General features: G+C 39.4%; 4 protein-coding genes and 2 non-coding genes across 8 annotated transcripts; 4 read left to right on the top strand and 2 right to left on the bottom strand.

Moving 5' to 3' along the window:
• Window positions 1-2613: 2613 nt before the first annotated feature.
• Window positions 2614-38904, top strand: RNF125 (ring finger protein 125). The gene is made up of 6 exons (XM_059894452.1): window positions 2614-3002; window positions 21576-21729; window positions 25665-25759; window positions 28146-28236; window positions 35514-35621; window positions 38146-38904. The coding sequence occupies exons 1-6, from the start codon at window positions 2839-2841 to the stop codon at window positions 38230-38232; spliced, it is 699 nt and encodes a 232-aa protein (XP_059750435.1). The 5' UTR covers window positions 2614-2838; the 3' UTR covers window positions 38233-38904.
• An 11256-nt stretch (window positions 38905-50160) lies between these two features.
• Window positions 50161-50267, bottom strand: LOC132348296 (U6 spliceosomal RNA). Its single transcript, XR_009497423.1, has one exon. It is a non-coding gene; the product is annotated as a U6 spliceosomal RNA (small nuclear RNA).
• A 10948-nt stretch (window positions 50268-61215) lies between these two features.
• RNF138 (ring finger protein 138) lies at window positions 61216-101404 on the top strand. The gene is made up of 8 exons (XM_059893906.1): window positions 61216-61296; window positions 61585-61769; window positions 81079-81244; window positions 83015-83130; window positions 94966-95022; window positions 95860-95971; window positions 97351-97458; window positions 99081-101404. The coding sequence occupies exons 2-8, from the start codon at window positions 61660-61662 to the stop codon at window positions 99147-99149; spliced, it is 738 nt and encodes a 245-aa protein (XP_059749889.1). The 5' UTR covers window positions 61216-61296; window positions 61585-61659; the 3' UTR covers window positions 99150-101404.
• A 55003-nt stretch (window positions 101405-156407) lies between these two features.
• Window positions 156408-189567, top strand: MEP1B (meprin A subunit beta). Its single transcript, XM_059894462.1, has 15 exons — window positions 156408-156465; window positions 165497-165515; window positions 166376-166420; window positions 166506-166549; window positions 169496-169574; window positions 175283-175400; window positions 176226-176404; window positions 178181-178399; window positions 179105-179257; window positions 180594-180809; window positions 182768-183211; window positions 184716-184895; window positions 185659-185785; window positions 186414-186618; window positions 189500-189567. Exons 1-15 carry the CDS (start codon window positions 156418-156420, stop codon window positions 189512-189514), a joined length of 2091 nt encoding a protein of 696 aa, XP_059750445.1. The 5' UTR covers window positions 156408-156417; the 3' UTR covers window positions 189515-189567.
• A 35049-nt stretch (window positions 189568-224616) lies between these two features.
• Window positions 224617-436028, bottom strand: GAREM1 (GRB2 associated regulator of MAPK1 subtype 1). Of its 3 annotated transcripts, none has more exons than XM_059893922.1 (6): window positions 435469-436028; window positions 368909-369049; window positions 282192-282322; window positions 250861-252033; window positions 231232-231398; window positions 224617-229846 (listed from the first exon to the last, which is right to left on the bottom strand). In XM_059893922.1, exons 1-6 carry the CDS (start codon window positions 435587-435589, stop codon window positions 228952-228954), a joined length of 2628 nt encoding a protein of 875 aa, XP_059749905.1. In that variant the 5' UTR covers window positions 435590-436028; the 3' UTR covers window positions 224617-228951. The 3 variants fall into 3 exon arrangements, with proteins under 3 accessions (XP_059749905.1, XP_059749904.1, XP_059749906.1); XM_059893921.1 differs by having other exon boundaries at window positions 224617-229849; XM_059893923.1 differs by lacking the exon at window positions 368909-369049 and having other exon boundaries at window positions 224617-229849.
• Window positions 389896-389968, top strand: TRNAG-CCC (transfer RNA glycine (anticodon CCC)). The gene has a single exon. It is a non-coding gene; the product is annotated as a tRNA-Gly (tRNA).
• Window positions 436029-576716: the final 140688 nt, after the last annotated feature.

Raw genomic sequence — 576716 nt, forward strand, 5'->3', positions numbered from 1 at the left:
TACATATTAGATAACAAATATCCTCATTGATTAAGGCGCGTTCAGTTGAATTTCTATTCCCTGCTGCTGAAGGTATTCTACTGATTATAGTTATGGAAGGAGTAAGGCCATGGAGAGCTTCATAGATCATGCTAAGGATTTGAAATGTAATCCTAAGGGTTATGGAGAGCCATTTAAGTCTTTTGAGCATGGAGTGACACAAGATAGGATATCTTTTCAAAAGGTCACTTTAGTTGCGATGTGAATAATAGATTGGACAGTGGCAGTTGTGGATGCAGGTGGAGAAGATAGGAACTATTGCAACAGGTCACACAAGAGAACACAGTGGTTTAAAGTAAGTGGTGGCTGGCCATGGGAATAGAGAAAAATGAAACAATTCAAGAACTGTTGAGAGATATATTGGAGGCAGAACTGTGATTGGGGTTGATTCAATGTGAGTGAAGAAGAGGGAGAAATCAAAGATGGCTCCCAGGTGTCTGGACTGAGCTACTAGGTAGATTATGATGCCATTTACTAAGAGAGGAATAAACAACTGGAGGTAGAACAGGTGGGAAGTCACAATAATGAGTTCATTGTTGGCGGTGTTGAGTTGAAGGTGCCTGAAGCAACCAGGTGATTATATCAAGCAAGCAGTTGGGCATTTGAGTGCCTAGAGGAAAGATAAAGAGTTTGGAATCTAGATGGTAACAGAATCTATGTGATTTTTGAGATTCTTAGGTAGGGAATGAGTGATCAGAAAGGAAAAGGTCCCAAGACAGAATCCTACGATCCCTAGCACTTAGCTTTTCCATGGAGCAGGGGAGTCCAGTGAAGGAGACTGAGAAAGAACAGCCAGAAAGAAAGAAGGAAAGCCAAAGCGTGTTTCTACAAGGAGGGAGCAGTCAACACTGACAAATGCAGTTGAGAGGTGAGCAAGAAAAGGACTAAAAGGAGTCTATTAGATTTATCCGCATAAAAGCCACCCACCAGTAACACTGATGACGAAGCAGTTTTTGGACAGATAAAGTGGTCAGTTCAGAACCCAGGTTAGATGGCATAAGGATGGAGTAATTAAGAAATGAAGACCTAAAAAGTAGAGAATCAGGTCAAGAAATTTGGCCTTAAAGAAGACATAGTGTAGGAGCTGAGGGAAATGTGGGATCAAGGGAAGGTTTTTGTTTATCTTTTACAGGTAGCAATAGCTATCTTTCCTTCACTCCTATATCCAATTCATGAGCAAGCCCATTTAGGTCTTTGTCTAAAATATATCACAAACCTGTCCATCTCTCACCTAATACCCAGATGACTCCCTGGTTCGGGCCATTATTATCCTCACTTGGATTCATTCAGTAGCCTCCTAACTGGTTTCTCTGCTTCCATTCTTATTTTGTTCCTGTCTTTTCCAAACCACACAGCAGTGGAAGTAAATCAAACATGGCACCTGGAATCAAACCCAAACTCTTGGTCTTGCCCTGTAAGACTGGGTATGATCAGGACCGTCTCCTACCTTATCTCATCGCATTTACACCCCTGGTCCCTCATGCTCCAGCTCCTCACCCTTGATTCTGGTTTTTGTTGTTGTTGTTGTTCTTGCCTCGCTCACTGTTCCCAGAGCTTCTTCCTAAATCTCTGAATGGCTGACTCCTTTTCATTATTCATGACTCTGCTCAAATGTCACCGCATCCAAGAAGTCCTCTCTGACCTTCTTACCCTCCCCGCCCCTATCCTCACTCCCTGTTTTATCTTCTTTTTGGCTCTTATCAGCTGAAATAAACTTGTTCATTTATTTATTTATTGATGATTACTTATAGCTTCTCATTAAAAGTAAAGTCTGGGGAAAACTGGGTGAAGTTTATAGGATTATTATGTATTATCGTTTGTGTGTATTGCATATGCATATTATGTATTACCATGGATATTTTTAAATAAAAAGAGCATGAATTTATATCTCAAAAAAAAAAAAAAAGTTTTTTAAGTAAGTTCTGCGAGAACTGGGATTTTGTTTGCTTGTTGGGGACTGTGTCCCCATCACCAGAAAGGAGTCTGGCATGCAGTGGGCTTTAAAGCCTTATTAAACGCGTGAATTAATAAATGCTATATTTGGTCATAAATATTCAAAAGAGGATGGAGAGGGGAATACAAACAACAGCAGGAGATTCTGAGGCGACGAATCTGGACGGGGTGGGTGTCGGGAGGGTCCTAGGATTTAGCACTAGAATCCCTGTCCTAGCGTTAGGATTCGAATCCCGGTCCCAGAACTCTTTCCACTACTGCATGCTACCTCTCCATTTATGCAGTGTTGATTACATGACGGAAGTGGTGATTAGCACTTTCTTAGGAGACGCTCGTAGATCATCTTTGTGGCCTATTATGATTACAACAGTGCAGGACCCATAGGACCAACACCTTACAAGTGGGTGTTCTCTGATTGCCTTCAAACAGGACCACGCCCGCACTTTCATTCACTTGCTACAGTGGTTCGGAAGGAGGAGGCGGGCGATTGCTTGGAAGGCTCACTGCCCGCCCGGGTCCTCTGCTCTGCAGTTGAGGTGTCAGGTTTCAAGCCTCCCAGGGCCACTGGACGTCGCGGCGTGCACGGTGCGGCGGCCGCCTCCGCCTCCAAGCCTAGACTTAGGCAGCGAGCGAAGGCTCACTTCAGACGCGCGGCCGCGCACTCGGCCTGCCGCAGACCGAGGCTGGGCCCCGCGGCGGAGGCTGCTTCGGGGCTGCGCTGGCTGCGCGCTCTGGGAGGCGGCGATCGCGGCTGGGCCGGGACTTCCTTCCTCCACCGCGGGACAACAAAACAAGCCGGCAGCAGGCACCGGGCTCTTGGCAACGGTTTGGGCCGGAGGCGCAGCGATGGGCTCCGTGCTGAGCAGCGATAGCGGAAAATCCGCGCCCGCCTCGGCCACCCCGCGGGCCCTGGAGCGCAGGGGGGACCCCGAGCTGCCCGTCACGTCCTTCGACTGCTCCGTCTGCCTCGAGGTGTTGCACCACCCCGTCCGGACCCGCTGTGGCCACGTGTAAGTGCCAGGGGAGCTGGGTTTGCCCGCCCACCCCCTGGGGAGGGCGATGTTAGCGGAGCCGTTGGGGATCTGGGGGTTCAGAAGCCGGCGCTTGAAGGAAACTGCTGCAGGGAGAGACCTGGACCCGTCGAGTGCGGACCACGGGGAAAGTGCCCAGTCGGAAGGTGACACAGGATTTCAGGAGGAGAAAACAGCAACAAGCGGGCCCTGCAGCCCCCGTAGAGCCGCCTCCTCCCGCAGCCAAAGTGCGGAGTCCCTGGGACGGGAATTCCGGGCGCGAGAGCCGCGGGGAGCAAGGGCTTGCCGGCTGAGGAGGGTGCGCTTGGCTGGAGAAGCAGCACCCGCCTGGGCCCAAGGCAGGGGCTCCCGCCGAGCGCAGTTCCCGCTCCACTCGGTTAATCGGGCGGTGCTTCCTTCTCCGCCCGGAACCCGGGTCGGTTTTGTTTTGCTGGCTCTGTGCACGTGTTCTAGAACGCCCGCGAGGCTGGTCTCTTAAGCAAAGAAGGATCTGTGCAAACTGTCTTTCCATCCCCACCTCCCTTTCCCAACACAGACACCCAAACCCCTCAAAGGTCAATCAAACGGGAACGTCCAAGTGACTTTCTGTAGTCGTTAGAGTTGAACAAGCCGCCAGGGCGGGGTCTGCGGCTTGAACGTTACCCCCCAAGCCCGTGAATGCAGCAGTTTAAAACACAGCCAACCGAGTGAAGGAGGTCGCAGACTACCTGCCTTAACGCACCGCCTCCCCACCGCGGTAGGAAGTAGAGATAAAAATAACTGTCTTAGAAACCACGTACACACCAACTAAAACTCGCTGTTAGCGCACAGCCGTGGTAGTTTCTAGGAAGAGTTTTAAAACAAAATCCCTTTATAAAATTGGCACGTCCTTAACGTGTGCCTGAGTAATTAGTAATAGGGGTTGGATCTATGAGTTTGTGTTCTATTTGCTTAAAAGCTTTCTTCCCGTGGATGCGTGGGTGTGTGACTGTGTGTGGGTGAGATGGGTGGGGGAGGGGATTTCATAGAGCATGAGTGGAAACCCACTTAATGCCTTCTCTGGACCGCCGACTAACTAGTTTGATGAAGCCCCGAGGCAGTAAGTGCTTTCTGGCTTACCAGGAAAAAAGAAGTATCATAAATCATGAATGCAAGTGCACAAACCGTCTTTAAAAGGACTTAGGTGGTCCTTGACACCTATAGCCTAGTATCTGAGAAGCAGTTTTCAACACCGAAAAGCCCAGCAGAGAGCCAGGGAGAAAAATCTGCAGCCCACACAATGTTTAAAGAAAGAGTGTCCCTGGGCCTTCTTTTGTGGCCATATTTTCAGGGCCTGTTGTTTCAGCTCTGTACTTTAAACTCAAGGCTAATTTACCTCCTGTCTGATTACTGACGTTTCCCAGCTGTCCAGATGTAGCTCATTGACATAATTCCCCAAGGCCAAGATGGAAGTCAAGATGTTATTGCGTTATATGAAATACCTTGATTAGTTCAGAGCAGTAATAACCTCAGGATACCTACCTTTAAATTTAGTCTGTATTAGCATTAAAACTTTTAGGTTGCACCGAAGACACACAGTGGGCCTCAAGTCTTGGAAGATTTTCTTTTGTAGAACTGAACTGGGCAGTTTTGCTATTGGAGATTGTTATCTTATTGTTTTCCCTGGTTTGGATTTTGAATGCTATAACTTAGTGTGTGCAGTGTTTTGCTTCTGCTAAAGAGTAATATAAATTTGCAAAATGTTGAATCCTTTGTTTAATCTTTTTCTTTGTTAGAGTGAATAGGAAACCAGCAACTGGAAAAATAGTCATGAAGTAGCACAATAAGGGCTGGACAAATTGCCTTCCCTCACTTTACTGTTCTTTGTTTTGACAAATCTATGTCCATTGTTCTGGCCAGGGGCAGAATTTCCATATTCCTACTTTTGGCTAATTTACTTGGGCCTCTTCCACTTTGTAAATGTTAACTAGAGTCCCTTCTGCTCTGGGGATGGTGAGCCTTCCTAACACTGTTTGTACTTCCTAAATGAATTACTCTCTTCCATTGAATTTAATTTGGAAAATGAGGAAGTGCAAATGAAACCTCTACATTATCCCATACTTAAGCTAATTTCCAAACTTGCTGAACTGGGTTGTTTATGCTAATTTCTGTTTATAAACTAGTTTCAAGTCAAGCAAGTATAATATGGCAACAATACCTTGAATGAATATGTATATATGTATTGTGATGCAGTAAAACAGTGAGAGCTTCATAGCCACTAACCAGCTGTGTAATCACCACTTTGGTTAATCTTTTTGAATCTCAGCTTCTTCATTTGTAAAATAAGGTGAGTAATGGAATTTTTGAGTATTTAAAGTGTAAAAGTAGCCCATAATTTAGGCTCAAAACGTTTCTTTTTTTGTTGTTGTTTAACTTTTATTGGAGTATAGTTGATTTACAATGTTGTGTTAGTTTCAGGTGTCAAAACATAGTTTCTATTTCCATCAAAGTCATTCCGTAAAGCAAGCAAAAACCCATGAACAGGTTTTATTTCTTTTTTAAAAATAATTAGTTAATTGATTTACTTTTGGCTGTGCTGGGTCTTCGTTGCTGTGCGCGGGCTTTCCCTAGTTGCGGCGAGCGGGGGCTACAATTTGTTGTGGTGCGCGGGCTTCTCATTCTGTTCTGGTCATTGCGGAGCACAAGCTCTAGGCGCTCGGAGTTAGGCAGTTGTGGCTCTCGGGCTCTAGAGCGCAGGCTCAGTAGTTGTGGCGCACGGGCTTAGTTGCTCCGCGGCATGTGGGATCTTCCTGGACCAGGGCTCGAACCCGTGTCCCTTGCGGTGGCAGATGGATTCTTAACCACTGTGCCACCAGGGAAGCCTCCAGGTTTTATTTCTTATCTCTGTGTTTCTTTTGGAATAAAACTGGGCCACAAAAGATAAGTCTGTGACATTTCCAAGATGTCCCAGATAGCCTTACTTTTAGCTTAGTTCTTTTTTCATTTGGTGGACTTTAATTTAAGAAGTTCTGTTTTAATGTCTGTCATTTCAAACTGACGTTATTCATATCTCCGTATCAGTTGTAAAAGTAGGTTTGGGGGAAAAGACTTCCTACCTCTGCCTTTTTTCTATTATCAGTGAGCTGGGGAAAGAGGGAGTAGATGAGTTGAAACTGCATAAGGGAAAGGAAAACGGAATGTGATTTACATTTAAAAGAAATATTCAAGAAATTTGGTATGGTAGATACCGAGGGAGACAAAGGTCGAAGACAGAGATATAGGGGGACAGAGTTTAGCTCAGGAGGAAGTTAATGAACTCACAATTAGGCCTGCTGAATGTACAGTAGTCTGATAGGGAGACATCTAAATGGAAATGTCCCAAAGGCACTGGGAAAGTGGGTTTAGGGACAGAGCTCAAGGCTGGAGCTAAGGGAGTTACCAAAAAGGGTCAAGAGGTTGAGAATGGGCCTAAGAGAGCTAAATACAAACCAGAGCAGACAATACAGTACAAAGAGCCACATCGTCATAGACCTGAGTTGGGTTGAGTTGCTCCAAGTCACAGAATTTGCCTAATTTTTTTAAATGAAACTGTTGAGGATAGTTCTGAAGTGCTTTCTGGTAAATGGATTAAAACGTTCCATTTGTGGTCAAGTATGATCATCAAATTCATGGTTCTCTAAGTAGAGTCTGAAGGTTTCCTGATGTGTTTTAAACTGACCCAGAAATAGACATCAGTGCTTTCATTCTTTTTTTTTTTAATTTTAGTTTATTTTATTTTATATTAAAATTTTTATTGAGGTAAAATTGACATATAACTTTATATTAGTTTCAGGTGTATGGCGTAATGATTAAATTTTTGTAAATATTGCAAAATGATCTCCACCAGAAGTCTAGTTAACATCTGTCAGAATACATGGTTATAAAATTTTTTCTTGTGATGATAACTTAAGATCTACTCTCTTTTTTTCCTAATTAATTAATTTATTTATTTATTTTTGGCTGCATTGGGTCTTTGTTGCTGCACACGGGCCTTCTGTAGTTGGGGTGAGCGGGGGCTACTCCTTGTTGCAGTGCACAGGCTTCTCATTGCAGTGGCTTCTCTTGTTGCAGAGCACGGGCTCTAGGCACACGAGCTTCAGTAGTTGTGGCACACGGGCTCAGTAGTTGTGCTGCATGGGCTTAGTTGCTCTGCGGCATGTGGGATCTTCCCAGACCAGGGATAGAACCGGTGTCCCTTGCATTGACAGGTGGATTCTTAACCACTGCGCCACCAGCGAAGTCCCAAGATCTACTCTCTTAGCATCTTTCAAATAAGCAATACAGTATTATTAACTATAGTCACCATGCTGTATATTACATCCCATGACTTACTTATTTTATAACTCAAAGTTTGTACCTTTTGACTCCCTTTACCCTTTTCACTTCCAAAGCTCACAGTGCTTTCATTCTTACAGGAGATACGCAATCCCAAAGACTTCTTTTTAACCTAAGATTAAAGCTACTTATCCTATTATTTATTATAGATATTTATACATATTTTCTATCAGTGAGGATTCTCCAGAGAAACAACCAATAGGTTATATATAAATATATGGAGAGAGAGAGAAAGAGAGATTGATTTTAAGGAATTGATTTACATTATTGAGGATAATCGCTCTACTTCAAGTCAACTGATTATAGATGTTAACCACATCTACAACATACCTTCACAGCAACATTTGCTTAAGTGTTGAATTAAACTGAGTACTATAGGCTGGCTAAGTTGATACATAAGACTAACCATCACATCTTTTCAACAGGCTTTTAAGGGTTATTAAAATCTGGTGATCAAAACCAAAAATTAGAACATTATCAGGCTTTACTAGAAGACACTTCAGAATTCTCTTAAGATGTCTGACTATCGGGCAGCCGTGCACACACCTACATGTTGCTCAAGCAGACAGTAGGAATCCACAGTTTTCTTAAAATTAAAGTCATTGTTTATTTAGCTTCATCATTATCATTTTAGTTTGCTGTGGGTTGTTTGGTTAGACCTACTGTTGCATGGGGTGCATTCGTTTTTTGATTCAGCCAACATGGCCTGCTCTGTGCTGAGCACACAGACACAAAGGCTTATCCTTTTGGAGTTTGCATTCTTATGAGGAAGATGGACAATAAACAAGATACAGGTGTTAAGTATGTAGTTTGTTATATAGTGCTAAGGATTAAAAAAATAAGACAAAGAAGTGAGATAGGAAGTATGTGGGAGTTGCAATATTAGGATATTTAGAGCAGTGCATCTTAAATTATCTGTTGTAAAGAACCTCTGAAGTGTTTTGTTTTAATTTCCAGCCCATCATAGACCAATAATTTTATAAAATAAAAAATGTATTGTGGAAAAATGAAATTTAAAAATACCAAAGATAGGGAGTTCCCTGGCAGTCCAGTGGTTAGGGCTTGGTGCTTTCAGTGCTGTGGCCCGGGTTCCATCCCTGGTTGGGGAACTAAGATCCCACAAGCCATGAAGTACGGCCAATAAAAAAAAAAAAAGATATATAAAATACAAGCCGTCATTTGAAAAATTGTTATTAGATTCAACAGCATAATATTACTCTGTCAGATTCCTATACAATTTTCTAAATATTACTTCTCTCAATTTCTATTCTTAATTAAACATGGACTCTTAATAAACAGGGCCTTATTTTGTACAGTGTTGGTCCAGAGGAAAGCAGGAGGTGAGGAAGCTAGTTTGACTGGTGTGGGGACATTTATAAGAAGTTTGCCTTTTCCTCTGAGTGAGGATTTTGAGCAGATTCATGGTTTGAGCTGATTTAAAAGCATCTCTCGGGCTGCTGAGAATAGTCTGTAGAGGGAGGAGCAAGCTGAAGAGATTGAGTTCAGAGGCCGCCGTAGTAATCCAGGTGGGAGAGGACGGGGCCAGCATGGGGACCGTGGGGGTGATGAGAATAGTAGGGCTATAGAGATGTCTTTGAAGGTGCTGGTAACACGATGGATTTGATGCGGAGTGTGGAAGAAAGTGAAGAATCAAGGATGGCTGCAAAGTGCTTGGCCTGAGCGAAGGCTGGAGCCGCTCTAACTGAGATGGGAGAGACTAAGAGGAGGGGATGAAGATCACGGTTAAGTCAAGAGTTCAGTTACTGACAAGCCAAGTTTGAGACAACCGAGTGGAGCTGTTGAGTGGACAATTGGATATGTGAGCTTGGTGTTCAGAGGAGGAGCTGGGCTGTAGATAGTAAACTTGGGAATCATAAACATATACTCGATATAAATCCATGGGACTGGATGAGCTCATCAAGGAGTTAAGTATAGTTAGAAAAGAATAGAGGTCCAAGGACTGAGCAGCGGTGCCCACCGATATTTAGAAGCTGGGACATGGGAACTTCCCCAGTGGCGCAGTGGTTGACTCCGCACTCCCAATGCAGGGGGCCCGGGTTCGATCCTTGGTCAGGGAACTAGATCCCACATGCAGGCCGCAGCTAAGAGTTCGCAGGCCGCAACTCTTAAGGAGCCCGCCTGCCACAACTAAGACGGTGCAACCAAATAAATAAATAAATAAATAAATTATTTTAAAAAGAAGAAGAAGAAGAAGCTAGGACATGGAAGCCAGAAAAGCAGCAGCCAAAGGAGAGGAAGGAAACCCCCAGGTGTCCTGGAGGCTGAGTGAGTGCAAGAAGTATTTTCCAGGGAAGAGGGACCCGCTGAATCCAGTGCTGCTTTAAAGGTCGAGTACATGATAGAGATGGGGGAGTAGAGAAAGCCCTTTCGTGAAGTTTAGAGGCAAAGGGGAGAGAGAAATTGGGCAATAGCTGGAAAAAGAAGTGGGATCAAGAGAATTTTCTTTTAAAAGAAGAATGGAATATTTTGTATGCTGATGGAAATGAACCAATAGTGAGGGAAATTTTGATGCACAGGAGAGAAGAGAATTGCAGAGCTAGGATTTACAGTGGGGGGCTTGGCCTTAGGCAGGAGAATGGACAGTTCATCCATTTAAGAGGATGTAGAATATTAAATGGGCACAGATGCTAGTAGTTGAATTGAAGTAGTGGGAGTTCGTGGAAGGTTCCCATCTGATTGCAACTTATGTTGACATAATATTTGACCTGTGATTTGATTTTTTTTTGAAGTATAGTTGCTGTACAATATTATATGTTACAGGTGTACAATATAGTAATTCATAATTTTTAAAGGTTATACTCCATTTAGTTATAAAATATTGGCTATATTCCCCGTTTTGTACAATATATCCTTGTAGCTTATTTTATACCTAATAGTTTGTACCTCTTAATCCCCTACCTCTAAAGTGCCCCTCCCCCTTCCCTCTCCCCACTGATAACCACTAGTTTGTTCTCTGTGAGTCTGCTTTTTTTTTGTTATATTCTCTAGTTTGTTGTATTTTTTAGATTCCACATGTGATATCATACAGTATCTGTCTTTTTCTGTCTGACTTATTTCACTTAGCATAATGCTCTCCAAGTCCATCCATGTTGCTGCAAATGGCAAAATTTCATTCCTTTTCTGTGGCTCAGTAGTAGTCCATTCGTTTTCTTCATCCATTCATCTGTTGATGGACACTTAGGTTGCTTCCATATCTTAGCTATTGTAAATAATGCTGTTATGAATGTTGGGGTGCATGTATCTTTTCAAGTTAGTGTTTTCGTTTTTTTCAGATATATACCCAGGAGTGGAATTGCTGGGTCATAGGGTAGATCTATTTTTAGTTTTTTGAGAAAGTTTCATACCGTTTTCTTACAGTGGCTGCACCAATCTACATTCTCACCAACAGTGTACGAGGGTTCCCTTTTCTCCACATCCTCTCCAACATTTGTTATTTGTGTTCTTTTTGATGATAGCCATTCTGACAGGTGTGAGGTGATATTGTGGTTTTGATTTGCATTTCCCTGATGATTAGCAATCTTGAGCATCCTTTCATGTGCCTGTTGACCTGTGATTTGATTTTAAGATGAAATCATCCAGGCCCCTGATGCTAAAACAAATGTATATAGAATGCTTCCTCCTTCTAATGTACTTGGGTAAGCATCACTTAAAATAGGATGATTGGAGTCTTTTGTACCATCAAGACCCAAAACTCTTGAGAGCCGTTGCTCTAATAAAGGAATGCTACTTTCCGCATTGCCACTCCTTTTAAAGGTCTGGCGCTTAGTAGGTGTTAAGTATTTTGAATTAATGAATGACTCTGAGACAAAATTTGGGGGACTTCCCTGGTGGTCCAGTGGTTAAGAATCCACCTTCCAATGCACGGGACGCAGTTTGATCCCTGGTCGGGGAACTAAGATCCCACGTGCGTGCTGCAACTACTGAGCCTGCGCACTGCAACTACAGAGGCCACGTGCTCTGGAGCCCGGGTGCCACTACTGGAGGGAAGCCCAAGTGCTGCAACCAAGAGCCTGTGCACTGCAATGAATGATTCGTGCCGCAACTAAGACCCGATGCAGCCAAAAATAAATTAATTAATTAATTTAAAAATAATAATAATAAGACAAAATTTGGGGCTTCCCTGGTGGCGCAGTGGTTAAGAATCCGCCTGCCAATGCAGGGGACATGGACGGGTTCGAGCCCTGGTCTGGGAAGATCCCACATGCCGTGCAGCAACTAAGCCCGTGCACCACAACTACTGAGCCCGCATACCACAACTACTGAAGCCCGCGTGCCTAGAGCCCGTGCTCCGCAACAAGAGAAGCCACTGCAATGAGAAACCCGCGCACCAAAACAAAGAGCAGCCCCTGCTCGCCACAGCTAGAGGAAGCCCACGTGCAGCAACGAAGACTCAACGCAGCCAAAAATAAATAAAAAATAAATTTATTTTTTTAAAAAAAGACAAAATTTGGATACTTTGGTGAGCACAACTTTGGACAACCATTTCATAGTGCCAGCCAGCTGGTGCTATGGAGTTTGAGTCATAGAGAGGAGTCCCATGATAGTTTTTGAACTCCCTTTCTTTTATAGGGTTACTCATCTGTGCCTGTATTACCGAGAATTTTAGAAAGATGTAATAAGCTGGCCTGAAATTTGCCTCATCTGGTGGTTGAACTGCTCTGTGTTACTTAGCAACATTAGTGTTGTCGTAGGCACATTAAATATTAGTGATCTATTAAATTACATATTCTCCAACAAACAGAACCTAAATAATGTAGCAGACTGAGTTTTTACACCGGGATTCTCTTTAGCACCTGACTACTGGTCCTAGGACCAGCAGCATTGCAGAATCTCAGCCCCCAACTCAAATCTGCTGAATCGCAATCTGCATTTTCACAAGATGCCCATGTGATTTATATGCATTTTAAGATTTGAGAAGTACAGCCTCAGATAACCCTATTTAATTGACATAAGATACTGCAAGTTGAATCAACACGTAAAGGAGTGTAGAGATATGCAGAGTCAATTTTTGGAGGTTGAATGAGTCCCAGGATGGACTTTGAGCGTAACCTAATTGAATACATAAACACCTCCAAGGAAATCTTGAGGGACAGTGGCTGAAGGCCTGTGCTCTAAGAATAGCTGCGCTTGGGACTGTCCAGGCTGATCGATCCATCATTGGATCACTGAAGAGGGAGACTGGTTGTGTGTGTGTGTGTGTGTGTGTGTGTGTGTGTGTATTGTCCTATATTGGAGTATTTTAGCCCGAGACTCTCATCCTCCCTTTGAATAACAATTGCAACTCCCCTTATTCTATTTATATGTTCCAGCTCCCCAAGGGAGCCCAAGATTTTCATTCAGCTTCATATTGGCCTACCCATCGTGAGGCAGCCCAGTGTCGAGAACATAACGAAAATGTTAGACCAACCACATGTTGCCAAGGGCTTCTTCCAGAACCACATTTAGGGACCACCTCTGGCTACTTATTTTGCCTGTCTAGCCCTAGGCCCCATGGAGTCCCTAATACAGCCCTTTCCTCTTTAATTCTCCTATACTTAGGGTGCAGTTTTCCCCCTTAAGATTGCGTGCATAACTTTACCCAGTGTCCTCAGCAACCCTTTCCCCATTTTCCTCCAATACCTTGCCACCCTTTCCTTATATGAGTTTTATTGCTAATCACTTAATTAGAGAAACAGAAAGGGGTTAATAAAATAAACAATGGGGGTGGGATAATTAAGTTCCCAGCTGGCTTTAAAGTCCTTAGAGTCATTATCTGGTTCCTGATTGATGTCATCAGGAGCTGCAGACTCAGCAGGGGGGAGGCAAGGGGTGTGAGTGAGCGAAGAGGATGGGTGTCTACAGGAAGGGGCACCGAGCCATGTGGCCACGTGGGAAATGAGTCCAGAGTTGCAGGAGACTTAGCTTTTCAAGAGAAGCCAGAAATTTGAACTTGTGTGTGAAATCTGATTTTAAAGCTATGACAACTTGTGCTTCCACTGCCAGGGGCACGGGTTCTATCCCTGGTCAGTGAACTAAGATCCCACATGCCACAAGGCACGGCCAAAAAAAAAAAAAAAAAGGCAATGACAACTCATTCAGAATGTTTGAAAACATTAAATCGGTCTTTAAAAAAAATGCAGTTGACTTCTATCTTTCCCCTACATTTTCCTAATTCTGATCATGTCTGTTGTGATTCGTCATTCTCAGTCGCCTTATGGAGGGAGAGAGGGGGATAGACAAATAGGAATTTCTTATCTCTGGGGTTTGTGTTCATTTTTACCCCTTGGGTTCTTCCAGAAGGACACAACACTTATTTATTAATGGGAACATTGGGCCCTGCCCAGAAAATTCCCCTTTGGCCCATTGCTCATAACTGATTTAGTTATTTCAATCTACTGACCATTTACTGAGTAGCTACTCTGTACCTGGGGCTGTGTGGGAGGGACTCCTACAGGATTCTGAATGGTTCTGTGCTGTGTGTATTTCTGTGATTCTCATGCAGTGTTGTTGTTACTGACCTGTTGTCACTGGGGCATTTTTTGTTTAGTTGGGTTGCGTTTTTCAGCTTTCTTGAGGTGATACAGTACATAATTGTATACAATCCTATAACCACCACGACAAACAAGATCTAGAACAGTTAGTTGCATTACCCTAAGAAGTTCCCTCGAATCCTTTACAATCAATCCACTCCCCAAACTCCTGGGCCCCAGGCAACCCCATCAGCTTTCTGTCACTGAGCTTTGGAGTCATACAGTAAATAGTCTTGTATTTGACTTCTTTCACTTAGCATAATGGGGCATATATTTGTTGTCATTTGGTATATTGTAAGCCCTTTTGCCTCTGCTTCCCAAATCAATACTAAATCTGTCTGTCCACTTACACTGTCTACTGCTACTTTGCTGGGCTAAGCCACCATCCTCTTTTGAACCAACCCTTACAATGGAATTAACACGGGCTCTGAGCCGTGACTCTCGTACCTCTGTAATCCATTCTTCACACAGGAACCAGTGATCTATGTAATGTAAATCAAGTCGTATCACTCTCCCACTTAAAACCCTCCAGTGCCTTCCCATCACGCTTAGCTCTGGCTTTATGGTTGGTCTCCTACCTACCTTACTGTCCCACATATTGCCAATTACCCTCCCCTGGGCCCCCTGCATTTCAACCACGCTGGCTTTCTGTACCTCAGCAAAATGGTCCCTGTTTTCAGCTGGGAAAACCATTCCCAGATCTTCCCAAGACTGATGCCTTCAAATGTCATCTCAGGGACCACCTATCTCACTGCTCCCTCTGCCCCACCCACTCAATTTTTGTTGTCAACTGTTTTATTCTTCTCAGAGCATTTATCGTTTGCCAGTCTTTTTGTTTACCTGCTCATTTCCTCTCTCCTCCTTCTAGAACTCTTGAGAGCAGGGACCTCGGGCACTGCCATGGTTTCATCTCTGGCATGTCAAACATTGGCAATCATAAGCTATTAGTGAAAATTTCATTAGTGAATGCATGCTTGTATGGTTGGGTCTGGGGAGACTTGTGCATGTTTTATAAATCTTCATTATAACCATGCAATAACTGTTCTTGCTAAAAGCCACATGAATTCATTTTTTTAAAGTTTTGTTTTCTCTCCCTTCAGCCTTTTATTATCTTTCAAATTGTTCTGTGCTCTTTAAACTTATTTAAATAATCATAAATGCAAAGTAATCTTTTCCTCACACTGAATTTGGATGCTCTCAAAAATATCTTTTTTAAAAATGTTTTTCTCTTCAAATCACATTCTGTTAAATATTTCAGGTCTCTCATCCTCCAAGCATTTCCCTTCCCTGTTTTCCAACTAAATTTTTCTGAAAAGTAAAAAAAATTTAAGTCATAGTAAGGTGGTTAATTTTCCCTAACATTTTATTATGAAAAATGTCAAACATACAGCTAAGTTGAAAGAATTGTACAGTGAACAACCATATATCCATACCTATTTCTACAATTGTTAATTTTGCCGTATTTGCTTTTACCTCTCACTTTATCACATACCTATCCATCCATCAATCCATCTTATTTTTTTGATGCATTTTAGAGTAGGTTACAAACATCAGCATACTCTACCCCTTCTCATATCAGCATGCATAATATTAACCAGAGTTCACAATTTGTTTATGGGATTTTTTAAAGGTAAATTACACATAGAGTGAAATGCATACATCCTAGGTATAACATTTGCAGAGCTTTGACCAATGTTTAGCCCAAACTCCTATCAAGATATAGAATGGTCTCATTACCCCTCGTATGGTTCCCTTATGCCCCTTCCCAGCCATCCCCATCCATGTACCCCCATAGGCAATCACTGTTGTGTTATTTTTTTCCCTATCATAGATCAGTTTTGCCTATTCAAAAATTTCAAATAAGTGGAATTACACAAGATGTACTTTCTTGTGTCTGGCTTCTTTTTTTAAAATTTATTTTATTGAAGTATAGTTGATTTACAATGTTGTGTTAGTTTCTGGTGTACAGCAAAGTGATTCAGTTACATATATTTATATTTATATATATTCTTTTTCATATTCTTTTCCATTATGGTTTATTACAGGATATTGAATACAGTTCCCTGTGCTGTACAGTAGGACCTTGTTGCTTATCCATTCTATACATAATAGTTTGCATCTGCTAATCCCAAACTCCCAGTCCTTCCCTCCCCCACATCCCATCCCCCTTGGCAACCACAAGTCTGTTCTCTATGTCTGTGAGTCTGTTTCTGTTTCGTAGATAAGTTCATGTGTCTGGCTTCTTAGTATGTCTCTGAGAGTCATCCATGTTGTGGCTTGTATCAGTAATTTGTTCTTTTTTATTGCTGTGTAGTATTCCATTGTAGGAATGTGCCATGGGTTGTTTATTCATTTTCTTGTTGATAAATATCTGGGTTATTTCCAGGTTGGGTCTACTGTGAAAACATTCCTTCTGAATACAAATGGATATATTTTTTTAACTTCTCGAGTAAAACATGGGCTTGGTACTGCAGGGTCAAGGGGTACCTGTAAGTTTTGTTTTATCAGACACTACCAGACCATTTATCCCAAGTGGTTGTAGGTAATTAACTTTTTAAAAGAATTGTTTATTGTGTAGGTAATAAGGTTATATGGTGCACACTTAAAATTCGGCAGTGAAAATACCCTTCTTCTACCATATACCCCTTTCTTTCCAGTTCCCATTTCTCCAACAGGTAGATAAATGTTCTTATTTTCTTTACCCTAGATGTTTTTACACATCTACAAACCTGTAAGAAGCTCACACTCTATATACACTTCTACACTTTGCTTTCTAAGAGGTTTTAGTTTAGAGTTATCGTGTCTCTGTGCCCTGTTATATAATATATACTACCTAAAGCTGAATAGCCCTGTGAGGATTCTGATTAGACAATTCAAAAAATGATCACTTGTATACTTTTCACGCCAAGGTGCTAGGGTAAGGATGGAAGATGCTTCAGCTCTCATGACTTGAATTTGATAACTGTACCTTTAAGGAGAGAATGTTCCCCTCAGATCTTTTGAACTAAGCAGTTCTGCAGTCTTGCTTCTGCACCCCAGAAAGTGAGACTTGAGGTGCAGCAGCATCCAGTACCTTTCCATGGTAACACTGCTAAAAGTTGTGGTTTTTATATACTCATAATCAGTAAGTTCAATCTGTTCCAAAACACCTTAATCTTGATGTGTTTTCTCCAGTTCATAATCACTTCTATTAAAAGTACAGTTAATTGACTAATCTACCGGATTGGCAACTAATATTCTCACATAATGCAACGACATCTATATAATGCTCATGTGAGAGTTTCATGCCACAGATAACACCACTGTACAGACTTAGTGGGGGTGGTTATAGGGAGGGACCTGATTTTTAAAATGCCTCAATAAATTGATATAGCCACTATGGGGAACAGTATGGATGTTCCTTAAAAAACTAGAAATAGAACTACCATATGACCCAGCAATCCCACTACTGGGCATATACCCAGAGAAAACCATAATTCAAAAAGATACATGTACCCCAGTGTTCATTGCAGCACTATTTACAATAGCCAGGACACGGAAGCAACTGAAATGTCCATCAACAGAGGAATAGATAAAGAAGATGTGGTACATATATACAATGGATTATTACTCAGCCATAAAAAAGAACAAAATTGTGCCATTTGCAGAGACTTGGATGGACCTAGAGACTGTCATACAGAGTGAAGTAAGTCAGAAAGAGAAAAACAAATATCGTATATTAAACCATATATGTGGAATCTAGAAAAATGGTATAGATGAACTTATTTGCAAAGCAGAAATAGAGACACAGACGTAGAGAACAAACGTATGGATACCAAGGGTGTAAGGGTGGGGTGGGATGGATTGGGAGATTGGGACTGACATATATTCACTACTACATATAAAATAGATAACTAATGAGAACAGACTGTATAGCACAGGGAACTCTACTCAGTGCTCTGTGGTGACCTAAATGGGAAGGAGTCCAAGGAAGAGGGGATATGTGTATACGTGTGACTGATACACTTTGCTGTACAGCAGAAACTAACACAACAGTGTAAAGCAACTATATGCCAATAAAAAAAATTATTTTAATGCCTCAAGTGTGCTACTTTTCATGAATATCTACTAGGAATTTCCATTGTTGTGGTTATCAATCATAGTTACAAAAACATATATGAAAAAAAAAGTATGAAGTATTTATAAAATAATAGCAGAAATGTACCCTAGGTAAAGCCCACTGGCTTATACAGCTACATCAGTGATCTCAAACCTTTGCTGCCTCTGCTTGTCACTGGGAGGAATTAAAGTGTCTTTAAGAAGACTACAGGGGGCTTCCCTGGTGGCGCAGCGGTTGAGAGTCTACCTGCCAATGCAGGGGACACGGGTTCGAGCCCTGGTCCGGGAGGATCCCACATGCCACGGAGCAACTAAGCCCGTGTGCCACAACTACTGAGCCCGCAAGTCACAACTACTGAAGCCTGCGCTCCTAGAGCCCGTGCTCCACAGTAAGAGAAGCCACCGCAATGAGAAGCCTGCGCACCGCAACAAAGAGTAGCCCCCCGCTCGCCGCAACTAGAGAAAGCCCGCACACAGCAACAAAGACCCAACGCAGCCATAAATAAATAAATAAATAAATGTATTTAAAAAAAAAAAAGACTAAAAACTTTGAGCCTCTCCCAAAACAGTTTGAGGATAAAAATACTACTGTCTTCTGGTTCTGTGACTTCGGCAAGTTGTTACACCTCTCTGGACTTCAGTTTGCTATCAGTCAGGGTAAGGAGAAAGCAGCATTTAGGATTCCTGTGAGAGCGAAATGAGGTAAAATGAGCTGATGTGTATCAGTGCCCACCACGGGGCTTGGCACCAGTATATTTTGTTTGTTTGTTTTGCATGTCCCCTGCATTGGCAGGCAGATTCTTAACCACTGTGCCACCAGGGAAGTCCCTTGGCACCAATATTCATCTTCTGTTTGTATTAGCATAAAACTCAAACAAACTGTGAGAAAGGGGGGAAGACTTTTAGTTGACAAGAAACACAGTGTTATCTGCTTGCTCCTAAATTATGTAAACAAAGAATTCCTGTCAGAACCACAGGTGTTGTATTAGAAGTGTTAATTATGAGTTGAGCATTTGGACCATTTGTAATAAATACCCTTCAAAGCTTACACTTTGAGAACCAATTCTTAGGGACTAAAAGAAATGCAAGGACAAATGTGCCTTAGAACTTACAATTAATCACCTGAGACAGAAGTAAAATACAGCAGAGGACTTAGGTCTTTTGATTCTGAAAGTATTGCTCTTTCCAACTGGGGTAGCTGCGGTTGTGGAAAGATAGGTCACTGAATTCTGAGTCAGGAAACCCCAGCTTAAGGTCAACAAAGTTCAGGCACTTTCTGTAGCTGTGACCTTGCTGAAGTAACTTAACCTCTACATACCTCAGTTTCCTCATCTATAAAGGAAATAATGATCTTTCTTAGGGGTTTAAGGTTAAATGAATTAAGGTATGTGGAAGTGTTTTAAAATTTTGTAAATAAAAAAAAGCAGTGTATCAAATTTGAAATTATATCAAAATATAAAGTTACCAAATGACATTAATAACAAAAACACCCAGGAAGAAAAGGGTAGGAACCCAGGCAGATCTGGGGTTCTAAATAAAGAGCAGGATAGTCCTATCAAGTTGTTGCTGAATCAGTCTTTATGTCACTCTGTTTAGTATTCATCTCCCAGAGAGAGGGTTTACTTAGTGTGGCCGACATTAGGCGCTCTGCCTTCAGCAGAGGATTATGGGCACCTGGATTGAGGTCCCACCAAATTGTATCTCATGTAAGAGGTGTAGTTCCTGCAGAGCAAAATCAGGATGCTATGGCAAGAAAAAGGGGAAATGGGTGCTAGGCAGGCATCAACATCAAGAAAGCATTCTTGATGCATTCCTGAGGCATCTGCCTCAAGAACAATGAAGACGTAAGCATCCTCTGTGTGCATATAAGAATTTTATAACAGAGGCAGAAGAGAGTACTTTTAAGAATCAGTAATGGCTGGGCTTCCCTGGTGGCGCAGTGGTTGAGAATCTGCCTGCCAATGCAGGGGACATGGGTTCGAGCCCTGGTCCGGGAAGAATCCCACATGCCGCGGAGCAACTAAGCCCGTGTGCCACAACTACTGAGCCTGCGCTTTAGAGCCCGCGTGCCACAACTACTGAAGCCCGCGTGCTTAGAGTCCGTGCTCTGCAACAAGAGAAGCCACCCAATGAGAAGCCCGCGCACCGCAAAGAAGAGTAGCCCCTGCTCGCCGCAACTAGAGAAAAATCCGAGCGCAGCAATGAAGACCCAACGCAGCTGAAAACGAAAATAAATAAATTAAAAAAAAAAAAAAGAATCAGTAATGGCTAATATACTAGGAATTTTGTTTGTGAAACTTCATTCAGCTCTATGTATACCTATGATATATGAACTTTTCAGTATGTATAGTTTACTTAAACAGCTTAACTTTTGCCGTGTATAAATATTCGCAAATATACATTACATGCTGAGTTAAGAGCTGTCAGCTCATGCTAATGTGTATAACCTATTGAAATGCTCACTTTTACTTCTGTGCACGTGTAGCCTTCAGCAGCTCCCATAGATAGGTCAAGATTTTCTGTGAATTCCGTTGACTGTTAAGATTTTATCATGATCATCTTTAAGTAAACAGAGAATATATTTCTTGACGTGGAGGACATTCCTAAAGTGGTAGTTTTGATTAGATAATTTCCTGCATCTGAGGATGAGTTTAAAATTATTTTATGAAGATTTTAATGTGTTTCGTATTTTTACCTCCTCAACTTGCTGCTATTTTCTTATCTAACACACAGAATCTCACAGAGCAAAGACCTATTCCCCCCAGCCCCACAGATTTTAAGATAAAATAGGATTAAAGAAAAGAAAGAACACATTAGATATCCTTTGAGTTATAGGGGGTTTTTTGAAGTATAGTTGATATACAATGTTGTGTTAGTTTCAGGTATCCAGGAAAGTGATTCATTTATACACACACTTAGATATAGATATAGATATATTCTTTTTCAAATTCTTTTCCATTATAGGTTATTAAGATATTGAATATAGTTCCCTGTGTTATACAGTTGGTCCTTGTTGCTTATGTATTTTATATATAGTAGTATGTATCTGCTAATCCCAAACTCCTAATTTGTCCCTCCCTCCCCCTTTCCCCTTTGGTAATCATAAGTTTATTTTCTATGTCTGTGAGTCTGTTTCTGTTTTGTAAATAATTTATTTGTATCATTTTTTTAGATTCTACATATAAGTGATACCATGTGATATTTGTCTTTCTCTGACTTACTTCACTTAGTATGATCATCTCTAGGTCCATCCATGTTGCTGAAATGGCATTATTTCATTCTTTTTTATGGCTGGCAATATTTGAGTTATAGTTTTCATTCTGTTTGTAGGAAGGCTGTTTCACCACTTTGTCTGTCACCTTCTGTTTAAATGCGTGGAGCACACGAGGTGAGAACGTGTGGCCCCAGGGAGGTCTTGCAGGGAAGGTAAGAGACTCCCCAGCAGCTGTAGGATGCAGATGGGCTTTCGTTTGGCAGAACAGCTCTTAGTGTACAAGGTGTCATTAAAATACAGTTTCCATAAATGAACACCTAGTGGTGGCTCCTTTATACTGTTAAGGAAAGTGATGTATTCTTGGTTTGTGTCCTGTAGATTCTGCCGTTCTTGCATTGCTACCAGTCTCAAGAACAATAAGTGGACCTGTCCTTACTGCCGGGCATATCTTCCTTCTGAAGGAGTTCCAGCAACTGATGTAGCCAAGAAAATGAAATCCGAGTTCCAGAATTGCACCGAGTGTGACACCCTGGTATGTGAGCCTGCCTTTGCTCATAGTTACCGGCTTAGAACTCTGAGAAAATTGTTTTGCAGCCAGTCATTTCACCTATGCCTTTGACCTCATCCTACCCCGACTTTCCAAAGTTTATTGTCTCAGCCTCTCCTCTTCCTTTCCTCTGGTTTCCTATATATGGGCTGCTGGACAGCAGTCACTGATGCCCACCATCACCTAATTTTTCAAACAAATGCTTTCATTGACCACCTCCATTTCCTCTCTTCCCATTACTCCCATGACCCCCTATTATGTGGCCTCCATTCCTGCTATGCTGTTGCAGCCCACCCAATGAATAGCTTTATTTTCAATTCCAGTGGCATAATTCCACCTCTACTGTTCTGGGCTTTGCAGTATTTATCTCTGTTGACCACTTCCTCCTTGTTGCAGTTTTCCTCTGTTGTTACTATGCTAGCCTGGTTAGATCATGTGAGGTCTTAGAAGCTGTGACAAAGATTCTAGATTTTATCTTAAATGCAGTAGTGAGTCATAGAAAAAGTATAAGCTTTTGATCAGGTTTATATTTTTAAGATATCACTCTAGCATGTGAGTGGAAAATGGTTTGGAGGGGGCAAAAGCAGGATTGGTGAAGCCAATTTAGTGGATTTTAGGGTAGGTGTTAAGGAAGCTGGGTTAGGGTAATAGCATTAGGTATGGAATAAGAAGTTGTTTCAAGGTGTATTCTGGAGAGGGATTGAAGGAAATTGATAATTAACTGGATGTGGAGGTGAGTGACAGTGAGGTATCAAAATGTTCCCCAAGTTTCTGAGATGAGTAGGTGAAGGTGCTAATGTGGCGAGCAAATTTAGAGAAGAATCCACAAAGTTAAGTCTTAGATACATTAAATTTGAACTGCTAACGGAAGGATATTTAGGTATTACCTGTCTAGAGATCAAAAGAGAGATCGTGTACTGAAGATCTGAATTTCTCTGGAGAACCTTTCTTGATTGTTCATCTAAAATATAGCCTGTTACACTTTCTCTTAGCAGTCTGTGCTTTCTCTTCGTAGCACTTATCACCATTTGTAATTATGCTTTTGTGATTTTTTTAAATTTAATGTCCATTATCCATTATCCCCACAAGATTCCATGAGGGTAAGGACCATGACTGTTTTATTGACAGCTGTATACCCAGCACTTTGAAGAGTGACTGGCACATAATAAATGCTCAATGCATTTTTGAATATTTTTGTAAGACTCAAAAATCTATTCGTGGCTGCCTGATTACGGAATCCATGCATGGTCTTTGGAGTCAGACATGCTGGGATTAAACACTAATTCTCTCCCTTACTCTTTGTGATTTGGGGCAAGTTATTAATCTGTTTTTGTTTGACTCTTTTAAATTGAGGGACAAGGTAATGCTCGTGTCACAGGGTGGTTGTAAAGGTAAACAACAAAACGTAAGTGGCTTTTAGCACTGTGGAACATAGTAAGTGCTCAAAATCAATAGCTTTTCACATTCTTAATATCATTACTGATTATTTTTACTTTGATATTTTGCCATCATTTAAAATTCAACATGCACAAAATCAAACTCCACGTATTATTTTGTCTTCCAGTTCTTTATCCCATCTTTGGTACCTGTCAGAAGCAAGAGCATTCTCTCAGTTATCCTGGGTGGAGATCCCCTTCCTTTTCTCACCCCGCTGCATTTCTGATTATTCACAAGTATTTTGATCTTTCCTTTGAGGTATTTCTTGTATCTGTTCCTCTTGTCAGGAATACCGCCATTCCTTCTACAGACATTTTCAACTCTTCTTACTGTTCAGAGTCCTCCCTACCTCCCTTCCACGAGCCTGGCTTTAGTATTCCAGTCCCCAGTATCAAACGGTTTCCTGTCTGCTTGTCTTCACATCTTTTGTTTGTTTATTTTTCCTCCATTAGATGATAAGCACCTTTAGCGCAAGCTCAGTGGCTTGTGCTCCTTCTGCCACCTCTGACCATGGCTTTCACAGTTTTGTGTCTGGGGTAGACGCTCTATGAATTTATCAATTCATCTGTCAGGGCATAGTCCCCAGATTGCTAATTTATGTGAGGAACGTGTCTCTTTGTTGATCAAGGAATATAAAGATGAAGAAAGAAACTTTTAACAAGTCATAAGGAGATGAGAGAGCACTGATGTGCAAAGTTGGATGTTAAAAGTTGTAAAACAGTCTGTCGTTTGTTTTTTTTTTTTTTAATTAATTATTTGTTTTTGGCTGCGTTGGGTCTTCGTTGCTGTGCGTGGGCTTTCTCTAGTTGCGGCGAGTGGGGGCTACTCTTCATTGCGGTGCGTGAGCTTCTCATTGCGGTGGCTTCTCTTATTGTGGGACAAGGGCTCTAGGCACGCGGGCTTCAGTAGTTGTGCACATGGGCTCTAGGGTGCAGGCTCAGCAGTTGTGGCGCATGGGCTTAGCTGCTCCGTGTTACACGGGATCTTCCCAGACCCGTGTCCCCTGCCTTGGCAGGCGGATTCTTAACCACTGCACCACCAGGGAAGTCCCAAACATTTTGTTTTAAGACAGATGTCTAGATCGGTCCTAGCTTTTACATCTTTTTAGATGGATAGTTATAAAGCAAGGATTTGTTCTTACTTTTCCATTTGCTTTTTTTTTTTATAATTTATTTATTTTATTTATTTATTTTTGGCTGCATTGGGTCTTCATTGCTGTGTGCGGGCTTTCTCTAGTTGCGGCGAGCGGGGGCTACACTTTGTTGCGGTGCGCGGGCTCAATAGTTGTGGCTCACGGGCTCTAGAGTGCAGGCTCAGTAGTTGTGGCACATGGGCTTAGTTGCTCCACAGCATGTGGGATCTTCCCGGACCAGGGATCGAACCCGTGTCCCCTGAATTGGCAGGTGGATTCTTAACCACTGTGCCACCAGGGAAGCCCCCCATTTGCTTTTATTTTTATCTTTTGTGACAGTTATAACTGTTTTCTTGACATGGTAGATTTCATGTCTGAGGTTTAACTTCCGTAGCTTGGGCAAAATGAAGCAGGGTGGGTCGGCCACCTTACAGCTGTACAGAGCTTCCTTTAGCACAAGATCTTATCAGAGTTTCTAATGACACATTTAGTAGAGTATGTGTTATTTAGCAACAGATCCCTCATGGTTAGGAAATCTGAATGTATATCTGGAAGGACAAGGGCTCTTTATTCTGCCTTGATAAAAATGGACTGCAGTAGCTGTCCTTTATGTTTGCTCTTAATGGGGCCATTAAGTATACTGTATATTGTGAATTCATGTAATACTACTGGATGTATTATAAAGCCATGGTATTTATATCTTTCCCTGAAGCACAGGGTTTCTTTTTACTTACTCTGGACATCTCTAAAATCCATCTATTTATTCTTTTTACCTCTCTTTGTTTTTCTTTCTTTCTATCTCTCTTTTTACTTTTTTTCTTTCCTTCCTTTTGCTCTTTTTCCCCTCCCCTTTTTCTTCCTTACTTCCTTCTTTCCATCACCGATTTAGGTAATAGTATCCAAAAAAAGTAAACTTGCTTTAATATACATCTTTCCACTTTAAAAAACATATACTTTCTAGAAGAACCAAATTCAAGAACTCAGCTTTTGGGTCTTCTAGTTGTAAGGAAATTTTAAAATAGTGTTTTTTTTTGGGACATCCCTGCCAGTCCAGTGTTTAAGACTCCGCGCTCCCAATGCAGGGGGTGCGGGTTCAATCCCTGGTCGGGGAACAAAGATCCCACATGCCTCGTGATGTGGCCAAAAAAAAAACTACTTAAAATAGTGTTATTCTTGATAATGCCTTAAATTGGTTGTACTATTATCATGATTGCATACTTTTAATCAACTGACCCCACACTATGACCTTATTTGAAATAAGGAAAGCAATAAAGCTGGGTCACAAAAGACTTCATTGACTGAAATGAGCCCCTTTTCAACAGTGAGCTTATTTTAATCTGCTTTTATATAGGTTTGCCTCAGTGAAATGAGGGCACACATAAGAACATGTCAGAAGTACATAGATAAGTATGGACCACTACAAGAACTTGGAGAGACAGCAACAAGGTTTGTTTCAGTACAATTTAGTTTAATGCTAAATTTGATACGCTTATAAAGAACTTAATGAGCCAGAAAGGTTAACGTTTTTGTGCTGAAAATATGTATGTAGTTATGTTTTGGCTTCTAACCATAATACCTATTATTGGTAATCATTTGTTAATGGGAATAATTACAAAAGAATTTTGCTCTCTCTGCTTTAAAAACTTTGTATGGGGAGAACCAACTGAACACTGGAGAGATTGTGGAAACTTCCTCAGACAAGTTTATGTGGAAGAAGATACAAAAATAGAAAGCAGAACTGTTCAATTTCTGCTAGGCTTTATTTTGTGACTAATAGAGTCCTGAAGTAGATGATGGTTTAGAGGTTGTTGTCTTTACTTTTCCATCACCTCCTCTCAGTTCCCCAGCTCATTCTCTCTCATTTTGCTGGTTTCTCTTTAGAAGGGACGAAGTGACATCTCAGTATGTATTCTAAAAAGAAAGAACAGGCGTGGGGCAGGCATTCTGAATCCTATACCTGTTTGCTGGGTAATCTTATATGGGGCTGGAGGAAGGATGGAGGTGGCTAGTAGGTGTAATGGAGGATATTGATCATTAATTATTTTTTCTTAAAAAAAAAAAAGAAACAAAGAAATCTGTGTTATTACTCTCCTGATGGGCAGAGGAATTAAAAAGTTTGGCATCTGCCTCCGCTAAAGAAATAAAGAAATGATCTGTGTTCTCCTGCATAGGGATGATGGTTTTGAAACCATTAAATCTTCTTATGAACGCAGCTATCCAAAGAGGTATTCAGTATAATTTCTTCTTTTCTCCTGAAGATAAATGTTAGTTTTGCTTATTTTAAGAAAACGCATGTATAGCCCAGGGATAGATACCCAATATTTTGTAATAACCTATAAGGGAAAAGAATCTGAAAAAGAATATATATGTATGAGATATATATATAAAACTGAATCACTGTGCTGTGCACCTGAAACTAATACAACTTTGTAAATCAACTGTACTTAAATAAAAATGTTTAAAAAAAGAAAATATACTACTCTAAATATAACTTAAATTTCCTAACCCAAAAGTCTAAACGATCACCCCATTCCTCTCGTTTTACTAGAGATTACTTTGCAAATGTACCTTTTATTATAGGATTATACCATTCTGTTGAATTGTAAGTGAGTATTTTAGCTCTAGGCAGAGTATGAATTCTGTGTGGTTTGATTGTAAGGTTGATAGGCTTTATGAAAATTTTAAAATATACTAAACCTAATTTAAATACTAATTTCTCCTGCTAGTTAGAATGAAATAATAAAGAACTAAAATAACAGAAAATGAGAAGGGTTGTTGATTAATCAGTATTACAGGATAGATTAATATTTGCATTTAAGATAGAAATCTTTGCTTTATGGAAGAACTTATTACTACATAATTCAAATTTTAAAAATTCTTATGCAGGGAGCTTGTCCAGAATACAAGTCTTGGGGAACAGGAAGTTCTATCTACAATGGAAAGTGAGCAAAAAATTCCAAGCCTCCATATTGTCCCTAAGAATTTAAGGCAGCACTGTGCAATGGAAATATAATGCAGAGCACATATGTAATTTTAAATTCTCTAATAGCCATACTCAAAAAAGTAAAAAGAAACAAGTGAAATTAATTTGTAATATATTTTATTTAACTGAATATAGCCAAAGTCTTATCCTTTGAACATGTAATCAAGATATAAATTATTGAGATATTTTACTTTTTTATGTATATATAAAGCCTTCAAAATTGAGTGTGTGTTTTATACTTCCAGCATATCTCAGTTTGGACTAGCCCAGTAGACACATACCGAATGACTAGTCCGTTGGACAGCACAGATGTGAGGGACAGATACGCCTAGGTGTGCATAAGGATGTAACAAGGTAGTTGCAGGCTGTTTTCCATTCTTCACTGGATGCTAATACTGTGAGTTGACACCTGTAGTTATATATGCCAGTGTTGTTAGATATGCTAGTTGGAGAACAAAGTAACACCCCATTCAGATGTTACCTGATTTAGGAAAGGGAGGAAGTAAAAGGGACAGAAGAAGTAACCTAGGCACAGCTGGGTGGTTTGTTCCTCTGTTTCTCAGTTAATGGGGTGCTCAGGTTGTATTTCTCTTCCAAAGAAAATAAAGTGCTTCAAGCGCACTATAACTGATTCTCTATCCTGCCCCTGTGAGGTTACGCATTTACATTTCTCATGAGAAGAAATTTAGGCACCAAGATTATTATCAGGATTGGAAAAAGAACATCAACTCAGAAAGAATGAGGACTAGAAACTAGATCCACTTACATTCTGTTTTTTACCTCTAGTTAAGTGACTACTGTCTAATTATCAACAATTTCAGTAATGTTTGTATTCTATGTAATTTCCAGGTGTGTATGTCCATTTTGTCAGAAGGAATTGGATGAAGACAGCTTGCTGGATCATTGCATTACTCATCACAGATCAGAAAGGAGACCTGTGGTGAGGATTTGTGTTACTATACATTTCTGCAGTGTCTAAATTTGTTACACATTAGAAAACGTGGAGTCTTAACCACTGGACCGCCAGGGAGTTCCCCTTATAATTTTCATTTTTGTATAGTTGAGAGGTAAGGCAGGGTGATGATGGATACATCATCATTTACTTAGCCATTTTACTATTTTAGAACATTTGGATTGGTGACAATTTTTAGGCTTTGAATTCACATTCTTGTACATTTAAACTTTTCCCTCTACAGCACTTTTTTCCTAAGAGGAGATTCCTTAGATTGATATTTCTGAGACCAAGAGTGCAAGTTTTTATTAACTCTTGAAATGTGTTCTAAAAAGTTTGAGTCAATTTATATTTGTGTCAGCAATTTATGAGTAAACCACTTTCACCTTAACCTGGCCAAGATTGGGTACGTTTATTTATTTTTAAAAAAAAATTTTTTTTTGATTTAGGAGAGTATCTTGAATTACCCAATAAGAGAGTTTTTTACATAGTAATATCCTGTAGCATATTTCTAACTCAGAGAAAAAGGACAAAATATGATCAACAAAATCAGAGTAGAGACTATTCTTATACGGAATGAAATTATAAAATGATGGTATGAACACAAATGTATGGACTTTTGAATGTTGTACTTATAAGGGATAAATTATGCGTACACTTATTTTTAAATTATCCAGGCTTAACAGATGTGAAATGATACCTTGAAGAGTTTTTTGAATTTTATTTTAGTTTTATGTTGTATATGTGTACACGTGTATATATGTGTATGTGTGTTTTTTATATATATGAGTTTGGAGTTTTTTTAGTTTGTTTGTTTTTCCATAAAATCCTTTTGGAAAGTTGAAATGTAAGTATATTAGATAGGTGATTGATAGAGAGATAGCTAGATAGCCCTTACGACAATCCTATGAGATAGATATGATTCTTATCCCCATTTTACGGATGATAAACTGGGGCTCAGAGAGGTTAAGTCTTACGAGGTAAGTCTCATAGCTGGTAAATAAGCAGAGCTACAGTTTGAACCCAGTAGTCTAGCTCCAGGGCATAAACACTGTGCTCCACTAGCAAGTTCAAGACAAAAGTCCTCCCACAGCACAGTCAAAGGAATTTGTTATTCATCCTAATGGCCCAGAGGTTTGGTTCTTGGAATGGCTAGCTAAGAGCTTGATATGTGTTGCGGCAGCAGAGGAGGGTGTCATGGGCTTTTCCTGCTCAAGTTGCTCTGTGGGAGGAACTGGGCTAAGGAGGTGTTTTATGATAGGTCCCTGGAGAACCGTCCTAGAGGAAGCTTGAAGAAAGCATTAGGATGGCATAATAGTGACTACCATTTACTGAGTTCTGGGTGCCTCTTTGCCTTCTCCTAGCAACCCTATGAAGGAGGTATCATCGACACAGTCTGAGCCCTGACCAGTAGTGCCGGGGTGCTGCTCTGGCTGGAGGAACACTAGGCACTCTGGACCATGGGCCGCATTACAGCACCCCTCCAGGGCAGGCCCCATATTTGTCCATCCATTGGTACTGTGTACCTGCTCTGCAGAAATCCAGTCCACGTGCCGCTCAGTTTGGCCATCAGATTGAAGGCGGCCCATGGAAGCTGGGTCTTCTATGATTCAGAGGTCATAGAGGTCATTGAAGAAAGCCGACATGAGGACAGAGATAAACCAGCAATCGTGGGATTTAGTAGTTAAAATGCCTAGGCTTTGCTGGAGCAAAGTGAGAGTAGCATTGACATATATATGCTACCGAATGTAAAATAGTTGGCTGGTGGGAAGCAGCAGCATAGCACAGGGAGATCGGCTTGGTGCTTTGCCATGACCTAGAGGGGTGGGATAGGGAGGGTGGAGAGAGGCTCAAGAGGGAGGGGATATGGGGACACGTGTATGCATATGGCTGATTCACTTTGTTGTGCAACAGAAACTCACACGGTATTGTGAAGCGATTATACTCCAATAAAGTTCTATTAAAAATAATAATAATTTGTATATCTGGAGTTATATACAACATATTATTAAAATTAATCCCACCTGTTTCCTTTTAGTTTTTGTAATGTGGCTAGTCAAAAAATAAAATTATGTGTGTAGCTTCTGTTACATTTCTATTGAACAGCAATGCCCTGGGGCGGGGGGAGGAAAGCCTAGGCTTTGGAGGAGATAAGCTTTGGTGCAAATCGCAGAAAATCCCATTAACCTCTTTGCCTCTGTTTCATCATTTGTAAAATGGAGATGATGATAATGATGATGCCTTTTTCACAGGGTAAATGAGTCAGGTGATGATGCCGGGTTACTACCATTTTTGCAGCTATATCAAATCAAGGCTGGAGCAGATTTCTCAGAGGAAGCCATGTACTCTCACAGTTGGGGAACCCAAGCTGGGAGAGGTGGAGGAGGTGAAGTAAATTTTACCACAAGACCAGGATGCTATCAAGGCCTTCAGGCAGGAACAGATTGCTCAGAAAAGCCATGGTTCTGTAATACACCAGGGCTGTGTAAAAGTGGTCTCTGGAACAGAAAACCTTCAGGTTTCCTGTGTTAGTGTTTCGTGCTTAAGTGTAGAAGCTTAAGACACATGCACTCTGAAGCATCTAGTGCCACTAGAAGTCCGGAAAAACCCTGTGGTTAGGAAAAGGCTGGATGCAGATACTGTGGCAGGGCTGGGGTCACGTGCTTAGGGATCCTCTGGGGACACGTAGGTGAAAACACCCGGTGGAATCCTTGGATAAGGAGGGCTGAGTCCAAGCTGCTTCTGGATTGGTGTGGAAGTTAACAAGGAATTATTGTTCTAAAGGACTGAATTGCTGGGTTTGCCTTCAGATAAGATCAGTGACATCATCTGACTTACCAGATATAAGAAGTTTCAGGGCAGTTAGAGATTTGGGCTAACGATTCTGCCTTCCAGATAGAATTAGATAATTCAGAGATGAAACCACAAGCAACTAATCTTTTCTTTCTGAGTTGCTCAAGCAAACAGGGGTAGTAGGTTATGAACATCAAGGAATTTTGACTCTTCTCATGTGCAATCTTCAGAACAGCTCTTTTTTGTCACACAGTAATTATATTCTGCCATGTTTTCTTTTTCTTTTTTTGAAAAATTATATCTATGGAATATTGGACTCAAAAAAGGCAAATGACACACATAGCATGCTTCAGATTGAATTATGAGACCACTCTTGAGAGAAAGTTAATATTTTATCTTATAAAGGGAAGACGTTTCAGCAAGAACCACACTTTCTGGCTCTTCTCTCTTTCCAGTGTTTTCTTTCACTGGTTGGTTCTTTTTTGTGTGTGCTTCCTGCCCCTCCCGCCCCTCCCCACTCTGCCCGGCATGTGGGATCTTAGTTCCCCAACCAGGGATTGAACCTGCGCCCCCTGCGGTGGAAGCGTGGAGTCTTAACCACTGGACCGCTGAGGAAGTCCCCACTGGTTGGTTCTTATCCTTTAGAACTCAACTTAAAATTCACTTCTCTGACACCCAAATTAATTTCCGCTCTTGCTTTTCTCCCCTCTTTTTTCTCATTTATCACAATTCGTTAATTGTGTATTTGTGTCTGTCTCTCCCTCCAAATTATTAGGTTCATGAAGCCATAGAACTTAATTTCTTTGTTCAGCACTGCATGCCCAGCTCTTGGCAGAGAACCTAGCACATAGTAGGATGTAGTGATATGAAAAATAGGGTATTTAAAAAATCATATTTCCATTCACACAGGTTCAAAGGTAGTCTTATTTTCTGCCTTGATCCTGAGGTTCATTCCTTATGGGAAGGGACAGGACTTCAGTTGGTTTGGAATTAAAAGCTGTAGTGACAAGAGCCTGAGCCCTCAACCCCACAGCAGTTTATTTCCGTGGGGATTCAGAATATCTGTGGCTGGACTGGGCAGTGGGAGCGTATGTGCATAAACGTGTTAGAAGGAGAAAATCTTCCTTAGATATGCTTCCAAACTCCTATTAAATTAGATGTGCCATTTGGTACCTTAAGTTTGGTTGCATATTTGTCTATAATTATTTTCAGTGCATGTCTCTTTTGGCATTGGATTCCGTTATCTTTAATTTCTTCCCCAAATGGTATTTACCATTATATAGAAAGTGCCCTGTAATTGGCTGAGTTGCTGTGGGAGTTCATTGAAACCACAGATAGAGCTAGGTGTCCCTTGTAATAGATGCTCCAAAGGATTGAGGTTAGTGGTAGCTTCTAATATGGTGGCTGTTATTTACCCATTGCGTTCACTGTCATATAAGGTCCATGCCTAGGTGAGGCCAACATCCTTTTTTTTTCAATTGAAGTACAGATGATGTACAATGTTATGTAAGTTACAGGTGTAGGTATACAGTATAGTGATTCACAAGTTTTAAAGGTTATACTCCATTTATAATTATTATAAAATATTGGCCATAATCCCAATATATGGGATATATGTTGTATAATATATCCTTGTAGCTTATTTTATATATAATAGTTTGTACCCCTTAATCCCCTACCTCTTAATCCTCTACCCCTATGTTACCCCTCCCCTTCCCCTACTGGTAACCACTAGTTTGTTCTCTATATCTGTGAGTCTGCTTCTTTTTTGTTATATTCACTAGTTTGTTGTAATTTTTTTAGATTCCACATATAAGTGATATCATACAGAATGTGTCTTTCTCTGACTGACTTATTTCCCTTAGCATAATACCCTCCAAGTCCATCCATGTTGCTGCAAATGGCAAGATTTCCTTTTTTACGGCTGAATAGTATTCCACTGTGTGTGTGTGTGTGTGTGTGTGTGTGTGTGTGTGTGTGTATATATATATATACCATATCTTCTTTATCCCTTCATCTGTTGATGGACACTTAGGTTGTTTCTATTATTAAAATATTTCTTGGTCTTAGCTCTGTTCTCACTATGTAGGGGTCTCAGGGTAGATTGAGTGCTATTTTGGGATAGCCATGTTGTCAATTAACCAAGATAGCTAGAACATAAGGAAATCATTAATTATTATAAAGCAATAATAATTTAAATGATATAATTTTATTTAGAATAAGACATTAAGATTAATCGAGTAGAGCAAAATTTTAAAATTGACCTTATTTATAGAAGTTGAGCACATTGAAACTGGGACCCACCCCCACATAAAATAATAAGAAAGAGAAGAATTATGTAAAGATCTCATTTAAATTTAGAGAAAAACATCATCCAAGCTGATAAATTAGACACTGTTATAATATGGAAAGGACATTGGATTGTCTAGTAGAGGCCTAGATTCCAGCTCTGATACTTGAAGTGGTGTAAATTTAAGCTAATTTTTTTCCTCTCTGAAATTGGGTTCATCAACAAAATAAAGATGATAATTCACTGGGTTTCTGTGAGAATCAAATGAGAATACCACCTCATTTATTGCCTAACATATACTTGGCACTCAGTAATGATTCTGCATCTCATTTTTAAAAATGAATACACGAAGAAATACAATTTAAAAAAAACCTATGTTAAGACGTAATAAAGTGGTATATATTAAAAGAAAGAGTCACTTATATTAGCCATTTGAGAATTACAAATTAAAACCATGATGAGATACCACTACATGCCTATGAAAACAACTAAAATAGAAAAATGTTGACAGTAACTAATGGTGATGAGAATGAGGAAAAACTAGATAATTCACTCATTGCTTGTGGGAATGTAAAATGGTCCAGCCATTTACAAACAAAGTAGTTTGGCAGTTTTTTACAAAGTTAACTGTAACACTAACCCAGCAATCACACTCCTAGAAATTAATCCTAGAAAAATGAAAATATGTTTATGCAAAACATCTATGCACAAATGTTCATTGCAGCTCTATTTGTAGCAGCCCAAAACAACAAATGTCCTTCAAAGGTAAATGGATAAACTGTGGTACATCCATACCATGGAATACTACGCAGCAGTAAAAAGGAAGGAACTATATTGATGCACACAACAATTTGGATGAATCCCAAGGCCATTATGCTTAGTGAAAAAAACCCAGTCTTAAAAGTTCTGGAGAAGAGATCGGTGGTTGCCAGGGTTTGGGAGAGAAGAGGAAGTTAAGGAGCAGCACAAGGGAGTTCTTTGTAGTGAGAGAACAGTTCTGTATCCTGATTGTGTTGGTAGTTACATGCATTTCTATATGTGTGATAAAATTTCATAGAACTATACGTACACACCCCCAAAAAATGAGTTCATGCAAAAAATGGTGAAATCTAAGTCAGATGTTGTCTAGTTAATTGCCAATTTCCTGGTTTTGGTAATGTACCACAGTTATGTAAGAAGTTACCATTTGGGGAAGCTGGGTGATTGTGACATGATACCTCTCTGCATTATTTTTGCAATTTCTTGTGAGCTTATAAATATTTCAAAATGAAAAAGTTTTATTAGAGAGCCATTAATGGCTATTAAATTAGGAAAATATGTATAAATACTAATACCTGATGCTGGTATTAGTGTTTGATGCTGGTGTATTATAATCTGTATTGCTGGTGGCAGTATAAAACTATAGAGTAATATATATTATGAACTGTGAATTTCATAACTTTGACCTTCTAATCTCCATTTATGGTCATGTATCCTAAGAAAATAATCCCCCTGAAAGTAAACAATATAGATACTGTAATTTGTAATAATAGAATATCCACATACCAAGAAAACATCAGTATTCCAAGAGGTAGGTAACTAATTAAATTATGGCACACCTACTGACTGTAATATTGTTTAAATGATAAAGTGATAGGGACTTCCCTGGTGGCACAGTGGTTAAGAATCCGACTGGTAATGCAGGGTACACGTGTTCGAGCCCTGGTCCGGGAAGATCCCACATGCCACGTAGCAACTAAGCCTGTGCGCCACAACTACTGAGCCTGCGCTCTAGAGCCTGTGAGCCACAACTGCTGAAGCCCATGTGCCTAGAGCCCGTGCTCTGCAACAAGAGAAGCCACCATAATGAGAAGCCCACGCATCGCAACAAAGAGTAGCCCCTGCTCGCCACAACTAGAGAAAGCCCCGCGCTCAGCAATAAAGACCCAATGCAGCCAAAAATAAATAAATTAATTTTTTTAAAAAGTGATAAACATATACTTTTATATACAAGAAGTGCATATGAAGAAATAAGTGCAATTTTATTTCTTTATGTTGCTTTAATATTTATACAATTCTAAAACAATACCAAGGTATGGCCAATCTAAAATTCATTTTGTTGAATGGTTATTTAATTTTTTAATTCTGACAATAATGATTATTTAAAATTCGTTCTTGAACTCTTGATCTTGTTTATTTCCAGTTCTGTCCACTTTGCCGTTTAGTACCTAATGAGAATCCAAGCAGCTTCAATGGCAGCTTAATAAGACATTTGCAAGTCAGTCACACTTTGTTTTATGATGATTTCATAGTAAGTATATTTTCTTTTACATTATGTTTTTATGCTGTGTTTAGCTTACCTTTCTTAATCCAAGTGAGTAAGATTGTAGAGGAAAAAATGTATGTATAGCTAAAATGTTAAGTAATAGCATTAAGTAGGAAATCATAAAAACATGCTGTTTTATAAACTGACTGTTAATAGTAAAGTAGTTACCTGCCTTAGACAAAATCATTTTCTTTGTGATGTAAATAATTAGCCATTGTATAAAGACTTAGGTTTCACTTTCACATTATTTTAATTTCTACTCTAGTGCCTCCCAATATATGTTAATAGTTATAATTTTTATGAAGTAAAAAACTTATATAGCTGAGAGGAAATCATATCAGTAAGGAAATGGCTCAGAGAATTTGCGTTCATTTTATAATACACTGAATGGCTAGTAACAGACATGACATTATCAGTGTAGCGAGACACATGGGCTCTATTTTTAATTTAAATTCTATAAAACACAACTCTCGTGTTTATTGAACTTTTTTAAACTTTAAAAAAATTTATTATGAAAAAATTTTAAACATACACAGAAGTAGACAGGATAATATAATGAACCCCTGTATACCCATCAGCTACTCATCAATAACTACCAACTCATGGCCAATCTCATTATATTAAGGATTTTTTTAAGATGAAAGAAAAATCTGGTATAGTATGAATAGTTCTAATACTTATGACCGTAGTTTCTGTTATCAGAAATGGTAATAACAAGCAAAAGGTTAACATAGCCTTTTTTCTATGCGTTGTCATGTGAGAGTGGTGCTTTGTCCCCAGAGTCCCTTTCAGCAAAGGGTATAGCCTATCACGGGTGGGAAAATCGGTCATAGCCATGCTCTGAAACAGTACATTTTAGTGTTACGTTTATCTAAATACATGAAATGTTAAGGGTTAAATTTGAATTTGCATATAATTTTCACATGATTTTGACTATTTTTATGCAATCTCAAGATGGAATTTAATAATTGTTGAAGGTTGTCATTGGAAATTTTTCTCCATGCATTCTGATCTGCCCACTATGATTATCCAGATTCAACACAGGGAACCTGGGTTCTGACCTGGGTTTCAGTAACAGCCCTGTCACAGCTGTGTGACCTTAGGCAAGGTATTTAACATTGGAGCCTCTGTTTGTTCATTTGTTAAGTGAGGAGAGCAAAGTACAAACTGCTTCCAGAAGCTCTTGTGGGAATTAAATGAAATAACGCATGTAGAGTGATTTGCACAGTTAGGGCACGGATGTTAGGCAAACTGGAGATGGGGAGAGGGTAAAAGGGAATATCAGGACCACTTGAAGAATCAAACAAACCACACTACAGAGGCTTCGTATTCTTTCCTCCGTCTCTCAAATAATGTCTTTTCTGGCCACCAAGGCACACAAGCCCTCAACAGAGCCATGTGTTCTCATTTTTCATAACACGTAGGGGTTCCTCTTTATCTTAGCTCCATAAGACGTTCTAAAAGCCAAGTTGATTCCACGCCTGTCTTGGCTGTTCATGTTCAGTCCATTCTTCTCAAGATCATTCAAAGTATGACCCAGGGCTGGTCAGGAAGAAGCCACTTTGATGAGAATACTTTCCACCCACTCAAAACCATATTCTTGGATGTGGAAGTGAGGTTGAAACAGTGTTCTTTGTTTTGATTTTTTGTTTCCTAAACTACCAAGTACTATGCTAGGCATTTTATGCAAATTATCTCATTTTATTCCTTGCAGCAACTTCTGTGAAGTGAGTGCTATATCATTATCCTTACTTAGCTATGAAATATCTGATGCTCAAAGGTTAATAAATTGCCTCAGAACAACCTGGCATTGAGTCCAAATCTTGTGCTCTGCTGTGCTTTATAGCTTTTCTTTGGATTTTATTTATTTGCTCTTATGTTTTAGAGTGGACTTCCAGTAAAGATTTTATTTCATTTTTTTAGTTTATTGGCGAAGAGGAGATGGACTGCAGAGGATGGGGCTCTTAATACTTTTTGCTTTATTTATAGAATGTGCTGACCTAAAGTTTTGAATTCCATTTTGACCATAGGGAAGCAAGGAGAAAGAGCGTTTTGTTTTCAACCTTTTTTTTTTTCAAAACTAGATATTCAGTAGTACAGCTGGGATTGGTGAGTCCTATGGGAATGTCTTAACTTTACGTGTCTTAACTATTACATGTCTTATCTATGGGAATGTCTTAACTGTTACATGTTTATGTGGAGCATAGCACTCTGACAGGATTTGTACTGTTGGCTAAAAACTACTAGTTAGATCAGATAAAAACTTTAAATTCCAGATCAAAACTATTTTACTATGACTGTAGCTAGTTGATTGATAGGCAGTAAAAATGAAATAGAAAATGCACAAGCCCCAAAGCAAAAGTCCTGGGTTCTATGAGTTTTTGTGGAAACTTGGACTAAATTCAGGGCTTCACTTTGCAAGATGAGGCATTGTCTTAACTCTCATCCTCCAATTTCTGAAAACTGTCATCTCTGACTGTATGTTTCTAATTATTTTTCTTTATTGTAGGATTTTAATATAATTGAGGAAGCTCTTATTCAAAGGGTTTTAGACCGGTCACTTCTGGAATATGTGAATCACTCGAACACCACATAATGGTATTAAAAGAAAAGGGAAGGAGACCGTACAATTGCACCATTTTTTTCAAGATGCTGCTTGAAGAATTGGAGGGAAACTGTCAATGTTTGATGGGCAAAAAAGTGTACAACCCAGTTATATGTTTGTCCATGTTTATTGTTATACTGCATTTTAAAACTGCTTTCATTTTGGTGGTTTAGGTCTGTTTTACATTCTTGAGTTTCTCAGACACTTAACAGCAAAAAAAGTCTCCATCAGCCATTAATATATGGAAGAGAACATAAGGCTGAGTATGTGGGTGAAGGATCTTTATTTGCAAATCAGATGACATTGTGTGTAATGCTACATATTGATAACTTCCCTCATGGTTGGTCAAAATAACTAATCTTTGTTCTATGGAGAGTGAAACAAAGCGTGGTCATTCAAGGAAATGTGAAATCTCTTCTCGAGTTCACGTTCTAACCGCTAATAGAATAACAGGAATAACCTTGTATGGAGTAGGAAAGGAAAGTTTTGGCAGTTGACAATGTCCATTTAATCAAATTGTATAACATAATACTGTAATAAAATAAATTTCATGTTAGGAATGTATACTTAATGCTTTGACTTTTTATAACTATGCACACATAAGATTTTAATATTATATTTTTCAAATATTTGTAGCTTATTATTTAGAAATATTTCTATAATACAGGCAACTTCTTAAGAACCATCAGCTGATATTTACAGTAGAAGTATTCACATCCATAATTTTTAGTGGAAAATCCTAAGGGCTTTGATTTTTTTTTAATTTTATCTTTTAGGAATATTATAAAATAAACAGAAATACTGAAAACCAAACAGAAAATGTATAGCTTATTACATTCTCATAAGGAAACATTCTTTTAGAACTCTGCCAGTCACATCTTCTATGTGTCCTGTCACAGTTAACAAACCTCTTCCTCAACCCCACAGAAGTAAACACTACATTGATTTTAATAGTCCTCACTGCCTTGCATTTCTTTCGTAGTTTATCCCCCAAGTGTGTGTCTCTACACACTAGCTTTTAATCTTACCCATTTAAAATTGCTTTATTAAATATATCTCTTAATGTCTGTTTTTAATTTCTGGGTTTCTCCTTCTTTCTTTTCTTTAAAATTTACCTATTGAAGAACCTGGTTTTATAAATTTCCCACTGTCTATATTTTGTTAATTGCATACTCATGGCACAATTCAGCATGTTCTTCTATCCTCTGGATATTGACACATGGATCCAGAGATCTGAGCAGAATCAGGTTCGACCTTCTGGCCAGACCATAGATCATGGTGTATTCTTTCAACAGAGGGCACAGAATGTCTGCTTCTCTCTTTTGTGATGTCAGCTGAAATTGATACTCAATGCCTAGATCCATTGATTTGTTGTGGGTTGGAGAATATTCTATCATTTCTTTTTCATTTATTAGTTGGAACATTTTTATAAAGAGGTGTTTCCCCATATCTACTATTTGGTTAACCAGTGGTCAAGTTCATATAGGAAAGGGAAAATAAACTTGAATTTTCCCCTTTATTTACCAATTTTTAAGATAATAAACTTGTTTTCTATCATCCTCTGTAGATCACTTTTTTTAAGTGTTGTGAACTCATGGATTCAAACGTATTTGATGGGCTTTAATCCATTTTACATATTGCCTTATTAAAGCTCAAATTGTCCTATCTTTGGTCATTGGGAGCCTTATCAAGTTGACTCTGAGTGCTTTTGACACTACTCTAGCAGTCTTTAATGGCTTCCTTGTAGTCTCATATGACAGGCTATTCCAGGCTCAACTTGTATGTTTCCTGCCCCAGACCTGGTATCCGCCATTTCTCTTAATGAGCCTGGTTACTTTCAGTGAGGTATAGTGCTTCAAAACTGTAATTGTGACTGTTAAGTTCATTGCGGCTATATTGGTTTTTGTTTCTAGGAGAGAGCTAGGAAATATCCTTTTTTTTAAGATAAAACACTTCATTCATGAGTTTATTTTGATACTTGCAAATCAAATTAAGTACTACAGGGTTTTTGCCTAATCTTTTCTATTACATTTGTGTCTTTTGCTTTTCTCTACTGAGAATCCTGGTCTTCAAGGACACAGGAATATCCCACAATTATTCATTTCCTTCATCTACTTTATGCATGCAACAGTCTCAGAATAATAATACTAATAAACCATCACCAGTATGATAGCTGGTACAATTAAAAATGTTTTTCATTTGTTCTCCCTAATCTCCTATTTTTTAAAGTTGTACTGTATCAACATTTTCAAGGAATTCCCTGGCGGTCCAGTGGTTAGGACTCTGTGTTCTCACTGCCCAGGGCCCGGGTCTGACCCCTGAACGGGGGGGAACTAAGATCCTGCACAAGCCGCATGGCGCGGCCAGAACAAAAAAAAACTTTTTTTGAGAACCTATTGGTGTAACATACAATACTCCCTTCTATCCCCCATTTAGCTAAGTTCTTCAAGTACCTGTATATTTAGTGCTTGCTACCACTCCTTATCTGATGGCTCTATTTTTCATATTTGGCTCTCTAATGACAAATCCAGGACATAGAATAATATTTCCATCTTGAAGGCAAGCAGAGAAGCTACGAAGACGCTTGATTTCAACTCCTGAGCATAAAATGTTACTTGGTTGTGGTTAGCTTCTTAATTGTAATCGTCTATAAGCTTCTTTGTTCCTTACACATAAATGTAGTCATAGCCATGTTCCCCAAAATTTTCTATAGTAAATTATCCATTACTTCTTAAAAGCCTTGCTTACCATTCTGCCATCCACCGCAAGGTAATTAGAAAAACGTAAAGCTGGGTGAAATCTAGAGGGCCATATTTCCTCCCTTTTAGATACTGGTTTCAAGCTTGCTTTTCACAGCTGCTAACAAGTAAGAACAGATTTTTTAGTTTCACCACCTCTCTTCCTACAGTTTGGATGGCTCAACCAATAAAGCAAAACCTATTGGACAACAAGGGCAAAAGGAGAGGAACTTTTAAGAGGTAATCATTAGATTGAAAATATAGTCCTGGAAAAATAAAAGAATATATTTCTGAGTATTAGTACTCACTATCCAGAAAATAAATTTTTGTTAATTCCGAGCAATACAAAAGGCATCTTTAAATCTGTAAAACTTGAAAAAAACTTCAAAACTTAAAAACTGTATTTTGAGTAAAGCTTTAAGTCACCTGCCACTGTTAAACCTCAGTGCAGCAATTCTACATCCTGTCCCTGGATATCTCTTATGATAATTTTGCCCCCTACGGGACAAACCAGGTGCTGGCCACCTGAATTATTTTGCCTTTTGAATTATTTTGAGTTCTAAAATAGTGAAGTGCAACTATTATTCATTGTTTCACTGTGCCTTTAACCTTTTATTAAAAGGAATTTATAATTCATTGTCTTAAAAAACGAAAACCAATATTTGAAGCTGTTGACTAAGCAAAAAATTTCACTCCTTTTTTTTAATAGCACCTCAAGATGCCAATTTTTCAAGGCCTTACGAGGGAAAAACTGATTCACATGTTATTCTTTAAAAACTAAATTCTAATCCTACAAAAACCTATGGAGATTTTCCTTTTACATATTTTTTTCACCCAAGTTTCTAAAACGTATATTGAGAAATAGGATTGGGAATCTACGCTGAAGATAGTTCCAGGTCAGATCTTCTAAAAGATACTGGCTCTAATGATGTTACTTTATTACTTTTACTGGGTGCTAAGTGTCCTTTGTTTTCAAGTGAGCTTACAACAGTTACTGAATACGTTTAACATATAATTAGTACCTTCAAGTAACATTGAAGTTATTCTAAAAAGTCACTAAGAGATTCATCCTTTTATTATTCAACTGCAAAAAATAAATCTGTATAATGATCAGAAATTAAAATGTACAATTCCTTTTCTTCTGTAAATATGTATTATTGTGAGAAATAAAGAATGGCAGGACCATTGCTTTCATTAAAATATCTACTGTGTCTGTTCTTAAACATGGATCTTGATAATTTTTTACATCTAATACCCTTTTATGCTTTTAAACCTCATATGTGTTTTAAATTGTCATCATTCAGCAATATCTATCATGAAAATATACTTTCATTTAGGCCAGTAGTTCTCAATAGGGAGCAATTTTGCCTCCCAGGGGACATTTGACAATGTCAAGACATTTGGGGTTGCCACAACTGTGATGTGCTATTGCCCAGGATGTGGATCAAAGCCAGGGATGCCACTCAACATTCTACAATGCACAGGACAGCCCCTCACAGCAAAGGATTGCCCTTCCTGTCAATCGTGATGAGGTTTAGAAACCCTGGTTTGAGTCAAGGTAAAGCTGAGCATCATGGAGTCATTATTGGCTCTGCTTCCGAGGGACTCCATTGAAATTTAAAAGGCAAGATGAAGATGAATTTTGTATCTCTTACTCCCTGCTAAATACATACTAAGTTTGGGGTGGCTATAGCTGTCATATGTACCCCAGTTCAGAATGTACTAAAGCATAGGAAAGTTTTTTTTGGATTTTTTCACAAGAAGAGGAACAGGCCAGAGCACAGGTCTTAATGGCATGACCTCTGATGACTGTTTGCTGAGTGACATCCTAAAAGATACCGGGAACCCAGAATGGTTTGGGAAGGCTTACTTTTATCACTTAGGTTAGAGTTATTGAAGTAAATAAGGTAAAATGGGACTTCCCCGGTGGCACAGTGGATAAGACTCCGTGCTCCCAATGCAGGGGACCCAGGTTTGATCCCTGGTCAGGGAACTAGGTCCCACACGCATGCCACAACTAAGAGTTCGCATGCCACAACTAAGGACCCCGAGTGCTGCAACTAAGGAGCCGGTGAGCCACAACTAAGACCTCACGCAAACAAATAAAAATAAATAAGGTAAATATATAACAGAGGGACACCTGTGTCTGAGATCCTTGAGGCTAAGAAATATTTAAGCTTTTATCTTATGTCTAGAAAAGTCATCTGGTACTTTAATCCTGCGGGCTTCAGAGAAGACCATACACGGGTCTTGATTAGGGCTAACCATTGCCCCAAAGCAGCCATTTAAAAGGCCCATGGAACTTCCCTGGTGGTCCAGTGGTAAAGAATCTGCCTTCCAATGCAGGGGACATCAGTTCCATCCCTCGTCAGGAAACCAAGATCCCCCATGCCGTGGGGCAACTAAGCCCGTGCACCAAAACTCCTGAGCTCGTGAGCCTCAACGAGAGAGCCCACGGGCTGCAACTATAGAGCCCACTCGCTCTGTAGCCCAGCGCTGCAACTAGAGAGAGAAAACCCGCATGCCACAACTAGAGAGAAGCCCACGCGAGGCAACAAAGAGCCCGCACGCCGCAATGAAAGATCCTGCATGCCTCAGCGAAGATCCAATGTGCTGCTGCAACTAACACACAGCACAGCCAAAAAATAAAATAAATAAATAAATAAAATGTTTAAATAAATAAATAAAAATAAAAGGCCCAATGGGGACTTCCCTGGTTGTCCAGTGGTTAAGACTCCACGCTTCCATTGCAGGAGGCACAGGTTCGATCCCTGGTCGGGGAACTAAGATCCTGCATGCCACGTGGTACGGCCAAAAAAAAAAAAGGGCCCAGTGAAGGTGAAACACAGAGACTGGTCAAGATAGATTAGGTCATGCTTCGATTACAAACAACCCCCAAATCTCAGTACTCACCCAAGGTCTACTGTGGATCTTGGCTCTTCTCCAGGCAGCTGTTCTCCAGCCTCAGAATTCCGCCTTACTTTGATCTCATAGCATTTGTATATGACCATGTGCCTCTCCAGCCACCCCTCACCACAACGGACTGGAGAATTGGTTACAGAGGTCATTTCCACTCTCATTTCATTTGCTAAGGAAAGTCATGGCCGCACATAATTTCAAGGCATTGGAGAAGTGCAATTTCAGGTAGAAGAGAACTGGATATTGGGATATAATATTAATGCCAACCATGGAGGTACAAGCTGAGAAGAGCTGACAGAGAAGCAGAGGTCCATAGGGGAAAGGTCTTAAAAACATCTTTGAAAAGGAGGGGTGAAAGTCAAAATGAGACTGGGTTTTTAAAAACAGGAAATAATATTCTTTTTTGCCATGGTAATCTTTTCATTAATTTTATTCACAATTTGGGATCAGTTTACCAAATGAAAAACCTGTCCGTTTCTCAAACATAAGACAATAATTTCTTTTTTTGAATCATTTTTCTTACTTATTAAAAGAAACACCAAGTGCATTCTCAGTCTTTACCACTGTATTTTCTCAGTATACTTCTTGTGTATCTTCATCAGAACCACTTGGGTTACTTGGTATAACTGCATTTTTCTCAGCCCTCCCCAGATGTACAGAATTAGAATGTCTGAAATTCTGATGGATTCATCAGCAAGTCATCAAAATACATTCAGCTCTATCAATTTCTCACTGTCTCCACGATTACAATTTTAATCTAAACTATCATCATCTCTTTCCTGGATCCCTGTAGTAAACATCTAATTGGCCTCCCTCCACTTATGACAGTATGGACCATTATCCATAGAGCAGTCAGAGAGATCTTCAAAAGCACAAATCTGACCATGCCCCCACCTGCTTCCCACTGCTTAAAATGCACCAAGGGCTTCTCATTGTTACTTGAATAAAATTTAAATACCTTTCCATTCCCTTCCAAAGTTCCTCATGATCTGGCCTCTGCCTGTTTTTCCAATTTCATCTCTACTCTCTCCCTTAATCCCTACATTTCAGCCACACAGGTCTTTAGGTTAAGCACACCAAGATTAGTGGTTCCTGCACCTTGGCACTTTCTATTCCTTCTGTTTGAAAAGCCCTTTCCCAGAGTTTGACATGGCTGCTTTCTGATCTTTAACTCCCAGATCAAATGTCATCTTCTCATAAAGGATTTTTCTCATAATTCTAGCCAAAGTCATTTCCCCCTTTTGTCTATTATCCTATTATAGTTTCTTCTTAACTGCTATTAGAATTTGAAATTAGCTTACATGTTTATTTTCATTTTAATTGAGTGTCTCCCCTCTCTAGAATATAAATTCTTTGAGTGCAGGTATACACCACTAATCTACCCAACATCTTAATGTGCATCTTAAGACAAAATCCAAAACAGTGGCACATGGTAAGTACTTAGTAAATATTTCTGCTAATCTATCATTATAGTTATTGATGATATAAAAACATGTAAAAACATAATGTTTTTATCACATGAAGTTCACAAGAGTGATAAAAAATATTAAAACCCTAGTAATCTAGCTCAAAGTCTTCATGAAACCAAGCAGAAGTATAAATTAATTCGTTAGTAAGAATACCTCAATAGATAAGTGTCTTAGTCAGTTTAGCAGACTATAAAAAAATACCATAGGCTGATAAAAGATTGAAATAATGCCATTTGCAGCAACATGGATGGACCTAGAGATTATCATGCTAAGTGAAGTCAGACAGAGAAAGACAAATACCATATGATATCACTTATATGTGGAATCTAAAATATGGTACAAATGAACTTATTTACAAAACAGAAACAGATTCACAGACACAGAAAACAAACTTAAAGTTGCCATAGGGGAAAGGGGGTGGGGGAGGGATAAATTTGGAGTTCGGGATTAGCAGATACAAACTATTATATATAAAATAGAAAAACAACAAGGTCCTACTGTATAGCACAGGGAAATACATTCAATATCCTATAATAAGCCATAATGGAAAAGAATATATATAACTGAATCAGTTTGCTATACACCAGAAACTAACAACATTGTAAATCAACTATACTTCAATTAAAAAAAAAAATACCGTATGGGAATTCCCTGGTGGTCCAGTGGCTAGGATTCCAAGCTTTCACTGCTGAGGGTTTGGGTTCAATCCCTGCTCGGGGAACTAAGATCCCACAAGCCGCAGGATGTGGCCAAAAAAGAAAAGAAAAAAATAAAATACCATAGGCTGGGTGGCTTAAACAATAGACATTTATTTCTCACAGTTCTGGAGGCAGGGAAGTCCAAGATCTAGGTGTCAGCAGATTTGGTTATTGGTGAGGGCCCTCCTTCTGGCTTGTTGATGGCCACCTTCTTGCTGAACCCTCACATGGCAGAGACAGTGAGCTCTGGTCTCTTCATCTTCTTATAAGAGTACTAATCTGCTCAGGACCCCATCTAAACCTAATTACCCTCAAAGATCCACCTCCAAATACCATCACATAAGGAGTTAGGGCTTCAACATGAATTTTGGGGGACACAAACATTCAGCCCATAACAATAAGTATGCAATAATATAAATATAAATAAGAATAGAGAGAAATAGCTAGTAAAACACATACAAAACATGCAAATACAGTAATTAAAGATATTAATTTGAACTCTATAGTGACATATTAATTATTTTTCTATCTTAACACAATGTCTGGCATAGTGTAAGCTCTCAGTAAATATTTTTTGAATCAGTCTATTAGCAAATTTCTCAACTGATGGTCCCCCATGCAAAGAAGATGTGGAGGAAATGGCACACTGGGGTGGTGTTAGTGGTAGAATTTACACATTACAAAGCAATTTGGTAGTGGCGTCTTACCTCTCCTTATAATAAATTTCATAATTTCTCTGAGAAGACTTCTTTGAGCCATCCAAGCAGAGTCAATCACACCATCCTTTATATCACTAGACCACATTATCTCTGGACCACACCTCCATTGCTATAGATACCATATTATATTTCTTTGTTTATATGACTGATACTCATGAGATTGGGCATTCCTTAAGGGCGAGGGTTACATTCACAGGGCCTTACTAGAAACTCAATACATGTGTCTTAGTTTGCTAGGGCTGTCATAACATAACACCATACACCAGGTGGCTTAGACAGAAATTTATTTTCTCACAGCTCTGGAGGCTGGAAAGTCTGCCATCAAGGACCTTCAGGGTTCAGTTTCTGGTGAGGGTTCTCTTCCTGGCTTACAGACAATCACATTCTCACTGTGTCCTCACATGGCAGAGTGAGCAAGAGATCAAGCATTCTAGTGTCTCTTCTTATAAAGGCACTAATCCCGTCATGAGAGCACCACCCTCATGACCTCATCTAACCCTCATTACCTCCCAAATGTCCTGTCTACAAATACCATTACATTGGGGATTAGGGTTTCAACATATGCATCTGAGGGGGACAGAAAATCAGGCCATAACAATATGTTTGTTGAATGGAAAAATGAGTGGTTGACAAATGGTTCAGAATACTCATGTTAGCTCCTCAGTATATCCTTTCCTCACTAATAAAGTCTATATGGGGAGCAAAATTATAGTAAAAAGAGCAACTTTATGTCTGAATTTGCTCATTACTATTTCCCCAGAACTTAGCACAGTGCATCTATGGGCACTCAATAAATATCTGATGAATAAATTAGTGAATAAATTGTAGTTTGAGAAGCATAGGCAAGATGTTCTTAATGAATAAAGTCTTCAAGCCAGATACAGCTCTTCTTTTTAGAGATACACTTGTCAAGTGAGCCAAACTACTAGGCAGCTTCTCTCCTAGACAGAGTTTTAAAGCAGTGAGCAGTCCAGTAACATAGCTCCTACAGGACAAGCAGTATTATTTCACCTTCATTCAGTGATATTAGAGGTATTGCACTAATTCTGAAGGACAACTGTACATTGTATTTTACAGTTGCTGAGTTTAACTTGCTCCAGATTATACAGTGTAGTAATTTGCTGCAGAGTTACTGTAGACAACTAAATAAAACCCAGGTAATCAGATAAAATGAAGGAAATGTTTAGTTCTTATATCTACTATATTTTGATATGCCTCTAAATGTATTTCACCTTGTCCCCTTGACACATCCTTAATACATGCAAGACGGTCAAAGTCTTATATATAAAATCATACTATGCTTTGACAGTATTTCAAGAGTGTGTTCTCCAGAAATTTCAGTCTCGAGGTTTTTGATTTTAAAACTACCTTAGGGGGATTCCCTAGTGGTTCAGTGGTTAAGACTCTGCACTTCCATTGAAGGGGGCACAGGTTCAATCCCTGGTTGGGGAACTAAGAAACTGCAAGCCAAGTGGCACGGCCAAAAATTTGTAATGAAATTTTTTTTCCTAAAGTAGTCAAACTCTTAGAAACAGAAAATAGAATGGTTGTTGCCAGGGGGCAGAAGGAGGGCGAAAAGAGGAGTTATTCCATGGATATAGAGTTTCAGTTTTGCAAGATGAAAAAGTTCTAGAGACCTGTTGCATAACAAGGTACATATAGTTAACACTACTGAACCATACAGTTAAAAATGGTTAAAATGGAAAATTTTTTTAAATTTATTTATTTTTAAAATTATTTTATTTATTTATTTTTGGCTGCATAGGGTCTTCATTGCTGCATGCAGGCTTTCTCTAGTTGCGGCAAGTGGGGGCTACTCTTCGTTGCATTGCACAGTCTTCTCATTGCGGTGGCTTCTCTTGTTGCGGAGCAGGGGCTCTAGGTGCATGGGTTTCAGTAGTTGTAGCACACGGGCTCAGTAGCTGTGGCGCACGGGCTTAGTTGCTCCATGGCATGTGGGATCTTCCCGGAGGAGGTCTCAAACCCGTGTCCCCTGCATTGGCAGGCGGATTCTTAAACACTGCGCCACCAGGGAAGCCCAAAATGGAAAATTTTATGCTTTTTTTTTTTTAACCACAATAAACAAACAAACAAAATTGGTATGTGGGTAAACCAAATACCAATTTATATACTGAATATATAGTTTCATGCCACTCAGTTTGGGAAATTACAATTGTTGGTGAAATTTAGGAAAGACGTATCATGTCACTGGTGAAGCCCTTGAGGTTTCAAAAATAAAGTATTTAAATATAGAGACTGAACAATGCTTCTCCCTGTTGCTTTTTTTTCCCCAACCCCAGGTCTCTCTCCAGACTTCTGATGAAACTTAGAGCACACAGCTTTGTTTGCTTGTTTCTTCCCCCATTTGCAGTTGCACATTCTCTTAGATATTTACTGATTTGTGTTGCCAGTCTGAGTTAGCATCACTTCTTTATAGGATTTTTGATGGAACTCTTAGCACGAGAAGGCAGTTCTTGTTTTTGTTATGGGTACTGTTGAAACCGAGCAGGATCCTGTGGGACCCTCCCAGGTACAATAGCCTTCTCCCCATTTCTTGTTTTTAGGAAAAAGACTTCAGCCTCTTAGACCTTCTTTGAGTTCCAAAGGGCAGATTCAAACTGTTACTAATCAGGGAAATGAGGGAATGCAGAAACAAAGGAAAGGCAGTCAAGAAACAATAGTGCAGCAATGGGGCAGGGTTCTGGTTCCTCCTAGGGGGAGATATGCATAGCAATCTGGTATATATCTCTGAGTTCTTCTACAGAAACTAAGGCCCCCACTCAGTGTGGAGGATGGTAACTTCAGGCTGGGCACAAGCATGTGGACACCAGAATGATTGGAGCCAGAAGGCTGATAATTGGGATTCCTAGAATGCCACCCTGTTGCCTTACCACCAACCAATCAGAAGAAAGTCACACACCCTGCAGCCCTCCCCCCAAATTTTGCCAATAAAAAGTCTTCCCCAAAAACCATAAGGGAGTTTGGCCTTTTTGAGCCTGAGCTGTCCGCCTCCTTGCTTGGCTCTGCAATAAACCTTCCTCTGCTCCAAACTCTGATGTTTTTGCTTGTTTGGTCTCACTGTGTACCAGGCACAGGAATTTGGGTTCGACAACACTGTTGTTGTTTTTCACACTAAATGTCCTGAGCTTAAATAATTTCGCATTTGGGGACCACCAGAAGGGAAGGGTTTGCCTGAAGCAAACTAGAGGACAGACTTCCAGCAAGTTCCAACAGCATGGCACCACAGTGACTTCTCTGCCATCCTGTGAGCCACAGCTGGGCCCTCTCCAGCATGGTCTGGACAAAGGTCTGGAGGTGGAGGTAGAGTCCTTCTTTGGGTGTTCTATCTCAACCCTGTATTATTATTATTTTTCTTTTAAATATGGAATGCATCATGAATTCGGGTGTCATCCTTGCACAGGGGCCATGCTAATCTTCTCTGTATTGTTCTGATTTTAGTACATGTGCTGCTGAAGCAAGCACTCAACTCTATATTCTTTAGAGTTCTCTTTTTTTACTTTAATTTTTGTTGGAGTATAGTTGATTTAGCATGTGGTGTTAGTTTCAGGTGTACAGTAAAGTGAATCAGTTATACATATACATATGTCCACTCTTTTTCAGCTTCTTTTCCCATATAGACCATTACAGAGTACTGAGTAGAGTTCCCTGTGCTATACAGTAGGTCCTTATTAGTTTTCTATTTTACCTATAGTAGTGTGTATATGTCAATCCCGATCTCCCAATTTATCCCCTCCCTCTTTACTTCTCACGTTAATTCCCTAGTAGAGTTAAAAATTCTTAAAAAAAAAAAAATTCTTCATGTTAAACTTTCTCTGTTCAAATAATTGTCAGTTCAAATCTCTTTCCTGATTGGACCCAGACTGAAAATCAGATACTGTTAAATTTTCCTGAGTACCTTCAATGAAGTACAACAAGAAATTTGCATGCTCTCATTGAGATTTTCCTGGATGCAGGTAGAGAAAAAGAAGAACTGGAAAGTGAGAATGCTGAGGTCCAAATCAAGAAAGTAATCATCTGCTGGACCGAAGTGAAGAGCTCAAGTTCCCTGATTCACTTCCCTTTCTGTGCGTAAGATTACAGCGTTGACTGAGAAAAGGTGAGATCCTGGCCACTGGGGAGGAATGAATGGAGGATTTGGGGTACCCTGCCTCGCTGAGCTGTACCACAGTGCCACACACTGGCTCCCCTCCTGACAAACAGGATGGCAATGTCATGGCAAAGTATATTGGACTGGAATTCAGTCTGTGGGGTAGAGTGATATTCTAGAAGATAGAGAGCAAGAGTTCTCTGCCAGCCCAGCCAGTTTCTTCATCTACACTGTCCTGAGACAATGTTTGTCAAACAGAGCGCCCTGGATATGTGTTATCCCCAGAGTTGCTGCTAACAAATAGAAAATCTGAGGGTCTCCCAGCCTTGTCTCTTCAATTTAGCAGCCCCATGACCTGACACATTTTTTGGTGTTTGCTGTGAGGAAGTTCCCCTAAAATGAAACTGATAAACAGATGACTACAGTTTTATCAGAAATGTAGCACCAGCAGAAACCCAACCTGTGACAGGCCTGTGATTCATTAAAATCAACGGGGCAGAATTTACCAAAATTCATCAAACTAGATGATCAAAGTAGGTGCATTTTATCATACATAAATAATACTTCAATAAAGTTGATTTTTAAAAATAAATAAAGAGTAAAAATAAAATCAATAGGGCAGAATGTCCTAATTCCTTAGAGTCTCAAGAAGAGTCTCATTTTGGTACCCCAATACCTTTAACAAAAGATGAATTGCAAATGAGATAGACCCCTTCCTTCTCCTTAGACAGGCTAGTCTATGCTAACGTCCTTTTAGGTGTTCCCCTGGCAACAGTAATGATCCCAGCAGGTAATATCAGAGAGCCAGATTCATTGACAACGGGATTCTCACCACTCTCAAGTCAACCATGAGACTCAGTGGTTCTCTGCTTTGCTTCATTAACTCTGTCCAACAGCAGACAGTACATACTCTATGGTTCCTTCTCCTTTCTCCATGTTCTAAATGGAAATTCTTATTGTAGTTGTATTTGTTTTGCATTGGGGCACATGAGAGGTGGTTGATAGGGATTACATTTATGATTTAGCCTAAGACTGCAGGATGGGACTTCCCTGGTGATCCAGTGGGTAAGACTCCAAACTCCCAATGCAGGGGACCCAGGTTCGATCCCTGGTTGGGGAACTAGATCCCACGTGCGTGCCTCAACTAAGAGTTCACATGCCGGAACTAAGACCTGGCACAACCTAAATAAATAAATAAATAAATATTTTTAAAAAATCATTACCATATGCAGAGAGTGAGAAAGCAAATGTGGCAAAATATTAATTAAAAAAAAAAACACAGCAGGATGATGAGATATTAAAACTGGACCAGGGGAATTCCATGGCCATCCAGTGGTTGGGACTCCTCGCTTTCACTGCCAAGGGCACGAGTTCAATCCCTGGTGGAGGAACTAAAATCCCACAAGCCGTGGGGCGCGGCCAAAACAAACAAACAAAAGCAAACAAACAAAACTGGACTAGATTAAGACTCAACTAAAGGAAGAAGTAAGAGATATTGCACTGGAAAAATAGTAGTCTTGTGACATTGCCTCTAGAAGCACAGCTGGAGGGGGCTTTGGATTGTCTCCTTTTGAGGAAGTACAAATGCATATGTATTGAGGGGGAAATGGCTGGAATAATTAACTTTAAGAACAGAAAGAAGAGTGTTTATGTTCTGGACTGTTCTTCTATTTCCCTAAAAATTAGGCTTTGTTTGCTTTTAAAAACTGGTGTCAAGATTTTGCCTCCACTGTTATACTGGAACTAATCTTGTAATAGTTGCCTTTCTCCTGGCTGTGAGCCCAGGACCGAACAATGCCCAGAAGATGTCAATAAATGTTTGAAGTAAATGAAAGAAAAAAAGGAAAAAGAAAAAGGGAGGAGGAGGAAGGGAGAAGGTGGGTAGGACAAAGGACGAGAAGAGGGATCTTTTTCTTCTATAACTTTCTCTCAAACATCATCAAAGAAAATTTGGAATGTGAGTTGATTTGTTGAAATCTCTTGCCATTTCTGGTCTAATCTATAGCTCTGCCTCTGAGGACAGCATAGTTTATCCAGCGAAACAACTTTAGCCGCATTCAGAATATCTTTTTCTTTGCTGGTTTGCTCTCTGCAGATTGGCTTTCTCTGCTTGGGGAAGGAAGGAGGTAGCTGCCCCACAGCTCCTGTTAACATATCTTCCAAGTTAACGTAAGCAGATAAATGAGGGGGTCCCCGGAGAAAGAGAACCAGGAACGGCTTTCTTGACATAAGAGAAGCCATTTTGGTCTCAGACATTTTGTGATCTGAGCCTGGCCACAATGCTTGCCCTTGAACAGGTCTCAGTATTAATGATGATAAGGGAACAAAGGAATTCAGGAAGAGAGAAAAGCGCAGTGATAAAGCAGAGTCTTAGTTCCTCCTCAAGGGATATACATAATAATATATCTTTCAGTGCTGCAGGAACTAAGCACCCAGCCTGCCCCCGCCCCGCCCTGACCAGGTGCAGGATGGAAGAAATGCGATGTTGACCCTCCTGACTTCAGTCAACTAAATCGTGGACTCTGTCAACCTTTGCCCCAATTCTATGCTGAATTCTCCTCTGCTCAAGCCCCTTCACGAATATGCATGTACCCTTAGCTTAAAACTTGTCCAATTTTGCTGTTCAGGTAGACAGTGCTTTAGGAGAGATCCCTGGTGTTCTCCTTACTTGTTGCAAGTAATAAGGCCTTCCTTCTCCCAACCTTTGGCTTGGTTGTGTCTATTGGCTAGATACCCACCAAGAGGCGAACCCAGTTTTCGGGCAACATTAATGCACTTAATGGAGACTGACTAGAATATAGGAATCTCAATTCCATATTCTTGAAACTGTGACAGTCTCAAGTTGGGACGATACACACCTCTATGCTAATCGATTTGTAACGTGGAGGTTTTACTTCACAGGATACATAGGCCCAATGGGGTTACTAATAGGAGTATTATTTAAAACGACAGCTGTATAGTAGTATATAAAAATGCTGCTGATACGGAATTAAATGTAAGGTAAATAGCATGAAAATGCATATTTATAATGACATTTATGAAGGAGTTGAAATTTAACTGTCCCAAACCGGGGTAGACTAAAAAGGTGAATTCCTTTATTTTCTATGTTTAATTAGATCTCACTTTTGAGTATCCATTTGTGCTAATTTGCAGAGATGTGAGGAGTGAATTTAAACTTGCAATGGGAAGTAACTCAGTTCCTTCTCTTCTGGGAAGCAGAACCACTTTTGCAGGGTTTTTTTCTCCTTTACCTTCCCCTTGTCCTTCTAAAGTGTTGATTCAGTTAGGAAAATGGGTCAGGGTTCAATCAGGAAAGAAAGCTCTCAATAAGTAGTTCAAAAGAAAATGTTTAATACGGAAAATTAATTACAAAGATGTCAAAATTGCTGAAAGACCAAGTGTGATAGCAAGGCAAACACAGAAGCCACTGAGAAAAGGCAGGGACTGTCCAACAGGAACTGGGACCATAGAGGGAAGGGTGGTCTCCCAGAAGCTGGAACTGAAACAGGAGGGAAGGAGGCAGGGCACAACCTTTAAAAGAATGATCTAGCCATAGGACATGACAAAAACTGGTTAGAACTAACTAGATCCAAGATGGCAGAAGATTTGACTTCCATTGGACTTTGAGCCTCATTATACGCTCATTGTAATACATTAGCATAAGCTAAGTGACACACCCACCAGCACCATGACAGTTCTGAGGCCAACCATCAAAGATCAAAAAGTGGGAGGTGGCCCAATTCCTGGAAATCTCCACCCCTTCCCCAAAACAGTTGGAATAATCCTCCCCCTCATTAGCCTATGAAATTATCCAGCCCATAAAAACTAACCAAGCCATATTTCTGTGCCTCTCACCTTCTGAGATGGCCTACACTCTGTCTGTGGAGCGTGTTTCTCTCTAAATAAATCTACTTCTTACCTATCACTTTGTCTCTCACTGAATTCTTTCTGTGATGAGACATCAAGAACCTGAGCTTTGGACTCCCTAGTGGTCCAGTGGTTAAGACTGCTCACTCCCAATGCAGGGGGTCCAGATTCATCCCTGGTCGGGGAACTAGATCCCGCATGCATGCCGCAACTAAGAAGCCTGCATGCCGCAACTAAGAAGCCTGCATGCCACAACTAAGAAGTCCCCATGCTGCAACAAAGACCCCGCATGCTGCAACTAAGACGCAGAGCAGCCTAAATAAATAAATAAATAAATAAATAAATAAATAATAAATTAATGAATTTAAAACTAAAAAGAACCTGAACTTCATTAAGTCCTGAGACCAGGTGTGTGATCTCAATTAAAAGATGGTGGGTTCAAGTCCCAATCCGAGGTCCACAGTTTCAGAAACATGGAAGAAATGAGGCCACTGTCAGAAGCAAAGAGAGGGTAAAATTCTGTCACCCAATTGCAATGTGTGTGTGTGTAGGGGGATGTTTCCCATATGCTGAACAATTCTCAGATATCAGCTGAGAGTCCTACAATTCAACTCAATTCTGATACCTACCTGAATATAGTGCCAGATCCCACAGGTTAAGGGCTCAGTCCTACAAGACTGCCCATCCCCCTGCCCACTTCAGACACCAAATCAAAAGTCCAGGTTGTCACCTGTGCTTCTGACCCATTAGCTATAAATCAGAGGTTCCCACTACTCATTACTTGGGTTTGATTAATTTGCTAGAGTGGCTTACAGAACTCAGGAAAGCAGTTTACTCACTAGATTACTGGTTTATTATAAAAGGATATATACAACTCAGGAACAACCAGATGAAGCGATGTGTAGGGCAAAGGATGGGGGAAAGGATGCGGAGCTTCCATGCTCTCTAACCAGGCCACTTTCCTCAGTTTCCATGTGTTCACCAAGTCAGAAGCTCTCTAAACCCTGTCCTTTGGGGTTGTTACGTAGGCTTCATTACAGAGGCATCATTGAGTAAATCATTAACCATTGGTGAGGGAACTCAAACTCCAGCCCCTCCCTCCCTGGAGGTCTGGGTGTGGTACTAAAAGTTCCAACCCTTTAAGCACTTGGTTGGTTCCTCTGGAGACCAGCCTCCAACCTCTGGGGCTTTCCCAAAGTCACCTTAGTAACATAAAAAAAGATACCTTTACTGTTCTTATCAATTAGGAAATTCAAAAGGTTTTTAGGAGAGCTCGGTGCCCAAAACAGGGACAAAGACCAAATATATATTTCTTATTATAAATCACAATATCACAGAGGGAGAAATACCTTGACTTCTTCCTTCCTTCTTCCTTCCAGTTTCTCTTCAATGCCTCCCACTGGCTGAATATAGCAAGAAGTCAGTTGGTAAGGGAAAATGGGATACAGTTTGCAAGGGTTAACTCCAGCAATACAGAGCAGAATAGAGGAATGGTGCGGCAGGGCGGGAGGAACAGATCTGGTAGTCATTAAGCAAATACCTAGCTCAGATACTCTGAGCTACAAATAACAAAAGAGCCAACTGAGAATGGCTTAAACTATTAGAAAGGTTTAACAGGAGGTAGGGTAGGGAATTCCCCTGCAGTCCAGTGGTTAGGACTTCACTGTAGGGCGGTTTCAGGGTTGCTGAGATTAATGCTCAATTACATCAAGGACCTCCATTCTTCAATCTTTCAGCTCTGACATCTTCAGTCCTTTGGCTTATCCTCTGGCTTGTTCTTTTCATGGTTTCATGATGGTTGCAGAGTTTCAGGCAGCGTAGATAGACAGAAATACATCCAGAAGTAGCATGGAATTGTTTATTCCTATTTGTTTTTTGATCAGCAAAGAAAAGCACTTGCTGAAGCCCCTCAGAAGAATTCCTGTCACACCTCCTTGATCATAATTGAGTCACAGGCCCAGGCCTAAATGTGTAAGAAGAAATAACCCATCCAGATTGGCTCATCTCAATCATGGGTTTCCCCCTTGAGCTGAGAATAAGGGTTACCTCCTAAAAGATAGAGCTGGGAGAAAAATAGAAGCTACCTAAACAAAAATCATGATTTGTTAGAGTGGGGGATGGAAGTAGGATTTATGAATGCTTGTTGGGAATTCCCTGGTGGTCCAGTGGTTGGGACTCCGTGCTTTCACTGTTGAGGGTGTGGGTTCAATCCCTGGTCGGGGAACTAAGATCCTGCAAGCTGTGCAGTGCGGCCAAAAAAAAAGAATGCTTGTTGATAGGAACATGGTGCCTATTGCGGTTTCCCTTTCACATTTTTATTCACTTGAACTCCTTCTTACTTAGCCTGAGGCATCCATCTGTCTGTGTGTGTGTGCGCGTGCTGGGGTGAAGAGGGGAAAGGAAGAAATTAGTATTAATTTAACAGGAATGTAAAGAACTTTGCTTTTTTTTTTTTTTTGGAAAAAAAGAACATTTCCGGGCTTCCCTGGTGGCGCAGGGGTTGAGAATCTGCCTGCTAATGCAGGGGACACGGGTTCGAGCCCTGGTCTGGGAGGATCCCACGTGCCGCGGAGCAACTGGGCCCGTGAGCCACAACTACTGAGCCTGCGCGTCTGGAGCCTGTGCTCCGCAACAAGAGAGGCCGCGATGGTGAGAGGCCCGCGCACCGCGATGAAGAATGGCCCCCACTTGCCGCAACTGGAGAAAGCCCTCACACAGAAACAAAGACCCAACACAGCCATAAATAAAAAAATAAATAAATAAATAAAAAACCTTTCCCCAATACTTAAATAAAAAAAAATTAAAAAAAAAAAAAAAAGAATCTGCCTGCCAGTGCAGGGGACACGGGTTTGAGCCTTGGTCCAGGAAGATCCCACATGCCGCGGAGCAACTAAGCCTGTGCGCCACAGCTACTGAGCCCACAAGCCACAACTACTGAGCCTGCACTCTAGAGCCTGCGAGCCACAACTACTGAAGTCCGTGTGCCACAACTACTGAATCCTGCGCGTCTAGAGCCCGTGCTCCACAAGAGAAGCCACTGCAGTGAGAAGCCCATGCACCGCAACAAAGAGTAGCCCCCGCTCGCCGCAACTAGAGGAAGCCCGCGTGCAGCAATGAAGACCCAACACAGCCAAAAATAAATAAATAAAATTTAAAAAAAAGAAAAAGAAAATATTTAACAGCTGGAACCAAATGGGCACTGGCCATTCAGAACAGACTATTGACCAATCAGGGGCCAGGCTGAAAAGGACTAGTAGAGCTGCACGTCTGCCAAGCAGCTGAAGGTCAGCACCGCACATGGTACTAATTTAAAAAGATACATAAGGGTAGACAGTGAAAGATGAGCCTCTCTTCTATTCCATCTCCCAGCTTCCCCGTTCACTTCTTCAAAGGCAGTCACTTTTACCAGCAAAACTTTGAAGGTTTTGTAACAAGACAAAGCCAGGCTTTGTCAAGAAAGTAATTAATTTTCTAAATTCACTTATCTCCCCCTTTAGTATGTTAATTACCTGGCTTAGTAGACCTGACTGAAGAGTTTTACATGTGGGAGCACCCAATCAGCCCAATCAGCCATAAACAGCAAGGGGAAAGGTCCATTCTTTCCAGTCCAAGGGATTGTGAAATAAAATTCATATTTTATGGCGAGACAAAAATGTAAACATAAAAAATTCTTCTCTGCCCTTTGGCTTCCTCTCTTCCACCACTGTGCATCATCTATGTGCATTATGCATCGACCAAACCTCCCCCACCAGCAGGAATACCTGTTGAACCATAAAGAGTAACGTTCTCCTTAGCATCAACAAGACCACTCCTTAAAAGATAACGTTCCTCCTTGAGCTTGTAAGGGGGTCACGTGACCCACCCTGATGACGACACTTAGATCTGGATTATGTAAACTGTCAGTAATATGTCATTTAATGTACTGTTCTCTGTCTCAAAAAACTTATAAAACTGTGCCTTGACTTCTAATAGGCAGAACAGTTCTCAGAGCTTTCTGAGATACTCTTCCCAGGTCATAATCGTCAAATTTGGCTCGAATAAAATTTTCCATTTCTTTCTTAGATCGACTGATTTTCATCAACAGGATTATGGTTGGAACAGAGAGTTGAAGAAAGGTATGTTAGGTTGAGAGGAGAGATGAGCGCTGGGGACAAGGCCTTGACCCAGGCAAGACAGGTCAGAGTAGCCCTCATCAGCAGGTACCAGCAGTAGAATGCCCAGGACTCATTGCATTTTAGAGAGCAGCCAAAATTATTCTCTCCGCAGAAAAGTCCAGCGAGAATTCAAAGGAGACCTGCAGGACCAAGATTCCCCAGTAGTGTCTCAAATTCATGTCAGCTGCCCTTTGTCCTTCCTCTTATTCCAGATGCCATTTTGAGGGGAGCCGACTGAGAGAGATGGACTATTAACAGATGGAGTGTTTTAACCTAAACTTAAAGGAAATGTTTAAATTATTTCAACAGACTAAGTTTATAAAGCTGGTCTAACATTTAGGGTTTTCCCCCTATGCCCCAAAACTGAGGACGTTTTATTTACACAGCTGAACGTATTTGGAGTAAATCTGTGATGCTGCCATAAAAATATCAAGTAGTTTTTTGTATGAAATGCTGCCAAGACAGAAGATTGTGTCTTTTGGCATTTATGGTTTATTTTTCTAAGCTTAACTCTCAGTGGGTAACTACATTTTCCTTATACCCACATTTTTGATGTATTTCCACATATGGCCAACTATATGCTTACATGTATGTCAATTGCTTATTTGAGTCTCAGAGTATATGAGAAGTAATACAAACATGTTTGGATTAGGGCATCAGTAAGGCTGCCGTGACAGAGAAAGAATGAAGCAAGTAAAATTATAAGTCACAAAATTAATGTTCTGGTTAAGGATTCTTAATGAGTAAAGGGAAACATTCTAGTAAGCAGAAAATACCACTTCCTAAAGTGGTCAAAATAAGTAAAATGTGATTGGGAATATATTATTGAAAATGTGAAATTTGGGATCCAAGAACCATTTTATAAGAGAATTTGAAAAGTACCTGGACTACTGCTATTAAGTACCCCACCCCCATCAAGCACTCTTCTTCCTCCCAAGAAATCTGAAGCTAAAATTAGCCTTCTTGCTCCGCTTTGTTATGGAGGAAAGGGAGAAAAAAAATACAAAATGTAGGTTGGTGGTGGAGGGAATTCGCTGTTCATTGGACCAATAATTCAGTGAGTATTACTCTAGGAATTGCATTTAAAGATGAACATTAAGACCCATTTCCTCCATGAGGTTTTCTCTAAGTCCATACAAATCCAATCGTTCTTCTTCCTATCCTCATTATAGTCAGTTAATGAAAATTTTAATACTTTGGCAAATACCAGTTTTTGTCCTTTCATTTTGATAGATATCCAAGAGTGTAAATGAATTGAGAGCAAAGCTCATGACACCTGCATAACATCTAACACAGTGCCAAGGACACCATAGACAGTAAATGACAGAATTTAATTAACTAGGCCTTTCAATGGCTTCTATTTATGATTCATTTTGTTCATAGTGGAAAGCTTTAACAAAGCATGGTAATGAAACCTTTTTCTTTTCTGAAGCAAACTGAGGATGCTTTATGATGTTCTAGATTTCTTTAGCTCCATTCATGTGGTTGTGACCTCACCTTATAGATCTATCAATTGTGTGGCTATATCTCGGAATTAAGGGCCCATTTAAAAAAAAAAAAAAAGAAAAGAAACATTTGGGACTTCCCTGGCAGTCCAGTGGTTAAGACTCCGCACTTCCACTGCAGGGGGCACAGGTTCAATCCCTGGTCCGGAACTAAGATTCCCACATGCACCATGGCCAAAAACAAAACAAAACAAAACAAACAAAAAAACATTTAAATTATTGAATAACAGTGAAATGCGTAGGTTCACGCTTCCACCTCATTTTTCTTCAAAGCTATCAACAAAACAAAGGTGTTGGTGGAAAACCGCATCTGCGACTGTAACTCGTCACTCACACTGTGTTAAGGTCTAAAGGTGAAACCCTCTCAAGGGGGCTTATCTTTAATTTTTCCTCTCCGAAGGATTAAAATCCCATAACGGATTATTAAGTAACACACCCTGACATGAACCAAACATTCTGACAAGGGCAACAGTAAGGACCAAATATTTAATATCAGGTAATGCTATTTTTTGAGCAAAAATTCCTTAAAACCCCAATATATTTGATAGGAGTTGCTCGAAAGGGGACCCCTGCTGTAGGGAAGCTGGGGGGTACAGTGAGCACCCAGCTGTTGACGTCACAAGCTGCTGCATACGCCACACACCGTTTGCTATGGAGACCAACGCTAGCCCGGGAAGCTGGCTCACCTAAGTGAGTGTCTACGCAAGCGGAGTGTAAGGGCGGGGCGGGGAGCAGCGGAAAAGTGTAGGTTGCGGCCGAAAGACGGCTGCGCGGGTGGGGGGCTCGGGGAGGGGGTGGGGGAAAGGAGCCGAAAGGCCCCGGAAAAGGACGCTGGAGGCGCAGAAGACGGCTGAGTCGCAGCTGCCTCGCGCAGCCAGGTAAGGGAGTGGCCTCGGGCGGGGTCGCCCTTCGCGGGCGCTCGTGGAAACGTCAGTGAGGCCAATCGCCGGGCTTTCGGCCGCCGCCTCCCGCCCAGCGCCGCCTCTCCCTCCTGCCCCGGCAAGAGCAGCAGCCCGGGGATCTACCCTCGCCCGGCGCGTGCGGCCGTAGCTTCTCGGCCTTCTGTCCCGCCCCGCCCCGTCCCGCCGGGCACGGCCGGGCCCCGCCCCCTTCCTGGCGCGAGCCGCTTCCTGACGCGATTCCCCGCCCCCTCCTGGTTCACGCAGGGAGTCGGGCCCCGGGCCGACGCCGCCACCTGGGCCGCTGCTGCCGCCATAACCTCGATTCCCCCATCTCCCGCCATGGCCGAGGAGCTCTCCGCGGCCACGTCCTACACCGAAGATGATTTCTACTGCCCCGTCTGTCAGGAGGTGCTCAAAACGCCCGTACGGACCGCGGCTTGTCAGCACGTGTGAGTAGACGCCCCCTCCCCCGCGCGGAGCCGGGTGGTCGTTTAGGCCCCGCACCCCGCCCCGGACCCTGAGCTGCGGCCTGGCGGGAGCCGAGCCCGCCACGGCCTCCCCGGGCGCCGCTCGGCGCCGAGGGCCCGTTCGCGGCCGGTCGGAGGCCAGGCCGCCCTCTCCCCGAACTCCCGGCCCGCTCCCTGCGCCTGGCCCCTCAGCCGGAGCTCTCCGGCCCCGGAGCTGCCTCGTTGCCGCGCCCCCGGGGCAGTGCCCAGGCCCGTCCCCGTGGCATTCTCGGGCCCCGAGGCCCCTGTCTTCTCCTGCAGGCCCGGGAGGAATTGCAGGGAACGTGGAGCCTTTTTGTTTCCTAGCAACCTGAGTGAAGGCTGGGGTGTCGAGCGTCAGAACCGGCCGGAGGTGCCCGCACGGCCCGCTCGCCCGGCTCCGCGACCCCGCCCGGCTCCGCGACCCCGCCCCGCTTTCAAGTCTCCCTTTTCCTTTCAGGACCTTGGCCCATCCTTTCCAGATCGAGGAGCTCTCATCTAACTTAACCTTTCAGACCCGCTTCACAGACCACCCTTGAAAGTGTTTCGATGCGTTCAAAATTCAGTGCAGGTTGGAATGACCTAGAATGGGTTTGCTTCCCTCATATGTTAGAACTGACAGGATTTCCGGGTATTGAAGTGATAGTTTCTCTTTGTTTTACTCTTCTGCTTATTACTTGATTACTGCAAGGGTGGAGATGAGAAAGATAGACCGCTGTTGTGAGGAGTGAACTGAAATTAAGGCAGTAATCCTAGGGGTAATGGAGAACACAGAGGGATTCGGTGAGGTGGCCTGGTGCTGTTAGGAAGAACTTCGATAATTAATACAGACTCGTAGGGTGGCCGTAAGGGCTAGAAGGAGCCCTTCTTGTAAAGGTGTGTAGCATTTCTGACACACCTGGCTGCTAATCAGAGTCGCTGGGGAGCTTTTTAAGTAAACATACCAATTCCCAGGCTCCATTACAGACTTACAAAGAATTTCTGGCAGGTGAGACTTGGAAATCTCTATTTGAAAAAGTACACCCAGGGTTGAAAGTTCTGTGTGCTTACAAATAGCTGAAAAGAGTCGAACAAGTTTCTAAATCAATTTCTCCTTCGACCTTTTTTTTTTTTGGGGGGGGGGGGCGGTTCTATAATTTTGTAAAGAATGGGTTGTTGAATTTGGGGTTCTTAATCACAGACTTCCTTACAGTTGTTTCTTGAGACCCACTCTTCTCACTCCGATCCCCAGTCTTACCTGAACTGTTGTCTACCTTATTCCTAGTGGTTGTGTGAGCCCAAGAGTATGTGACTTTTCACCATAGAAGGTACGCCAGTTATATTTTTGCCGCTCATGGGAGATGAATGACAATCTGTTATTCCTTTATCATTTGGTGCAGCAAATGCAGATTGTTAGAAATATATCTTGAGATGTTTAGGGCACAATGTATACTTTCTAGTCTTTAATCTGTTAGTGTTTATTATAACTTGATGCCTTTTCTGTGCTTGGGCTGGCAGTGGGTGGAAGAAAGGGAGGGAAGGAGGGCGCAGTGAGGAAGTAGGTCTTTTCTGGACAGAATAATTTCAATTACCTGTTGGGTGATTGACCTCATACTCATTGTAATCTCTAGTTCCCCTCAAAATTCCATGCAGTTTGCTCTAGTTCATTTCCCTTGTGAGACATTTTATTAAATCAAACTGTAGTTTTGGCTTGACCTCAAGGCTATGGAAAAGAGAGTGAAGATGATTGTTGAGGGCTTTTCTTAAATCACCTCCCTGGGCTGGGATGTGGAAAGAAAATATGGAGTAGGTTTTGTGAAGAGAACTGGACACTTACTACTCACCCTTCTCCATCCCCTCCTTTACCAGCATTGTTCCCTGTCAAACGCACACACAATTGTTCTAAGGTTCTGGCTAAACAGTAAATTAAGGTAGAGGGAGAAAAAGTTTTCTTTGGAAAGGGTGGTAATGGTGGAACAGGGTATTTATTGGGAGGAGTTTGGTGGGGAAATAGAATTCTGTTTTAAATAATCTAGTTTAGAATGTCATTTGCTTTTCCCTTTTCACAGAGGACAAACCTGTGCCTTTAAACAAATTTATATTTAGCTACAAAATTAATTTTTTGTTCATGAGTGGTGAGAGATGAGGTGATAAGAGCTTTCAGCCCCTGTGCCATTTCAACTGCAGTGAAGGATTTACCCATTCTAGTAAAAGGAGCAAGTTCATTATCACTAGAATAACTTTACCAAAATATAAATTCCCATTTAATCCTCATTCATTCCTTCAAACAGCAAATGTTAGATGCCTTCTGTGTGTCAGGTACGGGGAATACAAAGTGCTCTTTCACTGGGACTTCCCTGGCGGTCCAGTGGTTAGGACTCCGTGCCCCTACTGCAGGGGGCACTGGTTCGATCCCTGGTTGGGGAACTAAGGTCGCACATGTCGTGAGGCCAAAACAAAACAAAGTGCTCTTTCTCTGGAGAATGTTAATAGTCTAATGGGAGAAGACCTATACATGAATGTGATTGGTGTGGAAGGAATTGAGGAGGAAAATTTATGTGAGCCTTGAGAGCAGGTATCTAAATTAGCCTGTGAGTATAGGAGAGATTTCCTGGATGAAGTTATACTTTAGGTCAGAATTGGTATTCAGGGATTGTTGGGGAATACCCTGATTAGGTTTACAGCAAATGCAGAGGTGAGGAGGGGTTACAGAGGATGACTGTATCCGGATTACAAAGTTTAGCCAAAAGATGAGTGTGGTAGAGATGGAGCTTAGCGACGTTGGCAGGAATTTACTGTGTAAGCCAGTTTGAACTTCTTCCTGAAAGCCATGGAGACCTACTGAATAATTTTGGCAGGAGAGCAGCATGGTCACATTTAAATTTTAGAATGCTTGCTAATTACTAGCCTTGTCTAGCTTGGTACTGGTGAGACTAGTGAAGAGGTCATTCATTGCTCTGTCAGAGAGAAATGATTAGAACCTGAACCAAGGTAATGATAGAGGGAATGGAGAGAAGAGATTCCTGACATTTTAAGGAGATTGTGTAAGATTTGATGATTGTATGTCCAATAGTTAAGTGTATATATGTAGGTCTGGAATACCTGGAACTAAAGCTGTGAGTATGGATGTAGCCCCTGGAGGAGGTGTATAAATTGAAAGATAACAGAGATCTAGATAGAACAAAGTGCTGGAGAATATATATTTAAATGTGGAGTGGAGAAAAGAACAGCCTGAGAAGGAATGGACAAGAATAGGAAGAGGGGCTTCCCTGGTGGCGCAGTGGTTGGGAGTCTGCCTGCCAATGCAGGGGACATGGGTTCAAGCCCTGGTCTGGGAGGATCCCACATGCCGCGGAACGACTGGGCCCGTGAGCCACAACTACTGAGCCTGCGCATCTGGAGCCTGTGCTCCGCAACAAGAGAGGCCGCAGCAGTGAGAGGCCCGCGCACCACGATGAAGAGTGGCCCCCGCTCGTCACAACTAGAGAAAGCCCTCGCACAGAAACGAAGACCCAACGCAGCCAAAAAATAAATAAATTAAAAAGAATAGGAAGGAAACCAGGATAGAGTGTGATAGGAAACCGAGAAGAATTTTAAGGAAAGGTAGTCAGCAGTGTCAGATGCCTTAGAGTTGTCAGGTGTTTTGAAAAACATGTAAAGATGAATTAAGAATATTAAAGTTGAGGGCTTCCCTGGTGGCGCAGTGGTTGAGAATCTGCCTGCCAATGCACGGGACACGGGTTCGAGCCCTGGTCTGGGAGGATCCCACATACCGCGGAGCAACTGGGCCCGTGAGCCACAACTCCTGAGCCTGTGCGTCTGGAGCCTGTGCTCCGCAACAGAAGAGGCCGCAACAGGAGAGGCCGCGATAGTGAGAGGCCCGCGCACCGCGATGAAGAGTGACCCCCGCTTGCCGCAACTAGAGAAAGCCCTCGCACAGAAACGAAGACCCAACACAGCCAGAAGAAGTAAATTAATTTAAAAAAAAAAAAAAAAGGATATTAAAAGTTGAGCAGGTATATTTCAGAAGGTACAGACTGGCATAGTGGTAAGGTATTTATCTCTTGTTTTTTTTTCCCTTTGTAATCTTCAAAGACTCTTTGAACCAAATCTCCCTTTTCTATTTTGAATGGTTCAAGAAATAACTCTGTACAATTAGAAGTAAGCTCTATCACAATGAAAATTACATATAATGACAAGTTGATGCCTTGCCAGATTCTTAAAAACGGAAATCTAATCTGTTTGCTTCGGGGCCTGTATGTAAGGGAGTATCTTTTATTTTTATTTTATTTTTTGGCCACGTGTGGGATCTTAGTTCCCCAACCAGGGATGGAACCCGTGCTCCCTGCATTGGGAGCGCAGGGTCTTAACCACTGGACCACCAGGGAAGTCCCAGGAAGCATCTTTTAAAATGAGCTAAAATAAATCGGCTTCCACTTCTCATAAAGCAGATTTGTATGATTCTTTATTGACCTGCTTTGGATTATCCAGTCCCTGAATTTTCACTTAATATTTCTTACAGTTTGAACAACTTTATTGGTATCCTGTTTGGGCAGTCGTGCTCTAAATACATATTTTCAAAATATCTTTTTTCCTATGTACTTGTTATAAATCTGAAAGTGAGGCTTATATGGTTTCTTGCTGATACAATAATTGCTGCTCTAGGCCATCTTTTTTTTTTTTTTTTTAAATAAATTTATTTATTTTTGGCTGTGTTGGGTCTTCGTTGCTGCACGTGGTCTTTCTCTAGTTGTGGCGAGCGGGGGCTACTCTTCGTTGAGGTGCTCGGGCTTCTCATTGCGGTGGCTTTTCTTGTTGCGGAGCACAGACTCTAGGCTTGCAGGCTTCAGTAGTCGTGGCACACAGGCTCAGTAGTTGTGGCACACAGGCTCAGTAGTTGTGGCTCGTGGGCTCTAGAGTGCAGGCTCAGTAGTTGTGGCGCATGGGCTTAGTTGCTCCGAGGCATGTGAGATCTTCCCGGACCAGGGCTCGAACCCATGTCCCCTACATTGGCAGGCGAATTCTTAACCTCTGCGCCACCAGGGAAATCCCTCTTTGTACTTCTTATCACAGTTCATAATTATAATATTTTTGGGATCAGATGATTTGACTGATGCCATTCTCACCAGTTAGACTGGAAGCTCTTTTTAACAATTTTTAAAAATATTTATCCAATTATTTTTGGCTGCATCGGGTCTTAGCTGCGGCACATGGGATCTTTCGTTGCAGTGCGCGGGCTCTTCATTGCGGCACGTGGGCTTCTCTCTAGTTGTGGCGCGGGCTTAGTAGTTGTGGCGCACAGGCTTAGTTGCCCTGCGGCATGTGGGATCTTAGTTCCCCGATCAGGGATCGAACCCACGTCCCCTGCGTTGAAGGCAGACTCCTGACCACTGGACCACCAGGGAAGCCCCTAGACTGTAAGCTCTTAAAAGGCAGCAACCCAGGTCTACTTGTACTTCCCTGAGCCTACTGTATGTATTTGGTATTGAATAAGTGTATGAATGGGTTTGTGTTGGGAGACCACAGCTTACTAGCAGTATCACTTGGTCAAGACATTTAACTCCTTTCAGCCTGTTTTCTTCTCCATAAAACGGGTGGAAACAATCTGTTTCACAGGGTTGTTGCAAGGGGGCCAAATGAGATAATGTTTGTGAATGATAATAATCTTGTATGTGTGTTTTATAGTTTTCAAAACCCATAAAAATATAAAATTATGTTTAGTTTAATAACTACAACATCTAACACAAAAAGCTAGAGTATTATTGTAAACAGAAAGGAGGCTGTTTCAAGTTTTTTGGTCCAGATATTTAATATTGAAGGTATTATTGTGAATGGAGAATATTGTAATTCACAGCTTTAAAGGTACAAAAGGAAATAATATGATTGTCTCTCACAATCACTGTTACCTTATCTATTCTTCCAGAGAATAGCATACTGTGTGCATTCTTTTGTACCTTGCTATTTTCATGTTACTCTGTATTGGAGGTCATTCTATATCAGTACATAAAGGGCCTTCTTATTCTTTTTTTTTTTTTTTTTTTTTTTTGGTGGGGGGAGGTTGTAGAGTTTTCATTCATTCAGTAAGCCAACACTGAGTGTCCATGATGTGCCAACAGTACTAATGTAGATTCTGGGGTTCAACAAACCAGACAAAAATTCCTGACCCCATGGAACATATTTAGTGTTCTAGTGTTCCATTGTTTATTTTTTTAAATTATTAAATTTATTTATTTATTTATCTAATGTCTTATCTATGGACACTTAGGTTGTTTCCAATCTTTTGCTGTTACAAATAATGGCACATTGATTAAACTTGTATGAATACCATTTCACATGTGAGAGTTTTTCCTGTAAGATAAATTTTCACAAGTGGAATTGCTGGGTCAGAGGGTAAATACAAGGGAATTTGTCAGCTGTGTCACACAGGATGATTATAGCTCTGTTGAAGTGTTTTGTACGTGGAAGGTGCTTATGGTTTTGATTTGAGGACTGTGGATTATATCTTGGGTTAAGTAAATTTCTGGATTAGATTAAGGTAAATTAGCATTCATTGCTTTAACAAATATTAATGAATGCGTACTAGGCGCCCAGCTCTGTGTTATACCTACAGTGGTATATGGTTAGATATGATCCCTGCCTTCAGAACTGGCATTGGTGAGACGCATTTTAATTCAAATAAACACTCAGATAAATGTGCAGTTACAAACTCATAGGTTTAAAGAGAGAGTATAAGAAGGGGACCAGATCTAGGTGGGTTGGTGGGTGGATGGGTACGTACTCAAAGACCTTTCTTGAGGAAGTGAAATTGTTGCTGAGATTTGTGATGTGTAGGTGTTAACTTGTGGAGGGCTGTGTTTGTGTATAGAGTATTTTGGGGTGAGGGAACATTGTGGGCAAAGACCCTGAGGTAGAAGGAACATGCAGGGCCTTGTTTTCAATGAAGTAGCATCTTGCCTTCAGTCTCATATAGGTTTATTTATTTTGAAAGTCTTAGTTTCCTTGTTTGTAAAATAAAGGAACTTTTGAAACATTTATTTATTCTTAAGAATTCAAGATTATGTAAAGTTTCTGGAACCCTGCCTAAGTGCTCAATAAATAGTTACTGCTGTTTGTATAGATGTCATGTTGCTTTCCACAAAATTGGGCTAATTTACACAATGCCATTAAGACTATTAAAGTATATCTGTATTCCATCATCTTTGCCAGCATTTTTTTTTTAATTTCTCAAGCTTTTTATTTTCTAGTCTTTCTCATTCCCTTAATATAGTTACGTCTCCTCTAACAGCATAGATGCTATCTTTTAAAACAGGAGAAAACAGAGGCAAAGAGCCAACTCATTTAACCAACCTTACCCTTAGCTGAGTTAAAAAATGCACAAACCAAACACAAGTTCAAGGAAGCCAGTCTCTTCCCCAAGACAGCTCAGAATACGACAAATAAACCCCAAGAAAAGGGCCACGTGGGAAAGCCTTCCCATCATCACAGGGACAGGACAGAAAGTGCACCTGACACAATTTCAGGAAAGTTGAGAAATCTCTGGATGTTGCCTGAAAAGGAAAGCAGCTAACAAGATGGTTTTGGAGAGGAGGTGGAAAACAGTGCAGTGGGACACAGAAAGGACCTTGGGTTTGTAGCCTAGAAACCCCTTTCCAGGGACCTCTGCTGGTCTCCTTTGCACCCCAGATGGGCAGCCTCCTGGGAGTGTCCACCCATCTGGTCACAGCCCACATCCACCAGTTACTGCAGCATTTGTTGGTTTACTTCTGCGGCGGCTGAAGGGCCCAATTCATTAGCAAAGGGCAGCAAGGAGTATCTGATTTCTCTCAGGGCTTTCTGGTAAGGCCCGAACTTCGGGGGCTGTCCTCGTCTGCTGCTGGTGCTGCTGCTGCTGCTGCTGCTTGGCCCCCGAGGGCCTTGGCGTCCAGGGCGGTGGCACTGCTCGGCCCCACGGGCGGCCCGGGGCGGGGGTCTTGGGCGGCTGCTTCAGCCCCTCGCGGATCTCCTGCAGCTGATCCTGCAGCCGCCGCGGGCTGTTTCCAGAGTAGATCGTGGCGCGAAAAGTCTTTGGCTGCATGGTTAGTCCAGTTTCCTTTGACCATAAATACAGTCTTCTTGAAGTGTTTTATTAGCTAAAAAGAAAAAAAAAACTGTCAATAGTATCAGTTAGTTGTAAACACACTTTCACAACAATTTCGTTTTTTTTTTAGAAAGAGCTTTTTTTAAAAAATAAATTTATTTTATTTTATTTATTTATTTTGGCTTTGTTGGGTCTTTGTTGCTGCGCACGGGCTTTCTCTAATTGCGGCGAGCGGGGGCTCCTCTTGCGGTGGCAACAATTTCGTTTTGAAAATGTTCTTTCCTTCCATTTTTGTAGTTCCTGAAGAGAACCGAACATTTTACAGAGACTTCATTTTGAAGATCATCTCTACCTCGCGCCTTCTACGCCGTCCGCGGCCGCTTGGCCCTCGGCTCCGGGGCCTCGCGGGGAGGCCGGGGCGGCCGGCGGGCGGGGACCTGGGGCGCCGGGCGGACGGGCGGGCGGCCCCACCTTCCGGTGCTCGCGCCGTGGCCCAGCGCGCAGCCCGAGCAGGATATTCGCTACGTTGAGCATTTTTTTAAGCAGTATTCTGTTAGTTTAATACAGTTCATAATGGTGTCTAGAAGTCACTTTAAAATGTTTCTTTAGTTGCTAGCAACATATGGCTATGTGCATTTTTCCATATTAAATTTTTATATACTAATTTATAATTTTACTGTTCAGAGTGTGTAGGTACATTTGTGATCATTTCTATGACTATGATTTAATAATAATCTATTGTAATTTATTACTTATTTTACATTATTTTCCTGTCAGTTGCTTTGTTTTTGGTATATTATTACATTTTCTTATACATTCAGATTTAAGATACTTGATTCTCTTTAAAGTTATAATGCTATTCCTTTTTTTCTGTTTCTTGAATCTTTTAAAAAAATTGTCCATTTTTGGACTTACCTGGAATCTACTAAGATATATCATGTGTGCTTTTGAATCTTTATTAATTTGCCTATCTTATTTAGTTGACCTCAGTATTTCTTAGAGGGCATTCCTTTTCCATTCTTTTAAAAATCTTTTTAGTATATTTGAATTCTTAAAATAATTTGATTCTTTGGAATTCTTCACTTTCATTAATTACTTTTACTATTTTTAGCACAGTATAATATGACTTGTTAAATGTTTTTGGATATAGTATATATACTCAAACTTGCCACAAGTACCTGCATGCACACAATGCTGTTAAGTCCCATCAGGGTAGGGATTTTCATCACTTTTGTTCCCTGATATGTCCCGAGTTATGTAGTAAGTATTTAATACGTATTTATTAAGTGAATATGCATGAATATCCATATGAATATATGGATAAGTTAAACTATGAATATGCATGAATATCCATATGACTATATGGATAAGTTAAACTATTTATTTTGAGACCATTGTAGATTCACATGTAGTTGTAAAATAATACAGAAATTGTGTACCCTGGCCCAATTTCCTCTGATGGTAATGTTTTGTAAATAAAACCAGGATATCTTCCTTCTTAATAGAGTAAAGATAAAGAACATTTCCATCACCACAAAGATCCTTCACAGAGCTCATTTATAGGCACACCCGCTTTCCTCTTGATCCCACCCTGTGCCTCCTTAACCCTTGGCAAGCACTAATGTTCACATGTTCTGTATTTCTTTTTTAATTTTAATTTAGTTTTATTTATTTTTTATTTTTGGCTGCGTTGGGTCTTCGTTGTGGCACGCAGGATCTTCGTTGCGGCACGCAGGATCTCTCATTGCGGCATGTGGGTTTTCTCTCTTGTGGGGCGTGGGCTCTGTAGTTTGCGACACGAAGGCTCTCTAGTTGAGGTGCGTGGGCTCAGTAGTTGTGTCGCACGGGCTTAGTTGCCCCACAGCAAGTGGGATCTTAGTTCCCCGACCAGGGATCAAACCTGTGTCCCCTGCATTGAAAGGCGGTTGGATTTGTTACCACTGGACTGCCGAAGAAGTCCCATGTTCTCTATTTCCATAATTTTGACATTTCAAGAATCTTAAATATTGCACAATTGTGTAAATAACAGTAAAAAACCCGCTGAAATGTACACTTTAAACGGGTGAATGGGGTATGGTATGTGACTTATATCTCAGTAGAGCTGTTAGCAAAAAAAGAATGTTAAGTAATGTTATATAAATGGAATCAAATGGAATTTCTTTTTTCACTCAGCATAATTCTCTGGAGATTCAGGTTGTTGTGTGTTATCATTAGTTCCTTTTATTGGTGAATATGCATCCATACGTGGTATGGATGTACCACATTTTGGTTAAACATTCATTCACTGAAGGAAATCTGGAATAGCCAGTTTTTGACTATTACAGATAGAGCTGCTATAAATATTCATGTACAGGTTTTTGTGTGAACGTAAGTCTTCATTCCTCTAGGATAAATGCCCAAGAATGCAATTATTGGGTCATATGGTGGTTGCATGTTTTGTCTTTTAAGAAAATGCCAAGCTATTTTCCACAGTATCTATACCATTTTGTATTCCCACCAGCAGTGTATGAGTGATCCAGTTTCTTTGCATCCTCGCCAGTGTTTCATGTTGTCACTGTTTTATTTTTTTTTATTTTTTTTTATAAATTTATTTATTTATTTTTGGCTGCTTTGGGTTTTCATTGCTGTGCGTGGGCTTTCCCTAGTTGCGGCGAGTGGGAGCTACTTTTCGTTGGGGTGCATGGGGTTCTCATTGCTGTGGCTTCTCTTGTTGTGGAGCATGGGCTCTAGGCACATGGGCTTCAGTAATTGTGACATGTGGGCTCAGTAGTTGTGGCTCACGGGCTCTAGAGCACAGGCTCAGTAGTTGTGGCACACGGGCTTAGTTGCTCCACAGCGTGTGGGATCTTCCCAGACCAGGACTCCAACCCATGTCTCCTGCATTGGCAGGCAGATTCTTTTTTTTTTTGGCAGGCAGATTCTTAACTACTGCGTCACCAGGGAAGTCCCTGTCATTGTTTTAAATTTTAAGCCATTTCAATATGTGTAGTGATACCTCCTGATTTTAATTTGTATTTTACTAATGGCTAATGATGTTGAACATCTTTTCATGTGCATGTTTACTACCTGTATATCTTAGGTTAAAATCATGTCTCTTCAGTGTCTTTTGCCTATGTTTTAATTGGGTCATTTGTTTTCTAACTTTTGAGCTTTGAGACTTCTTTATGTATTCCAGATACTACTCCTTTGTTAGATATATGATTTACAAATATTTTTTTCCAGTCTTTGGATTGTCTTTTTATCTACTTAACAGTCTTTTACCCAGCATACATTTTAAATTTTTATGAAGTCCACTTTGTCAGTTTTTCCTTTTATGGAATGTGTTTTTAACATTAAGTCTAAGAACTCTGTGTAGCTCTGTATTGTGAATATTTTCTATTTTTTTCTCAAAGTTTTATAGTTTAATGTTTCACATTTAACTCTGCATATTGGTTTCCTAGGGCCACTGTAACATTACCACAAACTTGGTGGCTTAAAACAACATAAATTAATTTTTTCACAGTTATAGAGGCTAGAAGTTTGAAATCAGTTTCAGTGGGCCAAAATCAAGGTGTTGGCAGGGCCTCGAGGAGCTGGGGGCACATCACTCCAGTCTTTGCCTCCATCTCAATATGGCTTCTCCTGTGTGTTTGTGTCAGATCTCCCTTTGCCTCTCTTATAAAGACACTTGTGACATTTAGGACCCACCTGGATAATCCCAGCTAATTTCCTCATCCCCAAATCTTTAACAATAATCAGATCTGTTACAGTATAAGATGATATTAACTTGTTCTGGGAATTAGGAAGTGAATGTATCTTTGGATGGCCATTACCCAGTTTACTATAGTCTATGATCTGTTTTGAGTTAATTTTTATATAAAGGGGCAGACTTCAATGGGGTTCATCTTTTTTGCCTATGGATTTCCAGTTGCTTCAGCATCATTTATTAAAAAGTCTATCCTTCCTCCATTAAATTGCTTTTGCACCTTTGTAAATCATTTTTGCTTTCTAAGATATATTTTTGCCAGTCTTCAAGAAGTAGTTTTAGTATCTATTTAAAGGATAGCTGTGCTTAGTTGCTAAGATTTGACTTAGGATTTTTTTTTTCTTTTTTTGACCGCGCCACATGGTTTGCGGGATCTCTCAGTTCCCTGACCAGGGGTTTAATGCAGGCCACAGTAGTCAAAGCCTGGAATCCTAACCACTAGGCCACCAGGGAACTCCCTCAAATTTCCTTATACCTGTTATCACTCCTTGCATCGTCCTCTGCCCCATAATTCCCCGGTATGTATATCGCTATTGATTTCTTTGGTATCCTTTCAGACATTTTATGTATACATACGCAGATATGATACTGCTTACAGTATTTGCTTACAGTATTGCTTACAGTATTGCTTAGGGAATATAAAACATAAATAAAGCTAAAATATTCTTTAACAGTTATTGTAATGAGTAGTGTGTATTTTTTTCAGGCTAAGTTAAAACTTTTAAACGTGAATGCATCTGTAACCTATATAGAGTATTCTTTTGGATGTGTACATTTGAGTGTTGTGCCCAACCCTGTTTTTCCCATGAGCTCTGTGGTTTTTATTGGATGATTTTGCATAGTGCAGTGACTTCTAGGAATGTGTGTGACACTTTACAGCAGAACTGAGTCTTTCAGAGAGCTTTTCTGAGTCCTTATATTTCTCTGTCAGCTAAAAGAAAGCTGGTATAGAAATATTAATATCAGACCATTTAATTCAGATAGCATTACAAGAAAGAAAGTCATTTCATGTGGATAAAAGGAATAATCATGAACTTTTTTGCAGCTACCAGCATAACTTTAGATGAAAACTGACAGAATTGTTGGGAGGAATTGACCCACAGTTTTTGTCCTTTCAGAAGGAACTAATTTTCACTGAAAATCACATAATGAAGAACACCTTCAAAATAGGAAGAGAATTTGGATGTTGAAAGCATATGATCATTTCAATAGATGCTAAAAGCATTTAATAGAGTTGAGCATTTCATTATAAAACGAAATTAGGAATAGGATGGAACTTACTTTTATTCTAATTAAGGGTAGCGTCCCTAAAATCTATAGTAAATGTACTGAATAGTAGACCCTATGTGCTTTTCTAGTCAAGAACTAGACAAGGATATTTGTATCCCCCCTACCATTTAACATTGTATTTCAGGCTTTAGGCAATTCAATGAGAAAAGAAGAAATAAGATATACAAAGATGGAAAAAGAAGAGATAAAATTGTCATAATTTGTAGGTGATAAAACTACATCTAAAACCTAAGAGAAACAACTAAATGATTAGAACTAATAAGAATGTACAGAGAGGTTTCTGGACATAAGAACAACAGACAAAAATCAGTAACTTTTTTTTATACCAACAGTAATCATATAAAAAATTAATAGAAAAAATCCTATTTATAATGCAACAAAAACTATAAATAGTTTATAAATAATTAGACTATTTATTATAGTCTAGTAAAAATGTCAAGACTTCTGTAGGGAAAGTTGAAAAACTACTGAAAAGCATAAGAAATCTGAATAGGTGGAGAGACATGACATGTTTATGGGTAGCACCATTCAATAAAATTAAGATGCCAGTTCTCCCTCAGATGATTCTAAAAAAGCTAATGCAATTCCAATAAAGTCTCAACATTATTGTTTTGGTAGAACTTGAAAAACTGATGAAAAAGTCGTAATGATGTGTTAATGACCGTGAATAACTGAGAAAATTTGGAAAAAGTAGAACATAGAGATAGAACCAACCCTGCTAGTTACCATGACATAGTATTATGAAGTTATAGTAATTAAAATGGTATGGTATTAATTCAGCAGTAGATAAATGATCAGTAGGACATATACTAGAGAGCCCAGAAATAGTTCCATACATGTATTAGAACTTTGATAGATATGACATGGCAAATCAATGGGGAGAAGATGGCTTATCCAGTAGAATGGTATTTGGATAATGGCTTTGCATATGAAATCTCTATTGTTCACTATACATAAAGGTATTTTTTAGGTGAATTAAAAACTTAAATGTGATGAGCAAAACTTAAACTTCTTAGAAGGCAATGTAGGGAAATATCCCTGATCTTGAGAAGGGAAAGGCTTAAGACTATGTGCACAAACCGTAATTTTAGGAAAAGGTGATGAATTTAGACTATATTAAAAATTAAAAATTTTCCATATCAAAAGACCACAAACAAGGTTAGAGACAAGTGATAACAGACTCAACAGTGATAACATTCTGTTGTTATACAAGATTATATCAGAACGGATTGGTTTATACGTGTTTTTTTCCCCTGCACGTTGATGTTTTGAGCCATTAGCAAATGGTTACATTAGCTGAAGAGAAGTACACTAAAACTCAGTTGAATATAACAAGCCACAGAATTGTACACTACTGTATGAAATGCACAACCTACATTTTTTCCTTGGTTCGGTTTGGCCGTGAGAGCTCTCTGGAATTTATCAGCTTTAATCACTCCTTTCTAACCCCTCACCTCTTTTTTTTAAGCTTTAGAGTAAAGTGTTTATTAAGAACTTAAATGTCTTTTAAAATGTGTTAGTATTTTTATTAGGATTGTTTGGGTTTTTGTTAGTCCTCTGGTCACAGTGTTCTACGGGTAGTTAGTCTACCCCAACCATTTTTTCCCCACAAGCCCTGTAAGTTTTAGTGTGCGGTTTTGCAGAATGTGTCGTTTCTCAGTATTTTATTTATTGCATTATCAGAAATGCCTAGGGTTCAAAAAGCAAATAGTTTAGTATCCAGAAGATGAAATTCTAGGTTATAAGTCACTTTCCCTCAGAACTTTGAACACATCATTCTGTTGTTTTGTCATCTGTTTGTTATTGCTGATGAGTTTGATGCTAATCTGATTCTCTTTCCTTAGTACGCGATCTGTTTTTTATTCCCTCTCTGGAAGCTATTAGAAGTTGAAAAAAATAATTATTTAAGATTTTCTAGTGATCCGGATGAAGATCTTTCAGAAATTCATTGTACTGGTCATTTGGTTGTCTCTTATTTTGCAGATGTATTTTTTTAGCTCTGGAAATTTTCTAGCAATTTTTTTTTTTTTTGGTTTGTTTTTAAGCCCAGTTAGAAGATTAATTTAGCTATTTTTATAACAGTTTAAACATATTTACCCTTGTTTTTACTCCTAATTGAAAAAATTTAAGTGTAGTATTCATAACAGAAAAGTGCCCCATCATAAAAGTCAGCTCAGTGAATTTTTTTCAAACTGAGCACACCTGTGTGTTCAACACCCATATCAAGCAACAGAACTCCAGAACTCCATTACCAGCATTTCAGAAACTCCTCACTTCTCCGAGGAGTGTATCCCACTTCTTCCAGGACACCACTATTTTGACTTTTAACAGTATAGTTTTACCTACTCTTTGATCTTTATAAAAATAGAATCATGCAGCTTGTAGTCTTTTGCATTTGGCTTCCAAAGCTCAACATTATACATCCAAATTCATTCTTATTACGGTATACTATAGTTTTAATTTTGTGGATATGCTGTAATTGTTTATGCATTTTTCTGTTGATGGACATTTGTATGGTTTTCAGCTTTTGGCTATTACAAATAGTGTGGCAATGAACTTTATGGGAAATTTCTTATGATGAGGTATGCAAGTCAGTTGGGTATACTTTGGAGTGGGATTACTGGGCTATATTAGCTACTGCCAAATGGTTGTATTAATTTTCAAAATGGTTGTATCAGTTTACACTTTTATAGCATTGAATGCAAGTTTAGGTTGGTTTCACATCCTCCTCAACACTTGGTATTTTCCACCTTTTTCATTTTGGTCATTCTGATAGGTATGTAGTGTTATCATATACTATTTTAGGTATTGAATAAGTGGGCTTTGAAATTTTGGTTTATCCACTCCCCCTAAATACAGCTTATGTTTGTACACCCAGGTTTCAAAAAATCTTTTAACATTTTCTGTTTATATTTTACTTGTAATTGTTAAATTAGCCAGCATTTTGACTAATTTACCTGCTAATAGTTACTAACCTGCTTCATTTCGTTCACTCAAGCTCCATCAATTTTATGCATGGTTATCTCTGTATAATGAATTTTGTTGGTGTGAACTTTGTTGACAGTTTCAATTTTTATTTAAAGAGGAAGGTTTAGCTTAATGGTTTGGTGATAGTTTTACCTTTATCTCTTTAATTACTGTTTTCTCTTTGGTAGTTTATTAGACCTGGCTTCTATAACATTACTTACTCTTGGTTCTTCTGTTTCTTTGAACCTTCCTTTAATGTTTATATCTCTCTAGATTGTTTCTTTAGTGTTCTTTTTTTTTTAAATTTTTTAAAAATTTATTTTATTTATTTTTGGCTGTGTTGGGTCTTCATTGCTGCGCGTGGGCTTTCCTTGAGTTGTGGTGAGCGGGGGCTACTCTTCGTTGCGGTGCGCAGGCTTCTCATTGCAGTGGCTTCTCTTGTGGAGCACGGGCTCTAGGCGTGCGGACTTCAGTATTTGTGGCACGTGGGCTTAGTAGTTGTGGCTCGAGGGCTCTAGAGCACAGGCTCAGTAGTTGTGGCACGTGGGCTTAGTTGCTCCGCGGCCTGTGGGATCTTCCCGGACCAGGGCACAAACCCGTGTCCCCTGCACTGGCAGGCGGATTCTTAACCACTGTGCCACCAGGGAAGCCCTTTAGTGTTCTTTCTTACCTTATCTGCTCTCCATATTCTTCCGCCCAATTTTCAGATCCATTTTTCCACTTGTTTACTGGATAACACGCATTGAGCTGTTTGTAGGTACTTTATTTTTTTAATACATTTATTGATTGATTGATTGATGGCTGTGTTGGGTCTTCGTTGCTGCGCTTGGGCTTTCCCTAGTTGTGGCGAGTGGGGGCCACTCCTTGTTGCGGTGCGCGGGCTTCTCATTGTGGCCCCTTGCGGAGCACAGGCTCTAGGCGCACAGGCTTCAGTAGTTGTGGCACATGGGCCTAGCTGCTCCTCGGCATGTGGGATCCTCCCGGACCAGGGCTCGAACCTGTGTCCCCTGCATTGGCAGGCGGATTCTTTTTTTTTTTTTTTTTAAAGAAATTCACGTTCTTTTTAAAATTTATTTATTTATTTATTTATTTTATGACTGTGTTCAGTCTTCGTTTCTGTGTGAGGGCTTTCTCTAGTTGCGGCAAGTGGGGACCACTCTTCATCGCGGTGCGCAGGCCTCTCACCATCGCGGCTTCTCTTGTTGCGGAGCATAGGCTCCAGACGCGCAGGCTCAGTAATTGTGGCTCACGGGCCCAGTTGCTCCGTGGCATGTGGGATCTTCCCAGACCAGGGCTCGAACCCGTGTCCCCTGCATTGGCAGGCAGATTCTCAACCACTGCGCCACCAGGGAAGCCCGGCAGGCGGATTCTTAACCACTCTGCCACCAGGGAAGCCCTGTAGGTACTTTAAACTTGGGTTTTTCTGTCAAACCAACTCTTCCAATATTTCTCAATTTGGTTAATACAGTCACCTTTTACTCAGTCTTCTAAATTAGAAATGCTTTTCTTTGTCATTCTCTCACAAGTAATTGTCAAAAAATTATATTCTATTTTTTAACCTAGGATGTCCCCTTCATACACAATCATAGACATTGAGAACTATGTCTCTAAAATAGAGATCCTCTGTCCCTCCTTCCTACTCCTGCCTTAATGTAGACCGTATCATGATCTAGACTATTGTTCCAGTTAGTCTTGTGGGGTTTTTTGTCTGACTCTCCCTTTCATTTTATTTTCCTTTTCACAGTCCCTCTGAGGAAAGAATGCAAACACTGAGTGAAACAAAGAAGTTAAATTAAAAATGTATTACTCAAAATTTAGAAAACATATAAACAGAATTTCAGTTTTTAATTTAAACAATTAAACTTAAAAATGATGGTTTTTGTAACTTTGTGGTATTTATACTTGTGAAGTTATTAAAGCTCAAAATGACATTCAGAGTTTTGGGACACCCTCGCTAAGGATTTTGTTAAGTATTGACAAATTGTTATTCAGAAATGTAGAGCACTCATTTCTTTATGTCTCCTTTAACACTGGATATTATTATTATTTTTTAAAACTAGTTTTTTGACAACTGAAAAAAAGTTTCTGTCTTGTTTACTTTGCATTTCTTTGACTCCTGGTTATGATGAATATTTTCCATGTTTTAAAGTATTGGTGAGCACTTCTAATGCTACCTTAGTGATATTAGCTACTATTTATCAAACACTTTCCTGACTCAAAAATAACTGTAATGAACATTTTATTACATTACCTATCTTAATCCTCTGAACAACCCTATCAAGTGTAGATGCTTATTGTATGTGTGAGGAAACTGATTTTAAAGAAGAGTGACTTGTTCAGTGCTACGTGGTTAGTAAATTCAGTGTGATCTGTTATCACACTATTACCTCACAACTTTTTTGTTAGTATAGATGTGGAAGATTAGTATATTTGTATTTATAGGGGGTTGAATTAAATGTATAATTATTCTAGAGCCGAGGTACAGATGGCTGTGATTTTTAATCTGGTTTTTCTAAAAGCAAGATGATCAAGTTTCATATTTGTTTGGGTTCGGGGAGAAGATTTTGGTGAGTTTGGTTGCAATAAGAATGTCGATGATAGATATTTAGAGCTGGAAGGATTCTTAAGTATTTCTCAAATTATGTTCCATTGCACACTGTTGTGGGAATTTTCATATATCCCGATCACAGAAGTTTGGGCAACACTTGGTTTCCTTAGCAGAGAAACCTTAATAACTTTGAATAATTCTTGAATTTCTGAAATCAGTTTCTGTAGGAGGCCTATTCATATCTTGTAAAACAACATCTTGAAGTACATCAGTTTGAGACAAAGCTGATGTGTGGTCCATTCTCTCATTTTGTAAGGGGAGGAAATGGAGATCCATTGTGGTTAAGTGTGTTGCCTGAAAATCACACAGCTGCTAAATAAACAACACAGGATAGGATCCAGTCATTCCTTTTGTACATGCTTCCCTTGATAATGTTATATAATATTTATTTTTCCTGTATTATGTTAAAAGTAGTTTCTTTTGTATTCCCATTTAGTCCAGACATTAATCTTACACTGAGAAATTCATGTACAGTTTTTTTAAATTCTAGATTTATGTACATACAAATAGCCTAGCATGATTATATACCCATAACTGCTGTGTTTAATCATTGAAATATAAAGAGTACTTTTTTCTGTAGTTAATGTGTCACAAATGTTTGGTTTAGTTTCTGTAGAAAATGTTTCCTGACTGCAATGAGAGAAAGCGGAATACATTGTCCCCTGTGTCGTGGAAATGTGACTAGAAGAGAGAGAGCATGTCCTGAACGGGCCTTAGACCTTGAAAATATCATGAGGAGGTTTTCTGGTAGCTGCAGATGCTGTGCAAAACAGGTAGAGTAAATGTGACATAGTTCTTTGGAAGTCAAGTTTCTACTCTGAAATTTCTGTTTGACTTGTCTTGGTGGGTACTGTTTTGAAGAGAAATTATTTAGGTTGGGAATTGGGTAGAAAAGGCCAGAAAAGCTGTGGCTATAGATCTTACTAGATTATAAACTTACTGAGAACAGAGACCGAAAGATAGATACAGTCTCTGAATTTGCCATAATTTTTAGCGTGGCATTTTTTTCAAAATAATCACTCATCAATTACCTGCTAAATGAACTGAATGAACAAACTGGCATTTAACTCATTGAAGCCCCATTCTGGTACAGACTCAGCCCTTGAATAGTTTTTCTGGTGGTAGTATCATTATTGCAACTTTGCAGGTAGAAATGGGCCAAATGGATTTATGTAGTCAAGGGGGAGCTCTCTAGCTGCCCGCCGTACTTGTATGTTTATGTATTTATCTTAAGAAATCACAAAATACTTGGCAGAAGACTTTGCTTTTTAAGGAACAGGTGGGAAAAATCAGGTATTGGCAAATAACTGGCATTAATTCTCCAATCTGGATTTTATTCTACCGTTTGGAGAGGGAATGAAATGGTGAGAGGTGGTTAGGCTTTGAGTATATTCGTTTATTATGGATTTATCACAGCCACTTTTTCAAACAGCTAATAAAGTCAGTGAGCAAAAAAACCTGTTGCTGTTTCATGCATTCACACAAGACATATCTGCTTTTCCATCTCTTTGAGGGAGGTGTTAACTGACAGGGCAATGAAGTGAAGCTGGAAAATACACTTGAGAGATTTCTGGCTCTGCTCCCCAGAGAGAAACTGAAAAATGTTCCAAGTGTTAACTTGGGAACTTAGTTTTTTAAAGCACTTTCTAACTCTGCCAAGTTGCAGTAGTTAAAGAAATAAAAAGATGCCCAGTGCTATGAGGCAACCTCTTAATACTTTTAAAATTATTTTTTGTCTATTAGTGGTATTTTTTTTTCAGGTGTAAAATTATTTGTTAATTTTTATGGTGAGTTTACGGACAGTTGGACTCATCTCCATTGTCCCTGCATCTAATGGACAGAAACTTACTGCTTATTTTCAGCTCCTACTTAAGAATTAAATCATTTACTTAAAAAAAAAAGGCCTCTAGTTTAAATGGAATATTTAGTTATCTATTTCTGCCTCGTTTTTTTCCTTCTTGTTGGCAATATCTCAAGTCTTATGAGTTCATTTTTATATTAAAAGTCACATTACATTAAAAATTTTTTTTAATTTATTTTTTATTATGGTAAAATATAACGTAAAACGTACCTTTTTTTTTTAGTTTTATTTTTTTTATAAGTGAAAGATTGTGGTAAACTTTTTTTATACAATAAATGTCCATTTGGTAAGAAAACATATGTATATGATATATATATCATATATATAATATATGTACACACACACAATCTGTACGAGGCATCAAATGAACAATTAGAGTGCAGTATTATGAATGGTAAGGTAGAAAACGTACCATTTTTAAGTGTATAATACAGTGGTATTAAGTACATTCATAACATTGTATAACAATCACCACTATCTATTTCCAGAATTTTTTCATCATCCCAAACAGAAACCCTGTACCTGTTAAATTGTAACTTGCTGTTCCCACCCCACACCGGCCCGACCCCTCTAGTGACCTGTATTCTACTTTATCTCTGAATTCTGTTCTACCTCATGTAAATGGAATCATGTTATATTTGTTCTTTTGAAAGTCACATTACATTTAATCAATAATTTACAGATTAAATTCTATCGCATGAGACATCATTACAAATCTTGTAAGAAGTACCAAGATGAATATGGTGTTTCTTCTGTCATTCCAAACTTTCAGATCTCTCAAGATTCAGTAGGGAACAGGTAAGCAATATTTATTCTTATAGTTTTTATTTTTATAGTTAAAATGGAAATTTTTCAGAGACTATATAAAGTGTTTTCTGTTTTGTTTGTGTTTGTTTTTGTGTGTGTGTGGGTGTTTGTGTTTTTAAAGTAAATTGCCTTTGTCCTCATAAGTTTGTTTGACGCATGTAAAATGACATCTGGGAGATTGACTTTATGCTAGACTTAAGCTTATGTGAAAATCATTCTAAGAAACTTCACATGTCTGAATAAAAAGTAGATCTGTGAATTGAACGTATTTTCTTTTGCAACTGAAATTACTTGAAAGCTAGAGAAAATCCCTTTCAGTAATGTATTTGCAAACTAGGATCCTTTTACTCTCTAAGAATAGAATTGTTTGAAATTTTTATTTTGATAAAATGTCATGTAAAAGTGAGATTTGGTACGATTAAATTTGTAGTTCTATTTTAGTCTCAGTTCTTTTAAAGCTAGGTTTTGGCTTGATTTGTATCTTATTGGCTCAGGTTTATGTACATTAAACATTTTTATGAAATGTATTTTATGCATAAGAATGGCCAGAATGCACATGTGTGGCTTAAAAAATAGTGACAAAACAAATACCCAGTTGCCCACTAAGTCGGGTCAAAAATTATAACATTTTTCAGGACCTTATTTTTTTTTAATAAATTTATTTTATTTATTTAATTATTTTTGGCTGTGTTGGGTCTTCGTTGCTGCATGCAGGCTTTCTCTAGTTGCGGCGAGCAGGGGCTACTCTTCGTTGCAGTGCGCAGGGTTCTCTCCCAGTGGTGGCTTCTCTCGTTGTGGAGCATGGGCTCTAGGGGCGTGGGCTTCAGTAGTTGTGGCACGCGGGCTCAGTAGTTGTGGTTCACAGGCTCTAGAGCACAGGCTCAGTAGTTGTGGCACACAGGCTTAGTTGCTCTGCAGCCTGTGGGATCTTCCCAGACCAGGGATCAAACCCATGTCCCCTGCATTGTCAGGCGGATTCTCAACCACTGTACCACCAGGGAAGCCCCTTTCAGGACCTTAGATCTCCTTGTGAGCCCATGCCCATTTGAACCCCATACTCCCAGAGGTAACCACTATCCTCTTTTTTGGGTTGTTCATTCTTTTGCTTTTCTTTATAGTATTACCACCCACGCATGTATCTCTAAACAATGAAGTGCTTAATTTTTAAAAACTCGGTAGCAAACACACACAATTGTGTAAAGAAAGGCAGTATTGACATTATAGAAAGACTCCCAGGAGGCGATATGTTAAGCAGAGTCTTTAAGATTTTATTTTAGTAACATTTCATTTCACAGGTTGCTAATTTGCAGTAATTTAACCACTCTTAGAAGCACTCATACTGTAGTAAGGCTTCTTCTCAACTCCTTAGTTGAAACTGTTGTGGTAAAGGTCTTCAGTGATTTTCTGATTGCCTGCTTTTTTAGGTTCTCGTTTTACTTGACTCAGTGTCATTGCATGAAATTGGTCACTCTTATTTTGTGATTTTTTAAAAATCCCCTTAGGTTCATCCCTTTCGGTTTTTTATTTCTGTACTTCTGCTGTTTTGAAATTACTCAACAATTTGTTATTAACCCAGTAGATTATTTTTAAGTGCAGGGATGGTGTTTATCTTGTTCAACAATGTCTCTAGTTCTTAGCAAAGTTCCTAGTATATATGATTTGGGCAGTCACTGCTTGTTAAATGACTCAGTTTTCTTCTCATGAGACATGCCTTATTCCCTCTTACCCCCCATATCTAATTGGTCATAGGTACTATTGATTTCTAATAGCAGTATTCCTCATCTGTTCTTTTCTTCTGCCCCTGTTGTCACTTCCCTAGCTCAAGTCCCCATCATCTCTCACTTGAACTGTTGCAGTATTCTTTTAGTTGGTGATCCTCCTTTAATCTGTCCTGTATACGATTGCCAAAGTGATATTTCAGAAGTGCAACTCTGACCTCTTTCTCCTTGTCCTTGTACCTTCTCTTCTGTACCTTGTCAGTGACTTTCTGTGGCCCCATAGCTGTGTTTCTCCTCCTGGGTTCCACAGGCCAGTAAGGGCTCTGTGAACTGCTTAAACTTCCAATTTTTTGTGTGTACTATGTGTGCATTTTTCTGGAGAGAGAATGTCAAGATTCTCAAGGGGTTCCATGATCTAATTCAACAACTAGCTTAATAAGACAAAATCCCTTATTCTAAAGCTCTTTCTGATCTGGCACTTACCTTTCCATTTAGCCTTTGTCTTTCTTGGCTACCCATATTGCATAATATGCCTTAGCCATGTTGAATTATTCCCACTGTATCCTTGCCATCCTTGAGAAGCAATATAACTTAGTCATTAAACATGAAGGCTTGGAGCCAGACTGCCTGGGTACCAGGCTCTGTCATTTACTATTTGTATGACTTTGGCAAGAAACTGTACCTCAGTTTTCTCATCTATTTAAAAAGGTAGTGGTGATACTATTAAACACCTCATTGGTGGGAGTCAATAAGTAGGTTAATACAAGTAAAACATATTGAATAGTACCTTACTTGGTGAATGTTCGGGGGTTTTTTGTTTCTTTTTTTTGGTTTTTATTTTTTCGGCTGTGCAGCGCAGCTTGCGGAATGGAATCTTAGTTGCCTGACCAGGGACTGAGCCCGTACCCTCGGCAGTGAAAGCATGGAGTCCTAACCGCTGGACCACCAGGGAATTTCCTAAATGTTTTTAATTATCATCATCATCACCATCACTCCCTCACCTCCATACTTTCCCCACCATTCTAACCCACACTTTGCCAGCCAGTGGACTTTTTCTTCTCTTTGAAGACTTAGACCAAGTGTTAGATACTCTGAAGTATTTCCTATTTACTTGTCTGTTTTTTTTTATCTAGTAGAATGGGCTTCCTAGTCTTATTCATGTTTATATCCTATGCAAAATTCTAGTTGCAATGGAAAAATTCAGTTTGTATGTGAATTTCTAGTAAGGAAATTGTTGAAGGAAGGAAAAGATTTTTTAAAAAATGGTAGGAAATATAAGAAGCCAGAGTGTATAGTCAGGGTCCTGGGAGGAAACAGATAATTATACTCAAATCAGATAATTTGAGGAGAATTTAGTGAAGGACTATTTTTTTATTTTTTTATTTTTTTGTGTGAAGTGACTATTTTTAAGGAGTAGAATATTGGGTGCACTATGTAAGCAGGGTATAGGAAGTCACAAGGAATAGTCATGTACTCTGGGTCTACTGAAAGCAGGGGAGGGGAGAAAGTAGACAGAATTGGAGAAAGAAGGCTATGTGGAGAGGGCAGTTGGAGAGGGATGCAACCAGTCAAGGCAGTTTTGCTGGGAAGGAGTCTGAGAAATAGGTATCCTAACCTTCCTCTTGTTTCTTCCTCCAAATCTCCTGCTGGGCTGAACCCATTTGGGAAGCAGAGAAGGGAACGTGCTAATGCAGGTTAGTTTCTCAGTACAAAGAGCATGGTGAAAAATAGAGGAGAGAAGATCTAGAGGGGCAAAAAATATACCCAGCACATAGGATTTCAGTTAGTAGCCGAATATATTGTAATACTCTGTACACTGTGCTTCACAGCTTCCAAGTAGTACAAAGAAGAAAACATCCACTATGTTATTAATAGTATCTTTGATATTGTAGACATTCACAGAAAGATAGACAAGATGAAAAGGCAGAGGGCTATGTACCAGATGAAGGAACAAGATAAAACCCCAGAAAAACAACTAAATGAAGTGGAGATAGGCAACCTTCCAGAAAAAGAATTCAGAATAATGATAGTAAAGATGATCCAGGACCTCGGAAAAAGAATGGAGGCAAATATCGAGAAGATGCAAGAAATGTTTAACAAAGATCTAGAAGAATTAAAGAACAAGCAGAGATGAACAGTACAATAACTGAAATGAAAAATACACTAGAAGGAATCAACAGCAGAATAACTGAGGCAGAAGAACAGATAAGTGACCTGGAAGACAGAATGGTGGAATTCACTTCTGCAGAACAGAATAAAGAAAAAAGAATGAAAAGAAATGAAGACAGCCTAAGAGACCTCTGGGACAACATTCACATTATAGGGGTCCCAGAAGGAGAAGAGAGAGAGAAAGGACCCGAGAAAATATTTGAAGAGATTATAGTCGAAAACTTCCCTAACATGGGAAAGGAAATAGCCACCCAAGTCCAGGAAGCGCAGAGAGTCCCATACAGGATAAACCCAAGGAGAAACACGCCGAGACACATAGTAATCAAATTGCCAAAAATTAAAGACAAAGAAAAATTATTGAAAGCAGCAAGGGAAAAACGACAAATAACATGAGGGAACTCCCATAAGGTTAACAGCTGATTTCTCAGCAGGAATTCTACAAGCCAGAAGGGAGTGGCATGATATACTTAAAGTGATGAAAGGGAAGAACCTACAACCAAGATTACCTGGCAAGGATCTCATTCAGATTCGATGGAGAAATCAAAAGCTTTACAGACAAGCAAAAGCTAAGAGAATTCAGCACCACCAAACCAGCTCTACAACAAATGCTAAAGGAACTTCTCTAAGTGGGAAACACAGGAGAAGAAAAGGACTTACAAAAACAAACCCAAAACAATTAAGAAAATGGTCATAGGAACATACATATCGATAATTACCTTAAACGTGAATGGATTAAATGCTCCAACCAAAAGACACAGGCTTGCTGAATGGACACAAGAACAAGACGCATATATATATATATGCTGTCTACAAGAGACCCACTTCAGACCTAGGGACACATACAGACTGAGAGTGAGGGGATGGAAAAAGATATTCCATGCAAATGGAAATCAAAAGAAAGCTGGAGTAGCAATACTCATATCAGATAAAATAGACTTTAAAATAAAGAATGTTACAAGAGACAAGGAAGGACACTACATAATGATCAAGGGATCAATCCAAGAAGAAGGTATAACAATTTTAAATATATATGCACCCAATATAGGAGCACCTCAATACATAAGGCAACTGCTAACAGCTCTAAAAGAGGAAATCGACAGTAAGACAATAATAGTGGGGGACTTTAACACCTCACTTACACCAATGGACAGATCTTCCAAACAGAAAATTAATAAGGAAACATAAGCTTTAAAGGACACAATAGACCAGATAGATTTAATTGATATTGATAGGACATTCCGTCCAAAAACAGCAAGATTACGCTTTCTTCTCAAGTGTGCACGGAACATTCTCCAGGATAGATCACATCTTGGGTCACAAATCAAGCCTCAGTAAATTTAAGAAAATTGAAATCATATGAAGCATCTTTTCCGACAACAGTGCTATGAGATTAGAAATCAGTTACAGGGAAAAAAACGTAAAAAACACAAACATTTGGAGGTTAAACAATACGTTACTAAATAACCAAGAGATCCCTGAAGAAATCAAAGAGGAAATCAAAAAATACTTAGAAATAACGATCCAAAACCTATGGGATGCAGCAAAAGCAGTTCTAAGAGGGAAGTTTATAGCTATACAAGTCTACCTCAAGAAACAAGAAAAATCTCAAGTAAACAATCTAACCTTACACCTAAAGGAACTAGAGAAAGAAGAACAAACAGAACCCAAAGTTAGCAGAAGGAAAGAAATCATAAAGATCAGAGCAGAAATAAATGAAATAAAAACAAAGAAAACAATAGCAAATATCAATAAAACTAAAAGCTGGTTCTTTGAGAAGATGAACAAAAGTGATAAACCATTAGCCAGACTCATCAAGAAAAAGAGGTAGAGGACTCAAATCAATAAAATTAGAAATGAAAAAGGAGAAGTTACAACAGACACCACAGAAATACAAAGCATCCTGAGAGACTACAACAAGCAACTCTATGCCAATAAAATGGACAACCTGGAAGAACTGGATAAATTCTTAGAAAGGTATAACCTTCCAAGACTGAACCAGGAAGAAATAGAAAATATGAACAGACCAATCACAAGTAATGAAATTGAAACTGTGATTAAAAATCTTCCAACAAACAAAAGTCCAGGACCAGATGGTTTCACAGCTGAATTCTATCAAACATTTAAAGAAGAGCTGACACCCATCCTTCTCAAACTCTTCTAAAAAATTGCAGAGGAAGGAACACTCCCAAACTCATTCTATGAGGCCACCATCACCCTGATACCAAAACCAGACAAAGGTACTACAAAAAAAGAAAATTACAGACCAACATCACTGATATCACAGAAATTGAGACAGAGATGTAGAGAACAAAAGTATGGACACCAAGGGGGGAAAGCCGGGGGTGATGGTGGTGGTGGTGTGATGAATTGGGAGATTGGGATTGACATGTATACACTGATGTGTATAAAATGGATGACTAATAAGAACCTGCTGTATAAAAAATAAATAAAAAAATAAAGGTTTTATTAAAAAAAGAGTCTATGATATTGTAAACCAAATAGTTCTTAATGAGAAAGACAGCTTTTCCTGATAATAAAAGAGATTATACTGAAGTGCTTTGCCCATAGGTCCTCAAAAGAAGAAACTAACATAGTTAAAAAAAAATTTCAAAATAAACCCTTAGATCATTTAATCAATTCAGCATACATTTATTGTACCTTCTGAACTACTGGGCACACTACATGTTATTGAATATGCAGGGATGGGTAAAACAGACATAATCCCCCTTTCCATCTGTGTAAGCAGTATAACTTCCAGTCAAGTCATCCAAAATAAACCAACACTAGTTTCAGTCAGATAAGTCAGGGTAAAACTATTTACCATAAACTAATAAATGTTGGTGAATGTTTAACAAAATTATTGCATTCGTATGGGGTAGTTTCTTATAATAATTATGTAGCAGTGCTAGTTATTTTACTAACGCCATTTCTAGTTCATAACATAAAATTCTGATTTTAACATGTAGGACTGTATCTTTCTGTTTTCTTTAGCTACTAGAAAGGAGAGAGGGAGGATGCATGTAATCATTAGATACCAACACACATTTCTGTTTTATTTTCCTTGGAAATTATTTGGTCTGCTTGCAGGCTTTTCCAACTCATCTTAACTCTTTGTAAACATTAATAACTGGATGTCAGTAAACCTGTAACAGTTTAGTCCAAATACAACTCTTCACAAAGACTGAAAGAATGAAATTTGCAAACAATCTTATGTTTCTAACAGATTTCTCTCCGAGGTGTTGAACATTTTCAGTGGCTAAGTAACTATTAAGGAATCTGGTACAAGTATTAGATAAAATGTCCTTTTCCTTATTTATAGGCATTCATGATATATTCTGGATAATAATTCTTTATTACATGCAATACAAATATATTTACATTTTTTCCAAAGAATTAAAAATTATTTTTTTGCTGTTTTCTGAAACGTGTAAACATAGAACTTGAGATTTTTCTTTGCATTTTAAAGACTGGAAATGAGGTACTCTAGTATTTTGAAAACTGCCTTAGGTAATATCATAATTTAATTTAGCATAAAATGGCATAGTCATGCATAAGTTTTTTGAGCTTTTTCTCACCCCTTTTTTTATTGTGGTAAGAATATTTAACATGATGTCTACTCTCTTAACAGATTTTTAAGTGTACAGTATAGTATTGTTATATACAGTATAGGCACAGTGTTGTACAGCAGATCTCTAGAACTTACCTTGCATAACTGAAATTTGTACATGTTGATTAGAAACTCATTTCCCCGTCCTGTAGCTCCTGTTAGCCACCATTCTATTCTTGGCTTCTTTGAGTTTGACTATTTTAAATACCTCATATAAGTGGAATCATGCAGTATTTGTCCTGTGACTGGCTTGTTTAACTTAGCATAATGGCCTCAAGGTGTATTTATGTTGTCACAGTTGCAGGGCTTTCTTTTCTTTTAAAATTGAATAATATTCCATTGCATGTATATGCCACATTTTCTTTATCCATTCATATCTTTTTTTCTTTATCCATTCACAAGATTGTTTCTATATCTTGGCTATTGTGAATAGCGCTGCAGTGAACTTGGGAGTGCTGTTTCTTCAAGATTCTGATTTCACTTCTTTTTGATAAATACCCAGAAGTGGGATTGCTGGATCATATGGTAGTTCTACTTTTTATTTTTTTGAGGAACTTCACTATAACTGTTTTCCATAGCAGCTGCACCATTTTGCATTCTCACCAACAGTGTACAAAGGTTCCAGTTTCTCAACATCCTCACCAACACTTGTTGTCTTTTGTTTTTTGATAATAGCTATCATAACAGCTATGAGGTGATATTTCATTGTGGTTTTGATTTGTATTTCCCTGATGATTAGTGGCGTTGAGAATCTTTTCATATACATGTTGGCCATTTGTATGTCATCTTTGGAGAAACGTCTATTCATATTTTTAGCCCATTCTGTAATTGGGTCATTAGTTTCTTTGCTGTTGAGTTGTAGGAGTTCCTTATGTATTTTGGAGATTAACCCTTTGTCAGAAACATGGTTTCCAGATACTTTCTCCCATTACATATGTTGCCTTTCACTCTTTTGTTTCCTTTGCTATGCAGAAGCTTTTCAGTTTAATGCAGTCCCACTTGTCTGTTTTGGCTTTTGTTGCCTGATTGCAAATATTTTTGATCAGTCTTTGGCTAGTCTTATCGTGTCTTTTGACATACATAAGTATATTTATATTTTTATATATATTTATTTTTATGTTTTTTTGCTTTTTGTGTCATGCTTGAGAAATCCTTTCCCACATCATAAAATTATGGAAGATATTTTCTTCTTTAACATTTTAAAGCTGTGCTTTTCACATTTATTTTGGATGTATAATGTGAGGTAGGAAAAATTTTCCCCATGTGATAACCATTTGTCCCAGTACCATTCATTGAGGAGTCCATTCTTTCCCCACTGATTTATAATGCCATTTTGGTCCTACACATCTCTTCTGTTCTGTTGCTTCGTTTATTCCTCTAATACCATGTTATCTTAATTACTGTGGCTTTAACAATACGTCTTAATATCATGTAGGGAAAGTACTCCCTCTTGTTTTACCTAGAAAATTGTTTCTGTTATTCTTGGCCCTTTGCTATTCCATATGAATTTTAGGATCAGACTTTTGAGTTTCCCAAAAATTCCTGTAGAGATTTTGATCGGAAGCATTATAAAGGTTGAATTTATTGAAATCATAGATTAATTTGGAGAGAATTGACATCATATGATACTCATTTTTCCCACCCAGTTTCCCACCTGTTTATCTCTTCCATTAAAAAAAAAATGCAGTAAAAGAAGTCCATTTAGAGCACACATAAATATGTTCTAGTATATCTTTTCCCAGTAAAACCTTATAGTTTTTGTTGCTGTACAAATGGATCTTTTTTCCTGTTTTATAATCTGAGTGGTTATTACTAGTGAGTAGGAATATTAAGGATTTTTATGTTAATCTTTCATTTAGCAACTTTGCTGATTTATTAGTTCTAATAGTTCTAAATAATTTACCTGTAGATTCTTTTGGATTTATTACGTAGAAAATCATTTGGTTTGTCAGTGCAATTTTGTCTCTTATTGCTTCATTTCGTACTTGATTTATTGCATTAACTAGGGCCTCTATCCAGTATTAAATAGAAGGCACCTTTTTTTTCTTGATTTTAGTGGGAATGCATCTAAAATTTTATTGTTATGGATGGTGTTCACTACAGTTTTTTTAACATATTCTTTATCTGTTCTATGATGCTCTCATCCTGAAGTTAAGATTTCTCCATTGAATGGTTCTTACTCATATCAGAATCTTGTATGCAATTAAAAAAAAGTATACATCTGGCTTCATTCCCAGATACGCTGCTATCTAGAGTTTAGGGATTTGTACTTTTGAAAGCATTGTGGGTGATCAGAGGCTTTTTTGTTTTTGTTTCCATCATGGAGGTTGAATTTTAGTGAATGGTTTCTACATCAGATGAAATAAGTGATCATATGTTTTTTAAATTGATAGTATGGTTGTCAGTAATAGATATTCTATTGTTGAACTCATTCATGCATTTCTAGAATAAATGAGTAGGCTCCCATTAATAGCCCAGGGCATGATACAGGATGATCAGGAAGGACTAGAATGATGATAACAATAATAATGGAAAATAGAGAATTGTAAATGTAGGTGGAAGGGAGAAAACATTTAAAAAGGGCATTAACTTTGATATTAAAATGCTTTAAATCAGGAGTTTTGTGATTGCATACCCGACCAGTGAAAATAATTGAGCATGTACTCCCAGTATGTGTGTGTTTATTTTAAAACTATGCATGTGTTTTATAGTACTAATACTTTACGCATAACACATGCAAAATTTAAGTGAGATAAAGATGAAAAAGTTACTTTAAAAATAAGTTTGCTTTATTTAATGGTATAAAATATTTTCATTCTTCAAGTTTTATTACTGTTTTTATTGAAAACAATATGGTTGACTATGATTTCTAAAATTTCTTAAAATCTTGGTTTAATACAGTGACAGTAATTTAAAGATTTGAATCTAAATTCACTTTACTTTGATACTTGGTCTTGATGACTATCATGGCTGAAAAGATACCTACAACACACAATACAGATCCAAATGGAAGAGTATGTCATAGGTTGAGATTCCTATATTTTTCAGTCGCATTTGGTAAATATTAAAAGGGCTTTTGTTGAAATTTTCCATAGTCTCTGATGATGTTGTAGTTGGTCTTACAAACTAATTGGAAGTTTTTATATTTTATTAGGGCATGTTCAAAACCCAATGATTATATTTATTTGGAAGATTTAAAAACAGTTTAGAAAAAGCTGTTACCAACTTTAAATGTATAGATATGAGATTTTTTAAAAAATAGGTGACATACTGTTTTTGGTTAAGTCATAACATCCCTTTAACAAATGCACTCTCCGTAGTTTGAATTTATTTTGAAAAGCAGTTTTTAGTCTCCACACTGTTAAAATACCACCTTTACCTGCAGAGACAGATTAGTAACTGCTAAGAAGGTGCAAAATAGTGGTTTAATAGTCTTCTATTTGGGCAGGGAAGCTTTCTTGCAGAGAATATGTGTGGAGACACAACAGTATTTTCACAGAAGGGAAATGACTGTCTTTGGAGAACATCTGTTAGGTAGATGATATAGTATTGCTTGTCCTTTTGTAAAAGAAAAATGAAAAGTCAGTTTTCTAAGTTTCACAACAGTTTTTTTGTCCACTGCCTATCTCATTTTTATTTTAATGTTTCTGCTCTTGAAAGGCCTTGTTTTTATAAAATTGACTACATTGATGAAATTCTATAATGCACGACTGACAATCCTCATATGGAATGCCCACTTTTCTCTCAGGATTTCTCTGATACTGCGTATGACACATGACTCTGGCATGGGGTCCCAGTGAGGACATCAAGTTATTCTGTATATTAAATGTTGGAAAGCCTAGTTCCTTTTTGGAAAATATAAACATAATGAACATTCAAATATTTTTTCTTAACCTACTCCATTTTGGATGCTACAACCTTAAACTATATCCTAGTTACAAGTCAAGAAGTTCACAAATTCTTGATTCTGCCCCAGCATTCAGAAACTTACTAGTCCAGGTAGCGGTAGAGGAGTCTCTTAATTTGAAAGTCTAAAGGACCTGGGGAAATGTTCATGCTATGGATTTAAGACAATTCTGCAAAATACTATATTCTCTATACTTTTGTAACTATGCCTAAATTAATTTTTAAAGGACCTCATAAGCAGTCTTCTTATCAGAATTTATTTGAAAAGTAATTAATGCCATAGTTATGTCATAGTTCAGAACTATTTGAAGTTCAGGCTTCTCAAACAAATTCAGACTGGTTGTCTTCATTAGCAGTTAATGAATCTGTGTTGTGCTTTATTACTTGAAGTATTAACTTTTCCCCCTCCCCCCCATGCCTCTTAAGTAATAGGAGTGAAACATCCACATCTGATAACACAGAAACTTATCAAGACAATACAAGGTAAGCTTTTGAATTTCTATTATTTTAGTAAATAATACCTATCACTTTGTAATAGTGGATTTTTAAATTAAAAAATTTAAATTCAGTTAAATCATTAGACATAATGCATAAGTTAGCAGTTTAGAAATAAATGATGCAGTTGCTTTTACAGGTCACGTTAAATTAGAAGCGTGTAGCTCTCCTCTTTCACTGTGGTCAGGTTTCTTCCATGCATAATTTAGGCAGAGTTGTCAATATTGAACTGTCCCTTGCTGAAACTGAGATATTAAAACCCAGTGATGCATGATCCTCAAAATATTTTGAAACGTTGATCATTCTGATGGCTGATGCTTTTGTTTTTTCACTTTTCCTATGAATTTTGTATGTTAGAGTCTTAGAACTAGGATAAATTAAAGATACACCATATGGATGTAAGTCTTTTAAAAGTTTTAATTTCCTAGATATGGTGTTTCCATACTGGGACACCATGGGATATTTAGAATTTATGGGGGACATACAGTGACATCTACTGGTTACAGGAATGACTAAATTAAGTTGTTTGAATCTAACTACTTAATAAATGGGACAGCTAGGTTTGTTATTATTTTTGTTTAGGCTTCTTGTAGAGGCAACATGAAAAAATTTCCTAGACACTAAGGGTACTGTAAACTGAGATTGTTTAGGAATATCTATTGTAGATTATTTATTGAAAACATAGTTTTTTAAAAATGAGAGAACCTTTGATTAGTCTATAATTATAACTTTTAAAGAAAGAAATAATTATTGGTCAAAAAATAGCTCATCATTTTTACGTTATGATCTCAAATTCAGTATGCCGCATTTAAAATTGTTTTATAGCTCTTCCGGGCATCCCACCTTTAAGTGTCCCTTGTGTCAAGAGTCAAATTTTACCAGACAGCGTTTACTGGATCACTGTAATAGTAATCACCTATTTCAGATAGTTCCTGTGGTAAGTATGTATGTTTAAGACAGTCTTCTGTTTAAGGTATGCTGTCCCATTTATTTTACTTCATGTGTACAAGGGAAAGTGGTTACTTTAAATTTGGTGGGGCATTATCAGTAAGGTATATTTTGTCAACAAAGGATTGATGACTGTGAAGCGAAATGAGATATTTAAAATCCCAGTAACTAACTTATAAAAAGGCATATGCTTAATTGTGAGCGTAAAGTACGAGAATAGCCTGGAAAAGAGCGGAGTAAGGAAAGGTGAACTGAGGACTCACTACCAAGGAGTAGCATTGTAAATTGTATCCTTGCAGAATGTGGTATATGAGTGCATAGAGCAAGGAAGGAAAAGAATCATACTTTCTTTTTGATGCATACATATCTTTTTGATGCCATTTTGAGGGTGTGTATGAAAGTGGTGAGACCTTTTTTGATGACTGAAGGAGATAGAGCAGAGTGCAGGATTCCAACATAGTGTTAATGGTTCTACAACTCCACATTTGGAACATGAGTTTCAATTTCAACTGTACATCGAACAGGAGAAACTGAGCTGGAAGAGATACTTCCCATTTTGATATGTAAATATTTTCTTCAGAAATTAGAAGGAAAATGTATCAATAGATAAAATAAGGATTGTGGGTACATCTTAGCAATTTTACAAAAAGTTGTGGAAGAGTATGTCCCAGTATGCCCTTAAAGTCTCGTGTAGCGCCAAGGGAGATACCCCACCTACTTTGCTCATTAGGAGAGGGTCTGTTACTGTTAAGTCAACAGATACAGTGCCAAAGACGTCTCTAAGGAAGAATCTCATATTTAAGAGATTTCATTTGTTTTATATTGCATTAGTGAATTTTTGTTTCTGCATTATATTCAATATAGCACAAACTTTGGCTATAGTCCAGTTACTAAAGTTCTGTTTTCTTTCATTTCAGTCTGTAATCCATTCACTTTTTAAGATGTACTTACTTCATTTGAAACCTTAAGGATACAATTTAAAGCTTCCTTTACTTTCATCTTACTTATAAATGAAATTAAGCTAATAATAATAATTATATCACAGTTATTGTGTGGCTCTAATGAGATTACATACTGGTTATTGGTAATTATTATTACAGTTGGTTAAGGCTGGATATGGTATTTCTGTTAAAACAGTAGAATAATGAGATTTAAGTAATAGAATATGTAAGATCTCTCTTTTTATTGTGTTGTGTTAGATTAGTGTAATTTATCTAAGGTAATTTGGTCTATAAATAATCTATTCATGAAATTTGGCTCTTAGAAATGCTTTTCATGTAGATTTTTTTGTAACATGTTTTAATACTTTCAATGATGATGTTTGGTTATTTTCATTATTTTTTATTTGAAATACTGTGTTTCTTATAGACATGTCCTATTTGTGTATCTCTTCCTTGGGGAGATCCTAGCCAGATTACTAGAAATTTCGTTAGTCATCTAAATCAAAGACATCAGTTTGATTATGGAGAATTTGTGGTAAGTGAGTTTTTCAAGATTAAGAAAATACCATTTAAATATTGAAGTTAAGTTAACTTTTTCAATCTAGACTTGAGTTTTGAGGCAAGATGTATCATACTGGACAGTTATAGAGCAAGTTCTGTTGTTTTTATGATAATATAGGTGAACTTTGGTTTGTAGAAGTGGTGAAAGTTGAATTTACTGTCCACCTTCTATATTAGAGAGATAATTAATAGAGGAAGAGCAAACCCCCAGATTAACAAAAGGATGATATATATGTAAACTGTCTAGATTTAAGGAAAATTATACCTGCTAGAAAAGTAAAATTGGTATGACAGGTGGAGGATGTATTTCTCGTGTAGTGTAAGTAGCTTGTTAAGCTCATAATAGATTTCTTATATCTGCACGTGAGACACATTCTTTTTAAAAATGAGGGAGCTTATTTATGTAAAGCCAGGTTGAATGGTAGATTCTGGCCTTAGTTCACTGCTTTAACAGAGTGCATGAGGGAAGTTATATAATATAAAAATGGATCCCCAGAGCAAAGCATGAGGTTAATTTCTACTTCCCAAATGTGTCTTGATAGTTACAAAAAAAAAATCATATGACTTTCGTTTTATTAATTGTGAAATTGCATTTTATTCATCTTCAGTGAATTAAAACCTTGTCTGATTCAAGATTCAGCCTGACAAAGAATGGTTCATACTTGTTTTCCAGTTTATGTAATAAGCACAGACATGTGCAATTCTGAGAATGGCATGAACAGAATTTCCATTTCTTCTGCCCTCCAGTGCTAAAATTATGTCATTCTTGATATATATATTTTTTTATTTTGTGTAATTTGCATTTTTTAGTCATACTGTATAAAAATGTATGTAATAATATTTCAAATATATGTAAAATTCAAGTGTACTCTGATAATTTTAGCAGTTTTATGGAGTAATTATAGGTTATTCTTAAATTCTCAATGTAAGAAAGGTTACTGCATCTGGAGAACTATGTGTTTGGAAAAACAAAAATTTATTTTGTGAACCACTTTTGATCTAATTGTCAGATTGTTTTACCTTGGCACAGAAGAACATGTAATTTGAGTTATTTGAGATTGTCAAATGGAGGCCTATTTTAAAGCAAATCCATGGACCATAATTGAAAGGAAATAGAATTTTTCAAGTTAAGGAGCAGTAGTATAATCAGATTGAGTGAACTGTAGTTTTTACCTTTATGTTATGATTAAGATGATGTTAATTCAACTCTCTTAATGTAATAAGTGCTTATTTTCTTTAAAATGAATATACCTTCCGACATTGGCATTCTTTTCTAGAGATGACAGAAAATTTATGATTGTGGGTTACCCTTAACTATACTACTTTCAATTAATAACTTATCATAAAGCACTGTAACTCTCAAATTTCATTCTCTGCTGATCCTCTGTTGTTTGTCAATTATTCCTAAATAATTATAACTGAATTTTTTAAATTAAAAGTTCAGGTATTTAGTGCTTATATTTTAAAGAAGTATATGGTGTAACCTAAACTGTTTCAAGTATGTGTAATGTGTATCCAGATGTGTAATGTATTGGACTAAGTATTGAGTAATTGAGTATGTTTTTCCTATTGACATGTTAATGTTACTGTTTTTAGAATCTTCAGCTAGACGAGGAAACCCAATATCAAACTGCTGTTGAAGAATCTTTTCAGGTAAACATCTGAAGGCTGTAGACGTCTCTGCATCTTTGTACCTGCAAGTGCCATCTTTAAGGAGAAAACTACATGAACTCGCCGTTTCAGTAACTTGATGTGTATATTAATAAAAGTAATTCAGTCTATTGTTTTAGTTTTTAATTGAAAAATAAAGGTGGGCCATCTAAAAACTTCATTCTCTTGATAAGTTAAAAGATAAAAGTTAGGACATTATCTTTAAAAGCATTAAAAGGATTATATTTCATTAATGTAATGGTGATAAAGGGAATCCCTGTTGTACTTATCTTTTTTATATTACATATTGAGTTTTTCCTTGCTTTTGAAATTTGGTGCAGTTCCTCCCGTTGACATTATTGTACACAGGTAACACAGTACCAAATTGTGAAAGATGTGATTGATATAAACCTAACAAATCTGAGCCAGTTATTTGAGTTGCAGAATGGAGACTTGAAGTGCTAAATGAAACAATCCAAAGGAAACTTTTTAAAATACAGATTCTAGCAGAAGAATTCAACTATTATAAGAAAATTGTATTTATATGACGTTTAGTATTTTTGAAGACTAGTGAGATTTCTTTACTAATCTTGACTCTTTAAAAAGTGAAAGCTCATTTATAGATACTTCCTTTTTGCTGTTAGAAGGAAATATCAAGAGAAAAATTTATTTCTTTGGTGGGCAGTTGATAATTTCAAATCTTGTTTGTTTGGCTGACTAATTTGTAAGCCTAAAGTACAGTAAGCTGAATTACAGCTCTTTGGCCTCAGAATTTTCAATAGCAGAATTGATGATTAGCTAAGACGAAACTTTTATTAGAAACTTTCAGTTGGTGATATTACATTCTATATATATATTTAAATGAGAGGTTTGACTTCATCTCAGTTTAGAAATTCGTTCAAATCTAAAGATGTATATGCATATATACATACACTTTTGTATGTGTATATACACATATATGCATGCAGTTTGTCAGGTTATATACAGAACTTCTATTAAGATTTTAAAAATGCACAAGCAATATGGGATCGAAGTATTTATCTGATTTGATTAAAATTTTGTATGTCACCAAATTTTTAAAGTAACAGTCAAATGCTGTCATCTACTTGGCTACTATTACACCTTAAAAATGAGTTTACACACCTACACAATTACCTGTTTATATGGTGCTCATTTGTTATCTTAAAGGTAATGTGGGACTGTAGTAGTGAGATGGATTCTACCAGCCACTCTGTTTCATTAACATTTTAGTCAAAAACTGGGTTTGTTCTTAGTATTCATTAATGAGAATCATAAAGTAACTTGTACTAGAAGGCCCAAATCACAGAATAAAAGATAAAGAGTGGATTAGCTGACATTCCATACTAATACATTGTTGATGCTTTCTTTAAAATAAATAACTTAAAAGAACATAAAAGAAAATCTCAGAAGTAGTTTGCTGCTAATATATACATATATTGTATAAAAAGGTATATTTTGGTTTTGTTAAAATCCTTGTTGACTTTTCTACAGTGAACATTTTTTTAACTTGATTTAATAAAAATGTTAATTTTGGAAGTGGAGTTTTGTAAAAACCTTTTTCAGTCAAGCAGTAATTTATGGGTAGTAATAACAATCACCAAAAAAGCCATACATCTTAACATATGCCTTGGTTGTGTCATTCGAAAGAGTGATGTTTACTATGTGCTTGAACATTGCTCTGCGGTTACATGAGTGTAATTGTAAGAATAGCTGTTTAACGAACTCTTTTTTAAAAAGACTTTTGACCATAGGTTTTTCCAGTTTAAGCAATAACTTTAGTACTTTCTTTCAAAATTTAGGACTTCCAGTATGTCAAGTTAAACCATTCTGAGATTTGAGAACTTCTTTAAAGGAAAATTGTAGAGATCATCTTGAAATTGTGTTTTGAAGTTTGTGGGTTAGTTATATATCATTTATAGTCTGGTGTGTCTTTCATATAAGTTTTTTTCATAAGGAAAATATTGACTTTATTTGCTTTTATCTGGGAGCTCCTCAGTATGGAAATGTTTGTTTAAAACCTCCCATCCTTTTGTCAGTGGATTAGGAATAGGGATTGGCTTTACAGATACACAGTTTAAATTCATGAGACAGTCCTTGTTTTTAATATGCATATAGCTGAGTCAGGATAAGGGAGGAAACTGTATTGATGCTCTACCTAAATTTCAGAATACCACTTACAGGTGTCAACAAATTACAGTTTATGTTGTTAAACAGTCTTATTTGAGATGTATTGCTTTATTTTTCAATTAAACGTGGTTTTCTCCTACTTGTGTGTCTAATTAAAATTTTGTCGAGAGGCAAACATGATAACATTTAACTCTCATAACACCCTGGAAGACATGTAGGAGATAACCCATTATTTTGCACTTAAAAAAGTGGATAGGAGAAAGATACCAGATGGTGATCCTATATGTTGGGTTTAACTTTACAAACCTATTTTATCTTTATTTCAAATGTTAATCAACTTACAAAGCTATTTTATCGAGTGTTCACACAGCAGGATTTTCACACCATGCTAGCAACCAGACACAAAGCTAGTTAACTGGTTAACAGACATTTTTAAATGGAAAAGTTACCCTCAAATAAGGTATCAGGGTTCTAAGGATATATTGCCAAATACGTCACATACCTGTTGCATGCTTAGCAAGTATTAATTACAATCTTCAGTGAATTATAACTTTATAGGAACCCTTTAGGGCTGCTACTCAAAGAATAAACCCTCTCTGGAGGTTGTGATATTTGTAGAAAAGGTGTGGCCCAGGATACATGTAAATACGTGTACTATAAAACGTAATAGAAATATGAATAAAGTACTCATTCCACGATACCACTTAATATGCAATATAATTTTCTAATTAGGCAGTACAGTTCTGAAAAAAGATGGGGAATGGCAATGAGTTATATCAAGAGACTAAAAGAAGATACAGAGACCTGAAAATGTGTGTTACAGCCTGCATCACCCCAACAGCGATTGTCCAATCCTGAGGCTGAGAAATGGGAGTGACTGCACTGTCGCTCACCCCGAAATGAGGAAGATAAATGTGTGTATTTTATTAGGTACTTGACTGGCAAACTTGCATTACACTATACCATGCAATTTCCTGTGTAATAAGAATTCTTTATAGATTGGTGAAGGATATACCATTGCAGAATATAAGATGAACGGGCAGGGGAGTGAATACGGAGGAGACGTTAATGAATTATAGCCATTCTAAGGAGGTTATGGAGAGGAAGAAAATACACAAGATGTGAGGGAGGAAATGGCATGTCTGTCTAAATGGGCAAAATAATGGTATGTGACACTGAAATTGTGAACAATAGCCTAAATAATCAGAGCACAGATCAAGAAGAGTTGCTAGAATCCCGTAAGTCCCCTTGTTCCTACTTGCCACTACTACCAACTTTTTTTTTTTTCCTGGCCATGCCACGTAGCATGTGGGATCTTAGTTCCCCTACCAGGGATTGAACCCGTGCCCCCTGCATTGGAATCGCAAAGTCTTAACTACTGGACCACCAGGGAAGTCCCACCACCAACTTCTAATACCACAGATTGTTTTGTCTGTTTTTATACTCTTAAAAATGGAAGCACTCAGTAAAAATTATATCTGGCTACTTTTGCTCAGTATTGTTTTGAAATATCTAGGTCAGTTTTTAGTCTATAGCTACCTACAGTAAATTGTCTTTTCTGTCCAGAACAGAAAAGCTAAAAAGTAGCTTCTAAAGCTACTTTTAAATACTTGTGTGGAAGTTAAGTGTATTGCAAGTGGTTCTTTCTCCATGTGTGTTGACACCTAGTGGTTCCATGTCTAGATAAAACCTGAAAACTGACTGGTCTTCCCCTCGTAATAACTGAGGAAAAACAGGTGAAGAGTGTAACCAAATGGTTTTCCACTGAAACCAGGTAAGAACCTGACCTTTCTAATAAACTAGGTATAAGATGTTCTGTTTTCAGGGCATTTTGTAGGAACAAGATTTTAATAAGTATGTAAGGACTATATTTTCTGGCAATATTGTGTAATGCTACCAGTAGAAACTTAAAGGGCTGCTGCAGTAGATACAGAAGAAGGGGTAAATGCATCTTTCCTAGGATACTAAAAGCATTTAAAACAACCAAGCCTAGTTTCTTGGGCTAGATAGCCTAGTTTTGATGATTCTGCAGGTTGATACATGGTTTTAGACAAATTATTTAGCCTCTCATCTATGGATTGTGAAGATTAAGCATTAATACACAAAGTGCTTGGGACAGCCTGTTACCTTTACTATTACTGTGTATTCAGTACAAACTTACCAATTATGTTTACATCTGGCAAGTCTCTTCAGTCTCTATAAAATTTTGTCGGGAAAATCTGTAATAATTTTTTCCCCTCCTTTTAGAATATAGAACCTAAAGGGTTATTAAGTCTTCACTAGCATCAATTTTTGTAGGAACATCTGAGACATTGTCTCCAAGAAGTACAAATACTACAGACAATGAGAAATTCTAAATTAAAAGTACCTTTTAAAATAATCCTTATAAAGAATAATCAGCTGATGATCATCCTTCTGTTTAGAAGAAAACTTACAATATTTGTAATATTAGCAAATCACTTGAATAACTTGTATATGATTACCTAGGTTATTTGGTAGTCTTTAAGACCTTTAAGTTTTAAATCGTTTTTCTGACCTTTTTGAAAAGTTCATGAATGTTTGTTTAGTATTACTCTATACCAACTTTTTATGTTTCCAGATAGAATATTAAACTCATTACATTAATAATATTTTTAGTGGAAAATAAATGTTTCAGCGAGGTTAGTGGCACTGTTTGGCATCTTTACAGATCTCTTTAATATCTGGCTTAATGGATGATAGCTGGGTTCTTATAACCATCTGCATTCAATCTGTTGTGATAGGTTGTTTTGGTTAAAGGATATGAAGGCAATCTAGTTTCACGTAGATAGTGTAGTTGGAAAAGGGAATATTAGTAACCTCAAAAAAAAAAGATATTTGTGGACATTCTTTGATAATACACCAAACTCGGCAAATGGTAATCTGCAATCTGAAACCATGTCAGACTTTTTGTGCACTGTCACAGTAAAATCCCATTTGTCTATCTTCCACTTTGAATGGATCTTTTACCCATGCATTATTTTGTAACATTGTTTAATGGTCAGTTGGAAAATGGTAGCATGAGTTATGTAGATGTTCCAAATGTTGACACATTTAAAAAATATATCAATCATATCTGTTAATATGACCATTGATTGAGAAGATCACAGCTTTTTCAAAATTCTAATTTTTGCTTAAGACCTCAGATTTTATCATTGCAACAAATAGTTGGTTGTTTCCTTGAAGTAAGTCTGAATAAACATGGTTCATCAGTTGTTCTTTCAAGCAAAAATGGCAGTGCGATAAAAAGCAAACAGCCGATTGAGCTCAAAACTTATAGTTGCACAAGTACATTTCCTTGAGACAGTCATTGCACCTTGTAAGTGCTTTGTGCGTTATTTCCGTATCATTATACAGAATATCAAAAAGACTTGTACTTAAGGATTAAATTTTAATACAATTAAAGATTTCACCGATCAACGGGTAAAGCTGTTTTCTCCCCTCTGGCACTTGGGTGCATGATATAAATACTGGTATGTTTGGTGCCACTGCCTTGATTCATGCTAAGACACCAACACTGCAAATAACATGGTAAGGTAAGTAAAAATGTCTTAGTATTTTTATGAAAATATTTTTGACCTCACAGACCCTTGGAGGTGTTCATGTTCAGAAACCATTTCCCCTTCCCCAGGGTTCATATACCACCCTTTTGGTAGAGAATATGTTTTGTTTTAGCACATTCTTTGCATTTTCTTCATGGTGTCGTGTAAAGTACAAAAGTTTTGAATTTTGATGAGGTCCATTTTATCTTTTTTCTTTTTCCTTTCATGGGACTGTGCTTTTGGTGTCTTGTCTAAGAAATCTTTGCCTAACGTCATATTTTCTATATTTTAAGTTTTATCGTTTTTTCTTTTCCATTTAAGTCGATGATCTGTTTAAGGTTAATTTGTGTATGGTATGAAGTATAGCGCTTGCATGTAGATATCCAGCACCTGGCTTGCCTTTCCCCAAAGAATTGCATTGGCACCTTTGATAACAATCTGTTGACCATAGTAAAAGGATTTATTTTAGGACTCTGAATTCTGTTCTATTCATCTATATCTGTCCTTATGCCAATACTACACTGTCTTGATAATTGTAACTTTATGGTGAGTATTGGAATCCATAAGAAAGTCCTTCAACTTTGTTCTTTGTCAAAACTGTTTTGGTTGTTATAGGTCTTTTGCATTTCCATGTAGATTTTAGGATCTACTCATCAGCTTCTGCAAAAAGTATGGTACTTTTTTTATTTATTGAGGTAAGATTGGTATATAACACCATATAAATCTCAGGTGTACAACGTTGTAAACTGATATTTGTATATGCTACAAAAGTAATCACCACCATAAGTCTAATTACCATTCATCACCATACAGTTGATCCCCTTCACCCATTTTGCCTTCCCCCACCAATCCCGTTGTCTTCTGGTAAGCACCAATTTGTTCTCTGTATCGATGAGTTTTTGTTTTGTTTTGCTTGTTTTTTTTTAGATTCCATGTATAAGTGAAAACATGTGGTATTTGTCTTTCACTTAACAAAATACCCTCAAGGTCCGTCCATGTCTTAGATGCCATGTCTTTTATGGCCAGTATTCCATTGCATATATGTAACACATCTTCTTTATCCGTTCACTTACTGATGGACACTTAGGTTGTTTCGATATCTTGGCTATAGTAAATAATGCTGAATATTATTTACTAAAATGAACATAGAAGTGCATATATCTTTTTTTTTTTTTGAATAAGTCATGTCACTTTAAGGAACTAGAACCTCTTAAGGAAAATAAAATATGTATTTAAATAGCTATAACACAAATGAATATGATGGTGAAACAAACTGCTAATATAATTCTGAGAAAGAGAATTTGCAGCTAGGATTGCATATATCTTTTTAATTTGTTTTCATATTCTTCAGATAAATACCCAGAAGTTGAATAGCTGGATCATATGGCAGTGTCTGTCTGTCTTTCTTCCTTCCTTCCTTCCTTTCTTTCTTTCCTTCTCTCTCTCTTTCTTTCCTCTCTCTCTCTCTCTCCCCCCCCCCCTCCCTCATCCCTCTCTCTCTTTCTTTTTGGCTGCATTGGGTCTTCGTTACTGTGTGTGGGCTTTCTCTAGTTGCAGCGACTGGGGGCTACTCTTCATTGCGGTGCATGGGATTCTCATTGCGGTGGCTTCTCTTGTTGCAGAGCATGGGCTCCAGGCACGTGGGCTTCAGTACTTGTGGCACACGGGCTCAGTAGTTGTGGCTCACGGGCTCTAGAAGCACAGGTTCAGTAGTTGTGGTGCACGGGCTTAGTTGCTCCGCGGCATGTGGAATCTTCCCGGACCAGGGCTCGAACCCATGTCCCCTGCATTGGCAGGCGGATTCTTAACCATTGCGCCACCAGGGAAGTCTGGCAGTGCTATTCTTAACCTTTTGAGGAACCTCCATAATGTCTTCCAGATTGGCTGCACCAATTTAACATTCCCACCAACAGTGAACAAGTATTTCCTTTTCTCCACATCCTCTCCAACACTTGTTATTTCTTGTCTTTTTGATCAAAGCCATTCTAACAGTTTTGAGGTGATAATTCATATGTCTTTTTATTTTCATTTCCCTGATAGTGATGTTGAGCATCTTTTAATGTGCCCCTTGGCCGTCTGGATGTCTTCTTTGAAAAAATATATATTCAGATCCTCTGCCTGTTTTTTTTTTTTTTTTTTAAAACATCTTCATTGGAGTATAATTGCTTTACAACGGTGTGTTAGTTTCTGCTTTATAACAAAGTGAATCAGTTATACATATACATATAGCTCCATGTCTCTTCCCTCTTGCATCTCCCTCCCTCCCACCCTCCCTATCCCACCCCTCTAGGTGGTCACAAAGCACCGAGCTGATCTCCCTGTGCTATGCGGCTGCTTCCCACTAGCTATCGGTTTTACATTTGGTAGTGTATATATGTCCATGCCACTCTCTCACATTGTGCCAGCTTACTCTTCCCCCTCCCTGTATCCTCAAGTCCATTCTCTAGTAGATCTCGTCTTTATTCCCGTCTTGCCCCTAGGTTCTTCATGACCATTTTTTTTTTGTTTTTTAGATGCCATATGTATGTGTTAGCATACAGTATTTGTTTTTCTCTTTCTGACTTCCTTCACTCTATGACAGGCACTAGGTCCATCCACCTCACTACAAATAACTCAATTTCATTTCTTTTTATGGCTGAGTAATATTCCATTGTATATATGTGCCACATCTTTATCCATTCATCTGTTGATGGACACTTAGGTTGCTTCCATGTCCTGGCTATTGTAAATAGAGCTGCAATGAACATTTTGGTACATGACTGTTTTTGAATTATGGTTTTCTCAGGGTATATGCCCAGTAGTGGGATTGCTGGGTTCTATGGTAGTTCTATTTTTAGCTTTTTAAGGAACCTCCATACTGTTCTCCATAGTGGCTGTATCAATTTACATTCCCACCAACAGTGCAAGAGGGTTCCCTTTTCTCCACACCTTCTCCAGCATTTATTGTTTGTAGATTTTTTGATGAAGGCCATTCTGACCAGTGTGAGATGATATCTCATTGTAGTTTTGATTTGCATTTCTCTAATGATTAATGATGTTGAGAATTCTTTCGTGTGTTTGTTGGCAATCTGTTTATCTTCTTTGGAGAAGTGTCTATTTAAGTCTTCTGCCCATTTTTGGATTGGGTTGTTTGTTTTTTTGATATTGAGCTGCATGAGCTGCTTGTAAATTTTGGAGATTAATCCTTTGTCAGTTGCTTCATTTGCAAATGTTTTCTCCCATTCTGAGGATTGTCTTTTCGTATTCTTTATGGTTTTGTTTGCTGTGCAAAAGCTTTTAAGTTTCATTAGGTCCCATTTGTTTATTTTTGTTTTTATTTCCATTTCTCTAGGAGGTGGGTCAAAAAGGATTTGCTGTGATTTATGTCATAGAGTGTTCTGCCTATGTTTCCCTCTAAGACTTTTATAGTGTCTGGCCTTACATTTTGCTCTTTAATCCATTTTGAGTTTATTTTTGTGTATGGTGTTAGGAAGTTTTCTAATTTCATTCTTTTACATGTAGCTGTGCAGTTTTCCCAGCACCACTTATTGAAGAGGGTGTCTTTTCTCCATTGTATATTCTTCCCTCCTTTATCAAAGATAACGTGACCATATGTGCGTGTGTTTATCTCTGCACTTTCTTCTTGTTCCATTGATCTATATTTCTGTTTTTGTGCCAGTAGCATGCTGTCTTGATTACTGTAGCTTTGTAGTATAGTCTGAAGTCAGGGAGCCTGATTCCTCCAGCTCCGTTTTTCTTTCTCAGCATTGCTTTGGCTATTCGGGGTCTTTTGTGTTTCCATATAAATTGTGAAATTTTTTGTTCTAGTTCTGTGAAAAATGCCATTGGTAGTTTGATAGGGATTGCATTGCATCTTTAGATTGCTTTGGGTAGTATAGTCATTTTCACAATGTTGATTCTTCCAATCCAAGAACATGGTATATCTCTCCATCTGTTTGTACCATCTTTAATTTCTTTCATCAGTATCTTATAATTTTTTGCATACAGGTCTTTTGTCTCCTTAGGTAGGTTTATTCCTAGATATTTTATTCTTTTTGTTGCAATGGTAAATGGGAGTATTTTCTTAATTTCACTTTCAGATTTTTCATCATTACTGTATAGGAATGCAAGAGATTTCTGTGCATTAATTTTGTATCCCGCTGCTCTACCAGATTCATTCATTAGCTCTAGTAGTTTTCTGGTAGCATCTTTAGGATTCTCTATGTATAGTATCATGTCATCTGCAAACAGTGACAGCTTTAATTCTTCTTTTCTGATTTGGATTCGTTTTATTTCTTTTTCTTCACTGATTGCTGTGGCTAAAACTTCCAAAACTATGTTGAATAATAGTGGTGAGAGTGGACAACCTTGTCTTGTTCCTGATCTTAGTGGAAATGGTTTCAGTTTTTCACCATTGAGGACTATGTTGGCTGTGGGTTTGTCATATATGGTCTTTGTTATGTTGAGGTGAGTTCCCTCTATGCCTACTTTCTGGAGGGTTTTTATCATAAATGGGTGTTGAATTTTGTCAAAAGCTTTCTCTGCATCTATTGAGATGATCATATGGTTTTTCTCCTTCAGTTTATTAATATGATGTATCACATTGATTGATTTGCATATATTGAAGAATCCTTGCATTGCTGGGATAAACCCCACTTGATCATGCTGTATGATCCTTTTAATGTGCTGTTGGATTCTGTTTGCTAGTATTTTGTTGAGGATTTTTGCATCTATGTTCATCAGTGATATTGGCTTGTAGTTTTCTTTCTTTGTGACATCTTTGTCTAGTTTTGGTATCAGGGTGATGGTGGCCTCGTAGAATGAGTTTGGGAGTGTCCCTCCCTCTGCTATATTTTGGAAGAGTTTGAGAAGGATAGGTGTTAGCTCTTCTCTAAATGTTTGCTAGAATTCGCCTGTGAAGCCATCTGGTCCTGGGCTTTTGTTTGTTGGAAGATTTTTAATCACAGTTTCAATTTCAGTGCTTGTGATTGGTCTGTTCATATTTTCTATTTCTTCCTGGTTCAGTCTCAGAAGGTTGTGCATTTCTAAGAATTTGTCCATTTCTTCCGTGTTGTCCATTTTATTGGCATATAGTTGCTTGTAGTAATCTCTCATGATCCTTTGTATTTCTGCAGTGTCAGTTGTTACTCCTCTTTTTTCATTTCTAATTCTATTGATTTGAGTCTTCTCACTTTTTTTCTTGATGAATCTGGCTAATGGCTTATCAATTTTGTTTATCTTCTCAAAGAACCAGCTTTTAGTTTTATTGATCTTTGCTATTGTTTCCTTCATTTCTTTTTCATTTATTTCTGATCTGATCTTAATGATTTCTTTCCTTCTGCTAACTTTGGGATTTTTTGTTCTTCTTTCTCTAATTGCTTTAGGTGTAAGGTTAGGTTGTTTATTTGAGATGTTTCTTGTTTCTTGAGGTAGGATTGTATTGCTATAAACTTGCCTCTTAGAACTGCTTTTGCTGCATCCCATAGGTTTTGGGTTGTCGTGTTTTCATTGTCATTTGTGTGTAGGTATTTTTTGATTTCCTCTTTGATTTCTTCAGTGATCTCTTGGTTACTAAGTAGTGTATTGTTTAGCCTCCATGTGTATGTATTTTTTACAGAATTTTTCCTGTAATTGATATCTAGTCTTGTAGCGTTGTGGTAGGAAAAGATACTTGATACAATTTCAATTTTCTTAAATTTACCAAGGCTTGATTTGTGACCCAAGATATGATCTATCCTGGAGAATGTTCCATGAGCACTTGAGAAGAAAGTGTATTCTGTTGTTTTTGGATGGAATGTTCTATAAATATCAATTAAGTCCATCTTGTTTAATGTATCATTTAAAGCTTGTGTTTCCTTATTTAATTTCATTTTGGATGATCTGTCCATTGGTGAAAGTGGGGTGTTAAAGTCCGCTACTATGATTGTGTTACTGTCGATTTCCCCTATTATGGCTGTTAGTATTTGCCTTATGTATTGAGGTGCTCCTATGTTGAGTGCATAAATATTTACAATTGTTATATCTTCTTCTTGGACTGATCCCTTGATCATTATGTACTGTCCTTCTTTGTCTCTTATAATAGTCTTTGTTTTAAAGTCTATTTTGTCTGATATGAGAATTGCTACTCCAGCTTTCTTTTTTTTTTATTTAATTTATTTTTATTTTTATTTTTGGCTGCGTTGGGTCTTTGTTGCTGTGTGCGGGCTTTCTCTAGTTGTGGCGAGCGGGGGCTACTCTTTATTGCAGTGCGCGGGCTTCTGATTGCGGTGGCTTCTCTTGCTGCAGGGCACGGTCTCTAGGCGCACAGGTGGGCTCCAGAGCGCAGGCTCAGTAGTTGTGGCTCACTGGCTTAGTTGCTCCACGGCATTTGGGATCTTCCTGGACCAGGGCTCGAACCCATGTCCCCTGCATTGCCAGGCGGATTCTTAACCACTGTGCCACCTCCAGCTTTCTTTTGATTTCCATTTGCATGAAATATCTTTTTCCATCCCCTCACTTTCAGTCTGTATGTGTCCCTAGGTCTGAAGTGGGTCTCTTGTAGACAGCATATATACGGGTCTTGTTTTTGTATCCATTCAGCCAGTCTATGTCTTTTGGTTGCAGCATTTAATCCATTTATATTTAAGGTAATTATGGGTATGCATGTTCTTATTACCATTTTCTTAATTGTTTTGGGTTTGTTATTGTAGGTCTTCTCCTTCTCTTGTGTTTCCTGCTTTGAGAAGTTCCTTTAGCATTTGTTATAAAGCTGGTTTGGTGGTGCTGAATTCTCTTAGCTTTTGCTTGTCTGTAAAGGTTTTAATTTCTCCATCAAATCTGAATGAGATCCTTGCTGGGTAGAGTAATCTTGGTTGTAGGTTTTTCCCCTTCATCATTTTAAATATGTCCTGCCACTCCCTTCTGGCTTGCAGAGTTTCTGCTGAAAGATCAGCTGTTAACCTTATGGGGATTCCCTTGTGTGTTATTTGTTGTTTTTCCCTTGCTGCTTTTAATATTTTTTCTTTGCATTTAATTTTTGATAGTTTGATTAATCTGTGTCTTGGTGTGTTTCTTCTTGGATATATCCTGTATGGGACTCTCTGCACTTCCTGGACTTGATTGACATTTCCTTACCCATATTAAGGAAGTTTTCAACTATAATCTCTTAAAATATTTTCTTAGTCCCTTTCTTTTTCTCTTCTTCTTCTGGGACCCCTATAATTCGAATGTTGGTGCATTGAATGTTGTCCCAGAGGTCTCTGAGACTGTCCTCAATTCTTTTCATTCTTTTTTCTTTATTGTGCTCTGCAGTAGTTATTTCCACTATTTTATCTTCTAGGTCACTTATCCGTTCTTCTGCCTCAGTTATTCTGCTATGGATCCCTTCTAGAGAATTTTTTATTTCATTTATTGTGTTTGTTTGCTCACTGTTTGTTTGCTCTGTAGTTCTTCTAGGTCCTTGTTAAACATTTCTTGTATTTTCTCCATTCTATTTCCAAGATTTTGGATCATCTTTACAATCATTAATGTGAATTCTTTTTCAGGTAGACTGCCTATTTCCTCTTCATTTGTTTGGTCTGGTGGGATTTTACCTTGCTCCTTCATCGGCTGTGTGTTTCTCTGTCTTCTCATTTTGCTTAGCTTACTGTGTTTGGTGTCTCCTTTTCGCAGGCTGCAGGTTCGTAGTTCCCGTTGTTTTTGGTGTCTGCCCCCGGTGGCTAATATTTGTTCAGTGGGTTGTGTGGACTTCCTGGTGGAGGGGACTAGTGCCTGTGTTCTAGTGGATGAGGCTGGATCTTGTCTTTCTGATGGGCTCGTCCACGTTTGGTGGTGTATTTTGGGGTGTCTGTGGCCTTATTATGATTTTAGGCAGCCTCTCTGCTAATGGATGGGGCTGTGTTCCTGTCTTGCTAGTTGTTTGGCATAGGGTGTCCAGCACTGTAGCTTGCTGGTCGTTGAGTGGAGCTGGGTCTTGGCATTGAGATGGAGATCTCTGGGAGAGTTTTGCCGTTTGATATTACGTGGAGCTGGGAGGTCTGTTGTGGACCAATGTCCTGAACTTGGCTTTCCCACCTCAGAGGCACAGCCCTGACACCTGGCTGGAGCACCAAGAGTCTGTCATCACACGGCTCAGAATAAAAGGGAGGGGAAAAAAAGAAAGAAAGAAAGAAGAAGATAAAATAAAATAAAGTTATTAAAATAAAAAATAATTATTAAAAAAATTTTTTTAAGTAATAAAAGAAAAAAAGAAAGAAAGAAGAGAACAACCAAACCAAAAAACAAATCCACCAATGATAACAAGCACTAAAAACTATACAAAACAAAACAAAGCAAAAAGGACAGACAGAACCCTAGGACAAATGGTAAAAGCAAAGCTATACATACAAAAATCACACACAGAAGCATACACATACACACAAAAAGAGAAAAAGGGAAAAGATATTTATATATCGTTTCTCCCAAAGTCCACCTCCTCAGTTTGGGATGATTCGTTGTTTGTTTAGGTATTCCACAGATGCAGGAAAAATCAAGTTGATTGTGGAGATTTAATCTGCTGCTCCTGAGGCTGCTGGGAGGGATTTCCCTTTCTCTTCTCTGTTCGCACAGCTCCTGGGGTTCAGCTTTGGATTTGGCCCCGCCTGTGTGTACGCTGCCTGAGGGCGTCTGTTCTTCGCTGAAAGGACGGGGTTAAAGGAGCAGCTGATTCGGGGCCTCTGGCTCACTCAGGCTCGGGGGAAGGAGGGGTACGGAGTGCGGGTCGAGCCTGCGGTGGCAGAAGCCAGCATGACGTTGCAACAGCCTGAGGCGCGCCGTGTGTTCTCCCAGGGAAGTTGTCCCTGGATCTCGGGACTCTGGCAGTGGCGGGCTGCACAGGCTCCCGGGAGGGGCGGTGTGGATAGTGACCTGTGCTCGCACACAGGCTTCTTGGTGGCTGCAGCAACAGCCTTAGCGTTTCATACCCGTCTCTGGGGTCTGTGCTGATAGCCACGGCTCACACCCCTCTCTGGAGCTCCTTTAAGGGCCCTCTTAATCCCCTCTCCTCTCGCACCAGGAAACAAAGTGGCAAGAAAAAGTCTCCTGTCTCTTTGGCAGCTCCAGACTTTTTCCCGGACTCCCTCCTGGCTAGCTGTGGCTCACTAGCCCCCTTCAGGCTGTGTTCATGCAGCCAACCCCAGTCCTCTCCCTGGGATCCGACCTCCGACGCCCGAGCCTCAGCTCCCAGCCCCGACCCGTCCTGGCGGGTGAGCAGACAAGCCTCTCGGGCTGTTGAGAGCTGGTCGGCACCAATCCTCTGTGTGGGAATCTCTCCGCTTTGCCCTCCACACCCCTGTTGCTGCGCTCTCCTCTGTGGCTCCGAAGCTTCCTCCCTCTGCCACCCGCCGTCTCCGCCCACGAAGGGGCTTCCTAGTGTGTGGAAACCTTTCCTCCTTCACAGCTCCCTCCCACTGGTGCAGGTCCTGTCCCTATTCTTTTGTCTCTGTTTTTTCTTTTGCCCTACCCAGGTATGTGGGGAGTTTCTTGCCTTTTGGGAGGTCTGAGGTCTTCTGCCAGCATTCAATAGCTGTTCTGTAGGAGTTGTTCCACGTGTAGATGTATTTCTGATGTATTTGTGGGGAGGAAGGTGATCTCCACGTCTTACTCCTCTACCATCTTGAAGCTCCTCCTCTCCTCTGCCTGTTTTTTAAATGCTTGTTTTGTTGTTGTTGAGTTGTGTAAATTCTTTGTATATTTTGGATATTAACCTCTTACCAGATATATGATTTGTTAATATCTTCTCCCATTCCATAGGTTACCTTTTCATTTTGTTGATAGTTTCCTTTGCTGTGCAGAAGCTTTTTAGTTTGATGTAGTCTTATTTATTTTGCTTGTTTCTTTTGCCTTTGGAGTCAGATCTAAAAAAAACATTGCTAAGACTGATGCCAAGGAGGTTACTGCCTATGTTTCTTTTAGGAATTTTATGATTTCAGGTCTTACATTCAAGTCTTTAATCCACTTTGTGTTAATTTTTGTGTAAGATAATGGTCTAGTTTCATTCTTTTGCATGTGGCTGCCCAGTTTTTCAACACAATTTATTAAAGAGACTGTCCTTTTCCCCATTGTATGTTCTTGGCTCCTTTGTCATAAATCAATTGCCCATATATGTGTGGGTTTATTTCTGGACTCTCTATTCTGTTCCATTGATCAGTGTGTCTGTTTTTATACCAATCCCATACTGTTTTGATTACTATAGCTTTGTAGTATAGTTTGAAATCAGGGATCCCGATACCTCCAGCTCTGTTCTACTTTCTCAAGATTGCTTTGGCTATTCAGGGTCTTTGTGGTTCCATACAAATTTTAGAATTTGTTCTATTTCTGTTAAAAATGTCACTAGAATTTTGATAAGAATTGCATTGAATCTGTAGATTGCCTTAGGTAGTATGGACACTTTAACAATATTCATCCGATCCATGAGCACGGAATATCTTTTCATTTATTTCTGTCTTCTTGAATTTCTTTAATCTTGTCTTACACTTTTTTTGGTGGTGGGCATGCCACACGGCATGGCTTGGCATGGGGGATCTTAGTTCCCTGACCAGGGATTGAACCCACCCTCCTTGCAGTGGAAGCATGGAATCTTAACCACTGGACTGCCAGGGAAGTTCTGTCTTACAGTTTTCAATGTGCAGATCTTTTACTTCCTTGGTTAAATACCTAAGTATTTTATTCTTTTTGATACAATTGTAAATGGGATTGTTTTTTAATTTCTCTCTCTGATAGTTTGTTACAAATATGTAGAAACACCCCATATTTCTACATATTAATTTTGTATCCTGCAACTTTACTGAATTTGTATATTTCTAACAGTTTTTTGGTAGAGTTTTTAGGGTTTTCTGTATATAGTAGCGTGTCATCTGCAAATAGTGACAGTTTTACTTCTTTCTTTACAATTTGATTGCCTTTTCTTTTTCTTGCTTAATTGCTGTTCTAGAACTTCCAATACTATGTTGGGTTTTTTTTGGCCATGCTGCATGGCTTGTGGGATCTTATTCCCCGATCAGGGATTGAACCCACGCCCTCGACAGTGAAAGCGCGAATCCTAACCACAGGACTGCCAGGCCTCCAATACTATGTTGAATACAAGTGGCAAGAGTGGGCATCCTTGTCTTGTTCCTAATCTTTATAATATTATTTTTACCCTTCAAAAATGTGGTACATTCTTAAATGTAGAAACTCCCTTTAAAAACAATCTCATATAATGTATTTAATGAACCCATAATGAATGTAGTATGGTGTAAAAAAAATTTTTGTCATAGCATATAATCCTGAATATAAGAAAACACTAGTTTTCTAAACATTTACATGGTTGGATTATATTAACAAAAATATTCATAGAAAATACTATTGGAGAACTGACACACTTTCCACCTATGGTTGCTTATTGCTTACCTAGGATAAAAGCAAGATATTGTACTGTTTCCTAACATAAATTTATTCCTTAAAAAAAAAATGCTAACAAACATCCTACAAAGATAGCATCCTTAAGCATCAATGTATGCAGTTTCTTTTAAAAACTTTATAGTTAAAGTAGAAGTCTTTCTCTTGGTTATTCATCCATAAGTCTATCAATCTTCTATCTACCTACCTGTTTGTTGTGGGAAACTTCATTTTTGTGTGCTAGCTGGAGGTTTTTAATATTTACTTCAAAAAGGTGCTTTAAAGATTCTGCAGAAAAGAAAGTATTTTATACTACATTAGGCAGGTTGAAGCTCCCAAGAAATCGATTTTTTGTTTTTATGTGTTGCATAATGTTTTGATTTGAAAACGTAATACTTTTTACAACATTTGAACATTGTTGTGTTAATCAATATTCAAATGCTTTTTAAAATAGCTCACTTTAGTACATTCCTTCTTGGTAAATAAAGACTTCCTGAAGATTTACAAGTTAATTCACTTGGTGGGATGAGCATCTGAGTGAACCTGCCCCCTACCAATCTTGTGATATTCATTTGCACCAGTACAGTTTTGAATTTTGCATTTTTTAATCAAATCTATTTTCTTGCCTGGTTCCTCATATTTTTTCTTATTTTTAATATCACTAAATAATTCTATCCCATTTGTGCCTATTTTAAAAAATATGTGTATACATCTTGCATTAATTTGACTGTGATTTATTTTAAATCTATAGTCCATTCAGTTCTGTTTTTGACTAATCATGTACTCATTCATTTACCTTTTTTAGTGTTCACCCCAAAGATTAAGATATTCATCCCCTTCCCCCAAATACTAAATAAATTAATGATAATTTCGTTTAAAGGAAAACTTGATTAACTTTATGTGCTCAATAACTATCTCTTCTATTGTTGTTTCCTCTTCAATGAATGACCTTGCCTTGGCTTATAACCCAGTGAACTTCACAGGGATCTACCATCTCCCTCTAAAGGATTTACCTTTAGACCCTGGGGTGTGCTTTAGAAAATCTTTCTCATGATCCCTTTAAATGGAGGAAGCCAGTCCAATAGTGAATGAAATACCTAGAAGCCTAAACTCTTTTGAGAAAGGTTTAATTTTATATTTCCTATGTCTCCTTGAGAGCAGCTGGGTGCCCAGGAAGGAATTTTGTCAAACTGGGGAGATGTTTGAAGGCAGTATTAGTCATTGGTCCATGTAGTTCATAGTGTTTCTGTTTTACAGAGGCTCAGAGAATTTGGATGAATTGCTCGTGGTCACAATAGCCAGTGAGCAGAGAAGCAGAAGGTAAACATAGTATTTTACTCCTGATCCTATGACAATTCTATTTTACTCAATTGTAGAACTGTGAATTTCCCTTCAAAATCTACCAATTCCCTATGTTCTTTTTTTTTTTTTTTTTTAAACTATTACTCTTTTTTTTTTTTTTTAATAGCTACTTTATTTATTTATTTATTTATTTATTTATTTTTCGCTGTGTTGGGTCTTCGGTTCGTGCGAGGGCTTTCTCTAGTTACGGCAAGTGGGGGCCACTCTTCATCGCGGTGCGGGGACCGCTCCTCATCGCGGTGCGCGGGCCTTTCACTATCGCGGCCCCTCCCGTTGGGGGGCACAGGCTCCAGACGCGCAGGCTCAGTAGTTGTGGCTCACGGGCCCAGCTGCTCCGTGGCATGTGGGATCTTCCCAGACCAGGGCTCGAACCCGTGTCCCCTGCATTAGCAGGCAGATTCTCAACCACTGCGCCACCAGGGAAGCCCCCCTATGTTCTTTTGCTAGTTGCCCCTTTTCTTCATATGCCTTCTCAATTTGAGCTATACAAAATTTCAGGCATGGGTAGTATACTGAGATTCATAACGTTGTCTCTAAGAGGTTAAGGGGAATTCCCTGGCAGTCCAGTGGTTAGGACTCTGCGCTTCCACTGAAGGGAGCATGGGTTCGATCCCTGGGTGGGGAACTAGGATCCCACAAGCCGCCCAATGGAGAAATTTGAAAAACAATGAAAAGTATCTAAGATAGAATGCACCCATAAACCTACCATCTAAGGTAATTATTAAAATTTTGGTGTAAGTCAGAATGTTTTATATGTATAACTTTATGTAATTCTCATCAAGATGGGTATGTTTTATAGTCTGAGTTTTTATTTAACTCTATCAGACATCTTCCAATGTCAAAGATTCTATGATATTTAAAATATTTTAATATAGTCCAGTGTATAAATATACAATTAATCTATTTTGCATGTTTAGATTGCTTTCAATTTCTTAAAATATATGTCTGTGATGATACTGTATTTAATCTTGTCCTTCTTTTCAACCTTGGAATCAATCTGGAAGCCAAGCAACTAAACTTGTTAAAACTGTGTCTAAGTAAATAATAAACAAGCTCTGATTGAAGTGATATGGACTTCTCCTAAAGTAATGTAAATTTAAATTCATGGAAACTTTGACTTGCAGGGTGATAGAGCTTTTAATCTCTGTCATTCAGCCTTGGGTTTGAAACTAAGTCCCATCATATATTAACTGTCACCTTGGGTGAGTCATTAATCTGTATAATACAATCTCAGTTTCCTATCCATGAAGTAGCAATGGCCTACCTCACAGAGTCATTGTGAAGATTAAGACAGTGCTTGATATGTAGTGAGCACTCTGTTTAAGCCATTTTTAATCTACTTTTTTTCCTTTCTCCTGAAAAGTTGAAAAGGCAAGTCTCACTACTTCAGCTTTTGTAAATACATTACCTGTTATTCATTTTTGTGGCATAGTTACAAAAGTATCTAAAAACAAAATAAAATACAGGTTAAAATGTACCCTGTGTACATGGCAAAAACCACGTGTTTCTAAATGGTTAAGGATGTGTGGATCCATAGTGGGAAGAATTGCCTTATAAAGGACAGTAACTGGGACAACTGGTGAAATTTGAATACTGACCATATATTAGGTAATATTATGACATTTTAAAATTTCCTGAATTTGTAGTTATATTGTGGATATGTATGTATAGTTTTATAAGAAACTGCCAAACTGTTTTCTAGATTGGTCTATACCTTTTTACCAGCAATGTGTGAGGGATTCAGTTTCTACACATCCTCACCAGCATTTGGTATTTTGAATATTTTTTTTATTTTAGCCATTCAGATAGGTATATGATGATATCTCATTGTGTTTTTTTTTTGTTTATTTATTTGGTTGCATCTGGTCTTAGTTGTGGCACGTGGGATCTTTTGTTGTGGTGCACAGACGCCTCAGTAGTTGCAGTGTGCGGGCTTCAGAGCACACAGGCTTCAGTAGTTGTGGCACATGGGCTTTCTAGTTGTGGTGCGTGGGGTCTCTAGTTGTGGTGCGCAGGTTTTCTCTCTAGTTGCAGTGCATGGGCTTCTCTAGTTGTGGTGCACAGGCTCAGTAGTTGCAGCGCACGGGCTCCAGAGAGCACGGGCTCTCTAGTTGTGGTGTGCGGGCTTTCTCTCTAGTTGTGGTGCACGAGCTTCTCTCTTGTTGTGGCATGCAGTCTCTCTAGTTGTGGCACACAGGCTCTCTAGTTGTGGTGTGCAGGCTTAGTTGCCCTGCGGCATGTGGGATCTTAGTTCCCTGACCAAGGATCAAACCCATGTCCTCTGCATTAGAAGGTAGATTCTTAACCACTGGACCACCAGGGAAGTCCCTCATTGTGGTTTTTTTTTTGTTTTTTTTTGTTTTTTTTGGCTACGTTGGGTCTTTGTTGCTGCGCACAGGCTTTCTCTAGTTGTGCCGAGCGGGGGCTACTCTTTGTTGCAGTGCACGGGCTTCTCATTGCAGTGGCTTCTGTTGCTGCAGAGCAGGGGCTCTAGGCATGCGGGCTTCAGTAGTTGTGGCATGCGGGATCAGTAATTGTGGCTTGTGAGCTCTAGAAGCGCAGGCTCAGTAGTTGTGGCGCCCGGGCTTAGTTGCTCCGTGGCATGTGGGATCTTCCCGGACCAGGGCTCGAACCCATGTCTCCTGCATTGGCAGGTGGATTCTTAACCACTGTGCCACCAGGGAAGCCCCCTCATTGTGGTTTTAATTCATATTTTCCTAATGGCTAATGATGTTGCATCTTTTAATGTGTTTAATTGCCAGCTGTATATCCTCTTTAGTGAAACATCTATTCATATTTTTTGCCCATTTTCTAATTGGATTATTTGTTTCTCTGCTATTGAGTTTAGAGAATTCTTTATATATTCTAGATCCAAGTCTTTTGTCAGATATATGGTTTGCAGATATTTTCTCCCAGTCTTGGCTTCTCTTTCTTTCTTCTTAAAAAGGTCTAAAGTTTTAAATTTTGATGAAATTCAATTTATTGATTATTTTTCTTTTATGAATTATACTTTTAGTGTTGTGTGTAAGAACTCTTCACTTAGCCCTATGTCCCACAGACTTTTTCCTATGATTTCTTCTAAAAGTTTTATAATTTTATGTTTTACCTTTAAACCTATAATCCATTAATTTTTATGTAAAGTTATGAGGTTTAGGCTGAGGTTCCTTCTATTTATTTATTATTTTGTTTATGGTTGTCCAATTGCTTTAGCACCATTTGTTGAAAAGACTTTCCATCCTGCATCGAATTTGCTTTTGCATCTTTTCTGAAAAAAAATCACTTGAGTGTACTTGTGGGTCTCTTTTGGGGTTCTCTGTTCTGTTCCATTGGTCTGTGTTTATCCCTCCACCAATATGTAAAGTGGATATGTAAGAGTATGTCTTTTTTCTTAAGAGATACATCAGAACTATTTGGTCATGATACCTGCAATTTGTTCTTAAATGGTTAAGGTGAAAGGAAAGACACACAGATAAACAAATGTGACAAAATATTAACACCTAAAGACAATAGAAAAGGGTATATGAGAACTTACTGTAAATAGTCTCGTAAATTTTCTGTAAGTTTGAATTTTATTCAAAATAAACCAAAAACTGTGTGGTCTTTTTTTAAAACAAAGCATTTTTAACAGGGGCAAAAAGTGACTAATTTGTGACTTGCCTTTTGAAATTTAAAACTGTGTCTTCAAGTTGACAAGCTACAGAACTCCAGCAGTTTATGGAGAAGATTAAGCTGAGCAGAGATGATGATTTAGAAGGAAATAGTGGTTAAGTCTGTGATTCTAGTCCTATGGAGCTGAGAGGAGCACTTTCTGAGGTAGTAAGCTTTTCCAGAATGTTTTCAGACTGTGGCATGATTCTTTCCCATTGAAGTTATCTCCATGAAATAGCTCCATCATTCCATACTCTAGTCTGATCAAAAATAAATAACAAAATTATGGCCTCTGCTTTTGAATACGTGAAATAAGACATTCTTGCAATATCAGGAGTTTTAAAAATTTCATTTCAGTTTAAACTTAGTCATTTTCTTTGATCATTCCTCATGGCCTGGTTTTAGGGTCTTCATTGTCTGGTTCTGGTTCAATTTTGTTAATGCTCTAAATTGTTGGTTCCTTGATCACCATACAGTGCTTTAAATTTTCTTCTGATCAGTGCAGGGTAATTTGTTACTATTATGTACATTGTTTTAGAAACCACATTTTTATCAAAATTGCTCAAGTGTACATGAGCACTGATGGCAATCTATGTCAATTATAACCTCTAAAATATTTTTTATAATTTAGGACCTTACATTTACGACTACTGAATTTATCTTTTTTAGTTTTGGCCCCTGTTGCCACTTATATGTTTTGAATTTTGATTTTGGCATTTTACATATTAGCTATCACTCCAAGATTTATTTGCAAATTTGGTAAGCAAGATCTTGACCTTATTGTACAGGACCAAGGCCAACTCAGGAGCAAGCCACTAAAGACTGCTTTAGACAGGCTCCATCTACTAAACAATAATCTTTGAGTACAGTTATTAAACTACTTATAAATATGCCTAAATATCCTAGTCTCTTGCCCTTGCATATTGATCATGAGACTAACAATTCTTAATCTACCGGTCTATTAAATGCGTTAAAATAAGAAATGTTTTTAGTTCAATTTGACTTACTGAATATGCAGTGGGTCCTTTAATTACTATTTTCTAATTACTTACAAGTCAGCTATTCTAGAATTTTGTCAAGTAACATGATTCTCACTGATAATGTCTAGAGTACCCTTTCTCTGTCCTTGGAAAATTAGTTCTATTAGGGATGCTTAAGGGGGGACTATATGTGAGATGTTGTATTGTCTTCACTGGCGAAAGATGTGGTTATTTCAATATAGTTAGAAGTTTTTGTTTCTTCCATTAGTTATTTAGGCCATGGGTTTGGGGACGGCATTCTGGTTCTGAAGAAGTATTTCTTTTTTTTTAAAAATTAATTAATTAATTTTATTTATTTATTTTTGGCTCTGTTGGGTCTTCGTTTCTGTGCGAGGGCTTTCTCTAGTTGTGGCAAGCGGGGGCCACTCTTCATCGTGGTGCGCAGGCCTCTCACTATCGCGGCCTCTGTTGTTGCGGAGCGCAGGCTCCAGACGCGCAGGCTCAGCAGTTGTGGCTCACGGGCCTAGTTGCTCCGCGGCATGTGGGATCTTCCCAGAACAGGGCTCGAACCCGTGTCCCCTGCATTGGCAGGCAGATTCTCAACCACTGTGCCACCAGGGAAGCCTAGAAGAAGTATTTCTTGCACCAAAAATCAGGAACAGGTTGATCTAGATAGAGGTCTATGATATCATGAGTATGAGGTTCTTTAGTGCAAACATGTCTAAATTGAAGTGAAAATTCTGTTTTCAGGCTTGTTTCTTTCTTATTCCTGATAAATAACCCTGATGCTTATTATGTGATGTGGGCCAAAAGGATGGTAAGGAGGCAAGTTGATCTGAGGTTTGTGAAAGTTATAATACAGGAAAGGGCATATTAATTTTATAACAGACTTTGAGTTGGGTTTGAGACATTACATCATTTAATCCAAAGATGGAAATGTACACATGAAGTCAGTGTAGACTATGTCCTTGTTATTCTAAACCTGGGACTTCCTAGTTTACTTGTCTCTTGTCTTGCCTTTGTCATTACTTGAAGATTATTTGTAACATCAAAAAATGTAAAGTGATTACTGTCATAATCATCATCGATTGATATTTATCCCACCTTGAGAACATGACAGGGCTGGGTCCCCCTGGGCTGTGTGTCTTGGGTTATCTGCGAGCCCAGACCCAAAAATCAAAATCCTGAGGTAAAGCTAGAGGTTGGTTAATGTGTGACCAGTTCAAAATCACTGAGACAAGAGGGAAGGGATAAACTCTAATGAACTGGTTGTGGGATAGAGATGCTGGTCAACACAAGCAGACACAATAGGAAGAGAAGGAGTCAAGTATGAGTATTGTGGGATGTGTGTCGGGTTCAGGCAAACCTCAGCAGAAGTAGAACCTTGGAAGACGGGCATCCTTTATGTTCTTTTCATGTTACCTGCAGATTGGACATGAAGCTTTAACATGGAAGGCTGTCAGCAAACAGCTGTCATTGTCACCATTGTCATGGGGTTGTCACTCTCATCCTTATCATTCTGGTATGCAATTTATCTGGACCTAGAGATGTGAATTCATCTGAAGCAGCTATTTACTTTTATTCATGTATATTGTGCTTTAACTATGTTTATGCCACTCTTTCTAGTTAAATATTATTTTCCTCGGTAGAAAAGATGGAAGTCAGGGTTTGTATCTCTAGAACCTTAATACTGAGAAGTCCCTTATTTCCTTGATGGAGGTCTCATAGCTAGTTAGTACTTGTTTAATTTTACTGTGCTGAAATACTTGTTTTTCTAGTCATATATATGGCACTATACTCTCCTGGCTCTCCTTAGATGCCTCTCCTTTGCTGGTTGATCTTCTTTGACCAGGCATTTAAATGTTAGAGTTCTTCAGGGCTCAGTCCTACCCTTTCTCTTTCTCACTGTATTCTTTATCCCTAGTCAAGGATTCTCATCCTTCATTGTACATCGGTGATCATATTCATACAGGTTTCAAGTACTGTCTTCATGTTAACCAATCTCAAATTTTCATTTGCACCTCTCCTCTGAGCACCAGACCTGCATATCCAACTATTTGCTCAGCATCTCTGATTGTCTCCCAGGCATCTCAAACTCATGAGAATTAAGACCACACTTACCTTCTCCTCATTCCTAGTTCTCTGTGTTCCAAAACTCAGAATCATAGTAGCTTCCAGCACTTCTTTAGGCTAAAAAAGCCTGGGAGTCATCCTTAGCTTTTCTCTTTTCCTTACCTCACATATGCAAGTCTTATCAAATCCTGTTTATTTTATTTCATAAATATCTCTTAAAGTTCTTTACATTTCTTCCTATTCACTGTCATCCCACTACCCAAAGATATCACCCCTACTTGTGGAATGCTATCAGTCTTCTGCATCTCCTTTTGTTCCCCTTAGTATATGTCCTCGAATTTCTCATCATTTTCTGGTTAAAACCATTCAATAACTTCCATTGTTCTCACACAAAAAGGGGACAACACAGAAGCTTTTAAGTTGGCCTCCAAACCTACATGGTTTGCTTCTTGCTTAACCTTCCCAGCTGCATCTACACCACTCTCCTTACTAGAGACCAGGGCATTGTAGCGTAGATTCTGTTCCTCCAAAGTTGCCATACACATTCCCACCAGACAGTCTTCACACCTGCTGTCTTTTCAACAGAGGACACCCTTACTCTGATGCCCTCCCCCATCTAGATATGTGTGATCTATTCATCTGAAAGTTCACTTCTCACCTTATTTGCTCAAGGCAGTCCTGGTGGCCCCGTACTGGCTAGGTTTTGCTAAAAGCTCCCAGAACACTCATTTCCTGTCTTCCCTACACAAGTACCTCCAAATACACTACTTACACTGAATCCTTGTCTCAGGGTCTACTTCTTGTGGAAGCCAAACCGAGACATGCACTAAACCTCAGAGTGTGTCTGAGTGAGGTGCCAGAGTAGAGGCGTCGGCATTACATGGGAATCTGTTAGAAAAAAAATTCGTAAGCCCTGCCCCAGGCCTTTGATACAGAAACTCTGGGGATGGAGTCAGCAATCTGTCAGCCTCGAGGTGATTCTCGAGCACCCCACTGGAGTAAATTGTACCTTCTGCCCTCAACAAAACCTATTTCTATTTCTTCCCTCTTTTTAAAAACATATCTCTAAAAAATTAAAAAATAAAATCTTCAGAATTTTTCAAGAGTCCTAGATATCCTGGGCACTAACCTTCTTGAAATGATTCTTGAGAGGTTTAGGCCATCACTGCTATCTATCCTGTGTATACGTCCCACTTACGAGACTGATCCCATTTTTAAAATGTGGTGTCTTTCCAACGTGCGGTTTGATTTCTTTAAATATTTCCCCCTGTCCTTCCTCATTGGGATCAGTTTATGATAACATTGTTAGAATACCCTTTCTAGGAACTTTTTTCTTTTTAAAGTCTCTGGCCTGGGGATCATACTACCTTCCTTTGAACTTGTTGAAATCTGATATTTTTTCTCCACTAATTCATCAGTCTTCCACCAAAGAGAAATTTTCCTTTAAAGAATTTCTTTGCAATCTATTAAGACATTCAATTCAGAATTATTTTCAGTTGTACCTTAATAATTTAATAATCTGCTTTATTTTAAGAGGTATTCATTCTCAACAATGTTATATATTTTCACCATCTTCCAATATTGAATCTCGAACTGAATCTTTCTTTGTATTTTGTGTTTCTATAATGAAATCCAGGCACCTGCCACTCTCGCTTCTTTGGTCAAACTCTTAGTGGAGTTTTGAACACAGGAAGATTAAACTTACCAGCTTTCTTCCACTATAAAAATGGAGGCAGTCATCTTTTTTATAGGAATGCTGGTGCGTAAGTAGAAATATTTGATAACCTTAGAACTTGAGTGTAGTTTTTGAAAACTATAAATTGTGTACTGTTTTGTTCTTTTGATATTTACCAATTTCTGCACACAGTAGATAGAACAACTTCCTTAGCCTGGAAATCGATACAGTTTTCTACTAGTCTCCATTTTATAATCTACAACCTGGTTTAGTCAACTGAAATTCTTTCCACATACTCTGCACTTATTCTCATGTCTCTTGTTAGTACCTCTGCTTTGAATGCCTTTCCCATACCTTATATTGCTGAAATTCTATTTATTCATTTTAAAAGCTATAGCTCAGCAATATGAATTGAATGGTTACGTTAGGTATGTTCTAGCACTTGAGATGTATCAATAAACAAAACAAAGATCTCTGCCTTCATGAAGCTTATATTCTGCTTGATCCCCAAGCAGAATTTATTACTTCAATAGCAATTTGTTTATACCTCTATCAGAACATTACAATTAATTTGTATAAGTCTCTTTCCCAATTAGACCAGTGGTTTTCAACACTGCCTGTTCAACAGAATCACCTGGGAAACTTTGGGAAAACAACTATACCCTGGTCCCATCTCCAGAGATTTTGATTTATTTGGTTTGGGGAGAGGCCCACATGATCCTACTGTGCAGCCAGTGTTAAGAACCACTGCAACAGACCACACTATGAAATTTTTGAGGGTTATGGTTATGCTACTCATTTGGTGTTGCCCTACACCTAACATGTAGTAAGCAGTCAAAAAGTATTGAGTGTGGCAGTAAGAAAAATGGTACTGGCTCTTCCTTTACTGAGCTGCTAAGACATTGATATGTATAGTCTCTATGGGGCCTTTAAGAAATTGGGTTCATTTCAGGTAATTATTAAGACTTATAATCAATAAAAATTAACAGGTAGACAGTATCCAGAGAAACTGTGGAAAGCATTTCATAGAGAAACTTGAGAGAAAACTTGAAGGTTTAAAAAGGAAAGGTAAGGAATGAATTATAGATTAGGAGAAACTCAAGAGGAGAATTATGAAAGAGAAGTAGTTAAAAAAAAACACCCTTATATTTATTAAATACTCTATAACTTTAATGTATTTGGAGACCAGTGTTCTGCTTGATTCTCACAATGATGATGAGTCAGGACAAATATCATTCCCACTCTTCAGATGGTGAATCTGAGTCGAGGTAGATGAGTTTGGGTGACTGGTCCAAGGTTATATAACAGTGTTGCTGATTGCAAGTTCATGTGCCCATGGCACAGTGAGACCAAACAAACCAAAACATTGGAGTTTGGAGCAGAGAAAGGTTTATTGCAGGGCCAAGCAAGGAGAATGGATGGCTCATGCTCAAAAACCCAAACTCCTCTATGGTTTTTGAGGCAGTTTTTAAATTTATTTTTTATTTTTAAAATTTTTTTGGCTGTGTTGGGTCTTCATTGCTGCATGTGGGCTTTCTCTAGTTGTGGTGAGCGCCGGCTTCTCATTGCGGTGGCTCGTCTTTGTTGCGGAGCATGGGCTCTTGGCACGCGGGCTTCACTGGTTGTGGCATGCGGGCTCAGTAGTTGTGGCTCACCGGCTTGGTTGTTCTGCAGCATGTGGGCTCTTCCTGGACCAGGGCTCGAACCCATGTCCCCTGCATTGGCAGGCGGATTCTTAACCACTGCGCCACCAGGGAAGTCCCCAAGGCAGAGTTTTTTTTTTTAAATTTTTAATTAGTTTAGTTTCTTAGTTTCTTTTTTAAATTTAATTTATTTATTTATTTATTTTTTTGGGCTGTGTTGGGTCTTCGTTGCTGTGCGAGGGCTTTCTCTAGTTGCGGCAAGTGGGCGCCACTCTTCATCGCGGTGCGCGGGCCTCTCACTATCGCGGCCTCTCTTGTTGTGGAGCATAGGCTCCAGACGCGCAGGCTCAGCAATTGTGGCTCATGGGCCTAGTTGCTCCGTGGCATGTGGGATCTTCCCAGAACAGGGCTCGAACCCGTGTCCCCTGCATTGGCAGGCAGATTCTCAACCACTGCGCCAGCTGGGAAGGCCCCAGAGTTTTTATAGGCAAAATTTGGGGTGAGGGCTGCAGGTTGTGTGACTCTCTTCTGATTGACTGGTGGTGAGGTAACAGGGTGGTGCTCCAGGGATCTTGCGCTCAGCTTGAAGTCACCATCCTGCACCTGGGTGGGGGCCATACGGAAGAACTTAAGATATTGTTATGTATATCCCTTGAGGAGGAACCAGGATCCTGCTTTAATAGCTGCACTATTGTTTCTTGACTGCCTTTCCTTTGTTTCTGCATTCCCTCACTCCCCTAATTAGTAACTGAATCTGCTCTTTGGAACACAGGGAAGGTCTCAGAGGCTGAAGCCTTTTTTCCTACAAACTAGAAACAGGGGACATGGAAAGGCTTTGTACCCTGGAGGGACCCACAGGGTCCCGCTCGGTTTCAGTTCTCCTATGAATGTTTAAACAAGTCTGTTAAAAGCAAGATCCTGGAGTGCTGCTTGGGCTGATGACACTAGGAATAAAGTCCCAGAATGGCATTGTGTGTGCCCCACCAAACAGTGCTGCTCTTCCCTCTCCCTGCAATGTTTAACCCCACCTCCCCACCCCCCCAGCCTTGGCCCCTTGACCTTCTGGCTCAAGCCTCAGCCCCGTCTCTTCTGTGACGACATACTGACCCCTTCAGGGGGACCTGAATGTTCTTTCCCAGGCCCCCAATGGACGAATGTGTCAGTTTAAACAGATTGCATCACAGCAATTGTACCTCACGTCTCCTCACAAGGTGGTGTCTACTCCAGGCAGTGGCTAATAGGTGCTCAATAAATGCTCGTGAATGGAATTTGTTATTGCTTGTAGGATATTGGGGTTTTAAAATAAAGATCACATGGTAATTTGGGAGAAAACCATAATTATGTCTAGACTGTAAAGTAATGTGCAACCCTGCCATGATTTGAAATTCTTGGGACACTTGTTATCCTGAAAGATGTAAAGGATTGTAATCCATTTTCATGAGTCTATGACAGGAAAACTGGCAGCTCTGGGAAAGGAAGCACATATTTCTATTCTTCATCTGTCACAGAAGGAACACATTGTTCCTAAATGCCAGGTGGAGTTAGTGGTGGTGTTGAAAATGCAGAAGGTGTTAGGGATGGCATCAAATCACAAGAGGCACAATAAGAAGACTGGTTAAAACACATATGTCAGGACTTACCTGGTGGCACAGTGGTTGAGAATCTGCCTGCCAATGCAGGGGACACGGGTTCGAGCCCTGGTCTCGGAAGATCCCACATGCTGCAGAGCAACTAAGCCTGTGTGCCACAACTACTGAGCCTGCGCTCTAGAGCCCACGCACCACAACTACTGAAGCCTTCTGTGCCACAACTACTGAAGCCCGCACGCCTAGAGCCCGTGCTCTGCAACAAGAGAAGCCACTGCAATGAGAAGCCCACGCACCGCAACGAAGAGTAGACCCCACTCGCCACAATTAGAGGAAGCCTGCGCACAGCAACGAAGACCCAACGCAGCCAAAGGTAAATTAATAAATAAATAAATTTATAAAAACAAAAACAAACAAACAAAAAACCATATACGTCTAAACAGCCACTAGGTGGCAGCCTAGAACTATGACATTATGGAGAGAACACTGAAAGACCAGTTGCTTGGAATATGGCCAGAGTGGAGAAGAGAAAGCAGGCATATTGAGTAATTTGAACCAGAAAGGGAGAAAGACCATGATTTGTAGTACTTACTGCACACATCTTTATAATTTTGTTTTTCCTAGAAAAAAGGACAGGCACACATGTATACGCTCACACACAGCAAATTCTCATCCCATACACACTTAACTTGTGTCACTCTCAAGAAGCCCCACAGTGAGTCTGAGGTGTTTCAAGCGTGAGCTGGCTGTTTCCTCAGGGGAGCCTCACTTTCTCTGTACCCTGTATGTAGGGTTTATGGACTATTCAAGCACTCCCTGAGGGTTATTTGATTTTATTTGGTTTTCACCTGACATATTTACTTTTGAACCTAATCCTCTTAATAAATTTTACTCTACTCTGTTTATAAAAGTATACACAAATATAAATTTATATATGTTCTATATAACATATATTTTATATATTATGAAAACATAAAACATATACTGATAAGTCAGGCAACCAGTGCTTTCCAACATGCCTTGAATACAGTAGGTGCTCAATATATGTTTGCTGAACTGAACTGAAGGGAAACAGAGATAAAATGTCCAGGAAAAGGAAGGGGCAGACTTAGCAGTAGAGCTGCTAGATTCAACACAGTGTAGACAGTCATAGTGTAGAGGGTCATGCACTATTCCACACGGTGCAGAGGGTCCTAGAGGGACGCAGTGTAGACGGGCAGAAGGCAACAAGGGGGGAAGAGAATGCCCACTTTGCTTCCTTTTCTTAGAGTAAACCTGCTGCATCTAGGGATCTATGAAACTCAGCGTTCACTCCTTAGTTTTGATCCAAACTGTCATCATGTCCACATGTCATTCTAATGATTTAAACACCTGTTCCTCTAATACAATTGTGATTCTTTAGGAAAAATAAGAATATCGTGAAGGTGATTGATAGAAGGCAGAGTTTATGAGGGCAAACATGCTGTTTGAACTCTCATATCTCCAGTTCCTTACACAGAGTAGGTATTTAATAAAAATTGATTATACTCCAACCTGCCCGAAAAGAAGTCCAAAAACTATTCGCTGAACCATGTGAATGTAGGGGATTACTGAAGTAATAGAAATGTTATTTATAGTAAACCATGTGTACACCACTTCAAATATAGCTTTTATGTATCTAACAAATGGAAATCACATGTAGCAAAATCAGACTCACACTAGGCTACAAACTGTGGATATAGGGCAAAGGGTACTATATCACCCTGACTTCAAGGAACTTATAACTTAGAGGGAAAAGACGATATGTCCATAAAAACATCTCCAATGATGTATGGCAAAATAAATTCCGTACAATCTCAGAGGAGGGAGAGATCACTTTATTGACATCAAGGGAGAGGAGACTAACATTGACTTAGACTTTGGAAGGTGCATCATACCTAGATCATAATAGGAGGGGCAGAGTGCCAGGAACAGACTCAGGAAGATGTGTTTAGGAGAAGGTGAGGAGAGCAGGATGGACAGAGCAGAAGTTCATGGAGGGTGTGGTGGGAGATAAGACAGACTCCGATGGGGCAGAGCGTGAGGAATCCTGGGAGCCAGGCTTTAAGGGTCTGTTCTTGTGTACCCAGGGGCACTCAAGGTCTTTGAGGAGGGTAATGACTTGTGGAGGCTGAACTTTTGAAAGATGACGCAGTGAATATTGGTTTGGTTATAATGAGAGATTTAGATGGTGTTTTGCTTTGTTTTTTAAAAAAATCATCCAAATACTATAAAATACAATCCGTAGCTACTATGCATATATAAATGTTCAAACATTACAGCCAATAGATTTATCACACAATTACAATTGGATGACAAAATACATTTTTGTATTTGTATTGGGGCCAAGATCAACAGAGTCCAAGCTTTAGTTGATTGAAGTCAGGAGAGTCAGTTACTTTAGGTTCCAGTTGATGTGATGGTTGAGGGCCCAAAGGGGGTTTCAGTTCTGCAAAACAGCTCAAGAAATTGCTTCAGGCTAATCTTTACCCCTGAAACAGAACTGGGAGTCTTTACAACTGCTTTATTTTCTTTGCTATTGTTATTTGTCTTGCCTGATAACAGTTTGTTCTTTTGTTCCCTAAGGTCATTACAGAGACCTGTTCAAGGGTAAGCATTGTGGTCGGGCTGAGATCACAAAATGGCGTAGGCCAAAATGGCTTTTCTTATGTCAAGAAATCCATGCCTGCTTCTATTTCTCCAGGGAACCCTCTACCCTATCTGCTTACCAAATGGCTCAGGCGTGAGTGTGAGGGAAAGCAGGAGATCCAGAAAACTGGTATCCTGGTTGATGTGCCCTGGGAGAAGGAGGAACCATTCGCTGTGATGAGCTTGCAGGAGATGGAGTTGCCCTGAGAGGGACAAAGTGAGTTGAGTTCTAGATCTGTTGATTTTGAGAGATGTCCAGAAGAAGCAGGATTTTAAGTGTGAATCAAGGATAGGAGGTCATAGTTTCAATATCACGAGAACAGATTAGGTCACCCAGACCAACCTGTAATAGTATTTAATATTTAACATTTATTACACACCTCCTATGTGTTATGCATTAACTTATTTAATTCTCCCAACAGATCTATTCAACTGATACTTTTATCCCATTTATATAGAAATGAGAGACTAGCAATAATAATAAGAGAATTTCTACAACCTCTTCCCCACCCCCATCTACCCACCTGCTTCAGGTACTCAGTCTACTCACCTCACATTCTTGGTCTGCTGTGGATGAAGTTCACCATTTGTGTGATCTCATCCTCACTCACCTACTAAATGACATCGTTCCAGCAATTGTCCCCTGTCTCTGTCCATCATAAAATTTTCCCTCTCTACTGGCTCATGCTTAAAGGGTTACAAATGCACTATTACTTCTGGTTCAAACAAAACCAAAACCCAAACTCTTTTGACCCCATTCTGCCTCTAGCTCCTGTCCCATTTTTGTTCTTCTTCTTACACCTCAAAAGAGTTGTCTGCACTCATTGTCACTAACTTCTCTATTTCATTCTTACTTGACTTACTCCAGAATGGCTATTATTGCTTCAAGTCTCCCAAAACTGTATGTAACAAGGTGGCCAAAGATAACATTTTACTAAATCCAATGATCAGCCCTCAGTTCTCATCCTGTTTGACCTACCTGCAGCGTCTGACTCAATTGATCAACCCCTCCATCTTTTTGTCGCTTGCTTTGGAGGCTGCCATGCTCTCTTGGTTCTTCTGTGGCCCTCTCTGGTCACTCCCTCTTAGTTTCTTTTCTTATTCCTCCTTGTGTCCCTGAACTTTTAATGGGTAGGGTCTCAGGGTCCAGTCCTTGCAGGCTTTCTCTTTTCTATTTTACACCTTAGTGGTCTCATCCAATCTCATGGTGTTAAATGCTCTTTGCTGTTAACCCCAAATTTCTGCCTTTAACCTATACCTGCCCTCTAAACTTCCTATTCATAGATCTGTCATCTTCAATTTGATGTCTAAAGGAAAACTCAAGCTTAATTTGTCCAAACTGAACTCCTGCTCTCCCCGTCCCCATCCAAGCTTGGTTGTCCTTCAGTTTTTCCACCTTTAGCTAATAGCAACTCTATTGTGCTAGTTGCTCAGGCCCCAAACCTGGACTCATCCTTGATTACTCCGTTTCTCCCATATGCCATATCCAGTCCAAATCCTGTTGATTCTACCTTCAAAAGATGTCTAGGAATCCAACCTCTTGGTACCATCCCCATTGCTACTTTCCTCATCTAAGCTGTCATCAGCTTCCCTGTGGATTTTTGCAGTAACCTTACAATCTGCATTTGCTGACCTTTCAGTCTGTTCCCAAGATAGCAGCCAGAATGATTTCCCTAAGACTTTTTTGATCTTGTTATTCCCCTGCTCAGAATCATCCAGTGGATGCTTATCACACACAGAGTAGAAGCCAAGTTTTTGGCAAAGTCCTACAAGCCCTCTCCCTACCACCACAAACACACACACAGACACCTGGCCATTACCCATTTGACTTCCTTATAGATACTCTCTCTCTCACATACACTCTAGCCACACTGTCATCCCTGTAGTTCTTTTAACATGTCAGGTATGCCTCCAACTCGGGGTCTTTCATTTGCTGTCCCCTCTGCCTGGAAATTTCTCCTCATAAAAATCCCCAAAGTTTTACTGCCTCACTTCCTTCAGATTATTATTCAAATATCACTTCCTTAGTAAGTCCTTGTGAAACTGCACCTGAGATGGGACTGGAACCCACAATCTTCCAACTGAAACCAAACAACTCATCTCAGGACTTAATGAAGCTCAGGTTCTTTATGTCTCGGCACAGAAGGAATTCAGCGAGAGGCAAAGTGATAGGTAAGAAGTAGATTTATTAATATAGGATGCTTGTGAAGGATCCAAGTGGGCAGGCAAGAGGGCTCTGCCCCAAGAATTAAGTGGGCTACATTTTTATAATCAAAGGAAAAGTGGGGAGGGAGAGAAGACCACCTTCCTCCTTTTCCTTTGTAAAGATGTTGCAGGAAAATATGGTGCAAGAGGATGGTTATGTCCCAGGTCTCGGGTGAGTTCCTGGGACGGGCCGCCAATGAGGGTCCTTGGCTTCGCACAGGAAAGAATTCAAGAGCGAGCCATAGTAAAGTGAAAGCAGGTTTATTGAGAGAGACACACATTCCATGGACAGAATGTGGTCCGTCTCAGAAGGTGAGAGTGGCCCTGCATTATGGGGTGGTTAGTTTTTATGGGCTGGGTAATTTCATAGGCTAATAAGTGGGAGGAGTATTCCAACTATTTTGGGGAAGAGGTGTGGATTTCCAGGAATCCCAGGCCCACTTTTTGGCCTCTTATGGTTGACCTCGGAACTGTCATGGCACCTGTGAGTGTGTCGTTTAGCATATGGTAATGTGTTACAATGAGCATATAATGAGGCTCAAGGTCTATTGGAAGTCGAATCTTCTGCCATCTTGGGCCTAATCTGTTCTAACTAGGATTTGTCGTATCCTCAAGGGCTATGTCATTCTTTTAAAGGTTGTGCCCTGCCCCCTTCCCTCCTGTCTCACTTCCCTGAAAATCCTATTGAAAATTGCTACCAATACTCCTTATTCCCTTTCCTAATCATGGTAGATTTGTATTGTCAACTTAGTTGAGCTGGAACTTTGTTTCTCAGGTTGTCTTCCCTACAGAGTTCCCAGGTCATACGGGCCAAAGAAACATTTTGTACGAGATTTGGAAGATGGAAGTGAAGGTACAGCCATATTGTTTTTACACTCAGAGGACTGATAAGGTGTACAAGGTGCTGCTGGTGTAGTCACATATGGTGTCGATTACCTGCTGCCTCTCCTGGCTGGCTCACCTGGCTGGCATGGAGCAGTGGCTGGACCCACAACTCCTATAGCTCTAACCGGATCCTCCTTTAGTTTCTGAGACTCTGAGATCAAGGTTGTGTTTAGCTCCATGATGAAGGGCACCAGCTTCTCCTGTAAGACCTCCCTAGCCCATCCTCCACATCACTGAAGTTGGAGGCTTAGAGATGATGAGAGTTCCAGTCCGTCCTCTTGGTTCCTAGCTCAGCCACGCAGGTTCCATCTTCCTTCTATTACTTCACGTCCATCTCCCCTTCCTGGCTACCTCCCTGCTGACTTAAGGCACCAGCAGCAGATACAGAAGCAATAGCCCCATACAGACTGTTCAACAAGCCCCCGCACTGCACAAAGTCAAAATCTCCATAATAAATCCTTGTGTGTTTGTGTGTGTGTGTGAGAGAGACAGAGAGAGAGAGTGTGTGTGTGAGTGTGTGTGTGTGTGTGTGTGTGTGTGTGTGTGTGTGTTATGCTGGGAAATGTTGAACCACTAAGTTTCTGGAAAAAAAAAAGAAAAAAAAGGCCCTGATTCATAGCATTTGCCAATTTCCCTGGTAGAATATTCCTACCTTGGCAATTTTAAACTACTGATGTGATGTCAGTAAATGGAGAAGTGATGGGGAGATGCTAACAATTAGATCTCTTAGGCCAGTACTAACCAGCTCCTGCACACCACTGGGAGTATCCCCTAGTGGCCTTGCTTCTCTGACTGCACCCTGTTTAATTTTTTAAACTCTAAGCACCTTCTACCATGCTACAGATTTTAGTCATGTCTCCTATCTTGGGATGTAAACCCTACCGACGCAGGGATTTTTGTTTGTTTTGTTCCCTGCTATATCCCTGGCTCTCAGAACAGGTCCTGGCACTTAAAGCTGTTGCATATGTGTTTATTGATTGCCACATTTTTTTTTCTTTTTTTTTTTTGGCCGCACAGCGCGGCATGCGGGATCTTAGTTCCCCAACCAGGGATCAAACCTGCGCCCCCTGCAGTGGAAGCGTGGAGTCTTAACCACTGGACTGCTAGGGAAGTCCCTACGTGTTTATTGAAGGAAGGAAGGAAGGAATGTAGTGTGGGAGGAGGCCTGGGGCAAGATGAGAATAGAACCCTGGATGTGGTGGAGGAAGAACCTGGGTAGGAACTTTGTCAAGGTGTCACCTGGTCTGGTTCAGTTCAGCCAATATTTGTTGAGTACCTCTTGTGTGCCAGGTATTTTGCTAGCTGCTGGGGCACATAAAAAGAATAAGTTGTGGTAGGGCAATAAGGAAAGGTAAAGGGGGTTTCCCTGAGAAGCCTCCTGGTTTCTCCTTTCTCTGGATGTTATATTCCCAAAGCACCTTGGCCATGTTCTGTTGTAGCCATGCGATGTTAGTAATTAGTCTCCAGTTTGCCATCCCTTTTGGCAGTGGAATCTCAGATGACAGGGTTGTGGCTCAAAATCTGAACCCTTGGTGCCCAGCCCAGTGCTTACTTAGCACTTGTAGGTGTATAGTGTCTGTTTGATGAATAATTAAACTACAAGGAGATTTAAAAATATTTTAGACATCTCAGCTATTTGTCTCAGGCTTTCCTAAGAGTCATTTTCTCTTAGTGGTTTCCATGCAAACTTAACAGAAATTGGATTATTATAATAATTTTATCCTTCAGTTCTCCAAAATTTAAGCCAGTTTTGGGGATCAGAAATAAATATTAAGTAGTATTTTAGGTCCCATTTGGGATTAATAGAGAGTTGATTTGCAGCCCAAATTTTTTATTGGGAAATGTCACTGTTTGTATAACTGATAACTGATCAGGCCACTTTTGTTTATTCATTTTCTTAAAAGGTGTTGTTTTACAGGATCTCTAATCCTGAAACTTCATACCCACCACTCACTAAATTCTGTCCTTCTGGTCTCGGAAAGATGTCATCTAACAAGAGATTTTCTCTCCCCGACCACTCATATAAATAGTGCCCTCAGTCACTCTTGACCTCCTTGCTTTGAATTGTATGTCTTCAGAGTGCACATCACTCCCTCATGTGGTGTTCTAAGGTCACAGATCTGAGAGCTGTCTTCTCCCCCTTGAGAACATAAGCTCCGTGAAGGCAGGACTTCATCTGTTCAGTTCACTGCATTATCCCCCACACTGAGAATAACACCGGCATAAAACAGGGCAGGAAAACTGTTGAGTGGATGGTTATGAGCCATTTAGAGCAATCAGTGGGTTTGTTCTTTTAAAAAAATTGATGCATAGGGAATTCTCCGGAAGTCCAGTGCTTAAGACTTGGTGCTTTCACTGCCGTCTGTGGGCCCAGGTTCGATCCCTGGTTGGGGAACTAAGATCCCACAAGCCGCGCGGCAGAGCCCAAAAAAAAAAGGGCTTCCCTGGTGGTTAAGAATCCGCCTGCCAATGCAGGGGACACGGGTTCGAGCCCTGGTCCGGGAAGATCCCACATGCTGCGGAGCAACTAAGCCCGTGCGCCACAACTACTGAGCTTGTGCTCTAGAGCCTGAGAGCCACAACTACTGAGCCGCGTGCCACAACTCCTGAAGCCCGCGTGCCTAGAGCCCGTGCTCCACAACAAGAGAAGCCACCGCAATGAGAAGCTTGTGCACCGCAACGAAGAGTAACCCCTGCTCTCTGCAACTAGAGAAAGCCCACGCGCAGCAACGAAGACCCAATGCAGGCAAAAATAAATAAATAAATTTTAAAAAACCAACATAATTGGCATGGCATGTGATATTTTGTAAGATTAAGGTGTACAATGTGTTGATTTGATACATTTATATATTGTAATGTGATTAGCTAACACCTCTATTATGTTACATATTTCTTTTTTTGTGGTGGTGGGAATAATTATGATCCAGTCTCTTAGCAAGTGTGATATTTCTCTTTTTTTTTCTTTGGCCACACCGCATGGCATGCGGGATCCCCTACCAGGAATCAAACCTGAGCCCTCTGCATTGGGAGGGTGGAGTCTTACCCAGTGGACCACCAGGCAAGTCCCAAGTTTGATGTTTCTAATACAGTTTTGTTGTCTACAATCTCTATATCGTGTATTAGATCTCCAGGACTTATCTACTGCTTGCAAGAAGCACATTTCCTTTTTAGAAAGATTCCAGAAACTGATAAAGGTGGGTCATGAGAGCTGATACTAGGACTGCGTGGTCCACAGCACCTGCCTCCACCTTTTCTATGCAGATGGAGAGATGGCTCCTCCACGGCTCCTCTGCCCCTTCCCTTCCAGCTCTTGCCAGGCCTTCCCCCATTACTCTTCTCTACCTCATCTTTCCTGGCTCTGGCTTTGCTGCCAACATGCCCAAGTCTCTTTCTGTCTCTTTTTATTAGAACCTGTTAGAACCTCCCTTAAGTTACCATCCTACCTTTCTCTGTTTTCTCACCACCCAAACGTGAGGATTCTCAAACCTGAGGATCGTGTTGACAATGTCCATCTCTTGCTCATCTATTCCTCCCTTAGGCTTGTATTCCTAAACATTTCTGGAAACTTCTTTTTATGCAACTACATCGTAAATGGTCTCTCTTAATCTTGAATCTATCGTCTAAGCAGCAGAGTAATCTACCTAAATGAAAACCCAGTCATGACAATTTCCTGCTTGAAAACTTCCTCGCCTTTCCATTGGCTTTAGGATCAAGTTCAAGCTTGCTTAGCATGGCATCCCAGGGCTGATGTGGCTGGTTACTGCCGGCTCTTCCCCACTCAGCTCTCACCATTCTTGATGGGCATTTGGCTTTCCATCTGGAACCTCTGTTTTATCCTTGCTTGCACCATATTCCTTTCTTTGTTGTGATTTCTTTGTTCTGGCTGCCTTCTGTCTAAAATGTCCCAGATTCGGGAATTCCCTGGTGGTCCAGTGGTTGCGATTTGGTGCTTTCATTGCCGAGGGCCAGGGTTCCATCCCGGGTTGGGGAACTAAGATGCCGCAGGCCCCAGCATTGTGGCCAAAAAAAAAAAAAGTCCCTGCTTCTTCCCCACCCCCATCCAGCTAATTCCAGCTGATGCTTTCTTAGACCTTTATTTATTTTTTTTTTTTTTAATTTTTTAAAATTTATTTATTTATTTATTCATTCATTCATTTATTTATTTATTTTTGGCTGCGTCGGGTCTTCATTGCTACACGCGGGCTTTCTCTAGTTGCGGCGAGCGGGGGCTACTCTTCATTGCGGTGCGCAGGCTTCTCACTGCGGTGGCTTCTCTTGTTGCGGAGCACAGGCTCTAGGTGCACGGGCTTCAGCAGTTGTAGCTCGCAGGCTCTAGAGTGCAGGCTCAGTAGTTGTGGCGCACGGGCTTAGCTGGTCCACGGCATGTGGAATCTTCCTGGACCAGGGCTCGAACCCGTGTCCCCTGCATTGGCAGACGGATTCTTAACCACTGAGCCATGAGGGAAGCCCCTAGACCTTTATTTTTTAAAAAACAACCATGTTTCTAGTTGTCTTAACATCATTGATAACCCACCATTTGTCTACTGTTTTTAAGTATCAGCTCTAGCATATAGCAGATACTTATATTTGGGTCTGGTTTGGGGCTTTATATTATTTTATTGATCAATCCGTTCCTGTGTTGTTACTGCTTTTATTTTTTTTTTATATAATTTTTTTTTTTTTTTTTTTTGGCTGCATTGTGTCTTTGTTGCTGGGCGGGGGCTTTCTCTACTTGTGGCGAGCGGGGGCTACTCTTCGTTGCGGTGCACGGGCTTCTCATTGCAGTGGCTTCTCTTGTTGCAGAGCACAGGCTCTAGGCGTGCAGGCTTCAGTAGTTGTGGCACGCGGGCTCAGTAGTTGTGGAACATGGGCTTAGTTGCTCCGTGGCATGTGGGATCTTCCTGGACCAGGGCTCGAACCCGTATCCCTTGCATTGGCAGGCAGATTCTTAACCACTGCGCCACCAGGGAAGCCGTTACCTCTTTTACTGTTATAAATTTCCAGTGACTTTTAATATCTACTAACAGGGAAGACAAGTCTCTCCACCATCTTCCTACATAAACACTTTCACCCGCCCCTTCTCTAAATTCTTTTCAAAATTTTCTTGACTATTTTCAGATGTTTATTTTTCTAGGTGAGCTCTGGAATGATTTTTTTCAAGTTTATCCCTCTTCAAAAGAAAGAATTTGGATTGAAATTGTATAATTATAAAGAATTTTAGAAAGTATTGCTTTGTTACTATAAGGTCAGAAGGAAGAAAGTAGAGGAACCAGCGATTGTTCAACTGTAATTTTCATGGTCCCCGCTCACCATTAATTTATTCTACACTTTGGTTTTTGGTATGGTACAATTGTTGATAAAATGACTTATTGTCAGGAAAAATTGTCCAAGACTAGGAAATTGGCTAAAGAGATTATTGGGCTATCTTTCAGTGGAGTGCTTTGTACTGCCAAGAGAACACTGTCTCCTACTGACTAGGGCAAAATTGAAGTTGCAGAACACTGTTAGTCATGCAAATGATCTTTGGCAACACAAATGCAAATGCTCTAGTCCAGTAGAGGTACAATTGACTTTTGACCTATAGAAAGATAACCCCAATATGACATTTCATTTTCCTATATAATGTTAATCAGTTTTGTAACTATTAGCACATTTATTTCAGCATTCCTGATTGCCTAAATATGACTGTCCTTTAAATTCTTCTTGAAACTGGTTCTTACATCTCATTGATTTTTAAAAATTAATTAAATAAAAGCTTTGACAGATGTAGAGCTAATTAATGAATATGGTAAAGTTACAGGATACAAAATTAATGCACAGAAATCTCTTGCATTCCTATACACTAATGATGAAAAATCTGAAAGAGAAATTATGGAAACACTCCCATTTACCATTGCAACAAAAAGAATAAAATACCTAGGAATAAACCTACCTAGGGAGACAAAAGACCTGTATGCAGAAAACTATAAGACACTGATGAAAGAAATTAAAGATGATACCAACAGATGGAGATATATACCATGTTCTTGGATTGGAAGAATCAACATTGTGAAAATGAGTATACTACCCAAAGCAATCTACAGATTCAATGCAATCCCTATCAAATTACCAATGGCATTTTTTACGGAGCTAGAACAAATCATCTTAAAATTTGTATGGAGACACAAAAGACACCGAATAGCCAAAGCAGTCTTGAGGCAAAAAAATGGAGCTGGAGGAATCAGACTCCCAGACTTCAGACTATACTACAAAGCTACAGTAATCAAGACAATATGGTACTGACACAAAAACAGAAACATAGATCAATGGAACAAGATAGAAAGCCCAGAGATTAACCCACGCACCTATGGTCAACTAATCTATGACAAAGGAGGCAAAGATATACAATGGAGAAAAGACAGTCTCTTCAATAAGTGGTGCTGGGAAAACTGGACAGCTACATGTAAAAGAATGAAATTAGAATACTCCCTAACACCATACACAAAAATAAACTCAAAATGGATTAGAGACCTAAATATAAGACTGGACACTATAAAACTCTTAGAGGAAAACATAGGAAGAACACTCTTTGACATAAATCACAGCAAGATCTTTTTTGACCCACCTCCTAGAGTAATGGAAATAAAAACAAAAATAAACAAGTGGGACCTAATGAAACTTCAAAGCTTTTGCACAGCAAAGGAAACCATAAACAAGACAAAAAGACAACCCTCAGAATGGGAGAAAATATTTGCAAATGAATCAACGGACAAAGGATTAATCTCCAAAATATATAAACAGCTCATTCAGCTCAATATCAAAGAAACAAACACCCCAATCCAAAAATGGGCAGAAGACCTAAATAGACATTTCTCCAAAGAAGACATACAGATGGCCACGAAGCACATGAAAAGATGCTCAACATCACTAATTATTAGAGAAATGCAAATCAAAACTACAATGAGGTATCACCTCCTGTTAGAATGGGCATCATCAGAAAATCTACAAACAACAAATGCTGGAGAGGGTGTGGAGAAAAGGGAACCCTCTTGCACTGTTGGTGGGAATGTAAATTGATACAGCCACTATGGAGAACAATATGGAGGTTCCTTAAAAAACTAAAAATAGAATTACCATATGACCCAGCAATCCCACTACTGGGCATATACCCAGAGAAAACCGTAATTCAAAAAGACACATGCACCCGAATGTTCATTGCAGCACTATTTACAATAGCCAGGTCATGGAAGCAACCTAAATGCCCATCAACAGACGAATGGATAAAGAAGTTGTGGTACATATATACAATGGAATATTACTCAGCCATAAAAAGGAACGAGATTGGGCTTCCCTGGTGGCGCAGTGGTTGAGAGTCTGCCTGCCAATGCAGGGGACACGGGTTCGAGCCCTGGTCTGGGGGGATCCCACATGCCGCGGAGCGGCTGGGCCCCGTGAGCCACAATTACTGAGCTTGCGCGTCTGGAGCCTGTGCTCCGCAACGGGAGAGGCCGCGATAGTGAGAGGCCCGCGCACCGCGATGAGGAGTGGCCCCCGCTTGCCACAACTAGAGAAAGCCCTAGCACAGAAACGAAGACCCAACACAGCCATAAATAAATAAATAAATATTTAAAAATCTGTGTCAATGTTATTAAAAAAAAAAAAAAAAAAGGAACGAGATTGAGTCATTTGTTGAGACGTGGATGGATCTAGAGACTGTCATACAGAGTGAAGTAAGCCAGAAAGAGAAAAACAAATATCGTATATTAATGCATGTATGTGGAACCTAGAAAAATGGTACAGATGAGCCAGTTTGCAGGGCAGAAGTTGAGACACAGATGTAGAGAATGGACATATGGACACCAAGGGGGGAAAACTGCGGTGAGGTGGGGATGGTGGTGTGCTGAATTGGGCGATTGGGATTGACATGTATACACTGATGTGTATAAAATTGATGCCTAATAAGAACCTGCAGTATAAAAAAACAAAACAACTAATACTAAACTTTCCTTGGGTTATTTGTATGGAAATATGTTAATATAAATGTTTCAGACATTACATGAAATTTCTAAAAATCTTATATTTGTATTTGTATGGAAATATGTATGGAAATATGTTAATATAAATGTTTCAGACATTACATGAAATTTCTAAAAATCTTATATTTGTATTTGTATGGAAATATGTATGGAAATATGTAAATATAAATGTTTCAGACATTGCATGAAATTTCTAAAAATCTTATATGTTCTGGTATAATGTTATAAGTAATAATCCTAGTTATTACTTTAAAATGTATATCTCAGAAATAACTAATTTTCTTGTCAACTGCATTATTATGAACTTTCATCAAATCTTTAACCGTGGTCATTTTTAAGTCTTTTGTCATTTACAGACAGTTCTGGGTGTACTCTGATGATTTTGCAAATATGTTCCTATAAAAGGGTTTCATCTTCAAGAAATTCATGGAAAAGACTCTGACAAGTACAGGTTTCTGGTAACTGACTGTACTGCTGAACTGAATGAATAAGCATTTTCAGAACTCTAATGAAAAACTGATGAACTCATAAAAGTGCTAACAAAAGATCAAGATGAAAAAAAATTAATTACATGGGACTGAGTGAACTGATGAGGATGAGTATAATTTTTGTGACTTTCTGTCTGAATTAAAAAAAAAAAAAATCCCACAAGGACTCAGAGGCAAAGAATATACAAATCAATTTTCACTGCAAAGTAAAGGAGCTGTTACAGTGGAGGATTACTGGACTGACTGTCAATATTATGACACAGTATGAGTGTGTTTCATGTTTGGTAATTGCAATCATTGTTGCTTTTGTTGTGGTCATCCATGTACAATGCTTGGTGTCAGTCTATTTATCTCTTGTAAAAATAAAATACAGTGTGTGTGTGTGTGTGAAAAAAAAAAAAAAAAGACACAGGGAGGAGAGTTTCACACAGAGAGAAGGTAATTTGAAGACAGAAGCTAAGATAGGTGTGGAAGCCACCCCAATCCAAGGGACACCAAGCATTGCCACAGACCCCGGAAGCTAGGAGAGAGGCATGGGAGGATTTCTGCCTAGAGCTTTTTGAGAAAGTGTGGCCCTGAGGACACCTTGAGTTTGGACTTCTGACCTCAGAATTGCAACAGAATAAACTTCTGTCATTTAAGCCAAAAAAAAAAAAAAAAAAAAAGAAGGGAAGAAACTTCTAGAGGTGATGATAAGTTTTGGGCATTTAACTCATCAAAATGTATATATTAAATATGTACAGCTTTTTTGTATGTGAATCATAGCTCATAAATATTTTAAATATTAAAAAAAATTAATTAAATAAAAGCTTTGACACATGTACACTTGATATTTGCATGAGAGTCATAATTCTACCTTTTCGAAAACTATACTTTACCAGTATTGTGCCTTATCAGACTATGTAGGAAATGTGATTAAAGCAAAATTCCTTTGCCTACAATCTATACAAGTAATACATGCATATAAAGTAATTCAACTGTACAGAGCCAGCAGGCTTAGAGATCTTTAACCCTGGAAAGATCATGGTCCCCAACACCTTACTTTCAAATAAAAACAGTAGTAATGTTAAAGAAAACTTTCAGACAATTTAGTCATGAGCAGATGTCAAAGTTTTATGACATTCTTTTAGGCAAGGGAAAGGCCTTACGGAGGTTAATTTAAAGATTTAGTCTCAGTAGGGATTTTTTTAATATATAAAAATGTTGACAAATATCTTTTTTATTGAAGTATAATTGACCTACAAGACTATGTTAGTTCCAGGTATACAATATAGTGATTCAATATTTCTATATATGACAAAATGATCACCATAACAAGACAGTTACCATCTGTCACTATACAAAGTTATTACAATATTATTGACTATATTCCCCACACTGTACATTTCATCCCCATGATTCATCTATTATGTAGCTGGAGTTTTATACCTCTTATCTCCCTCACATATTTCACACGTTCCTCTACACTCCTCCCCTCTGACAAACACCTGATTATTCTCAGTATCTTTGAGTCTGTTGCTGTTTTATGTTTGCTCATTTGTTTTGTTTTTTAGATTTCACATATAAGTGAAATCATACAGTATTTGTCTTTATCTGTATGTTCACTCTGTATGTAAGTATGTTCACTTAGCATAATACTCTCTAGGTCCATCCATGTTGCTGCTGAGTAATATTTTTTATGGCTGAGTAATATTCTTTTGGCTGAGTAATATTCCATTTTTTACGGCTGAGTAATATTCCATTGTAAATATAGAAACCACATCTTCTTTATCCATTCCTCTACTGATGGACACTTAGGCTGCTTCCATATCTTGGCTATTGTAGACTGTGCTGCAGTGAACATAGGGGGTGCATATATCTTTTTGAATTAGTGTTTTTGTTTTCTTCAGAAAAATACCCAAGAGTGTAATTGCTGATCATATGGTAGTTCTATTTTTAGTTTTCTGAGGAACCTCTATACTGTTTTCCATAGTGGCTGCACCAATTTACATTTCCACCAATAGTGTACATGGGTTCCTTTTTCTCCCCATCCTTGCCAACACTTGTTATTTCTCGTCTTTTTGACAGTTGCCATTCTGAAAAGTGTGAGGTGATATCTCACTGTGGTTTTGATTTGTGTTTCCCTGATGATTAGTGATGTTGAGCACCTTTTTCATGTGCCTGTTGGCCATCAGTAGGTCTTCTGCCCATTTTTCAATCAGGTTGTTTGTTTTGATGTTAAGTTGTGTAAGTTCTTTGTATATTTTGGATATTAACCTCTTATCAGATATATCATTTGCAAATATATTCTCCCATTCATTAGGCTACCTTTTCACTTCATTGATAATTCCTTTTGCTGTGCAAAGCTTTTTAGTTCAATGTAGTCCTATTTGTTTATTTTTGCTTTTGTTTCCCTTGTCTGAGGAGACATATCCAAAAAAATATTGGTAAGACCAATGTCAAAGAGTGTACTGCCTATGTGTCTTTCTAGAAGTTTTATAGCTTTAAGTCTTACATTTAAGTCTTTAATCCATTTTGAGCTTATTTTTGTATACGGTGTGAGGAAGTAGTCCAGTTTGATTCTTTTGCATGTAGTTGTCCAGTTTTCTCAACACCATTTATTGAAGAGTCTGTCTTTTCCCCATTGTATATTCTTGCTTCCTTTGTCATAGATTGACAATATATGTGTGGGTTCATTTCTGGGCTCTCTATTCTGTTCCATTGATCTATATGTCTGTTTGTGTGCCAGTACCATACTGTTTTGATTACTGTAGCTTTGTAGTATAGTTTGAAATCCGGGATGATAGTACCTTCAGCTTTGTTCTTTCTCAAGTTTGCTTTGGCTATATGGGAACTTTTGTGTTTTCATATAAATTTTAGAATTATTTGTTCTAGTTCTGTGAAAAATGCCATTGGTATTTTGACAGGGATTGCTTTGAATCTGTATATTGCCTTGGGTAGTATGGCCATTTTTACAATATTAATTCTTCCAATTTGTGGTATGGTGCATCTTTGCATTTGTTTGTGTCATCTTCAGTTTCTTTTATCACCGTCTTACAGTTTTCCAAGAACAGATCTTCTACCGCCTTGGTTAGATTTATTCCTAAGTATTTTATTCTTTCTGATGCAATTATAAATGGGATTGTTTTCTTAATTTCTTTTTCTGATAGTTCGTTATTAGTGCATAGAAACACAACAGATTTCAGAATATTAATTTTATATCCTGCAACTTTACTGAATTCACTTATTCTAATGATTTTTTGGTAGCATCTTTAGGATTTTCTATATATAGTATGATGTCATCTGCAAACAGTGACGATTTTACTTCTTTCCAGTTTAGATTTCTTTTATTTATTTTTCTTGTCTGATTTTCATGGCTGTGACTTCTAATACTATGTTGAATAAAAGTGGTGAGAGTGGGCATCCTTGTCTTGTTCTTGATCTAAGAGGAAAAGTGTTTAGCTTTTCACCATTGATTATGATGTTAGCTGTAGGCTTGCCCTATATGGCCTTTATTATATTGAGAAATGTTTCCTTTATACCCACTTTGTTAAGAATATTTTTTTAATCATAAATGGACGTTGAATTTTGTCAAAAGCTTTTTCTGCATCTATTGAGATGGTCATATGATTTTTGTTCTTCAGTTTGTTAATGTGGTGTATCACGTTGATTGTTTTGCAGATTTGACCATGGTGTATGATCCAATGTGTTGTTGCATTTGGTTTTGGTATATTTTATTGAGGATTTTTGCGTCATGTTCATCAGTGATATTGAACTTTAATTTTCCTTTTTTGTGATGTCTTTCATTTTGATATCAGGGTCATTGCTGACCTTGTAGAATAAGTTCAGAAGCTTTCATTCCTCTTCAAGTTTTTGGAATAATTTGAGAAGGTTACATCTTAACTCGTCTGTAAATATTTGGTAGAATTCACCCTTGAAGCCATCTGGTCCTGGACTTTTGTTTCTTGAGAGTTTTTTATTACTAATTTGATTTCATAAATGGCAGTTTGTTTCATATTGTCTATTTCTTCCTGTTTCTGTCTTAGGAGATTGTACATTTCTAGGAATTTATTCATTTCTTCTAGGTTGTCTATTTTATTGGTGTATAATTGCTGGTAGTAATCTCTTATGATCCTTTGCATTTCTGTACTGTCAGGTGTAACCTCTCTTTCATTTCTGATTTCATTTTTTTGGGTCTTCTTTCTTACTTTCTTTCTTTTCTTTTTTTTCTAGTTTCTATTTCATTTGTTTCCATTCTGATCTTTATTATTTCTTTCCTTCGAACTTTAGGTTTTGTTTGTCCTTCTTTTCCTAGTTCCTTTGGGTGTAAGGTTAAATGGTCTATTCGGGATTTTTCTTGTTTCCTGAGGTAGGATTGTATTGCTATAAACTTCCTCTTAGAACTGGTTTTGCTGTATCCCATAGATTTTGGTTCATTGTCTTTTCGTTTTCATTTGTCTCCACATATCTTTAAAAATTTTTTTTTAATTATTATTATCTTTTATTTATTTTTGGCTGCACTGGGTCTTTGCTGCTGCACACGGGCTTTCACTAGTTGCAGAGAGCGGGGTCTACTCTTCATTGCAGTGCATGGGCTTCTCATTGCGGTGGCTTCTCTTGTTGGGGAGCACGGGCTCAGTAGTTGTGGCTTGTGGGCTCTAGGGCACAGGCTCAGTTGTTGTGGTGCATGGGCTTAGTTGCTCTGTGGCATGTGGGATCTTCCCGGACCAGACATTGAACCTGTGTCCCTTGCATTGGCAGGCAGATTCTTAACCACTGTGCCACCAGGGAAGTCCCAGTGTCCAGGTACTTTTTAATTTCCTCTTTGATTTTTCCAGTGACTCATTAGTTGTTTAGTATCATATTGTTTAGCCTCCACATGTTTGTGTATTTTGCAGTTTGTTTCTTGTTGTTAATTTCTAGCCTCACACTGTTGTGGTCAGGAAAGATACTTGATATGATTTCAATCCTCTTAAATTATTGAGACTTGTTTTGTGGCCTAGTATGTGATCTATCCTGGAGAATGTTCCATGTGCAATTGAAAAGAATGTGTATTCTGCTTGGGTGGGATGTTAGCTGGACTTTCGTCTGCCCAGATCTGTGAACCTCTAAGGGAGGGCACCTGGTCTTCTGTGAGTTGGAATTCTACTGTGTCATTTTTCTTGGCTTTTCCTCTCTCCACCAGAAATGCTGTGTCTGGTTTCCTCAGAGACCTCCAGATAAGCCCACCTTTGTCACTGAAGGAATGTTAAGACTGGGACTCAGAAGGTGAAGTGCCAGGGGCAGAGGGGTGAAGCTGAAAGCGAGGGCTGAGAGAGGGTGATGAGAGGATGGAGAAGCTGGTGAGAGGAAGGGGAAAAGGATGCCATGGTTGGGAATCTTCCCAGGGCATAAAGTCTGAACCTCATGGGAGTCAAGAGGACAAGTTACAACTTCAGGCCGGTGCAGTTTTTTTTTTTTTTTTTTTAACATCTTTATTGTAGTATAATTGCTTTACAATGGTGTGTTAGTTTCTGCTTTATAACAAAGTGAATCAGCTATACATATACATATATTCCCATATCTCCTCCCTCTTGCGTCTCCCTCCCACCCTCCCTATCCCACCCCTCTAGGTGGTCACAAAGCACTGAGCTGATCTCCCTGTGCTAGGCGGCTGCTTCCCACTAGCTATCTATTTTACATTTGGTAGCATATGTAAGTCCATGCCACTCTCTCACTTCGTCCCAGCTTACCCTTCCCTCTCCCCATGTGCTCAAGTGCATTCTTGACGTCTGTGTCTTTATTCCTGTCCTGCCCCTAGTTCTTCATAACCTTTTTTTTTTTGGATTCCATATATATGTGTTAGCAAACAGTATTTGTTTTTCTCTTTCTGACTTACTTCACTCTGTATGACAGACTCTAGGTCCAACCACCTCACTACAAATAACTCAATTTCATTCCGTTTTATGGCTGAGTAATATTCCATTGTATATATGCTCCACATCTTCTTTATCCATTCATCTATCGATGGACACGTAGGTTGCTTCCATGTCCTGGCTATTGTAAATAGAACTGCAGTGAACATTGTGGTACATGACACTTTTTGAATTATGGTTTTCTCAGGGTATATGCCCAGTAGTGGGATTGCTGGGTTGTATGGTCCAGTGCAGTTTTCAGACTTTTGAAGCCCTGTGTCTGCTCTCTTAATTGGGACCTCACTTCACGTCTCTTCAAATATACTAAAATGTACTAAAAATATTAACATGCCACATTATGCAAATATAATTTTCCCCCATAAAATAATGGGTGTAATTCTGCTTTTGAAAATATTTGTTTGTAACTTTTAATTTTTTATTGCCTTTTTAGAAAAAAATTTTATTTTATATTGGATTATAGCTGATTTACAACATTGTGTTAATTTCAGGTGTACAGCAAAGTGATTCAGTTATACATATACATATGTCTATTCTTTTTCGAATTCTTTTCCCATTTAGGTTATTACAGAATATGGAGCAGAGTTCCCTGTGCTATACGGTAGGTCCTTGTTGGTTATCTGTTTTAAATATAGTGTAGTGTGTATGTCAATCCCAAACTCCCAGTTTATCCCTCCCCCTCACTTTTCCCCTTTGGTAACCATAAGTTTGTTTTCTAAGTCTGTGAGTCTATTTCTGTTTTATAAATAAGTTCGTTTGTATCACTTTTTAAAGATTCCACATATAAGTGATATCATATGATATTTGTCTTTCTCTGTCTGACTCACTTTACTTAGTATGATAATCTCCAGGTCCATCCATGTTGCTGCAAATGGCATTATTTCATTCTTTTTAATGGCTGAGTAGTATTCCATTGTGTATATGTACCACATCTTCTTTATCCATTCATCTGTTGATGGACATTTAGGTTGCTTCCATGTCTTGGCTACTGTAAACAGTGCTGTAATGAACATTGGGGTGCATGTATCCTTTTGAACCATGTTTTTCTCTGGATATATGCCCAGGAGTGGGATTGCTGGATTATAAAGTAGCTCTATTTTTAGTTTTTTAAGGAACCTCCATACTGTTCTCCATAGTGGCTGTACCAATTTACATTCTTACCAACAGTGTAGGAGGGGTCCCTTTTCTCCACACCCTCTCCCATTTATAGTTTGTAGACTTTTTTTTCTTTAACATCTTTATTGGAGTATAATTGTTTTACAGTGGTGTGTTAGTTTCTGCTTTATAACAAAGTGACTCAGCTATACATATACATATATCCCCATATCTCCTCCCTCTTGCATCTCCCTTCCACCCTCCCTATCCCACCCCTCTAGGTGGTCACAGAGCACCGAGCTGATCTCCCTGTGCTATGCGACTGCTTCCCACTAGCTATCTATTTTACATTTGGTAGACTTTTCGATGATGGCCATTCTGACCAGTGTGAGGTGATATCTCATTGTAGTTTTGATTTGCATTTCTCTAATAATTAGTGATGTTGAGCATCTTTTCATGTGTCTCTTGGCCATCTGTATGTCTCCTTTGGAGCAAAATAAAGTTTTAAATGCACAAATAAAATACATAGAATTACAAAGGAAACCAATTATATTAAAATACAGTTAGCAAAACAAATACGTTTGTGACATAGTAATACATGTGTCTACTAATGTATTAAATGACAAGATCTAGCTGTGGGCCAAATAACTACCATAATTCAAATCAGCAATGAGTATAAAGAATATTTTGAGATATCAACATACTGTGATCTGATATGAAAATATTTGTTATTTTTATTGATGACAAAGTCACAGGTACCACTAGGGTTTGTTGCCTATTTTTGCGATGGAGGGAAAAGATACATTTTAAATAGAGGTGAATGATATTAAGATGTAATTATAATATTTCCTCTATTTAATTCACAGAACCCCTGAATTCTATCCATGGCTATGGATCTCAAGTTAAGCTCAATGGAGGTTGAAGGATGCCCCATGATCATGAATTGTTATGTGGGAGGATTACAGACACCAAATAACTCTCAAACCTGAGAGATTCTGAGGCTGTCTCTGATCTCAAAGCTCCCAGAAGAATTACCCCTAACTCTCCTGATACCACAGCAGTTAGACAGAAAGTAAGTGCCCTGGAGTATTTGAGATGTTCACAGTGATTTCCAATGTCCAGATCAAGGCCAGAGCTATGACTCTGAATTGTGCTCTGCATTCTCTGGGCAAATGACCCCACACAGCTCTCCTGAAGCACCCTTCCTTAGAAGATTTTAATTTCTTCCAAAATGTATTTCATCTTTAGCTCTCAAGTTCACATTTCACACCAAACCACCACTAACCCACTTTCCCATCCGTCCATCCAACCGCCCATCCAAACATTTAACCATACATTTAGTAAGGATACCATGATGTAAAGGTATGACTGTGAACTTATCTCTCTTTCCCTTGTTCATAAACTCATACTGGAAAATATCTACATTAGTGCAAAAGGTAACCTATGATAGAGTCATCCTCAGAAGTTTCTAGGGTAGTTAAAGCTATTCAAGTCACTTCACTATGCAGGACCAGTTTTAGGGCCAGTTTGTGAGATATGCTGGTTATTCTTTTTTTTTTTTTTTTTTAATATTTATTTATTGATTTTGGCTGCACCAGGCCTTAGTTGCACGGCACGTGGGATCTTTAGCTGCGGCATGTGGGATCTAGTTCCCCGACCAGGGATCGAATCCAGGACCCCTGCATTGGGAGCCCTCTGTCTTACCCACTGGACCACCAGGGAAGTCCCTGGTTATTCTTGTCTCATAGTCCTCAGCCCTGAAATGTCTACTGCTGGTAGTAAATTCCTTAAGCTCACATGTAAGATGACACATTACCATGGTAATTCATTATCTCTCTTTTTCCTCTCTCAGATGAAGATGGAACAGTAGCCTGTATGTCCTGTCTGCTTTGTCTGAAAACAATGATGACTTCGTCTGTGAGGTGAGGTGTCATTCTTTTGTGTCCCAGGCCCAGACATAACTCTTCAGAACTCTCATCCGGGGAGCCAGCTCCATGGAAACAGTGACCAGCGGCTTAAATTGTGACACTTGAAGCAAATGTTGTTCTTTCCCTTTTATTCTTACCCAAACCTGCAATGAATCACATCTCACCTCCTGCATGAACATCTTCTCCTTCTGGCCACACAAAGTCGGCAACTCGAGGGTCCAGAACCCATAGGAGCACCTGTCGAAGCAAAGGCCTCAGTCATAGAACAGCTGAACGTTATTTATCTATAGCTGAAGGTTCCCAGGATGTCCGTATGAGTATCAGCTGCTGCTGCTTCCCACCACCATGGTGGGGACCTGAAAATCCGGTACTCATGGCCCTGTCGCTGTGACGCTCCTCCCCAGCTGAGGGCATAGTTTGTACTTCAGAATGGTGGGGCTCCCCCTCTCCTTCTTAGCCCACCTGGCACTTTGGTGACCAGTAAACCCTGGCAAAACCAGGCTTTCTGTAGTCTTCTCCACCCGGATTGCCCCAAGAGCCCATCTCTCCTTTGAAACTGGCTTCCTAAATCCAGCCATAGATTATAAGCAGGTATTTTACTGCTTGACCCTGGCACTTGGTGTATACCTTCTTTGATACCACTCATCAGATTGAATCTTACGTGATTTAAATGCCCCCGTAAACTATTTAAGAGCAGGGTTCATGTCATTTGTTTCTATATCCCCATCACCTAGCACAGTGTCTGGCTGTGGCTCTCTGTAAATATTTTGGAATGAATGCATGAATATGTTAAGTAAAGAATAGTGTAGTTTTCCATATTTTCCTTTGTTCATGAACTCCCTTTTACACACATCTCTGGTTCCTACCCTAGTTTGGTCTATAATCTAGGCACTAACTTTATACATATAATTTTTAAAACATACTAATCATGCCCATTTATTTTATTATTTCTATTTTACACGTAAGAAAGTTGAGACTCAGAGAGTTTCTTTCCCGTGCTCAGGTAGCTAATAAGTAGCTGAAGTTCTTAGCTAAGGGTTTAAACCCCAGTCTTTTTGATTCTCATGCTATCTTTCCCCTCACTATAAGGCAACGGTTCTCAAAGTGTGGTCCACAGGCCCCTGAGTGTCCCTGAGACCCTTTTAGGGCTCCACAGGTCAAACTATTTTCATAAAATACTGACATTTTGGCCCTTTTTTTTTTTTTGGCTGTGTTGACAATGCACCTTGACGCAAAGGCACTGGCACAGTAGCCATTGTATTCTTTACTGCCAGGCACTTGCGGTAAAATCAACAACAGAACAGTCTACCTTTAAAATGTCCTGATGAAGCTATAAAAAGTAATTTTGTTAAATCTAGACCTTTGAGTGCACATCTTTTGAACATTATGTGTGACAAAGTGGAAAGTTCACACAGAGCACTTTTGCTACATTCCAAAATACGATCTTTGCCTTGAGGAAAATTATTGGTGTGATTGCTTGAGATGTGAGCTGAACTAGTTGTTTTTTTCCTGGAACACCATATTTACTTAAAGAACAACTGACAGACAAAACTATGGTTATTAGGTATTTGACAGAAATTTTTTGGCAAATGAATGGAATGAGCCTAAAATGTCCAGGAAACCAACTAGCAGTATTTATTGTCAATGATAAAAATGGAGCTTTCAAGAGAAAGTTAGAATTGTGGAAAACTTGTATCTGCCATCACGAATTTGACAGTTTCCCAAATACTTATAAACATTTCTGATGAGATTGATGGTGATGTTAACAAAGAGACTTATCTAATAATGTACAATTAAATGTGTTAACGTTTGGAAGATCTAGATTTTCTAAAAGATGAATGATGTTACAATGCATAAGTAGAGGATCCATTCAAAATGCAAGATGGACCAATGGATTTTAATATAACAGAGTACGAAAAGTTCATTGATGTGGTTTAAGAAACTACAGCTTGTCAAGTTTGGGTGTAGTATTTGAGAAGATCCGCCACAATTATCCCAAAAAAGCTATTAAAACACTCCTTCCTTTTTCAACTGACATTTCTATTTGAGGCCAAATTTTCTTCATATACTTTAATCATAACGATACGTTGCAAGGAATTGAACACAGAAGTGCATCCGAGAATCCAACTGTCTTCTATTAAGCCAGACATTAAGAGATTTGCAGAAACAGAAAACGATGCCACTCTCTCACTAATTTATTTTTGTCTTTTAATATGTACTTATTTTTCATTAAAGTATATTATTTATGTTAACAGACACTAGGTTTTAAATTGTTATTTTAAAATGAATTGCATTCAGTTAAAATTTTTTCTCAGTTTTAATTTTTTTTTTTTTTCTTTTTGGTCACGCCGCGTGGCTTATGGATTTTAATTCCCTGATCAGGGGTTGAACCAGGGCCCTCAGCAGTGACAGCACAGATTCCTATCCACTGGACCACTGGGGAATTCCCTCAGTTTTAGTTTTTAATAAGGTCAATATTGATAGGTAGCTCAGAACAAGAAAATTTCTTTGGGGGTCCTCAATCATCTTTCAGAATGAAAATGGGTTTCAAGAGAAAAAGTTAGGGGACAGCTGCAGAGGAATGCCCACGTGTCAAGAAGGACCAGGGGCCAGACACACCGGCTGAGTGCTTCAGAGATCCCTTCCATTCACAGTCGACGACAATGAAGTGAATCATACACTCAAGCTTTTCTTCCTCAGTAATTTTTGTGGTTAAAGTGACCCAGGCTTAATGTTATTGCGAGTTAAAAGCTGGAGCCCAGAAAATGGAAGGAAGAAAGAAGACTAGTCTCTCAAATTTCCTTTGCTTCTGCCCAGCAAGATTTCTCCTGCCAGAAGCAGCAAAGGCTTAAGCAGTGCCATTGACACCAGACACTTGAACAATCCAACGTAGCAGAGTCAAGTTCATCCCCCAGTGCACCAGTCCGGTCTTGCGCACTGTGTGGGACCTTGTTTACCTCATGCTCTCTTTCTGTTGTTGCACAGCAGGTAGTGTCATTTACGTATTTTTTGTAAAGTAGTTGTCATTTCAGCACACATCTGGGTGGCTTACCTCTGCAGGACACTGTAAAACAAAATGAAACAAAAAAGCCGACGCAGGGGAAAACAGGCTGGATGACGCACGTTGTGTTGGGCACATGGAACGTGCCACCTGCTAGTTGTTAAACCAGATTAGTGGCACTTTAGTGATTGTATCTCAGGGCCTATAACAGTGTCATCTTAGCTGACCCAAATAGCCAATGATCCATGCTCTCAGCTTACATGTTTTTGAGGAAAAGCACTTATGTGATTGCTTGAGATGTGAACTGATTTAGCTGCTTTTCTCGTTCCATGAAAAAACACCATATTTACTTAAAGAACAACTGACAAACTATGGTTATCGGGTATTTGGCTGAAATTTTCTTGAGAATGAATGGAGTGAGCTTACACTGAATACATTCGTATTGATGAGTGCCTTTTGAACTGTGTTAGTGTCGGGCATACACAACCCCACTCTCGGGAAGTACTCTTATGTCATTTTGCACGTAAGTCTGATTTGGCTCAACCAAACCATGAAGCGTTGATGTGTACACAGGAAACCCGTAACAATAGATCACAACAAAGCCTTACATTTCTTCCCAGTGGGAAATGTTAGTTCTTATTGGACAAAAACACTCAGGACAAAAACATGTGGTTTTGTTGGCCTCTGTGCCCATAAAAAAATGCTATGCGCCTAGTGGCATTGGGGTAGGCTTATAGAAATTAGAGCATTTTTCTAGATACTGATTTTCCATAGTTTATTCCCATTTCTCCCAGCAAATGTTTACCAAGCACCTATTAAGTGCCAAGTACTGGAGATACAAATTTCAATGAGGCTGATTTCAGTTAGTTACTTGGGAGAGGAAGATTTGTAAATAGTAACTATACTTTTGGGTAATGAGTGCCATACATAAGTGCAACCAAAGCATGAAGAAGGAATGATTCATCCCTTCTTCCAGGTGTTTGCAGGCCTGAGCTACAGGAGGAGTAAACTGGACTGGAGTTTGAGGGCATTAAAACTCTTGGGCAAGCTCATGAAGTAGATGAATGGGTATCAGTGGATGCCCGCTCTGGACCTGTTGGAGCTTGGGGTGAGTTCTTTTTTTTTTTTTAATTTTTATTTATTATGTTTATTTTTGGCTGTGTTGGGTCTTCGTTTCTGTGTGAGGGCTTTCTCTAGTTGCGGCAAGCGGGGGCCACTCTTCATTGCGGTGCGCGGGCCTGTCACTATCGCGGCCTCTCTTGTTGCGGAGCAGAGGCTCCAGACGCTCAGGCTCAGTAGTTGTGGCTCACGGGCCCAGTTGCTCCGCGGCATGTGGGATCTTCCCAGACCAGGGCTCGAACCCGTGTCCCCTGCATTGGCAGGCAGATTCTCAACCACTGCGCCACCAGGGAAGCCCCGGGGTGAATTCTTAATGGCACTAGGCCAGCTGAACTAGATTAGGGTTGCAGAAATTTCTGATCCACCTGTTGATCCTTTTGTAGTGATGGCAGGACACTGTTTATCTCATCGTGCTGCGGCGATTTCCCCCACTCTGTTTCTTTGTGGGCTGCCTCTTAGCAGAAGAGCTTCTTCTATGAAACCAGTGCAGAGATTTGAAGAAGGATCATTCTGTGTAGGAATAGAATTGTTCCTCACTCCCTCAGCCAGCTGGCTTCTTGACGTCTCAAAGGTTACTCCCAGTCCTTTGATCAAAGATGTGACTGTATTGTCATTCATGGTCCTTGTGAACTATGATACATAACATCTTTGTCTTCAGCCAGGGGTGTAGCTGACAATCAAGCCACTTGTATTAAGTGGCAACAGTAGTCACCTCTAGCATGACCAGTAGCCATCCCATAAACAGGTGATCATGAAGAGTCTGGCAATAAAAGAAGAGCAGCAAAAAGGTAACCATCACAGGATGGTTCGTTTCCTGTGTCAACCTGGCTAGGCCACAGTGTCCAGATATTTGGTCAAACACAAGCCTAAATGTCCCTGTGAAAGTATTTTTAGATGATATTAACATTTAAATCAGTAGCCTTTGAGTAGCAGATTACTCTCCGTACTGTGGGTGAGCCTCATCTAATCAGTTGAAGGGTTGAAGAGACAAAAGACAGAGGTCCCCAGAAGAAGAGGAGATTCTGCCAGCAGACTGCCTTTGAACACAAGCTGCAGCATCAGCTTTTCTCTGGGTCTCCAACCTGCCGGCCCACTCTGCAGAGTTTGGACTGGCAAGCCCCCACAATGACGTGAGCCAATTCCTTAAAATAAATTTCTTTCTCTATCTATATATACATCCTATCGGTTCTGTTTCCCTGGAGAACGCTGACTAATACAGTAACTTACCACAATTTTGAAAAATGGGGTAAGAGACGGTAATGTGGGGAGGTGCTTAGAAGATCTGTGTGAAGAACATGATTTAGTCTGTTCAGCGCCAGGGGGTGCAGATGTCTTAGGAGCTCTTCTGCCCTTCACTTGGCTGGACCCCTATTGAATTTGTGTCCCCCTAGCTGCCCAGGGACTTCTCTAGTCACCACACCCCCCCATTCTTTTCCTTTTTCCTAGATCCATTTAATTAAATTTAAATTTATGTACCTCCCCAGTATGTTATAAAAGTGCTTATAAGATTTCATAAAAAGTTAGCATTGGGAAATTAATGAAATAACTTACAAAACTTTTTTTTCATCCAGTTTTATTGCGAAATAATTGACATACAGCACTGTGTAAGCTTAAGGTGATTTGCCTACATACATAATGATTTGAGTTACATACACTGTGAAATAATTATCACAGTGTATGGTAAACACCCATCATCTCATGGAGATACAAAATTAAAGAAGCAGAAAAAAATAGTTTTCCTTGTGATGAGAACTCTTAGGGTTTACTCTCCTAACTTTCATATAGAACTCATAGCAACGTTCATTATATTTACCATGTTGTACATTACATCCCTAGTACTTATTTATTTATTATTATTGTTTTTAATAAATTTATTTATTTATTTAATTTTTGGCTGCATTGGGTCGGTCTTCGTTTTTGTGCACGGGCTTTCTCTAGTTGCAGCTAGCAGGCTTCTCATTGCAGTAGCTTCTCTTGTTGCGGAGCATGGGCTCTAGGCGTGCGGGCTTCAGTAGTTGTGGCACACGGGCTCGGTAGTTGTGGCACATGGGTTCGGTAGTTGTGGTTCGCAGGCTCAGTAGTTGTGGTGCATGGACTGAGTTGCTCCGCGGCATGTGGTATCTTCCCGGACCAGGGCTCAAACCTGTGTCCCCTGCATTGGCAGGCAGATTCTTAATCACTGTGCCACCAGGGAAGCCCCCTAATATTATTTATCTTTTTTTTTTTTAAGTGAAAACAAGTTTATTTAGAGAGATACACATTCCATGGACAGAATGTGGACCCTCTCAGAAGGTGAAAGCAGATCTTATTTATCTCATACCTGGAAGTCTGTGCCTTTTGACTGCCTTCATTCAATTCCCCCTCCTCCTACCCTCTGCCTCTGGGTACCACAAATCCGATCTCTTTATCTATGAGTTTGTTTGTTTTTTTTTAAATTGAGCTGTAACAACTTTTTTTTTTTTTTTAAAGAAATTCACGTTCTTTTAATTATTTATTTATTTATTTATGACTGTGTTGGGTCTTCGTTTCTATGCGAGGGCTTTCTCTAGTTGTGGCAAGTGGGGACCACTCTTCATCGCGGTGCGCGGGCCTCTCACCATCGCGGCCTCTCTTGTTGCGGAGCACAGACTCCAGACACGCAGGCTCAGTAATTGTGGCTCACGGACCCAGTTGCTCCGTGGCATGTGGGATCCTCCCAGACCAGGGCTCGAACCCGTGTCCCCTGCATTGGCAGGCAGATTCTCAACCACTGCGCCACCAGGGAAGCCCAGTTTGTTTGTTTTTGAAGTGTACTTGACCTACAGCACTATGTTAGTTCCTGTTGCACAACATAGTGATTCAATATTTCTATACATTTCAAAATGATCACCACTACACGTCTGGTTACCATCTGTCACCAGATAAACATATTACATAGTTATTGACTATATTCCCCGAACTGTACACTTCATACCTATGACTCATTTATTTTGCAGCTGGAAGTCCACACCTCTTAATCTCTCTCACCTATTTATTTCTTCCCCCCACCCCATCTCCTCTGGCAACCACCTGTTTATTCTCTGTATCTATAACTCTGTTCCTGAAAAACTATTTTTTTGACGGGGGGAAGGAGAGTCAGGTGAAGGAAACAGGCACTACAAGAAGAAAGATACAAAGTCTTTTGGATCTTTGTTGCAATCTCTCTGTACTGTTTCCTGTTAAGAAGTTTTTTACACTCATGGTCTGCTACCCTCAGGTCTAGAATGTACTCATATTCCATGGGGATCTTGAGAATCACATTCCTAAGAGAAATATGCTTTCCCGATAGTTTAAGAGGCTTTCAGAGCAATCCATAAGGCCTAGAATCTCAAGCACTGGGTTTCCTGTTCACGAATGCCTGTTCCTTCCATATTACCTGGGAGAAAGGAAGACCAGAGGAGGACCGGCAACCAGAGGCAGACATTTTCCTGGGATCCAACTTCAGATTCCATGATGAGCTTGAAAAAGTTTCCTAGGTGTGGGGTACAAGTGAGGGAAACTGGAGGTGTGTTAGACAAGCCAAGTGTAGCTTCTGCCTTAAAGAGCATCATTGACAACCCCAGAAAAAAGGAAATGTAAAAGGTATCCATTAACTGTAGTCAAAACACATTATAGTTGGATTTCAGCCATGCCTCCATGACTCTCCGTGAGATTCGTAACAAGGCTCTGTCCATATGCTGTAATTAGGGTCCAAAACAGACTCCAACAGTCCTGTAGGAACTCTTGCTTCTTATCTCCCTGCTTCCAATTTGCTAACTTCGAATGTGAGCTGCTTGTCCCGACACACAGAATGCAGTCAGGAGTCTCAGTTTCACATCTCAGCTCACAAAAAGAGATGTATATAATAAATACCTTTATTTTTTTGTAACCATAGCTATTATTTTGGGTCCCTATCCACATAAGTGGGAGATATTTAATTGCAGCCAGTTCGGGATTTCCATCTTTTACCCCTAGGCTTGTGCCTAAACTGAACAGCTGAGGTCCCATCTGCTCCTGATGTCATGTGTCCTCAAAAGCATCCTCTGAAATATCCATCCCTCTCTCTGGTCCCTTGTTGTCATTCTGCGCAGTCCGCTGTGGAGACATTCTTTTTTTTTTTTTTAATAGATCTTTATTGGAGTATAATTGCTTCACAATACTGTGTTAGTTTCTGTTGTACAACAAAGTGAATCAGCCATATGCATACACGTCCCCATATCCCCTCCCTCTTGAGCCTCCCTCCCACCCTCCCTATCCCAACCCTCTAGGTGGTCACAAAGCACCGAGCTGATCTCCCTGTGCTATGCTGCTGCTTCCCACTGGCTAACTATTTTACATTCGGTAGTGTACATATGTCAGTGCTACTCTCACTTCGCCCCAGCTTCCCCCTCCCAACCTGTGTCCTCAAGTCGATTCTCTATGTCTACATCTTTATTCCTGCCCTGCCACTAGGTTCATCAGTACCATTTTTTTTTAGATTCCATATATATGCGTTAGCATACAGTATTTGTTTTTCTCTTTCTGCCTTACTTCACTCTTTATGACAGACTCTAGGTCCATCCACCTCACTACAAATAACTCAATTTCATTTCTTTTTATGGCTGAGTAATATTCCATTGTATATATGCGGCACATCTTCTTGATCCATTCATCTGTCGATGGATGTTTAGGTTGATTCCACATACTGGCTATTGTAGATAGTGCTGCAATGAACACTGGGGTACATGTATCTTTTTGAATTATGCTTTTCTCAGGGTATATGCCCAGTAGTGGGATTGCTGGATCATACGGTAGTTCTATTTTTAGTTTTTTAGGGAACCTCCATACTGTTTTCTATAGTGGTTGTATAAACTTACATTCCCACCAACAGTGCAGGAGGGTTCCCTTTTCACCACACCCTTTCCAGCATTTATTGTTTCTAGAGTTTTTGATAATGGCCATTCTGACCAGTTTGAGGTGATATCTCATTGTAGTTTTGACTTGTATTTCTCTAATAATTAGTGATGTTCAGCATCTTTTCATGTGCCTCTTGGCCATCTGTATATCTTTCTTGGTGAAATGTCTATTTAGGTCTTCCATCCATTTTTTAATTGGATTGTTTGTTTTTTTGATATTGAGCTCCATGAGCTGTTTGTATATTTTGGAGATTAATCCTTTGTCTGTTGTTTCATTTGCAAATATTTTCTCCCATTCTGAGGGTTGTCTTTTCGTCTTGTTTATGGTTTCCTTTGCTGTGCAAAAGCTTTTAAGTTTAATTAAGTCCCATTTGTTTATCTTTGTTTTTATTTCTGTTACTCTAGGAGGTGGGTCAAAAAAGATCTTGCTGTGGTTTATGTCAAAGAGTGTTTTTCCTATGTTTTCCTCTAAGAGCTTTATAGTGTCTGGTCTTACACTTAGGTCTTTAATCCATTTTGAATTTATTTCTGTGTATGGTGATAGGTAGTGTTCTGATTTCGTTCTCTTACATGTAGCTGTCCAGATTTCTCCAGCACCACTTACTGAAGAGGCTGTCTTTTCTCTATTGTATGTTCTTGCCTCCTTTGTCATAAATTAGGTGACCATATGCACGTGGGTTAATCTCTGGGCTTATTCCTATCCATGTGGCCCCTCAGACCTGGTAGCTTTCTTTAATACTTCTGGGCCAGTCTTGGCTTCTTAGGAGTTATTCTCCTCTGCTGAAGACATGCTTTCTTTTGTAGAGTATTGCTGTTTCCTTGGATCTCTTTTTTAGTCTTTTTTAAAAAAATTAATTAATTGCTTAATTATTTTTTGGCTGTGTTGGGTCTTTGTTGCTGCACATGGGCTTTCTCTAGTTGTGGTGAGCGAGGGCTACCCTTCGTTGTGGTACGCAGGCTTCTCATTGCAGTGGCTTCTCTTGTTGAGGAGCATGGGCTCTAGGCATGCAGGCTTCCGTAGTTGTGGCACACGGGCTCAGTAGTTGTGGCACACGGGCTTAGTTGCTCTGTGGCATGTGGGATCTTCCCAGACCAGGGCTCGAACCCATGTCCCCTGCATTGGCAGGCGGGTTCTTAACCACTGCACCACCCGGGAAGCCCCTACATGTCTTTTCATATCCTTTTTATTAGCATGGAATGGAGCAAAGACCAATCTTGAGTGGGGAAGGAAATACTGAGGGGAAAAATTCATATTTCAAAAATATTACCCTGCATCACACTTAAGTTGAGAGTGAAAGTGTGGGAAATGAGAGAGTAGGTTGTCTCTAAAGAGAAATTACCCCAGGAGGAAAAAGTGAGAAAGAATTGAGAGATGGATTGGGGACACTAGTTCTTCAGAAAACCAGTGACCCTTCCTAGTCTTTTACTCTAACAATTCCCACTTGACTTTGCTTGATGGGAATTTTCAGGAGAGACGTATGTTGCTGTTTTGTTATTGCTACTTTATATGTGAATATCAAATATGCCAAGTTTCTAGGACATTAATGGATTTTGTATTGTAATTCAATACATTTTTATTAAATGAATGAACAATAAACAGCCATGGACATACATGGATATATTAAAGCAGCTCAGGGCTACAAGGGCAGAAAGAGCTTCACAAATGTTTCCATTTGAAAGATTGAGTTTAGAAATTAATTGGATTTTTTTCCCCTCAAATGGCACTTAATAATCTTGGGGACCAGTGTTATACATTAGAGAACTTATTAACAGGTCTCAGCCAGGCACTTGGCTATTGAATGTTGACAAAGGAGGAAAAAAAAAAAAAAAAAAAAAAACCCCGCACACAAAAAAACAACCAATGAACTCTGCAGAACAGTGTTAAGGATACTGGACTTTAACTTTTTGATTGGAGGTATTAACTACTGCAGTGGGCTGACCTGCCAGATGGATCATTAAGATCAAAGGCTATACGTTATGATGTTTGCCTTTTAAAAAGTAAATGCTTCTCTGAATTTCATAGTCTGCAACTTTCAGCTGGAAGTGACAGCATGGATTCTTGGTATCTGCCTTCATTTCTTTTCTTTGCTGCCCTCCTCCAGGTTTTTGGCTTGGTAAGAAAACAATGTATAGAAAACAATTAGAAAAATTGGGGGTAGTTGATACCGATTATTAAAGAAAAACCTGTTCGTTCGTTTTTTGTTTTTTAAGGAATTTCAAAGTGTCAATGAAATAAACATTTCTTTTTGGCGAGCAGGGACAGGCAGGGTACTGGAAGTGAGAAGACCCACCAGAAGAAAAGTCAGGGACACTGACATAAAGTTATGTTTTATCTTCAGTTTCATTGTTGTGTAACAAGTTTTCTTTTCATAAGATGGAAAATGTGAAATTTGAAAATCATTCCATTTTTACTGCGGAATGTGACACATATTGCTGTTACAGTAATGTGAGACACGACAGAGTGAATGATGAATGTCACGGGCACAGCAAATACTTACGTTTTGTAGCATGGGATTTCTTTTCTGCTTCTTCATCAGGTTAGACCAGTCTTTCTACAGTGACAGGTAGTTGGTACCACAAACCAACTTGAGGCTTGTTTTATTTATTTATTTTTAATTTGTATTGGAGTGTAGTTGATTTACAATGTTGTGTTAGTTTCAGGTGTACAGCAAAGTGAATCAGTTATACATATATATAGAGTCACTCTTTATTTATTTTTTTTTAAGATTCTTTTCCCATATAGGCCATTACAGAGTATTGAGTAGAGTCCCCTGTGCTGTACAGCAGGTTCTTATTAGTTATCTATCTTATATAGATATGTGTATATGTGTGTATGTCAATCCCAAACTCCCAATTTATCCCTCCCCCCCTTATCGCCTGGTAACCATAATCAAGGTTTTAAATGAAGTTTCAAGTGCCTGGGGGGGAACCTTTAGTTGTGATTTTTAAATAACAATTATTATGTTGAGCTGATATTCTGTGAACAGAACTACAGCAGTGAGAACAGGAGATACTATTGAAGACTTATTAAAACTGTAATTATGAACAAATACTTGATGACTTTTTTCAGGAGGTGGGTTGGCATTACTCTGTGAGTGTGTGCCTGTGTGTGGCCAAGTGTGAGGCAATCAAGGCACTAATTAATATCAAAAAGGATGGTCATCATCCAACCAGTTATTCCCATGCTTGCCAAACACTCCAACTGATTCTAGTATCTAGATTCTAGTATCTACAGGTAAGTATTTAAATAAAATTGTACGTTACATTTGTATGACAAAGTTTACCAAGTTCTTTCACATTACATCATATAACCATCATAATACCCAGGCAAAGCAGACACTGACCATATTATACAGATATTCTGAGTATCAGGAAGGTGAACTGACTTGCTGTTAGTTGGTGGAAGCAGGAATAAAACCCAGACCTACTGTCTACCAGTCCCATGAGCTTTTTAAACTAGACTTCACTAAGAAATCTCAGGTTTACTTAGTTTTTTCCATTGGGTATGTGGTCTGGGTTTCATTTGGTCACCTGTAGCGAATCTATTTTCAGAAGTTTTTTTTTTTTCCAATTGCAAAGTATAGCCATAGATATTTTTTTCTGGAGTATTTGGTATTGACTTTGAAGATGGAGTCTTGAGAGAAATGTGAAAGTAAACCATGGTTAATGGTTAATGAGGTCTTCAATAAAATTTTCTTTTTAAAGCATAGTTAAAAATTATAATAATATTTCAATATTGGGAATAAATTATTAGGTTTTTCAAACATAGCTCCATGAATTCTTTAGAGTCATGTTCACTTTAAATCATGTTTAAAGTGAACACTTAATTGAGGGCAGGACTCTTATGTTCTACCTTCTTTTCAACCTGTGAAGTTGGTTTCTTGTTTCTTTCACCTTCAAATCCATACAACAGGCTGTTTCATTTTTTATATGAAATGAGAAGACCCTTGGGTCAAAAAGTTATCTTAGACTCTGATTTAGCTCTCCTGGGTATATGCCAGAAAGTAATCCATAATATTAAGGAAAAAAGAAAACCCCACAAATGGTTAGATATAAATTGGAATCAATAAGACCATTTATGTCATGGGCATCATAATAATATATCTTTTGTATGTGTTTGTTTCCCAGCCAACCCCAGAAATCTTTGGTGAGTCTATTTTGAGTTTTGCCCTATGTTATAGTAAAAAAAGGTTATGTGAATAACAGAACAACAGAACAGAAGAACTTAGGACACATTTAATGCTAAACACAGTGCATAATTGCATTTGCACTATTGCATAATTGCACTGAACTTTGATCAAGCGCCAGCTTCTTTTGATTTATTGAGGAACGTTTTATTGTTTCTGCTCCAGGGTTCCACCTACTCAGCAAAAAAAAAAAACAAGTGGTGGTATAAGAAAGTCCAGACACAGTGACTGACACATCGGCATCCCATAAAATGCCTACTATTATTATTTTTGTTATTTTGTGTCAAGTCAAATGGACCTGATGTCTGTCCTATTCAGTTGTACACTTAGAGACTTGGCCATATTATCTACCCCTTTGCAACTTAAGAATAATTCAAATATAAATTAGGAATTTTGCTTGAGATTTCCAAGGTACACTATTAGCAAGGAATATAAATATATGGGTAGATTGGACTGGTTTGACCAAATTTAAACATTTGCTTCCTATTTAATCTAGTCATCTAATCTAGTCTTTCAAGTTAAGCTTAATATTATATGGAATGACCAATTTCTTATTCCTGAAGTTATTTGGCATACAAGGGACATGGGTAAAACAAGAGTGTATATGCAAAAGCCCCATAGCCCCAAGCCTGGCTCATGGGAGATCTCAATCAATCGATCAATCAATCAATCAATCAATCAATCAATGTATGTTGAATCAGAGCCTGGTACTCTCTTATCTGAGGCAAAAGAACCTTGCTTACTTCTAATTGGTAATTGATAAAGATTTTCTTCTTTCATAAACACAATGTTCAATGTGTTTTTGTTCTTTTTGTTAAAGATGTAGATGGTGGAATTGACCGGGATATACTTGATATCAATGAAGGTTTGTGGATTTTTACAAAAAATTCTTTATTAAGTGGGAAGTTTGAATCCAATTTGCTAACACAAATTTTTATCTTCCCTCTTAGATTTGGGACTGGATCTTTTTGAGGGAGACATCAGACTTGATGGGGTGAGTTGAAACAATGCAAGGAAAGACCTTCAATTAACCACTGCAAGCTAAAATAGAGTATCTGAGAATGATGGGACAGCATGGGCTTTGTTAAGCCCAGCTATCTCTAAGGGTGTAGAATCATAGTTGACACATTTAGTCAATGAATACTTTATACTCTAAGGGATTCATATAATAGTATCTTCATCATTCATTACTCAGATTTCTGTGTGGTTAAAACCACCGTCACTCACCTTGTATGCTTTGGCCTTATTGATCTGACTGATTTTCATTATGGGAACAATATGATATTTTCATTTTTAAATAGAACCTCACTGATTAAAGCCAGTTGAAGCAAAATTAAACTGAACTTGTAAATTCAATGAATCAGGTTTTTACCATAAGAGAAAGGTTTTGTGACTTCTACTCTGACAGCTGAGAATAGTGTTGCCACATAAAGATCTTCCCAAACTATTCATAAAGAGTACTGGTTCTTACCTAGGCATCATGGCACACAGATGAACACAGGTACCTTACATGTAGTTTATGGGAGCTTAAACATCCCTCAACCCCCACTGTGAACTTCAACTCAAGAAACGGAGCTGCAGTGTCTGAGGTTTAGTCCTTGGTCTGCTCTTCTCTCCTTCTTGATCCTACCCTGTACCAGGGCTTTAAATGTCATCTCTATGCTGATGACTCCCAATGTATAACTCTGGTTCATTCCTTCCCCTGAGCTCCTGACTTGTCTATCCCAATGCTCATCCATCAGTTCCATTGGAATGTCTACAAGATACCTCAAACATAATGTGTCCTCAACTAAACTCTGACTTCCCATACAAGCTGTTCCTCCCCAGTTTTCCCTCTTCGTAAAGTCATCACCACTCCCTCTCCCCACTCCACTGAATAGGTAAAAAACCCAGGAGTCACCTTTGCTTCTTCCATTTCCCTTACCCCACCATCCACTCCATCAGCAGGTTCTATCATTTCTATCTCCAACGTATATATACTCCAAAGAATCCACTTTTCTCCTAATTTATCTACTTCAAATGCTGCCCTCCTAGAATCTTTTCCACCCTGCCCCTGTCCCCTATCCCCCACAGCAAAGTGAACTTTTAAATAAGCAATACCACCATTTCACTTCCTGGCTTGAAACTCAATGGCTTCCTATCGTATTTAGAATAATATCCAGATTTACCCACAGCCTTTAGGACTTTGCATGATTTAACTCCTGCCTACCTCTCCTCCCATCTCCTGTCTTCTTTGATCTCATCTCCTTAGGCCACTGGCCTCAAACATGCAAAATATACCAAGCATATTCCTACCTCAGAGCAGAGTAACTACTGTTTCCTCTGTCTGGAATGATCTTTCCAGAGCCCCTTTCAATACTGGCTCTTTCTTATCACTCTCATTTCACCTTCAATGTCATCCTTTCAAAGAGTCCTGTCCTGACCTCTTTATCTAATGCACTCCCCTAATCCCTTTATTCTTGTCCGCATCTCCCTTTTTCATTTCCTCTGCTACTATTAAATATATCCTGTTTAAGCTTTTTAAAAAATATTTATTTATTTGGTTGTATGGGGTCTTAGTTGCGGCAGGTGGGCTCCTTAGTTGCAGCTCGCCAGCTCCTTAGTTGCGGCACATGGGCTCCTTAGTTGCGGCTCACTGGCTTGTTAGTTGCAGCGTGTGGACTCTTAGTTGTGGCATGCGAACTCTTAGTTGTGGCATGCAGGTGGGATCTAGTTCCCTGACCAGGGATCGAACCTGGTCCCCCTGCATTGGGAGTGTGCAGTCTTATCCATTGCGCCACCAGGGAAGTCCCTAGACTGTTTTCTTACATGCTGTTTGTCTCCTCCACTAGATAAGAGCTCTAGGAAGGTAGAGACATTGGTTGTTTGGTTACCAATGGATCTCTGTACTCTTGAACAGTGTTCATTTTGTTGGCTGGATGAATACATTAATGAAACATTATTAGCTTTCTATTATAAAAATTGGGAGGGAGACGCAAGAGGGAGGAGATATGGGGATATATGTATATGTATAGCTGATTCACTTTGTTATATGTATAGCTGATTCTGCTTTGTTAAAGCAGAAACTAACACACTATTTTAAAGCAATTATACTCCAATAAAGATGTTAAAAAAAAATACTTGATAAAGGATGAATGGACCAGGAAAAAAAAATTTCAAATACTTTAAAATTGTTTGAAAACTTTGGCCTAGCTCATGTGTGATTTTTTTTCTGCTATTATGAGATCAAGATGATTGAGGTTTTGCTATCACTTCCTTCCTGTATATTTTTAACCTCTAGTATAGGAAACTAGTCTATGAATCTACCATATTTATTGTCCAGTTTCCCAACAATCATTATTTACATGATTTTGCATGGTGCCTTCTTCAACTTTATCAACAAAATTAATGATAGAAATTAGTGATTTCCCATCAGCCAATCAGAGAATTGTGCATAAGCTGATCACATACCCTGCAACCACCCTCCCTCACCTGGCCTTTAAAAATGCTTTGCCGAAACCCTTTGGGGAGCTCGAGGTTTTTTTGGGCCTGAGCCACCCATCTCCTTGCATGGCCCTGCAATAAACCTTTCTCTGCTCCAAACTCTGATGTTTCCGTTTGTTTGACCTCACTATGCGTCAGGCCCACGAACTTGCGCTATTACAAGGATATGTAAAAATATGAATAATTGAAGTGAAATGATAAGATTAAAGGAAATATTAATGCTTGTCATTCTCCTTATTAAAAAAACCAGAAATTAGTGATGTCCTCCTAAAACCTTTGTTATAATATGATAAAAGTAGGCGTACACACATGTGTACATGCACGCACACACACTGGCAATTTGTTTAGGCTGGCTGGGAAAGCTTAAAACTTCCTTTATTTCTAGATTAACTATTGATTGTTTCATAAATTTTTGACTGATACATTCAATGAATCCTTTCCCACTTATTTTTGACAGGTACAAGAAAGAAATTCCATCGTTGGAGAAAGATATAGATGGCCTCATACTATTCCATATGTTCTAGACGATAGCTTGGGTTAGTATGCACTTTGGAGTGCCCACAACTAATGTGTGTTCCTGACAGAATATGATGACAGTATTTCCAAGGGAAGACTCACATGGCCTTCAAGGGTTTTTTTCTTTGTTGTTTTGTGTGGTTAAGTACACTTTAAAAAAAATAAGCAAAATGAAAAACGAACAGAACCTAAATGATTTTGTCTGAAATATTTGCTGAGTTTTGACCAATAAAGGGATGAATTCAACCAATATTTATGGAGAGCCTACTCTGTATTGGATGCTTGGGACATAAAGATTAGGGAGCTAGTCTTTATTTTAAAGCAGTGGTTTCATATATGTTCAGACTTTACATATGAGTTTGAAACATGAAACAACCAACCAAACAAAACTTTAGGAGCTGTCATTATTTTACTAATATTTTATTTGGACAAGTGAGGAATTTAAACAACAAAAACCCACTATCATCTTTTATCTTTTTTTTTTTTTTATAAAATAATGTTTTAATACTAAAAAGTCAGAAGAACCTAATCCAAAAGAAAGGACAGCTATTCTATATTAGAAATTTATTGTAATGGAAAAGTCTAAACATGGTCCCCATTTAGTAAAAATGATATCCTTGACCAGCATCAGTTTAGGAACTGCCATTTGGGAAATTTTTCCTTAAATATCGTACATTTCAGTAGAGATTCAGATAAACCAAAAGCTAATTATAATAGAATGCAATAAATGTAATGATTAGTGATATGTTCAAAATGTTATGGGAGCACACTGGAGGACATTTAACTCAACCTAGATATAAAGGCATACGCATTAGGGAGCAGGTGACCCTATGCAGTAGGGCTGCCATGAAGCTTGTGCAAGTTGTACACCACACATAGGTGCCTGGGGAGGGGGCACAAGTGGGACTGAAATTAAGTTTGCATTATATTCATCAAGAGCATTCATTTCTTTTTTTTTAAAAATTAATTTATTTATTTTATTTAGTTTTGGCTATGTCAGGTTTTCATTGCTGCATGCGGGCTTTCTCTAGTTGTGGCGAGCGGGGGCTACTCTTCGTTGTGGTGTGCGGGCTTATTGCTGTGGCTTCTCTTGTTGCAGAGCATGGGCTCTAGGCACACGGGCTTCAGTAGTTGTGGCACATGGGCTCAGTAGTTGTGGCTCGCAGGCTCCAGAGTGCAGGCTCAGTAGTTGTGGCGCATGGGCTTAGTTGCTCCGTGGCATGTGGGATCTTCCTGGACCAGGGCTCGAACCCCTGTCTCCTGCATTGGCAGGCGGATTCTTAATCACTGTGCCACCAGGGAAGCCCCAGAGCATTCATTTCTTTGCATGAAGTACTATTCATCCACCTGCCAAGCTAGCACTTGCAACATCTGCCCAGATGAGGTGCCCCTCCCTTCCTTCCTTTCTTTCTTTCTTTCTTTCTTTCTTTCTTTCTTTCTTTCTTTCTTTCTTTCTTTCTTTCTTTCTTTCAAGTGTATTTGATTTAACACAATAACAATATTGTGTTAGTTTCTGGTGTACAGTGAGGTGGCTCTTTCTAATTCACAGAAGGGAACTATGGGGGCTAGTGCAGCCTCTGACAGTAAGGGAAGCGTGCTCTAGGCAGATGGATCACTATGTGCAAAGGCATGGGGAAAGGAAGAAAACCCCTGGTGGGAAGTAGGTTGAGAGCGGGGAGATAATGAAGTTGAACAGATAGGCAGACTTCAGATTGGAAGGACTTGAGTCTTTCCCATGTTAAAGAACTTGGTGTATATACCAGTGGTAATGTGAAACCACTAAAGGTTTTAATGCAGGAGTGAGATTGTTATCACTCTGGTTGCAGTGCAGAAGATGTATTATCAGTGGGACAGAAAGAGAGTGGGAAGATCAGTTAGACTTGAAGAAATTCAGGGAAAGATTAAAGAGTTTCTGAACCAAGACTCTCTCAGCAAGGATAGAAAAGAGTGGATAATTCTAAGAGAGGCTTAGGAGACAATTAAATTTGGTGATTGGCTCCAAGAGATCAAGAAGAAGGTGAGTCTAGGGAAAGAAGTGCTAGTGTCCAAGATTATGTCTTAGACAACTGGGTGGATGGTAACACCTCTAACAAGAATAGGGAATATGTCTTGGAGAGGGTAGGATAGAGAAATGTGGTGGAAATTGGTTTTTGGCATGCAGAATTTGAAATGCATCAGGCTCACTGTGGTGGAGATATCATATAATGGCTTGGTGTCTGATCTGGTCATTCAAGATAGAGAAATCTAACAGGGAGTTATTAAGGGTATAGGAGATGGTTGAAGCTATGGATATGGATGAGATTCTCACATAGTGCATTGCATATAACAAGTACTTCATAGATAATGGATCTTATTGGATGACCCAGGAAGATTGTATTGAGTAAGAAGATGGCACAGAATGGAATTCAGCCTGGGAGAGCAACTTTTTGGAATTGATATAGATGGGAGATCTGATAGAGATTTTTGAGAAGGGAAGATTGGCCATTAAACAGATGAAAAACCAAGAGTAGGGCAGAAAAAGCCAAAGCAACAGTAATTAATAGGATTAGAAGCTATAAAGAGCTTGTGTAACATCAGGAGAGAATGACGTTCATTGGCTTTTGGAACTGGGGAAAATCTGAAAGGTTTTATTAAAATTAAAAATATTTCAGCTTTATTGAGGTATAATTGACATAAAATTATAAGATATTTAAATTGTAACTGTGGTGATTTGACATATGTATACATTGTGAAAGGATTCCCACATCGAGTTAACACATCCATCACCTCACATATTTCTCCTTTTTTGTGTGTGTGAGAACATTTATGTTCTACTCTCTTAGCAAATTTCAGTTATGCAATACAGTACTATCAACTATAGTCACCATGTTTTTTTTTAATAAATTTATTTATTTATTTATTTATTTTTGGCTGTTTTGGGTCTTTGTTTCTGTGCGGGGGCTTTCTCTAGTTGCGGCGAGCGGGGGCCACTCTTCATCGCGGTGCGCAGGCCTCTCACTATCGCAGCCTCTCTTGTTGCGGAGCACAGGCCCCAGACGCGCAGGCTCAGTAGTTGTGGCTCAAGGGCCCAGTTGCTCCGCAGCATGTGGGATCTTCTCAGACCAGGGCTCGAACCCGTGTCCCCGGCATCGGCAGGCAGATTCTCAACCACTGCGCCACCAGGGAAGCCTAGTCACCATGTTTTACATTAGATTCTCAGATCTTATTTATTTTACAGTTGAAAGTTTGTACCCTTTTACCAACCTCTCCTTATTTAAATATTTATTTTTAATTTTAATCTTTTGATTAAAAATTTAAAAATACTTTTGTTTCAAAATCATATATATGTATGTATATAATACATATACATATGTATATACACATATATACGTATGTATATACATACATATATACACATATATATGTGTATATATGTTTATTTCCTTCCTACCTTCTTACCTTATTTGAGTCTCCAAACAATTCAACGCAGGATAGAAACTATCCTCATTAAGCTTTGATAAAAAGCGAAGGCAAGCAAGCTCCTTTTACGTTCAGTTCAAAAACAGTCATGTGGTGGTCGGTATCATCATGCCTTATCTTAAGGAAGTGTTAGATCTGAAATAGTGACCCAAATGTGATACTTACAATACAGAAAATTTGGAAACAATTTAAATATTTGACAGTAGGAAGTTAGTTATGTATCTTACAGTCATATAATGTGGCCATTAAAATGGTAAAAACAATACTGATGAAGCAAGATTTTAAGATATATTATTTAGTGAAAAAATAGTTTATAAAATATTATGTAGGCTGTGACTTTACTTTTTATAAAAATATGTATATTATGTATGTACATATTCATAAGAAAAAAGTATGATAAATGTGGTTATTTCTGGGTAAGATTTTATAATTTCTTTCTTTTTGTTTATATTTTCTAACTTACTTACAATGAATATGTATTATTTGTGTGATATTGTAAAAGGTTGAATTCTGAGTGCCTCTTATAGATTCATGGATTTTAGGTCCCACATGTATCTTGTTCTTTACTTTCACCTAGACAGAGGCATTTTGAATAATGTCTTTAAATTTTTGTGCAATGGACGTGTAAGAAGGTAGGAAGGAAATAAACATTTGATAAATGCTCACTTTACAGTAGTGCCCCCTTATGCTTGGGGGATATGTTCCAAGACCCCCAGTGGATGCCTGAAGCTGTGGGTAGTACCAAACCCTATATATAGCATGTTTTTTCCTATACTACATACCTATGATAAAGTTTAATTTATAAATTAGGCACAGGAAGAGATAGTAACTAATAAGAAAAGAGAACAATTATAATACACTGTAATAAAAGTTATGTGAATGTGGTCTCTCTCTCTCAAAATATTTTATTGTACTGTACTCACCCTTCTTCTTGTGATGATGTGAGATGATAAAATGCCTGCATCATGAGATGAAATGAGGTGAATGACGTAGGCATTGTGATGTAACGTTAGGCTACTATTGACCTTCTGATGACACGTCAGAAGGAGGATCTTCTGCTTCGGGTGATGCTGGGTCACTGACTCATGATGATGTTGATGATTGGGTGTTGGGAGCAGATGATGGATGTCCAGGGTTGGGGAATCCCTGGTGGGATGGAGAGGCATGGCCCAAGATTTCGTCAAGCTCTCAGAGTGGCGTGCAACTTAAAAATTATGCATTGCTTATTTCTGGAGTTTTCCATTTAATATTTTTGGACCTTGGTTAACTGCAGGTAACTGAAACTGCAGATAAAGGGAGACTATTGTACTTGGAACTTCACCTCTACTTTCTCTGCTATCCTCACAATATCCCTGTGAAGTTGATTTTAATCCCCCACTTAGCTGATCTGATGATAATACCAAAGCTCTAAGGGTAAATTAAATTGGCAAAGATTATGCATCAAAAGTCAGTGGTGAGGATAGGGGAGAACTTAGCTGTGTCTGGTTCCAAAGTCCACACACCATCTTCTCTGCCATACTGTCTCCCACCTCCCGGCAGACACCATCCTTCACTTCACCGTACTTGACCCCAGCTGTGACTGTCTCTCCACATGCACCTGATACAGCTCCTTCCTCCGGGTTGCCCTCTGAGCTTCTTTTCCTGAACGTCTTTGTTGCTTTCACACCTCTGCCTTCTTTGAGCTCCATTCTATCTAACCTGTTAGCATCACTCAACTTGAAAGCAATGGTTGTTATTCGTGTTTTGGACCCGGAACTCACTTGCGAATCTTATGAATGCTCTCCCCAGAAAATGCACTTTGCAGAGACAGATATAAACATAGATATAGACATAATTCTTTGTCTACTATTTCAGCATATTCATGGTCCCTCTCATCTCAAGGTCCTCAGATTAAAAACTCTGCTGTGAGGCTTTAAATACATATTATAGCTTCTTAGATGAAGCATGTGACAGTGATTGTTCATTTTGGTTGCCTGCGAACCGATGTATATGTTCTCTGAGGTAAGGAAATGCCCTTTTTGTTATTTGCACCTCTAATGACTCCAGGGAAATATATATGGGGTGAAAAAAGGCTACCTGAAGAACAACCAGTTAATTGCATGTGATACTTGATTGGTACTGTATACTAAGTTTTTAAAAAATAAAACACTAAATATTCATGGAGGGACTAACTCATGATAAACAATATATTGCATGGCCTGTTTCCATGGTGAACTGTTCAATGGTGGTAATTTTAATAAGTTTACTTTTGTTTGTTTTCTTCCTTCAGAAATGAATGCCAGGGGAGTTATCCTCAATGCATTTGAACGCTATCGCCTAAAAACATGCATTGACTTCAAGCCTTGGTCTGGAGAACCCAACTATATATCAGTGTTCAAGGGCAATGGGTAAGTTGAAGAGTTGGTCTTTTAAGTGTTCTGATGAGAACTGTTGTGGCTGGGGCATTACATCACAGCAGTTGCCCTCGACCCTAACCTTGGGGGGGTCGGGGGTTCCGTTGCTGTTTGCTGGATCTGTTTTCTCTAGCCATAAAAGATTATTTTCATATATGCAACCAGACTGCCAATGTTAAGACAAGGAAGGTGGGATCGCATGCCATCCACCCTATGACTCTGTGAACTTCAGCCTGTTTGTAGTTTCTACACTCCTTATTTCTGCCTTCAAGTAAAACCCATCTGTATGCATGCGCACATGTATATTTAAATTTATTTTAACCTAAGAACTCTTACTACTTCAGTTAAGAAGATGATAGTTATTTGACTCAAGGTCAGCAATTCTGAATGGTTGCTATACCTATAAAACCCTTATTCAAGGACCATCTGAAAAATTTTGAAATTTCCAGAAAAGATCAGGACTAGGCTGCCTGGAGGCTGACTTTTTTTTTTTTTTTTAATGATAAAAGAACATTTTTATTGAATGCCTACATGTGCCAGATATTTTGCTAATCATTTTACATATATTATCTTAATCATTCCTCAATGGAGGCTGACTTTTTAAGCATTTGGTGTCAGCCCAAGTTCTCCAAAGATCATCTGGTCTGGAAGGCTTTTCATACCTCACTGGGGTTTTGAGAGAAATACATGGTGTCCAGACATAAGTGAAGGATCTAGGTGGGTACCTAAGTGGATTAGGCATCTGGGATTTTGCCCTAGGACCTCCACCTGCATCAATATAAAACACTCTCCCCCTTCTCCTGTAAACTCTCCTGTAAGCTGCTGGTCTTCAGTGGGAAATAGTCGCATTGGGAGGCAAGAACTCTCCATCGGAAAGGGCTGTGAGAAAATAGCAACAGTTCAACATGAGTTTCTCCATGCACTGGGATTCTGGCATGAACAGTCTCGGTCTGATCGGGATGACTATGTCAGCATAATTTGGGACAGAATTATTTCAGGTACATTAATCTTGTTTTCTTACATTGTTTTTAAGTTAAATACTGCATTTCTAAACATGTGCCCTCTTCTGCCATTGGTGCTGTCTATTAATAATGGGAAAACTCTGATGTTTTGATCTTACTTGATTTGGCTCTAATTCAATAGGAGTTGAAGTGCCTGAAGGTTTTGGGGGAACAGTATTCCAGAACCCATTTTGAGCTGGATGTGATCTTAGAAACCAGTGTTTCCCAAAGATTATTTTATGTAGTGCCATTGCACAATCTGTTCAGGGGGGTTGTGTGGAAAGGAATCTGTGGTCAAATTAATTTGGGAAATCCTAGGTTAAAAGAAATTAAACTTAGAGTTATTTACACTGCTGTACTGTTCAGTGTCTTTGCTAGACTAACACGAATTGTAAATCTCCAAGAGGAGCATTTCCCAAAATGACTTGATCATGCTTATTTTTTTTTTTTCTTTTTGTGGAGTATTTGGATTTATTGTTCTTTTCTTAAAATTTTTTTTTATTTTTTATTTTTTTTAACATCTTTATTGGAGTATAATTGCTTTACAATGGTGTGTTAGTTCCTGCTGTATAACAAAGTGAATCAGCTATACATATACATATATCCCCATATCTCCTCCCTCCTGTGTTTCCCTCCCTCCCTCCCTATCCCACCCCTCTAGGTGGTCACAAAGCACCGAGCTGATCACCCGGATTTATTGTTCTTTGGAGCCCACGTTGGGAAACACTGCAGTAGTTGAACAGCCTGAACTTTTTGTGACTTTGTGCTCAAAGTCAGAAAGGTTTTAATAACCATGTCCGACTACAACTCACGTTTTCCTCAGTGATACTTAGTTTCCCCATCCATCCTGCCTCCATAGGGTATGGCGGGGGTGTGGGGGGGAGGGGGAGGGGAAGGATGGCATCGCTATCAAGTGAGGCCAGTGAGGGCTGCTCTGCGCTGAGGGCCCCTGACATCACAATTCTAACATCACATTACCTGCCCCTGGCCTCACCCCTACCCAGAGTCTGGGGGAAGGCACTGAAGCCAACTGAAAGATTTCTACAAGAGAAGTGTTGAGCTTTAATCCATGGCCTCACTCTTTAGGATTTCCAATGTCTTATTTCTGTTAGAAACTTCTGCCTCGATTTGATAACACATCTTTATTCTTTGTTGATCAAATCTACCTTGTTGTGTCTGTAAAATCTTTCGATTTCACATTGCAATCAGTGGCCCATTGGTATGATGCTAAGTGGTCAGGAATCTTCTCTAAATGTATTTATTTACATACATCTACACGTATTCCAGAAACTAAGAATAACTAAGATAACTAAGAAATCACTGACGATGTCAATCCTTTCTGATGACCACGTTATCATTCCCAGGTCCTACCCCATCACACCTCCCAAAGTCCTCTTATTTTCATCTCCATCCGCTGAGGATACCCTACCTCTCCTCATTGCCAATGACCCTGAGTGTTTCAACAACACCTTTTAGAATCCTTCTTTCCATTAGCAGTTCTTAGAACCTTAGGCCAAATGCTAAAGTCCTACTTTGAGCTGAAATGAAACCTTAGATAAGTTCAGCATGACAGCTGGTATTACAATTCTAAGTTTGAATAGTCTATTCTAAGATAGGAATATATGAAACACTCTTGAAATACCATAGAGTGTCAGTTGTAGCCAAGGTTGCACTGTTTATTATAGTCTTTATTTCTAAGTTAACAGTCTTTGGAGTAAGATAAACTAAATTTTGTGAACATCAAGTAATTAAAGATTTTTATCTATCATTTAGGCAAAGAGAAAAATTTTAAATCCTATGATGACCGAAAAGCAGACTCCCTGAACGTTCCCTATGATTACAGCTCAGTGATGCACTACAGTAAAACTGCATTCCAGAATGGATCGGAACCAACAATTGTGACAAGGATCCCAGACTTCATGGATGTGATTGGCCAACGAATGGATTTCAGTGACTCTGATCTCTTAAAGTTGAATCAACTGTATAACTGCTGTATGTGACAGGTTCTTTGAAATGACTTCTCTTCCTCTCTGCTCTGTAGGAAAACATTCTGTTCTGTGCCATTTTGCCGAGCACTGCTGGGTTTTCTGAAATTATAGTTAGATAATTGTTTGAAAATAATAGTTGGATAGTTGAAGTTTGATATTCTGAAAGAAAGAAAACAAAACAAAACAAAACAGAATAGCTCCCAGATACCAGACTACAACATGGAAGCAGCATTTTTCTTCTCACAAGTTCTGGGCTTTAGATATAAAAACAAACTGAGTCCTGTAGCAGCATGAGCATGCCCCATTCAAGTTTTTGAAGCTGTTACTAATGCAAATGTGGACCAACTTGATATTCAAAACTCTTTTCAGCCCAAATGAGGTGTACAGTCATAATATAAATGGGATCAAATAATCCGGGTTGAGGTTTATTACTCTGAATAACTAGGGGAGTGTAGACTCAGGTTTCTATAATTAGTTAACCTGATAAACAAGACGTGGGGCAGGCAGCTTATACAGAACTACACAGTTGGTCGATTTTCTTGGTTTTGCAGATATCAAGAGATCTTGAAGCCACCATCACCCAGAATCAGTGACGAGTCCCCTTTAATGTCATCCTAGACTTCCTAGTGCTTCTGGATAATCTCAGTTTTTATTACTTAGATTATCATGTTATATATGAACGTCAATAATTGTTTTTCTGCTTTGGTAGCCTCTTCCTTGAGCTTTATGGAGTCGTGCGATTTTGAACTGGAAAATGTGTGTGGTATGATTCAAAGTTCAGAAGATAGTGCTGACTGGCAACGGGTCTCCCAGGTTCCTGAGGGGCCAGACAGTGATCACTCCAACATGGGCCGGTGCAAAGGTAACAGGAGTGAGATACTTCCAGATTTTACTCTCAGTGGTTCTAGCCTCTTTCTTTGCTGTGAAATACTGGGATTTGAGTTCTTATTTTTATTAGAATTATTAATGATAGCCCACTAGCGCTACTCAGGAATTGGTTCTGTGCCTTATAAGGATATGGTTAATTTCTTTGCTTTTTACTGTCCGAGTTTGCTTTTTTTCCCCATGAGTCAGCACTGGGCTCTGTGAAGCCTCTACCCATAGTATGTGCCCACAGCAAGAGGGGCTGCCCCTCCCTGAAAGGACTCTTTTCTCTGGAGCAGTGGGGTTGTTTTCTTGAAGCCTCAAGAATCCAAGAGAACTTCCAGTGAACAGCACCAGGCTGTGAATTAATCAGTTTCAGAATTTCAGCTGGTTGTGATTACACGTTCCTGTTACAAAAATACTTTAAATGAAGGTAGAAAGTACAATTTATTTAATTTTACTCAGATGAGTATTCTTTTCCATTAAAATTTTGTTTTGAATCAAATAGTCATTTATTTGGCTACAAGCACCACATTTTTATTTATTTGCTCATTTCTGGCAGCAAATATGTAAAACTAGCCTTCAGAACCCAGGGCCATTGCTTGACAGCTCAGATGATCTGGGAAGGGGTTGAGATCCCTAAGAGCATGGAGGTGCTTTTCCTTTTTCTTTTTTGGGGGATTGGTGGGGACAGGACAGATGTTGTTTAAAGGTACAAACTTGTAACGAGTAGTAAAAAGCCCTAGAGATCTAATGCACAGCATAGTGAATATAGGCAACAATATTGTATTATAATCATCAAACCTGCTGAGACTAGACTTAATTATTCCCACCACCAAAAAGAAATGATATTATGTATTGTGAGAGAAGTGCTAATTATTGATACAATGACAATCAGATGCCAATATATAAATGTGTCAAATGAACATGTTGTGTACCTTAAATTTACACAATGGTACATGTCAAACATATTTCAATTAAAAAAATATTTTTTAAATGTAGATTTGAATAGTGGATAGTGGTTCTACATAGATCAGTAGGAGGGAGGAAGGGAAGGGGCGGGTGGAGAGAGAGAGAGAAAGAGGGAGAGAGAGAGAGGCTAAACCAAACAGGTAACACTTTTTCCCATTTTTGAAAACTAACATGTGTAGTAAGAAAGAAGTGACCTAATGTTGCTTTTTTTTCATAGACTGCCTGCTCCAAGAACTGCATTTAAATGCTCAAAACAGTGTCCTGCATACAGTGGGAACTAGGTGGAAATAGAGTGCCCGCGAGACACGCATTCCTGTATTCGGTATCTGTTTTCTCAGTTCTGCATTTGTCCTCTTTAACAGGTTCTGGTTTCTTCATGCATTTCAACAGTAGCTCTGTAAATGAGGGGGCCACAGCAATGCTGGGAAGTAGAATACTATACCCTAAACGAGGATTTCAGTGCTTGCAATTTTTTTTATATAACAGTGGAAGTGAATATGACCAACTGAACATCTATATCAGGGAGTATTCTGCAGCCAATGTGAACAGGACTCTGACCCTTGTGGAAGAAATAAAAGGTACACTATCAACATTCTTATTCTTGGGTTCAGAGTGAGTCAGTCTTAACCCTTTACTTAATGCAAAACCACTTACAACAGGGTAGGGGCTATGGACTTAGTACTTTTTTTTTTTTTGGACTTAGTACTTTTCAATGTAGAACTTGATCCTACTTGCTTTATGCAGTGGTTGGGAAGTTAAATAAGAGTCCTTTCTGTGCTACAGAATATGTGACACTTAAGAAACTGTAGATCAGTCTCTGTCGTTGGGGAAGTCCGTTCTTGGCAACTAATAAAAAATATAATGGAAACTAGCTTAGGCAAAATGTGAAGAGTTACTGGCTCAACATAACTATATTGTAGGATGGAGAAGAGAGGAATTGGCCTCAGGCAGGATGGGACCTGTCCCTTTACATGGTTGGGGACCTTTCCTGTTATCTCAGATGGGCTTTGTCCGTAAAACTGGTGCTTTGGCTGTTACACTTCCCAGCTTACATTTTACCAAATGTGCCATCAGACTAGAGAAGGGACTCTTCCTGTAATTTCTAGCCTAGAAAAATAAATTCCAGCGAAGGATTCTAATTGTTATGACTTGAGTTAAATGCATCTTCTGGAGCAATTCTGAGTGGAGAGAGGGCATCACTGATTAGGCGGCCATGCTTCCTTCTAATCATGTGTCCGGGAGGTGGGTCACGTTGACCACATATTAAAGCAGATGGTTCAGAAGGTCCCCTGAGGAAGGGAGGGGCTGTGCCCTGGCGGCTGCATTACTGTCTGCTCCACACAATGACCTCTTGGTTTGAATGAATTGACTAAAACCTATTATAAAACTGATCCACATTATGTCATATGTCATGCCAATATATATATATATACACACACACATATATACACACATTATACATGTACATTTTATGTATCTAATGCATATATAAAAGATTATAAATAAGATTATTACACACATATTTGATTATACATATATAATCCCTTGCATTAGCAATCTGTGGGTGTTATTATTGACAGATAATAGCACAAAATGTACTTAAGAAACCTGCTTAGGAGTCCAGAATTTAAACTGAAAGTACTGGTAAAAATGAAGTAGAGGCTCTCATGAAAGGTTTTTGTTCAATCTGGGGTCCTTCCACGGAGAATAGCATTTTCTGTAATTTGGATCTTTCTAACTTATTTTCAAGCAACATGTTTCTCATTAAGTGCCAATATATTTAAGTTTGAAGGCATTGAGTTAACTACTGGTTTGACATGAATTCCTGAGCTATTCTCTACCTGGGAGGCTTCTGAAAACTTTTAAATGGACTGCTTCTTACTTGGGTATGTGACATCAGAAAATAAGACAAGATGTCATACAATGTGCTGCTAGCTAGGGGTAGGAGTAATAGTGGCGGGGACGTGTAGTCTGGGAAGAAAGGAAATGGTACCAAATATTAGATATGTAACATCGAGTCAGTTGTAAGATGTGGGCTTTCTAGGGTTTGGTGAATTCATGCTTAATACTGCCAAAGAGTTGACTAAAAATTTTGCATGTGAAAGAAGTATTCCAGTCAAAGTATAAATAGATTAAAGGAGGCTTCAGCTGAGTATCACAGGAATCTGGGGTACAAGTGTAGAGTATTGGGCTTGCTTGTCTGTTTAACTAACTGAATGGGAGGTAACTTGTAAGTTGGGCATGGAATTCTCATGAGTTAGATGTTATCGTTTGCTCACCTATCTCTGGGAAAGGGTGATCTATCTAAGAATCAGCTAGATAAGCATCCAAATATTCCAGAGAGCTGCGCCATCCCCACAGAAATGCCTTGAAGTAACTGGGCCTGGGCTGGAGGGTAAGAAAGCCATACCTCATACCAACAGGAAGCAGTAGGTCTAGAAAGATCCTTTGTCCATGAAGGTTAGAACTCTAATGTCGATTTGCACATGATTCATAGTCCTTTGTCCTCTTTGGAATAATAATGTCTCTTTTGCAGATATACCCATTGGGAGCTGGCAACTTTACCACGTAACACTGAAAGTGAGCAACAAATTTAGAGTGGTATTTGGAGGGGTCAGAGGCGCTGGTGCCTCACGGGGTGGCCTGTCTATTGATGACATCAATCTTTCAGAAACACAGTGCCCTCATCATGTCTGGCATATAAGGAATTTCACACAGCTCATTGGCAGCCCCAGTGGATCTGTCTTCAGTCCTTCATTTTATTCTTCTAAAGGCTATGCCTTTCAGATTTGCTTGAATCTAAGTAGTTTGCCTAATATAGGAATGTATTTCCACTTGATCTCTGGAGCCAATGATGATCAATTAGAGTGGCCATGTCCTTGGCAACAAGTCACGATGACCATCTTGGATCAAAATCCTGACATTCGACAGCGTATGTCCAACCAGCGGAGTATAACTACAGACCCATTTATGACCACCGGTTTGTGACTCATCTTTTTTATTGCTAATACACAATCACTGCTCTAGGAGGGATGGATGATTTGGGAAGGAGAGACTGCATAGCCAGGTAGCTAGGGAATTTTGAGCCCCAAATCTAAGGATCAGAAGATATTTAGGGGAAGGGCTTCAGCTGCTGTGGACAGAGTCTCCCAGGCAGGAGACTGTCAGAAATGTCAGCAAAGATGCCAACAAATTGAGAAGATATTGGCTATATTTTTGGAAACTGATGACAATACCTGAATTCCCAGGGTTGTACGAGGAGTGTTTTAGTTTTAGAGTCCGATGCACCTGGGTTCAATCCAAGGTTTGCTTCTCATTAGCTATGTAACCTTGAGCAGATAATCTCTTGAAATACCAGTGTCCTCAGAAGTAAAACTGGGACAGTAATAAAAACCCCACACGTTTGTTAAAAGTATCTCTACAGATCAAGTAGGGAAGTTTGTGGAAGGGCCTGGTACGGAGAGGCTCTCAGATGTTGAGTTCTCCTAACCCATGCTGTCCTGGTCTTGCCTCTGAATTCTCAAAAACAGTTCAGCTTTTGTAATGGGGGTGGTTTTTGATCAGAACGAAGATGTTGAGTAGGTGCTCCGTAGTGTTGGGAAGGGTATGGGAATGGATTGCAACTTCTTATTAAAGAATTCTGGAGGACTTGCCAATGGTGACACCATCCCCCCTCTTTCTAGTCTGAAAAAGAAGCAGCACCCAGAAAGCAATGATCACATTTCTAATTGTAATAATCCTTCGCCCTCTGGGAACATGATAAAGTGAAAAATGGAATTGTGGCAAGGTGAATATTATTGCCAAATCTGAATTCTGTATATGAAAAGAATGGACCTGAGTGACTTGGGGAAAAAAAAAATATATAATCTGATACGAAAAAAATAGTATTCACAAAGAGGTATGGGGATTTGATGTTCAGAATTTCTTTACCTTTTTCCAAAACATTTCTCCCTGAATCATGTTGAAAATGGCTCAAGTTTGGGTGGGTCGCCACCTTTTCCCAGAAGCAGTGCTTCCCACTGTCTTCTACTCCTGAAGGACTTTAGTCTGTTAGTAACTGAATAATTCAGTTACTGAGATGAATTGTTCAGTGCCAATATTAAAAACTCTCTCAGTAACACATTGATTTAACTCAGCTAAAAGGACTACCTGTAACTCAGAAGGCCATTAAAGAATGATTCTAATGGGCAGCGGAGTTTCTACACTGCTCATTCAGTAGAAGTGTGACACCCCATGTAGGAAACTTTTGATACCTCTCCACTCATATTCCAGAATGTGGTCCTCCCTGCCATGTCATCTCGTTTCTTTAGGACAGTATAAATGAACAAACTCCAGTGACTTGCCAGGGAATACATTACAGGTCAATAGCATCACTGAGTTACTTTGAGCTCTACCCTAATTGTGCTTCACATTGCCTGTGCTTTCCTACACCAAAAGCTATGATGATGCTAAACACAGTCCATTAATATAAATTGCTTTTTCAGGTAATGGAACCTATTTTTGGGACAGGCCTTCCAAAGTGGGAACACAAGTTTTTTTCCCTAATGGAACTCAGTTTCAAAGAGGTAGTGGCTATGGAAACAGTGTCTTTATGACCCATGAGAGGCTGAAAAGCAGAGATTTTATAAAAGGAGATGATGTTTATATCCTCCTGACAGTGGAAGGTATGTCAATAAAAATAGTTTTATCTAAGCTGCTTTTTTTTTTGTGGTCGTTGATTATTTACTGTGTTCTTCTGGATTCCGTTTTTAGATATATTAGAGACGTGGGAGGGAATGGGCATGAGTGAGATTTTTTTTAGTATGAATCATTAACAATATGAAAATAATTTAAATGGAAACAGAGACAGTTCCAGGATAAAGAACTTAATTAACATGGCATGGGGCAATAGTGGAAAGCTTTAGTCCAGAACACTTCTTTAGAAATAAGCTGAAGTATAGCCATTATACCCTAGAATTTAACTCTAGGATTCCAGAAGTAAAAATATCCCAGAAACACATAAAATTAGAGTGGAAATGATCTGGCTTTATTGTCTCTTTCAGATATCTATACATACATATATAGAGATGTGTGCACACACACATATATCTTGTCAGTAATAGCATTAATCTATTGTCTTCTAAAATTTCTCAGCCATGACAGCCAATAATTACATTTTCCAGGAATACTGTTGGTTTCCATGCCAAGGCCCAGGCAAGCACGTGTTCAGTTGTAGCCCCACAGGCTGGATCAGCTTCCCTTTGTGTCTAGATTTCAGCCTGCCTATTTATTTTTTCTCTGCCTATAAACATTACTGAACGGTGCTTCAAGAGTACCTGGATTTCTCACAAACCTGAAGCCTGAACATTTTATTTTGAAATTTAAAGATCAAATGCTTGTTAAACCCCAAACTGATTTCCCTCCATGCTCTCCTCTCACCCTCCTTAGACATATCCCACCTTAATACTACACAAAATGAGCCAATCCCGACCTTGGACATCAATGACCTTTGCACAAGCTTTAAATGTGAGAATGATGGCGTTTGCATTCTCCACAATGGCAAAGCTGAGTGCCGGTAAGGATGCAATCTACCCATTCTTTTGTTACATATTTTTTCATTCCCACAATGTAGGATTCATATGATATTTCATATGAATGAAATCAGTTGATTCTCATCTCAAAACCGTTCGTAAGATATTTATCTTTTGCTCTCCATTTGGGACTTTGGGTTGCCAGCAGAACGACAGAATTATTTTTGCAAAGATAGCACGTTATTCTAATTGCCTGAAACAGTCCTCATGAGTTACATATCTTATTAGGTCCTCACAACGGGCTGGTGTGGTTACTGTGACTGTCCCCGTTTCCTAGATGGAGATACCTAAACTCTAAGAAGAGCTTGGCCACGGTCATAGCTGGGATGTGGAGGAACTGGGACACTGAGAACTAAATTTTCTCCACTACCTATGCTACCTTCCTTGCCCAGCTGGGAGCTGCTGTGTTAAGTCCCAGATTAGGAGTAATTCCATTGTTCCTTTCCGTTGGCCCTGCCTGTGCTAGTCTAACCAACCCTTCTAGCCCAGAATGGGTGACAAATAGTTCCATCTGCCAGTGACCTGAGTGTTGACTCACTCACACCTTCAATGGTGAAGATTTTCAGATTAAAATATCAACTCATAACTCTGAGTCACGTTCCTCACATGTAGGTGTCCGTCAGGGGAAGACTGGTGGTACATGGGAGAAAGGTGTGAAAAGAGAGGCTCAACTCGAGACACCATTGTGATTGCCGCATCTTCCACTGTTGCTGTGTTTGCCCTGATGCTGATCATCACCCTCGTCAGTGTCTACTGTACCAGGAAAAAGTATCATAAAGAGACAGGTTCAAGGACAGCAAATATGACTCTGGAAAATGTAAGTTGACTCTCATATTTGGTTATTCAAAACCTATTGATGGAATTACATAAAGACAAATAAGGACTTCTTATATATCCTAAAAAAAAAAAACTTCTCTACTCCCTATGCTGGGGACAACAGCTTTGAGACTATGAGTTCTTGTTATGTTCACTATAAAGCAACGGGTCTTAAATTGGGATCCATGGATGGTTTTGGGGGGGGGATTTTATTATCCTTCTGGAACTGTATCCAGAATTTTGTATGGTTGTGCAATTTTCTGGGGTGGGAGTCCGTGACCCTCCTGAAAGGCACAACTGATTTTGCCTACACATTTCAACCTTCCTGGTTAAGGGGAGAGGTGACCTGTAAGTGTCATCGTTCTAAAGGTTGAGCTCAGGCTTGTAGGAAGGGGGTGCTAGGCACATTTGGGGCTTTTGCATTAAAGAAGTTTCCAAATGATTCTGGCTTCATGTGTGGTAACGAAGTCTAAGGCAAGATTTTCAAGTAGAAGTTTTAAAGTCTTGCCTCAGAAGGTCTCTAGAATGGCAATACACTCTTGAAATTACCCTGGGGAAGCAGACTCTTTGAGATGGATATTTGCACGCAGGACGTTTACTGTGCGTGCTCTCGGGAACACCAGTGATGGAGTGAGGGAAGGTGGACCAGGCAGAGGGTGAGGTTGGATTGTGCTGCGGTTGCAGCTGAGGCCTCAGCATCCTCTGCAGTGAGCTCTGGAGCTGGGATGGCCCTTAGAGTGCCCTGAATTGAGGCAAGGGGGCCAGGCCATTGTACTCCCCACATCAACAGCCATTGGATTGGGGCTGTCCCCGGGGAGGGAGCAGAAAATTAAGCAAAGCAGCACCCTTTGGGGTAGGGCATGTCCTGCAGGAAAGCTTTCATTTGGAACGGCAGGAGTAACAGAGAACCCCAGCACCCACTACATACCCCAGTCATAGGGAGCACAGTTTCATATGCAGATTCCTATTCTCACGCACAGAAGAGCACTTCTAACGGAATAGAATCTGAACATCATTTAAAAGTGAAACTTAAAAATTCTTCCAGTTCTATTTCATTCAAAACAGAGTCTCTGAAAACTACTAGCAAAACTGAAGACAAAACAGGCCCAATTGACACATCTCTGAAACCGAAAATACTGCAATTACCTTAAGCATGAGGATATTTTCTTCCTTTTTTTTTTTATTATTATTATTCATTTTTGGCTGTGTTGAGTCTTCGTTTCTGTGCAAGGGCTTTCTCCAGTTGCGGTGAGCGGGGGCCACTCTTCATCGCGGTGTGCGGGCCTCTCACTATCAGGGCCTCTCCCATTGCAGAGCACAGGCTCCAGACGCGCAGGCTCAGTAGTTGTGGCTCACGGAAGTAGTTGCTCCGCGGCATGTGGGATCTTCCCAGACCAGGGCTCGAACCCGTGTCCCCTGCATTAGCAGGTAGACTCTCAACCACTGCGCCACCAGGGAAGCCCATGAGGATATTTTCTTAAAAAAATGATTATTCAAGACATGCTGTATTTTAAATTTTCAATTTTTTTAAGTAGACAGACTTATTTGTTTAAAGACACTTGTTTGTTAAAGACAATAAATTTGTGAAGTTATTCAAAAGATGGACAATGATAATGAACAGAGAGCAAATAGTTTTATTCTCATACACTGCGGCCATGCTTCCTCAGCCTCAGCAAGATGTTTAAAGCCAGTCCTAGGCAGTGGATCAATTACTTCACAAGTTTATTAGAAAATGACTTAAAATATATATAGGGTTTTTTTTTTTTTTATAAAAAACCAGGTGTTTCCAGCTTACTTTATGGCTCAAAATAAAAGGGACAGATCAGCCAATGACCCAGTAGGTCAACCTGGTGGAAGCTGTGCCCACCGGCATAGTGCTCTGGGCTAGTAGGGATGTACTTGGGGGCTGGAGTAGGAATGGTGGGGGAGTGGTTAGGGAGGAGAGAACCAGTTAGCTGGTGGATGGGACTGCCAGGATATTCCTCTGGAAACTGGTAGATGTAAGTGCTATTATAAAGGCCAATTTAGGGCTTCCCTGGTGGCGCAGTGGTTGAGAATCTGCCTGCCAATGCAGGGGACACGGGTTCGAGCCCTGGTCTGGGAGGATCCCACATGCCGCGGAGCAACTGGGCCCGTGAGCCACAATTACTGAGCCTGCGCGTCTGGGGCCTGTGCTCCGCAACAAGAGAGGCCGGGATAGTGAGAGGCCCGCGCACCGCGATGAAGAGTGGCCCCCGCTTGCCACAACTAGAGAAAGCCCTAGCACAGAAACGAAGACCCAACATAGCAATCAATCAATCAATCAATCAATCTTAAAAATAAATAAATAAATAAAGGCCAATTTATCGACCTAACATTGGAATTAAAGAAAATGATACAACAAAGAGAAGAGAAAGAAGGAAGTTAATTCAATAAAGGAGAGAACTATTAGAGTATCAGGGACATGGTAGGGCCATTAAGTGGAAACACACTCCCACACACACAACCACCATATTATAAAAACAGAACTGTTTTGCCTCTGGGTCATTTAAACACATGCCCAAGAGCAAGGAGTCAACTTACATTTTCCTTAGTCTAGGCATTTCTACAGTAAATTTACTGATAGCAGAAACTCCAGCTCTAGTTTCAATCTTAAATCGGAATGACCTTTTTCCTGAGACTGAAGTGTGTGCTCACCCTAATGTTTTAGCATCTGAATAAAGTGGGATAGGCCAGAGCATGTTCCTGGAGACAGAGCCTGGGGGCCCCCTTGCCAGTTGGGAGGGATGCCAGGAGACTGCTCATGGCACTTCGTTTAAACATCAGACTGTTTCACTGGATTCATTTCAATGGCAGTTTTTAAATTTAGAAATTAAGTGATCGATTGTTCTTCCCCCTTCTAGCAATATGCACTTTGAAGATTAACTCAGCAATACAGCCAGCAAATGAAATGAAAAATTCTTCACGATGGTTTCACCTACAATATATTACAACCACTTCACCTTCTATAAATGGATCTTCTCTGTACATAGCTGGATATACTACAAATCATTATTTTGGTAAAGGTCTCATTGGTGAAATGTTGCTTGTGTTTTTGTTTTTAAAGGAGGGGAGTAAGAAAATAAAAAATAAAAATAGATAAAGGTGGAGAAGCAATTCAGGCTGTTCTGGAAGCATAATATATCTATAAGACAGAGAGCAAGAACTGGGGGTAACTTTCCAAATGACTGCCTTCTCTTTGGGGGCCAAGTGTGTTGGCCTCACAGGTGATTCCCTAGAAACCCACTGGAAACACCCAATGGGAATGATCTTCCGTGTGGAATCTCAGCATTTCCAGGCTGTCCTGTCCCAGTGTAGGGAGGGGTAAAGGGCAGCTCCTTTCTCCCTGGGGACATGTGCCCCCCCGCCGCTCTAAAACTGGCCACTCTCTTGTTTTCTTTATTATTATTATTATTATTGACCATGTTTGCGGCTTGTGGGATTTTAGTTTCCCGACCAGGGATCAAAACCAGGCCCTCAGCAGTGAGAGCGCAGAGTCCTAACCACTGGACCACCAGGGAATTCCCTCTCTTATTTTCTGACTTAAGCCCCAGAGTATGTGAGTCTGGTTTAGAATCTGTTTGAACATACAACTACAATCAATAAGAACACTTTAAACTCCTAGAACAGTTCTCAAAGTTTTGGGTTTCAGGAGCCTTTATACTTTTAGAAATTATTGAGGGCCCCAAAGAGTTTTTGCATATGAACATTCCATTTATCAGTTCTTACCATACTAGACATTCAAACCAGGAAAATTGAAAACAATGTCTTTATTAATCCTTGAAAAATAACAAGCCCATACGTGTTAACATAAATACTATTTTCTTGAAAAATAACTATATTTTCCAAAACAAAAGAAAATTTAGCAAAAAGAGTGGGTGTTGTTTTACATTTTTTGCAAATCTCTAATATCTGGCTTAATAGAAAACAGCTGAATTCTTACATAAGTGTCTGCATTCAGTCTGTTGCAATATATTATTTTTGTAGAAGAATATAAAGAAAATCTAAACTTACACAGATATATAGTTGGAAAAAGGAGGCATATTTGAATAGCTTTCCAAGTCATTGTGGATATTCTTTTTGAATATCCTTTGTTAAAAGTGGACAAATGGTAATTTATTAAAGGTTAGATACAATTGGAATCTGAAAACATATCAATGAATTTTGGTACTCCATCCAGTAAATCTATTGGTCTATCTCATATTTTGAATGGATCTTTCATCTATGCATGATTTTGTCATATCGTGCATTGATTATTTAGAAAATATTGGTTCACTGACTTATGTAGCTCTTACAACTTTTGGTACATTTCATCACACAGTATCAAAACATAACATTAATGTCACCACTCGTCTCATTAAAAAAGTCTTTAAGTCTTAGAAGTTGATGCTCATGCTGTCAAAAACAAATTTTCCAAAATGCTAATTTTTGCTTGAAAGCTTAAAGTTTATCATTGGTAATAAGTACTATCCTCCTTGTAATGACAGGTACATGACTTCATTGAATTTTTAAAATTCAAGTCTTATTCTGAGATCATTGTAGATTTACATGCAGTTGTTAGAAATAATACAGAGATCCCTGTGTACCCTTCACTTAGTTTCCCCCTATGGTGACAACTTGCAAAACTTTAGTGCCGTGTCACAACCAGGATGTTGATATTGATACAAACTACAGAACAGTTTCATTACCACAAAAATCCATCAAATTGCCTTCATATAACCAAGTCCCTTTCCCTCTCGTTCCCACCTCCTGTTTAAACCATGGCAATCTGGGACTTCCCTGGCGGTCCAGTGGTTAAGACCATGCTTCCACTGCAGGGGGCGCGGGTTGGATCCCTGGTTGGGGAACTAAGATCCCGCATGCCAAGGGAGTGGGGCGGCAGGGGAAAAAAAAAAAGCCCTTGGCAATCATTAATCTGTTCTCTATTTTTATAGTTTTGTCATTTAAAAATGTTATATTAATGAAACCATGCAGTATAGAACTTTCCGGGATTTTTTTTTTTTAACTCAGCATAATTCTCTGTAATTCATCCAGGTTGTCGTGTGTACAATAATTTGTTCCTTTCTGATGGCTGAATAGAATTTCATGCTATGGATGTACCACAGTTTGTTTAATCATCCACTTGTTGCAGGACATTTGGGTTGTTTCCAGATTTTGGTTATTGCAAATAAAGCTGCTCTAAATATTCATGTACTGGTTTTCATATAGATATAACTCTGCATTTTTCTGGGATACATGCCCAGGAGAGCATTGCTGGGTCATATGGTAGTTGCATGTTTAGTTTTTTAAGAAACTGCTGCTGATCTGCATTGTGCCTATACCATTTTACATTCCCACCAGCAGTGGTGATGCAGTTTCTCTGATCCTTACCAACTTGGGTGTTATCACTTTTTTTTTTCCTGATAGACTCTTATTATTTAGAGTAGTTTTAGAGTCACAGCAAAACTGAGCAGAACTTAGAGAGATATCCCCTATACCCCTTGTGCCCACATACACACAAGCTTCTCCCACCATCAATATCCCCACCAGATAAATTTGTTATAATTGATGACTCTACATTGATACGTTATTATCACTGAAAGTCCATAGTTTACATTAGGATTCACTCCTGGTGTTCTACAGTCTATGGGTTTTGACAGGTGAATAATGACATGTATCCACTACCACAGTGTCCTGTAGAATAGTTTCACTGCCCGAAAAAATCCTCTGTGCTCTGCCTATTCATCCCTCTCTCTACCCGCCCCTCCCCACACCACTAATCTTTTTACTGTCTCCATGGTTTTGCCTTTTCCAGAACATCATTTAGTTGGAATCATACAGTAAGTCACCTTTTCAGATTGGCTTCTTTCACTTGTCACTATTTTTTTTTTTTTTTTGGCTGCACTGCATGGCTTGTGAGATCTTAGATTTTAGTTCCCTGACCAGGGATTGAACCCGGGCCTCAGCAGTGAAAGCGCCGAGTCCTAACCAATGGACCGCCAGGCAAGTCCCTTGTCACTATTTTTTTATTTTAGCCATTCTGATTAAGTGTGTAGTGATATCTCATTGTGGTCTTAGTCTGCACTTCCCTAGTGACGCATGATACTGAACATCTTTTCATGTACTTATTTGCCATCTCTATATCATCTTCCGTGGACTATCTCTTTACATTTTTTTAAAATAAATTTATTTATTATTTATTTATTTATTTTTGGCTGTGTTGGGTCTTTGTTTCTGTGCGAGGGCTTTCTCCAGTTGCGGTGAGCGGGGGCCACTCTTCATCGCGGTGCGCGGGCCTCTCACTATCGCGGCCTCTCTTGTTGCGGAGCACAGGCTCCAGACACGCAGGCTCAGTAATTGTGGCTCACGGGCCCAGCCGCTCCGTGGCACGTGGGATCCTCCCAGACCAGGGCTCGAACCCGTGTCCCCTGCATCGGCAGGCAGACTCTCAACCACTGCGCCACCAGGGAAGCCCCCTGCTGTCTCTTTTTTAACACACTCCACTGAGAAGCCAGCCATACCTCAGGAGTGGGAGATGATACATCTGATCTGCCCTTTAAGTACTACCTATACAGAACATACGTTAAATCTTTAAGGAGAAAATTATCAAGCAAAGCCAAACTAAACCAAACCTCTACTTGTGGAACAAACAGAAAAGGAATTGTTCTGGTAAGTATGTGTGATAATGTGATTTCTAGTAAGAAATATATATTTGGTCTTCCTGTTCCTGCCACAGTGCTCCTAAAAACCTTGGAATTTCCTAAGTGATGAGAACTGTAAAGGTGTCTTATGTTAGTGAGGTGACTTTTGGAACTCACCTAAGGATGGGGGCTGGTTGCCAGGGGAACTGACCAAGATTAAAGGGTTGGAACTTTCATCCCACCCCCTGATTTCCAGGGAAAGGTGGGACTGGAGGTGGAATCAATCACCAATGGCCAATGACTTAATCAATTATGCCTATATAATGAAGCTTCCACTGAACCCCAAAAGGCTGTGGTTTGGACAACCGGGTTGGTGAACACATGGCAGGATGGGGAGAGTGGGCTGCTTAGGGAGCGTGGAAGCTCCACCCCCTTCCCCCATACCTTGTCCTACACATCTCTTTCATCTAGCTATTCCTGAGTTATATCCTTTTATAATAAGACAGTAATCTAGTAAGAAAAATGTTTCTCTGAGTTCTGTGAGCTCCTCTTGCAAATTAATCCAACCCAAGGAGGGGGTCATTGGATCAGAAGCGTGGGTGGCGACCTGGATTTGCAACTGACATCTGAGGAAGGACTAAGTCCTTAATTTGTGGCGTCTGATGCTATTTCCGGGTAGATAGTGTCAGAACGGAGTTGAGTTGTAGGACAGCCAGCTGGTAAAGGAGAATTCCTTGGCGGTGTGGGGAACGCCTGCCCCTCCTGCCCGCACGCCCACTCCTGACATCGGGATTGGGAGCAGAATCATCCGTGTGGGAATGTGAGGTAGAAATCTGTGTGACTGAGACTACAGAGGAGTTGCTCAGACTGAAGAGTTTGCTTTACCAAGGAATTTATTATTTGACCTGCCAATCCAAGGACTAAGCCTCAGACTTAAGGCTCTCCTCATCTCTGCTATTAACTGCTCTTGGCCTCCTGAAGACGTAAGGCCTGGATTCCGGTTTCTGCCATTCAGTAGGCCCTTCTGTTCCAGAGCTGATGGCTACAACAGATTGCGAGAATATCTTGAGCTCCCCTCCCCGCTCCCTGTCTAGCCACACGTGGACCCAGCAGAAATAGGTCTTCCAGAGGCTTGGAAAAGTCATACACGGGCAGGCGCAGGGGGAAGAGGGAAAAGGTTAGATATTTTTAATTTTGTAAGTGATTAAATTGTTTGCAGGTTCCCAATCACTACATTAGGACATCTAAACTGTGAGGAGAATATTTTAAAAAGGAATCTTATTTGTACATCTTTCATATAACTACCTCAAGTGTATATAGTTCAGATAATGTGTTGAGTTAGCGATCTGGGTTTTTTTTTTTAATAAATTTATTTGTTTATTTAGTTTTGTCTGCATTGGGTCTTCATTACTGTGCACGGGCTTTCTCTGGTTGTGGCGAGCGGGGGCTACTCTTTGTTGCGGTGTGAGGGCTTCTCATTGCGGTGGCTTCTCCTGTTGCAGAGCACGGGCTCTAGGTGTGCAGGCTTCAGTAGTTGTGGCACGCAGGCTCAGTAGTTGTGGCTCGAGGGATCTAGAGCACAGGCTCAGTAGTTGTGGTGCAAGGGCATAGTTGCTTCGTGGCATGTGGGATCTTCCAGGACCAGGACTCGAACCCGTGTCCACTGAATTGGCAGGCGGATTCTTAACCATTGCGCCACCAGGGAAGTCCCGGTTTTTTTGTTTTTTGTTTTCCTTTTCCAAGTATTTTCAAATATTACATGTTTTTTTGGGTTGACTTGTGTTCTTACTCTAATGGTCACAATAAAAAGATTTAAGTTTTTGTTGTCATTTTCTGATAACTGTATAACCAACAAAAACAAAGTCATCCCCAGGTCCTTAAGGACTGCCTTTCTGAATGAGTAGCTTTAGATCAAAGGCGTCCCCTTTCTGCGGAATGACTCAGTCTTCATAAACCTTAATGAGAGCGATTTGGTATCCTCCAAAGCAGCTAGGATTATGCAACATTTCCTTTCAGATGGAGCCTTGGAAAACTATCACATGTAAGGAGCACGTGGGGTTGTCAAGATGGTGTGATAATGCACTAACTGATAAGGCAACTGCACTGTCATCAATGTACAACAAACCCTTGCTTATCTGTAAACCTTAGCCAGACCCCTCATCCGACTCACAAGGGTGTTCTCTGCTTCCATAGTTCAGCAGTATTTCATGAATTAACTTTCATAGCCTGAAAGCTCCTAAGCTAATATTAAGATAACTATAAAAAAGGTAGTTAATATCAGAAAAGAACTGAATACACTTCTCTCCTTGAAAGCTCTAACAATCCCAAGAAATTTATCTATTTTCTATTCTTAATCCTCTTAATCTGCCTCCAATTTGTGTCTTCTTTTGGCTGCCGCTGCCTCTGGTTATAATTTCTTGGATCATTTATAGTAACAATATAAGAAGGAACAAGGAAGGAAGGGAAAGCTAAAGAATGATGGCCCTGAGTGACAGATGGGAATGTTTTCTCGAGAGAATTCTATCAGAGTCCACTGACTAGTGGCATTCATAAACTATGTGATATGCCAATCGACAAGTAGCCCACAAAAAAGACTCCCCATTAAATAGAACCCATTTAAACAGACCACTTCCTGCAGGTGTCACCCCTGGGCTTTGATCTCTCAGCTAGTAAATCCTCGAGCTGAGATTTTATAAACAGATAGGGTAGGGGGTCCCTGGAGGAAGAGAACCAGGCATGGCTCTCCTGACATAGGAGAAGCCATTTTTGGCCTAAGGCATTTTGTGATCTAAGCCTGGCCACATGCATGCCTGCCCTTGAACAGGTCTCAGTAATTAATGATATTAAGGGAAGTGAGGGAATTCAGGAACAAGGGAAAAGCAGTCAAGAAACAATAGTTCAGCAATAAAACAAGGTCCTGATTCCTCCTCAAGGGATATCATACCAATCGGATACATATCTGAGTTCTGCAGGAACAAAGGTCCCCCCATCCAGGTGGAGGATGGTAATGACCTGCTGAGACCCCAGACTGGTTGGAACTTAAGGGATGATGATCTTAACCTTTTCTGACCCTCTTGACTTCAATCAGCTGAAGCTTGGATGCTGGTAAACTTCGCCCCAATTCTATGCTGAATTCTCTTCTGCTCAAGCCCCTTCATGAATATGCATATACCACCCAAACCCCTTCATGAATATGCATATACCTTTAGCTTGAAATTTCCCCAGTTTTGCTGTTTGGGGAGGCACTGCTCTGGGAAAGATCCCTGGTGTTCTCCCTACTTGCTGCAAGAAATAAATCCTTCCTTCTCCTGCTCTTTGATTTGGTTACGTCTTTTGGCTCGACACCCACCAAGAGGCGAACCCAATTTTTGGGTAACAATTTGACCAGGAACTTCTGACTCAAGAGTCCAGGCATTTAACCACTGCTCCCTGGCAGAGTCTATGAGAAATGAGAAAGAAAGTGTAGCTGTCTTTAAGGAAGCACAACTGCTGTTGAGTCACAGACATCCCAGTGGAATTCCAGAGAAGTAAGAAAGATAAATTCTAGAAACAGCTGAGTTGAACTTTGACTTTTGGTTGTATAATTCAGGACTCCTTGGCTTATAAGTGAAGAAGTGATAAGTTTGCTTAAGCAAATGGGAACTGTATTGGCTTGCAAATTCTGACCTTGGGAAGGCTGGGTTCGAGCTGGCCCAAGGAATGAACGGAATCAGGAACATGTGTGCTACCGAGTCGAGTCTCGTTCTCAGCCGTCTCAGTTCCACCTCTTTGTGTGTGCTGGCTTTGTTCTACCAAACCAGCTCCTCTGTGGTAGGGGACGGGGTGCTGGTGCTGCCAGACTCAGGGCCTAACGGCTCTGCCGCAGCAGACAGGATGTGGTGCTTTCTGCCTCCAGCCCCATTCTGCAGTATCCTGGGGAAGGGTTTTGACTGCCATGGCTTAGCTTATGTGCCAGTTTCTTGCGGCCAGGGGTAAGGTGCCCTGTTCAGCCCAGTCTGGTTCAGTGCACACACTTGTGGCAAAGGAACGGGATGGAACAGATGCTGGGAAATCACTGTGGATTGGATGCCCACTCTATTTTGTGCCCGCTATAGGTAACTGATGTTGGAATGACCAAAAAATTTAACAAAAATTTTTAAAAATTTAAAAAAAGGATAAGATTGTGTTTTATACAGTTATGCCACAGGCCAGGTTTGATTCCTTAACCAGATGACCGTGCAATTAGACTCATTAATTATCCTCTTCTTTATTTGACAAACCACTAATATAACATTATATGTCAATTATACTTAAAAAAAAACCCTTAAAAATATATCAAATTATACACTTAAAAAAAAGAAAAAAGACAAAAAACACAGGTACTGGGGAGGGAGTTGGGGGGTGATATCCTGCTACATATTCTTCTGCAAGACACAATCAACCCTGGTATCAGAACCCCCTTCCCACCATGTCCTGCCTTCCTCCTGCATTATTCTGGCTGCATTATTCTGGAAGACTTCAAGGAAAATGAAAGTAGTTAGTGGCCCCCCAAAGTTGGTGACTATGAGATACATCCCACATAGTTATTCTTTAGAGATCTTTTTCTCATTCATTAAAAGGAATGAAAGACTGCCACTCTATTTAGCATTTGAATTTCTTATACTTAATCATGTTTCTTTCCATTTGGTTTTAAAAATTGCATATGTTAAGATTTGTAGAAATAAAAACATTGCTTAGTCTAGCACTAGAGATAGTCTTATTAGACAAAAAAAAAGCCTTAGTTACCATCTAAAAATTCTGATGATAGTTAAAAAGGACACACTAATTGTAAATAATGGGAATAAAGAAATAAACATTTTAATTTTGTAATTATTAGTCAGTTATTGCAAAATTCAAAAGAATCTAGAAAAAATTGCCAGAGGTAATAAGTTCTCCTAATTGTATATATAACGTAAATATTGAAGATTTATTACTGTATGTGTGTGCCATAATGCTAAAATATACAATGATAATGAAAGATTCTTTTTTTTTTTCTTTGTGCAAATATTGAATTACTGAGAGTTAACTCAGGACACACAACATTTAAGAAAATCATAAAAAGCTTAACATGAAAAATAAAAGAGGACAAGAATAAATGGACAGATACATAATATTCCCAGTTGAGAATTTTAAATAAAGGAGACAATAATCCTAACTAAATATAATACATAGGTTTATGCATCACTGATGCATTATCAAGGGAAGTTATAACAGAATAGAAAATAGAACTTGACAATCTGTCACCAAGAGCACTAAAAGGACTCAATATGAATTTATAAATGTGTACATATTTACATAAAATTGATCATATTTGAAACATTTTAGAAAGTAATGAAAACCAAAACATTATACTACTGAGTTAAAAGAAGAAGAATTGCCCAAAGGATTCTATTCCATTGCTCATATATTATAAAATTAATGTATGACAGAACAGGAGCTATACGGCAACCAGAAGGTAATTCTGCCCTCAGCTTGCCTCTCTGCCTCCTTGTTTCCAGGGCTGAGTATCTTCCATGTACTTGGCTAACTGGACTCAGGGCCTGCCAGGTCTCCCTCTTCTCTACATACACATCTAAGGGTACAGATCGCTATGCTGCTGTACCTTGCATCTGGCATTATCTCAGGCTTTTGGTGCAGGCATTAGTTGAGAGGTCCCAGTTGCATGCTCCAGCCCAGTTTCATCACAGGGATACACTGGGAGTATTAGACACTAGCTCAGTTCTATCAAAGTGATACTTTCTTCTTTGCTATTTCTTATAGCAAATTTTTGGGGAGCCTGAGGGAAGGCTTGGATGGATATGGCTGACAGAGGTGGACTTGAGAATTCCTGCTTCCCTGACTATAATACAATATAAACTCACTATAAATTCTTCCTAAGTCATTACTAAGATTATTGTGGTAACTGGATAGCAGGATAGGGAAAATTAATTTAGATTTATACTTAGTTTATATACTGCAATGAATTTGAAACTGTTTAGAGGCTTAAACATTAAAAAGTATATGAAAGACTGGAGGAAAACAGGATAGCATACGTTTCCCTAGCCTGGGCAGTAAACTTAAGTTATTGTTAACAGTAACCTCAACATAATAAAGACCATATATGACAAGTCCACAGCTAAGGTCATACTCAATGGTGAAAGGTTGGAAGCTTTTTCTTTAATATCAGCAAAAAGACAAGGGTACCCACTCTAGCCACTCCTACTCAACATAGTACTGGAAGTCACAGCCAGAGCAATCAGGCAAGAGAAAGAAATAAAGGGCATTCAAATTGGAAAGGAAGATGTAAAATTGTCTATGTTTGCAGATGATGTGATGCTATTTAAAGAATATCCTAAAGACACCACCAAGGAACTAATAAACAAATTCAGTAAAGTTGCAGGATATAAAATTAACATACAGAAATCAATTGAGTTCTATGCACTAACAGTGAAATATCTGAAAGAGAAACAAAGAAAACAGCCCCGTTTATAATAGATTCACTTTGTTGTACAGCAGAAACTAACACAACATTGTAAAGCAACTATACCCCAATAAAACAAAACAAAACAAACAATAAAACATTTGGGAATAAATTTAACCAAAGAGGTGAAAGATTTGTACACTGAAAAGTATAAGACTGATAAAAGAAACTGAGGAAGACACAAGTAAATGGAAAGATGTCATGTATTCATGGATCAGAAGATTTAATATTGTTAAAACGTCCACATTGCCCAAAGCCGTCTATAGATTCAATGCAATCCCTATCAAAATTCCAATCCCATTTTTTATAAAAATAGAAAATCCTAAAATTCATATGAAACCACAGAAGACCCCAAATATAATAGGGAAGAACCTTTGTATTCTATTACAAGTTAATCCCTAAAGGGATGTTGCCTATAAGCTTAAATTATACCTAATGGCCCATCTCTGGGAAGCCGGCCTCCCCAGGTAATGAGCATTAAGCTCAAATACCTTTGTCAGTTTCACAAGAAACATCCTGACCAGGCCCACCTGTGAATAACTGCTGGGAGATAGAAATCATCACATCCCCTCCGGAAGCTGACCAGAACCAGGAAGTGTTTGGCTTTACTCCCTCCCCTTTAGTATAAAAGAAGCCTGAATGCTCACTCAGGCAAGATGGTTTTTTGGGACACGAGTCTATCATCTTCTCGGTCTGCGGGCTTTCTGAATAAAGTTGCTATTCCTTTGCCCCTACAACTCATCACTCCGTTTATTAGCCTGCCGTGAGGCAAGTAGCACGAGCTTGGACTCAGTAACACATTTGGGCCCAGCCAGCCAGGAGCCTTGTTGCTTGTGGCTGGCCAACCCCAGTTGGGCCCGAGCAGCTGCCGGGACCACTTGTCCTAAGGATCTTCCCTTCAAAATTCCCCAAAGTGGCACCGGCTCCCCCAGGGCTTGGCAGTTGGAGCGAAGAATTGACACTTGGGAACCGAGGGGCTTCATACAGTAGGGTAAGTTGCTCTGGTGTGTACAGCCGGGAGCTTTATTTCCTCTCTGTTTGGGGCCTTTTTTCCGGAATAAACCAATTTCTTTTGTATTTGAGTGGGGTACCCTGTTGGAGAGAGGAAAGAGCTGTTGGACTTTTACCCAATTTGTGAACCGGTTTGTGGTTTCTTTGGACGCTAGCATTTGTGTGTGTCGTTTGTGGTTTTTTGGCTTGAATTCCTGTCTTTAAAAATAGGGAATGTTTCAACTATCCTTAAAGAAAGTGCTCTGAGGCGCATTTTGGGTAAGTGATCTGATTACAGCTCTGAACCCATGGGTGAGAAGAGGATGATATTTTATTGTTACGTTGTGTGGCCACAGTACCTGTGAGGATCTCCACAAGGGGTTTAGGCAGGGTTATCTTGGGGCCCTGTGTACCAGGTACTGCTACCCTTGCTGTGTTAATTACATCGTTTATGGTCTCCTGTGTCACAGGTATATGTAAAACCCCAAGATTGAACTTGAGGGTTTATTTAGAATTTTCTGTTTGTCCTTTAGGTTTTTTTGTTTCATTTTGTTTGGTTCTGTTTCTCCATTTACAGCCAAATCGGTTTTGCGATATTTAAAACTTTTACTAATGGAGGAAAGGAACAGGGAAAGAACAGAAAACCTGTCTGTTCTTGTCCAAGAGTGAGACATTCCCAGGAAGAAGAGAAACGTTCTACTTGGTTCCTAAAATCACCAAAATCTACACACAGAAATAAGTGTCTTTTCCATAAATACTAGTAAAAAGTGTTTAGCCATCTAGACAGCTGACCTTGATCTGTCCCATCTACCAGAAACCCAATTTGAATCCAACCTCTTTTGTAACTGGTGGGTTTTACATTGTTGTACCCAATTCATGGCTGAAATTTTGGAACGGGAACTGTGAGGTCCCTGTGTTTTTTTGTGTGTTTGTACGTGTGTTAATAGTTGTGTGGCATTTCCAAAATTAATTGTCTTAAAGGAAATTAAGTGCTTATATATATACTCATATAAAAAACTGGCCAGAATGAATTTTGGGTTCACATGATCTAGGAAATATTCGGTATTGAATTAATATCTGGTATCAGAGTTAACTTAAGCTTGTTGGCTTGATTAATACAGACATGTCTTTTGAGTCATCAACGTTAAGCATAATACTTTTATTGTACTTAGGTTTACTAGAAATTAAGTAAGACCTTATTATTCTTGTTACAAAATATGTCAGCAAGAAAAATAATATGATAAGCTTTTGAGTAAGTAAAATAGAGGTAAATGAGTTAAGAGTTTTAGGTAAACTCTATAGAAATAATTATGTTTTGGGAATGTCTATGTAAAATAGTCTCAAGATTTTGTATTTTGAAACTAAACTAAATTAAATGAAGAGACTTCATTGACTATCTGGGTCATTTCAAATAGGATAAAATATTAGAACATTATTTGCTGGGCATATCTAAATTTGCCTATCTTTGCCTTCTCCAGAGAGTTTGTCAATCAGGAAATGCTGGTATGACAGTTTACAAGTACTTGCTTCTTGGTTTTCACTAGAGATTAAGGTTTTAAGGTTAAGAATTATAAGGGAAACATTTCAGTATGCAAAGATGTAGGATGTGTGTCTTCAGCAGAGAAAATATGAGGAATGAAAATGCATTTTGTAAAAGGGAAAAAGGTGGTTTTGTCCTAGAGCTGGTTGTTTCTGAATGGAAAAGAAAGTGAGGGACAGAGTAATATGGATACAGAAATTTTGTGGAGGAGGAACACTGAAAGAGTTTTGTGCATAGTCAGGATTGGCTAAGATTGACCTTAAGAAAATGAATTTTAAAGGTAAAGTGGCACAAAACCTGAATTTGGTTCTCTAAGAGGACAAAGTTTTCTTAAAATATTGAACTGCTTTTGGTAATAGATTGCGAGTTTCTTTGTTTAAGTGATCTGTACTTGCCTTTGAGCTCTTTTATTATTGGTGGTTAAAACTTTTTGATATTTCTGACAAACTTCCCAAAGATCAAATTCTAAATGAAGTTCACTTGACCTCTAGCTAACTTTGAGGTTTTCCAAAGGGTCCCTGGAACAACTCAAATTATTTTCTCTCCATCTCAGAGAGAGAAATATTAAACTAATTAGGCCTATTTGATATGTTAAATTATGTGGGCAGCATCATCAAATAAGTGGTGATAAAACTTCTTGTATCATGTGGGTAAATGCTATTAACGTACACATTCTGGAAATCATATGGAACTCCTAAAGTTCTAGTATATCCTGGTAAACGATAGCAGTCATAATTTTATTTTATTAAAAATTTTAAAACAATTTTTAATTTTTATTTTATCTTTTGGCCACACTGTGCAGCATGTGAGATCTTAGTTCCCTGACCAAGGATCGAACCTGTGCCCCCTGCACTGGAAGCACAGAGTCTTAACCACTGGACCACCAGGGAAGTCCCATCAGTCAGTTTTAGTAATTATCTTAAATTGTTGTATGTCACAGCAGTAACCAAGTTTCTTTTCAGTTGCATTGTAATCCCAGTTGGTTGATGCCAAAGCAAAAAGGCAACCTTTTAATGGTTAGAGGTGATCAATTGCTATTTATGGTTTTACAGTGGCTTTTGAATGACTCTTTAGCTATTTTGTGAAGAGCAGGGAAGAATGATGAAATTCTTATGTGCAAGCATTTGTCCTATTACATCAGGGAAAATAAGAAAAGGAAGGGAACGAGAGTGAGGATATGTTGCTTCAAACCTTAACCCCTCCCTTTGAGCTAGCTGTCCCAGCCGCTCTGGCAGTTATGCCAGTCTCAATCAGTGGTGGAAGAATGGTCTCAGAATTGTCTCAATTGGCCAATTAAGTTTAATAGTAAAAGACTGATTAATGATAACAATGCATCGTAAAACCTTCAGAAGGAAAGGAGAATATTTTGTGAACAATTTGTTTTGTGTGTAGCAGTTTTAAGTTATTTTTATTTTTTTAATTATTAAAAAATTTTTAATTGAAATATAGTTGATTTACAATGTTGTGTTTCAGGTGTACAGCAAAGTGATTCAGTTATACATGTATATATCCTTCTTTAGATTCTTTTCCCTAATAGGTTATTACAAAATATTGAGTACCATTCCCTGTGCCATACAGTAGGTCCTTGTTTATCTATTTTATATATAGTAGTGTGTATATGGCAATCCCAAACTCCTAATTTATCCCTCCCCCTGTCCCTTTCCCCTTTGGTAATCATAAGTTTTTTCCTATGTCTGTGGGCCTATTTCTTTTTTGTAAATAAGTTCATTTGTATCATCTTTTTAGATTCCACATATAAGCGATATCATGATATTTGTCTTTGGCTTACTTCACTTAGTGTGATAATCTCTAGTTCCATCCATGTTGCTGTAAATAGCATTATTTCATTCTTTTTTTATGGCTGAGTAATATTCCATTGTATGTATGTACCACATCTTCTTTATCCACTCCTCTGTTGATGGACATTTAGGTTGCTTCCATGCCTTAGCCATTGTAAATAGTGCTGCAGTGAGCATCGGGGTGCATATATATTTTCAAATTATGGTTTTCTCCAGATATATTCCCAGGAGTAGGATTGCTAGATCATAGGGTAGCTCTATTTTTAATTTTTTAGGGAACCTCTATACAGTTTTCCATAATGGCTGCACCAATTTACATTCTTACCAACAGTGTAGGAGGGTTCCCTTTTCTTCACACCCTCTCCATCATTTATTATTTGTAGACTTTTGACGATGGTCATTCTGACTGGTGTGAGGTGATACCTCATTGTAGTTTTGATTTGCATTTGTCTAATGATTAGTGATGTTGAACGTCTTTTCCTGTGCCTTTTGGCTGTCCCAATGTCTTCTAAGTTATTTTTTAAAATCAGTACTTTTTAATTGGTTAAAGCCCTTCTTAAGGAAATTATCCCCTGATTTGGATTAAGGCATTGGGACTACATTCATCCTGGAGACCACAATCAACAGGAAAAACTGAGAAAATGAATACCAACTTAACTTGGGATAAGGCCTTGCCAGTTGCCTTGCTCTGGATCAGTGGCTCCCAGAAGCAGGCTTAAATTAAGCCCCTTTGAAATATTGTGTGGTAGGCCATTCCAGGTGTCTGCCCAGGTGAGAGAATCTGTAAATGCTCTAAAAGAACTAGCAGTTGCCAACTTGTTAAAACTTTGGGCTCTATACCAACCTCTGTTCACGCATTTGCCTCCAACAGGTCTGCCCATCCAACTGAAGTAGATGGTTTTTTCACTGGAGCTGGAGAAGCATCAACCAATTTGTGTAATTTTGTCCAAATAAACAACACAGGAATTTAGTACATGTATTGGGAACTGGAACCAAAACCCCAAGTTGAATTACAAATGAACAAAGTGCTAACTGGGTTCATCACGTTCAAATAGTTGTAGATAAAGGACTCACTAAAGATTCTAAGGAATATTTGTAGCTTCTGGAAGTAGTCAGAGTGGTCTTTGTCCCTTTTCCCACAAGATTATGGAATGGACATTGACAGTGGGGAATTGTAGTAATAGGGAAGAACCTTTGTATTCTATTACAAGTTAATCCCTAAAGGGATGTTGCCTATAAGCTTAAATTATACATAATGGCCCATCTCTGGGAAGCCTGCCTCCCAGGTAATGAACATTAAGCTAAAATACCTTTGTCAGCTTCATAAGAAACATCCTGACCAGGCCCACCTGTGAATAACTGCAGGGAGATAGAAATCATCACATCCCCTCCTGAGGCTGACCAGAACCAGGAAGTATTTGGCTTTACTCCCTCCCCTTTAGTATAAAAGAAGCCTGAATTCTAAGTCAGGCAAGATGGTTCTTTGGGACACGAGTCCACCATCTTCTTGGTCTGCTGGCTTTCAGAATAAAGTTGCTATTCCTTGCCCCAACAACCTGTCTCTCCATTTATTGCCTGTCATGCAGCAAGCAGTACAGGCTTGGACTTGGTAACACAAATAACATTTGAATTTCTTATACTTAATCTTATAAAAAGCAATCCTGAAAAGAACAAAGCTGGAAGCATCACACTACCTGATTTCCAACTATACTACAGAGCTCTAGTAATCAACACAGTATGGTACTTTCATCAAAACAGACACATAGATCAATGGAACAGAATAGAGAGCCCAGAAATAAACCCTCATAGAGGGCCAAGAATACTCAGTGGGGAAAGTATAGTCCCTTCAATAAATGGCATTGGGAAAACTGGATATTCACATGCAAAAGAATGAAACTGGATTCCTATCTTTCACCACTCACAAAAATTAACTCGAAATGGGTCTATTGAAGGCTTAAACATAAGACCTGAAACTGTAAAACTCCTAGTAGAAAACATAGGAAAAATGCTCATTGACATTGGTCTTGGCAATGAATTTTTGGATATGATACCAAAAGCCCAACCAACAAATGCAAAAATAAATGATTGGACAACATCAAACTAAAAAGATTCTGCACAGCAAAATAAATCATTAACAAAATGAAAGGCAACATAGAGAATGGGGGAAAATATATGCAAACTATCTATCTGATAACGGGTTAAGGAACTCATACAACCCAATAGCAAAAAACCAGTCGTATTTAAAAATGGGCAGAGGACCTGAATAGACATTTTTCCAAATAAGACATACAAATTGCCAGTAAGTACATGAAAAGATGCTCAATATCACTGATTGAGAGTGCCCATAGACTCTGGTGGTGGTGCAGCTGTGTCACGGTGGCTAAGCCATGATGCCAGGCTGGGACATGGCTGTCCTGAAGGTGTCCTTTCATGGAAGGTTGCTACTGCTGCTGATGTGCTGGAGCTGTCCTGTGTTCTCTGAAACCATGCTAGAGTGTGTGGCGGTGTTACCAGTGCTGCATAAGAATCTTTTTTATATTTTATATTTTTATTACTTATTTTTGGCTGTGTTGGGTCTTCATTGCTGTGTGTGGGCTTTCTCTAGTTGTGGTGAGTGGGAGCTATTCTTTGTTGCAGTGCGTGGGCTTCTCATTGCGGTGGCTTCTCTTGTGGAGCACGGGCTCTAGGTGCACAGGCTTCAGCAGTTGTGGCACACGGGCTCAGTAGTTGTGGCTTGGGGGCTCTAGAGCGCAGGCTCAGTAGTTGTGGCACATGCGCTTAGTTGCTCCGCGGCATGTGGGGTCTTCCCGGACCAGGGCTCGAACCTGTGTCCCCTGCATTGGCAGGTGGACTCTCAACCACTATGCCACCAGGGAAGCCCAGGATCTTATATAACGATAATTCTTTTGGTTTTTCCTTTGCCTTTCACCATTTCCCTAGGACTTTGTTTTTGTTTTTTTTTAACATCTTTATTGGAGTAAAATTGCTTTACAATGGTGTATTAGTTTCTGCTGTATAACAAAGTGAATCAGCTATACATATACCTATATCCCCATGTCTCCTCCCTCTTTTGTCTCCCTCCCACCCTCCCTATCCCACCCCTCTAGGCGGACACAAGCTATCTATTTTACATTTGGTAGTGTATATATGTCCATGCCACTCTCTAACTTTGTCCCAGCTTACCCTTCCCCCTCCCCATGTCCTCAAGTCCATTCTCTACGTCTGCGTCTTTATTCCTGTTCCCTAGGACTTTGATGTGAATTCATGAGACCTTCTCAGAGGAAAGATATTGGACTTACTAAGGATGTGCAGAACTCAATTCTACCTCACCTATCAGAAACCTGGTACTGCTTTTTTTTAAGCCAATCGTGGGGTCTGATCACTTACCCTTTAGGGTCCTCTCAGAGCAGGTGCCCAGTGACCATTAATGACAGTCTCTTGGTTGGCCAATCCCACTGCCCTCTAGACTTGATTCATAATGTTCAACCCTCCAGGTGAGGACCGCCTAAGTAAAGCTGTGATTCCAACTCACATTTCAGCGCCCAAGGGTGTCCTTATATGATGGTATTGCAGTGTGACTTCTGTTTACAAGTTCACCCAGAAATTATTTTCAATGCTACTGAATGCAACTGTACAATCCATTTCATCCATCCATTCGTTCATTCATTCAACAAATAGTTTCAAATGAAAAAGTTTTGGTTCTTAAAATAGCGAGATTTATCACCTACAGTTCATTGCCAAATGGCAGCGAATGAATAGTTCTTTTGTATTTCAACATACTGGAGGTAGACTGTTAATTGATTAATTTCATTGACCTGTATTTGGGTTTCGAGTCTTATAAAATGCTGATGTATTATAACTCAGTGTACAAAGTGATAAATGCTCTTTGAAATTTATGGAAAACATCCAGTACTCTTACCCATGGAATTCTTATCTGTATCTTTTTACTAGCATCCCCTAGCCGTCCTTCTCTGACAGCAAATGGAAAGAGATGAACTTTAAAAATCTTTCAGAAAGCAAAGAAGTCCATCTGTAGAAATATAGGTTATTGCTATCTTTAAAAAAAAAACTCAAGCTAAAAATTCCATTTTTCTCCTTCTGTTCAAATCCAACTGTCCATCTGCTCTGCATTCCTTGCTTCCCTGTGGCTTACTTTGCACCTTTTCCCGGGTTTATTAACACTTGTCATTCATTCATCTGCTCTCAAATCGGCAGCAGCCGTGGTCTGATTTAACAGCTAAATGACAGACTGTTCCTCTGGCTTTCATGTAGCCTAATTTGAACAATCTGCAGCCCTGTTTATTTTATTTTAATTTTCAGCCTTCTGTGGACGTTATCTCGAAGAGCAGCAGAGGACGTTTGTTTCTGAGCTCAGTGCAACAGATGCTCTGCTTATCTTCCCATAGAGAAGGTGACCAGGAAAACTAGAACCACGACAGTTTGGGGGGCTGGGTGAACCTGCATCGGTAGAGGTGCTTCTGGGACAGGGGGAAGCTTTCTCTGACCTCTTTCCCATTTTGAATACTGAAAACACAAAGTGAAGAGAGGCATGCTCTTTTAAAATATAGAATGTCTGTATAAAACTATTCTATAACACATGGTAAGATACTAGGTTATAGGACTCTTGGGGTTCCTATTCATCTTTACTACATTCCTAGACTTCCTCTCATCTCTCTACCCCTACCCCGCTCCACATGCTTGAAAGTACTCAGTTAATATTCATAGAATTGAATTGAATAGATTAGCATAATCAAAGCCCTGGTAAATAACACATTTCAAAGAATTAGTTTTCAGAAAGAAGCTTTAAAACAGACAATATCTTGTTTGGATCATTATTAATAGCTGGTTAGGCCTAAATAATATTCAGGGTACATTTTTCACTTGTCTATCAAATATAATTGTGTCATTCTCCCTCTTCTCAGAAAGGCAGTCATTCTGTTTGACATATAATGTTAGGCAATGAACAAAACCCATCACCCCAAATTCCAAATCCTTGTGAAATTTGAACTAAAAGACTATAAACTTATAGCAAAAAGACAAAACCTCTATTATCCAGAATTTATTTTCTTACATAGTTTATACTATTTCTTGCTTAAAAATTATATTACAGCACAAACTGTTGGGTGTAGGACAGGCTCAAGGATGTATTATACAACAGAGGGAATATAGCCAATATTTTGTAAACTGTAAAGCTGTGTAAAATTTAAAATTAAAAAAATTGTATTACAATTGGATATTTGTGTAGACTTAGCGCAAATAGTTTTGCAATTGTCACAGGCCTTGGTTCTAACTGTGACCCAGTCTAAAGCATCAGGGCCTGTTGAGAGGGTCTCAGTGAGGGTGTGATGAGCATTCTGTAAAACCTTTCTTTGTGGAACAATACTGGATACTGAGTCAGGGCTGATATGGATGGAGGGAAGGTGGGTGAAATATGAAGATTCGAGAAAGGGAAAATGGGCTGGCCACAAGGCCAATTTGAGAAAATCCTGTGCGTTTACCATTCATCCCTTCATAAATACTACTGAGAACCTTCCTTGTGGCAGGCTCCATTTTAGGCTCTGGGGATACAGCAGGTGACAGAACAAAGTTCCAGCTCTCTTTGACTTTACATGCAATCAATAAAACCATAAGAAGAAATGTTAGGCAAAGGATTACAAATCAGCTTAAGTACAAGATTGTGATTGTGTGGCTACACTATTCTGGGAAGTCTGGTCATGTCTCTTGAAGGTGACAATCAAGTAGAAATCGGAGTAATTTATAGCACCAAACATGGAAAGTACTGAGGTATTCTTCAGGAACATTTTCTAATGAGTTCTTAAAATGACCATTCAAGGGAAGTGTTGAAAGCTGAAATCCTTCTCTTGGAAACTTTTCCACCATTGCCCTCTAACATTCTGCTTATACGTCTATCATAGAGCCTAAAACACTTTGATGTACTGATAATTTCTTTACATGTCTCTCCTCTTGTTTTCTCCTGTAAGCGCCTTAAGGACAATCTTTGCGTCTTCCTTTTTTTTTTTTTTTTTTTTTGTCTGTGGCTGGCAATTCCTGGCATGGAGTAAGTATTTAATAAATGCAAGTTCAGTGAATTTATTTGTCTCATCTCCACAACTAGACAGAAAGGCGGATATTGCGTCACATGTATTTTTGTATCCCCCTGAGTGCCTGGCATCAAGAGGGACAGAGAAAGTGGTGGATAAAGCTTTGCCAATTGCAGGTTCTCGTATAAAAGCACCTTGAAGTCTTTGCTCAAATTCCAAATGGTCTTTGAGACTTTCCTCAAAGGGTAAAATGGAAAGATGGCAGAATAGCCAAGGTTAGAGGGAGATTTAGACAATAGTCAGGTTTTTTAGGGTGTTTATTGGATTTTTGAGTAGATCAAAGTTGGGATTTAGGGCTGGATAAAAGGAGGGGTAGTATGGAAATATGTGGGGAATTTGGGGTCGGGGGTTGATGTATTGGACACAGGATATTTCTGAAAAGGTCATATGACGTTCTCAAGGATAAAAAATGTTTTCAATAAAAGGCAAGCACATTTTTTATACAAGAAAATGATGACACAGTAATTGTGCTAGTTTGGCTTTTTGTTTTCTTGCTAATATTACATCACTGAGTCACACAAGCGTGGTGAGGAGGGGACAGTAAAAATAAGTTATCAATGCACTATTAACTCAGCGTGCTCTTACCTATTAATAAGACATTGATGTCTCCTCTTATGCGTGTCCCATTGCAAAGCATTTTCTCATTACCTCCAAGTGGCATACACAAAATGGCTTTTTTAATATACTCTTGCCTGTGGATGCTTGGTGCTAAAGACTTGTTTAAATGGTCAAAGATATCCTATTTAAGAAACAGGAAACACTTACATTGCACATTATCAACATTAGAACAGAATCTCATTATCCGTTAGCTGGTATTTGTACGATTTATAACTCACTTTAGATTGAGGTTTGCAGGATTTCATGATCTTTGCCACATCATCAGCTGAAAACGTAGGTGCTGCGTCCTTGTTCATCAGTTGATATTATTAGTGGGGATTATGGCCTTGTGTTTTCTAGGCTGCAGAAATCTTTTAAGAGATGCTGCTAATTAACTATTAAATAAATGCTTGGATGAAGTTATCTTCATAACAAATAAGCTACTTGGAAATTGCTTTCAATAAAATGGGATGAGTTAAATTTCTTTCTATTTTTGTTAACCTTTGCCTGTCTGCTCTAAATCCCAGGCAGAACACTATACTGTGTGTGCTTTTTTTTTTTTTTTTAAAGACTTGTGCTCTCTAAAAACTTTTGAAAGAAGGAACTGGTAAAGAGATCTTCTCTGAAATAGCCTGTGGGAGATGCTCCAAGTGACTACTGATGTCCTATCTGCTTTGAGACGATTCTGGCACAATGCATCCGGTTGTTCACACAGAGAGAGAAGGAAATCTAATAGAGGCAAATGTTTCAAAACATAGAAAGAAAATCATATTATAATTTAGCAAGAATTACATATTAAGTTGCAGACTTTTTCAATGAGAAAAGAAAAAGAAAAACTAAAATGCTAGGAAAATGGTGTGCCCTGTATTTTTTTAAGCCATGACATTATTTCACTGGACTGAAAACTAACTGTAGGCTTCAATTGTAAGACTCAGTGTAGACTTCAGTTGTAAATTTAAGAAAAAGATTTAAATAGGTAAATATGGCTATCTCAAGACATATCTTTTCTAAAAATTCACTACTTGAAGAGTTTGTTTTCAAAAGCAGAATGGGAATGGTTAATTTGTTTATATTCACCAGTCCAACAAAAGAAATATTTTTTGAACCTGACTAGGGTGGGACAGGCTGAGGGGCAGGTGGGGCAGTCTTGGGACCAGGACTAAAGTAAGACATGAGAGCTTATAATCTAGAGACGAAACGAGAAGCTTAGACCCCAGATCACCTTCTGGAGGAGAATGGCTCTTACAGTCCTCATATGGGGACTTGCATGCTGGTTCAAACAGTGTTGAGGATAGAGCCAGCCTAAGGCATCACAGAACAAAGACCAGGAAAATGAGAAAAAGGCTGCTATAACATCAGAGAAGAAGAGGATTTGCTGAATTAAAATCCACCAACCAACCGATGCACTCACTCACCCACTCACCCGTCAAACAACCAACAGATAGTACCGAACACCCACTACCAACAAATGGCTATGGTGGTTGCCACGGAGGAGACCCAGTTCCTGACTCAGAAAAGGAATCGAAATATCAACCCTTTCTTCCAGTGAAAAGGTCAATCCCTGATGGTTCATTATCTTCTCATTTCACATGACAAATAATAAAGAATCTCCCTCTTTCTGCTAATATATGAGTTTTGTTGCTTTTTTTGTTTTTCTGTTGGGATTAACTTTCCTGTTTCAAAGAAATGAAAGTGTGGTTCTTGCTTCCTAAAGGCAATTTTATTCCTTCTATACTGCTCCCAAGGCTCTATTTAAGCTTTGCAAAGTCAAAGAAACTTAGATGTGGATTATCCTAGACGGAGCAGTATACTGACTCATCAACCATCCTTTGTGGAAGATAACACTTTGTTTTTCCTGTAACACCTTGTTGCATTCCATTCATGGGGGTTGTGGTGATGGGGGCTGTTGGTATAAATACATTTTAGGCTGGAAGTGGCAGAACAGGGGAAAATAAATTTTAAAAACTATACATATTTGTCTGGAGCTAAGGATAAAGAAATCAGCTTTTAAAAAAATTATTTCTTGGTTGACTTGTGGGTAAGTCTCTTTCTACCATCTTATCTTTCTTGTCAATATTCAGAGGTTTCAAAAGAAATTCCTGATGGAGAGGAACTCCAATCCAGCTCTAATTATACCAGTTTTGTTCCTGTTTTTATGTATTTCCTTCAATGTGGAGGACCAGTTTGATTTGTGGTTGTGGATTTTATGTACTGGGGAAGGGGGGGCCTTCATGGTCACGAGATAGCTGCTACTCTGGAATAAGTTTAAATTCCAGAACCCCAAACAAACTACACAAAAGGATTGCTTCAAGGTAGAAAACAGATCCTGGCCTTCACCAGAGTCTGCAAGAGGTGCCTGAGTCTCGGCTCTGGCTGTCTAGAGAGTTTCTCTAATCTCTGGATGGGCCTTGTCAAATCCATTCACTCATCAAGCTCTATTTCAACCCATCAGCCAACTGGGCATCCACTATAGGCTATGTACTGTACTTCATGTTGAACATAATCAATAAAATATGACTCCCTTCCCCAATGCAAAGACTAGTGCCTTTGTTTTACAGTTTAAAAAAAAGTTTGTTTTAAATTCCCATTCATATCCACTTATGATAAAGTGAGGCTAATTTCTTTTTTCACTACGTTTAATACAAGCTTGACATATCCATCCCCCACCCCCCGAAAGAAAAAAAAGGAGTAGGGGAAGGGTGTTAACAGGAATGAGAGAACAGTTCTATGTTTTAATATTTTCGTGTATGTTGATATATGTCAGCAAGAAGGGCAAATGTATTTCAACTAGCAGGCAACTCCTTCTTCTGAAATAGGAAAAGGCTAAAAATATGAATCATGTCTATCTGTTCTTTATCCTGTTTGCCTGAGACTGGCTATGTAGTTTGCCAGGCTCAGTGCAAAATGAAAATTTGGAGCCCCTTGTGGAAATTAATCTCAAGACGGCAACAGCATAGCATTAACCCAAGTTTGGGGCATTTTTTTTTTTTTTTATTCCCTCTGGTACTTAATAAAGTAGGGAAGACTGGTTACAGCAGGAGTGGAGGTGGAAGGCCCAGACCCTACCCCAACCATGTGACACTAAATAAAAAAATAGCTGGGCATGGGCAAGGCTGAGGGTGGTGCAGCAAACACTGGCAGCCCAGGAGGGACACAATCCCCGTCCCAAGCTATGCCCACCATCAACCCTGGACCAGTGCTGTGATCAGTGAAGGGTGGGGCTCTTGGCTACAGAAGTCCCCGCAGCCACTGAGTGGCCCACTGGACTGTGGAGAAAGGGTGTCTTTGGTATTTGGACCCTTATTTTTTGACAGAAATCTGGACCCCTAGCTGGTCCAGTCAGACCCAGATTAAAAAGAGGCCATTGTATCTCAGACTTCTGGATTGTTCTTTTCTAGATCTAAAAGACCAATGGGTCATTGTTACCTGGTTCACCCAGGACAGAGGACACGAAAGGGTTATTGTCACTTAGTTCTCTGATTGGTTTACTCAGGCTCCTGGACATCAAAGAGTCATTGTTACTTAGGCTCCCAATTGGTCCACTCAGGACCCAACATCAATGAGTCACTATCACTTAGCCTTCTGATTGGTCCATTCAGAGCTTAGGACAATAATGGTTCCTGCTACCAAGACCTCTGATTGGTCAACAGGAACCCATGGTCAGGACCTGAGGGGCAGGTAGGGCCCTAGAAGCCCCTGGGATGGGGAACGGGATTAAGTGCTTAGAGTTGTGTGACTGCATAAGTTGCTTGCCCAGGAAACCGGTCTTGTACTTACTATTATATGGCATGGAGATCCCACATTTCTTATACCCTGCCAACAGCTTAATTTTTAGTGAGCCACATGGCCATGAAGAACTAAACTAGATGATCTCAAGGTAGTAGCCTCCATCAGCTTTCCAAAGCAAGGTCTGGGAAATGTTGGAGAGATATTAAGTTAAATATAGTCAAACAGGTTTTTACTGAGAATTTCTCAGAGCCTTTAATATACTAAAATGCATTATGCATTTTCAGGAGGTACAATATAATATGCAGCATTTCTCAAATTTTTGATGGGTTTGAGGCAACTGAAAATACAGGCAAGAATAAGGATGTGATTCCAAAGAGTTAATGACCTAACTTGTTCTAGAGCTCAGTTCTGTCCTCAACTTCTGACTCATGTATCAAAAATATCTCCAGCAGGATGGCCTGCATTCCTATGGTCAACACTGGGGCAATGAATATATATTGCATAAGTGCCCATGAAGACACTGCTGGTTGTTTATCCAGTGTCTCTTCTTCTTTGCTCGTAATCCTGATTTGCTCAGGGTTGAAAATACTCACCTAAGTGACATTCGCCCCTGGGGTGGTCATGTGACCTAGTTTTGGCCAAGTGGAAGTCTATAGGGATTTAAAAAGGACAGAGTCAGTGGCATGTGTCTTTTGCTCTTTACACTTCCAAGCTTGCTTTCTGCTTGGAAGTCAGGAAAAATGCTTGTGACTACAGGATCCAACTTATAATCATGAGGACGAAAGCCACCGGGGTAGTGCAGCAGGAGACCTGAACGATCCTGGTTCCAGGATGGCCTCCTTGAACAGCTGCACAAGCCCTAAATGCCTCCTTTGGGCTTCTTGTTACCAAGGAAAACGAACCCCTTTTCGACTAAGCGGCTGTAGTTGGGTTTTCATTCTGTGCAGACAAACAGAACCCACCTGGTGGGCGGCCTGAAATGCAGCACACCCAAAGCTGAAGCAGCAACCCCTTCCCACCCTGCTCCTCAGTTTCTTTTCTATCCAGTTGACCAGGTGGACAACCTGGATGTCATCCTCAATCCATCCTCGCCTCTACTCCCAGGAGCCGTGACCCCTGTTCCACTGGTGCTGCTGAAGGTGCTCTGGGTACAGCTTTCCGCTCCACAGCCCTGCCCAGCGGAAACGCAGCCTCTAGCGCCCCTGGGGAGCAAGCTCTGCAGCCTCTGACTTTGAGGAGGTCCCAGGCTCACTGTAGTTTCAGAGGCCAGTGTGGCTGGCGACAGATAGGAGGGTACCCCGGTTAGGGATCGCCCCCTTGGTAGATCTCCGCCCAGCTCTGCTGAGCGATGCTTTGTGACTGAACTCCTGTTTCATCCTTCCAACCAGGATAGGGTCCAGTGGAGATTCTGGATTAGGCACCATCATTTATCATTAAATTCATATTCTATTGTTTCTTCTCATGTCTAGGAGCCCCTGAAACACTAGCATAATATCAATCTTTTACTTTCAGGTCCCATATTGTATTAGGAGGGGGAGTGGCGGAAGTTTGAGAGTCATAGGCACCTGGGGCTTTAGGCGCTTGCTTCCAAGTAGTAGCTGCCACGTTGGATCGATTACCAAGTCCTTTTGTTTTACCTCCTCAACTCTGTTCTAGTCGGTCCATTTCTCTACATCCCCACTGGTGCTACTCCACCTAGGACACCTCAACACTTGCATGAATTATGTGCTTTTCCTCATTGCTTCTAATGGCTCTCCCCACACCCAGGTTTTCTTCCTTTCAACCCATTTCCCCCGCTGCATTCCCAGTGATCCTATCGGCTCCTGTCACTCCCTACTTCCAATGATGGAGTTTCTCCACTGCTTGAAGACCAGCCTCCCTTGCCTTCAATGCAATGGCCTTCATGGAAAGGCCTCTTCGTACCGCTTCAGTTCTCACCGACGTTCTTTACTCGCTACACTGCGGTCCCACTGAACAATTTATGTCAGTGACGCTATGCTCTCTTGCATCTCCAAGACCTTGCCAATACTGCTTTCTCCCCTCTCACGTCTTCACCTTCTCCCTGCTCCCCTTCGTTTCCTAATTCTTACTCATCCTCCAGATTCGTGTTTAGGAGCCACTTCCTGTAGGAGGTCATCTCCGAGCTTCAAGTCACAGTGACCTTCTGCCCTGTGGACTCCCAGAGCACGTGTCCCCGCATCAGAGCACGGCCTCTGAGTCAGAAAGACTTGGATTTGAATCCAGGTTGACCATTTACTTTGCTGTGTGATCTTGGATGAGTTACCCTTTTAGACTCAGTTTCCTTATCTATAAAAACGGGAATAAGGAATTCCCTGGTGGTCCGGTGGTTAGGTCTCTGCGCTTTCACTGCCAAGGGCCCAGGTTCGATCCCTGGTCGGGGAACTAAGGTCCCACAAGCCACATGGTGTGGCCAAAATAAATAAATAAATAAATAAATAGATAGATAAAAACGGGAATAACAGTAGTAGTTACCTCTTACTTCTTCCGTGTAAGTTAAGTGAGATAGTGCATGTGATTTCCTGTGTTTCAATGAAGGGAACACAATAATTACTCAATGAATGATTTTATTATTGTGCTAACTGTCTGTAAACCATCAGCTTGTGTCTTCACTCAGAACAGCTTTAGTACCTGGTCTGTGCAGAAAAGGTAATATATGCTCAAAAAGCACTGGCTAATGGTTAGAAGGAAAGTGTGTTACTCCCACACTGCCTTGTCCCTCATTTTTAAAGGGGTTTAATTCTATTTCAAAACAGAATTGAGTCTGTTTTTTGAACTCAGTGGTCCGTCAAGAGCTTCACATATGTCAACTCATTTAATTTTCGTAACCACTCTAAGAGGTAGTTGTCATTCTTACTTTATAGGTAAGAAAATGACGTCATAGCCACAGCAATAATAAAGAGCCGAACTCTGACTCAAATGAGGGACTGGCTGACTCCAAAGTTGTTCAATATTTGTCACCAGAAAAAGAAACCCTCCCTCAGGTTCTATCCTGAAGAAAAGGATGGACACACGTGCGGGAGGCCAATCATGCCCGTATGGGTGGCGTCTCTAAGCTTCTGCTGGGCGTCTGTGTAGCCTCGGGTGCAGTGATGAAGAGGTCTGTGGCTCATGATTGGGCCCATGTCCTCATGGGCTGAGACTGTGAGTCTTTGAGAGGGTGTTTGTTCAAGGCATAGGTGTTGGGGTCTGTGGATGTGTGTATACCTGGGTGCCTGGTACCCTGCTGGATACCTGCATTGTAAGCAGGCACATCTGCAGCTCAGGTCGATGGAGCAGCTGCACACAGAACCTCTACAGAAGGACTGGAAAAGCCTAAACGCACGTCTCAAGAGGAACCTCTTTGCAGAACTGGCTGTATAATCAGAGAGTCCAGGAGCTCCATGTCGCGCTGAGAAGCAGGAAGTGACCCTGTGGCCATGGCCAGCTGGGTGCGGTGCCAGGCCTGAGAATCAGAGAATAACTGGGTGTTGGTCAACCTTGGAGCACATGAGACACACTTTCCTCTAAACATACTGGGAATATCACTTAGGGACATGCCAGAGGGTGAGGGGCTGGCCGATCAACATTTTATTGACACTAAAAGTAAGTTCAAACCCGTCTTTAGCATTCACACAGCCAGGATTGGAAAGGCAGATTGTTACTGTTTGGGAATGACGGGAGGTACGTCACCCAAATTACTTCAGTTAATGAACCCAGACAACTGCACACCAGCCGTCCTGCCTCCTTCCATCTGCCTGTGACATCAGTCCAGTCCCTCCAGTGTCGTTTGCCTGCTGGATCACTTTGGCTGTTCACAAGGACACATTTATGAAACTCAGGTTAGAGAATGTTTTCAGGCCTCATAATGAGCTAACTGGAGACAGAGCAAAAAGAGGGTTCAGGGAAATGTGAAATTTAGGCTAAGTCTGGGTTAAGATCTAAGAAGTCTCAGGGAAAGAGGTGCTAGAAGAAACCCAGACTGGGGGGGAGACAGGAGGCGGGGTCCCTACTGGGAATACTGAGACCTACAGTGGTTGGTGAGGACTGCAGCTGAGTTAGGGGATGAACGAGTCTGGTAGTGGGATAATCCACAGCCTGTAACTTGAGTATTGGGATTGCTGAGGGCATGCTGGTGTCAAATCCTCAACTCTAGCAACAGCTACTGATTTTCTTATAAACATCCTGCCCCCACATGTCACCCTGACACTGGGTGACAGTCAGGAGGGGACAAAGCCTATGGATGGAAGATGGATACTCTAGAAATGGCCAAATACTGGCAACATGTTAAGGCAAAAAAATAACAAAAATGAACGAGACCTCTCTCAAAGAAGTTGTCCAGGGTTAAATAATAGCATACCTAATAGTTAACTGAAGAAGGAAATGTGTACTTCATTTTTCCAGGCCATATTTCAAAATGTTCTTTTGCAATTAGTATCTGTGAAAGATAAGTTATCTCAACCTTCCAAATAAACTATCAATTATTAACTGATCCATGGACCCCAGTATTTTATGAGTTTCTGTAGTAGTGGTGTCTCTGCAGGTTGCCTTTTCCTTCTGCCGACACAAATAACTCCTACACCTATCATCCAGGATGATTAACATACAGAAATCTTACTTCTTCACAATGTGCCCCAGATCACTGGTGTACACAGCATGTACCATACTTATCTGTTTTTATCCGATCTCAGTGATTAGTGAGACCCGTGAAAAAATGGGATTGTACAAAGAGTGGACCCCAGGTTGCACGAACACGTTCTGCACCTTGTGAAATGGTTGTCTATCCTGCTTTCAGGTTTTGCTTCAATGATAATTTACATGGCTAGATTTTTCCAACTTTAGAGGGGGGCAGATAGGATGCATATGCAGAACCAGCATATTCTACGGTCTTCACAGAGACAAGGAACCAAAAGTGAGGGCCTTTGTGTGTAGGACAGGGTAACCTAGACAGAAACATGGAGCCAGAATAGCCAAGCATTTTACAATGTGAAGAAGTCCCATTTCTCCACAGGATTCACTAATCATTGAAATGTGATAGAAACAGGTAAGCATGGCTGTGGGAAAACTTTAATTGGCAATTACACTGTTTCAAGATGGCAACTTAAACTAAAACTGAAATTACTGGTAGTTTACTGGATTTGTAAAATCAGTCATCTCCTTAAAAGCTGAATTGAAAAAGAGACTTCCTTTCCTTTGTCAATAATTATGCTACACTGAAAGTAGTAAAAAGCACAGAGAATGAAGCATGAACATGTTTATGCCCAAACCGAAGTCTGATATTCTCTTCGTTAGAATTCATCTTTCCTTTGTTCTTCAGGATCAATTAGGTAGGTTCATGGTTTTATTGTTAAGGTGAAGGAGGCTTGAAGGAGATGTACTTTCTCAACCCTCACTTGAAAGTCAACTTTAGTGTAATGATACTTGATAGATTTTGGTTTTGGTTGAGGGTTTTTTGTTGCTCAAAACCGATCAATGGAAAAAAAAAAAATGAAGTACAACTTTCTTTGTGCAAGAGCTTCTGATTTGCACCATTCACTTTCAAAATTCTAGAGACTCAGGGCCAAGAAGGAGCGAGGTTTCTGACAGGTCAGTTTTGCACTTTGAAAATTCCTTTGCCCTCTTCCAGTGGAAATGTGGCTTGAAAAAATTGTACAGTGCCCCACTTTCAAATCCCTTACCTTTTTTGAGCCACTTCTTTCTGTTTATATAACTTCAGGATTTGAATGCCTTTGGCTAACTAAGGAAAGTGGAAAAGTGACTGATGGGAATATAGAGACCCCCAGTACAGCTGGATTTAAAATTTTACTTGGGTAGTTATTAGCTGGTTGGAAAAGCCTGGCACCCTGTGGCCATGTTTAGTACTACAGCTGCTTCTCTCCCAAGGTGCCCCAGTTTGTACTCTTCCTAGGGGCTACCCTGGATACAGTGGGATGAAAGGCGTGTATGCTATGCGTGGATTTTTTGGGGGGGGATTTTAAAAAATTGAAGTATAGTTGATTTACAATGTTTCATGTGTACAGCAAAGTGATTCAGTGATATATATATACGTTATATATATATGTGTGTGTGTGTGTTTCTCAGATTCTTTTCCATTAAAGGTTATTACAAGATATTGAATATAATTCTCTGTGCTATACAGTGGGTCTGTGTTATTTATTTTATATATAGTAGTGTGTATCTGTTAATCCCAAATTCATGATTTATTCTCCTCCTACCCCCTCTCCCCTTTGGTAACCATTGTTTGTTTTCTACATCTGTGAGTCTGTTTGTGTTTTGTAAATAAGTTCATTTGTATCATTTTTTTTGGTTCCACATATAAGTGATATCATATGATGTTTGTCTTTCTCTGTCTGACTGACTTCACTTAGTATGATTATCTAGATCCATCATGCTGCTGCAAATGGCATTATTTCATTCTTTGTTAAGGCTGAGTAATATATACCATTGTATATTTGTACCACATCTTCTTTATCCATTCATCTGTTGATGGACATTTAGTTTTGGATTTTTATTTTTCTTTTATGTTTTTTTCATCTTACACCTGTCTCAGTATCTCCACTGAGTCATAGTTTTTGATCAAAAAGCAGGAGACATGCACAGAGCATCCATTTTACCAGCGGGAGAGGTTCCTTTTCTTTCCAGCTAACACTGACTGGGGAACATCAGCTCCTATTTTTAGGCTTAGAAGAAAGAGAAGTTGTAGGACCAGGGTAGGGCATTCCATGGGCTTAAAAAAAACCCATTAAATGTTATTTTTATTTTTTAAAATTTTAATTATTTTATTTATTTAGTTTTTTAATTAATTATTTTTTGGCTGTGTTGGGTCTTCGTTTCTGTGCGAGGGCTTTCTCTAGTTGCGGCGAGCGGGGGCCACTCTTCATTGCGGTGCGCGGGCCTCTCAGTATCGCGGCCTCTCTTGTTGCGGAGCACAGGCTCCAGACGCGCAGGCTCAGTAGTTGTGGCTCACGGGCCTAGTTGCTCCGCGGCATGTGGGATCTTCCCAGACCAGGGCTCGAACCCGTGTCCCCTGCATTGGCAGGCAGATTCTCAACTACTGCTTCACCAGGGAAGCCCCAATTATTTTATTTTTTAAAAAATTTTGCTCTTTATTATTTTTAAAATATTTATTTATTTATTTGCGCCGGGTTTTAGTTGTGGTAGGCGGGCTCCTTAGTTGAGACATGTGAACTCTTACTTGCAGCATGCATGTGGGATCTAGTTCCCTGACCAGGGATTGAACCCCGGCCCCCTGCATTGGGAGCGCAGAGCCTTAACCACTGCGCCACCAGAGAAGTCCTTAAATGTTATTTTAAAAGTTAAAAGTTGAGGAAATTGGGAGACAAGGTTGTCGTGGAATGAGTACAAAATGGGGAAACAGGAGATTTTATTTCTAGCTCTGGTTCTGTCACAAACTTTGTGTGATCCCAGAGAGGTCATTTAACCTCCATGGGTTTCATTCCAATAAAGTTAAGAGGTTGGACCAGATCATTTCCAGGGTTCCCTCTGGCTCTAAACTTCTGTGATCTGCCCATGGACGCTATTTCTTATGCCCTGCACAATATCTCCTTGCCAGCTGTGCTTCTGAGCATGCAAAGTGTTTCTTATCTTTACCCATCACTGCTTCTGGTCCTGAGATCACTCTTAGCTTAGGTCATTCAACCATGTCTACTAGTCTTCAATTGCCTGTGTCTTTTAGAGCCAATATTTGAGTCAACCTACGGAAACTCACTGATCTTTTCTAGTTCACTTTATATTCATTAAAGAACTGAACTCATTGCCTTCATTAAACTGGTAGAAGAAAAATTTATTCGTTGGCAAATGTTGCAAACTCGATCTGGAATCTCTAAACAGGTTCATATCTTACTCTCTTTTAGTCTTAGATATTTTATGATGAATACAGGTTTCATTTGTCATTCTTTTGACTTTACTTCATTGTTATCATGCAGCTGCAGGGTCTTGATCTTGATGGCACGAAGACTGGCCGCCATCAGGAACGTGATGGCATCATGCCGTCATTCAGTGGAATCTTAACTAGCATTACTTTTGAAGATACGACAGCGAAGACATAAGCCCTGATACCAAAGACTTATAGCTTACAAGGGTAGCCAGAAAGCTGTCAGCACAGAGGCGTGAAACCAAATCAGCTTGGGGGATGACACTTGGTAAATCCTGAAGGATGCATATGAGTACCTAAGCACGGAGGGACTGAGGTGGGAGAGGGGACTGCTTAAGGGAAAATTCATTTCAGTGAAATTTACCCAGCACCTACTCACTGTTTTCAATGATTTGGCTTTTTCTAACCTCAGATAGGTAGGATTTGGAGGATATTTGATTCTATGTATTTCTTTAAAAATTTTTTATTTATTTTAAATTAGTTTTATGAAAGTATAGGTGATTTACAATGTTGTGTTTATTTCTGCTGTACAGCAAAGTGATTCAGCTATACATATATATACATTTTTTCATATTTTCCGTTATGGTTTATCAGGATATTGAATATAGTTCCCTGTACTATACAACAGGACCTTGTTGTTTATCCATTCTCTATATAGTAGTTTGCATCTGCTAATCCCAAACTCCCAACCCACCCCTTCCCCCTACTCTTGGCAACCACAAGTCTGTTCTCTATGTCTGTGAATCTTCTAACCCAATATATTTCTAAACTCAAATTTACTTGGCAATATCCAATTTGGGGGAGTCATATGTCCTAGTGTATATCTGATGTAAGTACTTCTAGAACCTTGTGGTAGGTCCTCGGACGTTTTAGCCCAGTCACATCAACCCTATAGTTTTGTCCAGTGCACATCCCTGAAATCAGGAAAGTGGCCACCTATGGGTATAGTCACAGGTTTTATCCCTGTGAAATAGGGCAGAAGGGTTGAAGGTTTAAGTATAACATGGAATGAATGATTTAGGGATGCTTTGTCTAGCAAAAGAAGGCAGGAAGATTTTTTGGTGGTTGTGAAGCTGGGGAGATCCTAGCCAGGCAAGGACTTAAGATCTCATTGTCCCCCCCTGCCCTTCAACCCTCCCCTGAACTGCTCAGTAAGATAGTCTGAAGCTATTTCATGCTATTTTGAGTACAATAAAAGCTTAACCGGCCTCCACTTGCCAACTTCTCTGTAAAACTTACTGGTAGATGCTGCAGCGTGCTGGATGCTCATGACTTTCTCTAAAACCCTCTACCACATCTACTCACTGTTAAGCTAATTGTAATTATAGAAATTAAGCTATATATAAGCCAAAGAGATATGAATTTCTACTGTCTTTTTTTCTCTGTATGAACATGTATTATTTTTATTAAAATTTTTTTATTTTAATTTTTTTAAAAAAAATTATTTATTTATTTATGGCTGTGTTGGGTCTTCGTTTCTGTGCGAGGGCTTCCTCCAGTTGCGGCAAGTGGGGGCCACTCTTCATCACAGTGCACGGGCCTTTCACTATCGCGGCCTCTCTTGTTGCGGGGCACAGGCTACAGACGCGCAGGCTCAGTAATTGTGGCTCATGGGCCTAGTTGCTCCGCGGCATGTGGGATCTTCCCAGACCAGGGCTCGAACCCATGTCCCCTGCATTGGCAGGCAGATTCTCAACCACTGCGCCACCAGGGAAGCTCTATTTTAATTTTTTTATTGAAGTATAGTTGATTTACAATGTTGCATTAGTTTCAGGTATACAGTAAAGTGATTCAGTTATCTACCTATCTATATTTTTTCAGATTCTTTTCCGTTATAGGTTATTACAAGATATTGAACGTGGGTAACCTGTGCTATACTGTAGGTTCTTGTTTATTTTATATATAGTAGTGTGTATATGTTAATCCCAACCCCCTCATTTATACCCTCCCCCATTATTATTTTTTTAAAGCTCACTAGTCCATCTGTATTTGTCTTTTGTCCTAACTCCTGACCACACAGGTACTAGATTCTCTTTGGTTGCCACCAGGTTACCTGGTTCCCAGCTTCTTCCACTTTCGATAGCCATAGTCTTCAATCTCTTGTTAACATGGAGTGAGCTTGCAGTCTTCAGAAACCCTTCAGACAAGTTCTCTTCTCCTCCATGAGGGTGGGAAAGAGAGGTTCTAGAAAACCACACAGGGGTCCAACTCACTGAGGAACGACTGCAAGAAGAGCAACTTTTAAAATTTCTTTATTTATAGACATTTCCGAACCATTTAAATCAACAACGAATTTTTTTAGACAAAACATACCATGTTTATCTTGAGGTACACATTGGGCCCATAGACAATGCTCTGGAAATAATGCAACTGTTAACTGGTAGTTAACAACCCCAGTTTTCCAAGCAAAGAAACTGTAAAGATGGTTACAAAAGTCTTTGAAAAGAATATACCATTTTCATTTAAGTCAAGGAAAACTCCCAAATTTTTGACTAATTGAATTCAACTTTTAGGCTTAGGTTAAGCAATATTTTAAATGGAGCTTAATATGAAAATGGGAGAAGGGGTTTATAGCTAAGAAATGATGATCTGAGCCCTACTACATGAGATTGTAAACAAAGGAAATTCATCATCTGATAAGCTCATTACAAAACTCATAGCCTAAAAATTAGACAGAGCAGCAAAAATACAGAAGATACTTGTATATACTTTTAACAGAAATCACGTTTACCCTTTGTTTCTAGCTTTCACAATGAGACAAATTTTAAAACACCAAGTTCTGAAGACTAAACGATGTGATTGGACAAGAAGTGGTCATAAGAATTACAGTCCCACAGTATAAAAATCCTACTTTCCATCATTTGCACTCTGGGCATCTGACTTTTCTTGCCCTAGCAGCCTGGTGCCATTGTATTCCTAGAAAAATAGTGGGAATTGGGATTAATGGTCATAGTTTCTGAAAGTCTTGTGTGTCCAACAGCAGATTTCACTTTTCTGGTGGACTGAAGTTGAAATTTTCTTTGAACAGTTCACAGTGGTCTTTGGAGAACTGTGGGTTTTTTTCAGTTTGTTATTCAAAATGTTAACCTCATACTCTTTAGGTATGATGAGTAGTGACTTGTGATACAGTGTGTTTGGAAAATGAAGAGCCCTCTATTCATCCACACCCGCCCCCTGAACTTCTCGAGGAGTTGTGTGCACGATGTGTAAGGTGGTTCTGGAATGTCGGCAGAGGGTATTTACCCACGTCTGAAAACAGTTGGAATGGACAGTCATAATGTTTCCCCCTAAGATTGTTTTATTTCTATGTGAAACAAGAATAAACACTGCAATTTAGTCGAATGGGCAGCTAGCTGCAACTCCATAAATGTGAATGGTCTATGTGGGTTGAAAGGGTCTAAATGTAAATTTCACAGTTCATAAAGTTGAGCAGCTCAACTTAAAAGAGAGAGAACGTGCAGGTGTTTACGAGATTCTGAGAAGGAATTGATCTGTGTTTGAGTGCTCCGTCCCAACAGGAATCAGGCCCACATTTTACATTTTAGCTGCTTGGTTTGGTTTATTGTTGAATTTCTTAAGGGGGTCACGATGGTTTTGGCCATGCATTTAAGGAATCCAAGAAAGAGTCCCGTTTGGACACTCTCCCCCAAGCACAGGGGTCAGTGCACAGATTGCAGGGAACCTGCCAGAAGATGTCCTCAGTCTTGACCTGGTTGGTTAGAAAAGGTTCTGCATGTGGGGATCTCTATACACTGCTTTTCACTGCAAAAGTCGCAGCTCAGAAGGGAAGGGCTGTTTCCTTCCTACCCCTGTTCTACGTTCCTTGTCTTGATTTTCTCTGGCTATGCATGCCTTGTCTAGTAAGGGCGCCATGTGGCTTTGGCGATACCAGAAGATACTTACTACCAATTTAAAAAAAAATTCCAATCAGTAGAAAAGAACACTAGTCAGTGGGAGTCAGAGATACTTGCTGCCTCCAATGCTTTCCAAGTTTTAATGGTCTTGTAGTTTTTCTTTTATACCCCGTTAATAGAGGCTGCCATTTCTTCCTTCAGTGGGTTCTTGAGGGACAGGGCACACTTAACTCTCCATACATCCAACTGCCAGGAGAGTTCATGTCTCTCTTACACATACCCAGTCTCAACAACTGTGGTTTTAAACATAAACCTTATGAGTTCCAAGAGGGCAGGAACTGTCTTTTTATCAGCCTGTCAAGTCATACTAGCCTAGTGCCTGGCACACACATGATGCTCAGTGAATTTTGAATATGTCAATGAAAGGCCATACTCCCTGCCCTCAAGGAGTCTCTATGTTGCCGTCGATATAAACTCAACGTACATATGCCAAGACAAAAAACAAAAAGGACTTTGTGTCGAGGTTTTGCAAAAGAAAAAAACAAACAAAAAGAAAAAATAGATAAAAGGAACCAGTTGTTTATGTGCGGCAACTGTCATAGTAAACTCAAACCCACTCATTCCTCCCTCTTGAATTGAGAACAGCGTCCAGGTGCTAAGGATTCACGAATGGATTCAGCAAGGTTTTGCCAAAGAAAACTTGCAACTTTTCAACATCATCCTTTCTGTTTTTATTTTAAAGGAAAGTTCTGAGAGGTTAACTTTACCTAGGGAGTTGCCCGTCACACAGAAGGATGCTTTCTCAACATGAAAGTCATGGAGGGGCTGCATGTCATCTGAGTGCAGTACTAGAAGCTTCTATATAAACTTGTCAGTTACTTTTGAAGAGGTGCTACAGTTTGATAGATTCTACAGGGTACTCTTTTATGGGGCACTTTTAACCTAGAGGATTTGCATTTTGGGAGACATGTTGGGGGGAAAATGCTTTTTTTTTTTTAAAAAAAGATTTAAGATGGAAAATGAGAAAAGGTATCAATTCACCCCAATTCTAAACAATGAGATGGATTAAAAATATCTTGAATGCCAAGAAATGAAGCCATATATTGAACAGGTCTGCAAAACTAGACTGGTGGGTCTTGTCTTTCCATTTGTGTATTTATCCTGATGAGCAAGAAGAGCGGATAATAACATACAAGCCAATCCTGCAAGTCACACTGACACCTGGGTGGCTGTCTGTCCATCTAGAATGTGGGGACACACTCTGGGGGAGACAGGGCTAGGGACGATATGCTGCTCGGAGAACAAAAACTTTTCTAAGATTTATATTCCTTCAAAAAGTCAAGAATTATGTGGATGCCATTATATTTTGGAGTATTTATTCACGTTTGGCAAAAACTGTCAGACTGGGTCCTGGGATTGTTGGAATGAAAGTATGGTAATCATGTATTTTCTTTGGAAGAGAGGAAAGAAGAGATTTCTGAACTAAACAAGTACTCTTACTGATACTTTAAAAAATGATGCAACAGATGTTGCACATATCAAAGCAGAGGATGGTATGTCTGATTGCTGAGCTCTCCTAAAGCACAAAGCATGTTGAGAACACCTGACACGCTCTGAGCAATGCTCTCCAGACCCTTCATCACCACATACCAGGAGAATAAGACCCTCAAACCCGAGAAGAATGATCACTCGACAGAAATGGTCATTTCCCCAGACACTGATCAGCACGGGAGTATTCTATGTAAAACCCAGCCTGTAATAGGTTTAAAATCAAACTTAATTCTTCAATACAGACTCTCTACTGATTTGTTCCAAGTTTTCTGTGATGCAGCCTGATAAGACTCAGCTTCGAGGGACAGGGCTCTGAGAATCTTTGGAATCATTCTGTCCCATTTCCTAAGAGAGACGACTTAATTAACGGCCCCAAACTTCAATGGATATTTGAAAGTGAACAGATTATTATCTAAAAGATCAGACTCATACTGATGTTGAAAACATACATTTGTATTGTGTAAATATACATATACGTATATATTCTGGTCTTTTTTATCTCTGCTCAGTAAAATTAGCAGCAGTTACAGATAAATTATTGTGGTCATGATTTATTATTTCTAAGGACATCATAGATCCTCTCTACTAGCACATGACTTTTGTAAAATGCCTTTTGATAAAAAGATCCCCACCAAGCACATAACACTGCAGTGTCATTTCATATCACTAACATTTTCAGGCACAAGAGTAAAACAATTAGCATTGAGCAATCTGAACAACAGAGCACAGAATAAATTGTCTAAAGTTGATTCTCCCAAAGGAGGGAATTGTTCAAAAGTGTTTTTTTTTTGTTTTTTGTGTTTTTTTTTTTTTAAAGATTCTTCTGTCTTTCAGCTTTGGCTATTTTGTAAATAAATATCACAACTTCTCGCATAAACCTACTTGGGTAACAATTATTTCTCTGAACATGCCTTTTGTCTTTTAGCAGCTGTTGAGTGTTGAGTGATGTACAAGGCACACCTCTAAGTGTTCTGTACAGCATTTTTATTGATGTACAAAATAGCCTGTTCACCATTCAAAATCATAATCTGCATAGTAAGAGTTTTCTCTTATCCCTATTTACAGAGAAAGATTTTAGTGCAAAAAAATGTGAAACTGTGTCCCAGCCCTCCCCTTCTAGAACACACATTTATCTGTTTTGTTCAATGCTACCTGGGGTTATTTGGCTATATTTTGGGCCTCCAGCCGTTAATGAACTGCAGGATTTTCTTCACCTGCAGTTTGCTCAGTTTGAAATCCTCGGAGAGGATTTCTTCCGTGAGCTGAACAAGCAAGTTTCCGTCAATCTTTTCGGTCACAAAGAATGCTATGACGTCTTCGGACAACCCTATGAACCGCAAGGACTTGGACACTTCCTCTATGGAGAGTCCCGACAGGTCGGCAGGTGGCTGCCACGGGGACCCGTCACCACAGGAGCGGGGGGCCAGCTGGAGGTGGAGGGGTGATGAGAAGGGGTAAGACACGGAGAAGATGTCCTGTGTGCCCTTCTGAACAAAGTACGGGTCCTCGGAGAGGTCCGGCGACCCAGGCTCGGGGTCTTCCTCAGCACCATCAATTTGCAGAGGCAAAGGTAGGGTGTCGAGGGCGGCTTTCTCTTCCACTGGCCTCGGGGCCCTGGGAGGCAAGGCCGGGCACGAGATGCTCTGCTTGGCGGGGCCGGCAGTCAGGGTCTTCCCGCCCGTGCTCTCCAGAGAGTAGCTGGCCGACTTGGGACACCCCGGGGCACTACCGCCGGGCTCCGTGGGCCTGGGCCCGGGTGGGCTGGCCGCCACCTCGTGGCCGTCGAGGTCGAAGGCTGCCGGGCAGTTTCTCTTGGGCGTGCCCGGCGTCTTCTGTCGGGGGTAACTGTAACTCCTGCTCGGATCCAGCAGGAAGTCGCTCCTGGTCTGGGTCTCTGACGCTCCCGAATAATGATTAGGCCACGAGAGCCTGGAGGACAGAGCTTCAGCAGTGGGACTGCCGAACGGGGACTTGGGGTCCATGGAATCTGCTTTCACTCGGGTACACGGGTAGCAGGAAACGGGAGCGCTTTCAGGAGGGCTCGTGTCACTTTTAGTAACGCTGCTTAAAAGCCAAACACAGAGAGAGAGAGAGATGAGTGAAAAAAAAAAAAAAGTAAAATATCCAGCCTATCCTATCCCATCGATGTCACTTCTGAATAGAAAAATGTAGTTAGGCAACAAATATTATATTTCTTATCGTAAAGTACCTGCTTAACCTCACTGGGTTTGTTTTTTTTAAAGAATCTTTAAATTACTACATCGGTAACTATGGATATGAAGATACTGATTTAATATGCTATAGCAGAGATGGCAAATATATAATTTTTTTAACAAGAAAATCATTGTTAGTGGGTGCCTGGATCTTTGTGATGAGAAAAATCTTTAGCCTTATTTGGGCTTATCACCAACAGGTGCTGTGATTGATTAGCGATGTCTGCAGTGGGCAAGGGTGGAGTGAGAGAGCAGTAAATGAGTGTCTCACGCTTGTCATCCTTGGGCTACAGTGACAGGACTACATCACCACCACCGATGACCCTATCTATATCCATCCAAGAGTCTGAGGCTGGAAGAAATGTTTCGAATAAAATGCTTATTCTTGCCTTGGTTTCCGCACAATTGTGTAACATCAGCATAAAGATTTAAATGTCCAGGGAACAAAAAAATACCTGCCAAGGAGAGCTACTTTAACCTGTCACATGTGATCACACTCAGCTCTGGGGCCCTATCTTAAGAGTGACCGTGAAACCAGAGTGTGCTCAGAGGTGGGTGATGGGGGGACAGCAGGTGGGACTGAGGCTACCTCTTGGAGGAGACTTACATCGCGGCTGACCTCACGGTTTCACAGCCTGATCAAGAGAGGCGGGGTGGACCTACATTTGTTTCTTTAGACCTAAGGAACAGTTGAAAGTTACATGGAGATAGATTTCAACTGGATATAATGAAAGATCTCTAAAAAAAGTTATTGGCATGTGCCAACCATGGAATGAGCTGCAGTGCAAAAGAATGAGCTCACGGCGCTGGGAGGACGCAGATGGAAGTGGAAGACTGCCTGACAGCGATGGTCAGGAAGGGACTCCAGCACCGGGTGGGAATTCAGAGCAGACAGCCGACAGGACCCCTGCCATTCCGGGTCCTCCTTGAGGGTGCTGTCTGCGTGTGTTGAAGTCAAAGCGGAGACAAGTCGATGCCAGCCTTAACCACTGAACCCCTCACAGACTCTGCATCTTGCTAGGTCACTGGCTCTTCCATCCTAGCTCAGAACCAACAGGGCCCCATCATGCTCATACAGTTAAAAAAAAAAAAATTTTTTTTTTTCTTTTTTTAAAAGAAAACTTCCTCTCCTACCACCCTGCCCAGGGGATGGCTCCTTGACACGGTTCTCAAGGACTGGGGACCTGGTTGATGAGGGAACCATGTGGAAGTGGGCCCTGGCATAGGACTTACATGTCGTGCAGCCCTGAAGAATAGTAGGACAAGGTGGGGCTGGGAGAGCGAGTCTGCTGCCGCGCCGGCTTGGCTGTGCGAGGAGGGACCGAGGGGCTGGTGGACTGAGGCTTTGCGCTGCGGGGCGGGACAGGCGGGGCGTTCAGGAGCCGGCATTCTTCCCTGACCTGGCGCAGAAGAGAACACGCGGGGTTAGCGACACTCGGACTACGCGCAGGGCCAGCTCCCTCCCGGAGGGCCCAGTGGCTGCTCTTACGTGACACCAGCAGGGGTGGGAGAAGGGGAGAGGAGACCTGAGCGAGCAAGGACTGTGGGAAACAGGAGGCTGCCAGAGATGGAGCGATTTTGAAAGAAACGGTTTGGCAGATGCTGCAAAAATGTAGCAAGTCATGGGAAGGACAGCACGGTAAAGAGCCGGTGATACGTGAGGACACAGGAAACAGGAATAGGATGAAAATAAGGGCATAAGTGATCACGATATTAATAAAGGATTCCATTCTCCTAGCGAGTTGTATTTCTTCACTGTTCAAACTGAATTTGATTTGCTACAAGCCTTAGGCAACAGTGGACCTTGTCTAGTGTAAAGGCTCCTTCTGAAGTTACGGTCGGGGCTTCTCACAGGTAACTGTGCACATGAATCCCCTGGGGATCTTGTTTCATGCACATTCTGACTCAGTAGACCAAGGGTGGGGCCTGAGACTCTGCATCTCTAACAAGCTCCCAGGTGATGCGGACGCTGCTGGACCACGGGCTATACTCTGAGAAACAAGGCGGCAGATGGCGTAATGAGGCAGCTCTCCAAATCCGAAAAATAGTAGTTTATAAGAGCCGCCTCCACCTCTCTCACCCTCCCTTCGTCTTCACACCAGAGAGGTAAGCAGGTGACCTGTGCCATCCCTCGCCTGCCTTCGCCCCAGCTTGTTTTCCATTCACGGCCGGCCTTCAGAATATGGTTCTTTTTAATGAGGCAGATATTTTTATGTACTTCTCTGTGTCAGACAGCAGGGGGCAGTTTATACCTGGTTCAGCTAGTCTACCCTTAACTACATAGGTTAAAAACAGAGACAATTCAGACTTTGTAAAAAAAAAAACACCCTTGCTTGCTTTTAGGCTGTGTTCCCACCCATTTTTTTTCACCTTTGCCTTCGATTCCTCTGTCCCAGGGGCTCTGGGTAATGAAGACAATGAAACGGAGCTCCTGTTAGCTTTGGTTTGGAGTTTGCTTAAGACCAAATGAAATGGGCTCACGTTACACTGCATAGTCTACCACCTACGCTGCACCCTGGCCCTCTAACTGGCTTCTGAGGCCTGATTCACTTTCTGGAGAAAACCAGATGTTAAAAAAGTCATGTGACCCCGGGGTGACCCGGCAAACCTCAATTCTCAGCGAAACAGGAGCCATTTAAAGTCTCATCCGTTGCATTTCTCCCTGGGTCTGGGAATCACAGCTCGTACCCAGAGGACCCACCACCCTGGTTGTTGGGACCCACTGGATACAGTTCTTCTTCTGCAGCAGCCCTTTAGGCTAAAACAAAACATTGAGAGCAGCAGATTCTCTTCTCCAACAGCTGCGGGCGTTCTCTTTCTGAGCTTTTCAAAAGGTGGTGGAGGAGGAGGAAATGAAGTTTGGATAAGGAAGAGGGAGGCTTGCTTGTAAGCTGGCCCAGGGGGACTCTTGCCTCACTTTGGGGTCTTCTTAAGAAGCTGGGAACCAACTAGGACACTGAAAAGTTCTGGCTGGCTCACTCCGCTCCCTGGCTTTTGGGAGCATGTACTGGTTACAAAATAAGTAAGATATTGTGTCATCTTCCTTCTGTCTTGTTAGCGAATTGTGTAGTAGCCAACTGTGTTTTTCTTTCTTAGGGAATGTCTTTAGAATCTGGGATGGATGGGTGCGGCTTTTATAGATGTGCTTGGTTCTGTCTATGCTTAGAATAACAGGAATCATGGAAAACGTAAGAAGATAAGGAGTCCGTCAGTTAACTTTTCCATTTTAGAAATAAACAATCGCTTCTCAACATGGGATTAGAGAGAGGCACGAGGAAAACAGGGTTAAGGCTGAATTTGATTTAGAAATTTCTAAATTTTGGAATTAGTCATTAAATACATTTCATTAGGGACCACTTACCTAGATGTTAATTATGATATGCTGAGATGTCGACTACACTATGCATTGTAATTGAGGATCATCAGCTGACCTAGGTCTCGGAACACAGAAAAGCAGCCGCTTGTAGTTGACTTTGACCTCTGGGAAGTCCTCTCTTCTCTTCTTATAACCCCAGACTCTCAAGGTTCCTGACCTCTGGTTCTGCCCCCTCCTTCCATAACTGGACAGTCCTAAAGAGCTTCCCCATAGGTTTCCCGGTGACAGGAGGGGACGGGGGAGGCAGCAGTAAAAAGCAGCATTTGTAGGTCACAGGGCCTGGCGAGGTGAGCTCGGCTGACTGGAACGTTTCCAGCTACACTCCAAACAGCATTTGAAATATGGAAAGCTTCTGAAATGGCCACGTGACTCCTGAAAGGAGTTAAAGAACAAAGGGGTGTGTGTGTGTGTGAGTGTGTGGGTGTGTGTGATGTTGTCAGTGAGGAGATACTAACATGAGACCAAAGAAAGATTTCTTCCCTTGTGATGAGGGGGCAGTTTGGGTGTAATTGTGTGACTTCAATGGGAAAGAACTAGGCTTATTTGAAACCCATTTTGGAGAAAAGGTAGTTAAAAACAAAACAAAACCCGACTTCAGTGGGACCCCCGTGGGCGACAAGAATTCAGCTGTAACACTGTGGAGGAACAAAACTAGAGAGTGCTACACCGGGCAGGTGCGGGAGCGCGGCCCTCTCGGGGTGAGCACGGCTGACGACCCTGCAGACGCGTCTCCACGCGTTACTTTTAACTTGGTGCTGCAGATGTGGACGCTCAAATGAGGTCATACTGCAGTGCGTTTTATGGGAAAACTATATATGCTTTGGAGGAATGTATACATTTTGGGGTTCAGAAGTGACACACCGACACACTGTGAGGGTTTATTGTGCCATCTTACTTCCTATCTCTTACATCCTTTTAACAGTAATTATTCTTTCTCTTTGCTTCTTGATTTGATTCATCATGGGACATTTATATCCAAGAGAAATGTAGCTGTGGCTTGAAATGAATTTTATCTGACAATAAAAGGCAATTTATAAGACCAGATGGCCAATCACCCTATTTCCAGTTTTCCCTCATATTCAATTTCACATTTAAGTGCTACATTTTCAGCACATTCCTTCTAAAAGTCTCAGCATGTGGCTTTCATCTTGTTACTTCCCATCTCCAGTGGCCCCCCTTGACTACTGGATAAAGTCCAGCTTCTCCTGTCTCCCACTGAGGCCTGCTGAAGACTTTCTAGTGATTTCTTCTCGCTAGAAGAAATTATCCCATTTGATTCCATCTTTCTAGTTATTTCCCTCCCTACTCCTCTACATGAATACATGGGTCCATCCAATGGGGCAGATTCCGTGTCACCTAAACACACCCTGTGCTTTCCTGCCTCTCGCTCTGCTTTAGTTCTTACTGCCCATCCCTCCGGCCCAGCTCTAACTGTTACAGGCGCGGTTTGGGACCATCACAAGTAGCCACCGGTACTTGTCATTGCTTCTGAACTCTGCCAACAGACTGTTTATGTTTACTTACTTCCCCTGTGTATTCAATTAGCCCGGAAGTGGAAATGGTAGGGACTGTCGTCATTGTTCTTACTGCTCTGCGGATGGCACTGTGGATGGCAGGGTTTGGGGATTTGTCACCTCTGGCACAAATATGGCGCACAGAATGCCAGGTGGAGGTTATTGGATGTCACAAAACAAGTACAACAAGGCACTTTTATTTTCAAACTTATACCAAAAGAATGCCTTTTATATTTTAATGTGGAGACTGTTATTGATAAGTCATCTGGGCTGCATGTTAATTTTTTTGTCTTCATATTGGTGTCAATCTAGGGGAAAAAAAGGTGCCAGCAGACCTGGCCCCTATGACCGCCATCAACTCTGCCACCACGACACTGGACATGGTGTCAGAGTGAAAATGACAGTATTTCTGAACCGGGAAAGGTTGTGGCTTCATTGTCAGCACCCCATCCCACCGCCCTGTAACTACTGTACTCAGTGAGGATGTAACAGAACACACTGTGCCTGACACACCAAGCCTGACGGACTAGAGCCCTTCTCTGCCCTTCAGTGCAGCATTTAAGACTGAACTTCAAGGAGCAGTGCAGGGCGATGGTGAGGTACTTGGATTATCAGGAATAAACCTCGAACCCTGGTGCTAAGGGAGGGGATGGCGTTCTGTCTGAGGCAGGTGTTACTACCCATCGCGGATCATGGGTGACTTCTGCCTGCTGGTAGGTAATTTCTGGCGATGAGTAGCTTGAGTGTTTGCAGCCGAACTCCTGGCACCTACTGGTTACGACAGGGTCAATGACCACAAAGTGGATTCAGGGAGAGCGGACTCCCATCCGTACCCAGAGCCTGGCTTCACAAGCAGTTTTCTGGTCTAAAGCCTTTCTTGTAAGTGGTTTTACTTCCAGCACAATCCTCTCATCCTTGCCTCTCCCCAACAAGTCTTTCCCTTTTCTAAAGAAATGCTCAATGATTCAGTCTTATCAGAGATAAGATACCGCTTCCCGGGAGTAAGACGCCTCTCCCCAGTGTTCAAGCAGCAGACTATGAACCCAGAGCTAAACAGAAAGCTAATTTATTGCGAGGTGGAATTGGGGAGTTCTGCTCTTTCCAGAACCATCACTTCTCTTTAGTCTACGAGGCATATTCTCAGGGAGGCATATTTAAGTGACTGACTGCCATCTAACACACAAAATGTACTAGTGGGGTTTGAAGTAAGCTGTGGAAGGTGTCCGTCCTGAGGGCTAATGGCCAGGATCACACGCACCATCTACTGCCCCTAAAAGTCTGAAGAACATTGTGTCACTTTCCCTTTTCCTACAAACGACATTAGTTCCATTTACTATTGACTTGTTCAATTATATGTTAAGTGCCCATCACACGCTCACTGAGCTGGTGTTGAGTAAAGCAGACAAGAATGAGTAGCCCCTGGAATTAGCTGGGAGGGAGGGAGGGAGACCAACACACGACTGAGATAAAAATCGGTCCTATAATAATAGAAGGTGGAATGAAGGTCAGTGGGAGCACCATGAATGATTCAGGAGGGCAGGGGAAGAACAAACTCATAGGAAATTATACTGAGAAAGTCTGGAGGAGGAAGGAATCTTGAGTGTACAAAAGGTACATGGGCAGGAATAAACCACCAGAACGATGCCCTGGACTGGGGGCTTAGAAGGAGAGACAAATCCTGGTGCCACTTAACAGACAGACACTTAGAAGGAAGAACAGAGCTTGGGAGAAACCAAGGGGTTCAGTGTTGAAAAGAGTTCGAGCTCAATGCTCTACGGATAGAATCTGAAGTCCTGGTGGCACTGAGATCCCAGATGAGAAGGGAAGAGGGCTGAACCCCTAAGGCGCCAATAGAGGTGGAGACCAAGGGGGGAGAAACACAAGGGACTGCATCTCACCGCTCACGGCAGAGAACAGTCCCCAGTGGTGTCAACGAAGCAGATGGTGGGGAGGACGGCTCAGGAGAGGGATGGTGTGAAGATGGAACGACGGCAGGAAGTCAGGGCAGGTCGGGAAGATGTGTGACAGTTAGCAGGTCCCTGGGGATCTTAGTGAATGAAGCTTGAGTTGAGTGAGGGGACCAGAAGCAGATTCCAGGGAGTCAAAGCCAGAACAGGAGGTGAGGGTGGAGTTAGTGAGGACAGACCACTCTTTTCAAGAAGGAAGGAAGGGGCTGGGAAGGAAGGGGGAGACAGCTATTAGAAAGGGCTAGTGGATTGAATGAGAAATGGCTTTTTTCTTTTTAACTTGGAAGAAACTTGAAAACGTGCCTGGGTAGGTACATGCACGCATGTAAACTGGAGGTTAAGTGCACACTGACTCCTGGGACGGAGAGGAGAACACATTTCCCCACTGCTCTCTGGCTTCACCATGCCAGCACTGGCCACGTAAAACCAGAAAAATAATCAATGGCAGCTTATTATCTAACAGTGAAAGCAAAGATGGACACACCCAATAAAATAAATGGCTTTGGAAAGCTTCGTGTTACTATGTGAAGGTGGTTGACAAAGTCAAAACCCAACTCCAACCTGTGGTCAGAATCTCGTGCGTCACGGAATGGGACTATTTATTTTCTGAATACTCTCCAGAAAGTGTAACTTGATTTCCTGACTCCGGGAATAGGTATTTAAGCATCCTTTCCCCTCCCCACTCCTCACAGCTATAAGTCTGTTTAGTTGGGAGGAAACTGAGCCTGGGGTGAAGGACCAATAATTTGTGAAAAATGGAAAACAAGGTCTTCTCCCTAAATAGCCACATGTTAAAGATAACGCCATGAGAATTTATTACAAATACAAAGCTCATTATTGCATGGCTGGAAACAGGGTTAAATGATGTTTGGAAGACAAAAATTCACACATTACATACAACTGGAGTATTTTATACACGTATGAACTACTTTCTTCTGTGACATTATCTTTCCCTGACACTTCCTAGGGATTAAAAGAATACAACAAACAAAAGACACACAACGTGCTTATGAAACTGCACAGTGGGGGCTTTTCGGTATGATGATGTTTCTTGGAAAGTCTTAGTTTCTCAGAACTCCCTACTCGTCTTCTATGGAAGAAATGACACTTTCACACCCCTTCACTAACTGGACCAAAGAGACAGCTTAGGAAAACAGAAAACTTACTATGAAATGTTCTTTGCTGAACATTTTTTGGGGAAAAAAAAATCAATTTCATAGCAGCAATTATTCAACTTTTAAATACAAGGCAACGGATCTGGAGACACTTGCCAACGAGGCCTCACATTTCCTTGTCTACAGTCTAACGTCTGCCATCACATACCTGTGGGTGAAAATCTCGGCTCAAAGACCACACTGCTTGCAACTGTGGGCAGTCACTAACGGGCTTCGGCCATCCTTAGGCGGACTAAGGATCATTTTGTTTCTATGTTGACACTAATTCAGAAAACACACACACTATAGGTGAGCTTGATCTAAAACTGGACTCACCTTTACCATGAGTTTTCTTCTCCGAAAAGCTGACTTCGGGATAATGCCAGTGTTGCACAGAAAGGAGTTTTGTAACCATGCGTCCCTGAACTTTGTAACTTTGCCTTCACTGCATGCCCTCTGCCCTGTATTTTACATTTCTTCCTACACTCCCTCTCCCAGATAACAAAATCATTACAGCCTTAAGAAATCTTATTTATAAAGAGGCTTTTATACAAAGAGTTCACAACCCTGTCACATACCCATCAGGGGTATTTTCAGCCAAACAGAAATTAAAGTTTTACAATGACAACATGGCGATAAATGAACATCCATCTGATGAATTACGCCAGGGCAGATGTGATTTACAGTTGAAATCCTGATTCTCAGATGTGTGCGTTTCTTTTTCCCATTGTGTATGCGGATGATAAGGACCTAAGGCAGGCCTGGGTCTGCAATGGCCTCCAACCTCCAGGCCTCAGGCAAGGGAGTCAAGGCGGAGGGCACAGCAGGCCGCTACTGGGAAACAAGAAGGGCACGCAGTTCTGAAAAGAATACTTGTTTAAGTTCCAGGGTGCTTCCCTAGACTCCAAAGAAAGACTATGCCACTGGGGCAGAGAATAAAGACCTTTTCTGAGCAAGGAGTATAATGCATGATAGATATATTTAAATAGTATATAACTTTCCCATTAATGTGATTTTGTGCAAATGGTAAACCCAAGAGTGCAGATTTGAAACAAGGGCTATCCCATAGAATATTACAATGACTTTATTAACATTCTAATCATTGAGACTTTAGGCAGACACAGGAGAAAATTTCTTGGCCTAGAAGGTTTCATTTAAAAATAAATAACCTACACAAAACCAAAGGCAATTAGTTCCAAAATTACCAAAACACAATAATAATTCAGTCCTTATTTCAATTAACAAATGGGAAATGTAGGTATGGCTTGCTTACAGAGTACTCCTCAAAAGCTGTAATTAAAATTAATTAAATGTCAAATGCCTTAAGAGACCGCATTAATTAGCGGAATCCTGAGTGAATCCTTTTGTAGAGCAATTATTTTGAAAAGTAAATAATCACTTCCAGATTAATCTTTTTATTACCTAAATTTGACTATCAATACACCAGGTTTATTTAAGAAGATCTCTCCTTTAGTGCCTTCTCTGATATATTTTTTTTAGCTTTAATTTATATCACTTAAAAAATTTTTTTACTGGAGTGTAGATATACTATACCTATTTTAGATATAGTAGTGTGTGTATGTTAATCCCAAGCTCCGAATTTATCCCTCCCCCCTTGTGTTCTCTAATATTAATAGTCAGTAGGAGAAAGCCCAAAGACAAAATAAAAATTCAGAGTAGAATCAATTCTTTTTTAAAAAATTTATTTGATTGAAGTATAGTTGATTTGCAATGTTGTGTTAATTTCTGCTGGGTAGCAAAGTGATTCAGTTATACATATATGCACACATTCTTTTTCATATTCTTTTCCATTATGGTTATCTCAGGATATTGAATATAGTTCCCTGTGCATAAAGTAGGACCTTATTGTTTATTCTATACATAATAGTTTGCATCTGCTAATCCCAAACTCTCAATCCGTCTCTCCCTCCCCCTCCCTCCCCCTTGGAAACCACAAGTCTGTTCTCTGTCTGTGAGTCTGCTTCTGTTTTGTAGATAAGTTCATTTGTGTCATATTTTAGATTCCACATATAAGTGATATCATATGGTATTTGTCTTTCCCTTTCTGCCTTACTTCACTTAGGATGATCATCTCTAGGTCTATCCATGTTGCTGCAAATGGCATTATTTCATTTTTTTCTTTTGAATAACTGAGTAGTATTCCATTGTATATACGTACCACATCGTTTTTATCCATTCATCTGACAATGGACGTTTAGGTTGTCTCCGTGTCCTGGCTATTGTGAACAGTGCTGCTATGAACATAGGGGGACATGTATCTTTTTGAGTTATAGCTTTGTCTGGATATATGCCCCGGAGTGGGATTGCTGGATCATATGGCAACTCTATTTTTAGTATTTTGAGGAACTTCCATATTGTTTTCAATAGTGGCTGCACCAATTTACATTCCCACCAACAGTGCAGGAGGGCTTCCTTTTCTCCACACCCTTCCAGCATTTGTTTGTAGATTTTTTAATGATGGCCATTCTGACGAGTGTGAGGTGATACCTCATTGTAGTTTTGATTTGCATTTCTCTAATAATTAGCGATCTAGAGCATCTTTTCATGTGCCTGTTGGCCATCTGTATGTCTTCTTTGGAGAAATGTCTACTTAGGTCTTCAGCCCATTTTTCGATTGGGTTGTTCGCTTTTTTGTTGTTGAGTTGTATGAGCCGTTTGTATATTTTGAAAATTAAGCCCTTGTCAGTCACATCATGTGCAAATAGTTTCTCCCAGTCTGTAGGTTGTCTTTTCATTTTACGGTTTCTCTTGTTGTACAGAAGCTTGTAAATTTGATTAGGTCCCACTTGTTTATTCTTGCTTTATTTCTACTGCCTTGGAAGGCTGACCTAAGAAAACATTGGTATGATTTATGTCAGAGAATGTTTTGCCTATGTTCTCTCCTAGGAGTTTTATGGTGTCATGTCTTATATTTAAGTCTTTAAGCTATTTTGAGTTTATTTTCGTGTATGGTGTGAGGGTGTGTTCTAACTTCGTTGATGTACATGCGGCTGTTCAACTTTCCCAACACCACGTGCTGAAGAGGCTTTTTTTCCCATGTTATATTCTTGCCTCCTTTGTCAAAGATTGACTGTAGGGGTGTGGGTTTAATTCTGGGCTCTCTATTCTGTTCCACTGATCCATATGTCTGTTTTTGTGCCAATACCACACTGTTTTGATTACTGTAGCTTTGTAGTATTGTCTGAAGTCTGGGAGGGTTATGCCTGCACCTTTTTTTTCCTCAGGATTTCTTTGGCGATTCTGGGTCTTTTGTGATTCCATATAAATTTTAAGATTATTTGTTCTAGTTCTGTGGAAAATGTCATGGGTAATTTGATAGGGATATCCATTACATGGGTAGATTGCTTTGGGAAGTATGTTCATTTTAACAATATTAATTTTTCCAATCCAAGAGCATGGGAATATCTTTCCATTTCTTTGAATCATCTTCAATTTCCTTTATTAATGTGTTATAGTTCTCAGCATACAGGTCTTTCACCTCCTTGGTTGGGTTTTTTTAAGATTGACTTTTTAAAACAATTAATTAATTAATTAATTTTTTGGCTGCGTTGGGTCTTAGTTGTGGCATATGGGGTCTTTTTGTTGTGGCGCATGGGCTTAGTTGCCCCACAGCATGTCGGATCTTAGTTCTCTGACCGGGGATCGAACTGGCGTCCCTTGCATTGAAGACGGATTCTTCTACTGGACCACCAGGGAAGTCCTGGTCAGGTTTATTCCTATTTTTTTTTTTTTTTTTTGATGTGAATAGAAGGGCTTTTTTTTTTTACATTCCCTTTCTGATATGTCATTGTTAGTGTAAAGAAATGCAACAGATTTCTGTATGTTAATCTTATATCCTGCTAACTTGCTGAATTTGTGTATCAGTCTAGTAGTTTTTGTGTGGAGTCTTTAGGGTTTTCTATATATAGTATCATGCCATCTGCATAGAATGACAATTTTACCTCTTCTCTTCCAATTTGGATAACTTTTATTTCTTTTTCTTGTCTGACTGCTGTGGCTAGGACTTCCAATACTATGTTGAATAGAAGTGGTGAGAGTAGGCATCCTTGTCTTGTTCCAGAATTTAGTGGGAAGGCTTTCAGGTTTTCACTGTTGAGTATTATACTGCCGGTGGGTTTGTGGTAAATAGCTTTTACTATGTTGAGATATGTTCCCTCTATACCCACTTTGGTAAGAGTTTTTATCATGAATGGATGCTTTTTCTGCATCTACTGAGTGATCATGTGGTTTTTGTCTTTTCTTTTGTTGATGTGGTTTATCACATTGATTATTTGCTATGTTGACCCATCCTTGTGACCCTGGGATGAATCCAACTTGGTTGTGGTGTAAGATTTTTTTTATGTGTTTTTGGATTTGGTTTGCAAATATTTTGTTGAGAATTTTTGCATCTATATTCATCAAAGATATTGGCCTGTAATTTTCTTTTTTGTTACTGTCTTGGTCTGACTTTGGTATCAGGGTGATGGTGGCTTCATGGAATGTCTTTGGACATACATTCCTTCCTTCCTCTTCAGTCTTCTGGAAGAGTTTGAGAAGGATCAGTATAAGTTCTTTTTTCTATGTTTGGTAGAATTCACCTGTGAAACCATCTGGTCCTGGACTTTTGTTTGTAGGGAGTTTTTAAAATTACGGACGCTATTTCACTTCTAGTGATCTGTCTGTTCAAATTATTTCTTCTTGATTCAGTTTTGGTGGGCTGTATGTTTCTAGAAACTTGTCCATTTCTTCTAGGTTGTTGAATTTGTTGGCATATAATTGTTCATAGTATTCTCTTATTTTATTTTATTTTGTATTTCTGCGGTATCAGTTATTTCTCCTTTTTCATTTCTTATTTTGTATATTTGGGTCCTCTTTTCTCCTTGGTGAGCCTAGCCAGAGGTTTGTCAATTTTGTTTACCCTTTAAAGAACCAGCTCTTGTTTTTTTTTCTATTGTTTTTTAAATCTCTATTTTACTTATGTCCTCTCTGATCTTTATTACTTCCTTCCTTCTGCTCACTTTAGATTTTGTTTATTTTTCTTTTTCTAATTCTTTTAGGTGGTAGGTTAGGTTGTTTGAGATTTTTCCTGTTCTTTGTGGAAGGCATGTATCACTATGAACTTCTCTCTAAGAACTGCTTTTGCTGCATCCCATAGATTTTGTATGGTTGTGTTTTTATTGTCATTTGTCTCAAAAGTATTTTTTGATTTCCTCTTTCATTTTGTTGTTCACCCACTGGTTTTTTAGTACCATGTTGTTCAGTCTCCATGTAATCATTTTAATCATTTTTTTTCTTATTTCTTTTCCTGTGGTTGATTTCTAGTTTCATGCCATTGTGGTCAGAAAAGAAGCTTGAAATAATTTCTATACTCTTAGATTTGTTGAGGCTTGTTTTGTGCCCTTGTATGTGGTCAATCCTAGAAAATGTTCTGTGTGCACTTGAAAAGAATGTGTATTCTGGTTTTTTTTTGGATGTAATGTCCTGAAAAATATCAATTAAGTCTAACTGTTCTATTGTATCCTTTAGGATCTCTGCCGCCTTACTGATTTCTGTCTAGAAGATGTGTCTATTGATGTGAGTGGGGTGTTAAAGTCTCCTACTATTATTGTATTCCCATCAATTTCTCCCTTTATGTCTATTGGTATTTGTTTTACATATTTGGATGCTCCTATATTGGGTGCATATATTTTGAGGATGTAATATCCTCTTCCTGTCTTGATTCCTTTATCACTATATAGTGTCCTTCTTTATCTTTATGGCCTTTGTTTTAAAGTCTATTTTGTCTGACATGAGTAGTGCGACCCCCACTTTTCTGTCATTTCCATTTGCATGAGGTATCTTTTTCCATCCCCTTTCAATCTACGTGTGTCCTTTGCCTTAAAGTGGGTCTCTTTTTTATGTGTTGCCTACAATAGGCAGCATATTATAGGCTCTTGTTTTTTAATCCAATCTGCCATTCCCCTGTCTTTTGATTGGAGCATTTAGTCTACTGACACTTAAAGTAATTATTGATAGGTATTTATTTATTGCCATTTTAAACCTTGTTTTCCAGTTGATTTTGTATTTCTTCTTTGTCCCTTTCTTTTTCTTTTTGTGGTTTATGATTTCCTGTTATATTACGCTTGTGTTCTCTTCTTTTTGGTTTTTGTAAGTCAATTTTATGTGTTGATTCGTGGTTACCTTGTTTTTCAAGTATTTTAACCCCTTCCTAGCTACTTGCTTTTAGACTGGTAGTCATATAGGCTCAAACACATTCTAAAAAAAAACAAAAAAGTCTACATTTTATTACTCTCCTCGCCCACATTTTATGATTTTGATGTCCTCTTTTACATCTTCATATTTATCCTTTTGCTGTTCATCGTGGTTGTCATCGCTTTCACAAAAATCTTTTTGATTTTTAAAAAAATCTGTCTACTGGCTTATTAAGTGATTTACTTTCCAATTGTGATTTTCTCTTTCCTATACCTTCTTGCTTCTCTTCTATTTAGAGAAGACCTTCCAATATTTCTTTTAGGATAGGTTTAGTATTGCTGTATTCTTTTAGTTTTTGCTTGTCTGAGAAATTCTTTATCTCTCCTTCTATTCTAAATGATAATCTTGCTGGGTAGCATATCCTAGGTTGCAGATTTTTCCCTTTCAGGACTTTGACTATATCTTGCCATTCCCTTCTGTCCTGCCAACGTTTCTATTGAGAAATTAGCTCATAGCCTTATGGGGGTTCCCTTGTAATTAACTCTTTGTTTTTCTGTTGCTGCCTTTAGAATCCTCTCTTTAACTTTTGCCATTTCTATTATAATATGGCTTGATGTAGGTCTGTTTGGGTTCATCTTGCTTGGGACCCTCTGTGCTTCCTGTACCTGGATATCTGTTTCCTTCTTTAGGTTCAGGAAGTTTTCAGCCATAATTTCTTCAAACACATTTTTGAACCCCTTTTCTCTTTCTTCTCCTTCTGGGATCCCTATTATGTGTAGATTGGCATGCTTTATATTATCCCATAGGTTTCTTATTTTGCTTTCTTTTTTTTTTTATTTCCCAATTTGGCTTTCTGTGTTCCGACTGGATGACTTCCATTATTCTATCTTCCAGAACACTTATTCGTTCTTCTGCATTATTCAATCTGCTATTCATTGCCTTTAGCTCAGTCAGTTTTCATCTCAGCAAATGAGTTTTCTAATTTTTTCCTGGCTCCTCTTTTATAGTTTCTAGTTCCTTTTTACAGTAATCTGCATTCCTATGGATAGCCCTTCTTAATTCCTTCAGCATTTTCATTATCTCCTTTTTAACTTGGTGTCTATTAGACTGAAGAGGTCTGTTTGTTCTTTCAAGGGAATTCTCTTCATCTTTTAATTGGGAGTGTTTCCTCTGCTTCTTCATTTTACTTATATTTCTCTTACTCTATGAATTTAGGAGAAACAATTATCTACTGTGGTCTTGGAGGGCTATTTTTATGTGGGAGCATCCTGTGTAGCCTGGGTTGGTTTAATATTTTTGGTGCAAGGGCTGTTTTTAGTATGCATGTCCTGCCGCCTCTTTCCTCAGTGTTTGCTGGCTGTAGAGTAGAATTAATTCTTATAGCTCAGTTCTTAAAAATCACTTCTCTCGGTTTTTAAACAGTACATTTTTATGACTTTTTCTTAATTTGGGTAGTCTTGTGAGGGTCCTCATTCTGTAGGGTGGACACATCCAGGTGTGACACCTGGTAGCACCATGACCTAGCCTTGCCATGCCTAATGGAATTAGCCAAGGCAACTTCTCAGCTTTAATATTTCTAGAGAGGTTTTCCTAGGAATTTCAGTTTCTTGACACATATTTGCAGCCTTAGAACCACATGTGGCTTTTTCATAGGTACTCTATAGTTCTACAAAACCCCCAAATCCCCCATGAAAGGATTACATATTATTGGGGCCCACAGGATGCTGAGCATTTCTGTAGCTCTTTTCTTGGTTTATCATGATTACAATTTTGGCTCCACAGGTAGGTAACTATAACACATAACACCTAGCTTATCAAGCAGACATTTTAAAAGCCAGATGAAAAGAATGTTTTGCTATTTTTCAAGCCTGTTAGGATGCACTTTTGGAATGCAGGGATGACTGTCCCCTGCCTGTGTGCCAGGGCTCTCTGCTGGTCTGTCTGTGGAGGTAGGTGTCCTAGTCCCCATCAGCTTCCATGACTCTCTGGAGAGGCCTTATACCTTAGGCAAGGAAGGACAGGGGAAATAACCTCCAAAAAATTATTTTCTGTCTAACCCTAAAAAAGAATGCATCCCATATTAAGTTACTGTTACTATTTATTGAATGCTTACCAAGTGCCAGGGAAAACTGCCAAGTACTTTGTACAATACAATAATGCAATGAAGACGCTGTTATTAATTCCCACAGGAACTGACTCAGAAAGTTAAATAGTTTGCCCAAGGTGTGAAGCTATGAAGCTACTAAGTGGCAGCGTGAGAATGCAAATCCACGTGTGATTCTTAGACATGATGTTTTGTGCCTCTAATTATCCATCACATAGTGTGGCAGATCACTCCTCTCTGCTCCCGGTGAAATTCCACTGAGGAGGGAAATGAAGACTCTCAGGATGCTTGGTGTCCCCTTCCATTTTCTCATCAGCTGCTCAGTCTGCAGATTCAGACTTCTGTAGAGTGCGGTCTTTTCAGGCACCTACTGAACTAGGTGCAGTGTGGATCTGGATTAAATTCGCCCTTTATGTCTTATTTTTCTCAAACATCAATAAGACAGTGTGCTCCATTACAGGAACTTTATTTATGATGGACTTCAGTCTTATAACAATGAACGTATGCTACCAATCCATCTTACAATTCAGTCCCTAAACCCTGCTTCTCATATTGTCACTGTCAGGGGGCATCCTGTCAATCCCAAAGGTTAACGAATTCTTCATCCATACTGCAGTAAAACTTGCTTTAAACCAGTAGTTTCAACCTAGAGCTCCTTTTATGATTTTTCTTTCATGAATCTCAGGAATCGCTGCCACGTTAACATCCAACCAAGAGTGAATGCACTTTTTTTTTTCTGTTACTAAAGACAGACAGAGGACATTAATTAATCCCTGGGTTCTGGGGTCCTCAGGTTTGATACTACTGCACACATAGCTATAGAAGAGTTGTGATCCAGTAGTTTTGATACTGATTCGTAATTTACTGCATTGACCAGAATAGTCTGAGAGTCAAACATTCTATTTATAGAATTTCATGCAATATCAAGCCTTCCCGTCACTGCTCTCCAAAATGGCATCTTCCAAAGAGGAAAAAAAAAAAAAAAAACAAACCAAAAGAAGACAGCTCTTGAAGACTGTCACTTGTAGAGTGTATCTGGGTAAATATTTTAGACACTATCATCAGCCAACAGCCAGAAAATTAAAATTATGGAATGAGGCCCACAATGTTCCGAAATAGAGGATGTGTTTGGAATATATGAACCAATTAAGGATAACCCACTGAAGAGGAGCTGTCAGGTCATTCTGATTCGAGGGCACTTTGCACAATTTTAAAAAATGAAAATGTCACCACTCAGTGAGCTGGGCAGCTCCCCAGCTTGGGCTCATCTGCAACAATTTCTCTTCTGTGCCTGGAACCAGGGGCTGTTTACTCTTCCCTGGGATGTTCCAGTTAGGGAGGGAATAGCCTCTTATTCTTGGGAAAGGTAAGTGGCAGTGTTTTGTGTTTAAAGAAAAAAACCTTTGTATTTAACGATCTTTACAAAGGTACAGACTAGAGCATAATTCTAAGTACAAGTATAAGCATCAAGTACAAAGTATATTAACAGGGCTAAACTGATCACTCCTCCACTGAGGATTTTCTGTTTGGCCCCATAGCCTAGTTTTCCATTTTAGGATATGGGTAGGACAGTGGTCAAGCATTAACCAGATGATGCCGGAACTGCAGCACACTGCTGGAAACATAGCAAGAATTACTGTTGAAGGAGAAAGACTTTTATCTCATTTACAGAAACAAAGACTGTCAAAATCTGCTGGAGAAAGAGCACAGATATTTGCTGTAACTTAGGACCCTGAAGTAAGGAGTGAGGAATAGAGTAAGAAGAAAAGGCACAGGCTGACATACACTGCAGTGAAGCCACTGCCCCTCTAGATATTAACATGACTGGGCCACGGACTGTCGCAAAGCAGAGTTCATTTGCCAATTATCAGCTCTGCTTCCCTTTCTACGGCCCATCTTTTTCCCAGGACCCACCCCACTGTCACTATCCAAAGAAGTTTTATTTAATTCTGTGGGAGCACTTGAATTTATGCCCCATTAAAGTTCCCTTTTGAAAGCTACAAGCTGAAGCCACATCTAACAATTATGACGTTCTCCGGATCCCACGCACATCCTAAAACTGGAAAATTTGTTTCATGGTCACAGAACCAATAAAAAACATGACTTCATTTGAAATGCCTAATTCTTAAAAAAAGAAAATTAAGTAAATTCAGGTGTTTATAAAAAGTCTTTATGATTAGAGCATTCTATAAACACCGAATATGCTCTGAGAAGGTTCTCTTATGTCATAAGAAATTAAGGCTTAGACTGGAGGCCCAAACCTTTTCTTCTGCTGTGAGATTTGCTTTTAGTTTCACATTTAACTCTAACATTTTTCTTTTAGTACCAAGGTCAAGATAGGGCCTCTTAATATTTATGTTCTTACTCATCTTTCACTAGCCTCAGTGAAAACAATCACTGCCAGTTTCCTACCTCAAGACTTGGTTACGTAAATAACTGGGTGTGACCACCTTGGATGAGTCAATCAATCAATCAGTCAACATACAGGAGTCCCCATTATGTGCCAGGTGGGACCAGAGTTCTATAGGAAAAGCTCATGTGGTCACATTCCTATTGAAGAGAAGGCTCCAAACTTCAAGCCACATCACATACACAGGTAAGTTGAGACATCCCTAAAATTGCCTAAAGTACTTACTAGGAGTGTCCCCTTACCTTTTACCTGTTTTTTGGGGAACACCATCTGACATGAATGAATAAAAGAACCAAGGACTCTGACTCCACCAAGACTTCCGCCAAATATTCCACAACCCCTACTGGATACGGGGATCTCTGGGCTTGTGCCTTAAGATCCCTGGTAGATCTTGTAAGGAGCAGGGGAAAGTAGAGATCTGCAATTTCTGGGGAGTTTTTCTGTCCTGGAATAAACAGCTGGAGGTGGGTCTGCTCTCAGGAAAGCTTTGCAGCAATGAGGGCGCTGCATGCACAGCTATGTGTGACGCCCGGCACAAAGTGCTGCCTGGTGTCCAGAGCTGTCCGTGACCTGGTTCCCGCCTTGAAGACACCACTGCCCTTCACACTCCCTCTTCAGCCCTACTCCACTCGCCCAGCAAAACTCTGCATTTTCCCTCATCTGCCCTTGCCTTTGCTCAAGCCATTCTGTCTGGAACGCCCTTCTTTCCCATCTCTCTGCTCTTTCCACTCATGTATACACTCTCGGCTCATTTGAAATGTCATCATCTCCATGAAGGCTTCTCTTGCCCAACTAGAAGTTCTTTTCTCCTCTGAACTCCCCCCACACATGACCTATGTATACCTCCCACATTTTAACTTGTATAGTAGTCCTCTCTTTTCATCCGTTACCTTCCCTACAAAAGGGGAAGTTACTAGAGTCCAGGGTCATGATTTCAGGGGTCACTGATGGTGATTTTTCTAGCATCTAGCCCATGGCTTTGATACGAGGCTCTACACAGCCCCGTGGTTCCAGAGAGGTGTCCTGAGACCACCTGGTGGGGGCAGAGTGGACAGGGCCAAGGGGAGACCCCCTCCCTCCAGTCTGTCGTTCAGTCAGATGGGTTTTGATTGTAATTCTTCTATTTATTGTAATCTGTATAAATTTTCTTTTTTTTTTCTTTTAAAGGATTCTGCTAGAGATAGAAAAAAAGGAAGCCACTGCCATAGATACTGTCAAATAAATGAACAGAATTACACCCTATGCCTCAAGCACTTTCTCCCTTCAGATATAATGAAATCCAATGATCAAAAATGAGTCGTGAAGGTTCAGAGTGCCTGTCAATCAAAGAACATGGTCAAAACAGAGGGCTCTTTCTCCTGTCCTGTATGACCTTTTTACATTAAAATCGGATAGACGCCTCCTCAGCTCTGAGTTATGTTTGAGGTGGTAAGCAAAACCGGGCTGGCACCTGGCTCTGCTCTGCGTGTGTATGTGTGGTGTGTAAGTGAGCATTCGCATGATGCTTTGATCTCAACGTAACTGCGAGGAGAGAGTTACAAATGATGCTGATGTCTCTTGATCTCTCCTTCCCCCAAATAAATCCACTCCTCCTTCAGTCCGCATCGGTGGTAAGTGGCACTAATATCCACTCTGCTGCTCAGGCTACAAATCTAGGAGTTCCTCCTGATTTCTCTCTTTCCTTCACTACCCACATCCAATTTAATCAGTAAATACTGTTGGTTCCACCTCTGAAACATGATCCGAAGCAGCTCATTTCTCCTTGCCATCCGCTGCTACCAGCTGCTGTGGTTCAGGGTGTCATCGTTTCATACCTGTTACCATATTCATACCTCTTATCTAGTCTCTGCCTTCTGCTGTCCCCTCGCTGTTATCCGTTCTGTAGGCAGCATGTTTAAACCTCTCCTAAGAAAAACTCTCCAAGAATTTCTCATCAAATGTACAGTAAAACTCTAACTAACTAACTCCCAAATGGTAAAAATAATCCAGCAAATATTTCTATTTCACTCCAAATTAAGCAAATTGCTCATTCTGATTATCTTCCATTGGGGAGTTTTCTTTAAGAAAGAAAGAAAATAAATTAGCAGATGACTGAGCAGAGAGACAGAAGGACTAGCACATCACCCAAAACCAGAAAGGACTTACGGCTTCAGATTTGGGAGGCACTGGAGGTGGAGGTAGGGCAATCTCTGAAGACTTCATTGCTGCTCCCAGAGTTCCGGGGACAGGAAGAGGAGAAGGTGCACATTTGGACCGGACAGAACCTCGAAACTGATCACATCTGCTCTTCTCGCTCAGGGAGCGAGTGAGAGGCTGATGGCTGGGCTTGCCTTCTTCCAGCCACAGCTCTTCGTAAGGAAGTTCTGACTTCCCTGTGATGCCCACTGATTCGTCACTAGCTTCTGGGAAAAGGTAGTCGCTCCCACTATCGCCCGAGTCCTGATAGGGCAGGATGTCATGAGGAAAGGGGGCCCACTCTCCCCCGAGGTCCCTGCAGCCGTGGAGGTTCACCTCACTGTTGCCATGGAGATTGTTGCCATACACACAGACTGAGAGCCGGTGGAAGGACTGGGTGAGCTCATCGCGAGCGTAGCTAAGGGAATTGGGCACATGGTTGTGGCCAGTGCACCGGCCCTTCTTGGGGCTCTTACAGTCCTCGTTCCAGTCGGTCTTCACATCGCGGACCGCCCGTGAATACTCATCGATGTCGAACTGTTCTTGGCAGATACCCAGCCAGTGATGGACCAGGGTTTCAGGCCATACTTCCCCCTTCACCAGGTGTTCTGGGAGGCTAAACTTGGGGACAGTCAAGTGCAAAGGGAAGTGCATGGGGAGGATCTTGTTGTTCCGCAGCACACAGCAGACCACCACTGTCTTGGTCTGGATGTTCACGAACTTGTAGCGGTGCCCCTCACGGATGAAGTGGAGGTCATACGGGTTCCTCGGTGGAGGGCTGGGCACGGTCACGTTCACGGGAAGTCTGGTTTTCTCCACGATGTTGCGGATGGTGTGCTCGCCCTCCTGCATCTGAAGTTCCAGGGGGCTTCGGGTGCTGAACCTGCCCTTGCACTGGAATGGGAGGCTGATGCTTTCATTGGTCCGGTGATTCATGCAAATGAGGCACGGCATTTTGCCTTTTCCCAGCTTGCTGATGGAATTGAGCTTCCCAATCTTTTTGAAGATGGTGTTGAGTCGTGACTTCTCCTTGAAAGTCTTTGCATAAAGGATTTCTGCCTGGCCCATTAGAGTGAGTTCATCCCCCGTACAAAGGGTGATGTTGTAAACTTCGGTGTCTTCATTGCATTCACCTGAAGCAACCTACAATAGGATAAATCAAATTTTAGGGTAGTTGTCTTTAGTTTATTCACACAGAGAAGTAGCGAACATGCTATTAAGACACACATGCATACACAAAGGAAAATGCTGTTTTATTTTAATACTAAATTTAGACAATCCATTTCTCCTATAGTATTTATGTGGTTAACAATAACAAGATGATGTTAGTTTAGACTTTTAAAAGCATTTTTTTTTTTTCTGAAGAAGAAGGTACCCTGTATTCATTTGTAACATTTTGGGAAATACAGAAGAAAAACACACACAAAAAATAACACCCATGAACCTGATGCAGAGACAGCCATGGTTAATGGTTTGATAAACATCCTTCTAGTTTCTTTTCCTATGTATTCTACCATATGGATAATTATCTTGGGACATTAATATTATCATTGTATCATTTTCAGTTATAAAAATGCTTTCATGAATATCACTGTAGAAAATTCTTTTTAAACTATTAAAATTCTACTAAATTTTTACCTTTAAAAATTTGCTAATTTTATTAAATTTTCTAAAATTGGGACAAAGGATTTTAAAAAATGTCTTCTTTCTCCCCATTCTTTTATTTATTATGCAAACTATTCATATTCATTGGAAGAAATATTAGAAAATACAGATATAAAAATGAACAATTTCTACACAACTTGACCACTAAAGATAACCTGTTAACAATTTTATATAAACGGAAAGAAAAGACAGAGATAAGACGGTGGAGTAGAAGATGTGAGCTCACTTCTTACAAAAACAGCAAGATCACAACTGATGAACAACCATCGACAAAACCACTGGAATCTACCAAAAAAGATATTGTACATCCAAAGACAAAGAAGAAGCCACAGTGAGATGGTAGGAGGGGAAACAACTGCAATAAAATCAAATCCCGTACCTGCTGGGTGGGCGACCCACAAACTGGAAAATTATACCACAGAAGTTCTCCCACAGGAGTGAAAGTTCTGAGCCCCACGTCAGGCTCCCCAGCCTGGGGGTCTGGCAACAGGAGGAGGAGCCCCCAAAGCATCTGGCTTTGAAGGCCAGCGGGGTTTGATCGCAGGAATTCCACAGGACTGGGGGAAACAGAGACTCCACTCTTGGAGAGTGCACACAAAGTCTCATGTGCACCAGGACCCAGGAAAAAAAGCAGTGACCTCATAAGAGCCTGGGCCAAATCTACCTGCTAGTACTGGAGGGTCTCCTGCAGAGATGGGGGCAGCTTTGGCTCACTGCGACGACAAAGACACTGGTGGCAGTAGTTCTGGGGAGTACTCATTGGTGTGAGCCCTACAGGAGGCGGTCATTTTCTCACCAAGACCTGGACCCACTCAACAGCCTGTAGGCTCTAGTGCTGGGACACCTCAGGCCAAACAACCAACAGGGTGGAAACACAGCCCCATCCATCAAGAGACAGGCTGCTTAAAGTCTTCCTGAGCATACAGCTGCCCACTAAACATGCCCCTTGACACAGCCCTGCCCAACAGACAAACAAGACCCAGCTGCACCCACCAGTGGGGAGGAACCAGTCCCTCCCACCAGGAAGCCTGCACAAGACTCTTAGACAGCCTCATCCACCAGGGGGCAGACAGCAGAAGCAAGAAGAACTACAACCCTGCAGCCTGTGGTAAGGAAACCACAATCATAGAAAGTTAGACAAAATGAGATGGCAGAGGAATATGTCCCAGATGAAGGAACAAGATAAAACCCCAGAGAACAACTAAGTGAAGTGGAGATAGGCAATCTACCCAAAAAAGGATTTAGAGCAATGATAGTAAAGATGATCCAAGATCTCAGACAAAGACCTAGAAGAACTAAAGACCAAACAAACTGAGATGAACAATACAAAAACTGAAATGAAAAATACACTGGAAGGAATCATTAGCAGAATAACTGAGGCAGAAGAATGGATAAGTGAGCTGGAAGACAGAATGGTGGAAATCACTGCTGCAGACCAGAATAAAGAAAAAAAAAAAAAAAAGAAAAGCAATGAGGACAGCCAAAGAGACCTCTGAGACAACATTAAATGCACCAATATTCGCATTATAGAGGTCCCAGAAGGAGAAGAGAGAGAGAAAAAACCTGAGAAAATATTTGAAGAGATAATAGCTGAAAACTTCCCTAACATGGGAAAGGAAACAGTTAGCCAGGTAGAGGAAGTGCAGAGAGTTCCAGGCAGGATAAACCCAAGGAGAAACATGCCGAGACACACAGTAATCAAAGTGACAAAAATTAAAGACAAAGAAAAAATACTAAAAGCAACAAGGGAAAAGCAACAAATAACATAGAAGGGAACTCCCATAAGGTTATCAGCAGATTTTGCAGCAGAAACTCTGCAGGCCAGAAGGGAGAGGCATGATATATTTAAAGTAATGAAAGGGAAGAACCTACAACCAAGAATACTCTACCCAGCAAGGCTCTCATTCAGATTTGACAGAGAAATCAAAAGCTTTACAGACAAGAAAAAGCTAAGAGAATTCAAATTCAGCACCACCAGACCAGCTTTGCAACAAATGCTAAAAGAACTTCTCTAGGCAGAAAAGGCCACAACTACAAATAAGAAAATTATGAATGGAAAAGCTCAATGGTAAAGGCAAACATAAAGTAAAGGTAGGAAATCATCCACACACAAATATGATATCAAAACCAGCAATCATGGGGGACTTCCCTGGTGGCGCAGTGGATAAGACTCCGTGCTCTCAATGCAGGGGGCCAGGTTCGATCCCTGGTCGGGGAACTAGATCCCACATGCGTGCTGCAACTAAGAGTTTGCATGCCACAACTAAGGAGCCTGTGCGCTGCAGCTAAGAAGGCTGCAAGCCGCAACTAAGGGTCCTGTGAGCTGCAACTAAGGAGCCCACATGCTGCAACTAAGACCCGGAGCAACCAAATAAATAAATAAATAAATATTTTAAAAACCCCAGCAATCATGAGAAGAGGAGAGCATAATGCAGGATATTAGAAATGCATTTGAAATTAAAAGACCAGCAACTTAAAACAATCTTGTTTATATATAGACTGCTATATCAAAACCTCATAGTAACAGCAAACCAAAAATCTACAATAGATACACACACAAAAAAGAATAAGGAATCCAAACACAATACTAAAGTTAGTCATCAAATCACAAGAGAACAAAAGAGGAAGGGAAGAAAAAACACCTATAAAAACAAATAAAAAACAATTAACAAAATGGCAATAAGAACATACATATTGATAATTACCTTAAATGTAAATGGATTAAATGCTCCAACCAAAAGACACAGACTGGCTAAATGGATACAAAAACAAGACCCATATATATGGTGTATACAAGAGACTCACTTCAGATCTAGGGACACACACAGACTGAAAGTGATGGGATGCAAAAAGGTATTCCACACAAATGGAAATCAAAAGAAAGCTGGAGTAGCAATACTCATATCAGACAAAACAGACTTTAAAATAAAGACTGTTACAAGAGACAAAGGAGGACACTACATAATGATCAAGGGAATCAATCCAAGAAGAAGATATAACAACTGTAAATATATATGCACCCAACATAGAAGCACCTCAATATATAAGGCAAATACTAACAGCCATAAAAGGAGTAATAGACAGTAATACATAGTGGAGGACTTTAACACACCACTTTCATCAATGGACAGATCATCCAGACAGAAGATCAATAAGGAAACACAGGCCTTAAATGACACATTAGACTAGATGGACTTAATTGATATTTATAGAGCATTCCATCCAAAAGCAGCAGAATACAAATTCTTCTCAAGTGCACATGGAACATTCTCCAGGACTAATCATGTGCTGGGCCACAAAGTGAGCCTCAGTAAATTTAAGAAAATTGAAATCATATTAAGAATCTTTTACGACCACAACGCTATGAGATTAGAAATCAACTACAAGAAAAATACTGTAAAAACACAAACAGATGGAGGCTAAACAATGTGCTACTAAACAACCAATGGATCACTGAAGAAGTTAAAGAGGAAATCAAAAAATACCTGAAGACAAATGAAAACAAAAGCGTGATGATCCAACACCTATGGGACTCAGCAAAAGCAGTTCTGAGAGGGAAGTTTACTGCAATATAATCTTACCTCAGGAAACAAGAAAAATCTCAAATAAACAATCTAACCTTACACCTAAAGCAACTAGAAAAAGAAGAACAAACAAAACCCAAAGTTAGTAGATGGAAAGAAATCATAAAGATCAGAGCAGAAGTAAGGATGAAGAAAAAGCAGAAAAGATCAATGAAACTAAAAGCTGGTTCTTTGAAAAGATAAACAAAACTGATAAACCTTTAGCCACACTCATCAAGAAAAAAGGGGAGAGGACTCAATAAAATTAGATATGACAAAGGAGAAGTCACAACTGACACCACAGAAATACAAAGGATCATGAGAGACTACCAGATATGCCAATAAAATGGACAACCTAGAAGAAATGGACAAATTCTTTGAAAGGTACAATCTCCCAAGACTGAACCAGGAAGAAATAGAAAATATGAACAGACCAATCACAAGTAGTCAAATTGAAACTGTGATTAAAGAACTCCCAACAAACAAAAGTCCAGGGCCAGATGACTTCACAGGTAAATTCTATCAAACATTCAGAGAAGAGTTAACACCTATCTTTCTGAAAGTACTGCAAAAATTGCAGAGGAAGGAACACTCCCAACTCATTCTCTGAGGCCACTATCACCCTGATACCAAAATCAGACAAAGATACCACAAAAAAAGAAAATTACAGACCAATATCACTGATGAACAGTCGCAAAAACACTCAGCAAAATACTAGCAAACCAAATCCAACAATACATTTTTTTTTTTTTGGAAGGCTTTCAGAACTAAAGTTTTTTTTTTTTTAATACATCTTTATTGGAGTATAATTGCTTCACAATGCTATTTTAGTTTCTGTTGTACAACAAAGTGAATCAGCCATGTGCATACATATATCCCCATATGCCCTCCCTCTTGAGCCTCCCTCCCACCCTCCCTATCCCACCCCTCTAGGTCATTGCAAAGCACCAAGCTGATCTCCCTGTGCTATGCTGTTGCTTCCCACTAGCTATCTACTTTACATTTGGTAGTGTATATATGTCGATGCTACTCTCACTTCACCGCAGCTTCCCCCTCCCCCATGTCCTCAAGTCCATTTTCTATGTCTACATCTTTATTCCTGCCCTGCCCCTAGATTCATCAGTACCATTTTTTTTTTTTTTAGATTCCATATATATGTGTTAGCATATGGTATTTGTTTTTCTCTTTCTGACTTCCTTCACTCTCTATGACAGGCACTAGGTCCATCCACCTCACTACAAATAACCCAATTTCGTTTCGTTTTATGGCTGAGTAATATTGCATTGTATATATGTGCCACATCTTCTTTATCCATTCATCTGTCGATGGACATTTAGGTTGCTTCCATGTCCTGGCTATTGTAAATAGAGCTGCAATGAACATTGTGGTACATGTCTCTTTTTGAATTATGGTTTTCTCAGGGTATGTGCTGAGTAGTGGGATTGCTGGGTCATGTGGTAGTTCAATTTTTCAGTTTTTTAAGGAACCACTATACTGTTCTCCATAGTGGTTGTATCAGTTTACATTCCCACCAACAGTGCAGGAGGGTTCCCTTTCACTACACCCTTTCCAGCATTTATTGTTTCATTTTTTGAAAATGGCCATTCTGTCAGGTGTGAGGTGACACCTCATTGTAGTTTTGATTTGCATTTCTCTAAAAATTAGTGATGCTGAGCATCTTTTCATGTGCCTCTTGGCCATCTGTATGTCTTCTTTGGTGAAATGTCTATTTAGGTCTATCACCCATTTTTTAATTGGGTTGTTTCCAACAATACTTTAAACGGATCACACACCATGATCAAGTGGGATTTATCCCAGGGATACAATAATTTTTCAATATCTGCAAATCAATCAGTGTGATACACCACGTCAACAAACTGAAGAATAAAAACCATGTGATCTAAAGACAAAGGAGAAGCCACAATGAGACGGTAGGAGGGGCGCAATCACAATAAAATCAAATACCATAACTGCTGGGTGGGTGACTCACAAACTGGAGAACACTTATACCACAGAAGTCCACCCACTGGAGTGAAGGTTCTGAGCCCCACGTCAGGCTTCCCAACCTGGGGGTCCGGCAACGGGAGGAGGAATTCCTAGAGAATCAGACTTTGAAGGCAAGCAGGATTTGACTGCAGGACTTTGACAGGACTGGGGGAAACAGAGACTCCACTCTTGGAGGGCACACACAAAGCAGTGTGCTCATCGGGACCCAGGGGAAGGAGCAGTGACCCTATGGGAGACTGAAACAGACCTACCTGCTAGTGTTGGAGGGTTTCCTGCAGAGGCGGGGGGCGGCTGTGTGTCACCATGAGGACAAGGACACTGGCAGCAGAAATTCTGGGAAGTACTCCTTGGTGTGAGCCTTCCCAGAGTCTGCCATTAGCCCCAACAAAATGCCCGGGTAGGCTGCAGTGTTGGGTTGCCTCAGGCCAAACAACCAATAGGGAGGGAACCCAGCCCCACCCATCAGCAGACAAGTGGATTAAAGTTTTACTGAGCTCTGCCCACCAAAGCAACAGCCAGCTCTACCCACCACCAGTCCCTCCCATCAGGAAACTTGCACAAGCCTCTTAGATAATAGCCTCATCCACCAGAGGGCAGAGAGCAGAAGCAAGAAGAACTACAATCCTGCAGCCTGTGGAACAAAAACCACATTCACAGGAAGATAGAGAAGATGAAAAGGCAGAGGTCTATGTACCAGATGAAGGCACAAGATAAAACCCCAGAAAAACAACTTAATGAAGTGGAGATAGATAGGCAACCTTCCAGAAAAAGAATTCAGAATAATGATAGTGAAGATGATCCAGGACCTCGGAAAAAGAATGGAGGCAAAGATCGAGAAGATGCAAGAAATGTTTAACAAAGATCTAGAAGAATTAAAGAACAAACAAACAGAGATGAACAACACAATAACTGAAATGAAAAATACACTAGAAGGAACCAATAGCAGAATAACTGAGGCAGAAGAACGGGTAAGTGACTTGGAAGACAGAATGGTGGAATTCACTGCTGCAGAACAGAATAAAGAAAAAAGAATGAAAAGAAATGAAGACAGCCTAAGACGCCTCTGGGACAACATTAAACGCAACAACATTCGCATTATAGGGGTCCCAGAAGGAGAAGAGAGAGAGAAAGGACCCGAGAAAATATCTGAAGAGATTATAGTTGAAAACTTCCCTAAAATGGGAGAGGAAATAGCCACCCAAGTCCAGGAAGCGCAGAGAGTCCCATACAGGATAAACCCAAGGAGAAACATGCCGAGACACACAGTAATCAAACTGGCAAAAATTAAGGACAAAGAAAAATTATTGAAAGCAGCAAGGGAAAAACGACAAATAACATACACGGGCACTCCCACAAGGTTAACAGCTGATTTCTCAGCATAAGCTCTACAAGCCAGAAGGGAGTGGCATGATATACTTAAAGTGATGAAAGGCAAGAAACTACAACCAAGATTACTCTACCCGGCAAGGATCTCATTCAGATTTGATGGAGAAATCAAAAGCTTTACAGACAAGCAAAAGCTAAGAGAATTCAGCACCACCAAATCAGCTCTACAACAAATGCTAAAGGAACTTCTCTAAGTGGGGAACACAAGAGAAGAAAAGGACCTACAAAAACAAACCCAAAACAATTAAGAAAATGGTAATAGGAACATACATATCAATAATTACCTTAAACGTGAATGGATTAAATGCTCCAACCAAAAGACACAGGCTGGCTGAATGCATACAAAAACAAGACCCATACATATGCTGTCTACAAGACACCCACTTCAGACCTAGGGACACATACAGACTGAAAGTGAGGGGATGGAAAAAGATATTCCATGCAAATGGAAATCAAAAGAAAGCTGGAGTAGCAATACTCATATCAGATAAAATAGACTTTAAAATAAAGAAGGTTACAAGAGACAAGGAAGGACACTACATAATGATCAAGGGATCAATCCAAGAAGAAGATATAACAATTATCAATATATATGCAGCCAACATAGGAGCACCTCAATACATAAGGCAACTGCTAACAGCTATGAAAGAGGAAATCGACAGTAACACAATAATAGTGGGGGACCTTAACACCTCACTTACACCAATGGACAGATCATCCAAACAGAAAATTAACAAGGAAACACAAGCTTTAAATCACACAATAGACCAGATAGATTTAATTGATATTTGTAGGACATTCCATCCAAAACCAGCAGATTACACTTTCTTCTCAAGTGTGCATGGAACATTCTCCAGGATAGATCACATCTTGGGTCACAAATCAAGCCTCAGTAAATTTAAGAAAATTGAAATCATATCAAGCATCTTTTCTCACCACAATGCTATGAGACTAGAAATCAATTACAGGGAAAAAAATGTAAAAAACACAAACACGTGGAGGCTAAACAGTACATTACTAAATAACCAAGAGATCACTGAAGAAATCAAAGAGGAAATCAAAAAATACCTAGAGACAAATGACAATGAAAACACGACGATCCAAAACCTATGGGATGCAGTAAAAGCAGTTCTAAGAGGGAAGTTTATAGCTATAGCAGCCTACCTCAAGAAACAAGAAAAATCTCAAATAAACAATCTAACGTTACACCTAAAGAACTAGAGAAAGAAGAACAAACAAAACTCAAAGTTAGCAGAAGGAAAGAAATCATGAAGATCAGAGCAGAAATAAATGAAATAGAAATGAAGAAAACAGTAGCAAAGATCAATAAAACTAAAAGCTGGGTCTTTGAGAAGATAAAGAAAGTTGATAAACCATTAGCCAGACTCATCAGGAAAAAGAGGGAGAGGACTCAAATCAATAAAATTATAAATGAAAGAGGAGAAGTTACAACAGACACCACAGAAATACAAAGCATCCTAAGCGACTACTACAAGCAACTCTATGCCAATAAAATGGACAACCTGGAAGAAATGGACAAATTCTTAGAAAGGTATAACCTTCCAAGTCTGAACCAGGAAGAAATAGAAAATATGAACAGACCAATCCTAAGTAATGAAATTGAAACTGTGATTAAAAATCTTCCAACAAACAAAACTCCAGGTCCAGATGGCTTCACAGGTGAACTCTATCAAACATTTAGAGAAGAGCTAACACCCATCCTTCTCAAACTCTTCCATAAAATTGCAGAGGAAGGAATACTCCCAAACTCATTCTATGAGGCCACCATCACCCTGATACCAAAACCAGACAAAGATACTACAAAAAAACTTACAGACCAATATCACTGATGAATATAGATGCAAAAATCCTCAACAAAATACTAGCAAACAGAATCCAACAACACATGAAAAAGATCATACACCATGATCAAGTGGGATTTATCCCAGGGATGCAAGGATTCTTCAATATACATAAATCAATCAATGTGGTACACCATATTAACAAATTGAAGAATAAAAACCATATGATCATCTCAATAGATGCAGAAAAAGCTTTTGACAAAATTCAACACCAATTTATGATAAAAACTCTCCAGAAAGTGGGCATAGAGGGAACCTACCTCAACATAATAAAGGCCAAATACGACAAACCCACAGCAAACATCATTCTGAATGGTGAAAAACTGAAAGCATTTCCTCTAAGATCAGAAACAAGAGAAGGATGTCCACTCTCGCCACTATTATTCAACATAGTTTTGGAAGTCCTAGCCACGGCAATCAGAGAAGAAAAAGAAATAAAAGGAATACAAATTGGAAAACAAGAAGAAAAACTGTCACTGTTTGCAGATGACATGATACTATACATAGAGAATCCTAAAGATGCCACCAGAAAACTCTAGAGCTAATCAATGAGTTTGGTAAAGTAGCAGGATACAAAATTAATGCACAGAAATCTCTTGCATTCCTACAGACTAATGATGAAAAATCTGAAAGAGAAATTAAGGAAACAGTCCCATTTACCACTGCAAGAAAAAGAATAAAATACCTAGGAATAAACCTACCTAGGGAGACAAAAGACCTGTATGCAGAAAGCAATAAGACACTGTGAAAGAAATTAAAGATGATACCAACAGATGGAGAGATATACCATGTTCTTGGATTGGAAGAATCAACATTGTGAAAATGACTATACTGCCCAAAGCAATCTATTGCAATCCAATAGATTCAGTGGACTCCCCATCAAATCCAATAGATTCAATGCAATCCCCATCAAATTACCAATGGCATTTTTTACAGAACCAGAACAAAAAATCTTAAAATTTGTATGGAGACACAAAAGACCCCAAATAGCCAAAGCAGTCTTGAGGGAAAAAACAGGAGCTGGAGGAATCAGACTCCCTGACTTCAGACTATACTACAAAGCTACAGTAATCAAGACAATATGGTACTGGCACAAAAACAGAAATATAGATCAAAGGAACAGGATAGAAAGCCCAGAGATAAACCCATGCACCTATGGTCAACTAATCTATGACAAAGGAGGCAAGGATATACAATGGAGAAAAGACAGTCTCTTCAATAAGTGGTGCTGGGAAAACTGGACAGCTACATGTAAAAGAATGAAATTAGAACACTCCCTAACACCATACACAAAAATAAACTCAAAATGGATTAGAGACCTAAATTTAAGACCGGACACTATAAAACTCTTAGAGGAAAACATAGGAAGAACACTCTTTGACATAAATCACAGTAAGATCTTTTTTGATCCACCTACTAGAGTAATGGAAATAAAAACAAAAATAAACAAATGGGACCTAATGAAACTTCAAAGCTTTTGCAAAGCAAAGGAAACTACAAACAAGACGAAAAGACAACCCTCAGAATGAGAGAAAATATTTGCAAATGAGTCAACAGACAAAGGATTAATCTCCAAAATATATAAACAGCTCATGCAACTCAATATTAAAAAAACAAACAACCCAATCCAAAAATGGGCAGAAGATGTAAATAGACATTTCTCCAAAGAGGACATACAGATGGCCAAGAAGCACATGAAAAGATGCTCAACATCACTAATTATTAGAGAAATGCACATCAAAACTACAATGAGGTATCACCTCACACCATTTAGAACGGGAATCATCAGAAAATCTACAAACAACAAATGCTGGAGAGGGTGCGGAGAAAAGGGAACCCTCTTGCACTGTTGGTGGGAATGTAAATTGATACAGCCACTATGGAGAACAATATGGAGGTTCCTTAAAAAACTAAAAATAGAATTACCATATGACCCAGCAATCCCACTACTGGGCATATACCCAGAGAGAACCGTAATTCAAAAAGACACATGCACCCCAATGTTCATTGCTGCGCTATTTACAATATCCAGGTCATGGAAGCAACCTAAATGCCCATCGACAGACGAATGGATAAAGAAGATGTGGTGCATATATACAATGGAATATTACTCAGCCATAAAAAGGGACGAAATTGGGTCATTTGTAGAGACGTGGATGAATCTAGAGACTGTCATACAGAGTGAAGTAAGTCAGAAAGAGAAAAACAAATATCGTATATTAATGCATATATGTGGAACCTAGAAAAATGGTACAGATGAACCGGTTTGCAGGGCAGAAATAGAGACACAGATGTAGAGAACAAACGTATAGACACCAAGTGGGGAAAGCAACAGGGGGTGGTGGTGGTGGTGTGATGAATTGGGAGATTGGGATTCACATGTATACACTGATGTGTATAAAATGGATGACTAATAAGAACCTGCTGTATAAAAAATAAATAAATAAGATAAAATTCAAAAAAACCCCCTAAAACCCATGTGATCATCTCAATAGATGCAGAAAAAGCTTTTGACAAAATTCAACACCCATTTATGATAAAAACTGTCCAGAAACTGGGTATAGAGGGAATATCCCTCAACATAATAAAGGCCATATATGATAAACCTAGAGCTAGCATCATACTCAATGAGGAAAAGATCAGGAACAAGACAAGGATGTCCACTCTCGCCACTTTTATTCAACATAGTTTTGGAAGTCCCTAGCTATGGCAATCAGAGAAGGAAAAAAAATAAAAGGAATCCAAATTGGAAAAGAAGAAGGAAAACTGTCACTGTTTGCAGATGACATGATATTATACATAAAAAATCCTAAAGATGCTACCAGAAAACTACTAGAGATCATCAGTGAATTAGGTAAAGTTACAGGATACAAAATTAATACACATAAATCTGTTGCATTTCTATGCACTAACAACAAAAGATCAGAAAAAGAAATTAAAGAAACAATCCCATTTACCATTGTAGCAAAAAGAATAAAATACCTAGGAATAAACCTATCTAAGAAGGCAAAAGACCTGTACTCTGAAACTGTAAGACACTGATGAAAGAAAGTGAAGATGATACAAACAGATGAAAAGATATACCAGGTTCTTGGATTGGAAGAATCAATATTGTTAAAATGGCCATATCACCCAAGGCAATCTACAGATTCAATGCAATACCTATCAATTTACCAGTGGCATTTTTCACAGAACTGAAACAGAAAAATCTTAAAATTTGTATGGAGACACAAAATACCCCAGATAGCCAAAGCAATCTTGAGACAGAAAAATGGAGCTGGAAGAATCAGGCTCCCTGACTTCATTCTATACTACAAAGCTACAGTCATCAAAACAGTACCATACTGGCACAAAAACAGAAATATAGATTAATGGAACAGGGTGGAAAGCCCAGAAATAAACCCATGTACCTATGGTCAATTAATCTATGACAAAAAAAGCAAGGCTATATAATGGAGGAAAGATGGTCTCCTCAATAAATGGTGCTGGGAAAATTGGACAGCTACATGTAAAAAAATGAAATTAGAACATCCTTTAACAACATACACAAAAATAAGCTCAAAATGGATTAAAGGCCTAAATGTAAGACCGGATACTACAAAACTCTTAGAGGAAAACATAGGCAGAACACTCTTTGACATAAATCTCAGCAATATATTTTATGATCCGCCTCCTAGAGTACTGGAAATAAAAACAAAAATAAACAACTGGGGCCTAATTAAACTCAAAAGCTTTTGCACAGCAAAGGAAACTGTAAACAAAATGAGAAAACAACCTACAGAATGGGAGAAAATATTTGCAAACAATGCAAGCGACAAGGGATTAGTCTCCAAATTTTACAAACAGCTCATGTGGCTTGACATAAAAAAAAAAACAACAACAACCGAATCAAAAAATGGGCAGAAGACATAAATAGACATTTCCTCAAAGAAGATATATAGATGGCCAAGAGGCACATGAAAAGATGCTCAATATCGCTAATTATTAGAGAAATGCAAATCAAAACTACAATGAGGAACCACCTCACACCAGTCAGAATGGCCATCGTCAAAAAATCTACAAACAATAAATGCTGGAGAGGGTGTGGAGAAAAGGGAACCCTCCTGCACCACTGGTGGGAATGTAAATTGGTGTAGCCACTATGGAGAACAGTATGGAGGTTCCTTAAGAAACTAAAAATAGAGCTACCATATGATCCACCAATCCCACTCCTGGGCATACATCCAGAGAAAATCATGGTTTGAAAGGATACATGCATCCCAGTGTTCACCGCAGCGTTGTTCACAATAGCCAAGACATGGAAGCAGCTTAAATGTCCATTGACAGATGAACAGATAAAGAAGAGGTGGTACATATATACATTGGAATACTACTCAGCAATTAAAAAGAATGAAATAAAAAAAAGAGAAAAAAAGAAATGAGTGTATCAGTCTATCTCAGAGATATATAAATATACAGTTTTATTGCTCTGCTTCTCACTGTAATTTATCCATTTTCCTGTGCATATACTCCATCAATTGTAATACTAACCTAACATATTCCATTATATATGGATATGCCTTAATTCATTTGACCAGTTCCTTATTGTTAGACAGATGGGATTTCCCAATTTTTAGCAAGTATAAATAGTACTGCAGCAAACTTTTTTACACTTCAATTATTTCCTTAGGATAAAGTCTCAGAAGTAGAATTGCATGGACAAAGCTGTATATACGTGTGAAAGTTCTAATATGTGTTACCCATTGTACTTCATCAATGTTATACACAGACATATTTCTACTCTATGAAGTTATGTTTCCCCATACCCATGCTGAATAAATTTAATGTTTACCAATATTAAAAGTAAAGCATGCATCCTGCATTTATATATGTTTTATGTTGAATATGCTTGAATATTAGTATTGTGAATATTTTTTGGTATTTATTTATCAAGCTATTTAGAGTTTTTCCTCTGTGAATTGTCTAGTTGTGTCCCTCACCCATTTTTCTGTTGTGATGGCTATCTTATTGATTACTATTTATGCAATGTGAATGTCATTTATGCTATACATTTTCCAATTTGTTGCTTGAATTTCAATTTTATGGCTTCTTTAAGTATTAAAGTTTTTTTCTATGCAGCATTTTCAAACATTTCCTTTGTGACTTCATTCTTGGGTGTTATGTGTCTTACTTGTTGAGAAGATATAGATCAAGGTTCTGATCTAGGAGTGGTTTTGCTCCCCCACCCCCGCACCAGGGGACATCTGACAGTGTCTTGAGACATTTTTGATGGCCATGACTGGGAGGGTGCTTACACCTAGTGGGTACAAACAAAGAATGGTGCTAAACATGTTACAAGGCACAGGACAGTCCTACAGCAAAGATTTATCCAGTCCAATTTTCACTGGTGCTCAGGTTGAGAAATGTTGATATCATTAACCAATATTTTCTTCTGGCATTTTGATGGTTTCATTTATTAAATATTTAACTTATTCAAATTTTTTTGGTGGATTATTTAAGGTAGGGATCTAACTTCAGTTTTTTAAATAGTTAACTGAGTGTCCAGTACATTTCCAAATAACCATCCCTTTCATCACTGATTTGAAGTGCCACTTTTATTATATATTAAATTTATAAAATACATAAACTCAAATATATACATATATTAGTATTTATTCAGGGGCCATTTTATCCTTATGACCTTTCTGCCTATTTTCCTATCATAACAATACTGTTTTAATTCCTGTATCTTTATCATACATTTTGAGATCTGATAACAAAAGCCCTCACTTGTGGTTATTCTGACTCAAAGTTTTTAGATGGAAAGAAACAAGAGAAGCAAAGTCAAAAGTCAAATAACAGACTGACAGAAAATATTTCCAGTGACAGAAAATGACAGAAAAAGACCTAACATCCCTAATACATAAGCAGTTTTTTAAAAAGACCCCCAAACCTCCAGAAAAACAGAAAAGCCATAAAAAATCAATCCACTAAAAAGATGCATCTATGAAAAGATGTTCAACTTTTCTTATACTAACAGAAATGTAAACTATAATTACACTGAGATACCATTTCTCACCTAGAACACTGATAAATATTCAAAAGCTTGACACTGCCCTCAGTTGGTAAAGCTATGGGGAAACAGGCACTCTTGTTCATAGCTGGTGGAAATGCAAATAGTACAAGCCCGGTGGCAGGGAATTTGGCAATATCTAACCAAACTATTCATGCATTTATCCCTCCACCCAGCAATGCTACTTTCAGGAATTTACTCTGAAGACATTTCTCCAACCGTATGAAAATACCCATGTACAAGGTTATTCGTTGTAGCATTATTTGTATTTGTAAAATACTGGAATCTATTTCAATGCCCAAACATCGACAATTGATTGAATAAACTATGGTACACACACGAAATGATATGTGAAAACGAATGAGTACTGTTAGTTCAATGAATTGGTATGAAATAAATTCCAGGATATACTAAGTTAAAAAAAAAGCAAAGCACATGAAAATTTATATGGTATATTGCCTTTTTGTTTAAGAAAGAAGGAAAAGTTAGTGTGTGTGTGTGTGTGTGTGTGTGTGTGTGTGTGTATATATGTGTGTGTATATATATATATTTCTGCTTATTTTTTTTTAAGGAACACAAGAAAAATAAACCAGAAAACAATGAAATTGGTCACTTACAGGAGGGAGGGGAGGGAGGAAGGGACATGGGGGAGAGTGACACCTCTGTGAGTAAACCTTGCTATAGAGTTTTGTCTTTTAGGAAGTATGCTAATGGTCTATATATTCAAAAAGTAAAATATAAGTTAACAAGAAATTAAAAAAAAAAAAAGCTGAATGCAAATGGAAACAGATGAACCCAACTGTATTTCAAATGAATAAACTAACAGCCCTGGGGACAGAGAAATAATCCAAGTAACTGTGGAACACTGACTATATACTATCAGTAGGGAAAAGAAAAGACCAACCAAGATTGTGTTCTTTTTAGTAGATTTGTTTTGTATAGGGGAATAGGTACAGTGATTCTCAAACAACTCTATGTGTATTGTAGGACTGAACAAATGAGTAAATGTGTCGATATTTTGGGAGCCAGAGTTTTCACTGTGGCAGGGGAGACAGAAGTATGGAATTGGGAAAAGCAAGCAAGAACTCCACAGGGTTGGATTGGAATTGGAGGTATTAGTACCAACTCATAATTTGAAGAAACCACACACACACATACTGTTTAGCTTTGTTCTTTCCAAGGGACCAGAAGCAAAGATTCCAACTATCACCAAGTATACTTAGTGTCCAACTCACTCCCCATGAAAAGGAACTAGGGCTCCTGGGACAAATGACTGATTCCAGGGCTAGGGCAGGAAAGATACAAGATTAGCCTGGAACATTCTGTTGTGCCAGAAAGTAAAGAAGTGCTCATAAGATGATGGGATCATGTCAAAAAGACACAGGAGCCAGCCTGAACTAGCCCCCACTGGCTAAATCTGGGACAGTTTGAGTACCACAGTAAATGAAGACTGTAATGAATTATAATCTATTGAATAAAACAGGAATGTCTAAGTCCATATTGTTAACAAAAAGATGAATGAATGAAAAAAATGAATGGGGGAAAAGCTGACAAATGTAAAGAAGTGGTGGAATTGAAAAAATCATAATTTTGTATCATCTATTACAGTAAAGATTATACACTAGAGTCATTAATTAATACTGAATTTACAGGAGAAGTTTGATTAAGGTAATAGATAATGTGCAAGGTCTTAAAATGTCATCCCCCAGAAGCTAATTAATTACCAGGGGAGGAAAAGTAATTGTAGAGGGTAGAAACTGGACACATCTTGACCAAGTGATAAAACTTAATATTACCAAAGAGAAGCATGTTTACGACACACACCTCTGGATGTGATTCCCTGAGAAGTTCAGGACCTCAATCACATAACATTCCACCTTAAAAGTACATTCGTTACTAGAATCTAATCATGAGGAAATATCAGAAAAACCCAAACTGAGAAATATTCTATAAAATATCTGGTGTGTATTCTTGAAAAACATCCATGTGATGAAAGACAAAGAAAGGTTCAAGAACTGTTCCAGATTAAAGTGAAATAAAGAGAAATGAAAAGTAAATGCCATACGTGATTCTGGAATGGATTCTGTACTGAAAGAAACAAAAATGCTATAAAGTACGACATTGGGACACTTGGCAAAGTTAGAATACAGACTGTAAATAAAAGTATTGTTATCAACATACTGTGGTTACATAAGAAAATATCCTTATTCTTAGGAAATATACACTGATTATTAAGGGACAAAGGGCATAATGTATGCAATTCACTCTTGAATGGTTCAGAAAAACATAAATAAGTTATACATATGTACGTATATGCACATGCAGGCGTAGAGGATGATAAAACAAATGTGCAAAATGTTAACAGTTGGTGAATCTAAAGTGGTTAGGGAGATCTTATATTATTCTTGCAACAATTATTTAAGATAGAAATTATTTAAAAATAAAAACTTAAAACATGACAATAGGAAATTTTAGATATTTTTGCCTATTTTTCCAGATGAACTTTAGAATCATCCTGTCCATGGTTTGCATTGGTAATTTTACTGGAAGTACACCTACATGGTGTTTTGACAAGAAGTAACATCATTGTATTAGTATTTCCAAATAGGCACTTGAAAACTCTCACCATTTATTCATATCTTTTATTTCCCTTATTAGTATTTAAACTTGCCTTTGTTATCAATCCCTGAACATTACTGTTTACTGTCTTGTTGAATATACTTTGTTGCTATTCTGTGTGTCCAGTAATCTTATTGTAATAGTTTTTCCCAGTTGATTCTCTTGGGATTCCTAGGTAATTATATCTTATGCAGTCGAAAAATTTGTTTTCATTTTTAAAGTTTTCATCCTTTCTCCCCACAATAGAGTGGTGGTGGCGAGAGTGTGGTTTCACATTTTAATGTGAATATCATCTGTGTTTTAATATCAACTATGAGAAATTTGTTGGTTTGAAATGGATATTTTAAAAAATCATATTAGTGATGTCTTTCCAATTCTAGTTTTCTAAAAGTTTCTACAATGAAATTAATTTTTTTTTTTTTACCAAATGCTGTTTCTGTATCCAATAAGATAGTCATGTGTTTATTTTTCATTTTGATGTATGTATTTTATATTGTAATAGTAGATTCCCAAATGGTAAAACAACACTACATGCCCGAAAAAATCTCTACGTGATCATGGTGCACTTAAAAAAATATATTGCATGATTCTCCTTGATAGCATTTGATCTATGATTGAGGTATCTTAGTCACAGGTGAGATTAGTCTACAGTTTTATTATTACGTTATCTTTATCACATTTTAGTACTAGGCTTACATTAAGCCTGAGATGGATTTCTTCTTTTATGTTAACAAAAAAGCATCTTGGGTCAAGTGACTGACATTGTTCATATTGCTTACTGAGTAGGAATCATTATGTCTTTAGAAAACTAGGTAGTAAGAATCCTTGTAAATAATTTCTTACCCATTCTGGGTCATCTCTATATAATTCTAACCTTTGGGAAAAGGAGTTAGCCGATCAACATCAGTGCTATAAAAAACAAACAGTTCTGTTGTCTCTGGAGTGAAGGGAATCCCTCTGAAGGAGGCATTATCAGTACATAAATGGCAGCACAATATTGTTTTAACAGCAGTTCAGGCTCCTAAGGTTTAAAATCCATTTCAGCGGACTCAGATAAGTGTTATTATTATTATTTTTTAACAAGACCTCAACTTAGCTGTGTTTATTCTCAGACTCAGCATTCACCTGGACTTCTATATTGGAGTAAGTTTAGGAATTTAAATCAATTAATTAATAATAAATAAATAAAATTTAACTTTTTATTTGGAATAATTTCAGATTTGTAGAAAAGTTGCAAAGGCAGTACAGAGCGTTCCTGTATACCCTTCACCTAGCTTCTCCTGTTAACATCTTACAAAACCATGGCACATTATCAAAGCTAAGAAATGAACGTTGGTACAATCTATTTAACTACATTATAAGCTTTATTTGGATTTCACTAAATTTTTCCACGAATGTCCTTTTTCTGTTCCTGGACCAAACCAGGATACCACATTGCATCTAGTCCTCTGTCCTGTGAGTTTCTTTATCTTGCCTTGTTTTTTATGACCTTGACAGTTTTGAAGAATATAGAAGAGGGTTTTCTTTTAAGCTAATATATCATTTATACATGACAGTACTTGGCACGTACGAAAGCTGACTGTCTTTTCCTACAGGACCTGTAGCTTCAAGGTTTCAGTTATTTTATTCTCCTGACTTTGGTCACCAAGGGTCCTTATGAAGATTCACTGGCTATTAATTTTAATTTTTGGTTTATCCCTTTTACTTCCAGCTGGCATCTAGTTAAGCTTATAATAACACAGATCAGAGGTCAGCAAACTACTGCCCATAGTCCAATTCTGGCCCACCACCTGACTTTGTAAATAAAGTTTTATTAGGACGCTGCTACGCCCATTTGTTTCTGCACGGTCTGTGGCTGCTTTCACTCTCCACTGGCCATGCTGAGTAGCTGCAACAGGGACTGTAAGGCCTGCAAACTCTAACCTAGTTACCCTTTGTGCGCCTTTACAGAAAAAGGTTGCTGGCCCCTGGTATAGATGAATAAAAAGAACCATGTTCTTTGGCAATTAATTGGTACAATACTATTAAGGGTACAATACTAATAACTAGTAACTAAACTACAAGCTGAGTTTGAATCTTGTTAACTATTAGGTGACCTCAGATGAAGTGTTTTACCTTTTTGAGCCTCAGTTTCCTCATCTGTAAAATGAGAACACCATCAGCTACTTCTCAAGCTTAACCAATGTAGGTAAACAACTTCCCACAGTGGTAAGCCCCCAATAAGGGGAGACCATGATCGTTATCATTACTTTTATTAACAGTAATTCTGAAAAAGTTTTAATTCTTATAATTCTGCTTCACATTACCTTTCACATCTCTGTATTTTCATGTTATTTTCTATTTTCATGCACTACTGTTTTCAAGCCCAAACCGCTACCTTTAAGCATTATCCTTCCTTCTATACTAAAGAATTGCTCAAGTTTTTATTGAATGTGTTATCCCAGAATAAAACTTAATGTCAGAATAGGGACTGAAATATCATTACAGTTATATCTCAAAGGAAGTGAACATATTGAAATGATTCAGAATACACTGTTTTAGGATAAACTGGTCTCCAAAATGCTCAGATGCATTGCTATACTTCCTTTTTATTGGAACTTTATAAAAAAAGTTGGCAGTTCATCCATTTGGACCAGAATGGAGGCAAGGATGTTGAGAAAGGGTTCTCATGAGATTTGAGGAAACACACACATGTTCACTCATACAACAGACTGTTTCCAGTGAACATACAGGGAGCCAACAGTGCTTCTCAAACACGAAGGAATAACAAGAAGAAATGTCTCTTTCTAGCTTCTTTAAATTGGTACTTATTCTATTTTTCCTTATTTACTTTTACAAACATACACCTTCCAGAATGAAGAATTATAGGTCTAGTGAGTACTGCACACCAAATGAGCTGAAAGAGAATGTCCACATAGTTTGTGAGACACGATTCACACAGATTAAACAGATCTAAATTATCTTCAGTAAATGTCACTCTCTGGGCGCACTCAACAGTTTTGTCTACATTTTCGTGTATGTCTGTACTTCTAAAGGAAGTTACTCCTACTCCCATACATAAAAATGCATAACATATGTGCGTACAATCTGTGGTTCCATGCTTCCAACTCTGATGTCACCATTCACGCTGACAGTTAGCTCTGCATGTATTAGGAGACTAACGTACCTACCAATCTTGCGGTCACTGTCAGTGACAGAGGAAGAAGCTCATAAATAAGTGTTCTTCCTTTGACAGTTGAGCCAAACAGTCTCCTCTGGTTTCTACAGATGTGATTTATTTGCATAATTTCTTTCCTTTAAAAATTTTTTAATAGCAAAAGAAACAATGTGTTCTGTCTAAGTGCTTGGCTATGCGTGCCTGGTTAACATTTCCAGTTTCAATATTTCCTGAGAGGAAGTCATTCAAAGTGTGTTATCTAAACAACTCTAATAGGTCTAATCCAGGAAACTATCAGGGTTTTACTGTTCATAATAGCTTTCAGAATTAATACCCCAAGGTCAAGCAACAATTAAAAACACTGACATAAAATTTTACACACACACACATACTCTCTCTCCCCACCTCTTCTGTTTCTCTCTGTCCCTGGCGACTGGCAACCTGTTCCCTAAGAATAGTTGTTTTAAAGATGAAACACGTAACAGAGGTTAAAATCTCAACTCTTGAGAAAAAAAAAAATCAGGATTGATCTGATTGACATTTGGTTAAATAGACAATATTTGATTAATATTAGACCATTTTCCCCCGAACTTCGATTTTTGTAACTCTTTCTTTCGGGAAAATGGCAGAAAATGAGAAAGAAAGGGTATGAAGAGTTAAGATAAATGTCAATCCTGAGTGTTTTATTTTTTTAAACAGGAAATAGGGCAAGGATGACAAGTGCAACGGCCATGATTTAATTTGTGACGGTGCAGCCGAGGGCTTGCCAACTGGTAGTTTTTCGGAGGAGGTCTTGAAACCTCAGATGACGAAAAAAGCACTGGGCTGTCTTCAAACACTGAAATAATTAGCCTCACCACTGTATCCAATTTTATCATTCTGAATGACTCTTGAAAATAAATGACATCTGACTCATGGTAAGGAAAAGATGAAATTTTTAAAAACTGGAAAATACAAATAAAAACTGGTTACTTCTAAATTCATTCACTCTTCATTTTTAAAATTCATTCTTACATCTGACAAAATTCAGGTTGCGCACGAATCGGTAATTTCTGATCTCTCTGAAATGTAGCCAAGAACAAGGTAGTGAACTAAAGGCCTCTGAGCAGCCAAAAAGATGTGACAGTAGGGCTTATGGAAAAGCCTTTAAGGACCTTAAGGGTACTTACTCCCATCTAACTAAAACTCTATCCAGCTTGGTTACCAGTTTCCACCCCACAGCTGAATAGAAGTGGAAATCAACACTGGAAATACGGACTGTTAAAGCAGGTATTCTAACAAACATAAGAGGCAACAAACAAACAATTTAAATGAGACCATAAAGCACATAATTCTCAGGGTTGTAGGGTCTCCCCATATAAAGGTAAAAGTCATACACATCAGGAGATGAGGATGAGTTTAAATTTTGTTCCAGTACTTCTCTTTTGGATGATAGAAAGTACAATACATTGTAAGAAACTGAAAGAAAATTACAGTCATTTTGGACAGGATTTTTGTTATAATTCACAGCTACCCCAAAAGCTGCCTACCTAGAACTACTCAACGCTCTAAAGGCTCCACAGAGGTAGAAAATGCCAGAGCAAATGATCCTTATCCATTTTGAAGAATCAGAGGAATAAAACACCTGTCTGACATCATTATAAACTTAACAGCATGAGGATTCCTTTTCTGAATGGTCAAGACAGAAACCAGGAATGGTATTTTAAACTAGGAATGATGTGACCACCGCGACTCAACTATACTCTTAGTATAACAATAAAACAAAACAACCAAAGAACTCAGTCCCACTATTTTGTATTACTCTACAGGACGAACATAGGATGGCCCATGCACACAGAATAAAGTCTAGTCATACGCTGTTTTTGCCTTTTAAAAGACAAACGTGATCAGAAAGATGGCAGAGAGTAAAATAATATGACAAGAGTTAGAATCAAGAGCAGCCCAAACCCTTCCCATCAATGTATCTCCAAGGCCTTGTCTGTAGTGTGTTCTGTTAAAATGAGTCAAGGAAGTAACATGACATATGTTTAATTTGTTAACTATCTTAGGTATGGAAACAAAGTACAGTCTAACTGGCTGGCAGAGGGGGAAGATCTTTATTTTTTCTTCAGCACTTTTTCAGATGGCAGCTTTAAAAAGGGGAATGAATATATTAAGACAAAAGGCACACAGATTGCCTCAAATCTACGGCTTGGGGGAAAAGCTGGCTGATTCTCAGTAAGTTAGAAGCCTTGGAAAAAATCCAAAGTTCAGCATCAAGTTGCAGGAATCATATTAAACTTTAGAACTCTTGTTATTTATTCAGTGATGCATTTTGGCTACTTCCTTGTGTCTTTACCACTGCCTCAAGCAACAATGCAAGAACCAACCCATCTTGTTTCTCTGTGAATACTGGTTAATCCTTTAAAAAAATTCTGGGTTAATATGTTACAGTAGCATTTTTGAAGGGGTTCATTTTGACATGTGCTATCTAATTAGAAACTGCACCACTGCTGATAGAAAACATCAAGTTAACTTGTAGGATTTTATTTCTGAAATATTGGCAACATACTCTGGAATGATGTAAGATCTAAAAATCGGCACATATAACATTCAGAAAGTTGCCAAATCCTGTGTGTCAGACCATAAGCATTTCAGAAATATGGAAGATGGAAGGATTTGGCTAGGCAATAATTATTGAGTATGTTTATTTAGATTTTTAAAAAAAGAAAATGAGTTTACCATGCAAGCTATCGTGTCAATGTGAAAGGATTTTCTAATCATAATCATGGGCCTTATCTCAAATCCACAGACAGAATATGAGGGAGTAAAAGGATGACTGGATTGAATTAGGGGACCTGGCTTCGCAGCTAAGTTGTTTTGTGGTTTTGTATGTATCAACGAAGTTGGCTGACATCTGTTTCTTAGTTTTCCTATTTATTAAGAGAAGGAGTAGGACGAGGCAATGTGTAAGGGCCTTTCCAGGTCTAACATTTGATGATTATCAAAACTCAGAGTCTATAAATTTCCTAGCCCTGCTGGATTATTTATAACAGCTTGTCACTTTATTCTTGGTCACGTTTCTCAGTATTGAGAAGCTCAGCTATCACTCAAGTTCTCTGAATCTTACACGATTTTTTTCCCCTATTATAAAAAGTTGATCCTGAGATGCTTCGCCCTACACTCCAGCAGCTTTGCCGTGAGACACTGCCACCCCTGCCAAACCCAGGCGCCAAACCCAGTTAGCAGGAGCCGATGCGCAGGTGACAGGACTGTCAGCTGAGCTCTGACCCAGCCACAGGGTAATGGTTCTTACGAGGTCTGTGTGGGCTGAAGTGGTGACTACATTCCACGTTTGGCCCAAATCTCACAGTTCCTGAGTGGGGCACTTTCCCCAGCTGAGACAATGCAAACTTGTTATTCTGCCTCCGGGGAAATCTATGCTGGAACAGCTGAAAGCTTGGACTTCACTAACTGGAACGAAAATAGCAACGTTATAGCATCCAGATTAGCGCATTTGGGCTCCCTAGGACTGGGGAGCGGTCATTTTAATGTAGAAAGCTTGTGCGTGAGGGCACTGAAGGCAGGAAGCCTCCTCCCCACTTTACGAGAGCTGCAAGCTACCCAGTGCCAAATCCAAGGCTGCCCTTTCTTCCCGCTCTCTCCGCAAATGTCACAGGAGAGACAGACTTACATCAAGACTTAATTTTTTAGTCGTTAGTTTGATGGCAGAAAATACACGTGTGGGAACACTTCTCATCATTACTGGGCTGGGTTTGAGAGGCTGGAAGACATGTAAAATAATTCACTAGGTACTGGCATAATAAGTCTCCAAAAAAGTATTTGAGGTGAAAGGGTATTCTGAAACAACACATATGTACTCTGTTCTAATATTCAGTCACAGAGTATAAAGTACTAAATAAAGAGTAAGTGAAATCATCTGTGCTGGGAAATTTTTTTAAAATGTGAAACTTCATTTAGTTGGATTTTATGCTTTGAATCAGGGGTTGGCAAACCTTTTCTTACAGGGCCAGAGAGTAATAATTTCAGGCTTGTGGGCCAGATGGTCTCTTTTGCAACTACCAGACTCTGCCGTTGTATCATGAAAGCAGCCACAGACAACACTAAGTGTAGGGGGATGGCTGTGTTCCAATAAAACTTTATTTGCAAGACAGGTGCCTTGCCCCAAGATTGTAGTTAGCCAGCCCCTATATGAGACACTTGCAAAGCACATGAATGCATTGCTTCATTTAACTTTCATGACAAATCTACGAGGTGGGTAGTATCACTCGCATTTTGTCCATTTTGCAGGTGAAGACACCTGGGGTCATATGACCTGCCCAAGGTCACAGTCAATGCTTGGAGCTGGTGTCTGACCTCAACTCTGAATCCAGAGCCTGAGCTACGATACACAGTCTGACATGCTCTTTAGATAACGGCGACTTGTTTAAAGAAAGAAGTCGGACTGAAAACTGTTGGTGCAGCTATTTTTCTTATTAAAGGGTAGAGGACTGAGCCTTCGGTTGGAATGACCAATTCAGAACTAAGACATCTTCTGACTTTGAAAGTAAACATGAGAGCAGAGATAGCTGATGAAAAAACTAAGAGAGGTAATTGAGAAAATGCCTATTACAGTTGAAAACAAATAGGTAGGAAAGCAGGTAAACAAAAACAAAATTCTTACCATGGAAACCAAAAACTGGATGTTATTAACAGAGGGAAAAAGTGGTGAATGAGGCAGGTGACTGCTGTTCTAAAAACATCGAATGCCATCAGCTTAGGAGGGATTGGAGGAAATGGACAAAATGATCAGCAAGAGGTTACCTGCCCACATATTCTTTCATTTTCTTGACCTTCTCGTCTCCCATTTTCTGTTCCTCCCACCTCAGTTGTTGCCTATTTAGATTTGAAAAGCAGCTACTCCTATCATTTCCTATATTACTGCCTCAAGTTTAATTTCAAGGACTTCACACTCTACCACTCTCCTATTTTGCACATCACTTCCTTAAACAAATTCACATCAGAAGTTCCTTAACCCTGTCAGGATCTCCAATTTTCATTGGGGTTACACGTCTTGTATCCATGGCTCATTGCTACCTGCCACTCCAGGGCACTTCATCTGTGCCTTTGCTTATCTCTGTTACACTCCCAGGTAGAACCCAACTCTGACTATATACCCAACTCTCCAGCTGAAGATGGCTGGAAGAAAAAAAAGGCTAGTGCTGAGTAATCTCACTTGAAATTTACTTTGACAAAACCGTGGGACCACCTTACTATACTTCCCTGGTTAACTGTTTTCTGGGTCTCTGAGCTGATTATTATTTCCTTCCTCTCAAAGCTTCTAAAGGCTCCCATTTTGCTAAACTTAATGGTTAGTTCCCAGTGCTTATCTAACTCAATCACTAAGCATTTGACACAATTGCCCATTCTTTGAAACGCTATTGTCATTTGGCTGCGGGGATACCACGTGCACTGCTGTCTATCTGCTACTCCTGTCTGTCTCCTCTAGACCCCAGTGCTGGAATGCTCCAGGGCTCAGTCCTCAGATCTCCTCTCTTAATCTAGACGCTAGGTTAGGGTTTCTCAAACCTTGGCACTCTGGACGTTTTCGCTGGGTAATGCTTTGCTGGGGGGTTGTCCTGGGCATTGTAGGATGTTTATCAGCATCCCTGTCCTCTATTCACTAGACACCAGTAGCACCCGCCCCTTCCCCAAGCTGTGACAATCAAAATTGTATCCATTGTCAAATGTCCCTGGGCGGGGGGGATCACCCTTGGTTGAGATGTAGGCGAACTCAGCTAGCCCCGTGACTTCAAATGCCACCTAGGAGCTGATAAGCCCCAAATATATATTATACCCCAAGCCAGACCCTGCCCCAAGCTCCGGACTTGTATATCCAAATGTCTTCTCTATTGCTTTATTTGGAGGTAGTGTTTGTATTTGCTTATTTATTCCCTGCCTCCCCAATAGAATGTAATCTCCAATCTTCAGTATTTACCCCCAGTGCCTAGAACAGGGTGGGCCATGTAGTAGGTGCTCAAAATATATTTGCTGCTTAAAGAATTAAACATTTACCATATATTAACTCATTTCACGCAGTTAATCAATGATGGGACAATTGGCAGATCATTTTTAAACACATCAAGTCATCTTCTAAAGACATATTTTCTTTAAATCAAGATAAAAGGAATACATTATTTTGAAATAAATGTGTAAATAGTACTAATACTATCCGTTAAATTTTACATAAAATTTTGCTATAGTCTTGAAAATAACAAAACTAATTCTTTCAATACTTTTGTTTTACTCTGTATTCTTATCATGCTTCATTTCAATTTGCACTTGTAACTATATATGAATATATGTGCATAAATATATATTTCTTTATTTCAAATAATAATTGTGCCTTTTGACTATCATGATGCCAGTTAGCTGCCAATTCTTAACTGTAAGTCATTTCTAGAGTTGTTTAGCCTCTTGGTCTAATTTACATTGTATCTGAAGCAGAGAGAAGAGGATGAATTTTCCAAGGAGGTTTGAATTCTCCTATCTTGTAAAAAATTGCTTCCTGGATAATAGCTATATTTATATAATATTTCATATTACATTATATTTAATAATATTTGTAACAGCTATATTTATAAATAGGTTGTACTGTTTTTCATTTTTTCTCTCCCTCTCCAGGAGAAGTAATAACCAAGCATAGCACTTCCTTGCCCCCAGTTAGGTCTCACATTAAGCTCTGCATATATGTTCACGCACATCATAATCAATTTTTAAAGAAGACCATGGCATCCAACATTTTCTTTTGAAATCCAGGCAGTATCCAGGCATCTTTCCCCCAAATCTCCTTAGTTTTATTTATTTACGTGGATGTTTACTCACTAAGCACACAGACTTTTGTGTATATCTCTATGTAAATTTCTTGAGGTTCCTTTATCGAGTCTTCTTGGAATAGAATTGAAAGACGTCTTAATGATTAGCGCAGGCTGGATGTGATGACATCTTACAACTTCATGAGTGATAGACTAGAGGTATTAAATATTTATGTATGCATAGCACAGAACTCAACCCAAATCCAACCAGCTCTATGGATGTTATAAGCTTCTACTCCATACACTTATCTGTAATATCCACAATTACACTGACATATTTTAAAAAGTGTTCAGATTGAAAGGATTTTCTGTTTGGCCTCATTTCAGTGGGGAGTCCAACTGACTTTTTTTATTTTGCTTTTTAAAAAAATTGTGGCAAAATATACATAACATGAAATTTACCATCTTAACCGTTTTTAAGTATACAGGTCAGTAGCGTTAAGTACATTCACACTGTTGTGCTAAACTTTTAAATGACATCTCTATTATATACATTTGAATCAATATAGCCAATCATGGTATTCTGTGGGGAAAAAAAACCCCTATCAAAATGTATTAGTTTCACTATTATTTTTTCATTCGTTGCTGGTTCAATACAAATTCACAAACAAACAGCTCTTAGAGGCATCTTTTAAAAGTCTTTCATGTAAACAATATGCCACCAAAGACTGAATATTAGATTTTAATACTTGAGGAAATTTAAAAAATCATAAAAAAATTTTATGCTTGATTTCTCATCATTTATCAGCAAACGAAATGTTTCAGAAGAGAGTTTTACAGTATTAACTTTGCTTTCTAAACAAAATTTTTTTCATTTAGTTAATTCTAAATGTAAGTTTTAAGGAGAGATTTAAATCAAATGAAGACACTAATGAAATAGGATTTGATTAACTTCTGGCCAACGAATCTCGGAAAGTTTAAAAATGAACACTTTCTCACACATCTTCAATGTAAACAAATACAAGCTGTCTTGATGACTCACAGCCCGGGCCACTGAAGGAGTTAAAAATTATAAATATTCTGAACATAAGCATAATTTGGTTAGTAAAGAACTTTACTAAATACAAAATCATTTTAATAATAAAACTAAAGGAAGTAGATTATGGCAGCTGTGTTTTAGAACTGGAGGAAAGAATGACTTAGCCAATTCAATGGGCCACTTCTCCACTAAGGAAGCTGTCTTGGGCATCTCCCCACTTCCTGGGAGTGTGGGTGGAGTGACCCACCTGTAAAGACACTTGCGTTCTTGGGCCAAGATACCATGTAGTCTGTTTTTCACATAGAGTGGATTTCCAAGAAACCGGCATCTGCCCCCTAAATCTTGAAATATTCAGAGAACAGTGACTCAGTTGGACTTCCTGCTGAAATGAGGTTAAACAGAAAATCCTTTCAATGTGAACACTTTCTCAAATGAGTCAGTGTAATCGTGGATGTGGCTGAAGAAAGTGCAGTGGGTTTGCAGGCTGAAACGAGGCTGGACCTGGTTGGTGGCATCGCTTCTCTGGTTAGCCCCTCGTCTAACCAGACTCTCATCGAGGAGCTCGTTCACTGTGTAGGAGGGGACAGAACTGTCCCTTTAAGAATGCAAAACCAACACAGCACAGTAAACACTATTCAGCTTTCCTCTGTCAAACAAGGATCAATAAGTACCTATTGGGCAACATTCGATACATCAATTTTCCCTCCTTTGCAGACTGATATAGACAGAATGAATACATGCTGATGTCAGGGCATGCTCTGGAAGTCCCTCTTTCTCTCAATAAGTGTTTGGTATTAGATTTACCATATGCCTTTTGCTTGCTCTTACAAGTAGAGCATCTAGCCTCACAGAAGATGTGGCCAAAAAATGGTTACATCTTAGGGAATAAAGTCCAAATTTTTAAAAAGGAAAATACTTTTGATCTGCCTTCACAGTTATTCTAGCCAAAGATAATGCTAACTAAGTGTAGTAACCTTTGGGGTGGGGGTCAGCTCTGCTACAGCACAGTTCTTATAAGACCAGTTTTGGCCATTGACACCAACTCATTAGGAAGATGGAACCTCCTAAGAGGCACAGACGAGCACTTACTGTGTACACAGCAACCTGAAAGCTAAATTATCTTAGTGAGGATAAATCTTTGGTTCTTTCAGAACTACCTTCACGTTGAATGTTATTTCCTCCATGACGTACACGCGTTCAGGAAATGCTTTAGCCACCTCCTCCACACTGTTGAAATATTGCACTGGCTCCTTTATATCTCGGTCTTGTTCCAGCAGCTTGAATTGCCCTGAAATACGTGATAAACGGAAGAGATATGAGATGTTTACGCTGGACAGCTGTCACCGTGGCGACAGCATCCCCTTTCCTTACTCCCACTCTTCTCTGTCAGAGGCTTTCTGAGCATTATCATTTAAAAAAAGAAAAAGTTACCGTGGCAAAAGGTTTTCTTGAACTAGGATATTTCTTTAAAAATCAGCTTAAAAATGAAAGCAAACATATTTTTTTCTTTTTTTGCTTACTTTCAGAGTTTATTACCAGAGGATCAATAACAAATTTGATGGATGCTTACTTGTAATGTAAACTCGACGTTGAAAACTTAATGTGTTATACAAATGGTTGCTCATGTTGTTTGTAACAGTAAGTCACGCTGTCATTTAGTTGTAATAATGCCCCCCCCCTCATACATTATATTCTAAAACCAAGGCCGAGTGGCCTGGGGGAACTGATTTTTTTTTAATTAGTATTTTTTAAATGTGCAATGGAATAAAATAATACGTGGACCCTTAGCTTTCACAGACATCCTTGGTTTCAACAATACGTGGGCGATGCTGAGGGCTCAGGAGCTGCTATAATTTGTAATTATATAGTTTGGCTGCGGCACACGCGTGGGGCTTGAGACCAAGGGGCCTGGGGCGGGGGCTGGGAGCAGCCCCCTTGCAGCGAGTGAGCCACTCGGCATCTGGAGCAGCACGTAGCTTCCATCTTTCCTTTTTACTACCATGTGTGAAATTCACGAGAGTAGAATATACTACCAAAGTATCCATAATTTGGGGGATTTCTGAAGAACTCTGAACATATTCCTAAAAATGTCAAGGCTCTATTATGCTGCTTGGACGTTTTTGGTATTTGTGATACTGCTGCCACATTTTAGAGGAGCTGCTTTCGGTTTAGAATAAAAGACCATATACAATCAAGTCCATGACGCCATGTTTCTTCATGGTCATTTTCTGAACACTGTTTACAATGTAACACTTGAGAAACTTGAAAAGGAATGAAAAGCTATTATGAGGCAGATCTCTCTGCATGCGTCCACGGGGCATCAGGCAGAAATAGGGAAACTTTCATACTTTCAACACATTTGCCTTAAAGCATCTATTAGGTGCAGGCATCATTCTAGATGCTGGAGATAAATCAATCAAGAGACCAGATAAAAATCTCTGTCCTTTTGAAGCTTATGCTGAAGTGGGAGACAGAGGATAAATACAATCAATCAGTAGAATATATGTCAGAAGGTGAGAAGTGCCATTAAAAACAGGGTGAGGGGGGTTGGAGAGTGCAGGGCGGCTAGAGTAGGCATGGCTGAGACAGTGACTTTGATGTAGCTGGGCAGTGAGTTCTTAGAATTCTAAGCACACGCAACAGTCTACACAGAAACCCTCAGGCGGATGGGTTGGCATGCTGTGGCTGGAGTGGGGTGAGTAGAAGCTAAGAAGGAAGAGAAAGAAAGTCAGAGAAATAACAGGTGGTTTCGATTGTCCACAGCTTTGCAGAACTGTGGTTCTTCATCTGAGTGCGATGGGCAGCCACCTGGGGGGTCTAAGTGGAGAAGAGGTGATTTAACCAATGTTACAGAAGAATCATTCTAGTGTTGAGGACACGCTGTAAAGGTGCTAGGCGTAGAAGCCCAGACACCAGTTAGGAGGGCCCTGCAATCATCCAGGTATGACATGGCCGGGGTTTGGAAGCAGTGAGGAATCTGGCCTGAGCGGCTGAGGAATGGAGCTGCCACTAACTGAGATGGGGAGGTCTGGAGGGGTAAGATGAGGAGGTAAGATCAGGAATTCAGTCTGGACAGGTTAAGTCTTTTAGACATAGAAACAGAGATATCCCGAAAGCTCTTAGATGGATACATAAGCGTGGAGGTCAGGAGAAAGGTCTGGCTGGAAATAATAACTCTGGGCGCCACTGGCACATGGGTGATATTTAAAGCCATGACACTTTAATGATGACAACCATAGTCTCAAGTGTAGACCGAGAAGAGGTCCAAGGTTTGAGTTCTGGGAGACTAAGGACTGGCCAGGAAAATGAGAGAAAAATCCAGAAGTGGTACATTCTAGAAGCCAGGTGATTCGAGTGCCTCAAGGAGAAGAAGGGGGAGTGATGTCAAATGCGGCGTACAGGACTGTGAAACGAGACTGAGAACTGTTGGATTTAGCAGCTTGTATTTCATTGGGGATTTTGATACGAGCAGTGGAATAGCTGGGCCAAAGCTTGATTGAACCTGAGAGCCTGAGAAAGGAGAGCTGGGAATAACAAGAATGGACAGCAGGTGATGTTTCGGGGAGTTCTGCGATGAGGGGAGAAGAGACACTGAGTAGTAGCTAAAGGGAGGAAGTGGGATGGGGCCTGGAGAGTGCTTTTGTTTCCTTAATACGATGGGAGAAGTACCAGCATGTTTGATGCTGATGGGAATGACACACAGATGATAAGCAGGATTACTGGAGCACATCCTTGAGGAGATGGGGGGACATCAGAGTGGAGGCGCTGGCCTTCAACAGGAGTTCATCTGCGGCAGGTTCAGTGGGAGCTGGGGGAAGCTCCCTCTTACTGCTTCAGTATTTCCAGCAAAAGTGGGAAGGAAGGCATCAGTTGAGAATAAAGTTGAGAGGGGAGGTGTTGGAGGTTAAGGAAAGAGGAGAAGATTGTAAAAAGTCCAGTGAGAATGAATACCATAATATGTCTGGTGGGCAGCCCTAAGTTCCCACTTGAGGTTAATGGTCATCATTTGAAAGTGAAACCAAACAGTCTAGTTGTGTGTTTTCCTCTAGCCAATGTCTGACGCACAGGGGCTGGCGTGAAGCAGGTAGAGATTTGGATTCAGCCAATTGCCAAGTGAGTATGAGACGTGAAAGAGGGACAAAGCAGGCAGGATGTATGCAAGGGAGTTCATGGAGCTTGAGCTGGACCCAACATCTTGGGAGGGAGGGAAGAGGATGAAAATAATCATGGGATCAACGGATGGCAGGAGTTGATTTCCGTGCCCTGGAGCAGTGAGCTCGAGAACCAGGCAGAGGAGAGAGGTCAGAGGGTGGTATGTATGCGACTGAGATCACGGAGGGATGCAGCTATTGGTGATGCTGTGGTCGAGGGGGCGACCATGGGAGGTAAGCATTGTGGTGGTGAGAAGCTAAAGGAACTGAGAAGCCAGGGGTATCAAATGAATCATACAGGTAAGCACTGAAATCTCCAAGGGTGAGGAGAGAAGCACTGCTGGGGAGAACGGCAGTGAGCCAGGAGTGAGAACCATGGAGAAATGAGGGAGGAATCCTAGGCTTGGTAGGTGAATGTACCAACGATGGGGGAACAGGGGATGCTGTCTGATGACAAGAGATTTACAGCTGAGTTTTTAGGGAGCAGTGAAGGTCAGGGTAGCAAAGAAGACCATAGAGACACTTATATCCCCTCAACTCTGGGGCAAAAAAAAAATAGAGCTACCACCTGAGAGGCCTTCAGGGAAGCAGTGTTTTCAGGGCATATGCAGATTTGGGTTTTAACAAAATGAAAGTAATTTCAGAGGAGGGTTTAAGGACGTAGGGATTTTGCTAGTGATGAACCTTGATGGAAGCGGTTTCAAGAGTTAAAGGGTAGGTGATGAGGACAAAACAGAGGATGCACCTAGACATAACAGCTCTTGTACCTTTTAGAAGAATGTAGAGGGATGGACAACACATTTGAAAACACAAAATACGTTGGACTGTACCTTTTTCATAAAAAACAATTTTTAAAAAATCAAAAAGATTATGGCAATCTCAATACTACTTATTTAAACAAATTCTGCCAAATTAAACTTTTCATTTGTCATTATTCTACTTAGTCTATGTACAAATTTTTAATAACTATGGTTTATCTACAGTTTTATACTGTTTCTTTCTGTATTTTCCTACATTTCCCCACGTGATGACACTTACAATACTTGCATAGCACTTAATAATGGATTTAACTATTTTTCTATTCTTACATGGTCAGTCTGAGTTTGGCTGGTGCCTAATGTAAGTGGGAACTCTGCCATGTACATGTTTTATGATACTGGCAAATTACTAATCCGTCTGAGCCTTGCTTCCTTGCCTGTGAAGTGGGGACACTTCATAGGGCTGCTGTGGGGATTAAGTGAGCTGATGCAAAGTACTCAGCACAAGTAGCCATTCAGCAGCTCTCGGCTCCCTTCCCTCTTCTCAAGATGCAAAGAGATTGTCTTTTGTCTTCTGGCTCACATTTTGGGGATAAATTTTCTAGCGTGAGGTTATTAAATCAAATAATAATACACAATTCCTTATGTTTACCATGCACGGCCATATTTTTTTCCAAAATACCAAAACTAATTTATATGTTCTATGAATAGGCTACATGCCTCCCAGTTGGGGCACAATCTTGCCAGCACTGAGTATTTTTTCAATTAGACAATTCAATGCATATTAAAAAGCATCTCTTTCCTGTATTAATCGGCATCTCTTTGAAGATCAGTGAAGTTAAACATTTGAATTTTTCTTGTACAAACGACTGTACGAATATATAATAAATATATTTGACATAGTCTACATTTCTTTTCACTTCTAGAGACATCTGAGGGCCTGTTGGATATTTATTCTTGGAAGTCCCATTAGCACCAAATTCAACATGTCTAAAGTCAGGGAAGCACAATGCCTTGCATGCAATAGGTACTTAATAAATGTGTACTAAATATAGTCCTGGAATTGGCAAACAATGAAGCAATGCGTAAGTAATTGCAGGTTTTCAAAGTTATAAATAAAGGTGAACTACAATACTATACACAAGGTTTGTTTCTGAACTACAGATGAATGTTTTCACTCAACAGAGAAAGAAAGCAATGGTGTACTTAAAAATCATTCAAATCTGAATAATGTACAGAATCTCAAGACATATTTTTCAGGGACCAATCCAACCAAAGAATAGATTAGATAAGCAACTGCAACTATCTTCCAGGATGAAACAATCTTTCAGCATCAGGATGTAATACACAAGGGGAAAAAAGTAGTCACCAGTGAGCAAGAGTTCAAATTTATAGGTCCATTTGGTGGGAATACCCAGAATCATCTGACAGAGACATCAGATATTTGCCAACAATTCCAATTACCTGCAACTGTAATTTATATTTTCTAATTTGTTAGCAGAATAACAAAATAAATTGTAGATTTGGAACCTGAGCCAAGTCAAGCTACCATCACTAAACCAAGTACAGTTTATGCAAGTCTACAAATTATCTTTCCACGAGCATGAAATAGTTTAACTTATTTTAAAATTTTGATCAATATTTTAGAAAAATTTTCCTAAGGTGGGGGCAGGGGGATCTGTCTGCATGCCAAGTGGTCTGTAGATGTTCAATCTCTGAGCTAACAGATTACCCGAAAGCTACATGCCTATACTAAATTCCATTCTGTCCCTTCAGAAAGGCATTCACAAGTCAAGGATGTGTCACCAAATCCTAACACTTTCACATCAAATGAGACATTACCCTACAGAATAGCGCTGCCTCATAGAAATACAATGCAAGCCACACATGCAATTATGTGTTTTACGATGGCCACAGTAAAAAAGTAAAAAGAGGTGAGATTTATTGTAATAATATGGTTTTATCTAAACCAATACATCTAAATTCAATATAAGAATCATTAATTAAATTTTTTCCACGTTCAGTCTTTTAAATCCCATGTAGGTTTTACACTTGCGGCACACCTCTGTTCACACTACCCTCATTACAAGCGCTCAACAGCCCGCGTGGCTAGTGGTTGCTATATCCATGTGGGTATAGAACATCTCTGCCTTCTCTTAAAACTGGCTGCAGGTACTGTTCACGTCCTTAAAAACGATCATGTGATGGAATACCTCCTGACAAAATAGGATGTTTCATCTCATGAAATAACAGCTTCAGAACGCTTATATTTTCCTTTCCTTGCTCTGTTTGTCGTGATCGCTGATATTCTGGTTCAAAGAACAGAGCCTGGGTTTCTTGATATAAATCACCTCTATCCCCTTAACACCGTTTTTCTTCTCTTTCAATGTGGGCGCTCGTTCTTCAAGCATTCTTCAGTTATTTTTCTCTTGTGTCTGAGATCTCTTACTGTTGGCAGCCTCAAATATATTCTGGCATATGAACCCAATGAATAATCCTATCTGGTGTGGCTGTGATGTTAATAGTAGAGCTGTATAAATTCTAACCTTCTAGTCTCACCTGTGTTTGTCATCTCAGGAAAGATGGACAGGAGGACCTCAGAAGCACGCGCTTGGGAGCACTGACCAGAATCTATTCTCAGAATGATGAACATACACAGATGAAAGAATAAGAATAAAAACAAAGTAGCAGCTAAATATGACCAAATGTTTTCACATCTGAACATACTGTATGTACATCAGAAAAATTGATTCCTCTCATTCATTCTTTTAACTGTTTATTGACTATCCAATATCATCCGTTAACTTCTGTCTCCTCTTTTCCATATAGTTTCTTTATATTGTCCTGTAAGGTTTTAGTTCATATGTTTCTTTGTGTACATATATTATTATTTTAAACATTTTCTTGTCATATGTTTAATGGTCTAAAACCAAATAAATATTTTATACTTCTTACACCCCACAAATACCTTTAAAATCTAAATATATCAAATGTTTTAATGTAATGTTTTAAATACCAGGTCATGGGATACACGCAACTTCCTATTTCAGGGGTTGGCAAACTTGTTCTGTAAATATTTTAGGTTTCGTGGGCTAAATGGCCTCTGTTAACAACTCTTCAACTCCAGCGAAGTATCTCAAAAGCAGCCACAGACGATATGTAAACGAATTACAACATCTGTGTTCCAATCAAACTTTACAAAAACAAGCAGCAGGTCAGATTTGGCCCTGAGGCCACACAGTTTGCTGACCTCTGTCCTGCAGGGAGACATCAAGAAATGAAAGACATCAGACAGGACATCAGAAATGAAAATGACCAACACTCCTAAGTAGTTATCCTGAGGTCTCTTGTAAGGTAGTTGAAACTACACCCTAAGCTGGCCCATGTTCATCTTAGAATGGCAGTTTTCCCTTTAAATGAGTCTAAAATCAAGATGTGTTAAGCTGCACATGCGGATTGTATTAGAAGAATAATGCAAATGAAAAGCAAACGTGCCCACCTCCTCTCATTGTATTTTATGGCTTCTATTCTCCTATAAAAGAATAGGACCCTCTCAGATGAGTCAAGTTGAAGTTCTCTGGGAAAGATGCTAGGCCTCTGTGTTGCTCTGTTCCCTGCGACTGCTGTAGCCTGGAAGTCGGAACTTGTCAGAGTCAAATCCTGGAGCCAATTTAAAGAGTTAAGAGCCGGGTTCCTGCCAAAATGTGAAATCAATTTACACAACACATCTTCCCACAATCCCCACACGGAGGAACTAATTTTTTTAACAGACCATTTCATGAATAACAGAGTCTTTGTGCCATCAAATGAAAACATTTGGAGATCGCCGAAACATCTGTTCTGAGATGTTACCGTCAAAACCCTGTTCCCGGAGAGGGAGGAAACTGCATTGTCTTTCAACGGTTTTGTTAATTTCATAAACCATCTCCACTGTGAGAGCCGTTCTGTCAGCAGGACCCTGAAATTCCCAGGAACGAATCCAACACCAGGATCGTCGATGACAGGTTAAAGAAATTGAAGGTAATATGTAAAAAGCAAAGATTGGTACTATTATTGCACTGTTTTCACGATGTGCTTCTAAAACTATATTACATAATTAACCTGCTGACAGGGAATAACTGTCATCCAGAAAATATCCATTTTTTGGTGTGTGTCCCTCAAGATAATCACAGTGATTCACCTCGATAGAGATGATACATGAAGCACAGACAGCTAAGAGGCCCGAAGTCCTACGTGAGGCGTCTTAAGTTTCGAGCACCTGTATGATGCTGAACTGACCATAGGACCACACACTCTCCTTTACTTAGAGGGAAAAAAGGTCACTTGTCAGAAATGAAAAGCGGAAACAAATTTTGCTAATTAAGAAGAGAGAGCAACGATGCTGAGATGCGTAGAGATAACAGAGAGAGTCAGAGGTAGTCAAATTCAGTTCTGTCCCGTTTGCGACTGGCTGGGAAGTTACGGTCAACAGGCAGTGAGAAGTTAAGTCCCGTGCTACTGGGAAGGCGGGGCTCCCCACGATTCATGCCTCCCTGGTCCCTATCACGCCTGGTGATGAGCACGGCCTGTGGTAAATCTCCTTTCACAGCTCTGGTTTTACCGTTCGCCTTCCCTTCAGCCCAGTGGCTGACTTTCTGTGTGTAAATAAAACGAAACAAGAGCCGAAACCTCTAGGATCCATCTGTGGGCCCATAACTCAAGTGAACGACGACATTCCACCAGCATTTCCCTCCCTGCTGGGAGCAGGAAAATGTCGCAGAAACCGGCACAAGATTATAAAATAGAAAAGAAAGCAACGAAAATGGCACTGGAACACCAAAGCAACCCAAGAATGGCTAAAATGAACAAAAATGGTTAAGAAAAGCATCCCAGAATGTTGAAAACGCCACAACCAGGACGGTGTGATTCGGCGTGGTGCCCAGTGTTGTATCACACAGGGCATCAAGCAGGCACTTATGAATGAATGAATGAATGAATGAATGAATGCTTACTTTTCTTCTCTTACCTTTTTTGGAGACAGGCCACCAACATGAAAGTTAGATGGTTTCAAGTCGGTTGTGCAAAGGAAATACATTCTAAATGGTTTAAATAACTGGACCTTAAAACCACTGGGCCATTTCCAGATGTGAATAAATGAGGATTCTCAAGTGACAGAAACAACAAACCGACTGCCATTTTTCAAGAAGTAAATAAACACGGGCAGGAATCTACACTTACACTCAAGATTTAACTTTACAAGTGCTCTTGTATTTTTAACTTTATGGATGCATGCAGGCTCGAGTTTCTATAGGATTGAAATGTAAAAGTAGGATTGCCAGGTAAAAGAGATGCATCTTGTTATTTTGAACTGCACCAACCAATATACTGCCTTCTAAAAAGTGTATGTAAATCTTCACACTTCTACCAACAACGTATGAAAACTCATTTACCTAAACCTTTCACCAATACTATTGGTGTTGGTGAACCATCTAGCGTCCCTTTTCTTGAGTAATGTGAAGAGTTTTAAAGATTTACTTAATATATGTAATTGCCAAAAAATTCAAACAGTACCAGAGGGTATAGGGTAAAAAGTCAGTCTCTTTCACAATCTTATCCTCAGATCTCCTTCCAGACGCAGTGCTATCATTCTCCTGTACATCTGGGTCCAGAGATGGTATCTAATACAGTCCATCGGCACACATAATGCCACTCTTTTCCAAACAAATGGTAGGATTCTGTACAGTTCTTTTATCATTCCATAAAAATCTGTCTCATTCTTTTTAAGAGGTACACAATATTCTACCCCATGCAAATATCATAACTAATTTAACCAGTCTCCTATTGATGGACATTTGGATTTATTCCAATCTTTTACCACATTGATGCTGAAGTTGATAACCTCGTACTGAAGGCTTTGGGTCCTTAATGCAAGTACATTGGCGGGAAAATACCTACGTGTGGAACTGCTGGGCCAAAAGGTAAGTCCATTTTTACTTTTGATAGATATTGCCAAACTAACCTTCACAGAGTATATGTGTACTTATACTCCCACTGCTAATGTGTTTCCCCATTTCCTATTATCATTGCCAATCTGACAGGTAAAAAACAGTATTTCATTGAGATTTTAATTGCATTTTTCTTATTATAAAGGTAGATATAATTATTTTTATAATAATTAAGTAATTTATATTTCATATTCTGCTCAGTTTCTTATTACCAATTTTTGAAATTTCTAATGATCTTAAGCATAATTAAAAAAATAAAAACACAAATAGGAATTACATTTCCTATCCTACAGTCTGATTCCCAGTATCACTTTTAGTTAGTTCCTAAATTCTAATTTTTGGGGGGGGGGGGGGAGGGAGGGGAGTGGAAGTGAAATTGGGATAAAGAGAAAGGTAAAGAACAAATCTCAGCACAAAGGCTCCAAACTTATAACCAACAGACAATAGGAATTAAAGCCAAAGAACAGAAAGAAATCATTAACCAAAAAAATAATGAATTCTATCATAAACCATCTGTGGGTATTTCTATTTATTTCTCATCTCCATAAAACATGTGGTCAGACCACTGCTTTCAATTCTGAAACTCCATCCTTGAACTTAACTAGACCTGGATTAAAACCGAATCATTCTGGGACACATGTTCTAACCAGCCAAGCTATTTCACACCTGCAAATGGTTTCCCTACTTGTTGAAAAATGGGAAAATTGCATTTTTCATTGCATTTAGTTGGTCAGTTGCTTCTTCAGAATGATCAGAAATTTTCTGGGACACAATTATCATAAGCATGATGGAACCTAAAAAGGTTTCAGATTTGAACATGCTTGCTAACACGTAATGGTGGGAATCTCGGGGTCATCATCTTTCTTCTTCTATACTCACTTTTCCCCATGTCTTGCCCTTTCTTTCCTTGAAATCTCTTTGCCCTCAGCACTCACTGCTACTACTCTGGTTTCAATCCTTATCACTTCATAATGATATTACTGCTTCAGAGCTTAAGGGTCTCTCCATCTCTGCCTTTCCACCAACACTTTACTCAACTTGGAACACAACCTGAATGGATTTCATTTCACTCAAGGACCTAAGTTTTCAATACACATTTGTAGAATAAATGAAGAAATAGATGAACGTATAATAGCTCTTTAATTTCTACCCACCCAGCCCAGGCTGCTCTGCCTTAGCTTTCACGTCCCTCCATGATCTGGCTCCACTCGGCTTCTGTAAACGTTTCCCCCACCACCTGTGCAACCAAACTCCTTCTCTCCCCTTTGCCTATGCTCCTGTTCTTTTCTCAGTTTGTGCAAAACTCTGGATCCTTCTAGTGCCGCTGTAAGTTCTGTGCACGACTGTCTTCCTTCTCCCACTCTCTCAGCTCTCCTGGGGGACCCCCTCTATCACCTTGGCTTCAAGGACCACCTATAAGCTGACAGCACACCAACATTCCCTCCAGCCAGATCTCTCCTGAATTCCACATTGGTCTACCCAATACCTGGTGCATATCTCCAACACTTCTTCCACAAAGATCTCTCTCAAAATCAACACGTGCAAAACCGAACTCATCTTTCTACTTTCTCAATCAAGCAGCCACCCAAGTCAGAACCCCGGGTGGTCATCCTTGACCCCTCCCTTTCCCTAATCCCTCACGTTCACCTGGTCTCAATTCAACTCCATTCCCTTTCCTGAACAAACTACAACATCTCTCACTTTGGCCAGTTTTACCAGGTGATTGCTTTACCCCTTGACTTGCATTCCAGAAAACTATTCTTTCCACTAGTGCTTAAAATTAAAATTGAATCATATTTCAAATGAGGATAATTTGCAGAGGATTTATTTACAACAGGGTCATTGATGATGGTGTGGGTGGGCTGCAGGGGAAGCAGAGTGAGAAGCTAGGGACAGTATCAGAGAAGAGGTCACCACCATAGGCCTGTGGTGCCAGGGTGAGGGACTAGTTACAGGAAGGAGAACGTTATGTAAATAAGGCTGCCCTGACTGAGAAGGGGAGAAGCAGCTGTTCCCAGGCGATCCTTCAAGGGAGCCATGAAGCTGGAGAATATAAAGACCTTAACCAGCTTCCTCTCTTGACCCGCCCATCTGCTGGGGCTATCTATCCAATGGCTGAACTTAGCTGGAAATCAACGGGCATGAGAGTCTGCTGATTTGGCCCTACTGGTCAGCCTCTGGGGAGGGGCAGGGTGGAGGCAGTGGAGGACAGACTGGGAGCGGGAGTGTATGCCCTTCTACCCTCTGATTAAAAGACTTTGGAGGCCTTCCACCTCCTGTAAAATTTAACTTTATAGAGAATATATAGGGCCTCCAAGATCTGACCCTTACTTTCTTCTCATTATGCTAAAATCCATCTAGATCCATCCACAGTGAATTATACTTCTTCTTATACTGAACTCAAGATCTGGAATGCCTTTTCTCTATTCCCAGGTTTGGCCAAGCTATTCATCCAAAACCAATTCACTCTTCACCTACTCTATAAAAAATCTTCTTAGCTCAGGTTATACCTGGCCGCACTCTTTTTTGTGATCTCATTGTCTATAGATCTTTATCCAAGCATGTAAATTTTATCATTCTCATTTGTTTTCATGTCTTTGTAAACTAAACAGTAAACTCTCTAAAGAAAGCAGGGGGTGTGTCAATCACCTATTTATTCCCGGTGCCCAATACTGTGCAAGACACATAGTAGGTACTTAATAAATAACAGCTGAATGAGGGAATGAATTTAACTATGAGCTCAAGTCCCATGTCATCCATGAAGCTCTCCCTCAAAACCTCAGCCCATGCTGATCTTTGTTCATATTTATCACCGGCGTTTAACTATTCCCTACTTATTTCACCTGTTTTTGTATTGTTCTCTTAGACCACAAGCACCCTGACAGCAGGAATCATGTCTTCTGCTTCTCTGACAGCTCAGTTTGAGTCCCTACTAGAAACTTACTAAATGCTTGCTTTGAAGAACAGGCGTTTAGAGCAGGAGAAATACACATATATATGTGTATGTAAATATATATAATATGTATGTATTTTTTCCAGAGTACCAAAATCAAATATTTACATGACCAGAGAAACTGTAAATTAGTAAAATTAGTAAAAAGGTGGAGATGGCCACCTCAGAGCTCCAGCACCTGCTGATTTCCAGAGGCAGGAAATCTGGATTTTTTTTTATGTAAATGCATCTAATTATTAATAGTTTTTAACGATTCACTCAAATAAAAAAGTCTCCTCTAACCCAGGGACTACCCTGGGTTTCTACGAGACAGGAGGGAGTGGCTGTGGTTTGAACAGGGCTTACCACAATACTGATTGACGTGATGCCATATGTGAGTGGGCAGGTATCAGTCAGGAAATATTTGAGAAATTTAGGTGGGAAGTCTAGGCTCTTGGGGTGCTTCCTTTTCCCTCAAATTGAAAGGATGACTTTAAGTGGGAGGCCTCCATTTACAGCTTTTAGCCTAAGCTTATGAGCAAGCTCATTTAAGACCTACACTGCTGACAGCCTTCTGCCGGGACATAGTCGAGCTCCCTCTACTTCTGGCCTCTACCACAGGTATTCCATCTAAACGTGGTAACGGATGATGGTAGGTCTTGCCTGACTCCGAAGGCCAGAACATGTTAAATGGCAGCACTGACAAAGAATTAGAAGAGAGAATCACATACCAAGTGACCAGCTTCTTAAGAAAGAGACTCGATAGAATGTGGAAAGACAAAATAGAAAAGAAAAAGGAGTCTGAGCCCCTGGACCGGAGCCATGTCAGGATGACTCCACAGAGAGCCTGCTTTGAATCGCAACGTGTTCACACACACATTACCTCACTCAACAATCCACAGTGGTGGGCGGGGATTATTAGAGACTTTACCCACGAGGAAACTGAAGCTGGCAGAGATTAAGGAATGTGTCTTTGGTCACAGCAAGTCAATAGCAAGCCCAGGACTGTCACTCATGCGTTCTCATCCTAAGCCCACTTTTACTATGCTGCTTCCCCAAGCCACTAATACCTCCCTCCTCAGGATGAGGTTGACAGGGAGAGGAGCTGACTGTGCCTTGTAGGTTACTGAAAAAATTCCCCAAAGTCAGTAGGAAGAAGGGTCATTTACTATTTACATATGCAACGAATTCTTCTTTGATAGTGTGGAGGGCTATTCAGATGGTCTTGTTTAATCCCCACAATGACCCTGGCAATTGGTTATATGATAAAACCTATCTTCACTTCAGGGTAATTTAGGGTCACTGGAGCATGGAAGGTATACAGTGTCACCAATAATTCACCCATTCGGTGGGAACAGAACCCAGCTAGTCTTTCTAATCTCTGGCACTGGAACTAGTCGCTGGGATGAAGCAGCTGCTTCTATTAAGGATCAAAAACCCACATTAAAAAAAAAAATCAAGGTTCTAATAAGTAAAAAGCAATTTTATTTGAGGTAGGATCCTTTTGGAGAAATAGAATATGATCTATTTATCTACATAAAAAAGTTACATAAAAAGTTACAAACAGCAAAAGTAAAACTTCAATTTTTATTTGTAGAACTTAAAATCACATAGTACAAAAAAATGAAGGGGAAAACAAAGGTTAAAAGAAAATGGGAAGCAGGGAAAATGAGGCGAAAAGGAGACGTGGAAACAAATTTAAAAAAGAAAATGAGACAGAAATTGATGCAAGAAAAAAACATTACACACAGATAAACACAATTTCAACACAGACAAAGGAGAGGAAGACCACACCAATGTAGATGGACAAAATATGGACGTACATGACACAGACAGACTTTAAAGCTATGTTGTCATTTTACAACTACAGGCAAAAATGAAGGTATTCTGTGTAGAATCAAAGTTGAGGTCTAAGAGTTTTCAATACTATGGTTCATATGATATATGCTTCTCTTCCATGCCTTATGGAAGTATTTAAAAAGGAAAAGGAGAGCCAAACTGCATGTCCAAAGTGTGGGGAGGGTGAGGAAAACACTCAAGGATTTTAACATTCCACCATTATTCCTCTATTGAAACATGACCCCTTTCTTGGATTCTCATTTGCTCCCTTTTCCACAGCCCAACAGTAAACTCCCACACACCAGTGGGACCACAGAGGAGAGACAATAATACAAGCAGCTGCTCAAGCTGTGGTTTTCATTAGGAAAAAAAGTGCCTTGATTATAAGGGATTTAGTTTTGAACCTTCAGGCCAAAACTGAACTGATTAAAACTCCATGTAGAGAAACACGAATGGTTTCTTAAAACTCTGATGTAGAGCATACTCGGCATAATCAAAGGGGGGTGGGGAGAACCATCCAAATTTTAACACCCACCTTGGCTTAGTGCATGGACTTAAAGATGGAAAAGCTAGCAAAGACACTAAATGAAAACATATTGTAGAGGTCCTAAATTGCATTTCTGTAAGGGTGAGGGGTACATTTTCATCAAATTCTTTAGCTACAAAAAGCGAGGCAATCAAGCCATAAAAAAGATGTAGAGGAAACTTGAATGCTTATTACTAAGCAAAAGAAGCCAATTTGAAAAGGCTCCAGACTGTATCATTCCAACTATATGACACTCTGGAAAAGGCAAAACTATGGAGACAGTAAAAAGATCAGTGGTTTTCAGGGATTAGTGGAGAGGGAGAGATGGGTAGGCAGAGAACAGAGGATTTTTAGGGCAGTGAAACTATTGTGTATGATTCTATAATGGTGGCTACATGTCATTATACACTTGTCTGAACACATAGAATGTGCAGCACCAAAAGTGAACTGTTATGTAAACTACGGCCTTTGGGTGATAATGATGTGTCCATGGAGGTTCATCAGTTTTAACAAAGGTACCACTCTGGTTGGGTTTGGTGATACGGGGGAGGCTGTGTCTGTGTAGGGGGAGGGGGTATATGGGAAATCTCTGTACCTTCCCCTTCAATTTTGCTCTGGAACTAAAACTACTCTGAAATACAGAGTACATATGTGTATATATAAATACATACATACATACATACACATATACATGCATATATACATATATACACACACATATACATGCATATATACATATATACACACACATATACATGCATATACACACACACACATATACATGCATATATACATATACACACACATATACATGCATATATACATATACACACACACATATACATGCATATATACATACACACACACATATACATGCATATATACATATATACACACACATATACACGCATATATACATATACACACACATATACATGCATATATACATATATACACACACATATACACGCATATATACATATATACACACACATATACATGCATATATACATATATACACACATACCAGCAAGGCAACTCTTTAAAGACTTGCAGTCGATACAAGAGCAGAGCTTAGGTATGGCACTCCTGGAGCCAGGCATGCTCTGTTCTCATGGCTTAGCACGTACTCATTGGTTATCATTTTGCCTCTACGTCTTCACACGGCAGTTAAGCATATGAACTTCTGGAGTTGAAATCCTGGCTCTCCCTCCCACTGGGCAACTTTGGTTAAGTCATAACCTCCTATGCCTCCGTGTGTCTCCTAGTTCCATGATGCAAGGGCAATAACACTAACATCAGCTATTGAGATGATTACACTTACATAAAGGGCTTCACTTGATGCGAGGCACATGATAAGGGCTCACTGAACATCACAGAGAAGTCAAATGTGACAAAGATGTACCTGTCACGAATGAAAAGGAATGTCATCACGATACTCTCTGAAACGTGGTACTGGTTAGGAGAACAGTGTTAGCTCCTTCTTGTATTAATCTCGGCAAAACTCCAGAAGAGGAGGAGCCATTACGAAGCATTCTAAATTTAAAGAAGTGGCACAATTGGTAGCCAGGTAGCTGGGAGGAAGAGAGGAGAAAGAAATGCGGAAGATGTGGATTCAGGGCTTAGCTGCTCCAGCTCTGCCACCTGGTTCTGGGAGAGAAAGACAAAGAATGGGGAGATGGCCAAGGTTATCTTCTCTATGACAAGCTGCCTACTGTACCCTTTGCTCAATGCAGAGCAATTCCAGTTAGAATGTCTCACACTCAAAACACAATTACTCTAATGTGTGTGACCACAGTGCTGTGGATGAGAGTCCTACGCTTATTAGCAATCAGTCAAAATTGCAGTAAAAAACAGAAACTCTAGTAAAAGGAAAAGGCCCTACATGACAAAGAGCCCCTCATTGCTGTTAAATCTTTTTCTTTGAATTAAGAAATGGAGAAGCAATAGCCATGCTGTGGCTCTGAGACCTAGGGCTCCATTTCTGTTCAAGGGTTTCATGAATGGCATGCTTTCAGACGGTAAATACATACCTATGTCCGGCACCCCAGAACCATCGGAAGGTTTCCCCCTCCACCCCTTCACCAAAGAACTACTCTCTCTTCTTTTGTTTGCTTTGGTCTTTGCTGACAACACGTCCCAGCTCTTGCTCCCTTCTTGCAAAGCTTCATTTTCATCCAAATGCCTCCACTTTTATTCGCTGCAGATCGAGCTTATTGAGCATTCTCTAGTGCCTTTCAGGTCTGTCCCTGTTCCATGTTAAACAGGCTGTGGTGTGAGTGCAGGGCTGCGCTCAGTAAAATATTCCATCCCACGAGGGCAGTTATGTAAACAGGGCTGCTTCTGGCAGGAATGTCTGATGGGATAAACAAGGCTGGAGAGAAGAAGGACTCTTACAGAGAGGAGTGACTTTGTCAGGGCACAGAGATACATTTCAATAAAAATACTCTTGTTTCTAATGTAAGATCAGGCTTTTAATAAACCTAAACCACTGGGGGAAATTTAAAAGGAACAATAAGTGGTGAGTCAGTGACTGTGATTTCTGAAACTGTGCTAAGGGGATTTGACTTTTTCCTTTTCTGGTTGTAGAATTTTATTTCTTTAAAAATAAAAACCAAAAACATTTAACGTGCCAGGGATGTTAGAAGGCGACTGTAAGAATTTGTAACATTTGAGAACCCATATAGATGCTGAATGGAAATGATGGCTAATAATCTGTCAAATTAGGAGTAATCATCAAAAAATTGGTAGATTATATCCACGTTGATACAGAGGCTTAACACTGTCTTCATTAATATTTGGCTCCTAGGAAGAGGGATGAAAGTGTAGTATTTGGCCTTGCAAATATATACAAAAACATATATATGCAAATATATATAGAAAATTCACTATACTAAGGTGATGATAGTTTATAATGAAGAAAACCGGTATCAGTGAAAACAAACAGGAACTGCAGTACTTGAAACTGACACTTACTTCATGAGATTGTTGCAAAGATTAAGTTAGGCCATGTATGTACAAGAATACTCCACAAAGAGCAGTATGCATTTGGTTAAGAGTAAGATGATAAATATTGTTTTCTTATTGCCAGGATTCAATAAGAGAACTGAAAATAAGGGCTGAGTTCATTTTCCCTCCCTATTTTAACTATTAGTCAAACTAATGTAACAGTTCAAAGCATATGATTTATTTACTTAGTACTCTGTTCAAGGCAGCGTGCAGAGTGCTAAGGATATTTCAGACACTCAGAGATTACTGGGAAAAAAATACAAGTCTCTGTGTTTCCTTCTCTTTCATTTACATACATTTGAATTTTTCCAATGCCTATCCAGTTTTTTTTTTTTTTTTAAATTTATTTAATTTCTTTATTTTTGGCTGCGTTGGGTCTTTGTTGCTGCGCGCGGGCTTTCTCTAGTTGTGGTGAGCGGGGGCTACTCTTTGTTGCGGTGCGCGGGCTTCTCATTGCGGTGGCTTCTCTTGTTGCAGAGCACGGGCTCTAGGCACGCGGGCTTCAGTAGTGTGGCACGTGGGCTCAGTAGTTGTGGCTTGCGGGCTCAGTAGTTGTGGCGCACGGGCTTAGTTGCTCCGTGGCATGTGCGATCTTCCCGGACCAGGGCTTGAACCTGTGTCCCCTGCTTTGGCAGGCTGATTCTTAACCACTGTGCCACTAGGGAAGCCTATCCAGTTTTTAAGATGTGAATAATTTAGGGTAGCATGTTTAGCGTGCCCTGTAAATAATTCATAAATCTGAAATGATTAGATGGTTGATAAACCTAATCACTATAGGATACAATGAGACAGGACCTGAGTTCATGCTGGCTGATATTATCAACTCCCTGTTAGTAGAACAGACAATGTCAACAGATAGTTTCTTTCAGTAATTACACTCTATTTCCACCTGGAGTCCAGCTGAAACTTTCCAAGGCCAGAATAAGGGTGTGCTGACATTGTTTTCATGAGTGTTACTCTTACTAGTCAGTGAGAGGAAGCTTATTCTTCTAGCCTTCTGAGTCATTTCAACTTATACAAACACTTTTGTGGAATGAATGAATTTCAAGAGGGTTAGGGAAATGGAAGACATCATTATATTATGTGACAAAGATAACTGGAAAAGATATTCAGACTTCAGTGTGGTAAAACTGGCTCACTGTGCAGAGAAATACTAAAAATGAATCCTTACCTGACATCCCCTACAGGCAAGGAAGGACTTCAGAAGCAGAAACTACAGGGCCAAATAATGATTACATTAAAATTAAGGATTTCTGTTCAGTAAAGGATTTCATGGGAAAAGTTGACAGAGCGGTGATGGAACAGATGATGCTTGCGAAGCCCAAAACTGAAAAGAGATTGATATCTGAACTGCGCAATGTAATGCTGCAAATCACCAGAAAAGACACCACCGCTAACACAATGGCAGGCCAGAAAATGAACAGACAATTTACTAAGGAGGCTATCCTAAAGAGTAGCAAGCAGGGAGGGGAAAAAAAAAAAAAAAAAAAGAGTATCAAGGAGGTGACAAGAAGCTCAATAGTCAAATAAATGCAAATTAAGAGCTATTACTTCACATTCATTAGACAAAAATGGTAAATTCCTGATGTGGGTAAGGAATCCTGTTAGACTGTGATGGGAGTGAGGCTGGGGCAGCCGTTCTGGAGAGCGATCTGGCACCGGGTAGTGAAATTAATTCTACATACTTCTAAGGCCAGCAATTCCACTCCTGGGTTCATGTCCCAAAGAAATGTTCAAACAAGAGCATAAGGAGAATGCATGAGGATGCTTACAGCTGCGTGATTTTTGCTGCCCGCTCTTGGGAGAGCGCATGAACACACAGTAAAGCGAGAACGGATTTTAAAAACACAGTGGATCCTTGTAAAGCACAGGGAACTATATTCAATATCCTGTGATAAACCATAATGGAAAAGAATATGAAAAAGAATGTGTGTATACACGTATAACTGAATCACTTTGCTGTACAGTAGAAATTAACACAACATTGTAAATCAACTATACTTCAATAAAATAAATTTAAAAAATAAATAAATAAAAACATAGTGGATCCTTAAAACACAGGGCTGAACGGAAAAAAAAATATGAGACTTAAAACACAGTATAATTTATATAAATCTAAAGTACTTGCACACAAACCATTGTGCTTTCATAAAAACACATCCAAAGAAAAAAGGCACAAGAAACGCATTTAAATGGTTGCATATGGGAGGGTGGGAAGGTAAAGGACTATCATGATGAAATAGAATAAATAAACTCTTCCCCCAGACTGTTATTTCTAGAGAAAAATCTATCACTAGTATCTTTAACACTTTAATATATCAGGAAGGAAAGAATAAAGGAAAGAAGGGAAGGAAAAAAGACAGAAGAAAAGAAGGGAAAAATTTGAATGTTTTACAGGTCAAGCATTGGGTTTGATCAACACATTAAAAAGATTCTCCCTTGAAACAACAGGTGCCTTCCAGCATTCTCCTCAAAATTCATACAGGCCCCCAGAGAGATATATGCCGACATAACTAGACCCTAGCCTTTGAAGTGAATGGGAAATACCTTCCAACCTAACCACGTACTTTAACTCACAAAAAAATCTGTTCTTCCTTCTTTTATTTCATCATTTCCATCAAACTGATGTCATACTAAGGCCCCACCTCCCCCCACCTGTTCAATTCTATTACCATCCATTGTGTGGGTAGCAAAATCTAATCATCTTAAGAACATTTCTCTCCCACACTTAAACCCATAAAGAATGGTTTGCGGGTTACAGCCCTTCCTGTGTTATGCACTCTATACCAATAAGAGCTTCTCAACTGGTTTCAGAGATTGTGAAGAATTTACTATTGCTCTACGTATAACACGGATTCCTAAGCAGACCAAGATGAAATTACTAGTCATATGGAAATTGGTGAAAATTGATTGGAACAGCTTTCAGGGGTGCAACCAAATGTATATTAAACTGTTAATAACACTGTGTAAAAAGACGGATGTAGGCAAAATAGTAGACTTACAATCTCGTTGTGGAAACGAAATAGTAACCTATGAAATATGAAATAAGAAAATAAGGTAACACACCATTAAATTCTAACGGAGATACACCACTAGTGGTTCTCAAACTGGTGTATATCAAAATCACCTGAGGGCTTGTTACAGCACAGCCCGCTGGGCCCACCGCCGGCTCTGATTCTGACGGTAGGGGCCGGCGGGCCGAGACTCTGCATTCCTAACAGGTTTCCAGGTGAAGCTGCCACTGCCAGAGCCTGTATGGAGTGTGAGAACCCATAACAACTCCTCACGGGAGAGGCATCAACTATAATATTAGGGGAGAGACAGAGCACAATGGCTTTGCTGGGACAGAGGAGAAACTGGGACACGAGGGAGGCCCTGAGGGTGGGCTGGGCTTTGGGTGATTCGAGGATGTGGAGGTGGAAGAGTGAGGAGAAAAAACCGGAGGTGGTGAGAATACCTGAGCGCAGGTGGAGCCATGGGTGGGAATGACAAGCTGCAGGGCTGGCTTGATGGGCTTGGTGACAGGTGGGTGGGCTCCACCTACTGCCATGCTGTGAGCAGAGGACGCCCCGCTGGCGCACGGGGTGTGCGCCTCGCCCAGCGGCCACCCTGCACCGTGACTCCTCACGTGGAAAGCCAGGAGACAGCGCAGCGAAGAGCCCCGACCAATGAGTGCCTGCCACACACTTGTGGCACTTACCATAGTTCCAGTTAAATCAACTATAAAACGAGCTGTAAAAAGTGCATTTCTGGGCTTCCCTGGTGGCGCAGTGGTTGAGAATCCGCCTGCCAGTGCAGGGGACACGGGTTCAAGCCCTGGTCTGGGAAGATCCCACGTGCCGCAGAGCAACTAGGCCCGTGAGCCACAACTACTGAGCCTGCGCGTCTGGAGCCTGTGCTCCGCAACAAGAGAGGCCGCGATAGTGAGAGGCCCGCGCACCGCGATGAAGAGTGGCCCCCGCTTGCCGCAATTAGAGAAAGCCCTCGCACAGAAACGAAGACCCAACACAGCCAAAAAAAAAAAATTAAATAAATAAATAAAAATTAAAAAAAAAAAAAAAAGTGCATTTCTCCCGGTCACAGGGGAGAGCTGGGGCTGAGTGTCCAGCGTGCTTCCCAGCGTACCTCTGCGATACACACAGACAGACTGGTTGAATGAATGAATGAGCGCCAGCAAGGCAGGACGTCAGAGCCAAGCTGCCACCGGTCAGGGCACACTGAACTCCTCCCGGCTCCTTCTCTTGCCCTCTTTTAGACTCAGCGCCAAACCCTACGCCAGCCATGTATTTTTCTCCTCCCCCAGGCAGAGCCAAAGGAGCCCGGCACAGGGGAGGCACCCCAGAACCAAGTCCTGCAACTCCAAAAAGGGGGAGCAAAGAAGGAGGGAAGGCACTTTAGTCTCCAGCCACAAAACCCCCAAGGGAGCTGCCCTCACGGGCGGCCTGGATTGACAACCCATACCCTCTTCCTATTCTAGAGTACACAGTCAGTCCTGGGATGTCTGGAGCGGAGGAGGGGAAAGGGCGATGCCTGTTCCCACCTCTGGGTAGAGAGAGCACGGTCCCTTCCCACTGACCACCTGACAGGAAGCCGTGAGGACTAAGTGGAATCGGCCCAGGAAAGAGTTCAGTGCGGTGCTTGGCACTTAGTGCTTCGTACGTGGAAACGACCTCATACATGTCCCTGGAAGTCTGCTTGAGCCCTTTCCTGGGAACAGTGGCACAAAGGAGAGACAGTATGGGGACCAACATGGTGGTCTATGACATGGATTGAAATGACAATGACAAAAACAGACACTGCAGGGTTTAGGTGGTGAAAATTTTTTTTTTCCTCAGACAAGCTGAAGCTGAGATGAAAAAGTGGAAGTGTATTCAGCAGTCAGTGGAACTTTGGAATGGGAGAGGTCAAGAGGAAAGAGTCACCTACAGGAGGTGACAGTGGAAGCTGGGAGGGTCAGGTTTTCTGTGGAGATGAAGAGAGGGAGACGTGAAGAGAAGGGGGACAGAGAGAGAGAGAGAGAGAGAGAGAGAGAGAGAGAGAGAGAGAGAGAGAGAGAGAACAGGCAGAGTCTTAAGGCCAACACAGCAGGGATGAACCAAAGAAGACAAAGAAGGAATTGAAAAGATGGAGTGAAGCCAGGAGAGTGGACCGCGACGGACAGTGGGAAGTAGAGTTTCAAGGACGGTTCCTGCTGGTGTCTGGTGTTACAGAGTCAATGGAGAAGACCAGGGCTCTGGCCATTACAAGTCATTACGACTTCAAGAGCCAGGTTTTAGGAGGCGGGAGTGCAGGCTCAGAAGACCAAGGCCCCTAAAGGCACAGCTGGGATCCAGTTCTCCAAGTCAGGACTTCAGGAGTTCCCAAGTAACTGACATTACTTCTCGAGCTAGCTAGCTAAACTCCAGCAAAGTGGGAACCTGGCCTACTGTTTTTCATTCAGAAGAGCCCCGAATACTGCAAGTCTGTGTGACTTCCTGTGAAGAGGCGGCTGGCTCATGGCAGCAGATCTCGTCCTTTGCATCATTAGCTGCTCCAAATACTCTTCCTGCGCCGACAATGATGCTTCACCTGGTGTTGATTTCTTTTTTTTTTTTAAATTTTGGAAATTATCTCTAGGTACGCATCATTGGTGTAAATAATGGGGGTGAGGGTGGGGAGCAGCTGTGACTAGTTTGGAGAGAAGATGCCGATCTCTATGCAGGCTGGAGTGTGGTCTGTAGGGAGAAGGGAGAAGTCTATTTCTGTTCCACCCAAGCCTGAGAGCGAGCACCACGCAGGACAGGCCCTGCAGGGCTCGGAAGGACGATTCAGGACAGGATTCATCAGGGATGTTAAGGACCATACTGAACACCCAGCAGTTAAGAACACTGTGAAATTACAGTCAGAAAGAAGCAAGTGTCTGGAGACAGAGAAAGAGCAAAGCCCCACACAAACTGTAACCGAGCCAAAGGCTTCAACTCCCAACCTAATTTAGCCACTTTCCCATCAGAAAAATCCCTAGGAGAAGAGAGAGTGTTATAGAAGGCTTAGTCAATCAGACCCCAAGGGGTGCAAATTTCCGAGGCAGTTCTGATGAGTGATGAGAAAGTCCAGTGGTATATTTCAACTCCCCTTGGAACACCTTTGAGAGAGATGATACCCGGAGATGTCAGAATTGTTATTTTTGTGGAAATAAAATCTGCTGCCAAGTTTTTATTTACCAAAACCTCTCACCTTAAAGGAAAAATACATAGAAAAGTGCACACACTCTAAAACTGTTACATAGCGGGGGGGGGGGGGGGGCGGGAGGGAGGATGGAAAAGAAAAGCAAGGATGGTCTTGATACTTTCCTAGCCCAAGTAACAGAAGAAAAAAGCTCCAACTTTATGTGGCAGCAGACGATTTCCCGAGTGGGGTTCCACTTGGGAAGAGAGAGACAGTAAAAGTTGGAGTTGTTTTGAAGGACACAAGCTGTCCTGACATGATATAACCTATTACTCATATTTTTGCTGTGGGTTTTTTTTTTCTTTTTGTCTCTTTTCAATGTAACTTTGACAAGAACTATGGCTATCCCAATCTTATCTTCTTCCCTTATAATATCCCTCTTGAGCTAAACAGAGAAATATGACCCCCATTAGATGATCACTTCTCTGCCTTTTCTCAGTGAAAATCCCAGAATTCTTTCTCTTTCCCTCCTCTTGGCAGAGATGGGAAAGAGTTTGGGGTAGGAGATGTGTGGGAACAATCAGGAGACTTGGCAGAGATAGCGGAGACACCTGCACCAGATGGGGGTGGTTGGTATCACTCTATCTTCTCCAGCTAATGCCCACTCCGAAGGGGGAGCTTTCAGGATCGCTCCTTCCACCCACTCCTTCCTTCCTCCTCAAATATAACCACCTCCCCCCACTGCTAATTTTCAAATCGGCACAATGATTAATGACCCAGGCAAGCACTTAATTTCCTGTCCAGTAGTACAAGGCTGATTTCCAATAAAAGAACTCACTCAAGACAACTATTTCCTCTCCGCAGCTTCTAATCTTGTATTGAATCGTGGGCATTCTTCCCTCTCAGTGTGAAAGCAGAATCAATTTTTGAACTTCCATTTGGTGAATATTCCAAAGAATCACAGAATGCTAACGCTGGAAGGGACCTTAAAGGCAATGTAATTCGACCTCCTCTTTTCTTGCAGTTCAAGCAGGACTTAAGAGGAAGGTTTTACCTTACATCTTCTCTGTGCACTTGGTCAAGCAGCAAGTGAGGAGGGAATTACTATCATTAAAGCACACAGCTTGGGTCCTCACTGGTCTCATTATGGAGTTAACTTTAATGAAAGTCAATTTTATTTTTATTTTTTAAAATTTATTTTATTTATTTATTTTTGCCTGTGTTGGGTCTTCGTTGCTGCACGCGGGCTTTCTCTACTTGCAGCGAGCGGGGGCTACTCTTCATTGGGGTGCGCGGGCTTCTCATTGGGGTGGCTTCTCTTGTTGCGAAGCATGGGCTCTAGGTGGGTGGGCTTCAGTAGTTGTGGTGCGCGGGCTCAGTACTTGTGGCTCGCAGGCTCAGTAGTTGTGGCTCATGGGCTCTAGAGCGCAGGCTCAGTAGTTGTGGCGCATGGGCCTAGTTGCTCCGCGGCATGTGGGATCTTCCCGGACCAGGGCTTGAACCCAACGTCCCCCACACTGGTGGGTGGATTCTTAACCACTGTGCCACCAGGGAAGCCCGAAACAGTCAATTTTAAATTGGGAACTAATCACCATGGGAGAGTATTTCTGCAATTATGGGCTCAGGCAAAACAAAACAAGTGTCAGTGAAACCCTTCAGATACAGCAACACAATTACCATGTTCAATTACCTCAGGTCTCCTTAAACACCCACTGCAGATGTAATGAGTTGTCCTGATTTGAACTACATGTATCCATCACTTGTCTTTATTTCTCAGAAATGCTGGATAGATAACTCCATTGCTTTCTGTGAAGTGAATTCTGAAAAACAAAGGTCCCTCAACAAGACGCTAATGGCTGCATAATATAGTACCTTCTTTAGATGCATGACCTCCCATAGACAATTTTAGTTACAATTCAGGAAATGCTCCCTGGGTTGATGACGAAATTATCTGAAATTCACAAGGGAGGGTATGCAAATGACAAGGAATGGGTTGGGCTGATGGTAGGTTGAGAGATGGCAGAGTGACCACAGTAGCAACAGAGCAGGTTGGAAGCTGTGAACATCAACACTGGACTAAAAGTAATGGACGTGAAGTGAAACACCCCAGTGCATCTCTAGCTCTACTTACTAGTTGTGTATCCTTCCCCAAGTATTTTATTCTTTTTGAGGCTAGGTTTCCTTATCTGCAAACAAGCAATAATTAAGGCCTGCTGGAACATTGTAAAAATCGTATTAAATACTATGCATGAAAGTACCAATCACACAGCACCTAGCAACTACTGGTGCTCTATAAATACTTCATGAATTTAAGTATCTTAATCCCCTGACAATATACATTTTTTTAAGTTGAAACATCTTGATTGCCATAAACAATGCAACACAGGGATTTATAGCATTTTATTACTATAAAAGTTAGCATATAGCAACCACAGGATCCAACAAGTCAAATTTCCATTGGCTCTGACCTATTCCCCACTCAAATGCTCTGATGAACTAAAAATCAAATATGGGTCATAAATGGCCACAGAACTTAATGACATCAATCTGAACACTGTAATGAGGTGAAGCTTGAAGGCTAGAAAAAGCATGGACTTCAGACCAGAAGAGCTCTACTTGACCAGCAACATAACCTTAGAGAGATTATTTAACTTCCCTGAAACTTACCCTCCTCATCTATAAAGTGAGAACCCTACCAGCGACTCCACAGGTTGTTATGAGGATTAAATAATATTAGCAGATGTAGGTAACACAGCCAGCCAGAATCAGTCCCTCGACTCAAAGTAGGCAACCAAAAATGGTAATTGCTAAAAATATGCAGTCCAGGGGTCTTTAGGTGAATACTATTTCTCTGTTTCCACTTATTTTATAAAACAACTGTTCTACCTACTGCACAGATTTGTCATGAAAATTCAGTGAGATAATCTAGGAAGTTCAAAACTAGGAACTATTAAATGTCATCTCTATATTCAAGGCAAAGATACATTATACTTTCGCACTGTCTCTAGGAAATCAATCCCTGGAAAACATATGTTTTATTTTTAATGGCCTGTTTTTAGCTGCAAAAGATGCCAGAATTGGGACTAACAAAGCCATATGCAATCTTGTTGTGCAGGACCAAATGGAGCTTTGGCTATAAACTTAAACTTCATCCACATAAACCAAGGCAGATGGTGTTCACAATAAAATTTTTTGAAAAGTTACAATATGTATATAAGTACGGGCAATTAATACACATTTTGCACTACAATTCAGTATCTGGTATACAAGCTTGGAAGTGGTGATGCAGGAAAATTCTGTAGCCCTGCACGCTATGGCTCACCTTATCCACTTACGGGTGCCTGAGGCCCACTGCTTCCCACCTACGTTAGTCATAGGAAAGAAGGACACGCTTTGCTTTCATGACCTTTCAGATCCAGGTGATCTAAGGTAGAAAGTTACAGTTTCAAAACTAAAGTCTTCACCACACTTAATCCGATAATGAGTAGGGATATGAACCTTCAAAATGGCCCAAGAGCTAGAGAGCCAGAAGATACTTCCAAGGTTATAGGATGTCTTAGCAGGACGTTATTTTTCTACTGAAAACTCAATTTGTGCCCCATCCTTTCCCAGCCTAAAATTAGCGGGTGGTTTGCTCAATCATCACCCAGAGAACTCAGCTGGCCTACCACTCTCAAGTTGGACAGCACTTCTACTCTAGCTGGCTCCCTTGGAGACAGTATTTTGAATTTCCTTGGTTGAATGCAAAACACATTAGCTAACTAACCAAACAAGCTGGAAGGAGGCGTAACACAAGACCCAAGCCTGGCAGACGTGATGACTGTGGAAACACTCTTAAACGCTACAGGGTGGTAGGGAGTGTGACCCAGAGAGCGAAGGAGGTGATTTCTTTAGCGTTTCAATATTTATTTGTCCATAAATATAGTCACCCATAATGCAGAACTAGAAAGGAATGGACAGCAAACCTAAATTCCTCTGGCTTGAAATAGCCACAGCCCCAGAGGGGTCAAGGCAAGCATACAATCTGGTAAAATTTTTTATTTCTCCTACCCTGAATTCAAGTAGGAGTTCTGTAAATATTCATTTTCATATTCATTCATATTCTCTCTCTTTTCCCCTACCTCCTCCTTGAGAAATAACATGTTATGGAACAAGGGGTTAGGGAAAGAGGGGAAAGGCTCAATATAAAATGAGAAGACCTAGGTTCAACCCAGCCACTTAATGGCCATCAATCTGGCATAAAAGCTAATATAGGAGCCTCCGTTTTCTCATCTGTAAAATGGGAAAAAATCATGAGATGCTGATTTCTGGGGGTGAGTGCATGCACTTTATTTTTGAAAGGCAATGCAAACTACAAGACAAAACAAGGAAACCATGATGCTTAAATACCTCTAAAACAACAGCAAAGCTCCTGAACTTTATGTAAGTAACAAAGACCTCTGGTTCTTTAAGGCTCTTTTGGATATTTTGGGCACCTTACATATAAGCTCTAGATGATCGGACTAGAATCTGAACCTCACGCAGAGGCTGTCTTTTATAGACCTGCAGCACTTCAGAGCTCTCCTGGAGCAGGCTAACAGCACAGGCAAGGGCAGCTTACTGGGTATGATGGTTGATCGTGTGTGTGTCAACTTGGCTCAGGCATGGTTCCCAGATGCTTGGTCAAACACTATTCTAGATATTTCTGTGAAGGCATTTTTGGGGATGGGATTAACAGTTAAATCAACAGACTGAGTGAAGTAGATTGCCCTCCATGATGTAGGTGGGCCTCACGCAATCCCTTGAGAAACTAGACAGAGGTTTTCCAAAGAAGGGGGATTCTGCCAGCCATCTGCCTTTGGAAGCAAAAGGCAGCTCCTCCATGGGCCTCCAGCCTCCAGCTTTTGGACTTGCCAGCCTCCACAACTGCCTGAACCAATTTCTTACAATCAATCAACCAACCAGTCTCTATTTTACACATACACACACACGCGCACACACACACACACACACACACACACACACACACACACACACACCCCTTATTGGTTCCGTTTCTCTGGAGAAGCCTGACTAACATACTGGGCTTCACCCTTCTTAATTTTATTTAACACTAAACCATGAAAATGTATTATGTCCTTTGCTTCCACGCTAGTTGCTGATGTGAATGCTGGTCCTGCAGCCCATGACGAATGGTTAAAGAAGCATACCTGCTATGATGCCTGCGCACCTACTAGGTGAAAACACTGTCCTAGTGCTGCAGGCAGATCTCGGAGGGCAGGATTCACATTTCTGTACGTAAGAGTTTCTCTGCAGGCCTCTAAGAAAAACTTCTGAAATAAAAAAATGCTTGAGGAGCTATCTTTGGGGGCTCCAAGATATCTGGATACAACTAAAACTCCTTGGCAGAAAGGACAATACCCTTAAAAATGCAGCAGCTCCCCTCCCTTCCAGCGTCACTGCTGCCAGGTCCTCATAGAGCCTAGGGGCGCCCCACACCGACCTGGTGGGTTTTCTGAAACACCCCTTTCCTTCTCAGTTTGGCAAGTGCTGTGCTAGGCACGGGGGATAGAATGGTGGGTGATATGGACAGTCTTAACCTCTCAGAGGTTCTCGTCAAGTGATGGGGTGTCAATCACTAAACAAACACTCAAAGAAATACGTAATTACAACTTGGATAAATGCTGTTTAAAAAAAAAAAAGTTCTATGAGGTCAAGGGGATCTGGCCTTGTCTAAAGGGCCAACGAAAGAACTTCCTGATAAATCACTCTGACCTGAGACCTGAAAGATGAGCAGAGGTCAGGCTGCAGGAAATGAGAAGACTGGGGTGACTGGGGTCCAGAAGAGCAAAGGAAAGAAAAGTAGCGTAAGATGAAGTTACTAATAGGCAGGGGCCTGTCATACAGTGCTTTGCAGGCAATAGTAAGAACTGTCCCCAGATATCCTTGGATCTTTTTTCCCCCTTTTCTTTAAAACTTTCTTCTAAATTTATGTGTTGTAAAAGTAAAGCATATTTACTATAGCAACTCAACAATAGAGAGGAAAATTAACTGTTAATTAACAGAGGAAAACATATAGTACTTACTAGGTGCTAGGCACCTGCCAAATGCTTTCATGCTACTATTAACCCTAAAATACATAGAAGCTTAAGTTACCTGCCCAAGGCCACAGAGTTAGCAAGTGCGTGCTGGATGTGGACCCAAGCAGTCTAGTCCTAGAATCCGGCTCTTAGTCACCATGCTAAGGCCACAAATCGGCCCTGCCTCCGACCCTTCTCCATTAAGGACTGATGTAAAGTGTTTTACATATCCTTGTGTAGGTTTCTCTGTGCTCAAATATGTAAAATCAACTAGATAAAAGAAAATAGACATATATCGGAATTTGTTTCCTGCAAAAGGGAAATTTTGATATTTCTCTTAAAAGCAAACAGAAGCCCCTTGAGTTTGTTTAACATGGCAGTAAGGCGACCAGATTTGTACAGCGGACCTTGAACAACACAGGTCTGAAATGCATGGGCCCACTAATACATGGATTTTTTTTCACTAAATACGTACTACAACATCCGCGGTTGGTTGAATCTGCAGAACATCGGATATGAAGGGCTGACTATAAAGTTATACGTGGATTTTCCACTCCGTGGATGGTTGGCACCCCTGACCCCAACTGTATTTTATTTTATTTTATTTTTTGGCCATGCCGTGCAGCATGTGGGATCTCAGTTCCCCGACCAGGGATCGAACCCAAGTGCAGTCTTAACCACTGGACCGCCAGGGAAGTCCACCCCAACTGTATTTTAAAAAGGTTCTCACACTCTGGCTCCCAAATGGAGGATAGGGATAGGGTGGGGCAGGGAGGGGTAGAGGGGAGAAGCAACTTGTTAGGAGCCTACTGCAATCCTTGGGCATATGAGACCACATTTTCTTTATCCATTCATCTGTCAATGGACATTTAGGTTGTTTCCAAATCTTGCCTATTGTGAATATTGCAATGAACACTGGCATGCTAGTAACTCTTCAAAATCCTGATCTCAATTCTTTTGGATAAATACACAAAAGTGAGATTGCTAGATCGTATGGTAGTTCTATTTTTAATTTTTTGAGTAATCCCCATACTGTTTTCCATAGCAGCTGTACCATTTTGCACTCCCATCAATATTGTGCAAGGTTCCAATTTCTCTACATCCTCACCAACACTTGTCTATTATTTTCTTGATAACAGCAATTCTAGCAGGTATGAGGTGATTTCTAATTGTGGTTTTGATTTGTATTTCTCTAAAGATGAGTGACACTATCTGCTCATATACCTGTTGGACATTTGTATTTCTTCTTTGGAGAAATGCCTATTCAAGTATTTAGCCCATTTTAAAATCAGGTTTTTTGTTATGGAGTTGTAGGAGTTCCTTATCCTTTGCATATTTTGGAAATTAACCTCATATCTGATATATGATTTGCAAATATTTTCCTCTATTCCGTAGGTTGCCTTTTCACTCTGCTGATGGTTTCCTTTGCTGTGTTGAAGCTTTTAAATTTGATGTAGTCCCACTTGTCTATTTTTGCCTTTGTTTTTCTTTTAGTGTCATATCAATGAAATCATTGACAAGACCAATGTCCAGAAGCTCTTCCTCTATGTTTTTTTTCTAGGAGATTTATAGTTTCAGGTCTTATGTTTAAGCCTTTAATCCACTTTGAGTTGAATTTTGTGTATAGTGTAATATAAGGGTCCAATTTCATTTATTTGCATGTGGGTATCTAGTTTTCCAGCACCATTTATTGAAGAAACTATCCTTTTCCTATTGTGTATTCTTAGCACTCTTGTCAAAGGTCAGTTGATTGCATATGCATGGGTTTATTTCTAGGCTCTTTATTCTGTTCCATTGGTTTATATGTCTATCTTTATGCCAGTACCATACTGTTTTAATTACTGTAGCCTTGTAATATATTTTGAAATCAGGAATTGTGATGCCTCTAGCTTCGTTCTTCCTTCTCAAGCTTGATTTGGCTTTGTACAGTCCTTTGTGGTTCCATATGAATTTTAGAATTCTTCACAAGAGCACTTTAAAAACAAGCTGGTTAAAAGAAAACAAAGCAAAACCTGTACTTCATATAATCAATCTGATATGTTCCAGATTATTATATATTTTAGTGTAACAGATTACCATTTACCTAACAAGCATTTACTCATCTTCATAGGAAACAGTGGTTGCCATCTTTAGCACTGTCTAGAGCCATCTGAGCAGTTAAATGTATGTCCAAGTGTCAGCAAGCCACCCACTCGCTAGCAGCCTGCCAAGGGCAGCAGTCCAGGATATTCACAGGCACCTCCCACTCCCAGCTCTTCCGCCCAATGCTTGAATACACAGGGCTGGTGTCTGATTCCCTTCCAACCCAAGCACTCGGGTGGGGCCGGGACAGGGTGGGCAGTGTGTGTCACAGTGTGACCCCTCCTGGTCACACTGGCGGTCTCTGTATCAATTCTGTTCTGTTTCTGCTAAGGCTCAGACCTCCAGGGACCTGTGTGCATCCTACTCTGGTCTTCTCACATCTACCCTGGAGGAAGTCTTGGAAATGCCCAGCTTGGTAAGTGGTGTTAATACCACCTCTGCATTATACTCACACAACTCTGCTGCCTCCCCTTTCCCACCTCCAGACCCCAACTGTCAGCCTGTTTCTTTTGATCTCTTTTTGGACCCAGACATCCAGCTGGACTTAGATTGAAAAGGCTACATTTTTGTTGAAACCTGGTCCTGTACTGCTAGCTTCTTCACAGAAATTATCAATGATTATGTCTAATCACACTAAGTGGGGAAAAAAGTAACTACTCACTATGCTGAGTAAACAGCAATTTACTATATCTAGAAATGCCTAATTATTTGAATAATTTTTGAGAGATTAAATTATACTGGTAAAAATTAAGCTTAAGGCTTACTGATACAAAAACCATTTTCAAAATAAGACATTACCAGATGATAAAACACATGCATATACTTATATATAAATTTGTAATAATGAAGTAACAGATCAGAGAGCTAATGAATAGTCTACAATAAAATAGTCTACGGTTTATATGCAAACCAGAAAAGTAAAATGTATGAGCAAGTCAAACACAGGCACAGAGTACAGTCAACTCTTGATTATCCAGGGACAGATTAATTACAAAGTCATGGCATTTGGACAAGGTTAAAATGACTACAAATAAGTGAAATGCCTATGTACTAGAAGACCATTGTTAGGAATCCAGTATTACTACCACAGCATGGGAAGTCCTCTCCGGCAATCACATTTCATCTCATTTAATTGTTGAAATCTAAACCAACACTAAAATTAAGCAAAATTTTCAACTGCTAATTAGAAATATCGTTCAGTGATAAACTAGAACAAAAAATTATGATATGAAAAAAGATAAAGGCCATATTAATTCCATTTTAATCAATACTGAGTTCTTAAAATAGACTACAAAAATAGGAAAGCCTTTAGCACGTCTTCTCACTACAACCTTGATAAGGCAATGCTAATTTGGTGAAATTGGCAATGAGCACAGAATTGGTCTAAATGTTAGATGTCCTTTCCACTACGGTTATACTGTCTACTTTATAGTATACTCTGGGTTGGTTTCATTTTAACTCTGTGTTGGGTTAAAGTCTGGGAGTCCCCACATAAATTGCAGTGTTTACCAAAAGCTGAAAATCATATCAATCTCAACATACTGCATAATTTAAACATAACTGAAGAAGATAAGTCAAGCGAGTATAGAATTTTAAATTAACAACAGATAGAGGCCCCCTTATGGAAAATAAAATCATTGACCTTAACTGGTTTAGATCTACAAAAACAAACTCCCAATACAATTGGACCATCCTTTTATGAGAATTCCTTTAAGTATTCTGCATACGTTTCATCAATATAAAGCAAATCCTCTTAGAAAGTGATAGATATTGTTAGAGGTAACTTAGTACATGAAAATGTATCCAAGCCCTGGTTGATGGTTCTTTTGTTTCAGATCACATATAAAAATAAAATTCCCATACACCCAAAGAGTTTGGGCTTTCCTTTGGGGTCAGGAGAACAAATGGTTTATTGTTCTGTTTAATTTTTTTAGTGCATTAATGTTACGGGAATCAGAAAAATGATTGACTGATTACTCCCTGGTTGTGTTTCAGACGTTGAAAAGAGACGTGGAATCACTGGATTTTGGAGAACTTAACAGAATATGATTCAAGAACTTTCACCGAGGTTCCCCAAACACAAACTTAACATTAGAAAAATGTTGATAAAGCAGAGTTGAACTGCAGGGGACAACAAGCTTTGCAGAAGGCAGCAGGTCTGAAAAGCACTTCCCCCAAAAGGGAAGGAGGTCATCACCCGGGTTAAAGAGAAGGCAAGAGACAGGGTGTCAGCACCATCTCAGTTCAGTTAGTTCAGCTCAATCTGGTCTTGGCTTCGTTCACGCTACATTTCTGTTTGGAGAGAATCTGCAGAAGTCTGCATATAAACCCCCGCTACGAGAGCCAGGTTTGAGGCCTTTAATTTATGTAACTATGCATACATTGTGCCTCCAGACTGCTGGCAGTGTGCATCCAAGAATAAAAAAAAAGCAGCGACCTTAAGACGGTTCAAGATAAAAAGAAATTGTTGAGAGAATAAAAGATTAAAGTTTAGTAGCAAGAACATTAAAAACAACCAACCAACACACATAGTGCGGTTCTGGCCTGTGGAAAGCACTGCTCCGCAACCAAAGAACTAGCCGCCTGTCCTTGTGCAGCAAGACCCTCTCAGGACTCCAGGTAGCTGCTTGTGAACAAAGAAACAAAAGGGAGCTCATGGCGGAAATAAGGAGACAAGAGAAATATGAAATGGAACCAAACTTAGAAAAGCAATCTTTTCAAAGGTGAACGGAGGCAACTGTACTCACTGGATAATAGGGGATGAGTTTGGGTCAATTTGAAGGGACTTCTGGAAGAGAGGGACTCTTTTCTTCTTTAGAAAATGCCATAGGATGCACAAAGCAAACAACTACTTTAACTGAAATCACAGGAAAAGACCAAATCGATGTCAATTAAAAAAATATTTATGTATTTTGTGCAATGAATAAAATTGGAAATGAGTACAATGGAAAAAGGTGTACAACAGGGTTTATGAGAGAGGTTCTGTCCCTAGAGAGGTTAACAGTGATCTTGAAAACAGCACAACCGAACCTGGGGCTAGAAGACACTTATCCTGGTGCTCCTTTCATGCCAGGTAACTATTTCCTTAGTCTGAACCTCGACAATGTTCCATTACATAAACATGCCTGAAAAAATTCACTAACTGTGATCTATCACTGTCATGAATTAACTTCCGGGAAGGTAGGATCTGGAAGTCTGACCCAGTAGGACATTCTAGCTCTGCAAATTCACTCCTGACATTCCAGAGAACATGACAGGGAGTTCTACGACAGGAAGGAAACACTGGTTGAGGCCTCCTTGCTAATTTGAAAACTACTTTTGGAATCTGCAATTATTTCTTAAAATAGAGGTTTAAAAACCTCTGAATTCAAACTAGATTTTAATTTGCCTAGTTTAAACTTGTTTTGAAACTTTTGTAAAAAGCCACGAGGAAATGCTCTAGAAATTATCAAAAGGCTACATTATGCTGCTCGATGAGAAAGAAAGGCAGAGGGCCAGGGTTTTGCCTGTGATTAACAATACTTGTCTTAGATTTGGCTAGTGGATCTGTCTCAAGAAGTTCCATTCTTTTGAATGAATCAAAACTGGGTGATGACAAGAAAACTATCTATACTTCACATTATCATAAACGAAATGAAAAGTAGGCAACATGCAACCTCAGCCTAGAAAGTCAACCAGAGTTCAATTTAAACATGAATATTAAGGAAAATCCTCCTTTCCACTTTGTAAATATGTAATTTACCAACTCAAATAGGATATACAAAGAATCAAATATATTTACAATATAAATAACTATTAGCTGGTACTTTATTTTTTCAGCTAATTAGGTCATTAATGAACATTAACTGCAAGAAGTCCATGTAAACATCATCTATTTGGTGTGTACAAAGAATTCTGTGTGAGGACAAATATATTTCACAGAATTTATCATATTTAGTCCATTTCCTAACACATAAACTGTCCAAAATGTAGTAGATATAAAATAGAACAGATTTTATTTTAAACCCTCGTTATTATAAAACTGAACTTACACACATTTTAAATGTTGGAAGGACTGAAACTTTCATGGTCCTCATAACTTCTCCATAAAGTTTACCAGGACAGGTATATATAAAGTTAAACTACTCCCTTCAAATGCAGCCATTTCTCTAAATAATCTTTAAAAATTGTCAGGTTTTTCTAATGTTTATGGCTTACAGGCCAAAATCACTTATTAAATAACTAGAAATAACCATCTACAGCATAGAGATTTCCAATCTAGCCAAGAACTAAGAAGTACTGTAAGATATCTAAGAATTCTGTACACTGAGTAACGTCTACCTATGTCTTTCCAAATACAGGTAGAGGCCATTGTTATTTGTAAAAATTTGAAAATCAAGAACTATATTAAAATAAATATACTGGATTATAAATATAGATATGAAATAAGCAGTTGATGAATGAGGGAATACTAAATTAATACAATTTCAATTTACTAGACTAGCAAATCTTATTGGTTTCACCACCTGATAAACTTTTGGTCATTCTGTATTTTCTTAACCAACAAATACAAAATGGATCATGGGCTTGTAAACCATCATGGTGTTAAAAATGGATCCTTGATTTTGAAAAGGTAGCATAAAGTATTGAAAACAAGGCATGCTTTTTCAATCCAACCCTAAAACTTCAATGAGCTCTAAAAGGACATTTGCTCGAGTCCAGGGAATGTGGAACACAGCATGAGAAATGTGAACATTCTTGGTAAACTGACATCATCCTGACAACTTTGGCAGGGCTCCAAGTGTCTGAAGCAGAACTGAGTCTTGTTTATGAAGTGGGAGACAGAAAACTTGGGCCTTCTGATTTACACCTTGGCAACCAGTAGAGATAGTTAAAAGAAAGGGAACACTTCTTATGTACAGTAACTGGTAAGTTTCAGTAAAGAAATGGGAAAAGGAGAAAAGAAAGCTATTTGAAAAGTTTAAAACTGACCCCCCCTTCAGAATGAGTCATTCAGAGTGTCTCTCCTCTCTAAATATACATACACACAGAGACTTAAAAAAAGCCTATTTATGAAAGTAATATAACCACTTTACAATTCAGAAAGTAAGAATAAAATAACACATAACAGTTCAAATTCAATAGAACTACCCTGATTAGGATTTTTGGCTAATATTAGTACCTTCTTGCCCCAACTGCTTTAAGTCAGGGTCTTTAAGATAGTAAGTATGGACCCAAAGACATTTAAATTTGGTATAAGGAAGAATAAATAAACATTTCTACTCAAACTTGTGGATGTCAATATTTCTGCCAATACATGAGGTCTAGCTGTTACTGCTTCAAACTAAAGATAAGACCCCTTCTCTCTAAGAAATGTGAAGAGAGTTTTTAAATGCAGTTTTAAAAATAGCTTTACATGTCAAATCAACTCTTATAGTTCGTGAATCACTTCTTAAAGTTCTTATTTGGATGTTTGTCCTTTATTTTAGCAAACTATACATTGAAGAGTTTTCATTTCTACTTTATACAATAAAAAGGTAATGTGAGTTTTAAAAACATCAAAGTTCATACTGGAGAAACAAACCAAGTGATGGCCTTCTAGTTTCAAAATACACATAAAACCCCACTGGTCAAGGTTTTACATTTCTGTTCCACATTAAGTTTTATGGTCTATCAGGAATGTAAAGCATGATGTTTCAATAAAATTGCGATTTATTAGATAAGTTCCTACTTTTTTGATAAATGTACTTTGGTTTTGAATGGTATCCCTATTTTTAACTGGAAAGAGAGCAAACATTAGCAAAAGAGTTTGTGAGAAAGTTGACACAGCATTTTTCTAGAAACCTGTATCTTAATTTCTTAGTCTTTTAGTTAAACTTCTGGTACTTCTGTCCCCTCAAATTTAAATTTTATAGTGCACTGTTGTATTTCCTTACATCATTAAAAAAAAAGAGTTTAAAGTAATCAATGACGCTATTTTAATATAACTAGGAAGTAATTTTCATTCAATTGTGTTAAGCCAGAAAGGAGTACTCAGGCACCATATGAAATGCATTGGCGTGCCTTAGTCATATATTCCTTTTAATCACAATTATATATTCACTTTCTTGGCTCTCCAATGGTTTGAAAAGGTTATCTTTAGATTTATTACTCATTAATCTGACTCAAATTTATCAGTAGAGAAGACTTATGTAAAACTATTGATGTAAGCAGAACAACAATTACAGTTCTAGGCCCTAATTTAACTCTGATATAAATAACACATTAATAAAGGTTCAGACATTTTCCAAGAAAAGCTTTACAGTGGGGATGAAAGGGCCTGCATGACACAAGTTTCACACAATTCAACCAAGTTCACGAACATATGCTTCATTTAGCCATGAGTTTAACCTTGAGAAGTGTGGAGATAATTAGGTTCAAGGATGACCTTAAACATTCAATGTCCTGGGAACCTGGTTAATAAACATTCTAGGTAACATCCTGAAAAATGAAAATGTAAGTGTTTCTAAAGCAATACCTTCTCTTTTTTTTTTTTTTTTTTTTTCAGGCCTCGTACTTGAACAGAAAACATCACTAACCTAAAAAACCCAAATTTTGCTCGGCATGACTCGATGCCACAGTTCAAGTCTGACCAGCTACCCTACATTAAAATTCTCAGTACATTCTTTGAAAAGATGGATTAAAATACCAGTTTCTAGGCCATAAAGAAATGCCTGTGAAAGGGAATCTTTTCTTCAGTGTAGGTACACAGCTGTTGATATGCAGATTTATGGAATTCTGTGTGTCTGAAATACATGTTGGTGCAAACGCATTATGTCTAAAATGCCCAAATTTAAACGGAAAAATACTACAAATTGAAACGATTAAAAAGTGCTTTTAGAGCTAAAAATTCTCAAAGTTTAAAGCAAAACCAGTAACTCTTTTCCTTCTCAACCCCCATCCCAAACAAAGCCCTTTTGAGCAACTGCAGGATACGTTCTTATCAGAAACAGGCAGGCACCAAATTACAAATGTATGGTTATTCCAAAAGTTCATTTACTAGTCAGTTCTGCAAAACTTTAACATCTTCCCAGAGAAACAAGATGAAAATTGGGGATTAAGTTGCCAGATCAGCACACAAAACCTGATTTAAAACATAACAATACTGAGACAGGGCCAAGAGTTCTACAGAACACTGCTCTAGGGTTGGCCTGGGGTGCATCTTCTTGTGCTGCCATGCTGGTCTGAGAGTAGGGAATCCTGTGCTTCTCACCGTGGGCCCAGAACTCTGTCAGTGCCAATCACTATTAGAGGGTTTGGGGGTATATGTTCCGTAAGGCAAGGCTGGGGAGTAGCCTCTAAGAGACCACATTTTCAGGAGATATGGGGCAGAATCAGGCATTTGGGGATGACAAGCTGAATGGGAGCATGGCAGGAGGTGGCGAGGGGTAGGGAGGTGAGATGGAGTAGAAAGTGAAATACTGGTTGGGCAAAAAGTTCGTTCGGGTTTTTTTCCATTACGAAAAACCCGAACGAACGTTTTGGCCAACCCACTAGAAAGACGAGGGGGGGCAGGGTCTAGGGGTAGGCTAGTGAGGACTGATATGAGCGAGAGTTTACCTCCCTCCTTTCTGTGGATCAACTTTCTCTTTCCCCAGGATTAAAAAGACCAGACCTGTGAGCATCTGTGATTATGAGGGAAGGCAACAGTCTCCATGGAAAATGGGTTTAGAAGGATGAGAGTGGAGGATGGAGAATTCCACGTTGATTTGGGATCTGTATAAGAAGAAACTCTAGCTGTGGCCATGGGATAGAGGAGCTCTCAATTACTTCCCTTTGGGAATTGCTGCTTATATGTACGTGGTATAAATTGAGACCACGAAGGGACTCAGAATGTAAATAACAAAGCAAATGAGTTCAATTATTTTTTTTTATTAATAGAAGACCAACTCACACTAAATCTTTCAATTATAAATTTCCATATGCCAACTAGATCATCTGTTGCTTCTGACAGAGCACTGAGTTTTTAGAAGAGTCAGATGTTAATATGGAAATAAAAGCTATACTGATTTTTTATTTAGAATGAGAACCTATATGTACATCTTTTTTCACTGATTTTTATTCCATTTATGTTAAATTAATATTTTTAAATGTCCTGGATATAAAGAAATGTACAAACAAGTTCTAATCAGATGCTAATAAAATCGAAAGCATTTATTTTTTTCAATAAATATCCGTTACGTGTGAGGTATTTTCTCAGTGTAGGGGATACAGCAGTGTAGGGTCAGAGAAGTCCTAAAATGCTACTTTTATTTCTTAGTGACAATTTTACCACATAAAGGAGGTATCCTCTCAATTTCTAGTTGGCCTTTGAGCACCACTATTTATTTACATAATAGCTATTTCATTAGAGTATGGCCAACTTTTTTGACCTTGGCCCAACTATAAGGGCTAAAAGAATTTGTCACACTTAAACTGGCTTAATTTATTGAACTTCTTGCTTTGATTATATAAGGATTTTCCCTACCCATAGGCTAACTTCTGAGTTACATTAGGTAACATTTCAAAAGTACACTGAAAATCAAATGAAGTCTGACAGTAAGAAGACAAAGATGAGTCATGGAAGGGGAAGTAACCATTTCTTTCTGTTTTCTTTTTTTTTTTTTAATTGAAGTACAGCTGATTTACAACGTTGTGTTAGTTTCAGGTGTACAGCAAAGCGATTCAGTTATACATATATATTCTTTCTCAGATTCTTTTCCATTATAGGTTATTACAAGATATGGAATATAGTTCCCTGTGTTGTACAGTAGGTCTTTGTTTTTTTTATCTATTTTATGTATAATAGTGTGTATCTTAATCCCAAACTCCTAATTTATTCCTCCCCCTCCTTTCCCCTTTGGTAACCATAAGTTTGTTTTCTATGTCTGTGAATCTGTTTCTGTTATGTAAATAAGTTCATCTGTATCATTTTTTTAGATCCCACATAAAAGTGATATCATAAAATATTTACCTTTCTCTGTCTGATTTACTTCATTTAGTATGATAATCTCTAGGTCTATCCATGTTGCTGCAAATGGCATTATTTCATTTTTTCTTATGGCTGAGTAATATTCCATTGTGTGTATATATACCACATCTTTATCCATTCATCTGCGGATGGACACTTAGGTTGCTTCTATGTCTTGGCTATTATAAATAGTGCTGCTAGGAACACTGGGGTGCATGTACCTTTTCAAACTAGAGTTTCCATCTTTTCTGGATATATGCACAGGAGTGGAATTGCTGGATCATACAGTAATTCTATTTTTAGTTTTTTAAGGAACCTCCATACTGTTCCCCATAGTGACTGCACCAATTTACATTCCCACTAGCAGTACAGGAGGGTTCCCTTTTCTCCACACTCTCTCCAGCATTTATTATTTGTAGACTTTTTTAAAAATATAAATTTATTTATTTTTGGCTGTGTTGCGTCTTTGTTGTTGCGCATGGGCCTTCTCTAGTTGCGGTGAGCAGGGGCTGCTCTTCGTTGCGGTGCATGGGCTTCTCATTGTGATGGCTTCTCTTGTTGAGGAGCACGAGCTCTAGGCGCGGGGGCTTCAGTAGTTGTGCCATGTGGGCTCAGTCGTTGTGGCTCGCGGGTTCTAGAGCGCAGGCTCAGTAGTTGTGGCACATGGGCTTAGTTGCTCCACGGCATGTGGGATCTTCCTGGACCAAGGCTCGAACCCATGTCCCCTGCATTGGCAGGCAGATTCTTAACCACTGTGCCACCAGGGAAGTCCCATTTGTAGACTTTCTGATGATGGCCATTCTGACTGGTGTGAGGTGATACCTCACTGTAGTTTTGATTTGCATTTCTCTAATAATTAGTGATGTTGAGCATCTTTTCATGTGCCTATTGGCCATCTACATGTCTTCTTTGGAGAAATGTCTATTTAGGTCTTCTGCCCATTTTTGATTGGGTTGTTTGTTTTTCTGATATTGAGTTGTATGAGCTGTTTGTATATTTCAGAATTTAATTCCTTGTCAGTTGTGTTGTTTGCAAATATTTTCTCCCAGTCTGTATGTTATCTTTCATTTTGCTTATGGTTTCCTTTTTTGTGCAAAAGCTTTTAAGTTTGATTAGGTCCCATTTGTTTAGTTTTGCTTCTATTTCTTTTACCTTGGGAGACTGATCTAAGAAAGTACTGCTATGATTTATGTCAGATAATGTTTTGGCTATGTTCTCTTCTAGGAGTTCTATGGTGTCATGTCTTATATTTAAATCTTTAAGCCATTTTGAGTTTACTTCTGTTTATGGTGTGAGGGTGTGTTCTAACTTCACTGATTTATATGCAGCTGCCCAGCTTTCCCAACACCACTTGCTGAAGAGACTGTCTTTTCTCCATTGTACATCCTTGCTTTCTTTGTTGAAGATTAATTGACTGTAGGTGTGTGGGTTTATTTCTGGGCTCTCTATTCTGTTCCATCGATCCGTATGTCTGTTTTTTTGCCAATACGACATTGTTTTGATTACTGTAGCTTTGTAGTATTACCTAAAGTCTGAAAGGGTTACGCCTCCAGCTCTGTTCTTTTTCTTCAGGATTGCTTTGGCAGTTCTGGGTCTTTTGTGGTTCCACATAAATTTTAAGATTATTTGTTCTAGTTCTGTGAAAAACGTCATGGGTAATTTGACAGGGATCGCATTAAATCTGTAGACTGCTTTGGGTAGTATGGCCATTTTAACAATATTAATTCTTCCAATCCAAAAGCATGGGAATATCTTTTTATTTCTTTGAATCATCTATTTCCTTTATCAATGTTTTACAGTTCTCAGCATATAAGTCTTTTATTTCCTTGGTCAGATTTATTCCTAGGTATTTTATTTTTTTTGGATGAGATTTTAAAAGGTATTTTTAACTTTTTATTTCTGATATTTCATTGTTAGTGTAAAGAAATGCAGCAGATTTCTGTATGTTAATCTTGTATCCTGCTACCTTGCTGATTTTGTTTATTAATTCTAATAGTTTTTGTGTGGAGTCTTTTTTTTTTTCCCCCGTAGTTGCATTTTTAATTAATTAATTAATTTATTTATTTATTTTTGGCTGTGTTGGGTCTTCGTTTCTGTGCGAGGGCTTTCTCTAGTTGTGGCGAGCGGGGGCCACTCCTCATCGTGCTGTGCGGGCCTCTCACTGTCGCGGCCTCTCTTGTTGCGGAGCACAGGCTCCAGATGCGCAGGCTCAGTAGTTGTGGCTCACGGGCCCAGTTGCTCCGTGGCATGTGGGATCTTCCCAGACCAGGGCTCGAACCCGCATCCCCTGCATTGGCAGGCAGATTCTCAACCACTGCACCACCAGGGAAGCCCTTGTGTGGAGTCTTTAGAGTTTTCTATATAGAGTATCACGTCATCTGCATATAATGACAAATTTTACCTCTTCCCTTCCAATTTGGATACCTTTTATTTTTTTCTTGTCCAATTGCTGCGGCTAGGACTTCCAATACTATGTTGAATAGAAGCAGCGACATTGGGCATCCTTGTCTTGCTCCAGAATTTAGTGGGAAGGTTTTCAGCTTTTCAACGTTGAGTATTATATTGGCTGTGGGTTTGTCAAAAATATCTTTTGTTTTTCTAATTGAAGTACAGTTGTTTTACAATGTTGTCCAATCTCTGCTGTACAGCAAAGTGACTGAGTTATACACATAGACATTTTTTTAATATTCTTTTCCATTATGGTTTATCAAAGGATATTCAATGTAGTTCCCTGTGCTATTCATTAGGACCTTGTTGTTTGTCCATCCTAAATGGAATAGTTTGTATCTACCAACCCCAAATTCCCAGTCCATCCCTCTCCCTCCCCACCTTCCCCTTGGCAACCACATGTCTGTTCTCTATGTCTATGAGACTGTTCCTATTTTGTAGATAGGTTCATTTGTGCCATATTTCAGATTCCACATATAAGTGATATCATATGATATTTGTCTCTTTCTGACTTACTTCACTTAGTATGATAATCTCTAGTTGCATCCATTTTGCTGCAAATGGCATTATTTCATTCTTTTTTATGGCTGAGTAGTATTCCATTGCATATACATACCACATCTTCTTTATCCATTCATCTGTCAATGGACATTTAGGTTGTTTCCATGTTTTGGCTATTGTGAACAGTGCTGCTATGAACCTAGGGGTGCATGTTTCTTTTTGAATTATAGTTTTGTCTGGGTATATTCCCAGGAATGGGATTGCTAGATCATATGGTAATTCTGTTTTTAGTTTTTTAAGGAATCTCCATATTGTTTTCCATAGTGGCTGTTCCAGTTTAAATTCCCACCAACAGTGTAGGAGGGTTCCCTTTCCTCCACATCCTCTCCAGCATTTGCTATTTGTACACATTTTAATGATGGGCATTCTGACTGATGTGAGGTGGTTCCTCACTGTAGTTTTGATTAGCATTTCTCTAATAATTAGTGATGTTGAGCATCTTCTCATGTGCCTCTTGGCCATCTGTATGTCTTCTTTGGAGAAATGTCTATTTAGGTCTTCTGCCCATTTTTCGATTGGGTTGCTTGTTTTTTGTTGTTGTTGAGTTGTATAAGTTGTTTGTATATTTTGGAGATTAAGCCCTTGTCTGTTGCATCATTTGCAAATATTTTTTCCCATTCCATAGGCTGTCTTTTTGGTTTTTTTTTTTAATGGTTTCCTTTTCTCAACAAAAGCTTGTAAGTTTGACTAGGTCCCATTTGTTTATTTTTGTTTTTATTTCTATTGCCTTGGGAGACTGATCTAAGAAAACACTGGTACGGTTTATGTCAGAGAATGGTTTGCCTATGCTCTCCTCTATGAGTTTTATGGTATCCTGTCTTATGTTTAAGTCTTTAAGCCATTTTGAGTTTATTTTTGTGCATGGTTTCAGGGTGTATTCTAACTTCATTGATTTACATGTAGCTGTCCAACTTTCCCAGCACCACTTGCTGAAGAGACTTTTTCCCATTTTATATTCTTGCCTCCTTTGTTGAAGACTAATTGAGCATAGGTGTGTGGGTTTATTTCTGGACTCTCTATTCTGTTCTATGGATCCGTATGCCTGTTTTTGTACCAATACCACACTGTTTTGATTACTGTAGCTTTGCAGTATTGTCTGAAGTCTCAGAGAGTTATGCCTCCTGCTTTGGTTTTTTTCCTCAGGATTGCTCTAGCAATTCTGTGTCTTTTATGGTTCCATATAAATTTTTGGATTATTTGTTCCAGTTCTGTGAAAAATGTCATAGGCATTTTGATAGGGAGCACATTAAATCTGTAGATTGCTTTGGGTAGTATGGCCATTTTAACAATGTTAATTCTTCCAATCCAAGAGCATGGGATATCTTTCCATTTCTTTGAATCATCTTTTATTTCCTTTATTAATGTTTTATAGTTCTCAGCGTAAGCTTTTCACCTCCTTGGTCAGGTTTATTCCTAGGTATTTTATTTTTGGGGGGTGTAATTTTAAAAGGTATTGTTTTTTTACATTCCCTTTCTGATATTTCATTGTTAGTGTAAAGGAATGCAACCAATTTCTGAATGCTAATCTTATATCCTGCTACTCTGCTGAATTCATTTATTAGATCTAGTAGTTTTTGTGTGGAGTCCTTAGGGTTTTATATATATAGTATCATGTCATCTGCATATAGTGACAATTTTACCTCTTCCCTTCCAATTTGGATACCTTTTATTTCTTTTTCTTGTCTGACTGCTGTGGCTAGGACTTCCAATATTACTTTGAAGAGAAGTGGTGAGATTGGGCATCCTTGTCTTATTCCAGAATTTAGTGGGAAGGTTTTCAGGTTTTCACTGTTGAGTAGTATATTGGCTGTGGGTTTGTCAAAAATGTCTTTTATTATGTTGAGATTTTTATTTGGTGAGAGTTTTTATCATGAATGAATGTTGAATTTTATCAAATGCTTTTTCTGAATCTATTGAGATGATCATGTGGTTTTTGTCTTTTCTTTTATTGATGTGGTGTATCATATTGATTGATTTGCATATGTTGAACCATCCTTATGACCCCGGGATGAATCCAACTGGATCATGGTGTATGATCCTTTTTATGTATTGTTGGATTTGGTTTGCTAATATTTTGTTGAGGATTTTTGCATCTATATTCATCAGTTATTGGCCTGTAATTTCCGTTTTTGGTACTGTCTTGGTCTGGTTTTGGTATCAGGGTAACAGTGGCTTCATAGAATGATTTTGGGAGATTCCTTCTTCTTTAATCTTCTGGAAGAGTTTGAGAAGGATCCACAAAAGTTCTTCTTTGCATGTGTAGTAGAATTCCCCAGTGAAGCCATTTGGTCCTGGACTTTTGTTTGTAGGGAGTTTTGAAAATTACAGATTCTATTTCAGTTCTAGTGACTGGTCTATTCTGTTTCTTCTTGATTCAGTTTTTGTGGGCTGTATGTCTCTAGAAACTTGTCTAGGACATGACTATTTTTTTAAAATAAATTTATCTACTTTATTTATTTATTTTTGGCTGCATTGGGTCTTCATTGCTGTGCACAGGCTTTCTCTAGTTGCGGCAAGTGGGGGCTACTCTGCATTGAGGTGCACGGGCGTCTCAATGTGGTGGTTTCTCTTGTTGCGGAGCACGGGCTCTAGGTGTGCGGGCTTCAGTAGTTGTGGCTCACAGGCTCTAGAGCACAGGCTCAGTAGTTGTGGTACACAGGCTTAGCTGCTCCGCGGCATGTGGGATCTTCCCGGACCAGGGATTGAACTGTGTCCCCTGCACTGGCAGGCAGATTCTTAACCAGTGCATCACCAGGGAAGTCCCTAGGACATGACTATTTAATCACTTTGACTACATTGAAATCACATCATCTTTCGCAAGTGGATTATAAGATGCCTTCTGATTGTGAGTCCGTGCTGTCCTATGAGTGTGTGGAAATACTTGTCAATGGAACCTGGGCCTTTCTGATTTAGAACTGTTACAGAGCTGGGGTAGTTAATATAGGGAAGGGGAAGTAGTAGAACTTGTGAAGAAAGGAGGAGGGGGAAATGGATAGGGGGAATAAGGGAGAACTAAAACTCTCAGAAGTCAAGAAACAAAGTTTTGTCATTAGAAAGATTATGAAGTCTTCTATTAATAAATTGACTAGTTAGAAATGAATCATTACAAATAATACAATGACTCATACAAGATGTCTTAGATGGGTCTATGTTAAGAAACTGATAAATATTAATTAGGGAAGCCAAAGAACCACAGACAACATACATGAGGCATAAATCATCTTGATAATCTAAACCAACAAATTCATTAGCACTATCAAGATACAGTAAAAATAAAGTAATAATTTAGTACAGAGGTTGTGCCTTTTCTGCTCCATGTTTATGTTTTGTGTACCTTACACTGAAATTCCTCTTAGTGGTGAAAATATTATTTAACAATACAAAAAAAAACAACATTAGCAAAGGATTATGTGAAAGAGTTTCACAGATTTTGTGTGCACTTCTAAATGTTAATAGCTTCATCTGAAAGCATGAAAGAAAAACATTAAAATACATATATGTGCCAAATTTGAGACAACTATATTATATAATACATTCTATTTCAGTGCCTAAAAGAGTGCCTGGTACCCAGCACATTAGGTCAACAAATATTTGTTACATTACTAAATGAACGTTAAGGCAAAGGAGAGATAGCTATGGCTAGAAGAGTTTAGTTTTCATCTGGGAGAATCCAAAATTAACTCTAAAAATCACCAGCACTACCTGCACAAAAGAACTTGTTTCTTTTCTATCTACAATGCAAATTTAAAACTTTAATACATTTAGCTAAGAGAGAAACAAGCTATAACTCTCTCTAAACCTCCACAAAAGCAGGATTGACATTCTGATCACCCCAGAACGGGCTAGAAGAGACCACAGAGCAAAGGCCAACTCCCCTGATTCACTGATTAAACTTGGCCCAGAGAGGTTAAATGATTCGCTTGAGGTAAGAGAGCAGAGGAGCAGTTAGAATTCTAGTCCTATGACTTCCCTCCAGTGTTTTACTCTTTACCGTGTTTAAATAAATATTTTGTGAGAAAGCAGATGTCATGGGCAAGATAAGTGAAGAGTGAGTGACATAAGAAGCTAGTGTGTTTGCCTGATGATAAATTTACCATAGAGATCACTGTGTCACTGGACTCTGTTCCAGAAAACTCCACAAACAAATTGTCTTTATAGGGCATTAAAAGAACGAAAATTTGGAGCAGAGACAGAAGAAAAAAAATTTCAAGAGAAAACAGCCCTAAGATCATTATCTATATTGAAGAGCTCATGTCTAATGATGGTATTCTAAGTTTTTTTCAAAACTACCTAGCAGGTATACAATTTTACAAATCTATATCTAATTCCTTTTTAAAAAGACTCTCAAAACAAGAAGCTTATGATGAAGAACAAAATAACACTACCTAGAATTGTATACTTAGATAAGTAAACAAAATTTTCCTATTTTGTATCTTTGGAATAGATACATTTTCGATATGGCTGTTTTATCTGGATTTCTGTTTATGATAATTATTCATATATCAATATTTTACTTTAAGAAATCAAGAACAGAGAGGAAAGTGGAAAATTACTAGCTTTCCACTTGCGTTTCAGAACTTCACAACTCAATGTTTCAGTCACTAACAAGAGTTGGGGGAAGAAATTCAACAAACATACAAACACATTGGAAATTTCTTATTTTATTTTTATCTTCTTAAATAATGACAACTAAAAATTACTGGTTTCATCCTGATATTTATAAATATAGGGGAATGAAGGGCTTTTTTCCTAATACCTTTAACACCCTTAAGTTTGATCTACATTCACAGACAGAACAAAGAAGAGTGTGTTAGCAGGTAAAGAAATATTCCATAAAAGAAATGGAGGCTTTTTAAGCAAACAGAAGTCATCAAAAAATTATAAGCGGACCAAACTGAATATGATTTAGGTCTACACAATTGTTGAAAAAAAAGAACATTCAATAGAGTTCAGGAAAATTCCATACACACTTATTATTAGAGAAGGCTTATTTTAGAAAATGAATATATCTTCAAGTGCTCTTTGTTGCTACGAGCAACATTCTTACAACCACATTCTACTGCCTGAATCAGGTCGTGATTACCTCCAAACAGACCTTGCCATTCTAGAGAAGCACTTTCCTTTCATTCAGGATTTCTAAGGAAACGGCTTTCATCTTAGGCAACCAAACATCTGGCTTCTTGGTTTGTTTTAAGGGGCAAAATGGGAAAAGAATGAATCACCATGAAGCAGGTCAGGTTAGCAATTTTTTCCTATTTCAAGAAAGGTTACGGTCTCCAAAAACTTTTCCTTGAGAAAATGACTAATTCAAAATGCACTGATAACGATACACCAGGGATTTTCGAATATGTCTCATGACCATTCACATTAATCTCCCATGTTTGCTTTCTAAACTCTTACAAGCTGTTTAACTTTATAATACTACAAAGGAAAAACGCCCAGTAGGAAAAAGAGTGAAATTATTCGAATTTTACTGCTGGGCTTTTTGAGTTTTCCAATCACAATTACATAAATGTAATTCTGGGGATTCCTTCCTTTGATTCTTAGAACATGCTCTTCTATTTATCTCTTTCCTATTTAATGGCCAGTTTATTTACTACTCTGCTCCTCTGCCCACTTATACTTGTTTAAATTCCTCAAAAACATAACAACAACGACAAAGATGACAACTACTATTCCCACTACCACCACATATTGAGAACTTATTAGATGTCAGCTATTGTACACGTGCCTTATATATGTCTTTCGATCTCCACTATGGTATATGGTATTACCATGTCAATTTTACAAGTAAGGAACTGAGGTTCACCGAATTAAGCCATATACCCCAGGCCATATGGCTAGCAAAGAGCAAAACCAGGATTTGAACCCAGGTTTATATGACTAAGCCAAAAGTCTCCAGTAAGGTGTGAAAGCTACCTCCTAAGAGAACCATTACTATGACGATATTTTGAAGATCCAAGACTTATGGTTTTGCTATTAAAACCTTTCCCTAATGGCTTCTGTTGTATGTATGATTTTAAAATAAAAACCCTAATGGAGTTTTGGGTCCTGGCCATGTGGTCCCTCCCTGCCTTGGGGGGTTCAGTGCTGTGCTACCTTACTCCTTCCTTTCTGAGCTCTAGGGACACTGATGCTCTGTGAATTTCTTTCACACAAAGAGCATGTATCTTGCCTCAAGGCCTTCGCACACTCTGTTCCCTGTGCCGGCCATACTCTTTTTTTCCTAACGTATCATTCAGGTTTCAGCTCACAAGTCATTTCCTCAAAAAGGCTTTTCCTGAACTGAACCTAAAGTAGCTCTTCCTTTTCAGCTCTGAAGACACGTTGACCTTTTCATTTACAGCCTTTATCTCAATGTGGAGTTGATTAGCGCCTCTCCTCCCTGGACCGAGAGCTCCCCGATGACAGTGTCTGACTTTATCTTGTTTGACCTTGCACCTCCAGTGTCCAGCACAGTGTCAGGCATGTGAACTGAATGGACATCAAGAAGAGCCACTAAAGACCAGGAAAAGGGCCAGCCTCCAATTGTTTCATCAGCTCCACCTGGTACTCTAAGGCATGCCAGAAGCAATGTTACCTGCATGGGAGCTTTCACTCTTTACAAAACTGTTTTATCGAAAGGAAGGAAGGAAGGAAGGAAAGAAGGAAGGGAGGGAGGAAGGAAGGAAGGAAAGAGGAAGGGAGGAAAGGAGGGAAGGAGGGAGGGAGGAAAAAATTTCATCTAAGTCACAAGTCACACCTATTTCCTTAAACAGTAATCTCTAGAACACTACAATTTTAAATAATTTTAATGAATCAATGAGATATAACTATAAATAACTTTTAATAAATACAGCACAAGGCGTATATCCATATTAGCAGTGCATTTCAGACACATCGTTCTGGGGGCTGCACAAAGACCGCTGTGACCGCTACTGCTCTAGGCATTTCTAAGGCTCCTCTTTGGTAACTGCCTCTGAAATGAATTTACTAACTAAACAGGAAAACCATCCTCCTCACTTTATGGCGACAAGCCACCATCTTTCCGTTGGCACTGTCTGTCCCCTCCTTTATACACACACGACATACTCAGCTTAGCCCCCACCACTGAGCACGAGTGACACACACAGGCCAGGAGAGCTGCAGCAGATCTGACAGGTTCCGTCAGCCCGTGGAGGAAGGGACAGAGGAGACCCTTTCAGAGAGCGCATCAGACGTGCGTGCTTGCCAAACGGGCCCTGGAAGTAACCCAGGTGGGATGTGCCAACTGCCACGCGGTGACGGTCCAGGAACTAAGAACTGCCTGCAGAGGGCGCTGCTCGTTACAGGAAGTCAAGTGAGACCTCCCAGTTGGCCAGAAGGTGCCCGATTTTAGCCTTGTGTCCTCCTTGGTTGAGGCGGATCCTTTCACACCTCAGGGGCACCATCAACTTCTTCCTGAGGCCGCGAGCTTAGCTTTCCACTTCTCTGTTGGGCAGCCCCGATACTCTTTCCTAAGAAAACCATTTAACTCAGTACATAGTTCAGAATTAAAAATAACCAGGGCCTGGGGGCAGGGAGAGATGACTAGGCAGAGCACAGAGGATTCTTAGGGCAGTGAAATGACTCCGTATGATATTAAAATGATGGATACACATTATTATAAAGTCGTCAACCCCTTAGAATATACAACACTGCTACAGACAGACTGACTGAATATCTGTGCCCCCATCCACCCAAATTCATATGCTGAAATCTAATCCTGAATGTGATGGTATTAGGAGATGGGGCCTGGGATTAGTGCCCCTATAAAAGAGACCCTGCAGAGCTCCCTCCCCCCTTTCACACATGTGAGGACACAGGCCTGTGCCTTGATCTTGGACTTCCCAGCCTCCAAAACTGTGAGAAATGAATTTGTTGTTTATAAGCCACCGGAACAGACTACAACAAACACCAAGTGTGAACCCTGATGTAAACTAGGGCTTCCGGGTGATGAAGATGGATTGGTGTAGGTTCATCAGTTTTAACAAGTATACCACTCTGCGGGGGGGGATGTTCATAATGGGGGAGGCCATGTATGTGTGGGCAGGAAGTATATGGAAAATCTTGGAACCTTTCCCTCAATTTTGCTGTGAACCTAAACTGCTCTAAAAAAAACAAGGTCTATTAAACAACCACCATCACCACAACTTCTTTCTGTGTCAGATGTCTTCTTTAAAAAGACAAAGAATTAACTGATAGAAGATGCCAGAACAGTTTTCTGGAGGGGGTCATGTCATCCACGACTGCTCGACTCTCTCTAAACTCCCTTCGTCTGCGAGGAATGTCAGTTTACTCCAACCCTTGTGGCCATAGCAATGCCTGGGTGGTGAAAACAGGCCACTAGAAGGTCAGAGTCAAAGGAAGTAGTAGCAACCTCAGCCAGGCCCGGAATTCAAACAATGTATCTATTAGAAGCAGGTCTGGCTACGTAATTCACAGAGCCCAGGGCAAAATGAAAAGGCGGGGCCCCCTTGTCCCTAAATTATTGAGAATTTTGAAACAGTGATGGCAGAGCATTCTGCCAGGCGTGGGGCCTCTGTGATGACAAGGACGCATCCTGCGCAAGCTGGGTATGCCAGACACAAGGGGGAGGACCTGAGAACCTTCCCCAAACCGCCCAGCCGTCCACTCAGTTCACATCCCTCCTGCTGTGACATCCATACGCTGTTTCAAAACTGTACGTGGTAGGCTTTGTTCAAAAAATTGTCTCCTGCTTTTATTTTCAAGGTAAAACATTTCCATAGTTTTAACAGTCAAATGGCACTAAGTGTGTTATAATAAAAAGAGCAACCACAGCTCCAGCCTCACACCTTTCAACCTGATGCCTGCTCCCCAGAGCTGTTCATTTTTACCTCTTTGAGCATTTCTTCTTCTTTTTTTTTTTTAAACATCTTTATTGAAGTATAATTGCCTTACAAATGGTGTGTTAGCTTCTGCTTTATAACAAAGTGAATCAGTTATACACATACAATATGTTCCCATATCTCTTCCCTCTTGCATCTCCCTCCCTCCCACCCTCCCCATCCCACCCCTCTAGGTGGTCACAAAGCACCGAGCTGATCTCCCTGTGCTATGTGGCTGCTTCCCACTAGCTATCTATTTTACATTTGGTAGTGTACATATGTCCATGACACTCTCTTACCCTGTCACATCTCACCCCACCCCCTCCCCATATCCTCAAGTCCATTCTCTAGTAGGTCTGTGTCTTTATTCCCGTCTTGCCACTAGGTTCTTCATGGCCTTTTTTTTTTTTTTTCCCCCTTAGATTCCGTATATATGTGTTAGCATACTGTATTTGTTTTTCTCTTTCTGACTTACTTCACTCTGTATGACAGACTCTAACTCCATCCACCTCATTACAAATACCTCCATTTCATTTCTTTTTATGGCTGAGTAATATTCCATTGTATATATGTGCCACATCTTCTTTATCCATTCATCTGTCGATGGACATTTAGGTTGCTTCCATGTCCTGGCTATTGTAAATAGAGCTGCAATGAACATTTTGGTACATGACTCTTTTTGAATGAGCATTTCTTCTGATATCTGTCTCCGTGTTTCTAAATAGGTATGACTTGTATATATCATCTGTTGATTTCCTGTCACATAGGAGGTTTATGACACCACCTACACTCACTCTACACTCTCTTGTCCCAATCCTCCCAACTAGGTTCCATGACAGTTTAATTTGGGGATTAGAATCAATATTCAGTGATTATATGATACAGGTCACAGTAGAACCAAAAGGATTACATTCTTTCCTATGCAATATTTAATCCCCATCCCCGGGGTAAATAACTGCCTTATGGTTGCTTTGTGTTTTAAGTAACTAATTCTTGTTAATCCAAAGCATAAAAACCCTCTCCACATGATCAAACACATCAGGTACTGGTTCTCTTTTTTAAAAAAAAATGATGCTGATGATCACCTCCATTCACTCCTTTTCTGGAACACCTATTATTCAAACATTGAGCCTCACGCTGTCTACTTTGTTTCTCTTCTTTCCTCTCCTATACTCCTCCTCCTTTACAAAATTTTACTTTCTGGGAGAGTTCCTCATCTTTAGTTATACTATCATTCCACTGAATTTCTTTACTTCTGCAATATTTTTAATTTCTAAAAGAAGAGCTTGCTTATTCTGTTTCTTTTTTAAATAAAAACCTTGGTTTTGTTTAATAAGATATCTTCTATCCTTTGATCTCTTTCAGACAATCACGGAACTTTTCTTCTGATTCCTGGAGGGCATTTGTGCCAAGATTTCTTTTGCCCGGTATGTGGTTTGCTTGGACAGGCTTGTTGCAGACACTCCCCACAGTCGGATGCTCCTTGGTTGCCTCACCTCAGAGGGAGGCACTAAAATTTGGATGGATGGGAAGCTCTGTGCAGGTGAATGGACTTGTCGACTTGTTAATTTCACTGTGGGCTGATCAGCTGGGGAGCACACTATTTCATTAGGGAACCCCCGAATGTTAGTATCTACAGACCCTTTTCTGGCGGATCACCTTTCCGAAAGAGAATCCTTCTACCTGGATGAGTTACACTGGCCAGCAAACACTCCAAAGCCAAGTGAGGGAGCGTTCTGGGGGTTACACCAGGTGTTCTGACTTTCACAGAACTCCTGTTTTTAATACTGGCATCTCATCTTCACTATGGTTCCATTCTACTGAAAATTTGAAGATTATGAGTGAAATTTCCATTATTTATTCTAGAGACTTAATATCTTTCATGCTCTGTCCTCTCCTCTCTTCTTCTGTTTGTTCTTAAGGGTCTACCCCCTATTTGCTTCTTCAGTTTTTTCTTGGTTTTGGGAAAGAGCAAACACTCAACATTTGTGTTGAATCGGCACATTTAATCAGAGTTCTCCCTTTGCTTCAGACCTCAAACAGAAATTCTGTTATTATGGCAGCATTTCCAGTTAGGTGGAAATACATTTCTACTTAATATTCTTTTTAAAATACTGAAATTCTCACAGGTGACAGCCTTCTGATTTTTATCTAATCCTTAGATCCTACCATGCAACTGTAAGAAAACAAAGCACACTCCCATCAGGTCTCAGGTGCATGAGTTTTCTTTCCTCTCTGTCATCACTACCATCACCTTCATCACCCCACAGAGGAACACATTCATATGCAAACGATCCACTTCCGGGATCACCTAGAGATAATCCTGAAATCTGAGACTGGCTCCTTACCTCCTGCACCTGCCCTGCCCATAACCACACACACCTGACCACCTCCTCATAAAACTTTTTGTTGGCAGGAGCCTAAGGACTCTGGCTATTGTTAATGTTAGAACGAGTTAAGCACGATGAGGAAGGCAAATCTTTGATTGGCTGCAAAAATCAATCAAAAATATAATGATATCCCCAAATTAAATCAAAATAGTTTTGGATATTTGTTTCCCTTCAATGAAATAAGAAGGAAGAATCTACCAAAATATTACTTATTAACAACTTCAATAGCATGATTAACTGTAAATTCATTTGGGTGCACAAGTTAACTCTCTAAGTTTTGATTTTAGATAGAAAATTATTTTCAAAGTATTTGGAAATCTGACATCCCATTCTCCCCCTCCCAATCAATAGCAAATGGAATTAAGACATTCTATGAAAGACTTTACATCTGCATTTTATAATTTCCCAATATCCCGTTTAAGACAATTATTTTAGAAAAATATGTAAACCAGTTATACTTCCTAGTAGAGTTTATAGAGTATATTATGATTACCCCATACAAAATCAGCATCAGTTAAGTTATTAAATCGATAGGTAGAAACTGGAATGGAAACTGGAATGGAATGGAAACTGGAATGGAAACCAGTCATTCAAACATCTTTTGAAGACCTATGTGCCAGGTTAATAATTAAAATGTTGAGTACAGTGAATGTTTTTACATCATTGTGTACCTCCATTTAAAGTGGAATTATCTACATGTGTTGCTTAACAATGACTACTGTCGAGCAACTGTACAAAAATAAAAGTTTATAAACCATTTCTGCCACCTTCAATAGCTACTAGCAACTATCACAGCTGCTCTGGCAAGGAGGGTGGGAAGGCAGAAGACAGAGGTACCATAATTGAACATGCAAATCCTCAGTATTTGGACTAAGTAGCTATGGTCTTCAGTATTTCCCATACTAGATGTTCTAGCTCCCAGAATTCCTGTTCCAGGATACAGTTTCCTCATCTTTGCATCACCTTCACTACTCATACTTCCTTTCCATTCTAGTACATTTACCCTCAGGTACCCAAATGATCTCTCTGGAGCATGTCATTTTCTAGGATCAGACCTTTTTGTGTCCTTTGTGAAAACCTTTCAAAGAATTTTAGTGGGTTTATAAGGATCTAACTCGTACTGTATTCCTAAATTAAATGTGCTTTAAGTTATAAATAATATTTGAAATTATAATGTTCCTTTAGTTGCTAAATATATGTAGCTAATCAGTAATGGACAAATGGAACGTGTAATTTTCTCAGTTTTTCATACTTCAGTTGTAAAGGCAAATTACAGAAAAGAGAAAGAAATTATTGAGAAGCATGAAACGCTCAACTATAAGGCAACTGATATAAGTGTATATGGTTTAACCAAATGATAACTAAGCTGGGATCAAATGCCTAACACTGTGCAAGATGTCAAGGAAAAAACTTCATCTATTTATACTACAATCTGCCCTTCCAGTTTGTTTCAAAAGAGGAAAATTCGGGATATTTTAAACATCAAAACAAAAGAATGTATACTACTGAGGAAAGACAGCTGCTTATCAGCAGAGTTTGCATTTTGAAAACAGTAATATACCACTTACAGTTATCCATTTGTGTACCTCTCTGTAAAACTGTACATTTTCATCTATAGTGAATTATTTTATATTGACTAGCTAAGATTGTTCTTCCAAGGCAAAGTCTATGGCAAACACAGAATGTCAAGTATACAATCACTTAAATTATACACCGTTATATCTAAATTCATGTATCAAATTTGCTTAAATTAGAATAAACTGCAGTTGTAGCTTGTAAGTATTCAGCTCTGTCAATAAAGAATATGGGGGATTTGGCTGTGAGTCCCAATTGATGAGCCTGACTTAACCAAAACAGAAATATTCCTGAAAAACTGGATATACCACAATATCCCTTGTGATGACTACAAAAGCATACCTATGTTTCTTAAGGGGAAAAAATATTTTTCTGTTTCAAGGCCAAAAAAATCTTACTTAAGAACACAGTAAACCTTTACAACACCAATTATTTTCAGGAAATCAAAAACAATTGCCTAGCCATTAACTTTATCATGGCTTCATTCCTCTGCAAAGGTAAATTTACTTTTTGGATGTTACCTCGTCGCTGTTTCTTTATAAAATGAATATAGTGTCATAATTGTACACTTAACTATCCTGGTTAGAATTATCAATGATCATCTACATGTTATTTATAGCTGGTAAAACTGAAATAAAATTTCTTAAGAATTTCTCTGATTGAGTAAGATTTTCACCTCTTGGTGGGAGATCCCTTTTGATCTGGGCACTGAAAGCCTAGGTCGCAGGCTTCTTTCCTAACAAATCAAGCTTCACGAAAGGATTTAAAATTTTATGCAAGTGTTAGAAATGGCTTAATGAGCTAACTCAATCCTCCCCCCCCCCACTGTACCCCTAACTCTAGGAGCTCTGGAACATTCTGAACTTTCATAAGAGATAAAGCCTTTGTAGATTTTCAGTCATCAACACATAGAAGGGAGGGTTGTTCTAAAGAGGCTTGGTAACTTCCTGGAACTTTCTGAAATACCACAGGAGAAGCCCTTACCAATCTGACTTTAAGGCACACTCTGGTCGAGGTCAGATTTCTGATACCATAAAAGGAATAATTTCAATATCTCAGGGCCATAAGTGTTCACCCCTGCCCTTCCCTCCCCCCACACAGAGCATGCAACACAGAAACAGCAAATGTGGGAGAAAAGCAAAATCCAAAAGCAAGAACTATATTCATTGATTTTATAAAAGTCTGATGTGCTAGTGTTAACAAAAGCACGTTGTATCTTGTGAATGCCTTAATGTTAGTAAAACACACTTATAAAATTCTCTAATCTAGCTCATAGGACTGATGTACAGAAAATTACTTTATAAACATAAGGCAAACGTTACAGCAGTAGAAAAATGTGGGAAAAGTGCACCAGTACATGAGATAAAGATAATCAGATCAAAGTTGTAAAACATGTGAGCATACCATGTACCAGGCACATGTAAGAGCACAAGAAGTAAGTTGAGGAGGGAACTGATCTCCAGAGTGTTAACTTAATGAAATCACAGAGTAGTGAGTGGCAAAGCAAAAACTAAAACCCAAGACTCTTTAAAACCTGTGCCTCTGGTCACCTCCAGGAACTTCTAAAAGTGGGCAAAGGACATTAAGATGGAATTTTCATTTCTAGACTTCACAAAGAACGCTGGCTCAGAATAGTAATTTAGAATATTGACCAGAACCTTCATATATATACAGAATTATTTTTATTGGGAAACAATAAACACCACTCCAATTGCCTTTAACTTTGATGTTCTATTCTGGCAATGATAGATAGTTTAGTTTATTCAACAGAAAAGAAATATTAGCCATTCACAGCATCATGAAATACCATTATTCCACACCCACAGCTATACTAAAGCAACAGAAACCATCCTGATTTCGAATATTCTCTTTATTACACAAACATAACATAGAGATTTCCTGTAACTCCAATAAAAGAGTCTAAATATCTCACAGGCAGTGGTACAAAAATCTTTTATAAGATCATGGTTTCCATTTTTGGTTCAAAAAATATGGACACAACAGGTACATATCCTTTATCCATTACGATGGGGAAATGGAAGAGGAGGTGGGGTTGATCAGAACTCTTAAGGACAGTGACCACATACTTCCTGACTCGTTCCTACCCCCACTGGCCAGCCTCACCCCACCCATGTCTCATTTAGGATCCCCCCGCTTCAGGCTCCAATCACTTCTTGGTAATCTACCCCCTCTGCTACCAGCAGCTCATCAAAAGGCCTTCCTCTGAGCGCTAATCTTAGAAAGAAAGCAATGCCATTAAAATAATGCAAAAGAAGTGTGCTTTTTTTTTTTTTTTTCCTTCAGTAGGAGCTAAATCTCTGGAGGTAATGCACTGGTTAAGTAAAAGTTAAATGAGGAATTCCACTGTTAGGTAGGGGAGGATTTATGGAGGTGGTGGAATGTGTCCAAAACCTCGTCAAATAATATTCCTTAGGTGTTGCTTAAGGTCCTTAGTAAATGATACATGGTCCTCCAAATTGGACTCCTGTTTACCAGCTCAGTGCCACCTCTCCGTTTTCCCTTTTTCAAATTGTTGGCTCCAGTCATTTCAAACGTATAATTTTATTTCAGTGCAATATTCTGCTCTCTCTCCCTGCCTGTAACACTTCTCTCCTCTCCCCACCCCATGACCCGGCAGGAACACCACCCTGTAGTTCTACCCACTATACCGTAGTTCAGTTCGAAGCGCCTTCTAGATTATGAGGCCCCTCGGGTTTCCCTCTTTAGTGCTACTTTTTAGCTACAGTGCAACACAGTAAGCAAGCTCCTTCCAGGCAGGCTTATGGTTCCCGTGTGCTTCTGGGACCGGTACACTGCTTGGTATAGAAGAGTCCTCGCCCAATGCGTGCTGCACAAATGAATTTATAAATAAAGTTATGGCAAAGGCTGCCCCAGGAGAAATTAAGAAAGAGAAAAGTCTTTAAAGTGTATTACATGTATATATATTTAATAGGAAGGGACCTGTATATGATAGAGAAACATTCTTATTCACTCAGATCCATCCATTCAAACACCTAAAGGGACGTAGACTAGGAAGCTGGGCCAATGCAGCTTTTGAATCATCTTCATCCACTTTTACAAGAAAGTCTAATGACTACATCATAACATGAGATAAAGTTTGATTAAAGCCATTAACGAAAACTAAGTACCAGAGTCAACCGGCAGTTATGCAACAAAGAAGAGTGATTTAAATTATATTTTGCTTCCGGCTAGCTGGGAGGTCTACATACCAAAGCTGGGTTGGCAGCTCTTAGTGGTTGAGAAAGTCCTACAAATATTCTGGAAAAACCAGTGGGTGGAATTTAGGTCCTCAGTAATAATACAGCTTTTATTGCCAACAGGTGAAATGTAGGGTTGAGAAACCAAATATCACTATATTAGGGTCAAGAGCTTCACAGTGAACACCCTGCATTAAAAACAAACAAACAAACGAAAAAAAAAAACTACTCTGAAGGCTAATAGTACTTTTTATTTAAAAAAAAAAAATTTTTTTTTTAAATGGAGAGGAGTTACTGATGCTAAGCTTCATGGACAAGGGCAAGTTGAGAATCTACAAGAACAACATCTTTATCTCCCCTAAGCCCTTCCTTATGCCTTCTAGCAGTGTTACCGTTCTTAATTTACAACCTTGCCATTCAGAGTTTCAAACTGATTCCTGTCAAACAAAACCAACAGCAATAACAACAAAAAAAGCCCACATCAAACAAAAGCAGTAAACACTTCACTTTCTTTTAAAGTATATCTATGTAAATCCCTTCCTCATTGCAAAGCCCAAGAAAATCGCCTCTATTTAAATAAAACTGATCAACTACTGCTTTCAAACCGTATTAAAAAAAATTTAACGAATAGCAACAATGCTTAGGGTTTACATCAGATACTGATTTCTGACTGGTAGAAGAACACTGCTTAGTAGATATGTTTATGCATATAATACCAGCTGATATGGGTAAGAGCAGGCTTTTCCCCACTATAAATTCAGTGGCAATAAACTGGTTGTTTTAGACTAAGATTACATTTTGATCCTAAGACTCAGACTAAGCCTTTTTCTTCTCCTAAGATATTTGATTTTATAACATCTAGGGATAACCCAAATTCCGATGATTTACAGAATGTATGCTTCTCCTTTGAGGCACTTCGTACTCTTCACCTAGTTTCCAGATTACCTCTCTGATAAAACAAACACAAGAAGAACAAGCTCTCAATAAGTTTCTCATTGCCAAAGTCCAAATCTTATTTTATTTTGCTCTGTTTTATTTTCTTTATTGAGCATTTCCAAGCTGGGCACCCTCCTAGGTTTTAGGGATACAAGGATGATGAACAGGGTCTAGTCCCACTCCTGAGCAAGCCAGGGAGACACAGATGAAACAGAATAACCATTCAAAGTGAAGGGCTACGTGGAAGTGAGAAGAGCAACCTCACTCACCGGAGGGATGACTAACTGCCCAGGGAGCCAGGTGAGGTTGTGCATGGGAGGTGACATTAATCTGGGGCTTGAGGAATGAAGGGAAGGGGGATTTAAAGCAGAGCCACAAAGACTATGACACACATGAGGTATTCACTCTTAAAATAATCTCCCACTCCTGACAAATCCATCTATTTTTTTTTTAAGTATTTTTTTTCTAGAGCAGTTTTAGGTTCACGGCAAAACTGAGAAGCAGAGAGATTTCCCAAATACCTCCTGCCCCCACTCAAGGACAGCCTCCCCCGTTGTCAACATCCCCACCAGAGTGGGATATTTATTACAACTGATGAACCTACACCGACACATCATAATCACCCGAAGTCCATAGCTTAGGGTTCACTCTTGGTGGCGCACATTGTAGAGGTTTGGGCAAATGTGTAGCGACATGTATCCACCATGACAGTATCATTCTGAGTAGTTTCACTGACTGTATCACCAGTGCTTGCCCCTCCGCAGGGAGAAAAATGCTTAGTCAATGTCGCTTGCCAATAAGGACCAGTGATCAAAACTGAGCTCTTTATTATTTCAAAACCTGACAGAACTTCTATGAATCTGTGGATCTTCACATCCGTTGGCAATGTGTCACAGTTGGTGACAGTCAAGTAATTTTCATGGAAAATCAGGCAAAAATGCCACACAGTAGAACTGAAAGAGAGGTCTCGATATTTCTTCAGTTGGTAGAAACAGCATTCTCTTTTCTACTCTGCATCACTGTTCCACTGCCTCACTGACAACCTCTAGGTTGCGGGAACTCTATCTTTTATATATTAAGGTCATAAAGTCTCTGCAGACCCTGGTGCTAAGTCCAAGGTGGGTAAAGTATTAAGTTTAGTGAGTGGAAGTGGATCTATAAAGACCCTTCACAACCTGGACCTAGGTATGTTTCTAACTCACTCCCAGCCACTCCGACCCATTCATTCCCATGTTCTTCCTCTCCTCGTCCCCTTTCCCTCCCCCTCCACTCACGCCAAACACATACAACAAAAATGTGGCTTTTCAAAAAGAGACTTTGCATCATTTTGATCAGGAATCTGAGAAATCTAGTTCCCTATCAATAATAACAGTGAAATTAAACAAAAGGCATTACTGCTCAGCACTTTCATTTAAATATTGCTAACCAAGGAAAAATCCACTTTGGGAAGTCAACATGAAATGTAATAATTGTCCTCTTTGAAAGTGGACCATTAGTCTGCACTTGGTCTGAATGGTACACCTACACCATTGTTCCTCGTGAAGGCAGGTCGGAACTGTAACGGCATCCAAATGTTACTTTCATTGTACCGCCTTTCCCACACATAAACTCTAAGGATGACTATATTGTGGCACAACTACATGTTATCAGACATCCTGAGAATGAGTGAGTCAAAGACAAAATGAATTCCAAATGTGGATTCACATTTCAGGGCCCATATGCTTCTTTTTAGACGATGCAGAATAACTTTCACATCAATAACTTTCACATCATTTGAACAATGATCCAAATGACTGGAAGTCTGCTTATGTTAAATACATTTCTTGGCATATTTTAGAGAAGAGATAGTTAGAAATCAGCCTTGTAGAGAGGTTTTTAAAGCTTACTAATCTGTAACCCTTTCCTTCTACTTTCAGCACTAACAAACACTTTGTTGATAATGTTATTTGTTGCACGTTAAATACACACAGACACAGACACAGACACACACACATCTCAAGCCCCCATGGAGTTTTTAAAAATGAGAGAATGATTTCTATGGTTGCTAATAAACAATACTTTTAGTTGAAAACATCAAGAATTTTTTTTTTTTTGGCAGGGGTTGAGTCAGGTATCATTTAAAGTAAAGACTTTGTATTTAATTTCTTCCTGATTAACTAAACCACTTCATGGGACATCTTGTAAATAGAAAATAAATCAACTATAACATCAGTGAATTCTTCCAACATCACTCTGACACAGTTATCATTTTGGTGTCTTTCCCTCTGGATATGGATGTGTGTGTCTTTCATTCCCTTCAACTGTGAAATTTAGGGGATGAATAAGATAACCCTTCCCTTTGAGCTGTAAGTTGCTATAAGCATCATCAGAAAGTACTTAAGACAAGATTTGATATCTATCTATTTATATCTATATCTACGTTCTAGATGAAGAAAATTATGAAAGTTTCCACTGCCTGACAGCTTACACACTACTCTGTGGCAATTTTAAAGTAAATGTAACTAGTTTATATTGACAACGCTTATAAAAGTGTAAGACTAATTTTTACTACAGGCATGACTCCCAACATTTGCAGTCATGTTTTGTGAACTTCTTTAAGCCAATGTTCCTCAATTTATAAGCCACACTCTTTTAAAGATTCCTAAATTTCTGTTTCCCTTGTATTCAAAATTTCAAAATAAATTAAACATACAACAAGGGAAGCTTAAATATTAAGTGTGCCACTTCAAAACACGCAAGCTCAACTATCCTCACCTTCACCACATAGGCTGGCGATCAGTGATAGAAGCCAAGGTAACACTAACACTAAGATTATGCACGAACTATCTGCTGTTGACAATCTTTATATATCCTAATTTGTATCAACAATTCAAACTACATAGGCACATCATTAATCCGAAGATTTATTGTCTTATTACACGCCAGATCTTCTGATAAGCACTAGAGGTACAAAGGAAGATCTGTACTTGCCCTCAAAGAACTCAGGATCTACTGGGGGGGAAAGGCAATTATAAATGTGGTCATGCAATGTCAGAGACAGAGGGTCACCAGAAGACCAGCAGAGGCTTCCTGGACGACGGATGACCATTCTAGGTGGAGAGGAGAGCCTGACTAAAGGAAGAACATGGCAGGTGTGGGAACGATACAAATGCAGAACTGGGCAGGCAGGACCTAAGTGTCAGAGTGTCTTCTTAATTTGTCATAGTGACTTTCTCCTGTTGGCCTGGGGATCCATGAAAAGATTTAAAGCAAAGGTGTAAGGTGTGTAAATTAAAAATCCTATGCATCTTAAATATCAAGGACCTTTCTGGTTGCTGTGTGGGTAGCGAATTTGAGGGGAACAAAACTGGAGGCAGTTCAGAGGCCATTGTAAATGAAAAACGAAGAGGGTTTGAATTAGGGCAGTAGACATGTGTTCTCAAAAAAAGGACACATTTGATATGCAGAGGAGATGGAATCAGTGAACTTTTCATCACAGGATGTGGGGGATGAAGTCGTGGGAAGAGTCCCAGATTTCTGGCTTGGGTGGTGATGGCACCAAACAGGATACAGGAAGAAGAGCAGGTTTAAGGGCGGGTGGTAGCTTTAGAGTGAGCTCCACTGAGCTGAGTGGGCCAAGGATGGCAGTCTGGGTGACACCGAGTGCCAAGGGGTGGGTGACACAGAGAGACAGAGCTCGGAACCGGGAGCAAGTGGTGATGTCCTGGCAGTCCACGATGTCAAGGAGAAAAACAAACAATAGCCTCACATGTGGTAGAAAGGTCCAGCAAGGAAAGGGCTGGAAAACGCCCATGAGATGGAGAAAGCAGGATGCACTAAGGACCTTAGTAAAAGCTATGGCGGCCAAGTTATGAGAACGAAAGTCAGACCACAGCAGGGTATGAGGCAAAGGAGAGGTGAGGAGCAGAGAAGCTTGGTTGAGGAGCTGTCAGATGGAGAAGCAGGGTTCAGGGTGGGGTTTCGGTTGGTTATTTATTTGTTTTTTTACTGAAGTATAATTGATTTACCATGCTGTGCCAATCTCTGCTGTACAGCACAGTGACTCAGTTATACACATAGAGACATTTTTAAAAAAAATAATCTTTTCCATAAGGTTTATCCCAGGAGATTGGATATAGTTCCCTGTGCTATACAGTAGGACCTTGCTGTTTATCCATTCTAAATGTAATAGTTTGCATCTAGGGTTGGTTTGTTTTTTATTTATTAAAAAAAATTTATTTATTTTTGGCTGCGTTGGGTCTTTGTCGCTGCGTGCGGGCTCTCTCTAGTCGCGGCGAGCAGGGGCTACTCTTCGTTGCGGTGCGCGGTCTTCTCATTGCGGTGGCTTCTCTTGCTGCGGAGCATGGGCTCTAGGTGCGCGGGCTTCAGTAGTTGTGGCACGTGGGCTCAGTAGTTGTGGCACAGGGGCTTAGCTGCTCCGCGGCATGTGGGATCTTCCTGGGCCAGGGCTCGAACCCGTGTCCCCTGCATTGGCAGGCGGATTCTTAACCACTGTGCCACCAGGGAAGCCCTTGGGTTGGTTTGTTTTTTAAATCAATTTAAATCACCTGGAGATAGCCAACACTGACATTTTGGTAACCATTTTTTCCACACGTTCCTCTGTGTGTCTGTGTAAACACACACACACACACACACAAACACACACACACACACACACACACACTCAGGGGCATATATACACAGACATACCTCAGAGATATCAGACCACTGCCATAAAGCAAATATCACAACAAAGAGAGTCACACACATTTTTTGGTTTCCCAGTGCATATAAAAGTTATTTTTACACTACACTGCAACCTATTAAGGGTGCATTAGCATTGTCTAAAAAAACAATGTACATACCTTAATTTAAAAAGGATGCTGCTGGAAAAATGGTGTTGACAGACTAGCTCAACGCAAGGTTGCCACAAACCTTCAATTTGTAAAAAATGCACTATCTGCGAAGTGCAATAAAATGACTTATGCCTGTACATAAATACACATACCTAATAACACAACAGACACAAGGAACAACATTTACTGTCTATGAAATTATGATGTACTAATAAGACAAGTTGTATCTTTACACCTAAGCCACTCTTTATCAGAATCACAAGCACACTCATAAAAGAAGCACAGTCCTTCTTCTAAATTAAAACCCAACATCTCCATGTGACACCCACTACTCTTTGACAAAACAAATCTCTTTCTTACTTCTGAGAAATTTAACATAGAACAGTCAGCCTAGGAAACAGACACACCCAATCCATTGATTTTAGAAGGTGGAGAGCAATTACCCACTTGGAAAGTTTCCAGCGGGTTAAACATGCAACCTTATGAGCAAAGCCCCAGAAGCTACACCCCTGAGGTCAGACAACCTCCTAGCAAGAGGGTATTGACAATATATACCCAGAGAGTGGCGCCCAGTGAGTCATCAGAGGGGCAAGTTCCACCCTGTGAAGCTTCCACACCTGTCTTCTGTCTCACCACCACGGAAGGAACAACACACAAAGCTCTCTAGTGTGGTGCTGCAATGTCAACAGAGCTGGGAATACTGGTTAAACTGGCCCAGTCAGCCGAATGGCCACTGGGTTTGGCTTGGGGTTCGCTCTACTAGGAAATGGGGCAAGAGGTTGGAACTGTAACACAGAAAAGGCAGCCCCTAAAGACTTTGAGAGAAGAGAGCAGGACATAGGGTTTTATTGTAGAAAACTGGGTACTGTATAGGTTTTTTTTAGTGGAGGGACCCAGACACCGCAGCTTCCAAGCAGCTTCATTTGGTTACAGCTCTCTCTCACCCTCACCCCTGACTCTCCCTGTTCTGATGCCAATTTCCCTTCTATAGAAGTTATCCTCGAAGTTATCAGAAGGAACATGTTTGATAAAGCTTTTCTGTATGAATCACTCGCCCTAGTCTTGTATATAGTAGAAAGATTTAAAAGCATTAATGCTATCTCTCTAGATACAGTAGATAAATATCTGAATTTTAATTTTTAACTAGAGAATGAAAAACTGAACAGTCAAATAGCCTAGCTGGAGGGGACACACACAATTGCCGTATCCACCTGGAAGATAATCCGAATTCTCGTTTATAATGTCAAAACAGAACTCTTTCTGGCCACGCTTTAATAAAAGGAAATATTATCCACTTAGGTAAAAACTAGCTTCCATTTGCGGGGGGCGGGGGGGGGGAGAGGGGATTTCTTTCTACCACCATGGAACAGACAGTTATAAACGGAATTCTGGGATGCACTAAACAAGACTGTGCAGAACTCAAGTCCAAAGCAACACGTTCTTTTTCAGGGGACGCATTAGAGGGGACGACAATGGGTGCTTCCTGCTGGACACACTGCTTCCTAGTGTCCCTGACTGAGTTCTCCAGGGAGCAACAGAACACACAGGCACCATGGCCCTCACCCACTTTCACTCACAGAAACAAGTGGAAAATGGTATACAACATAAAGAGGACTTAGGATAACAATCTACATGGTATCATTTTCTTGGTTTGGTCAAATTACAAAAGAAAAAAAGAAATCTCTATTTTCTCTTCCTGCACATTTTCCCAAGAAGACTGATAAGAAACAGTGAAAACAAGTGCATTTCTCAGCTCTTCAGGGCATATCCTTACAAGCAAAGCCACCTGAAAATAAGGCATCTGGGAGAAGATGCCAAAACAGAACAGCTGTCACACGATGTGCTCTAGCTGTCCACCAGTCTTTCCATGAGAAGATCACTAGGTCAGTCCTGACTGGTTTTTCAACCTTCAGAGATATATGAACCTGGTAATTTTCCATCATCTGCTTTAAAGTGAACCAGATTTACTATCAGTGGTGTCTGGTCATGGGAAGTTCAATTATTTTCACACGTTAGACTTCACGGCCTTAGAAAACTACAGATAAGAATTTCTGGCAAAATGAACACATTGATATCCACCCCAAATAAACTATGCAAACCTAGAGTTCTTACTGATGAAGAATGTACTTAACAGAATTCCTTTTGCCAATACACTGTTTGGGAGCTTTGATGCTTAAAATCTAGTGTGTGATTTCAGCAGCTTTCATAAACAATGGTGATAAGGTTGGGTTGAGTTCCCTGATGTGAAATGCTTCAGCTGCCACTGAGGAATATGAACCCAGGGTTCACGCTACATACTTCTTATCAAATGTTTCGAGCGTGGTCTTCAAAGGCATAAGGAACATTCAAGTAGATGTTAGAAAGGTGATGCTCGGCTGAAGGTAAGGTGACATCACATGGTCATCAATTCCTTTTCTGGGCAGTTGGTCAGTTTTGTACATTGTGTTCAGTCATTACTTATCACGCCATTTCTTGCTCTGTACAATTAGAATGCTTCCTTTAATTTGCAGGTTGGTTTTCTAGATGCAAGTTTATGTGTTCTTGGTTCCATGACTTAACTCTCCACCTCCCTTGCAAGTAATATCCTCCTTGATGGCATGTGCCCATACAATACTGTTTTACCTCTAGCTTAAACCAAACTGATAATAACAATCAAGTAGGCACCTTATGATAGACCCTTCCTTAGATTCAAGCAAAACACTATAGCTCCAACTGTTCAACCATTTAAGCATCTCTACATACCTGGCACACTTCAAGGTACTGTGAAGAATGCAAAGATAAATAATGCATTTAATAATTAAATAACTGCAATGCCATTTTTAAGAGCTAAAATAAAGTAGCAGATACATGTAAAGGCCATGTATACTCAAGTGCCAGACATGGTTTCAATAAAGTGCTATGAAACTTACAAGAAGAAAAAGTACTTCCAACAGTCGGGTTTAAGGTGAGAGGATTCAGAATGGCTTGAAGGTCAGGTACCATTTATTCTAAGCACAAAAGACACCCACTTGTTCTTAAAGAAGGTACTAAGTATACGAAGAACCAGGAAAATTTTGATCTACTAAAAGTAATGCTTTGCAAGGGGATAGTTCATTATAGTTTACAAAGCTTCTATATTCAATATATTTAATATTCACAAACATTCTTATTTTAAAAACTTGGGAACTGACAAAGAATAAAGGCACTTTTTGAGGTTACAGAGCTGATAATGTAAATTGCAGAGGCCAACACCAGAATCTACAACTTCTGACTCCAAGTCTAAGACCCATTCCACCCCACACAGCTGCCTCAGAGTTTGCATACCTGAAAGAGCAATTCTAAATGCAATTCTAATTCCTAAGCTGTGTGGGTTTTATCACAGGTTCATCTGAGTTTGGGGGACTTTGCATCTTACTCATTCAGATCAATTAAACTGAGTCAAGAATCACTTGAGAAACCCAATCCATTCAAAAGCTGCCAACTGGAGTGATCTCTTCCTTGAATTAGGTCTCATGTAGCTAAAGCAATATCATGCTAGATATCCTGCCCACCCTACAGGCAGTCCAATTGGAAATCATTTGATTAAAGTCAAAGGTTGGAAGTTAGATCCAGTGATTTGGAAATGATTCCAATAGTGAAGAGACTTAAAAAGACAATGGTACATACCTGGCTCTTCAAACCAATTTATACCTACTTTTGTCTGTACAGTGATCAATAGATTTTTGTCAAGACTTCATATGGCCACTCCAGAGCAAGAACTACCATAATCGCCACTGTGCAGTCACACACAGATTGCCAGGAACCTTACTTCCAGGAACCTTACTTGCTAACAGGGGGTTTGCATGTACTTAGTTGAAAAAAAAATCTGGACAATGATCTTAAGAAAACTGTCTCAGGACTTCCCTGGTGACGCAGTGGTTAAGAATCCGCCTGCCAATGCAGGGGACACGGGTTTGAGCCCTGGTCCAGGAAGATCTCACATGCCACAGAGTAACTAAGCCCATGTGCCACAACTACTGAGCACAGCTGTGCTCTACAGCCCGTGAGCTACAACTACTGAAGCCCGCGCGCCTAGAGCCCGTGCTCCGCAACAGAAATCACCGCAGTGAGAGAAGCCCACGCACCGCAATCAAGAGTAGCTTCAGCTCGTGGCAACTAAAGAAAGCCGGCGCACAGTGAGGAAGACCCAACGCAGCCAAAAATAGATAAATAAATAAATAAATTTATTTAAAAAAAAAAAAAAGAAAACTGTCTCATTATGTTCAGACAAATGACTGAATTAAAAGTATGGTCTGAACTCTTCAGGATATCCCAAAATAGATTTCTGGAGGAAATCTGTAAATAAGATCCTCCATGTAAAGGCAGGAGGACCATTTTTAAGTATTAAAACAAATCTATACAGAACATTTAACATGTTTTCACATGCCAACAAAGAAGCACTTGTCTCATGGAATAATAGATATGTTGACATCTCAAGGCTTAACTATCTTCATTTAGATCAAGTGAAGGTCCTTACAAGGGAAACAAGAATGTGTTCTGGATGTTGCTCTGTACTACTGTGTAAAAATTACATTTTCTACTTGGTTATTTCTAGTATATTAGAGAACATTATTGATTTTATAACCTAACTTTGTATCTGACCACTAAATGCTGATATTAATTATAATCTTTGGTTCAGTTGGTTTACTGGGATTTTCTAAGACAATCATGATATTTTTCTCTTCCTTTCCAATGCCTGAAATCTCATTTCCTTTTTTGTCTTACTACATCAACTACACAGTAACAGCAGCATAGAACATTTATACAGTACTTAGGATACGCCAGATGCTCTTCTAAGCATGAGTTCTAAGCTCATTTCAGCCTCAAAACAAGTATATATAGGTATTATTTCCCCCATTTTATAAGTGATGAAATTGAGGCACAGGAAAGTTAGGCAACATACAGAAACGATCACATAGCCCCTAAGAAGCTGAGCCAGATCAATGAACTTCCTCTCTACATTGTCATTTTGGTAGAGTACGAACTCTAGTTGGGGAGAAAAATTCAAGTTGTTAGGCCACTGCTATGGACTGAATGTGTCTCCCCTCCCCAATTTATACGCTGAAATCCTAAGCCTGTGTGATGGTATTAGGAGGTGGGGCGTCTGGGAGGCGCTTAGGTCATGAAGGGGGACCGTCATGAATGAGATTAGTGCTCTCATAAGAGAGACCCCACAGAGCTCTGTAGCCCCTTCCACCACGAGTGGACACAGCAAGAAGTCAGCCGCCTGCAACCCAGAAGCGGGCTTCCCCAGAACCCAACCATGCTGGCATAATGACCTTGGACTTCTCCATTTCCACAACTGTGAGAAGTAAATTTCTGCTGTTCAGAAGCCACCCAGTGTGGTACTCTGTTATAGTGACCCGAATGGACTGAGACAGCCACAGAAGAGAAGAGGTGAAAGTAGGAACCCTCATCGTGTTCCTGACTCTGTACTGTTGTTGGTTTTGGCCATAAGGCAGGAGGCAATGACCTTGAGTCTGCCAGGAACCACAGAGCTGACCCAAGGTGGCTCCTCCCACCTCAATGTCGTTCAAGGTCTAGAGTGCCCAGCTGGTCAAGCATGAAGACAGTGGATGGAGATGACTGGACACCGGCGGCACTAGTGACATCATCTCTCTACACAGCAACATGCTCTACAGTCGCCACATAGAAACGCACCAGAACCAACCATCAAAGAGAATATAGTTTCCTAATGGTTTCTGCAACAGGTAAAATGCATCACCTGATCTTCCTTCCACTACCTCACAAAAAAGACACACTCGCTATGAAACACTGCATATATGTGTGTGTTCAGGAGAGCGGGGCCGAGGTGAAGTGAAGTGACCTATGCCAGGAATTCTGTAGTACAGTTTAAGTGCCTTTATTTTTTACGTTTCCCTACTTGTTTGCCCTGTTAATCCAGACATGGGGGTGTTGCTCCAAAGGACTGCTCTTTCCCCAGCTTGTTTACACCTTGGGAACACAAAGAAGGCCTTTCTGCAGGGAGGAGGAACAAAATGCCCTCGAATTTGTGAGCTTTTCCTGCTAGATGAGCATAAGGATGGGAGCTAGATGGGCAGAAACATATTACCAGCCAGGGCATACTGGCTGACAAGAGGGCGCCAGGTAAAGGAAAGGTGGAAAAACAGAATGAATAATTACAGCCCCAATCGAAATGCTTTCTCATCCTTGAGATAACATCCTTCTCTTCATGATTCACCCGGCCTGCCCCTGAAAGACTCGAGAGTAGCCCTGGGAGCAATGGGCTGTGTTATTTGCTGCTTCCGCCTTACTTACGCTAGTCGCCAAGGGCTGTCCCCACCTGCTACCAAAGGGTTATCTCTAAAACACAAATATAAACTCATGGGAGTGAGCTCATGCTGACGAGGTGCAACCCAAACCCAGAAGGCCCATCAGAACTTTGTGATCTGGCCCCCGTGGCAGGCAGGCAGGCTGCAGGCGGAGTGGGTAGGCTTTGCGCTTGGATGGCTCTGGGTTTCAATCTTGACTTCTCCTACCTAGCGACGGTAGGACCTTGGCTAAGATCCCAAAGCCTTGGTTTCTTCATCTGGAAGGGGACAGTCTCTACCATGAAATGAAATCATGGCTCTGTGGGATACAGGCCTGGCCCCCACTCAGTAGGTGCTCCCGGCTACTCACTGCTGCGGGTCCTACGTGCTACCACTCCCTCCGCTGCCCTCCTCCCTCCGCCCCTCTGTGCCCACTGCCCAGCGCCTCGTGTGTGTTCCGTTATTCAATCAGCGTCTGAACAGATCCGCAGACCTGCAGCAGCACTGCTTCAATGCAGCCTCTCCTTGCTAGATTGGGACTCCCTATTCAGTTACCTGAACTTTGCTAAAATGGGAAAGGAGAAGATAGAACAATACAAGAGAAATGATGCTACACTTCTATTGTGGGGCGGGGGGGGGGGCAGGTCTTGACCCGCACAGACACAACATGTAAAATTCTCAATTTCAACAGTATCTGAAGAACCATACATTATGTAGATAGATACTGCAATCTGAAGTAGGGAAACCAGGTTTTATAATGTCGTTTTAATTCTTTTAAAATCTGTTTATTCTAGGCATTTACAGATACATACACCTTTTTCTTTTTTTAATATATATATAAAGGGAGAAGATAAAGGGAGAAGGAAGGGGCCAGGGTAGTCCTAGAGGATGAACAAAGCTCTGCAACGAAAGGGGATTGCTCCTTTGCTGCCCCCTGAATTTTTCTGCCATGACACACATGGTTGCTGTCAGTCTCAGGCAGTGTGTGCAGAATGTGATGTCTGTTCACAAACTGTTTAACATGTTTTTTTCAGTCTGGGCAACAGCTTGTTATGTTTTAGAAATCAACTCTGATACTTTTTTCTAGACAATGTCTGCCTGGCAGCCTCTGTGCAAAATGAGATTGTTTGATAACACAGCATAAAATATTTTTTGATAACACAGCATAATAATAACATTATTATTGTTATCTGGGATTCTCCATCTCGGCACCACCGACATCTCTGTAGTGCTGGCTGTCCCGGGCATTATAGGATGGTAAGCAGCATCCTTGGTTTCTACTCACCGGGTCACAATAGGCCCCCTCCCCGCGTTGCAACAGCCAGAAACGTCTCTCGATATTGCCAAATGTGCTGGGGAAGGGGAGGTGGGTACAAACTCTCAACTTGGTTGAGCAACTTGCTTGCTCAAACTTGGTTGAAAACCACTGGTCTATGTTAAAGAAAACGAATATTATTTTTCTTAAATAAAGAAAGTAACAGAGTTATTAAGAACTGTGACAGGGCTTCCCTGGTGGCGCAGTGGTTAAGAATCCGCCTGCCAATGCAGGGGACACGGGTTCGAGCCCTGGTCTGGGAAGATCCCACATGCCGTGGAGCAGCTGGGCCCGTGAGCCACAATTACTGAGCCTGCGTGTCTGGAGCCTGTGCTCCGCGACAAGAGAGGCCGCGATAGTGAGAGGCCTGCGCACTGCGATGAAGAGTGGTCCCCACTTGCCACAATTGGAGAAAGCCCTCGCACAGAAACGAAGACCCAAGACAGCCATAAATAAATAAATAAATAAAAATTTAAAAAAAACAAAAAAAAACAAAAAAAAAAACAAAACTGTGACAGATTCCATAACAGATGTTTTGTTCTTAACGAGTCAACCTACAAAACACACATGTTCTTCTTCACAGAGGAATGTCTTTATCATAAGCACTGAAAATATACGACTGGACTATTTCATTCAATTCGTCAAACTTTCCTAGTTTGACACATAGAACAAAGAATTCCTACTGGATGTAGGAAATAAGTAATTGCCAGATATAGGCAAAACTGTTAAATCTTTATGGTATCAATCTTTTAGTCCTTGAGATTTTTGTATATTTTTTTTCCCCTCCTATCACCTGATGCCTTACTCCAAACACATTTTTTCTGTGGAACTCCTATCTCTGATGTACCTGGCAGGCTCAAGAACTAAAAGGATAAGCACATTCTTGCCAATCAAGAAGTCTAAGTACCTGAGATGATGTGAAACTTCTCCTGGAAGGCCCTGAGTGTCCCAACAAGATCACAAAAGCATTTTAAAAGAAATCTGAATCTTTACTTTCCTACTCTACTTCTTTCCTCTACTTCTTTTGAGGAAGAACTTGACATTTATTTTGTTGACAACATTTATTTTAAGGGCAAAGAATGTTTTAGCAAAAAAGAAAATGGCAGAAATAAATGAAAGCCATTAGGAAAAAGAGTCCATGAGCTAAGGCCTATGCCTGGGAGGTTAAAAACAAAAGTCTGTTTCCTTAAAAACTGGACCAAAAAAAAAAAAAAATCTCAGAATTATCTTCCTCTCCTTTTTCCTTGTCCCTGCATCTAGATATCAACTTTTACCTCATCAGCACTTCCCCCAGCCGAGGTCAGGTCTTCATTATCTTTCATCAGGTTATTTCAACAACTTCCTATCCTGTTTCTCTGATTTCTCATTGTCCATTCTGGCTCAGCATGGGAGGTGGTGGCCTCCTGTAATCTTTTTGAGACACAGATTAGGAGGGATGCCCACAAGGCACAGAGATTACTCTTCCCATAATTCATCCTAGAATTTGAATCTCTTTACATTTGTTCCAAGCTGGTTTTCGAAACTTATTTCCTAAATCATCCTTCCCCCTCTAACCCACTACCCATTTAAATTATCTTCACTATTGCCCATAATCCAAACCTTTGCTCAATCTGGCACTTGGTCTAGACTCCCTTTCCTGCCATGGTCACCTGAGGACCCTCACCTCCCACTCCCTGACAGAACTGCTCTCTCCTTATTCAACAGTTTGCACTTCTATCAGAGCGTCATGATCATCTATCTCCCTAACTATCCATGGAGGGGCTTAGAGCTACACTTGCCTGCTTCAAGGGAAAAGGGAACCAGACTGTTCTCCAGGCATTCTCAGGCATCTTTGTAAACCGACTGAAAAAAATGTTCATTCTTTAAAGATGACTCAGGTTCAGTTCGCTCAAAAATATTTAGTGAGCTCTTAAACTATCCAAGCCTGTTCTAGATTCTGTGAGAGACAGGACTGTCCTCAAGGAGCCTTCAGTAGGGAGGAGAATAAAAGCAAGACATAAACACTCTTGAGCACAAAGTATTATAGGGATTCCAAACAGGAAGGACCTTATCTATACACACGTTGTGGAAAATTGAGAAAAGCTTCTTGAGGGGAGGTGGTGTATGAGGTAGGATCTCATAGCTGGGGGGTGACTGATGTGTGAGCCATCCAAGGACTAGAAACAGCACAGAGTGAGGCAGGGTGGGTGGGGCCCATCTGGGGAACAACAAACAGGCCAGTGGGGCTGGCACCCAGAGGGGTGTGTACCGGAGAGCATGCTCTTAGAGTTGAATGGATGTCAGCCCTCAGAAGGGCCCTGATTAGACGACAGTCTGCACCCACCTGGAAGACACCTCTGACACGTCCCGGCTGGTGGTGAAATAACAGCTCTAGTTGAGAAAAAATAACCTGACTGATGGGGGCTGGAAAGGAGGCACTCGGGTCTTCAGAGACCCAGTGAAAGCAGGTTGGAAAGGGGAAGCAGCTTTGGCAGGGACAGTGGGGATGGCATCAATAAGACTTGGCACACAATTACTTTCAGGGGCAAAGAGGAAAGGGCATGAGGTGATGGAGGGCTGAAATTCCCTCCCTGGGTGACTGGCTTCATTACTACAAGTAAGAAAGCTGGGGTGATGAAATGGTGTGAAGGGCTGTATGGAAAGACACAGCTGCCACTGGGTATTAAGCTCATGGGATGCAAATGACACGAGGGGAGACATGGACTATTTCAAACACTGATGCGCCCTCTGCATTTCATTTACCTACAACGATTTTTAACGTCTAGAAGATAAAAGCTTTGTGTTTATTGCTGGTCTCACACTCACTCACTGGCTTGACTCACTCTTAGGGACAAACCCCATGATGTTCTGTAAACCAGTCCTAACAGGTTGGAGGCCTTGGTAATGTATACCTTCCAGAAAAGCACACATGCGAGTGTCTGAATCATCTATCCTCTTGCCCTAAATGTCAGAAAAGTTCGCATGGTACACGTGGTCTGTCGTTTTCCTGTGGACAAGTCCTCCTGACAACTACCCAGCTGGGTAAGCGGTTTAACAGAAGACCAGCACACCACTACCCTGGAGGGTGAGTCATAAAGGTAAGTGATTCCAATTCTAAGAAATGGAGGGAAGTGACTTCAGGAAGACTTACCGGCATTGCGATCAGTTTTGGAACATAGAAGTCTGTTTTCCGCAAAGAAAAAAAAACTCAAAGCAATCCCTAAAAGCTGAAAGGGAACATTTTAAAAGGTCACACCACCTCTCGTAGGTACAAATCCAACATGGAAATCAAATTATGAAGTGAGACGAACCCATCCCCACCCATGTTATAAACACCCCATTAACAGTGTGGTTACAGGCAGCTTGTTCAAACTTTCCACCTGATGTTAATCACATTATCTCATAGGTTAAATTAGACTCAAGCTGGAGTTATCCCTTTCAAGTACCAACTTTCCATTCAGTACTGACAGAGAAGTAGAAAAAAAAATTAGAAAACAACAGCCTTGGAGTTTTGAACCCCAAACACCATCCCTGTTTTCGTACCAGAGTTTTTGTTTTATGTTTTGGATCCTAGAGTTTCTGTTGTAGATGCAGTGTGTGATTTTCAAGGATTCTGAGAGTAAACAGGCCAAAATGTGAAAACAGCAATCGAGGGATTCTCAAATTTTTATGAACGTTGTTTTACCAGCGTTTATAGATCAAGAAAAGCCACACAGGTGCAGTGGTTAAGAATCGGCCTGCCAAGGCAGGGGACACGGGTTCGAGCCCTGGTCCAGGAAGATCCCACATGCCGTGGAGCAACGAAGCCCATGCGCCACAACTACTGAGCCTGCGCTCTAGAGCCCACGTGCCGCAACTACTGAAGCCCGCGCGCCTAGAGCCCGTGATCCACAACAAGAGAAGCCACTGCAATAAGCCTGCGCACCGCAACAAAGAGTAGCCCCCGCTCGCCGCAACTAGAGAAAGCCTGCGTGGAGCAACGAAGACCCAACACAGACATACATACATACATAAAATTTTTTAAATGTTTAAAGAAAAGAAAAGCCACAGTGTGACACCAAATAACTTTCCCTGTATTTACTCATATTCCCCTTTTCCATTTCTCCCATAAAGCTCTTATTTTAAGGAGAAACTAATAAAGAATTTCCTTTCTTTCCAAATCATACACACACACACCTCCTTCCCCCTTTATACTTAAATCACTACCACCAACTGGGTCAGCCCCTGGGAACCGGCCAGGCTGGGAGCAATCAAGTCTCCATAGGTAGCTGCTAAGCTGGGATGGTTGCACCATGTGGTGAAAACAGAATCATTTCTTTCCGAGTTCACCTTTCACTGGGCTATTTCCACACTTGACACTGGAACAGAACAACTTACTAAGACTATAAGTAGGACTCAAGGATTGAGGCAGAAGTGGTTTTGGTAAGAATACGACTGAAGAGTTATACACGACAAGTAACTTTGCTGTTGGTTGCCGTCAGAGTCAATTTTTTTCCTTATTACAAAAATTTTCAAAACATACAGAAAATGAATACTGTACCATCTACCCTTCACCTAGACTGAACAACTTTAACAGCCCGCCCAATATTTGTCTATGTTGATCTGTTTGTTTTTGAAGTATTTTATAAATGATAATCATATTCCCCTCCCCTAAATAATTCAGTTATGTCTCTAAAAAATAAGGATGCTTTCCTTCAAAACTGTAATACTAGTATCATACCTAACAATACTTAACAAAATCAAGATAATTCCCTAGAATCATCTCATCATGAATATCATTCATATTCAAATTTCCTTGGGGGTATTATACTTAAGCATTTAGAAGTGAAACTAGAAATCTATACCAAAGGCTGGCGACAGTCCTCCAGTCATTCTTCCATCAAAGGTAGATGCTTACATAAGTTCTTTACCTTTGTTTTGAGTTTAAACATCTGGGTGAATACCCAAATGTGAAAGATACAATTCACCCGACCTCTGACCACAAACACTACGTTACAGTAGCTACACCAACTACATCATGAAACAAAGAAGTAGAGAGGGAGAGGGTAACAACGCCCCTGGTGGAAATCAATGGCAGAGACAATTTCCCAGACACCAGGCTATTACGTTACTTAATTAGTTTCCCCCCTTTTCTCTTCTGAGTCATCCCCCCGGCTGAGAAAGATGCTTCCGACTCCATTATTCTTAAAAAATGAATATTAGAAGCCTTTCACTCCTATGTCCTCTCCCTTAGCTTTTCTTTACTACACTGACACACACAGTTGATCTGTGTTGCTGTCTCACCTTCCACTCATTTTTAATCCCCTGGTGAAGTCTAATTTTCCTGCCATTTATTCACCGAGTCTGTCCTTTTGAATATCACCAATTTCCTCAGTTGCACTTAAAAGACCTTCTCCCCCCGCCTCCAGACTTGGATAGGAAGGCCCCCAGGTTCCCACAGCATCCTCTCGATCTCCCACAGGCTCTCCTGGAAGCTCTTCTGTCTTTGCTCCTTCCTGTAATTTACTTAGAAATGGGAATGTCACCTGTACGCAGATGACTTATGAATCTGGAAAAGGTCAAGAGAAATATATGTTTCCTTAGTTTTCCCCTAGAGTCAGATTACAAGTGGGGAGCTGTGCGTGAAAGGAAAGAAAAGCAAAAGCTTTATTCAATTCACCAGCAAATTCTAACAGATCTCTCTTCTCTGTGATGGTTAGAATGTCTTCCTTGTGCGAAGTGCCTTCTAGCACTTTCCAGAGAATTGTGGTGAGGGAATCAGGTTCTGGAGCTGCATATCCTGGGTTCAAATCACACCTATTAGCTGTGTAATATTACAAGATCCTTAACATCTTTGAACCTCAGTTTGCACTTGTGCACAAATTCAGATAATAACAGAACCTGCCTCATGAGTTTGTTGTGAAAGCTACATGAAGAAGTACAAGTAAAATGCTGAGTTAACAAGAGAATACTAAGCACTACATAAATCTGAGTTATTGCTATCTGTGACCTAAAGATTCAATTATGAAAAATGGTTATTTCTTAGATAGCTAATATTTATTACTGGCAAAACTGGTTGGGATAATGTTCCTTGGCATACTATATTGGTCCTGAGGACTTTTTAAAAGACCATTTGGTTACTTTCCATTTTATCACATAAGCTTTATCCCATGTAATAGAGAAAGTACACAAGATGTTCTACAAAAGTAGTTACTTTTGTAAACAGATGATTCACGCTAATTAAACTCACAACCCAGGAGAATAAAATTAGCTTGTTTCGACATTTCCTTTTGTTCAGTAATTACAATTCAAGGTTATGTTAGAATACCACATTACTATAATTTTGCCCGAGAGACAGACACTGCACATCCTACATTTTTAAAAACAGGTACTGCTGATATAAATGCAGGTGCTTGCTGAGAAGGGCCTTGCAGATTTCATAAGCAAGTCTAACCAACCTTGGGCTCCACTGTTACCTATTTCTGTACATACTGTAGCTAGGAGGGCAGTACTGAGATCATTTTAGCTTGTTAAAGATTCACCAGATTTGCAGGAGGATGAGAATTTAAAAATAGAAGCCAAACGTGGCTGGAGTTTATCTCAGATGCTTATATTCAAGTAGCAATCTGTTCGCTGATGATGACACCATGCACGCCGTCAAACGATTTAAATTTTCCTAAACCCGGTCGGAATTCCACTACTTCCCCAAGTGATGGATCACGGGTACAGGCACCTCTCATTCTGATTCATTTGATTTCTCAGAGCTGTGTCTCTAGAGAGAGCTTTTTCTGGTTTTCACGACAGAGGTGATAACGAGGAGGTAACATTATTTAGTACTCATCTCGTGACGGGGACAGTGTTGAGTCAGTTACACAAGTTAGATCTCAGAGAATCTTCACGACATTTTCTAAGGTAAAACTTCATTTTATAGGTTGGAAACTTGGAGCTTAAAAGGGCAAATAAAATTCCAGAGGCAATGGCGTATCCAGCTTTTTGTGGAGCCTGAAGTTTATATTAGTTTTAAAGGACAAAATGTCAAATTGTGAATAGCAAATTAGGTTTAAGGCCCTAGAAGGGTTCAGCATAAACCCTGAGACACATGCTTTAGTGTAAGTGATATGCGCGAGCTTGACCGCTCTGAGCTGCAGAGACACAAGGAATTTGATGAACAGAAACGTGAATTGTAAAATGGAAATCGTTCATCTTCATAAACTGTTGGCTATAATTAAGTTGCACTAGGTTCCCTTTTCTAATTTTTAAAAATAGATTTTTTGGTTTGTTTGTTTGTTTAACAAGTCAGGAAGCGTGCAGGGTGAGTTAGCAGTGTCTGATGCAGTGCCAGGCAGGAATTTAGATGGTCTGAGTACACAGAATGCAGAAAAATTCCGAATTCTGTGTTGTACATTCCTTAGGAAATCTTTGCCCTTTCGGTAGCAACAAGAAGTTAGAGTTTAGATAAAACTGATCTATGATACCTTTTGACTGAAAGTTGTCTGAAAGCTGCATTTTTCTAAACACTATGCCAATTCTTCTTGAGTGGTTTCCCTGCTGTTAGCAAAATATGTGATGCTGATGCTGACTGAACACATTCTCTCTCTCGGAATCAATTGTTTGTTAAACCAAGAAAATTCCTTTTATCCCAAATAAAAAACTTATTTTGTCAGAATGAGTGAAGTCTTTATTTTTTTTCTCAAAGCACATCTAGTAATTTCAGAATTCAGAGTAAGGCGATTCTTATTACCACCACATCAGAGTATAATTCTGATAAGGACTTCATAAGTCATATTTCTCTTTTCTGAAAATTTTATGAAATTATTTCTTTTCACATGAGGAATTTCATGAAAATCTCTGATAAAAAATATGGGAAAGGCACTCTGAATTGTGATTTTCTAAAAATGCTGAGTTTCGCAACTTTCCAGAATATATGTGAATAGAGCTGTGTACGACTGCCTGGGCTGTGCACTGCACAACTCCAAGAGGCACCATTTACAGAGACCACAAAGTAAGGAGCGTTGCCTGGAATAGGACAGTGCAGTGGCCCTGATGAAAACGGTACACTAACTGAGAAGAATGGTTGTTACCTATACCAGAAAATAAGGAAAAGGGGGCATGTCATAAAGATAGATGGGTCAGCTTGTACCCAAATGGCAAAATATGAGACAATTTGAGCATCAAAATAAACAAGGACAGGAAGATATTTCGACCCCCTTCCTGAAGGAAGATCCATAATTTCATGCTGATAATAAAAGGTAACTAACTGAACAATGGGAGGGAAGGAACAGCTCTTCCTTACAGTAGAATGACAACACATATAAGAAGGAATGATGGAGTTAAGTTAGAAATGCACTGTTTTGCCACCTTCAAAGTAAAAATTGAATCAGACAGGAAATATCAATAGCTGCTCAACAAAAGAAGGGGGGGAGTTAGAGAAGGAATAAGATACCTACAGAATCTCAAAGAACCTTCTTTCAAATTTCCCAGTAACACAAAGCATGGTAATTATACAGCAGAGAAATCAGACAACACCTTAACCAAGTGATCAACATCAATGTCACCAATAAGGGGCAAAGGGACATCCCGTGTCTCTAGATGTGATTCCCCGAGGAGGACACAACCAGCCCAAAGTGCATAATCTCGATCTAATCATGAACAGCCTGGGGAACCCAAATTGAGGGCTACTCTATATAAAATAACTTGCCTATATTCTTCAAAAATGTCATAGGGACTTCCCTTGTGGTGCAGTGGTTAAGAATCCATCTGCCAATGCAGGGGACACGGGTTCAAGCCCTGGTCCGGAAGATCCCACATGCTGCAGAGCAACTAAGCCCGTGTGCCACAACTACTGAGCATGAGCTCTAGAGCCCGCGAGCCACAACCACTGAGCCCGTGTGCCACAACTACTGAAGCCCGCGCACCTAGAGCCTGTGCTCCACAAGAGAAGCCACCGCAATGAGAAGCCCGCGTGCCACGACGAAGAGTAGCCCCCACTCGCTGCAACTAGAGAAAGCCCGCGCGCAGCAATGAAGACCCAATGCAGCCAAAAAAAAAAAAAAGTCATAAAACACATAAGGAAGGAAGGATAAGGGGAAGGATAAGGAACTTTCCCAGATTAAAGGAGACTAAAGAGACATGATAGGGAAATACAATAAGGGGTCCCAGACTAGATGCTGTCCTAGAGGGAAAAAATATTATTGGGATAAGTGACAAAACTGGAACATGGACCGTAGATTAAAGTATTAAATGTCCTGAATTTGCTAACAGTACTGTGGTTACATAAGAAGATATCCTTGTTCTTAAGAAATACATAATGAAGTCTAAGGGGGATGTGTGCTCTCTGCTCTCCAATGATTCGGGATAAATAAATAATATGGGCGTGTGTGTGTGTGTGTGTGTGTGAGTGTGCAGAGAAAGAGATGGAGAAAAAGAATACAACAAACATGGCAAATGATGGTAAAAATGGGTAAATAGTATAAAGGAATATATCATACGATTGCAGCCTCAAAGTAAAAAGTTTAAAACAACAACAAAAAAACCCAGCAGCCAAAACAACATTGAGGGGATCAGTATTCAGACTGCTTTAATGAGCAGAAAAGTAATTCAACTTGTAATCTGTACTTCAAAATAAACAGTTAAATCTTTAGAAACATTTTACTGCTATCATTACCATAATCACCACCATTAACACTATGGAGCACCTGGAATTAGTAAGCGCTCAGAAAGGTGCTTCACTTGCATTACCTCGTTAAATCTTCACAACTAGCTGAAGAGAAAGGCACTATAGTTATCCCCACTTTACAGATGAGGAAACTAAGATTCAGAGAGGTTTAGTAACTTGCCCAAATACAGACAGTAAGTGGCAGAACCAGGAATCCAACTAGGCTGATTACAAAGCTGGTAGATTTTATTACTATGTTAAACATATTTAATTATTCTTTATTAATTTTCCTCAAAGAATGAGTGATGACTCTTAACCTAAATGAAATTACAACAAATTAGTACAACATACATGAATAACGGTTTCTTCTACGAATTAAAATTAGAACACTAATAAACCAGAGACATAAACGATATTTTTAGTCTCCACAATTTACTTTATACTCTCTTTCTTCCAAAGGCTGGACCTGATAATAAATTCTTTGAAATAAAATATCCCCTAGGATGCTCTCTGACATAATCTTATCAAATGTCTCATAAACCATTGGTTGCTTGCTATGGACTGAATGTTTACATCCTCCCAAAATCAGATGCTGAAGCCTAAATCCCCAATGTAATGGAATTTGGAGGTGCGGCCTTCAGGAAATAATTAGGTCATGAGGGTGGAGTCCTCATGAATGATATTAGTGCCCTTATAAGAACAGACTTGAGAAGGATGATTGTTCTCTCTCTCTCTCTCTCTAACTTGTGAGGACACAGCAAGAAAATGACCATCTGCAAACCAGAAAATTGGGTTCTCACCAGACACCGGATCTACTGGCACCTTGATCTTGGACTTCTCAAGAAATAAATTTCTTTTGTTTATGATCTATCCAGTCTATGGTATCTTGTTATAGCAGCTTGAACTGACTAAGACAGTTCTATTTCAAGTTTTTCTTCCTTTAATATATTTTCTTTCTTTTCATGTAAAGTGGTATAGTCTTAGTGTTCATGTTTCTTTTTAGTCTTGGGACCTCAATTTTACTTTAAAAAAAAAAAGTATCATTTGCAATACACGGCCTGGGGTTTCCCAATTAAGTGTACTATCATTCTCCCTGCAGATAAAGAGTAAGCTGTTGAACATACCATATCTTTTATCCCGGTGGAAGGTGAATGTCTATTTAAAAAAATGTTCAGAACAATAAAACATTTGCAAATATTTGCAGGTGTTTAGAGAAATCTTATCATCTGGCACTGTGAATGCCCATTCCAGAATAAAGGATTCCCAGCCTTGGCTGCATAATTTAACTACATACAAGAGGAGCTATTAAAATCCTAATGCTCAGCCCACACTCAAAACCAATTACCAGAACCTTGGACATGGGAACTGGGCATCAGTCATTTTGAAAGCTCCCCAGGTGATTCCAATGTACAGCCAAGTTTGAGATCCCTAGGTGAAGCATCTGCAGCCATAAAGAACTGTATCTTTTGTGTACAGATCCTAAGGACTCACAAAGGTTTTTAGAATTGGTCTCACTTGTTAAGGAAGTGTACAGTGCAGCTGGCAAGTGAAGATGTGTGTGCTTGTAGGAAAAGGTAACTGAACGAAGCCTGAGGACGTGTGTTAAATGAATGTGATACACGGTAAGTACATCGAAGACCATATGGCGACAGTCAGGGGTACATGCACCCTCCTGACGCAATGACAGGCTCTGATAAAAGCATGGCCAAGGAAGGCAACTCCGGCCGGGGAATGGTGTAAATGGAAAAGTACTCAGGATATCCAGGACACAGTGAGGTGACTAATCTAGCTAGAGTGGAAGGCTCACTCTTCAGAGTAGAAAAGGTAAGTTTGAAGAAATGCACTAGAACCAGCCCCTATGAGGGCTTTGAGCAGTAAGTCAAAGAGACTGGTGGCATACGGAGTCTCCAAAGAGATCTGAGTAACTGATCAAATGACAGCATGCATTTGGGACGAACGACGTCATGGAGCAATGGGTTTGGGGGAAAGACTAAAACTCAATCTACTAAAAGAAGAACACAGCAGATTAGGTAAAATCATACATTTGAATCACAATCTTACACCTTCCTTCTCGGTTTTCCACAAGGGACAGAATTTGGGTTCTGCTAAAACTAGCATGGATCTCACCTGCTGTGGGACCACTGGCAGGAGAGACTGGGCAGGTGGAGGGTCTGTCTCATTCTCTGCCCCTTTGGCCTGGCTCCCAATCTCACAGTCGTTAATACTTTCTGTAGCTATATGTTCCTCCTTTTTCTATGAAGTCTACTCCTACAGCTGGGCAAGAGAATTCCAGGACAGGGTTTCAGGCAAGAGAAATTCTTTCTTATAATTTTTCTGGAATAAGAAGGATTTTGAGAAGTTTAGTGATCTCTAGGTCATATCTAGCAATGAAGACTCCTAGGAATAAAAGGGGGACCAAACCATTCATTCATCCAAAAAATATTTACTGAACACATACCCTTTGCTTGCTGTTCTAGACAGTGGGGATAGAGCAAGGTCTCTTTTCCAAACAGACAACTCTCTGGGCAATGTAGAGGAGTCACTCAAAAACAGGATGGCAGTATAGGGCTATACAATTTATAGCTAATCCATTACAGTGTCCTGCTAGAGACTTTTGAAAAATTAACAACAGTAGAGAAAAAGTCAAGATCCTTCACATAATGAACTATAAGCACCAGAAGAAAGTATAGGAAATATATATACATAACGTTTTTTAAAAACTGCATTTGTAAGCCACCACTATTGAAAGTGGATTCAAGCTACTAGATGTATCATAAACTCCTAGAACAGTGCTGGTACTTAGAAAGCCCTTAATAAAAATTAGTTAGATGACATTGTTACACTGAATGGAGTTCCAACTGAGGCAAGAAGGTAGCTATTATCCTGATTTAACTAAGCAGTGAGGTCACCTCTGCTGCCTGTATTCTAAACGCTTCCTTGCAAAGAGGGACATGTTCAGGTATCTGACCTTTCAATCCAATGCTTTTAAAACCAGACCACAATGCTTGTTTGTGAAATGGTATCTTGTGAAACCATGACATCACAAATCGTGCTCAGATTTATTCAGAGATACTGGTGTTCAGAGGCTGGCTATGCATATGGACTGTCATTCCAGAGATGATCTTTGTGTTTGTACCAATTTCATTTTATAAATATCTAATAAGAATCTGTGCTTAAGAATCAACGCTTAACTACATGCATTACTTAGAAATGTCTATGACAAAATGAATCTGAGCTTTCACTGATAAAATAACCAAAGTGTTTCGTTCATCTTTTTCTAAGTCATTATACCCTCTAGTTTATAGACAATTCCTATTTTCTCACTGTGGAGGAGAAAATTAGCATATTCAAGTACCCTTCATTAGCTGTTTCTTGTCTCTCGAAAGGAGCTTTACCTGCATAATGTACCGGAATCTCTATCTTTGGCCCAATGACATAGTGCCCCTCCTCCAAGCTATGGGCAGTGATGGTGGTCCACTGACGGCACGAATGAATCAGAAGGTAGTCATTTTCCCGCAGCCCTTCTATGCATTCTCCTAGAAAATAAATTTTATATAAGAAACTTAGAATTAGCATCTGTTTACTCCATTCTCTGCGATAAAATTTCATTAGTTAAAACTTCACTAATGGAGAAGTTGATAGTTCATCCCAAGATGAGATAAAGTTCACTTTTGAGTTACCAATAAAAAAAGGCATTTCATACCAAGTTGACAACTGTACACAGGGTTCCATAAAAATGTTTCCCACTTATTTGCAAAGAGATTTTCAAATACCTCATTCTATCTTAATGATTATATTTCAATGATAATAAAACAAACATTTATTAAGTGCCAACAGTACATTGGACACTAATTAAATGCTTTGCATATATTATCTCAATGTAATACAGTAACATTATGAGGTAGGTATTGTTCCTTCTTCACAGGTAAGAAAAATTAAGGTTCAGAATGCTAAGTGTAGTCTAAGCTCACAGATTTAATAAGCAGAAAAGTGCGGATTCAGGACTATGTCAGAAGGATTCCAAAGCTATGTTCTTTTTTGGCCATGCCTTGCAGCTTGCGGGATCCTAGTTCCCAACCAGGGATGGAACCTGGGTCCTCGGCAGTGAAAGTGCAGAGTCCCAACCACTGGACTGCCCGGGAATTCCCCCAAAGGTTATGCTCTTAATCACTACAACATAACTACCAAAAATAAATAATAAATTTATCTCTCTGTTGAAACAGTACTTGAGATTAAATGCCTATATCTCCTTTCAAATTTTATATGTTTTAGTATGGTACTGGTACAAAAATGGACACATAGATCAATGGAACAGAATAGAAAGCCCAGAAATAAACCCATGCACTTATGGTCAATTAATCTACAACAAAGGAGGCAAGAATATACAATACAGAAAAGACAGTCTCTACAACAAGTGTCGCTGGGAAAACTGGACAGCTACATGTAAAAGAATAAAATTAGAACATTCTCTAACACCATATACGAAAACAAACTCAAAATGGATTAGAGACCTAAATGTAAGACCGTATACTCTCAAACGCCTAGATAAAAACATAGGCAGAATACTTTTGACATAAATTGCAGCAATATTTTTTTGGATCCGTTTCCTAGACTAACGGAAATAAAAGCAAAAATAAACAAATGGGACCTAATCAAACTCAAAAGCTTTTACACAGCAAAGGAAGCCTTAAAGAAAACGAAAAGACAACCTACAGAATAGGAAAAAATATTCACAAAAAATGTGACTGACAAGGGATTAATTTCAAAAATATACAAACAGCTCACACAGCTCAACATCAAAAAAACAAACAACCCAATCAAAAAATGGGCGGAAGATCAAAATAGACATTTCTCCAAAGAAGACGTACAGATGGCCAACAGGCACATGAAAAGATGCTCAACATCACTAATTATTAGAGAAATGCAAATCAAAACTACAATGAAGTATCACCTCACACCAATCAGAATGGCCATCATGAAACAGTCTACAAAATAAATGCTGGAGAGGGTGTGGAGAAAAGGGAGCCCTCCTACACCGTTGGTGGGAATGTAAATTGATACAGCCACTATGGAGAACAGTATGGAGCTTACTTTAAAAACTGAAAATAGAGTTACCATATGATCCAGCAATCCCATTCCTGGGCTTGTATCAGGAAATGATGAAAACTCTAATTTGAAAAGATACATGCACACCAATGTTCATTGCAGCACTGTTTACAACAGCCAAGACATAGAAGCAACTTAAATGTCCATTGACAGAGGAATGGATAAAGAAGATGTGGTCCATATATACAATGGAACATTACTGAGCCATAAAAAAGAATGAAATAATGCCATTTGCAGCAACATGGATGGACCTAGAGGTTATCATACTGAGTGAAGTAAGTCAGAGAAAGACAACTATTGTATGATATCACTCACACGTGGAATCTAAAAATATGATACAAATGAACTTATTTCCAAAACAGAAAGAGACTCACAGACATAGAAAACAAGCTTATGGTTACCAAAGGGGAAAGGTGAGGGGGAGGGATAAATTAGGAGTCTGCGATCAACAGATACACACTACTATATATAAAATAGAAAAACAGCACAGGGAACAATATTCAACATCTTGTAATAACCTGTAACGGAAAAGAATCTGAAAAAGAATATATATGTAACTGAATACATGTAACTGTAACTACATATACATGTAATATATACATATATGTAATTGTAACTACACCTGAAACTAATACAACATTGTAAATCAACTATACTTCAATAAAAAAAAGTTATGTTTTGCCAGTTCTCTCTGGCCTCCTACCAAATTTCCCAATCAATTGAAAATAATGAAGCTTTATAGCATACACATGAAATTATTTTTTTCATTTTAATATTTTCTAAAGTAAGTTTTCAGCTTTTGAGCCAATAACAAACTATTTCAAAAGAGAAATCCATTCCCTGAAACTTAAAAATGTTCCCTTTTTTTTTCTTAGATGCTGAAATAATCCATCCCATCAATCCTGGTTTAGTAATTTTAAATGCTAGAAAAACAAACAAACAAAAAAACAAAAAAAACAACTTGAAAAGACTAATTCCTTTATACAGGAAACAATATGCTTTCCTTATTTTTGACATTTATTATATCTCAATAATTAAAAGAATTATTATTGATTTCACTGTGTGTTCTGAAATGGTATTTATAGACTTCTCAAAAATTCTTAAAAGTGTCAGAACTTTTTCAATAAATAAAGTAGAGGAGGCTGTAACGATCAACTTGGTTACCACAGCCATAAATTTTGGGAGGACCAGGTTTCATAAAGACACCACCAGGGGATCACTGGTACTCATGAGCCCTTTGCATCCTCTCTTTGTACGTAAAATCTTTAAAAAGAAAAACAAACAGGTCATTATTTCAGGCTAATAGGAAGCTTTATATCAACATGATTGTTTGACTTAACCATAATAACTTGTAGCAGTTTTTTTTTGGTTATGATTCACCTTTAACTTGGACAAGTGGCAAAGATTGCTAGATATCCAGTAATACCTCACTCACTCCTTGTCCTCAGTAACAGTCCTCTTATATTAGCTGGGCACATGGTTGCCCAGAATACAGAATACTGTTCCCAGGCCCCATAACAAGTAGGTGTAACACAGTAAGTAGGTTATAGCCAATGGGATGTAGTGCAAGTAGTATATGTAACTTCCAAGATATACATATAGATTTAAAATCTTTAATATACCAGAAAGTTAACTGATTGTAGTTTATAATTCAATGCTTTTAGTATATTCACAGAGCTGTGCAATCATCACTAGTGTTGATTTACAGAACATTTCTATCACGCCAAAAGAAACCTCAAACCCATTAACAATTATTCCCTACTCCCCACCCCAGACTTAGGCAACCACTAATCTACTTTCTGTATCTATAAATTTGCCTATTCTGAAAATTTCTTATGAATGGAGGTATAAAATATTTGAGCTTTTCTGTCTGCCTTCTTTCATTTAGCATGTTTTCAAGGTTCATCTATGTTGTAGCATGCATCAGTACTTCATTTTAATGGCCAAATAATATTTGATTATATGGATATACTATGTTTTATTTGTCCAGTCATCAGAGGATGGACAGTTGGACTGTTTACAATCTTGGCAGTTATTGAATACTGCTGACATGAACATCAGTATACAAGTTTTTGTATGGACATATGTTTTCATTTCTCTCAGATATATACCTGGGGTAGAACTGCTGGGTCATATGGTAACTCTATATTTAACTTTCTGAAAACTCCCTGATTTTTTTCCAAATTGGCTACACCATTTTACATTCCCACTAGCAATGAATGAGAGTTCCAGGGACTCCACATACTCCAACACTTGCTATTATCCATCTTTTAAATTATAGGCATTTTAGTGGGTGTGAAGTGTGTCTCACTGTGGTTTTGACTTGTATTTACCTAATGATTAGTGATGTTGAGCATCTTTTCATGTGCTTGTTGGCCATTTGTGCATCTTTTTTGGAGAAATGTTTATTCAACTCCTTTGCCCAATTTTAAATTTGGTTGCTTGTCTTTAATGCCGAGTTGTAAGAGTCTTTTTTTTTTTTTTTTTTTTAACATTCTGGATGTAAGTTCCTCATCAGACATACGATTTGAAAATATTTTCTCACATTACATGAACTATACTTTCACTCTGTTGATAGTCTCCTTTGAACCACAAAATTTTTTAATTTTGATGAAGTCAAATTTATTTTTAATTTTGTGCTTTGCGTGTCATATGTGAAAAATTTCTGCATAACCCATGCATCATGAAGATTTAAAATGTTTTATAAAACATTTTATAGTTTTCAGCTCTTATATTTAGGTTTATGATCCATTTTGAATTAACTTTTGTGCATGCTGTAAGTAGGGGTCCAACTTTGTTCTTTTTCATGTGGCTATCCAGTTGTCCAAGCACCAGTTGATAAGACTACTCTTTCTTCATTGAACTGTCTTGCCTCCCTGTCAAAAACCAATTGACCATAAATGTAAGTATTTATTTCTGGTTTCCCAATACTATTCCATTGCCCTATACATCTATCTTTATGCTAGAACCACACTGTCTTAATTACTGTAGCTCTGTAATAAGTTTTGAAATTGGGAAATGTGAGTCTTCCAACTTTGTTCAAGACTGTTGTGGTTTTTCTGGGTCCCTTGCATTTCCATATGAATTTTAGGATCGGCTTACCAGTTCTTGTCTCAAAAGCTAGGATTGTGATAGGGATTGCGTTCAATCTATAGATCAATTTGGGGAGAACTGTCATCTTAATAGTATTAATGTTTCTGATCCATGAACATGGGATGTCTTCCCATTTATTTAAATCTTTATTTCAATGATGTTTTGTAGTTTTTAGTGTGCAAATCTTACACTGTTTTTGTTAAATTTATTCCTACGTATTTTATTCTTTTGACGGTATTGCAAATAGAATTATTTTAAAATTTCATTTTTGGAGTGTTCATTGCTAGTGTAGAGAAACAACTGATTTTTGCATACTGATATTATATCTTGAAATCTTGCTGAACTTGTTAGTTCTAATAGTTTCTTTTGTAGATTCCTTAGGATTTTCTATATACAAGTTCATGTCATCTGTAAATAGATATAGTTATACTTTTTCCTTTCCAACCTGGATGCCATTTTTTCCCCTCTTTTCTTGCCTAATACCTCTGGCTAGAATCTCCAGTACCACACTGAACTTAAGTGGCAACCAAGATGTATCTTTGGAGGGAATGTGTCTTTCTTTTCCCTCTTTATTCTTCCTGATGGATGCGATATGGAGGTGATTATTAGAATTGGAATGGTAGTGACCATCTCAGACCTTGAAGGGAACTTAGGGCTGAAATTGAGTGCATGACATAGCAACTGAAAAACAACAACAACAAAAAAAAAACAGGCCCCTGTCACCTTGGGAAACACCCCAACCTGAACTCTTGGTCTTTGGGTCTCTGTGACTTGCAGCCAAACTCAAGCCTAAAATGATACAGGAGTATTAGAATAAATTAAGAATTGTGGTGCCTGAATTATACAATCAAAATACGTAAACTAGCTTCAAAACAGAAAATGATTTTTGTTTTTCATCTTTAAGAAACTGATTGTATTAAAGATGCCTATCTAAGGAAGTACTGTCTAAGCCTAGCTCCTGGTTGTAAAATCTGAACAACGGCTGGTATCTAATGATTTTTTACTTCAAAACAATCCCCCAGAGTTTGCAGGAAACAGCATTCATCAATATTATGCTTTTGATAATTTCAAGCTTCCTAACTGGTTTGTGGGTACAGAGACTGTATTACTTTTACTAACTCAAGTTTACTTCATAAAGACCAGCACATTACTCAAAAATTGCTAAAAATATTGTCACACATTTAATAGAACTCTTTATTTGTACCTAATTACAGATAAGAGTTAAATGTTAACTTACATTTGGATAGTTAAATTGACGTATATTATGAGCTTTGGCTCTAAATTATCTATGACTCTAAGTCAGGGGTATGGCTCTAAATGCGGTAATATCAAGTATTCCTAATGCAGAGAGAAAAACAGTAAGTGTTCTTATATTAATGGCAAAAAGAAATCTTAAGAAAAACAGTGAAACAGCTTTCCTAGAATTTCCTCGAATTTACCATCAACAGAAGAATTTAATGTCAAGTACCTCAGTGATACCACATGCTGAGTGCCAGAGAAAGGAAAAGTCACTCCACAGCCTGTGGGTGAAGTGTCCATTTGACCATTACTAAGAATCAAGACCCAGTAACTAACCTTCAACTCCTCCCCTTGTATCTCACTTTGGCCATGAACCTGCAGCACAGAAATTCTAGTGTAACCCATGATTAAGAGGTCCCTGTTTTCTGAAAATGAGTAAGAATGTCAAAGAAAGCAACTGAAGCCCCCAGGATATTTTTATTCTTGTAAAATATTCTGATTAAGTGAAGCCAAATATCTGCTGTCATAGCATGCTGACTAATCTAAAAGTGATGTCTAGTTCTTCTATTGACTAAAAGTATCTAAAGTTTAGAAAGATGAAACAAATGCTAAGAACTATTAAATCTGCACCTGTCCTTACTTTGAGTGCACAGACACGAAACGAGGAACCCTGTCACCTCAACCAGATCATCACCTCTTCGGGCCCAACATCATTTCTATTTCTCCTCTCGTTTGCATTCCACAAGGCCACCGGGTGTAGAACAGGTATATAATAAGCACTTTCTGAATGAACAATCTTGGGTAGAAATGGGTGAGCATTCACATTAAATAAGTCTAAGTATAAATTAAGCACTAAGGTCTTATTCAATATTTAAGCCCCTCGAGGAAAGCAGAGTATTTAGAAAGGCTGTTTTTTCAAGTATCTCCTACTGATCTCTTCCCGCCCTAAACAAACATCCACAAATCTACACTAAGATCCCTTCTTTAGATGAATACTCTGTTCAAAGGCCCAAAAACTGCAACCTTGGGTTCTAAGCAAGTGAAAGAGTTTTTACATTTTACGGTTTACTGTGAAATCCCAACCAGAAGAGAAAGAAATAGAGATGAATTTAGACAAAACACTAAATGGTAAGGGAGTCAAAGAACTTCATGGTGAAATCTAAGCAAAAAGGAATGTATAAAACAAAAGAGAAAGATGTTTAAAAAAGAGAGAGATTAAGGATATATCATTACCTCTTTTCAAATGAACCCTGGGACAAAGGACTCCCTTTTCAACAGATTTACCAGGAATAATAGGTTTCTGCTGTAGGAAACAGAAGTATGCCTACTTAAGTCAAATCTGAAATTTTCTGCTCTGAAATACTATACTGTACCTAATATTTAAAAGATAAGAATTCCATGTCAAGTGATTTTTAGAAAAACAGGTGAGCAATTGCAGTATCAGTATTTCTACAAACACTGACAATATACTAAATCTCTTAGTACAGTGCCTGGCACATACCATGGAATCACATTTCTGGCAGGCGAGGAAGGGGGCTCAGATTCACAAGAGGAAAATTACACTTTGCCAATCCATTAAAAGACAGAATATAGACATTCCTCTCTCCATAAGTCTGATACAGCCCGTGTGTTCTCCAGTGTTGGACAGTGAACATAAGATGATGCATTTGGTTGGTGCAACATGTGTTATTTATCACATGGTGCGAGGCAATGTTATACCATAAAATCACACAGAGACCAAGCATCGAAACATGCAGGCATCATCCCAGCCTCCTCCAGACACCAAGCTCTGAAAAGGGAGGGCAGGCAAAGGCCAAATCACCAGGCACATTCCTAGGATCCCTCCTCCTTGCCCTGCCCCCAGCTCTTTGCTTTCACTAGTTCAAATGAATGTATGATGATTCCACATGTTAGGTGGAAGGCAGTTTGGGATCTCAATAGCCTAAGAGTTGGAGCCAGACTTAGGTTTGAATTGAGATTCTAATATTTATTAACTATATGACTCTGGGCAAATTATTTAACATCTTTGAGCCTCAGAATTCTCACATTTAAAATGATGGTGATAATACTGTAAGAAAGTTGGGATGAGCGGATGAGGATAAACATAAAGGATCAGGATAGTATTGTACAGATAGAAGCCTCATGAAAAATATGACTTTGACTTACTTCCTTCCTCAATTAGTTCCCTTTCTCTTACCAGCTGGACTCAGGTACACAACAGTTTCTTTCTCCAATGAGAAAATGCTCTGATAATTAATGTGCAATGATTTGCACTGTATGCTTCACATCAACTATTAAAATAAAGGGATGATTTTCACCAGGTGTAAATGTCATGTTAAATCCAACAATTTGGGACTTCCCTGGTGGCATACTGGTTAAGAATCTGCCTGCCAATGCAGGGGACACGGGTTCGATCCCTGGTTCAGGAAGATCCCACATGCCGCAGAGCAACTAAGCCCATGCGCCACAACTACTGAGCCTGTGCTCTAGAGCCACAAGCCACAACTACTGAGCCTGCGTGCCACAACTACTGAAGTCCACTTGCCTAGAGCCCGTGCTCCGCAACAAGAGAAGCCACCGCAATGAGAAGCTCACACACCGCAACAGAGAGTAGCCCCCACTTGCTGCAACTAGAGAAAGCCTGCACGAAGCAACAAAGACCCAACGCAGCCAAAAATAAAATAAATTAAAAATAAATAAATACACTTTTTAAAAAAAGAACATAAATTATAAAAAAAAAAAAAATCCAACAATTTTATTTCAAGAGGATAAACTGAGCCATGAGTCAAACTTATAGGATTTTCACTGTCATTTTTAGTTTCAAATGTGGTTTAGAGTCCCTTGAGCTTTATTATGTGACAAATAAAATATAAAGTACTGAAGAATCACACTAAAAAAAATGATTTACTGCTATAAAAGTTACATGAGGGCTTCCCTGGTGGCGCAGTGGTTGAGAATCTGCCTGCCAATGCAGGGGACCCGGGTTCAAGCCCTGGTCTGGGAAGATCCCACATGCCGCGGAGCAACTAGGCCCGTGAGCCACAATTACTGAGCCTGCATGTCTGGAGCCTGTGCTCCGCAACAAGAGAGGCCGCGATAGTGAGAGGCCCGCGCACCGTGATGAAGAGTGGCCCCCGCTTGCCACAACTAGAGAAAGCCCTCGCACAGAAACGAAGATCCAACACAGCCAAAAATAAATAAATAAATAAATAAAAGTTACACGAAAAGATACATTCTTAGTAAAATATTTGAATTATATATGACAGTTTTTAGAATTTTTCTCCCATTAAGTTGATTTCCAAAAATCCTGCATGGCCTTCAAAAGAAAACCAAACAAGATTTTGAAAAAAAGAAACAAAGACTCACACATATGCCATTGTTGAAAATCTAATGATGTTTCCAGTGTCAACACACAAAACCACTGAACTAAAAAAAAATTTTCTGAACACATAAAAGAGGGGTAACGTGAAAAATACAGATGCCAAGTAACACCTGGATTTCTATTTTTCCAGGTGGGTTGCCCTGAAGGCAGAAGCTAGACAACGCTTTACCTCTACGGCTTCAAAATACATGTAATAAAGAAGTTCAGGGACTTCCCTGGCGGTCCAGTGGTTAAGACTCCGTGCTCCCAATGCTGGGTGTACGGGTTTGATCTCTGGTGGGGGAACTAAGATCCCTCATGCCACACAGCGCAGCCAAAATATTTTAAAAATTTAAAAAATAAAATAAGTAAAACTGAAAAAAAAAAGTTCAACATGAAAGAACACCATATTAAAATAGTAGAAATAAACAGTCAGAAACTTAAAAAAAAATCAGATCACCAAATTTTAAAGACAAGTCTATAAAGATATCGTAGGCCTAAAAGAAGTACATAATGTCTCTGATAAGTGGGGTGCAACTTCCTAAAATAGAACTGGAAAACAAAACAAACCAAAAAAAATCCTTTCTTTCTAAAAATCTAAAAAAATAACCACCCCCCCCCCAGCAAAACCAGGAGTTTACAGATATTGATGGAAAGACATCATCAATTAATTTGGTTAGTTACATCACTTAGCCAACTATTGATATATTGCTTACAGATAAATTATTAGTACAATTTTCTGAGGCAAATGTAACGAAAAAAAATCACTTTGACATTTATTCCTCTGTACACAGGGTTATTTCCTAAATGTGTAATCTTAGACATGGAATATTTGGCTGGCTTGAGCAAAGGCAAAATACAGTTCCAAGAGTTCTCAAGCGTATTATGTACGCATATACTTTTTAAAATTAGAAATTTATTTTAACTGATCAAAATTATGTTGGCAATTATACATAAAGGTCACTATTAGTGAAGTTTACATTATGTTAAATTTAAATAACATCTGAAAGGGTTTCGCAAACACTGACAAATAAGGGAAAGCGCAGTCTGGCTCAATTAATGAAGGGGCTCCACCCACCAAGATCCATCAGTGAGTCACTACGTGAATGTGACCAAATCACTCAGAATGTTCTAAGCTTGCCGAGCTAGATAGCAGAGAATTGGAATATAGTTAATAATATATAAATATATTTAATTTTTTTCAGACAAGGGCAAAGCTAATTAAAGAAATTTACCTGAATGATGTGGATATAATAAAAATGAATATGGAAAACTTTCTACCCCATCCCATTCTCTCTTCCACCTCTAAGAAATAAAGAAATCACTTTATAAATTATCCAGGGGACCAGTGTCCAGAATGTTATTCCATTAACTTAATAAAAAGAGAGATTATTTTCTTCCATTTCAAAATTTATTTTTTTTCTAGATACAAGAGAAATACTAGGTAGAGGGTCTAAATAAAACCAAGGAGACTGAAATAGAACAATCACACACATATAAAACTGACGGCCTGCGTTCTTTCCCCCCAAGTCAGACAGTCAAAATGAGATACTTTCTGTTTAGCGTGCTTACAGATTGCACTGGTGGGACTCTCTGGTATCCATGTCTGATCAACTGCTCTTTGTTGCTGTGTTCTAGAAACATCCACCAGCCCGTCCCACACATTTATTTCTATTCTAGGTCCCACTCCCACCTCTGCTATGGGATAGCCACATACTGCTCTTTAGCTTATTTTCTACATGTGAAATGGAGATAACAGACCCACTCCAATGGATAACATGAGAAACATCTTTGACAGCAGGATATAACATCGCCAAGAACTAAGTCAATAAAGGGAAATGGAACAGAAACTACATCCTGAAATCACTTTCAGCACGATGACACGTTAACAACATGAAGAGGGTGAGTCCTTCCCTATCTCCCTGCAAAGCCTGGAACCTAGATGAAGAATCACAGTAAGATAGAACCAGTAAGACTGGGCTCAGGGTTTTAAAAGAGAAAAGGGGAAAAGAAATAGGATTTTCCTTAACTTAATGCAGTCGTGGCTATTAGGGCAACAGATGGAAAATACACTAAGTTGAGAGATGGTAACACTGCAACTCTGAAGACCAGTAACCAGCATTAATAGAGAGAAATGCAGCGAGGGACAGTGTATCAGTTTTCTATTGCTGCATAACAAATTACCACAAACTTAGCAGCTTATACATGGGTCAGAAATCTGGCACGGCATGGCTGAGTTCTCTGCTCAGGCTGAAATCAAGATGCTGGCTGGCTGGGTGCTCATCTGAAGCTCAGGGTGCTCTTCTAAACTCATTCTTTTTGTTGGAAGAATTCAGTTACAGTTGTTTTCTTCTTGCTGGAGGACTACTTACTCTGGACTCTTAAAGGCTGCTCTCAAGTCCTTGCCCTGTGGCCCCCTCCTTATCTTAGGTACAAGAACCTGCCTTATGTTGAATCCCTCTCATGCTTTGAGTATCTCTGACCTCTTCTTCTGTAACCAGCCAGAGAAAACTATCTATTTTGAAGGGCTTGCCTGATTAGGTTGGGCCCACTAAGGATAATCTCTCTATCTCAAAGTCAATTGATTAGGGACCTTAATTACATCTGCAAAATTCCCTTTGCCATATAACATAATCTGGTATAACACCAGGGGATGGCCATCAAGGGGGTCACCTTAGAATTCTGCCTCCCACAGAGAGTGATACAGGAAGAAAGCTGGTCATTCCAGCACACAGCAGATATAATTTAAGTCAAGAGTATTATGGGTAAACTTTGTCTCTTCCAAAGAGGCTTTATGGGTAAAAGTAATCACAATCAATTTATACTTTGAGATATTAGGATACGAAACTGCTGTTACCTTGCCCAAGCTGAGTGGAACAGTCAAATAAGAGTGCAGCTCTGCTTACGTTTAACATCTCAAGTAGGCCAAAAGAACACAGTTCACTTAAGATTCTGGAGACAAACAGAATCTAACGATCAGATAAATTTAATTGAGAAATGAATGCAGCTAAAACTTATTAGTCTGTATTTAAAAATAAAGTTTAAAATAATATCCAACAATTTCACTTGGCTTTTTAAAATTAATTGGATATAATAATCAGAACTTTTAAGTAGTTTCAAAATTATTACTCTATATGTGATGCTTAGGTCCCAAGGTTTCTTTGCTACGTTCCTTTGATTGTATGTTTAGACCCTAGAATAGAGAGGGAAAGAACATTTTTTTCTGGAAAGCAAGTACAGGCCACTGACATGGAGAGAAATGTGCCTACCACTTGACCTCCATTCATCTGTACCTCCTTGAATGCATCCGACTACTGCTGGGCACTGGCTCCAAAGGACTCCTCTGCTTTTTGGATTTCATGATGCTGACCCTGAACTGCCACCCTGGCTGGGATTAAACCACCACCTCACTCATCTGTTCCAAGGACCACCAGGAAACCACACACCTTTTGGGAGGTTTGTAAAGGGTACTTTCCATTTAGATTGTAAAGAATGGAATCCAAAGTTGGATGCAAGAGAGCTACACAGCATTTAACTGCATTGGTTCAATACACAGGAACGTTTTCTGCCTTGGAGCTGTCTTCACTACAGAGAATCCCCAGATTAGTCCCACTTACGCTGGAGTTCCCTCCCCAGTATTTCTACTGCGTGGACCTGCATGGACCTATGTAGAGAAATATTTATAAATATTTCTGGGGAGATACAGCAAGGGCATAAAGTTCTACCCAGAGTCCTTCAGATAAAGGGCGATTATGAATATAGTTTGAGCTATATTCAGCTTTGCCAATTCATTACTTTGCCCTGATATCAGTTGCACTTAGAATTACACACAACTGTCAGGCACAGGCCAATCCTGAGCTCCAGGTCTATATATCCAATTGCCATCTGGATATCACCAGCTGAATGCCCCATGAGAACCTGAAAACTTGATATATCTCAGAATGATGATCTTTCCTCCAAGAGCCCTGGCTCCTCCCATCTCTGTGTGGGGTAGCTCTACCCTCCCAGTCAACCAAGCAGTCACTGCCAATGGTACCTCTTCCCTCATCACCTACATCCAACTCCTCACCAAATCGCATGGGTGCCTATTGATCCAGAGGCAACAGAATGCAGTCATTACGGGTGTGGACTCTAGAAACAGCTTGCTTCAGTTCACATCCCCAAACTGCCACTTGCGGGCTGTGTAACTCTGCAAGTTATTTAATGTCTCTGTACTTCAGTCTTCTCAGCTGGAAAATGTAGATGATGATGATGATAAGAATAATAGTGTCTACTTCACAGGGCTGTTGTAAGGATTACATGATTAGTGAATATAAAGCATTTACACCAGGCACCTGGTACAAGGTGAGCCCTCAATAAATCTCAGCTAATATTATTGTTGTCATTATTCTAGCTCAGTCTCTCTGGGCTCCATCCCTTTCTACACATCCCCTCTGCTCTCACTTAATGCAGGCTCCCAACAGCTCTCAGCAGGAATATTGTGAGGGTGTTTCCGTCTACATTGTGGCATCCCTCTAACCTAGCTTCCATTTTGCTGCAATTAGAGTCTTTCAAATGCAAATCTACTTTCATTATTACTTTGCTTAGAAATCTTCAATGGCTGTTCACTGTTAAGAGAAAAAAGTCCAAAATCCATGGAGAACCGCATGGAACCCTTCCTGACCTGGCTACAGAAATCACACTGGGAACGTCTGAGGCATGAGAGGGCCAAAGAAGGGCCCATCGATGGAGACTAGCACAGCCCTGTGTGCTATCTATCTCGGGTGTCCGTGGGCTTTTCTCACGCTCATCCTGTTGCCTAGAATGCCCTTCCCCCACAGTTGTTCAAGCTAGAAATTTCAGAGTCTAACACTGCCTTCTCTGTCATCTTTGCGAGACATCAGTTCTTCCTTTCTTCGAATGTCTCCTTAATGCCTAGGATAGTCTCAAGTCCATACAAGACTTTCCCATGCTAGGTGCAGCTTACCTTCCCAGCAAGTCATCCTCTGGCATGTGATACAAACAGAACTAGCTGGGGTTCTCTGAAGTAGTTTCCTTAAGGGATCTGCTTCTCCTACATGCTTCCTTCGGCCTAGGATGGTCTACTATCCTTTCTCCATCTGGTAAAACCCCATTCTTGGTGAAGTCCTCACTGGTGCATCCCTTCCATTTTCCATCCCACGGACGGAACTGTTTCCTTCTCTTACTCTCCTGGCACTCTGTACGCATCCTTCCCAGGGTCCTTCTAGCTGTAATGACATTTCACATTTGTGGGCCTGGCTTTCCGTGCTAGGCTGGGAGCTCAAGGTCTTGGCAGCCCAAGTACTTAATACTAAGTCTCAATTTACATTTGGGGAATAAACTCCTGTACAATTGGCGTTCTGCAGTCATTTTTCACTCTTTAAATTCAGAATGAGAGTCTCACCATGTGATAACTATTTCTTACAGAATGGAATCTGGGATTGTGCTACTATATTATCTAAAACTCAAACAAAGCATATCAATCCCTGGCATAGATTGTTAGGAGAAAGTTAATGTAAAAAGGTGGGCTCATCATATGAGGCAACTTTTTTTTTTTTTTTTAATTCTGAATGGAGCAGAATTTTAAATTTAATTATTAAATTAATTTAAAAATTAAATTTTAATATATAAATTTGGAATCACAGAATTTCAGAGCTAGAGGGAAGCTTGGAGAACCTAAACGCCACCTGCCTTCATTTTATATTTGAAGAAATGGACACAAGGTTCCCAGTCAGTTAGTGGCAACTGAAGACTTCCTGTTTCTTAGTCTTAAACCATGCAATCCCATTAAGCCAGATGAAAAGGAAAACTAAACGGCCTGTTCTATAAATGATTTACCCAGATTTCACACGAGCACATATGCAGTTCACCTAAACTGTGTATCTCAGTATAGCTTCAGAGCAAACCCAGCCCGGATGAATATTGTGAAGAACAGAAAAGAAAGACAGCTGGTTCTTAAGTCTGAGTGCAAAGTTTGAATCCTGACCCAATACTAGCTGCGTGATCCCAGTTAAGTCACAATAATCTCAGAAGCAGTTTTCTAATTGAAATGCAAAGAACAGCGCCTCTTTCATAAATTGTCGTGAGGATTAAATGAGGACGTTGATGAGTGCACTCTGTGAATCACAAATGCTACACAATTGTCAGGTATTAATAAAATAAAATGTAAGGTAAGGTATTAGTTTACACTGTTTTTTTTTTTTTTTTTTTAGTGTTAAAGAGTATCCTTTTATTTATTTTTTAAACATCTTTAATGGAGTATAATTGCTTTACAATGTTGTGTCAGTTTCTGCTGTATAACAAAGTGAATCAGCTATATCTATACATATATCCCCATATCCCCTCCCTCTTGCATCTCCCTCCCACCCTCCCTATACACTGTATTTTTTTTAAGCATTGAAAACTAGTCCCTAGTTAATTGTTCTGTTTATCCTTATATCTTTCTCTCTCTTTCTTTTTACTCCAGCACTTGTTCTGCTCATTAGAATTGCACTAGATCCTAAGTAAGGGAAAGAAAAGGAAGGGAGGTATTACTTGAATACACAAAAATTCAGTTTTTCCTTAGGCTCTATTGCAGTGAGAAAATACAAATCTCTCTTTAAAATAAGGTCACGAGTATATCATCAGCCTACAACTGTATAACACAGATTGCTACTTACCCATATATTCAGACAGGCTACAGGCCTCACACAAGCTCAGTATCAGGGAAGCACAGAATCTTCAAGTTGCAAGGGGCACTGGGGGTCATCTAAACCCATTTTTAAAGCATATTTAAGTGAGAGACCTAACTAGAAAAGAAGTCACAAATCACTATACTATTTTATACTTCAACACAGAAGTTAATTATTTCATAGGTTATACCTGACTATAGATTATAGATGTGTATTAATAGATGGAACTACATTTGAATGTCCCACAGCAGTACTTTCATATGCTACAATCTATGATAACATTAAACTTGAGATAGGTAGCTTATGACACTGAAATATACATAGAAATATTATTAAAAATTTTGAGTCCTTTCTCCCTTTACTTATGATTATAAACTAAGATACCAGAACGGGACCAAAGTCAAGGTCAAAAGAAACAGGAAATAATCAGGGATGTATCCCAGGCTACAAATCAGTATTGCATGAATTTGGTTAACATAAAGCAGTTTACCAGGGCCTGATACATTTCAAACCAACACGGAAAAAAATTGGCATTAACTATACAGAGATATAAAGTATATTTGGAACCAGATAAAAGCCTTTTCTCTCAGCATATATATTCAAACGAATGAATAAAATTTTTAAAATAAAGGTTTAAGCATGGCTTTATCCTGCTGTCAACTTACATGTAAATAGAACTTGTAAACATCAGATGTTTTACCCACTTTCCTTCGTGAAACATCCTTATAACATTCTCTTAATTCAGCATGTTGTCAAATAGTACTTATTAAGCACTATTCTCAGCAAATGAAAGAGAACAGCCCCTTGTTCTGTGTTGTAATTTGGCACAGACAACGTCCTCCCAGGCCAGCCTTCTGAAGGGTATATCAGGGCTGTTCTAAAGAAAGATCACAACAGTAAGTCCCAAAAAAGGCACTTAAAATTCTGTACCAGTCCCAATTAAGTGTCTGTGTGATTGAGTAAAATGTCAACCAAATCATCCCCCGGCTCCTCCCTTCCACTATTTTCACCCCAGAGGGCTGGCATACATCAGTTAGTTACCACTCACTTACACAGTCCACGACAAATGTGCTTAGAATTTTCTATACGTTTCGCTTTTAAACTCTATTAACTCAGCAGCTCTCACTTAAAAAAAAAAAAAAAAAAGAAGCTTTTCCATATTTAGTGATAGGAAACACAGTTATTTAACCAATTGGCTAAATTGTCATCATGGTACAAAATCTTATTTGGAGACTTTTCCCATTAACAGCCGTGAAGATCTCCCTAGGAAAAGAGTTTCTATTTCTAAATGTCATTTAATACTGTTTGAGGTAAACAGTGATTCCAAGTATATATGAGAAACATTGTGGAGGGGACACCTGCCTCACGAGTCTACTCATTATTCAGGTCTAAGAGTCTCTTTTAGTGGCTACAAGAATGCATTCTGTGCTCTGTACCACCTTGTAATTTGGAGCAGATAAAGAAGAGAAACAGGCATGAAAAAGTCAAGACATTCAAGATGGTACAAGATTTTGAAGTGCCACCTCTGTGGCCAAGATTTAAATCCATAGGCGTTCAGTGAAGGTGTGTAGCCAACCTCAAAAGAATACAGCCAAACGGTCAAGGACCAAGGCTGTCTAGTCCAGTCAAAGATATGTGGACCAGCTAATCTGACTACAGATTTCATGCCTTGCTCTCTCTGCAAGGAGTATTTCTTTTTATCTAACCCGCGTCTCTCTGGCACCATTCCCCTTTCTTCAGTTCTTAGTGAGAAAGGAAACAACTGCTCAGTATCCTTCTCATGACAACCCTTCACATATGCGAAGACTTATTAAGTGGCCTCTTGAACTTCTCTTCAAACGAAAGATTCACAACTCCTTCACCCTTTCCTCATGGGCCTTATTTTTTTAATAGTCCTTTGGTTCCTGCTATCGCTCTTCTCTGGATCTTGTCCAGTTTTCTTTCTTTAGTTCTAGAGCCCAAAAGAAAATAAAATGTTCTGCTAATGGCCTGGCCAACAGCGGGCAAAGCAGGATTGTTTTACTGTTCTTAAAAATTATATTTTTTTACTTATATTAAAATGTGCATCTCAGGATGTAAGGTAAAATACACACATGACAGCAATTCTTGCTTCAATTTATGTTTCACTTTATTGTATACAGGTTTGTTCTTTCCATTTCTGTTTTCTACTTCGTGTGAGTTTCAGTCTTCAAATGTGTTACTACTTTATTCTACAGAAATTCCTCTTTTTAATTCTACTTAGAGCTTTCACAAAGTAATCAACTCAATCAATTTAACATTCCCTGAATAGCTAATGAGTTTGCCGATTATTTTATCCGTTCACTCCTATGTCTATATTTCCCTCATTGCCCCAACTTCCCACGATAGCTTCCGGGAGCTCCAAGTTTAGGAGAGCCACGTACCACTGCAAAGCAACAAAACAGATATCAATTTAACTAGATAGGAGCTTTGCACTAGTGAAGTTGCATTTTACAAGAAACACACGTCATCTACTAAAAATTAATAGTAACTACCATTTAGTTAGCAGTGATGAATTTCCAGGAACAGTGTTAAGTATTGTTTTTAAAAGTCAATAGCTCTAAAAACTCTTTTCTCCAAATTTATGGATGAGAAAAACAACAGCTCCAAGAGGTGAAATAATTAGCCCAAGATCACTCTGTTAATAAATGACAGAGCTGGAGAGAGAACCGATAGTGCTTGACCTATCTAAGGTAGTTGTGGTCTGTTTGTAACACCAATACCATAAGAGGCATGAACAGCAAAGCTGGCAGAAGCAACATGCTTACCACCCACTACCACACATGCAAACTTCTACTCCAAAGGACTGTATCACTTTATTCTGCCATGTCACAAAAATTAAAGTCAGGCATATGGAGAAAAGTGATACTTTGTGTTGAAATTAAGCATCTAACCTTAGAGAGAAAAACTGGCATTAAACTCACTGAGACAGCTAAAATGACTCACAAATATTTCCTATTTTCCTTCCAACCATAAAAAAAGTGACCTTTCAAAAATGCCACATCATTTACTAATATATTAAAGCTATATTTTCTAAATCTGAAAGTTAAATTTCTTAGGTCTCAAAAAAGTGGTAACATACAACAGTATGGAGAAAAAAAGGGGTCCAGGGCAATTTAAGAAAAATTGCATGAGAGATATGACTATACGTGGAGGAAAAGTACATTATAGAGAGTTCTAAAAATGGTGGTGGATTACGTAAGTGGAAAGGCATTATATTTTTTTAAAAAATATATAATTAGCAATGCAGTGATCTTTGAGATACAGAGCAGCCACCTGGAGGAAAACTGTTAGAACCGTATGACAGCATGTGAAGGGAAATGCTTGAAAAGCTTATTATATTTGCAAGTTTGATAAACTGTGTAACCTTCCTAAAGGCCACACACCATTAGAGGTTTTAATTATAATAGGCCGGCAAGTTTAAACGTGGTATTGTAGTAGATCACTTTGGAGGGTTCCGTCTAGTAACCCTTCATCAATAAATGTCACTCTTTCCCCACAGAGAAGGAACCCCAGATAGAACATTTGGACTACATGCCCGACTGCCCGGACACAGCTGATTGGCTCAAGCGAGGACACATGAACCCAAGATGAGCCAATGAGACCATTTTCCATCTTTTCAGTTCCTTGTTTCATCCTTTGCTGCATTTTGCCCTTGGATTTCATGATACTCCAGTATTCTTTTCTGATTAAGCAGCTTGAATTTGTTTTTATCATTTGAAAAGCCCTAGCAAAAGTTTACATTTTCAAAAGCATTTGTGGAATGAATTTTATGTTTCTCTGGGTACTGCCCCTTTCCCTGAAAAGATAACTCTCTAAAAATGAAGACTGTGGTGATCACTTACTTCCCTTTACTACTGGGGGATAAAAAGGACAAGGTCAATGTTGGAGATCTCGAATCTATTGCCCATATTACGGCTTATTATCTCCATCAAAGAATAAAGGGAAATGCCCCAGTTCAAATTTGTATGCACTCTTAGGGTTTTTGTATCTCAGTAACAAGCTAATTCAAACTATACATCATTCTACACTAGCTATTAGAAATCCACTCCTCTTAAATCTTCCCACTGATATTCTTCCCCGCCACCCCCCCCCCCCACTGATATTCTAAATCATTTTAGTGACGTTAAAACCAATGATCTGCCACTTAGGATTATTTCTCTCGTAAGAATCAAATATATGTAGTTCATAAGACAACGTCAGCACTCTGGATAATGATGTCCACCTCCCAGAATCACTGTCCTCAGCACTCAATCACCAAGCCTGAACCTTTCATAACAAGACAAAGCCCTTCTGCAAAGGAAGCCATGGTCACCTCAGAAGGCGAGGCTGCATGCTATTCTGAATTCGGGTGCTGCCGTGAGTCTCACAACACAGTACTGTCAAATTCTAAAAGCGATTTCAAGCTGAGAGAAGCCAGAGAGCACTTCAGTTCGCCGGCTGGGTTTCCGGCCTGGGTTCTTGACATTTTAATCTGTGTGGATAAAGAACACTTTACTTCTTTAATGAAAAGCACTGATCCAACTAGAGGTGAACTTTAATTCTAAACAGAGAGCCTTGCTAGCTCACCCCTTCCTGGTGCAGGGGAGGAATGACATTCTTTAATCTTTATTGCTATTGACCTAGAGTATACAAGAAAAAAAGCAAAAAAAACAGCTAAATACTTGGCCACTTTCTGTACTACAAAGATTGGTGAAGACATTCAAAAAACGACCAGAAATCATGGTTTGTCATAGACAATCCACTAACAAGAAATCCAGTAACATGTTACTATATCCAGTCCTGATACAGTAACAATCTGGTTTCCAACAGCATGTCACAGCATTGTAACTTCATTTGAATTCTGAAACACAACGGATGTCACTGGAAGTTTTAAGAAGACTTGTCTGGGACGTCCCTGGTGGTCCAGTGGTTAAGACTCTGCACTCCCAATGCAGGGGGCCCAGGTTTGATCCCTGGTCAGGGAACTAGATCCCGCATGCCGCAACTAAAGATCCTGCATGTGCAACTAAGACCTGGGACAGCCAAATAAATAAATAAATAAATATGTTTTTTTAAAAAAAGAAGCCTTATCCTTTTCTGTTAGCAAACGCATTACAGGATAACTGTCATGGCATAACCACCAATCAAGTCCTAGAACACTGTAAATCAGTCTGTACTGTAGCAGTGCCATGAGAATGGACAATAGCACTGCTGAGTGAAATCAAAGTGAGAGGAGGCTGGTGACTGGAAGAAACAACTGACACTGAAGCACAACTCTGCATGCGTTCAGACCCAGAAAACAGACCAAAGGCAGTCACGTTAGGGTGCGCTGGTGTCTCAGAGTATCTTAAAAATGTGAAACCCAACCTTTAAAACATTCTTACCAAATGAATCTGACTATATTACAAATGAATGGCACACATAAATACACTGAAGGGGATGGAAGGAGCTGACCCTACTAGCTTTGAAAACCATGTTTTTAACTTGCTACTGTCATGTTAAAGAATAAAAGACCTGTACACAAATACTGTACACTATTGCTAAATTTGTCTATGGGCAGAGAGGAGCTCGGCAGGTCCCTAAAACTCTCAGGAGAGGAACCCTCTCTGACCAGAGAAGTGGTGGTCCCAAGAGGATGGGCAAATCACTGTTGCTTTTTTATTTCCCTGGCCTCTTGCAGCAACCCCCTGGACACAAATGCAATTGCAGGTAGTGCAGGGTAGAGGAAAAACTAGAGCTTGGACTTCTTGGCTAGAGGACTGGGAAGCGGGCCCCAAGGAGCCAGAAAATGCCAGCAGGATCACAAAGAGAAGGAAGCTCAGCAGAGAAATTTTGCAAAGTTGTACAGCACTCCTGGGCTCACCTCCGAGCTGCGCATGGTTCTGACTTTCAACAGCCTACCAAACGCCTAGAGCACTAACTGCAGCATACACCAATGCCCAGACCCAGCCTGGCTACAGGGTGGGGCACGAGGAAGTCAGATCCAATTAGCACTGCAAAGGTTGTGAAAACTGAACTGTCAGTGGAACCACAGCCTGAAAAGGCAGGTGGAAACTTGTAACCTGAACCTAACCTGTTGAATGTCTGCTAACGCAAAGCAGAACCCAAATCAATTTTCTGCTTAAAATTTAAACAAGACCTCAAGACCCTGAATTCCATAAAAGGACATTCAACATGTCCCGCTTAAAAACCAAAATTATGTGGCATACAAATGACCAGGAAAACATTAACTTGGAAGGGAAAAGACAGACACCGATCCAAATACTGAAATTATGAGACAAAGACTTTAAAGCACCTGTTAAAACTATGGTTTAAGAAGTAACAATGAGGGGCTTCCCTGGTGGCGCAGTGGTTGAGAATCTGCCTGCCAATGCAGGGGACACGGGTTCGGGCCCTGGTCTGGGAAGATCCCACATGCCACGGAGCGGCTGGGCCCGTGAGCCACAATTACTGAGCCTGCGCGTCTGGAGCCTGTGCTCCGCAACAAGAGAGGCCGCGATGGTGAGAGGCCTGTGCACCGCGATGAGGAGTGGTCCCCACTTGCCGCAACTAGAGAAAGCCCTGGCACAGAAACGAAGACTCAACACAGTCATAAATAAATAAATAAATAAAAGAACGTGAATTTCTTTAAAAAAAAAAAAAAAAGAAGTAACAATGAACACTCATGAAATAGATAAAAAGTCTCTCCCTAAAACCAGAAAATATAAAGGAGCAAATGGAAACATTAGAACTGAAAAATATAGTAACTAAAATATTAACTGATGGATTCTATAATAGAATGCAGATAATAGAGGAAAATGTCAGTAAATCTGTAGATAAATCAATAGAAATTATCCAACAGAAAGAAAAAAACCAAAAAGCAAAAAACAAAAAAAACCTGAACAGGTCCTCAGGATCCCATGAGAATATACCAAAAAGTCTAATATTCATGTCATCAGAGTCCCAGAAGGAGAAGAGAAAGAACATGTGCTGAAAAAAATGTTTGAAAAAATAATGACTGAAAGCTTTGAAACCTGGTAGATATAAACTTACAGATTCAGAAGTCTCAGCATACACCACACTGAATAAGCTCAAAGAATTCCAGGCCCTGACACATACTATCAAACTGCTGAACACTGAAGACAAAGATAAAAATCCTGAAAGCAGAAGATTATAGGGACCCACGGCCTAGGAAAACAATGAAATGACTGCTGACTTTTTGTCAGAAATCATGGAGGCCAGAAAGAAGTAGAACATTTTCCAAGTCCTGAAAGAAAAGAATTGTCATCCAGTGAAAATACCCTTAACAAATGAATGTGAAATAAAGGCACTCTCAGATGAAGAAAAACTAAGAGAAAATTTGTTTGCCAGATTTCCTCTTAGAAAAAAAAAAAATGCTAAAGACAGTTCTTCAAACAGAGAAATGGTACCAGAAAGAAACATCACGAATAAAGAAAAGCAACAGAAATGGTAAATATCTGGGAAAAGAGAATATGCTATTCTTCTCCTCTTAATTTCTATAAAATTTGTATGGTGGTTAAAAGCAAAAATTAAAACAATGTCTTTTGGGATTTTCAATGTACGTGGGATGCTAATAAAGCAGCAATTAGAAGGATACTTATAACATGAAATGCTTGTACTATAAAAGTAGAAAGGTCTGAAATCAACAATCTAAGCTCCAACCTTAAGAAACTAGAAAAAGCAGAGAGAGATAAACCCAAAGCAATCAGAAGGAACAGAGCAGAAATCAAAGAAATGTGAAGAAGAAGAAGGAAATGAAAGCAGAAATCAATGAAATTAAAAACAGAAAAATAGAGAAAAAAATCAATCAAAGCTAAAGCTTAACTCTTTGAAAAAAATCAGTAAAATCGATAAATCTCTAGCCAGGCTGACAAAGAACAAAAGAGACAGAAAAATTATCAATGTCAGAAAAAATTATCAACATCTGACTATCAATAAGACCCAGCAGGCATGGAAAGGAAAACAAAGTAAGCACATAAGAACAACTCTACACACATAAATTCAACAATTTAGATGAAATGGAATAATTTCTTGAAAACCCAAACTATCAAAACTCACTGAAGGAAAAAATATATAACCTGATCAGTCTTCTATTAAGGAATGAAATTTGTACTTAGAAAACCTTCTCAAAAAAGAAATCCCAAAGCCCAGATCATTGGCAAATTCTACCAAACATTTAAAGAAAAAATAACACCAATTCTACACTGCTTCTAGAAAATAAAAGAAAAGGGAATACTTCCAAACTCACCCCTGGGGTCAGAATCACCATGATAGCAGAACCAGACAAAGACAGCACAAGAAAAGAAAATGACACCAATATCCCTCATAAGCCTCAACAAAATATTAACATTAATAGTAACATACCACTTTCAACTGGAGTTTACCCTGAGAATTCATGGCGAGATTAATGTTTCAAGCCAATTAATTCACCAAATTAACAGGCTAAAAACACAACCCACACATGATCATTTCAATTGATATAGAAAAAGCATTTCACAAAATACAACACCCACTTATGATAAAAACTTTCAGCAAGTAGGAAGAGAACAGAAACTTTCTAATCTGATAAGGACATTACAAAAAAAAAAAAAATCCAAAGCTAACATCACACATCATGGTGAAAGAATGAAAGTTTTCCCCCTAAGATCGAGAACAAGGTAAGGATATCCACTCGTCTGTTTCCAATATAATACCATTTACAATATTTGTTAAAAAAAAAAAAAAGAAGAAAGAAAGAAATACTTACGTATAAATCTAACCAAACATGTACAGGTATGTTTCTATACAGGGAAAACTATAAAACCTTTGAAAGAAATCAAAAGAAGATGTAAATAAATGGAGAGACGTAGCATGTTCATGGATTTGAAGACTCATTATAGTTAGGAATATCAATTCTCCCCGAAATGATTTATAGATTTAACACAATTACAATCAAAATCCTGGCAGGAGTTTTACTGGTAAATATAGACAAGCTGATTCTAATACTCATAGGGAAAGGCAAAGGAACTAGAACAGTCAATACAATTTGAGTAAGAGAAAGAAAATTAGAGGACGCACACTGGCTGATTTTAAGACTCACTATAATCAAGACTGTGTGGTATGGGCAAATGGATAGACACAAAGATCAATGGAACAGAATAGAGAATCCAAAAATTTATCCACACGGATACCATCAGTTGATTTTTGATACTGAAAGCCAGCTTCTCACTGCTGGAAAAAGAAGTTACAAATAAGCAAAAGAGAAAAGTTAAAATGAACCTTGTGCTAGATATGAATCAGAGATTATACAGTATGAACCCCCTCAGTTCATACACAGGTAGATGGATATGAAAATACATAGAGATACGTGTGTGTAGACATTTGTTAGTTTACATACATATATTTCCTAACTTTGTCTGCAGAGAGGCCTAGAAGCAGTGACACTCCAGTAGCAATAAACATACCTTTATTAAAAGGAATCAGGGCTCCTTGGAGAAGTGAGGGCTGAGGTAGGGAAAATAGAAAATAAGCCTGGAACATCTTGTGGGGTCAGAAAGTAAGAAAGTGCTTTTAAAAAAAAAGATGAAGGCACACAGAAGAACACAGAAACCGCTATGAGAACTCCTTAGAGCCAAAGCTGGAACAATTTTATCAACGATAAAATAAATATCCATGAGTCCATGCTGATATAAATGAATGATAATAAAAAAATAAATATGAGAAGATAAATCTTCCTTACAGAAGAATTCCAATTCATAAATGTAGATGGGATGAATGAACAAGAAAATCACCATTAGAATACCACTGTAACATTGCTGCAGGCAAGATCCACCGATGAATGCTAAAATGAGTGGGCAAAAGTTAAGCAGAAACATATATATATATATTTATATATATATATATATATATATATATATATATATATATATATATATATGCATGGTCTCAAAGTGTCTCCCCCAAATATTAGTTAATTACAAAGGGATCAACAGTAACTTTACACTGGAGAACCTGGCAGAGACCACCTCATCCAAGTGATTAACGTTAGACCTGTAAAAAGCTATGTGGCCATCACGTGTTCAGAAGAGAACATCACCTCTGCAGTATCCTTGGCGGTAACAAATTACCTCAATCTAATCAAGAGAAGACATCAGACAAACTCAAATTGAGTCACAATAAATGACCAACACTTTTTAAAAGTGTCAAGATCATGAGAGACAAGGAGAGACATCAAGGAACTGTGACAAATCAGAGAAGCCTAAGGAGGTGGAAAACTGAATGTAATGTGGGATCCTGGATTAAATCTTGGATAAAAAAGGACAACAGCCAAAAAACTGGTGAAATCCAAATACAGTCTGTTGTTTTAATTAATAGTATTGAACCAATATTAACTTTGATAACTGTTACTACAGTTATTAGGGGAAGATGGGTTAAGGGTATACGGGAACTCACTGTACTATTTTTGTAACTCCTGTAAGTCTAAAATTATTTCAAAATACCAAGTTAAAAAACAAAGCAAAAGTTTTCTAACATTATTAAATTGGTTGTCTGAAAACTAGGTCGTTTTTGTCTGTAGAAACATTATACATGGTGGATAGGTTTGCAGAATATCCCACAAAGTCTATTTAACCAATAATGAGATTCTTTTCATAACAGGAGAAATCAATGTAGTTATAATGGCAGTAATTAAACAAAAATAATGACATAAAATAAAAATCTGGTTGTCTAAAAATGTTACATGAGGAAAAGCAGTCTATTTCAAAAGGAGAAAGATGCTGCTATAGATGTAAAATTTCACGAAATTACTTTAGAGATATTATGCCTAATTTCACAATGGAACCTGGAAAAGGGTGAAGGACAGGGGGAGGAGTACTCGAGTTTGAATTCCTAGAGTGTGCCAGGCATGGTTTTAGGTGCTTTCATGCATGATCTTCGTTAATCTTTCTTATTACCTTGTGAGGGAGGTATTGCTAGCCCTGTTTTACAAGTGAAAACATGTCAGTGAGGTCTCACAGCTAGTTAAGGCAGTAGAACTGAGTTTCAATCTCAGGTCTGATTAATTTCAATGTCTCTTTCTCTGTATTTACTGCCTCTAACAAAAACTGAGTCATTCTCCTTAGATAAAGGGCGAGAAGAACAGTGAAAGGCACCAAAGGGAATGAGTATGATAAGAGAATAAAGAAGGCAGAACTAATTAAGTCATCAAATGATAAAGGAAAATACTGGTGGAAGAGGTTTTAGATCAGTGGTCTCCACACGAGAACCTCAGGGCTGGAGGGATGGGAAGGGATGTAAGAGCTGCAGCACAGAACCAGCCCCTATCGGAGCTGTTCTCTGGAGTGCCTCTGAAGGTCAAGGAAGTTACAAAGAACAACACAGAACATAGAGCCACTGCAGCTTCACACTCTTGCAATCACTGTAGCGCTGCTCTACTGCTCATTTAGATGAATGTGTGTAAAACTTTTCAATGATTTAAATGTAGAGATTCACAAGTAAGAAAAATAACTATTACAATAAGAAGAGGACATGTGTTTATCTAGATCTTTCTAACCTAAAAGAAACACTACAAACTAACAGCTGGAACATAAACTCTTGAGTAAAAACTAGGCCTTTTTTTGTAGCCAATTATCAATGTCCCTTCTTATCCAACCTGATGAAGCCACTTAAGTCAGATGTCATTTCTGTAACTTCAAGCAGCTTCATTATTAGGACTGTTTACATGCATCACCCTGTTCATTCCAAGAGTTTCTCTTGAATTTTATTTCTAAATTAAAGCAAAGCAGGATAATAGTTTAAGAAAAACACATTATTCTGATTAGATATTTTCTGATTTAAAACTGAAAAAAACCTCAAGTGCGAGAGGTTTATTTATTCTGAATATGTAACTGTGAGGTACTGAGAGGGAAGAGATTTTGAAGACAGAGAAACAGATTCAAATCCTAGCTCCCTCACCTACTGTGTAAAAGTTACCACGGAATTAACCGAGAAATGCCAGGTCTAGCTCCCAACCCTGCCTCTGCACACAGGGAGCCCTTAATATATGGGTTAAGAGAAAGTAACATGTGGCTGTTCATGTCACACACAGATTTTAAACCATTATAATGATACAGAATCATTAAAATGGCAATAGTGACAGCTAGGCAACAAACAAATTCAACCAACCAAAGTAACGTGCTATGGTTGAAACAGCACCAGACAGAGCTGGGAGACGTGAACTTTAGTTATATTTCGACCATTACTCAGCCAGCAACCTGGAGACAAGTCACCTCCAGCCCCTGCCTCCTCCTGCAGCCTCTTCCATCACAGGAAGGGGTCGGGGTAGGACTGTCTTGGGGCTTCCTTCTAGCTCCCGGGTTCTGCTACCCGGTACCGGGGACGTGAGAAAGGGCTGAATGAGAAAATGTGTAAAGGGATTAAAAACTGCCTGCCATTAGTTCTATATCGAAAGGACGGAGGTGAAAGCAACTCCAGCCTGCAAGCATTCGACTGTGATCCCGAGCTCTCTGGTGTCTAAAATGCCACAACCAGAGATGCTGGTAGAAACTCACTTTCTAGAGTATTCAGAGGTAAAGAAGAAAGTGAGCACCGGGGATGATGAATGTCAAGGATGACGATTACACGTTGAAACAGGGTACCAAGCTGAATGGCCCCGAGTCAAGGCCACTCTACCTCCAGATACAGACAGGTGGAAACTAGGGGGCTTTCAAACACCAGAAAATGGGATGAAGAATGATGCTTTAGTCGCTGTATCTACTTCCTTCTTAAAAATCCGATACAGATAATTCAAACAGATGCTTTAAAGAATGTTTCAGGTCTAACTTACTTGGAAATTTCTGCGCTCTTCCTGTGCTCTTCACATCATTAAATCAGGCAAACCAAGCTTACCTTTATGCAATGTTTATGACCCTCATATTTCATCTAACAACAACTGGACTGGTCTCTTTACAATGGTAAACTAATAGCCAATAGCTCAGAATAGCCAAAACCCAACACTCTTAAAAAGCCTAGAATAAAACAATTTATTGAACTACTGTTCCCACCAAAAATATGAGGAACTAAACATGTACAGTGCTCCCCTTCCCCGTTTCTATATTCTTTTTTTTTTTTTTTTTTGGATCCTTTATAAATTTACCGTACCTTTATTGGGTTTTTTTGAATTTTTGAATTTTATTTTATTTATTTTTTATACAGCAGGTTCTTATTAGTCATCCATTTTATCCACATCAGTGTACACATGTCAACCCCAATCTCCCAATTCATCACACCACCACCAGCACACCTCCGCCGCTCTATCCCCTTGGTGTCCATACGTTCGTTCTCTACATCTGTGCCTCTAATTCTGCCCTGCAAATCTATCTTTTTGACTTGGAAAGGAATGAACTTCAGCTGCCATTTCTACTCTCAGCAAAAAATAAGGAAGGGAGAAGGCCTACAACACACAACTACATAAGAGACAAAAATAAACACGCTTTATCTGGCAGAGAAAGTCTGTTTGCTCTGGTCTAAGCCTCAGCTCACATGCAAGCTAGCAGCCTTGGGATGGCCACCAGCCCTGCGAATTTATGGCTCCAATCTGTGAACTTCCTTCCACAAGGTCCTACTAAGCCCTCACACTTTCCTCACCTTGGCCGGGTGCCTCGCTCCCATGATGACAGCTAGCACTCCTCCACACGGCCCCTCAGCCCTAGAGGCAGCTGAACCCCTTATCAAACTGACCCTTCCCCTCAGGGAGCTGTGAATCTCACAAACTGTGCTGAGAAAGGGGGGATCAGAAACAGAAGACAGACCCCCATTCTTTCCTGCCCCTGGAACAAATGAGTGTCAAGAACAAAAGCTTGTCAAATCCTCATCCTGTTAAATGACACTGAAACACGAAAACCAGGAACTGACTTTGGCTGATTTATAAGTTTACAATGGAACTTAACTTTTACTTTTTATCTTTGGGCAATTACCTAACTGCTGAATCTCAGTTTTCTTATCTGTAAGATGAAAACTGTAACAATACTACCTTCCAAGGTTGCTTTGAAGATATGTATGTCTGCCAAAAAAGATTTTAAAGGAATTATCATTGAAATAAGCGTTAAATCTTCTCAAGGTGAATAATTTGGGGGCCTGATGTCCCCCACACAAGAGCTTCCAGGTTGGAGGATGGAAAGAGAAGCAGCACCTCGTCTCTGACTTCTGCCCCGGCCCCAAGGAGTAAGAGTGGCTCATTGCAGTAAGGACTCTTGGTGGGGAGTATATATTGTTGGAAAAGGTCCCCATCTGATCCCTAGCCCCATCCACACCCCTGCTTTAGACAAAGGTGGGATATTGTGACCGAGTTTTACTGACTTTATTGAGCTGGCACTACTATTTGAAAGACTAAGGGGTGAAGCTACAACATTGCAGAGGGTTCTTACAATAGCTCTCTGGAGTAAATACCAGCCTCCCTATTTGAGAAAGAACAAAACTGAGGTGTGAAGACTTGACAGGCACTGGAAGGCAGGCTGCAGAATTCCAAGGCCCATTTTCTTCACCCTGTGCTGGTAAGTTTGGTTATTTAACGTGAGGAGTTGTAAAGAAGCGAAGTTGAGTTCTTGCCCCAAAAGAACATGGAGGAAGAAGGCAGAATTCTGTGAGAATAAGAGCCTTGGTTCTGCCCCAGGCTGACATCAGATAAGCCTGGAATTGGCCCGCCCATCAAGAACCCAAAACGGAAATTTGTAAAGGAGAAACTCCGAGATTGCTTAGGTAAATTTACTTCTGATAAGGTGATGCTTCAGATGGCTTCTCCGGTCCTAAAAAACCTCTCCAACTGAAGAGGGCTCAACAGATTTACAACCTGTGGGCTGGGCCTTATTCTGGGTCATTTCTGGACCAAAAAGATATTGAAGAAGCAGTTAAAATGCTTTGGTTGCAAAGCCACAGAATGACCAAGCCATCTTTAATAATGATAATTTTTTTAAAAACTTTAAAAGGTGGGGTTATTTTTGGTAAGACGATTCCTGGTCAGTGGTTGAGATAGTTGAGCAAGGGCCATGCTGGGTGGAGCATCTTAGCACCCATTCTCTCTCTCTCTCTCTCTCTCTCTCTCTCTCTCTCTCTCTCTCACACACACACACACACACACACACACACACACACACGCACATGCACATACGACCTTTATTTACACTCAGGGAAAATACTATAAACAACGAAGTAAACAACGAAGGTGCGAGCCCAGCCCCCAGCCCTACCCAGGGGATTCCAGCGCTAGGTTCCTGCAGGAGGGCCGGAGGCGCCTGGCCAGCATGGGCCCCCTCCCGCAGCTTCTGCACATCTGCTCCCTTCCCCTCTCTCGCTGGCTGGCCTCTGCTTACACCTTGCTCCATACTTCCTGATGATACCAGTCATTTATTTGTTTATTCACTAATTTATTTAACATAAATAGCACTTACCGGTAGAGAAGACAATGTTTTAAAGGCACTATAGAAATTAATTCATTAAAGCAAAAGGATCTGAGGTGGAAACTATCTTTTTTTTGATGAAGAAAATGGGGCACAGAGAAGTAACTTGCTTAAGCTCACACAGCTTCCACATGACTACAACTGGCTTCTGGCACTTCTCCACATCATGATGTTTTAGCTTCAGATCCCAGGACTGTTTCTATTTGCTATTAAACTGTCCAGAGTGAATTAACCAACCAGCCACGTGTAATACTGAAAATAGCACACTGCCTGTATTCTTGTTATCATTACTCATAATTAGCACAAGCACATTCCAGAGATAAAAAGATGAGCCCCAGTAACGGTGATGAAGTTAAGAAGTCTGGGCTTTTGATTCTGTTTCTTCCTCTAATATCACAGTACTATATTTTGATTCTATGACGCATCTCCAAACTTGGGCTGCATCTTAACAATCACTGCTGGCTAGGTGGTGGTTCTGCTGCATCCTCATTTCCTGTGCATACCCATTAGAACTTGTAGTTTGGAAGAAGATCCTGGAGACAACGGTAGAGCATTCCTAAGAAATGCTGTCTCAGCAATGCTCTTGATTGCACAGAGGACCATATTGTGTAGGAAAAGCATGGACATCTACAGCTGAGTGGCAAGATAAAGCAGAAGAGTTCAACTTGGATTGTAAAGAAGACTGAGAAATACCTAAATTTGTTTCACATATATTTTCTTGTTTCTATGGCCCAAGAATGGAAAATCTATGTCTAAGTAAGTCTCAAAGAGCTTATTTCACAAGTATAAAATAAAACTGTAGGTGATAAAAAGCACTGGTACAGTTTATTTGGCATCTGTTTTCTTTCTTAACTATATATAAAGTAATAGTGCCTTTTACAATTGATAATTTTGTAAGATTCAATGAAATACAGAACTAGTAATCATAACTAGCAGTAGCTGTATCAAAGACTTAAGAGACATTAGGACCCCAGTTCCTACAGTATCTTTGAAAGAGACAAGGATCCTCTGAGGAAGCCTAGAGGTGCAGAAGCAAGATCTCAGATAGTATGCATTTAAATATACAGAAAGCAGTATTTACTGTAACTAAGACTATTTTAAAATTTTTTTCCCGAAATTCGCAAAAGAGTTTGGGCTCTGGTAGCCCAACTCCATGGACAGCCATGATTCACCATTCTCCTCTGTAAAATGGGGATAACAGTGTTTAACTCCACACTGCTGCTGTGAGGATTAAATAATCCAGCTAAAGAAAAGCACACCACTTGGTACAGAGTAAACACTCAATAAATGTTAGGCTGCTACTAATAGTCACCAGTCAAGAAAACACAGCTTCGAAAAAAAATGGAAGAAGCAGATGAGGAAAGCTGCTACCTTGACCCGGACTTCTGTGGTCGTGTTCTCTATTTAGTGACTGCTCACCCAGACACAAGCAACTGTTTCAATAGACAGAGGCCTTCCTTTATATCCAGAGATGAAAGCAGCCCCCACTGCAGCTTTATTTCTCCGTTTCTGTAATCAGACCCAAATCTGAAAGGGTTCCTTCTTTGGACACAAGCCAACCCACATGGCAAATCTCTCCATACACAGCCCACCCTCCCAACCCCGTACAGAAAGAAAAGTGCTCTGAGAGTCATCTGGAGAGACAATGTACCAATATTTTTGCTTGCATTCCAAAATATAGCAAACTTCCTGTCCCTGCTGCCGCCTACCGAGTTCCTTGGAAAGGTCACTGTCACAGCGCTGGGGGCAGTTCACAAACTAGCCCCAGAAGGCAATCCCGTGAGGCTGAACCCCGCTTCTATCCATTTTCATGGCACGTGCAAACTGTAATTTCTTTTTGCAGAAGAAACCCCTCTGAAGTGGCTAGAAGCAGCCTTGCCAACTACTAAACTAAATTACTGAACTGCTACATGAAAACCATTATTGATCTATCTTTTAAAAATAAAAATCAGTATTGAAAATCTGTTGTTCTATTTAATACTGCTAAGTAAACTATTTTATGGCTTTATATAATGCCCGTTACCCTTTATATCACAACAACAGTATTTAACAGGTAATACTCAATTTTTATATTCATCACCATAAAGTATGAAGCTAAGCTATTTAGAACAAAATGATTTTCTTAACAACCTGAAAAGCTAAGTATACCAAAATAATAACTAAAGTATAGAAACCAATTTATGTGAATTCAGTACAAAAATTCCATTGCAGCTTTTCATTCAACGTGTGATATTTGAAGGTAGCTGAAGCTCTTTGAAATAAAAAGGACATTTTAAGAGACACTGACACTCTTAAATTTAAAACATGCTATTGACAAAACGAGCGGTATCACTGCCTGCTGAACTAGGCATATTAAAGCACTAAAAAACATTCTGTTTTAATGAAAAATAAAAGTAATAAATGACGTTATAAGAAAACTTTGTAGCATATTATTTGAAGAGTAGAATAGACTGTGAAGTTTCCAAACTCAACTTTGATTTAGATGTAAATTTTCAGCATTTACAGCATATGGGATGTGGCAGTTTCCAAATCACCTGCATGTCTTAAGCTTTTGCCCTCTACTCAGTAGCTTTGTTCATTGTGCAGATAAGAGGCTGATGGAAAGAGAGATGCTTTCATTGAAAGATCCCAAACAAATGTTCTCAGAAAATGAAGATATTGTTCTAGAACAGAGACCAACTGTTCAGGTTAACAGAGCAAGAGTCTTCAGTACTACGCTGACTTGTATTTGCTACTGTAAAAGAGAACATGTGTATTCTTCAGCTCACAATAGCAGTAGGTTAAAAAAAGTCGAAATTAATCACTGTATGCCAGTAAGTAGATTCCCTCAAATGACCAAACATAAGACACAGAAGAGTGAAAAAAAGAATTTTTCTCAAAACTTTTCATGTAATTTCATGTGGGTTGAAACACCAGAAATACTTCAAAGATAAAATAGCTGGGAAGCACAGAAAAGCCATCATTTGAAAGTAATCTATACAAAAACCAACGAAAAATGGATCAACTCAATAGACCCGAATGTAAGAGCTAAAACTATAAAACTTTTAGAAGAACACAATAGGAATAAATATTTGTGCCCTTGGATTAAGCAATGGTTTCTTATATGTAACACCAAAAGCACATGACAATAAAAAACAGATAAACTGGAAATCATCAAAATTTAAAACATTTATGCCTCCAAAAACACCATCAAGAAAGTGAAAAGATAGCCCACAGAATGGGAGAAAATATTTGCAAAACATGTATCTGATAAAGGGCATGTATCCAGAATACATAAGGAACTCTTGTAATTCAACAACAATTTCCCAATTTAAAAATGGGAAAGAATTGAATAGTCATCTCCCCAAAGAAGATACACAAGTGGCCAACAAGCGCATGAAAAGATGCTCAACATCATTAGTCACTAGGGAAATGCAAATCAAAACCACAATGCGACACCGCTTCACATTCTAGAATGGCTATAGTAAAAAAGCAGACAATAAAGATGTGCAGAAATTAGAACCTTCATACATTGTTAGTGGGAAGGTAAAATGGTGCAGACATTTTGGAAAAGAGTCTGGCAGTTCCTCCACTGACTAAACATATAGTTACCATATGACCCAGCAATTCTACTTGTAGGCATATATCCAAGAGAAATGAAAATATATGTCCACACAAAAGACTGTATTCGAACGTTCATATCAGCAGGATTCATATGAGCCAAAAGTAGAAACAACCCAAACAGCCACCAACGGATGAATGGATACATAAAATGTGATAAATCCATGCAACGGACTATTAGTTAACCATAAAAAGGAATGAGGTGTAGATACATACAACATGGATGAAGCTTGAAAACGTGATGCTATGTGAAAGAAGCCAGTCACAAAGGGCCACATACTATATGATTCCATTTATACAAAATGTCTAGGACAGACAAATCCATACAGACAGAAAGACTGGTAGTTCCTGGCAGCTAGGGAGAGGGCGGGGTGAGAAGTGAGTGCTACTGGGACCGAGGTTTCCCTGGGTAGCAATAAAATAGTGGTGGTAGTTATACCACTCCTTGAATATACCAAAGACCACTGAATTGTACACTTTAAAAGAGTGAATTTTATGATCTGTGAATTATTCATCAATAAAGCTGTTAGTAAGTGCTTTTAAAAAATCACCTACTCTGTGCAAATAGCATGGAGCTCAGAGGTAGGGGGTCTCAAGTCCTGCTCTGCTTATGTCCGCAGGCTTGTTAAATGTCGGTTTCTCTGTGAGCCTTAGTTTCTAACGGTGTTAACTGCTTGGCCTGGGCTAAGACAGAAGGCCCTGTCTGGCTTCAAAGAGGTAAGCCTACAATCAAGCCAGATCTCAAAACACAGCAACAATCCCAGAGCATATTTAGGAGTCACCAGAAATTTCACATTCTATCCTGGTTAAGGTATAGTCATCACATGAGGGATTAACTGTAAAGAGAGTTAATACTTCTAAAAACAAAAAGGAAACAGTAAAAGCAGCTGAACCAAGCTGCCCCTGGAAATTTTAACCACCCAACAGTGCCAGATCCCACCCCAGTTCTTTCCAACCAGCCCTTACGAATTAACCTCACACTGGCAAGGGAAAACTCTGTCTCTTTTCCTAGATGGACTGGTTCAGAAAATTCTATATTGAATGTGTATGTGCTTACATCACAAACATTTAAAAGGGTAAAACTTTCAAAGATTAATAGAAGGCCACATCGGGTAAGAAGTGTTTGAGAGGTAAAGGAAAACAGAGCAGCCCTCTTCAGCTGGCTACTCCCTATCTGTCCTTCAAGATTTAGCACAGGAAATAATTCCTCCTGGAAGCGTATTCTGCCTCCCTTCCCCACTCATCAATCTGGACCCAACGCCTGTATGTGACCCCAGAACACCTGTGCCCGTGGATGGGAGCAAGCAACTGCCTGGGCAACATCTCCACCTGGATGTGCCATCAGCAAGTCAAGCTCCGCACCTCCAGGCCCTGACCTCATCATCTAGTCTCTCCACTACCCATCCCAAGCCTGCCGTTTAGTCCCCATTTTGGAGAAGGACATCACCACCTATATAGACTAATGGGATGCAAGTGGAAAAACCTACACTCAGTAGTAAGAAGGGTGAATTACAGAATTTTTAAAACAGATATATAGCTTTCATTCAGGATCACACACACAAAAAGGCCAAAGAACTATTATAGATCTTTCTAAGCATCTTTTAGGAACAGAAGAGAATTTACTACCTATGATCTATGTGTAAGACAGTTCATCAGAAATGTTTAACAGCTGTCTGCTCCTCAAATGGAGGCATATATTTCCCCCAGAGCACCATCCACACTGAAGGAAGGAAGGAAGGAAGGAAAGGAAAGGAATAGTATAAACAGTCTTGTCAAAATTACTGCATATGCTATAACTTAGAATTCATGAATAATTTCTTGCTTTTGAATATAAACCAGAAATCTTCCGATGAAAGATGACTAAGTCAAGCTCAATGGCTGAAGCTAAAGACTCCTAGTTTAAACTGCCAAAGTTCTATGGAGAAATATGTGTAGTTTGCTTTGTAAGATTCCAATGCACAATCATCTTACTATTGCATAACAAATTATTTCCACCTTCTAAAAATAGTTTAAAATCCCTACAGTAAACCCCAAATATTAAATTAGCATATTTAATAATCCCAGAATCAAATCATATGGTCTTAAACTAGATTCATTTTTCTAGCAAAAAATATAAGGTCATAGTAGCACGATAGAAATTACTCTCACAAATTATCATTTCAGTTGCAAAACCGTGTTATCCCAGGAAATGTAGTGTTGAGGTAAAATGCACACTGCTCATCAAAAGAATTGCTCTAAATTTTAAATCATGCTCTGCCACAAGGGTACCACAGCCTTCAAATTAATTCAAATAGCAGACAGGGACACTGAAACAATGATACACAGAGCTGTGCAGCAGAAATTTCTAATGATACAAATACAGTAGTAATTATTCCTTTCAAAATACAGAGAGTGTTGATTCCTGATGCACCGTTAATGGTCACCAAAATATTCTCTCCATTTCTCAGACAGCAGTTTCACTAACATATGTATGTATGTATACGACATCTACCTATTTATCTGTCGCAAATTCCCCATAATATGTATGTATGTATGAGATGTATATGAATAAAACTATTCATCATTATTCTAGAATTCAAGGTTATCTACTGTGACAAAAATTTTATTTTCTTGTAAACCAAAAGAATCATGCTGTTCATTTTCACGTTATTTCATAGAATCACCACATATCACAAGACTAGAGGGGAGGTATTACCTCCACCTCACCTATAAATAGGATGTCCATGTAATCGACTGTCCAAACCAGGGCACTTCACAGAGTTAGAGAGGGCACTATTAATAATTACTCTGGGACAAGAGACACAAACTGGGACTATCCTGGGCAAGCCGGGATCTTCCACATAGGAAACAAATTCAGAAAAGTTCTTTAATTTCTCAAATTCACACACAGAGTCAAGAGGGAATTGGGGTTGAAATCCATGTCTGACTGGAGACCAAAAGAATAACAATTTCCAAAAAGAACAAAAACCAAAACACAAAAATCAGCAGGAAGTCAACGAATGCAGTAGCAGTGCTTCTCTATTTGATATACTGCTATAATCGTGAGCTTATCAACATGACTTGTATGAGGCTTCCTTCGTTGACTATTATTGCTTCCACCAACACCTTCTCAAATCCCCTAGCAATTCCTATCATTACGCCAGGTAAGTAATGCGGAAGTTAAATTTTCAAGACTCTGGGAAGATGAAACTCTATGAAGTGTAGAATGAAAACAGAAAAATCTAGCCCTGGTGAGTGTTACCAAGCACAATCTCACAACAGTAACTTCGCAGCAGTATCTTATTAAGAGATGTTTACTGTATACATCATCCCAGTAGGCTCAACTGCCACAAGCCATCAATGGCCCTGATTGTACTGAATATATAGAGAGCACTAAGTACATGCAACTTTGCTGCTTTTAAAACTATATATGCTGCCCCTGTTACAAGCAGGCACAAACAGCAGTCACAACTGTTTCACACGGATTAACAGCATCCGTCACCATCTCATTTACATTCAGTAGGAAGCTATGAGTGGGTTTCTGATAATTCATTTACATTTACTACACAAATTGTTCCTCCATGTTTTAGGCCAAAGAATCTCTGAATATGTATTACCAAATTTAAGACAATTTTTTTTCTGGCTGGATGTATAGCTCTAATAAGAAATAAGTTAACTTAGCTGTTTATCATTCAACTAAATTCTCAATTTTCAAATTTTACTTTTGTATATTTAAAAGCTTATTAAACAAAACCAAATAAATTTCTAAGTCATAGTCCTACCAGTATTATGATATACACTCCTTCTCTCAATATTATAAACAAAATTCTTTGCCTTCACAGAAAGGCAAACTTTTAAAAAGAGGAAGTATACACATTAATGTAACTTTTTCATTTCTTCTCATATCAGTGTAGTGGTGAAGTCTAGAAAACTATATTTGTTTTACAGGAAAGTAATAAATGATTAATAACAACTTCTCTGGATTGGTATAGATTCAGTTCTCTTTCTTAAATCATCCAAATCTACTGGAATAGTTGTAAAATTTGATATAATGCTAGTACTAAAAGACAAAGTACTCAAATTTAAATTTCTTGAGGTCAGGGGCCTTGTATCAATACTAGTTTGTTCTTTCCATTTGCTTTATCCATCAAAGACATGTTTCTACAACTGCTATTTTTATTTCTGCAGACAGTTTTTAATGACATTAATGAAAAGAGGTACTACGGATAATCCAAGAGACACACAATTGAATTTAGAAGTTATGTTGTTGAAATTCATTATGTGTGATTACTGAGGTGGTTTTGCTTTCCTGGTTCTATGTTATGTAGTGTGACACTAAATAATTTAGTTTGTGTTGACCAAGTATACTCTGAGAGGGCACCGGAGAACCCAGCCTAGCATGAAAATTAAGCCATTTCACAAAGAGATAAGGATACAAATAATCAAGAACTACTCTACTGTATTTCTGAAGGGGGTTATCTGGAGACCTCTCTGGCCTTGTTTTCAAAGAGATAGCTACCATTGATTAAACCACTGTTAAATGTGAGTGTACATAAGCCTGGTCCGTCCACATCAGTTCGTTTTCCAGAATCTATAGACATTTTTACTTTCATCTATGTAAATAAACAACACCAATCTCAAAGAAAACTGGGTAAGAACAGATAGCTTAGGACAAGGGTTGTCGAGCACCAGAGAGTAAAAATTTTAGGTATGGTAGGCTTACACAATCTCTGACGCAACTACTCAACTCTGCTATTCAAGTGCAGGAGCAGCCAGAGACAGTATGTGAATGAACAGCGTGGCTGGTAAAACTCCGTTTACTAAACAGGCAGCGGGCCAGACCTGGCCACAGTTGGTGCTCTCTGGTGGGGGGAACTCAAGTAAAGCGAAATCAGATTTGTGTGAATGGCACAGAGTTCCACTTCTGAGAAACCTTCTTCACCACTTCCCACCCCAGGGCCCTGCCACCCCCTCCGTCACGGAGAAAATCCCAACGTGCAGCATGCTACCTAGTCAACTGATGATTGTAAGATAAAATAATAAACTTCCAGGATGGGGTGTTGCTTTTCCCCTCCTAATGCCATCAGTGACTGTGCCCCAGTACAGTGGCCATATACTGTGCAGTGACAGGACACGCTAATTCACGGTTCTGAGTCCTTGGCTTCAGGCAACAGGTGGGCAGATAACAAACACTGTGAAATTATGTGAAAAACTGTGTTTGTGCACATGTCGATTTGCAGCTTTCATCAGATCCCCAAGAAGTTAGGCAAGAACGACCGCTAAAGTTGTTCTAATCAATACACAATGTGAAAATACTGCTCAGTAGAGATATGTATTAGTGGGGAGGGGATTATCTGTTGGTGTCGGAGCCTAAGTGTGACCACAGGCCCTGACTGCATCTCTTATGTTCTTTCTTGTCACCTTTGATGGCACCAACCTGTTTCTGCTTGGTTTCCAAAGTGCTTGTTGTGTCACACTGTAACCATAAAATACACTACTCCTCAGTCAAGGGAAGGGATTTGACTACAAGTGTGGGCTTTCTGACAGATGGACATCAGGAGCAGAGCCTCTCTCGAAAGGCTGGAGTTTCATCAAGTCTCGCCCCAAGGTAAGTGAAGGCTTTGACTATACATGTGGGTTTACATATAGAAATACACACACACACACACACACGTATGCATAAACCATGGAAGGCAATTAAGGAAAAAGCATTTTAGATGCCAAGAAGGAAAAATGAAGACAGTTCTTACTTGGTTTTTACATGTCAACTTCTACCCTGAGTCTTTCTTGTTGGGGAGGACGGGGCAGGAAGACAACAAACATTTAAAACAGAAAACCTCCCTCAGCTGGTAATTCCCAGTGTCCAGTTTAGTTCCCATCTTCTACTAACAGTTCTCTGGGGCCCTGGTGGCTCTCTTTACTTCAATTAGTGCACCCAGGCCTACTCTTGGTACCCTGCCTACGAGTGGTTCAATTTTTAATAAAGATGATCAACAGAAGATCCTCTTATTCTGTAATGTGCAATATGAGTGGGGAAAAAAAACTCCTCGCTGGTCGGAAAACTGAGAGAGGCAGGCGACAGGAGGGAAGGCAGGGTTCCAGAACCGGCTGGCAGCTTGCTGCCCGTCTTTCGAGCTGTGTGACCTTGAGCATATTATTCCCTTTCTCTCAGCCTCTTGTTCCTGGTAGGTAGCCTTACGTCAAAGAGCTATTATGAGAATTAAATGAGACAATGTATATAAAGTATTATACCATAACCAGCACCGTAATTACCCTCAATAAATGTTAATTATAATCATCATCCAGGAGTAAACACCAATGGCTTTGCTTGATTGAGGAATAAGGAAGAGTTGCTTTTAATAGTTTTATGTGTCTGTGACAAGAAGGTAAAAGGTATAGCTTCCTTCTTTATTTTGCAACCATTCATGATACAGTGCTAACAAAAAGTGGAAGCCTGACAAATACTCGTTCACCTCAGCTGTGAAGACCAGAATTTTTACCATCACTGCTACTGTAATTCTGCAGTTTCCTTCAAAGAAATAATGGTGACATGCATTAAACCAGGTGTGCTTTTTCACTTTCCTGTTAAGTGCATAGTCTTGAAGGGAGGAGGGTTTATTTGTGGTAATCACATATGTCTACACGAAAAGATTAAAAAGTGAGTAACTTAGGTGTAGACTTCGATGGAGGTCAGGCAGGCAGAAGCACAAGAACCTTTTAAGAGAATGGAGAAGAGAAACATCATGTCTCCTTATGTATGCACACCGGCCAACGGGGAAAAGTGCTATTAACTACTCCCTTTGCCAGTAATCAGAGCTATAAAAAGAGTATCATCAGAGCAAGGTTAAGCCCATATCCTTCTGTCTGAGGCACAACCAGTTAGAAAATTTTATAAGGTATTCTAATTTTCTGAGTACTCAGCAATCTTAATATCAATCAACTTATAACTGATCTTTAGTTCGAACTACAGTAGCTATCCTTGGCAATACTTTTTCCTCCCTGCTGGGTCAGAAAATTGGCCGAAATCCTACTGCAAAATCTAAAGGCACCTTTTAAATTACTAAATGCAAGTCAGTGATTTTGGAGTATGAAAAAGCTAAACTCCGTTTTTGTTTTTTGTTTTTTTTTTAAAGTATTTGTTTATTTATTTATTTATGGCTGTGTTGGGTCTTCGTTTCTGTGCGAGGGCTTTCTCTAGTTGCGGCAAGCGGGGGCCACTCTTCATCGCGGCACGCGGGCCTCTCACAATCGCGGCCTCTCTTGTTGCGGAGCACAGGCTCCAGACGCGCAGGCTCAGTAACTGTGGCTCACGGGCCCAGCTGCTCCGCGGCACGTGGGATCTTCCCAGACCAGGGCTCGAACCTGTGTCCCCTGCATTGGCAGGCAGACTCTCAACCACTGCGCCACCAGGGAAGCCCTAAACTCCGTTTAAGTGATGAATTCAACACCTATGTCAACAGTTACTTAAAATTATTTAAAAGTTAAAATAAACTGCTAAAAAAAATACGCTTTGGGGTTGCAATATTTGGAACCACAAGCTTATTAACCTTGATCTTTTACCATCATGAGCACAGGTTCTATTCCCTCCTCATCAGTGTTACTCACTCCTGTGGCCTGTTTTATGACCACAACTTTGAAATCTTCCAACACTATTTCTCTAGCCCTGAACTCTCTCAAGATGCAAGCCAAGATTTGTAATTTTTTTGTAATTTTTTCTGAAGGGAATTTCCCTTAAATAAATACCTCAAGCTCAACATATCCACCAATTAGCACAACAGTCACTGGAGTCGTATTCCCAGCCCATGGAAAGAGTGCACATCTCCACGCTCCTGAGGTGTGGCCATGGGATTTGCCACCAACAATGAAATGTAAGAGGGACATGAGGGGCATCGCTTCTGGGTAGAATCTTTAAGGGGCCAGTGCGTGAGAGGCCGTATTCTGTCTCCTACCTCAACAGGTGTGGAAGCATAAACACGGGCTTCTAGGCCCGGGTCCTGCAGGGAGGATGAGGATGTAGAGGAGAGCCCTTGGCCACCTTGTGATAAACACGTAGCACAAGGAAGAAATAAACCTCCGCTATTTTCAAAGACTGACATTTTGGAGTGGTTACTGCAGCCTCACCGGGTCTACCCTGACTAACGCACTCACCTGCAATCTGCTCCTTCATCTGTGTTCTTACCTCTGACAAGGACATCGGCCCCCCAGGAGCCTCAGGACTCCTGAGTGCTTCTCTCCTCCCCATATCCCATCTATCCAATCATCAGTCCTGGAAATCTCACCTTGAAAATATTTCCAGGGTATCACCCCCTCCTCTCCACTCCCACTTTAGGTTTGGCTGCAGGTCATCTTTCTCCCTGATTATAACTCCATAGGTTCCAAATATTGTCATTCTATAATTCCAAATTTTTCCTGCTCTAAATGACACCAGAACGATCCTTCTAAAACCTAAATAATTGGGCCCTTCCCATATGGAAAGCCGTCCAACATTTCCCCTCGGTTCGTATTAACAAACATCGGAGGAGCACTTCTGTGACCAGGGCCCGTGCTAGGGAGCGCAAGAACAAAGATGAGCCCTTCGTCTACACACTCATCTGCAACTGTGCTGCGGTGACACAGCTGGCTGTAGAAAGTATTGCTCAACACTAGGACTGGATGAAATATGAAATTTGTGAGATAATTTATTCTTAAAGTAAAAACTGGAGTGGACTCAAGTTTCTCTATAAAAACTTGACTCACAAACTCTAGTAGGTTTTCTTGAGACAGAATGGGATGGAGTTTATCATCAGCTGGGCAAGGAAGTACACGTGGCCCAAGATTCTATATACTGAGCCTCTCCAGAGACTGCTCCTGATATTAGTAGCTCACGTGTTATGAGAAAAAACTCCTTGTTGGTCTGAGAATTGGCAGAGGTAGGCTAAACATCTCACTCTACTTCGTTATTTACTGTTTCATTCTGAAGGGCATCAAATTTGGGGACCTGAGTGGATTCTGCTGCGGTGGTGTCTATTATAACACCATGTGTTATTGGTGTCCTAGAAGGCGGGGGAAAGGCTAAGAGCCAGCAGCTAAGCCACAGGATAAAGGTCCGACCTCAACATGTGACAGCTCTTCAAGATCTGCTCCCCACTGCCTTTTGGGCCTCATCTCCTCCTACCACCCCCTTCCACGCCTCTGTTCAGGATGTTCCTAACCTCTGTCAGGAAGAGCATTCTCTCTCTTCTAAACCCACCGGAACCCTACTCACTCGTCAGTGACTAGCTCAGCAGTCAATTAATGTTTTCTGTGAAACCTGCCTCCAGAGCTCCTGGCAATATTAACTGACCTCTGGGATGAAGCATTTCCACGCTTATTACACGATAATAGTTAATTCTAAGAATCTACCTGCCCAGTGGGCCTCTGAACTCCCTGAGCATCAGGACTGCACGTACTCACCTTCACGTTCCTGGCACTTGGTACTGTGCTTGTAAGACAGCGGGCGTGTGATCCACAGCTGCTCAGCAAACACACTGTGAAAACCACATTCCATAATCCCACTTATCCATCAGCCTACTGAGGGATGTTAGGGTAAACTCTATCACTGGGAAACTCCAGAAAAGGAGATGACACATTTATAACTTCTGATGTTAAAAAAATTATCTGACACTTTATTTAACTATAGGCCAGCAAAATTTGTGTGTGTGTTTACATATGTATGTGTGCTTATGTGCATGTGTGTGTATATATGTAGTTTCCTCTGGCTGCCATAATAAATTTCCACAAATTGAGTGCCTTAAAACAACAGAAATTTATTCTCACAGCTCTGGAGGCCAAAAGTCCAAAATCAAGCTGTCGGCAAGCCTGCGCTTCCTCAGGAGGCTCTAGGGGAGATTCTGTTTGCTGCCTCTTGCAGCTTCTGGCGGCTTCAGGAACACGCCGGCTTGTGGCTCTATCACTCTAATCTCTCCCTCCTCTTCCATCTGTCTCAAACCCCCCTCTGCCTTTCTCTTCGAATGACAGGTGTCAGTGAACTTAGAGCACACTCGTGTAATCCAGGAAGATTTCATCTCAAAACTGTTAATTACATCTGCAAAACCCCCTTTTCCAAATAAGGTAACAAACCAGTTACCACTTCTTTCCATGCCCAGAACTTGCTAAAAGGTCAGAAGGTGAAGAACAGAGTATGTACACCTGTGTGTGTCCGGGGGTGGAGCTTGCAAATACTTTAGGGATAAGCTTGAGTGTCCAGAGAGCTCTGTGGCAGAGTCACTCACGACAGGATTTCTGATCCATCTGGTGGACATCCGGCGGTCCTACTAGACCCTGTGAAATGTACAATGGAAAGAGAAGACAGGATCCTGGCTCTCAGATGGCTCAGAAAGACACCTAAAAAGAGAAGTGATGACACTTTTAAACACACCCAACTTCAACTTCATAAAGTTTGGAGGACTTTATGGAATGCACGATTGAGACTTTGTTGTCGTTCTGCACAAAGGTCTTACAGTAGAAAAAGTCTCAAAGAATGATCTCTGTATGAGTTCTCTTCTCCCACTTATTTCTCCTTTTTTTAAGCAGAAAGTCTGGGACATTGAGATATCAGGTCCACATTTCCCTACGTTTTTCCTAAAAAGATTTAATTTTGCTCCTTGCATGTGAAATTAAGAGGAATCAGGAAGACAATGCCAACCACGATTTGCAGGGAGGTAAGGAAAACATTAAGAGAAATTTACTTTAAGCCTTTAAAAATAAACAGATGTGGGTCATAATGGGATTTTTAAGCAATAAACACAGATATACATTAAGAATAGTATGTGAAGTGTGCTCCTTGTCCAAAAAATAATGGGGTAAATATACTTTCAATTGATGAAATAGTTAAAAAGATGAGCACAACTTGCAAATGCTTCTGAAATTTTGCAAGGCACATACTCTCTCTTTTACACACACACACACACACACACACACACACACACACACACACCAGCTTAGTACAATATCATTTTAAAACAAATTCTTCCCTGGAGACAACTTATTGCCAAAGCATCTGGACTATGCTTCCAGAAGGCATTTAACAAGTTACTATCATTTCCCAGACTCAACAGGGTAGCACTGGCTTTAAAATGAATTAAAATTTTCTTTAGAAAAAAGATCTCAGGCCTCCCACAGCTATTGGAAAAGAAGAGTAAATCAAGGTTAGGGACAGCTCTAGCCACAACTTCTTTTTAATAAAAAGAATTAAAAAAAGAATTTTTAAAAAAATCTGTTTTCAGATTTCATTAAGCTACATGTTTTTACATCACAGCCCAAGGCAATCCCTAAAAGACAGGTGTGGATGAAGTGTGTTTTTTCTACTGTTAAAAAACAAAAATTTGACAACGATATTCAATTTAGTAAGCATACTTTTGAATAAATGGGCTGGCACAACAGTCTGAAAGAAAATAAAAATCTTACGTCATATGCAAATTTAATTCCAGATGGACTAAAGACTTAAATTTAAAAAAATTGTTTTTAAATCTTCCTAAAATATCTAAGAAAATGCATATACAATCTAGGAGTCACTTTCTCAGCCAAAAGTGAAAACACAGGAAAAAGACACTTGCCTAAGAGGAAACAAGATGGCGGAGTAGAAGGACGTGCTCTCACTCCCTCTTGTGAGAACACCAGAATCACAACGAGCTGCTGGACAATCATCAACAGGAAGACACTGGAACTCACCAAAAAAGATACCCCACATCCAAAGACAAAGGAGAAGCAACAATGAGATGGTAGGAGGGGCGCAATCACAGTGAAATCAAATCCCATAACTGCTGGGTGGGTGACTCACAGACTGGAGAACACTTATACCACAGAAGTCCACCCACCAGAGAGAAGGTTCTGAGCCCCATGTCAGGCTTCCCAACCTGGGGGTCTGGCAATGGGAGGAAGAATTCCTAGAGAATCAGACTTTAAAGCCTAGTGTGAAATGATTGCAGGACTTCGACAGGACTGGGGGAAACAGAGACTCCACTCTTGGAGAGCACACACAAAGCAGTGTGCGCATCGGGACCCAGGGGAAGGAGCAGTGACCCCAGGGGAGACTGAACGAGACCTACCCACTAGTGTTGGAGGGTCTCCTGCAGAGGCAGGGGGTGGCTCTGTTTCACCATGGGGACAAGGACACTGGCAGCAGAAGTTCTGGGAAGTACTCCTTGGCCCTCCAAAGTATGTCATCAGCCCCATCAAAGAGCCCAGGTAGGCTCCACTGTTGGGTTGCCTCAGGCCAAACAACCAACAGGGGGGGAACCCAGACCCACCCATCAATGGTCAAGTGGATTAAAGTTTTACTGAGCTCTGCCCACCAGAGCAACAGGCAGCTCTACCCACCACCAGTCCCTCCCATCAAGCCTCTCAGATAGCATCAACCACCAGAGGGCAGACAGCAGAAGCAAGAAGAACTACAATCCTGCAGCCTGCGGAACAAAAACCACATTCACAGAAAGGCAGACAAGATGAAAAGTCAGAGGGCTATATACCAGATGAATGAACAAGATAAAACCCCAGAAAAATAACTAAATGAAGTGGAGATAGGCAACCTTCCAGAAAAAGAATTCAGAATAATGATAGTGAAGATGATCCAGGACCTCGGAAAAAGAATGGAGGCAAAGATCGAGAAGATGCAAGAAATGTTTAACAAAGACCTAGAAGAATTAAAGAACAAACAAACAGAGATGAACAATACAATAAATGAAATGAAAACTACACTAGAAGGAATCAATAGCATAATAACTGAGACAGAGGAACGGATGACTGACCTGGAAGACAGAATGGTGGAATTCACTGCTGTGGAACAGAATAAAGAAAAAAGAATGAAAAGAAATGAAGACAGCCTAAGACACCTCTGGGACAACATTAAACACAACAACATTCGCATTATAGGGGTCCCAGAAGGAGAAGAGAGAGAGAAAGGACCCAAGAAAATATTTGAAGAGATTATAGTCGAAAACTTCCCCAACATGGGAAAGGAAATAGCCACCCAAGTCCAGGAAGCGCAGAGAGTCCCATACAGGATAAACCTAAGGAGAAACACGCCGAGACACACAGTAATCAAATTGGCAAAAATTAAAAACAAAGAAAAATTATTGAAAGCAGCAAGGGAAAAATGACAAATAATATATAAGGGAACTCCCATAAGGTTAACAGCTGATTTCTCAGCAGAAACTCTGCAAGCCAGAAGGGAGTGGCATGATATACTTAAAGTGATGACAGGGAAGAACCTACAACCAAGATTACTCTACCCGGCAAGGATCTCATTCAGATTTGATGGAGAAATCAAAAGCTTTACAGACAAGCAAGAGCTAAGAGAATTCAGCACCACCAAACCAGCTCTACAACAAATGCTAAAGGAACTTCTCTAAGTGGGAAACACAAGAGAAGAAAAGGACCTACAAAAATAGACCCATAACAATTAAGAAAATGGTAATAGGAACATACATATTGATAATTACCTTAAACGTGAATGGATTAAATGCTCCAACCAAAAGACACAGGCTGGCTGAATGCATACAAAAACAAGACCCATATATATGCTGTCTACAAGAGATCCACTTCAGACCTAGGGACACATACAGACTGAAAGTGAGGGGATGGAAAAAGATATTCCATGCAAATGGAAATCAAAACAAAGCTGGAGTAGCTATACTCATATCAGATAAAATACACTTTAAAATAAAGAAGGTTACAAGAGACAAGGAAGGACACTACATAATGATCAAGGGATCAATCCAGGAAGAAGATATAACAATTATAAATATATACGCACCCAACATAGGAGCACCTCAATACATAAGGCAAGTGCTAACAGCTATAAAAGAGGAAATCGACAGTAACACAATAATAGTGGGGGACTTTAACACCTCACTTACACCAATGGACAGATCATCCAAAATGAAAATAAATAAGGAAACAGAAACTTTAAATGACACAATAGACCAGATAGATTTAATTGATATTTATAGGACATTCCATCCAAAAACAGCAGGTTACACTTTCTTCTCAAGTGCGCACAGAACATTCTCCAGGATAGATCACATCTTGGGACACAAATCAAGCCTCAGTAAATTTAAGAAAATTGAAATCATATCAAGCATCTTTTCTGACCACAACGCTATGAGATTAGAAATGAATTACAGGGAAAAAATGTAAAAAACACAAACACATGGAGGCTAAACAATACATTACTAAATAACCAAGAGATCACTGAAGAAATCAAAGAGGAAATCAAAAAATACCTACAGACAAATAACAATGAAAACACGACGATCCAAAACCTATGGGATGCAGCAAAAGCTGTTCTAAGAGGGAAGTTTATAGCTATACAAGCCTACCTCAGGAAACAGGAAAAATCTCAAGTAAACAATCTAACCTTACACCTAAAGGAACTAGAGAAAGAAGAAAAAACAAAACCCAAAATTAGCAGAAGGAAAGAAATCATAAAGATCAGAGTAGAAATAAATGAAATAGAAACAAAGAAAACAACAGCAAAGATCAATAAAACTAAAAGCTGGTTCTTTGAGAAGACAAACAAAACTGAGAAACCTTTAGCCAGACTCATCAAGAAAAAGAAGGAGAGGACTCAAATCAATAAAATTAGAAAAGAAAAAGGAGAAGTTACAAAGGACACCGCAGAAATACAAAGCATCCTAAGAGACTACTACAAGCAAATCTATGCCAATAAAATGGACAACCTGGAAGAAATGGACAAATTCTTAGAAAGGTATAACCTCCCAAGACTGAACCAGGAAAAATAGAAAATATGAACAGACCAATCACAAGTAATGAAACTGAAACTGTGATTAAAAATCCTCCAACAAACAAAAGTCAGGACCAGATGGCTTCACAGGTGAATTCTATCAAACATTTAGAGAAGAGCTAACACCTGTCCTTCTCAAACTCTTCCAAAAAAGTGCAGAGGAAGGAACACTCCCAAACTCATTCTATGAGGCCACCATCACCCTGATACCAAAACCAGACAAAGACACTACAAAAAAAAAGAAAATTACAGACCAATATCACTGATGAATATAGATGCAAAAATCCTCAACAAAATACTAGCAAACAGAATCCAACAACACATTAAAACGATCATACACCACGATCAAGTGGGATTTATCCCAGGGATGCAAGGATTCTTCAATATATGCAAATCAATCAATGTGATACACCATATTAACAAATTGAAGAATAAAAACCATATGATCATCTCAATAGATGCAGAAAAAGCTTTTGACAAAATTCAACACCCATTTATGATAAAAACTCTCCAGAAAGTGGGCATAGAAGGAACCTCCCTCAACATAATAAAGGCCATATATGACAAACCCACAGCAAACATCATTCTCAATGGTGAAAAACTGAAAGCATTTCCTCTACGATCAGGAACAAGGCAAGGATGTCCACTCTCACCACTATTATTCAACATAGTTTTGGAAGTCCTAGCCACAGCAGTCAGAGAAGAAAAAGAAATAAAAGGAATACAAATTGGAAAACAAGAAGAAAAACTGTCACTGTTTGCAGATGACATGATACTATACATAGAGAATCCTAAAACTGCCACCAGAAAACTGCTAGAGCTAATTAATGAATATGGTAAAGTTGCAAGATACAAAATTAATGCACAGAAATCCCTTGCACTCCTATACACTAATGATGAAAAATCTGAAAGAGAAATTATGGAAACACTCCCATTTACCATTGCAACAAAAAGAATAAAATACCTAGGAATATACCTACCTAGGGAGACAAAAGACCTGTATGCAGAAAACTATAAGACACTGATGAAAGAAATTAAAGATGATACCAACAGATGGAGAGATATACCATGTTCTTGGATTGGAAGAATCAACATTGTGAAAATGACTATACTACCCAAAGTAATCTATTGCAATCCAATAGATTCAATGGAATCCCCATCAAATCCAATAGATTCAATGCAATCCCCATTAAATTACCAATGGCATTTTTTACAGAACTAGAACAAAAAATCTTAAAATTTGTATGGAGACACAAAAGACCCCAAATAGCCAAAGCAGTCTTGAGGGAAAAAAACGGAGCTGGAGGAATCAGACTCCCTGACTTCAGACTATACTACAAAGCTACAGTAATGAAGACAATATGGTACTGGCACAAAACAGAAACATATATCAATGGAACAAGATAGAAAGCCCAGAGATAAACCCACACACCTATGGTCAACTAATCTATGACAAAGGAGGCAAAGATATACAATGGAGAAAAGACAGTCTCTTCAGTAAGTGGTGCTGGGAAAAATGGACAGCTACATGTAAAAGAATGAAATTAGAACACTCCCTAACACCATACACAAAAATAAACTCAAAATGGATTCGAGACCTAAATGTAAGACCGGACACTATAAAACTCTTAGAGGAAAACATAGGAAGAACACTCTTTGACATAAATCACAGCAAGATCTTTTTTAATCCACCTCCTAGAGTAATGGAAATAAAAACAAAAATAAACAAATGGGACCTAATGAAACTTCAAAGCTTTTGCACAGCAAAGGAAACCATAAACAAGACGAAAAGACAACCCTCAGAATGGGAGAAAATATTTGCAAACGAATCAACAGACATAGGATTAATCTCCAAAATATATAAACAGCTCATGCAGCTCAATAGTAAAAGAACAAACAACCCAATCCAAAAATGCGCAGAAGACCTAATGAGACATTTCTCCAAAGAAGACATACAGATGGCCAAGAAGCACATGAAAAGCTGCTCAACATCACTAATTATTAGAGAAACGCAAATCAAAACCACAATGAGGTATCACCTCACACCAGTTAGAATGGGCATCATCAGAAAATCTACAAACAACAAACGCTGGAGGGGGTGTGGAGAAAAGGGAATCCTCTTGCACTGTTGGTGGGAATGTAAATTGATACAGCCACTATGGAGAACAGTATGGAGGTTCCTTAAAAAACTAAAAATAGAATTACCATATGATCCAGCAATCCCACTACTGGGCATATACCCAAGAGAAAACCATAATTCAAAAAGACACATGCACCCCCATGTTCATTGCAGCACTATTTACAATAGCCAGGTCATGGAGGCAACCTAAATGCCCATCGACAGATGAATGGATAAAAAAGATGTGGCACATATATACAATGGAATATTACTCAGCCATAAAAAGGAACGAAACTGAGTCTTTTGTTGAGACGTGGACGGACCTAGAGACTGTCATACAGAGTGAAGTAAGTCAGAAAGACAATATCGTATATTAATGCATGTATGTGGAACCTAGAAAAATGGTACAGATGAGCCAGTTTGCAGGGCAGAAGTTGAGACACAGATGTAGAGAACAAACGTATGGACACCAAGGGGGGGAAACCGCGGCGGGGTGGGGATGGTGGTGTGATGAATTGGGCGATTGGGATTGACATGTATACACTGATGTGTATAAAATTGATGACTAATAAGAACCTGCAGTATAAAAAAACAAACAAAGAAAACAACTAATACTAAACTTTCATTAGGTTATTTGTATGGAATTATGTTAATATAAATGTTTCAGACATTACATGAAATTTCTAAAAAGAAAAAAAGAAGACACTTGTCTAAGCAAAAATTTTAAACTCTTGAATGGATACATATAATATAAACAAAGTCAACAGATAAGGTAAATGTAAATTTAAAAAATCTCTATAATTTATAAACAGCACGTAGAAATTGGCAAGAATCAAATGACAACAGAAAAAGCAGCAAAAAATATGTCAATTTGCAGAAGAGCGAGTCTACGTGATACACATATTAAAAGGGCACAAAAATCACTAATGGTCAGGCAAATGCAAATTAACATAGCAGTTAGATCTCATTTTATGTCCATTAGGCTGGCAAATATTTCTTTTAAACTTTATAACATCTAATGGTTGTCACAGATTTGCAGAAATGGTATTCTCATACATCAGTGATGGAAATGAGAATTGTTACCGACTTTTTGGACAGCATTTGGGCAACTGCTGTTAAATCGGTTCCACTTCTGTGAATTGGGTTCTGAAACTGGGATAGAAGACCCACTTTTCCCTAAATAATTTTTTCTAAAAAGATTTCATTTTGGTCCTTGCATGTGAGATTAAGAGAATCAGGAAGACAATGGCATCAAAGGTGTTTTGGGGGAGAAGTAAAAGATATGTGAGAGAAACCACAGACTTTTATAGAAATAATGAACAAATTAACAACATTATGTACATGGAGGTTTAGTGAAGTATAATTAATAGAGACCAATAACTAGAAACAAGTTGAACACAAATCAACAGAAGAATGAGTATACCCGTACCATGGACTATTATGCAGCTGTTAACAAAAATGAATTTGTTTTACACCAGATGATTTAGAAAGATTCCCATGAGTGACATAAACAAGAAGCCAAGAAGTATGTATAACATACAAGTATGTATAATATAATCCTGTCTTTAAAAAGCAATGACAGAATTTTGTTTCAGTATTGTCTTCGAATCAAGGTTGGTTGGATCCATGGACGCAGAACCCATGGATACAGAGGGCCACTGTACTACGGCCGTTTTACTATGTGGACTTGAGCATCCACAGATTTTGGTATCTGTGGGGGTTTTGGAACCAATCCCCTGCAGATGCTGAGGGAGGACTGTATATCTAACGTCAATGCAGAATTATATGAGCATAGAAGAAATATGAAAGATACTCCTGTATTATTAAAGTGAATTGTGTGGGTAGGCAGGGTTGGATTGGAGGAATGGGGGTTGATGTGAAGGGAGAAAGTAAAAAAACAAAAAACAAAAGCGGTAGATAAAATGCCTCGTTTCTGTAAAATTATAAGAGTGTAAGAGAGAAAGAGAATAGAGGATGCGAGAGAGGACAGTCACCTAGTTATCTTAGGATGGTGGGACCTCAGATTATCTTTAGTTTTAGAATATTTCCATGCATTCAGATTTTTAATTGTGAATACATGATGTTTATAATTGGGAGAAATGAAGTTTTGTTTCATTGTGACGATTTAAAAAACTAAATAGACTATACATGGTATTTATAACTTAGTTCATATATTTCTCCTCTTCCCTCCCCCTCTAGTGTCCACTAGCACGAAACTCCTCAGATAGCTACTGTATTCAACTGTATATAACCTGCTCAGATTGATATCTTCCCAACAGAGTCAAGATAAAAGACAGAAGACTGGGGGGAGGGGCAAGTACAATTCACGAGCCACTTGATCCCCTGTGAAGTTAATTTGAGGCTTCTTCTTTGGCGCTAAAAGATTCTCTTAAAGTCATCTTATACTGTGCTTTCAGCAACTGTCACCTCAAGCCTCTGATAAAGACAACTATTTATAGAGTCCTCAGGTGCCAAGTTGGCAGTGGGATATGTATTTTATTCCTCCATCAAGCACTGTCTATACGTAGAAAGAATTAAACCGGGCTTTCCTTCTCTTATCTCCGGTTCCCTTCTTCTTAAACATTACTACATCAAAGTCGACATTTGCACAGATATTCAACAGAGGAAATGAAACGACATTCAAACTATCACATTTGCTTCTCTCCTGGTCTTGAAGTTATCTGTGAATCTCTAGTATTTATTCTCTCACATCAGCACTCAGATTCTAAGCTTCAACAGGCTCTCAATTTGCCAAAACCCAACGCTTACAAGAGAGAATAGGAAATGGAATAGAAAACTCTAACTGCCCTAAATGCAGCACTTCAGGGTTCATTATAGATTACATGTAAAAATAATGAAATATTTCTATAAACTTGTCTATTCATTCTTAGTCTTTAAGACCGAATAGTGATGAACCTAGTTTGTCAGCTTAGTTTTATGCAATGCACAGGAATTTGTCAACAATGACGTACCAGTGGGAACTCTCCATGACATGAATTCAAATTCTGTATGTATAATTATAGTTACGAACACACAACATGGTTTTATCAAGATTTTCATGAGATTATTGACTGGCCACAATGCAACACTGAACATAACATTTAAATCCAATATCCAACTTGATGAAGAAAAGTAAATTAACCACACTTATTCAATTTCAGAAAGAGGTAATACCTATTTATGAACATTAACTGGAAAAAATAGAACAGAAGTTTATAAAGTGATTAAGCCCACCTGAAACCTGGAGGTTATTTATAAACATCCTGCAGAAAAACCAAGAATAAAGGACACTAGGATTTCATTTTTATTACAGAAGCTTTAAAAAAAACTCTACCAAAAAACTAAACAAAGAACTCATAAAATTCACAAATATGATAAAATTATTGAATTTATTCTACTAGTCATCAAACCAATACAAATTAGAAAAAGTGCCAATTTTTACATTATCTGAATTAGCAAAGACTGAAAAACACCTATGATATTCAATGATGCACAATGATATTACTCATTCATTGTTAATGGTACAAACTTTCCCGGATACAATTTAGCAATACACATCAACAATCTAAAAAAATAAAATAAAATTTTTTTAATCCCACTTCCAGGAATCCCAAATAATGAAATGATGTATAAAACTGACAAATTTAAGCATAAAGATAGCCTCAAAAACATAACACTCAAAACAACTAAATGTCTAACAAGTGGAAAATAGTCAAATAAATAATGGTTAATTGGTAATAGAAGAATCACATTCAGTCATGACAATTTTATTTTCAAAGAATATTAATAATGAAAGAAAATGCTCATGATATAATGCAAAATTTTAAAAGTTTTACATATAGCTTGGTCTCACTTTTATATATATTCTCCATTTACATGGCATGCCTGCATAATAGGAAAATGTTAATAATGGTTACAGGACTTTCCTGGTGGCGCAGTGGTTAAGAATCCGCCTGCCAATGCAGGGGACACGGGTTCGAGCCCTGGTCCGGGAAGATACCACATGCCACGGAGCAACTAAGCCCGTGCGCCACAACTACTGAGCCTGCGCTCTAGAGCCCGTGAGCCAGCACAGCAACGAAAAGTAGCCCTCATTTGCCGCAACTAGAGAAAGCCTGTGCACAGCAACGAAGGCCCAACGCGGCCCAAAATAAATAAATAAAATTAAAAAAAAAAAAAAAAGGTTACATAACAAATTATATAACCTCTGGAATTAACACTGATATTCATTTCTGTCATTTTCTGTCTACATTTTCCAAATTCTCTATAACAATGATATCTGGGGGGGAAATAGTAAGTATGTTTTAAAAAAAAACCCGCCAAGCCTCTCTGGCAAAAGAAATAGAGCAGGAAAAAAAGCACCTTTAAAAAATTGGACACGGCTTCCCTGGTAGTGCAGTGGTTAAGAATCCGCCTGCCAATGCAGGGGACACAGATTTGAGCCCTGGTCCGGGAAGATCCCACATGCCGCGGAGCAACTAAGCCCATGCGCCATAACTACTGAGCCTGTGCTCTAGAGCCCGCAAGCCACAGCTACTGAACCCTGCGAGCCACAACTACTGAAGCCTGCACGCCTAGAGCCCATGCTCCGCAACAAGAGAAGCCACCGCAATGAGAAGTCCGCGCACCGCAACGAAGAGTAGCCCCCGCTCGCCGCAACTAGAGAAAGCCCGCGCGCAGCAACAAACACCCAATGCAGCCAAAAAAAAAAAAAAAGTTGGACAACTATCCCCATTGTGTATATCAGGTTAGGGGCAAAACCTGAGAAGTAGACAAACCAAAAAAGAATGTGAGAGTGTCTTCTAACAACAATTTCTTAAGAGTATAAAACTTTTCATGGCTTACTGATAAAGTACTTCCACCTCTAATAAGGGGCCTCTTAAATAGAACCGCTTTAAGGTTTTAGCTCAAGGATGAAGAGAGAAAAGTAAGTTGGGGCAAGAAGTTCCTACTCTCTTAGCTAAGGAAGAACCTGAACAAGGAGATGTCAAGGAATTAGGGCCCAAAGCATGACTTTTGTTTTTTTCTTAAGATGCACAGTACCTTTATTTATTTATTTTAAAATTAATTTTTATTGGAGTACAGTTGATTTACAATGTTGTGTTAGTTTTGGCTGTACAGCAAAGTCAATCAGTTATACATATACATATATCCACTCTTTTTTACATTCTATTCCCATATAGGTCATTACAGAGTATTGAGTAGAGTTCCCTGTGCTATACAGGAGGTTCTTACTAGTTATTTACAAGACATGACTATTTTAGTAAGTTTTGAATAGGAGGAAAAAAGTAAAGAAAAGGCATCAAAGCAAAAATCTGAATAGCAAAAGCTGCTAGGCGGCTCCCAATATTCATTGCTCACCTCTCCTGCAATAAAAAACCCTGGGCACTGTGTCCAGTTAAGACTCCAGTTCTTTGCCTTCCTGCCCATATAGGAGTGTGTAAGTCCTGACCAATGAGATGTAAGTGCGGTGCAGTAAAACATACCCTTTTTCCCTTCCTCCTGTCTGGGATGCAGACACGATCGCTGGAGCTCTAGCAGCCACCGAGAACCATAAAGTAAAACTACCTCTTGAGGATGACAGAGCAGAAAGACATGAGGAGCCTGGGTCCTTGACTCTGTGGATCTGCCCTATCATCCTGGACCATGTTCCTTTAGACTTTTGTTATATGAAAAAGAAATCTCCACTTTTTTTTTTTTGGTCCCTGTTACACACAGTTGAAATTAACCTAAACTGAGGTACCTGGCCATGCTGAGCTTGTGAAAATTTTTCTCTTGATCCTGTCTACTCTCAGTGGCTCCCTTCCTCTTAACAGACCAAAGACTGGACCAAAATAAACAGGAAAAAATAACAGCAGAATATCTTAATGAAGCTTTATGTTCTTTATTATTTTTAAATAAGTAATCTGAACCTTCTAGAGCTCTCGCTCTCTTTAGGCATAACTAATTGAATTGTTTTTAACTTGGGTCTGGTGCTTGACTGATTTTGCGGGTCAGTGGTCCAAGGCAAAAATGGATCCTGCAAAAAAAAAAAAAAAAAAAAAAGGATCCTGCATTACATTAAATGTTAACCTGAAACAAACTGAAGATTTCATAGCACAAGCTACTGGGGACCAGGAATGACAATGGAATAGATGTTAGGTCCTTGATTCCAGCCATTCCCTACTTGCCCATTGCTGCTAAAGGAAGAGAGTGGCAATTCAAAGTGAATATCAATCACGGAGTATAGCGTCTGCATAGATGGATGGCCTGGAGTTATTCAAGTGAGCTTCCTCTGGCATTTCATTAACGTTTTTTTGAATGGATGACAAAAATCTCTTATAACCACTGCTTCCTAATTACCTACAAGGTAACAGATATGTTTAAAAATAGAAAAGTAAATATTTACCCTTTTCCAGTTACTTTTGGATATTTGAATCTGGTTCTCTGCTAGGAGGAAAATACTGTCAATGTGAACTAATTATCAAGAGCAAATTTTCATTTCTAACATCTTAAAGTCTGGTATTGAGAAAACTGTCACCTTGAAAAAAAAATCTGACCAAGGAAATTTTTCTCTACTGAGTGGAAAAAAACAACAGAACATAACCTATTTTAAATCTTCACAAGGATACAAACATAAGCACTGCTCACAATTACATTCCTCTCTAAGCTATAACCAGGGCTAATCGTAGTAACTTACTGTACACGTTAAATATTAGCCTGAATAACAACTAGCTTCATAACTATAAGACTTCACATTGCATTTTGAATTCAATAACTTGATATTTATTAAACAACCATTCAAGTCATCAAAGCCCAAGTGGTATTTAAATACTTCAAAGTAGGTTTAAAAAGTAGCAGAATCAATTAAAATGACTTGTCCTGTAAGTATATATAAAGTAATTCATCCCCAGAACTAGAAAAGGGCTCAGGAATATTGGTTCTTCCTTTTTATTTTACCACTATGTAATACTCCTGCAATGGCAGAAAAGGAAACTCATTGTCTGGGATTAAGACACTACAGTTTCAAGTCAATCTTGGGGCTATTCTAGGAAGATGACAACTGTACCAAATTAGCAGTTGTAGTTTTGTAACACTACTTAAACCAAGTGGCTTGTTTTGCTTAGAAGTAAAATCCCTGGTGCCCTGAGAAGATGAGACAATGGATAGTTAAATGGCTAGCTGACTATCCAATCGGGTTTTTCTTTATTGTTTTAAGAGTTGACTAGTTCCAAAGATTTATGGTATTCTAGGTGATATAAGATTAAAAATTCAATGACATAGCTACATGTAGTATGTAAAGAAGGCGTCTTAATTTCAAAATGAAAGAACTAGTAAGAAAGCAAAAAAATCTGAAAAAATGAGTTGTAATTTCTAGAAATAACTTATTTACAATATTGATAACTAATGACCCTAAGAATCATTATTTCATCATGATGCTCTACCAGTCTCTATTTTTCCTACTGCTAATTTTAGGACCTACCACCTTATCTCAAGTGGAGCAAGTGTGAAATTCTATGTCAGACTAGCAGAGGTCATAGCTTTAGTAATACCGATAATTTGGACCTTAAAAATTTTAATACTGAGATTTGCTTATTCATTTATTACATTCTTACTGAATGCCTCCTATGTACCAGGCATTGTGCTTAGAAGCTGGGAAACAGTAAAAATTACCCTAAATACCTTTAACCTGAAATTCGAGTAAACAATCTTGTGAAACTGGGAACAGGGGTGGAGGCTGAGATGTGGGGGGAGCATCTTCATGTGGAAATGTCATCTAAAAGAGGAGTTAATCCCATGAGATTTAAAAAATATTTTAGCAGGTATATTTTGTCAAGTATGACAAAATAATACATAAACCAGCAATAAAAGTTATTTTTCAAGTTGCATATAATAGCTGGTCTTCTTAAGATTGATAGCCCTGCTGAAAACGAGAGGGAGTTTATGAGTCTTCCTAGAACTGCAGCTTAGTAAGTGAAAAGACAGATACCTCAAGAATCTCAAACAAAAACGAGTTTACAAGCTGGTCTACTAGAACTTGCTATTTCAACAAGGCAGCCAAATGAGGTAAAGAGACTAAAATACTCTCTCTTTAAACTATGATGCAGTTGATCACAATGGTCAAACTAGTTTTCTTTTTACAGATGAACTGAGCATCTTAAGATTTTTTTTTACTGGTCATGTGGATACTCATTTAAGACTTTCAAAACAGCCATCTTACTTGAAAAGCAAGAGCATTCAAGGAGCCATGTCCAAATCTCGTCTTGTGGGTCTAAATGTTTACCTCCGTCCACTGTCCTCCACAAGGTCCTCTCCTACTCTTTTTTCATAATTTTTAGGCATGGCCAACTAGAATACATGACAACGAGAAGAAAGTAAAAGTATATGGTATATAAAAGAATATTCAAGAGACTTTCTTCATAACCCACCTTGTGTATAACATCATACTAGGCACTTCTTTCCTGCTAACAGTTCTCCAACTATAGGTGCTCTGAAAATCATCATCAATCCGATAAAAGCATCGATGAGAATGTACTAAAAAAAGATTCCAGTGTCTCAGTATCACTAGGTCAGGCTCACATGTGGTTCTGGATTAAATTAAAACCTAAAGTTAAAACTAACTTCCTGTCTCTCCCAAACCCAATCTTGGTTGAGTTAGTTTACAAGACTTTCTCTCTGATAAAGACCTTACACCACCTTTTTATAACCTGTGCATTACTAAGTCAATAACCTGGAATACTCAGAAGGAAATGGACTAAAGTCACACAGAACGTTTCCCTCAGCTTCTTTATCTGTAAGGATAGCAAAATCTATTTATTATTCACTGGGCTTCTGTTGCCTAAATGATAGGCAACAGAAGGGGAGGCTTCTGAAGCCTCCCCATCAACTGGTCTGAGCCTGCACTATGTCAATCTTACATATACATTGTTTTAAAATACATATGTATTGGGACTTCCCTGGCAGCCCAGTGGTTAAGACTCCAAGCTTCCACCACAGGGGGCACAGGTTGGATCCCTGGTGGGGGAACTAAGATCCTGCAAGCCACGTGGTGCGGCCAAAAACCAATAAATTAACTAAAAAAAATAATAAAATACACATGTATTCACATATATTATTGCATTTAACTATCATAGTAAGTAGATACATAAGACTGTAGGCTGCATGAGGACAGAGGTTTTTGTCTGATTTGTTCCGTGCTACTGTCCTGATACCTATAACAGGGTTTGACACATAGTAGGGCCTTAATAAATATTAGCTTATTGAATAAACAGATTAATGAATAACTATGAGATTCATGGGCAAGTATAATGTACATTTTTTTTTCTGCATGAGAAAACTTTAATACCAATCAAACGGATTAAGAGACTGCCCAAGATCACATGGCTAAGAAATAGCAATGCATGTAACTGAACGGAGGTTTCTAGGCTCCAAATCCAGTATCCTTTAAGCAACTGTCTCACCTGGGGCATATGCATCCTCTTACAATTTAGAATGCCAAGGGAAATGAAACCAAAGATTAGCATAGCACATCTTCCCGGAAAAAGACTTAGATTAAGTTACTTCAGAAAAAAATTTTTAATATATATTAAAGTAACACCAGTCATGGAGCAGATTTTGGGAATTTACATTAATTTCAAAGATAAAACTTGAATCTATAAACACCTTTGACATTTGCAAACAGCCACGTGGACCCTCACTGCCATCTGAGTGTCCACCTTGTTTCTGCACCATCAGACCCCCGGCACTTACATGGTAAAGTTAGAGAAGCAGCTCAGCAGAAAGCAAATACCAAAGCTCCCACAGTCCCAACACACCTGGGGCTTAGAGTCAACTCTGATTCCTCCGCAAAGCTAGGAGGGACAGACTGCTGCTAATTTATACGCAGCTGCCTCCAACGCCCACCATCTTTATTTCTCTCTCCCTGGCAGTTCATGCAGCCTTGGTCTTCTTCTTTCTTTCAGCAGACAGGACCATAAGCTCACCTTTCACTGCTCTAGACCAGCATTCTTTGAACTGGGATATGTGTCTGAAGCAAAGCCAACACTTCCCAAGGGGTTCACCATCACAGCTATAAGTGAGTCAATTTCTAAATCCCCAACTTCCAAATATTCTCTTGTCTGAAAACTGATCTGCCTGAAACCAAGACTGGGATGGAGGGACATCTATCTCCTGACGAAGGGAAGCTGTCCTTCATCACCTCCCCTTCGCAAAGGTCCTTCTCCCACTTTACAAAAGCAATGCATCTACATCACCTTCACCAGATCTTTCTAATCTTCATTACCCCAGGGTAATGAACACAGGGCTCAGGGCGACTAACAAAGGAACAAATAAAAACGCCGATGCCTGTTGAGGAGTCAAGTCTCCAGCATTTGGGTAACTCCTTCTCTAAGACAGGTAATTTCTACTTGTTTGTTTTAAACAACCTGAAATATTTAAATAAGAAGAGCCTTAAGGCCAAAAGAAATACAAAATACTACATTTCAACTTATATTCTTTTTTGTTACATAAGACAGAGTGATCAATAAGACACTTTCATGCATAAAACTATATTACATTGGGAGACACTGCTTTGGGAAAGATCTCCGGTGTTCTCTTTATTTACTGCAAGTAATAAATCCTTCCTTCTACCAAAACAAACAAATAAACAAAAAAACTATATTACATTGGGATACAATTCTGTAGGGGAAGGGAAATGGAAATATGAATTTAAGGAGAAAAAGGAAAGATGTAAGAATTTTACTGTTACGAACTTACTCCTGCATTCTTAAAAATGAATGATACTGGGAATTAAATATAGATCCCACTACAGAGTTTTTTAAATGATGTAACAATTTTAAAAGTCAACAGTCACAGTATGCTGAAAAATGACATCCTTTGCAACTATTTAAACTTAGGATGAAAACTTTTAGCAATGAACTTAAAAACGTGCTTAGGGTACAGGGTTTTACAGAATTTTTAGGCACTACAAGAACAAAAAAGTTGTAAGAACACTGCTGTAGAACAACCCTTCAGAGCCCTTCCAAAACAAAATATTGAAGAGACAGAGAAAGAACAATTTCCCCACCTACCTAGCTTTGAGCGAGGATGGGTTGATGATGGGGTGAGGATTAGCATTCTCTCCACCCTCTTCTTGGTCATAAACACATCTGTTGAACCTGGTTCTGCAGCCAAGTTTCTAAGATTGATGATGAAGTTAGATATCCGATCTTAACTGCATTGCTGACGGGGATTAGACACTGGCTGAAGAGATGTATCTCACTCCTAAGGAGAACCGCTGGAGTACTTTCCTTTTAGTCTCCAGAAAGACTCATGAGACCATACCATAAAGGCTCACTAATTTTGTATTTATCTTATACGATGACAAATTTTGCCACTGGGGATGGAATACTGAATGCGTCTGACTGGCATTTCATTAGTGACATGCATGAGGCAAAGAACTGGAAAGCTCTTACTTATTGTGTAGTTAGTATGTTAAACATGGCAAATGTCCTAAGGAGTAATGTCAACAGACACATCTACATACCCTAAGCCCTCAGACTCCGCTTTTTTCCTTCTTTCTCAGATTCTGTACTCTCTTCTCCTCTGCCCCTTACCTCTTTTCAGCCACTCCTTTAGGAAGCAGAAAATCGTCTAGATATGATGGATGAGGCCGGCGCTTAATTCGATGTCTACACTCTTTTAAAAATATTGACTTTCCTGTCCTCAAGCTCTCAGAGAGACAGTGGGGCTATTTAGAGCAGACGTTAGACCTACTCTAAATCTACTCCCATTTAGTAGAAGGAGGTAGTACAGTTTGAGATAAAAGGCGTCTTTAGAATCGGAAAGTCAGCTGAAAATCAGTCCACCATTTACTAGGTATGTCGCCCTATTTCTCTAAATCTCAAGGCTCGCAAAGTCCTTAAAATGGGGTGCTAAGGATGAGACAAAATACATCAAGCACTTAGAAATGTACCAGCACATAGTAGGCCTTCAATAATCGACAGTTATGAAATCAGATGTTTAATGGTTTTAATGATTGCTTAAAATAGCCAACAGTTTTCTCTTGACATAATGTCAACTACTGTTATGTTTTTCAATTTCTTTAACCTCTTTGAAAACAAGTGATTTGGAAAATGACTACCTTTCATGTCTAAGTATAGGGTGCGCGTGTATAAACTGTACCTGCAGTACTAAAACTGGCAAAAGGAAATACACAGAATGACGACTGCACAAATTTCACATACAGCATGGTGGCATATCCTTAACATGTTCTAAGCATTGCTGTGAAACATTTTAAAACATAAGCATGGAATCTATCATCAGTTCTTTTAAAATCTATCCAAAAGTAATTGGTAATCTAACACTTCCCCCTTCAAATTAGCAGAGTTTTTTTTTTTTTTTTTTTTTGGTTGTTTGTAAAATACTTATTATTTTAAGGCTGTAGGGACACTGGTACTCCCACAATTCTCATTTGTGTATAAATGAGTACAACCTCTAAAGCAATTTGACAATGTGTATCAAGGACTTAAAACGGATCTACATGCTTACTCAGCAGGGAAGGAATACATACTAACCCAAACAAACAGATTTATGTACAAGAGTATTCATTACATCACAACTTAATAGTTGTAAAAAATGAAGCCACTTGATGTCCACTGCAGGGGACTAGATATACAGCCATCTTCCCATGGAACATCATGCAGCTTAAAAAAAAGAAAAAAATTAAATACGATGGGATTAAGTGAAAGAAGCAAGGTATAAAGCAGTATTTGGCTATGATTCCAAATTTGTGTATGCCACTGTGATTCTCAAGCGGGAATAAGAGAAAACTTACAATAAAGAATTGGAATTACACGTAGTGATCAAAATCCATTCCACAGCTTGAAAGGACACGCTGTTAAGACTTGCTACCCACGTCCTAATTTTAAAAAGAAGTGTGGGATGAGTACACTGCTCATTCAGACCCTTTTTATGAATGGCGGAGAGAGGAAAGTGGATAATAAAGCTAATACCTCTGCAACTGGTATTCAGCCTCTTTAAACTTTCAGTTTAATGAAACTTTTGGGTGACTTTTACACCACACACACCAATGTTCACTACCTAGCTAGTAAGTTCTGGGGAAGTGTGCAGAGATGAGAGACGGTAGGAAAAGGTGAGGACTCACATAACCTTCCAATATACACAATTTTGCATGGTGTAAGAGTAAATGAAACACTGTCAGTACACACACACACACACACACACACACACACACACTCACTCTCTCTCTCTCTCTCTGATTCAGATCTATAGACGCATATTTAAAGCACGCCCACTCTAAGCAGAAATGCCTCAACACACCACCTGACCCTCCCTGAACTCACGTGCACTTCATTACTACTTTTAAAACTCTTAGTTTATTCCCAAAGCCCACCACTACCACCACCAATCAAACAAGGCTAACACACACGCCAAGACTGTTTTCCAGCGTTCATGAACTTTCCTGCCTTTATTTTTCACATCATTACTTCAAATGTCTGATCTAACCCCGCAGAAAAGACCGGGAACAAAAATGCCTTTGGACGTTTATACGTCTCATGTTACTCACTCCTGTACTCCACAAAAGGAGTAACCCAAGTCCTTGTGACTTGAAATGACATCTTCCTGCTCAGTGCTGTTCTGACTTGGCCTGTGTGACCACAGCTCTATCTGCTTGCCCGCCAGCCTGCGCCCAGGTGCTTCTAGCAGCCCCACAGCAGAAGCAAGCCTGTTTCTGCAAACAGCCTGAAATCGCACGAAGCCAAAATCAACTGAAGTTATTACCAAAACACAAAGGACAAAACACACCTAAACTGCCACCTTACATGTCAGAACTCTCAAACTGAAAGGTATCTATTCGCTTGACAGTATGCACATCCATCTACTTGTTTGCAGATGTCAACCTGCAGAACCAACAGCTGGGAGACGTTTGGTTGGTTTCTGGTTGTCAATTTCAGGAAACACAAGCATTTCTTAGTTCCGAGCTCACGTTCCAGGTCAATACAGGTTTTGGTGTATTTTCAATTTTTTTCCAGGCTAGAAAGGCGCTAAGCTAATAATTAACCTTAAGCATACCATCACCTCTGCTAAAAACATTTTCTACACACAGCCCTAAATTGCTTTCTCTTCAGTTAAACAAAACAGACAAGCTGTAATAAAAGGTCTCCGAGAAATGTGATCCCTTTTGGTCACCCAGGAGCCTTTCCCCTAAAATCTGTTCCTTCTTGTGGCGGAGGGGTAGGAGAGTATCCAAAAATAAAGGTGCCACCCAAAGCACAATTATTTTGTAAGAAAGTTGCCTAAGATAACTCATACAGGGTTTCCCAGGTTGAGTAATTCTTACAGGCGGGTGAGGAGGGACAGCTCGCCTCCAAGATTACTATCTGCAGAGGCTTCCCTTATGTTGATTTTTTTTTTTTTTTTTTTTTGCGTCCTTTTAAATTATACTACTAGGGCTCTGATTTTCACACCTCTAGCTGCTGCTGGGGGGAGTTGAGAGCGACGTGCCAGGGCTGCGGCAGCCGCTCGAGCCAAGTCCAACGCTGGGGGGCGGGCAGCCCACTCCCCACCGGGTCCCACCCTCCCGGGCACACGCGTGCAGAGACGCGCCGAGGCTGCGGTCCGCGGGCGGGGACTCACCGCTGTCCAGCCGCGCGATCTGGGGCAGTCGGTAAGTGCTGACCAGCAGGTCCAGCGGAACGGCCACCGAGCTCCACTTCACATCCTTGAGGCTGCAGCCCAGCGAGGGCGCCGGGTCCATCTTCCCCGCCTCCTCCGGACCCGCGCTCCCGCCGCCGCCGCCTGCACCACCCGCGCCTCGGCGGCCGCCGCTGCTCGCACTTGCGGTCTGGGGCGCGCGGAAGGCGCCGGGCACTCTGGCCGCAGGCAGCCCGGGGGCGCGGCGGCTGCGGCGGCGGGGAGGGAGGGGGGCCCGCGGCCGGCTCAGCTGCCGCTGCGGGACATGGCCGGGGCGCCCCGCGTGCCCTCAAGCCCGGAGAGGACTCGCAGCAACCCGGCGGCGGCGGCGGCGGGCGGCGGCGGCCGGGGTGTATGCGGCGGCTCCCGCTCCGCCTCCTCCTCTGGCCCCGGGTCTGCAGCTGCGGCGGCCGCCCGCTCGCCTCCTCCTTCTTTTACCCCTCCTTCCCTCCGCCTGGAGCGTGTGAGGAGGAGCCGCGGGTCTGAGAAACGCCATAGCAGCGTTCCCAGCACTGACTAATCAACAAGGTGCGAGCGACGCCTGCGCAGCTCGGGGAGACACCGCCCCCGCCTCCGCCCCCGCCTCCCCTGCGCCACCCGCCCCGCCCCGCCCCGTCCCGCCTCCCTCTCGGCCTCCGCCCCCTGTAGTCCGGCTGGCTCCGTTCGGCGTCGGCTCCCCCGGTCTGGCCGCGGCGCAGGCGGCTCGGCGCGCTCCGCAAGCTTTAGCTCTCGCTCCCCCGTCCGACCGTTCGGGGGCCCTGCACCCTCGCCCGGGCGCCACCGCGCGCCCGCACTCCTTCGCTGCCCAGGGCCTGCCCGAAGGGCGCCCTGGAGGAACGCAGCGAGCTCAGGAATCTTTCTCAGTCGTCATGTCGGGCACTCTCCCGTCTCCCCCGACCCTGTTAGCACTGGAGTTGCTACTACAGGACACAAAAGAGACCTGTTTGGTGCCCATCTCTTGAGAGTGCCACAGGCAAACGAAGCTGGGAAAGGCAGGCGGGGAGCATCCCCTGCCGTGTCCTCCGCACCCCGACCCCCGCCCCCGCCAACCCTCCAATTCTCCAGAAACGCAGCTGGAAGTTACCCCCAGCAGTCTAGACTTTGGCTGCTTGGCAGAATGAAAAAGGCCGAAGCACCGAGAAGCAGAAAGGCAATGAATGATCAGTACCCACGCAGGGGAAGGTGACTGTCGGTTTAGTACCTTCATTGTACGGACAAGCTGCTGGAGACCGCAGAGGATGAGGCCAACAACAGCCGTGGACACGCCAAGGGTTACTGGGAGACGACTGGGACCAGCTGTTTTCACGTGCTTTTCTCACTCATTTCTCTCCCAAGCTTAAAGGTTGGAATAATTCCCGTTTTCTAGATACGCGTACCAGGACATTAGTTTGGCAAGATTACACACTTGTAGATAGCCTTGCCGAAATACAAACCCACAGTCTGCTTTCCGTGACAAACACTCTGTGTTTTCCCCAATATTGAGTATGGCCTGCTCACTGCAGGCAGAGCTCAGAGTGTAAAGGTGGCTGTAAGATTCCTGCTTCTTCAGGCACATCCTGACTTTTATGTGCTAATCTTTTTTTTAGCATTAATTTACACCGGCAGAGGTGAATGATGGCCAGGTGAAAGGGTTACATATCAGTTCTTTATATTTTTCAATATGTATTCAGTGTTCAGTTCATGTAAGACAAAACAGCACCTGCTTCGCCCGCCCAAAGGGACTGGAAAACATCCGCTGCCTTTCAGTGGGCTGGCTTAGTTCTGTGCCAGTGAATAAACCTCTCCATAGCAATTGAAGAAAAACACGGAGATTCTTCTACTCCCACTTTCCCTGTCCTCTCACTTTGAAATACTGGCGATAATTTTCACAAAAGTCTTCTGCTGAAAGTTTTCACCTTTCTGTCACTGATGTTAAGTTTTTGGAAAAGTCTTGAAAAAAAAGTGGGAAAGATTTTAGTGTCTGTTTTACTCAGAATCACAGGTCCATAAAGTTCTAAGTTTTGCCCACAGAAAGAAGAATTTTTAAAAACTTAAAGGAGCTAACTGCCAGCTAATTTTTTTTCTATCTAAATATTTAATTATTTCTGGAAATAAAGCTGAGTCCAAAAATGATATAAGAAACATTTAAGAATGGATAGGGTCAGGGGTCCTTCAACCAGTTTGTAGATCCTAAAACCTTATATGGTAGATTGATTTTAAAAAATAACTTTCTGCAACTATTATATCCTCTTTAAAACCTCCAGGAAATAGAAGTAGTTCCCTCCCATGAAAGGATTGGTGACTTGTGACCGAAAGACAAGATAAAAAGTAAAAAGATTAATGCAATCAGCTTTCTTTTTTTTTATCAATAAAGAACTTACATTAGATTTGCTCTTAATGCTGGCCTTGCAGAAAAGTTTTCATTTCAATCTTGAGTATTAGAGGAAAGAAAATTTAATGAGCTACAAATTCTTATATAAGTCTCCTGTCGTGGCAGAACTCTTTCAGAAAGATCTTATTTGTAAGACAGAGAAAGCTTTGGTTAAACTGTAGGGAAAATAAATCAGCTGAGAAGGGTAATCTTTCAGCCTGGCTGACCTACACTTCCAAACATGATACGGGGAGGTGTGTTTCTTAAGATCGTTGGGCCAATGCAAACCACGTACATAAAAGCATAACAACTGGGTACAGGGGCAAAACTTATGAGATTTTTCAGTTTATGAAAAAGAAACATCCAAGAAAAATTTTCTGTAGAGCAGAATTCAATGTGCTGTTCCCTTGTTCCTGCCAAATACCTTTTTAAATTGACGTTTGTGGGAGGCAGCATTTTATGGTGATTAAAAATATTGACTCCAGTGCCAGATGGCATGGGTTTCATTAGTAACTCTGCTCCTATTCAGGATCTTGGGCAACTTGCTCTTTCCTCCTCTGAAAAATGGGGATAATCGCTATAGACTGAATGTGCACCCCCAAAATTCTAATGTTGAAACCTAATCCCCAGGTGGTGCCTTTGGGAGGTGATTAGGTCTTGAACAAGAAAACAGGCCCTCACCAGACTCAGAATCTACCAGTGCCTTGATCTTGGACTTCCCAGCCTCCAGCAATGTGAAAAATAAATTTCTGTTGTTTATAAACCCCCTAGTCTATGATATTCTGTTATAGCAGCCTAGATAGACTAAGGTAACAATAATAGTTCTCATCTCATAGGGTTGATATGAAAATGTGATCCTTTAATATATGTTAAGCATTTAGAATAGGGCCTGACACATAGGAAGGGCTATGGAAGCGTTTGCTGTTATTAAAAGAAGTATTGGTTTTGAAGGGCAAAATTTTAAAAAGAAATGAAGAGGCAAATGGAGCTGTGAGGAAATGATTTGATTTTGGAAGAACAGTTGCATCTAGCAAAGAGTAGAGAACATCATTCCTCAAACAGGAAACCCAGGTGCCTGCTCCCAGCTGTGGGACCTGAGTCCCTAAATCTAGAGTCTATGGGGTTATTCTACACTAATTCCACAGTAAGCCAGCCCTGCTACCCAGCAGATCCAGACAGTGGCCATGATGACTTTTCATATGCTGATCTAATGATGCTGATAAGCCCGGGAGTGAATCAGGCATATGATACTGTAGGACTCCTATGAGGGACATTTCACGACTTCCTAACTGTGAAACTTCTGTTTATACATACATATCTCGTTAATTCTCTGCATTATCAGCTTTGCAAGATAAAAACATTACATGTTGGTTTTCCTCGTATCGGAATGTCCTGGGTCACATGATATTCTAGTGGTCAAGTGTGATATCAAAGTTCACAGCCCCGGTGGTTTTCTAGGTATCTAAGTTCTTTTCCCTTTCAAGAGGTGGTCCTCTTGGCTTGGAATGCCTTTCTTCCTTTCTCTTCCGTGAAATCCTGTCTCCTGCAAAGAGCTGACCACTCCTTTCCCTGTGTCACCATGTACCTGGCAATACCCCCAACCCTTTTAATTGTGCGAGTTGCTCTCTGACTTATTATCTGTTTTTATGTTGGCTTTCCCTACTAGACCACAATTAACCATGGCCACTGAAAGTGTATTTTGTTCACCTTTGTTTCTCCAGCTCTTGTTACCATGCCTGGCACATGGAAAGTGCTCATTTAATGTTGAATTGAATAATCAATAGGCTGAGTCATCCTCGCACTCTGTATTATTTAGCAGGACACTGCATCTCTGGATTTTAAATGATTAGCGTTCATCAGGTCTAGAAATTTTCAAGGTTCTAATTCCATACAACAATGGTTACTATTAGATTGGCCCCCAATTCTTTTCATTCATCTGAAAATTTAAATTTTATTTATTAAAATCAAGTTCTGCAATTTTGTCACTGAACTAGACATGTACTTCTAGACCATCAGTTACAACACATTAAAACTGTTAGCATATTGTTAGTTTATTGTTTGTTAGCTTATTTGTGGTCTCCTTTGCCAGGACTTTACTGTCAGAAAGTCTTGCTTTATTACATTTGCATCCCCAGCACTTGTCACATAGTAAGTTCTCTATATAGGTAAATTGATCAACCTATCTATCCATCTATCTCTCTTTCATCTATCTCTCTTTCATCTATCTATCTATCTATCAAGAGAATGTATAAATGGGTAAACGAAATACCATAAAGAAGCATATCCCATATGGGTACTTTCAGGAAGGATTTTAAAACATATTCAGAATTTTACTTTGTCATCTCTTCCTTTCCTGCTTTTGGTATAGGATGTGCCTTTCTTAAGTAGATCATTGAATAATACGTATATTACAGTGTCAATATAGGAATATTAAGGGAAAATATCCATATTAAGGAAAAATATTCCAAGTTGCAAATTGGTTTTTGTGGGCATGTTCACTTTTTGAAACCATATACAACATATCCCCATTTAAAAATATGTATCGCGTTGCAACCCAGAATACACATACATGTATTATCAAAATAAAAGTTTTCCAAAATAATACTTTTTTGTGTACTTCTAATGTGTACCGAATCCTGATCTTTTAATCTATTCTTTACTGTTTAATTTTTTCAACATCAGTCATGATCCACTAATTTTATTTCACAGTCCATAACACAAGCTACAGTGTTAAAACCATCATTTAAAATAATAGTTCTTTTTGTGCATTGTTTATAATTTAGCAAAGCAGGGAACATTAGGGCTGAAGTTGTAGGAGCTTCTAAAATTCAAAAATAACCAGAAATATAAAAAGCAAATGATAATTTAATTATTGAATTTACCAAAATCATCATTGTATATGTGTGTGTGTATGTATGTAACTTTATAGGTTATAGGTTTGGGCTTATGAAGAAGCAAGCTCTTTGTAGATGATGTTTTTCCTCCCAAACAAGCACAAGATGTCAGTCTGAGAAGCTGCTGGTGATGAGTAGTGGTCCTGACTCTCGTGTGCTTTTATAAATTATGTGAAAGGCTTTACAAAGGAGTGGTTAAGTGATTCATAGTTTAGCTATCCAATTCTGCAGTTTCAAGAAGTACTTTACTAAAATAAAGCACAATTACTAACTAATCACTAATTATTTATTTTTCATATATTAATAAATTGTTTTGAATCATACATTTAACATATTAGTTAAAGAAATAGATAGCTTAATTGGCTGTATCACTTAAGAAGTAGATAAGCTAAGATTCTTTCCACCTAGAAAAGTATATGGTTCATGATATAATTTATATTTTCTTAATAAATGTGTTTAATGTGACAAAGCACAGGTAGAAAATCTTTCATTTTATTTTTATTAGTGCCCAAATAATAATTATTAGTAAATATTTCTTAGTGCCAAAAATCTTCACAGGATGTATACAACTTTGTTGTTGGTGTTCTGATGATTTGAAGCTTCAAAGGAGTTTTAGTGTCAGAGGCAGTTCCATTTTTAAACCTCTCCCTTGAAAGATAATGAGATTTTAGCTCCCTGCTGACAAATCCTCTAAAGAAAGTCCATCAGATATGTTTCCACCCCTCTTTTGAAGTAACCAGTGAAAAGAGAAAGACAGGGAAAGTGGGGTTATGCTGGACACCTCTCCTGGACAACCGACCACCCTGGTCCAAACTGGATGCATCTTTCTTCCCTGACTGCTCTCATACTCAGGTTCCTGGTTTATGAAGGCTGGAGTGTCACCTTCATTTACGTAGAATTGCTTGAGATCATGCTTAACTTCTCTAGTAGATTTTCTACTCATTCCTAAACCCACTTCTTGAAGAGTTTATGCCTTTCCCTCACCTCAGAAACAAATTTAAAATTCTCCAAAATGGTGTTTAAATATCTATTTTATAAAATTTTTAAAATATAGAAAATCCCCCAAAAGAAAGAATACAACCTATAATCCCATCACCCTGCTAACAATGTATCACTCTTCATATCTGGTGCATATTCTTCTACTTATAGTATATATGTATGTGTGTGTATCTGTTTAATTTGGATCAACCTGTAATGTAATTTTGTAGTCTGCCTTTCTCACTCATTTTACCATGTTGATATGTATTCCAAAATGTGATTTTTTAAATTAACAACTGTATAGTATTCCACATAACAAACATGCTTAGAGAGTTGGATAGTTTATCCAACTCTTTATGATTTGGCATTTTTATTGTTTGTAATTTTTATATTATTAATAACATCATCATGACTATCCTTATAGGTAAATCTTTGGGCATATTCATGATTTTCCTCCTTAATATAAATTCCTATAAGGGAGAACTGTTGTATTAGAAAGTGTAAACTTATTTTTTAAGGCTTTTGATACATATTGCCAATTTACTTTCCCAAAATGTAAGAATTTTCACTCCCACAACTTGGATACTGAAGATTCCACATTATCTTTTCCTTTTAAAACTTTTTTTCCTTTACAATTTTTAAAGGCAAAAGCTTTTAAAAGTATTTGAACAAGTACTAAGAAGTAAAAAAAAATAGAGTGTAGTTAGCAATTACTACATGTGATTCTATGAGTGGGCCAGAATATTTAATAGTAGATGCAAGACCCTAGATAAAACATTCTTCCTAAATTTAGTAAGAACACCTATAACTAGAAGAATAAGAAAAAATTTTGAAGATATTTGGGGAGGTCAAATTTAACAAGAAAATTACCAGACAAAATACTGAAGTACAGTAAAAGTCCATCAAATGTCAAAATAAGAACTAGTAGGCAAGTATTTATGTATATAACTATGAAGATAATGCTTTTCATGCTTCTGTTCAAGACCTTTATTTGTATTTTCTGAGCTTATAATTTTTCCATTTCTTGACTTTATTATTATAGATAAATAAATGCCTTTAATTTTTTTTAATCCTCACCATTAAATCTATAGAGGGATAAACATATCTAGCTTAAGTTGATCCACCCTTGAAATCACACTACATTTGAATAAGCACTAGGGATTCATGAGGGGGAAGACCATTGAGTTCCACTTGGCTCTATACTATTCAAGCTAATGTAGTGGAAGATGGTCTCATTAGAATGATTATGCAGACTCTCTGTAGGTCTCCTCAGAGGTTCTGACCCTGTACTTGTAAAAAACATCTCTGCTTTTCTTCTCAAACTCTCATTGAAATTATATTTTGAAATGTATTCATCTTGCATTATTTTTGTATCTCAGATGATTAAAATACCTTTTTTTCCCACTACTTCGTTTGTAGCAACAAGTTAAAGTCTTACCTGCTATTTTCAAATATTTTATCATTCTATATTATCTATTCTCTGGAGTTTCTTTTTTCTACCTTACCACATGCTTCAGAGTCATACCTGAACACCTGAAAGTCACAGTCTTTTCCAAAGATTCAAGTCATTTGTCACATTTTGGAATTGATATAAATGGAAATGAATTCACTAAAAAGAAGAAGAAGAAGAAGAGAAGAAGATAGAGAAGAAAGACAAACATATGCAATGTTAATATTAACTTTGCTCTTTATATATGCTAGTATTATAAATGCTTTGTATTTACCATTTAAAAAAGGTTAAATATGTCAATTTGAAAATATTGACTATGTTCCAGTTTATCTATTACATGTTTAACTTATCAGGAGTTTAGCAGGAGAAAAAGAAAGTATTCATAATAATTAGGAACAGCAGCCAAATCTATTCTATTGCTGATATGTTTATTGTGGTAACTAATACCCTTTCAAAAGAACACCATGCTATAGTCTGTCCATTTTTCCATTCATTAAAATTTTAAATGTACTTTGACTAAATTGCTACATAAATGTTCATAGCTCATCTCCCACTCTTCACCTATCTATCCATCCACTCATTCAATAAATATTTATTGAATACTTATATGCCAGACACAAGCCAATAGGGATGCAAAGATAGTTCTCGTTCTCAAGTGTCTTAATCTAGTAAGAGAGCCAGAAACACAGGAAATAAAGGTAATTACAATCCAGTGTGGTAGGGGTTAGAGATGTGTAGTGATATTTTGAGACTTTGAAGGGAGTCTCTTACGTGGCAAGGAATTGGATGAGAAAATCATAGACTTCTTTAAGAAGATGGCCGACTAGAGAAGCATGCAACAGAACAAATTAGCCAAGTCAAGACAGGACAGAGGGAGAGACTAGGACGTGAACCCTAGAGAAAAGGAGCCAAGTCAGTAATAGCATGGAGGCGAGAAGCAGCATATTGCATGGGAAGAACTATAATCAGTGTGATTTTGCTGTATCTTGAGATTTGAAGGAAGGAGTGGCTGAGATGAAGCTGGAGACTTCGATAGGATTCAGATCATGGAGACATTTGTCTGTCCTGTGAAGGAACTTGAACTTTATCATAAAGGACCTGTAGTAGGTGACCTATGGTGTTAGTTACGGGAGCTACTGCCAGGCCTTAAGCACGGAGTTTGTTAATCAGCTTTGAATTTTTGAAAAGAACGTTTTGGAAAGTGTATACAAGATGGATTCAAAGAAAGAAATAGAAGACACATAGGAGACAGTAGAAGAAGCTGGTGATGGTTGATCAAGGGTTGAAACAGGACAGTGTATTCTAGACATGAAAATAAGGGAACAGATATAGGATATTTATTAAGGAGGTAATATCCTCAGAACTTGTTTATTAATTCACTTCATGGGATAAAACAACTCTCCCAAAATGATCATGAATCCCTTGGACACCAAGCAGGTCTGTGTAGAATCCAGTATGGGTAGGACATTGTACACAAGCACAAGGATGAGGAGCCAACAAGAACTTTGAAATAAGAATAACGTGGAACTATCAAGTCAATCCATTATGGATCAGATTGGAGATAAAGTCACTTTGAAAAAACAGGACAAGTCCCAGGTCAAAATGAGTCTTTATTGACAGTGTCAATACTTAACAGACTCTAGTGGCATAGTTTACCTCAGGTTGATTCTATTAAACTGACTTTGTTCTGACAACATGCCTGCCTAGCAATGAGAATTCCTTGTGGATTTCTTGCGTGAGGCCCTGGAAATGATGATTCCTTTAACAGTTGCAGGAAGGAAGAGACTAGTGAATATGTCGGAAGATGAGAGAATAGGTTCAATTCTGGACATGTTAAATTTGGGTCACCTGTAAAATATCCAGATGTGACGTAGACAATTGGAAACAGGGAGATGGAGTTGGGAAAGAAATTAAGGGCAAAGATGCATATTTGGCAGCTGCAGTCACGTGAATGGATAAAATTTCCCAAAGGACATAGATGCAAAGAGAAGTGGGACAATGACAGAATCTTGAGGGGTTCCTACAACAGAGGCAGACCCAGCAAAAGATACTGAGAAAGAACAGTCAGAGAAATAGGAAGAGAATGATAATTTTTTGAGTCTTTTCCTTTTCCTTCCCTTAACTTCCTACATGAAACTATCTCTTGGTCAGAACCAATTTTGTCCTTCTCTATAGTATTTTGGGTAACTATGACCACAGTTGTAACATACCATGGTTATATGTGTGCTTTTCTTAAACTCCTTATTAAATAGTAAACTTCTTGATTGGCACTATCAAGATTTTACTGACTCTAGAACTAACAATTTAGCCTGCCACAGTTTCGCGGATCCTGGCAGAAGACAGGAGACTCCCAGATCAGAGACAAAGGATTTATTACTCTTAGCTCATCAGGCAGCATGAACTTCATGTTCACATCAGTTTTCCTTGTCCCCCAAGTCCCATGGCGTGACTCAGAATGCCCAGGTGGATACTGCATGCACAGTGAATTTGTGTTACAGCTAAGACACCCTGAGAACCAAATCTTTAACAGGCAAACCTGACCTACCTTTTCTTCAGAAGGAGATGTTACTTTTATTACTGGACATTACAGAAACTGTCCTCTGCTCCAAAGGGAGACATTACCTCTACCTTCTAAGACCGTTCGCTATATATACATCCTTGAAAGGATGCTCCAGAACGAAAGCTATCAATGCCTCTGCTCACAAGATGTGCAGAAACACTGGAGACCCGTGGAGATTTGTCTGCCTTTAGGCACACTTAATGTCTCACATATTTTCAGGTTCATATTGCATCTCCCAGGTTAGTGCCTTGCATATGACAGGTGCTAATAAATATTTGTTGAAATATGATTTAGAAGTAACATCAACAACAGAGATAATTTAGTAGACTTCTCCCTAGAATTGTTTATAATAGGCTGGTATACAAACTCCTTTTAACTGCTGCTGTATGCTATTTAGACAAACAGCTCAGTTATAACTGTAACCTCCTTGAGAACAACAATGTGTATTCATCATTTTTGCTTCCAGAGTCTTAAACAGAGTCTAGAACATAACAATAGATAAACAAAGATTCGTTAAGTAAATAGAAATACATGGAGGATCACATAATCCAAATGATGCAGAATTACAAAGTACATTGCCCTTCTTCGGCCCTCCACTGCTCCTTGGTAACAATATAAGCAGTTTTGTACTGTCCAAACCATCTGAAGAAAGGAAGATGAAAACACCCGTTCCTGCTAAACGCTAGTAACTTGGTGGATTACTCCTACACAAAGCATTTTTTTTTAAACATCAAGAGCAGTTTGGATATCAAGGATATGATGAAATGGGCTTTTTCATCTCTTGGTGGTGGAAATGTAAATTGGTGTACTCTTTATTTATGCATTTGGCTATTTTCAATGAGGCTTTAAATGCCTACTTGCCAATGAAATTTGGAGAAACTGCCCTAAGTAAATTAACCTAACTACAGAAAGGAAGTTTTATGCACAGATATATTAAACCCAGAAATGTATTTGTAATAGCACAAATTTCAAAGATTTCTATTAAACTTAAGAAGGAATTCTACCATGAAGTGGTGAATCTCTGTATAGACCATGGAAAGACATTGCCAAGTTTTCTGCCTTGGAGATCTTTAAGAAGAATAAATTATCACCACTCCTAGACAATTTAAATATTGGTGCCATGTCTTTCCCAAGGTCTTTTCCATTTCATTTAGTCTATGTTATATGATCTATACTTCTCTGTAAGGAAAGGTAATAAAGTTTTCAATTGCTCCTCGTATTTATTTGGAGCTTGATCTTTTAGTAGAATCATATTCACCAGAAGTCAAACTCTCTGGGGGATGCATAGTCAATATTAAAACATTTTACATTTCTAACAGTGGGGGAAGGTATTGACTTCCAAATTGTTTCAGGGTCTAGAAAGTTGCTTTAAAATTTTTATTTTGATATAGAATCATCCAATATTATTTGTATTAGTCAAAGACATTAGGTCAAATGAGATCTTATCATTTTATGTTCTATTGTTCCGCCAAAAAAGTGTCACAAGGTCAGATGAAATCAGGAAGTGAGAAGCAAAGCGCAAGAATACTTGCTTAAGGATTATTTCATGAAAAAAACATAAAACCCTGTCGAAATAGACTTAGTGCTTTCAGAATTTCATTAAACTAAGTGTTGCCACTGGGCTTGTACCACGTCAAAAAGCAAATTCCACATCTGGAGGGAAGATGCAATAATTTAATAAAACATTTGACCTTTTTGTATTAGTTATAATTCCATCCAGAAAAAGAGTTAATACGGTTCTTCTTATTAGTAAATCTCATTAATGCCAAGATATACATTAACATATTTAATTTGCTTTTATTTGAACTACGTGCTCTTGGGTCTCATTGATACACATGTGAGCTTTGGTGCCCTTGATTTTCAGGGAAACTTTGGTGGGCAGTTTACGCCACCTTGCTCAGGATTAAAGAAACACAGAAGAGTGCATTTGGCCAGTCTGGGTTTTTCTGCTTTCTTTACATTTATATGGTTAACATAGACAATGGAAATTGACAAAGGAAATAGGGTTACCATCTTCTGGGGTGAATCCATCTCGGGCTCCCTGGGAAGTAAAGATGACAATATCCTCTGTATTACCTTTCAGACTAAAAAGACAGAGAGGGTGAAACAGGGTAGGAGCTGAGAGAAAACCTGAAAATGGGAAAGCAAGGTAAAGGTGGAACAAAGAAGATGGAGAGCTGTGTGTGCCTGAGGAAGAGCCTATTGGAAATGACTGAGCTATGGAAATGGGCAAGAACTGTATTGCTGGGCATTATGGGATAAGCAGAAAACCTCAAGGGAAAACAATGGGGGGGGGGGGTTTGTGAGTGGAGGCGAGGGAGGGAAAGAAGAGGGGAAGGGAAATCATAAGATAAAATCAAATTTGTGTTAATAAGTTTTATTTTCCTTTCCTGGCATGAAAGTGGGTACAGGAATGCAAATATTTTCCTATGTCCTGAGAAATCCACTATTGGTTTCTGAGACTTCCTGCCAAATTTATTTCAATCATCTGTAATATATACCAGTGGGGATGTTGCTTCAAACATATACAGAAGTAAATTTAAGCCAACAAATATTCCATTTTAATTATTCAGGTACAAACATTTCATGTTTTCCCACTGGTATCAAATGGAAGCTTTTACTGGTCCAACAATATGGGCTGCACTGTACAACACCTGGCAATACAGTGAGCGATTGGGTTAGCATTTTGTTATAAAACATTAAGAGTTTCCTATGTTACTATAAAAGTCATCTTAAAATCAATCATTCTTCTAGCTTTTTTTTTTTTACAATGGTGAAATTACAGAAATATAATTTGTTTAAGGTTTGATAAAGTAACACACCAAACAGCCACCATTTCAATACTATTTTGCCTGAGTAGTCCCTTTGTATCCAAGTAATAGTCCTAATCGTCAATCTACATTGTGCCTTTGTATCTCCTTTGGTGCCCTAGAGACACCACACTATTGCCTTAAAATAGTGATTTAAAGCAAGATTTTTATAGTAGCTTAAGAATGGAGCCCTCATTCTTGTTTGTTTTTGTTTTTGTTTTTACTTTGCTTTATGTTTTAGCATAGATTCAAGAAAGCAATGAAAGGTATCTGCAATTAATACAGTAAAGTTGTCATTAAAAGCACTGGTATAGCTGTTAAGTACCTCACTCTACAAAGACAGTGTAAGGTAACTTTAATTCTCAACATGAACAATTTATGACCATTTTAAGAATTATGAGAGTTTTATCTGAACCACTTGCAAATAATTGTTTAGTAGTAGTTTTTGTCGTATTTTAGATGACTTGCATCCAGATGGATTGAAACTCCACATTTGTCTCAGAAGAAATAGCTGTTTCACGTGAACAGTGGGGAAAGAGCATCTCCTGCTTTTCTTACTTATCTGCAAGACTGAGTTGGGTGTGGGTAGGGGTGAGGAACGGGAGGCTGTGGGTCAGGTGTGGGTCAGAGAGCAGACTGGGTAGAAGCAGAATCAATGGCAGTGATCCCAGGGGGATTTGTTGGCACTGTGCCTTGAGTAGGGTGGGTTAAGAGAAAGAAAAATAAGACGAGTTTATCTATGAGATGGTGCTTTGGTATTTGAAGCGAAAGATACCTCTGGTTGTCATTTACTCATCAAAATCTGAAATCCCTTTCTTCCTAAGGTGGCTTTGGACCTTCTGGTCCACCTCTTTTTTTACCTACAGAGCTGGGTGTTCTGGGTAAACCCCCCTAAAAGGCTTGTGGCAGTGACTTGAATAAGGAGGCAAAATATCTCTGGGGAGTTCCTGAGAAACCTGAAGAGGATTTGACGTTTTTCAGATATCCAGGTGGAGGGGAAATATATTAATATCTGTGTAACTTCATGGGTACATGAACTGGTAAACCCGGGACCTTTGTGTTACAGTTGTGGGGTAGGAGAGGAGAAGGATAGGAGAGAGAATTAAGAAAGAACAAAAGATTAAGTAAGTTAACTAAGTTTTTACTTCTAAAATTTTATTATGTTTCAAATACATAGAAAACGATGGAGAATGGTATAATGACTACCTGTCTACCCACAACCCAGCTTAAGCAAATATTAACTTTTTGCTTTATTTACTTCAGATGTGTATAAAGAAAAAACATTACGGATACAGACAAGGCTTCCCTCTCTTGTCCCCGTTTCCAACCCCGTTTCCCTTGTTCCCTCTTTCCCTTGTGGTGTAAACTTTACCTCGATTTCGGTTTTTGTTAACCCCATGAATGTTTGCATATTTTTACTACGTGTGTGTGTGCCCATAAATAGAATATAGTCCTGATTTGCACACTTCTGACATTTACAAAAATGATATATTTATACATATTCTGCAAGTTGCTTTTTTGGCCAAACATGTTTTTAAGATTTATCCATGCTGACCATTAATCTCTAATCTTCTTTCTAACCATTATATCTTTTATACATTTCATTGCATGAAGAGTCCATAATTCTCTGTTGACAGACATTTTAGGTTGTTTTGAATTCTTGATAAGTCTTGCTAGAGAGTTATGAATTTGGTAGTTGCTGTTGTTGTTTTGAGAAAACCAGGTTTTTTTGGTTTGGTTGATTTACTTTTTCTTAATTTTCTATTTTATTAATTGCTGTTATTTGCTTTACCTTTTACTCTCTTCAGGTTTACTCTGTTCTTTTTCTAATCTCTTGAGTTGATTTGTCAACTCATTTACTTTCAATCTTTCTTTATTTATTTTTTTAAAATAAATGTATCTACAGGCTCTGAATCCCCTTCTAAGATCCACTCTGACCTCACCACACACGTTTTGATACATAACACTTAGTTATCATCTGGTTCTAAATATTTTGTAAATTCTATCGTGTATCCCTTTTTAACTGATGACTTATTAGGAATGTATTTAAAACTTTTTAAAAATCTGGAGCCTTTTTTTCAATTATTGCTTTCTAACTTTGTTGCTTGGTAGTGAGGAAATGTGTTTCGTAGATAATTCTTCAAAATATATTGGACTTCTTTTATGACTCATTTGTGAGCAATTTATGTAAATGTTTCATGTGTACTTGAAAATACGTTTGAAAAAATATATATGTATTTCTGTTTGTTCAGTGCAGAGTGTTAGACCCATCCATTTGTACAAGCTTGTTAATTTCACTGTTGAAATATTCTCTATCCTACTTGATATGTCTGTTTCAGATGGAGAATTGTTAAAATTGCCTACTATCATAGTGGATTTGTCAATTTCTACTTGCCACTGCATTGGTTTGGTTTGGTTTGGTTGTTAGGCTCATAAAAGTTTATGATTGTTGTATCTTTTTGGTGGCTTGTTCCTTTTTCTATTGTGTTGCCATCTTTACCTCTATTTGCCTTACTCTCTATTTTCTCTGATATTTTTATCCTACACCAGCTTTCTTTTGGGTGGTATTTGCCTAATATATTTTTTCCATTACTTTTATTTACATATTTCTGTGTCATTATGTTTTAGGGATGTCTCTTAAAAGAATGTATAGCTGGATTTTCAAAAAATACAATCTGGTCTGAGAAACAGGAGAGCTGTCATATCATGGAAGAGTGCCAGGTCTCCTTAAGCCATTCCAATTTGTTTATTGCCTTAATCTCCTTTGTCTCTTTGGTGTAAAATTTCTCAGTGAGAAATACAAGATGCCTATGTCTAACAGTTCCAAGGAAACAGAGACTTAAGTTTACGTGGTAGTCTGTCAAGATGCCCAAAGCAGACAATAAATCCAACACAATTTGGTTTTCTTGTGTACTTGCAGAAACTAGGATAGAAATGATTCTACAGGTACTCTAAAAGAACAATTTAATAAATTCTACTTTGCTTTCTATTATCTTCCTTCTAAATTTTCATGGAAGATAAATCTTCAGAAGGAATTTTACCGTAATCTCTACAAAGAGAGAATTTCACACCCTCACTAAATTGTAAACTCTTCAAAGGCAGATGTATCTTGTGCAAATTATATGTTCAGTGCATACAGTTGAAGCTCAGAAGTTGACCTGGACTGAAATCTTGATTTTGTGGAGGGAAGAAGGAAAAAAACAAACAAACCAATAATGGAAATTTACAAATTTTCCTCTTGTGACATAAATTATTATGAAAAAAATGGCAACAGTGCTAGAATTTCTATTGTACTTTACTACTGATCTGAATTATGGCCTCAATGACCATTTTTACAAATATGCCTAAGTACTATTAATGGTTTTTATAAAAATGACAGGAAATTTCAGAGTAAAAATGCAAAGTATCCCTCTGTATCAATCACTACTGTAAGCTCCTTGAAGGAAAAACCATGTCTTCTCATTTTTGTACCCTAGCATGTTGTAACAGTGCCTGGCACATAGTAGTCTTTCAGTAAATGTTTGAGTGAATAGATGGATGAATCTCATGCAGATTAATATTATATAACCTTGCCGGCACTCAAAACTTTGCAAATTCTTATCATTTCTTTCCTTACATTCAAATATAGATTGAAATTCCCCCATTTCTGCAAACAATTTCTGACATCCTAAAGAAAGAATTAACCATTCCTTTCTGTGTGTTCCCACTTTGTCCTTTCTGTTAAGACAGCACTTTTTATATCACATTGCAGGTAGCTATTTACACATCTGTCCCCATTCTAGCTTATGGAGTGTTGTTTCCTAATCACTTTTTAAATCTGCTTTGCAGTTGCTGCATAATATATAATACAAGCTCAGCAAATCTTTCTTGAATTGGATTTTAAAAGAGTGAAAATTAAGTGCCAATACTTGTTGAAAATCTACTATGTTTTAGACCATCGCAAGGAAATTTAAAGTTTTCCCTTTGGTTTTCATAATAATCCTATAAAGTATGTATTATTAATCCCTTTTAATGTTTGAGAAAACTAAAGGCAGAGAGGTTAAGCCAGTCATCCTAGGCCAGGCAATCGGTACGTGAAGAATTTGGGACTAACTCACGTGCTCCTTTCACCCAACCATGCTACCCCCATTCACCCCCAGAACCAAAGTGAACTCGTAATGAAGTCTATATATGTTCTACGTCACTTACCAACAGCCTCTGAAAGCACATCATGTTGAAATTAGGATATTACTTATTGGTTACTGGAGTCTTTTTAGGATTATACTGTTTACCTCAGAATGTACACCATTGTTTTTACTTGAGACATGTTCACCACTGGAAACGAGTATTCCTCCTAGTATCCAAACACCTAGAAAGCAGGGATTACGCCGCATTATACTAAATGATCCTCCCATCAGTTGTCCAGAGCATTCCGTGATGTTGATACTTGGGCTACAAATCTCTCTCTAGATGCTTATAGTCTAAGAGAGAATTGAAGGCAAATTCAAGGTTAGTAGTGAACGTGGATGTACATGACGATGATGATGAAGAATTTTTTTCACGTGTATTGTCTTTGTGGCCTGATATGCCTGAACTTGAGTCTTTGCTCTAATTCCTTACTAGCTGAATGACCTTGGGCAGTTTAGTTAATTTCCCCAGGCCACAGTTTCCTCAACTGTGAACAAAGAGTGAAGATACCTATCTTAGGGGTTAAGTAAGATAGTGCCCATCTTATAAATGATAGCCATTATTGTTATTATTAGCCCAGAAAGCATGTTATCCAACCACAATAAGTAAGTTAGGTTCGTGTATATGGGTTAAATGCCCTAGTTGATACATATTTATTTAGTACCACCTATTGGTCTCGGTACTACTCCCAAACCAATACAGAGACAAATGGGTAGAGACGTTCCGCAGGCAGAGGTCAATGCCCCAGACAGATTAAACAGAACAAATGTCATTTACTTCTGTTCCTGTGCAGCAGTTTATAGGAGCATTAGAGTCGGATGTGACATAAATTTCATAAAGATATTGTACATTAAATATACATACAATTGCACCCCATCTAGAATTACAGCAACATCAATTATGAGCACTACCTGTCAGTCACTATTACTGGTGTTCTCTCTATAAACAAAATCAAAAGTTCTGTGGTGATCTATTAGAGGTTTTCTATACCCTTCCCCCCACCCCTTCTGATCCTTTTAGGCTCTTATGAGCAAACCGTTGATCATGACTAAAAGCAGCTAAGTGCTTTCTTTCTCGGTGCTTAGCAGTTTCTCTGGAAGTTAGCAGACAACAACGCAGCCCTTAATACAGACTCAGACCAAATTTAGTGAGTGGGGGAAAGAGCATGATATAAAGTTAAGAAAACATGGCCTTTCAAGGAGACTAATGAAGACAAATATTGTCGGGGTAACCTTTAAGTCACATGGCTGGGGATGTTTTCCTTTGCAAATTACTTCTGAACCTTCAGTCCTGTAGGGAAAAGTACTGGGAAAAAAAAAAAAGGCATGAGCTAATTGCTTAAAGACAGCAATAAAAATTTGTAAGTTACACATACTAGATACCAGCTTGCAAGGTGATAGAAAAATTCATCTAAGTCTTGGGATTAAAATGAGTGAATTCTGAATTAGCCCCTTCACTGTTCATTGCAGAAGAAAGATCCCTTCAGTAGAGAGGAGCCCTGTCTTCTGTGGGTACCCCGTCAGACAGGGACTGCTTGGGCAGCGTTCTTGCCTTTTCTCTTGATGATCATCCCTTTTGCATCATAGTCATCATTGAAGTTTGGGGCAAGGTCTAAAGAAACACATTAGTTCTCCCCCTGGGTCCACCAGCCATTTTTTCCCCTGCCGCCTAGTAAAATGGTATTGCTCTTTCTACCAATAATTTAACTTTGGAGTATAGAATTGTATATTAGGAACACAAAAGAAATAGCGAAATAGCTCACCGATGTTAATGTTTTTAAAATAAATGTTACGCAGCTGATTTGTCTTATTAATTATATTTATTGGGGGAATTCCCTGGCAGTCTAATGGTTAGGACTCCTTGCTTTCAGTGCAGGGGGCGTGGGTGTAATCCCTGGTCGGAGAACTAAGATCCCACATGCTGTTTGGTGTGGCCAAAAAAAAAAAAAAAAAAAAAAAATATATATATATATATACACATATATATATTAGGCAAAGGAATATTATAGTAACTCCTCAATTGATGGATTTATTTTATTCTTTAAAAATATTTGAAAATTGCTTGTTTATTACCGTTTGCGTTTTCAAATAGAAACTTGAGGTGGTAAAGGCCCTTGGCCTATAATATATTGAATGGATATATAACCTGCTTATCCTGGGGCTCACCACATTTTGGGTACAAATTATGGTACATCTAATCTGACAACTCCTATATCATGTTCTTGCCTTCACCAGCTCAGACAGGATATTCAGCTTACTAAAGACACTTCCCAAAAAGTTCTTTCTGGAAGTACTCAAGGTATACTTTAAATGTGTCCATGAAAAGTTGATGTTGCTATTCCCATTCTTTTGATGCATATCATGGGAAAAATCAGATACATATGCTGGCTTATTTTAATTACTTGTATTTTTGGCATGGGAAAAAGGAAATACAGAAGATCAAAGAGGTTAAATAAAAACCCTGTAGTCCTGATTTTGATAGGAAGTATCAATATGAACTTAAAAAAATACATTTTTTCTAACTCTGTCCTCTGAAAAGGCTGAGAAACAATAATAATCACAGTAGCAATCAGCACCCTTAGCACTCAGATTATGGTCTTAAAGCACAACTTTCCACAGGAAGGAGTCATATCTTAAAGAAATGAGTGATGACAGGTCTGGGGCAGGAATTTTACAATATGAGCCTGGAACATCTTGTCATATCAGAAAGCAAGGAGGCAATCCAAGGCTAATAGGGATGTTTCAGAAGGACTCAGGAGCCAACCTGGTAGGCTCTCACTGGCCAGTTTGAACATCAGTATCTGAACTGGATTGAAATACATCAAGTAAGTTCATGAACAAACTCATTGGTGACAATTAGAAGGTACCGGAGAGCCAATTTAAAGTTTTTAAAATTGGTAAATAAAGAGAAAAATGTCAGGCATTATACTGCCTATTCTTTTATACAAAGTGCGTCTTAGAGTAATCAAATAGTTGATGAAGTAAAGTATCGTTAATAGAAATATTCCAATTAGCCAATGGACAGAGACTTACAATATTACTACTTTTCTCCTCTCAAGGCCACCCTCTACATGACTCTTTCTAGGTTCCAGGAACTATACTCTCTCCCTGCTTCCTTTTGGGCCCAGAGCTTGTATTAGTTTTGTGGCAAAGTTCTATTATCCCTTGTAGTTTTCTTCCATCTTGCCCACACCTTCATGTATTGTTTCTTTATTAAATTCTCCTAGAATTATCCTGATTTGTATATGCCACCTGTTTCCTGCTTGGACTTTGACTGATACAGTAATTTGTTCCTTAAATGACCCAAGAATCCGGACCCTCAAAATAGGATTCTGGGAGTGGTTTCTCAAAACTTTAAGTGCAGAAATAAACACTTTTCCAGGGAGAAATGGAATATGGGTAAGCAATAGCATGTGGTGTCTTGATTATGTTCAAATTATTACAGGTAGTGACAGAGGATGAAGAGCAGTGGAAGACAAGGGTTGTAGGATAGCAAATGGCTGTTACACGCAGTTGCTATAGCAACAGTAGTGCTCATAAAGATTGTGGAGTCACTTGGCTTCTTCTGGCCCTAGAGAGCATACATAGGGAAAAAGAGGAGTTAAAAGCTTTGAAAATTCAATAAAGAATATGTATGGAGAAACAGAATCTCCCCATGGCATCTTTAGGGCAGTCTTCTTTGTAGTTACATGATAGATATTGTTGAGGACCAAGCCTAGGTTACAATTATAATAAGGTAACTGTTGGGTAAGAAACAAGACTTGGAAACAAAGAGTATGGACATATCAGCATCATGGTTGGGTCTGGGAACTTTGATCCCTAAAATTACCCTGAAACTTACAAATTGATGTCAGTTCTTCTCATTTCTTCTAAGCCCATAATGAGAGTTAGATTCCAGCATAACATGGAGGGAGAGGCAAAATGCCGTTCAAAGAAGATACACTGAAAGAGTCGCAAAAACTTTCTAATCAGCAGAAGCTTGAGGAAAATATACAGAAGTGCTAGACCAAGAGAGATGGATTTATCTACCCAGGAATTTTGACTTAATGTGTCTTGAGCACCTGGAAGTGGCATAACCATTGTCTAGGTTGGCTAATTAAAGTTTGTACTGAACCATACCCGATAGCTAATGAAGTCAAAATGTCAGAACTTCTCTGGAATACTATTGAGGAAGGAGTGAGTCTAAAGCCTCTGGGACTGGGAATGTTGGCATAGAGCTCATCAACCACTCCCTAACTATATCCCCTGGGTGATCATTCCCTTCATTGGGTCATTATGAAATGCATTGTTGAAGAGGATCACTATCTTTGAATTGCTCCGTGGAGGCTGTTCTGTCAGGCCAGAGAAGATAGTGAAGGGTTACACAGATTGAGTTCTCTGATATCACTAGGAACAATGGGATTCTGGGTTAGTAGAGGCCAGATGGTCAAGCTTAAATCTCAGAGGTAAGGTAGAAACAATTATCACAATAAAATAAAGGGACAGAATAATATTTAGAGTGTTTTGAGCTGCAGGGATTTGTTACAATGACTAATTGTTCAGGGAGTGTCCTTAGAAATGAAATAAATAGGCAGATGCTGCTTGACATATTTAGGTAGAAAATTCTAAGACCGCTAGTCAGAAATCTACTTTGAGTCACTCTTGTAGGTCTTTGCAGACAGCTACCAATTTCCTATACATAAGATAGTTCATACACCCAGAACTCATTGTCTGAGAGGAGCCCAGTTTCCTTTAAAAGAAGAACCCTGCTATGTGGCCACACATATATATCATGAGTCTTCTCCTGAGACTTACCCAGAGAGACCTGCAGTCATGATGACAGAATTTGCTCTCAAATTTTATAGTAGGGAAGAAATAAGATCTTCAGACAAGAAATGGGAATATTTGGTCAGACATAGGTGATCCTGAGAAATTTTAACTTAATCACTAATCCCTGGAGACCCAAAATGCAACCGTGACCCACAAGTGAGAAGGAAACTAATGGATTTTAAATGACAGATGGAGTTTTGGCTCAAATTTGTTTAATAGTGGGACTGTAGACCCATCATGTGGTTTCCCCCCAATCTTAGAGGATATAGCACCAATAGGTATACTTAATAAATGACAAAAGCCCCACATTGATTCCCTGACCCATGGAGTGAGGGCTTTGATGTTAGGAATAGAGGAAGACCCTGGAACTGACCTTTCAAGATAGTAAACTTAAAGCAATATTGCATCTTGAGAAAATATTGCATCCAGATATTAGTGCCATCATAAAATACTTGAAAGATGCAGAGGTTGTGGTTCCTACTATATATCATATATCTCACCTGTTAGCTGGGGCAGAGACAAGGTAGGTATGGAGAGTGACAGCAAATTGCTGTCAACTCAATTACATGGTGGTACCTAGCATAGCTATGGTTCCAGGTAAGGTATCTTTCTTGGAGCAAATCAACAGATCTCCTAGCACCTGGTATGAAAATACCTTCTTTTCTATTTTCTTCAGTATGCAAAATCAGAAACAGCTTGCGTTTACATAGCAGGGACAACAGTACGCCATTTCAATCTTGCTCTAGAAGGTCACAAGTTGAGCTCTCCAGGAAGCACACTCTGAGAAGGAGTTTGGTGTTCAGGATGCTTATTAGAGATCAACACCTATGGAAGGGATAAGACATATGCTTGCCAAAGAGTGAGAGAAAAATTCTCTGGACATTCAAGACCCTACAATATCAGTGATGTTTATAGGAAACCAATGGTCTGAGCATATTGGGACATCCCTTCTGAAGTGAGAGAGAAGCTGTTGTACATTTTCTCACTCATGTTTTGTGGTCCTCTTCGGGTTTTTTGAGACAATATGTACCACAATTAGGCGTGCTGTACCAACCCATTTACCGGGTAACTCCATAGCTGACAGTTTTTAGTGGGACCTGAAATAGCAAAGAGCTCTGAAACAGTTCAGGCTGCAGTTCAATCCTGCCACAGGGACCCTGTGACCAAGCAAAATCAATGGTCTACTCTTCCTGTCAGTGGCAGAGATGCTATACAGCATCTGCCAAGCCCCAGTAGAATGACAACAGACACCCTAGAGCTTTGGAATAAGGCTATGTCTTATTCTGCCAACAACTATTCATTAGAAAGGAAGATCCTAACTGACCGCTGGTCTTGGGACAGATTGAATTCTTGACCATAGGATATCCAAATTGCCAAACTTGTGCTTTCTGATTCATTGAACCATAAAATTGGATGTGCACAGTGCATTCCACTATAAAATGGAAGTCAGCAAACTTTACCTATAAAGGGCCAGATAGTATTTCAGACTTTACAAGCTGTATGGTTTCATTCAACTCTACTGCTATAGCTCAAAAGTGGTCAGAAGCAATATGTAAGTGCATAAGTGTGGTTATGTTCGAATAAAACTTTATCAACACTGAAATTTGAATTTCATATCACTTTATGTGTATATATTATTTTGATTTTGATTTTTTCCAATCTTTAAAAAATGTAGGGAGGGATAACGTGGAAGATTGGGATTGACACATACACACTACTATATATAAAATAGATAACTAATATGGACCCACTGTATAGCACAGGGAACTCTACTCAATACTCTATAACGGCCTATATGGGAAAAGAATCTAAAAAAGAGTGGATACATGTATATGTGTAACTGATTCACTTTGCTGTACACCTGAAACTAACACAACATTGTACATCAACTATACCCCAATAAAAATTAAAAAAAAAAAGAAAAAAAATGTGAAAACCATTCTCAGCTTACAAAGAATGCAAGCTACAAAACAGGTAGTGGGTTGGATTTGGCCCATGGGCTGTGGTTTGGCAACCCCTGGTGTATATGTAACCAGACCCAAGTAGGTCCAAAAGGCACAGCAAACTGTCCAAACAGAGCCAGTGGCTCAGGCTCCCATGGGGCCTTCTCCTGCTGCTTTCCCTTCTCTCCTTCAATTCTTTCTATGATGAGTTAACAGAAGAGAAAAAGATGTGGGCTCAGACTCTGCATGGTGTGCTGGCATTGTGTCCATATATATCCTTAGTTTGACTGCTTCTCTCTCTACCCAAAGCTCTACCCACCAGGAGGACTTCTTTTCACTGTCTTGTAGGACCCCCCCCTGGTGTGGCTGTATATAATAGCAGTCTATTTTTAGCTCATACCAAAACATCGAGCCATCCGATCAGTAAACCAGCTGTGGGTTTTTCCTCCTTCATCAGCTGTTCTAGGGAACTCCATTGAAGCCATAGGAATAAGCTGAGAGCAAGGTGTAGGTGGAATGGTCGTGGGCCATATTTGTGCAGCTTACTTGTGTCCTCTGGATCTGCCTCGGCTTGATACATGGTGTATTATTTCCATTGTGTGATGGATTGCTGGTGGGCCTACTCAATCTTATGACTTGGTGGATCTGACAGCACCTAGTTCAAAATGAGTACTTCTAGTCACACAGCCCCTTGGTGACCTGTGGTCACAGCTTGGTTTGTGCCAGGACCCAGTATCATGTCAGGAGTTATTATATGAATGGTATATAGTTTTGTGCTACAAGTGCATGGTCTTGATTCAGAACCCTAGAGGGCTGTGCAGCAACTTCCTATTTTGTCTTGAGAAATACTCCTCATGGTTTCTTTAACTATCTCATATACCTCTAGTACCACGAGATCTGCCGTGTCATGTGGTGTATGCAATAGAATTACTTGTATGGCAACCTGGATTGTGCTTGTACTGCAATCCTACCAGAAAATCTCAAAACTGGCAACCTTCTGCATCACATGACAAATGAATAGGAACTGTATGCCTAAGTGTAGTATGTTGCCTCCCAAACATGAAAAAGCCTATCGTGCGATGTTTCATAGTGTTGGAAGGTGCTAAGTGCAATAACTTGCCCTTTACCTTGGAGGAAATGTCATGGCATGCCCCAGACTACTGGACCCCTGAAAAGCTCACTTATGCGGCAGCCCATGTATTTTTGGAGCATCAGTGTCTTACCATGGGTATTAGTCAGGTTTCTCCAGAGTAATAGAACCTATATACTTATTTTATCTATCTATCTATGTATCTGTCTCTCTATCTATTAATTATAGAAATTAGCTCACGTGGGTATGGAGGCTGAAAAGTCCGCAATCTGCCATCCGCAAACTAGAGAACGAGAAAAGCCGGTGTTGTAATTCAGTCTGAGTCTGAAGGCCTGAGAACCAGGAGCTCCGATGTCCTCTTCCAGGACTGGAGAAGATGGAGGTCTCAGCTCGAGCACTGAGAGCGAATTTGCCCTTCCTCTGCCTTTGTGTTCTATTCAAGCTCTCAGTGGTTTGGATTATGCCCACCAACACTGGGGTTGGCCGTCAACTTTACTTTGTTCATCAATTTAAATACTGATATCTTACAGAAACAACCTCACAGACACACCCAGAAATAATGTATAACAGCTTTCTGGACATCCCTTATCCCAGTTAACTTGACACATAAAATTAACCACCACACCAAGCCATCCTAGCTTCTTTCTCATCAGGTTTGGTTAACATGATATCAACAGTATAGTGTACCTCACACCAGTCAGAATGGCCATCATCAAAAAGTGTACAAACAATAAATGCTGGAGAGGGTGTGGAGAAAAGGGAACCCTCCCACACTGTTGGTGGGAGTGTAAATTGGTGCAGCCACTGTGGAGAACAGTATGGAGGTTCCTTAAAAAACTAAAAATGGAGTTACCATATGATCCAGCAATCCCACTCCTGGGAATATAACTGGAGAAAACTCTAATTTGAAAAAATACATGCATCCCAATGTTCATAGCAGCAATATTTACAATAACCAAGGCATGGAAGCAACCTAAATGTCCATTGACAGATGAATGGATAAAGAAGATGCGGTATGTGAGTAATATTCCATTATATATATATAATGGAATATTAGTTATAAAAAAGAATGAAATAATGCCATTTGCAGCAACATGGATGAACTTAGAGATTACCATACTAACTGAAGTCAGACAAAGACAAATATCATATGATATCACTTATATGTGGAATCTAAAAATAAATGATACAAATGAACTTATTTACAAAACAGAAATAGACTCACAGACATAGAAAACAAACTTACGGTTACCAAAGGGGAAGCGGGGGAGGATTAAATTCGGAGTTTAGAATTAACAGATACACACTACTATCATATAAAATAGATAAACAACAAGGACATACTACTGTATAGCAGAGGGAACTATATTCAATGTCTTGTAGTAACCTACAAGGGAAAAGAATCTGTACACCCGAAACTAACACAACATTGTAAATCAACTATACTTCAATTAAAAAAAAACAGTGTAGTGGACCAATGTGACATTCTCTGAAATGTTCAGATGGTCCAGGTCCACTTGAATCATATCATGATAAAGGACAGGAGAGCTGTAGGACAAGACCATGAATATAATCTACTGTCCATCCCAGTTCAGTTTGAACTGCTTTGGATTCTCCTTTCTTATGGATATTAAAAGGAATGCATTCTCTAATATACTCAATATCAGGAGCTGAGACTGGAGTTTCCCCTTGGTTAAGTGTGTGTTAGTCCACTATTATTTGCCATGATCTATACATTTTTTCCAACGGCCAAACTGGTAAAATAAATGGGAGTATAACAATTGGACTAATCTCTCCCATTCTACCCAGGATGTGTCATGATTTTTAGTTTATTCTCTTGGCAGAGGTTGGGAGATAAATTGGAAGCAGAGACCGTCTCCTGATATTTTTAGCCTCCTGATGTCATAGAAATGATGTTCTTTCCCTTCATCCTTCAGCCTAGGGGTGGTAACAGCTACACCGTTACTAGCCCTTGGGTACTGAGCTACCCATTCTATTTTCCTAGGCACTGCCCATGACTTTGTAAATAGTCCTTTTGCTGAACCTGCCTTGAATTATCCTAATTAGCATGCTCCTTCTGTTTCATGTTGTAGCTCTAATTTATAAAATCCAGTGCCCCCCACTCTCACCCCCTCTCTCTTTTAAAAAAGTATTCTGAGTCTGGTTTTCTCAAGTTTGAAAACTTTGGAGTTATTCCTTAATAGTGATCAGTTAATAGCGAATATTCCAAGTTGATATCATTTATGACTATTGTGTATCATTTACTAAGATGCTTCCTGGCTCACCCCCTTTAATCAAGCCGCCATGGTACTCCAGGTGATATTTCTGAAAGGTGAATTGTAGCAAATCTCTTCTCTCCCTGAAATCCTTAATGGCCCTCTGTCACCTACAGAATGACATTCACATTCCTTGGTATGCTGCCTAAGGACCGCACTCCAGTCCATTCATTTTTTAAAAATTCTTTTCCATTATGGTTTATTACAGGATATTGAATATATTTTCCTGTGCTACTCAGTAAGACCTTGTTGTTTATCCATTCTGTATATAACAGCTTGCATCTGTCCAGCCTATTCTGACACCACTTTCCCCTACACACTCCACCTTCCAGCCACACTGAAGGTACAGTTCCTCGCTAGGAGATTCTTAACCACAAATAGCTGATTCTTTCTCTGCTTTGTGAACTATTTCTCCTCGTTCAAGACCAAGCTCAAGTGTCACCTCCTCTGCAAACTTCCTCTTCCACTTCCAGCACACAGTTCTTTGTTCTCACAGCATTTTATACAAATTCTATTTTAAAATTAACACATCGTTTTAAGACTATTTATTTGACGTCTCTCAATAGAATTACTAGTGTTTAAGAGATAGGACTTTGTAACTGTTGGTTTAAATCCTTTACTATTGAAAAAATGTGCTATGAGTTCTTCAATGCCTATGATTGGCTTCTTTCTTGGGTTTTCAGAGCAGCTGGTCTTTTTCTAAATCATCCTCATTTTGAAGTAAAGTGTTCCCTTCTCCCCTCTGCTGCAGTTATCTCTGAGTATTAATTCTTACTTCTTTTCCCTGTAGAAAATCTCCCTCATGAGAGGGAGCAAATCTTCCTCCGAATTTTCAAATCGTCATTATACCCTAGAGAACTGTAGTAACTTAATTATTCTGCCGATTCCAGCCAAACCAAGAAATCTCTGAGTAGATAAATTACCAGACTGGCGTTTCCAGCCATACACTTATTGTAATATGTAACAAATTAATTAAAAATTAATTTTTATCCAGTTCCAGAATCTATACACGCTAAACAAGTAGAGTTTTGCATACCATCACATATTTCCTATGAATTAAGCTAGTCTGCTGCTTTTAAAACCTTAAAACTGGGTAGAAAATTATAACTGACTTAGGCCAAAAAAAATTAGGTAGTCAGTTTAGTTTGGTAATCTTTTAAGTTATAACACATAATATACTTATAGAAACGGCCATAAATTGGTTTAATTTTTAGTTCACATTTTAGTAGCCAGTGGAGCTGGAATTAAATGTTAAATGCTGCTCTGTGGCCTTAGACTCTGAACAGAAATTTTAAAAATTATAGGATGTATGTCTGGACGCAAAGAGAATTAGTGTATTTTCTATATCTCTGTTTTACGCATAAGAAGTAAACAGGACCAAAAAAAAAAAAAAAAAAAAAAAGACACTGTGCATAAGAGCTCTTTTTAATAATTATTTTTCAATTTTCTCTTTGAACAAGCTTCTGAGTATCTCCCTTGTATTTCCATGGACAAGATGAGAAAAGAAGCAAAACATGTGATTCATTATATGTGACTTAGAGTTTGTAGGCTTCACCATAAGATTAATTTGGCTTTTAGTCTCAATACCTAATGCAAGGGCAAATCTAAATAGGGAAATATACTTACATTAGCATCTTTTTCTCTCATTTCCATGTGATTTAGAAAAAATAAAGGAGACTGAATTACTTGCTGGAATTCAGGGGGAAAAAATGTCAATTTAACTCAGTGCAATCATTCAACACAAATTTTGTACTGAGAGAACAACATTTCCTACTCTGCCACTCTATTCCAAGTAATATTTAATAGCTTTCTGAACCTCTTCCAACTTCAATTAGTGTTAATTTACTGTGTAACTAAATACATTACCCTAAAATAATTAGGAATACAGTGTCTTCCATAATATATGCGATTGGTATTAGCAGCCTTAGTTTGGAAGAGTCTTAAAAAAGGAAATAGACACAGAACCTAGTTTCTTAATATGATCTGTTCTAAACCACTCAATAGATTCCTTTGGTCACTGAGGGGCACGGGCTGTTGTTGGTTATGAAGAATATGGCCTAAATGACTTGGCATGATATACTAGGCCCTCCACGATCGGACTTCTACTTCATCTCCCGCCTTGCGTCTCAACACTTCAGTTCCCTTAATGTGACATGTTTCTTTCAGTTTTCACACCTCTGTGTTTTTGTTTTTGTTGTGCCTAAGAGAGCACTTAAGCAGAGTCACACCTGCTCACATTTCTTGGCTCATATCAAGTGACAGTGTGCTGGACAGTCTCCATTTGCCCTTCTAGCTCTACTCCTCACCCTTTCCCTCCCAGCTCTGTGCCTCACGGGCTGATGTTGGGGGTCTCCTCCTCATGCTCCCTTGAGTGTTGGCTTGCAGTTGAGGTTGGCCAATGGGAGGCAGCAGCAAAGACTGGAGGGCAGGAGGAGAGAGGAGTCTAGGTATTTATCCCCTCCACTTCCCCATGCTTTCGTCCCTGCTGGACTATGGTTTTGCAGTGGCTTTGTTCCTCCAAACAACATCACAGCACTCATGGCTACAGCTCTCACTTGATACAGGCAACAAACATTCCCATCCTTTCCAGTCTATGAGTGTTAACTTCTTCCCACTCTTGTTCATTCTCAAGGGCTTCCTTATTCCTTTTGGTTCCCTTAACCCTACTCACAACTCTGTAAATAGTCCTTCCAGTAAACTCTTGTCCTTTATGCCTTTGAGTGTGCCATCTCTCTTGCTGGGACACTGACTAATTGTCTCTTTATGACATTGCCTCCTGGGGTAGAATCAAAATTTGGTGCCCTCAATGAACCCATTACAGACTTACACAACCTGGCATACTTGACTGCACCATTTACTTGAAAGTTTATTTCCTTCTAGGGACTTCCCTGGCAGTCCAGTGGTTAGGACTCTGCACTTCCACTGCAGGGGGCACGGGTTCCATCTTTGGTTGAGGAACTAAGATCCTGCAAGCTGCATGGTGCAGCCAAAAAAAAAAAGTTTATTTTCTTCCAGAGTCAGAGGATGCCCTCTCAGTATCACTAGGGTGGAGCACAGTACCTGGCACATATTTGGTCCTACTTAAATATTTTTTGAATATATTGATGAGTGTCATGAGTGGTTGGCATTATTATTAATAATATGTTTTACAAACATACATTTTTTTCATTTAACCATCACAATAATTCTATAAGGTGGGATTAACATCTTCCTTTTACAAATGAGTAGACTAAAACTTAGAGAGCATAAATAATTGGTCCAAGTCACAGTAAATGAAAGAGTAAACCCAGGTCATTTTTGATTCCAAAGCCTGTTCTTTTAACCATTCTGCTATAAGCCCGAGTAGTGATGGGTTTCTATAGAAAAACACAGGGTTTAGCCAAAGCATTAGAAACATTTTTGAATGGTTTCCTGATGTTTTTAAACTGTCCCAATCCCCGTCTCGACCCTTGCACAGGGACAAACATCTGAGTGTCAACTACATTAACATGATTGTTCAGACAGTTGTGAAATGTTAATTTTGTTGTATTATATGTGAATTTTGAAAGATTCAATAGAAGCTCCATACAGTTTACATGTTTGATCTCTGATTTGTCAGACTAGTTATTTAACTTTTACTTGGAAATGAATAATTCCTCTGGCACAGTGGGTGGGTGAATCGGGATCCATTAAAGACTAGGAGGGATCAGGGGAATAGTCATAATCCAGTTGAAACATATTTTAATCATGGAGTAACAGTACAAAACCACACATTTTAGATCCAAGCCAGGATCTACCAAGACATCAATGCACTTAAAAATGTTACTCCTTGACCATTTGATACTTGACACATGGTTTTTAGGTTTCAGATTATATACTAATCTCTTTTGATACTATTTAAATAAAAACTCTCGAGTCTTCTTAGTATGGGCCAGCTCTGTACCTGGTTTGTGTGCTATAATGTTTGCATTCCCTACCAAATGAATCATCCCAGTGTTTAAAATGGCAAGAATAGAAAAGTGTCATGGATACCCTATTAGGAGATCATTTCTGGTGCAGAATTTTAAGAAGTAAGAAAAAGAAAAATTAGCCATGTTTCCCAACTTTGGGGACTTTTTTTGAATGTCCTGTTTATGACAAAGAATGCCTTCATTTAGGATTGAAAGGAATTATCATGATATAATCACTCTAAATACATCTATTTGTTCTTCAAACTGTGAGGCACTTGGACACTTCCATTCATTTATTTAATATATATTTATTGAGCATCTACTATAGGCTAGCTGTTCCTAATGCTTGGGAATCATCAGTGAACAAATAAAAGATCCCTGCTGTTGTGGATCTTGTGCATTTTCATGAAAATGTGTTTTGGACATATGGACAACTGAAGGAAGGAGTTTCCAGAATCATAGCCCATGCTCAATTTTTTTCTCTATTTCCTCAGTTTTATTCTCTATTTCCAAAGAATTTAAAAGGACACAGAAGAAATCCATACAAAATTACTAAATATTTATAGCTAATACATAAAAGCATGTAAGTTGTCAGGCATACTTTACATATATTAACTAATCTAATCTTCTCAAAACCACTATGACTCTATTTTCATTCCCATTTTATAGATGAGGAAACCGAGGCAGTGAGAACTTCAAAAATCCCACCCAACATGATATAAAATTGTCTCTGGCAGAGTTGGGACTTGAACCCAGTTTGCTCATTCTCACTGTCTTTGTTCTAACCTGCCACAAGGTTCTGTTTTGCTGTAATCAGCCTTCAGCCAAAGGCTCACAGAAGTCTTGATATGGGTACAGATTTATGAACTCATTCGATAAAATATCGTATTCATTTCAGGAATCCTCCAAGTAAAGTATTTCTAGGAGGGAATAATTCACTGCCTCTTAGAAATATGTTTCTGTATAACATTCTATCAGGTCCCGGTTCTATCTGGAAAGCTCTATAGAAAAATATCATTCTTCCTTCACATGACAAAGTCCTTCAACTATTGTGAAACAGCTATCATTGCCCTCTCCTTACCCCAACACTTTGGAAGATTTCTTCTTTTTTTTAGGTTAAACAACTTCTTATTCCACAATAAACTAGAAGTAAAAGATAAAATAAATTGAATGATGAAAACTTTAGGTCATTCCTTTCAAAGTCATTTCCAGCACTGCATTAAAAAAAGCAAAAAAGCAATCCACAACCACAACAATAAATGAGTTATTCGATTTAATTCTGGATATTACAGGGAGGCTTAATGAAACAGAGAAGTGGCTTTCCGGAGAAGAAGAGATTAAAGTCTGGAAAAGAAGTATACCTGTCTGGGGATTAAAAAACAAACAACTTTAAGAGGTCAGGGTACCCAGAAAGGAAACTCATAAAGGTAAGGTTTGGACTTCTAAAGTCACTTAAGGTGAGAAAATTTGGCTAAGAATGGAATTATTCAAATGAAATCATTTGCATCGAAAAAATAATTTTTATCCTGAGGAACCAAGGGCCAATTATCAGGGAAGTTGTAGCAGAACTGGGTCTGGTTTGCATTTTAGATTCTCTAGACAGTAGTTACTTTTAATAAAATAATAGATGTGAAAACATTAAAAAGTTAAAAATAACTATATAGCACTTTGTTTCAAGCCCAATTTAATAAGGGTTTGAAAGTTACTTAGATAAACCTGAAATTATGGGTTAAAATGGGGTCTATCTGTGTGTCTAAATATTTTTTGAATATTAAAAAAACTCAATAACACAAGAAACCCCAAGGAAAAGATGAAACACTCTAATGCCCATCTTGTTCCTCCAAACCTCATTTTGAAAAGTATGTTGTGGCTGAAATGAACTATGGCTCCATATGATAGGGTTTTAATCTTTGATTAAATATCTAAAAATGATTAAAATTTATTAAATAATCACTATACTCGATCATATTTGTTCACTAGTCTAGAGGTGAAAAGCAGTGGAAGAAAGATAATCCGTTAGGTCCAGTTTGTTTTGCTACCACGTGTGTTTCTGAAATGGGAATTAGCAAAATTAGCTCATATGGGATGGGTAAATAGGGAAATGGTGTCAGTAAAATACTGAGGTCTCCGCAGTTTAAGGATATTCTGAGCACATTAATGCTCTGTATTCCCAATTAACAGCAGCTAAGCATAAAATAACAGGCTTGAAAGCAGCAAGCCATAGGGGAGCCCAGTTTTGCAATTTCACACCAGCTTTTCCTCTTGTTCAGTTGGTTCTGTGCTTTCTTGGCAATGCTTATTGGGAGGGATCCTCTCTGCTCCTTGTACAGCTTACCTTCGTCTCTACAACTTATAGCAGCCTCGACCCTTCCTTACACCCACGTCCATCAAACTACTAAAACTTTTTCTTAAGGTAATGTCCTGTAGCATTATTTTGCTCACTAAAAATTTAGTACGTCTTTTCAACTGTGTAATGTTTTTAAAAGATTGTTATTGATCCCGTTAGTTCTCTGACTACCAAGTTCTGAGTTTTTTGCTCCTAATCCCACTTTTTTCACATATACCTTGTTATATTTGGTGCACAGTTTTAGAGGATGTGAGGTTTATCAGGAAATGCCTGTTTCTTCTATTCTGACATGTCCATGAATCTACAACCCTATTCGATTATGCATTTCCTATCTATACAGCATATCTTCCTGAGAAGTTTCAAGTACACAGTAACTAATTAGTAACTGTTAGATACCAAATTTCCAGAAAGACAAATATGGCCATAAAAATAGAGTTTCAGACAAATATAAACCAGATCACCAGAATGCAAATATAGCTTCTCATTGATACGGGGAGAATCATTGTTTTGAGATCTATATCCGTGGTATGAATACTATTTGGTTGATAAATGTATTGAAGATACAATTAAATAACGACTTCAGGTTTGTATAACTCCATAACCTAAATCAGAAAGAGCATGTTCATTTGTTTCAAGCTATCATGTCTTTGTACCAACAGAAACTTTTAAGATACACACAGATACCCACTAATTAAAGCATTAAATGATGGCATTGTATTTAATAGGAGAACTGAACTAATACTTCTTTTATATATATATATATATTTAAACATCTTTATTGGCGTATAATTGCTTTACAATCGTGTGTTAGTTTCTGCTTTATAACAAAGTGAATCAGCCATACATATACATATATCCCCATATCTCCTCCCTCTTGCTTCTCCCTCCCACCCTCCCTAACCCACCCCTCTAGGTGGTCACAAAGCACTGAGCTGATCTCCCTGTGCTATGTGGCTTCTTCCCACTAGCTATGTATTTTACATTTGGTAGTATACATAAGTCCATGCCACTCTCTTAATTTGTCCCAGCTTACCCTTCCCCCTCCCCGTGTCCTCAAGTCCATTCTCTATGTCTGTGTCTTTATTCCTGTCCTGCCCCTAGGTTCTTCATAACCATTTTTTTTTTTTAGATTCCATATATATGTGTTAGCATACGGTATTTGTTTTTCTCTTTCTGACTTACTTCACTCTGTATGACAGACTCTAACTCCATCCACCTCACTACAAATAACTCAGTTTCGTTTCTTTTTATGGCTGAGTAATATTCCATTGTATATATGTGCCACTGAATTAATAGTTCTTTACTAACTTTTACTTTTTAATGGAAAAATTCTAACTGGTTTTTTCAAGGAAGAGTAGTAATAATTTAATAAAAATGTGTAAAATATATCAAAGTAGCAAACTTAGATAATTTAAGACATTTTAATTTCTTAGAGAAAAAAATAATGTAGTTAAGCTTTTAGGCTTTATGATACCATGAAAGAATGCATTAATAAACTGTAATTAACTAATTATTTCACAATTAACTTCTGTAAGCCTGTTTCCTCATCTGTAAAATGAGGATAATGATAATAGCTACCTAAAGCACTGTTGGGAGAATTAAATGAGATAATACTGTGCATGCAAATTACTTAACACTGTGGCTGGTCCATAGTAACTAGTCTTCATTAAGTACTGGTAATTCTTCTAATTGGCAATCAAAAATTCCACTGTTTAGAACGAAGGTGCATTAACTGGCCCCAACATTTTAATGTTTGAGTCATATACCATCCATTTTTTTGCTACTGTAGGTCACTCTTTTAAATTTTCTCCCTGAAAATGATGACTGTTGTATAAGGCAAAATCAACAACAGTACACCGAGTGCCCTTTTCAGGTGAGACTGTGGGCCAAGTGTGAAGGTGGATACAAAGCAATGTAAGACGTTAGCCCTTCAATCAAAAGTTTACAATCTAATCTGATAAAGAAGACAGAAAGTAATGGTTCAGTTTTCCCGTAATGTAATACTTACGAAACTTTAACTCACAGAACAGTTTTTATCCTTTACCCACATACAAATTAACCCTCTTAAAAGAAAGTGCTCTTTATCAAGTTTAATTTAATTGGGTATCATTGTATATGTTTTACCTATTGCAGAGACCCCTAAGTCTTAATGATTTGGCAAGTATTAGATGAGAAGATAGAAGAAAGTTTAGAACATATGGTCTGTCATTACAACATCGTGAATGTCAAAGACAAAAAGATATAAAAGCAAGCAAGGGTTTTTAGGTGTTCTGATTATTTTTCATCTGCATTATTGCAAAATTCTATGAGTTAGTTTTACTAATTTTAATGTCTTCTGACTCCAATTCACCTTACTTATAGTTTCTTAGAATATAGGTAGTTTTCCCCTTTGCAAGAACGTGAAGCAACTTTCTGGTTAGAATTGTATCCGATTTAAGGTCTTTAGGTTTATAATCATGGTGTTTTATTAAATGGTAAACTACTCCTACATCTCACCTATCTTTCCCTATACTTGAATAAATCTAAGCTTTGTGAATTTCCTACTGATTAAAAAAAGCTATTAAAGAAAGGGAGGAAGGAAGGAAGGAAGGAAGGAAGGAAGGAAAGAGGGAGGGAGGAAGGGAGGGGGGAAGAATCTCAGCAGCCCCACAGTGAAGTTCTATGTATGAAGAACTGCATGTATGAAGGACAAGACAACTTTCATCCATAATTTTCAGAGATAGACTTCATGATTCTATTTGAAACAGGGCCTAGACCCACTTCTGAGAAAGATCAGAAGTAGTTTGTTTGGGTAGGGGTGGCGGGAGAGGACTGAGGTGATTTATCATTTGCCCAAATAGCATCCTCTGTGGAAGAATAAAATAAATAGTGTAATTTTGAATGGTTTCCTACTCAGCTATCCCTGCCACATACCTAGACACCAGAAAGAAGCCTTTTCTTCCATAGAAATAGGAGATTAAAGATTTTTACTGTGGTTTTCAGGGATAGAATAATAACAAATATATGGAAGAGGGACCCTCTCTTCCCTTCTCAAGATCTCCTTAGATTGTGCTTTTAATATAGAAAGACAAAATTAAACATTTAGTAATTTCACTCTTATTTTGCACTGGGTACTGTCAATTTTTTAAAATATAAAGATGAAGGCTATGATTCTCATCATAAATACTAATTTAATTTTTGAATCCCCGAATGAAACTTTAAGCCCCTTCATGTTCTCTGATTCTACCCTCAAAGGAAGGTGTTTGTCCTGGGACACTCATGTTTATTTTCTAATCTGACTAAGAAGTAGGCTTCAGTCTTCTTATCTTCCAGAACAACCAACTTTATAAATAACAGAATGACAGACGATTCTGAATAAGAGCATTTGGACAAGCCCATTTTAGGTACTGAGATCATATTTATACTTACCAAAGATATATGCAGTGGTAAGACTTCTGTGGTCTTGGCCTATTTGAAGGCTACAATTTGACAAAGGACTCTGTTTTCCATTATTTAAAAAGATAATTTTTTCTTTATGAGAAGATATTTATATGTGGTTTTAAAATGCTGCATTTCCAATCTTGTAACTAGGGCCCAAGTAGAAAAACTAGTTTGCCAATCTTCACTTGACCTCTACAATGTAGAATGTCTCCACTTTATTGTACGAGTTGGCTCTTTTTATTTCTTTGTAATCCATGTATGGCCCATCTACTTTCTCCTGTTACAGTTCTTGCTTTTTCATTAGGCTACTGCATACTAATGCACAGCTGATTGTAGGGGAATATTTCAAGTTTTATTTTAACTGCAATAAAAAAGTCTCGCGCTAAATATTTGCAAAGGTCAAATTTTTACATGAAAAAGGCACTTCTATGGAGAATGAAGGGATCTATAGGGTAACTTTTCACATACCTAGTACTTGGTAGGTAATTGATAAATGTGTATCGAGCAGTTGAAACAGTGAACATATGTTCAGATTCTCTTACAATAATGTTGCCAGTTAATTCAGTTGAACACTCATTGTGTGCATTCTTTGTGGCAGGAGCAGTGTAAGGGATACAAAATTAATAGGATGTTTGCCCGCAAATACCTCAGAGTCCAGAAGAGGAGACCTACTTCTCCTAAACAGATATTTTCAATTTAATATGATGGTAAGAATAATAGTGGCATACATAAAGACTCCAAGAAAAAAAATTGGGGGCTACCCAGCTCAGATTTAGGGGATCAGGTGTGGTTTAAAAAATGAATTTTCTCTACCTGAGTAACAAAGGAGTTCATGTCAATTGATGAAGAGAATGGTATTCGTTTGCTAGAGATACTTTAACAAAGTACCACAAACTGAGTGGCTTAAACAAAGAAGCTTACTGTGTCACAGTTTTGGAGGCTTGAAGTCCAAGATCAAGGTGTCAGTAGGGTTGGTTCCTTCTGAGGTCTGTGAGAAAGAATCTGTACTGTGGTTCTCGTTTAGCTTCTAGGGAATCATTGGCAATCTTTGGTGTTCCTTGGCTTGTATCACTCTGATCTCTGCCTTGATCTTCACATGGTGTTCTCCCTGTGTGTGTATATGTGTGTGTGCGTCCCCATCCAAATTTCCCCTTTTTATAAGGATACCAGTCAAATTGGATTAGTGCTCACCCTAATGACCTCATCTTAACTAATTATATCTGTAATGACTATATTTCTGAATAAGGTCACATTCTGAGGTACTGGGGGTTAGGACTGCAACATATATTTTTTGGGTGACACAGTTCAATCAAAAAACTATCTTGATTTTGAAAATTTTGATTTTATTTTATGTATTAAAAAACTTAACCATGACAGCAAAAATACTCTCATTAGCAATTGTTAGAACTAATGATATTTTTTTTCAGAGACATGACCAATAAACTCAGATTATTTAAAAACCTACTTGCAGGCTGAACTAGCATCATTCATCCGTATTCCAATCCCCTACCCATCCACCTTTGCCTTTAGCCATGTATTTTCCCCATCTACTATGTAATCTTGGGATAAATAAGATATGGGTCACATTCCTAAGAAATTCACAATTGTAAGGAGGAAACAGGTATGTAAATAGTCACAGAATCACGTGTGATAAGTACTGTAACAGGCTTTATTTCTCATCTTTTAAGAAACTGGTTAAATCTTCAGTGTGAAACTGATAGATGGAAGTTGCAGCTCAATTACAGCAGAAGCCATGGAGGCATTTCTATAAGGCTGGTCAAATTCTGTATAACTAAATTTTCCTCTGTGTTATTTTAAAATTGGAGAGTCTGCCGAAAGAGAACATTCATTGTGCCTGAGTGAGTGGCTATTTTTTTTAGCTAAGATAATTCAGATTCAGATATGATGATTATAGGCTGTCATGAACACATGTACACCCAGGGTTTCTCAACCTTGGCACCGTTGACACTTTGGGCTGGATACTTTTTTAAAAATTGTAGGTGGTTATTCTCTGCATTTGTAGGATATTTTAGCAGCATCCCTGACCTCTATGTACTAGATGCCAGTAGTATCTCCCCCACCCCCATTTGTGACAATAGACAACACTGCTGTAGTTGAGAACCACTAATATATAATATTTTCTTTAAAAAAATTTTTTTATTGAAGTATAGTTGATTTACAAAGTTGTGGCAATCTCTGCTGTACAGCACAGTGACTCAGTTATACACATATAGACATTCTTTTTTTAATATTCTTTTCCATTATGGTTTATCACAGGATATTGAATATAGTTCCCTGTGCTATACAGTAGGACCTTGTTGTTTATCCATCCTATATATAATAGTTTACATTTGCTAATCTCAAACTCCCACTCTTTCCCTCCCTTACCCCCCTCCCCCTTGGCAACCAAAAGTCTGTTCGCCATGTCGGTGAGTCTGTTTTGTAGATAGGTTCACTTGTGCCATATTTTAGATTCCACATATAAGTGATATCATATGGTATTTGTCTTTCTCTTTCTGACTTACTTCACTTAGTATGATAATCTCTAGCTGCATCCCTGTTGCTGCAAATGGCATTATTTTGTTCTTTTTTATGGCTGAGTAGTATTCCATTGTATATATGTACCACATCTTCTTTATCCATTCATCGGTTGATGGACATTTAGGTTGTTTCCATGTTTTGGCTATTGTGAATAGTGCTGCTATGAATATAGGGGTGCATGTATCTTTTTGAATTATAGTTTTGTTAGGGTATATGCCAAGGAGTGGGATTGCTGGATCATATGGTAATTCTATTTTTAGTTTTCTGAGGAACCTCCACACTGTTTCCCATAGTGGCTGTTCCAACTTACATTCCCACCAACAGTGTAGGAGGGGAGAACCACTAATACATATTTGAATGTCACAGGCCTATTACATCTTATCCAATTTAATGTGCACAACATTGATCTGGTTTCCTAGTCAATCCCTCCTTTCATTTTAATTGAAGCAAGTAAATCTGCTTTAGCTGTGTGTTAGTTCTTTGGAGAGGGCGATGTGGGTGATTAACATCTGTTTGTAAGAGCTTAAGAAACTGTACTAATACTTAGCAACCTGGGCTAGTAACTCTAAGCTCTTTAAATATCTGTATCACGGACTAGTATTTTAGTACAAGGAATGGAAGCCATGAAGGAAATTGAGAAAGGAAAGAGACGGATTAGACCAGAATGGTTTTAGTGCTCATCATCTTAATTTTATGGATGAATGTTGGAATTTGTAGAGGACGAATTGGGGAAGAAGAGCTCAGTCCTTTGGCCAGTGCCTCTTCAGGGGCCATTTTCCTTCTCCCTGCACCACTTCTAATATTCTATCAGCTTCATCTCCAGTTCTTAAAGACATGTTCTGGTTCTCCCGAGGCCCCAGGTCATCCCTGCTTCTCATCATGTATCATTATGGTCAGGGATATGAATATTAGGCTATAGGCCCTGCCCCAGCTGACTTGTGCAGTCCTATATAGACGCTAGGCATTTCTAGCTTTCAGAATTGAGAAGATCTAGCTTGACTACCAGAACTTGACTGATTTGCTGACAACAGCCCTGGCACAAATAGTTTTCAACAGCAGTTATTTTACTGAGCTGAACTCTCTGAACATATCAGATCATTACTCTTAAGTACAAATATGTAGTCTTAGTGAAGTAACGGGGCATAGCCTGTATTGGATTTTGATAGTTCTGGCATTTGGTTCAGCAGTTGCTTGACCCTGAGTTAATTAGTCTGACAATTCCTGCTGGCTGTTTAATCAAACTACTGCAACTTTCAACTTCATCAGTAATTTAGTTCATTTGTCTTTATTATGATTCCATGATTATTTCTGGTTGAAAACTAGTATTTTTGATAATTGTAATATTAGTGATGAATGGCAATAATAATGGCTGTGTAAAGAATATGCATTAGTATATCTACAATAACATCATGGGCTTTAAAAATAAATTTCTTTAAAGGAAAGAAGATTGTAACTGTTTAACACACAAACTATCTTTCTTATATCTTGATAATTTAAATCATCATCAATGGCAAGAAAACATACAATCCAAGAGGAGAAAAAACAATTTCTTCCCTAAGATAATTTTAATAATTTTGAAAATTGTACAAATAATGTTATAAGAAGTATAGAATTTTTTAAAAGAAAGACACTCTTCCAATATACTTTTCCTTAACAAATCAGTCACTTATATTTTCTATGTTTTTTCCCCAGCCTTGTTTGCATGCATAACCAATTTAATATAGTTGCAATTACAGTGTAGATTCAATTTTGTATTCTGCTTTTTTTCATTTAGCATTATTCTTCCATGATAATTTAAAGAGAGTTTTATTTAGGGTTATTTCAAATGTAGAGAATATAATTTTCTAAACTGTACTTAAGCACTCAATTTAAATATTTTAATGGCCAACCCAAATCATCAAATGTATTCTATAAAGGGGTGCATTATAGTTAATGCTTAACATTGCAGGAAGCAACTTGCATATACATTAGATTAAAGTCAAATGTCATATACAAGTGGAAATGAGGACATTACAGGCTGGTTGTCTTTATGTATTTGGAAGTTTTTCTACAGTGAGATGTACTTCTAGAATTGGTTGGTCTGGCTGCTAAATTTTCATGCCCTGAATTAATTCAGTCAGTTGTTAAACTGTACCTTTCTGCAGATGACTTAACATGTGCACCTCATTTACACTTGAACTTGCTATGATTCAGATAGCATTATCCTAAATGATGTTAAGAAACTGTTCATTTTCTGTGTCAGCGAAAAATGAGGAAAGGCCAACTACATTTCGCCTGAAGAGAGTCACGTCAGAACTGACATCTTGGCAGATACAAAAATGCAAGTAAGATATTTTAAGAGGGCATACTAAAACTAATGAACTGAGGACGAATATACACTTCTCCATTGTATAAAGCGGCATCTACTGAATTTACAAATGTTAAAAGATATGCTTTATTAGTTGCTGTAGGAGTCCTGTTTCATTTTAGTTTATCAGTTAAAAAAGAAATTTGCTTTCCTTTTGTGTAATTTTTAACCCTTATTTTATTTTAAATTTATTTATTTATTTTATATTTTATTTTTGGCTGTGTTGGGTCTTCGTTGCTGTGCGCAGGCTTTCTCTAGTTGCGGTGGGCAGGGGCTACTCTTCATTGTGGTGCGTGGGCTTCTCATTGCAGTGGCTTCTCTTGTTGCGGAACATGGGCTCTAGGCGTGCGGGCTTCAGTAGTTGTGGCACATGGGCTCAGTAGTTGTGGCTCAGGCTCTAGAGCGCAGGCTCAGTAGTTGTGGTGCATGGGCTTAGTTGCTCTGCGGCATGTGGGATCTTCTCGGATCAGGGTTCGAACCCGTGTTCCCTGCATTGGCAGGCGGATTCTTAACCACTGTGCCACCAGGGAAGTCCTAACCCTTATTTTAAAATGTGGTTTGAGAAGATGGATTTTAAAAAGTAATTGTTCTGATATAAAATATTAAAGGAAAATTGACTACTTATCTTTATGTATTTATTAAAGAAACAAAATCTGAACAATGAATGTTTTTTGCTTGACAAAGCAAGTAGTCTACTGAAGTCTTTCGTAAGCAATAATGTGCTTAATCTAAAAAGCTAATATGCTACTTGGATATTTAAAAATTATTGGGTTATATGCAAGAGCTGGGGAAGATTATTTCCACTTAATTCACTGTCTATTAGGCCCTTATTAACATATGGTGTCCATTTTAATTTCTATATTTTCAGGGTAATTATTTTTTTTTAACCCAGAGAAAAGGGCAGTGGAATTGATGAAAGGAATATCAATTGAAAGATTAAATTTGATTGGGTTATTTTTCCTGGAGGAGAAACTAAGATGTTTATTTATTATTCTCTTCAGGTGTACTGGTTATTATTATGGTCAACAGGAGTCATTTCAATTAGTCACCTCTATCTTATTTAGAACAGACATTCTCAAAATATGGTCCCCTGACCAGCGGCATCAACATCATTATCACTTGGGTATCTGTGAGAAATGCAAATTCCTAGGGCCCACCCCTGAACTATTGCATCAGAAACAATACAGATGGAGCACAGAAACTGGTTTAACTAACCTTCCAGGTGATTCTGCTGCACACTAAAGTTTGAGAACTAATGTTTTGTGTTTTAGGGAAAAGAACAGATACTAAAAATGGGGATACATTTTAAAAAAAGAAAACGATGAATGAGTTTATTTTGATCTCAAGAAGAATCTTTCTAAGTAATGTGGTTATATTGTAGCAGTATATTAAAGGAAGTTTTGTATTTCTAATCATGTAGATACTTAGAAGAGAAACAAAGAATTGCTTTATTGAGCCAGACTCGTGCAAAAAAGACCACTCTGTGCTCTGTATCTAGTCATGTGTGCAAACAGACACGTTAGTTCTTGAGGCTGCCTCAGTGAAAGGGGCATGTCTCCCAAACGGCTTAATTAGTTCCATCATTACTTTATTGACACATTAAAAAATCTGCATATACTTTGTATATTCTTCTCAACTCCCTCTCCTCAATATGCCCCCAGGATAATCTCCATCCACTTGTTTTGAAACAATAAGTAGTACTGAATCTGGAGCTGTAAAAATGAATCAGTCTTTAAATTCCTCTCCCTCTTTTTGATCCTGTAGAATAACATTTGTACAGAAAAGCTTTGAAAATGAAAAAGCCACTCTCAGTCAAACGTAAAGTGAAAATGTAAGAAACATCTTTCTCTCTCAAATTTTTTTCAAGCTAGGGACATATTAGCCCAAAGATGAGAAAAGAGATGACTTTTCCTCCACTGGCTTTCCCAAGGCCCCTGGGTTTATTCTTGAAAAATGGTTTAAGTGCTATGGGCAGCTACTTTAGGTTCTTTTTTTTTTTTAATTTACTTTTGTCTGCATTGGGTCTTCGTTGCTGTGCGCGGGCTTTCTCTAGTTGCGGCGAGTGGGGGCTACTCTTCATCATGGTGCACGGGCTTCTCATTGCAGTGGCTTCTCTTGTTGCGGAGCATGGGCTGTAGGCGCACAGGCTTCAGTAGTTGTGGCGCGCAGGCTCTAGAGCGCAGGCTCAGTAGTCGTGGCGCACGGGCTTAGTTGCCCTGCAGCATGTGGGATCTTCCCGGACCAGGGCTCGAACCTATGTCCCCTGCATTGGCAGGTGGATTCTTAGCCACTGCACCACCAGGGAAGTCCCAACTTTAGGTTCTTGATGATTGGAAGATAGGCATAACAGGGTGAGCATTAGGGATCTCCATCCTTTATCTTGGTCCTACTGGATACAAACTCTTGGAGGACAAGACCACATGTTCCCTCTCATTATTTGCTATATCTTGGTACCCAGCTTGAAGTGCTACAGCCAGGAACTCAGCGGATGTATTGTCTGTGAGTGAGTTTAATAGGGCTTGATGGGCATCAGGCAAGGTTTGGTCTGTCCACACTATTTAAATTTACAGGCTGCTCACCAGCCCTGATTCTCCTCCCTGCTTTATTTTTCCCCACAGCAATGATCACTTTCAACATTCTTTATCATTTACTTAGTTTACTTTTATTTCCCTCAGTCCACCACGAGGAGAAAGATTTTTGTTTGGTTGGTTCACTGCTGTATCTTCCCAAAAGACCACATAAAACAGCGTAGACAAAGGAGTGAGCGAGGCAGTCAATAAATAGTAATTGAATGAATGAATGAAGAATGGTCTCAACATTCATTCAAGAGCTTATTCATTATGTTGTACACCTAAAATAAATATAACGTTATATGTCAATTATCTCTCAATAATAAAAAAAAGAACTATTTATTGAGCACTCTTTACTGTGCCTAGTGCTAAGGTAGATATTGAATAACATGCTTAGCCCCCGTTCTCAGAGTTAACAGTTTAGTGTCATCCCTAACCATTCTAGATCCTATTGCATTTTATTCACCTATAGGGTCAATGTGTCTGTTACAGTTGTAGATCTCTCCTGTAACAAAGCATTCCCCAGCAAAGACTAAAACAGTGCTTCTCAAAGTGTGGTCCCCTGACCAGCAGCATGAGCATTACCTGGGCAGTTGTTAGAAATACATATCTCAGATCCCATCCTAGAAGAGTGAAATCAGAAATTTTGAGATGGGACACAACAATTTGTGTTTTAACAAGCCCTCCAGGTGATTCTAGTACCTGCTCAAGTTTGAGAACCTGAATTCTAGGGTGCAAATGAGGGAAAAAGTTGGAGGATGAAATATGACTATACATTTCTGACTTGCAAATGTTTCGACCTGAAAATATTGGTTAATGTGGGTGGGAATAAAAGAAGCTTAGAAATCAGAAAGAAAAAAAAAAAGCTATAGAGGACTTTATAGAGGACTGAATTCTAAAGCTATCAGGTGAGTGCTTTGGACAAAGAAACTGGGGACAGCTGATATACTGGTAATACAACGGTTCAATCATTTTATGTGGCACATAGCATTTCCAATAACAAGGTATCAAGAACAGGAAAAGAATAAAAGAATAAGTTTCCTATTGCTGTTGTATCAAATTACCACAAACTTAACACAAATTTGTTATCTTACGGTTCTCAAGGTCAAAGTTCTGAAATATGCTTCCCTGGGTTAAAAATCAAGATGTCGGCAGCGTAGTGTTCCTTCAGGAGGCTTGAGGGAACCTATACTGGTCTCTTTTTTTTTTTTTTTTGATTTTCGCTGAACTCTCCCTCCACCTTTTGGGTTTTCTTTTTTTTTTTTAATTAATTAATTAATTTATGGCTGTGTTGGGTCTTCGTTTCTGCACGAGGGCTTTCTCTAGTTGCGGCGAGAGGGGGCCACTCTTCATCGCGGTGCGCGGGCCTGTCACTATCGCGGCCTCTCTTGTTGCGGAGCACAGGCTCCAGACGCGCAGGCTCAGTAGTTGTGGCTCAAGGGCCTAGTTGCTCTGCGGCATGTGGGATCCTCCCAGACCAGGGCTTGAACCCGTGTCCCCTGCATTGGCAGGCAGACTTCTCAACCACTGCACCACCAGGGAAGCCCTTGACTGCTCTCTTTTGCTATGCGTGGTACCATATTCACAGGTTCTAGGAATTAGGGCATGAACATCTTTGGAGAACCATTATTCTGTCTACCACAGTGTTCATTAGGTAGAATAAAATGCTAAGCAGATCATGTCTTAAGAATGGATGACTTTAGAATGTCAAAGCAATTGTTTAAAGAGTAACAAAAAGCAACAATTATTGAGAACTGGACACAAGGAAGGTCTTTTCAATCTATTAAAAGTCCATTAGAAATGAGACATTTTATGTGGTCAGTAATGAAAAAGATAAGACACTTGTATCTATTATATTTATGGCCACTGAAACTAAGGGTCAGTTCTATGGGCAGGTGGGATGGGTGACTTCTGGGTGAGCTGGGATTATTTGAGGGGTGCTGGAAAGATCCCCTAATGTAAAATGCCTCTACTGACAGCATCAGTGAACTCCTTATCTGAATATGTGTATCTTTAAAGTGGAGAAACCTCTAGAGAGGGCCATTTCTAATTAAGGCTGAACCAATTCTTTGCTTCAAACATAATTTATATGTGAAATTCAGTTAAAGTGGACTTGACTGATTGCCTGGAAGAAGTATAGCCACAAACAGGAAAGTCTGAGGCACTATTTACTAACAGTATGAGGCTTCGTTTTCTTTTCTGTAAAATCCAGTTAATTATTCTTATATCATCGAATTATTGTGCTAATTAAAAGATATAATGCATCTAAGACACTTATCACAAAGCTTGGGACACAGTTAATTGTTCAATAAGTGCTAGCTGCACTTATTAGTGTATCATATTCATTATTATTACTTTTTAGTCTAATCCTTTTTGAGGAAGATAAATGTCTCTTGAATGAATACTTTTCCAAACTCACTGGCTAATATTTTCCTTTACATACCTAAATCGCAAAGCACTGTCTTAACATCACCCCATATTTCCAGTTTCCTATGTCAATTCCATGTTACTCTCACTTGGAGAGCTAGCTCACTTTTATCTCAAGTTGAAAACAATTTTGCAAATTCATCTCAAACACCGTATTCTCTAAAGGCTTTATCAATTATCCCCATAGAGAAGTAATTTTCTCCTGCTCTCCCTGATTTCACTTCCTTATAAAAAAGATGATAGAAAACAGGCATATCTGTTTTTCCATCTTTCTTACATGCTGTCTGGCTTATGTTATTCTTGCTCTGTTCACATCTTGCTTCAATTGTTATCTCCAAACCCAGAAACTCCAGACTACACTTGTCTTAGGGGGAAAGGAGTCTAAATCTTTTATTCTCTAATTACCATTTACATAATGGTACCCAGTAAGTGTTCGTAAAACAAATGAATCAGTGAACGTGAGTGAATGAGTCAAGGCAAAAACTTTGTGGGAAGAGATAGGACCTCAGCTTCCCTTCTTGATTTCTCATATGTGGGATAGCTCAGGGGCACATGTAACCATCATAGTATCTTCCAGACTCTAAGTAAGTCAGTGGATGACTGGGCAATTTAGATAGAAAGAGGGAGTGACAAGTTTGGTCAGTGATGTGGAGGATTTTGATGTTTGGTATTTAAGGTGTGAAGATGGAGCAAGGGGTGTCGTAGTGTCACACCTCTGTCCTATTGGTTGTTCCTCTTCCTACTCAGGAGATAAAATCACCCTGAATCATCTTGACACCAGTTTTCATGAAAATACTCCATGGGAATGTAAAAATGAGTGTTCCAGAGGATGATTAAGTCTTTTAGTCTGCAGTCATCTAACTGAAGGTCAGGGAACTTGGGAGTCTCCTGAATAAACTGATTTTGTTCCTTGGGATATAGTGTCCCAGGTTCCAGAATGAGATATCCACAAGCTAAAAATAAATTTAATCTCAGAGCACAGCAGCATACATATTGTATATAAATCAAGAGTATGCTTTTAAATTAATAAACAATTCTATCAAACCTGACTTTTGTTTTGCTTTATAAATAAAAGATTGATGGTCCAAACTTTAAAAAAGAAAAATGGTCTACCACTGGTTTATTTCATGACTGCGTTTGTGAAAAATAGGCTACAGTTTGCCCATTTGAGACTTAAATATGCCTAGTTGTTGATATCTGGGCAACATGAGGTATTGTTTGCTTCAGCAGATAAAGAAGAGTTTTCTTCCACTCTTTTTTACATTATTAATTTGCCTGCCATTTTCAAAAAATAAATGAAAGGGGAATTTTCTCAAATTGAGATTTATCACAATTTCTGAATTAGTGGGATCTAACTTAAAAGGTTCTCCACATTCATCCTTCATCTACCTTTTCCAGTTTGGTTTTCCATGCTCACATCACTAACCAGATGAACTAGATGAGATTGGATCTGTTACGCAGATAATGTAACTTACAAACATCTAACAGGACTCCTTTGCCTTTGTCTCCAGAGACAGCATTCAAGGAAAAATGGAGAGTGGGTAAATAATCAGATCATTTTATTTTTCTTTGAGATGGAAAAGTGTCTTCACGCTCTCCATTAGGACCAAAAAGAAAAAAAAAAAAAAAGTTGAGTTGAGTCATAGCCATCAAGACTGGCCAATGTTTTGAAAAATACATCTATCAAAACATTAAACTGAGCAGGGTTCAAAGCGTTGAGAAATGCTGAAGAGGCAGGCAGGCAAGAGGTTGGCCGGCTGGCAAGAGGATGGGGAGTTACGCTGGGTTAAACCAAACAGGGTACTTTGGGCAGAGCTTGCTCCGAGAGGGTTATTTTAGGATTCCAGGTAAGTCGATCTTTGCTACTCCTCTCCCCCTAGTTCTCCACATCCTCTTCTCCAATTGCCCTTAATTTTTACGAGGTGCTATTTACTAAACTGTCGCGATAAGGAGGTGCTATTTACTAAACTGTCGCGATAAGGATCTGCGCGGTCCCTTGGCACCCGCGTGCTGGTGGGTGTGTTTACTCCCTGCATTCTTTCCTGCATCCCTCTCTCCTTTCCACCCACCACTTCCTGCCCTCACTTCTCTTCGCAGACAATCTCAGTCCTTCCAGCTCTTTCCCACCCACTTGTCATCCCGCTCAGCCTGGCTCTGCTCCTCACGGGGACCTCATGAATGGGTGACAGGTAGCAATCATAGAGGCGACAGGTGCTGCTGTGTGCGTGACATCTGACCTCATGTGTTCCTTCTCAGTGTGGTACATTCCTCCCCACCCCTCAGCCCACCACATCACCTCAAAGAACTGTTCTTTCGAAGGGTTTGGACATTTAAAAACATATCGATAAAATGCTGCCGTCACCAGCAAGGGAAAATTGCCATTTTAATTCTGATACAATTTTAGGAGTATGTTTATCAGAAAGAAAAACACGTCTGTTTTTTTCATCTGTCAATTAGTTGATCTCTTCCTTACTCTTCTCACCACCCCCCGCCCCCGACATCTCCACTCGCCCTTTGTGGAAGTCTTTTACCCACTTCCTCCAAACTTTGTGATTTGACTTTCAAAGTCTAGTTTTCCATGATGGAAATAAATAAATAAAAAGCTTGTTTATTATTCTGTCATTATTGCTCTATCATCATGGCATGAAGTACTGAATAATGAGGATGCAAACACCCATTTTATGGGCCTACTGCAATCTTCCCTGTATAATTAATATCTGTCATTAGATGGAAGTCATATCATTTGCAATTTGATGCCGCTTTCTTTAGAACTTCCTGATGACTCCAGGGTAGTTTATATGCTGGTGCACCTGTGGCTTGTAATCAGGTTTTATTAGATAAATAGGCATCGAGCCCTTTGCCCGCTCCCCTTCACTACTCATCTTCTTGAAGGGCCACTTGTGGTGGGGAAAAGCAGCCTTTATTATAGCTCCTTTTCATAGTAAGGCTGCTCTCCCTTCTTCTTCCTCCTTGCCTCCCACCAGGAGGAAATATTGCCTCTGTCTCTCTGTGACGGCATTCAGGCTGGATGGCCTTGTAATAAAGCGCAGAAGTTGGAGGCATATAAATCTAACACATATCATAAAAAAAATTTGTCTCAGGCTAGGCTCAGGACCCTCTGCTTGGGCTCTGTATTTTATCCCATTCCTGGAAACAAGAGCTGCTGCTGACATTAAAAACACAGCTTCTTATAATAGTTTCTTATCTCGTCCCTTAATTGTCCAGACAACCCCAGAGAGAAATGAGGTCACACATTCACCGGCTTTAAGTTTACACGGGAACCTGCTCATTTTTTTGGTCTTAGGCTCCGAGGTAGCTAAGGATGTTGCTAATGTCATATGTCATGACAACAGCGCCCCTTGAATCCCGGTGCCCTCAGAGGTCCTTGTCATGGCTCACAATGGGCCAGAGGAGCCTGTGAATGCACACAGAGATATGTGCAAATCCATCACCACTACTGAAACGGTAATTCCAATGTCATGCCCTCCTGATGGAGGGTCAATGGCCCTGACCTCGAACATGAAGGATGGCTCCTTCCTTCATCTGACGGAGCTCTCCCCTGACCCAGAACACTGAGGATGAATAAGCTCATCTCAAGACTCAGAAGGCCTGGCTGCTAAAAGCCTTACCACCACCCACACGGTTCATTGCACAATTTCTTGATTTACACAGCTCCAGAACCCTCCTCCTTTTCCTCTGAAGCTGCAAGGTTTCACTAGTGCCACAGTGAAGAGGAATCAGACATTCGCATCATGTGCTAATGGACACTTCTGCAAATATCGATGAGTAATTTGTACCATGCATTTGTGGAGGAGCCAGAAATTCCTAGTGACCAATCCTAGTTTAGCAGAAAGTTTATTTTTCTTTTCTCTCTCTTTTTAAAATCCCATTTGGGGCCTTGCATGCCTAAGGAAATTTCTCCCTTGTCTTCGTTAGAGAGTCTCTAAAAGTGTTTCTGGAGAGATAGTCCATTAAGTGACTAACAGTGCCGAAGTCGGACTGTCTGGGTCTTAATCTCTTCTTTTGCACACTTAATGGACTTGTGGACAAGTTCCTTAACTTCTCTAAGCTGGATTTTTCACTATAAAATGGGAATGATCATGGTACGTAGCTCATAGAGCTGTTCTGGTGAGTGATTCCACATAAAACACTACCTATGATGAGATAGAAAGCGAGCTTTGGAGATAGACTTGGGGTTAAATCCTGGATCTGTCCTCAGCAAACCATGTGACGTTAGGCAAATATTTAACCTCTCTGAGCCTTATTTATTTATTTATTTTTTCATAAAAATGAGGATAGCTATTCCCATTGGAATATGTTTTGGAAAGGTTATATGAGTTAATCTCTATAACACATCTGGCATATCATAGATGCTCAATGAATGTTAGTTTTCTCTTGTATTAAATTGCCAGAAACAACACGGTAGAACAAAAAAGCATGAACTTTGGATAGAAATTGACTTGAAAAACACTATATTTATGTAAAGCTCAGGGCTCACAGTCAATATAATTTCTCCCCTCATCCTCCCTTGGGCTACTAGAAGTCAAATATTTTTTTAAAAAAAGCAAAGCCAAACCAACAGCAATGACAACACTTTGAACTCTGATAATAAGAGGAGAAAGTTAGATGAAAGGGTCTAGCACTTCTTATATGAGATAAAGGAACATCAACCAAACCATATACCCATAGATCTTCAGGTCGACTATGTAGAGGGGATTATTTATAAAATGAGTTGGTGAGTATCAAAAGATGTGATTAGGGGTTCAAAGTCCCATTTTGATAAGCTTTCAAGAAGAAATGAGGGAGAGCTGCTGCTTCAACTCATGCAGATTTCAAAGTTAGAAAACAACTAGCATCTCTCCTCTTGGGTGTGTGACAGTTCCAGAGAAACCTGACTTGCAGGGATGAGAGGACCTCTTTCGGGGTTACAAAGGGTCAAAGGCAGTGGAGCGGCCCCACCCCTCCTTGGCATGCCTTGGTACTGAAAATTTTCCATTTTATGTGGAACTTGAGACCTTATCATGAAACCCTGCATTTGAGGCCCTATTGTTTAAAAAAAAATGTTACAAGAAATTATAGAGGGAGCTTGCACAGCTGGTGACTGTTAGCAAACAAACCAAACCAAGAAAAGCAGGCCAACATAAATTCTCACCAGAAAACAAGAGGGTGTGAGTGCCTTCTGGCCAAAAGAGATTCAGGAAATCCAAAGCAAGGGATTTGAGAGACTGAGATAAATTTTGTTAAACTCTTACAGTTTCTCACTTCAACTTTATGAAGAAAATTTAAGCAAAAAAGTCTCTCTACAATGTGTCCCGGGTTCTCACACTGAGGTTCTAAACACTTTCAGTGAATATTATATAATATCTCCCAGATTCATATCTCTCACAGATTAATTGATATTTACTTCCCCATACTGTATTCCTTAGGAAGATAATGGAATCTTCAAGTTGTCCTATTGCAGAGAGAAGGAAAGGCTCCAAACCTGATGGGCTTCTCAGAATTAAGACACGCAGGCTTTGAAAATGAGTTTAGAACTAGGCGTATCTATACTCTGTACTACTATCTGTGATGGTGGTATTTTGGGAGGATAAACTGTAGGGTAGTGATAGATGTAGCTGAAATAAAAGTGTGATTATTTACATGATAAAAGTCATTCTAGGGACTTCCCTGGTAGTCCAGTGGTTAAGAATCTGCCGTCCAATGCAGGCGACGTGGGTTTGATCCCTGGTCGGGGAACTAAATCCCACACGCTGTGGGGCAACTAAGCCTGCATGCCGCAACTACCGAGCCCGCGCGCCACATCTAGAGAGAAGCCCCTGCGCCGCAACGAAAGATCCTTCATGCTGCAACGAAGATGCCCCGTGCCACAACTAAGACCGACACAGCCAAATAAATAAATAAATATTTTTTAAAAAGTAATTCTAGGGGCTCCCCTGGTGGTGCAGTGGTTGAGAGTCTGCCTGCCGATGCAGGGGACGCGGGTTTGAGCCCTGGTCTGGGAGGATCCCACATGCCACGGAGCAACTGGGCCCGTGAGCCACAACTACTGAGCCTGCGCGTCTGGAGCCTGTGCTCCGCAAAAAGAGACCACGACAGTGAGAGACCCGCGCACCGCGATGAAGAGTGGGCCCCACTTGCCGCAACTAGAGAAAGCCCTCACACAGAAATGAAGACCCAACACAGCCAAAAATAAATAAATAAATAAATAAATAAATTTATTAAAAAAGAAAGTAATTCTACAGTTTCAAAAAAAAAAGGAATTCTACATTTTCGAACAAAAAAAGGAATTCTATATTTTCGAAAAAAAAAGTAATTCTACATTTTCGAAAATGTAGAATGTAAAAAAATGAAAACTCTAACATCTCATCATCTAGTCTATCATTGTTAATATTTTGATTTACTTTCCCCTAGTATCCTTGTTGGAGGCTTTTTGGAGGCCATTTATTTCTTCCTTCTAGTTATGGTCATGCTAACTATATGTCTGTGATTTCTGTATTTTTTATTATGTATATATTTCACCATATTGTGAATTCTCCATGAACATAATTTTGATGGCTGCTTTTTATTTGGGTTAAGTCCTTAATCTTCCATCTCCTATCTCCTCCTGTGCATTTGTTTCCACCTTTCCATCTCTGTGATTTCCAGACAGTTGTTTTATATTGAATGCCAAGTATAGGGGAAAACAGGGGGCTCTGAAAAGAAAGGCCTGTTTCAAATCAAACACTGTGAACTGTCATGAAACAAGAATCAATGTTAGGGGTGAGTCTGCCATTACTACCCTGTTTTGGAGCAGATAAAATTAAAAAAAATTTTTTTCTTTCTTAAATTTTTTCTCCTTAATGATACATACTCACTATAAGTAGTAGTCAAACTAAATGGAAATATATCCTATAGAGAGAATAAAAGTTCCTTTCTCCTAAATTTCCCTCCCTAGGCATAACCACTTTTAGTGATTTGCACGGCCTTCCAGACTTTAAAAAATGAATATACAAACACATATGTGAACATTTTGTTTTTAAATAATATGAGATCATTCTAGACATAGTTCTGCAACTTATTTTTACTTTCTATATCATTGACTTCTCTCCATTAGTTTATATGATTTATGCTCTTTTGACAAGTACTTTTATACTACTCCGTCATATTGCTGAGCCACAATTTATTTAACCATTCTCTGATTAATGGAAGTTTGGGTTTTCTATTTCTTTTTGTTGTATTAGATAGTGCTGCAATTGACATCCTTAAGTATATATCTTTGCCCACTTGCATTTCTAAAAGAACGTTCCAGAAGTATAATAGCTTGGTCAAAAGTTTCGAACAATTTTTTGTCGGAAGGTGGCAGATCACTCTCTGAAAACGTCCCATGGGTGGACCTCCCACTAGCAATGGATGAGCGTCTCCATTTTCCCACACCCCCGACTTCTCAAAAGATGGAGATTGCTGAGTCTGATGCAAACAATCTCCAGATACAATTTCCTATTATCTGACATATCTCTACGTGTATACCCTTTCTCTGTTACACTCCAAGTCAAAAATTATTTTGGGAAAGGCAGGAGAAAAGGAGAGGCAGAGAATGAATAGAGGAGAAAAAGAACCTGGTCACCATCCCCCTGGTTTCACAGTTTTCCATCACTGGCTTGTGGGTAAGTAGTTAGAACCTTGAAGGCAGCTAAGGGAGGTTGTAATGTCTTGCCATATGGATGCTATTTTTTTCCCAATTTTTTTTTATTGTAAAATACGGTAATATAAAATTTACTATCTTAACCATTTAAAAATGTACAATTCAGAAGTATTAACTACATTCATATTTTTGTACAACCATTACCATCATCCATCTCCAGAACTCTTAATCTTTCAAAATTATGCTTTATGTGCATTAAACAATAACTCCCTATTCTTCCTCCTCACAGCCCCTGACAATCACCATTCTTTTTTTTTTTAATTTATCTTATTTAATTTATGTATTTTTGGCTGCATTGGGTCTTCGTTGCTGCACATGGGCTTTCTCTAGTTGAGGCGAGCAGGGGCTACCCTTCGTTGCGGTGTGCGGGCTTCTCATTGCGGTGGCTTCTCTTGTTGCGGAACGTGGGCTCTAGGCGCATGGGCTTCAGTAGTTGTGGCACGCGGGCTCAGTAGTTGTGGCTCACGGGCTTAGTTGCTCCGCGGCATGTAGGATCCTCCAGGACCAGGGATCGAACCTGTGTCCCCTGTGTTGGCAGGGGGATTCTTAACCACTGTGCCACCAGGGAAGTCCCACCATTCTTTTTGACTCTATGAATTTGACTATTCTAGGTACCTCATATAAATAGAATCATACAGTATTTGTCTTTTTGTGACTGGCTTATTTCACTTAGCATAATGCCTTTCTCAGAATTTCCTTCCTTTTTAAGGCTGAATAATATTCCATTGTATATATATACCATATTTTGCTTATCTATTCACCCATTGATGGATACTTGGATTGCTTTCATGTTTTAGCTATTCTGAATAATGCTGCTATGAACATGGGTGTACACATATTTCTTTGAGACCTGTTTTCAATCCTTTCAGGAGTATACCCAGAAGTGGAATAGTTGGATCATATGGTAACTATATTTTTATTTGTTTGAGAAACTGCCATACTATTTTCTATAGCGCTGAGTCATTTTGCATTCCCACCAACAGTACACAGGGGTTCTAATTTCTCCACATTCTTGCTAACACTTGTACTTTTCTATTTTTTTGATACTAGCCAACCTAACAGGTATGAGGTGATTCTGGATGCTTTTGGAGCTGCAGCACTCCTTTTTTGGAGAGGCCCAGCTGAGGGCAGCACATGTGTCACAGCAGTAACTCTTCTGCTATGTGGATCTTAAAGGCCACGATTGAGAATAGGTGGAGGAAGGGGTGAGGGACTGACACAGCTGTACTAACTCAACTACTCAACTGCACTAACTGCCAACTACTCAGCATGTCGGTGTTGAAGGAGGCACATGAATATTTGCCAAGGGAAGAGAAACAGCCCTTTCCAGCTGCCCCCCAGGGAAACACTCTCCTAGCACCTTCTCTGCATTTACCGTGAAATTAAGTGCTTAGTTAGGTGGCTTAGTTTAACTTACTTTCCTCTTCTTTCAACTGCAGGATTCCCGAGGGCAGGAGCTGGGTCTGTAGAGTCACCCATGTTCCCATAGCACAGTCACCAGCACAAGGTAAGTGCCTAATAATGGTCTGATAATCACAAGAGCGCACCCCCTGTTCCCTTTTTTGTGGAGGCGATAAGGATCTACATTACAGGGTAAAAATGGTCATAGCAATGACACTTAAAAAAAAAAAAAAGACTGATTTTTAGAACAGTTTTAGGTTAACAGCAAAATTGAGTGGAAAATATAGAGATTTCCCATATACCCCTCCCCCCCAACCTCTCTCTCTATCATCATCCCTCACCAAAGTGGTACATCTGTTACACTTAATGAACCTACATTGACACATCATTATCACCCAAAGGCCATAGTTTACTTTAGGGTTCACTCTTGGTGTTTTACATTTTATGGGTTGGACAAATGTAAAATAACATGTATGTACCACTGTAGTATCCCACAGAGTAGTTTCACTGCCCTTAGAACAATGATGGTGCTAAAACTTCTTTTAAACATTCTTTGTTTTTAGCCTTCAAAATTGCGTAAAAGTTGCGAAGACAAACAGGACATGTTTGACATCTATAAACAGAGGGCTTCAGCGGGCACAGGGTCCCTGGAGCTGCAGCACACAGGACATCCCAAACCGGACCCTGTGTGAGCAGCCAGGAGAAAGCAGAGTGGCCTTGCCAAGTGGCATTGGTGGCAAGCACAGAGTCAGGGAGCCTGCGCAGGGGCCGGGGTAACCCTGGTAACCGGGTTTTGATTAGAAATCAAGGGCCACGGGGCTTGGAGAACCCAGTGAGCATTTTCTGTTTCAATGTGTACAAAGACAGGCAGCAGGAAGAGGGCCAAGCTCTGAAATGGCATCTAGAGGCCAGATTTTCTTGTAAGTACTGGCTGAAGTGGCTCGCCTAAGCCTCTTAATGAGGAGATTTAATCCCCCAGCAGGTGAAAAGGACCGAGGGCTTTTTCCACGGAGCGCTTTGCCAAATTCTATGGTTAAGCACAGTCCAGAGGCGATTAGCCTCTGCCCACATAAGAATGAATCGAAATTAATGTGAGGGAATTAAAACCAAGGTGAGCTTAAGTTTAAGAAATCATTAAAAACAGTTTAAGGGAGTCAGGAAGTTATGTGATGTGTACTGAAGTAGCTGTTTTTCATTAAGTCTTTTCTCAAATAATATATATATAATTTTTTTTTACAGTTAAATGCTCACATTCGTGCTTAGTCTGTAGAGACTGCTATTTTAGTAAGGTTATAATGCTGTGGAAAGAAGCATACTGGAAACAGAACTTGGTGCTTACTTAGCACTGGGAAGTTTATTGACCCTGATGGTAAGAACCCCCGACCTAGGGTCCCCTAAGAGACAGCAACACCACCTGGTGGCTCTTGATAATGTTGCAGGCCCACTGGGCTCAGAGGAAGCCTTGAACTTCCGGGGAGCACTTTTTGCAAATGTCATGTTCTTACAATGAAAATGATTGTCGAGGTTGCAAATACTGCCAAAGATTTAATATCTTCCGAGCATCTCTTTTGTGAGAGCAACGACTTGCAGGGGTTCTGGGTATGTCATCTTTGCAGCAGTCCTATACTGTACAGAGTATCATAATCACCATTTTGCAGATGAGGAAACTGAGGCACAGCAAGATTAAATGACTTGCCCAAGTTCAGAAAGCTAGGCCTGCTGGACCTGTGGGTTGAAATCAGATTTGCCTGACCCAAGAGAATACGCTCTTTCCAAAACTTACTGTCTGAATTTTGCATAACAAAGGGCAGTGAGATGCTTTGTGATTTTTTTAGGGGGCGATGTAGGATGTAGACCCACAGTTAATGTGTTCATTTGAGGAGCATTTAAGAATAACTATTTCAACATAACTGAATCAATTTATTGTTGGCCTTCTGTTTTGGAAAACTGGACGAGATCTTTTCCCAAGGTGGGCTGTGTACCGAAGAGAGATAAGAGAAAGTTAAATGTATTAGAACATCAAAGTCTACAGATTAAGATTTATTTACCAAGTATTTGCTGAGGAAGGGGCTGTTCTATTCCAGGCACGATGATATACAAAGGAATTGGATATGATTTCTGCCTGCAGAGGACATGGCTAGTTACAGACATGTAATGCCACGCTTTTTTACCTCTATTCTAGCACAAGACTCTGATCTCAACACAAAGGAAAATATTAAATAACTTAAAAAGTGAAAACACTCTTATTTGGCCTTCCTCCAGCCTTAGAGACCCCTCATCCCCAATCTTTCTTCCTCCTGTTCAACATTCAGGTTCTGATTTTAGTTCCTTTCTCCTTCTACCCATTCTTCCCTGAGGACTCTACTTATTCCAATTCAACCACCATCTACATTCAGACTTTCTTCCCGAGTTCCAGACCTTATATTTCCAATGGTCCATTATATTTCTTACTCAGCATGCTCAAATTGTTCTTTTCCCAATTTCACTTAAGGTCACTATCAATCCCCCAGTTCTCTAAGCCAGAAACCTGGGCATCATTTTAGATTTCTCTTGCTCTTTTTCCCTTTTCCTTTCAGCTGGTCACCGAGCCTTGAAAGGATGCTTGCTAAACACCTCTTAAGTCTCTCTTTTCAAAGTTCTCACTGTTTAGTCTCAGCACATGTATTTTAGCTGAAATCCGGCAAAAGCATCCTTCCTCCAATGTCACCCCCTCCAATCCAGTTCTTCACTCCCACCAGAGGACAGTTCTAAAATGCCAATTTGAGGTCATTGTTTCCAGGTGAAAATCCTTTCATTGGCTCACGTCTCCTACAGCAACTGTACGTTCCTACAGTTAAGAGCAGAAACCTGGGAGCCAGAGCACCTTAGTGGGAACCCCAGAAGCATCCCTGACAGGCTTACACTAATGCAAGGGCTATTATGTTACTTAATCTCTGTGTCTGTTACTCATTGTAAAATGGGGGGGCAGCGAGTGAGACATTTACCGCATAGGACTTTTGCAAGAATTAAATGACTTAACATTTGTAATGCACTTCAAACAGTACCTGGTACAGAGCAATCCCTCAGGAAGTGTTTGTTAATTCAACAAGGTTCAAACATATCACTGTAATAAATAAGACCTGCAGTGACTTCTCCGGTCTTGTCCACTTTTCCAGTTGCATTTATTTCCCTCCAGACAACTTATATTCTGCCATATTGAACCGAAAACTCAGTGCTCTTATATACCTCTAGACCTTTGCGCATTCTATATCTTCTGCATAAGATTCCTTTCCTCACGATCTCTTGAAGATTCCTACTTATGCTGTAAAAGTCATTCAAGATTGCCCTCCTTCATGAAGCCTGGAAAACAGTTAGCTTCTTCTCTGTGCTCCCATAGCTGTGTGTCTATCTGTTATAGCACTCTCCATATTGCTGTGACTGTTAGTTTATAAGTATGTCCAACTTGCTAGGGTAGTAGGCCCATGAGTACAGGGACTAAATTTGTTCTATTCCTTTTTTGTATCTCCAGCACCTACTGAAATATCAGGCCCAGATATGTGCTGTGTACATGTTTGTTATTATTATTTTCTTTTATTATAATATTAGTTGGAAGGGATGTAAACACCTAGCCCAACTTCCTTATATTAAATGTGTGGAAACTGAAGACAGGGAGATAAAGATTTGCCTAAGGTCTTCTTGCTAGAGAGTCATAAAGGTGGGGATAGAACCTTGTTTCCTTTCTTCTCTTTCAATGCTTTCTTCTCTACATTATACAGTGGAACTCCTGTTCCTCCACTTTCTACAGGTTTGCAAAAAGTTGTGAACCAAATGACCTATATAAATGCTAACCTATGTTTGCCCTGCTTTAACACTTGCAGGAATTTCAAATGCTGAGACCACACTCCACCTGGTGGCAATTTACCTAAATTGCAAGTGCCTCTTGGCATCGGTGACCTCTTCTCTCCTTGGTGTTCCTCTGTTTTTATTGGTTCCTTTCTCCTTTTCTTTTGTGGGTTTCTCTTCTTTTGTCTATTCTGTAAATATCAGTGTTTCTTGGTGTCCTTGGGCTTCTTCTTGTACACACTTTCTTTGGTGTTGGTGGAATTCATCTACTCTTGAGCTTCAAATACTGTTTATATGCTGATGACCCTCAAGTCTTCATCTCCACAAGAGTCTCTCTCTTGAGCCCCAGCCAGGGCCACCATACACAATTGGACAGTGTGGGCCCTGCTCTTCCATGGGAGGTCAATCTCACTGTAGTCCATACGATTGGCACCCACTGGTATGCAGGAGACTTTCTTTAGGAATCACAAACATGACATGGCCCAAACAGAACTTATTATTGCCCCTCTGGAAACGATTTTTTCTCTTGCCTTCTCATATCAAAGGGTGATTCTTTTATACCTTCGTCACTGTTGGTTCTTCTCTTCCTGACCACTATCCAATCTGCTCAGTTACCAAGTCCTATGGATTCTACCACCATTTGCTCATCTCCACCTCAGCTTCTCACCTGAGCTCAGGCCCTCAGTATCACTGACCTGCATCACAGCTACATCCTTCGAAATGGCCTCCCTGACTCCAGTTTTGTCCATCTTTAATCTAATCTCCACACTGCTGCCAGTATGGACTTTCTAGAATATGTATTTGTTCATGTCATTTTTCTGTTGAAAACCCTACGATTGTTTCCCATTGCCTCAGGGTTAAGTTTAAATTCCTCAGAGTGGCTTACACAGTCCTCTAAGACCTGGGCCTTAATGTCCCCTGCAGTTCCCTTCTCCTTTTGCTCCCCTTCCTGTTCACTCTCTGTTTTGGAAATAGTTCTCCCAGTGAAACATGATTACTTTCAACCTCATAGCCTTTGCTCACCCACTTTTCTCAGTATATTCTCCTTTCTCCTTTTTGCCTGGCTAACCCTAATTGGTCTTTTGGGGCTCAGCTGAGCCATCACCTCCTTCAGGCAGCCCTCTTTGACTTCCCAAAGGTGGGTTAGGTACTCTTTTGTGCTTCCCAAGGATAATACTGACCCCTCTACAAAGCCTTTCTTATTGTATTGTAATTCAGCTGCTCATTTCCCCACCTTGCACATTAGATTTATCTTCTTTAAGGCCCAGGACTACTTCTTATTCACTGTTGTATTCATAGTACTTAGTATCCATTCAGGCACATGGTAGGCGGTCAGTAAATTTGGGGTGGGGGGGAAGTGAACAAATAAGTGACAGCAAGAAAAGAGAGCCTCATGAATAGTTCCTTTGTGATTCCAAGTCTTCAAGTGTTGGCAAACGCCAGCAATTTTATCAGAAGGCACAAGGTATGCAGGCTGGGATCTTCCAGAGAAGTGGTAGGATCCTGTGCAGTGTGGACCAGCCTGCCCAATGGCTAATGGCCTAGAAAATGTAGGTTGACTTTAAGAATGGGAAAGTCCTCTACACTGAAACATCTTTTCTCATGTGCACACCTGAAATTCTTATGTAGAAAATTCAATCTTTCAGCTTAAAGATTAACTTTCAGTTCAACTGGAACAGCCCTTGCCCCCATGCCTATACCTTGAAAACAATCAATGATACTCTAATATGGACTGGTCTCAAATATTCTTCCAAGAGGCAGTTATAACACAGAACTAGCATGAAGTTAGTGGGCACTTGCAGGGGAAAGAGGGATCTTTTTAAAGTTAGAAGAAATGTTCAAAAACATTCAAAACGAAGAGGCTAAAGCAATAGAGATAAAGTTTGAATATTTCATGATTTTGCGTGGATTGGCCTTTGTGTGTGCATCATTGAAAATCCATCATCTGTACTGAATGTCCTTGGCTCCTAGACAAATCAATTCTCCTGATCCCCAAAGAGAAACAAATAGAATGAGTTAGCAAGAGTGTTTAAGATGGTATGATTCTTAGTGTAAAAAACAGTACAGAAATACAGAATAAATTTAATCTCAAAAATTGTTACGGTTAAAATGACATATTAGAATAACATGTTAAAAAGCAAATTTAAAATTCTAAAGTTAAAATTAATTTTAAAGATATTTGAAATGCAATGTAAATTAAAAGGCCAAAGATCTTTTTTTCTTTGCCAAAAGCTAAATTCAGATGATCATTTTCAATAATCTCCATGAAAATTACTTTTAGAGTCATGGTTTTTAAAAAACAATATTTGAGTCAGCCATGTATATGAACAATGGCAACTCATGCAGCTTGATTGCTTCTACGTTCCTAAAATTCTGAAAACTCAAGAAACCATTTTGTAGCATTGGCAAGGCCATGCAAAGCTTTATTCTTTATATATAATAAGACTTCAGCCTACCCTAGACTCTGTGAAAGATGGACTTCCTTAGGGTAAAGTAATAATTTTTAATATTACCTTTCTATTAGTTCTGGTCTAATGCACAGGAAGACATAACTCACTTCTGTAACAATAAGAAAGAGAAAAATATGTGTATAGATGGATGTTGTCAGTAAATGCCTTTGGCTAAATAAGGCACAATTGATTTGAGGGGCATATATCTGAATGGGCCTTTGAGTGGCCCAAGGATGGAGAGGAATGCATAACTGTCAATGTTCATTGTAGATGGTCTTTTTCCTTCTCCCTGTTCCTTTCCTCCCCTCCTCCCTCCCCCCTTTCTCTCCTTCTCTCCTTGATGAAGATCAGTGATTGATAGATGAAAATATATGTGGTAATTGGAGAGGAATGAAGTTACATTAGATGATAGAAGAAATAGACATGGAGGTGCTATTAACTGAATTAATTAAATGGAATAAAGATTCCAAAGCAAAGCATGGTCAAAGGGAATGTGAAAGAAAAATGAAACATGTGAGACAATAATAACAAAGAACGATATATATTTTTCTGAATTTGAAATAAAAAAGGAGCAAAATGATCTTTCTCACTAGTGGCAGTGTACTTAAAGAACTGTAAGATGTGGAGCTTGGTAGAGGCAGAGGTTAGCACAATTTCGTGGGTCAGCATTAAGTGTTTCCTGTAATAAAGCCAGTAAACAATTATGGCTAGAACCTTAACCTATTGTCAAGCTGACAGATGTATGAAATAGAACTTGCAACGTGGAAAAGTTGGCTATTAAAAGCAGATGAGACCAGTCCCTCCCATCAGGAAGCTTGCACAAGCCTCTTACATAGCCTCATCCACCAGAGGGCAGACTGCAGGAGCAAGAAGAACTACAATTCTGCAGCCCGTGGAAGGAAAACCACATTCACAGAAAGATAGACAAAATGAAAAGGCAGAGGACTTTGTACCAGATGAAGGAACAAGATAAAACTCCAGAAAAACAACTAAATGAAGTGGACATGGGCAACCTTCCAGAAAAAGAATTCAGAATAATGATAGTGAAGATGATCCAGGACCTCAGAAAAACAATGGAGGCAAAGATCGAGAAGATGCAGGTAATGTTTAACAAAGACCTAGAAGAATTAAGGAACAAACACCTAGAAGAATTAAAGAACAAACAAACAGAGATGAACAATACAATAACTGAAATGAAAAATACACTAGAAGGAATCAATAGCAGAATAACTGAGGCAGAAGAACGGATAAGTGACCTGGAAGACATAATGGTGAAATTCATGGCCGTGAAGCAGAATAAAGGAAAAAGAATGAAAAGAAATGAAGACAGCCTAAGAGACCTCTGGGACAACATTTAATGCAACAACATTCGCATTACAGGGTTCCCAGAAGGAGAAGAGAGAGAGAAAGGGCCAGAGAAAATATTTGAAGAGATTATAGTCAAAAACGTCCCTAACATGAGAAAGGATATAGCCACCCAAGTCCAGGAAGCACAGAGAGTCCCAGGCAGGATAAACCCAAGGAGAAACACGCCGAGACACATAGTAACCAAATTGGCAAAAATTAAAGACAAATTATTGAAAGCAACAAGGGAAAAATGACAAATAACATACAAGAGAACTCCCATAAGGTTAACAGCTGATTTCTCAGCAGAAACTCTACAAGCCAGAAGGGAGTGGCATGATATATTTAAAGTGATGAAAAGGAAGAACCTACAACCAAGATTACTCTGCCCGGCAAGGATCTCATTCAGATTTGATGGAGAAATCAAAAGCTTTACAGACAAGCAAAAGCTAAGAGAATTCAGCACCACCAAACCAGCTCTACAACAAATGCTAAAGGAACTTCTGCAAGAGGGAAACACAAGAGAAGAAAAGGACCTACAAAAATAGACCCATAACGATTAAGAAAATGGTAATAGGAATATACATATTGATAATTACCTTAAACGTGAATAGATTAAATGCTCCAACCAAAAGACACAGGCTCGCTGAATGGATACAAAAACAAGACCCGTATATATGCTGTCTACAAGAGACCCACTTCAGACCTAGGGACACATACAGACTGAAAGTGAGGGGATGGAAAAAGATATTCCATGCAAATGGAAATCAGAAGAAAGCTGGAGTAGCAATACTCATATCAGATAAAATAGACTTTAACATAGACTTTAAAATAAAGAATGTTACAAGAGACAAGGAAGGACACTACATAATGATCAAGGGATCAATCCAAGAAGAAGATATAACAATTATCAATATATATGCACCCAACATAGGAGAACCTCAATACTTAAGGCAACTGTAACAGCTCTAAAAGAGGAAATGGTAAGTAACACAATAATAGTGGGGGACTTTAACACCTCACTTACACCAATGGACAGATCATCCAGACAGAAAATTAATAAGGAAACACAAGCTTTAAATGACACAGTAGACCACATAGATTTAATTGATATTTATAGGACATTCCATCCAAAAACAGCAGGTTACACTTTCTTCTCAAGTGCACATGGAACATTCTCCAGGATAGATCATATCTTGGGTTACAAATCAAGCCTCGGTAAATTTAAGAAAACTGAAATCATATCAAATATCTTCTCCAAACACAACGCTCTGAGATTAGAAATCAATTACAGGGGAAAAAATGTAACAAACACAAACACATGGAGGTTAAACAATACATTACTAAATAACCAAGAGATCACTGAAGAAATCAAAGAGGAAATCAAAAAATACCTAGAGACAAATGACAATGAAAACACTACGATCCAAAACCTATGGGATGCAGCAAAAGCAGTTCTAAGAGGGACGTTTATAGCAATACAAGCCTACCTCAAGAAACAAGAAAAATCTCAAATAAACAACCTAATCTTACACCTAAAGGAACTAGAGAAAGAAGAACAAACAAAACCCAAAGTTAGCAGAAGGAAAGAAATCATAAAGATCAGAGCAGAAATAAATGAAATAGAAACAAAGAAAACAATAGCAAACATCATAAAACTAAAAGCTGGTTCTTTGAGAAGATTAAAAAAAATGAGAAACCTTTTGCCAGACTCATCAAGAAAAAGAGGGAGAGGACTCAAATCAATAAAATTAGAAAAGAAAAAGGAGAAGTTACAAAGGACACCACAGAAATACAAAGCATCATAAGAGACTACTAGAAGCAAATCTATGCCAATAAAATGGACAACCTGGAAGAAATGGACAAATTCTTAGAAAGGTATAACCTTCCAAGACTGAACCAGGAAGAAATAGAAAATATGAACAGACCAATCACAAGCACTGAAATTGAAACTGTGATTAAAAGTCTTCCAACAAACAAAAGTCCAGGACCAGATGGCTTCACAGGTGAATTCTATCAAACATTTAGAGAAGAGCTAACACCCATCCTTCTCAAACTCTTCCAAAAAATTTCTGAAGAAGGAACACTCCCAAACTCATTCTACGAGGCCACCATCACCCTGATACCAAAACCAGACAAAGATACTACAAAAAAAGAAAATTACAGACCAATATCACTGATGAATATAGATGCAAAAATCCTCAACAAAATACTAGCAAACAGAATCCAGCAACACATTAAAAGGATCATACACCATGATCAAGTGGGATTTATCCCAGAGATGCAAGGATTCTTCAATATACATAAATCAATCAATGTGATACACCATATTAACAAATTGAAGAATAAAAACCATATGATGATCTCAGTAGATGCAGAAAAAGCTTTTGACAAAATTCAAGACCCATTTATGATAAAAACTCTCCAGAAAGTGGGCATAGAGGGAATCTACCTCAACATAATAAAAGCCATATACTACAAACCCACAGCAAACATCTTTCTCAATGGTGAAAAACTGAAAGCATTTCCTCCAAGATCAGGAACAAGACAAGGATGTCCACTCTTGCCACTATTATTCAACACAGTTTTGGAAGTCCTAGCCACGGCAATCAGACAAGAAAAAGAAATAAAAGGAATACAAATTGGAAAAGAAGAAGTAAAACTATCACTGTTTGCAGATGACATGATGCTATACATAGAGAATCCTAAAACTGCCACCAGAAAACTACTAGAACTAATTGATGAATTTGGTAAAGTTTCAGGATACAAAATTAATGCCCAGAAATCTCTTGCATTCCTATACACTAACAATGAAAGATCAGAAAGAGAAATTAAGGGAACAATCTCATTCACCATTGCAACAAAAAGAATAAAATACCTAGAAATGAACCTAAGAAGATAAAAGACCTGTACTCAGAAAACTATAAGACACTGATGGAAGAAATCAAAGATGACACAAACAGATGGAGAGATATACCATGGTCTTGGATTGGAAGAATCAATATTGTGAAGGTGACTATACTTCCCAAAGCAATCTACAGATTCAATGCAATCCCTATCAAATTACCAGTGGCATTTTTTTTAAAGAACTAGAACAAAAAAATCTTAAAATTTGTATGGAGACACAAAGGACCCAAAATAACCAAAGGAGTCTTGAGGGAAAAAAATGGAGTTGGAGGAATCAGACTCCCTGACTTCAGACTATACTACAAAGCTACAGTAATCAAGACAATATGGTACTGGCACAAAAACAGAAATATAGATCAGTGGAAAAGGATAGAAAGCCCAGAGATAAACCCACACACCTATGGTCAACTAATCTATGACGAAGGAGGCAAGGATATACAATGGAGAAAAGACAGTCTCTTCAATAAGTGGTGCTGGGAAAACTGGACAGCTACATGTAAAAGAATGAAATTAGAACACTCCCTAAATAAACAAAAAGAAACTCAAAATGGATTAGAGACCTAAATGTAAGACCGGACACTATAAAACTCTTAGAGGAAAACATAAGAAGAACACTTTTTGACATAAATCACAGCAAGATCTTTTTTGATCCACCTCCTAGAGTAATGGAAATAAAACCAAAAATAAAGAAATGGGACCTAATGAAACTTAAAAGCTTTTGCAAAGTAAAGGAAACTAACTACAAACAAGAGGAAAAGACAACCCTCAGAATGAGAGAAAATATTTGCAAATGAGTCAACAGACAAAGGATTAATTTCCAAAATATGTAAACAGCTCATGCAGCTCAATATTAAAAAAACAAACAACCCAATCCAAAAATGGGCAGAATACCTAAATAGACATTTCTCCAAAGAAGACATACAGATGGCCAAGAAGCACATGAAAAGCTGCTCAACATCACTAATTATTAGAGAAATGCAAATCAAAACTACAATGAGGTATCACCTCACACCAATTAGAATAGGCATCATCAGAAAATCTACAACCAACAAATGCTGGAGAGGGTGTAGAGAAAAGGGAACCCTCTTGCACTGTTGGTGGGAATGTAAATTTATACAGACACTATGGAGAACAGTATGGAGATTCCTTAAAAAACTAAAAATTGAATTACCATATGACCCTGCAATCCCACTATTGGGCATATACCCAGAGAAAACCATAATTCAAAAAGACACATGCACCCCAATGTTCATTGCAGCACTATTTACAATAGCCAGGTCATGGAAGTAACCTAAATGCCCAATGACAGAAAGATGGATAAAGAAGAAGTGGTACATATATACAATGGAATATTACTCAGCCATAAAAAGGAATGAAATTGGGTCATTTGTAGAGGTGTGGATGGAACTAGAGACTGTCATACAGAGTGAAGTAAGTCAGAAAGAGAAAAACAAATATTGTATATTAACGCATACATGTGGAACCTACAAAAATGGTACAGATGAACCAGTTTGCAAGGCAGAAATAGAGACACAGATGTAGAGAACAAACGTATGGACACCAAGGGGGGAAAGTGGCGGGGGGTGGGTGGTAGTGGTGGGATGAATTGGGCGATTGGGATTGACATGTATACACTAATATGTATAAAATAGATAACTAACAAGAACCTGCCGTATAAAAAATAAATAAAATAAAATTCAAAGAAAAAAAGCAGATGGAAATATGGACCATTACGTGTTCTATGAGATGCAGTTTTCTTAAAAATAACAACGACAAGAACAACAAAAACATGAAACTATAGCAGCTGAAGTGTCAAAGTTGTACCGGCCCATCTTAGTATTTTAATTTTAACATAGTTTTTCAAAGTGAAATTAAAATGCTGTTGTGTCACTCAAAATAAATGTTTGACAGTAAAACAATATTTAGAAGTTGGTTATAAGCAGACGTCACTGGGGAGAAGCAAAAAATGCATCACAAACTTGAGTCATGTGGTTATACCATTATCCAGAGAAATGTACACATCTAGTGAAAAATACATTTAAAAGCATTACATTTTGCAAAAAGCCTCAACTTCTCAGGTCTGGAGTTGAAGAATGAGTCACTTCTAAAAGCAGAGAAGTGGGTGTGACTTAGCATTTTAACTCTTGGGGAAGGGCTTTACGCAAACTAGCAGATTTAGCAAAACTGGCACCTTTTCTTCAGAACAGTGAAGCTGCAGGATTCCTGAGAAAACTGGGCACAGTTACTGCTTAAGCTTTTAGTCAATGAATATTGTGAAAGGCAGGAATAAAATCATAATGATCTTTCAAATTAAAATGATGTCAAAGGCCATTAATAAAGCCAATGTAGAGATGACTATTTTGTGTAGACGGAGCCTAGCTGCTAGGCCGGTTCAAGATTATTTAAGTGCTTGGAGAAAGAACGTAATAGCAGGTGATTTGAAGCTCATCCAGGCCCTGCTTTACCTCCTTGACTGCCAGTGCCCAGTGGAACCGAGTGGGGCCTTGTGGGGCTCCTGGACACAAAGGCCTTTTTCTGTCCCCCATTTCTCTTAGGGAAGACTCCAGTCCCCATGACCTTCCCTGAGTTCCAAAGGGCAGATTTGAACAGTTGCTAATCAAGGGAGGAGCAGCCAAGAAACTACCTGAGGCAAGATTAAAGGGCCCAGAGAAGCTCATCAAGATTCAGGAGAGCCTGCACACACCCTAATCTTGTCAGCAACCCGACCCTTGAACCATTGCCATAAAACTCCTCACCAAACTTCCCTGGTTGGGACATATAGTTTTTGAGGGCAGGAGCCCACTGTGTCCCCCTTTGCCTGGCAAAGCAATAAAGCTATTCTTTTCTACTTCACCCAAAACTCTATCACTGAAATTCGATTTGGCACTGGTGTACAGAGAGGCTGAGCTTTCGTCATCACCTCCTGTTACATCTCCAACTTTAAGCAGGTGTGGAACACTCACTACTCTTTGACCTTCCTTACGGGATTAGCTTCATAAAAGCAATGGCCTAAGCATAATCTCGTCACCACCATTCCTATTCTTACAGACAACTGGACTCAAAATTTCTGAGTCTTCTTTGATTCATTCCTCAATCTCATTTCTCATGTCTTGTAAGTCATTGTACTTTCAGGTTCGTTTTGGAAAAGTCTGAGCTTTGTCCTTTTTTTTCTAAGATTAAAGCCACACCAGTCTGAGAGCTAATTATCTCCTGCCTGGAACTTTAAAATTGCTTCCTGGAGGCACTCTGCTATGACCATAGAAGTATGCCTATACATTTAAATTAAAGCATTTTCATTGTCCTTGTTGGTAAGTCTGTAAATGCTAACAATATTTTATGCATTAAATTATCTATAAAATTATTAGTTATGTTAAATTGATCAGAAGAATATAAATATATTATAAAATTTGGTAATTATTAAATATAAAATGTAAAGTCTCTTGAAAATACATCTGCTATTGGGGATAAAGCTGGCTTTTTTCCCAATCAGTTTATGAATCTACAGATGAATATTATTTACCAGTAGAATGTGACAGAGTTCAACTTCAAGTTTCTCTCCCTCTTGTCCTCTCCCCTCTCTTCCCCTCCCCCGACCTCTTTCTCCCTCCACCGCCCCCCTTCTTTCTTTCTTAATCTAGATGTAGGTACCGAGAAAACTTGCTCACAAAAGTTGGTGGTAATGGAAGGAATTTTGATATAAGAATATCATTTAGTTATTTGAAGTTCTTCCAAGTTGCATGCCAAAAGAATGTAGTAATCTATAATAAAAAATATTTTAAATTATTTAGCAGCTGGTGACTTCATAATGGCCATTTAATTTTGTAAAAGGCATGAATTGGAACCATCTGATTTGCAAAAGCATTTGCTACCCAGTCATTAAAATTTAATTTCTCAATATCTGGGAAGTATATTAAAAAGAAATGTATCAGCTCTGATTCCTATTAATCTTTAACTTAGAGGTCCCTTGTTTATGGAGCTAAAATTACATGAAACTGGGTTTAAAAATAACCTTGAATAATTAGACTTACGTATTTTAGGAATTTACCCATTATTTCTGAACACAGATCTATATATTAATGCCAAATTTAAACTGTCTAGGAAGTCATCACAAAGTCTTTAAAAGTTATGATACTTGAGAATTATTATATATAAATAAATTCTAATTTTATTTTATGATGAAACATGATGTTTTTATAACTAATATATTCGACAGAATTGGAAGAGATTTGAATTTGCAAAAGAGGAAGCAATTCAAATTAAATGAAGTTGGTTTTCTAGGGTTTAAGATATTATATCCAAAAATACATTTTAGAAACATTTTGTCTCACATTTGCATATAAGAGGATGGTCTGTTTTTAAGCCTACAGATTTGCATTTTTATAAAAATTGACAAAAAAACTATATGGCCACTGTTAATTTTAGGGCATATAAATGATATATTAAATTAAAAGATGCATCAAAAGAGAGATGAATTGGGACTTCTCAGGTGGTCCAGTGGGTAAGACTTTGCGCTCCCAATGCAGGGGGGCCCGGGATCAATCCCATGTCGGGGAACTAGATACCGCATGCATGCCGAAACTAAGAGTCTGGATGCCACAACTAAGAGTCCGCACGCTGCAACTAAGAGTCTGCATGCTGCAACAAAGATCCCGCATGCCACAACTAAGACCCAGCACAGCCAAAACAAACAAACAAACAAATAAATAAATAGAAAAATAAATAAATAAATACATTTTAAAAAGAGAGATGAATTAACTATTATTGCTAAGTGCATGATTTAGGGTAAAAATCTATAAAATAATCTCTTTATTTTAATCTTCAGCCCCAAAATACATGTAACAAATGAACATAGGCAAATGCAGGCAAGTGGGAGACTTGTGCCAAAGTTAAAAATGAGTTTGTATTTACAGTATTTAACGGTTGGGCAACAGTTAATGAAAATGTTTCTTCTACCTGGGTAAATTAATATAAGAAAATATGACATTAACTTACCTATTACCCATAGATCTCTTTTACTCAAAGATATACTATCATTTTACTGAAATAATCATGGAAAATTTTACCTCTTCTGGAATCATGCAAAATAGGCAAAGCACTGAGACATTCTGACCCAGGCTTCTTTCATCAGTAGAGCCTGCGTGCAAGAGGCTTATTTTGAGAAGTGATCCCGAGGAATGGAAGTGGGAGAGAGGAAGGATTGAGAGACAGAAGGCAGAAACACCAATCCAAGGGTAGTTTGTTGAGCTGGGTCACCACTGGGGGCAGTTGCAGCTCATTCCCACTAAGGACCCTTCAAGCAGTCGTGTGAAATGCGCCTCTACATTGTCCTCCCAAGGGATATGTTAGAGGAGTTTTCATCCTCCGGTTCCTGTTCCCATGGGGCAAAGGTCACCTCATGGGATATTAACTATCTCCCTTTCCAGTCTGTGCATGTGTCAAACGTGGGTGTTCCACCTGGTGGCAGCAGCAGAGAGACTTGGGGGTAGAAAGTAAAAGAGATGAAGTGCTGCTGGTGTTCCACAGATGTGTGCAGCTGGTTGGATTCAGGGCACGGGTGGGCCTGGAGGATGGAGATGGGGCACAAGTGTCTGATCTGATTGACATCTTGACATCAAACGCTGTTATTACTAAGAATGGTGAAAATACAGAGAGGCTGGATTTACAGCAGATTAGTGTCTTCAAGCATACTTTTTGTTTTGTTTTACAAATACTGACTAATCTAAGAAGCCAAGGCTTGGGAATCTTGCCACGTGTTGTTAACTAGGAGGAATAAAGTGACACTCTTTCAGTTTTAACCCACATGCTTTGCCTTTACTTTCCCATCCACCCTCCTTCAGAAGTACTGCATCCTTTGCCACTAATTAGGGGGCAAAGAGGTGAGACTGTTAAAGGAAAATTGTCTTCATTTCCGCCTCCCCATACTACCGTCTGATGAGTACGATGATCAAAGGAGGCCGCGCCTACAGCAATGATTGAAATTTCCTTGTTCTTTGGCGTCCTGGGGGTTTTTATACTACAGTTCAATTCACAGTGGGTGAGAGGGAGAACATTTGTTCCTGAAGTGGGAATCCTGGTCATTGTGAAAGGGGAGAACCAAGATAATCCTTCCTCAGTTCTCAGGCAGATCAGCTTTAGGGAAAAACACAAATGGAAGTTGAGGATATGGAAATTAATTTCCTTTCAACTGTCTATATTTGTGCACACTTCACAAAATCTGTCATTTCAAGGATTCTCTCACCTTAGTTGGATATTGGAAGTATGTGACGTCATTAACTGCTTTGCTGTTGCTTCCTGCCACCTGGATAAAACCCTATGGCCAATCCCTAGAAGGATGTCATCCATTGCCAAGAGTGAGCTTTCATGGGGAGCTGGGCTGGGGAGAAGATTTCTGAAGTGTGGAGGTTATTTTCTTTGCAAATCTTAGTGCTCTGGAATTGGTGAGTGAATGAGAGCAGATATCCTTGTCTTCATGCTCAATAGGATGGCATTTGGATACTTGTTCAGATTCTTTCTTGGAACTTGTTTCTTAAACAATCACAGGAGGTTATTCACAGAAGTCAATGAAACTGAAATGTTCTTTGTCAGCAGGAGAATATAACTAGATGTGCTCTCATTATATCCATTGGGAGCGTTTCCCCTGATCTTCAAAATATATTATTATATTTCAGATGACATTAATAGATAAGTCTTTAGTCACGGAATTCTAGTAGGAGGGAAAAAAACATAGTTTGGGTTATTTTCTTTATTATTGTTGTTAAAATGTGAATCATGCCCTTCAGTTGATGAATTCTCATTGATGCTTCAATGGAAGGGGAAGATGAAATAACATAAATGATAGCTATACTTAATTTTATACTAAGCTTCCGTGATGAAATTAATATTGTCAGATGGGAATGTAATTTAAGCAAAATATGCTTATATGCTCATGTAAGCTGAGTTACACATTTGGACTTTAAGAAAAAAATCACTCTTGCATTTCATAGAACTGCTTACAGAATGATTTAGCTTAATTGTTTGTACAGCTTTCTAGACATTATAGCTCTTTAAAGGAAATAAGGGCATATGAGATGAAAGGGTGAAAGACAAAGGGTCATTTTAAATATGCTTCTATTATTTTGAAAAAATATGCAGGACACTTCTAATTCCCAAAGAAACCAGTTTTTAACGCATACGTTAATGAACTCTGGCAGTAGTTTTGAATTCATAAAAAAGGGAAAACTCCGGAAGTTTAAAACAATTTAGATCTAAACTGAAATAAATTATATTGATTTGTTAAGTAAATTTCAAAACATATTGACCTAAAAGGTCAGCAAACGTTAGTGAAAAATGTACAAGTCAATATCCATCACATGCCTGAATTCTTTGTCTTTATGTGACATTTCAAGCAATTTTCGTAACTGGTCAGGAAAGAGTACAAAATAACAAACACCAAGACAGTTCACTGATTTCAGATAAAATCTTCCATGTTCTCAAATAAAAACCAAACAAACTCATAAGGGTCATAAACTGACATTGATTACTTTTCTGAGAAAAGCAACATCTGCAACTTGTTTCTTAGTATGAAACCAAACATTATGTAACATATGAAAATTTGAAATATAAATCGTTATTTCTTCCTTAAAGAATCTACTCCCAGTAGACAGTCAATACAGCATTTGTTAAATCAGCTGATTATGAGAGTTAAAGGGCTCATACACAGGAATACAGAAACTCCAGTTGATACGCCGGAAGAGAGGTGGCTTACTGGTCAAGTCAGCATTCTTCTCGACATTCACGTAGGGGAATACGCTCTAGTGATCTACCTTTTTTCCTCCAGAATACATTGAAGCTATACATCTCCGTTAAAGATATGGCATATTTATGAGAATGTAAAGACCTCATTGGTGAGGTTGCCTTCATCTTTGTGATTAATGTCTGGGCTGTCAGTCTTGCTTTGACCACTACGCTGTGCTTAACTCCCAGATAGAGAGTAGACCGTGTCAAGCAACACTTGGTCCATATCTTCCCCCTGTGGCTGTATAGATTGGTTGTAAAATCTCAGGCAGCTGGAAACAGTAGGAGGAGGGAAAGAAACTTGCATTTATTAAGGGTCTCCCTTGTGAGGCAAACACTGTGAGCCCACTTTCCATGTGTGGCCTCACATTGTTCTTTCAACTACCCCAAGAAGTGGGTATTATTTCCATTTTACACATGAGGAAAATAAAACTCAGACAGATTACACTATGAAAATGTAGTGAAATTAAAACTGTTAACCCAGGTTTTGTGTTATCTCAGTGATTATTTCTTGCATCTGTGGTTGTAAGGCTTCATATTCTTTCCTGTTACTGATCCTTGTCTTCTAGCCTTGCGAGATCTCTAACACCTCTAATTCATTGTGTCCCAAACCACATTCATTACTTTCCTTTCTATTTTTTATTTTATTTTTTAAAATTTATTTATTTTTTATGTATTTAGTTTTTGGCTGTGTTGGGTCTTTGTTGCTGCGTGCAGGCTTTCTTTAGTTGCAGTGAGTGGGGGCTACTCTTCGTTACGGTGTGTGGGTTTCTCACTACAGTGGCTTCTCTTGCTGCGGAGCGCAGGCTCTAGGTGTGCGGGCTTCAGAAGTTGTGGCTTGCAGGCTCTAGGGTGCAGGCTCAGTAGTTGTGGCGCGCAGGCTTATTTGTTCTGCGGCATGTGGGATCTTCCCAGACCAGGGCTCGAACCTGTGTCCCCCTGCATTGGCAGGTGGATTCCCAACCATTGCGCCACCAGGGAAGTCCTGACAAATGATTTTAAGTAAGTTTGTGTTGATATCTATCGCATAAACTAAATTAGCTCTAACGTAGCTAAGTAGAGCCCCTGTTACCCAGTAGGGACATCTTTGTTGCCAAGCCTCTGGGTAGCACCCCAAATCTTCAGGCATTTAGAAAAAGACAACCCAGCTTTATTATAGATACTATTTAGGTGGCCTCAGGCAAACACTCACTTCCTAAAGCATTGCTTCTCAACATCGAATTTGCCTGAAACACATTTGAGACTCTTCTGGTGTACACATTTCTGGGTCTCTACACCAATTCTACGATTCTTACCTAGTAAGCTAAGGAAATAGAAACCTCTCTGCATATTTTAAACATAAAGAAATTTAAAATAGGGATTCAAGTGCTTACAAAATCGTTGAAAGAGGTATAGGACTAGGCTATAGGCTGGGATTCCAGAATGAGATAGAACTGACACAGCAGGGGAGCTACTGCCTTTGAGACTGCCACGGGAGATATGAGTTTGACAGTTCATCAATGTAGGTGTCACCTAAGTTCAAGAAGTTGCATTGCTGCCATGGTCCCTGCTGTAATGGCCTCTTGACACCTAAGAAGCCGGAAAGTAGACACCTGTAGCTGTGAGCCATGCATGGGAAAGCCAGACTCAAGGATCTACTTCTGCACCAGCTGCCGCCACGACTGTGTGTCAACACGAGGAAGCTAGAATATTTCTGCAGAAAAGCTGTTTCCACAGCCTCTCTTCCAAAAGAAACAGGCAAGACAGGCAGGGAATTGTCTTTGCTTCACTTACACTCCCCAATCTTGTGTAAGTCCTTCTAATAGGCCAAACCTCATTCATATCCAGAACCCTGGTGGGTTTTAGCTTCCAATCCCTCCAACTAGAAGGAGGCTGGAAGGGCATCCAAGAAGGCAATCTACAGTACCCTCCACACTGCGGTTAACAGCTTCAGAAGGTATCTTTATACAGCTTTGCCTATATAACATGTGCAGAATATAATTTGTGCATAAAAGAGTGTTTAAACATATTATATTTGGACTTGTCTTTGTAATGTTTTTCCTTGGAGATCATTCTTCATCAGTGTGTGTGGATATAAACCATTATTTTTTTAAATAGTGCCTGGCATGTGCATATAGATTGTACCTAATTTTTGCTGGAACTAAAACAGCTGCAATGATATACTTGCACCTACGTTTTAGTGCACATGTGTGAGTGATTTTATAGTATAGATTCCTAGAATTCGAAAGGTCTTCATATTTAAAATTTTGTTAGATATTGTCAAATTGAAAGAGCAAAACTATGGTACCAAAATATCTTCCTGTGATTAGTTGAGGAGGTCCTTGGTTTGATCATACCTTTACCAATACCGGATATTTATTTTCTGTGACTCTGAAGAGTGAAAAACAATATTTCATTGTTTAATTTGCATTTTTGGATTATGAGTGAGGTTGTCTTTTTTGTGTTTTCTGGATATTTGTAGTTCTATAAATTGCCTGTTCATTTGCTTTACTCATTAAAAAAAATCTAGTTGTCATCTTTCTATTCATTTAAGGAAACTTTGTGTATTATAAATAATATTTCTTTGTCTAATATTGATTTTAAATATTTCTCATAATCTGTCACTTGTAACTGTGTTTTATGGTATCCTTTCTTAAATTTCATACAGAAAGTTTACATTTTTTATATCATCACATCAATCCATCTTTTTCCTTACAGTTTCTGTATTTTGAATTGTATTAGGAAGGACTTGCATATCCCAAGATCATTAAAATACCCTTCCCTATTTTTTTTGGTGTGTTGCAATAAGCCTGTCAAACTCAGGGTTAAGGGCACAGTTCTCCACAAAAGTGCCCTCACTTCAAGTGCCAGGTGCAAATTTGGGGGTCCCTAGGGCCACCCTCACTTCCGACCAACTAACCACAAATTCAGGGGTTCCCATGACCACCCTCAGGTTTGATAACTCAGTAGAAAGACTCACACAACTTACTGAAAGGGCTATCCTTATGATTACAGTTTTATTACAGCAAAAAGCTACAAATCAGAACATGCCCAAACAAGAGATGCACAGGTGAAGTCTGGAAGGGGTCCAAATGCAAATCTTCCAGTCGTCTTCTCCCTGTGGAGTCCTGGATGGTGTTGCCTCCTTTAGGCTACGGTGTATGATAACACTCAGCATACTGCCAACCAGGGAAGTTCACCCAAGCCTTGGCATCCACAGTTTTTATTGGGGTTTCATTATGTAGGCATGATTGGTTAAACACTGGCCATGTGGTTGCACTCAATTTCTAACCCCTTCTCCCTTGGGGAGATTAGGCTGTTATCATGGGGCTTAACGCCCCAACCCTTTAATCACTTGGTTGGTCTTTCTGGTGTGGCCAGTCCCCAACTTGAGTTATCGCCTTAGCATGAACTATCCACCATGACTCACCTCCTTAGCATAAATTATCAGGTACATCTGAGGGGCCCACCATGAATAACAAGGACACTCCAGTCACTGAGAAAATTCTAAGGGTTTAGAGATTACCTCCTGGGAGCTGGGACAAAGACCAGACCTCTCTTTGGGTAAAGTTTATTCTTTACTACACAGATGTTTTCTAATTAAAAAAATATTTTTAGATTTTTAATATTTTTGGAATTATATTTTTATGACTGGTGTGATATATACATTCAACTTTTCCAAGTGAGCAGCTAGTTGTCTCAACATCACTTGAGTATTATAACCTTCCCATTATTTTGAAATACCATCTTTATCATATCCTAAATTTTTATATATATATGGCTCTGTTTCTGGATCTCTATTCTGGTTCATTTATATTTTTCTAAATCTGCTCCAGTATTACACTATTCAAATTACTGTAACTTTACAGTATTTTTGTCATAGTAAGCTTTGGTAACTAGTAGGTCAAATTCCACTTAACTGTTCTTTTTCCAAAGTATCTTGGTTCTTCTTGTATGTTTTCTTTTCCAGAAAAATTTTAAAATTTTGTCAGATACCATGAATAAATCTTAATGGGATTTTTAACAGGGATTTTATTGACTTTATGAATTGCTTTAAGGAAGTTGGTATCATTAGAATATGGAAATTTCTCACTCAGGATGCTAGCATGCTACTCTATTTATTAAGTTCCTTTAAAAAATGTCTCCAGGTGGGATAGGGAGGATGGGAGGGAGGCGCAAGAGGGAAGGGATATGGGGATATATGTATACATATAGCTGATTAACTTTGTTATACAGCAGAAACTAACACAACATTGTAAAGCAATTAAACTCCAATAAAGATGTTAAAAAAATGTTAATTAAATTTGCCTGCAGAACATTTAAAAAACAAACAAAAAAAAAACAAAACAAACGTTCTAAGGAGTCTTACATAAAAGCTCATCTCTTATCTATTTAATGTTACTTGACTGGATTCTAGTCTTTTCAGGGTTACACAAATATTTGCAAATATTTTAATATATGTTCATATACCCATTATCTGACTTAAATTGTCATTTTGGGAAAGAATTTAATGTTTTTGGTCATTTCAGATATATATCTGCTTTACCTTTCTCATCTACATTAGTGAGATATCACCAACATTCACCTACATTGGACCAAATAAATTTGGTTCAGTCTTGCTCATACATGCAATTTTTATCTTTTATGTATTCAAAAAATATTTCTAAAAAAAGAAAATGCATACAGATATACACAGGAGCTAAAAGCAAGGCAAAAATGTAAGGCAAGCATAATAAGCTAATATAGGTCTGTTTTCCCTTAAAAATTCTGTTTAATCTATTCTAAAATTCCTTAGGAGATATCATTGACAGGTGAAACGAACCAAGAAGGACTATTCAATTTTACTATTAAGATAAGAAAACGTATCAGAATGTGCATAATTCAATCTTACATTTAATTTTCTCTACAAGAAAACCTAAAGAGTATTTTTTCTATCTGGAGATTTTTAGAAAAAATTAACCAAACAAAGAAAAAGGAGAGGAAGATTCCTTGATTTAATCTGCTAATATTTATAAATGGTTCGTCAGAAAACTTAAAGGTATATTACATTTATTTGTATCTTATCTTATCCTTATCTGAGGATATATACAAGCACTTATTTTTCTGTTTTTGATTTTTTTGGCTAGTGTGGAGAAAAAAATAAAGCATCTACTATTCCTGGCAACTTGGACATGTGTGCTTATTCCAATTGTCTATTCTGCAAAGAAGACTTCTGTTGTTGGTATTAGGGGATGATAAAGGGGTATTTTTATTCTAATGCCTTAATCAAGCAAATTGTATATAATTGAATTTGAAAATGTGGCTAAACATGTACATGCAAACCTCATAAAATTTCATATTACATTCTAGTTTAGTGAAATATAGATTTTTAAAGACCCCACAAGCACCCTGCAACAACTAAATGTGAAAATCCCCTATTAGAAGTAATACAATAGGGGCTTCCGCGGTGGTGCAGTGGTTAAGAATCTGCCTGCGAATACAGGTGACACAGGTTCAGGGACACAGGTTCGAGCCCTGGTCCGGGAAGATCCCACATACCGCAGAGCAACTAAGCCCGTGCGCCATAACTCCTGAGCCTGCACTCTAGAGCCCTCGAGCCACAGCTACTGAAGCCCACACGCCTAGAGCCCGTGCTCCGCAACAAGAGAAGCCCCCGCAATGAGAAGCCTGGGCAGCGCAACAAAGAATAGCTCCCGCTCGCCGCAACTAGAGAAAGCTGCAACGAAGACGTAATGCGGCCAAAAATAAATAATAAATAAATAAATAAATTTATAAGAAAAAACAAGTAATACAATAATTACATCCATAAATTACTAAACATGTACACACAAACACATTTCCTGAGTTTCTTAGCTATTTGAGTAAACCTTTTCTTTTTTTTAAATCAATTTTCCAAATCATTCCTATTTAGTCTTAGTCTGGTCTGTTGCCATGCTTAATCAGTGGTTCCCTCCAAAATTCACATTAATCTAGGCTTAAAAGGAGTTTTACTGCTGTCACAGAATAGTATCTCTGGTTTTGCCTCTAATCCTCCATGTAAACCAGCTTTACCTTTAAAGGGATTGTCTCCTACATTTTGGTCCATTAGCTATTCTTCCTTTGTAAGTCTAATTCTTCTTAATCAGTGTTTCTCTGAAGATAATTCCTATCTCTTCTGGTATTAAAAAACAAAGCAAATACCAAAAACAATGTACATCATAAGATTTCATCAATAAAATTGATTCTAGCTTCTGTTAAAAAAAAAAAAGTCCTCCAGTAAAGTATTAATTCCTGTCTATATTTCTTGCGTGCTTTAAAGACAATTTCTAGGCATTTTGCTTCTTTGTATGCAATTGTGAATGAATTTTTTTTCTGTTCCTGTTTCTGATTATTGCCTTCATAGAGAAAAACTGTGGGTTTATATCTTAAATCTAGTACATTATTAAATTACATTATATTTATTAGTTCTAATAGCTGCTCAGTTAATTATTTTAGATATTTTTAGATAGATAATTATATAATCTGTGTAATGATACTATTGTCTCCTTTTGTTTTGTTTGTTTGTTTTTGCATGGTGTAAAAGTTTATTAATGGTATGAAATCCCCAACACACATACATTAAGATTATATGATGTTGATCAGGGAGCAAAACATATTCCTCCTTAGTCTCATTTCCTCTTCCCTGTCACAAGTAAAAGGAAAGCAACTGGAGAGTCATATATAACATGGTAGAGCTCTCCATATTACGGTATTTGTGGCATTTTTTTAAAATGTTGGTTGTGATGAAATTGTATGCACTATTGATTCAAGCTTTAGAAGAAAGAAATCCTCCTGTGGGATGTTAGGACATTAAATTGGGGGGTGTCTGGGAGGGAAGGACAATATTATCTGAGGGTGGGCATGGTCATGTGTCATGAACAGTTGTCTTACATCTGGCAGTCACTCAACAAAGAGTGGTTGAGAGTGTGAGCTCTGAAGTAGTATTCTGTACTATCTATTGTCTCCTTTTGAATAAATATTGGAATATGGGGGTGCAGCAAATAATGTGGAATAGAAGTATTATTAGCAGGCATTATCATTCAGCTCATAATTTTAATGTGAATGCTTCCAATATTTCACTTTTAAGTAATACGTTTGTGATATATTTCTATATTATAGCCTTTGTCAATTTTAGTAAGTTGCTTCTACTTCTAGTACTCTGTAAGTTTTAATCAGAATAAGTGCTTAATTTACAAAGTGCTTTTGGAATTTAACAAGATCATTTTATGTAATTTCATTTGTAATATGTTATAGTGAATGACATGAAAACATTTCCTTATATTAAATCATTTTTCTATTCTGTAGTTAAACATAGTTGAATCATAAATAGTACTTTTTAATAAACTGTGGAAGTTAATTTGCTACAGTTTTAGTTAGGATTTTCATAAGTTATTTTGATAAATAGGATATTTTTGGTATTCTCATTCACCTGGAATTGGCATCAGAATTATACTATCCTCAGGGAATGAGGTAGGAAAGCTTCCATAGTTTTCTATGCTTTGGAACAATTTAAATGATATAGGGATTATGTTTTTTTTAATTGATAGAAATTACCTGTAACTGCACCCAAGACTTACGCATTTTATAGGAATAGAAATTTGACCAACTTTTACATTTCTTCTCTGATTGTTGATCTGTTGAGTTTTATGGTTCTTTTTGAGTTGTTAGTAATTTGTATTTTCTTTAAAAATGGTGTCTTCTACATAAATTTTCAATTTGGGGGTATATTTCTTCATGTTTCCCTTTTTTATTTCAAGCATTTCTCTATATTTGTATTTATTTACCCTTTCACATTCTTATTGTTTTTTCTAATTTGTATTTTCTTCCTTCTTTTCTTAATAATGTGAATATATTTGTAAAAGGCATACAAAATTGATCTTTTATTTTATTTTTTAAAATTAATTTTTATTGGAGTGTGGTTGCTTTACAATCTTGTGTTAGCCTCCACTGCACAACAAAATGAATCAGCCATACACATACAGACATCCCCTCCTTTTTGGACTTCCTTCCCATTTAGGTTACCACAGTGCGTTAAGTAGAGTTCCCTGTGCTATACAGTATGTTCCCATCAGTTGTCTATTTTATATGTAGTATCAATAATGTGTATGTGTCAATCCCAGTCTCCCAATTCCTCCTACCCCACCCTTTTCCTCCTTGGTATCCATACATTTGTTCTCTACCTCTGTGTCTCTATTTCTGCTTTGCAAATAAGACCAGCTATACCATTTTTCTAGATTCCATATATATGCGTTATTATACAATATTCACTTTTCTCTTTCTGACTTACTTCACTCTGTATGACACATAATTGATCTTTTAAAAGAACCAGCTTTTGGCTTTTCTGATCAAGTTTACTTAAAAAAATTTCCCTTCTCATTAAATTATCTCTTTACTATTAATTCCTTCATTTTCTTTACTTTCTTTAGGGTTATTTTGTGATTCTCTTTTTATCTTCTTGGACTGAATATTTAATTTCTTTATTTTCAAAGTCTTTTATTTTCTAAAAAATTTATTTAGATCACATTTTTCTCTTTGTCCACATCCTACATGTTTGGATCTGTGTGCTTTTATTTAGTTTTTAAAATTTCTAAATAAATTGCAGTTCAGTCTTGATTTCCTCTTTAAGAATTCTTTAAATATGGTTTGAAATATTACTAGTGACTGAATTTGTTAATTTTTAATTTTACTGCAAATGTGGCTTACATGACTCCTGTAATTTTTTACTTGAGTGGAATTTATTTACAATTTCTTTGTGGGCTAATAAAGTGTTTTTACTACAGTAAAAACATTGAATGTGCTATCTACCCTTTTAACAATTTTTTAAGTGTACAGTATCATATTGTTAAATATATGTACAATGTTGTAAAGCGGATCTCTGGAATGTACTCATATTGTATAAATGAAGCTTTATTCCCATTGAATAGCAACTCTCTATCTCCTTCCCCCCATCCTCTGGCAACCACCATTTGACTCTCTGCTTCTATGAATTTGACTATTTTAGGCACTTCACATCAGTTGAATCATGCAGTATTTGTCCTTCTGTGACTGGATTATGTCACTTGGCATAATGTCCTCCAGGTTCAACCAAGTTGTTGCATATTGCACGATTTCCTTCTTTTTAAGGCTGAATAATATTCCATTGTATGTATATATCACATTTTCTTTACACATTCAGTGGATATTTAGGTTGTTTCCATTTCCTTGTTATTGTGAATAATGCTGCAATGAACATGGGAGTGCAAATATCTCTTGGAGATCCTGATTTCAGACTAACAGAGTTTTGAGTTTTGTAAATTTTATGGGTCTTTTGAAGAGCACCTGGAAGATGGAGAATGGAGATGGGAAAACTATGTAGAGAAGGTTTGGGGGGAGATACGGAGCTCAGTTTTGGACATTAGTGTTTGAGATATCTCTTAAACATTCAAATGGAGCTGCAAAGTAAGCAGTTAGATATACAAGTCTGGAGCATGGTTTTGAAATCTGGCCTGGAAATACAGATATGGGAGTCACCATCCTATGGATGGCATTTAAAGCTACAAGATTAAATGAGCTCACCAAGGATGTGGGTGAAAACAGAGAGGGAAAGAAGATCAAGAGCTGAGCCTTGGGTTTCTCCAACATTAAGAAGTTGGAGGGAAGATGGGGAAACCAACCAGAGAGACTGAAAAGGAGCTACCATTGAGGGAAAAGGAAAACTAAGAAACTGTGATGTTTAGAAGATTAACATAGAAAGATTACCAAGAGGGAAGGAGAAATAAATAGTTCCAAATGCTGCTGATGGGTCAGGTAAGAAGAGAACTGATTATGGACCATTGGCTTTAGCAGCGAAGGAGTCACTGGTGACTTGACAAGAGTATGCCTTGCTTCACACTTTGACCCTGCCTAGATGCTTTGCTATTTACCTCTGTAGCTAAATTACATTTCGCCAAGAGTTGGTAAATGTCCTAGTCTGCTCTGGCTGTTGTAACGAAATACCACAGACTGGGTAGCTTAAACAATAGACATTTGTTTTCTCACAGTTCTGGAGGCTTAAAGTTTGAGATCAGGGTTCAGCCAATTTGTTTTCTGATGAGGGCTCTCTTCCTGGCTTGCAGATGGCTGCCTTCTTGCTATGTCCTCACATGGCCTTTCTCAGTGTGTCTGGGGGTGAATGTGGAGCACTCTCTGGTGTCTCTTCTTATAAGGACACTAATCCTTTTGGATCAGGACCTCACCCTTTATGACCTCATTTAACCTTAACTATTTCCTTGGAGTTCCCATTCCCAAATACAGCTGCATTGGAAGTTGGAGCCTCAACATATGAATTGTGGGGGGACACAAACATTCAATCCATAACAGTAATCTATGGTCATGGGTCAAATCTGATTCACTGATTGTCTTTGTAAATAAAGTTTTATTGGAACACAGGAATGCTCATTTGTTTACGTGTTGTTTTGGCTACTTTCACACTGCAATGGAAAAATTGAGTAATTGCAACAGAGACCTTACAACCCACAAAGACTAAAGCATATATTTACTATCTGGTCCTTTACAGAAAAAATTTGCTGACCCCTGCATTTAGCTTGGCACATGCCTTACTTCCTCTGAGTCTAGACTGATGACTCTTCTGAACCCCTGTGGTATTTATTTTCTGGTACAGTCATCTGATTCTTCTAATTCATTATCATGTATTGTTATTTTTTAGGTGATGCTATCTTGCTTCCCAATTAGATTAAAATCTCTTCAAAGGAAGAAATTCTGTGCTATTTTTGTTTGTTTGTTTCCACCACAATGTTATACGCATGCACACAAAAAGCTATAAAATAAATATTCATTAATTTATTTATGTTATATATTTGCAGATTTTGTTGCTTGCTGTGCCCACAAATGAGAGCTATTTTCCGAAGCTCAGCAGAACACACTCTCAGGATTCTAGATCCCTGGGGAGCAGGACCAGAATCCATAGTGACCTTGTTCATTTGGCGGAGAGATTGGAAACATAGACTTGAAGGATAGTGTTAATCTGCAGGAGAAATAAAAATAACCTTTTAAAACAACAAGAAGCCAAAAGCCAGGCTATGTGAAATATGCCAGAAAAGGCAATAATGGTGGAACAGAGGCTGGATCTGAGCCAGCCAAAAAGTGAGGTGGTTGAAAAGTAAAATTAATTCAAAGACAAGCAGAGCATACTGACACCGGAGAAAATGTTTTTTTTGTAGTTAACATAGTCGAATTCAAACCAATAAAATGTAGTCAGTACGTATTTGCTTATGGCGCCCTTCTAAAAAAATATGATTCCTGTTTTCCAGGCTTATAGGCTAAAAGAGGCAACATTCAGATTAGCTTCTACATAAAGAAGACTTGAAGCGTTTAATACAGAAGCTTAAGTACAAATAAAACGTTGTAATACTTTAGAAAAACGGTTCTGTTAATTTTTAAAAGTACCTTCAGTTCTCCCTTGTTTTTAATGACAGCCAAGCAGACTCTGGAGATGGAGCTGGGTTCAGAATCTGGCTGTGTTCTCACCTGCTGGAAGCTTGTGGATGAGCTATTTAGCAACTCTGATTCTTGGTTTCTTGATTTGAAAAATCAGGGGTGATCGCCACCCTGCAAGGCTGCCACTTTCAGACCAGGCTTGAGAGATTCCATTTGCCAAAGTTACACCACTCCTTATTCGGTGGCTCAGTTTCCTCATGTCTAGGAACCTCTTCGCGCTTTAGAGTTTGTGATCACCTGGGTAGAGGCTGTTGCTTACAAGAGAACTTCAGAGTTTATTTGTGGTTGAAAAAGACACAATGAAATGTTAAGGGAACCAGGAGGAAAATACGCGGCGAGGTAGTAAAACTTGATTAGCTCAAGTTCCTTCAGTTCCTTTGTATTTTAAGTTGGGGGTATTGGGGAGAGTGGGCTGCAAAGGGGACAGTAGTTGTTTATTTTTTTGATTTTTTTGAGATGGTTTCTAACATTACTTCCAGCTCTAACATTTGATGATTCTCTAAGACCTGGAGCAAATTTAATTTTTCCTTGACACTGAGGGTCCTTGCACAAAAGACAGTGGCCAGCTTTAATACATCTTCCTTAAGGATTGAATCAGGGGAACCAGACTGTACAAAACCACCCATGATTTAGGTTAGAGATAAGGAAGACTTTCCAGACTGTGGGAATTGTTTACTGTTGTGAATTAACAAGGGAGGATGGGACATTCTAACAGGATTTCTTTCTTTCTTTCTTTTTTTTTTTTTTTTTGCTTAGTACATACTCATTTTAATACATTTTCACAGAACAGGATGATATTGTGCATAATGTTTTGTGATCCAATTTATATTAACAAAGTCTGAACAATTTCCATGTCAATACATATATTTTGTAACTGATGTAACATTTAATTCTTTTATGTTTTTATCTAAGTGGTGTACATAATAAGAAAACAAACACACATAAGTCTTCCAACCAACATAAAAAAACATGTTTGGGGCATTATCAATATTACTGACATTAGCTGTGTATTCATACACAATTCCTGTCCTAAATTTTTCTAGCAGGATGGATTTCTATCTCTCCCTGGACAGTGTAAGATTCTGAACGTGAAGACTAGGTGTCCAGGGAGCCACGGAAGGTGGGAGGAACGTGAGGTGGGGAAACAGATGAAGAAATTAGTGGCCTTTCTCTGCCAGCTGACTTGTAGTTCCGGGTTTCACGGAGTTAATGCTCCTTGGAGTAGCAGGCCAAGTTTGGTGATGATCAGTGAGCAAACACAACTATCAGTGTGCTTTGCACTGGGGCCCAACTTAACAGTTAAGGAAGGGATTCATTAGCACACAGAACAGACAGGCCTAAGTGTCAAAATACCCGGTGCTTTTTTACCACTCTGGTTGAGAGGACAGTAAAATTCTGGAGGATGGTAATGTTCTAAAAGTGGTCCATCTGGGGGCTAACAAAACAAAACAGCCAACCCCCTCCCCCTCCAAGCTCCCAAATAAAGCAAGCAGAGCATCTGGTGTGGTGACACCACAGGAGAAACACCGTCGTGCTGAGAGGGGAGGACCTGGAGATGCTGTGGGTGTCAGCATCGCAGGCTGTGCCGCCAGCCCTTTGAGAAAGGACCCCCCCCCCCCAATCCCCTCATGAGGACGGCGGTTTTCTCAGCTATATTTAGACCCGATAACCACTTTCATGTTGCTCTTCTAATCTTTATTTATTATTTTATTTTCTTTAAATTTTATTTCCTACTGTCTCCGAGTTCAGTTTCTCTGTATTCAGCCTCATTGGCTGAGCTTCAATTTTTTGTTGTTTGTATGTTTTTTGCATGATGGGATTTTTATAGAAAAGATTTCATTATATCTCAAGACATTCTTGTGGTGTATTATTTGCTTTGCATTTGTTCTCGGCCAATCTGATTTCTACTTGAAACTACTGTCGCCCCACTAGGGGGCCACAAGTGCCATAGTCTGAGCCAGCCGTTGGCTGCTTTCCCAGCAGAGTGCTAGAAAGTTAAGACTGACACACACTTTAGGAAGGACGAAGCATGGCTGTGACCATAGTGAGATGCAGATCCCTTTGTCCTGATACTGGAGCAATTGTGTGGTCAGAAAAAGAGAAGACATTAAAAAAAAAACCCAAAAGCTAAGCTGGCTATTTTAAATGTTGTTGGATACTTGAGAGCATTGTTTTCTTTCAGAAACTGAGAGGAAATTTTAGGAAAAGACTAATTGTCTAGGCAACGTGTGGCCTTGTGAGATGCTTGAGAAAACTTGCTCAGGGCTTTTAGGATTGGCTCATATGAAACCCTCCTGCCTATATTCTCTCTCCATTTCAATCCATCTGATCCACTACTGACAGATCAATCTTCCAAAAAACTATGCTGTCATCACATCACTGCCTGTCTCAGGAATCACCTACAGTTCCACGTTATCTAGACACAAACTTCCAATCTTTCAGAGTAATAAGGACTCCTTTTAATATATAAATATATATATAAGGAACAGCCACATGATATTTTTAAATCAATTCACTGTACTTTTAAGTGAATTTGTATTTAAGTATTCACAACAATATCTATGTACTTTAAAAAAATGGTACAGGTGGGAGAAGGTATTTATTCCATCAGCTTATAATGATTGGCTCCCCTCTGGATTCCTGAACCCTTTGAAATAACTCCAGGGTGCTATGAGCCTTGGGTCAGAAGTGTTAGCCTGGAGGACTACGCTCTAAGCAGTGCCAGGATGTTCTCTGATTCTATCCATGCTCCTAGGTGGGAAGCCTTTCTGGGTATATCCTCCCTCCTGTAACCCCCTGGACCATTCTCCCCCACTTCTGTATTTCTAATCACTCTCTTTTAATCGACACTTTCCCTGCAGCTCCCAAATATGCTCAAGTATCAAGTTATTTAAAATATCCTCCCTAATTTGTAGCTACCCAGGGCTCTGTCTCCTTCCCTTCATAACCACAGCTCCTCTCTGGGCCAGTAAACGCTCGTTTGTTGGATTCCTATCCACACTTCAGTCTTACAGTCCCTGCTTTACTTTAGTCATTCATCATTTTGCACTTGCCTCCAATTATACAAGATTTCGATATTATAAGTAACCTTATAATATTTTTATAATAGATGTAACACACAAAAACTGTGTTAATGATAGAACCTGAAAATAGAGTCTTAAGCAAATAAACAAAAAGCTTTCATGGTGATATAATTTGTAAGAATAAAAAAATAAAATGAAATTGAGCTCACTTTGTTTGTGGCTCCCTCCTATTCTCTACCTGGTGTCTGTGGGTAGCCTTGCCTGCATGGGGTTCCTATATCTTATTTTAATCTATGCTTTTCAAAACCACTTTGTCTTTAGCGCTCCAAAGAGGACCATCTTGGGAAAATGGAAGCTGCTTACAATCTACCAACTACTAAAGAACAGCCTTTTCAATGATCAAAGTATAATTCTTAAAATGCCATTTCATTTTGGTAAAAGAAAAACAACAAAAAAGTGATTGTCATCTTTGTCCTTTAAATAGTAAATTCAACCTTGTCATTGTTCCTGGAATATAGTAGGTACTCTATATGTATTTATACATTGTGGTATGGCAATCAATCAACAATTATTCTTTCAGTTCCTATCTTTTTCTTCATTTATTTGGTTATTCAACCAGTGATTATCAAGTGCTCACTGTGTGATGTGGACCAAGCACTTAGGGGATGATTAGAAACAGGCTAAACATGGTTATGACCCTCAGGGGTGAGCATTCTGGTGGGTGAGACAGATGAGTGCTAGACAATTATCATACAGTGAGGAGAGAGCTATGACAGAGGAAGGGCAGAGACTATGTGAGCACTTGGCAAAGTCCCTTAATTGAGATGGGGTGGAAGGGAGCTCAAGGAAGGCTTCCTGGAAGAAGTGACATCTAAACTCAAACATGAAGAAGGAGTAGGAAATTTAACTAAATTTAATTTAGAATGGCAGTCTCCGAAGAGTTAGTATGGCTTTGAGTCATAAGGCCACCTATTGAAAGCTTTAGAGATGTTGCTTGTGGTAGGAAAAAAAGATGGTGTTAGAAATGACTCAAGATTGCATGTGATGAGGAATATTGACTCTGATATTGATACTTTGGAAACAGAAGTAAACTTAACGAACTGTAATTTAAAAGTTCTTTTTTTTAAAATAAATTTATTTATTTATTTTTGGCTGCATTGGGTCTTTCTTGCTGCGCGTGGGCTTTAGTTGTGGCGAATGGGGGCTACTCTTCGTTGTGGTGTGGGGACTTATTGCGGTGGCTTCTCTTGTTGCGGAGCACAGGCTCTAGGCGCGCGGGCTTCATTAGAGCACATGGGTTCAGTAGTTGTGGCTCGTGGGCTCTAGAGCACAGGCTCAGTAGTTGTGGTGCACGGGCTTAGTTGCTCCGCAGCACGTGGGATCTTCCCGAACCAGGGATCGAACCTGTGTCCCCTGCATTGCCAGGCAGATTCTTAACAACTGCGCCACCAGGGAAGTCCCTGTAATTTAAAAGTTTAATTGCCGAGAATAGTGAGAAAAAATTCACTTTATTACAAACATCCCTGAAAAAGATTACCTTCTCTCTTCCTTATTCATGTAATTTGTGAATTAAAAGCAGCTTCATCATTTTAATTTAAAAAGTTCAATAAATATTTGTTGAATGAGCAAGTCTTTTCTGTCTCCTTAGTATTTCTCAGATCTATAAATCTTGCTTCTCTCTATGTCATCCTTTAAAATTTTTCTTTAGAGCCCTTCAGGGTCTATCAGAAGACACTCTCAAGTGGTCACTCATGAAAGGGGCACAAAGACTCATCAGGACATGGCCCCGCCAGCTTTCTGTCTCACTCCTCTGAGCTCCCCTCCAGCTCACTTGAAGGCCTCCTAAGGTTCCCAGCTCTTTCTTGTCTCAGGATATTGCATGTACCCCCTCTGTCTGTAACGCCCATTTCCCCTTCCACCCCAGTCCTCAGAGCTCTTTTACTGCGCACCGGCCTTGTCTCATCAAGGCCAGGTTAATTGTCCATGGATACAACTGCCCCTTAGAATCCCGTGCAATTCCCTCCCAGCAGCTCTCATTCCACTGCACTGTCCTTTGTTGCTTTCCTTTATTAGACTGTAAGCTCATTAAAGGAGGGACTGTGTCCTGTTCATCACAGAACCCCCCGTGCCTAGCATAGTGCCTGGCAGATAGTAGACACTTAGTATATATATTTGTTGATTTCAGTAATTGGGCAACAAACTACATTTTCATGGGACTTTATTTACATCTATTATCACTTTGGCTTCTCAGTCCAGGCATACCTTGGAGATATTGCCGGTTCAGTTCTGGACCACCTCAATAAACTGAGTCACATGAATTCTTTTTGGTTTCCCAGTGCATATAAAAGTTATGTTTACACTAGTCTATTAAGTGTGCACTATGTCTAAAATAACAATGTACATACCTTAATTTAAAAATACCTTCTTGCTAAAAAAATGCTAAGCATCATCTGACAATGCAGGGTTGCTACAAACCTTCAATTTGTGAAAAACGCAAAATCTGTGAAGCACAATAAAGCGAAGTGTGCCAGTACCACTCTAGTACCTAAGTATCATTATCCCTATTCCACAGTGGGAACCTGGGCACAAACAGCCACACTTCCACAGCTACTCTGTCCATAGCCTCACTCCCAAGTAAGAAGTTTTCATGGGTAATTCAGGAAGTGGTTACTTTCAAATATCTGGGTGTCTTGATTGTGGCATCTTACAGAAATCAACTGTCACTTTTCCCCTGATTATTCTAAAAATGCCAAACATATTATGATTTTAATTCCCTTGGGAATAGTCTTAAGCTGTGTCTACTGTCAAAAGGGGAAGGGTAGGAAAATCTTCTAAGGTGAAAGGATCCTCCACAGGCCTGTTCAAGCCAAACAGTCCAGGGCAAGTAAAATAAAAAATGGTGGCGAGATTTTGCCAGAAGTTGAATATTACCTTATCTGTGAGCCACAAGCTATGAGCAATTTGAAAGATAAAGCAACTACCTACCCACTAAAATAAATATGTGGTCTAAATAGTAATGAAACTGAGAAAAATCTAGAAAGAGATACAGTTAGTCAATCTTGTATTAGGCTCTTGATATATCTAACTAAAGCAGAAAACGTTACCCACGCCCGAGCTAACATATTTTGTGCCATGGAGAGACCTATAGGTGATGGTAATTTACACAGAGAAAACTGATTTAAAATTTCCCTTCAGAATTTGCCATTTTCCCTTCATATTCCCTTTGCTCCCTTTTTTTTTTTTTTCCTTGCTGTGCCACCGATTGTGGAATCTTAGTTCCCTGACTAGGGATGGAACCCACGCCCTCAGCGGTGAAAGCGCAGAGCCCTAAACACTGGACTGCCAGGCTATTCTCCCTTTGCTCCCCTTTATTATCCTTCCTCCTCCAACTCCTCTTTTTAAGTACTATGGACACCTGATATTCTCAGGCAGCTTGAGGACATGTCCGATTTCTAAAGATGGTGCTGTGGTTCATTGTTTATTCTAGGGATAAATGACCCAATCTCTAATCTTCTGAGATATTTTAAAGATGATTGCTTAGAAAGGCCAATGCTTAACCCAAAGGAAGAAATCCCCTCAAAGTAGAAAGTAGATCACCAAGCACTTTGTTTTGACAGGCAAGGATGTTTTGGGGTCAGGAGACTTCCTGCTGCCTTTTCCTTTATACCATGTAAATAACAGGCTGTCCTGAGTACACATAAGGCAAGCTTTTTCTAGGGATATGAACACCCTCTACCAAAATCAAGACTAATCCAAGGTGGGTCACAATCTGGAGAGCTTCCTGAAAGCTGGAATACTACGTAGAATTGACTGCATTCAGGTTGATTCCAGTGTGGTTTAGGAAGTCTTGGATTAAATTAGTCAAGATGGAATCATTTAAATGGCCATTGAAATGATAAACTTTCCAGCTCCTCAAATCAGCTTCAGTGGTAAGGGGTAAGGACTACATTAGCCTTTCATTTCAATACTGTTGAGTTCCTATGTGCTAAGATTTACTAGTGAGCAAATAAATGGTTAGGCAGCAAGTCTGTAATCCATCCTCTCAAATTAAGGGGGAGATGGCCCTGGGGAAAAAATAAGGTGACTTGGTCTAGTAATGGTAGACTTCTTCCAAACAAAATAATGGTATTTGCTAGCAGGAGAGTCCTTAACTGTGAAATGCTTTTAGCAGAATGAACCTGGTTGTCTGGGATTCCTTATGGTAAACCAACCTAGAATCTATGGATTATGGGAATAGCTTCTGGAAAATGTCACGTAAACAATGTAACTAACTGAGGACAACATAGAAATGCTTCATAATCAAAATGGCCCCTTCTGTGCAAGTCACTGGATCATATACATCACTTAGTGACATCACCTGGTAGATCTGGGCCCAGAGTGCATTCAACATGGCAAAAAATATAACCTGGGGAGCTGAAGTGGTAGTGCCCAACCTGCTTTACCTCAGTCTTACTTGTATCCTTATTATTAGTAAAGTGTGATACTGTGGGTTAGATATTTCTTTTGTGTGAGTCTGATGTGATAGTCTGATCTTTTGTGTTATTCCGCCTAATCACTTTTGCTGGGATGTAATCAGTTGGTAGTTTTTTGGATTAGCTTTAGCTCCATTAACTGATTAGGCTTTTTACATCACTTTAGTGTTCAACTTAACTCTATCACAGTTTCTCTTTTTGTGAAATGAGATTGATAAATACCCATACCAGATTTATCCCACTTCCGGAGGGAAAAACCTGTGAAAGTTCATCAAATCATTATTACAGTGATGTTTGTTGTTTGGGGGTGGATCCTTAAAGGAAAGAGTAATGTAACATGAATTGAGTCATATTTCACTAGTGTTTAAGATCCCCAAGAGGAGGTTGGGCCCTGTGACCTAAATCTGACTGCATTTCATCTTTACTCTTCCGTGCCAGGGCTCCATTTTGAGAAATTCATAAAAACTGCCTCTTATAGAATAATCTATTTCTAAGAATTAAATGTCCTTTAACACACTCTATACTAGTCATTTTCCTAGAAAAGTGGGGCAGTAGAATTAAAGAACTCTAATGGTACCATGGTAAAAGAGGTAATTTAGTCCAATACTCATCCTTTTTGGATGTTGGAGCTAAAATTCAGGAGGGTTCTGGTACTTTCCAAAGCTTCTTACACAGCTATTAAAGTTACAGCTGGGTCTTGAACCTTCCTTCTGATTACAGAACTCACCATTCTTTATCCTTGTGGGAATGCCTCCCCTCCCCTATTCTCACTTAATGTGGTTCTGAGGGGCTCCAAAGGTGGGTATGTGGCTAAAACCTAGTCAGTCAGAGTATTCCATCTACCTAAGGGTTCAGGGATGGATTTGAGACCCAAGTTGGGCCAATGAGAGTCACACTGGGACTTTTGCTGGAGCCAGTGGTGAAGAGGAGTTCTGTTCATGTTGGCACTGCTCAATGGGGATAGCAGTGGATGTTCCTGGTGCCAGTGAGGGGGAGAACAGGCCTGACAATCAAGCACACACAGAATAAAGAGAGAGGGAAACAGGGAGAGAGAGAGAGAGAGAGAGAGAGAGAGAGAGAAATTGACCTTGTTAAGCCAGCTGAACTCTGATTTCTCCATCACATGAGGCAATGAATTCTCTTTTTGCTTAAGTGAATTTGATTTGAATTGCATTTCTATATAGTAAGAACAGTTCTAACTTATACATTGTATCTTATGATTTCAACTCCTATTACAGAAATTTCTAACGTTTTTATTGGTATGAAAAATGTTCAGTATTTCAAGAAGACACAATGTAACAGTAGCTGTTTAACTGTGGATTCAAATATAACTTTGCAAGAACAAAGTAGATTCAGTCTCTCCAGCTGATCCTGGCAAGAGAATTCACCTCTACTCCGTTCCTATGTGGCTTTCTATTGTAAGAATTATGTGATTGATTTTCTCTGTTCCCATAACCACCCCACACTAGATTGGAAGCTTCCTGAGGACAGAGGCTGTGAATTTTCATCTTTGCATCTCTAGTAACCACTAAAAATAATATTGATAATGCCTAACACTTGTTGAGTGTTTACTGTGGGTGCCAGAAACAGATCAATATGTTTTATTTATTTAATCCTCACAATAAACCTAGGAGGTGGGTACCATTTTATAGATAAGAAATGTACTCATGTTTGTAACTCATCAGTGGTGGAGCTGGGATTCAAGCTTACACAGTTTCTTAAACAGTGCCCTGCACTGCTTTTCCTGATTTATGGTTGTGCTCAATAAATACGTGTTAAGTGAAAGAATAAATAGCTCTGACATTGTGATGGGAAACTTCTATGGTCCCAATTTTACATTTGGGGAAACTGAGTCAGAATTGAGTGTAACTAAAGCCTGCACCTCTTAACTCCTACTGGGGCACTCGTTCCATTATCCGGTGCTTACCTTTGGGTCAGAAATATAGGTAAGTATTTTAATTTGAAGTTCCAGGTAAGATTTTGTGTTTATCAGCACAACTAACATTTTTGCAATAGACTATCTTCTACATTAAAACATTCAAAACACTATCTTCTTATTTAATAAATAAAAAACAAGAATAATAATGAGAAAACCACTAAAAATATAAAAATATTTCTAAGCATTTTCCCAAAGAATGAAGAAAAGAATTCATATGGTTGAGGGGTGAGCAGTTCTCCATAAATAAAACAGGTGGTGGCATAACTTATGTTGCTATACATCATGTTAATAACTTGAAAATAAGCTAAACTGAATATAAACTATTTCTTTTATTTGTAATTTGGAAAGCCTAGAATAAGGGTCTCTGAGACAAAGGCCACGTTCTCCATGAAAGATTCCTGGAAACTGAAAAATAAGGTCTTTTAACATTTTGTGATATAACTGTTTTTCTTGGCTTAAGCGTAGGTTTTAAAAAATGGTGCTCATTGTTTTGCTTCTCGTTCTTTTATGCATGGACACCCGTGCTGATGGTGCATTCAGTTTAGGAGAATTTTCCAATTGAAAAAGTGCTCTGGAGAAGTTTAAGCGCCATGAATCACCCAGACCTCATCTAAGTCTCGTGAAGGCAGAGGCTGTGAAAGGCAGTCACAGAGGGAAGACGTATTGTAGCTGTGCTGCTTGATTCAACTAAATAGAAAAATATTTTGTAAAGACATGAGAATTTCAGGCATCTGACAGACTGGTAAGGATAAATGTCACATTCTGTCAGAAAGGCAAAAATGAGTGACCTGCCACTCACCATCCCTCCTCCTCTTTTCTCTCTCACGAGGGGCAGACTTGGAATCCCAGTCTCATTTCTACATAAAACACAAACCAAAAGTCTCTTATTTACGTTTAGGAAAGCACTGGAAATGCGAGGTGCCATTTTCCCCCCCTTAATTATTTCCTAATGGCTTTTGGACATTCAAACGGTTTGATCAGGTGAATAAATCAATACATTTTTCCAGGGTGAAGGAAATAGGTTGTTAATAATAATAATAATAATTATAGCAGCATCAGCAGCAAATGTTTTCTGTTTAGCAGGATTGGCTGTCTCCAGCCTCATCTGCCCAGGGGAGACCACGAGCATAGAGGGGTAAAGCTTTCCCATTCGCCTGCCCTGTAAACTAGTATTTAATTCTGAATAGAGTACATATTTTACTCTTTCTCAATTATTAGGACATAGTAAATGTGTCAGATGCCTGGGTCCTCTTCTTCTCAACTTTACTAACCCTTAATATTTCTTTTAAAAATATTATCATGGGGCTTTGAAGTCTTTCCCCTCTCATGTCTCTGAGTCCTAGCTCCATTGAATGAGAATTCTCAGTCCAGGAAAATATCTAAATGCTGTGGGTGCTCTGATGGCCTCGTGAGTCTGCAACTCTCAATGGAAAGTTATATAGTGAGAGGTTTTACTTGTCTGTACAACTTTCTCTGTATCCACTCTGTTCCCAGAAAAAAGGAAAATGTGGACGATGTGATCTGTTACGCATGGGACTTGGGGACAGATTTGCAGTCATTTTTTTTACATTTTCCTTCCTCCTCTCCCCACATAGTTAAGCAAAAACTGTCCAGGAGGATACTTCTGCAAAGCACCCAGTGCATTCTCCAGAATTTGGAAGGTACTTCTCTGAAGGGGTGTGTGTGTACAGGGCTATTCTGAGCACCAGATCACTGGGAAGGCTGAACTTTAGGCCCTTAAAATCTCCAGTCCAGTATAGCCTTATCTCTTTAGAGCCACTCACTTTGGGGCTGAGTAGCCAATGGAGCAGCTAGTGAGCAGAGGCTGTCATACTCTGTCTTCCTCCGTCTGACAAGTACTAGCTCATCTCTTTTGCTTCGTTTATTCCACAGGGGTTCTCTCGTTTGCCATGAACAGCTATTTTCTTATGATCATCCCTTAATTCATAGCAAGTAATTTGATTGTTTCCAAAGGACAAATAAAAATGGCATTACTTTAAGCCGTAAAGTAGGGACTGGACGTTCAAATCCAAATTTTACTGGTTATAGGCAATCATTGACCAGGTCAACGCAGCCTCGAGTCTACTTAGGTACCTTGACTCCCTAAGCCTACCTAGATTCACCATTCATATAAGTCCAAGGCCTACAGAGATATCTAAACATGAGCCAATAAACCCCTGGTTGAGGAGCGATTACGTGCTGCGGGTACAGGCAATAAAGATGATGTTGGGACTGGTCCTCTGTAAGTTCTCCGCTGATTCTCTTGACCTTTCCATTTTCTGACATGTATCTTCAGCACTAAATGGTGGTATGGGTGTACTACATACTGATGTGCAGATGTACTCCAAACTGCAAGCTTAATTTTCCTTTGCCAATGAACAAGTCACACCTCTTTCTAGAGTGCGCTACCGGTATGCCCCAACTGTGAAATGATTTAAGCAGTGATGGTTTGTTTACACAGCATCAAGGTTATTCAGTTTCATGCATGTCAACTTTGTTTCCCCAGATAAAACTTCCTTTACTTTCCTGTTCCCTCTGTCCAGAGTTGGGAATACAGCCTGCCTTCGCTAGATGCTTATTGAACAATGGGATGCTTCTAAATTGTTGTTTGTGCAACAAAGACACACACATTTTCCTTTGAGGATTTGGTTTTTAATAGTAATCGAGCTTAATGGATTATGAAATTGAGGGTCAAGATTGATGTACTAATAAAGGGGAGGAGTAAAAAGAGGTAGGAGAACCACATCTTACCTGAAAAGCCATAATGTGGTAGGAAGAGCAAGCTGCATCAAAGGGTCTGGTTCAACTCTAAGTGATGCCATTGATAAGCTATGAAGCCTGATCAAGTTGCTTCCTTTTTAAGGCTCTAAATTCCTCATTTGGGAATACGTATGATACCAGTCCTTATCTCACAGTGTGAGTTGTAAATGCAAAGCAAATGAAATAATGCCCCTGGAAATACTTGATAAAATGTAAAGCATACCACAAGTGAGGTGATTGTTATGACAGTTATTTTTGGAATGCTCTTAGTCTAATTGTTCTTTGACTCTCGTCTGCCTGAGAGAGATCCTTTGTATTTCTAATAAGAACTTGGGAGAATTCAAAGACGACTTCCAACTATAATTTTCCCCAATCCTCCTCACTAATATCTATTCCTTTCCCCTTCTATCCTATCTCTAAAAAAGTGAAACTCACATAAGCCTGTTTGTTTTCTTTCATTAAAGGTGAACTATGTGTTAGCATCAATAAGTGCAGTTGATTCCTTTTATTCAGAATAATTATAATAAGATTTATAAAGTTGCCAAGAACACTAAATTAATGAATACTCTGTTGCTCCTAGGGGAAATATGGGGTTAGGTTCCTGGGAGCTTCTGGCCACATTTTTGTCAACCCATTAATACATAACCTTGTTTTGTATGTGTCTTTTTTTAGACACCTTATTTATTTAATATATAGTTGGTTCATTACCATTGAACTCATGGCCAATACCATTATAATTCATTCCTGAACAAAGCTTCTCTAACACATGTAATTTCTCTGTAAGGCATATCATAGCCCTCTTGTGTTTAGGAATACTAGACAGCACTATGATTCGGGGTTATTTTAAACAGTGAAATCATCAACAAAACACAAAAATGCAAAAAAAAAAAAAAACTGTGGCCTTAGTAGACCACAAAAGCACACTTGTATATAACACAAGAGCTGGAACAAGAAGGCAGAGCATCTCCTTGTTTGGTCTCAACTGGGAATGTGCATGTTTTTACTCAAATTTTGTGCCACTGTGTACATGTCCACAAATGACCACAGAACTGTTGGGGCTACTGATTTTGGGGTGAATTTGCAGATACAAATCCACAAACCATAAGACTCAGCTGCATCTCTGGAGGGCAGAGTTAGGATTGACTGACGGAAATTACAGAAGAGCAGTTTTCAGATCACTTCCAAAAAAAGTGTTCCCTGATAATTAGACAATTATAACTGCTCAGCAAGAGAACAAACTTGCCAGCGAGCACCTAGCATCGTGCAGGTTCTAGAAGAAGGGGAGTGATTTAGACTGACTTGGGAAGAGAATATAGGTCCTGAGAGGAGGCCACACAGGCTGTAAGATGAGCCATGATTGAAGAAAGAATAGAAAAAAGCCAAATACAGTAACCATCGTGATTGATCGCTCCCTGAAATCCATCTACATTTTTTCATACCCAAAATGGAATTTCAATCAGGCCAATATATAGTGCTTAAAAAAAAAAAAAACCAAGAAGCAGTGCTCTTTTAAATGGGAATATGTGCATAAGTGTCCTCTATTCTTGTAAGCTGTCAGATGTTAGAAGCCACAAGCAGCACTTAGTAGATTATAGAGCAGTGAGAGGAAAATGCTTAGAGATAAGGAAAGGTTTTTGAACTGGAGGAATAACTTCTTCAGTAAATCATCAGAAGAGAAGACAGAAAGATCTCTGGTAAGAAGTCACTTTTAAAAATTCCTAACCAAAGGAGGAGGAGAGAGTGCATCTCCACGAAGGACTGAAGTATCCAGAGATCTCCATTAATGGAAAACAACTCGTGTCCTTTTATTTACAAATAAATAACAAAATGACATCACCTCCTCCAAATAAAACTACCTGTTTAATAATCAGGCAATTTAAGGCCACGCAGAAAAATCTGATGCTTAGGCTTAAAATATATTTTTAAAGGTTAGGTTACGGAGGAGAGGCTATAACCACCTTTAAGTGTCTTCTCCCCTCCAGTTGCTACAAAGAGGCTAGGGAAATTCCAGGGACATTCAACTGAGAGCTGAGAATTTTTTTTTAAGCAGAGCCAAATAAAGTAGCAGTAAATTCCCTCATTTGTGTCCCAGTCTGGCTTGTCTTCTTGTGTTGGATGGTGGAGGTGCTCCTGTGGGCCTCATTCCCAGGCACTTTTGCTGGGATTTTATAGATTCTGGGCTAGTGGGGACCTAGCTTATGTCTACTTATAGGGCTGGGCTGGGTTTCTGATTTCTCCCCCTTTCTCCACTCACATCTCAGAGCAGACAGCTGGCAACTGTGCTGATTCTGTGAGGTTGAGGTGGTTTGGTTTTGTTTCATTTCCACATCTGGAGAGTCTTTCTTGGGTCCCAGAAGGTAAATCCAGCTGCCCCATTTGCGGGGGTCTAGGATTCACCCCCTCCAGCTCCCAACATCTATTCCTGGTTTGGATGTCCCTGAGCTGTTCAGTTCAGCTTCTATTTAACACTTTGCCGTTAAGTTCTGTTATTTCTGGAAGATGAGCTTTCTTTTTCTTGCTTTCAAGCGTAGCCAGGTATTAAGGAAAAGAATTTTTTATCTAGAATTTTTACGTGTTCAGAAAAGGGACAGGACGGCTTCCTGCTCCTGCCCCATCTGCCACAATGAACGGAAGTCAAAAAATGGTACTCCCAACCCCAACTGTTAATTCTGAAAAATGTCACAACAAGCTTTCACAACAGTTGAACAAATGGTTCAATGGCTACCCATATACCCTTCACCTAGATTTATCCAATTGTTAACATGTTACCACATTCCCTCTCTCTCTATGTATATTGATATTTTGCTGAAATATTTAAAAGTAAGTTGTAGATATCACACCACAAGTCATAAATACCTCAGCATACATTTCCTGAGAAGGACATTCTCTTTCATAACCACAGTACCGTTATCACAAAATTGACAATAATTCTTTGTGTTCTAATATACAGCCCATTTTCTAACGTCCCTGATTATCACCCAATTATCCTTCATAGCTTTTTAAAAGGAAGTCTAGATTCAATGAAAGTTCACCCATGGATTTAGTTGTTGTGACACTAATCTAGCTAAGTCCCTAGAACAATCCCTCCAGCTTTTTATATTTTTCATGACACTGCTTTTTTGGAATAATCCAGGCCCATTGTGTTGCAAAAAAATTTTTCTGATTATTTCTTCATGTTGAGATTTTTTTTATTGTCTTAAAATATACATAACATAAAATTGACCATTGTAACCATTTGTGAGTTTACCATTGTGAGTTCAGTGCATTAAGTACATTTACACTGTTGTGCAACCATCACCACTAGCTATCTCCAGAACTTTTACCCTATTCTAAACTGAAATGTTAGACCCATTAAACAGTAATTCCTCATTTTGTCCCAACCCAGCCCCTGAAAGCCATTATTTTACTTTCTGTCATTATGAATTTGACTATTCTAGCCACTTCTTATAAGTGGAAACCAATAATCTAGCTCCCAGTTTAAGAACTTAGGAAAGAAAAGCAAAATAAATTCAAAGCAGATAGAAAGAAGGAAGTAACAAACACAGGAGTAAAAAAATCAGTGAATTGAAAACAGAAAACAATAGAGAAAATCAATGAAACAAAATTCTCTTTCTCTGAAAGATCAATAAAAGAAAAATCTCTAGCAAGTTTGAAAAAAAAAAAAACAGAAGGAAAACTCAAATTACTAATATCAGGAATGAAACAGTGGGTATCACTACAGACTCGGAAAGTTATCAAAAAGATAACAAAAGGATACTGCAAAGAAACACAACACATATAAACTTGACAACTTACATGAAATGGACTAATTCCTTGAAAGTGCAAACTACCATAATACCTAATATGAAATAGATAATTTGAATAGCCCTATAACTATTGAAGAAATTGGATTTGTAATTCAAAAACTCCTGAAAAAAGAATCTATAAGTCCAGGGACTCCCCTGGTGGCGCAGTGGTTAAGAATCTGCCTGCCAATGCAGGGGACATGGGTTTGAGCCCTGGTCTGGGAAGATCCCACATGCCACGGAGCAACTAAGCCTGTGTGCCACAACTACTGAGCCTGCGTTCTAGAGCCCATGAGCCACAACTACTGAGCCCGCATGCCACAACTACTGAAGTGTGCGTGCCTAGAGCTTGTGCTTCGCAACAAGAGAAGCCACTGAAATGAGAAGCCCGCGCACGGCAAGGAAGAGTAGCCCCCGCTCGCCGCAACTAGAGATAGCCCGCGCACAGCAACAAAGACCCAACGCAGCCAAAAATAAATAAATAAATAAATTTTAAAGAAGAAAGAAAGAAAGCTAAAATAAAAAAAAAAAATGAATCTATAAGTCCAGATGTTTTCACTGGAAAATTTTATCAACTATTTAAAGACAAATTAAGCCAATTCTACATAATCTTTCTAGAAATCAGAGCTAGTATTTATTTTAAGAAGCTAGTATTTATTTCAATTCACTTTAAGAAGTGAGTATTACCTGACACCAAATCAGACAGTAGCAAAAAAAATTACAGATCGATGTCCCTCATGAATATAGACACAAAAATCCTTAAAATATTAGCAAATGAATTCTACAGTATAAAACAAATTATATACTATAACCAAAAGGAGTTTATTTCAAGGATGTCAGGATGATTTAATGTTCAAAAATCAATCAATGTAATTAATACGCCATGTTAGAAGGGTAAGGAACAAAAACCACACGATCATATACATGAATGCAGAAAAAGCACTTGACAAAATTCAACATCCATTTATGAAAAAAACTGTCAGAAAAATAGGACTAGTCAGAACTTCTTCAGTTTGATAAAGAGCAACTACAAAAAACCTACAGATAACATTATACTTAATGGTGAAAGATTGAATGCTTTCTCCTTAAGATTGGGAAGAAGGCAAGGATGTTTGCTTTTACCACCCTTGCTCAACATAATACTGGAACTGCTAGCCAATACAGTAAGTCAAGAAAAGGAAATAAAATGTATACATTTCAGAAAGGAAGAAATAAAACTAGCTCTATTTGCACATGACATGGTTGTTGCAGTAGAAAATCCCAAGAAGTCTAAAAAATAGCTATAAATAATTAGTGAGGTCACAGGACACAAGATAAACATACAAAAGTCAATTGTTTTCCTTTGTATTAAAAATGAGCATACAGACACCTAAATTTAAAATACAATACCGTTTACAATCATTCAAAAAAAAAACCCTAAGAAATAAGTGTACCTCTTTTAAAACATGTACAGGATTTGTTTCCTGAAAAGTGCAAAAAGCTGATAAAAGATTTCAAAGATCTAAATAAATGGTGAGACAGATTGTGTTCACAGATTGGAAGACTCAACCTAGTAAAGATGTCAATTCTCCCAAAATTGTTATACATGTTTAATTTAATTCCTTTTAAAATTCCAGCAAGATTTTTTTGTAGATACATACAAGATTATTCTAATCTTTATATGGATGGGCAAAGGAACTAGAAAAACTAAAACGATTTTGAAAAGGATGATTGAAGTGGGAGGAATCATTTAAAATAATTTCAAGACTTATTATAGGGCTATAGTAATAAAGATTATATTGGTGGAGGGATAGACACTTAGACCAATGGAACAGATTAGAGAATCTGGACATATACCCACACAAATATGCCCATATGATTTTTGACAAAGCAAAAGCAATTCAATGGTGCTGATGCACTTGTACATATATAGGAGAAAAAAATGAATCTTGACCTAAATCTTACACCTTATACAAAGATTAACTTACAGTGCATAACTGACTTAAATGTAAGACAAAACTATAAAACTTTTAGAAAAATCATAGAAGAAAATCTTCAGCATCTTTAGGAAAAGAGTTGTTAGACTTGACACCAAAAGCAGAATCTGAAAAAACTGAGAAATTGGACTTTACCAAAATGAAAACCTTTGTTCTGCAAAAGACCCTGTCAAGAGAATGCAAAGGCAAGATACAGACTGGGGGAAACGATTTACAAACTACATTGCTGACAAAGAACTAGTATCTGGAGTATATAAAGAACACTCAAAACTCGTCAGTTAAGTAAACAATGATTCTAAAAACCCAGTACAATAAAATAGGGAAACTACATGAAGAGACATTTCACTGAAGAGGATGACAAGCAAGTATATGAAAAGCAAGTAAGTACATGAAAAGCTATTCAGCATCATTAGCCATTAACAACATGTAAATTAAAACCACAGTGAGAGCTCACTACTCACCTATCAGAAAGGCTAGAATAAAAAACAGTGACAACACCAAGTGCTGTCAAGGATGTGGAGAAACTGGATCACATACATTGTTGGTGGGAACATAAAATGATACAGCCTCTCTGGCAAACAGTTTAGCGGTTTCTTAAAAAACTAAACATGCAACAACCGTATGACCCAGCAATTGCACTGCTGGGCGTTAATCCCAAGAAAGGGAAGATGTCCACACAAAAACCTGTACACAGATGTTTATAGTAGCTTTTTTCATAATAGCCTCAAACTGTAAACAACCTAGATGTCTTTCAGTGGGTGAATTTAAACACCATCTGGCACATCTATGCCATAGAATACTACTCAACAATAAAAAGGAATAAACCATTGGTACATATAGGAACTTGGATAAATCTCCAAAGAATTACGCTAAACGGAAAAAGCCCATCCCAAAAGGCTACATACTGTATGAAGTTGTTTATACAACATTCTTGAAATGGCAAAATTATAGAAATGGAGAACAGGACAGGGGTTACCAGTGGTTAAGAAAGGGGTGGAGCTGAGAGTGGAGGGAAAGGGAGAGGAGGGGAGTGGGTGTGGCCATGTGGGATCCTGGAAGTGATGTAAACATTCTAAACAATTTTTACTGTATCAATGTCAACGTCCTGGCTGTGATAATGTACTACAGTTTTGCAAAATGTTACCATCGAGGGAAACTGGATGAAGGGTACATGGGATCTCTATTATTTCTTACAACTGCATGTGAATGTACAATTGTCTCAATATAAAATATTTAATTAAAAGTTTATATTTGTAGATCCTGCTCCCAGAGGTTCTGATTAAGTAAGTCTGTCAAGGGACCTAGGAATCCGTACTTCCAAAATACCATATATGATTGCAATGTAGGGAGGCCATGGAGCTCACTCTGTGAAACACTATTTTATGCCATTTCAGTGGAAATAGGTAAAAAAGGTCCTTCTGATATTTCCAATTCAAATGTAACACCACAGTATCATTTTCTTTACCATCCTTTAGTTTATATTTGTATGTTTTTTTTCCCCTTACAGTGAAAATCTGTATTCCTAATAACATTAATGGATTTCCTTATTTATTTTATCCTAAAATATACATAAAGCAATTAGAAAAATTATAATACCAATAGTACTCTAACAATGAGTCCACTAAGTAAAGCATAGGTTACTTTGCAGTTCTTTGTGTTTAGAATATATTGTATAAAAGTTGATGGTCAGAATACTATGTTCAAAATTTACTTGAATTGATTCTTTCCTCTGTGAGCTTATTTTATTTTATTATTTAAAATCAATTTGATACAAATTTAGTCTCCTTTGTTTTTGTTTCTATTCTAGTATAGCATGCACTTTTTTCATCCTTTTTGATTGAATTTATTTTTTGAATGTATAAAATGTTTACCTAATTAAAAATTCAAAATAATATAAAAAGGTATATTTAGTGAAGTGTCACTCCCATCCCCTTTTCTGACACCTCCTGTCTTCCACCCTCATTACAGGTCTTCAAAATTATTAGTTTCTGGTTTATATTTCCTGTATTTCTCTTCGGCAAAAATTTTATGTGTTCTTATTATATATATTTTTTATTTTAAATATTCTTATTACACAAAAAGTAACATACTCTATACATTCTTTTGCATCTTGCTTTTTAAATTTAAAAATATATCATGAAATATATCAGTTTATAGAAAAGATACATTCTTAATAAATATTTGATGATTGAAATCTGATTGAATATTCTCTCAGGGACTTATGAAAAAAAATACAGAAGGGTGAAATCCAAACATCTTGCATTGGAACTCTGAAGTATATTAGTTTATTCTCTGCTCTATTCCATAAAAATTTTAAGGCAGCTAACATACTATGGGATAAATTTTAAGGGCAAGATAGTGTCCCTAAGCTATCGGGTATCCTTTGCTGGTAAAAGTTTTCATTTTTAAAGCAAAGGAACTTTACACAGTTTGCATTTCATTATTTTGCAAATATTCTAGGTTTTTTTCTTCAAAATGTTCAAGCAAATCCTTCAAAATAATTTGTAGCCTACTATGTATAGGTTTGGGCTTGTGTTTAACTTGCACCTTTGGGAGCATCTATCCCTGAGTAGTGAAATCTTTCTTCTCGTCAGGAACTCCAGGGCAATCTCAAAACGCTTTTCATGGCTGACTTGTGTACTCTGGGGTCTCTACAGGCAGGATTGCTTCACAAGAGCCTCTTCAAGTAGCAGATCTCCTGGGAAAACTTGATATCACTCACAGTTGGGGTGGTTAGAAAAGTAGTGGTAAAACCTGTATAGAATCAGTTTTGGATGTGCTTGCTTTGCTTCAGCTTTCAAAGCAAAAGAACCAGATCTTACCAGTTGGATGCAAAATGTGTGTCAATTAACAGGAATATACAACTGATCACTGTTACTTTAAAAAACCCTTGTACGGAGCAAGGAAAATACCAAAAGGTCTATAAATTGCATCTTAGCTAAATTTACAGAGAGAAACATAAAGAATGAAAAAAGACAGTGAAAATCAGGGATGTTACCCCACCTTGAACATCGTTGTTCAATCATAGGACTTTGCTATTCATGTAACACGAGGATTCCATGATGCTTGCAGAGCCCACATGCGATGCTGAATATTTTCTCTGAGTAGATGTTCATAAACAAATACAGTAGTTTAACAATTATAATCAGGTAAAATAATGCTAGTAGCTGTTTTATATTGATGATCAATACAAATTTCTTTTTATCTCATATTTTTTCTCTAGGATTTTACACTTCAGTCCTTTCCTACACTAGTATATTTTGGCTTCACATACATACATTTTGCAGCTAAAATCCATAGCACCACATTTCAGTTGTGCAAACGTGTTCAACTGCAGTCAAAATAAAGATATTTATTTGATAGGCATTTAAGTTAACCTATAAAGCAGTGGTGTGTGTGTGTGTGTGTGTGTGTGTCTGTGTGTTTAGCCAAGTGCTTTACATGCATCTCATTTACTCTCAAGTTTATCCTCAGATGAGTAAATAGGCTTAGAGAGGTGAAACAACTTTTCCAAGAAGTTGGACACATATTAACACAGCTCATAAGAGGCTGTATGGAGATTCCAAATGCCTGAAGACAGCATCCTGAAAGCCCCAGGCAGGTCAAGCTGTCCTATTCTTTAGAATACCAATTTTCTATTCTTTGCATGCTCATTATCATTATACAGGTCAAAGGATAATTGTTTTTCAAATGTGTATATGTAAATATAGCTAGTTCCAAGGGGCAAGCTGTGAGAGACTCAATCTCAATCAGTAGATCATGCAGCTCAATTTCCTTGACGAAGCATGAAAGAAGAGGCCAGTGAAATAGCCTAGCTGATGGGAAAGCCAATGGACAAGAAGTAGAGGTGATTCTCCTCCATCTTTTCTTACTAGAAAACTGTTCTAAAGTGCAGGATATATATATTCCAGGCAGGATGGCATCTTTTCCCCTATTCCAGTTACACTTGTTTCTGTTATAGTTACAGGTAACCACAACAAGTTATCATGGTAGTTGTTCAAGTCATCAGTTCTCTCTCTTTTGTTGTGACATTATTTGCTGGAGATGAGTGGATAAGAACTAGAAACTAGCATATAGTACGATGTCTGAGACACACACCTAAAAAGCTAGCTTCATCAGGCTGGAGCATGTGCTTGGGGGAATGGAAAGATGGATTCAACAGTTGATAGCAGGAAATCCAGCCAGACAGATAAAGTTATGCAAGGTGTATAATGACAGGCAGCAGGTAGCAATCCTGGAAGTTGGTCTCTGCCAGGATGGTGCAGAAAGGGGTCATAAGTAAACTGAACAGAGCATCATGCCACAAGTTTTGAAGCAAGAGGCATCAGACCTAGAGTCGCTTATTTCCTTACATGCTCATTTAGCATTAATTAAGCGCCTTCTATGGGACAGCCACTATACTAAGTGTTATGAATATAAGATGAATAAAACATGGCCTCTTCCTCACAATCCAGTGATGGAAACAAAATCTAACAATTGCAATACAATGTCTTGTGTTAGAATATAGGTAAACATGCAAACTTGTATGAGTCTGGGGGAAGGAACTGACAAAATCATACTGGAAAGACTTCACAAATGAGGCAAATAAGGTAAAAGTTGCCTGTTCCTTAAAAGGTTCATAGGATTTGGTTGGAAGAAGGAAAAACATTACAGATACAGGAACAGCTTATGAAAGGGTATTAAGAGATAAAAATGCTTCTTGATTTGGAGAATGAAAACTACTTTTAGGGGATCAGTGTACAGATTTTGTCAGGGGAAGTGAAAAGGTATGTGACTGCAGTGATAACCAGATAGGTGTTCATAAAATACTTTGAATATCATCATCCCCCAGCTGGTGGGGAGCCACTGAATGTTTTCATCACGGGATTGGCATTTGCTAGACATACATTAACCATGAAACTAGTGATGTTAAAGCTCCAGGGCCCCTCTTACTTCACTCAGTCTGACAATCTCTAGGTCCATCTGTGTTGCTTCAATTGGCATTATTTCATTCTTTTTAATGGCTGAGTAATATTCCATTGTACATGTGTACCACATCTTCTTTATTCATTCTTCTGTCGATGGACATTTAGGTTGCTTCCATGTCTTGGCTATTGTAAACAGTGTTGCAATGAACATTGGGGTGCATGTATCCTTTCGGACTATGTGATATCACTTATATGCAGAATCTAAAAAGAAATGATACAAATGAACTTATTTACAAAACCGAAAGAGACTCACAGACTTAGAGAAAGAACTTATGGTTACCAGGGGGGATGGGTGGAGGGAAGGGATAGTTAGGGAGTTTGGGACTGACATCTACACACTGCTATATTTAAAACAGATAACCAACAAGGACGTACTATATAGCAGAGGGAACTCTGCTCAATGGTATGTGGCAGCCTGGATGGGAGGGGAGTTTGGGGGAGAATGGATACATGTATCCATAGCTTTGCTGTGCACCTGAAACTATAAAAACATTGTTAATTGGCTATACTCCAATATAAAATAAAAAGTTAAAAAAAAAGCCCCATGGCCCCTCATTTGCATAGGTCTTTCCAGGACCTTGGGAAGATCCCAAGCAATGTGTCAATGGACATAGGTTTTTGCAAAATTTGAAGAATAAATCTTTTATTTTATAGAGTATTTTACAGAGGGCCTTCTAAATGGGATCAACTTCAGGCTCTACAAAGCCTGGATCTGCTCCTGGCATGACCTGTGACTCAGAAAGCTCTCCCTGACAATGAGTTGGAAGATGGAGTGGTGGGGAAGATTCTGGAAGGACGCTCTTGCAAAGGCCTGAGAGTTGTTGAGAACAGAACTAAGGCAATGTGGAGATGGTTGAGAGAAGGGGCAGGCTCTTAGGATGTAGAATCAACAGGATTTGTGACAGATGAATATAGGGATAAAGTGGATGGAAAGAATTCTTGGAAGATTCAGATTTTTTATGAGTGCCTAAAAGGATGGTGGAAAATATATTTGAGGGCTGGAAAGACGCTGAATTGACTTCAGTAGGGAAGAGGATTCTGAAAGAGGGGTGTTCCGCAGTGTTAAATACTGGAAAAAAAGATGGAGTAAAGTGAGAATTAAGGATTGTCTATTGAATTTCGTCATTAAGAAGTCTGTGGTTACCTTAAGTAAAAACGAGGCACAGATTCACTGGGTGGTGTGGGTGGAACCAGATGGGAGCAGGAAGCAGATTATAATCCTTCTTGTACCGCTTACCACTTTCATGAGTTCAAAGGGAGGACTGCAGTTTCTTTGGGGGAGTGGGTGAGAGATGACCTATCAAATGAAAGACAGGTTCCAGTTCAAGAGGAGTGGAGGAGGTGGGCAGGCTGTGGGAAAGGGATTCAGCCACAGGAGAAACAAGCAGAGACTCAGCAGTGGAGCTTGGGACTTTTGGAAGCAGCAGCCCAGTTACTGGCAGACAAGGTCCTAGAAAGACTAGAAGTTAGGCTGCGTTAATTCTGAAGGAGTCCAGTACTGCCATAAAATGCCTCAAGTCCCCCTGGATAAAGATAACGTTGTCCCCAGAGTCCAGGGCATATCTAAGCCTGCAATTTGGGGGCAAGATTGCTCAGCGAGGGGCTTCCCTGGTGGCGCAGCGGTTGAGAGTCTGCCTGCCGATTCAGGGGACACGGGTTCGAGCCCTGGTCTGGGAAGATCCCACATGCCGCGGAGCAACTAAGCCCGTGAGCCACAGCTACTGAGCCTGCGCGTCTGGAGCCTGTGCTCCGCAACGGGAGAGGCCGCGATAGTGAGAGGCCCGCGCACCGCGATGAAGAGTGGCCCCCACTCGCCGCAACTAGAGAAAGCCCTAGCACAGAAACGAAGACCCAACACAGCCAAAAATAAATAAATTAAAAAAAAAAATTCTATGAGAACAAAGTTTAAAAAAAAAAAAAGATTGCTCAGCGATATAGCAAGCGAGATGAAAAGATCAGGGAATCGGGAAGAGATAACCAGAAAGAATAATCTATGGTTGGAGAAGGGATGGAAGACAGCCCCTCTTGCCTCCAGGCTCAGGAATCTGAAGTCAGCACTTTCTAAACTCAGAGGGGAGATTCAGGCCCATTGCCCTGTGTATTTCTACCAACAGTACCACAGTCTTTTGAATTTATCATGTGATCATTCTAGAGTTTCAGAGACAAAAAAACTGAAGATTTTGGTATAAAGATTCCTAAGGGGAATCAAGAAAGACATAGTATTGGTTTGTGAACAATTCACTAACGTACTCCTGGCAGCAAAAACCAAAAGAAACACAGCTGGAATCATTTTATGAATTGCAGGCAAATTGTAAGATTGAATTCAGTCAAGACAATTGGTTTTTAAGCATGTCCTTTTCTCTTTCTCCTATTTGATATTATTAACATGAAGTCTTTTGAAATGTCAATAATTGAGATGTAATTTAATTTCTTTAATGAAATTGTTTAATATCCTTTTCTCTTTCTCCTATTTGATATTATTAACATGAAGTCTTTTGAAATGTCAATAATTGAGATGCAATTTAATTTCTTTAATGAAATTGTGTAATATTTTGAGAATGTAAGAATAGCTTTTGAGCAGCAGGAGAGGATGGCAGAAGTGAGATCGGGGTGCTCAGTCTCCGAGGGGAAGCAAGGTACCCTCCATCTCTCCAGGATGACTCTGACGCCAGGGGAGTCCCTTTGAAAGGCCTCTGTTTCAAGTTCCCCCAGCTGAATGTAAGAGGACTGCATGCCAAGTGCCATTCAGGAAACGTAAAGGGTATTAAAATAGGTAGCGATCCAATAGTACCGGATACCGTTCCCCTGCCCATAGAATGCTAGGATTTAAGTAAAGCTGGAATCTGGAAAACCGATTGGACTGTCATAGCCCTGTAGCCTGGTATTTAAAGACCTCCACAATTTACTTTTTGCAAAAACACTGAATCAGATTCAACTCTGAATCATTTTCAACTTTTTTTTTTTAAAAAAACACAAGTCTGAGTTTCTCTATCATGTAATTTATGAAGTTAAACTTTTGGAACCTGGAACCAAGTAGAGGATTTTATATTTATCCTTATTTAATGTGATCTTGTGATTTTGAACGACACCAAGTTTCCAAGCTGTTCAGAACTTTTCGAATACTAGTTCAACTATCTATTGATAATGTGTTACCTGTTTCTCCCAGCTTTGTGCCATTTGCAAATACAATAATTATGTCATTGACACCTTCGTCCAGAAAACTGATTGAAAGTGTGGAGAGGACAAGGTTGAGGACAAAGCTCTCTAAGCCCTAATTTCCTGTGGCTGACAACAATTAATTAATGGGGGAAATGGGAGGAAAACAACTTCTACGGAATATCTACCATGTATGTGATACTACCAATGATTTCTTGCATATATTAGCACATTTAACCTTGAATCATGGTAACACAGTTAGCAAGTCCTGAACTTGATTTTTGATTCTACATCTCTCTAACTCCGCGCTGTTACTAGTAAACCATATTGCCTCTAATTTATCAAAGTTCTTTACTTGGTTGTTCGGTCTCCTACCAATCCGCCAAACTGTGTTTTCTTCCAGCCCAAATTTTGTATCTTGTCCATGAGGACACCAAGACAGGCCTTGTTAAACATGTGGCTGAAATTCAAATACACTACTTGAATTTATCTCAATCATATTGAGACTAAGATAGTATTGGTTGTAGTTGTAAAGGAGATGAAAGAGGACAGCCTGAAGTGATAGGGTTTGAGTTTTACACAAGATGGTACTTATATTTGGTTTGTTCCTTTTTTGATAAGAAATATATTGTATATGACACTTAAATATTAGAATAAATAGAAATGTGGTTTTTCATAATATGTGTAGTATCATGTAGCATGTTCTATAATTTTTCTACAGTTGCTTTTTTTTTAGAGTTTGGAAATTTGAGGATCCTGTTATAATGGGAATTCTGTGACATCTGAGGATATTCTCCTCAATGCCCCCAGCTGTGGTGATAACAGGAAAAATAATAATAACATTTAAATGCTTATTCTGTATCAGACATTGTGTAAAGTGCTTTACATGTGTTAGGTATCATCTCACTTATATGCAACCCTTTGACGTGCTTCCTATTATTATTCCTATTATTATTAGCTTCCTATTATTATTATTATAGATTGGGAAACAGACTGAGATGTTAAGTAATGTACCCAAGAGTTGTGGTTTGAAGCCAGGAAGACGGGCTCCTTCAGTGCCCCTGGCTTTAGTCACTGCTGGGAGAGAATTGTCTAAGGATTTGTTGCATTTCTGTTTGTCTTGGAAGCAGAGGGACTGACTGCCTTGTTCTGAATTATCTTTTCAAGGAGTTTAAGTAATGAATAGCCTTAGGAGACAGAGTGTCCCCCCCACAAAATAAAGGGCAGTTTCGTTTACTGGCCAGTATAATAAGATAATGTCTCTCTCTGGCCCAAAGGTTAAGTACGCTTACTGTCTGCTATAAAAGATGCAGGTTCCCTAAGCTCAGAATTCCCCTCCTGTAATGCAACTCACTGTGTGTGCAGACGTCCCCTGGCCCTCACAGCATCACCTTGTGGGAATGAGGGTAGGGTAACTGGTACAAATGCTGATCTTCTGTCTATTGCTATTGCTGAGAGTAATAAAATCCTTTATCTCTGAACAAAGAGTCTCATGTTTTTTTCTACAAAACTGTAGCAAGCTCACCTGTTAGCTTGCAAGTAAGGTAAAAATTTCAGACCCTTCATGGTTCTTGACTGCCTCTATCTCAAGAGTATATGATTATCTCATCTATAGCCCAGCAACACTATCCAAAAAAATGTGTATGAGAGAGAGCTAGTTGCCTTCCAATGATCCAAACATCTTTGACGAGGTACTTCCTGGTAATAAACCCCTGGTGGTGGCCTCTCTTCTCCCTCTCTTAGATGAAAAATAAAACATATGAGAATCTGACTCTCCTTAGGTAGCCTAAAAGTGTAGTTCTGATTAAGAATATTTTGAAGCAGAGCTTCTAATTTAAGATTGCAGACTAGAAGGGCACTTTGCTGGGCTGCCTTTATTGGTTCCCTTAAGGGATGTGGACTCATTTTATTGGAAAAAATGAACACAGAGAAAAATCATCCAATCTGGCTTTGTTATAATTGTAGAGCTTGACATGCATCTATCAACAGCAGACTGATCTAGTGTTAAGAGGGAGAGTATTTCTGGAAAAGAGCCATTCTGGAATAAATAACACTTGTTTGAGAAAATCTTAGATGTTTCTTGGAGAAACTACACTTTTAGTTTGTTCAGAAAAAGTGATCATTAGAGTGTACAAAGGATGATAATTTTATTTTTATACAATGATTTGGAATAATGTGCATTTTCAAGTTTGGGGTAGAAGAATTTGGATTTTCGATAGTTTTCAGTAGATTTTAGGAGTGTTTTCCTAACTTGCAATGCAAGAGACATACAGTTGAAAGGTTGAACCCAAGGTTTCATTCAAACTATTTAAAATTTCGTGCACATATCTAATCTCTCCCTAAATTTTCTGCTAAGCAGCTCAGGCAGGGGCTTACTCAGGACACAGTGCAAAAAAGAGCCAAAATATGCAGGCTCCCAGGTAGAGTCTGGTCAGTGGCGCATTGGAGCACAGATTTCAAATGTGGATGCATGGATTTCCTTCTTTTTAATTTTGCAATCAAATTAATGGTGATGGATTCAGAGAACGAGCTGGTAGACGGCTTGGAATAACAACAATATAGGCTGCAGTTGGGCCAGTCCTGGCGGATTTGCTATAGACTTCCCATAAACCAGTGGTTCTCACACTTCAGTAAGCGTCAGAATCTCCTGGAGGGCTTGCTATTTTGGTCCCACACCCCACCCCTTCTGGGGTGGGCCTGAGAACTTGCATTTCTAATTCGTTCCTAAATAATGCTGATACTGCTGTCTTGAGGAAAATGCTTTGAGAACCACTGCCCTATACCTTTTCTGTGGGACAGTGTCTCTGGCCTAAGATGGGGGCTGGGGCGGGGGGAGCTCATTGGAAAGGTCAATAGTTAGCTTCTTTTTTTATATTTGCCTTAGGAAAGATATAAACTTTGGTTTCCCAGCGGACCCTCCTTCCACTTCCTGCTGAGTTTTGTTTTCCATTATATTTCTATAAGTCAAAGTGTAATCCTGCCATAAAATGTACTGACTTCAGTTGCAGCCTCTCATTCCTTTTTTCTGCTTTTCTTCCATCACCTTCTTCCTTCACATGTGAAGCCACGTGCACTCATCATTAGGTGATTTTTCTGGACAAAATAAATGCCTATGATGCAGACCTCTTCTAAACTGCAAACAAGTGGCCACTTGAATTCCTTCTGGAGTGGGAAGGAAACAGTCTCCCGTTGCTCTTAGTCTTTATCTGTTGGATTTCTGAGTGTTTTATATCAACGAACTGCAAACCACGTAAGGTCAAGACCCCATCTGGATTTGTACTTTTAGTAAATGCTTGCTTTTTATATAATAACAATCTTCTACTTGGCTGTTGTGCATTTTTCTCATCATAGATCCCTTTGTCAGTTCATTCATCCCAATGTAGCCATATTTGTCGCATTTGAAATTTGTCATATGCGGATCTGTATATTCTTATTTATTTATTTTTTATTGAAGTATAGTTGATTTACAATGTTGTATTAGTTACTGGTATACAGCAAAGTGATTCAGTTTTATACATATATATTTTTTTCAGATTCTTTTTAATTATAGGTTATTACAAGATATTAAATATAGTTCCCTGTGCTATACAGTAGGATCTTATTGTTTATCTATTTTATATATAGTGGTTTGTGTCTGCTAATCCCAAACTCCTAATTTATCCCTCCCCTACCTCCTTTCCCCTTTGGTAACCATAAGTTTGTTTTTTATGTCTGTGAGTCTGTTTCTGTATTGTAAATAAGTTCATTTGTATCGTATTTTCGATTCCACCTGTAAGTGACATTGTATGATATTTGTCTTTGTCTGGCTTACTTCACTTAGTGTGATAATCTCTAGTTCCATCTATGTTGCTGCAAATGGCATTATTTCACTCTTTCAGTATATATGTGTGTGTGTGTATATATATATATATTTTTTTTTTTTTTTTTTTTTTTTTTCTTGGCTGTGCTGTGCAGTATGCAAGATTTTAGTTCCCTGACCAGGGATCAAGCCTGTGCCCCCTCCAGTGGAAGTGTGGAGTCTTAACCACTGGACTGCCAGGGAAGTCCCTCAGTATATTATTAATATAAACAGATTAGTGACCCTTGTTGGATAGCCTGGGATGACAAACAAGGCTTATTCTTTTGGTCAATTGATGGTTATATAGTGGCTGCCCGGAGCCTAGACTGAGATGAATTGACGACACCCGAGCTTAGTGGGGACGCTCGCCGTCATCAGTTATGTCCACGTTGGGCCTCGCAGGGGCACGCGGCTGCATGTGAGTCCCATGGTGGTGGGCTCTGGCGTGTTGTGTCAATATCACATGCAAATAGGACAGATCAAGCAATTGGATATGGAAATGTCAGAAAGTCTGGAAACTGATAGAGGAATTAGAGGAACTTCTATTTTTCTGAGCCTCGTGTCCTTAGTTGTAAAAGTAGGGATAATAATATCTATTTGGTATTATAGATGACATTGTTAAGCTAGAAAAGGGCTTCACAAAAGAAAGGTATTGCAATGAAAAAGAGGAATATTGGAGAAACTGTGGCTGGAATGGCGCAAGAGAGCCAGAAAGGGGTCAAACCTCACCTTTTCGCTTACCTGTCCGTTGCTTAATCTTGCTGAGTTTTATTTTCCTAATATGTAAAAATAGTAATAAAATGTCTACTTCTCAGGGTTTTGATAATTAAGTGAGTTAATACATGTAAAGAGCATGGCTCATAATAGGTATTCAATAAAGGAGGCTGTTAAGAAATGAATTGCTGGTATTTAGGACGGGAGATTTGGAAGAACCATTGTTAAAAATATTTGAAGATGGATGAGAGAATATTTTTGGTGTGATAAGTGAATTAGGGCCAAAGGATAAAAATTGTACCAGGGAGAATTACATTGAATACAAGGATGAACCTTCCAAGAACCAAACCTAGGCAAACAATAGAATGGGTTTTTGTGTGACGCAGTGAATTACCTAACCAACCCAGAAAATATTCAGAGAGAGGCTGCATAGTTTTGGTCAGATTGTGTACAATGATTGCCACTTTAGATGGGAGGTTGAAGTCTATGATATCAGAAATTCCTCAAATTCAATTTACTATGAATTCACCCCAGTGTCTTTTGGAAAATCACCTTCTCTGCTCCTATTTTACAGTACCCCCAGTGATGACTGTGGTATTCCAAAGGATTTAGATTTCCATAAGGACCCATTGGATTTCAAAGATTACCGTAAGGAAAACTCATCAGTCTCAGTGTTTAAAAACCAACAAACAAAATGAGACAACAGATACCCATTTCTTTTCTTTGTTTTAAAAAGAGTAATAGGTGCTTTGCTTACCCAAGGGCTCAAGCGTTAAAGACACCCAGTTTAAGCAGTCTGAGGTTGACAGTACTAACAAGAGGACATTCTGAAAAAGCACATCAGGACATGGCAGTTGAGTCTGGCAGCCCTAGGAAGAAGCACATTACTGTGGCTGGAGGTTTCTGGTACAGTGATCAGCAGTGAAATGATTAACAGTGTTGGCATTTAAGTGATCATAATTAGGTTTCAAAGTTAACAGCCCATTGAGATAAATAGTAGAAGTTCACACCTCTCTCAGTGCTATTGTTTATCAGACTGTCAAGTTGCAGATTCAGGAAGACAACATTAATGTGGCTTTGGACACTAATTGCCCAAAGCCAAGTTACATCCACCTGGGAGGGTCCTTTGGGTATTTGTTCAACTAAAATGTCAGGGAATATGCAGTGCTGGGGTTCTGCATTGCCTACCAGCGTACAGCATAGCACTGATATTTTGATGCATAGAAGGCAAATGATACGAGAATATGCTGTAGTGTTTGGGAGGAATCTTCTGGTTTCATGGCATATTTTTGCCTCAGTTTCTCCTCTCAGATGGTAGTGAAACTGCTCACTTGGACAAAATGGTTTCTGAGAGAAATTTAATGATTTCAACAACAACAACAACAAAACCCTTTGCTCACATGAATTAGATTTCATAACCCATGTTATTGTCCTAAAGGAGTTACAAGCACATTCCATCACTAGAAGAACATGGTGAGCATAATTAAATTAATTTTCATAGAATTCTGGACTGTTTGTTCACAGTTAAGTTTACACGTGTGATTGCATGCTGCCTGAGCCTCAATAAGGGTGGAGATTGTACAGTTTAAGTTTGCAAAGTATTGATTTTCTTTTTCAAAAGACATTCAGGGCTTCCCTGGTGGTGCAGTGGTTAAGAATCTGCCTGCCAATGTAGGGGACACGGGTTCGAGGCCTGGTCCTGGAAGATGCCACATGCCGCAGAGCAACTAAGCTGTGTGCCACAACTACTGAAGCCCGCGCGCCTAGAGCCTGAGCTCCGCAACAAAGAGTAGCCCCCTCTTGCCGCAACTAGAGAAAGCTGTGCGCAGCAACAAAGACCCAATGCAGCCAAAAAAAAAAAAAAAAAAAAAAACCAAGACATTCAATAATTAAAGGCAGAAAAACTGGGGAAAAAGCACTCCCAAGCTTTAAAAAAAATAGTAGTGGTTGTCTTTTAATGAAACAAAGTTTCGTAAAAGACCAAATCATCGGTAGTTCATTATCATCGTCAACATGAAATAATGTTTGAACATGGTTAAAAAAATTACGCCATCAAATAAACGTAAGGAAAACTGAAGTTTAGAACTTCCAACTTCTTACCATTTCACCTTGAACAGAATTTTTCTTTTCTTTGTTTTTTTTTCTCCATCCCTCTACTGACAGGTTAGAAAATGGATCATGGCATTTCCTCTAACCGAGTGCTACCATGGGACTTGACAATGACCAAAGAGATGAGGAGGGGACCCAAAGCATGAAAAGGCAGGAGAAAAGGAAAAGAAGAGTGGAAAAGAGAGGTAGAAAGGCAGAGTAGAAAAGAAGCACAGGAGCAAGAATGCATAATAGAAGAAGGGATTAAAATCAGATACACTGGAGAATAGGGAGGAATCATCGGTTACCTCAGGTGCTGGGACCATTGTTTTCTTACATCTCAATTAGAAACAGAAGTCTAGCGTCTGCTGCTTTGAAGGAGCACTGCCTGGGGAAACTTTTCACGAAAAGAATTACACCAGAAAGAAATGGCTGTAATCTTTTTGAAAGACTAGGAGGTGTTTTCATTTCATACTATTTTCCAACTGGTAAACCCTGAGGTTCTGAAGCCAGTCAGTAGAGGCTATTTCCACAGGCAACTGAAACAGGGTGGGTTGTAGGGGAGACCCAGACAGTCAGTGGTGCCTCTCATTTGGTGACCGGGGAAGAATCATGTTTTCTTGTTGTGTAAATAGGAGTAGACTAGGAACTCCCTGAGGCCAGGTGTTGTGCCTTATTAATTTTAACATCCTGCATCTAAACTCAAGGCCTAGTACATAGACTTTTTTTAAGAGTAAATGAAGAATTTAGGACAGATGCTTTAAAATACATTAATCCTCATCTTTCGTTAGGAGAGATGAAAAGCCACTGGGTAACTATTATACTCATAATTTTCATATCACACATTCAAAAATAATCTACATTTTTCAAAATGCTTCCACAGTACTTTTGGACCCCATTGGATATCTTGCGATCTGAATGCATGTCGGTGTCAAGGACAGGAAGAAAATGCACTCCGTAACATAAACCGTGATGTCACGGACAATTTTGTGTGTCAACTTGGCTAGGGTACAGCCAGTTATCCAATCAAACACTAATCTGTGTTGCTGTGAAGGTATTTTGTAGTTGTGACTAAAACGTATCATCAGTTACTTCAAGTATGGAAGATTATTTTATATAATTTGGGTGGACCTGATCCAATCAGGCTTTACATGTAAAACAGGCTTCCCTGAGGAAGAAGAAATTCCCCTTGTGGATGGCAGCTTCAGCTCCTGCCTGAGAGTTCCAGCCTGCCCTTCCTGATGGCCTGCCCTATAGATTTCCAACTTGCCTGGTCAGCCTCCATAAGTGCGTAAGCCAGTTACCTTCAATACATTTCTTTCTTTAAAAGAAAAAAAAAAAAAAAGCTTTATTGAGATATCATTTACGTACCATATAATTAACCCATTTAAAATATACAGTTCAATGGTTTTGATTATTACATTATTAATTTTTAAAAATTGTGGTAAAATAGATATAACATGAAATTTGCTGTTTTAACCATTTTAAAGTGAACAATTTAGTGGCATTAATTACATTCACAATGCTGTGCAACCATCATCACTATTTCCAAAACTTTTTCATAACCCCAAACAGAAACTCTAGACATTAAGCAGTAACTCCCCATTCCCTCCTCCTCCCCAGCCCCTGGTAACCTCTATTCTACTTTCTATCTATGTGAATTTGCCTATTCTAGATATTTCATATAGTAGAATCAAACAAAATTTGTCATTTTGTGTCTGGCTTACTTTACTTTGCATAAATTTTCAAAGTTCATCCGTGTTGCAGCATGTATCAGTACTTCATTCTTTTTTATGGCTGAATAATATTCCATTGTATGTATATACTGCATTTTGTTTATCTATTCATCAGTTGATGGACACTTGGGTTGTTTCCATCTTTTGGCTCTTGTGAATAATGCTGCAATGAATATTGACACACAAATATCTGTTCAAATCCCTACTTTCAATTCCTTTTGGTAAATACTGAGGGTCATATGGTAATTCTATACAATAAGTCTATATATCTATATCTATCCCATCTATCTGTTTATCTCTTCTACTGGTTCTCCTTCTCCGGTTGAACCTTCGCTGATACAAAGTCATGAGATGGGGGAAAGTGAGAGAAAGAGAGAACATGACACATTTGCAGAACTGAAAGTAATCTATGGGCATGTTTGCTATATTTGCTCCAGTTAAAATATGTTTTTAGATATAACAGATATAGTTAAAGCTCTTACAATCCTATTCTTCACTCCCTTGGTCTCCACCTCACCTCTCCTAGGTAAAGAACATTCTACATCTGGTGTGACCCTTCTGATCCGTGTTTACACATTTTCAGATACGTGTAAATGAACAGAAACTGCTGAGTATTATATTTCGAGTTTTAGAAATTTACATAAATTCCATAATACTGTATCTTTTTGTAACTTACTTTTTTCACTACTGTAATGTATTAGACATTCATACAAATTTATACACATAAATCTAGTTCATTTATTTGAACTTCCGAATAGCATTCCACTGTAAAAATGCACCATTATTTTTCATACCCTTCCTTATTGGTTCTAATTTTTCACTATTTCAAACAGTGCTAAATGGACCCTTTTGCATGTTTCCTTTTTGTGCAAAAATTTAACATATAATGAAAAATGGAATCTTTCTCTTTTATCTGTGTCTAATCTGATGTTTATGACATCCACTGAGTTTCTAATCCCAAAACTACTTTTTTTTTTGAGAAGTTTTATTTGGCTCTTTTTTCAAATTCACCTTTCTTTTCTTTTTTATAAATTTATTTATTTATTTAATTTATTTATTTTTGGCTCCATTGGGTCTTCGTTGCCGCACGTAGGCTTTCTCTAGTTGCGGCGAGCGGGGGCTACTCTTCGTTGCGGTGCGCGGGCTTCTCACTGCGGTGGCTTCTCTTGTTGCGGAGCACGGGCTCTAGGCGTGCGGGCTTCAGTAGTTGTGGCTCATGGGCTCAGAGCGCAGGCTCAGTACTTGTGGCGCATGGGCTTAGTTGTTCCGTGGCATGTGGGATCTTCCCAGACCAGGGCTCGAGCCCGTGTCCCCTGCATTGGCAGGCGGATTCTCAACCACTGCACCTCCAGGGAAGCCCCCTCACCTTTCTTTATTTTACATATTTTCCTATCCTATCATTAGGCTATTTCCTTCACTCCATGTAAAGGCAATGGTATGAAAAAGAGAGAAGATATTTAAGAAAAGAAAGAAAGTAGTATTGGCAGGACTTGGTAACTGACTAAACATAGGAAGTAAAGAAGAAAGAAGAATACAAGATGAGACAATGAACATTTACTGAGCACTTAGCATGTGCTGGGCACTGGGCTAAACATATTACATGCATGAACTCATTCACGTTCCATGCAGTAAAAGATTTGGCCCTTGACAGCTTTGGGGCTGATAAGAGTATCTTTGTTTATTGGGAGACCTTGGGCTATGCCAGGTAGTCTGTGCTAACATGTGACTTATGGTGAGAGCTTTGGGCTACGTAGTATCAGTCTGACCCCTGGAGGGACGGGGAGAGTAAGGTCAGCCATGCGGGTGGTCGGCCATGTCTATGTGACCAAACCCCATGAAAAACTCTGGACACCAAGGCTCAGGTGAGCTTCCCTGGCGGGCAATAGTCCATGGGTGTTACCACACATTGTTCCTGAGGGAAGTTAAGTGCTGTCTGTGTGACTGCCGGGAGAGGACAGCTAGAAGCTTCCTGCCTGGTCTTCCCTGGACTCTGCCCTATGTGCCTTTTCCTTTTGTTGATTTTAGTTGGTATCGTCCATGGTAATAAACTGTGATTGTGAATATCATGGCTTTTCTGAGTCCTGAGAGTTTCTCTAGCCAACTATTGAACCTGAGGGTGTTTGGGGGGGACTCTGGAATTGCATCCTCACATAAACCTCTTCAGGTGGATATTATTATTTTCATTTTTATGGATGAGGACCCTGAAGTTCAAAGAAATTAAGACATGATGAAACTTCAATGCAAATAAAGACCTCCATGATTCCTGTAGTTCCAATCCTAAACTTCCTAAGCTAAAGAATCCTATACTTCTGGTTTGGGTAACTGGGTACAAGTCACCAAGAATGGGACTTGAGAAGGAATAGATTTGGGGGGAAGATGCTGAGTTTGTTTTTGTGGCAGTTGGATACATGAGCCTAGAGCTCAGAAACCAGGTTTGGGCTGGATATAGATTGAGGAGCATTAGGTGGGTGTTGACATTACAGGAATGAATCTCGTCACCAAGGTTGAGTATATAAGGAGAGAAGAGAGAGAACAGAATCCATGATCTACCCGTGTGGAAAGATGAGATTAAACAAAGGAGACAGTAAAGGATACCAGAAAAGAACAGTCAGCAGGAAAGGAGGAAAACCAGACAATTATGCCAAGAACACCAAGGAAGAAGAGTGTAAGGAGGAAGGCACAGACAGTGGTGTCAAACTTACATAAGATAACAAGTAAATAGTGTCCATTGGGTTTGGAAACGAAGAAGCTGTGGCAGGAGCAGTTTTACATGAACGGTGGGGACAGAAGCAAGGCTTCAGTGGACGGAGTAGAAGGGAGGGTGGGCGTGGCAATGGGAAGGTAGACAGCTCTTTCTTTTTCTTCTGCATTGTCATGTGTCATTCCCTTGATTCTTGGGAATGTGACTTTTCATCTGCTGTAGGACTGTGGGCTCCTTCAGGGCACATAGCCTGTCTCTGATCCCTGGTTCTGTCTCAGTAATGAGTCCACTGCAGATGCAAGTTCCTATTTCATAAGAGTTGGTACGCTGAGGAGAGGAATCATGGGGGCGGTGGGCAAAGGGGATCGTTCCTGGTGGGGTTCAGAGCACACCAGGGTAGGCAAGGTTCATGGGATGCAGTCATGCTTGGGAGTTAAGCTCTGGGTCAGACAGACCTTGTCTCAGATCCTGGCTCTGGTACTTTCTGTGTAACTTAGAGCAGCTCTTCTAAGCCTCCACTTCCTTATCTGTCCAAAAGGTATATTAGTTTGCCAGGTTGTCATAACAAAATTCCCCGCAGACTGGGTGGCTTAAACAATAAGAATTTATTTGCCCACAGTTCTAGAGACTAGAAGTCCAGGATCAACATGCCGGCAGGTCTGATTTCTTCTGAGGCCTCTGCCCCCTCTTCTTGCAGATGGCCGCCTTCTTGCTGTGTCCTCACATGGTCATCCCTCTGTCTGTGTTGCCTATGTTCTAATCACCTCTTCTTATAAGGACACCAGAAACACTGGATTAGGGCCCACCCTAATGACCCCACTTTAACTTAGTTACCTCTTTAAAGTCCCTATCTCTACATATAGTCACATTCTGAGGTACTGGGGATTATGACTTCAATATATGAATTTGATGGGGACACAGTTCATAACAAAGAGGATAATCTTAAAAGCTATTGCATATACTTTGGGGAAGAAGAATAGAGAAAATATATAGAACACATTTAACACAGTACTTTAGTGACTACTAAATAAATGACCTAGAGACAGGAAAACATGCAGACTGACCAAGGATGTGCTTGCCTAGCTCTAGACGGAAGTAGAGAGGAAAACCCAAAGTTCATTTTCTGAGGCATTTCTCCTGGAACACAATCCCTGACCAAGCCCCTCGCCTACAGGTGTATCTCCTCTCAGCTCTGGTCCTGCCTACTTCCATTATGTCCCTCCTCTCATGACTGTTTTCCCCCACGATGATGTATTCTCCAAAGGCAGAGATCATGTCTATCTTGTCTGTGTCATCAGTATAGAAACAGGACAACCTGCACAAACATATTTATTGAATAAATAAATGACCCCCAAGATTTTTCTGAGATTATGCAGTGATTCCTCCCCCCACCCCATTTTTACAGCACTGGTGTACATAAAATAGCCAGGATTTAAGAAGACTAGAAACATTGCTTTGATTCATGGGTATTTTGAATCTGCTTTTATTCAATGAAGTTGCTGTTTAAGTTTCCCCCTTTGAGTAAAGGAAAACCTGATACATTTGCAGGGCACGCAATCTACGTGCTGTTATGCTTTCTTAATATTTAGCTAGCTTTCCCTCTCTTTCTCCCCACTGCCCTGGAGCAAATGCTGAATTTTAATTTTGTCATTTTATGTCTAAATTCTAGCTATAGCCTTTACACAGTTATGAATATGTTGACCCCCTCCCCCCAAAAAGAGAAACATCAAAACTCAGAACACGCTTTATGTAAATTTGCCTTCTCAACTTATGCACCTGAGTTCAATGAGGCTCAGAAGAACGGTTGCAATTTGGTGAATGTTTTCCTTCTGACACAGAATTTCAATTTGGAATTGTGTTTCTGAAAATGTAGTACAATTTAGGAGGCTGACAATTTAGGAGGCCATTTAATTTGATGCCTTCTCTATTAAGGGTAGTAGGAGGGCTTCTGCTGGAGGGATTAACTGGGCCAAAAGTTCGCCAAGGTCAGAGAGCAACAAATGTCCTTGACACTGTAAAGGTCTGTTTGGAAATCTGAGAAGTATTCAGAGCCCCAGTTGTTTTTTTAATGCTGTTAATGGGAGACAGAATGCTAATTAGTCAGATTCACTAAGTGGCTGAGTCATGCTGTAACCCTTCTTATAAAAGAAGTGCCCATTTTAAGATGCTAAATGAGGCCATAAAGGCAGCCAACCGTACCATTCCTGAAACACAAGAAAGAGAGTAGCAATGAGGCTGTTAATGTAGCCAGTGAATTGAGTTTTGTGTGTGTATCTAAATCTATATGCATATCTATTTATCTATCTATCGATCAAGGAGTCAGTTTTCACATCTAGGGCCTACTCTAATAAACACTTAAATAAATCCTGTAATAAACTTAGGTTTCCAAGACATTTAATCAGATCAATTTATTCTTAAGGAAAATCTATGCACAATTTTTATTTGGAAAACAAAATCCTAAGGCTTAAGAATTAAACAATTTTCCTGAAAGCTGTGGTTTTGGGATTATCAGTAGAGGGGCCAGAATGGTAGAGGCAGGTTCTGAGGCACATACAGGGATAAGACATGGGAATTTCAGGGTTTGGCCACACTCTCTTGGGAAGGATATCTTAGCTGGGCTTTCTTAGGCTTTCTTCAGGAGAATTAAATTTCCAAGCTACCTATTTGCTTATTTTACAGTCTTTTGCCCCCTTCTCTCGGTTGGTTCAACGGTTACCCAAATAAAAGATTTTAACTAGAATTCCTTCTAGAGATGTTGGTGGACAGCCCTGAATGGTGTTGGTTCTTCACAACTGGGACTGTTTCAGTTTCTCCTATTCCTGGCACAGTAGGATTGTTAACAGGAAAACCAATGCAGGGTTACTGGTGCCTACGGACTGGAAACAAAATACACAGGAGAACTTGAAAGAGTGTAGCTCTGAGAGGACGGGCAAATCATCAGGTGTTGTCAATTCTCCCAGCACACTGACTAGTGACTCTGAGAAACCAATGGTTTTTGCTTGGGATGATCTAGGCTAAGGGTATGATTAAGAAATACGTTTCCTTCTTTCTCCCTCCGTATCTTTAACTCCCTGTTGGGAAAGGAAATACTTTCATTTGGTCAAAAGCAAGAGAAGAAAAAAAGCATGGAGCTGGGACACGCTAGTTTCGGTGACAGTAGATGGTGGTGTGTGCCGTGGGAAGGTGTCTTCATGAAGGTGAACCCAGGAGACAGCCTGTGGTTGGTGTCACCGCATCGACCTCCCGCACTGACCATGGCTTGGCGTGGCCCTGACCCCACTTCAAGTTTCCTCTGACGGGAAAAGAATGCCTGGAGAGAAGATGAGCCTGAACTGGCACAACGCGGGGTGAAAACAAAACAAAACAGCCAAACACATTTGGCAAATTATATACTATGTCCCTGTATAAACCATTTGGATTCTATTTAGGTGTAAGTGAGGTTCTCAGTCAACATTATTTTGAGTAAAGGAATGATATACTCAAGTTTGAGAAAGATCATTCTAGCAGCCAGCAGAGCAAAGAGCTTGAAGCAGGGAACACAGAGGGAGAGAAACCAGCGGGGAGGCGGTGAGATGTCCCTGGCCAGGGACTCTGACCAGGGGCCTGCTGTTACTTAAAGGGTGATGGCCTCCCCCCACAGCAGTACAAACATCACCCGGGAGCTTGTCAGAAATGCAGATCTATAGGCCCTGCCTGACGAGCGTATCCAAATCTCTGGGGATGGGGTCCAGGAAACTCTTCACACACTCTCTAGTAGATTCTTTTTTTGTTTTTTTTAAGTTTTCTATTATATTTATTTTAAATTGATACATACATCACACAGAAAGTTGAAAATTATCCTCCAATGCCATCTTTTCTATATATTCAGAATGCAAAGGAAAGCACTACTTCAAAATAAAAGAAAAAAAGATTTAAGTAAATTGTTATGTCTCTTTTAGCGTTTAAGAGGCCAACCTTTCCTCTCTAGCTTAGAAAGTTCATGGTTAAGCTTGGGCATGGAGTTAGTCAACAATGGATCAGTGGTTCTTAATAAGTCCTCCACCACACGCTGATGGGCGGCAACTCTCCATGGCCATATCAGCAATCTGTGATCCAAGAGTGAAATGTGCCTGGGTTAAAATCTCTAGTAGATTCCTAATGCACATTCAAGTTTGAGGACGCTGCCGGACAAGATACCATGGGGAAATGCCAAGTTCTTTGGTCACCTGCTTGTGTACCTGGACCCACCCCTGCATTCCTGCCCTGCAGACGTGTACTCTGCAGGGTTAACTTTCTATCTTATGCAACAAGGGAATATGCCTTTCAGCCATCAGGTTTCCACTTGGAAAACCACAACTTCCAGGGAATAAATCAGGCCACCTGGGAATAGTTTAGTCTCTTTACTTGAGTGTTTCATCAGCTTTGATTCATCAGAGGATCTGGCCTGCATTGTAATAATAATCATTTTGATGACAACCAGCATTTGTTTAAGAGGGGATGGATGATGGCAGGGTATGAAGGACTTAAGTGTTGAGCAGCAATAAATCCTATCTCTTTGTCTTTGTGGGCTAGGATAGTACTAATCATTTTCTTCCTTCCTTCCTCTCAGGGCTCAGCCTGGGCAGAAAAAAGCAGGCAGCAGCTTAGTGGGGGTGATTTCAGGGATACCACAAAGACCTCCAGGAAGGCGTAAAATCCTTCCTGTCTGCCAATGTTCCCCATGTACTGGTTACTCTGATATTCTATTGCTTTCTTTTCCTATTGAAACCTTAGTTATTTAAACTATGAATTCCTTCTGAGTGGGTTGTAATTGAACAGTATCCTTTAAATGACTTTGAGGAGGACCCCAAATATCTTTATCTTAAAATATACATGTACTATAGTACCAACATTATATATATTATACTAATGCAAACATAACAATGAAAATATAAATGTATATAAATGATATTTTTCCCGACCCCCAATGGATTGGGTGGCAAATCCTGCCCTAAAATTTAAGGTCTGGGGACTTCCCTGGTGGCACAGTGGTTAAGAATCCGCCAATGCAGGGGACACGGCTTCAAGCCCTGGTCTGGGACGGTCCCACATGCTGCGGAGCAACTAAGCCCGTGTGCCACAACTACTGAGCCCGCGTGCTGCAAATACTGAGACCGAGCACCTAGAGCCCATGCTCCGCAGCAAGAGAAGCCACTGCAGTGAGAAACCCACGCACCGCAATGAAGAGTAGCCCCCGCTCGCTGCAACTAGAGAAAGCCCGCGCACAGCAATGAAGACCCAGTGCAGCCAAAAATAAAAATAAAATTGAAGGTCTTAATCTGGGGAAATGCATGAATGGGCTCCAAATGGTCAATCATCTCCCTGACATGTATGCAAAATCGATAAGCGTTTTTCTAGAGAGAAGGTATACCTGTAGCTTTCTTAGAGGGGTTTATTTACACACAGGTAAAAGAAAGAAGAATCTAGACATAGGATTCTGCATGGGGTGGGGGAGAAAGACATGAATGGAAGAAATGGAGTTATTTAATGAGCAGCTGCTATAAATTAGATACTGTCTCTGAAACCCTGACTTACCTTCCCTCACTTGATTTTCACAAGACTTGTTGAAGGAGCCATTGCTATGTCTGTTTTATAAATAGGCAAACTGGGACTCAGGGAAATCACATGATTTCCTCAGCTTTTACTCAGCAGGAATGGGATGGATCTGGGATTCAAGGAGGTAGAACAATGGACACCTGGATTTAAAGGGCTTCAAACAGGGAGATTAGGGACCTCAAAGAGACACTTCCCTTCTTCTGGTCTCTGAGAAAGGTGGAGCGCTCCCCTTAACCGAGGCCAGCCCCTCCAGTTATGCCTTGGGTTCTTCCTCCTCCTGGCTCTTCTGGGCCTATGTCTATCAAGAATTCTCTCTCCCTTTTACACCTTCAGTCTCTCCTGCTGTTTTGAGGATCCTCAACAAGAAGGGTCTGCAGCAGGCAAGGGATGGGTCATGAAAACAAAACCAAAACCTCTCCAGGTAATTCTACCATCTCTGTTTCATTGTCCCCTCCTCAACTGAGAACTATTCTCTACCGTCTGTATTTATTCTCTACCCTCCCCGCTATGAACATATTTAGCAGCCCCTATTACAAAAAAAATTCCCCTTTCCTTCTCTCAATCTCCCCCTCTCAGTCCCCTAGTACTTTTAAAGCACAACTCTGTTCCTATAGCTTTGGTGCAGAAACACCTTTGGTTAAAGTACAGATAATGAGATTTGTTGTCTACCTATTTTTCTCCTTCAATAGACCATGAAGGTCTGGAGTAGTATGTTATTTTGGTTCCCTGGGCCTGACAGAGAGCTGGGAACAAAGCACAGTAATGCACGTATGGTGAAGGAATGACTGGATTCCATTGTTGAAAATCACAAATCAGATTCTGTGCTTTATAGGGTGAACAACTATCATGGTATTCCCAGGGCTAACGGGTTTCTCAGAATGCAGAACTTTTAGCACTAAAGCTGGGCTGAATTGGTTGCCCCATGTCTTGACCTAATGGTCCAGACCCAGTATGATCTGGCCCCAAGAAGCTTTTCCAAGTCAACGGGCATTCGTTCCTTACAGATATCCTATGTTTCCAAAAAGAAGAAACAAAGCCTGTCCTTGAAGTCCCCTGAAGATGGATCATTTGCTAAACCTGTGATGTGAATGCAGGGCCTCAAGCCAGGTATCCTGAAAGGGGGTGGTTTGCTATTTTGGTTGCACTTGATTCAGTTTGCCACTGGAGGTCGTGTGAGTGGAGCTGACCCAGATTGTAAGGAACAGGGCTATTTGGATGGGGGTGGGTGGGTAGGGGTGGGATGGTCAGGAAGGAGTCTGGTGTGGCGCAGGAGTTCTCCGAGTGTGGTCCTTGGACCCGCAACATTGGCCTCCCCCGGAAAGTTGTTAGAAATGCAAATTCTCAGGCCTTACCCCAGCCCTACGGAATCAGACATTCTGGGGGTGTGCCCAGAATTCAACAAGCCACCTAGGACACTATGATGCACACACAAATTTGAGGGCCACTGTCAGGTGAAATGAACACTTTCGCAGGATTCAAAAACCTGGATAGTTGTGCCAGTTGTCACAGATTATCCATGAGATTGCAGGGCCTCCGAATCTCTAGGTATTAACTGAGGGGGGGTGGAAGGGATGATCTCTGAAGTGTGAAGGAAAGTCATTTTCCCCCAGTATCTCTAACTTCCTCTTACTAGCCTATGAGCAACTATAATCCTGTCATCTCAGCCTGTGTCAAAACCTTGATTTAATTCACGTTTGCCCCCTGCTCCTTGCATGGCTATTGCCGTGCTGGGTGCTATCCTGGAGGGATGCTGTGAATTGACCTAAGCTGATTCGATCAGCCCTATAAAGGTCTTTGGGGAACATATGGGTAGCCTGGTCAGGGTGCTAGATCTCTTGGATTGGGACAACCTTGACCCCAAGTTTTATTTTTCTTTCTTTCTTTTTTTTTTTTTTTGGCCTCACCCCACAGCTTGCAGGATCTTAGTTCCCTGACCAGGCATTGAACCCTGGCAGTGAAAGCCAGGGAATTCCCTAACACTGGACTGCCAGGGAATTTCTGACACCAAGTTTTAATGATAGCAAGGCTCAGACCAAATTCTGCCACACATATAAACATTTTAAGCCAGGAGACACAAAGGAGTCATATAAGCTGTTCTATGAGCTTGAGAAAGTCCTAGCTCTGGGTCCCTTTGAGCAGCGGTCCCCAAACTTTTTGGCACCAGAGACCGGTTTCGTGGAAGACAGTTTTTCCATGGACGGGGGAGGGAGGGGGTTGGTTCAGGCGGTAATGTGAGCGATGGGGAGCGCAGATGAAGCTTTGCTCACTCGTCCCCACTCACCTCCTGCTGGGCCACCCGCTTCCTAACAGGCTGCGGACCGGTACTGGTCTGCAGTCCGGGGGTTGGGGACCCCTGCCTTTGAGTGTTCCAACAGCAACTTGCCTGGAGGGTTCACTAGAGGCAAAGAGGCAGTCATTGAGCAGCGTGATTCAGCTAACATTCCAGCCAGATTCAGACAAGGAGAATCCTCGGAGTCAGCAGCTGGACCCAGGACAATTTCCGAATCAAGGCTCAGGCACAGCTCCTAATTGCACAGGCTATCGGGCTCAATGGATTCTTAGCCCTGTTCACGCATGAGTGGGATGCCTGCGCAATATTTCAGTCAATACACACATCTTGATCACCACTCGTTTCACCAATGAAAAATCATTTCTCATATCCATTACTCTACAAAGAAAGCCTCTGGAGTTGATCGGCCATAAAGAGAGCTGAAGTGTTGCTAGAGCCTCATGTGGAGGGCAAAGTTTCCATTAGAGTCTTTCAAATTCTAACCACCCCCAGAGAGAGTCAATGAGGGTGCTGACCTCCCTCCCTCCAGCTAGATGAAAACTACCTAACAAATATTGTCTATGGGGGAATATGCAGAGAAACATAATATTACAGATTTCATACCATATGAAAGTGCTGTATTTTTAGGTCAGAAATTTCTGGTTGAGGTTGGTAATTTTATATGATTCAACCTAAAGACATAGTCCTTGAGCATCTCTGAATACCTAATGCTGTCTGTTTTTCTTACCCCATCTTTGCTGGTCTCCTTGAGTGCCCCCCTGCATCTCCCCGCCAGACATTGACCTTGGTTCTCCACCTGAGATGGTTCTGTCTCAATTTTTTTCTGCAAAATGCCAATATTATCTGAGATATCATCTTATACAAGGGGCTCTAGACTCCTCACATCAACCAGTGTCCTCCTGGGACATTTTAAATATGCTGTGCTAACTGCCTTCTGAACACCATATTGTAAATCCTTTGTTAAGTCCTTTGTCCTGGCCTGTAGGTTGTGAGCTCCGCGACAGCTGGGGCTGGACATACCTAATTGCCAGGACAGAGCGGAAGGCAGCCAACAGTGCCTTATGCCCCACAGCATGTCTCCTTGAGAAGTGTTCTTCGGAGGGCAAATGAGCTTAACCTACATGACAATAATGTCCTCAGTGGATAATACAAGGCAGATTACAGTTAGGTGCTAAATGTTGAGATATGGTCTGGAAGTGCCATAAGCAGTTAGGGATAGAAGACTGAAGGTGAAGCTGATGGAAAGCCAATCGAAGACATTTAGGAGATGGAGATTTGAGCACTTGTCTTAAGTTTCCTGGTCATAAGAGACTACGGAGGAGAACCCAGGCCACTCTGATTCACCCACTGGGCTCACCCTGGACCATTCTCTGTGGAACAATGAGGCTCCCACGAACCTGAGAGAGAACTCTCGGCATGACCAGATCTGTGCAAGGGTGACAGACAGAGGGATGGGGAAGGAATAACAATAGCAGTTACACCAATTAAAACAGAACTGATATCATCTGGGATCACTCAACCAATTAGCATACAATTTAGTGTAATAAGAAATCAGAGAGAAGAAGAGAGAGAGGGAGAGAATGAGAACGCAAACAGATACGCCTACCAAGAATAAGTGAGGAAGCAAAGACCAAAACTGCTGGGTTTCAACGTCGGGTAGATCTCTCATCTGCCAGCAAGAATTCCACCCAAGAAGGAAGATGACAGTGTCCTAGCCATTTTGGAGTCCAGCATATTATCTATTGCAGATTTTGACATCTTACTTAGGCTCTTGCCAGTCTGATTTTAGGAAGAGTGTACATTATTTACATGAAAGCAAATATGAGCTTTAGGAGGCATTTTTCCCCTGCGTGCAATTCCTGCTAAAGAATTTACATTCTTCTAATTTGCTGCTTTACTGCATCACTTAGTATCCGCCTGAGACGAGCACAAGGTCCTCAGCTGGGACGGCGCAGAAGAAATTCACCCTTTTTGCCCTGAATCACTTGCTCTCCTCCTTGAGGCCACCAAATTCTTGCTCACTTGAAATGCCCTTTTCTAAGCACATGCATTGTTCTGCAGGTATCAGCTGGTCCCCAAATCACGATGCGGGCTTGGGAAGACGTTTGATTTTTAACATTTCATCCTGAGTGTCCTGTTGCAGTATTTTTCATCTGATTGAAAGTGGCCTTTTTAATAACCAGTGCAGAGGCATGTGTTTTATCGACGTTGCCACTGATGGATTCGTCTTTGGGATGGGGATTCTGAGTGAATGTTAGCAACACACAAATGTGAATACCATCTGGTGAGCTGCTTCCTGCAGAGTTAGGATAAACATCATGAATAGCATTAATGTAAACCACACGTATTAGTGGTACCCACCCTACCAGCTCTGTAGATGTACAGACTGAAACTGAACCAGAAATGGTCTTAGGAAACCAAACATTGAACTTCTGTGTTCCTCTAGGAAAAGGAAGACAAATTTAGAATCTTGGTTTAAACACATAGGATTTCTAACGCTCACGCTTTTGCTTGTCGCATTTAGATTTTTAGGACTAAGAGCAGTCCAAGAGGCCGACTCTGAAGGCAGCTTTTCATGTGATTGTGGATGTCTGTCACTTGCCAGTTCTATTAAAATTGAAAGAAATACAAACAAATCATTGAAGGTCTTTGAGGCATCGTGGTCCTGTGCATTTGCAGCTGTGCCCATTGCCCTTAACCTGAAAGAATACTGGCTCATGAAGAGTTTTTGTGTTTATCAAGGACAACTTGCAGAGGTGATGCTGATCTTCACTGGGACAGGGCAAAGGGCAATGGAGAGCCTTCTGGAGTCACATTAGTGGAGACTGATCTTTGTAGCTGTGTTTTATTTTCAAATATCAGTAGGGAGCAAACTTCTTGGCTGTGTGGATTTTGCTCAACATTTTCGTGATATAATATGGTTTGGCTAGATTATTATAATTATAATCTATGGGGGCTGTATCCATGATGGCAACTTAGATTTTGAAGTCTTTTCCAAAGGGTTTTTTCTATCATTGGGTCTGTCTCCTGTTGCTTAAATCCCTCACAGATGTAGGGAGATGGGAATAGGATATTCTTTGCTCTCCACTGTTTATCCCTGTCTGCTTTCTTATTTATTGTCTTTACTATGTGCTACTTGCTTTCCATTGTCCCTTCATTAGCACCGCTCCTATTTTGAATTCCACATCTCCTATTTAGTTGCCACTGTTGACCATGGCAAAGGGGACCTCCCATCCTTTTTTTTTGTTTTACCACCTTCTCCCATTTTCCTCTCTTCACACTAAGACCTCCCAATGTCTTGGTGACAAAATCCATGTTGATAAGATTGGCCATGAGTTACTAATTGTTGATGTTGGATTAAAGGTATAAAGGGGTTCATTATACTATTTTTCTACTTTTATGTAAGCTTGAAATGAAAAGTTAAAACAATTCATGTTGATGACCCTTCCAAAATCCTGGACTTAGAGTTCCTGAATATGGTCTTTGCTTCCATTTCAGCTACCATGGGCAAGACCACATGTTGGACTTCAATATCACTCAGACTGTTTCTCCCCCAAGATCTCCAGCCATGAAATTTCCTTATTTGGATTCAATTTCCACCTTGCCCACTACTACCCCATCTTTCCTACGGAGTTCATTATTGACCAACACCCAGATCTCAAATCCCCTTACTACTCTCAGTTCTTAGAATTCATTTGTTTTCATTTTGGCTTCAGTTAAGCTCCTGCCTAGCCTAGGTCCCTTGGATTGGACAATGAAACGATTCTCATACCACCACCCTAATTCAATACTCACTTGTCTTTATATGATACCTGCTCTTCCAATCTTCATCCATAGAAGCCCCACTACACATTTTTTCTCCTGCTTACTTGCTAGCAAATATACTCCAGACCCCATTACCTGGGTACAGTCCGTATGCCAGAAAATAGCAAATATTATGGAATACATTATTATTATGGAATATTCCTTTATGGAATATCTTACGATATTATTATGGAATATTCCTTTATGGAATATCTTATGAGTTTCCATCATCCATTTATTTTAACTCACATCTTAGCCATCCAGAGCAGCACTGTCCGCTAGAACTTTCTCTGAAGATTGAAATATTCTCTGAATCACTATTATTCAAAATGGCAGCCACAAGCCACATGCCCTATCTATCAAGCACTTGAAATGTGACTAGTGAGATTGAGAAACTGAAATTTAACTGTATGAAGTTTCCATTGATTTAAATTTAAAGAGCCACATGTGGCTAGTGGCTACCATGTTGGACAGCACGTCTCCAGAGCTTTGGGGCATTTTTCTAATTTCAGCACCATTGTTGCTACCTGGAGAGTCTTCCTACCAAGGTGGTATCTTCCCTTCTTACCACGAGGGCAGCTCTTCTGTACTGTGGATGCTTTCTCTCTTTCTGGTGCTTTTGTTGTTGCCCCTGGGGTAGCCTGACTTGATGCTGGGTACAGAGATCGAAAACTCTGGGTTGTTGGCCCCTGCCTAACTCTCTCCTTCTGCGAGGCCATCTTTCATGCTTTATTTCAGCACCAAATGCCTGGAAGTCCATTGTCTGTTTCCTGAACCCCTGTAATGAAATGGCCTCTGGCTAGTTTCCTTGCCGCCATCTAGGGTCCATTCTTCACCCAGCAGATAGAATGAATGTATTAAAATGAAATTCATACTTCCTTTTCTCCTCTTTTGCCATTGCAGGGATGTTATGAACGCCTTAGCCTAAAATTCTCCTCTTCTGCTTTTTGCAGAGCTGGCTCCCATCCTTCGAATCTCAGCTTGATTGACACCTTCTCAGAGAGGTCTTCTCTGACCTGTCTAAAGAACATCTCCTCTTACGGTCTGTCTCAGGCCCTGTTTTGTCCTTTGTAGCATTTATTGCAGTTTGTTCCTCTTTCATTTGTTTGTTTAACCGTTTTCTCCTATACTATGAACAGTCTCCAAAGATAGGGATCACAGTAGTTTTTCCTTCCTCCCCATTGGATCTCTACTACTTAACATGGGATAGAGACTCAATAAAGAATTGTTGGATGAATTATTGAGTAATGTCCATTTTCTCCCTAAGGGAGCATGACAGGCTATCCTCTTCCTTCTTAAAGTCTGGTCCATAGACTGGCGGCACGGCACCACCCGGACTTTTGGTAGAAATGCAGAATTTCGGGCCCCACCCCAGACCTGCTGTATCAGAGTTTGAGACAGAGTAGCGCTGCTCTACCAGACTGACTGGGAGAAGAGAGTGGGGCGCTTCCTGTCACCGCCCCCTGCGTTCCACCACCGGCCGCAGACCCATCTGTGGCCCCAGGAGTGGTTTTCTTTCTATTCAAGGGGAATAAGAATGTCTCTCCAACAACAGAAATGTACAAAGTCTCCTGACTATTCCCTGGACGTGGGGATTTACATTTTTCATGTCTGTTTGTCAGCTACGTGGGCTCATTTGAGGCTGGACTGCAGGGCTGTACTGAGGACAGAATTGCTGGTTGAAGTCCTGGCGTGTTGCTTACTGGCTGTGTGAGATTGGGCGTATTACATAACCTCTCTGTGTCTGTTCAAGACCTGCGTTAAAAACATAGCCAGGTGGTACACCCAGACAATGGAATATTATTCAGCACTAAAAAAAAAAAAAGAGCTATCAATACATTAAAAGACATGGAGAACCTTAAATGCATATCCCTAAGTGAAAAAAAACAATCTGAAAAGGCTACATAATGTAGGATGCCAACTATACGACATTCTGGAAAAGGCAAGACTAGGGGAGACAGTAAAATGATTGTTGGTTACCAGGGGATGGTGGGGAGGAGAGGGGTGAATAGGTGGAGAATTTTTAGGGCAGATAAAATACTCTCTTTGATACTAAGATGAGCACATGTCATTTGTCCAAACCCATAGAATATGCACCAAGAATGGACCTTAATGTACACTGTGGACTTTGGATGATTACAATGTGTCAATGTAAGTTCATCAGTTGTAGCACAGGTAGCACTCTGGTGGGGGATGTTGATAATGGGGGAGGCAGTGTGTATGTGTGTGAAGGTGGGGATATATAGGAAATTTCTGTATCTTCCTCTGGATTTTGCTGTGAACTTAAAACTCTTCTAAAAAAATTGCCTTAATAAAAAACAAACAAACAAACGTAGCCAGCATTTATAGAGTGCTTACAACGATCCAGGCCCTGCACTAAGTGCTTTACTTGACTTCGTACCTAACACTCACAAAACCCTATTAGATGCCTTTTTGTGATCATTGTAGTGTAGATGGAGATTTGGGGCTCTGAGACATGGAGTACTTTGCACAAGGTGACATAGCTGCTAAATGGCTAAGCTGGAATTCAAACCCAGGGCTGCCTGTCTGCAGACTCTGATCCCCTGGTGCTGTGCAGCTCTTGGATGACAGCACTTGGGGTTCTTGTGACATCCCAGTGAAAGAATACAGCATTGATAGACTGTGATTAAGCCTTGTGTAAATGCTAGTTATAATCTGGAGTGGAGACAAATGGCCACGTCCCTCAACAGCTTGTACATATGGTCCTGGATGGGAGTGTCTCAGCCTGCTACACCATCTCTGCTAGTGTCCAGACTTCTGGCTCTTCCCCGGGAGGTGCAAGACGTGGACGGCTGGGATGTACCCCTCTCCCTGGACTAGGGAGATGATCTAAATGAGAAGCAAAGGGAGGATTGCTCTTCTCCAGGTACTGCGCACAAACCCAAGACCTGGACTCCTGCAGAATTCTGGCTGCTCTGTTGACCTGTGCCTTATACGTAAGAGGAGAGGAACCACAAAGTGCTCAGGCCCCCAGAACCAAGATCACAAAATGCTCACTAGGTATCCTATTCTATGCACTTCCGTCATCTCTGGAAGCAACACAGAACAGAAAACTCATCCCCTTTTTACACCTGGGGAACAGAACAGAAGTAGAGAGAGATGAAATCACTTGCCTAAGGTCACAGACTTCATCATGCTTAAGAGCAAGGACCAGGAACTTAAACATTTCTTTACTCCAAATTCAGAGCTTTCTCTAGCAGATGCATCTGTCTAAAAAGCTGGCGTTTCAGTTCTTTTATGCTCAGCTCCATTTCAGCATTTCTTCTGATGTATGGCCCAAATTCTGCTTCAGTGCATCTTGCTCAAAACTCATTTCTTTGGTAAACCATCTTCTAATCTCATATGACCACAGGCTCTCCTTATATGGAAGCTCCTGAACATGGTCTTTGAAAAATGACATCATAATCCTAAAAAGAAAGGAAGGAAATTGAAACCGATCTTTGTGACATACTGTTTTTATTTGGTTGCTTGTGCTATTTAGATGAAGAGGCTGCAGATAGGAACTATATCTTTTCCATGTTTTATACCGTGCTTAATAAGTTCACAGAATATAATAAATGTTTCACAGGCCAATGAAAACTTCCAAAACACATAACCTACTGGGGAGGTTGTAAAATTATTCGTGGCTGACATTGATGAGAGGATCAGAGTTTTTACCCTACAGGGAGAAGACACCTTGACACTCAGAGAATCTAGGAGTTATTCTTAGGAAAACCAGATACAGAGTATTTCAATAAAACCTATTTCCAGCATGAATGTTATTAAGATAGATACAAATGTGCATAATGATAAGGTGCTAATTTATGCCACTCTATGATAAAACTAATAGTTGGTGCTTGTTATTTATCATATGATGCACTAATTTTAATATGATTCTTCAAAGAGGATCAATATTGCTGATAGAATGAGATAATACATGTATAGGAGAACATATGTATAGTAAATATCATATATGTGTAAATGATTATCTTAATAATGGAATCATTTCAGATGTCTGAACAACTGAATGAGCATTGTGGAATTATTGGAAAATGAGAGTTCAAAGATGTTGGACAAATAAAATGTGAAATTGAACCATCCACACTGTATGACAGTTATGTGGAGTGTCAGAGAAAAGATTACCTAGAATGAGAGGAAGGAGAAAAGATTATCTGGAATAGGAGGGAGGAGAAAGTCCTTTAGCAAGTTTTGAACATTTGCTTCCTTAGTTTATCTGTTGCAATGTCCTGATAACAATTTTTATTGCAAATGAAACCATTTCCTAATGTGTGTATGTGTTACTGAAAGGCTTAGAGCTTATGTATCCTGTAATAATCCAAGCATAGCTATAGAAGAAGGTGAATGAATACAGAGAAATTTGGAGTCAATAAAGGAGTGGGTACATAGCATCCCTGGGAAGTAGAGGCTGTGAGGGGCTCAAGTCCAGGTCAATGGTCAAGGCTGGTATGAGTGGGTGGGAGCAGACTGACCTGGAGGAAGGTGTCCTCATGTAAGAGTGAGGCAGGGGGATGGGCTCTCATAGTCTTGTGAGAAAGACTGTTAAATTAATAAATGCAAAGTGCTAGGTGCTGTGATGATGAGGATGATGACGATGATGATGACTTTTTTGATCATTTATTAGGTATCAAGTCTATATTTTACCTGCATTTCTATGTATCGAAACACTTCATGTGAACACTCTGACAGATAGGAGTAATTACAGGATGCTCTGAAATCCCGTAAGAGGGATTTCTAACCTAGTCTAGGAGGATTAGTTTAGGTTTGCAGGGAGAAGGTGAATGTCTTAAATCAGAGTGGAGAGGAGATGGAAGTACAAGAGGGGAGTAGGGTGGAGAGAGGAGGGAATTCATGTGGCACATCAGAATGGCAAAAAGTTAAGCTGATTGTCTCTCCACCAGACTTTAGTCCTTCTCGTCAGGGTTATCTATGAAGTAATCGCTGGCGAGAGAGTCATCCCGTATATAATCAGAAACACTGAGTTCCCCCTCCAAAGCTGCTCTTACTATTTATGGTAGATATTGTTCGTGTTCACCAATATATCTGGTCTCCGCTCCAGTCGCATAGAAGATTAAATTTCCCTTATCCCCAAAGATATAGCCATGGATTTGCCTTGGCCAATGACATGTGTACAGAATTGAATTGGGTGGAGACACATAAATGTTGGTGTGTTGTTCGCCGTACTCCTCTTTGTTTCATTGAACCAGATCACGTGTCCCAGACAGTACAGCTGTAAGCAGGTGTAGCCTCTGTCAGTTTGGATCCTCACTCAGTGTCTGAGAAGGACTCCTGTGGGTCACCTTGACCCACAGCAAGTTTCGAGTGAGAAATAAATTTCTGTTCTGCTAAGTCGCTAAATTTTGGGGGGGTGTTCATGACTGCAACATAACATTTTCTGTACTGTTTGTCTTTATTGCTGTTGAAAACAGTTTTGTTTTTAGATTTGCATTTTGTTTTTGTGTCCTTTGACTCACTTTTACCATAAAGTATTGTCTATGGGCTCTTAATGGCATCTATATTTTTGCTGGAATGAAATGACCTTTGAAAATAACATACTATTATTTACAAATCTTATGGTGAATTTCAGGTGGGAGTTTGAGTTAAGAATATAAGAAATGCTTCTATTAACGAAGTGAGAGAGTGTCATGGACTTATATACACTACCCAATGTAAAATAGATAGCTAGTGGGAAGCAGCCACATAGCACAGGGAAATCAGCTCGGTGCTTTGTGACCACCTAGAGGGGTGGGATAGGGAGGGTGGGAGGGAGACGCAAGAGGGAGGAGATATGGGGATATATGTATATGTATAGCTGATTCACTTTGTTATAAAGCAGAAACTAACACACCATTGTAAAGCAATTATACTCCAATAAAGATGTTAAAAAAAATACTATATGGGTAATATTCTGCAAAACGTACTCAATACTGTACTATTACTGTCAATGTTTTGATGCTTGTTTTTTCTTTTTACTGGTATAATACATTCTACATTTTCCCTATCATCACTAATTAAGAGAACTTAATTTTCATGTAGCATGACGTTCCTATATATATTAGGAAACCAACTCCTTAAAAATGATAGTTGTGGGTTAAATCTATATATCCTTCTGGAACTATTTTTCTTTTTATAGAGAATGTTTCCACTACATTGCTAGACCTCACGGTTTGCGTTAATTAAAATATGCATTAATACACCTCACTGAAGCCGGAATTTCAATGTTAGACACTTTCGGATGGTATGAGAAAGTTGGACCCAAACTTGCAAATTTGGCCTAGTTTATTGCTTAGAATCTGCTATCAGTTTTGTTTCCCAAAGTAATTCAAAGGCAAAGGAAAAATAGGTTAATAAAAATTCAGGTGCAGCTACATTGGTAGACTAGATGATTAAGATGAGAGGCTGACCTGAAACAAGGGCAAAATTTCCAGTGAAATTCTGTTTATTATGTAATTTGCAAAGGATAAGGGGATCATAGTCTTTTCTGGGGTGTTTTAATTTGGAGACTCAGAAAAAAAGGGTAGGAGATTATAAGATTTCTTCCTATAGAAGAGCTTGCTTCCCACCAAACAGAAAAGATTGCTCATTAGAGTTTT

The sequence above is a fragment of the Balaenoptera ricei genome, chromosome 14 (genome assembly GCF_028023285.1).
Source record: "Balaenoptera ricei isolate mBalRic1 chromosome 14, mBalRic1.hap2, whole genome shotgun sequence".
NCBI classification, from domain to species: Eukaryota; Metazoa; Chordata; class Mammalia; order Artiodactyla; family Balaenopteridae; genus Balaenoptera; species Balaenoptera ricei.

Bases quoted from the DNA above. Each gene is read 5' to 3' on its own strand.
- RNF125 (XM_059894452.1), top strand. From the start codon at position 2,839: ATGGGCTCCGTGCTGAGCAGCGATAGCGGAAAATCCGCGCCCGCCTCG. The intron at 28,237-35,513 runs GTGAGGATTTGT...GTTTATTTCCAG, and splicing joins GATCAGAAAGGAGACCTGTG to TTCTGTCCACTTTGCCGTTT. The intron at 35,622-38,145 runs GTAAGTATATTT...TCTTTATTGTAG, and splicing joins TGTTTTATGATGATTTCATA to GATTTTAATATAATTGAGGA.
- RNF138 (XM_059893906.1), top strand. From the start codon at position 61,660: ATGGCCGAGGAGCTCTCCGCGGCCACGTCCTACACCGAAGATGATTTC. The intron at 81,245-83,014 runs GTAGAGTAAATG...AATAATTTACAG, and splicing joins GCAGATGCTGTGCAAAACAG to ATTAAATTCTATCGCATGAG. The intron at 83,131-94,965 runs GTAAGCAATATT...ATGCCTCTTAAG, and splicing joins CAAGATTCAGTAGGGAACAG to TAATAGGAGTGAAACATCCA.
- MEP1B (XM_059894462.1), top strand. From the start codon at position 156,418: ATGAATGGGTATCAGTGGATGCCCGCTCTGGACCTGTTGGAGCTTGGG. The intron at 180,810-182,767 runs GTACACTATCAA...TCTCTTTTGCAG, and splicing joins CCTTGTGGAAGAAATAAAAG to ATATACCCATTGGGAGCTGG. The intron at 183,212-184,715 runs GTTTGTGACTCA...TTGCTTTTTCAG, and splicing joins AGACCCATTTATGACCACCG to GTAATGGAACCTATTTTTGG.
- GAREM1 (XM_059893921.1), bottom strand. From the start codon at position 435,589: ATGGACCCGGCGCCCTCGCTGGGCTGCAGCCTCAAGGATGTGAAGTGG. The intron at 252,034-282,191 runs GTAGTTCTGAAA...ATCCTATTGTAG, and splicing joins AAATAACATTCAACGTGAAG to GTTGCTTCAGGTGAATGCAA. The intron at 231,399-250,860 runs GTAAGTCCTTTC...CTTCTGCGCCAG, and splicing joins TGCCTCCCAAATCTGAAGCC to GTCAGGGAAGAATGCCGGCT.